The sequence below is a fragment of the Culex pipiens genome, chromosome 3, assembly GCF_016801865.2.
Source record: "Culex pipiens pallens isolate TS chromosome 3, TS_CPP_V2, whole genome shotgun sequence".
Taxonomy (NCBI): Eukaryota; Metazoa; Arthropoda; class Insecta; order Diptera; family Culicidae; genus Culex; species Culex pipiens.
This window is the reverse complement of record NC_068939.1, coordinates 119358543-119924900: the sequence shown is the minus strand read 5'-3', so window position 1 is coordinate 119924900 and position 566358 is coordinate 119358543. Positions and strand designations below refer to the sequence as shown.

The following is a 566358-nucleotide window of genomic DNA, read 5'->3' as shown; positions in this document are numbered from 1 at the left end:
AATTGAGTTTTCCATACATTTTGTCGACTTTTTCCATACAATCTTTACCTCCGAGTATCAATGGGTAAATGTTGACCGATTTTGCTCATATTTGGTCCAGAGTCCTAAAATAGCTCAAGGAACAATATTCTGCTTGTGGAGCGAGGTTTTGAGAAAAGTCCCATATTCCGGGCACCCTAGTGTCCATATCCAGACTTTTTTTTGAAAAGGACCTATAAGCTATTGTCTTTCATATGTTTATAGGACCTAATCAAATAAAACTCTAGATATCATTTTCTCTGCCTTTTTAGCCACGTATGGTTGTTAAATTGATGATACAAAGCAATTAGTTCTTAACAAGCTAAAATCCGTTGTGTAAGATTGGACTTATACTCAGGGTTGCTTGGTTGCCAGATAAATCTGGGAATGCCAGATTTTTCAAGTGTCAGCAAGAATAAAGACTCATAATTCTCAGTGCCACATATTGACAGAATTTGTCTGATTTTTCACTTTATGCCCATTTTGAACAACTTTTTGATTAGAATGAACAAAATTAACCCTCTACAACCCTAACAATTTTTGTTCTTTATAAAGCATTGGAAAGAACAACTCTTAAAATTTTAGAAAGCTTTAGGGTTGGAAGTTTCACTTGTTTTATGTAACTTTGCCAATGTTTTTAAAAAAGGAAATTTTTGGAGTCAACTTTGGGAGTTTATTTTTATTAACATTTCCTCTATATAATGAGAAATTAAGTTTAAAGTGATTTATGTAGTGTCCCAGACTATGCCTCTACGCACTTTTTACAATTTGAATGATAATAGTGCCATTCTATAGCAAAAAAAAAGTGAAAAACAATAAAAAAAATTTAAAAAGTGACTGTACAAACATGAAAAAAATATATAGGCAAAATGTAATGATAGAAGGTGGTAGAATATGCCAAAGACTACCAAAAACAAACATTAACTTAACAAGATAATGCAAATTAAAATACTAAAAATTAAACAAGAAAAACATAAAACAAGAGAAGTTAAGTTTTTCGTAGAATCAAAGTTGCTCAAAATAACCTCCGAACACGGGAAAAAAAATTCGAAAAATATTTGGGCAGTAGAAGGTAAGGCCGTTGCAAATATTTTCAAAGTTTATATATAAATTTAATTAGTTTTTTCACCTTTTGTGCACCTCAAAAATGTCTGAAACATGCTCAAATGTCTGAGAAACACAGATAAATCTGTGTATCTGGCATCCTTGGTCAGAGCCGAGGGACATAAACTTCAAAAAATATTTGCTACGGCCTTATTTGAAAATAAAATAAAAATAGAATGTGTTTTTCTAAAAGGAAATTCAAATTCAATATTTTTGAGGCCATAAAATCAGTTAAACCAATTCAACAAACTTTTGAATTAAATCATACCCTTCCTCCGCTTGACCATTGAGAATTGTTAGATTTTCGTCTGCCAGATTATTCCAGATTTTTGATCGATACTTTGTCAGATTTTTGAAATTTTGACCTGGTATCTCTGCTTATTCTATGCATTCTTATCCCAAAAATATATTCAACATATTAGCATTTTGGACTATTTTGCATTTAAAAGTTATTTAAATTCAAAATCAAAACATAAATTAACACTGTTGACAGGTCAAAATGCGTATTTCATTATACAATTTATTATATTTTTGAGACTATTAGATTTTTAACCTTCGGGAAGTCGCGCTAGTGTACTTTGTGCACCAGATTTGGGAAACTTCGAAAAACAATGGTTTTTCATGAAACAATCAAGCCGTAGCCTTGATATATGCTCAAGATAAACCTTTTTACTTAGGGAAACAAGTTGACCTAAGACATTGTATAGTTAAAACTATTTTTAATATATTTTTTAAAATAGTGTTTTTGGGTTGGAGCACAAAGTACACCAGCGCGCCTGCTCGTGTAAGTATTTTTTTTTGGTGGAATGAATACCGGAAGGTACACATTGTTTTTATGAGTCTCAATCTGGATCAATTGACCCCAAAACTGTTGCATTGTTTTCAGGGGGGCCTCTAATAACGACTCAATGCATATATGGGATCTGAGCGCGGTCCGGTGGCCCTTGGGGATGTTCCGAAGAGGGGACATAACCGAAATTCCGGTCCACTAGGCATGATGGGTGTCAAACTTCATAGTTTTCAATGGCAAACCTCAATATGAACATTTCAAGTGTCAGAGATGATCTTGCCACCATCCGGATTAACCCGGTGGCCCTGGGGATGTTCCGAAGAGGGGACATTTCCGGAAATCCGGTCCACAAGCCATGATGGGTTTCAAACTTCATACCCATTATAGCTTGTGGACCGGATTTCCGGAAATGTCCCCTCTTAGGAACATCCCCGGGGCCACCGGGTTAATCCGGATGGTGGCAAGATCATCTCTGACACTTGAAATGTTCATACAGCAATTCCCCACGAAAACAGCATGGAAAAAAACAAAAGTGCTCGGATCGGGCTCGAAAATTTTCTGGGGGTTCTCTGGCCAAAATAATTAGACCCGTATTTTTTTGTTTGGCCATTTGGGTGACCTACGCCGTGTTAGGGTGGTCTGAAAAATGGCCATTTTCGTCGATTTTCGCAAAAACCACTTTTTTCAAAAAATCATAACTCCGCGTCATTTCATCCGATTTTAGCTGTCTTAGACGCAAAAGAAAGGTGATAAGTTGGTCTTTCAAATAAAAATAATAAGAAGTTTCAAAATTTAGCCTAACATATGAAAAGGGCGTGTGAAACATTAAAATGCCGTTTTGACGGTGTCTGGACCAAAGAGCTTATGTCTGGAAATATTTTTATCGGATTCCTCGGACATTTTTACATAACATACTTAAAAATGGGAGGAGTTCATTAACAGGATTCCGAAATATGATTTTATGAAAATAAAATCCGTGTTTTTCGACGCGCCGCGCGCAAAAACAGGAAAATGACGAAATCGGCAAAAAATCAACTTTTTTCACTAAAACTTCGATAACTTTAAAATTTCAACGATGACCTATAGATGTTTGGGTACCAAAATTTTCGTAATTAAAAGACGCAACGGATTTCCGGAAATGTCCCCTCTTCGGAACATCTCCGGGGCCACCGGGTTAATCCGGATGGTGGTAAGATCATCTCTGACACTTGAAATGTTCACATTGAGATTTGCCGTTGAAAATTATGAAGTTTGACACCCATCATGCCTTGCGTGTAGACGTTGGGCCCAGAGGAAGACGCGGATTATTAATAAAACACATCACTGGCGGCTAATAACATTTATTGCCGCCACCACTCGCGTGTCCGACCGCGGTACACTCTGATTGTCACTCCCTAACTCTTCTCATCTCTAGACGTCAACCATAGTTGATCTGTCAGCCAGTGTTGACCAGGGTTAGATTCCTACATCCCTCTCTTCCTTGAAAATGATAGATACTTCACAATTGATAATTTAACAGTTTAGCAAACTAGATTGTCCTCATAATTGCCCTGATCTGAACACACGAGTGGATTTATTTTTAATCTAGTATTTGTTGATAACAATAGTATTAAAATCTTATATCTTTTGCTGAGTCAAACGAGCATTTATGTTTACAGTATAATCTCTTGTCACGTCCTTTGAACTTTGAACTAAGCCATTACACTCAATGAAGTTTTGTCCTTTCACTCTCCTTTCTTAGCTGTTCAATTTAATTGTTGCTCCGTCACATTTATTAATCTTGTAATTGTAAATCCATAATTCACTACAGTTAACCGCTATCCAATCGATCCAGTACTACCTCCTCCTTCACTTAAAACAATTTAATTTAAAGTTAATAGAATGCTAAGCGTTTCCCTATTTGCCTATAATTTGAGCAAATTTAGTCAATAAATTAATGAGTCTAAAATCTTGTACGCAGCATTTTTCAGATAGTATTTTTTTAAAGATTCCAATGCAAATAATATTAGATTTTATAAGACACTTGTTTCAGCCTCTTTCTACAAAATGACTTGTTTTTTTTTGTTCCCTTTGTTTTGAGTCCGGTAGATTTGAATGAATAAAGATAATCCTCAACTATCGTTTCACAATTCTATATCTTAAAACAATAACAGTCGCTCAAATAAGTTGTTTGCGGAAACAAACTGGAGCAGTTCTTTGCGCTGCAAGAGCTGATGGGAAAGTACCTATGCCCTGCAGTTAAAGTCTTAGCCTTAATTAACTAACTGACAAATTTTCCGTGATATAAACTTAAGCTTTCCTATCCTTTTTCTTCTCCCCTAGCAAAAGTAGCAGTTGTTTTAAACAGTTTTATCTGCTCTCGCTTAATTTATCGAAATTACTGAACTTATTTCGTCCAATGATTGTATCTGAATTATTTTGTAGCTGTAAGTATCTCCAAAATTACTTACCACAACACCTAACTATTTGTACAATCAAATTATAACGGAATTGGGTCCGTCAACCTGACAATTCTGGAATACGAAGACAACTTCGCACCCCCAAACAGAACCCTATCTTGCAACCATCCTCCTTCAAATCTTAAGGACATCCCTTAGTTCATCAGCAGTCTCCAGGTGAGCCGCCAGCCAACTCGGCTCCGGGCCGCACACACTCCGTCCAGGTCGGCACCCCGCCCGCCTGGCTCTCTTGCCATGCGCACGACCCAAAGGATCCGGTAAACCCAGGTGACTCTCTGAAAACCCGGTTTGCCGTTGAGCTGCACTAGCTCGTGGTTCATCCTTCTCCTCTGTGTGTTGTTCACGCGGAATTCGGCCTAACGAAGTAAGACCTCTCCGAACGAACTACGTGTGCTGGCAAAACCTCCTCCTCCTGTGACCTGTTGCTAATGAAACTCAGTAATAAAAAAAAGTATTTTGTAGGTTTAATCACTGATTATGTTATAGTATTTAAGAGCAGGTTAAAGTTTGGCTTTACAACTTCTTCACTATTAGAACACAATATCTTGCCTCTTGTATACGTTTGATGAGTACATAACCTTAACGAATTAAAACAACCAACAAAACAAACCTTCCACTTTAACGTTCCCAGATCTTTTATGGCCCCTATTGTAAGATTCTGCTCGCACCTAGGAGTCTGAAGGCTTGAATGGGAAGAGCACCCAAACCTCTTTTTACTCCTTCCATCCACGGATTCGATCTGACGATCTTTGGATTGCAAGTCCAGCCGCCGACCAGCGACTCTACCGGAGCAGGTTTGGTTTGGTGTGTTGTTTGTTCGTATATCAGGGAGACGACTTCTACGCCTGGAATTACTCTACGGCCTAACAACAACTAAGGGCGAAGACCAGCGTTTTACTCCCCATCCGAATGGAAGTCAATAGAAGATGGGAAACGAACCCCTGATCATCCGCTTACAACGCGAACAGCGTAACCATTCGACCACGCCTGCACCCAAACGAATTACCAAATACCCTAAACTTTCCTGTCACTTTTCAATCATTTCAAATGTTAACTTGTGCAAAAATGATCCCTAATGGCACTACTGAACTTCCTTAAAAATATCCTTGTAGTTTGTACCTTGAATTCCTAACTTTAACAGTAACTGTTACTTACGCAATGTTACAATGTTGAAGAATACAAATCTTTCTAACTTCACCTTTCGATGATCATACACAAGCCTGCAGCCCCTACCCCAGGTCTTACAGCAGATATTCACGAGTCATCTCTCCGCCAGGCATGAGTGAACATCTACCAGCCTCCTCTTCACCAGGCTTCCATGTAATCATCCACAAGCCATCTCTCCACCAGGCATGAGTGGACAATCACAAGCCTCTTCTTCCCCAGGCCTTACAGCAGATATTCACGAGCCATCTCTCCACCAGGCATGAGTGAACATCCACCAGCCTCCTCTTCACCAGGCTTCCATGTAATCATCCACAAGCCATCTCTCCACCAGGCATGAGTGGACAATCACAAGCCTCTTCTCCCCCAGGCCTTACAGCAGATATTCACGAGCCATCTCTCCACCAGGCATGAGTGAACATCCACCAGCCTCTCAACGGCACTAAGCCATCCCCCGGCACTAAGCCAACCCCCGGCACTAAGCCCATCTTCGGCACTAAGCCAACCTCCGGCACTAAGCCATCCCCCGGCACTAAGCCAACCCCCGGCACTAAGCCAACCTCCGGCACTAAGCCAACCCTCGGCACTAAGCCAACCTCCGGCACTAAGCCATCCCCCGGCACTAAGCCAACCTTCGGCACTAAGCCATCCCCCGGCACTAAGCCAAACCTCGGCACTAAGCCAACCTTCGGCACTAAGCCAACCTCCGGCACTAAGCCATCCCCCGGCACTAAGCCATCCCCCGGCACTAAGCCAACCTCCGGCACTAAGCCATCCTCCGGCACTAAGCCAACCTTCGGCACTAAGCCATCCTAATCCTAATCCTAATCCATCCACCTTCGACACTAAGCCATCCATAACTTTTTAGAACAAGATCACCAGATATCAGCTGCACTGAAGGATCAACTGTATCGTTGCTTCAAATCAGCCGTACGATTTGTACACAACCTTCGCCGACGTGATACCACAGCAGCTGTCCGCAACTCTATCCTTGGAATTGACTTGCCATCGAAATACCGCCTAAGGATCTGCAGTTTCATTAGACAAGCCGACTACGACAACCTACCAGACTACATCCATCAACACCTGCAACGCAGTCAGCAGCAGCGAACCCGCTGCTTCATCATCCCTAGACACACCACTTCAAGCGGAAAAAGTGTCCTGCTTCACGGAGCTACCTGCTGGAACGGTTTACCAATCGATTCTACTTAATTTTAGTTTAACGAATAGTTACAGTACTCAGTTTGTATGGATTATTTCTATCAATTATATTGTTCCTACAGTTACTTCCTTGACCTGATAAAAAAGTTGTAAACTAACAGGTTATCGTTATAAATAAACGCACAAATTACAATTACCTAAGTACACGCGTGCAAAAAACAGTTCACAAGGGCTGTCAAATTTCTAACCTTAGAACCGAGTCAGTTTCAGATTGAACTGAATTAAGCGCTGAACTGAAATGCGGCAACCATGCCTAACCAGCTTCCAAACGAATGCACCAATAGAAACGCTCTTTGAATTATGCCCACAAGATTCCAATCACTTCAACCGACTACCAACTGTTTTCCATTTTGCGAGTGAAGAAATGAATCAAAATACCAGATTAACCTGTCGTCTTGTCTCTAGTGACCCTATTTGAATGAAATAAGATCAAGACAACTTTCCTCTGACCGACTGGCATTCTCGATTGCGAGATTCCTACTCGAAACTAGGTTACCGAAAGCTTGATCGTTGAGGCATTTGCAAACCCTATTTTTACACCTTAGCTTCCATTCCATTCGAACTGATGACCTTTGGAGTCCAACTGCCTACTTGCGACTCCACCAAAACAGGGCCCAGGGAAACGACTCCTACCCCTGGACTGATCAGACAAATCACGTCTCGAAAAATGCCACCGGGACCTTCTGGGATCGAACTCAAGCCAACTGAGTGAGAGGAAACTACGCTTACTCCACACCACGTGTCCCGGCTCCTCTGACCTTTATAACACAAAAAAAGATGCTATTTAAAACTTAAATTACGGCCGTTTGTTATCCAAAACGACGACTTTTAAGAGGACCCAAAACTGAGTACAAAACTGAAAATCAAGTCAAACCTAACTGACCCTCATTAGCCGTGTAACTATGTAAACAAATGCACAATGTGTATATTTTTCATTCAACTGCCACCGCTTACGTGTACACGCATACACTCTTACTGCTTTCACAATCTCACGCACCCGCTTACATACTTACAAATTGTTGTTCTTATAATTCCTCCTCCACCTCTTCACAAAAATTACCGTACACTACCTTAGATTTCCTGAGACACTTCCACTTTCACTGGATATTTTCTCCTCGTCGCCAATGTAGACGTTGGGCCCAGAGGAAGACGCGGATTATTAATAAAACACATCACTGGCGGCTAATAACATTTATTGCCGCCACCACTCGCGTGTCCGACCGCGGTACACTCTGATTGTCACTCCCTAACTCTTCTCATCTCTAGACGTCAACCATAGTTGATCTGTCAGCCAGTGTTGACCAGGGTTAGATTCCTACATTGCGGACCGGAATTTCGGAAATGTACTCTCTTCGGAACATCCTTGGGGCCACCGGATTAATCCGGATGGTGGCAAGATCATCTGTGACACTTGAAATGTTGATATTGAGATTTGCCGTTGAAAATTATGAAGTTTGACACCCATCATGCCTTGCGGACCGGAATTTCGGAAATGTCTTCTCTTCGGAACATCCCCGAGGCCCTCCGGTTTATTCTGGATGGTGGTTGGGTATCTGATGACATTCTTGTTGGTGAAATTAACAACTTTGTAGAACATTGTTACTTCCTATTTGGAATTATATTCGATTTATTTTAAAATTTCTGATAGGTGCACAAAGTACACCACGCGACTGCTCTTGTAGTTTTTTTTTTGCGCGACTTCTCGAAGGTTAAATAAGTTTGAATCTCACTGCAAACATTTGGTTTAAATAGGATCAAAACTTAAAACCAACTATTATTAAAATTCAAAATTTCTTTTTCATTAAACAAACTCACATAGATTAAACGTGTATTGCAATGTTTACTCTCTTTTTCTTTTCGGCATTTTTAATCAAATAAAGGCAATTTAATCTCTTTGAAAAATAATAATTGAGCAATTCTCTACCAAAACCGGAAATGGATTTTATTTTTATTTTTTGATTTGGCTCAAACTTTGTGGGGGCCTTCCCTATGACCAAGTAAGCTATTTTGTGTCATTGGTTCACCCATACAAGTCTCCATACAATTTTGGCAGCTGTCCATACAAAAATGGTACGTAAATATTCGAATATCTGTAACTTTTGAATGAATCTTCTGATCAATTTGGTGTCTTCGGCAAAGTTGTAGGTATTGTTGAGGACTATTGAGAAAAAATAGGTACACGAAAAAAAATTTCCGATTTTTTAATTAACATTTTTTTCACAAAAACTCAATTTCCCAAAATACGTATTTTTTGATTTTCTAGATTTTTTGATATGTTTTAGGGGACAAAAACCCGCAACTTTTGAGCCATAGAGAAACATGGTCAAAAAATCTACCGCCGAGTTATGATTTTTTGAAAAAATTGTGATTTTTGGAAAAAATCAAAATTTCATGCAAAAACAAATCTGACGTAATTTTTTAATGTAAAATTGAATTTCCAATCGAAAAGTACTTTTCAGATTTTTTGATAAAAGGCTCTGTTTTCAAAATATAGGATCGGAAAATTTCACGAATGTTTCATGTATTAACATTGAAAATCGGACCATTAGTTGCTGAGATATCGACATTAGAAAATGGTGGGCTGTTTGGGTGAGACTTAGAAAACTTCAATTTTCGTGTTTCTTTTTGTTTAAGCCGCTGTATCTCAGCAACCAGAGGTCCAATCTTCAATGTCTCTTAGACAATTTTATAGCAAATTTTCTGAACTTTTCAAAAAAAATATTTTTAGAAATGGTCACTCATGGTCACTATTTTTAAAAATCGAAAAACTGCAAATATTTCGCTAAAATCAAACTTTCGGTGGCTATATCTTGAAAACAGAGCCTTTTATCAAAAAATCTGTAGAGTACTTTTCGATTGGAAATTCAATTTTACATTAAAAAATTACGTCAAATTAGTTTTGCATGAAATTTTGATTTTTTCCAAAAATCACTATTTTTTCAAAAAATCATAACTCGGCGGCAGATTTTTTGACCATGTTTCTCTATGGCTCAAAAGTTGCGGGTTTTTGTCCCCTAAAACATATCAAAAAATCTCGAAAATCAAAAAATACGTATTTTGGGAAATTGAGTTTTTGTGAAAAAAATGTTAATTAAAAAATCGGCAATTTTTTTTCGTGTACCTATTTTTTTCTCAATAGTCCTCAACAATACCTACAACTTTGCCGAAGACACCAAATTGATCAGAAAATTCATTCAAAAGTTACAGATATTCGAATATTTACGTACCATTTTTGTATGGACAGCTGCCAAAATTGTATGGAGACTTGTATGGGTAAACCAATGACACAAAAAAAGCTTCTTTGATTATAGGGAAGGCCCCTACAAAGTTTGAGTCAAATAAAAAAATACAAAAAATACAAATGGTTGAAATCGGCCGATTTCGTAGAGAGTTGCTCAATTGTAGTTCTAGATAGAAAAAAGTTTGAAAACAATTGAACTTTTTTTTTCATAATTTGATTGATACTTTGCTAAATTTGCAACAGCAGCAAAATGTAAAATGTACAATATTTTATGAGAGATTTTTCTTATTTTTTGTTGAAAATGGCGCTAAAAATTTTAAAATTTATTTTCATTATATTTTTTTCAATCGCCCACAGCTGACAAAACTTAACCAAAGCTCAAAAGTTAGCAATTGCATTTTCGTTTAATAATTTAATTTTAACGAATTTTAATTTAAAATTTTTGGTATCAGGTCGTGAAAATTAGTAAATAAATTTTAATCCGAATCATACACAACAGACTTATTAAAAATTACCGAGTACTCAGGTCAGGAATAAGTTGATAACAGAAGCTTCTGTGTGTTAGATTGACGACCACGAGGTGTGTCAAATTCACCAAAAACGACCACAACACAAAATTCCGCAGGCCCAAAAGCAGGTCAGCCGAGGCGCGTCCACGAATGGTCAAAACACGTGACTTCATTTCGGCGCTGCTGCTGTGCTTATCGCAAAAATTAGAAGCAGTAGAAAAAAAAAAACTGTTGCTAATTTACTGTTTTTCATCGTTCCGCTGCTGAACACATCGTCAGCTGTGTGCTATCTTGTGACATAGACCATTTTGGTCGAAAATGAGTTAATGATGACGTTTGGCTATACTTAACAAACACTACAAGATGCTTTAACCAGATTTTGGGAACTCGCTCCCGTTTCCCGGATATCGCAATACACACTTGTGACATAGACCAATTTATCATCAAAATGATTGAGCACACTTGTGACACGTCATACATGTTGTTGGAAAATGTGGAATTTTTTTCTTGTTTTTCACAAATTTATGTTGATACACAATTTCTAAAGGCAATGCAATCTTTTGTTTTTTAAAATATACTGATTAAGTCGATTAAACTATTGATTTAAGCCTATTTTAGTTTATATGGAAATTCTGTGCACACTTGTGACACGTAGTATAATTTTACTTTCGAAACACACTTGTGACACGTGCTTTTCAGATTTTTGATTACATAATTTACTGTATCTTTTTACTGGTGTAACCAAATTAGTTGAAACTTGGAGCGTTTGTTAAACGATATTATAAGAACCGATTGCTTCAAAAATTTTGGCTCTATCATTCATAGTTTTGAAAATATTTATCATCAAACTTTAAAAATCGATTTTCTCGAAATGTACTAAATGGTCGTTGTCACAAGATAGCACACAGCTGACGACATGCGAATTTCGAATTTTGGCAAAAAATGACGACGACAATGACGATGGTGATGAATGATGGACGACGCGGGAGTTTGCCCAAGAAGGAGAGCAAAAGAGCTTTTGACCGGGTAAGAATGTTTGCGAATTGCGCATTTTTTGCTGTAACAAAGCCGTGTTTGCTATTTTGGGAGTGATTTGACGAATTGTTTTGAATCGTAGACAGAAAGGCAGGAAGACCTTCCGGAACGATTGTTTTGTTTCTGAGAATAAATGAGGTGGAAATATTTTTTTGTTTATTTTGAATATTATTTTTTTTAATTTTAAATAATGTTGTATCAATATTATAGTTTTGCATAAATAACCATTATATAGGAAGCTATATCCCAGTATCAAACTAAAAATTTACCGACAGGAAAAAAAGGTGCGAACCGGCCAGTATACTTACCTTTAATCATTTTTATTTGACTACGATTTATTTCACACTTTAAATTATTTAACAAAAAGTAATATCTGGGATGTGATAATTAACGATTAAAACATTATACACTAATAAGTTGTTATTAATTTTAATACAATTTTGACGTTTATATTTGCATTTATCTCTCGGTTTAGTATACACTTTTCCACTGTTTTATTTTTCTTGCGATTTAATGCTAGTTTTGTTTTTTTTTGTTGCATAATTTAATATAACTTCTATAAGACGTAGCACATTTTGTTTTCCAATAAATTCCATTCAACATGCTACACGTAACTTTCAGCATACCCTATTTAAACAATCATTCCATTATTTAAATATACTGTTTTGCTCGCTCCAGGAACATCAGCAGCAGCAGCAGTGAGTTGTCTAATATATGGTAATCTATCTACAAATTTATTGGATTTTGTTTTTCTCATATCTCATATTTTTCCCTAGGTCTCTCTAGTCTAGTGAATTATGTGTGCATCTTTTTTTGCGAGTAGTTTGCTGTTTGCGTGCATTTTTGTCGGCCTTTCGTGTTTCTTTTTCGTTATAAAGATTATAAGTTTCATTCATTTTCGATACAAAAGCAATTTTATGGTAAAATTGGCATTTCGGAGGCGAGTCGCATTAATCATCCGCCGATGGCTAGTTCTGCCGAATCACTAATGAAGACACGCAAGCGCAACATTGTTGTGAGGAGCACTTTGGTGACGGTGACGGCTTCCCTGGACGGCCCCCTTCTCGCTAGCGCACATGTCGACGAACTAAAAAGTGTTTTTTTGCGCATTTCTTGCTGGCGGTTGGCGAATAAATTTAAACTCATCCGATTAGTGATAATTGATACGCTCGCGAATATGTTGGTTGTGTGATGGTGAGATTAGTCGTGATGAATTCGATTAACATCTACTAAATCTAGTCTGAGGGTCTTTATTCGCAGTTAAGCTTTATGCAAATAGTTATGGCACTTTATGTAGGTTGAGGAGCAGTTTTCCACGACTTTTTTTTTCATTTATTACAGAAAGAAGAAATTTTCGTCACCTTTAAGAAATTTTCATTTTTTTTTTAAATATTTGAAATCGGTAAACAATCTCCTCAAAGTGACGAAACAAAACGGTTGGTTTGATTTATTTTAAGTTACGAATGACTAGAAGCTTTTTTGATTTCATGTTAGGTTTATTATTGAAAGTAAAAAGAGGCACTAGAAGTGAGCTGCATTTTTGTTCTAATGCTAAGGTTAATTGTAGTTTTTAGGAGTATTTTCTTGTGTTGTAAGCTGTTGTATAGTGACATAGCAGTGGCAGTATCTTTTGTCTGTGTAAGTTTTGTGCTGTTTTCCTGTAAAGTCTTAAGATTCTACAATAGCTCAGATTCACATTGTGTGTTGATTTATTTTATATTTATGTTTTTGCAGAATATTGAGAAACAACATTACAGGAGACATTATTCGATTGTTTCATGAGCTTTTTTACAAGACTTTTCGCAACAACTTTTATCAGTTATTCTGTAATTGCATGTTAAGCGAACCTTTAAATTGAAAGTTGAATTATGTTTCTGTAATATACAATTTGATTAATTTGAGATGTATGAATATTTAAGAAATTTACTTTTAAATTATTGTCCTTTTTAGGAATAGCTGCCTAAATTTTTCAACCTAAAATTAGATACTGTTGGGTGTTACACTACAATTGCTCCACTCAATTGCCTTTCCATCTAGGATTACCTGTTGAATATTTTACCAATATTGTCTATTTCATTATTTTGAAGTGGTGGCCTTGATTGATAATATCATATTTATGAAATATAATCCACTTACGAGTCAATGTTACAGATTAAATCATTATGCTAAATATAGACAAAATAAATTTTGGCATCTGAAACCTGATTTCCAATTTCTCGATGTTTCCTTTGATTTTGGTATCCATAAAGTCGACCTTGGTGTCGTCTGAAGTAACATTAAAACAAATTGAATACTTTTCAACATAAATTTTTCAAAAAAATATCATAAGCATGGTTGCCAAAATTTTCCTAATGAAAATTTGGGCCGTCAAATTTGACAGTTTGCAAAACAAGATGTGCAAATCGAACGTGCAATAAGAACAAAATTCCTCAACGAATATTTGATTTTGATAACTTCGAAAAATAGGCACACTGTCAATACAATATTTTTGGCTTTGATTACTAATACAGCTCCACGAAAACAGCATGGAAAAAAAAACAAAAGTGCTCGGATCGGGCTTAAAAAATTTCTGGGGTTCCCTGGCCGAAATAATCAGACCCGTTAGTTTGGTCATTAGTTTGGCCGTGTTAGGGTGGTCTAAATATTACCATTTTCGTCGATTTTCGCAAAAACCATATTTAAAAAAAAATCATAACTCCCCGCCATTTCAACTGATTTTACCTGTCTTATAAGTAAATGAAAGATGATGATGATTAGTTGGTCTTTCAAAGAAAATAGTTAGAAGTTTCAAAAACATAGCCTAACATTTGAAAATGTCGTATGAAAATTTAAAATGCCGTTTTGACGACGAGACCAATGAGCCTATGTTTGAAAATATTTTTATCGGATTTATCGGACAATTTTACGTAACATACTCAAAAAAAAATAAGATTACTAAAAATATCGAGGGACTTCATAAACAGGATTCCGAGATTTGATTAAAAAAAAATAAAATCCGGGGTTTTCGACGCATCGCGCACTACTTTTTTCACTAAAACTGCGTGACTTTAAAATTTCAGTGATGACCTACACATACTAGGGTACTATAGGTATGTAGGGTCATACAAAAATGCTGAAATTTGTATTACCCAATCCCACACCCCAAATGTTACCCCTGATTACGGTAGTCATTAGTAGATGAGCAGTTCTCTAGGATTTCGGTCATTCGATTTTTTTTGTATTTTTTAATCCGACTGAAACTTTTCTGGTGCCTTCGGTATGCCCAAAGAAGCCATTTTGCATCATTAGTTTGTCCATATAATTTTCCATACAAATTTGGCAGCTGTCCATACAAAAATGATGTATGAAAATTCAAAAATCTGTATCTTTTGAAGGAATTTTTTGATCGATTTGGTGTCTTCGGCAAAGTTGTAGGTATGGATACGGACTACACTGGAAAAAAATGATACACGGTAAAAAAAAAATTGTGATTTTTTAATTAACTATTTATTACTAAAACTTGATTTGCAAAAAAACACTGTTTTTATTTCAAATTCAAATTCGGTTTTATTGGTGAATAATCAGATACAATAAGTTCTTTTGAGGTACAAAACAGAGTTTTGGAGTTCCTTTCAGCTGTGTGTTACATCATAATCCATTTTGGAACAGTTATTACTAGTAAATAAAGGTGTTGCCAAGAGTAAGAAAAATAAAGAAAAAAAACTTACTAAAATTGGAAGGGAAAGGGGATAGAAATAGAGAAAGCTTAAAACTAGATCACAATTTTTTATCCTTTATAGATGTGCTTAATCATCAGCTCCCCGAGGGCCAGAAATTGCTCCGCCTTGTTACGGCAGGTCCGAAACCGCGTCATCATCTCCCCCGCGCGAGCAAAGAACTCCGGCAGGGTAAAGAGATCTTCCCCGGTGACTCCTTGCTGGGTCGCATCGCCGCTACCGGCAGCGACCACGCTTGCAAACGACCGCCCCCATCCAGGAGGGAACGCTGGGTTGTCCACTGGAACCGTACGCTGGCCAGCTGCAGGAACGGCTGCGCTCGTACTTCGCTGAGGAGGATGGGACGCTGCTGCTTTCTTCTTCCTCTTTTCCTGCTCCTCGAGGTAGGACTTGCGCGCGACGCATCCACGGTAATTACCGGTATGGTTACCGCCGCAGTTCGCGCACTTTACGCGCGGCTTGGTTTGTTCTGCATTTTCCCCCAAGTCCGCCTTTTGTGGCAGTGCGCACACCTCCGAGAGGTGTGACTCACCGCACTTCACGCAGCGGGGCCGGATGTTGCAGTTCCGCGAGCCGTGGCCGAATTTCTGGCAACGGTGGCATTGCGCTGCGTCCGTCGGATTTTTGGAGTAAAACCGCCAGTTTACCCAAAAACCGTCCAACGCCTTAGTCCGCCGCAGGTCTTGAAGTTTGACGGTGCCGCGATCGAAGTACAACAGGTACAGTGTGTGTGTACCTGTGACTGTTGTCTTCCGCGAGAAGACTTTTAAGTCTCGCGGCGTTATTCCGACACCCGAGAGGTGCTCCTTCAGGACGGAGATCGGGCGGTCTTGATACCCCTGCAAGACGACCTTAACAGCGGTCTTCTGCACGGGGTCGAATGTGTAGAACTTGAAGTTTTTACGCTTCAATTTCTCCACAACCAGGTCGAAGTTCTTTTGGTCAAACGTGAACACTTGCACTGACGATTTACCTTTTTTGAGGCAGTACACGAGGCCTTCCAGCTGCTCGTCAACATCGTCCGCCAACGTGTCCAAAACGAAAATTGGTGGTGGTCGTCGTTCCTTTGGAGTAATTACTTTTTTTGGCGAAATCACTTTCTTCCGTGCACGACCATCGTCGTCGTCGTCGTCGGTAGTGCTACCGTCGGTGTTGTTGTAGCTGCTTTCCTCGTCACTCAGTCTCGCGAACTTGTTACTGGTGGGAATGTTGGCGGATGTTGAAGCGCCATCGGTCGACGGATTGCCGGAAGTAGCTGAACGGAGCCTTATAGGGCTGCGGCCCTGAACACGGTAATTAGGGTGTAATAACTTGGGGTCAAATCCTTTGGCGCACACACTCCCCGGCGCGATGGCGGTCGACGCGGCGTTGGTTTGTTTACCTTTTTGCACACGGCCGGTAGACGAACTTCGCGGGTTTTTCGAGGCCGCACTCGATCTGCCACGGCCACGGCCGGCCCTTGGCATGCTGTTGGAGCAAACTCGCGGCTAATCACGGTAAATTACGGCGAAAAATTTCGAAAAAACGATGGAGCACTGAGCACTTGACTGCTGCTTGCACTCGTGCGTACACGGAGGTCCACTGTTTTTATTTATCTTTATTTTTTGATATGTTTTAGAGGACATAAAATACCAACTTTTCAGAAATTTTCAGGTTGTGCAAAAATAATTGACCGAGTTATGAATTTTTTAATCAATACTGATTTTTTCAAAAAATCAAAATTTTGGTCGCAAAAATTTTTCAACTTTATTTTTCGATGTAAAATGCAAATTGCAATCAAAAAGTACTTTAGTGAATTTTTGATAAAGTGCACCGTTTTCAAGTTATAGGCATTTTTATGTAACTTTTTTCGAAATAGTCGCAGTTTTTCATTATTTAAAAATTAGTGCACATGTTTTCCCACTTTTGAAAAAATATTTTTGAAAAACTGAGAAAATTTTCTATATTTTGCTTCTTCGCACTTTGTTGATACGACCTTTAGTTGCTGAGATATTGCAATGCAAAGGTTAAAAAAAAAAGAAAATTCATGTTTTCTAAGTCTCACCCAAACAACCCACAATTTTCTAATGTCGATATCTCAGCAACTATAGGTCCGATTTACAATGTTAAATTATGAAACATTCGTGAAATTTTCCGATCTTTTCGAAAACAATATTTTTAATTTTTTTAAACCAAGATTAACATTTTAAAAGGGCGTAATATTGAATGCTTGGCCCTTTTGAAATGTTAGTCTTGATTTGAAAATTTTGAAAATATTGTTTTCGAAAAGATCGGAAAATTTCACAAATGTTTCATATATTATCATTGAAAATCGGACCATTACTTGCTGAGATATCGGCATTGAAAAATGGTGGGTTGTTTGGGTGAGATTTAGAAAACATCAATTTTCCTGTTTTTAAACCTTTGCATGGCAATATCTCAGCAACTAAAGGTCGTATCAACAAAGTCCGAAGAAGCAAAATATAGAGAATTTTCTCAACCTTTCAAAAATATTTTTTTCAAAAGTGGGCAAACATGTGCACTAATTTCAAAAAAATGAAAAACTGCGACTTTTTTGAAAAAAGTTACATAAAAATGGCTATAACTTGAAAACGGTGCACTTTATCAAAAATTCACTAAAGTATTTTTTGATTGCAATTTCCATTTTACATCGAAAAACAAAGTTGAAAAATTTTTGCGACCAAAATTTTGATTTTTTGAAAAAATCAGTATTGATTAAAAAATTCATAACTCGGTAAATGATTTTTTGCACAACCTGGAAATTTCTGAAAAGTTGGCATTTGATGTCCTCTAAAACATATCAAAAAATAAAAAAATTAAAAATAGTGTTTTTTGCAAATCAAGTTTTAGTGATAAAAAGATAAATAAAAAATCTCCAAATTTTTTTACCGCGTATCATTTTTTCCAGTGTAGTCCGTATCCATACCTACAACTTTGCCGAAGACACCAAATCGATCAAAAAATTCCTTCAAAAGATACAGATTTTTTAATTTTCATACATCATTTTTGTATGGACAGCTGCCAAATTTGTATGGAAAATTATATGGACAAACTGATGATGAAAAATGGCTTCTTTGGGCATACCGAAGGCACCAAAAAAGTTTCAGTCGGATTAAAAAATACAAAAAAAATTGAATGACCGAAATCCTAGAGAACTGCTCTGTATCGATTTTCCATGTTTTTTGAACATAAGCCGATGCGCAAACTGTTCCGAATATGAAGGATGACTGTATCAATTGTTGACAAACTTACTCATGAAATTGAAAATCTTGGAAAATCGGCAAGGCTATCAAGTTTTTTTGTACTACTCATCAAACATGGTCGAATGGATTCCAAAATATCAATTAAATTCTCGTCTCCGACCCCACCTTTCAAGCACCTGATTCTATACCGAGATTATTAAAACCAAACTGTTTGTATTTAAAATGAATTCACCTCTAATCGACGTTCGAACACATGGAAAAAATGGACTCCTTCCCGACAAAAGACGCTACATTTTTGCTTTGAAAAATGTATTTACTGGGAAACGAATAAATAAGATCCTAACTAAGTAGAAAGAGGGACAGGGACAGAGTGGTTTTGCGTAAGCTAAAAATACTTGTTTTCATTCAGTGTGTAACATAGTTTCTAATATTTACAAAACATCATCTCACATACCGCATACCACATATACTGCTAGAATACACAATTCGATACCCTACCTAATCCTAACTCGAGCACTTCTAACTAATAATATCATGTCATGGAAAATCATAATTTCAATCAACCGTCCGAAAAGCTACGGCTCTATTTTTAAGCATTCTTCGTTGTGGGTTTCTCTAATGCCAGAGCAGACCAAACGAGCACAAGCTACCCAGCAATCATTCGTTTTTCCTTCTAGATTCTTTCTTGTATTTACAATCCTGTACCCTAATTCGCGCAATTTCTAAATTCTAATAAATAAGTACAATGTCGAGCCAAGCAACCTTTGCCAGTTATATTTGCGATTCCGTTACGGACTTTGTAATATTTTTGTTATGATTTTAAGTGAAAGCCCCTAAAAAGTTTTTTTTTGTAATAAACGACAACTTAACGGTAGCAGAAATGTGGGACAAATTGAGTTTACTGATTTTGGAAAAAAATTGCAATAAATTCTTGTCCCTTTGGATTTGCATTTTTGGAAAAAAATGATTTTAAAAAAATGTTGGAAGGCTTTATTAACAAATTTAAAAAAAATATAAAAGGATGACAATGAGCAATTTTTAGAAAATTTAGTTTTTTTTTATTTGGATGAAACTTTTTGTGCAATTTTTCTATGACCAAAGAAGTCATTTTGCATCATTAGTTAGTCCGTACAAGTTTTCATACAATTTTATCGACTGTCCATACAAAATGACTGTTAAAATAAGTTTCTGATCGATTTGATGTCTTCAGCATTGCCATTTTGATATCTAAAAATAAAGTCAAAATATTTCTATTTTTATTTTATTTTACATTTTTCAAACAAATGTTTTTTTTCGAGAAATTGGCAACACTGCCAAATGAAACTTGACCAACTTTTGCCAGGACTAAAATGATGGCATTTTGTCATCTAAAACATTACCAAAAATGAGATTTTTCGAAAATGGTTATTTTGTGCAATTCATTTTTTGTGAGAAAAGTCAAAATAAAAAAAAATATGGTGTTACTATTTTTTTCTGATAACGAGAGTAACTTTTCAAAACAACCTATGAGTCATGGGTTTCCTATGCAGATAGGACCTTTTGAAAATTTAATCTAGATAAGTCCTAAGCAATACCTACAATTTAGCCGAAGACACCAAACCGATCAGAAAATCTGTTCTCGAGTATATGAAGATTTTCCATATTATAGGTAAATTTAAACAATTTTTAACTTGATGCGACATTTCAATGAAAGTAGGTTGGAGTTTTTAGACATAAAACTACAAATTTTATTTAGGGTTAGTTAGGGTTTCAACTCAATTTGCCCCATCATTTATAAACCGCAGTCCTAAACCGTTATTTTTGTTTTTTTTTTTTCTGCGAAATCTTCAAGTGTTTCGTGACTCATATTCATACATAAATATCTAACCTGGCTTCACTGGTCAATGTTTGGTTTTTTGTAGATTAGTGTAGTGAGTGACTGTTTACTTAAACTCGATATAAATAGTAAGCTGCCTAACAAATTTTCTAAAAACTTGTGTAAATAGCGTTAAGATTTCCGATTTCTGCGATTTTCATTCCTTGTTTATTTTGTATTGCCGAAAAGTCCTTGAATCTCTAAACGTTGTATCCTTTTAAAAATAATCAGTCTATAAAATTTCCGTGTGTGTATTTTTCTTTCAGTGTATGTTTTTGTTTGTTTTTAAAGCCAAAACATGTGATGAACTAGGGTACGAAGCCTAATTTTCGGATGCTTGTTGTGCTGGTGGGGGAGTTTTGGAGAGGTGGGTGCGGATCATAGATATAGCAGACGCGTTACGCCGGTTAGGGACGCGCCCGACGCGACCAGCAGTGAGCTAAGGCTAAGGAGACTAAACGACAGGAAAAGCCGGGACTGATGCTCAACGACGATGGCGGAAATGCTGCTGCTAGTGGCGTTGGCACTAGGGTGGTACTCGGTAACGTTGAGGGGTGCGGTCAGGGATAATAAGCTGGACTGGGCGGGTTCGTGCCAGGGCGAAGCGGACGGGTTTGGGTGGGTGGGTCCTGCAAGGAGAGAAAGAGAGAAAAAAAAGAGAAGAGAAAGAAGAAGAAGGTGTCCCCCGGGGCAGGACGCAGGGAAGCGGTAGAGAAAGTGGACGATTAGTGGCGTGTTCGGCATTGTGGGGTTTGGTTTCCGACTGGAGTACGGATGAGGAGCGGAAGAATTGGTGTTACGGAGTTAGTGGAAGAACACACGGAGGCATTGCACGCACTTACAAGGGTTTTTTTTTACAGAGAATAGATTCTTCATGCAAAGAAGTGTTAGCGGAATTTAATTTTTTTGGTTGTTGTGATAACTCTGTATATTTACGTATTTTACGTAAAGTAAAAAATTGTGTAATTTTGGATGGTTGAATATTACCTCTTTAATGATATAATTTTACCTCAAAAAAGTGACATTGCAGCAGCAAAGTGGAAAAATTACAATTTTTTCCAACATTGAAGATGAACTCCTTAACAAATGTAATTTTACCATGTTTTTTTACTGTGCATAATTCAATTGGAGGTACTTAATAGTACTCCACAACGTGCAATAAAATAGAAAATACATGATTGTGATTCAAGACGAGCAATGTAGAAGCATGGTGTTTATGGTCCTTAAAATAACTTCCTTTTGGAAAAAAAATTACGCGAACCGAGCAGCATTTTACAAATGCTTGTATGTGTGAACTAGGTTGGTTAAGCAGCTCTACGATCGTTGTATGCAGAGGGTCTCCACTAATCCACACTGATTCTCTAAAAATGAAAACAAATCACTTCGTGCATCAGACATGACACTAGGTATTTTTTGTCCAATGTCCAAACAACAAGTTGTCTAGATTTTTGAACTCAAATTATGTTGCCAAAAACAATTCAATTTCCGAAGATTATTTGTCAAATTTCCTTTTGTTGTACAAATAACTGTCATAAAAAAAGCAAATTGAGTTTTTATTTAGTAAATTTTATTTCTATCCAGACTTTAAAAAAATCGCGATTACTGATGATAGAAGAATGATATGTAATTCCATCGAGCACCTTATGTTGGCATATCAGCTCAGTATACCTGCTAAACATATGAGAATTTCTCCTAATTTCAAGCAACCCCTTATGATTATACATCATTTTTTGTATTAGTCTGCTCTATAACTTTGTAGAACATTGTTGACTCTATAAAATAACTTTTCAAAGTTATTATTATGGACTTAAAATATTGCAGATTCGAAAAGTACCGTTTCAAATTTTTCTCCTAAAGACATGTCACATAGTTTTTATACAATTTAGGTATTAAAACTTTTTTTTTGAATTTTTTTAACGAAAAATAATTTGAGTGCGCTATCAACATCCTTTCAGAGTGCAAATAATTGGAAAGCATGTATTTTTTCGAATGTTCACCTTCGGATGTTTCGAATAGCAATCTAGAGTCCGTCAAGATCTGTCGGTTGTAAAGCAAATAGTTTCACTTAAGGGGTTACATACATGTAAATCGGCAAAAATGTCAGAGGTTGGTTTGAGCACATACTTAAACTTTTTTCAAAATCTGTTTTCAGGACAGTAAAATATACATTTTCATCTATTAACAAAACTAATTTGAAGATATTTGGTTGTATCATTGCCGAGATATAGCTATTTGATGTTAGCAGTTTCATAAAAACGGGTGCCACGATATCTCAACATTGCTTCGACCAAATCGGCTCAAAATTTTGGTGAAGACTCTGTGCATGACGAAGGCTGATTTTCAAAAAAATTGTTTTAAAAAAAGATAAAAATATTTTTCTGTTTTTCATTTAAAAAAATCGCCACTTTTTGATTATCGTATTTTTTGAAAACTCAAAATTTTAAAATCGGGCTTCGTCATGCACACGGGATATGTCTTGGGAGTCTTCACCCAAAATTTCAGCCAATTTGGTCCGTCCCATCTAGGGATGGAATAATCGCAAAAAAAATCAATTTCGCTTGCGAACTTTTTTCACCCGCGAATGAGAGAGGAGAAATATCATGCAAAAGAAAATCGCTCCCGAACTTCTACAAGAAAATCAATCTGCTGATGATTTTTGTGAATTTCTTTGTCAGCACCACTAAAAAATATCTTTTTCACTTTGTTTTCACACATTGCCCATCTACAAAATGTGACAGGTCATATTTCGACGTGTGCAAAGTGAAAAAGATGTTCCGCCGAATAATCAAGATGATGATTTTTCTAGATTCCTTTTATCGATCTTTCGTGCGCGAGAGAGAAGAGCCATGCTCCCTTCGGATTTTTTCTCTTGATGAACGTCCAATGATTTTTTTAGATGATGATTATTCCATCGCTGGTCCCATCTCGAGATATCGTGGCACCCGTAAATCAACTATAGGTGTTTAGAGAAAAACGCTCAGAAAGTTAGACAGTTTGCTTTGCGCATGTCAAAATTCTGAGCTTAAATCGTCTCTAACTCAGTTAAATCATGAAATATCTTCATGAAACTTTCAGGAGTGATTGAAAGTCATTTTTTAAGCTGATTTAATAATTTTTCTGTAATATGAAATTTTGTGATTTTCTACATGTATGTAACCCCTTAAAAAAAATCCAAGACTGCCTTGACCAAATCGGATCATGATTTTGGTTAAGATTCGTTAAACCCGATTTTTGACAATTATTTTTAAAACCAGATAAAATTGATCATTCATTGTAACTTTTTAATTTTTGTATAATTAAAAAAAGCTAAATTTCAAAAAAGGGCTTCGTCATAAGAGTCTCATTCCAAATTTCAGCAAATTTGGTCCGTCCATCCTCCATTCGTGACACCCGTAAGGCGTCATCCATAAAGTATGTCACGCTCTAGGGGGGGAGGGGGGTCTGAGCAAGTGTGACATTGCATGTTATAAGTATAGGAAAAGCGTGACAAAGGGGGGGAGGGGGGTAAATTTTGGCTGATTTTAGCGTGACGAACTTTATGGATGAAGCCTAAATAGACACGGTGTTTTGAGATAAATGCAGAAAGTTTAGCAAATCACTTGTCTCACGACAAAATTTCAAGCTTCAATCGTCTGTTACCCTGTGACTGAAATTTTACTTTAAACTTTAAGGAGTTATTTTAAATGATATTTTGAAGTGGATTCAATAAATTTTCTGTAATATGAAATTTTTATATTTTCTATACAGCAATTCCCCGTGAAAACAGAGTGGAAAAAAAACAAATGTGCTCAGATCGGTTTTATTTTTTCGCTCAGATCGGGCTCAACATTTTTCTGGGAGTTCCCTGGCCGAAATAATAAGACCCGTATTTTTTTTTGTTTGGTCATTAGGGTGGCCTACGCCGTGGTAGGGTGGTAAAAAAAATGACAATTTTCGCAAAAACCGCTTTTTTATAAAATCATAACTTCTCGCCATTTCAACACTCAACACTCAACGCCATTTGACCATTCAAAGAAAAATAGTAAGAAGATTTAAAAAACTTTGAAATGCCATTTTGACGGTGTCTGGACTAGAGAGCCTATGTCAATAGTTTTATCAGATTCCTCGGATAATTTTACGTAACATACTAAAAAGAAGGAGTTCATTAACAGGTTTCCGAAATAAGATAAAACAAACATAAAATCCGGGAAAAAACGAAAAAAATGTCGAAAACGGAAAAAAATTTTTTTTCACTAAAACTGCGATAACTTTAACGTTTCAGCGATGACCTATATATGTTTGGGTACCTAAAGTTGCGTCTTGAAATTGCATTTTTAGATAAATTTTCTGTAGTTTTTAAGAAACTCAACAACTCAAGAGAGGATACAAAATATGACATGATTATCGTCTGAGTAAACATTTGCACCAGAGAAAAAAGTTACACAACCAACCAAATAATTACAGATTTCACCAACATTCCATACAGTTAGAAAGAGATTCATGAAAGAATGTTACAAGAAAAGTGATAGGAAGTTATAATACAATCAGGAAAGGAAGAGATCAGGTAAGATATAGTCACACGCAGAAGAAGGTAAGAAGGCAACAAACCACACAAACAAATGTTCAAACCATGCGCTTAGTGTCACTCATTACGGCCTCGCATTCCCGTCGTGCAGCAGCTCGTAGTCCCACGCCATTCTAGAACACACTTAGGTCAGGCGAACGCGTACTACTGTATCTATGATCCGGGATCCACCAAGGACAAATTTACGAGATTTGAGGGGGAAGAGGGGGATGTTTTGTAAAATTAATCGAACTGAAAACTCAAAAAACAAGTAAATAAAACGAAAGAATACTAGCTAAGACTAGGCTAAGAGTGAAAAGATGAGAGTGTTTTGTTTTGTGTTTTGTGATAAGTTAAGTGTCGCCACGGGCATCGCTCCACACATTCTCTCATTCTCTAAAGTGTGTGTGTGTATACAGAGTAAGGGTTTGGTTTTAGTTGGTTTTGTCAATCGCGCTTGCTTCAGAAATCCATATCGTTCAAATCTTCCTCATCCACAAAATTCAAAGATTGACCAGTGAGGCTGGGATTACCTTCGTCGAGTTCGTCCTCCTCGATGATCTCCGCCGAGGAGAGCTGATGGAGGGCGGCCAGCTCGTCCATATCTAGCGCGGCCAGCTCCTCGTCCTCGGACTGGGACGTGTCGTCCAGGTTGAACGGGGTTGTGGACGAGGACGGGGTAGGACTTGGGGTGGTCGTAGTTGTTGACCGCGCGGTCGTCGTTCGCGGGGTCGTCCTAGGAGAGGTCATGGCTTTCACTTTCCCCTTCGCGGCTAATGGCACTGTGCTACTACTAATACTAGTTTGCTGTTTGGCTTTCTTGGGACCTCCCCCGCCGGGTCCACCCGGTCCGCCACCTCCTCCCTTAGGTTTCTTACTATTTACATTCGGAGGAGCGTTCCGGTTGTTGACCTTCTTCGCGACCTTCTTCTTGGGGCCGCCGCCGTCATTTGGTACTGTTGTGCTGGCTCGATTACTATTGCTACTACTTACACTATTTGCACTGTTGTTGGGACTACTACTGCTAGGACTATCAACACACTCGCCCTCGTCACCGCCACACCTCAGCTGCTGACTCTTGGCTTGCCCTGGGGGCGTCGCCACCCTCCGCCTATTACTATTTGTACCTACTAAACTACTACCGCTACTACTACCACTACTACTCGTCGCCGCCGGCCGGAAGCAGTGCTCGCCGGGCGTTTCGTCCTCGCGGCATTTCCGTCGTTTCTTCTTCTTCTTGCGCAGCGTGTCTTTGCTGTCCTTGTCCTTGTTGGCACCACCTGCGGCCGCCGCCGCTGGGCTCTTGTTAACCCCAGCAGGTTTGGCCACACCCTGGCCGCCGCCACAGGCCGGCCTCGTCCGCATCTCCACCTCCGGCAGAACGCCCGTCTCACAAAGTTGCTTCAACCCGTGCCGCACGTGGTTCGCTCCGAACAGCCGCGATATCAACCGTTCGACCCGGTCGTGGGCAACCGTCTGCGTGAGGGCCTTCGTGTACGTTGCAAGCTTGCCCAGCGTGCGGTTCACCGGGATCTGGATCTTGCGGGGTTGGCCGGTTTTGTTGAGCGCGAGGTAGAGCGTCCGCCGTGCGTTCGAGTGGCGCGTTGAGCTGTACGTGTTGTAGTGGTGCTGCTCCATCTGCTCGTTGAACACGCAGTCGTCGGTGAAGTCGCGCTGGAAAGGGATAAGAGGGATAAGTTTTCAATGAATCTATCCACATCAACAATGGTCAGAAAATAATTTATTAATTTAAAACCTCAAATCAAAATCACTTTAAAAATAACATATTTTGCATAAAAAGTCCCTCAAAATCTACATAAATCTCAGAACCTTAGAACTTCATGACGGAGTTGGTAGAACTTCATAGTTGATCATACATCAGGAAGGTCAATTAGAAACATATGGAGCGATGAACGGCAATGTTACCAGTTTTTGATTCTGAGTTGAAACATATACCTATGATTAATAATATTTATCATCTTTGGAAATAACTAGTAAAGATAGTAGAAACACTTGAAATTTTCAAGTGTTTCTACAATCTTTACTAGTTAAAAGTCGATAAAAATTATTGCAACCTTACAAGTGTATCATCTTGGTATTTTTGACAGTTCTCGAATGAAAACTGGAACTGTGTTAACTTCTGCAAGTATTTGAGGCAGTCTAAAGTAGGACTTGACGCAACTTGACTTGATTATGAAAGCTCATAACTCTAGCGACAGTTTTGGGCCAGGTTGGTGTTGAATCAGCAGCAACACAACTTGTGAGGTGGCCGCGTCTTAAGGATGAGTGACAACCGTGTAATTTGAGTAGCACGATTAAGCTTACTGAATTATTAAGTCAGTCTTTATCAGAGTAAAGTGTTGTAACCAACAACAAGTTTGGGCAGTTTTAATTGTTAGGGGTTTTATTCGATACATAATCAAGTGCTCAATTTTGCCAAATAATATTTAAAAATAGCATTTCAAGTGCACCTGTTGAACCTGACTTTTAAAATTTGAGTTGGAAAAATATAAAGTAGCAATAATAAACTACAGGCCAAGGTTTTAACAAAATAACGAATAAAGTGTAGTAAAAAGCATCACAAAGAACAGTTATTTAACAATAATTGGTTTTCCAAATCTTGTTGCATTACGTTACTTTGAAATTTCACAAAAAAAAACAAAATATGTTCAAACTGGTTCAATAATACAAAAAAAAATCAGCGCAAAGATAATGCATTTTTAATTGTTTTCGGTTGATTGCATGTTTGTTTACATTTGAATTTTTTCAATTATTTTTTATGTTTTTTACTGATTTTTTTGCAATATCGACATAATCTTTGAAAAATATTTGCAACGGCCTAACTTGTTTTTGTTGCAGAGTTCTTTAGAGTGCAATATTTTCTGCTAAGCTGTAGAGTAGACAAAATGACACGAGTTATCAGAATTTTACGAAAATGTTTTTACCCCTTAAAAACACATTTTGATAAAATTGTACAACCAAAAAATGATTGAAATCCAAAAATCACAATTTATCAAGAAAATAATTGGCTTGTTTTATCATTTATGACAAAAAAGCAGGCAATTTCAAATTTCACGGTACTCTGAAGAGTGCTTGAATTAAACGCATTTTTTTAATAATTGTGTACAGAAAAGTTGTTGGAAAGTTAGTAGAAGTTCAAGATACAAAATATAACGCCTTGGCACAAGTCTCGGATTAGTTTTCAAAAAGACGTAAGAGCCATTGATAAACGAAGCCCTTTTTGCATCGGTATTCTCTCTACTTGCGAAAAACCAATTTCAAAAATGCTTGAGATTGTTCATCTACACGCCCTTCACTCGCAATAAACTTAAAACAAATGAAAAGTTGTTTCAATTTGAAGAAAAGAGAAAATTAGTGCTGGAGGTCACGGTGGCTCTTACGGCTTTTTGAAAACTCACCCGAGAAGTATACATTGGTAACAAAATAACGAATAAAACTTCGTGAAATTTTGTAAAATTGTCATCACCACAGCTTACAATTAGTAATTTAATTTTCTAAAGTTGTATTTTAAACCTAACTGAAGAAACCCAATCTAATTTATTATAAAAATATTTATATTGTACATTTATATTTATTATTTGCAATTTTTATAAATTTTACTGAAATTTAAAAATAAAATTGCTCAAACTGCTTTGCGTTTTCTTTCATTAAAGTCTTGATTAACTGTGAATACAAAAAGACGAGTTGTTCCTTTTAATTCCGCATATATAGCGGAATTAAAAGGAACAACTCGTCTCTTTGTATTCACAGTAATGCATTCTGCTAAAACGCTCAACCAAACCACAATCTTGATTAACGTTCTTTCGCTTTCTTTTATGATTTTTTTTAGAAAAGAAAAAAATGTTCATGTTTAATGAACAATATCTTTGAGAGAACAACAGATTTCGACAGATTTTTTTATTTTATGCCTATTTTGAACATCTTTTTGATTTGAATGAACGAGTTTAATTAAAAATCGTTTTTTTAATGAAAGTGTAATTCAATAATTTTGAAGCCAACAACTAAAAAACCATCAGAATTCCACAAGCTTTTAAATTAATTCATATCCTCCCTCTCTTTCCCCATTTATAATTGATAGATTTTCGTCTGCCAGATTTGTTTTCAATTTTGGCCAGATTTTTGCCATTTTGAACTAGCAATCCTGCACTGAGGAGCAATTTGACAGTAGATTAATTCCAATTTCATGGCATTTCACGGTATTCACAAATTTTCGCCGCCTAGAGCAATTTTTACGGATGACGCGACTTTCGTAAAATCGAACAAAAAATCATTAGCTCTAGTCATTACCTATTAGAGTGTAACAAAAATGACTTTATGGCGGGCATTCAAGGGTTTGTTCTGGTGGGCATACTAAGCCCAAATCCAAAATATGAGCTTGATAGCACGTAACAGTAGCTGGCGCTTTGCATTTGAATTTTAAATGGGATTTAACCCGTAAAAAAAGATTTTTTCAAAAATGTCACTTTTTGAGGAATTTTGGCCACTGAAGCGTTTATTTTCAACATCATTGGCGTGTAGGCCAGATCCTTGCGCATCTTTTGGTATATATAACATTGAAATTTGGAGCACCCTGGAGCTCGGTACAGACCTTCAAAGTTTGTCATTTTATCGAAAAATTGACCCCAGCAAAATCAAATGGCGTGGGCGTCGCGAGGCGAACTTTGCCGAAGACACCAAATCGATTAGAATATTCCTTCTCAAGATAGAGATTTTTGAATATTTGCATTACACTTTTATATGGATAGCCCCCTAATTTGTGTGGAGACTTGTTTATAAAAACAATGATGAAAAAGGGCTTATTTAAACCAAAGAAATCGATAGGAAAACTTCCATACAATCAAAAAGATACAATGATTTGCGAAAACGTAGGGAATGCCTCTACTTAATTTTTAGATGAAACGTTTTACGTCGAAAAAGTATCTGTCCCTTATCGTAGTTGAACAATGTTTGTTAACAAAACAAAATTATTTATTTTTGTGCTGTTAAGGTGAAACGGGAAGGCAGCGCCATATTGGCACCACAACATTTTTTGGAAGCTCCTTTGAGGAAAACGCCGTAACTTAAACAAATTCTGCCTGTTGCAGACGATAAATATAAGGAAAGCAGGCAATCTGTCGAGTTCAGAAATTGATTTAAGTTGAACAGCAGTTGTCGAAGAACTAACGTCCCATTTCACCTTAAACAATGAAAAAGTCTTTTGCAATTCCGTTGTGCAGCTACTTAACCCTCTACTGCCCAAATTTTTTTTCGAAATTTTTTGTTTTTCCCGTGTTCAGGAGATCATTTTGAGCAACTTTTGTTCTACGAAAAACTTCACTTCTCTTGTTTCATGTTTTTCTTGTTTTATTTTTAGTATTTTAATTTGCATTTATCTTGTTTAGTTTATCTTTGTTTTTGGTAGTATTTGGCTTATTCTACCACCTAATATAGTTACATTTTGTAAATCTAATTTTTTCACATTTTTACAGTCACTTTTTATTTTTTTTGCTTTTTTTCACATTTTCTGCTATAGAATGTCCCCATCATCATTTAAATTGTAAAAAAAATGCATAGAGGCATAGTCTGGGGCACTACAAAAATTACTGCATACTTCTTTTAACTGAAAATATAAGAAACGATGGTAAAAAACACAGCCATAGTTGACCGCTTAAAAAATGATATTTAAAAAAAATAACATTGGCAAAGTCACATAAAACAAGTTAAACATCCAACCCTAAAATTTTCGAAAGTTTTAAGAGTTCTTTTTTTCAATGCTTTTTAAAGATAAAAAATTGGTTGAAAATCGATTTTTGGATATTTTTTAGATCGAAGCCCGTCTAAAGGCGAGGTTAGGTTATACAGGGTTAATTTTCCTGACATTCTCGAATGACGAAACGGCCTTATTTTCATCGCCAAAAAATAATAGTACCTAAAAGTGGAACTATTTGCATGATAAAAAGTTCTACTTTTCAGTAATTGTGTAGCAAAGTTATATTTTAAAATTGTATTAAACTTGATTTTTTCAGCAATTCAACGAACTCCTAGTTCAAATTACAGCCGTCAACTGCGTTGACTGAAGGCTCACGCCAGCTCCTAATTAAGACAGCCTACTCAACTCATTAATTTGCGAGTTCCCAAATATTTCGCGCGGCTCAGAGACTCCATTAATTCAGCAATAATTGGGGCCACGCATGTCTACGCACTATTATCCCACCGCCACCAGCTGATGATGGTTGAAGCCTAGAGTCGCCACACGCAAACCATCCGGACCTCCTATTTGGAGTCAGGCTTTGACGTGGTGAAATTTTGACTAAATGCGCGCCCCTTGACAAGGCGCGTGAGTCAATCAATCAAAAATTTACCACAGTTTAGTCGGCGCAACTAGCCGCCGCCAACGCTCGGAGTTCCTCCGGGTTATTTTTTGGGTGGACAGGCACTTCAAACATTTGTTTGCTCGACTATGATTGAACACGTCAAAACAAATTGTCCACCGCGGTGACGATTGGGATGGATTGTGATCTTTAAGTGCACTATGGGCCATCTCCATACAAACAGGCGGCCAAATTAGTTTTTTGCTTTTTAAATTTTTTTTTCATACAAATTTGGGTAATTGTATGGTATTGAAATGATATACGTCGATTTTTATGACTTTTCATGTTTTTCAATAGTTGATTGTTTATAATAAATAGTTTTTCATAAATTTGCAAGTGCAACAGAATTGCGTATATATTGTATTGCAAGTTTATATTATTAAATTATGGATAAGCTAATACATCCCCACTTTAAGGACACTACCCCTCCCTCCTCTTTCTTTCACCCCCCCCCCCTTTCCTCCTCCCCTCCAACAAATTTAGCGTAGTAAATTCATTTTAAGTCAAATATTTATTATTTACTGCTGTGTGTTTCTTTTTGTGAGTCCATGCCATATAACTTGAGACCACCCCCCCCCATAATACGGGCATAAATTGCGAAAATTTTAATTGTTAAATCAAATAACAGAAAAATTAATTTTATTCAAAATATTAATTATGAAGTAAAACGATAAAATACAAACCATATTCTTAAAATTCATTTGATTATAGAGTTTGTGACAGCTTCAGGATATGTTAAAGGTACTTTTTATGATGTTTTGTACTAACCAACATAGAACTTAAATGTGGATCAGTTTCATGGATTGATCGCAGAAATTCATCATGCTAAGTCAACATTTTGCTGAATACTTTTTCCGGTATCAAACTGAGATTCTCCAGTTTCGCTTGAGAAACTTCGGTACGAATACCTTATTTTGACTAAGGTACTCAATTTTAAATGTAGGCAACAGAAAATTCCAATAAAGTCATTTCGAACTTCTTGAAACCAGGTATTGATTTTTGAAGCGACGATGCCCACGAAGTAGGTAGCAAAGCAAGTGAAATAAACGGGCGCATATGTAGATTGCAGCAAATTTTGATAAAACGTAATTGTTCAAAATGGCATATCTCCGAAAACGTAAAAAATCGCAGGCTGGAAATTTCAGCAATGTTAGATTATGATCCAATCTTTCAAGTGATCTTAGTTTCATGTTTAGCATCGGTTAGCAAAAAATGTACTCGATTAACAAACACAAAAAAATATGATTTGTCAAAAAAATGCTCCAGTTATTCGATGAAAACTTCAGTTTTTGGTTTGGAAACAACATTTTATCTATTAATAGTTTCAAAGCTTATCTTATTATCTTTCCAACGATGTATGTTTGTCCTAATAAAACATTTAAAATGGCTGAGCTATGTTAAAATTAAACAATCAGCCTTTTTTACGAAAAACGCTAGTTTTTTACTCCATTTTTTGACTTTCAGCTTGCGTATCTCCGTAATGAACAAACTTAGAGCTTTGAAAATTTGGATTTTTCTTAGTTAGAACGTTTACTTTCGAGAAAAAAATACCAAAAAATATTTGGAGAAGGTCACTTTTTTGAAACTTGGCCACCCAATGTACCATAGTGAAGTGGTGGTCACGCGATGGGAATTTCTTTTAACGGTTGACAATTCAAAAAAGAAAAGTAATCAAAAAAAGTTTTCAATTCAACCGAGATTTGAACCGAAGCTATTTGGATCAAGATTTGATGCTGGTAGAGTGTTAGAACCCAATCAGAAGTGAATCTCGCAAGGATTCTACAAGCTTTGTTTGGGTGTACAATAGCGTGGCTCACGGATATATGAAAAAGACAAAAGTGTTCAATTTCGAACGCCTCAACCGGAATTTTGTAGCAATATGGCCCCAAAACATAGCCTGAAATTTTGGGCGCATTTGGTTAAGGTTTAGAACTTCCACCATTGACCTGAAGTTATAAAGAAATTTCAATAAATTTAATTTATTTATTTTCAACTTTTTAACTCTTCTTCGAGTATATTTTCCTATGCCCTATGAATTTTTCTCAAAGTAGTGGTTTCTTATAGGTTTCGATCCGGGGAACAACTTTGTAGAACATCACAAAGCGCTAGGAATTAATCCCGGAAAGATACAGGCAAATTTTTAGAGCACGTTAAAAAAAAATTCCTAGCTCCAAAAAATATCCTGTATCTTTTCAGAATCAATTCCTAGCGCTTTGCGATGTTCTACAAAGTTGTTCCCCGGATCAAAACCTATAAGAAACTTGAGAATAAGAAAATTTGATTGGGTTTTGGGAAACTTTATCTAAGAAGAGGTTAAAAGTGAAAATTTCCCATAGTAAATCTTTAAAAGTTTCATACTAACTTCAGGTCAATGGTGGAAGTACTAAACCTTAACCAAATGCGCTCAAAGTTTCAGGCTATGTTCTGGGGCCATATTGCTACAAAAATCCGGTCGAGGCGTTTGGAATTGAACACTTTTGTCTTTTTCATATATCCGTGAGCCACGCTAGTGTACAACTGCGCACCAGTTTAACTGGCAAAAGGAGGTCGTTGATATCAATTTGATGTTCTGTACCCCCGCAAGACGCTTCTTCCCGGTTACAAATCATTTAACCGGCCGGCGCCTTGTCGCGTCTTGTCTCAAGTGTCCGCTACTAGTTTTCACTTTCATTGGCCCGTCCGTCAGTCAGGCCAGTCTTCTTTGAGAAGAGAGCAACAAGTTTTATTGCTTAATTTAATTACCGCACGAATCCAACGACCACCGACTGGCTTCTTGCATTAAGTGGTGCTCCAAGTTCTGCCAAGTTGTTGTTTTGCTATCAAGGCTCGAATCAAGCTCCACGAGTTCCACATCCAAAGAGGTGACTAAGTGACCGCGCGAGCCTATCAATCAATCACGGGACTCGATTCTGGAGTTATGGCGTCGTCTTCGGTTCAAGAAGGTGCACTTTGATTGGATCCCGCAATGGTGATGGATTGGCGGCGGCCACAGAACTGTCTGGACCGGGGTTGGACACCGTAGACGATGTGAATCTATCACACGTACGCCAGCATTTATGGTGGCGCTTCACGCGTCAGAAGTCTCCAATAAATCACTCAATTAGGTGAGGCAGAACGTGTTGTTTTTTCTTTGAATCTGGCACAGGCCAGATCTTTGAATATTTGCAGGCCTAGATATGTAACTTTCATAAAACCGCCCAACTCCAAGCGAAACGTCTTTGGAGATTCCATGGAGAATTTCCCTTGTCCTCTTAAAACAGTGAAGCATCAACACTTCTCGTCTTTACATGGTGAAGTCCAGTCTGCAATCCGTCACACTTTGTGAACTTTTATTTGAGGTTAGAATGGTAACCAAACTGACCAACTGCCAAACTTCCTTCAATATCGAATTACTTAATTTGAAACACAAGAAGAAAACCCCGGCGTACCCCGGTAGCGCAAACACTTATGGTACGTTAGTTTGATGGCTAGTTCCACACTGAGTGCCGCACTCAGAGCTGTCAAAGTGTTTCTTTGAAGAAACTCGCGCTAGTTCCGCACGAGTTTCGCCGCCATCTTGGAACTGAAACTCTAGTGCCGCACTCGATATTTTTTTCAGTTTCATGCGAGTTCCACGCACACTGACAGATGACGTTCGATTGAACCAAAACTGGCACCGACGAGTGCGGCACTCAGTGCCGCACTGGCTTTTCAAACGAACGTACCATAAGCCACTGTCAGCGAAACCGCAGGGGGAAATTCCGTCCCCCCATTGTTCGGTCACCCAATTAGTACCCGGCCCGAAATTCACGCCATGTGGAGAATGTCAAACATGGTGTCAACTACCGAGCAAACCACATCAGCCCCCCGAAAGGCCCAGTTTAAACCGGCTAGGGGAGAGCGACCAGCTCGGTTTGACCTTTGAATTGGCAGTCTTGGTGGGAAGAATGATTGAAAACATTTGTTTGTTGTTTTTGCAAACAATGTTTACGATTTTGGTGAAATTTGAGCAGCTGTCAAACGTCTGTGGTGAGTACATAATTGCTGTGGTGAGTTTCCGGTTATTCAAATTGTGCGTTAAATCTTGGTATCTTGGTAGTAGACCACGTTCCGCTACCAATCGTAACACGAAAAGAGACTTAAACGACATCTGTTGCACGACATTTCACAAAGTGGCACCCAAAAAGGCAACTACGTCCGTGGCGGCGTTAAACCAGAAGGCGACAAGTTGGCGTTTTTCGGCGGATTGGTTTATTTGGAATGCTTTCGCGGCTCTCCCCACCGAGCCGGAAATTTTTCAAGTTCAAGCGTTAAATTAAAGTTGCAGCGGGGGGCTATTAAAAGATTGCCGATCTTTGATGTAATGTTGTTGGTGGAGAAGGGAGAAGCAGCTGGTGCTGATTTGATCAGTGGTGGGAAACTCTACTCTACTCTACGCTTTACTCTACTTAACTCTACTCTACTCTACTCTACTCTACTCTACTCTACACTCTACTCTACCCTACTCTACACTACTCTACACTCTACTCTACTCTACTCTACACTACTCTACACTCTACTCTACTCTACTCTACTCTACTCTACTCTACTCTACTCTACTCTACTCTACTCTACTCTACTCTACTCTACTCTACTCTACTCTACTCTACTCTACTCTACTCTACTCTGCTCTACTCTACTCTACTCTACTCTACTCTACTCTACTCTACTCTACTCTACACTTTACTCTACACTCTACTTTGAATTGAGATTTGCATCAATTTCTTCCCATCACTGTCTCCAAGAAATTGGGAATCCATGCTCCCAAGTGCCAGACACTTCTCCCCAAGTTAATTGAATTGTCAAAGCCTGGTTTGGGTCTGGTGCCGTTTAATGGCAGTGATAGTAACTGGTCCGTACGGCACTACTAGCCAGCCGGTCGATGACTTCTGGACGGCTCGTGACAACTGCAATTTTTGTCCCACGCCACTGAACTGCCCATGTTCGCATAAATGTCCCATTTGCAAAAACAGCAAACTGAGAAAAACGCATTTGTAGTTTGTCCCATACATAAGGCTACGTGTTAAGTTTCCGCGAAAAAACTGGATTTCCTCCTGATTTCTAGAACAAAGTACTGGATGTTATAGGCTTTTCTGAAAGATCATTCGATTTTGACCAAAACTGCATCATTAACTCAAAAACGATGAAAATGCATATGGGACATTTATGCGATCAGAGGCAGTGAACTAGTGTGTCAGCTGTTGCATAATTTCCTAGATCTCCGAGGGAGACACAGTGGGTCCATTCTCCGGAGTTTTTCTATGGTGGTGGTCCACCACCAACTCTACACTCTTCTAATAAAGTCATCAAATGTGGTTGCGGATGCGTTCACAAGGCTCATAATTAATACCATTTTCATTAGAATTTATTGCTGTTCTACATCCATGCTACCGGTTTGACAGTTCTCATGACTTTGTGACCAGTTGTCATTTGATAAAGCTGTGATGGAAACAACTTATGGTGAGGTCCAGGCCAAAAACAAAACGAAAACATTGCTCAATGTCAGGGAAACTCACCACGGCAAATTTTAAATTCACCACAGTTTTTAAAAACGCCATTGACAGTTACTAGGGTCTGGAGTATGATTCAAAATGGTGCGTAGGAGTCGCTCAACCTGCATTCCTGTCACTCATGAGGTCTGCACAGCTGATTCCACGTAGATTTTTCCCGCCAGTAATGACAGGAAACGCTGACAAACGGAATATGTTCCAAAATCAGAAGTGGTTTTTTTAACATATGAAGGGAAATCATCGTGAACTGAAACTGCCGGTCGTTAGCCCGGGTAAAGTGGAAACGTTGAGATGATTGTTGTCCTCTGCTCTCATCTCGCAAAAAGCCATACAGAGAACCATGTCCCATTCCCCATCCCCAATCCCTTTCCCAAATCCCAATCCCCAATCTAAAGTGTCAAGCGACCCGTGCCAAGGGATGTATGTCTGGAGGGGAGCAAGAAGTATCCAGGTCTGAACGGAGCCTGCGTGGTACCAAGACGCCCCACGCAGTATGTAGTCTCCTCTGTGTCTTTGCAGGCCCGAGTCACAGTTGAAGTTTGTAGGAGTCCTGAAAACAAGGTTTATCAACATGGAAATTGATCAAAACCAAAACCCAAGTGCCAGCTGCTTCCCTCAGCTGGAACCAACGCGGAAGAAAGGAAGAAGAAGCATGAAATCCGCCGGAAGAGAGGACACCACTAGAAGAGAAGAGTCGGCGGAAAACTGTAGAGTGCAATTTGCGGTGTCGGAACGCATGAGAGACATGCAAAGGAAGGTTCACATGTGGAAGGAAGTAGGAGAGTTATCCAGTACCAAACGAGAACCTTCTGTTGTTCTTCGGAGCAATTCCGCGAGAGATGGTAAGGTTACGCAACAGTCTTTGAAGAAAACTAGGCAACCACATGCATATTTTCGCTTCTTTGCGAATATAGCACCGGTACAGCTGAACATTCTGAAAATTCACGCAACAACCTCACCGCTTGAGCACCCCCGCTACGATGAGCACGGTATTTTACCACTCGTCAACAGCATTTCAGAAAACTCTCAGGTACAGATATACAATCCAAAACCGACCTCATGTGGCCTTCCAGTACTTCATGTACTATACAAGAGGAACCCGCATCCTCAACACACATCAGCGACCAAGCTGCAGGACACTGCCATCCTGTTCCCGGATCATCAAAACATCTTGGAGAAAACGGCAGGTTCAACTGAACAATGAACAATATCCGTTGCATCCAGGTTAACCTCCATCATGCTAAGGGTGCTTCCAGTATCCTTAGTCGGAGGTTCACTAAAGAGCAATTGGGGATTGCTCTCGTTCAAGAACCGTGGGTAAACCACAACAAAATCCTTGGATTGTCCTGTCAAAGCAGTAGATTGATCTACAGCAATACGCAGGCAACACCAAGAACGGCGATTCTGCTGAGCGGAAACATCAAGTGTACTCCAATCACGGAATTCGTCCAACGAGACATCGTTGCAGCAATGGTGACCGTCCCGACCACCAAGGGAAAGCAGGAGATGGTTGTTGCATCTGCTTACTTTCCTGGTGACCAGGACGATGTTCCACCGCCAGAAGTGGCCGCACTTGTGCGATACTGTAGGGCTGTCAATAAACCGTTCCTCATCGGTTGTGACGCGAACGCCCACCATACGATATGGGGAAGCACGGATGTTAACGATAGAGGTGAGCGCCTTCTTGAATACTTGACGTCTAACAACGTCAATGTATGCAATAAGGGCAATGAACCTACTTTTGTTACTGTCGCAAGACAGGAGGTCTTGGACCTCACTCTGTGTAGTGCTGCGTTTGCAGACAAAATAAAAAACTGGCATGTCTCTGAAGAAGCTAGTCTGTCTGATCACAGACAGATTGTCTTTGACATTGAAGCCAGTCAACTGAAAAGGGAAACGTTTCGTGACCCAAATGACACGGACTGGAACGCCTTTCGAGGTCACCTTCGCCGGTCCAAACAAGACGCTCCTTCACGAATACGAACCCCCGAAGAATTGGATACTGCAGCGAATACTCTTCAACGCAGGATCACGGCAGCCTACTAGGCAAGCTGCCCTAAGAAGGTGAGGGAAATCTGTCGGGACGTACCGTGGTGGAGCGAAAGCCTGAGCAGTCTCCGCAAGGAGGCTAGAAGGCTTTTCAACAGAGCTAAGCTCACTTCCGAATGGGATGCCTACAAAGCAGCCCTAACGAAGTATAACGCGGAGTTGAGGAGAGCCAAAAAAACTAGCCTGGCTAATTTCTGTGAGGACATAAGCTCGATGTCTGAAGCAACCCGACTCCAAAAGGCGTTGTCAAAAGACCATTCCAACGGTCTAGGACAGGTGAGAGACGAGCAAGGCACTCTCACTGTCACAAACAAGGAAACACTGCAAGTACTCATGAGTACGCACTTTCCAGAATCAACTGAAAGAGAGGAGGTTGCAGCTAGTACCCGGACTGCAGATGGCGTATGGTGTCGACCATCAAGAGAGTCAGTCCACCTAGCCCGTCGAATGTTCAACCAGTCTTCAATCAGATGGGCCCTCGGCACATTTGAACCACTGAAGGCTGCAGGACCCGATGGCATCCTTCCAATCTTTCTCCAAAAAGCAGCCGACACCATAATGGCTGAGTTGATCAACTTACTTCGAGCCAGCTTCACCCTGGGCTACATCCCTCGAAGCTGGCGCAAAGTTAAGGTGATCTTCATACCTAAGGCCGACAGAAGTGACCCCACGATGCCAAAAGCCTTCAGACCCATAAGTCTGACAGTGACGCTGCTCAAGCTTATGGAGAAAATCACGGATAACCACATCCGGGCGAAGTTCTTGAAGGACTTCCCTTTGCATAAACACCAATATGCATACCAAGCGGGCAAATCGACCGAAACTGCCCTACACGCGTTAGTGTCACGTATCGAGAACGCACTGAAATATAAAGAATCTGCACTTTGTGCTTTTCTTGATATTCAGGGCGCTTTCGATAACACTTCGTACACAGCCATCAATGAAGCGCTCCGGTCGAGGAACGTAGATGGCACAACTGCGAGCTGGATTCATGCTATGCTTACGAGCAGAGAGATTTCAGCATCGCTAGGAGACACATCCATCACAATAACGGCAGCCAAAGGCTGTCCGCAAGGGGGAGTACTCTCTCCTTTGCTTTGGCTGCTGGTGGTAGATAGTCTTCTAAGAAAACTTACACTACTCGGCTACGAAGTCATTGGATATGCTGACGACGTAGTCTTAATCATCCGGGGGAAGTACGACGGAACGTTATCGGACCGTCTACAGTCAGCTCTAAACTGCACCATGTCGTGGTGTGAGCAGGAAGGGCTGACAATAAACCCCAACAAAACCGTGATAATCCCGTTTACTAACAGGAGGAAACACGACCTTAGGCCGCCTACCTTGAAAGGAACCCAACTGACCTTCAGTTCTGAGGTCAAATATTTAGGAGTAATCCTTGACAAAAAGCTGAACTGGAATGCACATCTGGACTATGCGGTAAAGAAGGCAACTACTGCTATCTGGGCGTGCAACAAAATGCTCGGCAAAACCTGGGGACTTAAACCGAAACTTGCATTCTGGTCTTACACCACCATCGCTCGACCTAGGGTAACCTATGCGTCGACCGTTTGGTGGCCGAAGACTGAACAGAAGACATGTCAGTCGAAGCTGACCAAGCTCCAACGACTGGCATGTCTCTCTGTAACGAGTGCAATGAAAACAACCCCCACCGCGGCCATGGAAGCCATGCTATGCATTCTGCCTTTACATTTACATGTGAAGCAGGAGGCAGCGCTTGGCGCTCTACGACTACAACGGTGTAACAACTGGGTGGAAGGAGATGGAACGGGTCACTCGCGGATCGTGAAGGCTTTTGACATTTCCCCCCTTGCAACTTCAGTCTCGGACTGCATGGAGGTGAGGCCCAACATGGACATTCCATATGAGGTGATTGAAACAAATCGCCAAATGTGGAGTAATGGAGGACCTACACTTCCAGAAGGAACTATTCGTTTCTTTACGGATGGTTCAAAAATGGGCACTTCTACTGGAGCTGGAGTCTTCGGTCCTCGAACCAGGGAAACCATATCTATGGGAAAGTGGCCTACCGTTTTTCAAGCAGAAGTGTATGCCATACACATCTGTGCGAGGACGTGTATTATGAGAAATTATAGACACGCAAAAATCGGTATTTTCTCGGATAGCCAAGCTGCACTATTGGCATTAAAATCCTCTAAATGCGAATCCAAACTTGTTTGGGAGTGCGTCGCTTCCCTCAGGGAACTTGCTTCTCGGCATAACAGAGTCATGTTGTTTTGGGTCCCAGGGCACTGCGGCATTGAAGGCAACGAAATGGCTGATGAACTTGCCAGACAAGGCTCATCAAACATCTTCGTGGGTCCCGAGCCGTTCCTTGGAATCTCAAAAAGTGCCGTGAAGCAAGAAATAACTAATTGGGGACAATCGCAAATCGCTTCAATCTGGGGCGAGATGCGAGGATTGAGACAAGTTAAAACTTTTATCACTCCAAGTCCTTCAATTGCCAGGAAACTTCTTGGCTTAAACCGTAGGGAACTACGAATACTCGCAGGGCTTCTAACAGGACATTGTCCTGCCAGATATCACCTGCACAAAATCGGCAGGTGGCCTAACAACCTCTGTCGTTTTTGTTTAACTGAGCTGGAAAGCTCGGCACATTTACTCTGCTTCTGCGGAGCACTTGTGTCTCGAAGGCTGCGGTTCTTTGGATCGCACCTTCTTACGCCGTACGATGTATGGCACCACACCCATCCCAAGAAGGTCATACAGTTCATCGACTGTATTGCGCCGAATTGGGATAAACCATGTCTGCAAAATAACCCCTCGTCTTCCGATCCAATGGATACGAGTAATTTGTAGTATGGACAGTAACCAGGGTACATCACAAAAGATAGCCTTCTCAGGTGGTCGCAGTGAACTTAACCCAATGCCCATTGGGCAACAAAAAAAAAAAATGATTCAAAATTGTAGAATATTCACCAAAAGCCCAGAAAAGACCCGATATCTCGACCAAATAGCCCCTTTTATTCCCCTCCGAAATGATAACAACCATTATTTGTCCCATACGCCTGCCCCGTTTCAACTGATTAATGGCTGATCGCTAACATGACATAACACCTCGGTTTGTTTATGTACTCTTTTCCTCTCAGCTGGTCCCAAAGCGGGTTAAGCCACTCTTCCCTTACCCAAAATTGAGTAGCGGCGCGGGGGGGGGAGATTGTTTATGTTACTCCCCCTTAAGCAACTGTCTGCGCAAAAATAGTACACCTCGTGCAAGCACACTCTTGTTTCAAGCAATGTCAAGTTAAGTCAAGCCAAGTTCAATGTCTCGATTTTTACGATTCCTGCGGGGCGCTCGTGAAGCCGTAGAACAATAACTTAGCGCACCACGGTGGCAGGGAAATTCTTCACGGCTTGACGACGCGCATCAAAGAGACATTCCTTGAGGTCTCACTCTGTGTTTGCGGTCAACACGGTGGACCCCCCGGTTGAGATAAACGGGGCGCCCCTTTTGACAGCTTCGTACACGCTGAATTTGGTTCGGGTAGATTTGAAATTAATAAAACTTTTAAAATCGTTCAGAAATGTGAATTGTAACATCAACTCGTTAAGATTTTTTTAAATAACTAGGCAAAAATCTCACATTCAAAATTTGCCCAACTTTTTATAATCGTGCAATTCCAGAGTTTTTTTTGAAAAGGTCCTATAAGCTATTGTCTTTCATATGTTTATAGGACCTAATCAAAAAAAGTCGAGAATTGTGACAGTGAAATTGTCTGGAGCCGCTTCCACAAAGGCAAGTGGCTTAGATTTGCAGGCAAAAAAAAGGTTAGGAAAAAGTAAACAGAACAGAAAAAATGGCTCGCAGAATTTGCAAATATTTGCGTCACCTATTAGCAGCTTCGGAGAACTCCGGCGGCACCACCGACCGGCAGTGTGTTTAGGCAAACAACAGTTCACACTCTGCAAAACTCACACCGTGTGAGTGTATGTGTGCATTTGTGCAGGTTAGAATTAGAGCGATAAGCCAATGGACGGCGGCGCATTTCTCTCGTTGCCTTCTTTATACCTTATTTTGAATAGAATTTGTACTTTTTTTTTTTAAGTGAAAGTTGTGTAATCTTCCAAAATAAATTAGTTAAATTGAATATTATCAAAAATTAAACAAAAGGCACATCTACGATTCAAATACTCAGAATCACCCGTCAAAAAAAAAATGCAAAAAGTTTCCATAACGAGAATCGATCCCGAGACCTTTGACTAAGCAAAACAGTGCTTTAATAGGATCGGCCATCAAGTCAACTGAAAGCGTTTTTTTGGTTCAGTTTGGCATGACAAACAGCCATACAGAAAAAAATCGGATGAAATTTACCCGAAGATTATAATTTTTTTACTCATCTGAAAATCACCAAAATCTGGGTTTGTGCCAGGGTTTACCAGCATTACCTTATCTAATCAACATATCTTGGCGGGCGACTTCCAGGCAGCCAAGCTGACATAATTTTTTAGTTTTTAGTTTTTAGTTTTTAGTTTTTAGTTTTTAGTTTTTAGTTTTTAGTTTTTAGTTTTTAGTTTTTAGTTTTTAGTTTTTAGTTTTTAGTTTTTAGTTTTTAGTTTTTAGTTTTTAGTTTTTAGTTTTTAGTTTTTAGTTTTTAGTTTTTAGTTTTTAGTTTTTAGTTTTTAGTTTTTAGTTTTTAGTTTTTAGTTTTTAGTTTTTAGTTTTTAGTTTTTAGTTTTTAGTTTTTAGTTTTTAGTTTTTAGTTTTTAGTTTTTAGTTTTTAGTTTTTAGTTTTTAGTTTTTAGTTTTTAGTTTTTAGTTTTTAGTTTTTAGTTTTTAGTTTTTAGTTTTTAGTTTTTAGTTTTTAGTTTATTAAAAGAAAATTTTTCTGTTATATTGGCAAATTTTGATGGGGGGAGAGGGGAGACATAAACTTTGAAAAATATTTGCAATGGCTTCAATGCTGACTTCTTTTTTATATTAATTGGACATTACATTGCACTGTTTGTTCAAAATTTAATAGAGCTGCAGTATATATTTGTGAAGCTCTAAATAAAAAAAATCAGTTGTTTTATTTTATGAAAATAGATTGTAAATATTTGAAATCTTTGGATTAATAATGTTTAATCAAAATTAGTTTTTCTATGGGTTAGCAATTCTAAAGAATAAGAAAAAGTTTTTCTTCAAATGAGAAAAAAATCCATTTCTTGAACTGGATGAAAAGTTGTTAAATTGAAGTAAGAATTATAATAAAAAAATACATTTAAAATTTTTAATTACGGTGGTATTGCACTAAAAGAAAATTTGTTTGCAATCTTGACAGAATAGAAGTGTTTTTTTTAAGTTGCTATAAGCCTTAAATTATCCTTGTTTTTCGGACCTTTAAAAAAACCCTAGAAATGTGCAAAAGTTTAATTCTTGTCTAGTTTGCCTATGATATTTTCACTAGAGGAATACCACCTTAAGCTTTCATTAATTTGACAATATTGACGTTTGTAAAATGTGACATAACCAAGCTTTTTAAAACCTTCAGCAAACGTCAAACCAGTACAAACTTGTCATAGGATCTTTTTCCGGGTCTCTTCAAGAAAAGTTCGATTATGTATTGTTTTGTTTTAAAAGAAAGGAAGGTCGCCTCCATACTAGTTGAATAGAATGTTCTTTTTTTCGAAAATAAAATAGAGCGCGATAATTTCGCGCGTACCCTTCCGCCTTCTGTTTACAGTTAAGGTCATTGACACCGGCCAGCACTACCACACACACATGGCGATGGTGAAAATTTGCGCACATTTTCGTGCGAAATCCTCCGCGCCAGTGATTAATTTTATCACGGCAAAGTAGGTCAGCTCAAATTATCCGCACTAACAATCAATAAATTTAGCGAAATCCGATACTGTTTAAATCTTACATAACCTCAAACGATTCGCCGCCCATTACGCTACGTCAAAATTCTAAACGTCACTCGGTTGACTAAACAAACGTCACATTTTTCGTTCCGCACAATTGGATGCTCGATATGCTCGATTTAGAATCGCGAAAAAAAGTGAAAATTCACACAGAAAAAAAGATCTACAGTCACTCATCGCGGAACTTCCGCCACCATACCGTAACAATTCATCACCTCGTTAACGGACGGCCACGGCCGGGTGACGTTGCGACTTTTTTTTTTGTTATTTGTTGTTGTTGCTTTTTGTTGTGATGAGCAACTCTCTACGAAATCGGCCGATTTCGACCATTTTTATTTTTTGTATTTTTTGATTTGACTCAAACTTTGTGGGGGCCTTCCCTATGACCAAATAAGCTATTTTGTGTCATTGGTTCACCCATAGAAGTCTCCATACAATTTTGGCAGCTATCCATACAAAAAAGGTATGTAAATATTAAAACAGCTGTAACTTTTGAGTGAATTTTCTGATCAATTTGGTCTCTTCGGCAAAGTTGTAGGTATTGTTGAGGACAATTGAGAAAAAAATATGTACACGGAAAAAAAAAATTGCAGATTTTTTTATCAACTTTTTTTTCACTAAAACTCAATTTCCCAAAATACGTATTTTTTTATTTTCGAGATTTTTTGATATGTTTTAGGGGACTAAAATCCGCAACTTTTGAGCAATAGAGAAACATGGTCAAAAAATCTGCCGCCAAGTTATGAAATTTTGAAAAATAGTGATTTTTGGAAAAAAAAATCCAAATTTCATGAAAAACAAATTTGAAGTTATTTTTTAATGCAAAATTGAATTCGCAATCGAAAACTTCTTCACAATTTTTTTGATTAAGGGCTTCGTTTTCAAGATATAGCCACCGAAAGTTTGATTTTAGCAAAATATTTGCAGTTTTTCGATTTTTAAAAATAGTGACCATGAGCGACCATTTCTAAAAATATTTTTTTTTAAAAGTTCAGAAAATTTGCTATAAAATTGTCTAAGAGAAATTGAAGATTAGACCTCGGGTTGCTGAGATACAGCCGCTTTAAGAAAAAGAAACACGAAAATTGAAGTTTTCTAAGTCTCACCTAAACAACTCACCATTTTCTAATGTCGATATCTCAGCAACTATGTAATAGTTTGCACAGCCTTTAAAGAGAAACTTTTCTCACTGGCATACGTGCATAGCAGTCCGAGCCTAACCTTTAAAAAAAATAAAAGGTAGGTGAAATATTCCCAGCTTCTGCTAGGAAGTGCGTAATTCGGTATTAATTAAAAAAAAAAAAAAAAAAAAAAAAAAAAAAAAAAAAAAAAAAACTAATGGTCCGATTTTCAATGTCAACCCATGAAACATTCGTGAAATTTTCCGATCTTTTCGAAAAAAATATTTTGAAAAAAAATAAATCAAGACTAACATTTTAAATGGGCGTAATATTCAATGTTTGGCCCTTTTAAAATGTTAGTCTTGATTTAATTTTTTTCAAAATATTTTTTTCGAAGAGATCGGAAAATTTCACGAATGTTTCATATTTTAACATTGAAAATCGGACCATTAGTTGCTGAGATATCGACATTAGAAAATGGTGGGTTGTTTTGGTGAGACTTAGAAAACTTCAATTTTCGTGTTTCTTTTTCTTAAAGCGGCTGTATCTCAGCAACCCGAGGTCCAATCTTCAATGTCTCTTAGATAATTTTATAGCAAATTTTCTGAACTTTTCAAAAAAATATTTTTAGAAATGGTCGCTCATGGTCACTATTTTTAAAAATCGAAAAACTGTAAATATTTTGCTAAAATCAAACTTTTGGTGGCTATATCTTGAAAACGAAGCTCTTTATCAAAAAAATTGTAAAGTAGTTTTCGATTGCAAATTCAATTTTGCATTAAAAAATAACTTCAAATTTGTTTTTGCATGAAATTTGGATTTTTTTTTCCAAAAATCACTATTTTTCAAAAATTCATAACTTGGCGGCAGATTTTTTGACCATGTTTCTCTATTGCTCAAAAGTTGCGGATTTTAGTCCCCTAAAACATATCAAAAAATCTCGAAAATCAAAAAAATACGTATTTTGGGAAATTGAGTTTTAGTGAAAAAAAAGTTGATAAAAAAATCTGCAATTTTTTTTTTCCGTGTACATATTTTTTTCTCAATTGTCCTCAACAATACCTACAACTTTGCCGAAGACACCAAATTGATCAGAAAATTCACTCAAAAGTTACAGCTGTTTGAATATTTACATACCATTTTTGTATGGACAGCAGCCAAAATTGTATGGAGACTTGTATAGGTGAACCAATGACCTAAAATAGCTTATTTGGTCACAGGGAAGGCCCCCACAAAGTTTGAGCCAAATCAAAAAAATACAAATAAAATCCATTTCCGGTTTTGGTAGAGAATTGCTCTGATGTTGTTTTCTTTTGACACTTGCCACAATTTGTATCGTGTCGCGACCGGTCATAACAATACAGTATGTAAAAAAAGTATTTACACCCCTTGGGCACTATGCACATTTTGTGATGAAACATGTAAAAAATTTAAAGTTTGATAGGAACCTAGTACTACGTTTTGTTCAGAAACTCATGCCAAACATTTTGCTACAAAAAGCTCATGAAAAGATGATTTCTATAAAAAGTTATATAACAAATACTATTACGAAAATAAAAAAGGTGCAAAAAAAGTTTGTACACCTTTCGAAAAATTAACATAAATAATGTTATTTGTTGACACATCACCATAAATCCAGTCTCCCAACTCCAAATAGGCATCCTTGACTGATTAAAAAAATAATTTGGATTGAATATAAAGTTTACTAACTACTTAGTATAAAAGTTTATATAACTCTGGAAATTCTATATAAAACTTATCTAAACTTAATTTTGCAAACTTTTAATTCAACTAAATGTCAATATATTACCATAGAATTGCTAAATAAACATTTTGGAGTGGGTATAACACCGTTTTGGGGGTATTTGTATCGATAGAATAGATTTTTCGTTGGAATTTCGTACCAACCCGGAATTACGTCGTAGGAAAATCCGCCGGCATCCGAACCGGTCCACGATTTACAAGTCAACCTATGTGGAATCGGAAAGGGCATAAAATTTCCGATCTTTTGATACCCATACATCTAGGTTTTCTTTAAAACCTACGTTTTTAAATACCTGGGCAAAAAGTAAGTTTGATCCACGAGAACAAAAATTACGAAATTCCATACATTTTTGGCAGGTTGCTCAAACGAAACCATAACAACGTTTTTGCTTAGGTATTTAAAAACGTAGGTTTTATAGAAAACCTGGATGTATGGGTATCAAAAGATCGGAAATTTTATGCCCTTTCTGATGCCACATAGGTTGACTTGTGAATTGAGGACCGGTTCAGATGCCGGCGGATTTTCCGACAACGTAATTCCGGGTTGGTACGAAATTCCAACGAAAAATCTATTCTATCGATACAAATACCCCCAAAACGGTGTTATACCCACTCCAAAATGTTTATTTAGCAATTCTATGGTAATATATTGACATTTATTTGAATTAAAAGTTTTCAAAATTAAGTTTAGATAAGTTTTATATAGAATTTCCAGAGTTATATAAACTTTTATACTAAGTAGTTAGTAAACTTTATATTCAATCCAAATTATTTTTTTAATCAGTCAAGGATGCCTATTTGGAGTTGGGAGACTGGATTTATGGTGATTTGTCAACAAATAACATTATTTATGTTAATTTTTCGAAAGGTGTACAAACTTTTTTTGCACCTTTTTTATTTTCGTAATAGTATTTGTTATATAACTTTTTATAGAAATCATCTTTTCATGAGCTTTTTTTAGCAAAATGTTTGGCATGAGTTTCTGAACAAAACGTAGTACTAGGTTCCTGTCAAACTTTAAATTTTTTACATGTTTCATCACAAAATGTGCATAGTGCCCAAGGGGTGTAAATACTTTTTTTACATACTGTATGTCGTCGTTCGTCTTAAGAGCTCTTAACGCTTCTTCGTGCGTTTTGGTCGTTAGTTTATGATTTTGAAGAAAAGTTGCGTTTCGTTTTTATTTTAATCGAGGCGGAAGGCAATAATTCATACAAATTAATGTCGTTTGAAAAGTTTGACATAAACAAGATCAAAACAGAAGAGTCAGCTTTCGTTCCGCGAATTTGATGCACTGTCAACAGCGATGCGTCAACAATGAAGATGTATTGGTGACGTCTCACAATAAGCGCGCGCGTGTCATTTGACGCATTGTTGACATTTTTCGCCACACTCTTCCCGTTTGGGTGTAGAAAACTGATTCTAATGAAATTAAAGACCAAATCGCGCGCTCCTTTTGACGTTGGTCAAGCGCGAATAATGATGTCAACTTCAAGAAGACGGAGACTCGGTAGGGGAAGAAACTTTTGATTGATGATGGCTATCGCACCGTTTGGCAACAATACACACGCACACTCTCGTCTAGCCGGACATTCATTGACCAGCTGTTGGCAGGTCCAATTTAAAACCTATAAAACCACTCTGGATGACCAGACAGTGGTTCGCAAATCGGACGTCGTAAATCTAGTTCGTGATTTTAGATTAGGTAGCAGTTAAAGCTAATTGGTCTGACCATTGAAGTTTTTGCTCGAGGAATTCAGCGTGACAGTTCATTTTTAGGCAATTTTGACTCAGACAGGTGAAAACATAACCAAATTCCTTTTAAATCCAATAAAACCAATAACGACTCCTTTAACGATCGCTCACAGCAGGCTATCCCTATCTCGTCCTTTCTCCCACAAACAAAACAACAACAGCCTTCTTGGATGTCAGCGCAAATGTCATTTCTCACCACACCTCCGTCCCTTTGTTTGCACCCTGTTCTCACTCACTTGTTCACCTTTCTTCACTCTCTCGCTTGTTGTTTACATTCTTCGCTTGACCTTTTTCTGATCAATATTTTGAACTGTCGCGCCTTGAGGATCATCCCGGCGGTCGGTCTCGTGTGGCGTTAACGATAACCCACGATTGGTCGCCTGTCAAACACTTTTATCAACCTGTCTAATAAACATTTAATTTTTATTGGTTTCCCCTCGTCTCGCGCACCGCTCGTCGTCACTGCAAGTGGCTGGGATATCGAAACTTGGGTCAATCATGTTATTGGTGATGATCCTTTTAGCTATGATCGGGGTGATCCGATTTCTCAACTGAGTTGATGATCACGGTGGGCTTGGAACGTCAAATAATAGTTTGATAAGTTGAGTTTGTATAAACATTAAAAAATGCAGATTTTTAAAGAGTAGTGCGGTGCCTGTGTGGACGCGCAGTCCTGTTTTTTTCGTGTTATTTTCCGTCTCTTTTGTGTCGCTGTTCGAGTGCATGGGGTGATTGGCTATTATAATTAAATAATGGCATCAGTAGTGCGGTGCCTGTGTGGACGCGCAGTCCTGTTTTTTTCGTGTTATTTTCCGTCTCTTTTGTGTCGCTGTTCGAGTGCATGGGGTGATTGGCTATTATAATTAAATAATGGCATCAGTAGTGCGGTGCCTGTGTGGACGCGCAGTCCTGTTTTTTTTTCGTGTTATTTTCCGTCTCTTTTGTGTCGCTGTTCGAGTGCATGGGGTGATTGGCTATTATAATTAAATAATGGCATCAGTAGTGCGGTGCCTGTGTGGACGCGCAGTCCTGTTTTTTCGTGTTATTTTCCGTCTCTTTTGTGTCGCTGTTCGAGAGCATGGGGTGATTGGCTATTATAATTAAATAATGGCATCAGTAGTGCGGTGCCTGTGTGGACGCGCAGTCCTGTTTTTTTCGTGTTATTTTCCGTCTCTTTTGTGTCGCTGTTCGAGTGCATGGGGTGATTGGCTATTATAATTAAATAATGGCATCAGTAGTGTGGTGCCTGTGTGGACGCGCAGTCCTGTTTTTTTCGTGTTATTTTCCGTCTCTTTTGTGTCGCTGTTCGAGTGCATGGGGTGATTGGCTATTATAATTAAATAATGGCATCAGTAGTGCGGTGCCTGTGTGGACGCGCAGTCCTGTTTTTTTCGTGTTATTTTCCGTCTCTTTTGTGTCGCTGTTCGAGAGCATGGGGTGATTGGCTATTATAATTAAATAATGGCATCAGTAGTGCGGTGCCTGTGTGGACGCGCAGTCCTGTTTTTTTCGTGTTATTTTCCGTCTCTTTTGTGTCGCTGTTCGAGTGCATGGGGTGATTGGCTATTATAATTAAATAATGGCATCAGTAGTGCGGTGCCTGTGTGGACGCGCAGTCCTGTTTTTTCGTGTTATTTTCCGTCTCTTTTGTGTCGCTGTTCGAGAGCATGGGGTGATTGGCTATTATAATTAAATAATGGCATCAGTAGTGCGGTGCCTGTGTGGACGCGCAGTCCTGTTTTTTTTTTTTCGTGTTATTTTCCGTCTCTTTTGTGTCGCTGTTCGAGTGCATGGGGTGATTGGCTATTATAATTAAATAATGGCATCAGTAGTGTGGTGCTTTTCGGGACGCGCAGTTCTGTTTTTTTTACCTTCTTTTTTTTTCATTGTTTTTTTCCACTCGCGTTCGTTGGCCGATGAGTTTTTTGTGTTGTTCTCTATTTATAGTTTTCTATAAAAATGTACCTATTTTTTTTTTTAGACTAGCAAGTCGTATTGCTGGATTAAGCCCTTTCTATATCATTTCAATAATCATTTCAATAAATGAAGCCCTTCCTACATCACCGTTGATCGGAAGGCACGCCGACGGAGAATTTCTGGAGAATCGCGGTCGAATTAATACTATATTTAAATCCCTAGATAGCTATCTTTCCGCAGCCGGCTGCCTAAGATTTTTAAAATTTCAACCGATAAACAAATTGCTTATGGTCGCATCACCTACCACAGTGAATCCTGACCTCATACCCATCTTACTAACCCCTCAAAACTCATGTGATACTTTGTCGGAGACGCAGTCGATTTGGCGGTCCCATCACTCAAGTATCGGACTAACATTCCCATCCACTTCCCCGTGTCTTACCTCTGGTCGTGGCCGGCGTCGGTATTGATCAGCATGATAGGGACCTTTGAAAATTGCGAAGGGGTGATGATTGGTTCCTACTTTTCATCTGTGGTCCACGGAGCAATGTTTGGGGGTCCTGGTCAATAACGAAGTTGCAGCTACGGGTAGACACCAATGCTATGCTATGCTATGCTACATTAAAAAATGCAGATTTTTAAAACTCAAATATCCCAAACTTTGTTTTTTTTTCAAACTTTGTGGGGGCTTTCCTATGACCAAAGAAGCCATTTTGTGAAATTGGTTCACCCATACAAGTCTCCATACAATTTTGGCAGCTGTCTATACAAAAATGGTACGTAAATATTTGAAAATCTATAATTTATGAAGGAATTTTCTGATCAATTTGGTCTCTTCGGCAAAGTTTAAGGTATTGAAGAGGACAGTTCAGAAAAAATAGGTACACGGAACAAAATCTAACCGATTTTTTAATTAACTTATTTTCACAAAAACTCAATTTCCCAACATTGGTATTTTTTGATTTTCGAGATTTTTTGATATGTTTTAGGGGACCAAACCCCGCAACTTTTGAGCCATAGAAGAAGACGGTCAAACATTTTGCCGCTGAGTTATACATTTTTTGAAATAATAGTGATTTTTGTAAAAAATCGAAATTTCAAAAATATATTTTTTTTACTGCATTTAAAACATAGAGTAGTACGGAGCAAAAGTAAGCATGGGGCAAAGGTGCGCATTAGCCTTTTAAATTCTTAATTTCAACCTAAAAAGCTCATATTTGGGGTTTCGACACGTTTTAGAGTTAATTTTATGTATTTACAAAAATAAAGTGAAAAAATTGAAGTTTGTGAAAGTTATTGGGAAAGTCACTTTTGAGCCATTTTGATCTGATATATGAAGTTCAAAATAAGGTTTACAAAATTATAGTAGTATTATAGTTTGTTAAGTTAAGTTTGTAAAAAATATAATATAATTATAATTGAGTTTTTTTTGTAGATTTTTAATACTCAAATATCCTAATAGGTTAAATTTACAATAAATTTTCAATTTTAATGCTTAATTACCTTAATTCGGAATAAATAAATTGTGTCTTTTATAGATTTTTTCAACTTCAATATCCGGATTGGTCATCTGAGGGATAAATGAAACACACAAAAAAACTGCTTGCTAAGCCAATTGCTCAAAAAAACCTAGGAGAACTTACGTAAAATATTGAAATTTATTGATTGATTTCCTTAATTTTGAATTAAATAAATTTTGTCTATTCATAGATTTATTAAATTTAAATATCCGCATTAGCCATCTGAAGGTTAGTTAAACACAAAAAATACATATTGCAAAGCCAATTGTTAAAGGACCTTAGAATAATTACAGTAAATTTTCGAATTTAAAGCTTGATTTCCTAAATTTAGAATAAACTAAATTGTGTCTGTTTAGAGATTTTTTAAATTTAAATATCCATATTGGCTATATGAGGGTTAGTTAAAACACAAAAATACTTCTTGCAAAGGACCATAAACAATTAACAAAAAAAATTAAGGATTGATTTCCTAAATTTTAAAGAAATAAATTTTGTCTTTTTACAGATTTTTAAAACTTAAATATTCAAATTGGTAATCTGAGGGTTAGTTATAATATCAATTATTCAATTATTGAATAACCGAGGAGAATTTACAACGAATTTCTGAATTTGTCGCTTGTTTTCTGAAATGTGCAATTAAATAAATTCCCATATTGTTTTGGTCACCGAGAACTGATGTTAATTTAATCTAATCGGTCTTTATCGGTGAAATCTGACGCAAATTTTAGAAGAAAGATAATGAAATTTTAGGTAGATAGGTCGACTAAGAGTCATAGAAGAAGATATAAAGGACGGAAAACTAAGTCAGCGAAGGGCCATTTGAGGAAGTATGTGTGTGTGATCAAGTTTTTTAGCCTTCTAATTTGGCTCTGTACAAGTACTGAGCGAAACACACAGTAAATGTACAGAGACAACTTATTCCTGCAGCGTCATCCATATGACTCCCGGACGGCCGAGTCAGTCATATGGATGACGCTGCAGGAATAAGTTGTCTCTGTACATTTACTGTGTGTTTCGCTCAGTACTTGTACAGAGCCAAATTAGAAGGCTAAAAAACTTGATCACACACACATACTTCCTCAAATGGCCCTTCGCTGACTTAGTTTTCCGTCCTTTATATCTTCTTCTATGACTCTTAGTCGACCTATCCACCTAAAATTTCATTATCTTTCTTCTAAAATTTGCGTCAGATTTCACCGATAAAGACCGATTAGATTAAATTAACAATTAAATAAATTGTGTCGTTTTATATTTAAAAAAAAACTGAAATATCCCATTTAAGGGTTAATAACAGCAGAGCAGTTCTCTAGGATTTCGGTCATTCGATTTTTTTTTGTATTTTTCAATCCGACTGAAACTTTTTTGGTGCCTTCGGTATGCCCAAAGAAGCCATTTTGCATTATTAGTTTGTCCATAAAATTTTCCATACAAATTTGACAGCTGTCCATACAAAAATGATGTATGAAAATTCAAAAATCTGTATCTTTTGAAGGAATTTTTTGATCGATTTGCTGTCTTCGGCAAAGTTGTAGGTATGGATACAGACTACACTGAAAAAAAATGATACACTGTAACAAAAAATTTGGTGATTTTTTTATTTAACCTTTTATCACTAAAACTTGATTTGCAAAAAAACACTATTTTTATTTTTTTTTATTTTTTGATATGTTTTAGAGGACATAAATTGCCAACTTTTCAGAAATTTCCAGGTTGTGCAAAAAATCTTTGACCGAGTTATGAATTTTTTAATCAATACTGATTTTTTCAAAAAATCGAGATATTGGTCGCAAAAATTTTTCAACTTCGTTTTTCGATGTAAAATCAAATTTGCAATCAAAAAGTACTTTAGTGAAATTTGGATAAAGTGCACCGTTTTCAAGTTTAATCCATATTTAGGTGACTTTTTTGAAAATATACGCAATTTTTAATTTTTTAAAATTAGTGCGCATGTTTGCACACTTTTGGAAAAAAATATTTTTGTAATGCTGAGAAAATTCTCTATATTTTGCTTATTGGGACTTTGTTAATACGACCTGTAGTTGCTGAGATATTGCAATGCAAAGGTTTAAAAACAGGAAAATTGATGTTTTCTAAGTCTCACCCAAACAACCCACCATTTTTCAATGTCGATAGCTCAGCAAGTAATGGTCCGATTTTCAATGTTGAAATATGAAACATTTGTGAAATTTTCCGATCTTTTCGAAAACAATATTTTCAAAAAAATTAAATCAAGACTAACATTTCAAAACGGTCAAAAATTCAATATTACGCCCTTTTAAAATGTTATTCTTGGTTTAAAATTTTGAAAATATTGTTTTCGAAAAGATCGGAAAATTTCACAAATGTTTCATATTTTAACATTGAAAATCGGACCATTAGGGACCATCCATAAACCACGTGGACACTTTTTTGGGAATCTCAACCCCTCCCCCCCCCCTTCGTGGACAATTGTCCATACAAAAAAAATCTTTTTTGTATGGAGCGTGGACAATCGCTTACCCCCCCCCCCCCCTAAAGTGTCCACGTGGTTTATGGATGGTCCCTTACTTGCTGAGATATCGACAGTAAAAAAATGGTGGGCTGTTTGGGTGAAACTTAGAAAACATCAATTTTCCTGTTTTTAAACCTTTGCATTGCAATATCTCAGCAACTAAAGGTCGTATCAACAAAGTCCCAATAAGCAAAATATAGAGAAAATATTTTCTCAGCTTTTCAAAAATATTTTTTCCAAAAGTTTGCAAACATGTGCACTTATTTAAAAAAATTAAAAATTGCGACTATTTTCAAAAAAGTCACCTAAATATGGATTTAACCTGAAAACGGTGCACTTTATCAAAATTTCACTAAAGTACTTTTTGATTGCAAATTTGATTTTACATCGAAAAATGAAGTTGAAAAATTTTTGCGACCAATATTTCGATTTTTTGAAAAAAACAGTATTGATTAAAAAATTCATAACTCGGTCAATGATTTTTTGCACAACCTGGAAATTTCTGAAAAGTTGGCATTTTATGTCCTCTAAAACATATAAAAAAATAAAAAAAAATAAAAATAGTGTGTTTTTGCAAATCAAGTTTTAGTGATAAAAAGTTAAATAAAAAAATCACCAAATTTTTTGTTACAGTGTATCATTTTTTTCCAGTGTAGTCTGTATCCATACCTACAACTTTGCCGAAGACACCAAATCGATCAAAAAATTCCTTCAAAAGATACAGCCAAATTTGTATGGAAAATTATATGGACAAACTAATGATGCAAAATGGCTTCTTTGGGCATACCGAAGGCACCAAAAAAGTTTCAGTCGGATAAAAAAATACAAAAATTAAAATTGAAGAAAAAAGACCGATTCCGTAGAGAATTGCTCAGCACTAAAAAATTATTGCTTTCAAAGCCATTTTTGAAGTAGTGAGGAAAATTTGTTGAAAAAAAGCAAGTAAGTAAGTAAGTAAGTAAGTAAGTAAGTAAGTAAGTAAGTAAGTAAGTAAGTAAGTAAGTAAGTAAGTAAGTAAGTAAGTAAGTAAGTAAGTAAGTAAGTAAGTAAGTAAGTAAGTAAGTAAGTAAGTAAGTAAGTAAGTAAGTAAGTAAGTAAGTAAGTAAGTAAGTAAGTAAGTAAGTAAGTAAGTAAGTAAGTAAGTAAGTAAGTAAGTAAGTAAGTAAGTAAGTAAGTAAGTAAGTAAGTAAGTAAGTAAGTAAGTAAGTAAGTAAGTAAGTAAGTAAGTAAGTAAGTAATTAAGTAAGTAAGTAAGTAAGTAAGTAAGTAAGTAAGTAAGTAAGTAAGTAAGTAAGTAAGTAAGTAAGTAAGTAAGTAAGTAAGTAAGTAAGTCAGCTATTTTTAAAACATTTTCGATTTCGAACGTTTAGCTATCGCCAGCTTTTTCCAAATTATTGAAGTAATTTTTAATCATTTATTGACATATCCTGGGTCTTCCAAGGAATCCCTACAGTTAAGATCTGCTAGTCTACCTCCGTAACAAGCAGAAGAACGGTGTTTTTTTACCCAAGATCATAACCACCCAGCTTCAGTGAATCTGGTAGACTATTTACAATTCTTTTGCGATGTTCTGGGTCATCCAAGAACTCCCAGGAGTTGAGATCTGTGAGTCAACCGCCGCAACAGGCTAGAGGTCGGCGATTTTCAACGCATGATCATACTCGTACAGCTTCAGTGAGTATGTTAGACTACTTTGCAATCTATTCGGGATATTCTGGGTCATCCAAAGACTCCCTGGAGTTAAGAGCTGCGAGTATACCATCGTAACAAGCAAGAGTTCGGTGGGGTTTGACCCTGGATAACACTCGAATACTTTCAATGAGTATGGTAGACTACCTCCAAATTTGTAAGGATGAGTTAAAATCTATGAGTCTACCGCCGTTACAAGCCAGTGATAATCGATTTTTGTTCCTGGATCAAACTCGGATTGCTTCAGCAAGTATGATATACTATTTTCCAATTCTTTTGGGTTGTTCAGGGTCATCCAAGAATACCCTGAAATAAAGATCTGCGAGTCTATCACCGTAACAGAAAAGAGGTCGGTGTTTTTTTTTATCTCAGATCGTACCCGCACAGCTTCAGTGAAACTGGTAGACTATTTTACAATTGTTTTGGGATGTTCTGGGTCATCCAAAGACTCCCAGGATTTGAGGTATGTGAGTAACAAGCTAGAGGTCGGCAATTTTTGACTCATGGTCATACTCGTATAGCTTCAGTGAGTATGGTAGACAATTTTGCAATTTTGTTGGGATGTCCTGGATCATCCAAAAACTTCCTGAAGTTAAGATCTGTGAGTCTACCGCCGTAACAAACAAGTGGTCTTTGATTTTTGTTCCCGGATCATACCCGCACAGCTTCAGTTAGTATGGACTACTTAGCAATTCTGTTGAGATGTCCTGAGTCATCCAAGGACTCTTTGTAAATTTGTTTGAATGTTCTGGGTCATCCAAAAACTCCCTAAAGTTAAGATCAACGAGTCTACGGTATCTTAAGGCATGAATTTCAACCACAAAAATCTTCATTTCAACCCACCGTTCCTCCTCCGAGGAGGAGGATCTCACTCACACGTGCACTTCCCACCGAGACCTCCAGATACCTTCTTTTTATGGTTCCACGCAATATCGATATCATTAAAGGTAATAAAACGAAAACTTCAAGCGATCGCCTCGTCCACGCGTGAGACCCACTTCTTGGAAGGACCTCGACAACTTTCCGGTGAAATTTCGGTTTTATCCCTTATCCCCGAATCCCACTTTCCCGAATCCCATATCCCCGAAAATCATTTCCCCGAAAATTCCACATCCCCGAAAATCATTTCCCCGAAAGTGCCACTTCCCCGAAAATCATTTTCCCTAAAATTCCACATCCCCGAAAATCATTTTCCCGAAAATTCCATATCCCCGAATGTCATTTACCCGAAATGTCGTTTTCCCGAATTTACATATACCCGAATGGTAACTTCCCCAAAATTTTAATTGTTCCTGATGATAACCTAGATATAAAAATTTAATAAACCTTAATATTAAATTCTCCTACATGTGTATTTAAATATGAAAAAAAAATAAATAACCGTAGAAGGCAATCTATAAACCACGCGGACACTTAAAGAGTGCGGGGTATCCATCCACGTTCCATAATATTTTTTTTGTATGGGCAATTATCAGCAAAGGACAATTTTCTAAAACGGTATCCACGTGGTAAGGATTCTGGACTGTATTTTGATTTTCAACTAAATGGTTTTTTTTTGAGAAATGATCAATGTATCAAATCGACGCTGTCTTGCTATCTTGTCGTATGTCGTTTTTGACGTTCCGAGAAAAACACTTACAAATGTTTACGGTAGTCGAGCTCTTACTTGTGTCAAACGCATTCTGACCTGAAATCCCTTTGGCCAGTTGTCGCACTTACATCAATTTTCCGGGTGTGTCAAGTCGGTTTTTATTGAATATCTCAGGACTGAAATCGAATTTAGGGTTTCTGTGTAGGTCAAAAGATGAGGCATTGTGAGCTGCACAAAATGGCGTTCTTAACTCTATTTGGCTCAAATTCGACGTACGACAAGCGAGCACGACAGCGACGAATTGTGAAAAAATGTGACTGCTGATGGCAGAGATTTTGTTCATGTTACTTTATTTAAAATCATGATTAAACAGACTTTACTGAAGTAACTTTTGCTCATTTTTGGTGGGGAGGTAGCTTATTAGGAGTACTTTCAGAATATGCAATAACCCAGAAAGTGTCAAAATGTACATGATGCCTTTTGAATTGTTACCGTCGAAATAGGCAACTGTATTAAACGGCACGCTGCCATTTAGATTTGTTCATCATAAATATGTACTCCGTTCAAGATGTTCTCATTCTCTACATCATTTGTCATAGTCGGAGTTTTTGTTGGATTCGGTGGAGTCAGTTCTTTTTGAAAGGCAGTTGGAGTAACTAAATCTCAGAATCCGGAGTTCAAATTCTTTAACTCCGCAAACTTGGAAAATATCCAAAATTTAAGTGAAGCTGGAATAAAATGCTTGAAAAAAAAAACTCGGAATTTTTTTAACGTTTAATTGTGAATGATACTTCATCGATCGCTACTTCCCCGAACCCGGTCAGGCGAGTATGCCCGTTGCCCAGAACCGCGCGCGCGGTTCTGGGCAACGGGCATGCTAGCCTGACCGGGTTCGGGGAAATGGCCGTTCGGGGATATGGTCATTCGAGAAAATGATTTTCAGGGATGTGGAAAATTAGGGGAAGTGGCCATTCGGGAAAACGGTTTTTAGGGGAAGTCGCCATTCGGGGATGTGGCCATTCGGGGAAATGGATTGTTCGGGGAAATGATTTTCGGGGAAATGACATTTCGGGAAAGTGTCTTTTCGGAGATGTGACATTCGGGGAAATGTCTTTTCGGGAATGTGGGTTTCGGGGAAATGTCATAGATTCTGAAATTTCCACTCGAGGAAGGTAATGTGAGCAGTTTTGTTGTTGTTGTTGTTTCAAGTTGTCGTCACTCGTTGATGAAGTCATGAAGAGAGTTGGTTTCGGAGCACTCCGGAAGGGATTTATTAGCACCGGACGGGTCTGGCAATGTGGCGTCAAAAAGGTCTTCTCTTCCGGATGGGATGAGTCGGTGGGGCGTTGAATTGGCGGTTTATTAGATCGTTCCGAGTTGCGGGTTTTTGTGGCACTCTCAGCAATTGGGGCAATTAGATTCTCGTTTTGTAATTAAAGTTTACGCTGGGGAAATGAAGCAATAAATTAGTATAATTAACTAAAAAGTGCCGACACTATAGTTGAGCAGCTGGACGATTCAATGTTGTTCTTTGGACGGTGTTAACCCGGAAGAGATGATCGAGTCATCTTCATGAACTCGATCAATATCGATTAATATTTGATTTTCAGAAATAACAAATGTTAAGCAACCTTCATTGAATTCCCTGCCATGTTTTGAAATTGTGGGGACATCGATAAAGTCATTGCTTTTGAACAACAAGTAGTTTGTAGACATCAGGTCTACAAACTATTTGCTTTTTAAATGTACAGCCATTTTGTATGTCCTCATGGTTCCAAAACATGACAGGGACCTCTATGAAGGTCCCTTGAGGACAATTTCTGTCTTAGTCTTTGTTGATTTTGATATTGATCGAGTACAAGAAGACGTCTTTCCATTATCTAGTCAGTAAATCTCTCAAGTTCGTCACAAACTCGTTCAACGATGACCTCAGCACCCCCAAACCAACTAATCTCCCGTACTTAAAAGGTAGTCCACCACTTTGCGGGGACCTCTCTACTAAGTCGTCCACCAACGCGTCCCATCAATCAGTCTGGCACGCTGACGACCTGGTCGCGCCTCATGATGGCTGAGTGATTTTTAATTATAATTTCATCATAAAACAAGCAGCTCGCAGATTATCCTCAGGACGCACGCGAATCATCCGTCCATCAAAGAAGGTAGTTCCGTCCCAGAAATGGTTTGTTTTACGCGTGCCCTAATGAAGCGACTCGCTTTGATCATCGTGATCGCCACTACCTTCGGGGTATAATCAAGTGGACGCGCCCGCCAGGGCGGAAGAAAGTGGTTATGACCCTCGTTAATACAACGCGGTCCGAGGGTTTATTAACTTGATTAAAACGTTCCCCGGGGGAGGGACTCCCCCTGGGCTCCCCTAACTTGAGGAGATGATCAATTTTTGGAAGCGCACGATTTTTGGCACTTCTTTGGTCAAAAGGTTTGGCGGTTGAGCTTGAAGAATTGTGGGTTCACACCCACCCCATTACCGGGCAAACTTGAAGTGGTTTACCGAAGAAGGTACCCGAAGTGCGTGGTTAATGAAAGGACCGCGACCTGCCGCACGGTTTAAGGTGTTTTGGACCCATTAATCACGCAGGTTGAGCACTGTGAAAAATGTTTGTTTCAGAATGAATAAAAATATAATTTTTATAATTTGGTAATTAATCACTGGCATTTTTCACAAAAATGTGTCCTAATCACTGATTCGATTGCTTAAAAATCAATGTTAAAAAAAAGATTTTGCTTTTTTTTGCATATCAACATTTATTTCAAATTACAAGTTATGAACTTAATTTTATCTTTTAAATGTTGAAGCATTTTTTTTATCATTTTTTATCCAGCAATTTGAGAGACATTAATTCAAAAAATTTAATGAAAATGCAGTTAAAGATCACGAAAATTTATGTCAAAGTTATTGTCAAATTACTCTAAAGTTCCCAACATTAAAAACAGATTCCTCCCAACATGATCCATCTTGTAGATGCTTCCACTTCTCGTCTCAATTCTTGTGCCAAATTTATGCTCAAATAACACGCAGCCAACCCCTCCCCCCCACAAGAATGTATGTTTCACCGCGCGAATCTTGCACTCTGCTGCTGGTGCACATCACTTAATTACAGATCTCGTGCGCGCACGCGGCTTTTCTGTTTAACTTAAGCCCACCTGAATGTGCACCAACATCACGCTTCTTTTCTCTTACGCTCATTTAAAAATCATAAATTACTCTCACAATGTGTTTTGGTTCTCTCTCTTTCTCTCGTTAAAAAATAAGAAGTCCCGCGGAAAAACAAAGCGATTTTTTGTTGATTGTAATTTGCAATGCTGTGTGGCAGAGCATAATGTCTCAATTTACTTTAGCAGGGGGTTGGTTTCAAACCGGCATTTGAGCACTAATTTATGGACCATCCATCCGAGGCAAACCTCTGGCTTACTAGGCATTATTTGTGGCAGTAAGGAAGTATGCCGCGCAGGTTTAGCGTCGTTTAGCTTTAATGTTGGTCGTGAGCCGCAATTGCAGACACGTGAGTGAATTTTGAGTTTTTTTTATTTTGTTGAGAGATTGTACACCGATGGAAATTTGATGAAAGTATGCTTTGCATTTAACGAGAACACGCATCCTTTCTGCCCTATAGATTCCGTGAAATGTGATCCGTTTTCAGAATCCTCTCTGCGTCAAACACAACGCTGTAGGGCTGGCCGCTTTTATTTTGCAGTACATTTTGGGTTATTTTCGGATGTATTGCAATAAGAAAACTTCTTGACGTGTGTAAAAAACATTATCTCAAAAATTAAGCGGCCAGCCCAACAGCGTTGTGTTTGACGCTGAGAGGATTCTGAGAACGGATCACATTTCACAGAATCTACAGGGGAGGAAGGATGCGTGGACCTACCGTACAAAATGCATGGGCCAATAGCAAGGGAAATGCAAAATAATACCATGGTATCAATACCAAATTTTGGTATTCGCGAACCCTTGGACAAATCTTTTATTCGTATGGTCTTGATTGCCCTTGGAATAGCAGAATTTGGTATTTGTTTGGTCTCCCGCATACTTATTTTTTGTCCATCAGGTTTATACCAAGAATCGGCAAAAATCAATTTTTCAACCAATTTCTGATCTTTGAAAAGCATTGGAAAGGAGAACTCTTAAAATTTTAGAAATTTTTAGGGTCGGAAGTTTGACTTGTTTTATGTGACTTTGCCAATGTTTTTAAAAATGTATTTTTTTAGGGGTCAACTTTGGCTGTGTTTTTTACTAACATTTCCTATATTTTAAGTAAAAAGAAGTATGCAGTAATGTTTGTAGTGTCCCATACTATAACTCTATGCATTTTTTTTAACAATTTAAAAGATAATGCCATTATATAGCAGAACATGTTAAAAACAACCAAAAAATTGAAAAAATGACTTTAAAAAAACGAAAAAAAATATACAGGCAAAATGTAATGCTAGGAGGTGGTAGAATAGGCCAAATACTGGTAGTATTTGGCCTAAACAAACATAAATTAATTAAGATAAATGCAAATGAAAATACTAAAAATAAAACAAGCGAAGTAAAGTTTTTTTGTAAAACAATAGTTGCTCAAAATGCAATCGAAAAATTTGGCAGTAAAGTGTTAAAATATGTTGTTTTAAGCATATGCTCTGAAGCACATATTTTCACCCACCCGTGGAACCAGTTTTCCCTCATTATAATAATTAAATGAATATTGGCTAGGAGTTACTCAGTTGTCTGATAAAGATATAAGAAATGTGAAATTAGAATCGTTGAATACGAAATACGAAAAAAAAAGTTGAATATCGAATAAAATAAATTTCGTTGATTTCAAACTTCAACATGCTCATATTTATACACAGAAAAAAATAATGTAAATTTGGAAGCTTTAATTTTGGAAGGTTGAATATTACCTCTTTTCTGATGTAATTTTACCTCAATTTAGACTGAAAAAGTGACAATACACCAGAAAAGTGGTAAAATTACACATTTCCAGAGGTAAAATTACACCTTTTTTCTGACATAAAAGATGTACCCCTTCCCAGATGTAATATTACCATGATTTTTTTTCTGTGTATGTTTGAAAATGTTTCGTAAGTGAAATCATAACTAAAATCTAGTTTAAACTTTCCTTTATGTTATGTTCAAAACTGTGGGAATTGAGCTGAAATTTGAAATTTCTAAGAATTAATGTTATATACAAATTAAGGAATTCTCCTACAATTCTCCACATATTTAGCCAACAAAGCGGAGCTCTTTGAATTACGTGTGCAGTATTAAAACAAGGTTTTTTTTAACATCTAATGCTGAAACCGCTTTTGGGTAGTTGTTATTTATTGTCAAAGTTTTGATAAGCTTAAATACAAACTTGATGAAAGCTTGTTTATTTCTCACAATGATATTATTTTATTACAATTGGTACTATGGCGTCATCCATAAAGTATGTCACGCTAAAATTGGCCAAAATTACCCCCCCCCCCCCTCTCCCCACCATATCACACTTAGTCACGCTTGCTCCGACCCCCCTCGAAAAGTACGTCACGTTTTGTCGATTCATGAGTTAAATTTATCAAACATTAAACTTTTTTTTATATTTTAAGACTGAATTTTCAGTATTTATGATATTATCTAGCATGACGTCACAGTCTAACAACCCCCCCCCCTTCCCCACCTTGTCACACTTTGTCACGCTTGCGAAAACCCTCTCCCCCCCTAGAGCGTGATGTACTTTATGGATGACGCCTATTTTGTAAGTTGGAAAAAGATTCATTCCAAAAGAAAATTCTGATATACGAATATCCTAAATCTCTTTGACTTTTTTTGAAACATGATTCTGAGATAAACTAACTTTAATAAAATCTAGGGCAACAGTTTTAAACGACGCATAAGCAATTGGTAGCCAAGGGTCTTGATTTTCGGTTCAATGAACAGAAATCACTCACTCATCGCCTATCCATTCGTCGCCTATTCTAACCCGCTAGCATTCACGAGCGAATGAAACTCGCAGGCAGCCAGCGAGTGGCCCGAACTGTTCACTCAGCGAACAAATACATCGTGAAAATATTTGCCTTCTCGTCGCTCGACGACACTCACACACTACCATGCTCAGCGAAGAGCCATTCTCACAAAATGCCAGCGCGGCAGTCTTTTTGTCTTCACGCCCTCAGCTTGCCATCAATTTGATTTTTTCTTGGTGGAAGTTTCTTTGAAAGGTGTCTATAATGTTATGAAATCAAAATGAATGCACAATTTAATTGATAACATTGATTTTAGGCAACCCAAATCAATGAGTATAACGCAGTGCACCAGAGAAAAAATATGTTCAATTCAGAGTGATCGGATACGTTTGGCTTGCCTGAGCCGTTCGGGGACTGAGCCGAACAGAGAGAGAAGGAGAGTAGAAGAGAGAGTGTTCGGGAGCGAATGGTGTGAAAGAGACAAACGGTAGGAATTCATCAGGGCAGTATCGCGTCGCCTGCTATTTGTGCTCACGAATGGAGTGGTTGATTTTGAGCAATCAGGACCCTTGTTGGTAGCTTTTACAAATTCCAAGGCTAAACTACTAACTAAATGAAACGTAACTATTTTTCCAAATGTTTAAATAATATTAATATTTTGAAATATTTATTCGCCCATTGTCATAATTTTTGACCGTTTTCTTAATTCTGTATTTTTTAATGCAATCAAAACTTATCTCTTTATTTCATAATTCCAGACAATTTGTTTTGAATTGAAAGTTTTTTTTTCCTGCAAGTTTCTAAACAGTTTTTCGGATTTTCCATGCAAAAAGGGGTGAGAAAATATATTAAAATCAAACAAGCCTAATACAAAATTTAATTAAAGCCCTTCCATTTCGTTATTTTTCAAAAAATCAGGGTATTTATTACACTCTTAAAAACCCCTGCAAATTTAGAAAAAAACACGAAATTTTAAAATGAAAATTTGTGTTCTAATGGTTTTTGGTGGTTGGTGGTTTTTAAAACTTTTTTAGAGTTTTTTTTCGATAAAACATTCGTTTTTTTCAGAATTTTGAGTACGCCATCAAATCGGGCGTCCAATTTTACATAAAAGTCCCTTTGACACCAAATTTCTATCTCATCACCGTTTTAGGCTGCAAATTATTGAAAAACACCTCTTTTTCGCATGTTCAAAACTGAAAGGGGTCCGTCACCAGATATCAAAAAACGGACCTCGGATTCGTGATCAGGGACAAAAGTTATCACTTAGGACAAAGTTTCACGCATATTGAAGAGGGGTCGGGGCAACTGCTGTGTGAGTTACCCAGTAGCATCGGCCTAAATATGAATTTGAAAAATAACCTTCATAGGGCAGGAAATTTTTTTTTTTTCTTTCCATAAAATTTGCAACTTGCAGTTCCTTTTGATAATTATGATTACTGATAATTATGATTTCTTCAAAAGATACACTAAACAGAAGATTTTGACTTAAGTCTAAATAAATATAAAAAGGGTGGTTTTTGAAAGATACCTTATATGCTTTTTTAAGAAAGGTATTTTTTTATTTCATTTTCTTTTATTAGAAATCAGATAATTAGTGTGTATAGAGCTACGTGTGTAAATGAGGATTTTTTTTAAATATTGAATGATTTGTCTAAATTTTTAAATAGATTTTATAAAAATAAAAATTTAAAAAATGTAACAATCTATGAAACATCCGCTTTAGAATCAAAAGATTATTTGATAAAGAAATTACAAATTTAAGTGCAATAAAAAATAAACAAATGATAATTCAATTGAAGTTAAATTAGAACAAAAATGCTAATAAACTTTTATTAACTATAATTTCTCTGAATACTCTAATTACCAATTTACCCCAATTTCTCTCGCTTTTCCACCGCTCAAGACTCGCAAAAAACTCAACCAAGAACGCACTCTTTCGAGAGTTTGTGATCACTACTCGCCGCAGCGGCTGCACTCCCCATCTGACTGTTTTTGTTTTACTCTTGTATTTTGTTTCAGCGGTGTGACGGTGGCCCCCATTTAGTGGTTCATTAACAAATTTGATATAAATCTTTCTCTTCATTCCGCGACGGCACGGCGGTTCCTTTTTTTTCTCTCTCAGGGCGATTACTGACAACTGGTTGAGATTTTTTTTTTTGCGTGTGTATTTTTGTCAATTGTGACTTTCTTTTCACGCGTGTGTATGTGGTGCAAATTTCGCGGTTTGCGTTAACCCTCTAACTGGTTAATTTTGGACCCTTTTTCGCTTAATTTGTTCGAACAAATTGGAGGCTTGGTTACTTAAGGGTTAAGGGTTTTAATTTACCGGCCGGGGCGGTTTTTATGCAACATTTTGGCCCAATTTACATATTTATGATTATTTTTCGGGGCGGTCTGCATTGTTTTAGTGTATTTCAATCCCTGCGAGAAAGTAAAACCGCGACGAATTGAACCAATTTGGTGTGGCAAGTTTTTTTTTTTCGGGGGGAAATTAAAATGTTTCTCGCGATAATTTAAACGACGCATTTTCGAATTATCTTAATGGGTCAATTTGTATGCCGCCGGGGGATTGCGGATCAACAACCGGGCAGTGTTGTCCGTAAACATTTCACACTTTTAGCTGTGAACCCTTTTCGAGATTTGTTAAGGCGACTTCATTAAGGGGCGGACACTTTGAGCACGTGTGTGCGGTCTTCGGACACGTGGTCTCTTCCCAATAAGGATTGCACGATCTCGAGGCGACTAATTTTTCAAAAGGGAAAGCCCTTTTGATGTGCCTTGTCATAGTTTAAGGGTCCAAATCAGGGTGAGAAAAAAAAACCAACAAAAAAATCAGTTAATCAAGCCTCCTCCACGGCGTCAACGCTTTTGACGACCCTAATTGGTCACGTCAAATGTTACTTAACCCGCCTCGTTATAGGCGACGGTTAGTGAAAGTTCGTTGAACCACTTGGCGAAAATTACAATCAATTGCTTAGAAAGGAGGGCGACTTTTTTTCGTTTTGCACTCAACAATCCTGAACATGTTAATTAATAAATGAAGACGCCACCAGCCACACATGGAACTTCTCTTATTCTGGTTGACAGATCTGTCCTAGAGAAGTGAGAGTTCCACGCAACGTCTAGGAAAACTGGGTGTCACGACTTATTTAGCATTCCACAACAACAACTGTGGATGGTGGTGATGGCAGTCTGGGATGTCTAGGAATCTCTGGATGGTAAATTTAGTTCTTTTCTGGGATGTTATTTGTTGACAAGTATTCTGGATTAGCTGATATATTTATTCTAAGGGAAGCAAACAACGAATCTATAGAGTTTTGAGAATTATAAGATTCATGAAAATATCATCATAAAATTTAACAGATTTGAGATTCTTCGTATTCGGAAGTTTCCAAAGCTTAAAAAAGCAATGAAATATAATATAAACTTTGACGAGAATTCTTAGATTCTAAAGATTTAAAAGATTCCTAAAATCATTCGATTCAAAACATTGCTAAAACTCTAAAGTTTCATGAGAATCTCAAACCCGACATTTTTTGGATTCCCTAGTTTCATATCATTCACAAAGTTATAAGATATTTGAGGTTTAAAAAAATATTTAGAGTCGATGAAAATAAAATATCTCAAATTTCATAATATACTTAAAATTCACATGAATCTTTGGAGTCTTGGAAACCCCTTCAAATTTGACAAGATCTGTACTTGAAATTTGGAATTTGTCTCTGTTCATATATAATGTTATTGTTTTCTGGAATCTCACTAGTTAAAAATTCTTTGAAAACGTCTGATAAATGTCATAAGTAAAATAAACAAAGATTTTCACCAAAAAACAATTCAACAAAAAACAACCGTGCGGAAATGATGTCGATAAATTAAACCACAACCAAAAAGTTGGAGTGGCATCATTAAAACTGAATTAAACCTGAAGATTACCACATCTTTAAACTGAAATAAATCCATCAACGCACCGCACCACAAAAAAGTGCGTAAGTGTGCGCGCGCCCGTAACGAAACAAGAAAAATGAACCACACAAAACCAAACAATCTCCCGACCAGGAGAGGAAAAGTCAAATAAATAAAAATGTGAGAAGAAAAAAACAACGTGGATTTGAATACCAACGTTTGGATGGGATTTTGGGATTTCTTAAAAAGAGGGGACGCGCGTGGATGAGTGAGTGTGCTGGGAAATTAACATATCATTTTCCCTCGTTTTTTTCCTGGTGTGTTTTTGTTGATGTTATTTTAAAGAGGGTTGAGCGCCACGCGGTATTGCATTTCAATCGAGGTCATGACATCTGACCTCGTGACGGGATTTTAATTGTTGAGGTTTGTGGTCCCTGATTTTAAAACTTTTATTCCACAATTGCATCAATCAAATTATTTTCAGTCGATCGGTTAGTTGATAGTTAATTTTAACTGTTAATTGAAAATTAGTTTTTGGCAATTCTAACAGGTTTATTTTTTTACAATTCTTATTTCAACCATTTAAATCAACCGTTCTAATGTTAACAGAAATTCTTGCCAATTTCAACAATTTTAAACAATTTTAAACAATTCTAAAGAATTCTAAACAATTCTAAACAATTTTAAACAAATTTAAACGATTTTAAATAGTTTTAAACGATTTCAAACAATTGTTAGCAATTTTAAGCAAATTTAAACCATTTTGAACAATTTTAAACATTTTTAAACAATGATAAATAATTTAAGATAACTTTAAACAATGATAAACAATTTTAAATAATTTTAAATAACTTCAATTAATTTTAAACAATTTTAAACAATTTTAAACAATTTTAAACAATTTAAAATAATTTTAAACAGTTTTAAACAGTTTTAAACAGTTTTAAACAACTTTAAACAATTTTAAACAATTTTAAACAATTTTAAACAATTTTAAACAATTTTAAACAATTTTAAACAATTTTAAACAATTTTAAACAATTTTAAACAATTTTAAACAATTTTAAACAATTTTAAACAATTTTAAACAATTTTAAACAATTTTAAACAATTTTAAACAATTTTAAACAATTTTAAACAATTTTAAACAATTTTAAACAATTTTAAACAATTTTAAACAATTTTAAACAATTTTAAACAATTTTAAACAATTTTGAACAATTGTAAACTATTTTAAACAATTTGAAACAATTTTAAACAATTTTAAACGATTTTAAACAATTTTATACAATTTTAAACAATTTTAAACAATTATAAACAATTTTTAACAATTTTTAACAATTTTTAACAATTTTTAACAATTTTTAACAATTTTAAACAATTTTATTCAATTTTAATCAATTTTAAACAATTTTAAGCAATTTTAAACAATTTGAAACTATTTTAACAATTTTAAACATTTTTTAACAATTTTAAACAATTTTAAACAATTTAATCAATTTTAAACAATTTTAAATTTTTTTTAACAATTTGAAACAATTTGAAACGATTTGAAACAATTTGAAACAATTTTAAACAATTTGAAACAATTTTAAACAATTTTAAACAATTTTAAACAATTTGAAACAATTTGAAACAATTTGAAACAATTTGAAACAATTTGAAACAATTTGAAACAATTTGAAACAATTTGAAACAATTTGAAACAATTTGAAACAATTTGAAACAATTTGAAACAATTTGAAATAATTTGAAGCAATTCGAAACAATTTGAAACAATTTCAAGCAAAGTTAGACAGTTTTAAACAATTTTAAACAATTTCAAACAATTTTATATAGTTTCAGCAGATTTTATTATCTATTAACAATTTAAATCATTTTCAGTAATTTTTAATATTTGTAACAATTTAAAATAAATTGAATTATTCAAAATTTTTGATTTATATTCAACAATTTTAAACAATGTTAAACAATTTGAAAGAATTTTCAGCTATTGTTAATATTTTTCATTAATATGAAGGAAGTTGAATTATTCAATATTTTTTATTTATTTAAAAGCATTTGACGCATGTTCAAACAATTCTAAGCAAATTCAATGAAAAATATGGATATCTCGGATTGTTGACACAATTTGGGTTCGAAAAAAAAGTCTTATACTGTCTTTAAAAATGAGTAAATTTACATCTTATTTCGTGTAATTTTACTTGTTCATCATAAATTAAAGTAATAATACATAAAAAAGAGATAATATTAAACAATCCATGTTTATTAACCTTGCAAAATTTAAATCTTTAAATCTACTCACTGGGAATACTGACCGGTAGGGGATGAGTTTCGAATAACGGCGCGCTGGATTTCCAATCCAAAGGTCGTGAGTTCGATTCTCGTACCGGGATGATGAAGTTAAAAAAAATTAAATTTTGTTTACAATAAATTTGAAACAACTTAAATAATTTTTCACAGCTTGCATTTTTCACCAATTTGAAATAAGTGTAAATATTAAGTGGTATTTAACAATTTTAAAGAAATTTAAACACTTGAAAAAAACTTAAAATCACATGTAACAATTTTAAACATATTTAATCAATTTCAAACAATTCAAACCAATATAAACAATCGTAAGGCCAATGCAAATTTTATTTTATATTGAGGTTACAAAACTACAGAGTAATAAATTGTGTAGATTTTGAAGCTGTCATTTAAGAAGGATGAATATTACCTCTTTTATGATTTTACCTCAATTCACACTGAAAAAGTGACTTTACACCAGAAAAGTGGTGAAATTACACATTTTCAGATGTAAAATTACATATTTTTTGTTTGACATAAAAAATGTATCCCTTCCCAGATAAAAAATTCCGGAATTTCAAATTTCTTAAAATTAAAAAATAAAGAAGGCTGAAAAAATCTACGATTAAAAATTAGAAAAAAAATATATCATTCAATTTATTTTTCAATTCTAAGATTGTTCTTATACTTAATTTTCTGACGTTTTATGAAATTTGTAAAAATTTAGATTTTTTGAATTAAAAAAAAATGCTGTTACAAATTTTGCTCGTCATATCTTAAGTCACATCGAGATTTTTCGATAGTAAAATTGCGATCGTAATTTCTTGATGGTAAATCGTAGTTTGTCGATGGGAGATCGAAATCCTTATATTGAAAAATCTCTATTGCAAGTCGAGAAATTCCGCTAGAAATATTTTGTCGAGTGCAATTAAGACAACGCATATTAAAAAACAAATCCAAGTTAATACAACCAAAATCCATGGTAAAATCATGGTAATTTTACTCCTTTTATATCAGATAAAAATATGTAATTTCACCTTCGAAAATGTGTAATTTTACCACTTCACTGGTGTATTGTCACTTTTTCAGTCTAAACTGAGGTAAAATTACATCATAAAAGAGGTTATATTCAGCCTTCCAAATTTAAACAATTTTGTACAGTGTATCTTAAGCTTTGCTAAAAATATTTTTCTATTTTCTATTCATAAATTCTCGATTAACTGAATCGAGATTAGTTTATTGAACAGCAAGTGATCAGCAATGTTTGCCAAATCCAATCGCCCCTGTATCTACTTACAAATCCCTCCACCAGTTGACAGTTTGTCAAACAACCACTTTCTCGCTCTGCCACCACCACAAGAATCTCCCACACTGTTTACTTTCCTCCACTTCTCACTCTCTGGATCACCAAGTCCAAGTCGACGCGATGATGATTGACAACCAGCTAAAAACGCCTAAAGGCCCGCTGCTCCACGTGCCACGTGGGTTCTAGGATTTCGCGCCAGTCCAAAGAATCCGCCCGAACTCGACTTGATTGAAATTGATATGTTTGATGACCAGCAGACTCGTAGACGAATCGAAACGGGAGAGGCGTTTCATGTGGATCTCAAGTGGTGCCGAAGTAGCTCCAAGGGCCTGCTAAGCCTGTGCTTCTGAAGAATCCCGGAGATCCCTTACAAACGGGGGGTGGCTAGGGGAACGCGGATAATAAGCGTGGCCGAGGCCAAGTGACCCGTCACTTGTCGGCGGCGCGCGGGAAAAAAGAACAAAACTTGAAATCAATTAAGGGGCCGCCCTTTCTGATGTCGATTTTTTTTTCGGGGAAGAACTTAAGTCCGAAACAGTTATTGAAGGGGGGAGAGGGAACTCAATGTTTAATGAAATTGATTTTAATCTTACGTTTGATTAGCGTGACAAATATTCATTGAGCTTGCGTTCCGCACCAATTTTTGAGATGGGGAGAGGGTGCGAGCAAACTGGTGTGACACCCTTCATTACTTGGTGTCATTCAGGGTGTATGTAAATATTTAGGGAAGTCCTACATTCAGTGGCTTTGAAAATAGAGTGAATCGAATCGCTTGACGCAGCTGTGCGTCGTTCGGGGAAGGGGTTCTGGACATTTGGTGAAGTAGCGGGATAGAAGATTATTCTAATGACTTTTTGACTACTCTGGAATAAAACCGCATTCGTTACACGATTAATTTGGAACTATCGTTTTGACAGTTCGCTTCGTGCACGCTTGTCGGAATCAGCTCCAATGATCACTCAATAAGAAGCAACTAACTAAACATTTTTGAATCAACAACATTTGATTTCTTAATAAATCTACACAGAAAAAAATTTCAATTTTGGAATATTGAAAATTTGGTAGGTTAATTATTACCTCTTTTTTTGAGTAATATTACATTAAAATGTGTAAAATTGTGAACCTGATGAATAATGTAGACAGCAAAAAATTTCTGAGTAATATCGCATGCAAAAGCATGCACATCACCTTTGTGAGAAAAAGCATGTAATATTGTATGAGAAAACGTGTACACAAAAAGCATGTACCGAAGAAAAAAAATCAGGTCTGCTCACCCCAAAAATAAAATCAATCCGGCGAGAGTCATATTCAGGTTACCAAGTCCGCGCCCCAACCCACTCGGCTATCACGCCGCTATGAAAATAGTTGGATCAATGCCAATGTAACAGTAGGTTTTCCGTACATCGTACACTGTGTTAACTGCATACGATGTATGGGGAACCTACAGGTACATCGGTGAAGATCCAACTATTTTCATAGCGGCGTGATAGCCGAGTGGGTTGGGGCGCGACCTTAGTAATCTGAATTTGGCTCTCGCCGGATTGATGTTATTTTTGGGGTGAGCAGACCTGATTTTTTTTCTTCGGTACATGCTTTTTGTGTACACGTTTTCTCATACAATATTACATGCTTTTTCTCACAAAGGTGATGTGCATGCTTTTGCATGCGATTTTACCATCGGATTTTTGCTGTGTATGTATGCAGCAGTTCCATATGAAAGTTAAAGAAAAAAATAAAAGTGCTTCGACTTGGCTCAAAATTTTTCTGGGGGTTCCTTGGCCAAAATAATTAGACCCGTATTTTGTTGTTTGACCGTTAGGGTGGCCTACGCCGTGTTAGGGTGATCCGAAAAAAGGCCATTTTCGTCGATTTTCACAAAAACCATTTTGACAAAGAACTTTGTCCTAAGGGCTCTATTCTGGTGAGGTGTCAATCCAGAAAACCGAAAAATGTTGCGCGTTACGAAAATGTTGCATGCTTGGTACTGGGGAAGAGGTCTGCGACGCAACAAGGCACTGTTGCGTGGAATTTTCCACACAGTTGAAACAAAAAGCGAATGATGAGGTTTGGGATAACCGGCACAAAAAGGCGGGGCATCCGTCACCATTTCGAGCCAATAAAAACCCCGCTCGATCAGCCCAAGAAAATCATTCTATCGCTGGACGCCGAGAAGTGAACAACAACCTGGACCTGGAAGCAGATGGCCTGGAGGCCCAGAAGCAGTTGGCCGAAAAGCAGCTGGCCTGGAGCAAGGAGCAGCCCAAGCGGAGGCAGGCCAGCCGGAATATTCTGGCCACAAGACACGGAGTGGCCAGAACCCTCAGGAGTGTTCCGATGGAAGGCCATACGAGACTGAGCAATATGGGTATCAAACTTCTTGGATTTTGATACTGGTGATGAAAATGGCCATTTTGACAGTATTGGCCACAACCTGGAGTGCCGGTGCCCTCAGGAAGGTTGTCCCGGGAGGACAATTACCGAACCATACGATTTTTGGCAATATGGGTATCAAACTTCTTGGTTTTTAGTACTCGTAATTATAATGGCCATCTTGACAGTATTGGCCACAATCTGGAGTGGCCGGTGCCCTCAGGGAGGTTGTTCTGGGGAGACATTTATCAAACCATACGGTTCTGGGCAATATGGGTATCAAACTTCTTGGTTTTTGGTACTCGTAATTAGAATGGCCATTTTGACAGTATTGGCCACAACCTGGAGTGGCCAGTGCCCTCAGGGAAGTTGTCCCGGGGAGAAATTTATCAAACCATACGGTTTTGGGCAATATGGGTATCAAACTTCTTGGTTTTTGGTACTGGTAATTAAAATGGCCATTTTGACAGTATTGGCCACAACCTGGAGTGGCCGGTGCCTTCAGGGAGGTTGTCCCGGGAGGACAATTACCGAACCATACGATTTTTGGCAATATGGGTATCAAACTTCTTGGTTTTTAGTACTCGTAATTATAATGGCCATCTTGACAGTATTGGCCACAACCTGGAGTGGCCAGTGCCCTCAGGGAAGTTGTCCCGGGGAGAAATTTATCAAACCATACGGTTTTGGGCAATATGGGTATCAAACTTCTTGGATTTTGATACTGGTGATGAAAATGGCCATTTTGACAATATTGGCCACAACCTGGAGTGGCCGGTGCCCTCAGGGAGGTTGTCCCGGGGAGACATTTATCAAACCATACGGTTCTGGGCAATATGGGTATCAAACTTCTTGGTTTTTGGTACTGGTAATTAAAATGGCCATTTTGACAATATTGGCCACAACCTGGAGTGGCCGGTGCCCTCAGGGAGGTTGTCCCGGGAGGACATTTACCGAACCATACGATTTTGGACAATATGGGTATCAAAATTCATGTTTTTCGATACTGGTTATGAAAATGGCCATTTTGAGAGTATTGGCCACAGCCTCATAAGTTGGCTAACTGCGATCGTTTGACGTTTGATTGTTTATATTCGTTCTATTTTTTTTTAAATGGAAATTGTTTGGGGGAAAATATTTAAATTAATTTAAACGCCAAGCGTCAAAAGCTTCAAAAATGCACAAAAGCAGTGCATGAATCATTTGAAACAAAAAACTCTTTCGTGAATTTTTCGTTGGCGCTGAAAAGCGCCATTTTGTTGCATTGCAGCAGAAGTTGATTCTTGTGGCCATCTCCTCGAGCGTCCATCCAAGTAGGCCATGCTTTTCTCCTTCGACGTCGTTTTGGCAGCAATTTCACGCACACGCTGGCGTGTTTCTTCTTCTCGGAGCTCGCTCTTGATTTCCTTCAGTCGTTGTTTTTTCCGCTGCTGCTGCTGCTGCTACGATGTTGTCGGTTCGAACGATGACGATGGAATGAAAATCGTTGGCAAAAATGCTGCCTTCACGACTCCACGGCAAAACAAAACAGCCAATCAGAGAGCGGAAAGATTTTTTGCGTGGGTCAAAGCACGCGCTTGCTTGTTCAAGGCCAACTGTGATCGTTTGACACTTGCAAGCGAAAATTTTTAATATTCGTTCAATTTTTTTTAATATGAAAATTTTGGGGGAAATATTTAAATTAATTTAAACGCCAAGCGTCAAAAGCTTTAAAAATGCACCAAAAGCAGTGCATGAATCATTTGAAACAATAACTCTTTCTTGAATTTTTCGTTGGCGCTGAAAAGCGCCATTTTGTTAAATTGCAGCAGAAGTTGATTCTTGTGGCCATCTCCTCGAGCGTTCATCCAAGTAGGCCTTGCTTTTCTCCTTCGACGTCGTTTTGGCAGCAATTTCACGCACACGCTGGCGTGTTTCTTCTTCTCGGAGCTTGCTCTTGATTTTCTCCAGTCGTTGCTTTTTTTTCGCTGCTGCTGCTACTGCTACGACGTTGTCGGTTCGAACGATGACGATGGAATGAAAATCGTTGGCAAAAATGCTGCCTTCACGACTCCACGGCAAAACAAAACAGCCAATCAGAGAGCGGAAAGATTTTTTGCGTGGGTCAAAGCACGCGCTTGCTTGTTCAAGGCCAACTATGATCGTTTGACACTTGCAAGCGAAAATTTTTAGTATTCGTTCAATTTTTTTTAATATGAAAATTTTGGGGGAAATATTTATATTAATTTAAACGCCAAGCGTCAAAAACTATAAAAATGCACCAAAAGCAGTGCATGAATCATTTGAAACAATAACTCTTTCGTGAATTTTTCGTTGGCGCTGAAAAGCGCCATTTTGTTGCATTGCAGCAGAAGTTGATTCTTGTGGCCATCTCCTCGAGCGTTCATCCAAGTAGGCCTTGCTTTTCTCCTTCGACGTCGTTTTGGCAGCAATTTCACGCACACGCTGGCGTGTTTCTTCTTCTCGGAGCTTGCTCTTGATTTTCTCCAGTCGTTGCTTTTTTTTCGCTGCTGCTGCTACTGCTACGACGTTGTCGGTTCGAACGATGACGATGGAATGAAAATCGTTGGCAAAAATGCTGCCTTCACGACTCCACGGCAAAACAAAACAGCCAATCAGAGAGCGGAAAGATTTTTTGCGTGGGTCAAAGCACGCGCTTGCTTGTTCAAGGCCAACTGTGATCGTTTGACACTTGCAAGCGAAAATTTTTAATATTCGTTTAATTTTTTTTAATATGAAAATTTTGGGGGAAATATTTAAATTAATTTAAACGCCAAGCGTCAAAAGCTTTAAAAATGCACCAAAAGCAGTGCATGAATCATTTGAAACAATAACTCTTTCTTGAATTTTTCGTTGGCGCTGAAAAGCGCCATTTTGTTAAATTGCAGCAGAAGTTGATTCTTGTGGCCATCTCCTCGAGCGTTCATCCAAGTAGGCCTTGCTTTTCTCCTTCGACGTCGTTTTGGCAGCAATTTCACGCACACGCTGGCGTGTTTCTTCTTCTCGGAGCTTGCTCTTGATTTTCTCCAGTCGTTGCTTTTTTTTCGCTGCTGCTGCTACTGCTACGACGTTGTCGGTTCGAACGATGACGATGGAATGAAAATCGTTGGCAAAAATGCTGCCTTCACGACTCCACGGCAAAACAAAACAGCCAATCAGAGAGCGGAAAGATTTTTTGCGTGGGTCAAAGCACGCGCTTGCTTGTTCAAGGCCAACTATGATCGTTTGACACTTGCAAGCGAAAATTTTTAGTATTCGTTCAATTTTTTTTAATATGAAAATTTTGGGGGAAATATTTATATTAATTTAAACGCCAAGCGTCAAAAACTATAAAAATGCACCAAAAGCAGTGCATGAATCATTTGAAACAATAACTCTTTCGTGAATTTTTCGTTGGCGCTGAAAAGCGCCATTTTGTTGCATTGCAGCAGAAGTTGATTCTTGTGGCCATCTCCTCGAGCGTCCATCCAAGTAGGCCTTGCTTTTCTCCTTCGACGTCGTTTTGGCAGCAATTTCACGCACACGCTGGCGTGTTTCTTCTTCTCGGAGCTCGCTCTTGATTTCCTTCAGTCGTTGTTTTTTCCGCTGCTGCTGCTGCTGCTACGATGTTGTCGGTTCGAACGATGACGATGGAATGAAAATCGTTGGCAAAAATGCTGCCTTCACGACTCCACGGCAAAACAAAACAGCCAATCAGAGAGCGGAAAGATTTTTTGCGTGGGTCAAAGCACGCGCTTGCTTGTTCAAGGCCAACTGCGATCGTTTGACACTTGCAAGCGAAAATTTTTAATATTCGTTCAATTTTTTTTAATATGAAAATTTTGGGGGAAATATTTAAATTAATTTAAACGCCAAGCGTCAAAAGCTTTAAAAATGCACCAAAAGCAGTGCATGAATCATTTGAAACAATAACTCTTTCTTGAATTTTTCGTTGGCGCTGAAAAGCGCCATTTTGTTAAATTGCAGCAGAAGTTGATTCTTGTGGCCATCTCCTCGAGCGATCATCCAAGTAGGCCTTGCTTTTCTCCTTCGACGTCGTTTTGGCAGCAATTTCACGCACACGCTGGCGTGTTTCTTCTTCTCGGAGCTTGCTCTTGATTTTCTCCAGTCGTTGCTTTTTTTTCGCTGCTGCTGCTACTGCTACGATGTTGTCGGTTCGAACGATGACGATGGAATGAAAATCGTTGGCAAAAATGCTGCCTTCACGACTCCACGGCAAAACAAAACAGCCAATCAGAGAGCGGAAAGATTTTTTGCGTGGGTCAAAGCACGCGCTTGCTTGTTCAAGGCCAACTGTGATCGTTTGACACTTGCAAGCGAAATTTTTTAGTATTCGTTCAAATTTTTTAAAAATGATAATTTTGGGGGAAATATTTAAATTAATTTAAACGCCAAGCGTCAAAAGCTATAAAAATGCACCAAAAGCAGTGCATGAATCATTTGAAACAATAACTCTTTCGTGAATTTTTCGTTGGCGCTGAAAAGCGCCATTTTGTTGCATTGCAGCAGAAGTTGATTCTTGTGGCCATCTCCTCGAGCGTTCATCCAAGTAGGCCTTGCTTTTCTCCTTCGATGTCGTTTTGGCAGCAATTTCACGCACACGCTGGCGTGTTTCTTCATCTCGGAGCTCGCTCTTGATTTCCTTTAGTCGTTGTTTTTTCCGCTGCTGCTGCTGCTGCTACGATGTTGTCGGTTCGAACGATGACGATGGAATGAAAATCGTTGGCAAAAATGCTGCCTTCACGACTCCACGGCAAAACAAAACAGCCAATCAGAGAGCGGAAAGATTTTTTGCGTGGGTCAAAGCACGCGCTTGCTTGTTCAAGGCCAACTGTGATCGTTTGACACTTGCAAGCGAAAATTTTTAGTATTCGTTCAATTTTTTTTAAATGATAATTTTGGGGGAAATATTTAAATTAATTTAAACGCCAAGCGTCAAAAGCTATAAAAATGCACCAAAAGCAGTGCATGAATCATTTGAAACAATAACTCTTTCGTGAATTTTTCGTTGGCGCTGAAAAGCGCCATTTTGTTGCATTGCAGCAGAAGTTGATTCTTGTGGCCATCTCCTCGAGCGTCCATCCAAGTAGGCCATGCTTTTCTCCTTCGACGTCGTTTTGGCAGCAATTTCACGCACACGCTGGCGTGTTTCTTCTTCTCGGAGCTCGCTCTTGATTTCCTTCAGTCGTTGCTTTTTTTTCGCTGCTGCTGCTACTGCTACGACGTTGTCGGTTCGAACGATGACGATGGAATGAAAATCGTTGGCAAAAATGCTGCCTTCACGACTCCACGGCAAAACAAAACAGCCAATCAGAGAGCGGAAAGATTTTTTGCGTGGGTCAAAGCACGCGCTTGCTTGTTCAAGGCCAACTGTGATCGTTTGACACTTGCAAGCGAAATTTTTTAGTATTCGTTCAAATTTTTTAAAAATGATAATTTTGGGGGAAATATTTAAATTAATTTAAACGCCAAGCGTCAAAAGCTATAAAAATGCACCAATCATTTGAAACAATAACTCTTTCGTGAATTTTTCGTTGGCGCTGAAAAGCGCCATTTTGTTGCATTGCAGCAGAAGTTGATTCTTGTGGCCATCTCCTCGAGCGTTCATCCAAGTAGGCCTTGCTTTTCTCCTTCGACGTCGTTTTGGCAGCAATTTCACGCACACGCTGGCGTGTTTCTTCTTCTCGGAGCTCGCTCTTGATTTCCTTCAGTCGTTGTTTTTTCCGCTGCTGCTGCTGCTGCTACGATGTTGTCGGTTCGAACGATGACGATGGAATGAAAATCGTTGGCAAAAATGCTGCCTTCACGACTCCACGGCAAAACAAAACAGCCAATCAGAGAGCGGAAAGATTTTTTGCGTGGGTCAAAGCACGCGCTTGCTTGTTCAAGGCCAACTGTGATCGTTTGACACTTGCAAGCGAAAATTTTTAATATTCGTTTAATTTTTTGTAATATGAAAATTTTGGGGGAAATATTTAAATTAATTTAAACGCCAAGCGTCAAAAGCTTTAAAAATGCACCAAAAGCAGTGCATGAATCATTTGAAACAATAACTCTTTCTTGAATTTTTCGTTGGCGCTGAAAAGCGCCATTTTGTTAAATTGCAGCAGAAGTTGATTCTTGTGGCCATCTCCTCGAGCGTTCATCCAAGTAGGCCTTGCTTTTCTCCTTCGATGTCGTTTTGGCAGCAATTTCACGCACACGCTGGCGTGTTTCTTCTTCTCGGAGCTCGCTCTTGATTTCCTTCAGTCGTTGTTTTTTCCGCTGCTGCTGCTGCTGCTACGATGTTGTCGGTTCGAACGATGACGATGGAATGAAAATCGTTGGCAAAAATGCTGCCTTCACGACTCCACGGCAAAACAAAACAGCCAATCAGAGAGCGGAAAGATTTTTTGCGTGGGTCAAAGCACGCGCTTGCTTGTTCAAGGCCAACTGTGATCGTTTGACACTTGCAAGCGAAAATTTTTAGTATTCGTTCAATTTTTTTTAAATGATAATTTTGGGGGAAATATTTAAATTAATTTAAACGCCAAGCGTCAAAAGCTATAGAAATGCACCAAAAGCAGTGCATGAATCATTTGAAACAATAACTCTTTCGTGAATTTTTCGTTGGCGCTGAAAAGCGCCATTTTGTTGCATTGCAGCAGAAGTTGATTCTTGTGGCCATCTCCTCGAGCGTTCATCCAAGTAGGCCTTGCTTTTCTCCTTCGACGTCGTTTTGGCAGCAATTTCACGCACACGCTGGCGTGTTTCTTCTTCTCGGAGCTCGCTCTTGATTTCCTTCAGTCGTTGTTTTTTCCGCTGCTGCTGCTGCTGCTACGATGTTGTCGGTTCGAACGATGACGATGGAATGAAAATCGTTGGCAAAAATGCTGCCTTCACGACTCCACGGCAAAACAAAACAGCCAATCAGAGAGCGGAAAGATTTTTTGCGTGGGTCAAAGCACGCGCTTGCTTGTTCAAGGCCAACTGTGATCGTTTGACACTTGCAAGCGAAAATTTTTAGTATTCGTTCAATTTTTTTTAAATGATAATTTTGGGGGAAATATTTAAATTAATTTAAACGCCAAGCGTCAAAAGCTATAGAAATGCACCAAAAGCAGTGCATGAATCATTTGAAACAATAACTCTTTCTTGAATTTTTCGTTGGCGCTGAAAAGCGCCATTTTGTTAAATTGCAGCAGAAGTTGATTCTTGTGGCCATCTCCTCGAGCGTTCATCCAAGTAGGCCTTGCTTTTCTCCTTCGATGTCGTTTTGGCAGCAATTTCACGCACACGCTGGCGTGTTTCTTCTTCTCGGAGCTCGCTCTTGATTTCCTTCAGTCGTTGTTTTTTCCGCTGCTGCTGCTGCTGCTACGATGTTGTCGGTTCGAACGATGACGATGGAATGAAAATCGTTGGCAAAAATGCTGCCTTCACGACTCCACGGCAAAACAAAACAGCCAATCAGAGAGCGGAAAGATTTTTTGCGTGGGTCAAAGCACGCGCTTGCTTGTTCAAGGCCAACTGTGATCGTTTGACACTTGCAAGCGAAAATTTTTAGTATTCGTTCAATTTTTTTTAAATGATAATTTTGGGGGAAATATTTAAATTAATTTAAACGCCAAGCGTCAAAAGCTATAAAAATGCACCAAAAGCAGTGCATGAATCATTTGAAACAAAAACTCTTTCGTGAATTTTTCGTTGGCGCTGAAAAGCGCCATTTTGTTGCATTGCAGCAGAAGTTGATTCTTGTGGCCATCTCCTCGAGCGTCCATCCAAGTAGGCCATGCTTTTCTCCTTCGACGTCGTTTTGGCATCAATTTCACGCACACGCTGGCGTGTTTCTTCTTCTCGGAGCTCGCTCTTGATTTTCTCCAGTCGTTGCTTTTTTTTCGCTGCTGCTGCTACTGCTACGACGTTGTCGGTTCGAACGATGACGATGGAATGAAAATCGTTGGCAAAAATGCTGCCTTCACGACTCCACGGCAAAACAAAACAGCCAATCAGAGAGCGGAAAGATTTTTTGCGTGGGTCAAAGCACGCGCTTGCTTGTTCAAGGCCAACTGTGATCGTTTGACACTTGCAAGCGAAAATTTTTAATATTCGTTTAATTTTTTTTAAATGATAATTTTGGGGGAAATATTTAAATTAATTTAAACGCCAAGCGTCAAAAGCTATAAAAATGCACCAATCATTTGAAACAATAACTCTTTCGTGAATTTTTCGTTGGCGCTGAAAAGCGCCATTTTGTTAAATTGCAGCAGAAGTTGATTCTTGTGGCCATCTCCTCGAGCGATCATCCAAGTAGGCCTTGCTTTTCTCCTTCGATGTCGTTTTGGCAGCAATTTCACGCACACGCTGGCGTGTTTCTTCTTCTCGGAGCTCGCTCTTGATTTCCTTCAGTCGTTGTTTTTTCCGCTGCTGCTGCTGCTGCTACGATGTTGTCGGTTCGAACGATGACGATGGAATGAAAATCGTTGGCAAAAATGCTGCCTTCACGACTCCACGGCAAAACAAAACAGCCAATCAGAGAGCGGAAAGATTTTTTGCGTGGGTCAAAGCACGCGCTTGCTTGTTCAAGGCCAACTGTGATCGTTTGACACTTGCAAGCGAAAATTTTTAGTATTCGTTCAATTTTTTTTAAATGATAATTTTGGGGGAAATATTTAAATTAATTTAAACGCCAAGCGTCAAAAGCTATAGAAATGCACCAAAAGCAGTGCATGAATCATTTGAAACAATAACTCTTTCGTGAATTTTTCGTTGGCGCTGAAAAGCGCCATTTTGTTGCATTGCAGCAGAAGTTGATTCTTGTGGCCATCTCCTCGAGCGTTCATCCAAGTAGGCCTTGCTTTTCTCCTTCGACGTCGTTTTGGCAGCAATTTCACGCACACGCTGGCGTGTTTCTTCTTCTCGGAGCTCGCTCTTGATTTCCTTCAGTCGTTGTTTTTTCCGCTGCTGCTGCTGCTGCTACGATGTTGTCGGTTCGAACGATGACGATGGAATGAAAATCGTTGGCAAAAATGCTGCCTTCACGACTCCACGGCAAAACAAAACAGCCAATCAGAGAGCGGAAAGATTTTTTGCGTGGGTCAAAGCACGCGCTTGCTTGTTCAAGGCCAACTGTGATCGTTTGACACTTGCAAGCGAAAATTTTTAGTATTCGTTCAATTTTTTTTAAATGATAATTTTGGGGGAAATATTTAAATTAATTTAAACGCCAAGCGTCAAAAGCTATAGAAATGCACCAAAAGCAGTGCATGAATCATTTGAAACAATAACTCTTTCTTGAATTTTTCGTTGGCGCTGAAAAGCGCCATTTTGTTAAATTGCAGCAGAAGTTGATTCTTGTGGCCATCTCCTCGAGCGTTCATCCAAGTAGGCCTTGCTTTTCTCCTTCGATGTCGTTTTGGCAGCAATTTCACGCACACGCTGGCGTGTTTCTTCTTCTCGGAGCTCGCTCTTGATTTCCTTCAGTCGTTGTTTTTTCCGCTGCTGCTGCTGCTGCTACGATGTTGTCGGTTCGAACGATGACGATGGAATGAAAATCGTTGGCAAAAATGCTGCCTTCACGACTCCACGGCAAAACAAAACAGCCAATCAGAGAGCGGAAAGATTTTTTGCGTGGGTCAAAGCACGCGCTTGCTTGTTCAAGGCCAACTGTGATCGTTTGACACTTGCAAGCGAAAATTTTTAGTATTCGTTCAATTTTTTTTAAATGATAATTTTGGGGGAAATATTTAAATTAATTTAAACGCCAAGCGTCAAAAGCTATAAAAATGCACCAAAAGCAGTGCATGAATCATTTGAAACAAAAACTCTTTCGTGAATTTTTCGTTGGCGCTGAAAAGCGCCATTTTGTTGCATTGCAGCAGAAGTTGATTCTTGTGGCCATCTCCTCGAGCGTCCATCCAAGTAGGCCATGCTTTTCTCCTTCGACGTCGTTTTGGCATCAATTTCACGCACACGCTGGCGTGTTTCTTCTTCTCGGAGCTCGCCAGGGCCCCGGCGATGGCCTGAAAAAAGCTACCGAACAACATTGGCAATATGGCGGCGTTTGTTTATAAACATTGCGAACTGTAAACATGATTTTTTTCTTGATTCAAAAGTAAGAGGAGTTTTAGTTGCTGCTGCTAAATGTAAAATGCGTTGTATTTAGGTGGAATCTTCGCAGAATCACAAGATACTGCCGGTGATTGCGACCGCAGCAGCAGGTTTGTCGGCTAAGCGGATGGCAAGTCTTCTACTAGCAGGTATGTTCTTTTGGTTGATTGTTGAGTATATTATGAGTGCATTGAAAATAAATCTTTATAGTGCTGGTTTGCAGCAAAAAGTACAGCGAACGGGCCGGGTCAAGAACGTCCCTGTTCAGTGCTGCTTCCATCGGCCGGGGCAACGTTCCGCTTGAAGAGCAGGAGAATGTGACAAGAACGCCCTTGCACTGAGCTGCGCCCTCCGAACGAGGCAAAGTTCCGCTGAAAGAGTTGAACCACGTTCCGGGCATGTTCCGTTGCGGAAGCTGGAGAAGTTGCAACACAAGAATGTACCTATTTCAAGGAAATTTAGGATGCCAACCAATAAAACTGTAAAAGATAATAGTTTGTCTACGTTTTTTTTCCAAACATTCGCTCCGAATATACGTATTTCGAACAACAAGAAATCATTTCAAAGCTACATAGTTTTGAAGCGAATCCAACTACAACTCCCGCTTCTGGAGATTTACGACTTCAGCACTCCAAAAAGATCCGACTCAGAAAGCTACTCTGACTCCAACAACAGCGTCCATACAAAATTGACAAAAAGTAAGCCTACTATGTCTCCGACTGCAGATAATTTAGCGATTTTGACTCCAGCTTCTCAGAATTCGTCGATTCCAACTCCAACGCACCAAAAAGACCCGATTCCACCGGTTCCGACCCCTTAGCACTGATATATTTATTTAATTTTAGGCAATAAAATACAAAATAAGTCTTCCAAAAAGTGTATGAAATGATGAATGTCTCCCAAATTCAGACAAAACTAAATTTAATTATTGAATTTATACTGGTATAACACTACGAAACTATAATAACAATTTATTATAATGTAAAATTCGTAAAAAACACTTTTTATAAGTAATTTCCATAAAATGGCACAAGTTAACAAATTAGCAAATTACCCCGAAACAGTATTTATGATGTGCGATATTAGGGTAATTCATCCGTTCCAGACTGTCAAAATTCCAAAACGTCAACGTGTCCACCGCCATTCTTCGGTACGCAGCTTTTGTTCCTGTATGACGTTTCGAGGCGAGGCCCTGGAGCTCGCTCTTGATTTCCTTCAGTCGTTGTTTTTTCCGCTGCTGCTGCTGCTGCTGCTACGATGTTGTCGGTTCGAACGATGACGATGGAATGAAAATCGTTGGCAAAAATGCTGCCTTTACGACTTGCCATCCCCACCAGTGCATTAAAAAAGCGAATGACGTAGGAATGGGATAACCGGCGAAAAGGGGCGGGGCATCCGTCTCCATTCTAAGCCAATATAAGCCCGCTCGGTCAACCCTGGGGAATCAATCTATCGTTGGACGCCGAGGAGTAAACAACAAACTGGACCTGGAGGCCCAAAAGCAGTTGGCCGAAAAGCAGCTAGCCTGGAGCTTGGAGCAGACCAAGCGGAGGCAGGCCAGCCGGAATTATTGAGAGCCACCGGAATATTCTGGCCCCAAGAGACGGAATGGTCAGATCCCTCCGGGATACGAGACTGGACAATATGGGTATCAAACTTCTTGGATTTTGATACTGGTGATGAAAATGGCCATTTTGACAATATTGGCCACATCCTGGAGTGGCCGGTGCCCTCAGGGAGGTTCTCTCAGGAAGACATTTACCGAACCATATGATTTTGGGCAATATTGGTATCAATATTCATGGTTTTCAATATTGGTAATGAAAATGGCAATTTAGAAAAAAAAGTTGGCCAAAAGCTGGAGTGGCCGGTGCCCTAAAGGAAAGTTTTCCCGGTGAGACATCTACTGAACCAACGAGTATTGGCAATATGGGTATCACAACTCATGGTTTTCAATACTGACCATTTCGAAAAAAGTGGCCACAATCTGGAGAGGCCGCTACCTCACGATTGTTCCGATTGGGGGACAAACATCGAACCATACAGATATCATGGTTTTTTATACAAAGCATAAAGAGAAATTGAGCGAAAATAAAATACAATGATGCTTTGATTTTATCTGACGCATAATTCAACAAAATGGTTTATTTTTAAAAGCTTTTCTGCTAAGTTCTTTGTCATACTGGTCATGTGTAACATAACCACCTGCACCTTTTTTTTTCAAAAAATCATAACTTCGCTCCATTTCAACTGATTTAAGCTGTCTAGGGCGCAAATGAAAGATGATAAGTTTGACTTACAAGAAAAAATAATGTGGAGTTTCAAAAATCTAGACTTACATTTGAAAAAGTCCTATGAAAACATCAAACGCCGTTTTGACGATGTCTGGACCAAAGAGCCTATATCTGCATATATTTTTAACGGATTCCTCGGACAATTTTACATAACATATCAAAAATTGGGCGAGGTTCATTAACAGGATTCAGAGATATGATTTTTTGAAAATAAAATCCGGGTTTTTCGACGCGCCGCGCGCGAAAACGGGAAATTGATGAAATCGGCAAAAAATCAACTTTTTTCACTAAAACTGCGATAACTCGAAAATTTCAGCGATGACCTATACATGTTAGGGTACCAAAAGTTGCGTATTTCAATTACGAAAATTCAGGTAAAATTAATCATTTTTTTGACACAAAATCTGGCACCATTTCCTGATGAATATTACCATCATTTTTTTCTGTATACAGAGAACAGCTGAGCTCGTTGAGATCAAGTGATATTGATCTAATCTACCATAAATTGGTCTTAAACAGCGATGGAAAGATCTTCACACCGTCAAAGTTTCACTGAGCACTCACTGAGAGAGAAATTCGGAACGGACCGATTTCACTTCTCACTATCAAGAACTTCGATCTCATTAATACATTTACAGATAAAACGTCAAGTGCAGCTAAACGTGCTGTCACTTTTTGCGGACCAATGTTTGTAAACAATGGTGGAGCTATAAAATCTAGATTACTTTTTCAAAACAACCTGTGCGCCATGAGTTTCCTATGTATATAGGACCTTTTGAAAAAGTACTCGGGAAACCAAAGCGCTAAAATAAAAAATAAAAGGTGCAGGTGGTTATGTTCTACATGACCAATATGACAAAGAACTTTGTACAAAACTCTAAAAATTATCTATTTTTATTTGTATTTTTTAATTCTTTGCCAATTTATTTAATCATTAATAATTAATTCTAATTTAATGTTTTCAATCATTGGCACCTCTGTGGAAATAAGTTACCAAAAAACGAAAATATTGCCAAAACAAGTATTGTTCGGAAAATGAATTTTTATACCCATAATGTCCCAATTTGTATGGTTCCGTAAATGTCCTCCCGGTAGAACCTTCCCTCAGGGCCATGGCCACTCCGGGTGTGGCCAATCCTGCCAAAATGGCCATTTTCATTACCAGTATCAAAAACCATGAATTTTGATACCCATATTGCCCCAAGTCGTATGGTTCGATAAATGTCCCCGGTAGAACCTTCCCTCAGGGCAATGGCCACTCCGGGTGTGGCCAATCCTGCCAAAATGGCAATTTTTATTACCAGTATCAAAAACCATGAATTTTGATACCCATATTGCCCAAATTTGTATGGTTCCGTAAATGTCCTCCCGGTAGAACCTTCCCTCAGGGCCATGGCCACTCCGGGTGTGGCCAATCCTGCCAAAATGGCCATTTTCATTACCAGTATCAAAAACCATGAATTTTGATACCCATATTGCCCCAAGTCGTATGGTTCGATAAATGTCCCCGGTAGAGCCTTCCCTCAGGGCAATGGTCACTCCAGGTGTGGCCAATCCTGCCAAAATGGCAATTTTTATTACCAGTATCAAAAACCATGAATTTTGATACCCATATTGCCCAAATTTGTATGGTTCCGTAAATGTCCTCCCGGTAGAACCTTCCCTCAGGGCCATGGCCACTCCGGGTGTGGCCAATCCTGCCAAAATGGCCATTTTCATTACCAGTATCAAAAACCATGAATTTTGATACCCATATTGCCTCAAGTCGTATGGTTCGATAAATGTCCCCGGTAGAACCTTCCCTCAGGGCAATGGCCACTCCGGGTGTGGCCAATATCCTACCAGTTTGGCCCCAACTCCATTGCCCCAAATCATTCTGGTTTTCGGGTAGCCGTCTCAACAATCTCCATTAGAACAGAATTCCTCCCAAGTTGGTGCACAACCTGTGTCTTTCAATGTGTGCATGTGTGTGTGTTTGTGTGTGAGCAATAAAATTACCACCGTCGATCCGTCTCTGACGGATTTTCAGTCAAAACTAAATTGTTCAGAGGCTATCTGTTAGCTTATATAGTTCGCATGAAATATGGCAACAGTGGTGCAACATTCTCGCGTGACAGTTCCATGAAAGCAGGAGACGAGGCAAAATTTGCGCCATGTTGCCGCATTTCATGCGAACTATATAAGCTAACAGATAGCCTCTGAACAATTTAGTTTTGACTGAAAATCCGTCAGAGACGGATCGGCGGTGGTAATTTTATTGCTCACACACAAACACACACACATGCACACATTGAAAGACACAGGTTGTGCACCAACTTGGCAGGAGTTCTGTTCTAATGAAGATTGTTAGGACGGCTACCCGCAAACCAGAATGATTTGGGGCAATGGAGTTGGGACCAAACTGGTAGGATATTGGCCACACCCGGAGTGGCCATTGCCCTGAGGGAAGGTTCTACCGGGAGGACATTTACGGAACCATACAAATTTGGGCAATATGGGTATCAAAATTCATGGTTTTTGATACTGGTAATAAAAATTGGCATTTTGGCAGGATTGGCCACACTCGGAGTGGCCATTGCCCTGAGGGAAGGCTCTACCGGGGAACTTTATCGAACCATACGACTTGAGGCAATATGGGTATCAAAATTCATGGTTTTTGATACTGGTAATAAAAATTTGAAAATGCCAATTTTGGCAGGATTGGCCACACCCGGAGTGGCCATTGCCCTGAGGGAAGGTTCTACCGGGGACATTTATCGAACCATACGACTTGAGGCACTATGGGTATCAAAAGTCATGGTTTTTGATACTGGTAATGAAAATGGCCTTTTAACAGGATTCCCAAAAAAGTGTCCACGTGGTTTATGGATGGTCCCTATCTGTAGTTTTGTTGATGCTGAATCTTAATCCTTGGCAGACAAATTTTCTCGGGAACCAGTTTGGGACATTTGCTTGTTATATATCAATTGACCGGAAAATCAGTAAGTAAAGAAACAATTGATTTTATGGGTAATTTCCAAGGTGATTTCTAAGATATCATTTCACAGCTCCCTAGATTTCGCTCTCAGAACGTACTTGGTCCACTACGACTCGCAAGCGTGTAAAACTGAATTGAAATATGTGTAATATTGTTTCTCAGTGTAGACAATACGTCATTATCCAAGCGCTTAAAAAGGCTTAGTTATTTACAATTCCACACTTCTTCGCCAACAACCACAACTGAAAAAGATATAAAAATTTGCCTGCTGTGTCTCGTTCATCAAATTGATTAATCTGTTCCGGATTACGCAAGCCAGGAGTTGATTCGGGCCACATGCCTGTTAGTGGTCCATCTGATGGCTGATCCAGTTCTTCAAACATTTAGTCCGGAAAATGTTCCAACGCAGTCTACGAAAGCCGAGTTGGACAAGGACGCAAACACGTTGCTCCCGTAGTGTGCTGTAGGGACGTCGAGCACTCTCCGGCCAATTTCCAAGCGTCGTTCTGGTTCCGGAATCCGTTATCCCAGCAAACGGAGGTGAGAAACAAACTGGCAGCAACGGATGGCAAGCGATCATCGATGGCCGTTTCCGTCGCATCCACTCCGGGGGCAACGGGCGCATGTTCGACATCCAGCAGTGCTCAAACACCATTATCGAGCGGGCCTGACCTCTCCGGAACCCGGCCGCCGTGTGCGGAGCGTGATCCAGCCGCTCGGGGATTCTGGAGAAAGCTTCTTTTATTAAATGGATGTTCCGGCCGAGGAAACGAAAGACGACGATTATAGGCGGTTATTAGTGAGGAAGGTTGGTTAAAGGTGTTGTTCAAAAACAATCGTTTTTAACTAAGATTTTTTAACATTTTTCTAGCTTCCTATGAACCGAGGAATAAGCATTTGTCTTTGGTGAGGTCACCGGATTAACACTTCTTCAATCGAAATGGCCAGATTCACCGCCTGCGGTAGAAGCAGTTGAAGTTCCACATTTTCCGCAGGTCAAGAATCCTACCCCGAGCGGTCCCAACAAATAGAATTCAACCTCGCTACCAGACAGCGACGAAAACAAGATGCACTACATGGATGTTTGGCTTGGCGAGCATGGCAACGACTTGGCCAAGGCAACTGAAGATGAAGAGGACGCCGACCGGGTGTTGAACATAGTAGGGGGTTAGCCGGAGAGAACGAGCTAACACGAATGCAATTCGATTTCGCTGCCCTCGAGCTGAAACCTGAGCCACCACTGGGAGCTTCGCCAATGTCGCTAGTCGTGTAAACGGTTAACACCGACAATCCCCCTAGTCTCCGTTACCGGAAGTAGAATTCAGCAACGATACATCCATCTCTCTGCCACTGGAGATTCGTGGCCTGATGTACTGCCTGGAATTGATGCAGATACCGGTGGAGAATTCGTTGGTCTGCACGTCCCAGGAGTGCACCAATACGCCGATCAGGATTGACGATTGCGCGGTATGGACGGTGGAAAATGGGCATCGAAAGCAGTGGCCCTAAATAGGCAGCCCAACTTGCAAGTCGTGTCCCACTTCATGCAAACTTTCGGCAACATTGTCCAACTCGCGCCCCTTATTTCCGTGGGTCCCCAGCTACGAAGTGATCGGCCAATACATTGGTCATTGAAGGTCATATACCTGTGTGAGCTGGGCCATTAAGTCGGCTTAAATTTAGCGAGTGTTCAATCTCTTGTACTAAAATGAAATGAAATAGCAACTTAACTTAGTTTAATGTTATAATTAAAATGTTATGAATTTGATGCCATTTGCAAAATGTCATGTCCAGTATCAAAAACCATGAATTTTGATACCCATATTGCCTCAAGTCAAATGGTTCGATAAAGGAGAACCTTCTCCAGGGCAATGGCCACTCCGGGTGTGGCCAATATCCTACCAGTTTGGTCCCAACTCCATTGCCCCAAATCACTCTGGTTTTCGAGTGACCGTTCTAACAATTTTTGTTAGAACAGAATTCCTCCCAAGTTGGTGCACAAACTGTGGCTTTCCATGTGTGCATGTGTGTGTGTTTGTGTGTGAGCAATAAAATTACCACCGTCGATCCGTCTCTGACGGATTTTCAGTCAAAACTAAAATGGTTCAGAGGCTATCTGTTAGCTTATAAAGTTTGCATGAAATGCGGCAACATGGCGCAAATTTTGCCTCGTCTCCTGCTTTCTTGGAACTGTCACGCGAGAATTTTGTACCACTGTTGCCACATTTCATGCGAACTATATAATCTAACAGATATCCTCTGAACAATTTTAGTGACGGTGGTAATTTTATTGCTCACACACAAACACACACACACATGCACACATTGAAAGACACAGGTTGTGCACCAACTTGGGAGGAATTCTGTTCTAATGGAGATTGTTGAGACGGCTACCCGAAAACCAGAATGATTTGGGGCAATGGAGTTGGGGCCAAACTGGTAGGATATTGGCCACACCCGGAGTGGACATTGCCCTGAGGGAAGGTTCTACCGGGAGGACATTTACGGAACCATACAAATTTGGGCAATATGGGTATCAAAATTCATGGTTATTGATACTGGTAATGAAAATGGCCATTTTGACAGGATTGGCCACACCCGAAGTGGTTGTCCGGTAGGAACTACTTCAGAACCTTCCCTCAGGGCAATGGCCACTCCGGGTGTGGCCAATCCTGCCAAAATGGCCATTTTCATTACCAGTATCAAAAACCATGAATTTTGATACCCATATTGCCCCAATTTGTATAATTCCGTTAATGTCCTCCCGGTAGAACCTTCCCTCAGGGCAATGGCCACTCCGGGTGTGGCCAATCCTGCCAAAATGGCAATTTTCATCACCAGTATCAAAAACCATGAATTTTGATACCCATATTGCCCCAGTTTGTATGGTTCCGTAAATGTCCTCCCGGTAGAATCTTCCGCAGGGCAATGGCCACTCCGGGTGTGGCCAATCCTGCCGAAATGGCCATTTTCATCACCTGTATCAAAAACCATGAATTTTGATACCCATATTGCCCAAATTTGTATGGTTCCGTAAATGTCCTTCCGGTAGAACCTTCCCTCAGGGCAATGGCCACTCCGGGTGTGGCCAATCCTGCCAAAATTGGCATTTTCAAATTTTTATTACCAGTATCAAAAACCATGAATTTTGATACCCATATTGCCCCAATTTGTATAATTCCGTTAATGTCCTCCCGGTAGAACCTTCCCTCAGGGCAATGGCCACTCCGGGTGTGGCCAATCCTGCCAAAATGGCCATTTTCATCACCAGTATCAAAAACCATGAATTTTGATACCCATATTGCCCAAATTTGTACGGTTCCGTAAATGTCCTCCCGGTAGAACCTTCCCTCAGGGCAATGGCCACTCCGGGTGTGGTCAATCCTGCCAAAATTGGCATTTTCAAATTTTTATTACCAGTATCAAAAACCATGAATTTTGATACCCATATTGCCCCAATTTGTATAATTCCGTTAATGCCCTCCCGGTAGAACCTTCCCTCAGGGCAATGGCCACTCCGGGTGTGGCCAATCCTGCCAAAATTGGCATTTTCAAATTTTTATTACCGGTATCAAAAACCATGAATTTTGATACCCATATTGCCCCAATTTGTATAATTCCGTTAATGTCCTCCCGGTAGAACCTTCCCTCAGGGCAATGGCCACTCCGGGTGTGGCCAATCCTGCCAAAATGGCCATTTTCATCACCAGTATCAAAAACCATGAATTTTGATACCCATATTGCCCAAATTTGTATGGTTCCGTAAATGTCCTCCCGGTAGAACCTTCCGCAGGGCAATGGCCACTCCGGGTGTGGCCAATCCTGCCAAAATTGGCATTTTCAAATTTTTATTACCAGGATCAAAAACCATGAATTTTGATACCCATATTGCCCCAATTTGTATAATTCCGTTAATGTCCTCCCGGTAGAACCTTCCCTCAGGGCAATGGCCACTCCGGGTGTGGCCAATCCTGCCAAAATGGCCATTTTCATTACCAGGATCAAAAACCATGAATTTTGATACCCATATTGCCCCAATTTGTATAATTCCGTTGATGTCCTCCCGGTAGAACCTTCCCTCAGGGCAATGGCCACTCCGGGTGTGGCCAATCCTGCCAAAATGGCCATTTTCATCACCAGTATCAAAAACCATGAATTTTGATACCCATATTGCCCAAATTTGTACGGTTCCGTAAATGTCCTCCCGGTAGAACCTTCCCTCAGGGCAATGGCCACTCCGGGTGTGGCCAATCCTGCCAAAATTGGCATTTTCAAATTTTTATTACCAGTATCAAAAACCATGAATTTTGATACCCATATTGCCCCAATTTGTATGATTCCGTTAATTTCCTCCCGGTAGAACCTTCCCTCAGGGCAATGGCCACTCCGGGTGTGGCCAATCCTGTCAAAATGGCCATTTTCATTACCAGGATCAAAAACCATGAATTTTGATACCCATATTGCCCCAATTTGTATAATTCCGTTAATGTCCTCCCGGTAGAACCTTCCCTCAGGGCAATGGCCACTCCGGGTGTGGCCAATCCTGCCAAAATGGCCATTTTCATCACCAGTATCAAAAACCATGAATTTTGATACCCATATTGCCCAAATTTGTACGGTTCCGTAAATGTCCTCCCGGTAGAACCTTCCCTCAGGGCAATGGCCACTTCGGGTGTGGCCGATATCCTACCAAATTGTTCCCAATCATTTCGATATTCCGGTGACCGTTCTGGCAACCGTCAATAACATCTTGGACCTCCTCTCAAGTTCGTGCACCACCTGTTTCTTTCAACGTGTGCGTGTGTGTGTGAGCAATAAAATTCCCAATGTGGTCCGTCTTTGATGAAAGTCTGATGGACACTAAATCCTCCAGAGGCTAACTTTTAGCTTAAATAGTTGGCATGGCATCCACGCAACAAACAAAGAATGTCACGCCGAGGGCATGCGACGGTAACGCTACATTTTCGAAAAATTTTGCATTGACACCGCAGATAGAGCTTTAAGACAAAGTCCTTTGTCAAAAATAAATGTGAATTTAACCAAATCTCATTAATGCTCTTTTTGAGAAATCGTGGTGAGGTTCCGCTACCATCAGTAAGAAAGATGAAATTATTTGACAGTTGACAGTGTCAACAAGCTGATCTCGACGAACTTTACTGACACTACCAAATGTTTTGTTGCCTTAACAGAGATTGATTGAGTTTGTCAGAATCAACTGATTTAGATAAAATTCTTTAAATTATTAATAAATTAAAAACGGTATAAAGCGTCATTTATTATTGAAACCATTCAACAAATTGTTGATGTATTTGTCATGAAATATCGAACAAACAATCGCTTCATTAACAAAACGAGTCAATGAACTCGGTAGACCGCAAGTGTAGCCGACTCACACAAAAATACTCCTTTCACGCTTGTCACCACAGACATTTAAAACTAAAGAAAAAAAAAACAAAATTTATTGTGTTGTGTACGTCATCCCAAATCGTAGAGAGAGAGAAAAAACCTCCGTTTGAATACTTAATTAATTTTTTATTAATTTTCCTCTCAGAATCCGATCAAAACAAACCCTTTTCAACAGGGGAAAAAAAGAGTAGGGACTTTTGACTCGGAAGCAGCAGTTCCACTGGATAGGAAGGTTTTTTGGGAGACAAAAAAATCTCTTCCAGTTCTGGTTCTCTCACCGCAGCAATGATTTATGACCACGCTGAGGTCAACGAAGAGGGTAGGCTGGAACTGAACTTGAGGTGCAACCGCCTCCCGGAGAATTTATGCCCAACGGCAGGGCGTAAATTCCGTACCACGACCTTTTTGTAGGGGAAGGAAGAAGATCTGGTTTGGATTGAGTGACTTTCGTGGCATGATTTTATATTCAACTATTCAGGTATGAAAAAGATACTAAAATTAAAATTTGCTTGAAATTTGTCCTTTTTTCACAATAGTGGATCATATGAGATGTTAACGACGAACGATGAGTAATGAGTAGTGAGAAATGAGAAAAAGGGTAATAAGTAATGAGACAAAAGATAATGAGAAAAGAGAAATAAGAAACGAGCAGTGAGTATAGATTAGTGAGCAGTGAGTAGTGAGCAGTGAGCAGTGAGTAAATGTAGATGAGATATGAGAAATCTAGCTTACTTTTCAAAAACCACCAATGTGCCATGAGTTTCCTATGTTCATAGGACCTTTTGAAAAGTTAAGCGAGAAATAAGAAGGGGAAAGAGAATTGAGAAATGAAAAATGAGAAATGAGAAATGAGAAATGAGAAATTAAAAATGAGAAATGAGAAATGAGAAATGAGGAATAAGAAATGAGAAATGAGAAATGAGAAATGAGAAATGAGAAATGAGAAATGAGAAATGAGAAATGAGAAATGAGAAATAAGAAATTAGAAATTAGAAATGATAAATGATAAATGATAAATGATAAATGATAAATGTTAAATGATAAATGATAAATGATAAATGATAAATGATAAATGATAAATGATAAATGATAAATGATAAATGATAAATGATAAATGATAAATGATAAATGATAAATGATAAATGATAAATGATAAATGATAAATGATAAATGATAAATGAGAAATGAGAAATGAGAAACGAGAAATAAAAAAATGAGAAATGAGAATTAAGCAGTGAGCAGTGAGTACTGAGTACTGAGCAGTGAGTAGTGAATAGTGAGTTGTGAGTAATGAGTAGTGAAAAATTACACTTTTTTTCTGTTCAAGATTACATTAAGAAAGATTAAGATCAAGTTCAATTCAACGAAAGACAGTTTATGAAGGGTCTTGGAAGCATCATCGAACAAGATTATCGACTCGACAAATCCTGCTCGGTTTCAATGATCCCCACAACATTGTTTTTCCTCTTGCATTATTCATGATCTCAGGATGAATTGCATCATGCGGTAATTTGGATGGCATACGTCAATAAGCATGACATCTTAACGTCGCTCTTTTTATTTCCTCAATTTTACTAAACAAAAAAAAGCAAGTCCTTCGCAACAACTGTCGCCCAACTTCACGACTCAATTCCACGTGCTGTTTCAACGCATTCCCGTTGCACTTTCCACCAGAAACCACAATGAACGCAATGTTGTCATCCCAAATTGGGCAAAACAACCTGTCAGCGACGCGCACAGTTCTTGAGAAACGAGATACTTTGGATTCTTGAGTTCACCTGAAGACATGAAACCCGTGACCACACGAGTGACCGCTGGAACATGCGTTTAATTAACCAGAAGAGGGGCTCCGATAAGTTTTTAGTTCTGAAATCGGCGTTGAAGAGCTGGTGAGGAGAGGTGGCGCTTCCACATGTGACAAACCATTTATCACTCGACCGTGAACGATTGGACGCAATTGAATCACTGTCAGGCTGGTACTTTAAGCTGACCACTTCCCTGCCAATTAATCATTGGTGCGCGCAAAGTGACAGCGCAAGTGGTGGGGAACGCGCGGTCGTTTGACGTTTCGTTCTGAAGAGATTCTTGCGAACGTGAACATTTGTTCACGGTTTTGTGAAATTTGTGCTGTGTTCACGATCTTGTGAGGTTCCGAATGGGGTTTTTGTTTCTATCAATGTTCACAAATATGCAATCGTGAATATTTCCGTTTTTGATTTTGAAAAATGTGAACAAAAATGTAACCGTGAACATTTTATGTTCATGATTTTCTAAGATCGGAACAAAAGTGTACAATTTGTGAAATGAATTGCAAAAAAATAAAACAACCAACTGTTGACAGTCTAGTCGTTTGCCAAATTTCTCTTTTTATTACGGAACCAAATTTTCTGCACCATTTGTCACCTGCCTGTCACAATACAGTGGGCTGTTCCAGCAAACATTTCGATCCAGACACAGCTCGTTTGTCTTCGTTCAATTAGCGTGCTTAGAAATGTGCGTCGCGGGAAAATTTTGCGTTTCCCCTTAACTTAGGGTAGTTTGCCAACTGTTGGTCGAATTCTTATTTTGTCAAAAAGTTGTTCAACAGTTAGAAACCTTTCCAATTTGCGTTGACAGTCGTCGGATTTGCTTTATGGCGATGCTAAAAATTTCTTTGATTTCTTTTCCGCTAAAAAGCGTATGATTCAGTAAGTTCCCAAAAAAAAAAATTGCAAACCACTCTTCAAAAGCGCCGTCACCGTCTCTAAACATGGTGCGGCCAATTTGGAGCTAATTAGCCGTGGCAGTTATGGGGCTGGCGGTACTTTTACGGATTGCTGCCAACGGTGACCCCGTTTCTTGGAGACATTATCCGCCCCAAAAATAAAGCCAAAGGTGATAAAATCAAACAAAAATAGAGAAATTCTCAGAAGCTGCCCGAGTGGGGTTTGATTTATTGAGTAACTGTCCCGGGGACCATACTAGACTTCAGTTCCCAAGAAGATTAATAATGCCTGCTGACCATCAGCGAACAGATCACCACGTTTAACGATTGATTCTTGAGAACGCACATGGCGACCGCGTAGCGCTTTCACTCTCGTCGTAGAGCGACGTCCAGCGACTTCCAACATTCCAAGAAGTGGTTCCCGGATTAGTCCCGCCGTAATGAGTGATATCGATTACATTCGAACCGTTACCGAGCTGGGGGAAGGTGTTTGCCCGAAGAAGACCAAAAAACCCCTCCTCAAACTTACCGCAGAACAACATAATAAAAACCCAGGCTCAGGAACACTAAAAATCTGAGGGAAGAGAGGAGAACAAGTGTGTGCGGTAGAAAGTGTCACCTAATAACAATGTTAATCAATCAAATTAACACCAGAGTGACAAAAACGAAAGAAAGAAAGAAGAACGAAAGACAGGAAGGGGGAAGCTCTTGCAAGGTTTGAACACACTACACTACTGCTCGGGTAGCGCAGACTTGAGCTGTTGAACGCATCGGTATCGAAAGATCAGTCATCTGCACGGGGTTCGATTGGGAAACGGGTTCGACAGCTAGCTGGAGTGAAACAGGTTTCGACTTATCTGATCAGAAGTTATGGATTATTAGTGTAGCATTCCGAGCGATTATCTCATGAGAAATGGCTTGGCGTTTGAGCGAGGAAATTCTCACTTAATTTATTTGAATGCGGTTACCCGCATCTACTACTTTTATTACAAATTTTAAAGACTTTTCCTTTTCTCACTTCTCATTTCTCATTTCTCACTTCTCATTTCTCATTTCTCATTTCTCATTTCTCATTTCTCATTTCTCATTTCTCATTTCTCATTTCTCATTTTTCATTTCTCATTTCTCATTTCTCATTTCTCATTTCTCATTTCTCATATCTCATTTCTCATTTCTCATTTCTCATTTCTCATATCTCATTTCTCATATCTCATTTCTCATTTCTCATTTCTCATTTCTCATTTCTCATTTCTCATTTCTCATTTCTCATTTCTCAATTACCGTAAACCGGGGTGACTTTGTTAGGTTTTAATTTGTTTTTAGAATATTTTCCAAAAGGTAAGGTTTTTCTCAAGATTATCATTTTTAAAACATGTACTGGGGTAGGCCACACAAAGTCCATTCACTATTTTGGAAAAAAAGTTTTTTCAATGGTGTTTAGAAAAAAAGTTACGTTAAAAATTTTTTAATTAATTAAATTAAATTAAATTTTAATTCCTGGGTGACTTTGATAGTCATAGTTTTTCTTGTTCAAAACATATTTAAGATGTTCAAACTTTTTTTTGTACGTTAAATGTACCATCACTAAAGTTGCTGATAAAGTTTTTAAGAAAAAAAAAATCAATGGTTATATTTAGTTAACTAAGTTTATAAGCTTTTAAACAAAAAACATATGAATTTTAGGTAAAATTGTTAAAAAGTCGGAATTTTACCTAAAAATTGTTAAAACTAGTTTGGTTTATAAAATTATCGATTTATATTGCATTTTATACTGAATTCGAAGCACGAATCACAAGTTTTCACATTTTACATGAAATTTGTTCAACTGAAGATGCATATAAATTTAGAAAAAATTTCTAATTGTGTTTAAAAACACATATTATTTATTATTTACAAACATATTTAACCTTCTCCCAGTGGATATTTTTCCAAAGAATCCGAAAATGCATTGCGTTTTCCGATTATAAATCATGTTCATTGAGAAAATCAAGACACTTTGAGAAGTTTAAAATAATGACTTTCATCAACATTTTCTTAACTATAGTTAACCAACTATTTAAAATTTTCAAAATTTTATGAAAACTTCTTCTTGAGGTACTTTGAACACTTCTCTACCACGGTCAGTATGTTTCTAAACCATTCCATGCGTATTTTAATTGTACTCTTCATTTTGCGGAAAAATCGCAAACCTATCAAAGTCCCGACTATCAAAGTCACAGTATTACTGTAAAATATTTATATTTTTTCTCTATTCTATTTTCAAATTACATTTCTCACTTCTTTCTTTCCGGTTTTCTCTTGTCTCTTGTCTCTTGTCTCTTGTCTCTTGTCTCTTGTCTCTTGTCTCTTGTCTCACTTCTCTATAATTTCCATATCACTCAATTCTCATATTTAAAAGTTCATTTCTGTTGTTCTAAAATTTTATTTTATAAAAGTGTTTTCTTTTAAAGTGTTTTCTATTAAACTAAAAGAGATCTAAAATCTAACTGAAAACCAAAATAATCTCAATCTTTTATACTGGCTCGGGTCAACGCCCTCGCAGTTTCAATTTCCCAAATGGAAACCCTGTCCCTTTTTTTCTCCTCTGCAAGAAGCTGTTTACCGACACTGTATGCTTCGGTCCAAACAGTCTATATCAATTACCCAGAATCACACACTTCAAAGACACTGGCGAAGAAAAAGCTGTGAAAAGAATCCTTGTTTTTTTTTCGATCCTTTCTGTCGCACTTTCAACTGAAATTCATCTTGTTTGGTTTGACTTCCAAGATTTTTCCTCTCCAGTGGTCCACGCGACGTGTTCAACGGACAAAAAATCCAAGTCGTGGAATGTCCCCGGGGGTTCTTCCCGCTCCAAACACGGACACGGACCGAGTTTTATTGATTTCCAATGTTTTTAATTAGTCGGTGCGCATTATCCGACGTTGGAAGCGCCGTAAATTAGTCCTTGTTTGTTTCCCCCTTTTTGGTAGAGAATCTCGTCGATGAGAAATCGAAATCCTCAAATATTTGGACGTTCTGGCGGTGGCGCCGCCACCGCTGCCATCGAAAAGGTCAGATCAAATATTTAGATCAAAGATAAGCCTTTTCTCTCCCCTGCGAGCACGACAAAAGAAGATGCTCCTTGTTTGAACCTTCGAAAAACCCCTTTAAGGGTTCAATACCGGCGCCGGAGTTTTACGAGTTCGGAAGAACGCCCGTTCCAACCAGGACTAATAACGCGCTTTAGGTCGATCGGTTTTATATGATAATGAGAGCCGCGCGCGTTTGATTTGAGAACTCACCGAACCGTAAACCGTCCCGCAGGTGTCCATGCACAGAAACAAACAGGTCGCGACGCCCTGGATCCGGATCTGACCGGCGGCCACGGTCGTCCGCTGGAGGATCGCTGCAATGAGAAGAAAGATAAAGGTTAGAGTGTGATGTTGACGTTTGTAAAGGCTAGAACTAGTAAACAAGCGTTCGCGATTTGACTTGGCGACTTGGACGTTAAATCGATTGTTGTCAGAACTGTCAAACTAAATTGACACTTTTCTACATATGAAAAGTCTTTTAGTGTCATCGTGTACCCTTTTGTAAAAAAGAAGCTACGTCGAGTAATTTGTAGTTAATGTCGGTCCGATAACAAGATAAACATTATTTTTTACTGGTTACTGTCACTTGCATAGATCTGATATAGTTCAGATCAATATCATCGTTTGTCAGATGGTCAACAAATATGACAACCTCAAAAAATCGGACGCAACTCGTGATCTTCGATCCCAAGATATGCAACCAGTTGCAAATTGGTCCCCGCGGTAGCGATCTTCACCGTGACCAACTTGGTCCATATAAGGTGCGAAATCGTGATAAGATCTTTCAACTCGCTTCAGTTCAAAGATGCACCACCAATCGAGTGATAACTCATCCGCGTCCAGTGACAATCGAAAACCGGTTCATCGCGATTCGTGGTGATCAATCAATTTGACAGTCACATCAACCCGAAGTCTTCCGGATAATTGCACCATTGCGCGGACATAAGTAATGGACTACAATTTATTATGTAAATTACTGCGAACCCAGCGTCGTTTTTTTCGGGTGTGAAAAGCCCGAACTACCGCCATCACTCATTGTATCATCATTAAGGGCATGGAAAACCGTGAGATCGACCACCTGACCGAGTTGTGGGTCCCCCTTAATGTCGACCACCCGCGCGCGCGCATCTTACCTTAATTTCTCCCTTTTCTCCCCGGTCCAAAATGATGCGATTTCAATTCGGACTTGATTACGATTTGCATTCAAATGGCCCTCGAAATACGGTTCGTGATTCGAGCCGTGTTGCAGTTATTTCCGAAATCAATTTCATTAGTCGCCCTCTTAATTGCTCCGATTAACGGCTTCCAAGCGATTGGACTCTCGGATGTTGGACACGGAATCAATTGCCGGAGAGATATTGTCGTGACGGAACGAAGTTTGATTTCTTCGTGACAGTGTTGCCACAATGAGATTTTTCTGATCTTTGAATTTTTGAGTTTTTAAGTCTTGGAATCTTGAGTCTTTAAGTCCTAAAAACGGAATCGACGTAACACCTTATAATGTGGCCCTCTTAAACCTTGCGGTTTCGTCAACGGATCCACAGGCGTGTATCGTTCTTTTTGCGACAAGACTCCGCCTCCCGGGTCTCCTAAGTGTGAAGGTATGGCACGGGGAGAGGGCACCGAATACCTATAATAACACTTAGAATTTTTGCGTCTGCCTCGGGATTCGAACCGGCGACCTCTGGATTGTGAGTCCAGTGCGCGGTCCGATTGATCCACACAGGCAGACAAGTCCTCAAATCTTCAAATCTCCGAATCTTAATTTTATTAAATCTCTAAATCTTTAAATCTTTAAATCTTCAAATATGCAGATATTCAAATCATCAAATTTTTCATTAATCAAACCTTCAAATTTTCCGTTTTTCAAAAATACATTTTTATACCTTTTTATGTAAAAATCACGAAAAATCGATTGGTGACACTCTAACTTACGGCAAATGGTGACAAGTGCCCATATTGCCCCATTTACTCCTTCTTGAGATGTTTTTCGTGAATATCTTGAACGTACTGTGCATTGTACAGTAACATTCTTGTAAACTGTATAGGAAAACACGACACGTTTAATATATTGAATAAAAACAAATGAAATGGGCAAAATAGGCTCTTGTCGCCATTTGCCGTAAGTTAGTGTGTTTCCAATCGATTCCACGCGATTTTTTATATAAAATAACTTTTTTAACTTTGGAAAACCACGGCAATTCAAGATATTAAAGAAAATACATAAAATGGGGTAAATGGGGCAAAACGAGCATTTGCCGTCGTTTTCCGCTTATGAGAACACCACCAATCGATTCCTCGTGATTTTCTACATAAAATAATATACGTTGAAACTGTAGGAAATAATGCAATTTCAAGATATTTACGAAAAACACATTAAAAGGGGTTAAATGGGGCAAAATGGGCCCTTGCCGTCATTTGCCACCAATGAGAGTGTCACCAATCGATTTCTCGTGATTTTTACATAAAAAGGTATACTTTCAAATTGTAAAAACAGCGGCAATTAAATATATTGACGAAAAACACATTAAATGGGGTAACTGGGGCAAAATGGGCCCTTGCTGTCATTTGCCGCTAAAGAAAATGTCACAAATCGATTCCTCGCGATTTTCTACGTAAAATAACATACTTTAAAGCTGTAGGATAATACAGTAATTCAAGATATTAATGAAAAACACATAAATAAGGGGTAAATGGGGCAAAATGGGCCCTTGCCGTCATTTGCCGCCATTGAGAGTGTCACCAATCGATTTCTCGTGATTTTTTACATAAAATAAGATACTTTAGAAGTGCGGCAAACTACGGCAGTTGAAGATATTCGAGAAAAACACCCAAAAAAAGGCAAAATGGGGTAAAATGGACCACTTCCCGTCATTTGCCGCTAATGAGAGTACCTCCAATCGATTCCTCGTAATTTTTTACATTAAAAATGATACTTTTGACAGGCAGAAACTGACGGCATCAAAAGATCCGTTTTTTCACCCGTTTTTGCCCACTGTGCAGAGGTCAGTGCTTGAAAAAGTATCTATCACTGAATGGGACTGCTCGATATTCGATAGAACATTCTGTCAGCGATCATTTTCCAAAACGATATTTGATCGCTGACACACAACGCCTATCATGACCGTCGTTGCTTGGCGACGGTCAGTGAACGTAAACACGAAGACGAAACGAACGAAAAATGCCTCAAGCTCAAGCAGCCGCCCGAACGAGACAACGTGCTCTTTCTCTTTCTCTCGTTTTTGTCTCTCTCTTCCTAATGTATGCTGCGTGGTGACAGGAGTCATATGATTGCTATCATTGGAGAGATGATCGGAATCTCTGTAGAATGTCAAACGAACGCTCTCCAAGCGATTTTTCTCCTGGAGGGAAGTCACTGATTGTGTGAGTGACTTTGCGTAGCACTCATTCCTTTGTGTGTGAAACGAACGAAGGTAGAATGTAAAAATCAGGTTGTCGTGGTGAAGACGATTGGAGTGTTCTGTCAGCTATCACCAAAAAAGTCGATATTTCGCAAGCCCTGGCAGAGGTACAAACTAAAAAAGTGTCAAACGAAAAAGCGACCAACCACCGTGGGTTGAGTGTGCATAAAGTGTCACTTTTTGACGACAACTATGTTTGTTACACTGTAAAATCACTCAAAATTGGAAATGCTAAAGAAAAGAACAAAAAAAATTCATGAAATATTGTTTGCTCATCTATGATTTTTTGAGAGTTAACGTGAGATTTTCTTCATCGTGTTCACTTCTCACTTTTGTTGGTGAGAAAAGTTCGCTGATCAAATCTGGAAAGTTCCCGCGGCTTTGACTGTCATTTTGCCGCTTTCAGTGCACGTCAAGTTCATTGAAAATCTCACTAACGCTTCTAACGCTCAAATCATCAATGGCAGCTTATCACTCCCAAGTGGCTTATCAAACCGAGTGTCCAGATTTACCCCCTCGTGCATTCCTCACAAAACCCTTATCGCATTGCACGTCGACTTTGCCCCTGCGGATTCTCCACTACATTTCGCGAAATCGCGAAACAGCTCGTAATACCTGTCGAGTTGAGTCGACAAAAAGTGCAGTCGCAGCAGGCCCCCGTTGCATCAGCTGTTATTCCGGCACTCGACGGTTCAGTTACATGAGCGGTGGCACGTTCGCGCCCACTGCGATCAAGGACACACGAATGTCGACCTTCTGTCTAGCTTTTCAACGTGGGTAGATTTAGTCGACTAAGCGTCCACACTACTGACAGTTGGTGCAGGTCAAGATCTGTGTCAAGTGCTTCCAGCGTGAGTGGTGACCAAAAATCCGCATACTTTCTGTCACAGACAAGTAGACGTTTTGACAGCCCTTTGTTTACATTTCAAAAATGCACGCTGACCGAAGCAAACCGAGTTGTCTGTGCCGCTGCCCATGCATGACTTGTTTTTTGTTGCAAACCGCTTGCGCGAATCAACCCCATCGAGCCAATTTATTATTATAAAATCACTTCCCGCGGTGGTGTTTGTTGCTGTATTGTTTATGGTATTGGCTTGATTGATTGATCGCTGGTCGATCTCCAACCCGGGGAGAGTGTTGGCAGTAAGCGGGCAGCAGTATGGTCGCGGCGATAATTCCACCGCGTGGAGAATTGGATTGCGATTGTCGACTACGAGTACAAGAAGAGGTTTACCGGTGGCGGGTTTGCTGACAGAAGGTGGTCACCACCACGTTCGCGAAAATGATTGATTGATTGATTTGCGATTAATTGGCGGTAATGGGTCGCTTCTGGTTCAGTTATGCTTCAATCATTGGATGGTGAGTTCGTTTGATGAGTTTATGTCATTAGAATTTTAAACTACTACATAAGAGAGTACTTCATGAAATTCCTAATATGTTCAGATTTTCATTAAATAAAACAATGAGATTTAAAAAAAAGTAACTTCTACATCTTCTATTACACAACGGTTTTTCTCACTTAAATTCCATTCCAAAAATAGCTCCACTGGCGAACCCCACGTCATGCGTACCTTTTTACTTCTCACGCACTCAATGGAGAAGAAGTATCGCAAAAATTACAGCAACAAAAAACGCTTCCAATAACTTGGCATTATCCGCTCTGGTTTTGACCGACCTGCCAAAAGGTGGCCATGTGGTGACCCCTCGTGGCGCGCTCGATGACTCGGCAATTTGCTTTCAAATCGATCGTCGCCGTTGCCGTTGGTGCGTATAGATGATTCAGACATTTTGCATACACGCGTGAGGAGGAGAGTTCGAAAAAAATGAGCAGATTGGCGAAAATTGATCCCAAAATAAGGTTCATCTTGTACGGATTTCCAGACTGTCAAAATAGATTTTTGAGTTGGTCAATACCGTTTTTAGATTTTTTTATTTCGTTTTTTTTTAGGTAAAGCTTACAAAATAACTGTTTCTTACAAAAAAGTCTGTAAAATAACTTTACAAAAGATCACGTGAGTTTTCTAAGATGTATGCGTGCGTGATCAGATCGCACATCTGCTGCTCTCACCACGATAATCTGATGCTGGTGGGCACACTTTTGGTCTCATCTTACAATTTCTTATCCTTCCTTTCATTCTCCCGCGGTCTCTCACTTACACTCTCCCGTCAGCTTCTCAGGTCAATTCCGCGTGCTTTGGTTTCTCAAAATTGACGTGCGTGGATTTGCCGTTTGGATGGTAATTTTTGAATTAAATTATATGCTATTAAATTTAATTACTGCTACATTAATATTAACTTCTGATGAGGTGTGTGCTTGCTTCAACTGCAAACTTTTGACCCAGTATAGAAGTTTATGCAAAAAAAGATGTTCAAGTATTTAACTGAGGTTTAAAGTGAGTTAGCAAAATGTAAAAAAATAGTTTCTTGAGAATATCATTCCATCAGGCACCCAACGTTGGCGTATAAGAACTTTGGCATCCAATAACAGATTCTAAAAAGCGTTTTTATCAAGTCTGAATCCTGAACCTGGCAAACATATGAGAATTTATCCTTTGTTTTTGTCTACAGATGTCAGCAAGTTTTAATTTTTTAATTAAACTGATTTTAAAATTTTTACTTGAAACAACTTTTCATAAAACCATTCTAAAAATGAAACATTAGAGCAACTCTCTACGAAATCGGCCGATTTCGACCATTTTTATTTTTTGTATTTTTTTATTTGACTCAAACTTTGTGGGGGCCTTCCCTATGACCAAAGAAGCTATTTTGTGTCATTGGTTCACCCATACAAGTCTCCATACAATTTTGGCAGCTGTCCATACAAAAATGGTACGTAAATATTCGAATATCTGTAACTTTTGAATGAATTTTCTGATCAATTTGGTGTCTTCGGCAAAGTTGTAGGTATTGTTGAGGACTATTGAGAAAAAATAGGTACACGGAAATAAAATGGCCGATTTTTTTATTTACATTTTTTTCACAAAAACTCAATTTCCCAAAATACGTATTTTTTGATTTTCGAGATTTTTTTATATGTTTTAGGGGACAAAAACCCGCAACTTTTGAGCCATAGAGAAACATGGTCAAAAAATCTGCCGCCGAGTTATGAATTTTTGAAAAAATAGTGATTTTTGGAAAAAATCGAAATTTCATGCAAAAACAAATTTGACGTAATTTTTTAATGTAAAATTGAATTTCCAATCGAAAAGTACTTTACAGATTTTTTGATAAAAGGCTCTGTTTTCAAGATATAGCCACCGAAAGTTTGATTTTAGCGAAATATTTGCAGTTTTTCGATTTTTAAAAATAGTGACCATGAGTGACCATTTCTAGAAATATTTTTTTTGAAAAGTTCATAAAATTTTCTATAAAATTGTCTAAGAGACATTGAAGATTGGACCTCTGGTTGCTGAGATACAGCGGCTTAAACAAAAAGAAACACGAAAATTGAAGTTTTTTAAGTCTCACCCAAACAGCCCACTATTTTGTAATGTCGATATCTCAGCAACTAATGGTCCGATTTTCAATGTTAAAACATGAAACATTCGTGAAATTTTCCGATCTTTTCGAAAAAAGTATTTTGAAACTTACATTTTAAATGGGCGTAATATTCAATGTTTGGCCCTTTTAAAATGTTAGTCTTGATTTAAAAAAATTCAAAATACTTTTTTCGTAAAGATAATAAAATTTCACGAATGTTTTATGTTTTAACATTGAAAATCGGACCATTAGTTGCTGAGATATCGACATTAGAAAATAGTGGGCTGTTTGGGTGAGACTTAGAAAACTTCAATTTTCGTGTTTCTTTTTGTTTAAGCCGCTGTATCTCTCTTTTACATTAAAAAATTACGTCAAATTTGTTTTTGCATGAAATTTCGATTTTTTCCAAAAATCACTATTTTTTCAAAAATTCATAACTCGGCGGCAGATTTTTTGACCATGTTTCTCTATGGCTCAAAAGTTGCGGGTTTTTGTCCCCTAAAACATATCAAAAAATCTCAAAAATAAAAAAATACGTATTTTGGGAAATTGAGTTTTTGTGAAAAAAATGTTAGTTAAAAAATCGGCAAATTTTTTTTCCGTGTACCTATTTTTTTCTCAATAGTCCTCAACAATACCTACAACTTTGCCGAAGACACCAAATTGATCAGAAAATTCATTCAAAAGTTACAGATATTCGAATATTTACGTACCATTTTTGTATGGACAGCTGCCAAAATTGTATGGAGACTTGTATGGGTGAACCAATGACACAAAATAGCTTCTTTGGTCATAGGGAAGGCCCCCACAAAGTTTGAGCCAAATAAAAAAATACAAATAAAATCCATTTCCGGTTTTGGTAGAGAATTGCTCATTAGCATCATTTTTCTATACATTGATTTTGTTTATATTAATCGCTCAAATTGCCCCCAGAAATCATCCAAATAGAAACCAATTTTCAATCAATTTCGCCTCCCTGATGCCCATCAAAATGATACCTATCAAGAGAAGGAAGCCACCTTGTCGGCGCTCATTTGCCAAAAATTACCTCAAATTGGCATCGTTTTGCTCTCTTCCCTCTTCATTCGGAGTGGCAATTTTCTGCTTAGGTTGAGAAAATATCTGTAATCGTTAATGTTACGTAATTTGTGAACAGCCCACAAGAAGATTGTTTGATTGACGTTTCGAACTAGTGAGATGGTATTCTTCAAGGTTGCTGTTTCAAATGTTAATTCAATGATTTTGACAAAAAATAATAATTTAAGACCAAATATGTTCGTTTCACCCTACACTGTACCGCCAAAAAAGGTCTTTTTTTTCTCTCTAGAAGCAACGTTCGCGGTCGCGAATTGATTCAAATTGAATGGCACGATAATTGCGCAATTATCGCAGCACAAACATCTTACTTCTACAGCTCCGTCGACGTTGTGAGGCAGCCCCAATTTGAAAGGAGGAGGCTTTCGATTTCGTTTTAGGGCTTGCTGGTCAAGTTTTCTCAATGGGTTACAAAACCACTCCGCGGCGGGGCCACACAATGTTCAGTGAGGGCAATTTGGGCTTGGAAAGAAAAACAAACAAATGTTCTGCACTGACCAAAAACTGGTCAGTTCCGCGTGGAACGAAGAAACTAATTTGGTGGACTAAACGAAAGTGACAAAAAAATGTTGGTGCGCTCACAGTAAAATGTTACAATTTTTTTTTATTTGAATTAAATTTTCGACAATTTTTTTTCTTCATAATCAATTGAAATCTTAAATAAAATTTGTAAAATTTCAAGAAAAAAGGTTTTTTACATTTTTTTCCTGTGCCTAAGAGGGGGTAACCAATTGCCAAAAAAGTTTCCTTGCCCCCTCCAAGCTCAGAAGAAGCGGCTGCCCCGGAAAACATGGGAACCTGTCAGACGGTGGCCGGCGGCCAATCGGGTGGTGCTGCCGAAGCTCGTCAAGTGCTCCTTCTAAACAAGCATAACGGTCAAGAGTCGTGTCGTCTTTGGCATGCTGGTTTTTTTGTTGGTGTGTTTTGTGTGTAAGAACACTTCTGGCTGACCGGTTTCTAACTGAAACCATCCTTTACTAAACACGTCTTCGGGATCGTACTGGCCGATTTGCGTTTGAGTTTTGAACAATGTTTGAACTTTGGAAACTGCAACGCCACCTCTTCCTTCTGGGTGGATATTTTGGACACTGTGAGTAATCATAAGTAACCCTTAGCGTTCAAAGTAAGTAAGAATGAAAAATATCTAGATAAGAATGAGGTACGTGTGGCGCTACATTACCTACACTCAAAGTCAAATGTATCCTTTTTTCAAGTTTACCCGTCGTCACCTTTTTAAAAGGGTATCGAAAACTTACTGATTTTGACATACCCTTTTGAAAGGGTGACGGCGGGTGAACTTGAAAAAAAGGATAGAAAGTATCCTTTTGAGGGATACTTCTGATTTTGAGTGTACTAAAAAGGAAACGATAAAAAGATAAGTTGGTCCGAGTCGGGGATAAAACTAACGATCAACCGCCTATGAGGCGGAAGCTTTTCTAGAAGACTACATTGCTCGATTATGACAGCATACAAACATTATTTTTATTTTGAAGAAAATCATTACACCAAAAAAGTTGTTGAAAAGAATTTAAAAAAAATTGGGTTCTGCAAAAAAAAAATTAAATATTTCCAAGTGTTATTCTTTCATAATTAAATATTCGAAAAATTATTTCTCGGATTGATGTTCGCTTCCAAAATCATATTTGTATGTGAAATTCAATCAACTATTAAAAGTACTAATTTCGTACTTTTAATAGTAAATTGAATTTCACATACAAATAAGGCTACGTGTTAAGTTTTCACGAAAAAACTGGATTTCCTCCTGATTTCTAGAACAAAGTACTGGATGTTATAGGCTCTTTTGAAAGAGCACACGATTTTGAACCAAACTGCATCGATAACTCAAAAGTGATGAAAAAGCATATGGGACATTTATGCGATCATGGGCAGTAAAACTTAAAGCAATTTTACCGTTTTATTTTTCTTCAAATTTTGAAAGTAGTAACCGTTTTTGTTTGTATCTGAGAAAAATGTTTTTAAGTAGCCTAGAAAATCTTTACAATTTCCTATTGAAAACTTTTTAAATCTAGGCGCAAAACAAAAAATAGATTTTTTTGTTCGACACGGTTTATAACATCCTCAAAAACAACAGAGGTGATCTAAATAATTCAAGTTTATGTTTGGAATTGATAAACTTTTTTCTGATGATAATGGTAATTTAATCACCTTACAATTTGAACTGATTTGTTGCATAGGAGCTCAATGATAGACCTACGTTAATATCTAACGTCAAACCAAAGAGTTGACCGAGTATTTTTACACGAAAAAGATTTATTTTAAAAGTTTATTAATACAAAAATATATGTTTATCTTCACCTGCTTGAAATCAAATTAAAAAAGTTTAATCTTTTACTGAAAAAATATTGTACTTTTTCGGACCAACCGTAATGATTAGTAAAAATTTTCGATCTTGTTTAAAAATAACATGCTTATTTATGAAAGAACTAAGCAGAGATTTAATTTCTTTGAGAATTATTTTTTAAATGTATTTATTCAAATATTTAGATTTTTTAGGCCGATGCAAATATTTTACAATGTTTTTGTCCCTTGGCTCTGGTTGTGGTTCATGGGGAGGGGGGTCTCGGGGCGGGGAAAAAAATTGAAATAAAAAGCCATAGTTTCAGCATTTTAACGGAAAAGTGTTTAAAATGCCTTTTACACTAGTTCAGTTAGTTTTACAATCATTAATGTTCAAAAAATGAAAGATTTGACGAAAACAAAAATTTCAGCGAAAATAAAACTTAAACATCGAAATTTTCAAAAAATTATCGCATTTTTAAATCAACCCAAACATGCTAAAAATTATTCTAAACGAAGGGAAATGCATTTTAAATTGATTTCAGCTGATTGTACTTACATTTCCATTGAAATTTTGAAGTTTTTTGAAAAAATATTTTTTTGTCCCTTAGTCCGTTGCAAATATAAAAAAAAATAAAAAAGTATAAAAATTGAAATTACGAGCCACGGTTTCAAAATTTTAAGGAAAAAGTGTTTTAAAATGCATTATACACCTGTCCAGTTGTTTTGTCATCATTAGTTTCCAAAATATCTAAGTGTTGACGAAAATTTTATTTTTTGCGGTGCTGTACATTGGAATTTCATTAAAATTCAAAACATGTTTAAACAAGCCCAAACATGCTAACCATGATTATCAATGCAGAAAAATGCATTTTAGATTGTTTTTTGTTGATTAGACTTGGGTAATTCTCTACCAACTCACACGAAATCGGGAAAAGTTGCCCCGACCCCTCTTCGTGAGGGGTCGTGAAACTTTGTCCTAAGGGGTAACTTTTGTCCCTGATCACGAATCCAAGGTCCGTTTTTTGATACCTCGTGACGGAGGGGCGGTACGACCCCTTTCATTTTTGAACATGCAAAAAAAGAGGTGTTTTTCAATAATTTGCAGCCTGAAACGGTGAGGAGATAGAAATTTGGTGTCAAAGGGACTTTTATGTAAAATTAGACGCCCGATTTGATGGCGTACTCAGAGTTCCAAAAAAAATGTATTTTGCATCGAAAAAAAAAACACTTAAAAAGTTTTCAAAAATCACCCATTTTCCGTTACTCGACTGTACAATTTTTTGGAACATGTCATTTTATGGGAAATTTAATGTACTTTTCGAATCTACATTGACCCAGAAGGGTCATTTTTTCATTTAAAACAAAATTTTTCATTTTAAAATTTCGTGTTTTTTTCTAAATTTGCAGGGTTTTTTTTAGAGTGTAACAATGTTCTACAAAGTTGTAGAGCAAACAATCACATAAATTTTGATATATAAACATAAGGGGTTTGCTTATAAACATCACGAGTTATCGCGATTTTACGAAAAAAAAGTTTTGAAAATGTTGGTCGTCGTTGATCATGGCCGTTCATGGTCACCCGCGACAGACACGGACGACGAAACAAAGAGAAACGCAAAAGTAACTTTTTCAAAACTTTTTTTCGTAAAATCGCGATAACTCGTGATGTTTATAAGCAAACCCCTTATGTTTATATATCAAAATTTATGTTATTGTTTGCTCTACAACTTTGTAGAACATCGTAACACTCTAAAAAATAACCCTGCAAAGTTAGGAAAAACACGAAATTTTAAAATGAAAATTTTTGTGCTAAATGAAAAAATAACCCTTCTGGGTACATTAAATTTCCCATAAAATGACATGTTCCAAAAAAATTTATAGTCGAGTAATGGAAAATGGGAGAATTTTTAAAACTTTTTTAGTATTTTTTCGATGAAAAATACGTTTTTTCGGAACTCTGAATACGCCATCAAATCGGGCGTCTAATTTTACATAAAAGTCCCTTTGACACTAATTTTCTATCTCATCACCGTGTCGGGCTGCAAATTATTGAAAACACCTTTTTTTTCGCATGTTCAAAAATTTAAGGGGTCGTACCGCCCCTCCGTCACGAGATATCAAAAAATGGACCTCGGATTCGTGATCAGGGACAAAAGTTACCCCTTAGGACAAAGTTTCACGCAAATTGAAGAGGGGTCGGAGCAACTGCTGTGTGAGTTGGCGGAGAATTACCCATTTCTATTTTCATTGAAATTTTGAAGTTTTTTGGAATTTTTTTTTTTTTGCCCCCTGATTTTTCAGACCAATTTTGAAGGGGGGGGGGCTTTTTTAAGTTCTTAAAATAACAAAAATAGTTTTAAAATTTTCCAATACAAATAAAAAAATAGATGATATTTTGAAAGTTACATTTTCACAAATTTTAAAAATTGAGTTGTTATTTGACGAAAGTCAGTAACATTTCTCAAATCTGGTCCCAAACGAATTTAGTAGCCAAGGGTTACCCAAAAACCACCCAGCCACACTTGACTCCCGGTGGCGTCGTCCACGTTCTGCAGCGCGCCGCCAAAGATGATGAACGACGACGGCGTCGCTGTTGCAAGTACGCGAACAGTCAGCAGCTCCCCGTGAAACTAACTCATTCTCCAATCTCAACCGCCCAAAACATGCGTGTGTTTCACGTGCTGCACAAGCAAAATTAGACTGCCGGCGCGTCATGTAAAAATATTTGACTAAGAAACTGACATAACCATCAATTATGTGAAATGTTTGGAATTCGCTTCCTAGTATAGTTTAGCTGAGCAGTGTTGGGGATCCCGTGGGGAACACGCCTCTGACGTGTGGTCGTCGAGTCTTTTGAGTTGATGCAACCTGCCTGGATTTCTTACGGGTCGGGGCTGAGGTTGCTGATGGGAAACAATTAACGCTGAGCTCTTGGCAGAATGCTATTTGTTTTGTTGTTCTGTGGGAGGTGTATCGAGAACTAATAGATGTTTGGGCAACCCTGCTGGGTATTATGTCCGGGTCGGTTTTGAAACGTTGAACTCATTACTTAGGATCGCAAGAATGAAGTTTCAAAGTGCTGAAGATTTGAAAATTTCAATATTCAAGTCGGAACGAGAAATTTCGCAAGCAATTAAGAGTTAATCCTGTAATTTTATTAATTAACTGTGATGCAGCTTTGAGGTGAAATGTTATCTATATTCCAACATTCTTCGCACGAAACTCACTTATCTTCCACAGTCTCGTTCCTGTTGTGTTCCATATCTTCCCTTCAAGATATACCCGCGGAGTCGTGACCTATTTTACAGGGCTGCGGAGTCGGGTCATATTTCAAACGACTCCGACTCCAACTCCGACTCCGGCTTTCTAAGATTAGCCGACTCCGACTCCGACTCCGGCTCCGGCTTTTAACAAATGGTTGGCTCCGACTCCGACTCCGACTCCGGCCTACCAACTCTAGCCGACTCCGACTCCGACTCCGACTCCAGCTTTCAACAAATGTTTGGCTCCGACTCCGACTCCGACTCCACATATTTTTAAATGTTTCAAAAGTTAGTTAACTATTATTAGTTAATTATTTTTAAAACATTGATAAATAGGATTATATAAAATACTCTCTAAGCGTCATGTTTTTCTCAAGAAAAAATAGTTAAGTAAAAGTAAAGTAAAGTAAATAAACGGAAAAAAAGTTTCTAGGTTACAAGTTTTATACGTTATGGAAACAGAAATCAAAAAATATCTTCAGTTCTAGAGGCATTTTGAGAAGAACAGTTTTGTAAGTAAATTTGGATTTATTTGCTTAACCTCAAATTTGAAAATATTTTTTTCAAAGCTTATAAATTTAAATATAAAATTGTTATTTTTGAATGAATAACTAAAAGAAACCTGGCCTTAATGATCTATTGAACATTAAAATTCAATTTGCTCACTTTCAGGCTGACATTTGTAAGAAGCACAGTGACAGGCACCTTGTTTTTTAAATGACAATTTTAAACGAAACATTTTTTTTTTTTAAGACGTACATAGACATTACGCCATGGCTGAAGGAGATTATTATTGCAAATCAATGTATCTAAACAATTTCTTCGTGAAAAGGACGCTTAAGATGTCTTTTTCAAATATCTGTGACATGGAAAATATTTTACCCTGGAAATTTTTAATTTATTTTAATTTTAAAATTTTATATACTTTAAAAAGGAGGCGCACGATACTTCGTGAATCTTCACCTAAAACGAAGCTTTATGAATGATCTTGCGCCTCCATCAAAATATATGAAAAAACTTTAGTAAGTTTTTTTCTTAACTTTTTCTTACTTTCGGTAACCCCTTAACTACAAGCAACAATTGTTCCAAAATGGATTATAATGTAACACACATCTGAAAGGAACTCCAAAACTCTGTTATGTATTCCAAAAGAACTTATTGTACATTGATAATTCACCAATAAAACCGAATTGAATTGAAATATGAAAAAACTTAAAATATAATAAAAAAAAATATTTCATTTTTATAAGGTGCATTGATATGCAATGATTATCACCTTCCGTCATATTGGCGTGGGACATACAGTATGAGAAAATTCGTACCAGTTGATAATATTTTGATTTTTTTTAAATAATATTTGAAAAATAAATTAAAATCCTATGTTTTGTTCTATACATTTTTTTATTAGTTCATTTTTGTACTGAATTCTTGAGATTTGTTCAACGATAATTTGCAACGATATCAAAATAGTTTACCTAAAATCAACATCAACATCAACAATCAATGATTATTTCAAAATTTGTTGCAATTTCTTTTGTTTTTTTTTTTGTTAGTTTCAATTACTTTAAATGCAACACTTTAATTTTCTTGTACTCAGTTATAAACAAAATGCGCATGTTGAGTTCCAAGTAAGAGATTGTTATTATCGTTATTTGTTACAAAAGTTAAACTGTCAGTGACTCTTTTTCGATTTGCAAAAACAGTGATTATTATTTTTAATCTTTTTATGTACCTCGTAATTTTTTCCTTAAAAATGATTTAACTTAAAACTTCCAATACATATGCTCGGGGTAAAAGATGACTTTGTGTGTACTTTTTTCAGAAATAACTGGATGAAATTTGGTCAAATTTAATTGAAAGGGCACATAAATATAGGCAAAAGGAAGCATTCAAGAATCAATTAGATATATCTGACTACAAAACCAATATTTTTTAATTATTTTTTAAATTATGATACTTACTACATACTTGGGTAAGAGGTTATCATTTAGTGATTATAGTGTAATAACACAATTAGAGCTTTTCAATCACAATAAAAAGCTTCAAAAACATAATGGCATCTGATAAATCAATTAAAAATATAAGATGTTTTGTAAATTAAGCTGTTCTATAGGAAATACTGAACAATAAAAAAAAACATATTTAAGATAACTCCGGCTCCGACTCCGACTCCGGTTTATCAGAAATCTTCGGCTCCGACTCCGACTCCGACTCCAGCTCTTAAAATTTAGCCGACTCCGGCTCCGACTCCGACTCCAGCTGTTCGAGTTTTGACGACTCCGACTCCGACTCCGACTCCAGGTCCCCAAAAAGACCCGACTCCACCGACTCCGGCTCCGACTCCGACTCCGACTCCACAGCCCTGCTATTTTACACCTGCTGCTGGCCAATATTTTCTTACGTGTCAGCTCCAGTGTGTGTGCGTTATGGTATCTAACCCGAAAACAACCACAACATGAGTTCTTTGGACTCAACTGGTGGTTCACACCATGCCCGCAAGTGCTGGAGGGTAAATATTTGGACAAGCTTTCTGCTGTGGCACCAGAATGATAAGCAAATTTTTGGAGCATATTTTGGTTGGGATTAATGGCATTGTACGTGGATTTATGACACCTATTACAGGCAATTAGTGCTAATTGCTGGAAAACAGTTTGTTCAAATTTGACAACCAGTAAAACGTTTACACTCTGCAAACCACGTGGAAATTACATTATAACCACACCATCTCGATTAAACGTCGATTTAGCCTCTTCGCAGAGATAATACGCAAAAGCCTGCAATTCCGATTGTCAAGCCTTATGCAACCGTCGTCCCCTCCTCCCACATCGCTCTCGTTGACCAACGAGGGTTAACATAATCACGTGCAACATAATCATCCGAGCATCACTCTCTCATTGCGAGAGAGTCTGAAAACAAATCCATTAAGTCAATCTCCGTTGCGGCATTGCGCCAACCCCGAACTCGAAGAGTTCGAAATCCGGAACAGGGCAGGGAGGACAACAGTAAGCTGCTGGATACGTAACCGCACCGGAGTCTTCTCGATCTGCATCGGGAATCAATTTGCGGAACTATTGGCGCGGAAAACGCAATCACTTACCCGTCTTTTCATCATCGACAAAAAGGGGAAAAGGGATGACGATCTGCACGACGGGGTGCATCCCGTCAGCCCCTCTAATGGACTCTGCTTAGAAAGAGGTTAGAAGTGCAGGGTTAGTGCAGCTTGGTTGACCCTGTCGAGTAATGTGAGGGATTTACACCAAATTGTGTCAATTTAGCTTTGTAAAGGAGGTGAGACAAGAGTGAGCGTTCAAATTGTGACTTGGCGACTTGTCGACTTTCTGTTTGATGTTTGGAAAACTCAGGCTGTTTGAAATCTCCTTAAAAGCCACATTGTTTGTAAAAGTTTTGTTTTTTAAGTGACATCTTGTAGCCAATATTTTTTATGCAGCTACTGGCCAAATATGAGCATGTTTGGTTTAGTCTAGAATTAGATTTTATCTTTTAGCCAAGTCCAATCTAGGTCATTGAACCCCTAAATAAAGTAGCATCACGAAAAAAACTCGTGGGGAAGCTGAAAAATGGATCACAATAACAAAGTTGTTATGAATGGTCTGGTAATTGTATATTTATTGGGAGTTTTAGAATCCACTTTTCCGGCATCCGTCACAGTGTTGTTTTGTAAGAGTCGAGCAGTAAGTGCGGTTACAAAGATGATGGATGGATTACGGAAGGGAAGTGTGGCACATTTTTCTCGTTGCTAATTTGGGGTTGAAAATAATTCTAGAAAGGCTGCTGAAACGTCAAATCGTCGTGAAAGTGTTTGTCACGAGTTTATTTTTGACATTTAGAGAAAAACATGTTGACGTTAATAAACAAAAACAAAAGTTTCACTGTGAACAATAACTTATAATAACAAATTAGGTTGAATTTGGTTTCTGGAGTTTCGAGTATCAACAACAAATTAACGTAAGCAAGTGGGACATCCTTCAATTCTTCAAAAAGCCAAATCTAATTTTGAAAACTTCAAATCTCAAAATCTTCAAACTTTTAAAGTTTTAGTTCTCCAGTGTTACAAATCTCGAAATCTTGAAATTCAATATTTTTTAGTTTAAAATCTCAATTTTTAAAACCTTTATTCATCAAACATTTGGGTTGGCAAATTTCATACCTAACTTAGGCCGTTGCAAATATTTTTCAAAGTTTATGTCGCCCCCCTTCAAAATTTGTCCGAAAAATCAGGGGGCAAAAAAATATTTTTTCAAAAAACTTAAAAATTTCAATGAACATAGAAGTTAAATCAACTGAAAACAATCTAAAATGCATTTTTCTGCATTCATAACCAAATTTAGCATGTTTGGGCTGGATTAAAAATATTTTGTGATCTTAATCTTCTCTTTTGAATGCAACCTGGCGCTTAAAATTTGGCCTGCGCCTTTTCGAGATATTTGAGTTTTAAATTTGCATCTTTTTTACTTTAAAATTGCTGTAACTTTTGACCCTCAAGTCCAAATTAACTTGTCAGAAAATAAAAATGTTCGTTTTTCAGAGCTTTAAAAGTGCTCTAAACAACACTTGTGTGAGTGTGTGTGCAACCAACCAAACGGGACCACGCGGCCGCTTCTTACAAATTGAGTTGTTTCCATGTATTTTTAGATTTTAACATTCTATACATGCAAATAACTCGCATAGGCATTTGGAAGGTGTTAGCTCTGCCGAGCTTCGGTGACCCATTTCTACGCAGGCTAGCCGTGCGCGAGGTACCTCAGCTTTTATCGACAAGCCCCGCCCTGAAGAACGTTTGCACCAATCGGGTTCAAACGTTATTTAGAACTTGCGAACCCTTGTCAAATGAACAAGGACCCAGCGCATATATAGTTGGTAGTAACAGTATTCATAATTCCAGTCATTGCTCACCAAGTCGCGATGGCCTAGTGGTTAGCATTTTTGCTTACCAATCCAAAGGACGGGGAATCGAACCCCGACTTTGATTTTTCGTTCATGTTCAGAGTTTCAAGATTCATATTTCCTTTACTTTCTCGTTGGGAGCAGATGGAAATCGAACCCAGGACCATTCGCTTACAAAGCGAACACCGTAGCCAGTCAGCCACGGCCGCTCCACCAAAGTGCTCCGAACAACACTTTTCTCCAAAATTTAACCTAATTTGCTACGTTTAAAAAACGGATTTTTGAAGTATCTCTCTCTAAATTTGGTCGCAGAAGGCGTAGATTACGAGATATTTTTTCCATTTTTCGTAAAATCCATTTTCCACTTAATTTTGCGTTCTGGACCACTGTGCAATGAACAGCTCCACAAAAACTTTTTTATCCGAGAAAAACAAAATTTTCGTCAATACTTAGTTATTTTGGAAACAAATGATTGCAAAATAACTGGTCAAGTGTATAATACATTTTAAAACACTTTTTTCATTCAAATGTTAAAACCATGGCTCGTTATTTCAATTTTTAAACTTTTTTATTTTTTTGCTCCCCCCTCGACTTTGGTCAGAGGCGAGGGACATAAACTTCAGAAAATATTTGCAACGGCCCTTAACTTCTCACACCAAACAAAAAAAAAAAAAAAAAATTGCGATCTTTTCGCAAACTTTTGCATCAAGCTTGCTCTCGTTACCATGCGGGCCCCGCAATACTCTAATTTCTTCAGCCCAACCAACTTCGTACCGCTCGTTTTGATTGATGACATGGCTCCATCCTTCAAAACAATCCGTCAGCCGTGCGATCGCGATGATCCGACGAACGTCACAACTTGATAACTCAATTAGCACGCTACTTTGGCCATTGAACAGCAAAAAAAAAGTTGCGCCAAAAACTGGTTACAGTGTATCTCGCAAGCCTTCGCTGAAACAAGTTCTAATCTCCACAACGCGTCGTTGGACCCGTATCAATTAAGACGAGCGGACTCCACTTCTGAACCCGCGATATCTGGACAAATCGCCCCGCCAGCAAATCCGCGAGGCTAATCTGCACTAATTTGACACAACAACAAAGCTGCGCGAGTCCGCGGGAGTCCTTCGAGGTGATTAATCTTGGCACGCCACATTCATCGATCAACGTTTTGAAGGTTCTGGACCATCACCCTGTATAGCTGTCAGCAGCGAAATTTGATTGTGCCGAGGCGCAGCTTGAGCTTTTCGGGAATCTGGCACGATTTGGCAACCAAGATGTTTTGCATGACTAATGGTCAGGGTATATCAAGGTGTGAACAGCGATATCGAGCTGATCGCTGACAGCCGATCAGAAATGGCGCCTGCGGCATTTTTTGAGGTATTTGAGCTTGATGAAGCGGTGCGAATGATCTTGAAATGTTTGGTTGATTTTTGCCTCAAAGAAACTGCTCCAAAATTGAATAGAGAGGATCAAGAAGGTCGAGAGTCAAATGGTCTCGATTTGGGTTGAGAGAAATATAGTGACACAGAGAGCATGAAACTCCTGATGCTGTACGCAACGGAGAGAGAAATCGGGATCGATTCTCCTTTTCAAGGTTGAGGAGTCGGAATCTTTTTAGGACCCGGAGTCGGCAAATTCTGAACAGACGCAGTCGGATAATTTTCATCATGGGAGTTGTTGTTGGAGTCGGAGTCGCTAAATCTCGAGAAGCCAGGAGTATTGCTTACATTCTGATGTCCTTCAATACAATGCTTGCAACGATGTAAGATTGTAACATTGTTGAGATTTTTCGGGTCCCCCGTCTAAAATTCAAAACATGAAACTTCTGTCCCAACCTAAACCTACCTCCCAGCTTGCAGTGATCCAAATCCGAAATTCCCCTAAAACCACCCAAAAGAATAAAAAAAAAAGCGAAAAGTTACCGAATCTCCCGCCAATGTTACATCGGATTGTTCGATTCGAGATGCTTATCTCTCGGCTGGGTATTCGGTTTCGATTTACACAACAGCCTCGATTTTTTTTTCGTTTGCCCAGAAATATCGGAACAATTCGATGTTCTTTTTCCCCTCCCCGGTCTACGTCGCGGCCACCATTTGGGAAGGTCGGGACCGCCGCGCGCACAGGTTCGTTGTTTGTAAATCTTTTGTACGCGTAAATAAAGTTCTCAACTTTCAACCAGATGGACTTTTACTCTCGTTTGCAGGCGTTCTTGGTTGAATGGAATTGCTGTTGTTGGGAAAGAATGGTTTTGAAGTTGATTTAGATATCATGATTTGAGATTTGAAGGTTTGAACAATCGGAGATTTGATGATGTATGATTTGAAGTATTTAAAAATTTGAGTACTTCACGTAATAATCATATGAATAATGATTTGAGTACTTGAAGATTTGAAAAAAAATAAAGATTTGAATACATGAAGATAAGAGTCCTTCAAGATTTGAGTATTGCAAGAGTTGAGTACTCCAATATATGAGTACCTATATATTTTAGTACGTCAAGATTTGAGTTCTTTAAGATTTTAACACTTCAAAGTTTGAACACTTCAAGTAGTGAGTACTTCAAAATTTTAGTACACTTGGAAGTAAATTTTAGTTCAACAAAATGTGAGTAATTTAATTATAAGAGATTTGAGTACCACTAGCTTTGAGTACTGCGAGATGTGAGTACAGCAATATTTGAGTACCGTAAAACGGGGTGACTTTGATAGCCGGGGTGACTTTGATAGGTTTGAGATTTTTTCGCAAAATGAAGAGTACAATTAAAATACGTACGGAATTCTTAAGAATCATACTGACCGTGGTAGAGAAGTGTTCAAAGTACCTCGAGAAGAAGTTTTCATAAAATTTTGAGAAGTTTAAATTGTTAGTTAACTATAATTTAAAAAATGTTGATGAAAGTCATTATTTTAAACTTATCAAAGTGTCTTGATTTTCTCAATGAACATGATTTCGAATCGGAAAACGGAATGCATTTTCGGATTCTTTGGACAATTTTCCACTAGGAGAAGGTTAAATAAGTTTATAAATAATAAATAATATGTGTTTTTGAAACACAATTAAAAAAAATCTCCAAATTTATAGGCAATTTCAATTGAACAAATTTCATGTAAAATGTGAAAACTTGTGATTCGTGCTTCAAATTCAGTATAAAATGCAATATAAATCGATAATTTTATAAACAAAACTAGTTTTAACAAATTTCAGGCAAAGTTCCGACTTTTTAATAATTTTACCCAAAATTTATATGTATTTTGCTAAAAAGCTTATAAACTTAGTTAATTAAGTAAAAACATTGATTTTTTTTCCTAAAAACTTTATCAACTACTTTAGTGATGATATATTTAACGTACAAATGAAGTTTAAACATCTTAAATACCTTAAATCACCCCGGAATTTAAACTAAGAATTTTTAACGTAACTATTTTTCTAAACACTATTGAAAAAAACTTTGTTTCCAAAATAGTGCATGGACTTTGTGTGGCCTACCCCAGTACATGTTTTAAAAATAATAATCTTGAGAATAACCTGTTGGAAAACATTCCAAAATCAAATTGAAATCCTATCAAAGTCACCCCGGTTTACGGTACAGCAAGAGTTAAGTGGTTAAATATTTGAGTACTCCAAGACTACTAGACTTTTTCAAGATTTGAATACTTCAACATTTGAATTCTTAAAGATTTGAGTGCTTTAAAATGTTAGTGCTTCAAGATTTCAATATAAATTGTATCACTTCAAAATTTGAATACTAGTTCATTAAAATTTGAGTAATATCATAATGCTAGATTTGAGTACCACTAGATTTCAGTACTGCCAGATTTGAGTATTTCAATATTTGAGTACTGCAATAGTGCGCACTGGACTGACAATCTAAAGGTCGCCAGTTCAGATCCCGCGGCGAGCGCCCTCAAATTCTATGTGTCAGTATGGGTATTCGGCACCTTCGGAGCCCAGGGCGGGGAAGTCCTTGTAGATAAAAGAAAGACTCTAGTGGTTGGTACTAGCATTAGTTGCCGACAGCTATAAAGTCAACCTCGTTTGTTTTATAATAGTTGAATACTTTAACATTTGAAAACTTTAACACATGAAAACTTAAAAATTTGAGTACTTAAAAATTTGAATACTTCATGTATTGAGAACTTGAAGATTTTAGTACACTTGGGTACTTCAGTGAATTTGAGGACATCACAATTTAAGTAATTCAATAATGCGAGATTTGAGTACCACAAGATTTGAGTACTGCGAGATTTGAGTACTTAAAGATTTGAGTATAAACATATGAGTACTGTAATAGTTGAGTACTTAAACATTTGAATAATTCAACATTTGAATGCTTAAAGATTTGAGTACTTACAAATGTGAGTAACTTCAAGCAAGATTTGAGTATTTTAGGATTTGAATTTAGATTGTAACACTTCATAATTTGAATACTTCAAGTATTGAGTACTAAAAGATTTTAGTACACTTGGTTATTTCATTAAATTTGAGGACAGCCAAATTCTAATAGTTCAATACTGCGAGATTTGAGTACCATTAGATTTTAGTACCACTAGATTCGAGTACTTCAATATATGAGTACAGCCAGGGTTGAGTACATAAACAATTGAATACTCCAAGACTACTAGATTACTTCAACATTTGAATACTCAAAGATTTAATACTTCAAGATTTGAGTACCGTAAACTGGGGTCAATAGGGACACATGGGGCGAATTGGGACAGCATTTTTAACCATGTTTGAGTTTTCAATGAATTTACAATTTCCAGATTTGAGTGCTTTATGAATTGAGTACTCGGAGGTTTCATGTTGTGAATTTTAGTACATCTTAGTACTAGGGATTCTAATAGTTCAATACTGCGAGATTTGAGTACCTTTAGATTTGAGTACTTCAATATATGAGTACAGCCAGGGTTGAGTATATAAACAATTGAATACTTCAAGACTATTAGATTACTTCAACATTTGAATACTCAAAGATTTAATACTTCAATGTTTGAGTACAGCAAGTATTGAGTTGTTAAAGAATTTAGAACTTTCAGATTTGAGTGCTTTATGAATTGAGTACTCGGAGATTTCATGTTGTGAATTTTAGTACATTTTAGTACTTGGGATTCCTATTATGAAAACTTGTAATTTTGAAGACTTGCAGACTTGAGGTCCTAATACTCAGGAAATAAAAGTCTGATGGCTTAATACATAAAAAATAAAAGACTGATTTCTGGATTCGACGAAATCCAGCATTTCTTCTAGGTGAATCGATCCCATTCATCTGCCAACCGCCAACCAACCGCCGGAGTTAATTCCAGAGTCCCTGTCCAGATCCGATCCCGCGCGATGTACAAACCGAGATAATACGTGCTAAATGCCCATGTTATGCAATTCCCTTTTGGCGAACCCGCATTGTTGCAGTGTTTTTCTGGGGTGATCCCATTCCCTGCCTGTAACCGGAGAACTCCGCAGAAGTTCCGTTCAAGGTGGCAGCCGTGATTCCTAGAATGCGGTCCCGACCAGCAGTTGGTACTGTTATTAAGTTTCACTCTGCGCGGATCCCCGGATGTGGCTATTTGTTGCAGATTGCCGGGTACCAAAGTGAGTTCTCAGCTGTCATTAGCTGTCGAGGTCCGCGAAGACTGGTTGATGGCTATAATCAGTGCAAAATGGAGCAGTTATCAAATCGATTAGCGGTCGCCGTTGGTGGCATCGAACGTCGTTAACCTAGTTCTGGAAGAAGCGTCAACGGATGATCACCTTCGACTCGGAACTCCCACGAAGATCCGCCCGTAGAAAGTCGGTCAAGGAAGGGTTCACTCACCTCCGATCATCACACCTTGAGCTAGTTCACCCTTAATCAGCGGTTACATTCTTACAAACGAGCGCAGCTAAATTTTATGCGTTCTTCGAGCTCATATCTTAACCGAATGCCAGACGACTGTCGGACGTCAGACGTACAAGTCGGATCGCGCGCAACAATTAAAACACGCATTCTGTGGGCCAGTTAAGAGCTCGGCGAAAATTTATGACCGCTTTTCATTCAAACCCGTAAACATATTGTCACGGCCTAGTCGGGAGGTCGGCCGCCCAGAGTTCAGGACAGGCAGAGATTTGTACTGTTACAACGGGCTAGAATAATGGGCGATGAGGAGTTGAACGAGCCGCTACAATGTGCTCTCAAAGTGAGTTTGCCCAACTTACCCCAGCTGCCCCCCTCGCAAGGTCCAACTTTCCTCACAGTTCGTGAGATTCCCATCACACCCTGGCGCAAAACAACGGGCCCACGATTGATCTACTCCCCAAAGTCATTTTCATCTCGAAAGCATTAGAGAGATCGCGTCCCGCAATCAGCCCATTTGTTTAAAGTGGACCCACGTGGACCCACGTGTCAGCCCACCTAACACACCAGCTCGTGAGCAATCTATTAGCGATTGCTCGTGGGTCACGACGAAGAAGAAGAGGAAGGTGATCGTCGGAAATTCCCTCGTACCGTAAATTTCGCTCCTGCTCATCATTTGGGAGAAATTTGATCAAATCAATTCCGGAGGCAACTTGTTCGGCGATTAGAGTCGGGAATTTATTCGTTCCGGGATACGCGGAAAACGTTGACGCTGAACGGGGTTATTCAAATACGGTGGGTCGTTAAGGGCCACATTATTTGGGGAAGACCGTAAAAAAGAAGCGGTTGTCGGAAAAGAAAATAGGTGTTTATGTGTCAACTAAATAGAAGGGACTAGTGTCGTTGTGTGGTCTATCGTGTGAAATTTTCATTCAAATTTTGAGGTGGGACATTTTGATTTGTTAAAATTTGAAGATTCGTTGAATTAAAAGTTTTCTATTGGAGATGTGATTTTGTGAAGATTTGAAACTCTGAAGATCATTGCTTATACTTGAACTTCTTCTGATCAAAGATTTAAAAGTTTGTGGCAACAGAATTCAAAGCATCTTTCAAGATTTATGTCCAATTTCCAAATCTCCTTAAAATTTATTACCAACAAACTCCTTTCATCTAATAACAAAAAGCTCGCCAATATTACATCCAATTATGCTTTCTTCTCAACCTCACAAAACGAGCCGAACCGATTCTCAGTCTTGTTCTCATCCATCAACAACTCTTAATATTCGTTACCCCGTTTTCAAATGCGATGTCCAGCTAAGGGGTCATTATTAATTTAATACTCTCTTCCCCTCAAAACAGCTGAGATAGCCGGCCGGCCGGCATCTTGGACCGGAGAGTGCCCTCACACAGATTCATTAGGTTCATGTTTCGCGAAATGGATTTATTTTTTATTGAATTCAACGCAGCGGGTCATTTCTTCGACGGACCCCACGAAGAAGTGGCTCCGCTGGCTCAAACTTTGGCGAACTTTGCACGCCGTTGCAGAACCGAACAAGGAAGACGGCTGCAGGTATGATGAATGAGGTTTGACACCGAATTAGTGGAATAGTTTGGTGAAAGTAGCCGGGATCTCCTGTTGAAAATGGCAACAAGAAGTCTTGTGACAACGAAAAAAGTGAGGTTAGGGGTGTCATGCGGCATTATGGCGCAATCTGTCAAAGTTGTATGCCATTATAGCAAGCTTGACAGTTGTTTTAAAGCACTATTGAATTGAACTGAATATGGACGTGGCGTTACATCGTGCTGCCATCTGGTTTTTTAAGTGCAAAAGTGGATAAGTGCTGAGTCATCGTCTAAAAATAGACAGAGTCCTATCTCGCCCAGCAAAATGATGTCGATAAAGCAGTCGGTTTCGATGAGAAAAAGTGGAAAAGATTGTCAAGGAAACAGATTGGCCAATGTTTGACAGATCCAAACGCGCTGGACACCAACCGCCCTTTACGCCCAGCAAAACTGGCAGTGTTGCAAGCGCAAAAAATACGTTGCCAGTGCCGATTTATTTTGCATCGGCCAATCTGTTTGCCTTGACAATTTGTAATAGATATGGGGCAAGCTGTCAAACGAATCCGTTATTATGGCAACCACGACTGTTATTTTATAGTACAACAAAGTTTTGACAGCTGTAGTGACAGCTGACCAACAAAACATGACCATCTCCACCTTAGTTCGTGCCCATCCATCGCCCAGCTTCATCAACGACGCCCCGTGAGGTAATTTTCACGCCAATCTGACGTCCGGAACCGCGTTGCAGCACTCAGAGTTTTTGTTTTCACTTACTCAGTGTTATGTTTTTGCCTGAGACAGTGCCATTTCTTCATTATCTGGCGACCTGGCGCAGCGGTCCCAGCTCAGATGAAATCAAAAGCCCGTTGACGGTTCAGACGTCTGCTGGTCGACTCGAATTTCGCCAACTTTTGGGTTGGCAAATCTGAGCGGTCAAATCTGAGGCACCTTCGTATACGAGAAACCGTTACCAGGGTCCCTGGTACGTGGGCATTACGTGAGGCAGACAGGGCATTTTTCGGACAGTTTTATGCTTCCGAACATGAGCCTTGGTTGACCAGCAGCGGTGAGTACACGACCTTCGTGGGATTTGTGCTGCAGACCAGAAGTGGGGCACTGGGCAATAATTTATTGGCCGAAGCCAGTGAACTGGAAGGTTTTAATAAAGTTGTTAAGGGAACTCCCTTAAGATTCGATCTCGGAACTGGTTTTTGGAGAAGGAACTCAATCATTAAAGGATCAAATAATTTTCCGGATTCAGGGAGTTCATTTTACACAATCCAGGCACAGTTATAAACATTCCTGACGCAAATCATCCTTAAAAGCGTCACATTCTATACAATACGAACCGTAGAGTCTGGACGTCCTAGCCCGCGGGACTGAGCTGACTGTATCGACACAATGCCCGACTGACCGACCTATTCGCTAGTCAGCCGGAGAAGTGGTTGAACCCGGACAGCAGCGATAGACGGTCGCTCATCCCAGGGAGCACTTTCAGAGCATAAATGTGCACTCATAACGCAATGTGACGTTTGGACTGATGCTCGCGATGTCGCGAGACTTGTTTTGTAGCGGAGATGAGGGTTAATTGAGCAGTTATTCAGAAATTAGTAAGAGTACAGAGTAAAGAGTAAAGAGTAAAGAGTAAAGAGTAAAGAGTAAAGAGTAAAGAGTAAAGAGTAAAAAGTAAAGAGTAAAGAGTAAAGAGTAAAGAGTAAAGAGTAAAGAGTAAAGAGTAAAGAGTAAAGAGTAAAGAGTAAAGAGTAAAGAGTAAAGAGTAAAGAGTAAAGAGTAAAGAGTAAAGAGTAAAGAGTAAAGAGTAAAGAGTAAAGAGTAAAGAGTAAAGAGTAAAGAGTAAAGAGTAAAGAGTAAAGAGTAAAGAGTAAAGAGTAAAGAGTAAAGAGTAAAGAGTAAAGAGTAAAGAGTAAAGAGTAAAGAGTAAAGAGTAAAGAGTAAAGAGTAAAGAGTAAAGAGTAAAGAGTAAAGAGTAAAGAGTAAAGAGTAAAGAGTAAAGAGTAAAGAGTAAAGAGTAAAGAGTAAAGAGTAAAGAGTAAAGAGTAAAGAGTAAAGAGTAAAGAGTAAAGAGTAAAGAGTAAAGAGTAAAGAGTAAAGAGTAAAGAGTAAAGAGTAAAGAGTAGGATTTTTGTATTTATTGTATTATACCTAATTTTTTATTTTTAAAGAAAATATAGATCTTTAAAACACTCAATATCCCCTACACACAACTCAGTATCCCCTACACTCCCAATTACCTAGTTATGACGAGACGATCTCCCTCCTCTCCCAACCTGTGTTCTGCGTCATCCTCTCCCGTTGGGGATGTCCAATTGACAACTCCCAGTGCTGAATACAGTTGGCTCGTCTGGTTTGGGACATACGCACGCAACAATCACCGCACCAGCCCCTTCAGGTCCGGCTATTTCGACAATCGGATTTGGTCCTGGGCCAAAAATCATCATCTCTTTCAGCAAACACACACCGGCAGAATGTAGGTTATCGGACGCGCGATTATTGTCGATTTGTCGCGATTCGTTGCGGCTTTTAAGGCACTTTGAATTGCCTAGCTTGGAATCGTTAAATTTAAGCCTCTTTTATGGAACTTTTTCGTTGTTGAGAGAGCGTTAAGCCATTTGGCGGACCTTAGGGGACCCCACGCACGATGCCATAAAAAGTAAGCCCAAACCAACATTTCAATCTATTAACGAGTTTGCAACTAATTGGCAAATGCCATTATACGGCAATTCACCTCAAATGGCGTCCAGAAGCGTGAAATTCGTGTCCAACAAATTGTAATAGAAAATTAACTGGTTTTGAACAGTTCCAGAATAGCAGGGTGGTTACCATGTAGCGACTTGTCGACTACCTGCCGGCGCGAGCAATCCAACTGTCAAATCATTCAACGATTTTTATGGCTGGCGGCAGATCCTGTTTTACGCCGCAGGTTGATAACTTCACAAAAGTTGCCGGACAGAAGATCAGATGTTTAAAATAAGAACAAATTAATTAGTTTTGGCGGCATTTTTGGACAAGACACAAGTTTATGCCATAATGGTGGATGCCATAAAATTTTAACTGATGCTATTAACAGCAGTGCTGCCATTTTTCTTGCCAACAGTAAAAGTAATATAGAGATAATAGAATAAAAAGGAACATATCTCGGGTGAGTTTTCAAAAAGCCGTAAGAGCCACCGTGACCTCCGACGAAAAAAAAAAGAAACCTTCGACCTCCGACACTAATTTTAATTTCAATCCAAATTGAAACAAAATTTAATTTATTTTTAAGTTAAAGCACTTGAAGGACGAGTACCGTTGCAAAAAAGGCTTTGTTTACCAACGGCTCTTAGGTCTTTTTGAAAACTAATCCGAGATATCTCGGATTTGTTTTCAAAAAGACGTAAGAGCCAATGGTGAACAAAGCCTTTTTTGCCTCGGTATTCGACCTACTTACGTAAAACCAATTTCAAAAACGCTTAAGATTGTTCATCTACACGTCTTTTCAGTGCCCCAAACTAAAAATAATTAAATTAAAAAAACGAATATTTGTGTCGGAGATCACGGTGGCTCACGGCTTTATGTAAACTCATAGCCAACACTTGACGTAAAATCGTAGCCAACACTTGACGTAATAGAAAAATTGTTCTAGGAAGTAATAAATAAACAAACAAGTGAAGTGTGCCCCCATTCTTCTTCCGCACCAATTTGTTCAATGACCGCACAGCCAAATGATCGCTGCTCCGGCCAGAACCCAGAGACGGCGGATTATGCAATTCCGACTCCGAAAATAAGATTTTCCGCCTTTTCAGACAACGCGGTGTGTTATCTGAGTCAGGTTGACAAGACGCGGAGCGACGACCCGGGCGACGTCTCAGCTGACAGCTGCTGATTCGTTAAGCGGCTTACAGTTGTCGCTTTGGGTGTGCCAATTTTTGGCAGCTCCCCCCTAGCGTGAGTGCATAGTTGGAGATATGCAGCGTAGACGCAGCGCGTTGAAGTGATTCACCTTGTGGCATGAATTGCGTAACGCATCGAATGGGCGTTATGGGTGAGTTGTCAAAATTGAAACACAGAGGAACCTCTATTTATGTGATGCGTTACGTTTTGCTAATTTGTATGTTTCTCTGGAACGACGCAATATTTTTACAATCTTTTGAATGCAATTTGTAGGATTTGTTCAGATCTTCAAAACGCTTTTTCAAGCTTGCACAAATATTGTATGGTTTGAGAGAAATCGACGAAATAAAAAGCGTAACGCCACCGCGTAAAAAGAGGTTTCTCTGTACATACTCCAATAACAAATTTATAATTGGAGCCTAACATTTCAAAAGGGCACATAACTTTTGTAAACAATAATGTATCCCTTTCACTCAAATGACAGTTTGCGTAAGGTGTGAAAGGGACACACTCTTGTTTACAAAAGTTATGTGCCCTAATGAAATGGCAAGCACGAATTGGGCGTAGCTGTGGATGTAAACAAGCAGAATCCCCAAAAATGTATTAAGCTAATAAAAGCGGCCAGCATTAACCGCTTCAGATAGAGCTTGTGAACGGAACCCACATGTCATAGAATTAGCAGGAGAGGAAGAAGACGTGGACATACCGTACCAAATGCTCCTGGTTTTTTTTTTATGGATAGAATGGTGTGTAGTTTGTAAGGGGGATCTTTGGGGAAGGAATAGTTGTATCATATACAGAGCGGATTTGCTAATTCGAAACATTTGGGAATACAGTCCTGTAGATATGTGACTCAACGGAAAGGTTGTAAAATCTGTTCCACGTATACTTTAGCAGGGCTGTGGAGTCGGAGTCGGAGCCGGAGCCGGAGTCGGTGGAGTCGGGTCTTTTTGGGGACCTGGAGTCGGAGTCGGAGTCGGAGTCGTCAAAACTCGAACAGCTGGAGTCGGAGTCGGAGCCGGAGTCGGCTAAATTTTAAGAGCTGGAGTCGGAGTCGGAGTCGGAGCCGAAGATTTCTGATAACCCGGAGTCGGAGTCGGAGTCGGAGTTATCTTAAATTCAACAAAAAATATGTTTTTTTTTATTGTTCAGTATTTACTATATAACAGCATAATTAACAAAACTTCTTATGTTTTTAATTGTTTTTTACGTCGTATATTTTTTTTCTGATAAATCGATGCCATTATGTTTTTGAAACTTTTTATTGTGATTGGAAAGCTCTAATTGTGTTATTTCACTATAATCACTAAATGATAACCTCTTACCCAAATATGTAGTATCATAATTTAAAAAAATATAAAAAATATTGGTTATGTAGTCAGACATATCTAATTGTTTCAAATATGACCAAATTTCATCCAGTTCTTTCTGAAAAAAGAACACACACAGTCATCTTTTACCCCGATAGAGAATGTCTTGGAGGATTTAAATTAAATCATTTTTTAGGAAAAAAATTACGAGGTACTTAAAAAGATTGAAAATAGTAGGGGAGAGTGGGGAGACTTGATCCCCTTTTTTTGTATCGCACATAACTCTGTCAATGTCTCACAAAACTATAAACTTTTTGCATGAATTGAAAGCTTAAACATTCATCTATGTTTGGCTAATAAGGGTATTTCCTCAGATGAACTCTTCGAATCATGCCAAGCGTTTTAAAAAATATTTTAAACCGGCATTTTAAAAATGTTAGGGGTAACTTGATCCCCCTTTCAACATTTTGAAGAAATCTTAAGCAAAATGTTTCTTATTCATCCAAACTTTTAATTTTCTATAAGTTACAGCAATTTCACATAAAACCTGTACGTTTGTGTTCAAAATATAACAAGTTTAGTATGTAAAATATTTAAAAACTTAAAATATTATTTTTTAGACCAAAATTAAACATGTTTACAAAAGCTGGAAATTTTGGTTTACAAAACTTTTGAAAAAAAGTTCAAACTGCAGTAAGTTATGTACAACTATACTAAAGGAAACTATGTATGAAAACCCAGCCCAATTAATTAATCTTGAGGCTGATTCCAGTGACTGTAAAAATGCAGGGATCATGTCTCCTTAAACGCACTTTTTTAAACAATTGATTGTAAAAATAGTATGACGATAAATTCAACATCAAATGGTAAGGGTTTTGGAGTTGATAAGTTTATCAAACAATTCATGTATAAATTTTTTTTTGGGAATAATTTTTGAGTGTTTTCTATACATATCAAAACAAAGAAAAAAAGATCTCTTGGAAGTTTTTTGCAGCTCGTTTTACAAAAATGTGTGTAACTCAATCTAAACATTGTTTAATTTTTTTCTTCGTTTTCTACAGAGAGTTTTAGTTAATTTCGCGCAACTTTCTAGAACAAAGCTAATTGTTTTACCCACATGCTGACGAGATACAGGCTTGGGATCAAGTGTCCCGGGGATCAAGTCTCCCCACTCTCCCCTAATTACTGTTTTTGGAAATCGAAAAAGAGTCACTGACAGTTTAACTTTTGTAACAAATAAAATAATTAAAACTAACAAAAAATATCAAAAGAAGTTGCAACTAATTTGAAATAATCATTGAATGTTGATGTTGATTTTAGGTAAACTATTTTGATATCGTTGCAAATCATCGTTGAACAAATCTCAAGACTTCAGTACAAAAATGAACTAATAAAAAAATGTATAGAAGAAAATGTAGGATTTTAATTTATTTTTCAAATATTATTAAAAAAAACGAAATCAAAATATTATCAACCCGTAAGAATTTTCTCATACTGTATGTCCCACGCCAATATGACGGAAGGTGATTATCAATGCAAATCAATGTACCTTAAAAAAATGAAATACTTGTGACCTAGAAAATATTTTACTTGTGGATATTTGTTTTTTATTATATTTTAAGTTTTTTCATATATTTTGATGGAGGCGCAAGATCATTCATAAAGCTTCGTTTTAGGTGAAGATTCACGAAGTATCGTGCGACTCCTTTTTAATGTATATTAATTTTTAAAATTAAAATAAATTAAAAAATTCCAGGGTAAAATATTTTCCTTGTCACAGATATTTGAAAAGGAAACGTCCTTTCCACGAGGAAATTGTTCAGATACATTGATTTGCAATAATAATCTCCTTCTGCCATGGCGTGATGTCCATGTACGTCTTAAAAAACAAAAACAAAAAAAATGTTTCGTTAAAAATTGTCATTTAAAAAACAAGGTGCCTGTCACTGTGCTTCTTATAAATGTCAGCTTGAAAAAGAGCAAATTGAATTTTAATATTCAATAGATCATTAAGGCCAGGTTTCTTTTAATTATTCATTCAAAAATAACAATTTAATATTTAAATTTATTAGCTTTGAATACATTATTTGCAAATTTTAGGTTAAGCAAATAAATCCAAATTTACTTACAAAACTGTTCTTCTCAAAATGCCTCTAAAACTGAAGATATTTTTTGATATCTGTTTCCATAACGTATAAAACTTTTAACCTAGAAACTTTTTTTTCGTTTTGTGATTCGAACTTATTTTTCTTGAGAAAAACATGACGCTTAGAGAGTATTTAATCTTATTTATCAATGTTTTAAAAATAATTAACTGATAATAGTTGACTAACTTTTGAAACATTTAAAAATATGTGGAGTCGGAGTCGGAGTCGGAGCCAACCATTTGTTGAAAGCTGGAGTCGGAGTCGGAGTCGGAGTCGGCTAGAGTTGGTAGGCCGGAGTCGGAGTCGGAGTCGGAGCCAACCATTTGTTGAAAGCCGGAGCCGGAGTCGGAGTCGGAGTCGGCTATTCTGAGAAAGCCGGAGTCGGAGTCGGAGTCGGAGTCGTTTGAAATATGACCCGACTCCGCAGCCCTGTACTTTAGAGAAAATGGCGATATATGATGACGAATTGTAGATGTTGGTTGGATTCGAACAATCTGCATCCGCAAGTTTAAAAAAAGTTATTTAATGTTTGAAGCTTTTCCATCATTGAATTGCAGCGGAGTTTGGTTTAATTTTACGTGTTTTATAAGTTTAAAAGATTTCAAAATTAAAAAGCATCGCATGCAACTGGCCGCCAACGAACTGCACCCAAGCCCCAAAATGTCAACAACCTTCGCTCCCTTCAGCTGATTAAAGCCCCCGGCTTGAACCATACATTTTTCGGGGCAAGCAGCGCGCGGTGACGCCGCCAATTGAGTTGATCGTCGTGCTGGGATCTTATCTGGTTGATCTTGAAATTGCGCGCGTCGTCCGATTCAAGGGTAATCACATCCAATTTACTTGCATCGCCGTCGATCAAGATGAAAAGTGAAATCTCGAGGGGATCTTCACTTTTCTTTTTCGGGGATTATCGCCGATGGCCAGATGCAATTATCCCGATTTCCGAAACCTGTTTTTGTGTCTCTTCTGGAACGATCAAGAACTGATCGATTCGGTTACACAACGCTTTCTTCGCGGGGTATGCTAATCAGGTGTGTGCGATATTTTGTTAAATTGTTGATTTTACTTGATGTCGAGAAAACACAAAATTTGCGTGTAATTTTCCATTGCCTGACCCGTAATGAAGCCTTATGGGAAGGGCACTGTTTGCTTTCCGTTGAGCCATAAATTACAACCTTGTCACAATGTTGTCCAGGTCTGCGTATCGTACCCGAGTGATCTTGCAGTTTTATTGGGTTTACGCAAAAAAACGAACCATTAATAAAGGACGTATAATTTCGAACCCAGTGAAGTCATGTTTCATTTCGGTTTAAACTTCTTGAAAAGGCTTGAGTAATTTTCAAAAACTAAAGGTTTCATTGAAATTTCAAATTTGTACCAAAATTACAAACAAAATCAGGATAATCACAAAAAAATATAATACGACCTCTTTAAAAGTGATTCAACACGTGATCGATGCAGTGGTGCTACCGCCTCGGCTGTGGCCGTAAATGGGTGTCCGTTATATTCACACAATTTCTTCCCGATGAGGCCAAAAGGAGGGGTCTGTCCCTTTAATCAGACGCGGGATGGCGCAAATTGGCCACACCGAATAATTACCATCATCAGTATCGTTCGATCAACCTCCGCGGCAAAAGGTGGAGCGTTTTATGACTCTTTCTTTGAGTATGTTGAAGGTATTGATTACCTTTTGGTAACTGCATATTTGTCGTTTTTTGTCATCTGTTGTAAGGACTTCTGTTCAAGTATCCAGATGATTTGGACTCTCTAATATGGTTGTAGCTCTCAATGCCTCACCTTTTGGGCTTCACAGATTTCCAAAAAATTCGATTTCAATCCTTCAATAAAAACAGAAAATCTCCTTGCATTAGTCACATTTCTTTTGAAACAAATTTCAATCTTGTCGTGCTATCTTGACACACCCTGAAAATTGCTGTAAGTGCGACAACTGGCCAAAGCGATTTCAGATCAGAACGCGTTTGACACACGTACATACCCGACATCCGTAAACATTTATAATTATAACTTCCAGCAACCAAATTCAACCAAACTTCAGGACAATGCACAGAATGTTCAACCAAACAAAACGTGTTTGTTATTGTTTACATTGCGTGCTATCGTTTTTGTGTATTCAAAGTCAAGCTTTAAAACGCTTTTTTCTCGGAACGTCAAAAAGTGACGTGTGACAAGTTAGCACTAGAGAACCTGGAGCTTATTAGAGAACGGCCATCTCAAACCAAAAGTACCAATCGAATCACGAGAACTGTCAAACGGAGGTACCAATCGAGCAAAAGACAAAGGATTTTGGATTAATAAATCTCTTAAACATTTAAAAAAAAATACTTCATGCAATTTTTTTTTTTTTTCAAAAAAAATGAGAAAAAACTCAAATTTGAAGGTTTTACGACTTGCAGACAGATACTATAATTTCTACCTGATTAAATATTTTTCAGACATGTACAGTGCCTTAATTGACAACATTGCAAAACCCAATTAACCAGTGTTTGGTTTTCACCACCCAGAGTTGATATTATCACGCGGCTCTAGACCATGACAAATGACCGCGTGCACTCCCAGAGGAACCGGCTTCCGACGACCGGAATTCTTCTCCGCGCGCAAGACTAAGTCAACAGCGCGCCACTGATACGCATCTTGTGTACCGCGTTGACACCTCCTTCGGAGAGCCAGGTGAAACCCGTCCAAAGCCGCGCCAACGACTGCCGGAATGTGGTGCGCGTACCGCGGTAGTTACGGCCTGGCCTGGCACGACGAATAATTTGTTAAATATTTGAACAACTAATTAATGCAACTCGTCATCAGCCGCCGCGGCTGCTTCGAGTCGAGACGAAATTCGAGCAACTCTCGACCAACCTGACTTGGCTTGGCATCGTGTTGACTTGGCTCAGGGGATTCGCAAATGAGCTTACAATGAGCTACAATGTTGCTGCACCGCTCCCCTCTCTGAGGAGCACACTTTTTATACGGCTTTAAACATTGAGTTATTTTTTACTAAAATACCGATAACTTCATTTGAAATTTAAAATTTCATTGAACTTTGCTTTAGCTAAAGTCATTTCAAGATTGTTGAAGTTTTTAAACCTTCAAACTTTGTGCCCCGATTTGCTCCACTTTCCATTGACATATTTGGACCATTGGTGAGGTCCAAACGACGTCCTTAACAAAGGGTTATGCACTGTTCGTGGATTCGCTTTTAAACTGTAAAAATATTTGCAACAGGTAAAGAAGTTATAATTGTTTTAAAAAGTTAATATTAAACAAATATTTAAAATTTTGCTTTTTTCTCAAAATACCAAAAAAATATTTGCAATCCCACCTTATTAATCTGTTTTATTTTTAACTTTTATCAAACAGAAAAATCAGATCAGGCCAAAATGTTGGGCACCCTTGGATCATAGTGAACGGCCCGAGCGGTTTAGGCTTTCAGGATTTTTGTGATATTTACTTGTAGAGTCAAAACAGATCAGTAAACTTCACTTATTTGTATATTACACTTTTTAAAGATTACATTTTTGCGGTAACACTCTCAACTTTTACGCGCACGATCATATCACTCAACTATTTGTTGCTAATTTCATTAAGACCTTCGTCGAGCCAATTCTCTACGTTGAAGCCAGACTTGTCCTCCAGACCTCTTCGCCGAACCATGCCAGACCCGAACTCCTAAGTCCCGGGTGGACTCTTCACGGCGGCTAAGTCCCGGCGGACTCTTCACAGCGGCTAAGTCCCGGCGGACTCTTCACAGCGGCTAAGTCCCGGCGGACTGCGGCCTCCACCGCTAAGTCCGGCTGGACTGGGGCCTCTGCTACTGGTGGACCTTTTCAAATAAAACTCTAGATTTTTTTTATTTAAACGATTTATTGACAAAATACATGAAAATTCGACTTAAAATTTCACTCAATGGGTGTTTTTCGAAATTGCATAAAATGTTGTATGGAACTCGTTGCAAAACTTGATTTTTTCAGCACTCGTCGTATTTATCGTACGACTCGTGCCATAAAAATCTTCTTTTTGCAACTTGTTGCATAAACTACTATTAGAATGCTGAATTTGGGTTGGAAAAGTCGAAAATCAAACGCAATAAGCCTTAAAATTATGGAATGAAGAAAAATTTGCATTTTAAATAATAGCATTAAATAATAGTAAATTAAATTATTTTTTTCTGTGTAATACCACGAATTCCACAAATATGAAGGTTAAATTATATCCAAAAATATGTTGTTTTCAACCATTAAATTATTCAACATTAAAAAATTAAACATTTCTTATTGTGTAAGCAGACCAAACCGTTCTCAGTAACCGATCGTTTCCCTTATATGTCCCCTACAAGCTCCAGGTCAAATCGAGATGATATCTGGATGGAACACTTTTTATACGGCTTTAAACATTGAGTTATTTTTTACTAAAATACCGATAACTTCATTTGAAATTTAAAATTTCATTGAACTTTGCTTTAGCTAAAGTCATTTCAAGATTGTTGAAGTTTTTAAACCTTCAAACTTTGTGCCCCGATTTGCTCCACTTTCCATTGACATATTTGGACCATTGGTGAGGTCCAAACGACGTCCTTAACAAAGGGTTATGCACTGTTCGTGGATTCGCTTTTAAACTGTAAAAATATTTGCAACAGGTAAAGAAGTTATAATTGTTTTAAAAAGTTAATATTAAACAAATATTTAAAATTTTGCTTTTTTCTCAAAATACCAAAAAAATATTTGCAATCCCACCTTATTAATCTGTTTTATTTTTAACTTTTATCAAACAGAAAAATCAGATCAGGCCAAAATGTTGGGCACCCTTGGATCATAGTGAACGGCCCGAGCGGTTTAGGCTTTCAGGATTTTTGTGATATTTACTTGTAGAGTCAAAACAGATCAGTAAACTTCACTTATTTGTATATTACACTTTTTAAAGATTACATTTTTGCGGTAACACTCTCAACTTTTACGCGCACGATCATATCACTCAACTATTTGTTGCTAATTTCATTAAGACCTTCGTCGAGCCAATTCTCTACGTTGAAGCCAGACTTGTCCTCCAGACCTCTTCGCCGAACCATGCCAGACCCGAACTCCTAAGTCCCGGGTGGACTCTTCACGGCGGCTAAGTCCCGGCGGACTCTTCACAGCGGCTAAGTCCCGGCGGACTCTTCACAGCGGCTAAGTCCCGGCGGACTGCGGCCTCCACCGCTAAGTCCGGCTGGACTGGGGCCTCTGCTACTGGTGGCTGCTGGCGGGTCCGGCTGGTCTGGGGCTTCTTCAGGATCTGGAACTGGACTGGGCTTGAACTGGCTGGAACTGACTGGAACTAACTGCCCTCCTCAAGAATTTTGGGGTTTTTATAGTCAGTCCCCGAAAACTCTACTAAATTTTGTTCTACTAAAAGTGGTCCGTTTCGATGAGAAGCATCGATGAACCTCATGAATTAAATTATGCAGACCTCTGCAATTCTTCATGACTTTCCGTATGGTGTAGTGAGTACACCTCAAAATCGGAAGTCATGGGTTCGAACCATTGTCGTGAAACTTTAAATTATGTTATTGGAATATCAAAATTATGTTCCTAAAACATTCTCAAAAATGTTGGTCAATAATGAGAAGGTCGAATTCTCCATTGAACAAACATGCCAATGAATTTGGTTAAGCCACACCCTCAATTTCCCCTGTGTAATAACATCGCACATTCATAATTGAAAGCTTAACCATTTTTTTTGATTGCCTAACAATTGGCGAAATTTAATAAAGGGCTTTTCAGGTGAGGATGACTCATGATCCACACCTGTACATAAGCTTAATTATTTGTCGCGCAACGCGAGTCGACGGGTAAAATTATTTATGCTTGCGTAAGCGCGCATGGTCAGAACTGTGGTGAGGATCGATAAATGGACAAATTTAATGATTTAAATTTGAGGTCGCTGCATTCCCCCACACTTACCAGCTAGATGTTTGTATACTTGAAAAGCATTAAGAACATCTATCGAAAGTTATTTGTAGGTTGGAAGAATATTCCCAAAATTAATAATTTGATTTGTGAAAAAAAAACTTTGCAAAAAATCATAAAAATATACTTTAAAGGCTGGCTATAAAAAATTGATTTAAAAAAATGGTTTGGTTAATCTCCCCCACACTTATCAGCTAGATGATCGTCTGAAAGAAATGATCATCTCTGGAAAGAATATTGTCGGGTGTAGTGATCGTGCGGTTTACAATTTGTTCTTCTTGTGCTTTCTTGTAGATTGCTTTATAATATAATTGTTCTTTTGATTTTTCTCCTGTAAAAATTATTTGCGTTACTTTTTTGATCTTCTGTCCTGTTAAATTACTTGAACTACTATTTTGAACTTCTCTTGTAAAAATATTTTCGTTGAAACTGATTTAAATAAACTTGCATTTGAAATTAATTTTCATTATCTCTCCTAAAAAAAATCATTGCATTTTTCCCACTGTAAGCTAAATTTGTTGTTGTAGAACTGTGTTGATCGGCTGGTTATTATCGTCGTCGTCTTCCATCAAAATCGTCTCTATCGTGAGGCTATTCATTCCACAGTGACTTGGTCAATTGGTCAGTTTTCGAGGCTAAGGTGTTGAATTTTGCCGATTAGTGCAATTGTCGTTTCCATCATGAATTATGCTTCATAACCCAGCTGTGAGTTGACTATGGTCAGTTTTGAGAGTGCATTGACTTCTCACTTGCTGAGTATTGTGAATTGTTCGTAAATCCAGTATTTTTTTGTCCAAAATTGACTTTTCCAGTTGCTTTGTATCTTTGACAATCTCAAATTATTGACATCGGTTGATGTAATTCTTTTTTCAAATGTTTAGGAAATGTTGTTTGTCCAAAATTGTCTTTTCGTTTAATTTGCAACTTTGGCTTTTGTAAATTAATGACATCGGATGATGTTATCATTTGTTTATCATGATCTTCTCCTTTTCAATAGTTTCAGACGTGCAGTATGATCTCAACTTGCATTTTTGTTCCATAATTGATGTTTCAATCATCTTTACTTCGCTTAATTCCACATTTCGATTTAGTAATTTGTTTTACGTGAATGTCTCGTTACAAAAAATGCGATTTAATTCGACTTGATCCTCATTGATATGACCTTTTACAACAACATCAACACCGTTACCTGTCCAACCTCCCGCATGACTTTGCCACTCACCATCTTGCCATCACAAACTTCTGCATACGAACGCGTAGAACTTCTCAGCATACGAACGCGTCGATCATCCTTGTGTCTCTGCCATACTTCAGTTTTTTAGTTTTGTTTCTCCCACACAAATTTCTTACTTGTTTTCTTCGCATGAATACTATTTTATAATTTTCAGGAATCTATCATTTAATTTATGTGCAAAATTGAAATTAAAATTTACTTACAATTTTATAAATCTTGTTGATATTTTTATATGAAATCAGTTCTATTATTTTTAATACAAAAAGAAATCAGTTCTAATTGACTATTATTTTTATACTTGAATAAAAAAAAATTACTCTATAAAGTTTTTCATTGATCTATACATCCTATCATCTTGTCATTGCAATACTGCGTATGTTAAAATATCCATTCTGTTCTTCCAACTTTTTATGAAATCTGTACATCACTTTGTGTTTTCAAATTTGTCAAACCCATTAAATTAATTTGTTTATTTTAGCAATTTGCAATAAATGCTGAATTTGCAAAATAATTAGTTGGTTCAATTATCATTCTAATGATAACGATCTGATTTTTTTCCTCTGATTTTATCAGTTTAAAGGTGTTTTTCCCTTGAAGCATTATTTTATCCCTTGATTTTCCCTTGAAGCGTTATTTATCCATTCCCTTTAATTTTCATTTGACTATCCCCGTAAAGTGCAAATGTTTTGAAATGTTTTTAACATATTGAATCCCCCCATGGATTACAACTGTTTGAAGCTTTATTCGACATAAAACTCTCCCCATAGAGTACAATTGTCTACTTTTTAATCCCTTTGGCGTTGCTTTATCAGTTTATGTATCCCTAGATCGGAACTTTTACCGTCCTTTTCGATCTTTTTAGATTCCCCACGATATACTCACAAATTTTACCTTTCCTTGAGCTGTAGTTCATATTCGTTCTTGTTGAAATTGTTGTCTTCTTGATCGTCTTCCAATGGTTTCCTGTAAATCCTTCGTATAAGCATATAACATTCTGAAAATAAATTCTTAATACTTTGTTAAGTAAATTATAAAACACATGTTTACATTCAACATTCATTCTGGGGTGCACCTCCCTTGTCCAATTATTCTCACACACACTCTTACTTGCATACATGTTGTTTTGAAACATTTAATAATCACACCATCTTCATTTGCCTGTCGTTGAAATTTCGTTATTGTTCAGTCCGTTTGATTTGTTTTTATTTGTAGTTAAAAATTGCGTCATTGTTTTTTCTAATACCCTATTAACCCATTTTAGCTCAATTAAGTATATTCCCAAAATTGCAACCCAACAGCTTCTTAATTGTTTTAACGTGTTTCATCACTGCTTCATTATTATGTTTATATTTGATCATAATCGCTTCACGTGTTTTTGAAAAAAAATATGTATCAACTCAGTACTGTATTTTTCTTAATCTGTTTCTTGTTTAAATCTTATCAATTCAATCATTTATAAAAATTATCTTTCATCCCCAATTCATAACATTCTTGTTTGCGCATTTTTTTGATAATAATCATTCATATTTTGTTTAACTCAACATTAATTCATTTATCATATCAAATCAATCATATATTATTTTTTTTCATGTTTATTTTTCTATATAAAAATCAGTATTTGTAACACATTTGTTTGATTCATTTAATTCTCTTGATAACACTCGTTTTTTTCTAATTCATGAATCATATCAATTCAATAAGGTTTTTTTTATTATTATTTTTTTGTTCAATATACACAAATAATCCCGTGTTTAAAATAAATATTTTCATTCATTGTGTTCTTTTGATATTAATCGTTTATGATACTAAGTCATTCATTGCATAAATCGCTTATTTTTTTTATTTTAATTGTACTGTAATTGTCATTTCAAAATATTTTTCTTGTATTGGAGCATTTAATTTTAAATTTAAATTATGTTAAATGTATATTGTTAAAAAAAAGGTTAAATGTATTTTCATACGGGTATAATCTGAACTATCATTTAGTGTTATGTTAATCATTGTATTTTCTAAGTCTATTATTATGTACATCTTCAAATTTGTTGCCATTTTTAACAGTGGTCGTTTGATCGCTGTTAAATTTAACGATATCATAAGGGCCTCGCCACTTATTTTGTAACTTTTGACCAATTCCTGTCTGTACCATTTGTACCAAAACTCTATCTCCCCACATTGGTACCCAATCATTTGTCTTTTTGTCATAAATTTCCTTTCTCTTTTCTTTTGACAATATTAAGTTGTTTCTAGCAGTTTCATGAGCATCCTTGAATATATCTTTCATTGAACAAATATAGTCGTCATAATTTAAATCTGAATCATTAATTTTATAAATTGTGCTTGGTATAGTAGCTTTTCTTCCATACAAAAGTTCATAGGGAGAATATCCAGTTGATGAATTTTCTGTAGTGTTGTATTCAAACATAAAATATGGTATTAATTCATCCCAACATTGTGGATCTTTGCCAATAAAATTTCGTAAATAAACTTTCAACTCTCTATTTGATCTCTCTACTAAGTTAGCTTGAGGATGATATGCACTTGTAACGATCTTTTTAATGTGTAATATTTTGCATGTATGTTGCAATAATTTGCTTACAAAGTTTGTACCTCGATCGGTTACAACTTCTTTAGGAGCACCAAATTTACAAACAAAGTTTTCGACAAAAGTTCTAGCAACAGTAGTACTTTCTTGGTTTTCCATGGGAGCTACAATCAAAAATCTTGTTAAATCATCTTGTATCACAAGCCCACAATTGTTTCCATTATTAGAAATTGGTAACATAACCACATCCATATAAATTTTATCAAAAGGTTCATACGATGTTGTCGTAATTTTCATTGGCATCTTATTTGCTGGCCATATTTTATTCTTTTGACAAGAATCACATTGCTTTACATAATTCAAAACATCTCTTCGCATATTTTCCCATGTAAATAGAGGACTCATTCTTTTAATCATTCGTTTACCTCCGACATGACCACCCAACGGTGCGTCGTGAAAATCTTTAAGCACTTGATCTCTGTCTTCTGGCTTTACATAAATTCGTTCATTTTCTGTTGCATATAGTGTAAATGACTTTGAAAGTTTCATTGCAAAAAATCGTAATAAGTTTAGTTCCAACTCTGTTTTAAATATTCTATGAGAAATAATTTGTATAACTGATGCATCTGTAGCAAAATCATTCAAAATTAAACCCCAAATTTTCTTTTGCGGGAATACAAATATATTTTCATTGGTGTAATCCTTAATACCATGTGGAAGGTCAATGTATTTACTCAATTCTTTGTGTACCGTAACACTGTTTAATATCATAAATGTAGCTTCGGCTTGTTCAAATGGTATAATATTTTTAGAAAATTTTAAAACGTTAAAATCGATATCTGTATCTTTGAAATCCTTGTAGGTAAATGTTTTATCGTTGCTATCATCGTCATTATCTAAATTTATGTCAATGTTTTGAAGTCCATTCATATTATTATTCCAATTAGTTTTGTTTCTAGATAAATTCTGTCTGTTTGAAGTATTTGTTGAGTTTTGATTATCTGAAATATTTTGTCTATTTTGTTTTGCTTGTTGACGAGTTGTAATTGCTACTAATTTTGATGTCTGTTTATCATCTGCATGAATTTCATCATTATTTAAACGTGAGAGAAAATCTGCAACCACATTTTCCTTTCCTTGCTTGTAACGAATTTCACATCCAATGCCTTGGATTTTCAAACGAAGTTTTGTCAAAGTTGGTGAAGTTTCCTTCAAATGCCATAGAGCTACCAATGGTCTATGATCTGTGTAAACGATAAAATCTTGGTTATAGATAAAATGTTTGAAGTGGTCTACTGCCCAAACAATAGCAAGTAGTTCCTTCTCAATAGTAAAATAGTTTCTTTCAGCCCCGATAAGCGCACGACTTGCGTAAGCGATGGGGTGATCATTTGACTTCTCATTAGTAAGAACTGCTCCGATAGCATAATCGCTAGCATCAGTTGTCAAAACAAATTTGTCATTATAGTTCGGTCTAACTAAAACTGGTTCTGAAATTAAGTAGTTCTTTAATTCTTCAAATGCATGTTCACATTCTTCTGTCCAAATAAATTTCACATTTTTCTTTAATAATGCATTAAGTGGCTTACGTTTATCTGCAATGTTTGGAATAAATTTTCCATAAAAATTAACAGTTCCCAAAAATGATCTCACATTTTTAATCGTCTGCGGCCTTTTCATGTTTTTGATTGTATCAATATTTTCACTAGTTGGTCGAATACCTTTTTCATTAATAATATGACCCAAATATCTGACTTCTTTGTGTAAAATTTTACATTTTGATGGTTCAACTTTTAAATTATGTTCATGCAATGCATTCAAAACTTTATATAAATTTTCATTGTGTTCTTCGATAGTTCTACCAAACACAATAATGTCATCCAAGTATACAAACGCATTAACTGGTTGTATTTCATAAATAAGTGTGAATGTAAATTTTTGAAATGTTGATGGACTATTTTTCAGTCCCATTGGCATTCTTAAAAATTCATAATGTCCTAAAAATGTTGAAAAAGCGGTTTTCGCAGCATCCTTTGGGTTAATTGGGATTTGATAAAATCCTGATTTCAAGTCAATGGTTGAGAAATATCGAGCTTCTCCAATACTGTCCAAAATTTCGCTAATAAGCGGTATAGGGTACACAAATGGTTTAGTAATTGTATTTAGGTCTCGAAAATCCACTACAATTCTGTAGCGTTTGTTGCCTTCGGCGTCTAAGTCTTTCTTTGGGATGCATAATACCGGTGCATTCCACGGACTTTTACTTGGGCGTATTATCCCTAATTTTAGCATTTCTTCCACTTGTTCTTCAACGTGTTTCTTGGTAGCTTCAGGAAATCTATATTGTCTTTTATTAATTGGAATTTCAGTTGTTGTCTCTATATCGTGCATGGTTAAATTGGTATAAGTCAACTCGTCACCCTCTAAATAAAATATTTCATTAAAATCATTCAAAATATTATTAATTTCTTGATTGATATCGCCTTTCAAGTGGTCTGTTTTAACCAATTCATAAATTTTTCTCATTCTTTCATTGCCTGTAAGTTTCTCATGCTTCATGTTTTCAATCACATCATAATCCCGATCATTTTCTAAATTCATCTCTTTTGGGTAATCTTGGTTATCATCATCAATTTCAATTTGATCGTCATAATACTCTTCAATGCACGGTTGGATTCTGCCATTGCAGCCATTGTCATTATCATAATTATTTCCATTATTTTCATCATAATTTGTATTAAAATTGTCATAACTGTTTGCTCCAATACCTGTCATATTTACTTTGTTTATATTTTCAATGTCATTGTTTCTAAATAAATTGGTCATTGCATGATTATGATATTGCATATTTTTTGTATCAGGCGTTCGTAAAACTATGTAGTCGAAACTTTGACTAATATATAAGGTGTATTTCTTTAGAAAATGTGCTCCAAGAATTGCATCATCAGCGAAATGCTTCAAAATGTAGAACTTTTCCTCGTATTTTGAATTTCCTATCAATAAAATCATATTTACAGATCCTACTGTATCTTCTGCTATTCCATGAACCCCTCTAATGGAAATTCTATCGTTGAAATCAATGTTAGTTAAACGCATATTACTAACCACATCCCATCTTACAAAATTGTTACATGATGCGGAGTCAATTATAAATTTGTGAAATTTTGTTGGCCTTGCCAAGGTAGCAATATTTGCATAAAATATCGAATCATTATTGAAATTGATTTTTAATGTTTCATGTGGTGGAATGTATTCTTTAAATTGCATTTTAAAATTATTTGGAATTTGATTTTTATTGCGTCGACTATTTGTATAAGTTCGTTTTAAAGTGCTCTTTGCAGTATTCGTTTTATAACATTCATAAAATTTGTTAGCTTGATAATTATTTCTTTGATTAAAATTTGTATTTTTATTGTACCTGAAATTTCTGAATTTTCTGTCAAAATTAAGGTTTGAATTTTCAGTACTAGCAAGTAACCTTTGTTCGAGAGTTCTTAAAGACTCTCTGTCAATTCGTTCATTTTCTAAAAATTCTAGCAAATTTTCTAACTTCATATGACGGTTATTCGTGGCAATTTCTTTGATATCATTATTTATAATTCCAACTATAAAGTGGCTTTTTAAGCTATAAGCTGTAAATGAATTTTCGTTGTAACTTTGATCAATTTTTATGATTTCGTATTTTATGTCAAGAACTCTTCCTGCATATGATTTAAATGATTCATCCCGTCCTTGTTTCAGAGTTTCAATTTGTTCAATTATGCTACCAAAAGTAGTTTTGATACCAAACTCTCTAATTAAATTTGCCTTGGTTTCTTCCCAAGTGCTTGCATAAATTCGGTTTATACGTGCTGCTGCTTTAAATTTTAGTTTCATAAAAACAATATTTAAAAATTTACTCTGATCTTCGCCTTCAGGAATTTGATCAGCATAATAATCTATTAATATTAAAAATTGCTCCAGTGAGTCTAATGACCCATCAAATTCTGGAATAAGCTGGATTATATCCGTCATCTCCAAATTCGCCATCATTAACGGTGCACATCAACAAGAGCTTTTGCACCAAGATTTTTGTTACAGATATTTTAGTATTTTCGAAACTACGGGAACTATCGATATAATGTTTTATTCATCCCCTAAAGTACTGTCTACTAAGTGATTTACAACAAAATTTGCCTGTTTTTACAATCAGATTTGTGCAGGATTGGGTCCGTAAGTTTGTCAATTTTGGCATAAGAAGACAACAACTTCCTTGGTTGCTGTGCACCCTTTTAAGCGTGTTTTTAACTATTTACATCAAATTTCGGTATAACTTTTGTTTACTCACCCTAAACTGCCAGATTTCCATGGTCGTCTTCTTGGGTGTCCGATGTGGCTGATTTTCGTCTCCAGTTGGTCCAGATGATCTCGTCATTGTTGAATCCCTAATGCTGTCCATCGTTGGCCGGTTTCGAAATTTTCGATGCTTCTGCCATTGGTCGAGCCCGTTTTGGTTCCATATCGTACTGCTGCACATTTGCTTCCATCTTAGAACTCCTCACATAACATTTTCTTCAATTTAACTTTTTTTTTACACTATTTTAACTGTTTGTTATTTCGCGAAATCATTTTGTTCATTAACTTTCACACATAGTCACATTTTCAACTCTCGGTTTTGTCCAATCATAATGGCGTGTCCAAACACACACAGCGTTGCTTTCCGCTAGTCACCACCTGAACGGCCCGAGCGGTTTAGGCTTTCAGGATTTTTGTGATATTTACTTGTAGAGTCAAAACAGATCAGTAAACTTCACTTATTTGTATATTACACTTTTTAAAGATTACATTTTTGCGGTAACACTCTCAACTTTTACGCGCACGATCATATCACTCAACTATTTGTTGCTAATTTCATTAAGACCTTCGTCGAGCCAATTCTCTACGTTGAAGCCAGACTTGTCCTCCAGACCTCTTCGCCGAACCATGCCAGACCCGAACTCCTAAGTCCCGGGTGGACTCTTCACGGCGGCTAAGTCCCGGCGGACTCTTCACAGCGGCTAAGTCCCGGCGGACTCTTCACAGCGGCTAAGTCCCGGCGGACTGCGGCCTCCACCGCTAAGTCCGGCTGGACTGGGGCCTCTGCTACTGGTGGCTGCTGGCGGGTCCGGCTGGTCTGGGGCTTCTTCAGGATCTGGAACTGGACTGGGCTTGAACTGGCTGGAACTGACTGGAACTAACTGCCCTCCTCAAGAATTTTGGGGTTTTTATAGTCAGTCCCCGAAAACTCTACTAAATTTTGTTCTACTAAAAGTGGTCCGTTTCGATGAGAAGCATCGATGAACCTCATGAATTAAATTATGCAGACCTCTGCAATTCTTCATGACTTTCCGTATGGTGTAGTGAGTACACCTCAAAATCGGAAGTCATGGGTTCGAACCATTGTCGTGAAACTTTAAATTATGTTATTGGAATATCAAAATTATGTTCCTAAAACATTCTCAAAAATGTTGGTCAATAATGAGAAGGTCGAATTCTCCATTGAACAAACATGCCAATGAATTTGGTTAAGCCACACCCTCAATTTCCCCTGTGTAATAACATCGCACATTCATAATTGAAAGCTTAACCATTTTTTTTGATTGCCTAACAATTGGCGAAATTTAATAAAGGGCTTTTCAGGTGAGGATGACTCATGATCCACACCTGTACATAAGCTTAATTATTTGTCGCGCAACGCGAGTCGACGGGTAAAATTATTTATGCTTGCGTAAGCGCGCATGGTCAGAACTGTGGTGAGGATCGATAAATGGACAAATTTAATGATTTAAATTTGAGGTCGCTGCAATAGAAACAGCAGAAACTATTAGAAAATATTTGTGTGTAATTCAAATCATAACATAAAACTTCTTTAAATTTTTGCATTCTTTTGAAGTTGTTTTTTTTTCTAAAAAATATTTTACTTGAAGTTGAGCATTCTATGATTAGGAATGCTTAAGGAATACAAATTGGTGTAAAACGATTAGCTAAACTATTGATAAAGATTTTTTTGGAACATAGTAGTTTTGTGAAATTGTCGAGTATTTAAAAAACATGTGTTATCACTTTTGAGATATATGAAAAAATCCCGATCATTTGATACCCATTCAATAAAAAAAAACTTGAATTTAAAGTATTTAAAAAAATACGTAGCTTTGCGATTTTATTTTTCATATTTTAAAAAAAGTGTTATTACCAGTGTTGGTATTATCGCGCCCTCGCGAGAAAATTTTCTCTCTCTCGAGTTCTCGCCGCGAGTCTCGAGCTGCCGAGAGAAACTCACCGATTTCCCGTGCTCTCCTCCGTTCGCGAACGGGCTTCCTCGCGAGCCAGAATTGCCCGTTCGCGAGAAGTTGAACGTGTTAGAAACGAACAAAAAACAACACAGCGATAGAAGTTACAACTCTATACCATCTTCTGGTTCGTATTCATAACCCTGATAAACAAATTGCTAGCTTGGGGCGAACGGCTAGCACGAGGCGCTCGCGAGCGCTCGCGGCGAGAGCGAGAACGCGAACGAAAATGCGAGCGCGAGCGAGAAGAGAAAAGTACTACAAGTTCTCTCCCTCGTTCGCGAGCGAGAAATGCTTTCCTTCTTCTCGCTCGAATTCCAACAATGGTTATTACTTTCGAAATGTATGAAAAATTCCATACATTCGATACCCATATTGCAATTTTGTTGTTGAATTTTTGGTATTTTCTTAAAAAATACGTAGTTTTGTAAAAAAAGAGTGATTCACAAAAAATATTATTGCTATCGAAATGCATGAGAAATTTCTGATGTTTTGACACACAAGACATGACGTACAATAGGATTCTGGACAGCAAACACAAACATACCACCAACAAACTCAACCGACTGACGTCCACACTGCAACTCAAAAGTACCGCCAGCATATTGTTAAATACTGAAAATTTGAGTATTTATTCGAAAATACGTAGTTTTGTGATAATTTTGAGTCTTTTAAAAAATATGTGTTTTAACTTAGGAAATGTTTGAAAAATCCCGATCATTTGATACCCATATCGTAAAAACTGAAAATTTTAGTTTTTTTTCCTAAAATACGTAGTTTTGTGAAAATTTTGAGTACACAAAAAATATTATTGCTATCGAAATGTATGAAAAATTTCCGATTATTTGATACCCGTAATGTAAAAAACTTTTTTTTTCAGTATTTTTCCGAAAATACGTATTTTTTAAATTTTGAGTATTTTCAAAAATGTGTGTTATAACTTTCGAAAAAAATCCCGATCATTTGATACCCGTATAGCAGAAACAACAATTTTGAGTATTTTTTAGAAACATTGCATTTTCAAAATACAGGTAAATACGTATTTTTGAGATTTTTTTTCATGTAATCATAATTGCAATAGATAGCTGACATCATCCCGATTCCAAAACACTATATATATTTTTTAAGTTCGGTTCATTTTTCATAGGATTATAGCCAATGTCTTCCATATATCCAAAATCCCATAAGCGCTGTGCTTCAGTTAACGCAACTTCACGAATCATAACCGGGGCAGTGCAAAACCGAGGCGTGCAAAACCGGGACATGACTGTACTTGAATATTTTTGGGTTGAATATGAATCTTTGTTCGAACTACCGTAAGCGGGTGTGAATATTGATTTGGGGTATGAGATTTGGTTGAAGTGATTTTTCACGGATTTTGCAATTTCTCAGGTTTTTCTTAGATAAACTTAATTCTGTTTAAAGGTTTGTGAAGGGACATTTTAAGAAAACTTTGCTTAAACCTTTTCTAGACCAAACCTTGTAATTTTGGGAGATGTATAAAGTTTAGATACGTTTGAGGAAATTACTGAATTCGGTAAAAACTAACCGAAATTCGGTTATGAAGTTCACATTGTTCATCGCACAACCGATATTCGGTAAAATGTTGTTCATTTTGACAGATGGTTTACCGATCTAAACATTACCAATTTTTCAACTACCGAATTCGTTAAAAAAGAAGTCTAGGTGTGTAGTATGTCAATACGATTCCCTCGAACATGCAACACTGTTGGATGACTTGTTTTGATTCAATCTGTGTGTTTGAGCATCATTTTAGTTTCATTTGACCAATCTAAGGGTGATGGTAGAGATCATTCAATTCTAGCGCATTTTGGGAATATGTTATTTTAAACTATCTACACCCAAAATTCAGAGTCGAGATAATCGTTCTCTCAAAATTTATTGAGGGCTCAGTGCCAAAATCGATAGAATAATGGTACCAACTCACACCATCACAACAAATGAGTTCATTCGTTAGTTGAATCAATAAATCTCCAACAAGTGTCATACATCGACTTCTGACTTCTCCTTGGTCACCAAGCTGTGGTGGCCGAGGCAGCTAAGTCATTGGATTGGTTTGTCAAAGGTCTCTGGTTCGATTCCCGTCGTCGACACTTTTGGTTTTTTGTTTGACGGATGAACTTTTTTTGCAAATGAACCTCGAGAGAATAGTTCTATCGCCCATCTCGAGCTGTGTTCTCTGCGTCCGTGAATGGTACCACTATTCTCTCGACTCGAGACCATCATTCTCTCGGACTAGCGCTGCCAGTTTTGGGTGTAAGAACAATCCTACGCTAAAAGTTTTTCGATATCATTCGTTATGCAAGTTGTCACAATTGCAGGGTATGCCAGGATAGCACTATCTGATCGGAACTACATTTTGTGTGAAGAGTGACAACATTGCACGAGGTTTTTACAGTTTTTTTTTATACATCGGGATTGAAATCAAAATTTTAATATCTATGAAGGTCATAAGGAGGTTAGAATCAAATGAAATTTTGTTTTTCAATCATCGAGTCCATTTTACCCCAACCATCATTTCGAACTGCACCAAATGCCATTCCAAAGTGGTGGTAGACGACATGTGCATCAAAGTTGCTGAGCCAAGATCTTTTCCATCAATGAACGGCAGGCAAGCTTGGGCCCAATCACGCTAAACCGCTCAACGCAGCTCAGCCCTCACCAGTCGTCAATTGAGATGTTAAAGATGTTGAGTGCGTAGTCAGAGTCACTGAAGTCGTTGACGATCAGCGCTTTAAGCTTGCCAACAATTGCAAATGATTGTTTAAACGGTTCTGCGTCGGTTGCCGCCTGTGAAGTATGACTTCCTGAGTTGGATTTTTTTGCTATTGCTGGACCACTAATGGGAACTCCACAAATGAGTCCACTAAAGAGGCGGGAATTTATCACCCACTTTGCTGTAATCGATTTTCGCGATCGATTTCGAGCCAAATATTTGCCAATTTCGGGTTCTCAAAAGGTGATTCCTCCCTGAAGTGGGCATTAAAATATTATGCAATCAACGGGGACTAATCGATTTCTGTTTGTCTCCCGTGGTCACGATGGTTTTAAGCTTTGAGGGTTAGCACCACCGGCTAATGGTGTGACAACATCACACCATGCTGTGATTTGGCGAGATTTAAATTTGGCACCGCTCAACGTGGCGAGAGATGCTGGGGATTGACAAATTCTCCGCACCAGGAGGTCAGTGGTCAATGGAAAAGATTAAATCATTAGGACTAATAAAATTAATTACAATAATCTTATGATTTCTTGAAAAGACTGAGTGAACTCCTGTTCCTTATCAAAAAACCATCCCACATGCAAACTTTTCTTCGATCAGACACTCACTTTTGCGCGTTCATTGATAATTACAGAGTCTGTCTACGCACGTGAATGTGCGGCGAAAACTGTCTGCAGTCTCTCCGACCCAGGTTTAATCAACGCCGCCGAGCAGCTGTAATCACGGGGTTGTTTGCCAAATTTTGCAACCTCACAGTTAGTCAGCAACTGATTTAGTCGGTCAATTATGAACTCTTGCAGCGGCGCGATTAAGAGGGGGTAATCACAGACAAGTGGTTTAATTTTAGTGCTGATTTGAATTTAAAATTATTAAAACTTCGAATCTTCTTATCTTCTTTTTTGAATCTTTGAATCTTTGAATCTTTGAATCTTTGAATCTTTGAATCTTTGAATCTTTGAATCGTTGAATCTTTGAATCTTTGAATCTTTGAATCTTTGAATCTTTGAATCTTTGAATCTTTGAATCTTTGAATCTTTGAATTTTTGAATCTTTGAATCTTTGAATCTTTGAATCTTTGAATCTTTGAATCTTTGAATCTTTCACCCAAAACTGGCAGCGCTAGTCCGATATAATGATGGTCTCGAGTCGAGAGAATAGTGGTACCATTCACGGACACAGAGAACACAGCTCGAGATGGGCGATAGAACTATTCTCTCGAGGTTCATTTGCAAAAAAAGTTCATCCGTCAAACAAAAAACTAAAAGTGTTGACTACGGGAATCAAACCAGAGACCTTTGACATACCATTCCAATGACTTAACTGCCTCGGCCACCACAGCTTGGTGACCAAGGAGAGGTCAGAAGTCGATGTATGACACTTGTTGGAAATTTATTGATTCAACTAACGAATGAACTCATTTGTTATGATGGTGTGAGTTGGTACCATTATTCTATCGATTTTGGCACTGATCCCTCAATAAATTTTGAGAGAACGATTATCTCGACTGTGAATTTTGGGTGTTGAATCTTTGAATCTTTGAATCTTTGAATCTTTGAATCTTTGAATCTTTGAATCTTTGAATCTTTGAATCTTTGAATCTTTGAATCTTTGAATCTTTGAATCTTTGAATCTTTGAATCTTTGAATCTTTGAATCTTTGAATCTTTGAATCTTTGAATCTTTGAATCTTTGAATCTTTGAATCTTTGAATCTTTGAATCTTTGAATCTTTGAATCTTTGAATCTTTGAATCTTTGAATCTTTGAATCTTTGAATCTTTGAATCTTTGAATCTTTGAATCTTTGAATCTTTGAATCTTTGAATCTTTGAATCTTTGAATCTTTGAATCTTTGAATCTTTGAATCTTTGAATCTTTGAATCTTTGAATCTTTGAATCTTTGAATCTTTGAATCTTTGAATCTTTGAATCTTTGAATCTTTGAATCTTTGAATCTTTGAATCTTTGAATCTTTGAATCTTTGAATCTTTGAATCTTTGAATCTTTGAATCTTTGAATCTTTGAATCTTTGTTGCTTTCCTCAATTTAATTGTTTCTAAGATGTAATGCAATAAATTGAGGGTTCCCAAACAGACGTATCAAACCATCTTATCAACCACTTTGATTACAACATTTACTTTCATTTGCGTGCCCGACATTCCCGACTCCAATTCCCGAGAACTCATCATTTCTAGAAAGAAAGAAAAAAAAAACCGCTGCTAGACGACGCCCCTCAACGCAAGCCACTTCACGCGGGTGTCTAAACCAGATGACAACTTGTTGACAGACAGCTCCGATTTAGATGTTTAGGACCTTTTCCTCTGCCATTCGTGGGAGCAAAATGAACCTATTTTTGGTGCAGCCGTGGTGCGTTTTTTGACAGTAGAACCCCGCTGGTTTGACATTTCTGTAATACGGCGCTCAAACATCTGTTATCAAGTCAACACGATTTCGATTAAAAAATGTCACATTTAAAGGTGTAAAACCAGCGGGGTTCCACTGTGCCACCTCGATTTGTGAACGTCAAACGACAATAGGGTCGACCCGCCAACAATTTGCTGCGTCGTGTGTTGTGACGGCACTCAAATTGCTCTTTTCTGGTTCATGATTTGGCGGCTGCTACGACTGACAGGCTGTGTGGAAGTGAGAGGTGAAGTGCCGATTTGTTTTGGTTGATTTTTCGACCACTTTCATCGCGGTTTTGCAGTGCTACCGACGGTCGATGATCGTTCGAGACGCACCGGTGTTCTGCATGAATACGCACACACGCGCAATCGTCAGATGGAAAGTAAACAATTTGCGCAAAATTAGAAAACAAACCAAAATTTATGAGAGCGTTTTGCGGAAGATCGCCACCCACGCAAAAGCGGATAAACTGTCAAAAGAAATTTGACGTTTCTGAATTTTGTTTGGACTTGAAACTTATTATTATTCAGATATTCACACCCAAAAAAGCTCCCAATCAAGTAATTCTTTAATCTGATTGTCTGTGAATTCAACGCATGAGACGAAACTTGACGCACACGCTTAAACTTTCACATTTGCAACACTGTTGCCACATGAATGTGTTTAGAGAGACATTGCTGAGAGTGTTGATATGCAGAGGCCAACATTTGTCACGGTCAACATGTTGTTATGGGATGCTCAATTGCACAGAATATGAGGTAAAGATCATAATAACTGTGGCAAAATACCAAATTAAAAAAGTTGTGTTGAGCACTCACTGAGCGAAAATTTTGATCTCACTCATACATTCGCAGGTTAAACGTCAGACGCCGTAAAACGGGCTGCATACCAATGTTTGTAAACAATGAGAAAAAAAATTGATGGTGCTCACGGAAACAACAAAGATACTCGTGAAAAATATCGTTTACTCATTGATGATATTTTCAAAATTCGTGAGAGATTTTCTTCATCGCGTTAGAAAAAAAAAACACAAATGTATTGATATCGAAAACGTGAATGAACTCGTCGCCAAAACCCAAACAAACCGGCCAAAATGCCGGCCGGCCGGCAAAAGTCTCTCGCTTATTCATGATTCATATCGCGTCTATAAATGACGGTCCGGACCTCGGACAACAAATTCCGCATATGGATGCATTTTTTGCCGCTGCGCTGCGCTGCAATTTTACACCCCCTCCAAAGGTGTGAAGGTGCAAGGAGAGAGGAGCTCTGTTGAAACAATGAGAGTTGCAGTCAAGGTTATGTATGATAAGGTTGGAACTTTATGTCATTTTGAATTGTTCTTGACTTTTCTACGATATTTTCGGAAGAGTCTTTACTCTGACGACAACTCTGCTCAAATAACTCCAAAAAAGTCACTCTTTTCCTAATCTCCCAACCTTAACCTACACAACCTTGCCACCAGCTGATAGCTGCTGAGCAGTGCATTTCGGGGTTGAGACGCCCGGCTGCACAACTGACCTGCCGCACATATTTTTCGCTTAGATTGCAGTGTCGCTCTCGATTTTTCTTCCTCTTCCTTTCAATCTGACACTCTCAAATTCGAGTATGAGCTCGTTTTTCACACACGACGCGCTTGTTGATAGACAAGTGGAGTACTGATTGGGTTTTGTGTGTCGCGGTATTGGTGCATGCACAGGGTTTTGATGCACCGTGCCAGACGATTATGGGTTAGAGTTGTGGTGGTGGTGACACTTTTTCGAGCGATGAGCGCACGATTGTAGGTTATGTCATTTGAGTCAATTATCGAGAGTACTCGAACGAGCATAATTACGCAGAGCAAGCTTGCGGGAAAGATCTCTTCTGAATTGCGTTTGACAGATGCTTACCTTTTGCGTAGTTTGCCTTGATGGAGCAAGGCAAACGATTCGGAAGGTTATCATCTGTCAAACTGGACCAAAGTTGAAGCCGAGTTTAACAACCTATCTAAACTTGAAAGAATTAACGATTTATGAGTTTTTACGAAGCCATGAAAAGCAGTCGACATAGTCGACATAACAATTTTGACAGCCGAGCATTAAGTTGTATTGAAACCTTAGAGAACGAAACGTATCCAATGTTTTTAAGGCGATCAACAGACCAGTCGACATAGTCGATATAACGTATTAGACAGTGTTTACATCGAATGTCTTCAAAGTCGGTCTTATATCAACTACTCCACACAAATTTACATAAATCTTAATTATGACGTCGACATAACCATTTGATATGCTGATATTGAGCAATAGTGGCCAGCTGGACAGCGTCAAGACTGACATCACTGAGCCGTCCAGAGCGCAATTTATTCCGCCTTTCAAAATTCCTCCAGACTCCGGGCCAAGCCGGCTAGTTCAACCTGAGAAAAGTGCCGTTTTGAAATCTGGTTTCCAGTTGGGTCCACCTGCAACAAGTCGGCCGTCGGCAACCTTGGCCGAGTGATAAGCCAGATCAGGTGGAAGGCAGTACTTAAGATTCGATTACGAAATTCCATCCGAAACGTTATGAAATTTGATCGCCGCTCAAATCAGTGAAAGTTCTCGTCCCCGAGAATCGGTCTCCAAGTTCCATAAATCATCCGGCTCGATTTGAATTCCCAGTTGAGCCACCCAAAAGCTCACTTGACAGTTGGACTCAATTGAGGTTTTTTTGTCCCGGGGTCGCGCGGCCAATTTTATGGCGCCCGCCAACTCGACATAAATCATATTCGAATAGAACGACGGGAATTGAAAAGTTTTCCCTTTCATAACTTGGCTGCACTCTGGGGTGGACAGCCCAGAGAGGAGAACTAATTGATAAAAATCGAATCGCCATAAATCATCGAGCCGGAGCGGGTTCTGGGAAGTGCAAGACCCGAAATTTCGGTCCGGCAGGTCGATGCACCCGCCGTTCCGGCTCGTCAAGCTTTCAAGAGGTCGTGATTATGCTCTTAATCCGTCGTAATCCTGTTCTAATGCACAACAACCGCGTCAACGCGTTAAAAAGGATGATGTGTGATGGCAATACCGCAAATCTTAATCACGGCGATAATCCGCGGTTGGCGAGTTGAGCCCCACTTAAGATTGGCCGTCCGAAGTGCACATTGACTCAATTTGAAGCTAAAGGTGGTTATAATTATGACGCAGGTCATTTTAGAAGTTTTTACGACGCTTTTCAGAGTAGTCGACATAGTCGACATACGAATTTTGACAGCTAACTCCACAGTCCACCAAACCCTGAAAGAATTAAACGATTTCAAAGGTTTCCCGACGATCTACACCGCAGTCGACATAGTCGACAAAACAATTTTGACCGTATTTCAACGCCCTTTGGATCGCTTTCCCACCAACGCAACCCTCCGCGCATCGCGGATCGATTTCAATCACCGCATTTATCGTTATTATAATTGACACGTTCACTTCTTCCTCGCTCAAGAGTGCCAGGACCGGTCCACCTTTGACGGCTAATGTGAGCAGGTTCGCAGATGAACCACTCAATCAGCAAGCCATGACGAGTCATGATCGCACGCCAAGCAATGATTGCTTGGATTAGCTTCTGCAAAACGGCAGCAGCACCAGATCATGAATGAAGACGGTGGAAGCGAGCGTTTATTTTCCTAGCCTGCTTTGATTGGAACTCCTCACCGCGCGCGACTCGTCGCGCAACGAGTGTGAATGAGCTACAAATTAATAGTTCGGCTTACGCCGGAGCAGGCCACTTTGTATGTCGACTCCGGGGTTCGGGATCTGCTGCGCAACCAAGTGTTTGTTTATGTTCGCGATCCTCCGGAGAGAAGACGCGCCAGATCCGAGACCGTATTGCACTGTTTTCAAACAAAACAGAAAACAAACTCTATTCTTGGTTGAAAACCTCGTTGAGTACGGCGTTCAAGTGGTGCGGTCGTCCGGAACCTCCGGGGATCTGGAGCGAGGGGGTTGAGCACCTACACACGTCGTCCCGAGTTGGTATGTCGGCTTGTTGAGTGTGGTTTTCACCCTGGTTGAAGTGGCTTGTTCAGCGTTGAGTGCCCGTACTGGTGCGAACTTGAGTCCGAGGGTGTTGTAAGGAAACTTGTTCTTTCTTGTACTATCGAGAAGTGACCATTGCCGCAAATCGACTGGGACAGTTGAGGTTTGCCGACAGGGTGTAATCAGCGAAGCGAGGGTAGCTAATCGGAGATAATTAATTTATGGACAGTTGTCTTTGGACCTGCAACTCCAGATGTCGCTAGATGCCGGATTTCTAGGTTTCTTATCAAATATTTAAGTCGACATAGCTTTCGGTATGCTTAACGGTATTATGTGTGAGGTGTTACAACAACGTCTGAACGACACGACTTTCGCTTAATACGTATAATTTCGTTCAGCTATCTCAAACCTCGTCCGAAAATCATACCTCCGAAATTCCAAAATCGTTGCTACTAAAGTTAGTCCAATCAATTTTCACCTCGCTAATGAAGAGGTGATGTTTTTTCTCACCCAACCTCTGGAATTGAGTTGTAAACCTGCATGTAAGGAGCTTGTAACGCGTCAGCTTGCGGCTTGGACCAACCAAGTGCCGCGTTCAATGTCCCGCCGGCACCTGTGTGCTTTCCCCAAAAATTTGGAGCGCATTCGGCGCACAACACTAGATCCACCAGATAAGATAACAGCTCCAACCGGCATTAGTAACCTACTTTTGCCGGAAACAACAATACCCGCGCGCCGAACCTACGCGAACTGTCCAAAAAAGGGAAGTTCTGCCGATGCAGCAGCATCCGACGTCAAACATGACCGGTTTCGAATCGATCAAAGGGACTCGCAGGTCTTTAAGTGAACGGGAGGAGGAGGTACCGCCGCCGGATTGATGGCCCGTGGTCCGTTAAGCTGTCAACAAGTCGCCGCCGCCGACCCAAAGTCGACGCGTCGTGTCAAAGTTCTCACGCGTTCCGAAAGATCCAAAACACGCCCGCATATATCTTGCGGACGTTTAAGCCGGTGCATTCCGTTGGAGGTGTTGGTGTTCAGGGAGACGGACAGAGATGCTAAATTTAGTATTTTTTGGTTAAAACGTCAGAATCACGAAAAGTTCATTATTTGAGGTTTGGCATACCAACAATTTAAACTTGACAGTCAGAATTTTAGGCATTTTTGTTCAAGTCTTCGTGAATAAAGTTGTTCATGAATTCATCTTCACGACATCGTGAATGTCATGAAAAATATTCACACTCAGGAGCTGCTGCGATACTTTTGGATACGTGTGGCGGCTGTCATAATTCGAGCCTCCAGATTTTTGACAAGCGACGCTCGTTTGGTGTCGGGCTGAGCGTTCGGTCAAAGTTAATGCACGTTGCAGGACGGCTATTTTACTGACTGACAGTTGGTCGAACAAGCAGTCAGTCAGTGTTTTTGTTTTGTTATTGGGGGATCAGCAGGGGGTTTGCCAAATATGGTGCATTGTTTTGACATGAGGGTTGAGGCTCTTGATTGTTTTTAGCTAGACAGGTTAGATGAACAGTCTATGAAAAATAATCTTTTTTTATTTGATAAAATCTCTTTATTTTCTAAACCATATTCTATTTTAAAAAAAAATAAAATTTTCCGTAAAATTCAGTCTAGTTGAAAATACATTTCTGAAGAAAAAAAAAAACGATTTGCGGTTGTTTGAATAGATTTATTTTAAATAAAATATTACAAATATTATTTTATGAACGCAAACTTATTTAAAATGATTATAAAACGCAGGAAAATCAATTTTTAATTATATTTAGCTGACTTCTTCTTCAAATAAAATATATTATGTAAAAAAAGATTTCCCTTCACAATTTTTCAAATATTGACAAATCGATGCCTCTGTCTAGATCCTAACTAGATAGGAAACCCAGCAAGCTTAGTAAAGAGAGCAAAACAATATATGAGCACAGTAATATTGAAAAATAGTTACGGTCGAATTTGGATTTTTTTTAATTTAATTTAATTTAATTTCACAAAAGTTTTATTTTTTAACATTGAAACTCGAACCAATTGTTTTCGAGATATCGTCAATTGAAAATTACACAGTAAAAAACCGATGGTAAAATCGCATGCAAAAGCATGTACATCACTTGTGGTTTGGTTGAGCGTTTTAGCAGAATGCATTACTGTGAATACAAAGAGACGAGTTGTTCCTTTTAATTCCGCTATATATTTTTAATATCTTGACAGATACGTATTTCGTCTACTACTTGCACTGACTTCATCAGTGTTCTGTTCTCGACAACAGAACAGAACGAGAACAGAACACTGATGAAGTCTGCAAGTAGTAGACGAAATACGTATCTGTCAAGATATTAAAAATATATAGCGGAATTAAAAGGAACAACTCGTCTCTTTGTATTCACATGTACATCACCTTTGTGAGTAAAAGCATGTAATATTGAATGAGAAAACGTGTACACGAAAAGCATGTACGGAAGAAAAAAAAATTGCACACCTTAAAAATATCAACAATCTGGTAAGAGTCACATTCAGATTACCAAGTCCGCGCCCCGTCCATCTCGGCTATTTTAACATCTTATAATTGTTGGGTTCATCGCCAGTATACTGATATGTTTCCCGGTACATCGTATACTGTATTAACCTTATAGGACGCATGGGGAACTTACAGCAAGACATCGGTTTTTATCCACAAAACTTCATAGCGTCAAGATAGCCGAGAGAGAAAGGGCGCGGACTTTGTAATCTGAATGTGATTCTCACTAGATTGATGATATTTTTGAGATGTGCAAGATCTACTTTATTTCTTCCGTAAATGCTTTTTGTGTACACGTTTTCTCGTACAATACATGCTTTTGCTTATAAAAGTGATGTGCATGCTTTTGCATGCGATTTTACAATTTTTTTTTAATTTGTAGGTGACACTTAGAAAGCTCTATTTCATGGATTCGAATTCTTTGAGAGGCTGTTTTTCAGAAACTTCTCAGTTGCTCAAAAATATTTTTTTAGAGGTGGCTTTCCGTCATATTTAAATGAAAATTGGTAAAATTTCCGTAAATGGTAACCTAAAAATTACTTAAAGCGGTGTATGTTAAAAAAATCATTTTCAAATTTGAATTACATTTTTTTACATAATTTTAGATATTTTTCAAAATCACATTTAATCACAATCACAATCACAACTAATACCTTTGGAACCAGATTTTGCACCATCATGCGATATGGCTTAAAAGATATCTTTTATAGTCCCATTAAACATATTGAAGGATTTTGAAAATTAAAAAATACATATTTTGGAAAACACACGTTCAGTCAAACACAGAAAAGGTTATTTTTTAGAGTGTAACTATTTTTTCTGAAAAGTTCTAATTATAATCAAAAAATCCTAACTCATGGTACAGATTTTCATATATTTACGTACATATGCTCGAAAAATTCTACGGACACCTGTATAGAAAAATTTACGATGCAAAATAGTTTTTTTTTTCAACACAGGGAATGCATGGACAAAGTTTCATCCAAATATGTTTGTTGAAAATGCTCAGAACGGTCAGTACAGAGCGGATTCGTTAATGGGAACGACCGACAGCTGTCAAACGCTTGAAAGCACGTGTTCGGAAATTTTCGAACAAATTGGTTGAAACGTCAACTCCAGTTTGACAACTGGTTTTTGGTTGAGTGTTTTCTAATTCGAATACGTTCGAATTAACGAGAATTCGAATTAGCAGACATTCGAAGTAGTGAAATTCGAAATAACGAATCCGCTCTGTACACTCAATACTCGGAGTTAGTCACTTTTTAGTTTGTACCCCGTTGGTTTGACTTAGTCAAACTGAAAAGTTACAAACTGTCACTTTTTACACAGGACTTACACATACTATCAAACAAAATGTTTGTTTGTAAAAGAAAGCTCTTTGTAAAAAGGGTGTCAAACTAAAAAGTAATCTCGTTTTTTTTTTGACAACAATTGGTGTCAAACCATCGGGGTTTGAGTGTAAAACTAAACTTGTTTGTTATTGTTTGATTTTTTATTTTATTTTTTCCCTTCATATTATTTTTAAAAATTGTTTAAATTGCGTGCTCTTATTTTGGATTGTACAAGGTCAAACATTAAAAACGTTTTTTTTTTCAGAATGTCAAAAGGCGACAAACGTCAAGATAGCACGAGCACGTTAAAGTGCAATTACTCCGCCTGAAATCGTTTAGGGAAAAAGGACGTTGGAAGAAATCGCCCCAATATTCTTCAGGATGCTTTCGATAGGATGGCTACGTTAGGGTTGCATTAGATGAGATTTGATTAGGTTAGAGAGTATAAAAATTAGCTCTTCAAAAGTCCTCGAACACATTATTTTAATAATAATAATAGACATCACACCGTCTTTTCAGACTGAATTTACTAACTAAACGGGACAAACACAGAACACCCAGAGGAGATGGGCGGAAATCGAACCCGGGCCGATGATGATTCTTCTAACGCTTCTAACCAGTAATCAAATAAAGCTCTCCTTTTCCTACTCAATTTCCACCCTTTCATCCCATTTCGCGGTCCATTAAATTGTGCAATCTAAACATTAAATAGGATCAAAGTGGACAGAGTATGCATTTGGTCTACTCACTGAACTCGCTCTGATCATCGTGCGTCCCGTTGACGGTGCCATCGGCCAGCAGCTGCAGGTACCGGTTCTTGATGTACAGCTGGATCTTGCGGTTCGCACCGGTAATGTGCGACAGATTCGCGGACCGCTCGTTGCGTTCTAGATTCGAGGTGTCGCTACCGCCAGCATCGGGACCCCCAGTCATTGGGGTCGTCCCATTTCGGTGATTTTGGTGGCGAAGTCTTCGGCCGCCGGTGGCGGCCAGCGTTCCCTCACCGGTCTGATAGTGATGCTGGTGGCGGTGCTGGTGATGCTGCCCGTCGGCACTGCGTTCCGCCCTCGAGAGGACCGGGAAGAAGGGATGGTGTCGGCGGGGGGTGGTGGAGGAGGAGGTTGGGGGTTTGGACGTGGGATTGAATACTGATTGATTGACGGCAGTGACGACGACGCCGTCGTTGTGGTCATTGACCTGAAGATCTACGCCGCTGCTAGGTGTAGTAGTAGCTGTTGCTGACGCTCTTTGGGACAGAATGCTGAAGATGTTGGTTATCGTCGGCTGATAAGTCGACCCAGATTCTACCGCGGGGTCACTACCACCGAAGGTGGTTACGGCGTTATCTAACCGCTTGGTCACCGCTGTCGCGGTTTGTTGTTCATTTGATTTATTTTTATCGATCGACGACTCAATTGGATAGCCGGCGGAGCTATTTTCGCGACGGGGTAAATTTAGCGTTCGTTGACTGTCGTCGTCGTGCGTAGACTCGGCGCGTGGACCACTTTCTCCGCTGTCAACCGGCCTCATCAGCAGCACGTTCATGAAGCGACTCAGGTCGCTCACTTTGCGACTCTTGTTGTTCTGGTGCTGGTTCTGGACGACGATGGCCACCGCCGGGATCGGCTCCAGGTCGATCTGGGGCACTGGTGGCAGCACCGCCGGCAGTGGCTTCGGCATCGTCGCACAGCACGGTGGCCAGATCAGTATCACCAGCAGGAGGGCTCCCAGCAGGGCCAGGGCCCTCCGTCGAAGTCTTCCGCTGAGCATTAACTCACAAAACTCTCACACTGACTCTCTCTCACTTTCTGTATAATCTTCACTAGTACGAGTGGGGGGGTTTCACACTTCTCACTGCTGCTTCTTCAGGTGATCATCGGATGCTGATCCAGATGTACCTGATTTTCGCGCTTCCGGTAGAACGATAGGAACGTCCCGCGCCGTTGGCCACCCATTGTCCTGGGCTCGCGCTCCAGGTCTTCGGCTTAGCCACTTTCCCGCCAAAACGCACTACAGTAGAGGCACTCGGTCCCGTTGACACCGGGGCAACGGGATGGCAACATTCTTCGAGGTTTGGGGCGATTGATTCGAGGGGTGTTCTTCCAAGGTTTTCGAGAGATCGACGGTTGTTCTGCGTTGTCTGTAAACAGAGAGGGAAAGTGTATTATTAAACAGGGTCGTAAACAATCGCGCTGAACTTCGGAGGTTATAGACAAGAATGTACTCGTACACACATTTTAGTGGATTCTTGTTAGGAATTCTTCGTCTGTGATAGGTTAGAAAGTGGATAAGTGAAACATTCTTGTTTTGGGGTGAAGGAACAAGGCTGATGACGACAACGCTTGTTAGTAAGAGTGGCGGCGCGCACTTGAAAGTGTAATAAAATGATCAAAAATAGATCAAACCACGAAGGAGAAAGGTATTTGTTTTCATAAATAATATTTGGTTTAATTGGCTGAGGCGGCCATCTGAAATGAATAAGGAAGATTTTGAGCAGAAGTGGTCTAAACAACCACTAAAACTTGGGTTTTTATTTATTCGGATCGATATTCATTTGAATCACTTGAATTGAATGTTCAAAATCATCTCCAAAAACTCTCCAACCCTCGGTGGTTTGACAAAGTCAGTTAGGTTCTTTTATACAAACCAAAACTGTAAATTCTCATGCAAAAGTGAAGAAATGGCCTTAATTTAACCTCCCAAAATACCTTGCGCAATCAAAGTTCGACACCCGCCTTGGACAAGCACTTAAGGTAAGTCCAGGGAAGAACCTCCTCCCGCTCTCTCGATACAGAACTTGATTTACGAGACATGGTCGAGAATTTATAATCGTTTTACGTGTCCCGGTCCGCGGACTCACCCGACAACTTAATAACGCTAATGAAGCGTCATCCCCAAAAGTCCGAATTTTTCAATTAAACTTTCCCCAGGGACCACTTTTTTGCTGCTCCTCCTCGTTCAAGTCACGCATGGTTTTTTTTCGGGGGGTCCTCCACGTGGTCATCCACCGACAGACGACGACGAGAATTGCTCACTCATGAACCGCCGTGAGAGGTCAGGATCGGATCGGTTGTTTTTTGCGTGTCAAGTCACACGCCCAGGCAGTGCATCTTGGGGGAAGCCCCGAGGCCCGATCTGCCTGCACGCACCTTTCTCGCAAATCGAACTGACTGGTTATTACCCGGGCCTCGAGAAAAGCACTTGTTGCCGGGCGGAGAGGGATGATTCGAGACTGAAGATGCAATATGTTGTCTTAAAAAAACGATAAACATAAAATGTAATTGAAACATTCCAAAATTATTCTACTTCGATTCCGGTTTCTCAGAATTTGCCAACTCCGACTTCAGAGCCCTGGTTTTAACAATCTCATCTTATTTTCTAGAATACTTCCTGAATTCTTTATAAATTAGAATGAATCCCAATTGTTTGAAATAAATTACAAAATCAAAATGTGCTTAAAAAGTGAGTAAAACATGGAAATATTTGGAGTGAATTTTGAACCAAATGATGAAATTTTTGACAAAATAAAAACAAACATGAAAAAATCTAGAGACATTATTAAAAAAACATCTAGATTTTTAAAACCTGCATTGAATATTTTAAATATTTTTATAAAAAAAACCTTTTGAGTTTTTAAGAGCTAATATTGGTGCACAACTTCATGAACATATCCAAAGTTTTTTTCAAAGGCCCAATAAACAAAATTTTCATTGTTTTTTGGGTGTTGTTGAACACTTCTGCCTAAAAAAACCCAATAAGCAAAAATTGCAATTTTTGGATTTTTAGGAACTATTAAAAAACTCTAGATATGCAGCCATATAGATAAGTTTTGTAAGCAAGAGTGTATCCCCTTCACCCAAATAACAGTTTACCTAAGGTATGAGAGGGATATACTCTTGTTTACAAAACTTATGTACCTTAATGTAAAGTTTGCAACAATATTACACCCAAAGAAAAAATCTGCACCAGTGCACAGTGTTCGGAATGGCAAAATTAAGTGGAATAAATTGATAACTCCTTTTTTTGTCGTCCTAGCCAAATGGTGTCTTCGGAAGAGTTGTTGTACTTGATAAGTGCAATCTTTTGAAGTTATTGACATACAGGGTGACGACCTTCCAGGGTGTCAACCAAAAACTATCTTTGTTGGATGACGTTGTAGGGTTTTGGTGTCTTCGACAAAGTTGTAGAGGAGAAAATTTTATGAAAGTTTGTCGAAGGCGCCAAATTTGTAGCTCTTAATCTACTCGAGATATACGCCATTTTTGCAAAAATGGTCCAAAAAAGCACTTTTTTGATGATAACTCAAAATGTTTGCATTTTAGCGGCCTACTATGTTCTGAAGAGTTGTTTATAACATAAAATTACACATCTTTGCCGAAGATAGCAAAATGTTTTGAGCCTTTATTGAGGAGTTATAACCATTTTTAAGTGATTTTGAGCCTATTTTCAAGTTGCTATGTTTTCAAAATGGCGCATTTTGGCGCAAAACCGAACAATGCACCTGAAAGTACACACTTTCAACTACATTTCCTGAAAATATCTCCGTGTCTATCGGTGTCTATTTTTAGATATCTCAATTTGAATTTGACGGTTTTTAATCAATTTATTTATAATTTTTAAGCAAAATCTTATTGAAAACGTGGTAATAATCGGTAAATTGAAGGGTAAATTGATCGATTTTTATGGAAAATACATTGTCTATTGAAAAAAACGACAACTTTTCTAAAGTGACCAAATATAAAAGGAAATATTTAATTTTAAATACGAACAATTATTTAAAATTTTAACTTACATTATTTTTGGGCTAAACAAGTTTTTATTCATAATTTTAGAATGTGTGTCATAATTTTAAGCATAGACAATGTATTTTCCATAAAAATCGATTAATTTACCCTTCACCGATTATTACCACGTTTTCAATAAGATTTTGTTTAAAAATTATAAATAAATTGATTAAAAACCGTCAAATTCAAATTGAGATATCTAAAAATAGACACCGATAGACACGGAGATATTTTCAGGAAATGTAGTTGAAAGTGTGTACTTTCAGGTGCATTGTTCGGTTTTGCACCAAAATGCGCCATTTTGAAAACATAGCAACTTGAAAATAGGCTCAAAATCACTTAAAAATGGTTATAACTCCTCAATAAAGGCTCAAAACATTTTGCTATCTTCGGCAAAGATGTGTAATTTTATGTTATAAACAACTCTTCAGAACATAGTAGGCCGCTAAAATGCAAACATTTTGAGTTATCATCAAAACAGTGCTTTTTTGGACCATTTTTGCAAAAATGGCGTATATCTCGAGTAGATTAAGAGCTACAAATTTGGCGCCTTCGACAAACTTTCATAAAATTTTCTCCTCTACAACTTTGCCGAAGACACCAAAGCCCTACAACGTCATCCAACAAAGATAGTTTTTGGTTGACACCCTGGAAGGTCGTCACCCTGTATGTCAATAACTTCAAAAGATAGTTCTATCAAGTACAACAACTCGTCCGAAGACACCATTTGGCTAGGACGACAAAAAAAGGAGTTATCAATTTATTCTACTTAATTTTGCCATTCCGAACACTGTGCAGTGGATTAGCTGCAGAAAATGCTACATTTTATAACAGTTTTTGCAGCAAAGCTCATTTTTGCCTGCGTGTAAACATGTCAGCTATCTGCAATTCTCATCAACACATATAATGCTGGCGCGTCCCCGAACAACACTTCAGAGAGAAGAATATGTTGGTGCTCTGTCACTCACAATTCATCAAGCGTCCTTGGCGCGGTGGTAGCGTGTCGTATCAACAACCAAAAACATGATGGTTCAATCCTCGTTCTATTAAGATTTTTTCTTCAATGCAATCAATCAGCCGTCGGTAATGTCGATAATTATCGGTAACGGGCAAAAATGTCATACTCCTGTTTCGCAAAAAATGCATGAGGACAGATTTCATGCAGATTCTGATATACTTTCATGTCGCCATGCATCACAATCATGCTTTGAATGATTCTATGAAAGTTTTTAAAATTTTCAATGCAGGTTCAATGCAGGTTATTATTTTTTTTCAATTAATATTGTTGAAAAATTTAGAAAATTTTCAATTCAATTCAATTCGGTTTTATTTGTGAATAATCAAGTTACAATGAGTTCATTTAGGTACATAACAGAGTTTTGGTGTTCCTTTCAGCTGTGTTTTACATCGTATTTCAATCGAAAAATTATTACTTATAACTATGGAATAGACAAGAGTAAGAAAAAGTTTTCAAAAAACTTACAGAAAGTGCAATGGAAAAAGGATAGATAGAGAGAAAGCTTAAAACTAGATCACAGACAAAAATAATCAATTATAGATGTGCTTGATCATCAGCTCCCCGAGGGCCAGAAATTGCTCCGCCTTGTTACGGCAGCTCCGAAACCGCGTCATCATCTCCCCCGCGAGAGCAAAGAACTCCGGCAGGGTAAAGAGATCTTCCCCGGTGACGCCTTGCTGGGCCGCATCGCCGCTACCGGCAGCGACCACGCTGGCAAACGAACGCCCCCATCCAGGAGGGATCGCTGGGTTGTCCGCTGGAACCGTACGCTGGCCAGCTGCAGGAATGGCTGCGCTCGTATTTCACTGAGTTGAGTGGGACGCTGCTGCTTTCTTCTTCCTCTTTTCCTGCTCCTCGAGGTAGGCCTTGCGCGCGACGCATCCGCGGTAATTGCCGGTATGGTTGCCGTCACAGTTCGCGCACTTTACGCGCGGCTTAGTTTGTTCTGCGTTTTCCCCCAAGTCCGCCTTTCGTGGCAGTGCGCACGCCTCCGAGAGGTGTGACTCACCGCACTTCACGCAGCGGGGCCGGAGGTTGCAGTTTCGCGAGCCGTGGCCGAATTTCTGGCAACGGTGGCATTGCGCTACGTCCGTCGGGTTCTTGGTGTAAAACCGCCAGTTTACCCAAAAACCGTCCAACGTCTTAGTCCGCCGCAGATCTTGGATCTTGACGGTGCCGCGGTCGAAGTACAACAGGTACAGGGTATGCGTACCCGTGACTGTTGTCTTTCGCGAGAGCACTTTTATCTCCCGTGGCTTTATTCCGGCGTTCGAGAGGTGTCGCTTCAGGTCGGCGATCGGACGGTCTTGGTAACCCTGCAAGACGACCTTAACAGGGGGCTTCTCTGGGTCGTATGTGTAGAAGTTGAAGTTGCTACGCTTCAGTTCTTCAAGCACCAGGTCGAAATCTTTTCTGTTCAGAGTGATCACTTGCACTGCCGACTTACCGATTTTTAGACAATATCCGAGGCCTTCCAGCAACTCGTCAACATCGTCCGCCAACGTGTCCAAAACAAAAATTGGAGGTGGTCTTCGTTCCGTTGGAGAATTATTCTTTTTCGGCGCTGACACTTTTTTGCGTGCACGTCCATCGTCGTCGTCGTCATCGGTAGTGCTGCTACCGTCGGTGTTGTTATTTTCTTCGTCGTCGCTCAGCATCTGGAACTCGTTCCTGATGGGGATGTTGGCGGATGTTGATGTGCCACTGGTCGTGGCACCGGAAGTACCGGAACGGGTTCGCACTGGTGATCTTGGAACATATCCGGGATGTAGTAACTTTTTGTCGATTCCTTCTGCGCTCACTCTCCCCTGCGCGATGGCGGTCGACACGGCGTTGGTTTGTTACCTTTTTGCACACGGCCGGTAGACGAACTTCGCGGGTTTTTCGAGGCCGCACTCGAACTGCCACGGCCACGGCCGGCCCTTGGCATGCTGCTGGAGCAAACTCGCGGCTAATCACGGTAAACTACAGCGAAAAAATCGAAAAAACTATGGAGCACTGAGCACTTGACTGCTGCTTGCTCTCGTGCGTACACGGAGGTGTTTTAGAATAGTAGTTTATGCAACAAGTTGCAAAAAGAGGTTTTTTTCAGCACGAGTCGTACATTTATCCAACGAGGTTCACCGAGTTGGATTAATACGTCGAGTGCTGAAAAAATCAAGTTTTGCAACGAGTTCCATACAACATTTTTTGCAATTCCGAAAAACACCCATTGAGTGAAATTTTAAGTCAAATTTTCTTGTATTTTATCAATAAATCGTTTAAATCCAAAAAATGTTGAAAAGTGTTACTTTTCGAAACAAGTGCTGAAAAGTTCAACTTTTCAGCACCCATTTCAGTGCTGAAAAGTAGAACTTTTCAGCATTTATTTTGAAAAGTGTTGCTATTCGATTCTGTTATTTTTGGTACAGAAAAGTAGGCTATTTCGTCGTTCAAGAATGACAGGAAAAGTAAGTATTTTCACGACGGAATTGCAAAAAAAATTTATTTTTTGGTTCGGGTCTGAAAAGATTTATTTAATTGAAGACTATCAACATTTGCATAATGCAGTATATGATTAATCTTACTCTTAAACTCTAACAAAAAAATATCACAAATGCAAGATAAATTGCTGATATTTTCAATTTAATGGTTTTAAATGATGATTCTCTACGATTTCGCAAATTTTTCTTTGTATATTTTTTATTTGGATGATACTTTGTCCATGTCCATTCCCTACGTCAAAAGAAGCAATTTTGCATCATTAGTTTTTCCATACCAGTCTCCATACAATTTTAGGGCTGGTCATACAAAGTGGGTACCGTAAACTGGGGTGACTTTGATAGCCCAGGGTGACTTTGATAGGTTTTTAAAATGCCCTTGACGGCATCTAAACATTTTTGAGAATTTTGAATTTGGATGTATCAAAATTAGTGGCCAAATCAAATTTCTATCAATGTCACCCCGGGCTATCAAAGTCACCCCAGTTTACGGTTTGTAAATGCACGAAATTCTGTATCGTAAGAAGGGTTTTTTTCTGTTCGATTTGGTGTCTTGGGCAAAATTTTAGGTTATGATTAGGACTTTTCGGAAAAAGGCACACAGAAAAAATAATTTTGTAACTTTTTAGGCTGGTACAATTATTTTTAAAAGTTTTTGTCACTGATCAAAACATGCATCAAAATGGAAATTAAGAAAATGCATTTAATAAGTATACTTTCAATAGCAAATATTAATTACCTCCCCCCCCCCCGGTTTCAAATTTTCCCCCAAAAATCGAGGAGCAATAAAAATATACTAAAGTTTAAATTTTCATTGAAACGCTTTTAAAATCGATTCTAAACTCTGCAGAATACATTATATTACGCTTATTTATGCATTTTTAATCAAACAAAAACATAACTTTCTTTTTAATCATTTAACAAATTTTGAATTTTAGAACCGCAAATCGGTAAAAAAGTTAAAGTTTTTTTTTGGTTTGGAAATTTTAAAAATTAGGCCTGAAATTAAAAATTAAGTTCTTTTTCTATAATTTGCCAACATTGTATGGAGACTTTTATGAACTTACAAATGATGCAAAATGTCTTTTTTGATCAGATAAAAGGTACACATAGGGTACAAGTTTCATACAAATAGAAAAAAAATACAAAAGATCATCATTGTCCGTATATCAAAATAGGGGAAATTCTCGTATGTTTGGCAGGTTAAGCACTCGCTCCTAACTCCATCCAATTTGCTGATTTTCACTATTTAAACAACTAATTTTGCAAAACTTTTGATAGAAACTTGCTTGCTCACTTCTCATTGAGCTATTTATCACTCGATTTAAGTTGAAAACGCTTTCAATTAGCTTTAATTGAGTGTCAAAGTTCTGACCTGCCAACATTAGAGGCACGCTGGAATTAGATGCTGTTCCCCTAGTACATATTGAAAATTAAAATGTATGGCGGATTGGATTCTACTTTTTTAATACATTGAGAAAAAAATAGTAAACTTTTTAAGAACATTCGCTTAGAAAATATTCTTTGATAACGTTTGTATTGCTTTAATTAATTAGAAATAACTAAAATGAACTATTGCATTATTTGGAGAGTGCAAATACTTGTTTCTTACTGAGCGAGGTTTTGTTTTTCATTCAATCAAAAAATCAAACCATCCACATTAACGACCCCCGGGTCTTTTGTGGTCTCTATTGCAAGTTTCTGCTCGAACCTAGGAGTCCGAAGGCTTTAATGGGGAGAGCACCCAAGGGACCATCCATAAACCACGTGGACACTTTTTTGAGAATCTCGACCCCCCCCCCCCCTTCGTGGACAATTGTCCATACAAAAAAAATATTTTTTGTATGGAGCGTGGACAATCGCCATATCCCCCCCCCCCCTAAACTGTCCACGTGGTTTATGGATGGTCCCCAAACCTCTTTCTACTCCAAGGAACCTTCCACCCCAGTGTTTGAACTGACGACCTTTGGATTGCGAGTTCAACCGCCGCCAGCGATTCCACCGGAGTAGGCTTGTGTTGTTTGTACTTATGGCATGGAGACGACTCCTACACCTGGAATGACTTAACGGCCTAACAACCAAGGCCGGAACCGACATTTTACTTCCTCATCCGATGGAAGGTTGTTTTTCATTACTATTTTCAAATTAATTTGTTTTTCATTAGTGGATAACCTCAAATCCATTGATTGGCAAGAAACATTCCAAAAAAGATAACTCTCCACAACCAAAACAGCAAACCTACCACCTCGAAAATAATCACTCCAGACGCTCGCCAAATCCGCAAACCTAATCAAATAAACCGCGCAGATATAAACTTTTTCGCCAAAAAACGAAGTGTGCGATCATCTAACAGTGTGCACGCGCTCGCTCTTAAATGTTTGTTTTGATTAACTAGTCCATAAAGCCTAGCCACAGACACTTAAACCCCCTCGCTCTCTCTCTCTCTTTTTCTCTCACTTGCAAACTTTTTTAGTCGACACTTTTCAATTTGCAAATGTATTTAGAGTGAGTGCGTTTTTTTGGCACTCTCTCACTCTTTCTTTTGCGCGATTGATGGTGTGTTTATGTTTGATAGCTCTGTGGCTAAAATTACTCCTCGAAAAAAAACCCCCCATCACCACAAGCGAGTTTGTTAGTTGGTGCGCTTAACGGGTTTGGCACCTTATTTTTTTGTGTGTCCCTTTCACGGCGTCAATTTTGCATGTATGAATGAATTTTCGGTGCAATCAAAATGAACGAATCAGCGAAGAGTGCAAAAAAAAGGTTGAAACGCCACACACGAGTGAATAAAATAAAAAGAGAATAAAACAAAAGAAACGAGTAAAAAAGAGACTAATGTATGCACGATAAGTGTGCGCTCTGCTTGTTCGTACTCGACCAAGTGAATTGTTTTATTTTGTGCGAATTTTCGAGTTTTTTGCTGTTCGCCTTTTTTTTCGCACGAATGTGACACATTCTAGCGAAAGGGATGAAATGTCAAAAATTGTACAAAATTTAAGCAGTCAAAATAAAAATGGTTAAAAAAGAAATCACAAATAATGAAACAATAACAAACGAATAAAAACAAAAGAAAGATAAATTAAACAAAACAATTGCCAAAATTCCCCAAACAATTTCCCACCGACATTCGCCAGTTCGTCGGCGACATTCGTTTGTCGTGTCGGCGAAACGCAATTGTCACATGGTTGATTTCGCGATGATGTTTGTTGGATAGTGTGTGATAGGACAGGTTAGGGTTGGGTGGTGTGGGGGGAGGTGTACGTACTAGTGATAAATGAAAGCTCGTGACGATATTTGTGTGCCAATGACCCTTTCCACTTTTTTTTGCGTGTCTAAGTAGATCGGGGTGGCGTCGCAGAAATGAATGGGTTAAACTGTGGTTGTGCGTGTTTTTGGTGAGTTAGTAGATTAGATGGAAATGTATGTTAGTAGATGGTTACGAGGGTGTCGGTGTTCTTTTGATTTTTTAAAGAAAAAGTAAATCTTTCAATTGATTTTCAAGGCAACAATCTTAATTAAAAATGTCAAGCTGATGATATTGATTTGCAAAAATGATTACGAAGAATTCTTTTCAGGCCTTTACGAATAAGGTCATTACAAATTTGATTTAAAGGTTTTGTTCCTTGACCACAGTCGAGGTGAGAAGGGGTAAAGACTAATTTTGAACATTACATAATGTATTCTGCATAGACAGCAATCGAATGTTAGCAGTTCTGTACGTTTCCGCAAATTGACTTTTCATTGTATTTTTATTTATGTTTTTAAAGTAAAACTCTGTCCATCAATTTCTTATGCCTAAATGGCATCTTATCTTATTTAGAATGTTTGGACTCGTTTAAAAAGATATAGAATTGTTGTGAATTTTCAATAAACAGTACAGCAGAAAGTTTTTTTTATCTGCGAGAAAAATTAACAAAGGTGAAATTATAACCATGCTCAGAATCGCTTCTAACATTTCAATAACGATTAAAACATATTATTTTGCCATTTTGAAATGTTAGTCACAATGGTATCATTTTTAACCTTGAAAATCGGACCGATAGTTCCCAAAATATTATCGACTGAAAAAATGAGGACTTATTGGGTAGCAGTTAAAAATATCAATTTGCCCAATGTTCTTTCTAGAAAGGCAATTTCAGTAATCAAAGGTCAAATCGATAACGATAATCAAAAGTATGGTATTTTCTCAGCTATTTGAAAATATTTTATCAGAGGTGGACGAGGAAAAATAATAGTTTGAATATTTGAAAAAGTATAAAAATTTTCGAACAGAAAACCTTATATTTTACAACCAAAAAATATTTAATTGAAAAAAATTATATACAAGAAGTTATAAAAATATTTCTTTTCAATATTGTGATGAGCCAAACGCGTTTTTTTAATAATAAAAATATTTTGTAATTGTACACAAGTAAGGCCGTTGCAAATATTTTTCAAAGTTTATGTCGCCCCCCCCCCCCTTCAAATTTGGTCTGAAAAATCAGGGGGCAAAAAAAATATTTTTCCAAAAAACTTCAAAATTTCCATGAAAATATTTGTCTAATCATCTGAAAACAATCTAAAATGCATTTTTCTGCATTGATAATCATATTTAGCATGTTTGGGCTTGTTTGAAAATGTTTTGAATTTTTATGAAATTCCAATGCACAGCACCGCAAAAAAAATATTTTTCGCAAAAAATTAAATTTTCGTCGATTCTTAGATATTTTGGAAACTAATGATGGCAAAACAACTGGACAGGTGTATAATGCATTTTAAAACACTTTTTTCTTTCAAATGTTGAAACCATGGCTCGTAATTTCAATTTAAATACTTTTTTATTTTTTTGCCCCCCCCTCGACTTTGATCAGAGTCGAGGGACATAAACTTTAAAAAATATTTGCAACGGCCTAATGCTAAAACAATAATTAATTTAAATAAAAGATTCAAAATTCCTTAGATAAACTTTTTGGTTAAGTTCAAAAAGTTATTCCAAAATTATTTAACACCAAATCAATGATAGCCTAAAACCAAAATTGAACCAAGCGATTTTAAGAATAAAATAATTCAAACCATTTTATTCTTAAAATCATTTTGTTTTATTTTGATATTTCTTTAAAGGAAATTAAGGATTTTTTGTATTTATGTGCATTTTTATAAATTAAAACTTCTGCATATATTTCTAACATGATGATTTCCAATTAGGTCGCATTAGCTCATTTAATCTGTTTCTATTTCTTTAAGAAGCTGTATGTATACCATCAAAGGTGAAATATGTATTCTCAATTTAATTCATATCTTGTATTAAGCATATCACATTATGTTTCACCGAATAAATATTGTAGCGCTTTGGAGATCCTTTCATCTACCACTTTATCGAGAAGAATTAGATTAGATTAATTTGTTACACCAGGTGAGATTTGACAATTCCATAAAAATCAAAATTCAAAAAACTGCGAAAAATATATGTTTATACTGTTTTTTGATGAAATTTGCTGATTTCATCGACATAACCAATCAATTTTTTTTAAATACTTAGTTTATTTTCCTAAATTTCTTAAAACTAGACTGTTTTTGATGATTTTATAAGAAAAAAATAAAGCTCTGAATGATTTGAGAAAATTTATTCTTTTATTTTTCTATTTGCTTTTTTTTTTACTTTCAAGATTGGGCCGCTGCAAATATTTTGTGATGTTCATGTTTCACGACTTTGACCGAGGTAATCAACAAAAATAATTTTCTACGAAAATTAAAACTTTTTGTGACGTAAATGTTTTGCTGTGTGGCTGTGGCTCAAAAGCTAGTTTTTTTTCGTCAAGAAACTATTTTTTTTTTTTTTTTGAAAAGCGAGATAAAATGGTTTATGCACCAGTAAAATTGACTTGTGAAATTGACTTGAATAACTATATTAAAAAATAAACGAAAAAAACCCGAAAAATATTGCTTCATTCTTCGAGCCAATATTGAAGGGGAGAATTGGGGGAACGGGGATGGTGTGTGCGACATAATCTTAAATCACACTTTAGGCATATTTTTTTTAATATGCTTTTTACGCATTACTACAGTTAGGCCGTTGCAAATATTTTTTGGAGTTTATGTCCCTCGACTCCGACTACAGCTGAGGGGGAGCAAAAAAAAACTAAAATAACTAGCCACGGTTTTTAAATTTGAATGAGAAGTGTTTTAAAATGCATTTTACACTGGTCCGGTTGATTTAAAATCATTAGTTCTCAAAATATCGAAGTATTAAAGATTTTTTTTATTTCTGCGAAAAAATATTTTTTTAATTTTGCATCGGAATTTTAAAAAAATTCAAAATATTTTTAATCTAGCCCAAACATGCTATATATTGTTTTTAACATAGGAAAATTAATTTTTAATTGTTTTCAGTTGGTTAGACTTCCACCAAAAAATATTAAGATTTTTGAAAAAAAAAACATTTTTTTGCCCCCTGATTTTGAAAAGAAGGGAGGGGGATCGGCATAAATTTTCTAAAATATTTGCCGCAGCCTTATTCTTATGTCAACAATTCTAAAAAAAACTATAAATTTACAAAAAAACCTAATTTTTTACGTATTTTCCGGATGAATAATCAAGTTATAATAGGTTCTTTTGAAGCACATAACAGAGTTTTGGAGATCCTTTGAATTTTCGTACAATACTTCTTAACATTCTACACTTACCAAACACTTTTCTTCACATCAGGTAATCGATTCGTCCCCTCACCGCGGGCGCATTTCCCAAAACACTGCACTGTCCTTTATCAGCCGGCGTCCCCGGGAACACCCGTTGTGATTTTTTTTTGTTTCACTTGTGATGTTTCACTTTTCACTCAATCTCTGCCGCGATCACACACACTTTACTCACACTTGGCTTGCGCTCCGCTCTTCCTGTGAGCTTCTGTTTGACGCGCCAAAAGGTGGCCGTTACGACAATATGCCGGTCACCAGCTGATAACTCACTTGCTTGTGCTCTCCCTCTCTCTCTGTTTTAACCCCTTATCTACTAGACGCTTTGCAACAATGTATTCGCTAGTGGTTGTGACTTTTTTCGCGCTCTGCACATTAACCTCACTTTTCGCTAATTTATTTTGCACAATTATTCACACACTTACTCGCACACTGTTTGCGACGTTGCGTCGCAACGCATCTTCCAGTGGGCTCTCTTTCTCTCGTTTTCTTCCTTGAGTTGTTGTGTTGTTTGCTCGCTCACCCCTTCTTCCTTCTAATTAAATCTGATAACGCACGATCGTGTATTGCGGAGCGCACGCGAAACGCGCTCTCTTCTTGCGGTTATTCTTCCGTCCCGGTTGCAACGCGCGCGCGCACGCAGAACTGTCACTTGCTCTAACGCTGATAACGCTCGACCTTTTCGGGCGTTTCTTCTCAGGAGGACGTTCTAAGGGACGATCGTACGGACGGTAGGATCTCCGGACCACGGTGGACCACTAATTGCCACATCTTTTCTGGCAAATTCTTTCCCGTGGTTACCTTCACTTGTCACTTGAACTTCACGCGAGTCGACCAAGGCGACCAAGTCGTTCGACCGACCACCGTGTGGACAAAAAGGAAGAATTAAAATAACCGTACGGCGGATTTCTGCGCGCTCTGCGAGCCGTCCGACACTAATTTCTCAAAATATCCAATCGGTTTTTAATGAGAGCTCTCAAAGTAAAAGTGTGATCTTGCGCGACGACGAGACCCTCGGAGAGAGCATCCGACCCGCGCGCTGCCACTGATTTACATAACAAATTGAACTCGATTTTCAGAGTCGGCAGGTCCCCGCAAGAACCTCGTCAGACAAGAGAGCTATCCAGCTCTAAAACCGATCACCAACACTGAAGTTCACGATCCAGTCCCTTTCGATTCGATCCCGCAGAGAACCGGAGGACGTAACACAACTTCCACAATCTCACTTCCGACTGTTCTTCCTGCTCCCCAAAAAAACTCCAATAAAAAAAACTCCCAAGTTCTTCCCCTCGGAAGAATTCAAAGGATCTTCCGGAACACACTCGCAGTTCCTTCCAGAAGGTACCTCACCGGCTCCAAGTCGAAAAGTCGCGTACCGAAACCGGGACAAAACCCGTCACCCGCGAGAGAAATCGTTGTCACGCGTGCTGCTGCCAAGCGAAGACTAAACCGGCCGAAGTTTGCGCGAACGGGACCATGCTCACGACCGGCGGGCCAGACTGCTCTGCATTTTACACGCAGCAGGCGGCGACGGCAGGAAAGGAAAAACCGCAGAACAGAGTTTTTGAACACACCGTGCGAGCGCGCGCGATGAAATCGATGTTTTCGCTCTCTGCGGGGTTTTTCTCTCTTTCGTGGAAGCGGTCTCTCGCGTTCGTGCGATGACGTGAGAGCGAATGCAGGGTGTGCTCTCTTGCGAGAGAGGGATTGAAGCTGGAGAGAAAAGCCGGTTATCAGTGACAGGGGTGCCAGGTTGCCAGATAAATCTGGCATTGCCAGATTTTTTTCGCGCCAATTAGAAAAAAATAATTTTCTATTTCTTCCTCACATTGTTTTATTGACGTATTTTTTTTATTTTGTGAAGCTATAATGTATAAAAAGTTAAAATACACAGTTTTTGAACAAAAAATTACTTATTACTTTGAGAAAAGTGGCTTGCCAGATTTTTCCCAGATTTTTTGCCAGATTTTTTACTCTTCAGACCTGGTAACCCTGATCAGTGACCAAAATAATGAGAGAGGGACGAGGTGGTGCGTATGGAAAAGGGAAGAGAAAAGGATTGTGGAAAACCGGAAGGATGAGAGAAAATTAGGGAGCGAGATCATAGAATTTGCATCGCGCGCGACTGTCAGTACTACACAAAGTTAATTGATTGTTAATTTTTGGGCTAATTTGTAATACTTCCTAAGCGCCATTTGTAAACTAAAATGTTTTTAAATCGAATCTCGAACAGTTTAAGAATTATCCACTTCAAAAATGCTTTAAATTGTTAATCAAAACGTCCTTTAAATGCTTTTTTAAAAACAATGAAAAGTTGAATAGTTTTAGAAAGAGTAAAACAAGACAGTGGCGTATTGCAAACATAACTGACAAAATGTTTTCTGTTGATGTCTTTTTCAAGTTAATTGGAATTTGTAAGATTTTTTGTAAAATATTTTTTCCTCAAATTTTCTAACGTTTTTTAAAATAAGAAAGGGGGCAAATGCAAAACAAAGAAAATAAAGAAAAAAAAATTACGCAGTAGCAACAACGTTCTAGCAATGATTTCTTACTAACTGTTTTTTCATACAGTTATTTTAAAACGTAAAACTGGCGTGAATTTTGAAATTCCCAGAAAAGCGAATCATCCAATTTTAGTCTAATCAGAAACACCAAAGCAAGCAAAAAACTGACACCGGATGACTTAGAAATAAGCACCGGATCAAAATAATGGTTTGTTTACCAATTGACTTAATCTTCATGTGCGGTTTGTATACCGATCAGACGGTGCTGGTATCATCACCGGCAGGTGAGTCAACCGGCACGGCTCGGCGATCCGCAAAAAAAAACGATCTCGTTAAAGCAATTCACACCTGCTCGTCTGCTCGTCCATCCATGCGTGCGTCGGTGCGTAAGTTTTGGGGTAATCGTACACAAAATTGTGCGTGATTTCTCAAATATAGACAGGTCAAATTACCCCCCGACTCCACCATCAAATTTCGATCCTCACTGGATCCTTACCAGCTTCGGCGAACAAATTTAAATATAGAAAATTTGCCGGTTGATCGCACTTTCTGCCTAGTCATGGGAAATTGGAGCAGCGAATAATTGGATTGGTTCAAATAACAACTGATTATGGCAATTTTCGGTTATTAACTGTTCGTTTCGACTTTTAAATGAAACTGGTATACCTCCCATGAATTCAATCAGATATGGCTAACTCACACAGCAGTTGCCCCGACCCCTCTTCGATTTGCGTGAAACATTGTTCTAAGGGGTAACTTTTGTCCCTGATCACGAATCCGAGGTCCGTTTTTTTGATATCTCGTGACGGAGGGGCGGTACGACCCCTTCAATTCAAATCAATACTCAGAATTCCAAAAAACGTATTTTTCATCGAAAAAAACACTAAAAAACTAAACTAAACTCTGCCATTTTCCGTTACTCAACTGTTAAATTTTTTGGAACATGTCATTTTATGGTAAATTTAATGTACTTTTTGAATCTACATTGACCCAGAGGGGTAATTTTTGCATTTAGAACAAAATGTTTCATTTTAAAATTTTGTGTTTTTTCTAACTTTGCAGGGTTATTTTTTAGAGTGTAACAATGTTCTACAAAGTTGTAGAGCAGACAATTACAAAAATATATAGACATAAGTGGTTTGCTTAAAAACATCCCGAGTTATTGCGATTTTACGAAAACAAGTTTTGAAAAAGTTAATCGTCATCGATCATGGCCGTTCATGGTCACCCGCAACAGACACGGACGACGAAACAGAGAGAAACGCAAAAAGTAACTTTTTCAAAACTTTTTTTCGTAAAATCGCGATAACTCGTGATGTTTATAAGCAAACTCTTTTGTTTATATATCAATTTTTTTGTAATTTTCTGCTCTACAACTTTATAGAATATTATAACACTCTAAAAAATAGCCCTGCAAAGTTTAAAAATACACGAAATTTTAAAATGAAAATTTTTGTTCTAAATGAAAAAAATGACCCTTCTGGATCAATGTAGATTCGAAAAGTACATTAAATTTCCCTTCAAATGGCATGTTCCAAAAAAAATTACATTCGGGTAACGGAAAATGGCAGAGTTTTTAAAACTTTTTTAGTGTTTTTTTCGATGAAAAATAAGTTTTTCCGGAATTCTGAGTACGCCATCAAATCGGGCGTCCAATTTTACATAAAAGCCCCTTTGACACCAAATTTCTATCACATCATTGTCTCAGGATGCAAATTTTTGAAAAACACTTCTGTTTTTCGCAAATTGAAGGGGTCGAATCGCCCCTCCGTCACGAGATATCAAAAAACGGACCTCAGATTCATTATCAGGGACAAAAGTTACCCCTTAGGACAAAGTTTCACGCAAATTGAAGAGGGGTCGGGGCAACTTTTCCCGATTTCGTGTGAGTTGGTAGAGAATTATCCATACCCGTATCAGATATTTTACTATAGTTTACTCCTGCTAAATTAAAATCATCATGTGTTCGGTATTGACAAGGTTTATTATCAGGGATCGAATATCTCAAAGGCTGTAAATTTTTTGGATAGATCTGGGTTCATTACGTCGTAATCGTTCTATCTTGTCGCATGTCGATTTTGGGCCATATTTTAGGGAAACCAATTATTACAACTTTTAATACCGCACAGATCTCCAAAACTCAATTGCAACCCTGAGATATTCAACAAAACTGTTAAAACCTACACAGCAAAAAATCCGATGGTAAAATCGCATGCAAAAGCATGCACATCACCTTCGTCAAAATAAACACTTTATATTACACACTGCATGTACAATTTTTGCAAATACAAAAAAAAAGTTGCAACCGACGGGATTCAAACCCAGCACCAACAGTAAGGACTGGCGCCTTAGCCCACTCGGCCATCAGACCGATGAAAAGCTGGACGGATAAACGCATATATGAGCTTGACATTTCGGTCAAGTAGGTTTCCCATACTGATGGGCTACATATTTCAGGGTGTAAAATCACATAAAATTGCATAAAATAATGCAATATTTATTTTACACCCAGGCCTTTTACACGCAGCTGGATTACTACTTTTTTAGCTGTGTAGTGCAATTTGATCGTGACAACCTGCACGTGCGACAATCTTGGTGCACGTTTACTGTAAACATTTTTTGATTTTAATTCGGGCAATTAAAATCAACCAAATTTTAGAACACTGTAAATTTTAACTATGATCAACTTCAAAAATCTATAGGTAACATTAAACCTTAACCGATTTGGCTCAAAATTGGTACAGTTACTTAGTCTTACTCGTTTTCGTGCAGAAGCTCTGTTTTGTTGGTGGTGTGCATGAAGTGAGATTCTGGAATCTCATCCTATCGTCAGTCCGCACAAATAACTTTTTTTTTAATTTGTGTTAAGGCTGGTACAATTTAAAAAAGGTTTTTGTCTCCTCCCCCTTCAAAGCCTGCCCGAAAAATCAGGGAGCAAAAAAAAATTTTTTTTTTTTAGATATCTTTGAAATGTCAATAGAAATTCAAGAGCAATCAGCTGAAATCATTTTAAAATGTACACAGTCATTTTTTGATTTTCGAGCTCGGCAGAATTCTGCCGAAAACAGAACAACTGATTTTTTCGGCAGAAAAATGCCGAACTTCAGCATATTAACTGTCATTTTTCGCCGAGAATTCGGTAAAATGACTCCCATTTTGCCAAGATTCGGCATATATTTCTGACGAGCGATAAGTTGTTCTGATTACGGCAGAATTTTGCCGAAGTTCGGCATAAAAATCTAAGTGTGTATTCTCCTGCGTTTAGAATCATTTTCAACATGCTTGGGTTTATTCAAAAATCTTTTGAATTATTGAAAATTTTCGATGTGCATGTTTTTTTTTCGTTTTAATTTTTGTTTTCCTAGAATATTACATTTTTTTAAACTAATGATAATAGTTGAACTAGTGTTTAATGCATTTTAAACACTTTTTTCATTCAAATGTTGAGATTATGGCTTGCTATTTAAATTTTTGTATTAATTTAATTTTTTAGTTTCGAAAAAGAAAGAGAAAGAGAAGATACAAAAGAAAATAACGTAACAAAGAAAATATTTTTTGTTTAAAATTACTGAAATAACATCTTTTTTTTAAAACAAAAACGATGCTCGACCATATATTTTTTTGAAAATATTGTTCAATTGTGTTTTTTTTGCTTTTAACAATTTAAGCTGTTGAAAAATATCCTCTTAAATGAAAATGTTCACTGTGATAAATTATAAAACCACCTGTGATTTTTTTTTCTCATACATTGCATAACACTTATTTATGAGTTTTAAATCAAGTAAAGACTTTTTTAGCTCCGTAGAAATTTTGAATTTTTGGACACAGATCGGTACAAAACGTAAAAGTTCAAAAGAAAAATCATTGAAATTTGCAATTCTTTGATAGTAGCATTACTCTGACGATGTATAAAGAGCAGTTCTCTACGGAATCGGTCTTTTTTCTTTAATTTTAATTTTTGTATTTTTTAATCCGGCTGAAACTTTTTTGGTGCCTTTGGTATGCCCAAAGAAGCCATTTTGCATCATTAGTTTGTCCATATAATTTTCCATACAAATTTGGCAGCTATCCATACAAAAATGATATGTGAAAATTTAAAAACATGTATCTTTTGTAGGAATGTTTTGATCGATTTGCTGTCTTGGGCAATGTTGTATGTACGGTAAAATTTTTTTTTTGTGATTTTTAATTTCACTTTTTGTCACTAAAACTTGATTTGCAATAAAACACTATTTTAAATTTTTTTTTATTTTTTGATATGTTTTAGAGGACATCAAATGCCAACTTTTCAACTTTCCAGGACGGGCAAAAAATCCTTGACCGAGTTATGATTTTTTGAATCAATAAATTTTTTTTTTCAAAAAATCGAAATATTGGTCGCAAAAATTTTTAATTTTATTTTTCGATGTAAAATTGAATTTTCAATCAAAAAGTACTGTAGTGAAATTTTGATAAAGTGCACCGTTTTCAAGTTATAACAATTTTTATGTAACTTTTTTCAAAATAGTCGAAGTTATTGATTTTTTTAAAATAGTGCCCATGTTTGCCCAATTTTGAAAAAAAATATTTTTGAATAGCTGAGAAAATTCTCTATATTTTGCTTTTTCGGACTTTGTTGATACGACCCTTAGTTGCTGAGATATTGCCATGCAAAGGTTTAAAATCAAGAAAATTGATGTTTTCTAAGTCTCACCCAAACAACCCACCATTTTCTAATGTCGATATCTCAGCAACTAATGGTCCGATTTACAATGTTAAAATATGAAACATTCGTGAAATTTTCCGATGTTTTCGAAAAAAATATTCTCAAAAATGTTAAATCAAGACTAACATATCGAAAGGGCGTAATATTAATTGTTTGGTCGTTTTGAAATGTTAGTCTTGATTTATTTTTTTTTAAATATTGTTTTCGAAAAGATTGGAAAATTTCACGAATGTTTCATATTTTAACATTCCTGAAAAGTTAGATTTTCACCCTAATCGTGAACCATCCTAATTTCCATCCAAACCAAAAGCTGCTCCTTTCCATTTGTAACAACACCAAAGCTGCAAAACTTTACAATTTTTCGGAAAATCCATTTTCCACTTAATTTTGCAATCTGGACCACTGTGAATGTGCTGACCAATTGATCCACACGGGTGGGCAGAAAATTGTCCGAATAAACCAACAGTGTAGTCCGTTTTCCGAATCGAACTCATTTTATTGAGGAAAACATGAGAAATTGAGAATAATAAAATAATCGAATTTAATAATGTTTTCATAATAGCAGTTAACAAACTTTCAAAAAAATTCCGTTTGTACTTAATTCGTATTTTTTATGTTGCCAAAAAAACTTTAACCTTCCAATGTCACCTCGGTTTCGATACGCGTTTATAATTTTGAAAAACAAACATAAAAACTTTACGGACTAACATGCATGTAAATTTTCAAAAAAATGCCATCTCCTCTCAACTAACCACGAGCTGAGCTTATTGAACTCTAAACGCATCTAGCCAAACCAAATCTATTAGGGGTGAATTTGTGTAAACATTGTATGTGGGTCTCGTGGCGCAGGGGTAGCGGCTTCGGCTGCCGATCCCGATGATGCTATGAGACGCGGGTTCGATTCCCGCCTTATCCACTGAGCTTCTATCGGATGGTGAAGTAAAACGTCGGTCCCGGTTTCTCCTGTCTCGTCAGAGGCGCTGGAGCAGAAATCCCACGTTAGAGGGAAGGCCATGCCCCGGGGGGCGTAGTGCCAATAGTTTCGTTTTTTTGTGTAAACATTTCTATAACAACTTCAACATCCCACCGCACCACTGATCCAAGAATTGGATTTCGAATTGCCTAATCAATTGCCAAGTACCTGTTTTGCAAATTCATCTCCCAGCAGGAATTCCGCCCAGTTTTAGCCAAGTCATTCTAGTTGGAACATTTTCACGAGGAAGTTTACAAATACGCTACCGGCAACACCCAGGTCGACCCGAACCATGCCAGTTTAGCACGTGACTTTCTTTCAACAGCTCTTGGACTGTCTCAGTGTCAAGGTACCAACGGTTTCTCAGCTTTGCTGGATTTGCTGGCTGCTGGTTAGTTGGTTGATGCTAGAACACGATGCTCCCGTTAGGTTGGGTTTACAAATATCAGCGTTGACCATGGTTACACGCTGGGTACAACTTCTTATAAAATGTACGTTTGGGCATTCCTGACTCATTAGTGAACGATCGTCGTTGGATCAGCTGGAGTGTAGTGTGTTAAAAGAGTGCAAAGTTCTTGGAATAATCTCGCAATCTTGGATGGTGACTTGGTGAAGCCGTGACTTGGAAGATGGTATAGCGTGGAGTGGTGACTTTGGCTGAGGAGGATCTTAGTGACTTGTTCTTTTCGTTACAGTTGCAACAGTGGGTGCTGTTGGTTAGTGTAGTGATCGTGGTGTTCAGTTACTGTGAACAACGAGTTCAGGCACAGTTCCACCCACGAGGATTTGGATTTCCCCCGCGGTATCCATATTCTCCGTTTGCTCCTCACAGAGGTTTGCTGGGAGGACGAGGTGCCCACCGAAGACCTCACCTAGGTTGGGTTTTGGCCGCCAACCCGAATGCCCACGAAGATGACGGCGAAAAAGTGAGCATGTCCAGGTCGGCTGGAGAAGAGGGGTATGACGAAGCTCTTCAGGTGGTCCACTCCGGGGACCACGTGGAAGAACTGCAAGACTTGGGATTCGAACCGTCGGCGCTGATCGGGTTCTACAACGAGGACGGAACCATTGGGGAGTGGGCTGGAGAGGGCGAGGAGTTCGTTGCATCTGGAGCGGAAGAAATGGTTGGTAGGAAGCACCGGAAGCTGGACTGTGATGACGTTTTCGGCAAGCACAAGAAGAAGAAGCGCAAGTTTTGTCGGAAGATGAAAGCTTACAACGATGAACATCACGGTGGGCATCATGGGCATGATAGCTACGGTCATGGAAGTTACGGGGGTCACAAGCAACACAAACATCACAAGCATGGAAGTTACGGACGGTACAAACGACAGCTGCAGTATCTTTCCGGTGCAGGGGTTGGTCTAAAACTTTGAAACTTGTAGTCATAAGATACTAACTGAAGTTATTTTCAGCTCCCGTTACAGCAATTACCTTTGGGTGGGATAACTACGTTGACACACGCAGTACCTCTAGCCGGTACTCTAAGGCAACTTCCAGTTCAACAGCTAGCAGGGAATAGACCTCGACCAGGGCGAGACCAGGGAAGTTACAGACGCTACAAGCGACAATTGCCATACCTTTCAGGCACTCAGGTAATTCCTATCAAATCCTTAAAATGTATCAACTACCTGTAGCTTGTATCAGTTACCATTACAGGAACTTCCTCTTGGGTTACCACAGCTAGCGCAGGCAACGCCCCTCTCAGGAGCTGTCCAGCTACTCCCGGTTCAGCAAATCACCCAAATCAACCGACCTCGCCTGGTGCGCAACTCGTAAGTTCCCTACCGAAATCCGCAATAGTTCTAACGATCTTCCACAGTCACACCTGCTGGTTCCGACCCGAACCACAATCCCTCATAACCCCAAAACTCTTCCAGCATTGTCCCAAACCCCGACCCGCCCCGACAACTCGCCCAGGTCAAGTTCCTAGACGCCAACGGGTCCGAAATGCTCGCCCCGTACCAGCTTCAGTCCCACCACCACGAACAGCACCCTTCCTGTCCGGGAGGAACCGTCGCTAACTACAACTTCTTCCACTTTTCCTGCCCGCCAACGGTAACCGTTGACGGCGCTAGCATGCGGAACCACCCTAAGCGTTACGTTGACACGGCGAACGCTTGGAGTCAGTTCCCGCATCGCATCGAGAAGCGCAAGGGCGTTGGGTTGGAGGAGCAGCCGAAGGTCGTCAACGTGGAGCGGGTGTTTGCACTTGAGGCGACTACCGTGGAAGCGACGACCCCGGAGGTCAGCACGACGGAGGTTACCACGGATTCGCTGAAGGAACCCCTGCGGGAACCTCGCCGTCGGAAGACCAAACCGACTCGAAGCAACAAGATCTTCCAGCGGAAGTTGATTCAGTGGAGGCTGCAGAACATTCGGGACAAAGCAACCTCGGAAGAGGCTACCCTCGAACCGATCGTCGTGCTGAGTTCCCGGGAGTCCGTCGAAGAAGGTGCTCCGGTAAACCGCCTACGCGACACAAGAGACTCGAACGTGCGTCCCTTTTCGGTAATAGAGATGGGTCATGACGCCGACGAGCAGAACCGTCAACGCTCGCGTCCTCGACCCTACTCCAACCGGGGAGAGCAGTTCCTAAACCGATTGTTCGCTCCACCTGCCCTAACCAACGTCAACCCGTTCGATCCCTTCCATCGGGACCATAGAGTTCCTCCCCAAAATTTACCTCAAGCCCCACCGTACCGAACCACCCCACGTCGGAACAACCGGCGCGGAGAAAAGCTGGTGTCCCGATTCGTTAAAGCCCGCCAACCTACGACGAGCACGGATGCTCCGACCACGACGACAACAACCACAACCCCGGAACCAACCACTACGACGACGACCACCTTACGAACCACCGAAGCGACCAAGCGCTTCCCGTTAAAGCCCAACGCGGAAGACGCAACCCGCAGAAGGACCCGCTACCGACTCCGTCCTAAGAAAAGCATCCAGGATGACGAATACGAAGCGTTGGGTATGAACACCTTAGAAAGCGATGCGCTCGCATCGCGCAAAGCTGAACCAACGAAACGTCTGCGACAGACACCCCGAAGACCTTTCCGGCTCGGGAAGATCAAACCGCTGAAGGTGAAGAAACCTGCGCGGGAAGATGCGGTGACGGAGTCGCTCGTTAAGCAGGGTAGGTGGGAGGAGATCTTCGCGATCAAAACCAACGAAAACAAGCGGAATCATCCGCGGAGGAGCGTTGATGAGTCGGACGATGGGATCTCCCAACAAGATGCGCGCTGGAGGTTGAAGCGAGCGCAGCACTTTATCCGGCGTCAGCTCCGGAACTGGAAGACACCTGACCCAGCGGAAGCGCCAACTACGACGACGACCAGTACGACCACAACGGTGAGGCCGATCGAGGGCGAGGAGCGCAGGCATCGGAGACCAGTGCGACCAGCGGGTCGCCAGGGAAGACAACGGACGGAGTCTAGTGAGGTGGTAAACGTGGGCCGGTTCGACGTCAACGGACAGTTCAAGAACCCTACGCTGCAAGCAGCCAGCTCCAACCAGGAAGCGGTTCTGTCGCCCAAGGTTCAGGAGTACATCGCAAACAAGGTGAAGGAAGCATGTGACAAGTGCACTCCCAGCAATGAGATCGTAAGGTCAAAGAATAACTATGTCCCCAGGCCGAGTCGAGCTGACCACGTGGGAACCCGCTCTAAGAACGCCGTTTACTGCGAACCTCGCGAGAGGTCACTACGCACTTCAACGCCATCAGCAGCGGCTTCATTTGCCGCAAGTCCTCGTATGACCTCTAATGACCTAAACACATAACCTGTACCTAACCCTTTTAAAAACTCTTTTTCAGTGCGCAATCTGTTCAAGTTGGACCTGTTCAAACCGTGGCGTAACCTCATCACTGCTCAATCGAGTCAATCCTAGAGCCCAGTCATCCGAATCCCTCGAACACCATCCCCATCAATCACCCGCACGCACACACCTAGCTCTTAAGCCTATTTATTGTTATCGTTAGAACTGTTTGTAAATAAAACAACCCGTTATGTCAAAACCAAAAAAAAACTAACAACTGTTCTTTTTCTTCTCTTTCTCCCGAAAAGCTCCCTGAAAGCCCCGGTCAAGCGGCAGCTATTCACTAACCCAAGTCAAATCTTCCCCCCGATCGGTTCCGCCGGCAGTAGTCCCGAGGAGCGACGCCAAGCGCGCCAAAAGTACCTCGCCGATCTGCGCAACTCGCGGGCCGGATTCTTCGAAAACGTGGGCAAAGCCTTCCAGGGGATAAGGCCCCGGGCGGCACCGACCACCACGACGCCGGCGCCGTTTCCGGTGATTGCGGCCATCCGGAAGAACTTTGAGTCGTCCATGCAGAATCTGAACTCGAGGCTTGCCTACCGGGATCCGATGATAGGTTAGTGTTATGTTAAGTACCCTCACTGAGAAAAAGAGGTAAATCTGTTCAAACACACATCAGTCAGCAATTTAACGGTTGATTTGAATAGAAACTCACCACTTCTAATTTGAATTCACCACAGCTTACAAACACGCGTTTGACAGTTGTGTGAATAGTGCGCTCATTTGCAACTAGGTGGCTCCAATGAGAGAAGAGCAAATGATTGTTGGATATTTTTTTCAATGATTTTTGTTTGATTTTTGCTCTTTATAAGTTTGTTTTGTGTAAATTCGATATAAAGATATAACCTCATTGTCATCTAAATTGTAGTAAATTATGTCTATTTCATATTTACCTTTGTTAAAGTTGGTTTTATTGTTACAAAAAAGCCAAAGACAAAATGAGCTGATGTTTAATAATATTTAAATAAAATTACTGTTTTCCAATGATTTCATTAATAAATCTTATATTGAAATTTAAACGGTTTTGACCTTTTTATTAAGTTTAAAGAAATTTCTCCCTTATACTTTTCTTTTATACATAGAGATTAAATTATTATGCTTCCATATTAAAAAAAAACATGGATCAAAACAACATAAGCCAAATTCTTACACAAAAATCTAACAAATATTAAAAATCCTTTTTCTAAATTTTATTCACTTACATACTACCCATGTTACTCTTACATGTACACCTATTCCTTTTTTCTTTTAGTTATACCCACTTTCACTCTCATTCTCTCACGTATTACTCACGTCACGCACGAAGTCATCCTGAGTCACTCTGTTTTTTTAATAACTGATTTTCACTCCTATGTAGGGGAAATATACGCTTTCTAATCAAACACCTATCTTCGTCATATGGAGAGTTTGATGCTCTATTAAAAATCCAAAAATACAATTAAGGCTATAAACTTACCAGCAACAGCACCGCCTCGAGCAAGCACGCAAATGTATGCCACTTACTGGCCAAAAAGATCAAATTTAATGCACTTTTGATCATAATTTCTATTTTGCGAGACCATTTCTCATAATTTGGTGGCACACACATCCACACGCAAGATCAGAGGTTAACTGCTTAACGAAAGTAGCCATCAATATCTTTTCACTTGTGCTAACGATTTCAAAGCACTTAAGATATAAAATTGCTTCCAACTACCGGCAACATGTTCTTTTGCACATTAGTTAGTCACTCACTTGAAAAATATCCCAAAACATGTAAATAATTAGCAAGTGCCATTAAAAAAACAAACACGTCAAGTCTTTTGACGTTTGAATTTTGACTACCCATTCTAATCGAAGGCTGAAGAAAACCGAGCGAGAAGCGAAGGCAAAAAAATGAACAAAGGGGGCAAACAACACCACCAGCAGCGCCTGTTGGAGTGAGCCAGTGATGCCAGGAAACTTTCTCTATAAATGCTACTTTTCGTGAGAATTCGCTTAAAATTTCACCAATTTTGGCAGCACTAAGCAGACCCAAAAGAGCGCTGGAAGAAAAAAAGAACTAAGCTGATAATAGGAAAATGGGCGTGGCCCAATGCACTCGACTGATTAGAATGCATTTTGGAAATATTTTTTTTAAATGCTTGAAATAGGAACAGCAGAAATTTTATTATAAGTGAAAATAAATAGAAATGTTCACAAAAAGTTGCTCTACTCGTTGGTGTACTTGGTTTTTAGTAAATTTCAAGGAACACTCCAGATTATCCAGCATCATTCAAACACGACCACTTATTAGGCTTAAAATGGGTATATTTCCCCTACATACTTTCCATGTTACTTAACGAAAAACTCACTCAATAACTCACTACCCGTTCACTAACTTATTCACTAACTCGCTCACTTACTGACTGATTCTCTTTACCCTTTTCGAACACATCACCCCCTACTAGGTGCCGGCACGTCAACCGCTCCCTCCGACCCTGTTCCGGCTGGTCCCGTGGTTGCCCCAGCCCCATCAGAACCCTGCACCTGTGACAAGTGCACTCCGGTTCGCCGCACCGGTCAACGAGGACAACGCCGCAACCGCAATGGAGGGCCGGCTCCCCGCCAGCGACCTCGGCCCCGAGGTCGTAACTCGGACCCCACGGCATCGTCCGCCTCCAGCCTGGCTGCCGAAATCAAACAGGCCGCTCCCGCCAGTCCCATAGTTGGTGCCCCTGCCCCGGCGGCAAGTGCCGCCGCTAAACCAGCGGTCGCATCCAGCGTCTACCCGCGGGAAATTGCCAACTCCTTCCTGAACGCGGTCAACAAGTTCATCTCGGTTCCGGCGGCCCCATCGGAAATGGTCGGAAGCAGTGCCCAAGGGCAGCAACCGGTTGATCCGGCGAGGACCATCTCGAAGACTATAGCGCGCGTCATCGATTACATGTATCCGGATCAGGCGCCGCCAGCGGCTTCCGGTCCGGCTTCGGAACTGGTCGGTAGTGCGGCGCCGAAAGTGTCCGCGCCAAAACAGAGTGATTTGCAGTTTGTGGAGGGGATGCAGCGGATGTTGAACACGTACCAGAAGGAGCTGGTCGGGAAGAAGAGTTGTTCTGGTCAGGGGCGTTGTAGATAGTGAATAAAGTAGTTTTGATGAGAATGGGGAGTTTTTTTTTTGCTTAATATGAATTCAGAAAATCCTAAAGGTATACAACAGCAGTTTCCAGAACGAACGAGGCCATGGAAATTATCGACGTTAGAATAATCCATGAATGCCTAAAATTAGTACTGCTTAATAGTGCCCCTGGTTACGCATTTGGAGTTCATACTAAAAAATTTCGTACACTGGGTAGCTTAAAAAGTAGTGAAAATGTAGTGGAAATACCTTGATATAACTGCAAACAAAGATGTCTCGCCTACACGGAGAAAAAATAGTTCCCAAAATCGTGAACAAGCGTTCATAAAAATGGGAACCACGAGCAGTGTTCAAATCCCATTGAACGTTTTAAAAATCGTACCATGGAATTTGAAAACTTCGTTCGTGATTCCCATTTTCATGAAAGCTTGTTCACGATTTTGGGAACTCTTTTTTCTCCGTGTAGCGACTCCACCAAAGCAAGCTTGTTTTGTTACTTTTTGTCTGTACCAACTCCTGGGAGACCATTTCTACAACTGGAATGTCCTAATGACCTAAATTAACAAGCAGGCCGGAACCGACATTTAAGGTAAGAACAAGATTGTCCGTCAGGCCTGAACGCAAACGCAAAATTTTGCGCCTGTCATTATAGTCTGCCAGTCATCGACCATTGATCGAAGCAACCCCTGCAGATTGTTCGACTGACAGTTGATGGAAAAATCGAACTGGCACAGCGTTCTGCGTTCACCACTGCGTCGAACGGACAATCTTGTTCTTAGCTTTACTTCCTCGTCCAATTTCGCTGAAATTTCACTAAGGGACCATTTATTAACCAAGCTGAAACTTTTTTGAAATCTCATCTGTCTGTGAGTGTGTATGTGTGTGTGTACGTGTGTGTGTGTATGTATATATATACATATATATGTGTATGTGTATGTATATATATACATATACATATATATGTATGTGACCAAAATTCTCACTGAGTTTTCTCAGCACTGGCTGAACCGATTTTGATCAAACCGGTTGCATTCGACTTGGTTCATGGTCCCATACATCGCTATTGAATTGTTTGAAGTTTCGATAACTAGTTCAAAAGTTATGTATAAAAATGTGTTTTCACATGTAACCGGATCTCATTTATATGCATGTAAACGATGTCCGGATCCATCATCCAACCCATCGTTGGTTAGGTAATCGAGAGACCTTTCCAGTCCACAACATTGAAGATCTGGCAACCCTGTCTTGAGTTATGACCACTTAAGTTATATTTATGTACTTTTTTGAAGCTGGATCTCACGTAAATGTATGTACACGATGTCCGGATAATCGAAAGACCTTTCCAACGAGTTCACAACATTGAAGATCTGGCAACCCTGTATCGAGTTATGACCACTTAAGTGATATTTATGTACTTTTTTGAAGACGGATCTCACTTAAATGTATGTAAACGATGTCCGGATCCATCATCCGACCCATCGTTGGTTAGGTAATCGAAAGACCTTTCCAACGAGTCCACAGCATTAAAGATCTGGCAACCCTGTATCGCGTTATGACCACTTAAGTGATATTTATGTCCTTTTTTGAAGACGGATCTCACTTAAATGTATGTAAACGATGTCCGGATCCATCATCCGACCCATCGTTGGTTAGGTAATCAAAAAACCTTTCCAACGAGTCCAAAACATTGAAGATCTGGCTACCCTGTCTCGAGTTATGACCACTTAAGTGATATTTATGTACTTTTTCGAAGCCGGCAAAAGTGCTTGCTCACTTTCCATAAAGCTATTTATTGCTCGATATGGGCTTAAAACGCTTTTTAGAAGCTGTAAACGAACGTCGAAATGCTGATATGCCAACATTAGGTGCGTGATGGAAATATATATCGTTTCCTAATTTTCCGACAATATGTTGTTTTGTTTTAAAGCCAGCAATGCAAGTATCTGGAATCAAAGCTTTCATATATTTTTGCATTATCTTGTGAGCGTTCTTTTACTACGTAATACAAAAAATAGATTTGTGACTCTCCGTAACTAAATGTCCAATCGTTCAATCTACAATTTAACGGTCATTTTGAATGATCAGAGACTCACCAATTGTGAATTTACCACACCTCATTTACACGAATTTGACAGTTGCTTGAAATTGTATGCACGCACACTATAAAACATTTTATTCGGTGCTTACATTTCAATGTAGATGGCTTTAGTGTTTAGTGATTGATACATTTTTGATAAAATTGCTCATTGATTTACGTCTGTTTTTCTGTGGTAGTTATATCATAAACCCTGTAATTTTAATCGGAATTTCACAAGACCTTGTAACTTCGACTTTTTGACATGCCGAGTCGCAATAGTGACCAAGTTTTAGGTATTTCAAATTGAGATTAGTGTTTGAGTAATCTCAGAACACTCAAACCCCGATGGTTTGACACCAACTGTTGTCAAACGAACGGGGACACTTCTTAGTTTCACACCCCTTTTACACGGAGTTCACACACACTACAAAACTTTTGTTTTGATAGTGTGCGAAAGCGCCGTGTAAAAAGTTACAGTTAGTCACTCTTTAGTTTGACTTTGTCAAGCCAACGGGGTACAAACTAAAAAGTGTCAAAAAATTTACCAGTTGGGGGGTTGAGTGAACTAGTTTTTCTCTTTATGTGAACTACATGTCTGTGTTCGAAAAGTGCATTTTTGTTGATAAATTAGTGCATTCTAGTACAGAGCGAATTCGCTAATTCGAATGGAACTGCATTCGGAAAAGCTTATCTGATCTTGTTAGTTAAAACAACTGACAACTGTCAGAAGCACAACATCTCGTGCCCTGAAATTGTTGATCAAATTATTTCCGATTGAGATAGGGGAAATCTACCCTTTCTCAGCCTATTTCTATTATCGGCCTATCAGCACTTTGATCATGAATCAAAGCTTTCGTAAAGTGTTTTTGACTGTTCCAATGTAACAAATAGCTCAAATAAAAGTAAGCAAGCAACTCTCCATTGTTGAAGTATTTAAAAATGTTGATTTAAGTGTGGAAAACCGCAAAAGTGATGAGAATTGGTCGAACGGCTTAGAGTGATTAAAATGGGTATGTTTCCCCTAAATCATAAAACCCTTGATTAACGATTTCAGGGCACGTGATTATCACAAACTGTCACAATCAGTTACGCCTTGAACGCAACCTTGCATTCAACATTGTTTTAGCATTCTCATCAATCACAATAAACACGCCATCTTCACGTCACACCGCCAACCAGCTCCAAATTTATTCCAGCAAGCTCAATGATTTGCACTGCAGTACTTGAGCAGCTTTCTCAGCTTGAGCGGCAAGAACCGTCTCCTTCCACCGGGACCAAGCTTTTCATCGCCGCCCCTTCCAACGGGAAACATCGCCAGGAACTCGCACAGCCTGCTACGACCCTCCTCGGTGCTGGTGTCCACGCTTTGCTGGATCTGTTTGGTCCACTCGCGGAAGGATTTGGAGGACGGGACACGTGACTGTTGCTGGTGGCTGTTCTGGCCGCAGAGCAGACAATCCGACGGAGTTTCGTAGATGTCGTGGAAGGGAAACTTGGAGAAGGACGTCATCAGCGGGTCGAAGAAGTTGTCCGACTGGATTTCGAGCGCCGGCCAGGTCACCTTGGCGCAGTTGACGTTGGGGAGTAGTTGCAGAAGGATTGTGGTCAGGATAACGTTCAGCTGGGTCACTCGGAATCGGTGCTGAAAGGAAAGAATTGTGAACTACTGCGTTATCGTAAGCATGGGTTTCCGAATTCAAAAGCCAATCTACAAACCATTGTGCGAAAGAACTTCCCGAAAAAGCGGAAGTCAACGAGAGCTCGAACCTAGGTCAGCCGTTACGGCATTCTGGCGGGATACTGTCTGAGGGTAGCAAAGGGTCGATAACGCGTACCCCCGGGGCATGTTTAGGGTTGTGGAGCACATCGCGCCAATGCAAAACATAGACAATAGTTGACGTTAGGTGGTGGTGCAGCGTGATGACCTTTGCAGAGTAGAGTTGAGTGCGCGCACGTCATCTAACTGTTTCGGAAGTTTCGTGTCGGGGTTTGGGAGCTTTGTCACGCTGCTGTGTAAATATTTTTAAATCTCGGGTAAGTTTCTACGGAAATTGAGTTATGAAATCGTGGACAGAGAATGACAAGCCGTTTTAGATTGAACAAAATGATGGAGTTTTGCAGTTTTTTTCAAAGCGATTATCCAGGTTTTTAAGCGAAGATTGTTTTACGAATGGTGCACGCCCGAAATGTCAAAATTGCGCAGTGGTACCAACGTTTCAAAAAAATGTGTGACATGGCACCACTGCGCGATTTCGACATTTCGGGCGTGCACCTTTCGTATTACAATCTTCGCTTTAAAATCTGAATTGCTATGTACAAATATAAATAGATAAGTTCGAACCTCCAAGATCGTTGATTAGAAACAAAAAAAAATAGTAGACATTGTTGGATTGTGATATTTTATTACAAAATCGCCGCAAACTATCACTTTTCAAAAACTTTATTTAACACTATCCCGAAAATAAACTAACAAACTCCTTGTTGACATTGCGCACCGTGTCGACCGCATCGACCAACGCCCCGCCGGCATCCGCGATCGGCAAGGCGCCCCCTCCGCCCGCCACCGACGAGATAAACTCCGCAATCACCTTCATCATCATCTGGAAGCTCTCACCCGGTCTCCAGTTGGTGGCCTTGAGGGGGAGAACAGTTTAATCTACGGTTAATTTGAAGGGTTTTAAAAGGGAGGAAATAATTGTGGAGGTTGGCAGATGTAGGTTTTTCCTGGTTTGGGTCTCGGAACGATAACTTTAGCTGAGACTCCCACCCTCCAATTTGATTAGCATTACAAAGACACGAACCCAGAGAGACCCCCATCGTTTCACCTCAATCAAGACAACTTACCACCGAATCAATGGCATCGTTCAAGTTGAACACCACTGCAGGCTTGTTGGACGACCCGCCACCCTCATCGCTCTGAATATTGTCCGCAGACGAGGTCCAATCGAAGAGACCGCCCTGTCCGAAGAACCCAAGCGGCCCACCATGTGGTCGATGAGGTTTCTGGTAACCCCCGGTGCAGGGATAACCTCCGACGGCATCATAGAAGTGGTTGTTGAACACTGCTCCACCATTACTTCCAGTACTGTCCGAAGCCGTGTCCGAGGCGTAACTACCTCCACCTTGGCCATTGTAGTTATTATGCGGCGCAAAGTAATTCACATCGGCCAGCACCAGGTTCAGCGGCGGAATCAACGTCTTCGGATCGATCCGGTTCCCGTAGAAGTCGCGACCACTTCTCAGCTTGTTCAGGAACAGATCATACGGAATGCACGGCTGGCCGGGTCTTCGCCGTTTGAACTTGTATCTGTGCTTGCGTCGATCCTCCCCAAACAGGTTCCCAAATCCGGCAAACTTGTCGTTGTGAAGCCCGTAGAACAGGTTGTTGAAGGCAACCGGCCTGGCACCATTACTCCCCCCACTGCTGTAATCCGCCGAAGGTCTCTCCGACGACGGAGGCGGTTCCGTGCCCAAAATCACCCCATCCTCCTCCTCGTCATAGTCGTCCTCCTCTTCCGCCTGAATCGGTTCGTCATTCTTGGACGGCGGAAGTCGATTGAAGAAGGCGTTCGGATTGTACACCTGCCTCGTGGTGCTGCCGTACGGATGGGGCGTGGTCGTCGACGGTGGTCGGAAGTCGTTCTGTTCGTGCTCGTAAACGTTGTAGCGGCTGTACTCCGGCCGGAGGTGGCTTTGAGAGGAACCGCCGCGGATGCTGCGGCCCTCGAATTCGGATTGGCGAGAGGAGGTTGAGGTTGAGCGGGAGCTAGGCTCGGCGGAACGGCCGGAACTGTCCGGGAAGGAGATGCGTCCGGCGCCGGAGATTTGGCAGCAAAGACCTAGTAGAAGTATGTGGAGCTGAAAAAACGAACATTTTTAAATTATTAAGATTTTTCGAGTTGTACATACTTAAAAGTAAAATAAAAGCATTTTTTAAGTCCAACATATTTAAACAGCCGAGGTCAGTTCAGAAATTCATGTCAATGACCAACAAAATGCAAAAAAACTTTCGCATTTTTTTTGCATTTAATCAAAATTTAATTTGTCAAAAATAATCCAATTTAGGCAACACATTTAAATCCGCACTAGGGTGACAAGAAAAGTTGAAATATTGTTAAATCTCAAGAGATATCCCCTGGCTCGATTCTTTAGGCCATAGAGTTATCTACGTGAGCATGTATTGCGTGTACGTACACGAAAAAAAGTGAGGTTAAATTTTGTACCATCCAGCAAAACAAATGGTGTGCTAGTGTGTGTGAGATCAGGCTTAGATAGCTCTATTACAGTGGACTCTCTGGCTGTCGATCTTCTTGATATCAATATTGCTCCAGCTGTCAAAAAATTTTTCAGTCCCTCCAAATAGATTGCTTTGATATTTCATTCTATAATTTGATAACTCCCGTTCTCGATGGTCCCTTCAATATCGACAACGACAGAGTCCACTGTATAAGTAACTGCGCAAATTTTGAGCCAAATCAGTTCGAGCTTTTTATCGTTTAAGTTAATAAGGGGAAAATCGCGAAAATGTATGGGGAAAAACATCGCTTCAGGATTTTGGCAACAGAGATTCTTCTATGAAATTCAATTTCTTACAACTTTGTCGAAGGGTGCAAGAAGATCCGAGTTGATCCTGATGAGTTATTAGCAATGCGATGAAAAGAAATCAGCTTACATACTTGAAACTATATTGGGGGTATGTAAGATATAAGAAAATACTTTTTACTAAAAAAAATCACCAAAAAATAGTATCAACTTTGCTAGAAAATTGTACGAAAAAGTACAAGTTTTACTGTTTTTATTTTATTATATCCCAAAGAATTACAATTGCAATTAGTAAAAGTTTTAACTATGCCAGAGCACAATATTTTTATTTTTCTGGTTGGTTTCGGATTGAACAGACCACAACAAAATGTGAACACCCATTTCCAAATTTAAAACCTTTACACATCAACCAGTGCTTTTGCACTTTTGCATTTTTGTTAAAATTGTAAGAATAAGAAAACAACAACTTCCTTGGTTGCCGTGCTCCATTAAGTGCTCTGAACTCTGCTATCCCTTTTCAGACTGTAATTCCGATTCGCCCAGATGACGGTATCAATTTCTGTTTACAATTTTATCAAAACATAATTATCACACAAAAAAGTTACTACGAAGCGACTTGAATTTTTAAAGTAGTTTAGGTTGTTTGATCCTGTGAATAAAATTATCAAAATATTGTTTGGTGTTAGCATTGTTTTTATGTGATAAAACTTTAATAAAACATTTTTTCAGAAGTCCAAACTCTTGAGCTTAAAAAAATATGGACAAAGTCGATTTCAGGTTTTTAAACATATTTGAAATGATTCCGATTTTTCAAAAATATTTAAAATTAATTCTAAGTAACTTCCTGAAATCATACTTTTAGAAATAGACAATTTACTATTTAAGGTCGGAGGTGAGTTCACTAACTCTTGGAGCAATGGCTGCAATGATGCTTTCGGCTATAGAACCTGGAAACAGTCAATTAAAATGAAAAATGAATCGCGATATGTTAAAAGCTCCTACAAACAACATGTTGAAAACATTATTTTGATTGATGCATACTTTTATCAAGATTTTAATGTTTTTCTTAAACAAACTTGGCCCACAAATGATCAGGAATGATTCCTTCAACAACCTTTACTTGAAAATAACTCTTTAATGGCTGTAATTTGGAGAAAAAAAATAATATTATAAAAAATTAATTATTTCAAAATAATAAAATTAAAAATTAAAAATATTTTCAAAAAAAAAATCAGGAAATTCCAACAAAAATAAAATTACCGTTATATCAATTAAATGTTACCTTATTTGATCTCTTGAGACAAATGGGGAACTTTTAAACTTTCTGCAATTTTGGATATTTGTTAGCTCAGAAAAAAATTCTATAAATCTATTGATTTTTTTTTTTGAATTTAAACTAGGGCCGATAAATACAACACTTCAAATTTTTTAAATACAAAGCTAAGCTTTCCTGAGTTGTCATGAAAAGGTTTCCTGAGCTGTCAAAATTCGTTCTTAAAAAATGATACCTTAATTTCAAAATTTAAATTTATTTTAACAAAAACACGTAGTTTTGGCAACATTATTACTTGCTTCTTGATATTTAATAGTTGGATAGTGCAATAAAAATTTGAAACAAAATGTGGCGTATTTTTTTTAGCTTATTAAACACACGTAAGAGAGAGAGAAGGCAAAAAAGAAAAAAAGAAAAAAAATCGCTCACGAACTTCTCAGAGTAAATCAATCAGTTGAAGATTTTTCATGAATCTCCTTGTTAGCACCACTTAAATTAATCTATTTCGTTTTGTTTACACACATTGCCCATCTACAAAAAGTGACAGTTCAGTTAATTGACGAATTCTATTACACCTGCAAGTGTGGTAGTGAAAAAGATGTTCCGCCGAATAATCATGATGATGATTTTTTGAGATTCCTTTTATCGAACTCGTGCGCGAGAGAGGAGAGGAGTGTTCATTTTCGATACTTTTACTTGATGAGCGTCAAAAAATTATCTTTTGGTGACGATTCTTCCTATTCACCAATCATGCTTTCGAACGCCTAGAACCAAGTTAGAATCTTGCTATAAAGACCAGCCAGACCAAGTTGTTGAGAGATTGATTTGATTTTTATTTTGTAAAATGATGAATAACGTAAAATCTTTTATCTATAGATCCAAAGACCTTCAACATGCCAAATTTGTTTTTATGTGAACCATTAAGTAATCCAAGAGTTTTTTTTGTCACCTTAATAATGATTTCCTCATGTTAGGAAAATAGCCATTCTAGTTTTTTTCAACTTCTTAACCTCCATCAGCTGAAAAAGATTAAGCCATTGCTATGTACCACCAAAACTAGTAAAGGAACACCAGAAACTTCAAACAAAAAAAGTAATCTCATAAGTTCGGGAAACATAATTATTAATTCACACAAATCTCTTTGAATTCACGTTTTTTTATTGCTAGAAATAGAACACTTCACTAACCAATTTTGTTTCTCCCATTGCATCACTAAAATTTTGTGTTTTCTTCAGTCTCCTCAAAATCACATAATCACAGTTTGTTCAACACTTAAATACTTCATAAATATTTCCAACTGGCACTCGCAACCTCAAAAAAACACAAAAACTTCGATTCAACTGTCCATTTCAGCACTCGCAGATAAACTGAATTTGAATAGCAAACAAAATGCGACTGCGAAAGCATTGGGCAGAAATTCCCAACGGCTCGATTCCCCTTCTCAAACTGTTGAAACCCCCTTCCAAAAACAAGAGAGGTACGAATTTCATTCATACTTTTTTTGGTGGCTGGACAAAGAGAATGATTAATTCAGCTACCCTAAATTCATCGCTTGAGGAAACACAGAATGACCAGCCTCCGTGAAAAATAAAACCTCGAGAAGAGGACAAGTTCCTGAAAATGGTAAATATGAATGAGGTAATAGTAAGATTTTGCAAAATCTTCTGCAAACTAGCTGACCTAGACTGTGTAGGATCACACACTAAATCATATCCAACAAAAAAGTTTGATTCAAACTCAAAAGCAATTTGATTCATTTGATATTAATCTTTTAGCAAGTTCATTTTGATTTATAAACCAATCTAACTAAAATCAATTTAACGTGCACACTCACTTTCGCACATGTGTGTAACGCCCTCGCAAAACGACCAACTCAGGAAAAAAAAACAAAGTTGAACAAATTTCGCAATACACCGTTCGATTCTGCGGCGACACCGGCCAAGGCGTCGCCAACCCCGTTGTCCTAACGTCGTCTAAGTAGGCTTAGCGGGTTTAGCCAGCTGCTGTAAAAAAACCTGTCTCCAAAACGATGACGTCGCCGTTGTTTTTAAATTTCGCGATCAGGTCGGCCTCTGGGACAGGCGTCGCCATTGCGGGCGCATCCCACGTGTTGAAACAGAAACGGTTTGGCACTTGATCGCGTTTAGGCCTTTTTTTATCTGCGCACTTGGTGTTCATAGAGTTAATCTTTGAGATTAAAGTTAATTAATTTATGTGAAGTAAAATAGTTTTTTTTAACCTGGCCATGGTCTTCGTTTTCTACATACACGAATGGTATTCCGGGTCTATAGGACCCAGAAATGTTTTCGGCTGCCAAAATTCGAGATTGTAACCGATTTTGAATGTATTGACCGCAAATGAAAGGCTAGAATGTTTACTTTCTGAATCCGACCGGCAGAACCGGTTTTGGACACCGTGGCCACCGGGAACCTGCTATAACCGAAAAAAGTCCTTTTTGAGGCCCCTACTTTGAGGACCTGTATCTCCGAAACGATTACACTTAGAAGGTTGCTTCAGGTTGCATTCGACAGATAATAACCTGAATTTTAAGCCCCAGAAAAAATAATTGGTCCATAGTGGCCACCGGTTCCGGTAACCCGGAACTTCCGGAAAACTTGATTTTTGCAGTTTTTGACATAAAACCGTCACACGGACCAGTCTCTTGAAACGGATTACTTTGCAAATCATTGCAGAAGGATACTACATACTACCCCTGACTGTTTGGTATCGGTTCTGGCCAACTGTGGCCAATCCGGAACCGGTTCCAGGGTACCACTAAAACGGTTCCAATAATTGTCACGCTAGAAACCCGTCATGTTGCATATCAAACTTCATGAAATTACATGTTATGACCATCTGAGGTAATGCCGATGTCCTCTGACCCATCCTGGTCACTCCGGAACCGGTTACCGGTGGCCACTTGGGGACACTATCGAAATATGCAATGAACCCTATCATCCGACGTATCAAACTTCATGAAATTGAAAGTTATGACCATCTGAGGTCATGCCGATGTCCCCTGACCTAACCTGATCACTCCGGAACCGGTTACCGGTGGCCACTGAGGGACACTATCGGAATGTGCAATGAACCCTATCATCCGACGTATCAAACTTCATGAAATTGAAAGTTATGACCATCTGAGGTCATGCCGATGTCCCCTGACCAAACCTTGTCACTCCGGAACCGGTTACCGGTGGCCACTGAGGGACACTATCGGAATGTGCAATGAACCCTATCATCCGACGTATCAAACTTCATGAAATTGAAAGTTATGACCATCTGAGGTCATGCCGATGTCCCCTGACCAAACCTTGTCACTCCGGAACCGGTTACCGGTGGCCACTTGGGGACACTATCGGAATATGCAATGAACCCTATCATCCGACGTATCAAACTTCATGAAATTGAAAGTTATGACCATCTGAGATCATGCCGATGTCCTTTGACCCAACCTGGTCACTCCGGAACCGGTTACCAGTGGCCACTGAGGGACACTATCGGAATATGCAATGAACCCTATCAACCTACGTATCAAACTTCATGAAATTGCAAGTTATTACCATCTGAGGTCATGCCGATGTCTCCTGACCCAACCTGGTCACTCCGGAACCGGCTTCCGGTGGCCACTGAGGGACACTATCGGAATGTGCAATGAACCCTATCATCCGACGTATCAAACTTCATGAAATTGCAAGTTATGACTAAGGCTACCAACTGCACGGATTTTTTCCTTACCATACGGATTTTCGAACCTCTTCGCGGATTTTTAACAGGCCGGAATTTTTGTAGGGAATTTTACGCATAATACGGATTTGTACGGAATTTTTACAACTTTTTAATCATTGAATTCCTTTTTTGATTTGGTCGAAGCTTTTGTTAACCAGAAATTATAAATTTGCTGTGAGTTTGATTTAAAAAGGGAGAGTTTTCCGGGGTTTCCTCAATTCAAACTTGATTATCAATAATTCTAGAGTTTTGAACTATTGTCTTTCATATGTTGATAAGACCTTTAAAAAAAACTCTAGAATTGTTCTTTTAGAAATTCCTTACTAAATATATTTATCCATTTCCAAAGGCTTTCTAAAACTTGTAAAAACATTTGAACATTTGAATTAACAAATCTAGAGTTTTTTTATAAGGTCCTATAAACTGTTGTGTTTCACATGTTATAGGACCTTTTCAATGAAAAAAACTCTGGAAAAGTGTTCGAGAAAACACTAATAACGATATTATTCGTAAAAGCAAACTTGACATTTCGTAAACTTTTAAACGTTTAACAAAAAAGAATTGAAGAACATAATGATTTGATTCAAATTACGGTTTATTTTATGAATACTTTAAACGTGCAAGTCATAAGCACTCTGATAGCATTTTGTGAAATTTGTTAGCTGTAAAAACGACACAGTTTTATATTTTTAATTCTCAAATTTATTAAATATATTTAATTTATCTAAATAATTCATTGACAGTTTTTGTTATACCATGGTGTCATATCTGCAAAGTGTACGGATTTTTGCTCAGCAAGAGTTGGTAGCCTTAGTTATGACCATCTGAGGTCATGCCGATGTCCCCTGACCAAACCTTGTCACTCCGGAACCGGTTACCGGTGGCCACTGAGGGACACTATCGGAATGTGCAATGAACCCTATCATCCTACGTATCAAACTTCATGAAATTGAATGTTATGACCATCTGAGGTCATGCCGATGTCCTCTGACCAAACCTTGTCACTCCGGAACCGGTTACCGGTGGCCACTGAGGGACACTATCGGAATGTGCAATGAACCCTATCATCCGACGTATCAAACTTCATGAAATTGAATGTTATGACCATCTGAGATCATGCCGATGTCCTTTGACCCAACCTGGTCACTCCGGAACCGGTTACCAGTGGCCACTGAGGGACACTATCGGAATATGCAATGAACCCTATCATCCGACGTATCAAACTTCATGAAATTGAAAGTTATGACCATCTGAGGTCATGCCGATGTCCTCTGACCCATCCTGGTCACTCCGGAACCGGTTACCGGTGGCCACTGATGGACACTATCGGAATGTGCAATGAACCCTATCATCCGACGTATCAAACTTCATGAAATTGAAAGTTATGACCATCTGAGGTCATGCCGATGTCCCCTGACCAAACCTTGTCACTCCGGAACCGGTTACCGGTGGCCACTGAGGGACACTATCGGAATGTGCAATGAACCCTATCATCCGACGTATCAAACTTCATGAAATTGAAAGTTATGACCATCTGAGGTCATGCCAATGTCTCCTGACAATTAGTACAGCTAATTTTTTGAAAATTAGGACAAAAATATTCCAGAACTCTTCATGTTTCAAACAAAATAAAAATTCAGAGAAATTTATTTCTTCAAAAAAATATTTGCCCGATATATTTTTGACTTTTTCAAAAATAAAACCGAAAAAATGGCAAGGAAATACACATATTTCACAGGCAATTTAAAAATAATTTTAAACATTAAACTTTGTTAAAAGTGCCCTAGATTTGTTTTGGTTATTAGCAAAAACGTTCAAAACAAAGAATTTCTATTGCATCCTGATTGGGTCAGAAGACATCGGCATGATCTCAGATGGTCATAACTTTCAATTTCATGAATTTTGATAGTCGGATGATAGGGTTCATTGCATATTCCGATAGTGTCCCCAAGCGGCCACCGGTAACCGGTTCCGGAGTGACCAAGTTGGGTCAGGGGACATCGGCATGACCTCAGATGGTCATAACTTTCAATTTCATGAAGTTTGATACGTCGGATGATAGGGTTCATTGCACATTCCGATAGTGTCCCTCAGTGGCCACCGGTAACCGGTTCCGGAGTGACAAGGTTGGGTCAGGGGACATCGGCATGACCTCAGATGGTCATAACTTTCAATTTCATGAAGTTTGATACGTCGGATGATAGGGTTCATTGCACATTCCGATAGTGTCCCTCAGTGGCCACCGGTAACCGGTTCCGGAGTGACAAGGTTTGGTCAGGGGACATCGGCATGACCTCAGATGGTCATAACTTTCAATTTCATGAAGTTTGATACGTCGGATGATAGGGTTCATTGCACATTCCGATAGTGTCCCTCAGTGGCCACCGGTAACCGGTTCCGGAGTGACAAGGTTTGGTCAGAGGACATCGGCATGACCTCAGATGGTCATAACATTCAATTTCATGAAGTTTGATACGTAGGATGATAGGGTTCATTGCACATTCCGATAGTGTCCCTCAGTGGCCACCGGTAACCGGTTCCGGAGTGACAAGGTTTGGTCAGGGGACATCGGCATGACCTCAGATGGTCATAACTTTCAATTTCATGAAGTTTGATACGTCGGATGATAGGGTTCATTGCACATTCCGATAGTGTCCCTCAGTGGCCACCGGTAACCGGTTCCGGAGTGACAAGGTTTGGTCAGGGGACATCGGCATGACCTCAGATGGTCATAACTTTCAATTTCATGAAGTTTGATACGTCGGATGATAGGGTTCATTGCACATTCCGATAGTGTCCCTCAGTGGCCACCGGTAACCGGTTCCGGAGTGACAAGGTTTGGTCAGAGGACATCGGCATGCCCTCAGATGGTCATAACATTCAATTTCATGAAGTTTGATACGTAGGATGATAGGGTTCATTGCACATTCCGATAGTGTCCCTCAGTGGCCACCGGTAACCGGTTCCGGAGTGACAAGGTTTGGTCAGGGGACATCGGCATGACCTCAGATGGTCATAACTTTCAATTTCATGAAGTTTGATACGTCGGATGATAGGGTTCATTGCACATTCCGATAGTGTCCCTCAGTGGCCACCGGTAACCGGTTCCGGAGTGACAAGGTTTGGTCAGGGGACATCGGCATGACCTCAGATGGTCATAACTTGCAATTTCATGAAGTTTGATACGTCGGATGACAGGGTTCATTGCACATTCTGATAGTGTCCCTCAGTGGCCACCGGTAACCGGTTCCGGAGTGACAAGGTTTGGTCAGGGGACATCGGCATGACCTCAGATGGTCATAACTTTCAATTTCATGAAGTTTGATACGTCGGATGATAGGGTTCATTGCACATTCCGATAGTGTCCCTCAGTGGCCACCGGTAACCGGTTCCGGAGTGACAAGGTTTGGTCAGGGGACATCGGCATGACCTCAGATGGTCATAACTTTCAATTTCATGAAGTTTGATACGTCGGATGATAGGGTTCATTGCACATTCCGATAGTGTCCCTCAGTGGCCACCGGTAACTGGTTCCGGAGTGTCCAGGTTGGGTCAGGGGACATTAGCATGACCTCAGATGGTCATAACTTGCAATTTCATGAAGTTTGATACGTCGGATGATAGGGTTCATTGCATATTCCGATAGTGTCCCCAAGTGGCCACCGGTAACCGGTTCCGGAGTGACCAGGATGGGTCAGAGGACATCGGCATTACCTCAGATGGTCATAACATGTAATTTCATGAAGTTTGATATGCAACATGACGGGTTTCTAGCGTGACAATTATTGGAACCGTTTTAGTGGTACCCTGGAACCGGTTCCGGATTGGCCACAGTTGGCCAGAACCGATACCAAACAGTCAGGGGTAGTATGTAGTATCCTTCTGCAATGATTTGCAAAGTAATCCGTTTCAAGAGACTGGTCCGTGTGACGGTTTTATGTCAAAAACTGCAAAAATCAAGTTTTCCGGAAGTTCCGGGTTACCGGAACCGGTGGCCACTATGGACCAATTATTTTTTCTGGGGCTTAAAATTCAGGTTATTATCTGTCGAATGCAACCTGAAGCAACCTTCTAAGTGTAATCGTTTCGGAGATACAGGTCCTCAAAGTAGGGGCCTCAAAAAGGACTTTTTTCGGTTATAGCAGGTTCCCGGTGGCCACGGTGTCCAAAACCAGTTCTGCCGGTCGGATTCAGAAAGTAGACATTCTAGCCTTTCATTCGCGGTCAAGACATTCAAAATCGGTTACAATCTCGAATTTTGGCAGCCGAAAACATTTCTGGGTCCTATAGACCCGGAATACCATTGGTGTCAGTTTTTTTTTGGTGGGCACTTCCGGTGTCCACCGGAAGTTCATTTTTGGCCAGAATGTGTGTCTTAGTAAGTTACACAAAGTCAGAAAATTTCAGATCTCTAGGTGTTTTTGGTCAAAAGTTACAATCACTTTTATAGTGCTACTGGGTCCTATAGACCCGAAGACCATGCCCGGGTTAATCTATTAATAATGTACAACACATTAACCAACTTGTAATTTCATAAAAATGAACGTCTTAAATTTTTTTAAGTTTGTATGAACAATTCTTTCTTATGCATTTTGTTAATTTTTATGTTGAAAACACTCCTGACACCATAGCTGATCATCAATTTTAAAATTGACAAAACGAAAAGCTGTAAAGGAAGAGACATTCTGGGGTATTATTCTATACCGTCAGTGTGGGTGAAATTGGGTCTGGGGTTGAGTTTGGGTCAAAGTGATTTCTAAGGATTTTTCAATATCTCAAAAATCACTTTCACAATCAATTTCTTTTGAATGAAACATAACACTTCTACGCTCGGGTAGTATTTTTCAGGTATTTTTTTTTTCTTAAGATCCTAGGGGAACAGCATCTTACTCCATCGTGCCTCCAATATTGGCATATCAGCGCTTTGACGTTCAATTACAGCTCATCAAAAGCGTTTTCAACTGAAATCAAGTGATGAATACCTCAATAGGAAGTGAGCAAGCAAGTTTCTATCAACAATTTTACAACATTATTTGTTTAAATAGTTAAAATCAGCAAATTGTATGGTGAAATTCCCCTTGTAACTTTTGATAGAATCGACCAAATTGGATTCTTCTGGTAGCAAAATCTGGAATTGCTGCTAGTTTACACTGACGGAAGAACGAACAATATGGTCCTTGTTTACCGGAGATATTCCGGATTGCGTTGGGGCAGGTTTTTTTTTGTGGTACATTGTACGCAATGCCTACATTAGGGTGCCCAGAAAAAATTACCCCCTGCTCCACAAGCGAAAAATGGTTTTTTGGGTTATTTTAAGCATCTCTGCAAATTTTGAGCGAAATTGGTTGAGATTAACCCATTGATACCCGAGCCTAAAAAAAATAATTTCATACACCCAAACGGCGGTCGCATGATTGTAATACATGGCGGCATGAAAGTAGGGGAATTATACCCTTTCTCAGCCTATTTCTATTATCGGCCTATCAGCACTTTGATCATGAATTACAGCTGTCATAAAATGTTTTTGACTGTTCCAAAGTAATAAATAGCTCAAATAAAAGTGAGCAAGCAACTTTCCATTGTTGATACATCTGAAAATGTTGATTTAATAGCGGAAAACGGCAAAAGTGATGAGAATTGGTCGAACGGCTTAGAGTGATTAAAATGGGCATATTTCCCCTATATCAGAATCTGCATGAAAACTGTCCTCATGCATTTTTTGCGATATAGGGGGATGGCGTCGCTATTTTTAGACCACTTTTTCCACTTTTTCTCATCGAAACCGACTACTTTATCGACTTCATTTTGCTGGGCGAGATAGGACACCGTCTATTTTTAGACGATGACTCAGCACTTTTCCACTCTTGCGCTTTAAAACACCAGGTGGCAGCACGATGTAACGCCACGTCTCTATAGGGGTATGACATTTTTGCCCGTTACCGATAATTATCGACATTACCGACGGCATTTTGGTTGTATTACAAAAAAAAAAACACTTTACAGAACGAGGATTGAACCACCAACTTCTTGGTTACTTATCCGACACGCTACCACCACGCCATGGACGCTTGATGAAATGGGAGTGAAAGAGCACCAACATATTCTTCTGACCGATTCTTCGGCTCCTTTTCAAAAAATTCCCAAGTTTTTTTCAGCGTTTTGGCTGTAGTGGCACAATTAAAGAAGAAACCCCCCAATGTTATTACATATTTGAAAAGATAATTGATTTTCCAACATAGAAATGACATGCATAATGAACAATATTATACCTGTGCTTCTCCTGAAATGAAAATGTAGCGTGACGGGACAACATCGTAAAACTGGAATTTTAAAAGGCACACCAAAAAAATCGACACAGTTTTGCCAGATTGATTTTTTTAAAACTTTTGCTCTTCTACACATTATCACAAATTGAAAAACGAATCTTTTGCTCCTTGAACTGAAAGATTTGGTTGAGATTTGAGTTTTTGCCAGCCATTTCTTTTCGTGACGGGACAACGAAAGGAGCAGATTTATGAAAAAAACTCCTCTCCCATTCAATGACTTGCAGACCTTATTTGGTCAATATTTTTGGCATTTCAGATAAGAAAACGCATTTAAAGCACATTGCAATTATTAGATCATAATTAAAATGATTTTTTTCATAAAAAAAATCACATTGAAAATTGAAAAAAGTGTTGGTGAGAACTGCAGATCGCTAAAATGTTTACACGCGAAAATGATCTACAGGCTTGCTGCAAAAAATGTTATAAAATGTGACATTTTCTGCAGCAAATCCACTGTTGCAGATTTTGAGATATATTTTTCCTTTGGGTGTACAAAAATGACTTTTTTAAATCGCTAATTACTTTTCAGGATCGAGTTTTACAGCTTTGGTATGTTCTACAAAGTTGTAAAGCATTAAATTTTCAATGAGAATCTCAGGTTTGGGAATATTTGGATGGAAGCAGCGCACCGTGCAGATCAAACTGTAAGAAAATAGGGTTTTCCATACATTTTTTCGATTTTTCCCATACAAACTTCACCTTCGAGTATCAATGGGTAAATGTTGACCGATTTTGCTCATATTTGGCTCAGAGTCCTAAAATAGCCCAAGGAACAATATTCAGCTTGTGGAGCGAGGTTTTGAGGAAAAGTCCCATATCTGGGCACCCTAGCCTACATTTACCATTTACTTATAGATCTTGCCTGACAACATAGGTCAGTACAATTACTTGATATGGCCAAGGCCTCCGGAGACCCTTGGAACCGGATCCAAGTGGCCTTCTGATGACTCAATGTTGGTTCATTGGTGCAATCGTCAATTATGTCAAGCGGCTTGTTAAACACTTGTTATAGATTGAATAAATTCTGTGAATATGTTAGAAGTTCTGTAACTGGTCATCAGGCCACATTGGCCAGTTCCGGTGCATCTGTATATTATTTATTACAAAATTGTTAAATAGAATCCAGATACACTCAAACCCCGATGGTTTGACACCAATTGTTGTCAAACCAACGGGGTTTCGTTTTAGTTTGACAAACAGGTTACCCTATTCGCAACATTTTTTTCCATGCTTGCAACACTATCTGTGTTTATGGTTTGATTTGCGACTTGTTTATAAACAAGTCCAACTTGAGCTGAAGCACGTGGAGAAATTTCTGCTCATCGGTGCGATTTTTTCAACTTTTACGTAAGTTCGCGGAGGTGCCCGTTGGACCACATTACGGTGACCAAACGTATCATGTTCCGGTGGTCAAACGGATTGTTTTGGAAATTGGTTCTAACTAGTTTTGTTTTCTTGTACACAGAAAAAAAAAATTATGGTAATATTCATCAGGAAATGGTGACAGATTTGGTGGCAAAAAAAATGATTTATTTTACCCCAGAAAATGATGAATTTTCATCAGTTTTTGATGAATATTCATCAGGTTCACATTTTTACACATTTTTTATGTAATATTATTCAAAAAAGAGGTAATATTCAACCTACCAAATTTTCAACATTCCAAAATTCAACTTTTTTTTCTGTGTAGTGTTTGAAATCGTTTAACAGGTTAGTTGTTGATGGATCTAGGCTAAATCGTCCCTCTTGAATCCGAATCTGCCGGTTGTTTCCTCCGATTCTCAAAGGTAACCGAAAAATTCAAGATGGCATCAAGTATCGCGGCTGGCTACGAAAACTTACGAAAAAGTTTTTCTATATGCCTTGCATATATTATGCAACCACCTGCTCTAATTTAATTTTTAATAATTTTAGGTCGCTGAAATCGAATATGACCCACAGAGTACTACAGAGTAATCTGGGAATGTGTATGCAATGTTGGAAATAACTTGTATCACAGAAAAAAAAAAGTTGAAGGTATGTTGAAAATTTGGTAGGTTGAATATTACCTCTTTTTTTTAGTAATATTACATAAAAAATGTGTAAAAATGTGAACCTGATGAATATTCATCAAAAACTGATGAAAATTCATCATTTTCTGGGGTAAAATAAATCATTTTTTTTTGCCACAAAATCTGTCACCATTTCCTGATGAATATTACCATCATTTTTTTTTCTGTGTACATAGTAGGCAAGCAACCACTCAAATTTAATTAATTTGGTATCGCTAAACTCGAATACGACGAATACAACTATCTTAAGTTAAAGAACTACAGTTCTTGTTCGGTAACTGTGCTGAGAACGTAGCTCAGTCACCGAATGTTGCTCGCTAACTGGGCTGAACGAAAAATAACGAGGGGACCACCGATGCATAATATTTTCCTGATGAAATTTAAAAGTAAAAGTTTATCAAAATAATTCACAGTGCTTACTTTTAATATATCTTTAATTGTGACTTGAAATGAAATACAAATTGGAAAAGTGTTTTTATTTATTGAACATGATTCTTGCATTCAATAACCCCTCGGTCATTTCCGTTTGTTTTGGTTTTTGACGTTTGTCTGCTTTTTAACTGGGCTACGGCCCAGTTATCGAGCGCTCAGTTGAAAAGCAATCCAGTTAAACAACGCCCAGTTACTGAACAACTACTGTACTTGAAAAAACTACCCGAGCGTAGAAGTGTAAAAAAAGGGAGAACTTTCTTAACTTATGCTGGTGACTAGGGTGCCCTGAACATGATTTTTTTTTTCAAAACCATGCTGAATCTTGTTCTCTGGGCTATTTTAAGCCACTGAGCCAAATATGGTCGTATGGATAACGGTTTATCAGTCTTCTACCTTCACTTGCTGTCCTGAAACCTCTTCCCTTTTGAACTCCGTTAAACCATGTCAAAACAGCAAATGCTATAAGGCGACAAAAACTCATTCTCCCGAAGAACGGATTTGACCATTCTGGGACTGAGCGAACCTTTTCTAAGAATTGCCGTTTATTGTTTGAAATGTTTGCTCGAGAACAGCATAGTTTCTTGTCGCCAAAATGAATGCAAATCGTCACCGTCGTGCTAACTTGTCGCACGTGCATTTTGGGCCAAATTGAGTTAAGAATGCCATTTTGTGCAGCTAACAATGTGTCACCTTTTGACCTTTACAGATCCCCAAAATTCGATTTCAATCCTGAGATATTCAATGAAAACCAAAAAAACTCCGTGGATTATTGTCGCTCTTCATATGAAAGAAGTTTCAATTTTGACGTGCTATCTTGTCACTCCCTGAAAATTTATGTAAGTGCGACAAAGGGCAATGGGATTTCAGGTCAGAACGCGTTTGACACAGGTACGCGCTCGATTACCGTAAACATTTGTAATTATAAGTCGGGACTACAGCAACCAGAATGGTCAGCCAAACAAAACTTGTTTGTTATTGTTTACATTGTGTGCTCTGGTTTTTGTTTATTCAAGGTCAAACATTGAAACGCGTTTTCCTCTGAACGTCGAAATGGCGGGTGCGACAAGATAGCACGACGACGTCGAAATGTAGGTCATCAGATTTTCGTCAATATGTTGACCATTTTATCAATAGCAACGTCAGCAGTTATCACAGGTCAAGAGAGTTTTCCCTATACTAAACAAGTACTAAACTAAAGAGAGTTTTTTCCTTCTTTAACGCTCTAACGCTCGGGTTAGGAATGCGGGTTCGGATATCCGGATAATTTTTTGATTGATTATAACAACAGGAAATAATGATTTAAAAAAAAACAGAATAGCAGGGAATAGTTTGCAAGGTTAAACTGAACAAAACTTTCTCGTTTCACGGATATCCGGATATTTTTCTGAGGTTTATAAAGACGGATAGAACTATCCGGATAGTGCTACTTTTACAAGTATCATTAATTGACTATTTCAAACATCCGTACTCTATTGGAGCTTGGGTTAGATGATAATTTCTGACTACCCTGAATGAAAATAGTTATAAATCTGTGAAGTTTTCTATTTATTTAAACTGATTTAATAATTATCCGGATAACAAAAACCGCACCCCTAGCTCGGGTAGTCATTTCACCCCTATTTTTTTTTTTCTTAAAAATCTCATATTTTTTGGTAGGATTGACCAATTTGGATGCTTCCGGTTGCAAAAGATCCAGTTTTGTCTATATTTTTAACTGTTAAATGGAGGACAAATTGGTGTACCTCGGCCCTCCTATATGACTTTTTGGTCAATATAACAAAAACTTTTTTACAGAACAATGCCGGAAATGATGCAAAACTTCAAGGCCTAATTCTAATACATCATCCTGCAAAAATAATTGACGTGGTTAAGTCCTACAGGGCACCGGAGGCGGTTCCAGTTGGTGTCATGTATCTATGCAGGATGATGTATTAGCATGATGCCTTGAAGTTTGCATCATTTCCGGCATTGTTCTGTAGGACTTTATTTCGAAAATTTAACACAGAGCGGATTCGCTAAATCGAATGGAACTGCATTCGAATGAGCGAATCGATATTCGCTAATTGGAAAAAAATGACAGCTGTCAAAAGCATTTAACCACGTGTTCGCAAATTGTTGAACAATGATGTTGAAACGTCAACAACAGTTTGACAAGTTTGGTAGATATGACAGTGCTTTTATAAGGAATATGTACATTGTAGGAAAAAAGCAAAAACTGTAGCGAGCATTCGAATTTGCGGACATTCGAAGTAGCGAAATTCGAATTAACGAATTCATTCTGTATCTCCATGCCGAATGATATTATGTCAAATGGGATACACCCCTGGGAAAACCCGTTGATTCCGACGACACTGGATGTATTACCGTTGAGCCTGAATCAAGTACAACGAATCGGCCAACGGGTCTCCTACTAAGAATACAAAGTGCATCTCTGACTACATGTACCTACTTTGTAATATCGTTGCTCATCCGTTATTTATAACTGCAAATATGAATCATTCAAAATTCGAAGAAAATTTTCGCACGTAAATCCGACCCAACCCAAACACGGCAATACGGGTCAAGGTCAGCTAGCGCCAAAATGGCCACTTCTCGTAACGGCAGCCATAGCTTATTTTTTGCGCATGTTGATCTTGACTTTACACGCCAAAAAACGCCGTCATCATCCAGTCCAGAGTTCGGTCGGTAAACGCGTCGTAAACACCTACGCCTTTCAATAAACAGAAGAAGGGTTAAAAAGAACAACAATGGGTGCTTTTGTAATGTGATATGTTTTTTTTTGTTCGATTGATGTCTTTTTGGCTTGAGAACTGCTTTGAAGTAGATAAAAAATAAACCTTAAAATATTGTAATTGCTGAAATTTTGGTGTCTTATTAAACATAAAAGTATGAAAAGACGTTCATTTCCAATTGATCAACAAAATTGGTTAACTCTTCAATTATTTAAAGAATTTCAGGCAAAATAAAAATGCTGGTAATCTCCTCTTCAGGAGACTTCGATGCAAGTGAAAAAGAAGTCTATGAATGTATCAATATGGTTGTATGGAGAAAAATAAAGTTGCCCAAATTTAGCGAAATTTACACTTGTAGGTATTTCTGCCCTATTTTCCTCATGATTGAATCTGTTTCGTTTATTTAAGTTTGCTTTCCTGAGAAATCCTATCAAAACCATGGCGTCGTCGTCGTCGGAGCAGATAATTTTTATTTGCCCAACACAAATCGGTCCAACGATGCGACGCCCGTCGAAAGCTTTGTTCTCCTTTTCAGAGCTTTTTTACGATCCGTCAACGCGTTTGGTGAAGGTGAGAAATGAGAGGACGTCATCACGTGAGTTTTCAAGATGAAACAGAAAAAGCCGATTTATTTTTATTAAAAACAATAATTTATTTCAATTTTTCTTTCAGTTTAATATTCTATCCTTCACTAATCATGTGTTGTTTTTTTTTCATCAATCGATTCACTGGTTTTTTTCACTTTTGTTTTTTTCCTCCCCTTTTCTTTGCTAGAACTTCTGCCTTGTTGTGGCTTAATTTAATAATAATGTTTTTTTTTCTGGCTTAGTGAGTGAGTTTAAGGGGGGGATGAGATAAACAACTTTTTTTTTCCTTCCGGATTCGTTTCGAAGCAGCCACGGGGTTTCAAAGTGAGAGTTACACATTGGTTTAAGAGTTTCTTCATTTTTTTTTGTTTAGTTCAACATTCCAAAATAACGATCAAGTTTAAACGGTTTCTTTTTCTTTAAGTTTACCTTTCCCTCTTGCCTCAAGCAATTTTCACTAGATTCATTCTCAATGACTTGTTTCCTTGCTCATCTTACTTTTGTTAATTTTTTTCCAATAAATATATATTTAATATATAATATATATAGATTTTTTGTTGAGATTCACTGCCAAAACTAGTATGTTGTTTTTTTGTTTAATGTTTACTTGAGATTTCCACATACAGCGTGTGAGAGAGTGTGTGTTTTTGTGAGTTTTTCCTTCTTATTTTTTTCAACTGCAATGCAAATATTTCACTCTTGTTTGCTGCCACTACTTGTTTGAATTTATACATTTATCTTTCTTCTCGTGCTTTGCTTGTTTTCCTTACTTGAAAATGCTTTTACTTTTTTTTTACTCTTCTTGTTTTCATTGTTTTGCCATTGGTTCTAAACGTTCGGCTTTTCATTCATTCTGTTTATATACTCTACTCTTGTTTTTTACTACTTTTTTATATTTATATATTTGCAGTATGTATATAATCGTGTTTTCTTCTTTTTTTCCTCAAAAAAGTGGTTTTTTCATGTTCAGTTGTGCGATTTACAAATCATTCTTAACTGCTAGTTAATTCCCATTTTTTGTTGTTTTATTTTTCAACCGTTGTGTTTTATGTTAACTTACTAAAAAAAATAGTTTAAAACTAATAGGTTAAAAAATAATTAAAACAAATTGCAAGAAGACATTGTGATTCTTTGAAAGCAAAATAACACAGCTGAAAACGTGGAACATTTTGGAGAATCTTTGGTAAATAAACAGTTGAATTACAACTAAGTATAAAATTACGTTTAATTAAAAGTAAACAATTTCAAATAAAACTCGAAAACTTGCAATCGATAGTTTGATCCGTCTTCCTTTGGCACTATTTTATGTGAGCTTGATGAGTGAGTTTCATTTTTCCCTTTTTGAGTGAATTGTGTTTTCTGTGAGGCCAAACTAACTTTCAATACACGTGTTTTATGTTTGTGTGAGTAATTTACGCGAGTACGCATCAAAAAGTGCTGACTTGAGCTTGTTGTATTTTATTGTGTTTTGTTTTTGAGTTTTTTCTTTATCATACTGCAAGTGTTCATTTTTCTCTCTCTTTAACTACAATTTTGGTTTTGCTCTCTGTTTTACCTCTAAGCTTACCTTTTTTCTATAGTACATGCATTATTCAAGTAATAATTCTTCGGTATGGTCTGTGTGACTGGTGTTATATTTACACGTTTTTTTGCTCTTTGCTAACGCCGGCGCTTCTTTCGAGCAGAGTTGAGCAAGTCTGCGAGAGGATCACTAACTGTGGTTTGTTGGTTTCTTGCTTTGGATTAGGAGATGTTGCTTCTACAAGCTACGCTGCTTTAGTTCTACTAAGTCAAGTTGTTCTTTACAAGTTTTGCGAGATTTTTTTTGGGTTAAATTCGCATTGGTTAGTAGCTTTGGAATAAGTGGGAAATAAAATGGTTTCAAATAATTTGGTTTGAAAGTATTTAGTATTTTGCGTTTTCAAAATCATTTGTTAATCAAAAACATAATAAGAGAAATATCCGTTTTCAGTCATCTGGCAAAGTTTCATTTATATAAGATACTAACTAGAGTTGATATGAAATCCTGTAAATCTTGTTTTCATCAGAATAACAATAAATATAAGACCATTCAGATTCCTGCTCATCAGCAATTACAAACATGCTTCATACGCAAGAAACAATTTTGAACGATTTCAATTCAACCGATTTTTAAACGTTTTAAACCATTAAAATTGCTGGCAGTTTCCTCTTCTACTAAATATGATTAAAGTGTATTGATAAACAATAATAAAACAAATAAATGAAACTGTAATATTATGTTTGTTGAGAACCATTGAAAAGCTAAATATAGCCAAAAAGTGGTAATTTTTTCACAATGTTGTAACGACACAGAGAAAATGTGCTTGCAATACATTTGCAGAGCTTTACGTTGTTCTCTATTGGTATCGGTTTGTAGGAAATGGAATGCTTGTTCCAAAATATCTAGTCTATTATAACACAAACGCGATTAGATTACGCCCCAAGCACTATTCTTGTCGTTATAATAATTGCAGTACATCCGAGAACGCCCAAAAATGTATTACAAAACAGCCAACCCTACTGCATTGTATTCACCGCAGAAAAAAACTACATTTCGCAGAATCTAAAGTGGAGGAAGGATGCGTGGACAGACCGTACTTTTGATAAAAAAAAAATTGTCGCGAGATGTTTTTTTAAAAGAAGAATAACTCTTATGTAAATTAGGGAAGGTCTTGAAAAAGATTTTTTTTTTGGTTTTTGGATAACAGGTTGGTGTCATATCAAGCTGATCTGACTCGTCCGTCACCAAAACCATACTAGCTCACGCAGTTGTATTCGTGAGTAACCCCTGTCTGATACTAGTCCATGCATTTGTGTTTGTGAGTAGCCCCTGTCGAATTTTTTTGTAGTTTAGTAGTGTTGGCAATGTTTTGGTTTCATTAAGATGGCAGCCTTCATTCCAGTTTGACAGCTTGCCCAGAGCAGACGTGTGTCCTTTGATTGGAGCTTTTAGCGCGTTTTTGACGGTGTTTTTTTTTTAACTTTCGCCGACGGCCATGGCGGCGGCCGCGACGGCGGAGAGTGAGTGGACGGAGCACAGGGCTGAGGATGGAAGGCTGTACTACTGGAACGCGGCCTTGAGGAAAAGTGTGTGGGAGAAACCGGACGGGTTTCAACCCAAGACGCAGGCGGCGACGAGCATGGAGGTGGAAGACTCCGAAGGAGGAGGAGAGGACGGGGGCGAATTTCGTCCGGTGGTCAAGGTTCGCCGCAGGAAGGCGAAGGAGGAGATCAACGTCGGCGATGGCGGCAACGACGGCGATGTGGAGAAACTTCTCAGCAACAACAAGTTCAGCCCGCTAGCGGAGGAGAGCAACAACATCAACAATGCGAACCCAGCAGCAGAAAAATACATCGTGGTACCAGCAACCGGCAAGTCAGCCGGGGAGAAGAAGCAGCCGCCGCTGGTGGTGAAAGAAATGAGCTTCGCCCGCCTTGCGAAGGTGATGTCGTCATGTGATGTCCAGCCGGAACACAAACTGACGCGGTACGGCACAAAAATTACGTGCTTCTCGAGCGACGACTTCGACACGGTGCAAGCCCACCTGACGAAGAACAAGGTGCAGTTCTACACGCACGGAAAGCGCAGTGCGAGACCGCACCGGGTAGTGATGCGAGGTCTCCCGAACGTGGAGCCGAATAAAATCAAGGAGCTGCTCAAGACGGAACATCAACTGGACGCCTTGGCAGTACACGCCATCAAGCGGAAGCAGCAACTTCCCGCCATCGATGAGACGCCTTTCATCGTGCTCTTCCCCAAGGGACACACCAGTCTCAAGGAGTTGAGTATGAAGGTGAAGAAGGTGGGACCAGTCGTCGTCCGGTGGGTGGCCTACCGGAACAAGGAACCGCACGTGACCCAGTGCAAAAACTGCTTGCAGTTCGGTCACGGAACCAGTAACTGCCATCTCAAGCCCAGGTGCAGCAGCTGTGGGGGTTCCCACAGCACAGAAAAGTGCAAAGCAGAAGAAACGCAAGCCAAGAAGTGTGTCAACTGTTCTGGATCCCACGAGGGTCTGGACCGCAGCTGTCCCAAACGTGCGCAGTTCATCCAGTCGAGGCAGCAGGCGTCCAAGCCGAAGCCGCCAGCATGGAAGAAGGACAAACAGACTCCGGCAGGAGCTGTGTTTACCGCGGCGGATTTTCCTCCGCTACCTGGAGCGGTACCGGAAGAGAAACATCCTCGTCCCGCAGGAAGAAGTAGCGAAAATACTGGCGCCGGCACCGGTGCAACCCCGAAGGAGCAACAAGGTGAACGGATGCTGTACAGCGAATCGGAGCTGTGGGCCATTTACCGAGAATACAGAGTTCGCTTGAGGCAGTGCAAGACACCCGAGGAACAGATTGACGTGATCGCACACTTGCTGACACATGGCACGAGAAAATGATCATCTAATTCAGTTACAGTTTTTTTTTATTTTATTATTTATTATTTGTTGTACTCTTGATCCTCGGTCCTAACCTGGTCGCAGCACCTAAAAGGACCTAATAAAAATAAGTTGTGAAGAAAAAAAAAAAAAAAAAAGATGGCAGCCTTTGCAGAGACCTGGTTTTGACAAGTTTATGCCAGCAGCAATGTACGAGGGGTATTAATTTTGAAATTTAAATGTTTTATACTGGATAGAAGGGAAAATTCTCATTTTTGAAACCCCTTGAACCCATCTGACTGAAAATCTTGCCGAATTGTTGGAGCTCGCCACCGCTAGAGGCAGCACTGTACAAATCTTTCTGCAATAACAATTATGAAAAAAGTTTTTAAAAACGAAAACGTGAGTTATTAATTTGTATGAAACCAAAAACGGTCTTAATTTCGCTAATTCCCACTCCGTTGCAACGTCACGGGGTAATCGATGTCGTGTCCATAGTAACAACTTGTGAAAAATTCAATATAAATTACAATATTTAAGTTTTGAAATGATTTTGATATCATGCGAGACATATTTCGAAAAAAAAGTTGGTGACGATGCAACGCCGGAATGTGTTAAAAAGATAGAGCTTTTAGCAAAAGCTTTGTCATATTGTTCATGTGTTACATAACCATCTGCATAAATTAACGAAAAAATAGTTCTTCAAAATGTCATATATTGCACTACTATTCAAATACCAGTTCAATAGGGCGTAACCTTGCCTGTTTTTGCCTAGATTACCCTTAGTTGAAAAGTTACTGCGGTTTTGTGGAATTATAAATATTTTCAATAAAATTAATTTCAATGGTTTTAACAGTCATTTTTCATTTAGATTTCAGCAAATTACCCAAAAAACTTTGCGATTCCAGCTGAATTTTGTCAACAGGTATTTGTTTTTTGTCCAATATTTGTTCCTGATGTTGGGGTAGTCATTTAAAATCAAAATCTTCAGCCATAACTTTTCTTTGATTGGAACCCTTTTTGAGAAGCCCTCGGCCTATCCTCGACCGTGAAAAGATGCCAGAAAATCAAAACCGGTTGTCAAACTGATATTGTCATTTCACCCCCATAGAGTTATCTACGTGCGCATGTATTGCGTGTTTGTACATGAAGGGCTTTTAGGTTAAAATTTGTACCCGCCAGCAAAAACAAATGGTAAGCTAGTGTGCGGGAGATCGGGCTTAGATATCTCTATTGTTCGATGATTTCCGAGCTCGTGGTTTCAAGCTTTTGACAGCTGTCAGTCGTTTTAATTAGCGGACTCAGATTCGCTCATTCAAATGTAGTTCGAATCCGAAATAAAAATCGTAGAGTCACCTTTAAATTTAACTTTTTAACATAAAAATCAAGAAGTGATGTTTATTTTAATTCAGTGTATTTTTTTAGAAAGCCCGTCCAATTTCCTACATGTTTGTCTTTGAAAACTTTTTGATACGATGCTACGGTGTAAGAATACCGGAATATATAAATTATGAAATACAGAAATATTTAAATAACTTACGCCCTTCACAAATGTTATTCTCGGGTGTTCCATATTCAAAAAATTGCTTATATAAGCCCAGGATAACATGTCTACAAAGTTTAATTGAAATCGGAATGAGGGGAGAGTAATAAAGTACCTGAAAAAATCCTGTTTTCCGCAGGAATTGCTCTAATACAGGGTGGATTCACAAATTCAAATTGAACTGATTCGATTTAGCGGATTTGAATTTGTAAACACGTGTACTTTGAATTTTTCAGAAATATTTAGACAGGACCGAATGGATTTCCGGTTTTCCTCCAAAATATGCAAAAGTGACCAACCACTCCGTTTGCTACGATGTTTTGGCAACATCATATTGACAATGATGGCAGGGTCATGAGTGACAACTTCTGTAGGCTGATTGTAGATAGTTTATGATTGTTGTCATTTCACTGAAACTCTGTTGGTTTAACATTTTTTGGTATTTACGTAAAAACCTGGCAATAGCTCTGTATTCCAGGACTTTTTTCTACGAGTAAAGGAAATATTTTCTCTTAGGATTGACTACGAACGGAATTTCTAAACAATGTTTTAAATTTACATTTGATCAATTTAAGAAAACAAGAATATTTTTTGCATGATTTCACAAAAAAAAATCAATTTGAAACAATAACCAACCTTCCATCCATTTTACGAAACAAACGCCACTTTTAGCAACAACAAATGTATGAAAGTTTCCAAAACTTTAATCAGGCCGTTGATAATCTTTCTCTACCTTCAGAGTAGTACGGATTCGACTCCTTTTTCAATCGCTGCTTTCGCAGAAATTTGATTTTATACATTCGATAAAATAAAGTTAATATTTTTACATTCCTCCTTTCGTGGAATATCCGCCATTTTTTAAAACCTAATAACCAACATAGACAGAGACAGTGCACATATTTACAACAGTGAACAGGGTGCCAACTAAACATAAACTTTTTCGTTTCAACGATAGGATAACTAGAGAAAAAGGGGTAGAGAAAGCTCAGTTCAATTGGGTTCCCGCGCGATCAAGATCAGTTGCTGACCCGTCGCTTGAGATGAGATGAGAGAGAGCGTGTTTTGAGCCGTGTTGAATAACTACAGTTGAGCGGTGGACTCTACGCGGAAGGGACAACGTCGTTGTTTTACTTGGTGTCTTGCTCCTTCTCGGCGATCTTTTTCTTCGGGACAGGGTGTCTACTCCAGGCCACTTGATGCTGCTGCTGCTTCAGCTATGCTACATGACTATGATTATTGTGTTGTTTCGCTACCGGTAGTAAAGCTAGTAGATTCAACTTGTTGCTGTTGCTGCTGCTCAATTCGTATCGTGACATTTATCTAATCGCCGTGTCAGACGTTCATGGCGTAAAAGACCGCACCCTGTTGAGAGGGCGCAGCGCCAGCCCCACCTTGGGCGGAAGAGGCGCCGGCGCCCAACGTTGGTGGTCCGTGACCGGCGGAGGTTGGCGAAAGCATGCTGGCGGCATCCGCCGGTTGAACGCTGGCCGCACCCTCGGGGGCTCCCCGCTCGCCGGTGAACTTGACCAGGCCCGGCGGTTTCTCCTGCAGGGGCGGAGGTTGCTGCGACGCGTACTGACTGTAGGCCGGTGGTTTTCCCTGCGGTGGAGGCAGCGGCGGTGGACCGGAGTTGGTTGAAGCGGCCGAGGTGGCCGCCGCAATGCTGCCGGAGGTGCCGGAACTGCTGCTGCTGCTGCCGAGCCGGGGCAGGGTGGAGTAGTGGGGCGGAAGGGCACCTCGGCCGGCGACCACGTGCAGCTGCATGCCGGGCAGCGGATAGCCGACGGGGACGCGGATCGTCTGCTGGGTGACCTGTGAAGAAGGGGGGCCGGGACGGAAACGAGCGGGACAGAGAAAAAAGAAAACAAACAAGAGATGGTGAGTTGAGGGCGAGAATTTTGAGCGGGAAAAGGGAGTCGAAAAGTCGAATGGGATGCGATGTATGTGGGTGTGAGTGTGTGTGTGTGTGTTTGCGAGTATTTGTGATCTTAAAACGTGCTAAACTACAAATTAATGCATGCTGAATTGGTATATAATAGTACAAACAATAAACGATTAGTGGAGATTTAAGTTTTGAACACCGTTCAGGTCACCCGTGCACGATTGTCGACTGTATCACTGAGCTGAAGATTTAATTCGGGAATCGAGATGATGTCAGCTATTGCAATTAAAATTACTTGAAATTTTCACAAAAATACATATTTTTCATGTTTTTGTATTTTACGATGTTGTTTGTAAAAAGGCTCAAAATTATAGTTATTGCAATGATACCCATCAAATGATTCGATAGTGATATTTTTTCAAGTACTTAAAATTTCACAGAACTACATAATTTCGAAGAAAAAAACATACCGTAAACTGGGGTGACTTTGATAGGATTTCAATTTATTTTCTGAATATTTCTCAACTGGAAAGATTTTTCTCAAGATTATTATTTTTAAAAAATGTACTGGGGTAGGCCACACAAAGTTCATGCACTATTTCTGGAAAAAGTTATTTTTCTTATAGTTCAAAAAATAGTAACGTTAAAAATTCTCATTTTAAATTCCGGGGTGACTTTGATAGTTATAGTTTTTCTTGTTAAAATCAGATTATAGGTGTTCAAACTTCATTTTCCATTACTAAGGTTGATGATATAGTTTTCAAGAAAAAAAATCAATGTTTATATTAAGTTAACTAAGTTTAAAGGCTTTTTAACAAAATACATATAAATTTTAGGTAAAGTTGTTCAAAAGTCGGAATTTTGCCTGAAATTCGTTAAATCTAGTATTGTTCACAATATTATCGATTAATATTACATTTTAAACTGAATTCGAAGCACGAATCACAAGTTTTCACATTTCATATGAAATTTGTTCAACTGAAATTGCCTATAAATTCGGAATTTTTTTGAATTATGTTTCAAAAACACATATTATTTAATATTTACAACATTAGTTTACCTTCTCCTAGTGGAAAATAGTCCAAAGAATTCGAAAATGTATTCCATTTTCCGATTCAAAATCATGTTCATTGAGAAAATCATGACACTTTGAGAAGTTTGAAATAATGCTTTTCATCAATATTTTCTTAATAATAGTTAACTAACTTTTTAAACCTTTCAAAATGTTATGAAAGGTTCTTCTTGAGGTACTTTGAGTATTTCTCTACCATGGGCAGTATGGTTCCAAACCATTCCGTACGTATTTAATTTGTACTCTTCATTTTGCGGAAAAACCTCAAACCTATCAAAGTCACCACACGGCTATCAAAGTATCAAAGTTTTACCGTACTTGAAATTTTAGTTTTTTTTTAACAAAATGAGTAGCAAATGATCGGATTTTTTTCATACAATGGACAATTTCGTAAATACTCCAAATTTTAACAAAACTACATATTTTTGAAAAAGTACTAAAAAACCATTTTTTTCCAATGGCATATTGTCAGTTGAACGGGAATATTTCATATTTTGCGATACAAATAACACATTCTTAAGAAAATACTCGAACTTCACAAAACTACGTATTTTCGAAAAAGTATTAAACATAGTTTCTTACAATATAGGAAATTTTTCATAGGTTTCAATAGAAATAATACATTTTTCCGATACTAAAATTTTCACAAAACTGATATTCTCGAAAACTACTAAAACATTTTTTTTAACTTACGGGTATCAAACGATCGAACAAGTTTCGTACATTTCGAAACTAATAGGACAATTTCTTGAAACAACTCATAATTTTCACAAAGCAATGATTTTTCGAAGAAATAATAATTTTTTTTTATAATACTGCCCAGACTCGATTATCCGAAGGCCTCGGAAAAAAATCAATTCGGATTATCGAATCTTCGGATAATCAAATCATCATTTTATATTTAATTTTTGAGAGTCGAGAAATGACCCATAAACTACTCTAAAATGATTTAGAATTTTAAAATCCAAGATGGTTGCCAAAATGGCGACGATAACAAATAAAAAAGCATTTTTAAATTTAAAAGAAATCAAACATTTAGATTTGACTAAAATATAACTCGAAATTAGATGTTTAATGTTCCATACAAACCTTCGGATAATCGAGGCTTCGAATAATCGAGTCTGTACTGTAAAGGTATCAATGGATGGCGATTTTTTTCAAAATGTATTACTATTATCGAAATGTATAAACAAAATTTGAGTAATTTTGCAAAAATACGCAGTTTTGTTAAAAAATTTTTTTTGACAAAATGTATTATTACTTTCGAAATGTATGAAAAATTCCCCATCATTTGATACTCATAATACAATAACTCTAACTTTGAGTATTTTCAAAAATAAGTAGTTTCGCATTTTTTTAGTATTTTATTGATATTGAAAATACTAGGCCAATAACATTTTATGTTATTTATAACAATATTTATTATTCGTCGTTATGAATGTTTTGTTATTGGATTGTTATTTTAATATCAGACTAATATCATTTTTAGATACCTATTCTTCGAACAAATCTTTGTTATTTTTTTTTGTTATTTTAACAACTGATCCGATCATCCCAATAACAGTTGGAGGTATTCTTTCATAACAAAAAATGTTATTTCAAAGTTGTTTTGGCTTTCAACTAATATCATACCAAATAATAAATTTTGTTAAGATAACATAAACTGTTATTTAGCTCTAATGCAAAAATGGATTTCTCAAGAAGATTTCATCACAATTCCAGTTATTTTAACAGTATTTGTTATTGAAATGGTATGAATTTTGTTATTACCGTCTGCCCGGGGAGAGGGGAGTGTGGAGGGGGGGAGTCTTAGATTTCAAAAAAGTGTCCACGTGGACATTGTTGAAAAAAGCAAAAACTGATCGAACGGAAGCACTCCATTAGTACACCGATTTCAAAATTTATTGCTCTAAAATCACCTATCCCTATTCAAACTGTAATCTCGATTTTCCCTAGTTGGCGGTAGTGACTTAAATAAAATTTTAAAAATATTTTATATATAAACATCAAATTCGCGTTGTTATCAGTGTTTTTTGTTCACAAGATTAACATACAGTTCGAAAATTCCGGGAATATAAGGTTGCAAAAATCTTAAAAGTCTTGGGAAAAAAATCCTAGAATTCTAGTACGTCACCCTCTAGTTGCGGGTGAACCATTGATACCCGGAGAAACAAAAAAATGATCAATGTATTTTTCAGATTCAAGGATAACTTAAAAAAAAATGTCGTAGCGCTTTTGACCCTTGGATAAAAGATGCAGAGCATTGACTTTCCCATTAAAGTCAATCTTTTGGCGATGTTTTGACTTTTAAATACATTCTTAGTGAAGCTGAAAATTGTTTATTTTCATACAAAAACGTGTAAAAGTGAACTAACGAAAATAAAAACGTCGTCGAATTCCTCAAATGAGTATGGTAACTTAAAAAACAATCATTGATTTTCATACAAGGTCAATGACTTATACTGCCAATGTCTAAACAATCGAAAGGTGATTTTTTTGTGTGAAAACGAATTTAAACATTATTTAGAAGAATAACTTCAGAATACAATATTCGAACTAAAAATACATATCTCATGAAATTTACATCGAATATTTTAAGGGGAAGAAGATTGTTGTGCAAGCATCTCATTTATTATTTTATTATTTTTTACCAGAACTTTTTACACATATTCAACAACAGATTTTAGAATTATCTTTAAAATTTATCTGATGTTCCAGTTATGAGCAACTAATGATCGTTTTCGTTGTTTAGATTTTTTAGTGCATTTTGCTCGAAACATTTCGTTAGTATTTAATGCTTAGTTTTGATGTAAAATCGAATAAATTTTGTTATTTTACACTGATTCCGTCGCCGCTTCTAGGTGCTCATGTGATGAAAGTGATTACATATTTCATCTTATTTGCTAGTGCAATTCATCTATTGTTCAATCCTAACTACGGCACACGTCTAGTACAACCCAAAAGCCTCTATTTTACAGACACAAACCAACACACACACACACGCACAGCTTTCGGGTGTTTGTGGGAAATGCGCGATTGGCGATGAGTTTAGTTCGTGAAATCGTAAGGTAAGCATTTCTACTAAAATCACACAGGTTCAAACCGGCTCACCTGTTGATACTCAACGATATTGTGCTGCCGGCGGTAGTTCTCCTGCTCCTGGGCCGTGTACCGCTGGTACGTTTCGGCGTTGTACGGGATCAGCACCATCGTCTGGTGGTAGTTGCGCAGCGGCGGCGGCGATTCCGGCCTTCGCGTTGGACTGCGCGCGAACTTGCCGTACGCGGCCGCCGCCGCCGCTGCTGCGACCGGATTGCCGGGCATCACTCCGCCGGCCGCCGCCACCGGATGGATGTGGTGGACGGCGTGGTGCTGGGTGTGAATCTGCTGCGACTGCACGTGCACCGTGTTGGCCTGGATGTTGCCGGCCGGGAGTTGGGCACAGTTCTGGTAGATCGCCTCCTGGCCGTGGTAGCTGTGGCGGGCCTGGGCCGGGATGTGGTAGTAGTTGCCGTGCGGATCGACGGCGGTGACCATGTTGGTGCCGGCCGCGACGGTAGCGACGGCCTTGGATTGGGCGCCGCCGCCGGTGCCGTTGTCGACCGGGTAGTAACTCCACGAGGCCGTGTGCTGGTGGGTGGTGATTTGCTGCTTGGCCGCCGCCAGCTGTAAACTGCTGGAGGTGTGTGGCCGCGGGAGTGTGTTCGACTGGATGGGCTGGGTCGGGGCGTTGGCCACGCTGGATGAGGATTTTGGCTGCGGGATGGAGAATCGGTTGAGACTAGAGAATTTCTTCGAATTTGTTAGACTAGACTTACCGGTGGTGCGGCCGGCGCGGCCAGCTGGGCCTGCATCTGCTGCAGGATTTCGTTGGTCGATCCGAACCGCGGTTTGATGCCCCGCACCGAGGGCCGCGAGTTGAACCCGTAGTCGTTGTGCTCGTCGTCGTCCGACCCTGCCCCGGACGCGGGTGCCGACGTGGACGTCTCCGTGCTGTACCGTTTCTTCAGTCGCTCGGTGCGAGCGCCCTCCTGCTGGACAAACGCCGCAAGCTCGTCCGACTCCTGGCCCGGCGTTCCGGCAATCACATCCGGCGCCACCTTCTTGCCGTCGTCGTCGTGCAGCGCTGCGTCAATGTCCCCGAGGCTGTACTCGGTACACTGCGAACTTCCCAGCGAGTTCCGATCGCCCGGATGGGCCAACGTGTAGTACGACAGGTCGTCCCGTTGACCGGCGACGCACGCCGTCAGCGGGGCCAACGTCGAGAGGAACTGGCGCCGCGAGTCGGCCTGGCGCTGCTGCGGTGGCTGATGAATCTGTGTGTGTCCGCCCTGGATCTGTACGCCCATGCCAATGTCAGGACCAGCCGGACAACGGCAGTCCTGTAACGAATGTAACACCAAACACTCATCAATCTAGTCCGACCCGGCACCACCAAACCACCAGAGACTAACCCAACTCACCTGCGGAATGATCACGATCGGATTCTCGTCCGCCTCCGGGATCTTCTCCTGCCGCCGGTCCCGGTGGAACAGGTCGGTGATCTTCTTGTACGTCGACCCGTTCGACCCGCTCGACGAGCTCGACGCCGACGAACTCGGCGAGAAGCTCTTGTCCGGGATGTACTTGGGCTGCTGGGGGTTCTCCTCGCCGGCCGGGCTGTCCCGCCGTTCCAGCTCGCTCAGGTCGCCCTCGTTGCCGTCGGCGCCCTCGTCAATCGGCTCGTCGATGTCGCACGTCAACTGACGGATTCGCTCCTCCAGCGAGGTCACGTCCTTGACGGGGATCTTTTTCCTATGGAGTACATGAAATTAACGGATAAAAAACATTAAATTCAAGAAATGTAACAGAAAATAGTTAAAATCATAGACATGACTGCATTCCAAAGCTTAAATTCTCTCAAATATGCGTACCAAATAAAATGAGAATTTTCAAAGAAAAGCTTCTAGTCCGTGGGGCAAATTCCTGCGGTCGCACTGATTATGATTTCGGCGAACGTTGTGATTAACATATTTTTGTGAGAAGACAAGCGGTTCCGCGAAACACAATCATTTCCACCGAAGCTGGGAGGAAAATTTCCGCGCAGTGTTGATTGTTTAGCGGCGAGGGAATTCGCCAGAATTGTATTTATAAAAATGGTTTTGATTTCTCAATTGAGTTGCTTTCTGAATAAAATAAATCGCCGCATTCGTCCTATCTTATGGCAAAACATATCCCTTCAAAGTAGACTTTAGAAAGAACAATTTATATCCATTTTAGAATCGTGAAACATTTGAATCCAACTACGTTTTGAAAAATTTTAGCAGGGTCGCCAGTGTCTAAGTTTGATGCTACTAATTAAGTTTTTTGAAGCCATGGCAAGAAACAAGAAGACAAGAAGACATGAAGACAAGAAGACAAGAAGACAAGAAGACAAGAAGACAAGAAGACTAGAAGACAAGAAGACAAGAAGACAAGAAGACAAGAAGACAAGAAGACAAGAAGACAAGAAGACAAGAAGACAAGAAGACAAGAAGACAAGAAGACAAGAAGACAAGAAGACAAGAAGACAAGAAGACAAGAAGACAAAAGACCAAACAAGACAAGACCTGTTAAAAACTACAACTTTTCAGTTTTTTAAATGATTTTGGATTTTTTTTAAATCTCTAAGTTGTGTTCCAAACAAATTTGCAGAAGAGAGCGAAAAGATTCATCCTCTCTGAAGTATCTTAAAGAACTGTCAACATCGCCGCTCAACCTAACGAAAACGTATTAAACACTGGACAACCCTATCCAAAATCACAAATACCCCCAATCCCGACCCCCAAACTCACTTTGGTTCATACTTGATGAGTGACCGCCGCAGCGCGTTCCGCTCGATCGTCCTCCGGATGGTGTCCGTCTCCCCAGGACCCCCCGGACTTCCGCCCGCTCCGGTGACCGAGTTCGCCGTCGAGTTGCACGCCGGAATGTTACAGCTGCTGCTATTGCTGGTGATGCTGTGCTGGTGGACCAGCGTGGCCTTCTTCGAGTCGTCGAACGCCTTCAGCGCTTCCTGCGTCAGTGCCGTCGGATGGCCACCCGGGGCCGCACCGGCGCTGGTCGTGCACACCGCACCCGGCATCGCTCCCATCGTGGCCATCGTCGTGGTTGCGGTCATTACCGTGGCCGCCACCGCTCCGGCGGACGTGAGTGACTGGGGGAAGAGCTGCCGGACGGCCGAGTTTGGTCGCAGCGCGTTGTGGAACAGACCTGAGGAGTGCCGTTTGAGCGTGTCGGACATGTAGTTGATGGGCTTGCCGGAGCCCATTTCGCCTTCGCCCAGCCCGGACTGGACCTCGCCGTCGCAGCAGCCGTCCCGGATGGTGGACTCTTCGGTGAAGCGGACCGACCGCTTCGAACTCGTTTCCTCGTCCGACGTGACGTTCGTGGAGTCCTCGTGCTGTTTGGAAGAAGAAAGGTGGAAGGTATTAAATTAATGGTTTGATCAACCCGCTTAAAACTGTTTTTATTAAAACCCGAGCAGACGGAAATAACTTGGGAATAACGTTTTGTGTTATTTGTAAATACTAGTCCAATAACATTTTATGTTATTTATAACAAGTTTTGTTATTTGCCGCTACGATTTTTTTGTTATTGGATTGTTATTAAAATAACGAATCTATGACATTTCCCCGAAACCCATATTACCGAAGGGACATTTCCCCGAATGCCACTTCCCCGAAAAGACACTTCCCCTAATTGTCATTTCCCCGAATTCCATTTACCCGAATTTTCCATTTCCCCTAATCGTCCACATCCCCGAATGCCATTTTCCCGAATGGGCCACAATCCCGAATGCCACTTACCCGAATAGTCGTATCCCTGAATAGTCATTTCCCTGAATGCCATTTCCCCGAACGCGGTCAAGCGGAAATGCCCGTTGCCCCGGAGCGCGCGCGCGCTCCTGGGCACCGGGCATTTCCGCTTGACCGCGTTCGGGGAAATAGCATTTTTTAAGAAAAAAAATTGATGGCAATTTTTAACACATCAAACTACTTATAATATTTCTTGAAAGGTTCGTATTGGCCTTGAATGATCAACTTTCTTTTTGGCTTCATTCAGAACAGACGTAGCATTTTAGGGGGAAGGGGTGTTGAAAGGTTTGATAATATTCATTCAAATACAATGAATATTGTTACAGACTTTTTTTTATATATTCTCAAAACAAATACTTTTTTCTTATAGACATGATAATAACAATGCAATAGAAGTTTTGTTTTCTTTTATGATTCAAAAAACATACCGTGCGATTTTCGTAGTACAGAACCCCGTTCACACTGATCATTTTATTCACATTGCTGGTTTGGGATTTGGCGAAGAGTATAATCATCATAAACTCTAAATAAAATTTGTACCAGCCTTATGTACCTATTTGTTCGATTTTTGGGTTCTTGAACAAAATTCGAAAAAAAGACAAATTTCTCAAAAACAACATCTAGGTAATTATGCGGTTGAATACAAATGTTAATTGAACAAAAAAAAAATCTAGTACAGTCCAGACTCGATTATCCGAAGGCCTCGGAAAAAATTCACTTAGGATAATCGAAACTTCGGATTAAAACTTTTAAATCCAAGATGGCGGCCAATATGGCGGTGTTGAAATATTGAATAAATGCATTTTATTATTTAATAGGTAATCAACTATTCAAATTTGACTAAAATGGGGTTGCAGAACTCAAATTTGATGTTTAAAACAAGAAAAAGAAAAAAACAAAAAAATGTTGTTCGTAATTCGATTATCCGAAGTCCCATACAAACCTTCGGATAATCGAACTTCGGATATTCGAAACTTCGGATAATCGAATCTGGACTGTAATTGGGTCCTAAAATGAAAATTGTGAATTTGTGATATTATTGTTCACAACGATAAAGCTTTTTTTTCTAAGTATAATGACCCTTTGAACGACCGCAAAGGATTTAAAATGGATTTTTAATTCAATTTTAAAAAAATCACTTCACGGCCCTTCTTGGTAGAAAAGCTCCTACTTGACAGCTCGTTCCAAGGGGACCATAGTTGATCCATCGAAAAAATGTTGTCTTGTCAATAACTTTTTTTTCATAAAAATAAAAAAAAACGTTATCAGAAATGGTTTTTAATCGTGTTTACCGTTGTTCATAAAAAATTACAAAGGGCTTTACTACCCAATTTACAACATTTAATCAACAGCATACCCGAAAAAGCTGTTTGTTCGGTAAAATCGAGAAAGAAAATAACTGTTAGTCATGGAAAAAGGCTTGAGCGAAAATGATGATTAGGATTAGGATGATATGAAAAATCGGCAAAATTTAAATTTAAATAAACAGCAACTGGCGTAAGTGTCACTTCGGGGAAACGGCATTCGGGGAAATGGCCGATTAGGGGAAATGGCATTCGGGGATATAGCCGATTAGGGGAAATGATATTCGGGGAAATGGCATTCGGGGATGTGGCTGATTAGGGGAAGTGGTATTCGGGAATGTGGTCAATTAGGGGATATGATTTTCGGGGAAATGGCATTCGGGGAAATGTCATTCGGGGAAATGAGCTAGACCCCTAATCCATTCAAGAAAAACAACACAACTCACTAAAATTAACTAAAAACTGTATAGCTGTAGTTTCCTTGAAACAAAATAAAATTTGTTCAATATTTCCTGTCCGTTGCAAAAAAAAAATCCATTACGCTTTCAAAATACTAACTAAATTTCTTTGTAAGTGAACACCAAAGTGCTGATATGCCAACATTAGGTTCTCGATGGAATTATATGCTGTTCCCCTCTTTGGTCCAGACACCGTCAAAACGGCATTTGATGTTTTTATAAAACTTTTTCAAATGTTAGGCTAGATTTCTGAAACTCCACATTATTTTTTCTTGGAAGTCAAACTTATCATCTTTCTTTTGCACCCAAGACAGCTGAAATCGGTTGAAATGGAGCGAAGTTATGATTTTTTGAAAAAAGTGTTTTTTGTGAAAATCGACGAAAATGGCAATTTTTCGGACCACCCTAACACGGCGTAGGTCACCCTAATGGCCAAACAAAAAAATACGGGTCTAATTATTTTGGCCAAGGAACCCCCAGAAAAATTTTGAGCCAAATCGAAACACTTTTATTTATTTATTTTTTAAGAGCGGCCGTGGCTGACTGGTTACGGTGTTCGCTTTGTAAGCGAATGATCCTGGGTTCGATTCCCATCTGCTCCCAACGAAAAAGTATAGGAAATATAAATCTTGAAACTCTGAACATGTACGAAAAATCAAAGTCGCTCGAGTCGGGGTTCGATCCCCGTCCTTTGGATTGGTAAGCAAAAATGCTAACCACTAGGCCATCGCGACTTGGTGAGCTATGACTGGAATTAGGAATGCTGTTACCACCATCAACTATATACGCGCTGGGTCCTTGTCCATTTGACAAGGGTTCGGAAGTTCTAAATAACGTTTGAATCCGATTGGTCCAAACGTTCTTTAGGGCGGGGCTTGTCGACAAAGCTGAAGTACCTCGCGCTCGGCTAGCCAGCGTAGAAATGGGTCACCGAAGCTCGGCAGAGCTAACACCTTCCAAATGCCTATGCGAGTTATTTGCATGTATAGAATGAGAGCTAAAAATACATGTAAACAACTCAATTTGTAAGAAGCGACCGCGTGGTCCTGTTTGGTTGGTTGCACACACACACACAAATCGAAACACTTTTATTTTTTTCTTTAACTTTCAAATGGAACTGCTGTATATTTAAGAATGGGTGACAAAAATTTCGTAAAAGTGTGTAATTTATTTTTAAATTATGTGCAATCTTAATGATAAAAAGTTGCTTAAGGATTAAAAAAAATATATTCTTACAATTTAAATAACATTTCAATAAATATTTGATGAAAATTTTGACATTATTTACTCTTTTTAATCACATTTAAACGTGTTTCAATAGATAGTTACGATAAGATAGATATTTAACAAAATATTTGTTTCATATAACCATATAGTTTTATAATTACAAATTCTTAAAAGTTTCACATAATAGGCATAAACTTAATCATAATTTCTAGGAATTATAAAATCATTTACAGGTGCGTCAAAGGGCCATTTTACATGATCATTAAAAAATTGGTCAAACTTTGGTAACCTCTGATTGAAACTATAAGAGGCTACATCTCAGCAACTGGAATTACGATCAATATTGCCAAAGAAAGAAAATTTTATGTTTATTTTCTGGGCTTTAAAAAAATGTGCAAGTCTACTTTTTCCACTGTTTAAACATTATCAAATTGGAAAATTTTACTTTTTTTGAAAATTTAACAGCAAATTAATTTTATTCTCAAACTTTAACTCTGTTTGTTCAAATCTATAATTTTTCGAAGAAAATACTTTCCATTTGTGATGGATGCATGAAATTTACAAGGATTGAACAAATGTCAATATGAGATTTTTATTCATATGAAATTGTTATGAGAAAACTTTTTTTTCCAGATATATAATTTTCAATTCGAAAACATTCATAAACTTTCACAAAACGCCACTAATTACTGAAAACCCCAATCCATCAACCACGGCTAAGAACTACGGCGAAATCCTTCTGAAAGCAATATCCAATTGAGCTGCATTCCCACCAATATTTCCACCGAGATTGCCCACCTCGACATTCAAACGAGCGAGTGAGTGGATTTTTCCGGCAGTTTTCCACAAATCGCAAACCTCGCAGTGCGGAAAACAAGAAACACGAGGAAGAAAACTGTTTTGATGATTTAGCTGCAGCCAGACTGCCTTTTACTGACGACAGTGATGCTAGTATTTTTTTTACGTTTTATTATTTGTTGATCTGTAATTTTTGCGATAAATTGTTTATGATTGCTTCAAAAAAACATGTTTGCATCATTGAAATGTCATTAGGTAATTAATCAAAATGTCTGCAATTTCCATCACTGCCTGCCACATTCTGCGACAAGGATTTACCGAAAGACGCTTGAGTCGAGAACGACTCGGAGTGATTTCCATAATGATGAACGCTAGCGATTAAAGAGCTCTCTCCTCACTCTTCGTATCACGATGGCAGTTTGATCCTGGATCCGCAATATGTCCTCTTTCCCACCCAGTCAGCGCGATATGAATTTTTCATCCCGTCAAATAACATTTTATTAGCTATATGGCGAACGTGCCCGGACTGCAAATGTGGGCCACCAGGAGCGATACGGTGCTGGTCCCCCCTCCCCCTCCACCACGATATCGATTTTTAGCTTATCCTCGCGAGCTCGCGATTCTGATCCTGATGAATATCGCGATATCGTGATGGACTAGGACGGGGGTGGTGGACAGGCACAGGGCAATCAAAATTTTCAACTTTTGGTTGGAATTCTAGAATAAATGAACGTAAATCAGAGAATCTGGTGCAAGCGAATTGTTTTCGGACGATTGCGCATTGCGTGGATTTTGGAGGAGATCGAGTAACTTTCAGATGGATGAACTTCGTCTATCGGAATTGTTTTGACGGGTTTTATTTTTCCGGGTTTGAAGCATTGAGACTAGGTGGTGAGATTTGGTCAAATTGTTTTGGCTTTGCTCAATGATACTTAATTCTGTTAAAAAGGCTGTGTAAGGGAAATCTTCCCCTACACAAATTAAAGAAAATTATTTTCATTGAAAAAAAAAATCAAAATCGATTGTAAACCTTTCAAATATTGCATTACATTTATTTATGTATTTATATTAATAACTAATATAGCTTTATTCATTTGCTTATTTTAAATTTTGGGATCAACGATAGAGAAAGACACAAAATCATAGAAAAAACCATGACAAAAGCATAACTTTACAAATGCATATTAAAAGCAGAGCAATTCATTGCCTTCGGTATGCCCAACGAAGCCATTTTGCATCATTAGTTTGTCAACATAATTTTCCATACAAATTTGGCAGCTGTTTATACAAAAATGATGAATGAAAATTCCAAAATCTGTATCTTTTGAATGAATTTTTTGATCGATTTGGCGTTTGTAGGTAAGGACTACACTGAAAAAAATGGTGCACAGTAAAACAATTGTTTGGTGATTTTTTATTCCACTTTTTGTGACTTAAACTTTATTTGCAAAAAACACTATTTTTCAATTTTTTATATGTTTTAGGGGACATCAAATGCCAACTTTTCAAAAAATTCCAGGTTGTAAAAAAGATCTTTGGTCGAGTTATGAATTTTTGAGTCATTCATTTTTCGATTCAGTCATTTTTCGATGTAAAATCAAATTTTCAATCAAAAAGTATTTCAGTAAAATTTTGATAAATTGCACCGTTTCCAAGTATAGCAATTTTTATGTAACTTTTTTGAATAGTGGTAGTTTCTCATTTTTTTAACTACTGCTCATGTTCGTCCACTTATGAAAAAGATATTTTTGAAAAGCACAATCTGGAAATTTCTGAAAAGTTGCCAATTGATGTCCCCTAAAACATATTTAAAAATAAAAAATGAAAAAAATAGTGTTTTTTTGCAAATCAAGTTTTAGTGTCAAAAAGTTAAATAAAAAATCACCAACTTTTTTTTTACCGTGTATCATTTATTTTCAGTGTAGTACGTATCCATACCTACAACTTTGTCGAAGACACCAAATCGAACAAAAATTGCCTTCAAATTAAACAGATTTTTGAATTTTCATACATCATTTTTGTATGGACAGCAGCCAAATTTGTATGGAAAATTATATGGACAAACAAATGATGCAAAATGGCTTCTCTGGGCATACCGAAAGCACCAAAAAAGAATTGTGAGCAATTCTCCACGAAATCGGTCTTTTTTTTTTTGAATTTTAATTTTGTATTTTTTAATCCGACTGAAACTTTTTTGGTGCCTTCGGTATGCCCGAAAAAGCCATTTTGCATCATTAGATTCTCCATATAATTTTCCATACAAATTTGGCAGCTGTCCATACAAAAATGATGTATGAAAATTCAAAAATCTGTTTAATTTGAAGGCAATTTTTGTTCGATTTGGTGAAAATTCAAAAATCTGTATCTTTTGGAGGAATTTTTTGATCGATTTGGTGTCTTCGGCAAAGTTGTAGGTATGAATATGGACTACACTGAAAAAAAATGAGACACAGTAAAAAAAAATTTGGTGGTTTTTTATTTGACTTTTTGTCACTAAAACTTGATTTGCAAAAAAAACACTATTTTTAATTTCTTTTATTTTTTGATATGTTTTAGAGGACATCAAATGCCAACTTTTCAGAAATTTCCAGGTTGTGCAAAAAATCTTTGAGCGAGTTATGAATTTTTTAATCAATACTGATTTTTTCAAAAAATCGAAAAATAGGTCGCAAAAAATTTTTAACTTCATTTTTCGATGTAAAATCAAATTTGCAATCAAAATTTACTTTAGTGAAATTTTGATAAAGTGCACCGTTTTCAAGTTAAATCCATTTTTAGGTGACTTTTTTGAAAATAGTCGCAGTTTTTCATTTTTTTAAATTAATGCACATGTTTGCCCACTTTAAAAAAAAAATATTTTTGAAAAGCTGAGAAAATTCTCTTTATTTTTCATTTCTGAACATTGTTGATACGACCCTTAGTTGCTGAGATATTTCCATGCAAAGGTTTAAAAACAGGAAAATTGATGTTTTCTAAGTCCCACCCAAATAACACACCATTTTCTAATGTCGATATCTCAGCAACTAAAGGTCCGATTTTCAATGTTAAAATATGAAATATTTTTGAAATTTTCCGATTTCTTCGATAAAAATATTTTCAAAATTTTTAAACCAAGACTAACATTTCAAAAGGGCCAAACATTCAATATTACGCCCTTTTAAAATGTAAGTCTTGGTTTAAAAATTTTGAAAATATTTTTTTCGAAAAGATCGAAAAATTTCACGACTGTTTCATATTTTAACATTGAAAATCGGACCATTAGTTGCTGAGATATCGACATTAGAAAATGGCGTGTTGTTTGGGTTGGACTTAGATAACATCAATTTTCCTGTTTTTTAACCTTTGCATGGCAATATCTCAGCAACTAAGGGTCGTATCAACAAAGTTCAAAAATGTAAAATATAGAGAATTTTCTTAGCTTTTCAAAATTTTTTTTTTCAAAATTGGGCAAACATGTGCATTTATTTAAAAAAATGAAAAACTGCGACTATATTCAAAAAAGTCACCTTAAAATGGATTTAACTTGAAAACGGTGCACTTTATCAAAATTTCACTAAAGTACTTTTTGATTGCAAATTTGTTTTTACATCGAAAAATGAAGTTGAAAATTTTTTGCGACCAAATTTTCGATTTTTTGAAAAAAACAGTATTGATTCAAAAAATCATAACTCGCTCAAAGATTTTTTGCACAACCTGGAAATTTCTGAAAATTTGGCATTTCGACGGCAACATTTCAAAAAGCATCATGTACAAACCGTGCGATTTGAGAAAAACGCATTTGAATGTTGGGCATCATTTTTCAATTCCCAATTTAATAAAAAAGCAAAAGAAGACGTTCTAATGATAACAAATGATGAAAAACGGTGCTTTTATTGATACTTGATCATTCATATTCAATAAAACATTGATTCCTAATTGATTTTGTCAGTATATTTAAGAAAAACAAACATAACTTCTTTTGAAATCACCAATGTTTATCACTTGTAGCCCCAACGGGGTCAAAAAAGTTGGAAATGCATTTTCACCGGCTCATACAACTTTTGGAAAAAAGTTAGAAATGCCTTTTTTATTATTTTTTAAGGTAGACGCATCTGTTTTGGATCTACCTTCCGGATTGAATGCAACAAGAATCATCCAAATCGGTTGAGTTTTCACTGAGATACAGCCGGTTGAAGTTGCATTTCCAACTTTTTTTACCCCCTTGGTGCTTCGCGTAAGTTTTGACCCCGTTGGTGCTTCAAGTGTTATATCACCCTGCTGTCGTTGGAGGGGAAGCTTTGTTATGATTCGTTTTTCTTCGCCGAATGTACATGACGCTTTTTGCAAGTGGAGGGAAAGTTTTGTTATTCGTTTTTCGTCGACAAATGTAGATGGCGTCTTTTTCATGATGCTTTTTTTCGTCACGAGGTTCATGTAGTATTTTATTTGACAGTTTGACAGGGCTATATAAACAGGCACTGCTGATGCCAGAGATTTTGTTTATGTTACTTTATTTAAAATCATTATTAAACCGATTTCATTGAAGTAACGTTTGCTCATTTTTGGTGGAGAGGTAGCTTATTAGGAGTACTTTCAGAATATGCAATAACCCAGAAAGTGTCAAAATGTACATGTTGCCTTTTGAAATGTTGCCGTCGATTTGATGTCCTCTAAAACATGCAAAAAAAATAAAAATAGTGTTTTTTGCAAATCAAGTTTTAGTGACAAAAAGTTAAATAAAAAATTACCAAAAAGTTTTTTACCGTGCATCATTTTGTTTCAGTGTAGTCTATATCCATACCTACAACTTTGCCGAAGACACCAAATCGATCAAAAAATTCCTTCAAAAGATACACATTTTTGAATTTTCATACATCGTTTTTGTATGGCCAGCTACCAAATTTGTATGGAAAATTATATGGACAAACTAATGATGCAAAATGGTTTCTTTGGGCATACCGAAGGCACCAAAAAATTTTCAGTCGGATTAAAAAATACAAAAATTAAAATTTAAGAAAAAAGACCGATTTCGTAGAGAATTGCTCTTTAGTTAACTAACTTTGGGGAGTGGGGTTGCAAGTTTGGTTTTCTATCTCTCTGTTATAGTCTGTATAAACGTACATTTTCTACCCATTTTCCAAACCAAGTATCAAAATAGAAAACTTCTTCCACAACATTTACCTGCGCCGCCGACTGCTGCTGTTGATTGTGCTGCTGCTGTTGTAGCTGTTGTTGTTGTTGCTGCATCTGCTGCTGCTGTTGCTGGCTTTGGCCCGGTTGCTGCTCGTTCTTCCACAGCTTGCCACCCTTCAGGATGCCACTTATCGCCTGGGCCGTGCTTAATGGCTTGTGCTTTCCACCGATTTCATAATGGCCACCGGCAGGTGTCGCCCCGGTTGGCGGCGGTTGGCCACCATCCTGGGACTGTTGCCGCTGCAGCTGCTGGGCCAGCTGCTTCTGTTGTTGTTGCTGGAGCGTTCGCAGGTCCGCGTTGCTGGAGGGCGGGACCGCCGTGGAGCCGGCCTCGTTCGATCCTGCTGGAACGATGCCAGAAGAGGTTGTAGTGGTGGAGGAGGAGGAGGAGGCTGGGGCCACGTGACGTGGCGCCGGGATTGGGGGGTTTTTGACGGGAGGAGGAGGTTCGGTATCGGTTTGGGTTTTTTGGACGATCCGTCGCTCCGTAACGGTTGTCATCGTGATGGTTTCGACTATGTAACGTTGCTGGCTGGTCGCGGTCGAGGTCGACTGACCCTTGGACGGAGTGGCACCGGCCCCGGAAGAGGACCGTTCCTCATCATCATCATCATCATCGTCACCTGTGGCGTTGTTGTGAGTGTGTGAACGCGGCCGATTTTAATTAAGAGGCAGATTTTTTTTGTTTGTTTTTGTTTTCGTTGGATCCCGCGTGTAAATTGGCATGTTATTGTTGTGGCGGGCACGTTGTGCAAAGAGAGGAGGGGGAGGGCGGGGAAAACAACAAGAGAGAAATCAATTATTCAGCTGAATGCAGTAAAAAAGAGGGCCGGAGTTTCCAACCCCCTGTGCTCTTCTTACTTTTTTTTTGGACGGGGTGACAGATGACAAATCGGCTTGACCTAGTGTCAAATATGAATGCACTAATTAACTTCTACAGAGGGGCGGTGCACGGCGTCTGTGTGTATGCAACGGGATTGCAGTATGTCATGTGTGTTAATGTGTGCAGTGAAGAATCGATTTTTGGGGGGTTATTTTGAACGCGACACGAGCGTGCTGTGGTATGTGAGTATTGTGTGTGTGAAACAAATCTGCTTTTTAGCCTAAACAAAAATCCCATAATGTTGCAATCATCACAAAATTTTAAAATGAAATTTTGGTTCTAAATTTAAAAAAAATACCCTTCTGGGTTTGTACAGATTTGAAATGTAGGTACCTACTTCAAATTTCCCTTAAAATGACATGTCCCAAAAAACTTTACTGTAGAGTAACGAAAAATGGCAGAAGTTTTGAAAGTGTTTTTGTGCTTGTATTCGATGAAAAATACGTTTTTATCGGAATTCGGAGTGCGCCATCAACTCCCCTTGACACCAAATTTGCAGATCATCAACATTTCAGGATTGAAAAACACGAACAGGGGGGGGGGGGGGGGGGTTGTTGATCGTCCACGCTCCATACAAAAAAGATTTTATTTGTATGAAAATTGTCCACGATGAGGTGAGGGGTTAAGATTTCCAAAAAAAAGTGTCCACGTGGTTTGTGGATGGTCCCCATAGAAAAATATTAATTGGTGATAGTCTACACTTCAATCGAAACAAGGATAGCAGTTTTTCGATAGCTTAAAAGACATTTAAAAATTATTTGTTTTTATCTGTGTTGTGGTTTGGATTTTAAAGTAACCACAATTTTAAATTTATTGTACATATTTCAAATTTAATATTTCTTTTATAAATATATTCTTTTTTTTATTTTTGTTATATACACACAAAAAAATATTTCCGAATGTTACATCATTTATGATGTAACACTTTTGCACGTCATTAAACATTTAAATTCAAATGCAATTTGATGTAAATTTGCAACAAATTATACGTTTACATCAACTAAGTTTACATGTAATTTATTTTTTCTGTGTCGAGTAAATTCACATATTTTTTTCTGCGTAACGGGGCAAGAAAAGCCAGAAAAAAATCTTTAAAATGTAATAAGAAAATCAAAAAGTGAAAACAAGAAAAAATAATACCGGTCAATGATAAATTGTAGAAAGGTTTTGAATTTCTTGTTTTATATATAAATTTGGATATGGGTGTACTGATCATTTTTTTCTGTTCCTGTTTTAATGAAGTCAATCAAAACATCATACAAAAAATTGCGTCAACAGCTGTTTTAATTCGATGAAAAATAATTTGATATGATATTTTTTCAAATTGAAAATAAATACCCAGTCTTTAAAAATATTTAAAATTAAATAAAAAATATTTAAAGCGCTAGGCATTATGTAAACTAACAATTTAAAAATTTTCTCTAATAATCCAAATGTCAGCTGATATATGCCAAATAAAAAATGGAACACATGGTGCGAATTGGGACAGATTTTTAAGTAATGTTGCAGTCCAATGTTTTGCTTTTTTGAAGTGGTTTCGGTTAGACCAGATTCAGAGCAACAAAATGTGATCATTCATTCCAACCCCTCCCCCCCCCCCCTTCCCCCACTTCACAACCAAATCTGAATTTCCAGAAAAAAAATGATTTTTTTTTTCAATTTCGGGAATTGGACAAATTATTAAAAAAAAAATCCCGGGATTCAGGAATTTCCGATTTAGGGAAAATTCCGGGATTTTTGTTCCGGGAATTCCCGGGATGGACGCACTAGTCATGAGATATCAAAAAAGGAGCATGTATTCGTAATTAGGGACAAAAGTTACCCCTCATTACAAAGTTTCACGCAAATCGAAGAGGGGTCGGGGTAACTTTTCCATATTTCGTGTCCCTGACCTATGGTCATGCTGCTGTTCTCTAACCCATCCTGAACACTCCGTAACTGAAATTTTTTTTTGTTTATTTTATTTTTTAAGTTTATTTTGTTATGCTTAAAATGAAATATTTTGTTGAAATAAAAACTTCTCAATTTACTGAAATTGTGGAAAATCAAAGTTATTAGAAACAAGAAAAAAAACAAAAAAAAACTACTTTTGAGCAATTCCAGTTCAAATCCGGAATTTTTCTGGTACTTTTGAACCCGACCCTCTCCGATTTCAATGAACTTTTGTAGATTTTTTTTCCTAGGCCTATATAAGCCATTTTTGCACTCAAAAATAACATTTGAGAAGGGCGTAAGTCATTTAAATATTTTTGTATTTTGCCATTTAAAAATTACTGTATTAAGTTGCAACTGTATTGATAATTTTTGTCAGGTTCAATTATTTTAAATGCAACACTTTGATTTTTTTGTACTTAGTTTAAAACAAAATGCACATGTTGATTTCTTAGAAATAGATTATTATAACCATTGAATATTTGTTGGAAGAGTTATACTGTCAGTGACTATTTCCGATTTCCAAAAACAGCAATTATTATTTTAAATCCTTTTTTGTACCTCGTTTGTTTTCCCTGAAAAATGATTTACTTAAAACCTCCAAGAAATTCGCTATCAGGGTAAAAGATGACTGTGCGTGTACTTTTTCAGAGAGAACTAGATTAAATTTGGTCAAATTTGAATTGAAAGGGATGCAGTCAAGAATCAATTAAATATTTCCGACTACAAAAAGTTATAATACTAAATACTTGAGTAAGAGGGAATAAACAGGTTATCATTTAGTAAAATAACACAATAAGAGTTTTTCAATCACAGTAAAAAGCTTCAAAAACATAATGGCATCTGATAAATCTTTACAAAAAATTGGCAATTCAGTGCATACGACTTAAAAAAAAAACAATTAAAAATATAAGAAGTTTTGTAAATTAAGCTGTCTTATAGCAAATACTGAACAACACGATTTTTTTTTTGCTTTTAAGATGACTCCGACTCCGACTCCAACACCGACTCCGGATTATCAGAAATTTTCGACTCCGACTCCGACTCCGACTCCAGTTCATAAAATTTAGCCAACTCCGGCTCCAACTCCGACTCCAGCTGTTTGAGTTTTGACGACTCCGACTCCGACTCCAGGTCCCCAAAACCCCAAGACCCGACTCCACCGACTCCAGCTCCGACTCCGACTCCGACTCCACAGCCCTGGTTTTTTGAATATTTTGACTTTTAGACCACTTTTCAAAAAACAGTTTCAGTAAATGATTTTTGTATTTTTTTCAGGAGAGACATACCATCCTACATTTTTCGTCAGTCTTTTTGTAACATCTTAGGCTATTTCCTCAAAAGTTTTGAACGAAAAAAATCGTGACATCACCTGAAAATTTCACTTTTAAGCTTTTAATCTCAAAGAAGTGGCGTGTATTTTAATTTCAGTGTATTTTTCAGAAAGTTCGTCTGATTTCCTAGAAGTTTGTCTTTGACCACTTTTTGATACGATACAGTAATTTTAAAATTGTAAAATACAAACATATTTAAATAACTTACGCCCTTCTCAAATGTTATTTTTGAGTGCAATTGGCTCCATATACACAAAAATGGCATGTCTACAAAGTTTCATTGAAATCGGAGAGGGTACAAAAGTACCAGAAAAATGCCTGATTTTAGCTGGAATCGCTCTTTTGAGAATTCCCAGTTTACTTCTCTTCAGTCACATTTTAAAATTTAAATGAACAAAAGTAGCCCGGTCGGCGAAACAATAAGCTTGTTTGTAGGTCATGAAACATAATGTGCCTCGATCTTTTTTACTGCAACCGTGGAAGTTTACAGGGAACATTGATTGGTAATCAAACAGTAACAAGCACACTTTTAATTATTTGAAATTGGCCGCTTGCACTTTTTCATTTTAACTTGTTGAAGCAATAAGCCACAAAAGCATCATGCTCATGTTTGTTTGCCATTTCAACAATGTTGATTCAATTTTTGTTACTTGATCCTTTTGCGAATATTACAGAATGTATATGTAAAGGATTGCAGATAAATTAATGATAGTGTTGATAAAAAAATCCTAGTTTATAACCCACAATTAAATGTTTCATAGATGATGTATTTTAGACAAGAGTGTTGAGTGCATTCCGATTTAGTTATTGTGTGGGTGTGTGTGTGAGAAAGTCTACATAATTCAGCATCTGCTACAAATGTGTTTAAATTTCGCCTCATTTGTCCAATTTATTTCATGTTTATCGAGATGATCGACGGGGTGATTTAGTATTTACAGCCTCCAACGGAACGATGATGATTTGAGATGTCGAGAAATGTGCCAGTTTTGTTTTTGTTTGCGACCCAGTTGTGGTTGCAATAGTCGAAACGATCACGATGTGAGGGGACTGATGTTTTGATGATTTGCACACTACTGTGAAGAAGCTGTTTTTTGTGATCATTAAAGATTATGGTTGACACAGAAAAACAGGCGTGAATTTGAGATCTTGCTCAAAAAATTATGTAAATTTACATGTTTTTAAGTGGTAAATTTACAGTTTTGGATTTTGTGTTTTCGTTGCGTCTATTGTTCTGTGTCACTTAAGTTTCAATTCCAAACTTTTGCCCCGCTAATTGAATGCCTTTACGACGATATTCAACAACGGGACAGAGCAATTTGGCGTGAAAGTTTTGAACCATTTTCCCCTTTTCAACGCTCACCTTGGGCCGCGTCCTGGACCTGCTTGATGGTGAGGAACTTGGGCCGCTCCTCGCCGGCGATAATCTCCTTCTGGGTGATCCGCCGCTCCGGCGAGGACTTTTGCAGCGGAACCAGCGCGATCGGCAGGGTGGCGTGCGGGGGCAGCGGCGGTTCCATCATCGGCGAAATGTCGTCCGAACATTGCGAGTCGCACTCTGGGGAGGAAGACAGACAGCAAAAATAATAATGAGTTTTAAGGTAATTAATTCTGCTTTCATAATTGCACTGTACAAAATGCAATTAAACTCGACGACTGACAAAATCATCGAAATCTATTGCCCTAAGAAATTTTTAATTTTAAGCAATCTTTCAAATGGGTCAAAGGTAGAAGAACTGGCAACACTGTCATCAGATATCAAGATGAAATCGATGAAATCCTAGCAACATTTCAAAACTGTGTGACACGAATTTATTTTCAAGTGATTGTGACAAACAAGGGGCTTCCAGCATCAAGGATTACTGACCAGTCTAAATGGAATTACCAGGATTACTGGCATTATGGCACGAATTACTATGATCTCTCAGAATTACTTGGGATTTCCAGAAACCACGCAGAATTGGTCAAATTTATAAAAATAACTTGGAATTACTGCCTAGCTTCCAGCATATTGAGAAAAGTCTTTGGAATTGGATCGAATGACAGCTGTCAAACGCACAAAACCACGTGCTTGGCAATAGTGCGTCCAACCCGGGAATTCCCGGCACAAAATTCCCGGGATTTTTATATGTTGTACGGGGAATTCCCGGAATCAAACAAAAATCTTTATTTGGCCTGGAAATTACATTAGTATTACAATTTATAATTTTAAACTTTTCTAAAATTTTACAAAAATTGATACCATTTTGTTTGTGGTCATTTTTGTTTTTTAGCCATCTTAAACCAATTTTTTAAGCTGTTTTAGTCATGTCAAATAAAAAAAATTAAAAAAAAAATTGATAAGATACTTATTTAATTTGAATTAGAAATGTGGTGCATATAAAATTCCAAGCACAACAGAGAACAACAAAAAATTGTTTAAGTTATTTAAAAACTGCTATCCTTGTTTAGATTGATATTAACAGTATTGAGCTAATTCTATAAATTTAATGCTTAAAAGCAAATATAAAGAAAACATATATTTTATGACTTTTTCAAAAACTTCCCGGGAATATTTAAATATTTTTCCCGTTTTGAGTGCATTTAAAATTCAAAGCACAACAAAGAACAAAAACAAATCTTTAAAACTATCTAAAAGTGCTTTCCTTGTTAAGATTGATATTAATAGTTTTGAGCTAATAGTATGATTTTAAAGCATGAAAAACGTAAGAAATATAAAGAAAACATAGATTTTATGACGTTTTCAAAAAATTCCCGGGAATAAAAAATATTTTTTTCCGTTTTCCGGGAAACTCAAAACCTGGGAAAATTGGACACTGAAGTTACTTCACAGAAAAAAATGGTAATATTCATCAGGAATTGGTGACAGATCTGTGTGTGTGTGTGTGTGTGTGTGTGGTCCAATCCAATACCCGCTGGCCGGCAGCGAAATTATGGGAAAGTATAATTTGTATCAGACTTGAGTTATGCTGATACAGCTTATCTCAGTCCGGGGTATTAGGTGGTGACAGCCCTCGCGCTGCTTCCAATGACCCATTTCAGAATGGCAGAGATCCTAGCGGCCCAATTCCGAGGTCATTGGGCATTGTCTGGCCCCGCCTAAACATAGAACAAGAACCAGACGGATCCTCGAACTATCTTTAAACTTCCAATCCCATCAGGCAAAACAGGGATCAGCGCGTATATAATGATAAGTTAGTGGCATTTGTGTAAAACACTTTTTCTTCCTCTTTTCCCACAGGAAACAAAGGCGCAGGCCAAACACGATCGAAGCAGGCCTTGCCTCGCAAAGAGCAACGGCAAGACTCATCAGGAATTGGTGACAGTTCTTGTGTCAAAATAAATGGTTAATTTTACCTCAGAAAATGATGAATTTTCATCAGTTTTTGATAAATATTAATCAGGTTCACATTTTTACAGATTTTCAATTCAAAATTCAACTTTTTTTTCTGTGTTGAATTGATGGGTAATACACGAATTACTGAGTAACTATGGAATTACATGAATTATTACGGAATTACTGGTAGTTCCAGAATTACAGGAATTACTGCAGGGTTGCGAAGTAATTCTGGAATTACTGAATTACTTACTCATAATCCGAATGATCCCGTACTAGCTATAACTATGGTTTCTTACATGAAAATTAATAGGCAATAAATAGAATCATAAAAGGTTTATCGAAATTATCTTTTTAACAGTTATTTTCTTTTGTTTTATTATTTTTCGAAGAATGTTTTTACAAAAAAGAATCATGGAATTACCAGGATTACTGGGATTATTGAGAATTACCAGGATTACTCTGGAATTACTCAGTAAATCAGGAATTACAGAATTACTTGCTCAAATTCCAAGATTCCGAATTAGTGACCAGTCGGACACGATGCTGGAAACCCCTTGGTGACAAATTAAAAAATATATATATGTATGAAGATCTGGCAACACTGCTATAAGATTTTGGTTCTTATCAAGGAGTAATGGAATTTGTCCAAGCTAAATAATTTGAGATTTTCTGAAAATTAACTTTGAAACCTTGTTGTGTTTTATTGAATTTTGAACTTTTAGAATCAATCTCTAAAAAATAGAATAAAATAAAATTATTCGTTTCAACGTGATTGCTAACTTATCACTGTGCAATAAATTTAATTTTCCCGAAATTGCACCGCCCGAGGCGGATTTCCTTCGGAGTTTTTCCCGGGGAAAGAAACCGTTAAAAGTTCAATTGTGACAATTTATGGGTTATTTATGAAACAGGGAGTGAAGGGGGCGATTAAAGTTAACAACAGTTGAACTTTGGGCACACTTTTATTGCTTTCGTTTTGTTCGCAAAGCACTCACTCTATGGGCACAATAATTGGTGTCGTGCTTTTGCCCGATTATGACGGAGGTTAATGGGGCTTTATGGCAGGGCGGGTAATTAACGCTGGATATTGGACACAGGCTTTGAAGCACTTTAGAAGGAATCGATGATTTGCAACCAATAATTGTTTTAATTACGTCAACGGTATGAAAGGATCCAAAAAAAAAAACATTAAAAATGTTCTAACATTCCTAATAACATAACACCAAATCGCACAACTACCATCAAATCTGAATTCAAGAGTAAAATTCAATTCCCGAACCATCATTGAGGCAAACAAACCCAACACCACCCGTCCGACAATGGCTCGAAAAACTGTGGCCGCCAGGGTTGAAACTCTTTTGTTTTTGCACACAATCGTTGCTATACTGGAGCTTCCTTCATCGGTCCTGTCAGCCGTATAGATACCGGAACTGCAGTCCAATGTTGGTCGGTTTTCTGTTTCGGATGCGAAAACATTCAAATTGCAGCACAAGCAGTGTTTTTGGGGTTTTAGCTGACACGTTTAGAGGATCTGTAGGACCGTAAAACGACGTTTCTTTGAATAATGTAACTTTGCATGACTTTTTTTATAAACTTAGATTGTTGAAGTTATTGAAAATTTGTATCTTAAACTATGGTTAATTTCAATATCGAAATAATTAAATTTGTTAAAATTTAACTCCTGTTTACGGTATTGAGGTGGTCGCTTCGCCCTGAAACCAAAGTTGTTCGCAGCAGATAAATAATCAATTTCGAATTAATTGAATGAATGGGTTTTGTCCGGTGGCCACAGTTCTGTTCTCCTGCAGTTGCTATGCACCCACTCTGAGCTGAAAGGAACGCTCTGCAGCTGCGAGATATCGGTTGTAACTGGGAACATTTGGATTTGACATCAAGCAGGGCGTGGTGTTTTCCACTCGTGGTGCAGCAGAACTTCAGTAAAAACATTTTTATTAGACACTATCCATTTTTGTTAGCTAAATAAGAATAAAATTTTATAATTTTATAAAATTATCAGCTAGTTTCTTCTGAACTCAAATTAATTTTTCGTAAAAGTCTAACTTACAATCTTTCTTTTGAATTGTGGCGCTTTATAATTGGGTCGGCCGTTCTCAAGGTGAGCAATTCTCACGAAATCGGTCTTTTTTCTTCAATTTTAATTTTTGTATTTTTTAATCCGGCTGAAACTTTTTTGGTGCCTTCGGTATGCCCAAAGAAGCCATTTTGCATCATTAGTTTGTCCATATAATTTTCCATACAAATTCGGCAGCTGTCCATACAAAAATGATGTATGAAAATTCAAAAATCTGTATCTTTTGAAGGAATTTTTTGATCGATTTGGTGTCTTCGGCAAAGTTGTAGGTATGGATACGGACTACACTGGAAAAAATAATACACGGTAAAAAAAAATTTGGTGATTTTTTTATTTAACTTTTTATCACTAAAACTTGATTTACAAAAAAACACTATTTTTAATTTTTTTTATTTTTTGATATGTTTTAGAAGACATAAAATGCCAACTTTTCAGAAATTTCCAGGTTGTGCAAAAAATCACTGACCGAGTTATGAATTTTTTAATCAATACTGATTTTTTCAAAAAATCGAAATTTTGGTCGTAAAAATTTTTCAACTTCATTTTTCGATGTAAAATCAAATTTGCAATCAAAAAGTACTTTACTAAAATTTTGATAAAGTGAACGTTTTCAAGTTATAGCCATATTTAAGTGACTTTTTTGAAAATAGTCGCAGTTTTTCATTTTTTAAAATTAGTGCACATGTTTGCCCAGTTTTGAAAAAAATATTTTTGAAAAGCTGAGAAAATTCTCTATATTTTGCTTATTCGGACTATGTTGATACGACCTTTAGTTGCTGAGATATTGCAATGCAAAGGTTTAAAAACAGGAAAATTGATGTTTTCTAAGTTTCACCCAAACAACCCACCATTTTCTATCGTCAATATCTCAGCAACTAATGGTCCGATTTTCAATGTTAATATATGAAACAATTGTGAAATTTTTCGATCTTTTCGAAAAAAATATTTTTGGAATTTTCAAATCAAGACAAACATTTTAAAAGGGCGTAATATTGAATGTTTGGCCTTTGTAAAATGTTAGTCTTGATTTGAAAATTCCAAAAATATTTTTTTCGAAGAGATCGGAAAATTTCACAAATGTTTCATATATTAACATTGAAAATCGGACCATTAGTTGCTGAGATATTGACGATAGAAAATGGTGGGTTGTTTGGGTGAAACTTAGAAAACATCAATTTTCCTGTTTTTAAACCTTTGCATTGCAATATCTCAGCAACTAAAGGTCGTATCAACAAAGTCCAAATAAGCAAAATATAGAGAATTTTCTCAGCTTTTCAAAAATATTTTTTTCAAAACTGGGCAAACATGTGCACTAATTTAAAAAAATGAAAAACTGCGACTATTTTCAAAAAAGTCACTTAAATATGGCTATAACTTGAAAACGGTGCACTTTATCAAAATTTCAGTAAAGTACTTTTTGATTGCAAATTTGATTTTACATCGAAAAATGAAGTTGAAAAATTTTTACGACCAAAATTTCGATTTTTTGAAAAAATCAGTATTGATTAAAAAATTCATAACTCGGTCAGTGATTTTTTGCACAACCTGGAAATTTCTGAAAAGTTGGCATTTTATGCCTTCTAAAACATATCAAAAAATAAAAAAAATTAAAAATAGTGTTTTTTTGTAAATCAAGTTTTAGTGATAAAAAGTTAAATAAAAAAATCACCAAATTTTTTTTACCGTGTATTATTTTTTTCCAGTGTAGTCCGTATCCATACCTACAACTTTGCCGAAGACACCAAATCGATCAAAAAATTCCTTCAAAAGATACAGATTTTTGAATTTTCATACATCATTTTTGTATGGACAGCTGCCGAATTTGTATGGAAAATTATATGGACAAACTAATGATGCAAAATGGCTTCTTTGGGCATACCGAAGGCACCAAAAAAGTTTCAGTCGGATTAAAAAATACAAAAAAAATCGAATGACCGAAATCCTAGAGAACTGCTCAGGTATGATTTTTTGCGAAAATCGACGAAAACGTCATTTTTTTTTTCTATGAGAAAATTGTAAATTTAGAACAGTGTTTCTCAACCTTTTTCGTTCCATTCCCCCCTTAACTAATTTTCTATAAACTTCATTCCCCCCTTAAATTTTGAATAAATTTTTAACAAATTTCATAATTTACCATTTAATGGTTATCATAAGACTGAAGTTTCAATAAAAAAAAATCATGCAAAACATAAAAATATTTAGTTTGTGAAATAAACTACCATCAGCAGTCCAAAATTGTTTGAACTTTCTTCCAGAGATATTGTTTCAAATTTAGTTAAATTAATTTGGCTGTCAAAAAAAAAACGTTATAAAAGTTAAAAAAAATGATTTGAGAAAACTGAAATTAACTTATAAGCGATATTTTCAAAATTGTATTTTTTATAAACTAACTGTTCCTGATTGAATTAATGCAAATGTTTCCATAAAAAAAAATCTTATAATCTTTTCGTGTAAAATAAAATTGGCGATAATCAAAATACTTGAAAAGAGATGAGAAAATTCACAAAAAAATATAAAATCTGCAGCTCAAATTCAATGCAAAAAATTCCAGATTTTTTTAAGTTCAATTTAGTTTTTCATAGAACTCTTAAATTTTAGGAGAGTTTATCAATCTCTGAAAAATAGAGCAAAAACTCATAAAAATGTGTTTAAAAAACATTCCTTTTTTAACGGACTTTTATTTTTATAGTAGAAATATTTCTTCCAATTCGATAGTTTCAAAGAAAGTTTCAGACATGGATTATTTTTACAAGCTTGTTTAAAGGCATTACTTTTCTATTGCATCCTCATTCCCCCCCAAGAATGGCCAAATTCCCCCCCAGGGGGGAATTCCTCACCGGTTGAGAAACACTGATTTAGAAGAAGATAGTAATTTGGACTACATGGCAAGAAAGTCTGTCAAAAATCTATAAAAATGGTTGAATATACGTTAACACATCTGAGCAATTCTCTACGAAATCGGTCTTTTTTCTTCAATTTTAATTTTTGTATTTTTTAATCCGGCTGAAACTTTTTTGGTGCCTTCGGTATGCCCAAAGAAGCCATTTTGCATCATTAGTTTGTCCATATAATTTTCCATACAAATTCGGCAGCTGTCCATACAAAAATGATGTATGAAAATTCAAAAATCTGTATCTTTTGAAGGAATTTTTTGATCGATTTGGTGTCTTCGGCAAAGTTGTAGGTATGGATACGGACTACACTGGAAAAAATAATACACGGTAAAAAAAAATTTGGTGATTTTTTTATTTAACTTTTTATCACTAAAACTTGATTTACAAAAAAACACTATTTTTAATTTTTTTTATTTTTTGATATGTTTTAGAAGACATAAAATGCCAACTTTTCAGAAATTTCCAGGTTGTGCAAAAAATCACTGACCGAGTTATGAATTTTTTAATCAATACTGATTTTTTCAAAAAATCGAAATTTTGGTCGTAAAAATTTTTCAACTTCATTTTTCGATGTAAAATCAAATTTGCAATCAAAAAGTACTTTACTAAAATTTTGATAAAGTGCACCGTTTTCAAGTTATAGCCATATTTAAGTGACTTTTTTGAAAATAGTCGCAGTTTTTCATTTTTTTAAATTAGTGCACATGTTTGCCCAGTTTTGAAAAAAAATATTTTTGAAAAGCTGAGAAAATTCTCTATATTTTGCTTATTCGGACTATGTTGATAGGACCTTTAGTTGCTGAGATATTGCAATGCAAAGGTTTAAAAACAGGAAAATTGATGTTTTCTAAGTTTCACCCAAACAACCCACCATTTTCTATCGTCAATATCTCAGCAACTAATGGTCCGATTTTCAATGTTAATATATGAAACAATTGTGAAATTTTCCGATCTTTTCGAAAAAAATATTTTTGGAATTTTCAAATCAAGACAAACATTTTAAAAGGGCGTAATATTGAATGTTTGGCCTTTGTGAAATGTTAGTCTTGATTTGAAAATTCCAAAAATATTTTTTTCGAAGAGATCGGAAAATTTCACAAATGTTTCATATATTAACATTGAAAATCGGACCATTAGTTGCTGAGATATTGACGATAGAAAATGGTGGGTTGTTTGGGTGAAACTTAGAAAACATCAATTTTCCTGTTTTTAAACCTTTGCATTGCAATATCTCAGCAACTAAAGGTCGTATCAACATAGTCCGAATAAGCAAAATATAGAGAATTTTCTCAGCTTTTCAAAAATATTTTTTTCAAAACTGGGCAAACATGTGCACTAATTTAAAAAAATGAAAAACTGCGACTATTTTCAAAAAAGTCACTTAAATATGGCTATAACTTGAAAACGGTGCACTTTATCAAAATTTTAGTAAAGTACTTTTTGATTGCAAATTTGATTTTACATCGAAAAATGAAGTTGAAAAATTTTTACGACCAAAATTTCGATTTTTTGAAAAAATCAGTATTGATTAAAAAATTCATAACTCGGTCAGTGATTTTTTGCACAACCTGGAAATTTCTGAAAAGTTGGCATTTTATGCCTTCTAAAACATATCAAAAAATAAAAAAAATTAAAAATAGTGTTTTTTTGTAAATCAAGTTTTAGTGATAAAAAGTTAAATAAAAAAATCACCAAATTTTTTTTACCGTGTATTATTTTTTTCCAGTGTAGTCCGTATCCATACCTACAACTTTGCCGAAGACACCAAATCGATCAAAAAATTCCTTCAAAAGATACAGATTTTTGAATTTTCATACATCATTTTTGTATGGACAGCTGCCGAATTTGTATGGAAAATTATATGGACAAACTAATGATGCAAAATGGCTTCTTTGGGCATACCGAAGGCACCAAAAAAGTTTCAGTCGGATTAAAAAATACAAAAAAAATCGAATGACCGAAATCCTAGAGAACTGCTTATCTGTTATCAACTATGGGTAACTATGGGACTCGACTTTCCGACCGATTTGGACCAAACTAACAGAAATCTGGTGCTGATTGAACCATCCCTCTATTTTTGGTACCGCCCTCTTTTTTGAAGATTTTCTAAAAAACTTTTATTTCTTTTACTCATAACTTTGCAACTATTTCAGCAAAAGACTTTCTACAGGTTTCATTTTATAGAAAATTGTCCAAGGAATTCGATAAAAATAAAATTTTAACAATTAAATGCCCACTAATATTATATTTCAACGTTTTAAGTATTAAAATTCAGTTTTGACCAATTCTTTATATTTTTATTTGTTTTATTTTATCACCATCGCGTTCCTCGAACAATTTTACATAATAATCAATGTAGACCTCAAACTAAAATGAACTATTGGCAAGATACAGCGATTTTACTGAAAAAAGTTGGAAAAACTTAAAAAGATGTTTGTAAATTCAAATTCTCAATAGATATCTCACTTTCAATACATTCATTTTTTATGAGAACTTCGGGTGACCTTGAGGCTCTGGGACCATGGCGCTCAAAAATCGGCCTAAATATGGCTATATTGAAATTGGAACAGATCGATCCAACTACAAAGGCAGGTCAGTTAAAAATCTATACAATAAATCAAAAACCTATTTTTTTCTTGAAAAACTTAAATTTTACCTATAACATTAACTGGGAAGACTTTGATAGCCCGGGGTGACATTGATAGAAATTTAATTTGGCCACTTATTTTCATACATTCAATGTAACAGTCACATTTTTGCATATATGTTCGATAATAAGCTATCCCTTAAAGCTTACATACTCAAAACTCTCAGAAATGTTTAGATATTAATTTGACGGGCATTTGAAAATCCTAACAAAATCACCCCGAACTATCAAAGTCACCCCAGTTTACGGTACAATATTCATATTTATTTTGATTCAGGCCGGTAAAACACAGCTTTAAACGTATGAATCCCTCTCCTCCTCCTTAGAGTGTCCACGTGGTTTATAGAAGGCCTCTTCTTACACACAAAAAAAACTTGGTAAAATAACATCGGATAAACTGTGTGTTAGAGTAATACAATTTTTAAGGTAAAATTACTCAAAAATCAGGTAATATTCAACAAAACACATTTTCAATTTGTTTTTTATTTTGCTTTTGCTTCATATTATTTTTTTACCTTCAAAGTCCAACCTTTCATTTGCGGCTAAAATTTGTGATTTACATCCATATGAAATTGATGTATGACCACAAACAATTATTTTTTTGAAATTCACAGTTTTTCTTTACCTTTGTTTGAAATTTACAACCAATCAATCAATCAAAATATTTCCGATAAAACGTACCTTTTTGCCTTCCTCACGTTACTGAGGACTTCTCAATTAGACCTCCTAGACCCACCTTCATGTAAACCTATCGACCCAGAATCAAATTCTGAGCAAATGTCTGTGTGTGTGGTGGGATGTTGATCAAAAAATTGTCACTCGATTATCTCGACATTGGCTGAACAGATTTTGTCCGTTTTGGCGTCATTCGATCCGTCTTGGGGTCCCATAAGTCGCTATTGAAAATTATGCAGTTTAGTTAAGTACTTCAAAAGTTATGCTAAAAAACAATTTTAACAATAGTCCGGAAGATTGTAAAAAGGGTGGTTTTTGTAAGAAAACCCGTCATGCTATACATTTTCAGAAAGGTATTTCCAACGCGTCCAAGACATTGAAGATCTGACAAATCTATCAAAAGTTATGAGCCCTATCAAGAGTTATATGCACTTTAGTGTTAATTACGCACTTTTTGCATTTTGGATAGCACCCTTTAAATGTGAGGAAGGCGCCAACCACCTAAGGGTGGATTAAGTAACGTTTTTATGTTATTGCCATTTAAAGGTAATTTCCAAGAAAAAAAGTGCATTTGTTTTAATTTTGAAGCATTAAACATGAATGTCAACTTCTAAAAATATGTTTCTGGAATTGCCGATCAAATTTCTTCAATTTTCCTTTTAATAATTAGAAAGTTGGACAAATAGTTTACCAGATAGAGCGTTGTAAAGAAATTAATCTAATTAAAAGGAAACCTGACCTTTCAAAATGGAAAAAAAAAACATGAAAATAATATTTTTAGAAATGGATCGATATCGACAATATTTAAAGAAATATTTTATTCCTGGAATTATCTTTTAAAACCTTGAAAATGATAATGGAAATAGTAGATTATGCAACAAGTTGCAAAAACAAGATTTTTTCAGCACGAGTCGTGCATTTATCCAACGAGGTTTACCGAGTTGGATAAATACGTCGAGTGCTGAAAAAATCAAGTTTTGCAACGAGTTGCTTACATCATTTTTTGCAATTCCGAAAAATGCTTTTTTAAAGGATTTTTATGTAAATGTAAATCGGTAAAAAAGTCAGAGGGTGGTTTGAGCACACCCTAAAAGTTTTTTTAGGATCTGTTTTCAGGGCGTTAAAATAAACATTTTCATCAATTAACAAAAAAAATTGAAAACATTTGGAAACATCATTGCCGAGATAAAGCTATTTGAAGTTAGCAGTTTCAAAAAACGGGTGCCACGATATCTCAACACTGCTTTGACCAAATCGGCTCAAAATTCTGGTCAAGATTCGTTCAAATGGTTCAGTGTACATGACGAAGGCTGATTTTCAAAAAGTTCATTTAAAAAAAAAAAAAGATAAAAATATTTCACAAAAATTTACTCATTATTTGCTGTAGTGCATCACAAACATGATTTTAATAAAAAATCAGTGTACATTTTCCATATTATCGAAAAAAAAATTTTTTTTTCAAAAAATAATATCCTTGTGAAAAGCTTGCAAACATAAGACATACAAAGAAGTTCTAAGTTCCAATACCCACCTTGATTAAAGAACTTGGTCTGTGATAGGAATACTTTTTAAAATTAGTAACGGTTTTGTTCTGCACATAAATTATTTGACAAATTGAGAAAATAATCAAACCGTTAACTGGAGCGAATTGGGACTAAATTCTAAAGAAGAAAGCCTCAATTTTGAAAATCTTTATTGTATTGAATGTCAAACTATCAACGACGAGCATATAACAAGCTGAACTCTTTTTCAACTTCAAACGCCGGAAGCTGGGCTTCAATTGTGTTTCAATTTCCGGAAATCCTGCTTTCCAAACTCTATAGTTCCCCAGTGTGACACACTGACGTCTGAAAACGACGACGAGGGACAATCTTTGCTGGGAATTAAATAATGATAAAAATGGCACACAATTCACTGCCGTATATACGAAGGTATAATGCAATTCCGGCGTAATTAATTTTTCATCCGTCACCATATTCTCATACTACTGCGCTCGGCACACACATACACACACACTGCGAAAAAGAAGAAGCAGAGTGTAGGGATTTATGAAATTGGTTCTCTCATGCATGCACTGTGCACTGTGACAATTGTATGCAATGAAACTGCATTTGCATATGGCGACGATGACGGTCTCTCTCTTTGCACCTGTCATTGTTCTCGTGGTAGGAACCGGGACCTGTTCCCAATTCCGAGCTCTCTACCGCTCGTGTGAAGGATCTACTTACAGCTACTGAGGTCAAGGTGGTGCAGAGTAAGGTTAGAACACAAGAAAATGTCACAAAATATTCAAATCGAGCGAATTTATATTAAATTTTTAACTTTTCCCACCTTTTCACAACTATCTTGGGCAGCTGTCCTCATTTTTGTTTGACAGCGGAAAATAGCTCGTCCTGACCCGGAAAAACTACGTGGAAAAGTAAGGTTGGTTCCGACTTAACCGACATTATTTCCCATCTCACTTTCCCGCTTTATCTCACATTATGGAAACGTCTGCAGTAATTAATGACCCTGGGGAGCCTTCGGGCGCGCGCGTCCGACAGAGTTCTCTGCTGGGTCCTGGCAAAGCCACAGGTACAAACACGGTTCTTTCCTTCAGTTTGTCCCCGTTTGGCATACATTCGCTTAATTGTGGCGCAGAACAAAACGGTTTACTGCCGGAGGACTGGCGGGAAAACGGCCTCATTTCAAACGGGAATTCCTGGCACAGCCCAAGCTCATTAATCAAGGTGGGAAATATTGGAACTGTTGGATAAGATTTTTTTCTAGGTTGGAAGGTTTTTCTTCTCGGTGGACCGAAGATTGATGATTTAGTTTGAGTTTGTGACTGATTGTGTAACGTTCAAGCTCCAGTTTATTGTGTAACATTCGTTCTCCAGTTTATTTCTATGAATCCTCATGCTGGTTAACATTACGTAGTAGGTCTGGCCATATGAAAAAGGCATGTTCCGTAGCTAGGAATTTGGAATTTGGAATTTCGCATTAAGAATTATTTGAAATTTGGAATTTGGAATTTGGAATTTGAAATTTGAATTTTTGAATTTGGAATTTGCAATTTGCAATTTAGAATCATTTGACATTTAGAATTTGGAATTTGCAATTTAGAATCATTGGAATTTGGAATTTGGAATTTGAAATTTGGAATTTGTAATATGGAATTTGGAATTTGGAATTTGGAATTTGCAATTTGAAATTTGGAATTTGGAATTTGGAGATTAGAGATTGGAAATTGGAAATTGGGAATTGTTAATTGGAATTTGAATTTGGAATTTGGAATTTGGAACTTGGAATTTGGAATTTGAAATTTGGAAATTGAATTTGGAATTTGGAATTTGGAATTTGGGAATTTGAATTTGGAAATTTGAATTTGGAAATTTGAATTTGGAAATTAGAAATTGGAAATTGGGAATTGGAAATTGGAAATTGGAAATTGGAAATTGGAAATTGTAAATTGGAAATTGTAAATTGTAAATTGTAAATTGAGAATTGTTAATTGTTAATTTGAATTTGGAATTTGGAATTTGGAATTTGAAATTTGGAATTTGAAATTTGGAATTTGAAATTTGGAAATGGATTTTGGAATTTGAAATTTGGAAATGGATTTTGGAATTTGAAATTTGGAAATGGATTTTAGATTTTGGACTTTGGAATTCGGAATTTGGAATTTGGAATTTGGAATTTGGAATTTGGAATTTGGAATTTGGAAATTGGAAATTGGAAATTGGAAATTGGAAATTGGAATTTGGATTTTGGAATTTGGAATTTGGAAATTGGAATTTGGAATTTGGAATTTGGAATTTGGAAATTGGAAATTGGAAATTGGAAATTGGAAATTGGAAATTGGAAATTGGAAATTGGAAATTGGAAATTGGAAATTGGAAATTGGAAATTGGAAATTGGAAATTGGAATTTGGAATTTGGAATCTGGAATTTGGAATTATAAATTTGGAAATTGGAATTTGGAAATTAGAAATTGGAAATTGGAAATTGGAAAATTCTAAATTGAGAATTGTTAATTGGAATTTGGAATTTGGAATTTGGAATTTGAATTTGGAATTTGAATTTGGAATTTGAATTTGGAATTTGAATTTGGAATTTGGAATTTGGAATTTGGAATTTGGAATTTGGAATTTGGAATTTGGAATTTGGAATTTGGAATTTGGAATTTGGAATTTGGAATTTGAAATTTGGAAATGGAATTTGGATTTTGGATTTTGGATTTTGGAATTTTGGAATTTGGAATTAAGAAATTGGAATTTGGAATAAGGAATTTTGAATTTTGAATTTCGAAATTGGAATTTGGAAATTATAAATTGGAAATTGTAAATTGGAAATTGTAAATTGGAAATAGGAAATTGGAAATTGGAAATTGGAAATTAGGTATTGGAAATTGGAAATTGAAGATTGAAAATTGGAAATTGGAATTAAGAATTTTAAATTTGGAAATTGGAAATTGGAAATTGGACTTTTGAAATTGTAATTTTGAATTTTGAATTTAGAAATTGATATTGAGATTGAGATTGAGATTGAGATTGAGATTGAGATTGAGATTGAGATTGAGATTGAGATTGAGATTGAGATTGAGATTGAAAGATTGAGATTGAGATTGAGATTGAGATTGAGATTGAGATTGAGATTGAGATTGAGATTGAAAGATTGAGATTGAGATTGAGATTGAGATTGAGATTGAGATTGAGATTGAGATTGAGATTGAGATTGAGATTGAGATTGAGATTGAGATTGAGATTGAGATTGAGATTGAGATTGAGATTGAGATTGAGATTGAGATTGAGATTGAGATTGAGATTGAGATTGAGATTGAGATTGAGATTGAGATTGAGATTGAGATTGAGATTGAGATTGAGATTGAGATTGAGATTGAGATTGAGATTGAGATTGAGATTGAGATTGAGATTGAGATTGAGATTGAGATTGAGATTGAGATTGAGATTGAGATATAGATTGAGATTGAGATTGAGATTTAGATTGAGATTGAGATTGAGATTGAGATTGAGATTGAGATTGAGATTGAGATTGAGATTGAGATTGAGATTGAGATTGAGATTGAGATTGAGATTGAGATTGAGATTGAGATTGAGATTGAGATTGAGATTGAGATTGAGATTGAGATTGAGATTGAGATTGAGATTGAGATTGAGGGACAGTATCAGAATCTCAATCAAAGGACAGAAATTCCCCTAATCAACACCTTTCCAAAACTATTCACTTGACATACCCTTATGACACCACCACAGTTTTGAGCAATTTTACAGATAATTTGATTCGGCACGTTCCATATCCACCGATACACTCTTCTCTGCCACAATCTGGATTGGCCCTTCAGGCATATCAGGTTTATCAGTCCTACCACGAAGTGTCGCTCCGGTTACACACCGCGTTAACGTATGCATGTCACATTATCGCAGGGACCGCAACGCGATGTTCCTGTTCTGTTTCACGTCGTCATAAATTCCCAGTTCGTCGTCCAGCCTGGTGGCGGCGGGACAGTCACACACACAACCCCCCATCCCCAACTGGTGGTCCCATCGTGGAGGAGGTTCACATACGATCGAGTTTTAGAGTTTTGACAACGGATTTTGGCTTTTTGATGGGAGGGGGAGTTGTGGTTGAAATGGGCACTAAGATTTTTTATAAAAGAAATCGTTAAAATGACATTCGGTGAAGTGTCCATTCGGCGAAACGGCTTAAAACTTTTTCTACTTTTCTACTTTACTTAAAAAAATATAATCGCCTTGCGAAAACTTACGGTTTAATTGGTTTCTAACTTAGGTCAATAAATAAATATTTTTTCTTTATTTAAATAAGTTTTTCACCCCAACAATCCCCTTCAAACTCTGGAAACCGTCTGCCTCCCAACTGTTTTGTTATCGGTGTTGGTGTCACACGATTTCCACCTGCGGTCGGGTAGGGACTTTCACTCTGATTTTTTTAGCTGGTGGTTTGCCAGCACCAACTTTCCATCCGGTTCTGTGCCCTGCCCACAGGGGTCCAGTTTGAAAGCGGCGTGGTCTAGCGGCTCTTGGGGCCAGGAAAGTGTTCAAAAATGTGCCATAAATCTTGCGGCACTGATGGGTACATGCACGGAATGGGACAGATAGAACTATTTTGCGTGAAATTTTGCACCCCTCAAATGATGGCACTTACGGAAATTTTGATAGAAAATATTTAAAATCTAGCTAAAACTTTAGAGATCTAGAGAATCGATAAGCCAAACACTAAAAATGTTCTAAAATTGCTAAAGTTGAGATTTGTTTTTCCTCATAAATCACACAATTTCCACCAAACTATCTCACACTCGACGTAGTCTTTTCTAATTAAGCTGAAAGCATGCAAATGTGTGTCACTACTCCCACCATCAACCATCAACATCGTCCTGGAAACCCATTCTCGCGGTTCTCAGTAAGTAGAGCGAATTGCGTGGTTGATGTCAAAGTTGACGCTGAGTCTCGTGACCCCTTTTCCATTTTTAGCACTCTTTCGCATCAGCACAAATAGTTTGTAAAACCATACACGATATTTGCATGTGAAAGAGTACGTATTCAAATGCCAAGCGTTTGGTATTTTGAAACCCTGCAAATATTTTTTTTAAATTTTTAAAGATTTTTGCCAACATTTGAATAGATTTCAAATTTGATTTTTTTTAAATAAAATAAATCTACAATTCAAATCAAATTCAGATTGAAATAATCTTTGCGAAAAAAAACAGCTTTTTCTAAATTTATTTCAGAATAGATTTAAATATATGTATTCTCTGCTTTGCAAATCAAAAATCTCCTCCGAAAAACATGCTGCGGTCAATCGCAGACGATATCAAATATCGAGAGTAGAGCGCAAAAATCCAAATTATTTTAACAACGTAAAAAGTTTGATGTGGTTGATCAGCCGGTTCATATTTCCAATTAAATTGCTTTTAGAATCGAGTGCTTTTGCTGTCTGTTTGAGCTGTAAACAACTATGCTTGGTTGAAACTTTTCTGCATATATTTTTGCAAACTATCATAATTTGCATTTTGTTACGAAACGAGGGTACATGGTCAAACGTTGGAGTTTCGAATGGAGAAGGTTGAAAATCAATAAACTACAAGCATCTTAAAATTTTTTGTTGTTGAATTTTTGATTTGCTTAAATATTAGCAAAACATTCCAGATACAGTATGTAAAAAAAGTATTTACAGTAGGGTAGGGTAGTCATCAATGAGACACTTTTGGTTTTCAACTTTCAACGATTTTTCTAATTTTTTCATCAGCATGTTTTAATGAGCTTTTAGTTGCATTATCATTCTTTTAATGTGTTCTAACATTGACAAAAATATGAGATCGATCCGACATCTACAGCCAGAGTTATTCAACTGTCTCATTGTAGACGCACTTGGCAGGAACAATGAGACAGCTGGGGAACAATGAGACACTTTACGAAAATCAACATTTTTCTAGCAAAACATCATGTTTTTGTATTGTTCCATTGCAGGTGACTTGCCTTGAACATTTTAGAGCAATTTTGCCAACATGAAACTTTTAATAACAAAAGTTACACTAAAAAGTATTTCAATTTTGTAAAATCCATATATTAATACCAAATAACTTTGTATTTTTGGTTTAATGAAGTTTAAACTCTATAAATATGCCAAAAATCACTTTTAATTCACGTTTTGAAAGATTTCCATCGATTTTGAAAAGTTTATTGAAGGAAAATCAAAGTGTCTCATTGTTACCCATGGGCTGAAATGAGTGGGGAACAATGAGACAGCCCTGGATTCTGAGTTTATTCTCAATTTTGGCCAAATCTAATGAAAGGACATTGTAGCCCAACTTAATCCCTATGGAACGTCGAAAGAAATTTGAAGAAATATTAGTTTTGGTGTAAATGGCAGCCTACGAGCGAAAAAGTAATTTTTGTCCATAATTTACTTTTACACCCCAGAATCAAACATTTATGAATAACTTTTCAAGGGAGCGTCCATAACCAAAGCCACTAATATGGCAGACGTGTATCCAGTAGACACACCTTTCCCCCAAATATGAGCCTGATTGGTTGAAACTACGACTTGTGAGAGCCATTTTATCATTGTTCCCCGTGTCTCATTGATGACTACTCTACCCTACCGTAAAACGGAGTGACTTTGATAGGTTTGCGATTTTTCCGCAAAATGAAGAGTGCAATTAAAATACGTCCGGAATGCTTTAGAATCAAACTGACCGTGGTAGAGAAGTGTTCAAAGTATCTCAAGAAGAACTTTTCATAAAATGTTTAAACGATTAAAACGTTAGTTTACTATGGTTAAGAAAATGTTGATGAAAGTCATTATTTTAAACTTCTCAAAGTGTCATGATTTACTCAATGAACATGATTTTGAATCGGAAAACGGAATGTTTTTTCGGATTCTTTAGACAATTTTTCACTAAGAGAAGATTAAATAAATTTGTAAATAATAAATAATATGTGTTTTTGATACACAATTTAAAAAAATCTCCAAATTTATAGGCAATTTAAGTTTAACAAATTTCCGGTAAGATGTGAAAACTTTTGATTTGTGCTTTAAATTCAGTATAAAATGCAATATAAATCGATAATATTATAAACAAAACTAGTTTTAACCAATTTCAGTCGAAATTCCGACATTTTTAATAATTTTACCTAAAATTTATATATATTTTGTTAAAAAGCTTTTAACTTAGTTAACTAATTATAAACATTGATTTTTTTTCTAAACATCTTTATCAGCTACTTCAGAGATGGTACATTTAACGTACAAATAAAGTTTGAACATCTTAAATATGATTTTAACAAGAAAAACTATGACTATCAAAGTCAACCCGGAGTTTCAACTAAGAATTTTTAACGTAACTTTTTTTGTAAACACTATTGAAAAAACTTTTTTTCCATAATAGTGCATGGACTTTGTGTGGCCTACCCCAAGTACATGTTTTAAAAGTAATAAGCTTGAGAAAAACCTTACCATAGTTATTAGATACCTAGGAAAATGAAGACTTTCTGTAATTTTTCTTCTCGTGGATCAAACTTACTTTAACCTCAGGTATTAAAAAACGTGAGTTTTAAAGTAAACCTAGAGCGTGACGTACTTTATGGAAGACGCCAAATAAAAAGGGTTGTACACGCCACTAAACATAACTGGAGTTTTTTTTTGAAAAGGACCTATAAACCAAATTTTAAATTTTTGCTTTTTGGGTGTTTTTAGAACCGCCTTGAGTCAGGGGTATTCAAAAACACCCAAAAAGCTAAAAATGAAAATTTGGTTTATAGGACCTTTTCAAAAAAAAAAACTCCAGATATTATGTGCTGAAACATGCGAAAAAAAATAACTCTACACCCAAAACTGGCAGCGCTAGTCCGAGAGAATGATGGTCTCGAGTCGAGAGAATAGTGGTACCATTCACGGACGCAGAGAACACAGCTCGAGATGGGTGATAGAACTATTCTCTCGAGGTTCATTTGCAAAAAAAGTTCATCTGTCAAACAAAAAACCGAAAGTGTCGACAACGGGAATCGAACCAGAGACCTTTGACAAACCAATCCAATGACTTAGCTGCCTCGGCCACCACAGCGTGGTGACCAAGGAGAAGTCAGAAGTCGATGTATGACACTTGTTGGAGATTTATTGATTCAACTAACGAATGAACTCATTTGTTATGATGGTGTGAGTTGGTACCATTATTCTATCGATTTTGGCACTGAGCCCTCAATAAATTTTGAGAGAACGATTATCTCGACTCTGAATTTTGGGTGTAGCAACAATCTAGTACTAAGTTTTTTTTAAGCAGGGGAAATATACCCATTTTAAGCCTAATAAGCGCTCGTGTTTGAATTATGCTGGATAATCTGGAGAGTTCCTTGAAATTAACTAAAACTAAGTACACCAACGAGTAGAGCAACTTAATTGATCATTTCTGTTTATTTGCATTTTTACTTAAAAGTTATTCTATTCCTATTACATTTTAAAAAATAATTCCCCTCCCATTTTTCGATTTTCAGCTGAGTTCATTTGTCTTCCAATGCTCTTTTGTGTCTGCCTAGTGCTGCCATTTGTAACGAAATTTTAAGCGAACATTCACGAAAAATGACATTGATAGAGAATGTTTCCTGACATCACTGGCTCACTCCAACAGGCGCTGCTGGTGGTGTTGGTGGCCACCCTTTGTTCTTGAATTGCCTTCGCTTCTCGCTCGGTTTTCTTCGGCCTTCGATTGAAATAAGTATAAACGTCAAAAATCTCGACGCGTTTGCTTTTTTGATGGCGCTTGCTAATTATTTACATGTTTCGGGATCATTTTTTAAGTGAGCGACTAACTACTGGTCAAAAGAACATGTTGCCGGTAGTTGAAAGCAATTTCATATCTTAAGCGCTTTTACGAAAAAAAGTTTTGAAAAAGTTACTGATCGATGATCGATGACGACCAACTTTTTCAAAACTTTTTTTCGTAAAATCGCGATAACTCGTGATGTTTATAAGCAAACCCCTTATATCTATATATCAAAATTTTTGTAATTGTCTGCTCTACAACTTTGTAGAACATTGTTACACTCTAAAAAATAACCCTGCAAAGTTAGAAAAAACACGAAATTTTAAAATGAAAAATTTTGTTCTAAATGAAAAAATGACCCTTCTGGGACAATGTAGATTCGAAAAGTACATTAAATTTCCCATAAAATGACATGTTCCAAAATTTTTTACAGTCGAGTAACGGAAAATGGGAGAATTTTTAAAACTTTTTTAGTGTTTTTTTCGATGAAAAATACGTTTATTCGGAATTCTGAGTACGCCATCAAATCGGGCGTCTAATTTTACACAAAAGTCCCTTTGACACCAAATTTCTATCTCATCACCGTTTCAGGCTGCAAATTATTGAAAAACACCTCTTTTTTCACATGTTCAAAAATGGAAGGGGTCGTACCGCCCCTCCGTCACGAGATATCAAAAAACGGACCTCGGATTCGTGATCAGGGACAAAAGTTACCCCTTAGGACAAAGTTTCACGCAAATTGAAGAGGGGTCGGGGCTACTGCTGTGTGAGTTGGCGGAGAATTACCCAACTACTAAAAATGTTTACATATTTTCTGAAATAATGCCTCTTTTTCAGTCCAAATTGAGAGAGTATTACATCATGTAAGAGGTAGTATTAAACCTTTATGTTTTACAACTTCTAAAATTACATAATTTTTAGTGTGTATTCGAAATATTGACAAAACTTTTTTTAATTGTTAATAAACCAACCAAATTTGAGTGACCCAACTCGAAAAAGTAATCCTAAACTAATTAAGGAAAGAATTTGGTTTGAATGTAAAGTTTTATTGGCATAAAAGTTAATGTAACTTTTGAAATTAAACATAAAACTTATCACTGGTCGGGGTGGCTTTTCCGATATCGTGCGAATTTGCAGATAATGACCCAGGGAGGAGACAAAACCAATAAATATAATTTGTACTGACCGAATCTGAAAAACCACTATGTTCACCTTCACGGACTAAATCAGATTTCTTACCATCTTGAGGAGTCGTATTTCCACACACTTACCTGTAAGCAGAGAGAATAGAAGAAAATATTTGATTAGTTTCGATACAACTTTTTTGGTTCTATTTTTACAATTCAACTCACAAACATATGATATTGGATAACTTTCCCGCCGAGTGTTCAAGATTGGATACGTTGATTATATTCGGCAAGCCAGCTTACTTTTTGATACTGTTTCGATATTTTTTCCTCGTGTTTCAGTTTTACTTGACGCCAGGCTTACAAATTTTCACCCCGGAAAACCGTAAATTTGTTTTCGCCGGATAGTGTATTTCAGTAAGGGAATCTACAAGAAATTGAAAAAATACAATTTTCCTGTCTGAAGCAGCAAACTTTGTCGACGGAAATTGAGTAATTTCATGTTTCCAGGAAAAAAAGAACGAAACACGTGAAGAAGATTGGGTGACCCAACGACCTTTGGATTCTTTTTATCAGCAGTCACAAAACGATTTTCGCCTTTCATTTGACGATTAGATTTGGAAGATCATTCAAGGTCGTTGGATTGGGTTTAACTTTGCCGTTTTTATTCTCTCAAAACCGGTGACAGCAGCAAATTAAAATATCAAATAATGCTAAATATTCGCCACTTTCCAGAAGAGCCATCGCCCAAGATGAGTTACGGCTTCTCCACTGAAAAGGCGACCCTCGTTGGAAACATTTCACTTAACTTAATTGCTGGGAACTAAATTCATCGTCCAGCAAACAATGGTCCGAGTCCCAACCCGTTACCATAAAACTAAATTGTGTGTTGTGGTCCTCTCTCCACTCAAGACTTGGTCGTGGTCCAGAGGTAGAAATTTGAAACCCAACCCGAACCGGCTTCTGTTCTTTTTCGTTGACGGCGGATGAGCTCAGTTGTTCAGCAACGCGTGGAATTCACTCCGACGCTAAATCTCAACCCCTGGAGGAAAACCTTCGGGAATTGGCCCAGAACAGCGCTCCCGCTTCAACTCCAACTCCGCCGGACACAACACAGAAGCATATAATCCACGGTCGGTTGAACTTTCCCATGGCGGTTGGTCACAAAAGGTCAAAACATCGGAGGTTTAGCGAAATTAATCAAAATGTTTGTTTTAATTTGCCGAACGTGGGGGAAAATTGCATACATTCAGGCGGGATTAAATGGCGCGCCTGTGTTTATGCAACCAGATTTAACAAGAGGGAGGGACTCAATTAGAGAAGGCAAAACATTTGCTCATGCAGAGACAGAAGTGGGGGAAATGTTGATGTTTATAATCACAGCGCAGAGAAAAAGGAACTCATTCTATATTATACTATTAATCAGTGTAATTACCTTCGTCGCTGGAGAAGTAGAACCGGCCAATTAGTTCGCCCACTTCCACGCTAATGGTCATTTTGTTTTGTCTCCACCATTGGACGGACTCGACGCGTTTGAATTTAACTTTCATCAACGCAGCACAGCACTTAGTTGGTACTTTACGGTTATTGATAATTTACTACATTAAAATATTAAATTAGTACTTCATTAACCATTGGAAAGTTGCATGTTTTATCTTTACACTGACGTGACTGCAGCTTGGTTAAATAACGAATTAACGATTTTTGCATTTTTCAAAAACCTCATGAGCTCATAGTCCGTGTTCCAGGAAACAACTTTGCCCAAGAGTTTCGTCCACTTTTTAAAATGTTACAGAATTTAGAACACCGCCGCAGAAAACATCTACTTTTTCTTCACTCTCTTAAATTTTTCCGCCAAATATAAATAGTCTGGTCAGTTTTTCATGGAACTGCAAATACTTTATCACTTTATCACTTAATATTAACAGTTGACAATTAAAAGGAAGAAAGCTACTTTGACATGATGCATTAAATATTTATTCGTCACGAAGCAGAAAATCGAAACCTTCAGGGTTAGATAGGTTATTGCCACAGTGGTCCAGATCGCAGAATTAAATGGAAAATTGATTTTCCGAAAAAAAAAGTTTTCGAGCTTTGGTGCCTTCAGAAGATCTCAAAAAAGTACAGGCAAAATTTAAGCGCTAGGTTGCATTCTAAAGAAGAGATTTAGCACTCGAAATATTTACATTTAAAAATGTATAATTTTCAGGGAAAATGGTATGGAACCATCCTAACAAAATTTACAAATTGTCCAACTATATGTTTTCCATTTAATTTTACCCGCTGAATCTGAATGCGCCCTCAGAATTGAGCCAAAGAGTCAACAAATTTTGGGTTTCTTATGATAGTTTTGGTTTTTGGGTAATTTTTTTTTCTGTGCCAGTTTCGAGAAAGTAACCCATTCATACCCAGGCCAGTGGCATGTTAGCCGTTTTGTTTTTCGTATCGGCAGCCAAATCTGAACACTATTTTAGTGAAATTCAAGTTTCAGAAGATGCGTTGGAACACTCCCCTACCACCTGGTGCTAATCTCAAGTAACATTTTTAAACCAACTAGCCACCCCCTAGTTTTATTAAGGTTTTATGGTAGCATCTTGATTGCTTAGTAGTTTTATCTGGGCATTCACCACAACCAATAAGCAACAGCTAATTAAAAGGTTCTAACAAGTTTCATACCTCGTACAAATACATCCTTGTGACAATAACAGCTAAATGGCTTTCAATAAGGTTTTATGAAAGCTTTAAGAGAGTCTTGAAAACTCAATGGCAATGTCATGCCAAACGGTTTATCGCATGCTTCTTTAAAACCAAGGGTGTTTTAGCTGTCAAGTGCCATTAGGCATGCAAAAAACTTACTTAAAACCACAAGCTGCTGAAAAATCTTTCAAATCGGCCAATTAGCAGTGCATAAATATGGCGCTAAACACGTGTTCTGATTGAATGTGATTGACCGCCATCTTGGTTGAAAAAATAGTGAACTGAGAAATTTGATTTAAATTTTACGAAAACATTCATTTATGCTGAATTTCTGATACAATTAATATAGCGATAAATGTTTCAAAATAATTTGAACATTTTTTTCAAAGAATTGCAATAAAATATTTTTTAACATTAAAAACTATGATTACGAAAAAAAGATTTTTAATGAAGCGAGTTGTTTTTTTGCCTCTATCTCTACATTTATCAATAAAATTTCAACCGCGAGTTCAAGTGCGAGAAGTAAGTTTTCAAATTATTTTGATTACCTCCAATATCTTTTATTTATCATCGCCATTTTTGCAAACCATCCCCATTTTATCATTTGGCAAGACAAAGACGCATGAAATGATTTTTTTCCTTAACTCCTGACTAGGTTTTAACAAAGGTTTTATCAAGGTTTTGAGGATGTTGTTAGGATTCAGTTGTAAACAATTGAACTCCTACCCGAGCATGGGTAAATAACAAGGGAAATGCGTAATAATACCTTTCTCTGGTATCAATACCAAATTTTGGTATTCCTGGACCCTTTAAAATTTGTCTTAAAGATTATGCAAGAGCAAAATGTGGTATCATACCAATTTAAAGTATTGTTTTGATATTGCAAAATAGCAGTATTTGTCAATGATCGAACACCATATTTTGGTATTCTTTTGGTATTACAGTATTTTATCAAATTCCCCTGCAACTATGGGAAAATTTTGGACAATTTTGACAAAATAATTAATTTTGCGCTATAATGATGTCTCAAAGCGAATGCTTTCATTCAAAACCGGAAATTTCAAACTTGATTTTAAACATTTTTGATATACCCCCTACAGAAATGACTTTAAATTGAGGAAAATTTTCTAAGTCAGGATGGCAAATTTTGGTATTATTTTGGTATTTAAGTGTTTTATCAAATTCCTCTGAAACTATGGGAAAATTTTGACCAATTTTGACAAAATAATTAATTTTGCGCTAAAATCATGTCTCAAAGCGAATGCTTTCATTCAAAACCGGAAATTTCAAACTTTTTTTTAAACATTTTTGATATACCCCCTATAGAAATGACTTGAAATTGTGAAAAATTTTCTAAGTCAGGATGGTACATTTTGGTATTATTTTGGTATTTAAGTGTTTTATCAAATTCCTCTGAAACTATGGGAAAATTTTGACCAATTTTGACAAAATAATTAATTTTGCGCTAAAATCATGTCTCAAAGCGAATGCTTTCATTCAAAACCGGAAATTTCAAACTTGATTTTAAACATTTTTGATATACCCCCTACAGAAATGACTTGAAATTGTGGAAAATTTTCTACATTTTGGTATTATTTGAATATTGAAAGGTTTCATCAATTTTCTCTGAAACTATGGGAAATTTGTTAAACTAAATTTACGAGTTAATTAATTTTGCGCTAAAATGACTTCAAACCCAAAAATGTTAAAGATGATTTTAAAAATTAGTGTGATAAACCCACTAATATTTTTTTCAAAAACGTTGAAATATCTCTAAGTCGGGATAACCAAATACTTTGAAAAACGAGTCAATCGAAAGATTCATGAATTTTGGTGAATTTCGATTCAGTTTCATTTTAATAATACTTATTTTTCAATCTTGTTATTTTTCAGAAGCTTCAAGAACTTCAAGCACAGGCCGTTCATCAATGACAAATGCATTCGGTGTGGTGAAGAATATCACTAATAACAACATGGAATCATCAGGTGAGTAGATTTGGCTGTTGCATATGAATAATTTCCGTTTTTTCATTAACTGCAACTGCTGCACTAAAAATGGTATGAAAATACCAAATTTTGGTATTACTTGTTCAAATACCAGCGACCATGATGTGCTCTTGGTTGCCCAGTAATAGATGGTAAAATACCATGAAATCAAACCAATATCATGTTTGTGGAAGACCACAGGAATACCAAAATATGATTTTCCAAGGGCGCGGGAATACCTAAAAATAAAACCATGGCAATACCAAGTTTTGGTATTCAAGCAATGTTCAAAAACTCAGAAGACCTCAACTTGGTATCGAAATGGTTTTATTTTGAGGTATTATTTTACCCTTGGAATAACATGGTTTGGTATTGTTGTGCCCTTACACATACAAGATTTTGGTATGATTTCATGGTATTTTACCACCTATTACTGGGCAACCAAGGGCACATTTTGGTCGCTGTTATTTGCCCAAGTAATACCAAAATTTGGTATTCCCGTGTTATTTACCCCTGCTCGGGTATGTAGGTTTTATAAATAGGTCGTGACAACCTTCTGCGGAGGTCCTTTTGGATTTTAAGTGAGGTTTATTGGGGTTCTGGGGAGGCTGTTATGTTAATGTATGTTTTGCAAACAATTCTTTAAATGGTTTTTCATTCAATTGAAACCTAATATAATTTACTTAAAAAGTCTTTAATGAATTTCACGGAAATCTTCAACTTTCACGAATTTTGCGCTGTCCGCGAAATCGTGAAAATTCACTAACCCTACCTATCACGAAAATAAATGGCTGGTATAAACTCAAATTTCAACCAGTTCGTTTTGTTCAAGGAGCAAAAGGTTCGTTTTTCAATTTGTAATAATGTGTAGTTTTAGATTTTATGAAAGTTTTTTTTTCTAATAAAGTTATTTTTATTAGGTCCTTTTCGGTACTGGGACCTGGTTAGAACCGAGTCGGCTATTTTTATGAAAGTTAATGATTGCAAAATAATTGAACTAGTGTAAAATGCATTTTAAAATACTTTTTGCATTCAAATGTTGAGACTATGCCTTGTTATTTCAATTTCTACATTTTTTTTTATTGATGAACATTAATACATTTCTCCCAATCCCTTTGAAATTTGTTTGAGTTTTATAGTATATTTCATATAACGATTTTGAAAAACGTAGAATAGAGTAGAATAGAAAATATTCAAAGCATCAGGCATTTTGCGGATTTGTGAACTAAAATTTAAACCATTTTCCCTAATAAGCCATATTAAAGCTAATATCACAAGTAACATTTTTTTCCAGGAGTTCTACAAGAGCTCTTCAAGATAGCTACAGCATAGCAGTTTGAACCGCGGTACACAGAAAAAAATAGAGCAATTCCAGCTCAAATCAGGATTTTTTCTGGTACTTTTGTACCCGACCCTCTCCGATTTCAATGAAACTTTGTAGACATGTTATCCTAGGCCTATATAAGTCATTTTTTTGTATATGGAGCCAATAGTACTCGAGAATAACATTTGAGAAGGGCGTAAGGTATTTTAATATTTTAGTATTTTGCAATTTAAAAATTACTGTATCTCGAAGCCGTTGCGTCGTATCAAAATGAGGTTAAAGACAAACTTGTAGGAAATTGGACGGACTTTCTGATAAAAATACACTGAAACAAAAATACACGCCACTTTTATGTCATTTTTCAATTTTTAAGTTTAAAAGTTAAATTTGAAGGTGATGTCACGATTTTTTTTCGCTCAAAATTTTTGAGGAAATAGCCTAAAATGTTACTAAAAGACTGACGAAAAATGCAGGATGGTATGTCTCTCCTAAAAAAATACAAAAATCATTTACTAAAACTGTTTTTTTGAAAAGTGGTCAAAAAGTCAAAATTTTTAAAAACCGGTAGTGGGAATCGATTTTCCAGACAATTTTACATAAAAGTCTTAATATTGACCATTGTCCTATGTCCAATCCTTGGGAAGATACAGTGGTTTTAAAAATAAAAATGTTGAAAAACGGGATTTTTGGTGGTTTTTGACATTTTCTATATGACAGACTTGGTTTTTCAGTCTCGTAAATATTTTTACCGGAAAGCTCGTCCAATTTCCCATAAGTTTTCCTTTGACAGCTTTTTGATTTATATCGTTTTTATATTTACGTAATCAAATTTACTATCCTGGTTTCTACCACACTGAAAAAAATATTCTATTTTCAGTTATAAGCAATGTAATTAAGCTTATATCTGTAAGCCCTTACATCCAATTGAAATGCTGTCAAAGGCAAACTTATGGGAAATTGAACGAGCTTTCCGTTAAAAATATTTACGAGACTGAAAAACCAATTCTGTCATATAGAAATTGTCGAAAACCACCAAAAATCCCGTTTTTTCAACATTTTTATTTTTAAAACCGCTGTATCTTCCCAAGGATTGGACATAGGACAATGGTCAATATTGAGACTATTATGTAAAATTGTCAGGAGAATCGATTCCCACTACCGATTTTTAAAAATTTTGACGTTTTGACCACTTTTCAAAAAAACAGTTTTAGTAAATGTTTTTTTTATTTTTTAGGAGTGACATACCACCCTGCATTTTTCGTCAGTCTTTTAGTAACATTTTAGGCTATTTCCTCAAAAATTTTGAACGAAAAAAAATCGTGACATCACCTTCAAATTTAAGTTTTAGTCTTAAAAATCAAAAAATCTCATAGATGTGGCGTGTATTTTTGTTTCAGTGTATTTTTTTCAGAAAGCCCGTCCAATTTCCTACAAGTTTGTCTTTAACCTCATTTTGATACGACGCAACGGCTTCGAGATACAGTAATTTTTAAATTACAGAATACAAACATATTTAAATACCTTACGCCCTTCTCAAATGTTATTCTCGAGTACTATTTGCTCCATATGCACAAAAATGGCTTATATAGGCCTAGGATAACATGTCTACAAAGTTTCATTGAAATCGGAGAGGGTCGGGTACAAAAGTACCAGAAAAATTCCTGATTTGAGCTGGAATTGCTCAATATGTGAATTTACTCGACACGCAAAAAATGAATCACATGTAAACTCAGTTGATGTAAACTTGAGATTCGACGTAAACGATTGAATCACACGTAAAATCATGTTTTTACGTTTAATTTGTTGCAAATTTACATCAAATTGAATTTAAATTTGAATGTTTAATGACGTGCAAAAGTGTTACATCATAAATGATGTAACATTCGGAAATGTTTTTTTGTGTGTAGGATAAAACTCTCTTCAAGTACTCTTCCAAACTCCTGAAGAAGTTTTGAAGAGAATTTTATCCTACCGCGGTCCAAACTGCTATGCTGTAGCTATCTTGAAGAGCTCTTGTAGAACTCCTGGAAAAAAATGTTACCTGGGATATGGCGAATACAAATTATTATGCTTTAAAATTCGGATTGATTACTACGTATTCAACTTTTCATCTATTTCTACAACCAAATCTGAATTTCCAGACCAAAAATTAGATTTTTTTTTCAATTTTGGGAATTCCTGCGACAAATTATGAATATTCCCGGGATTCGGGAATTCCCGGTTTTGGAAAAATCCCGGGATTTCAGTCCCGGGAATTCCCGGGATGGATGCACTACTCATTCGATTCCCGGAAATATCAATAAATTTGAACAGCCTGTAGTATTTGCGATTAATTAGCTTTATGAAGTAGTGTGTGCCATTCTTTAACATAAAATATTAAAAATCGATCGGAATCCACTGCTCTTTTAATTCAGGTTCAACGAACCAAGTAGTGGTTAGTTACTGGTTAATTTCAGCAATATTAAATTCCTCTCCAGAATATATTCCAATCACTATCCAGTTCTAGTTAATTCCACTCATAAAGCTTCAAAGAGCTCCATAATTAAACATCCCAAAACTACGCCTCAACGGGAGAGGTTTCGGTGGCCTCGCCAGAATTAATTGCCCATTAGTGGCCTCTGCGGGAGAGGTTTTGTAACGATTATTAGCTGCAGATAATTCCGCCCACCAGCAATTAGTCGAACGATGTAGTGAGGCCACTATAGTTTGATTTGTGAGGTTATGTTTATCCCAATGGTTTTTAGAACACTTGTGATTACGTTACATTTTTTTTTCTATTTTTCAAATAAGTTTCATTCTTATTTTAAGGTTACACTACACTTTCTTCAGTGTTCACAGACAATCACAACTCTTCTCAATGTTACACACCCCCACAAAAAAAGCAACAAAAACAAATCCAAGGTTATCGAAAATCAACTTTCGGCTTCAAAAGTCCAAAACACGCCGATGTCGATTAAATCACACGTTTTGATCGAAATAAACACACACACTCACACTCGCGGTCTGGGTGGGCGGCGGTCCACTACGGAGAAAGGTCAAACCCGGAATGGCCATCGGCGGTTTGGGGCCTGAACCAAAGACCGGAGGCAGCTGGCCATCGGGGCAGGGCCCAGCCTCAGCCGAGTGTGAAGTTGCCCCTGCTGCCCGTCCACCGTCGTCATCGTCATGTGATGTCGCTTTGATAGAGGTTGCAGGCAAAATATAAGCGATTCAGCAGTTTTTTTTGTATTTTATGTGTGGAGTTTTGTCTTCACTAGAGATATGGACGCAGACTTGTGACTGAATAGAGGAAAGTAGTGCATAACTATTCTGGAATTTTAATTAGAAGTTTTGATAGTTTTTTTTTAATTAGAAGAATTTGCCTAATGTTACATTATTTTGTAAATTAAACGGTATTTGTTTATCGATTTTCAAGTTAAAAGTTATTTCCCCAAAAATGTATAAAAAACTTGATTTTTTGAAATGGGTACAAATTTGTAGAGCCACTTTGCGTTCTCTCAGATTTCGGTCATTAGATTTTTTTTGTATTTTTTAATCCGACTGAAACTTTTTTGATGCCTTCGGTACGCCCAAAGAAGCCATTTTGCATCATTAGTTTGTCCATATAATTTTCCATACAAATTTCGCAGCTGTCCATACAAAAATGATGTATGAAAATTCAAAAATCTGTATCCTTTGAAGGAATTTTTTGATCGATTTTATGTCTTCGGCAAAGTTGTAGGTATGGATACGGACTACACTGGCAAAAATGGTACACGGTAAAAAAAATGGGTGATTTTTTATTTATTTTTTTATGACTAAAACTCAATTTGCAAGAAAAAAAACACTATTTTTAATTTCTTTTATTTTTTGATATGTTTTAGAGGACATAAAATTGAATATTGGCATAATATTGAATGTTTGGCCCTTTTGAAATGTTAGTCTTGATTTGAAAATTTTGAAAATATTGTTTTCGAAAAGATCGGAAAATTCCACAAATATTTCATATTATAACATTGAAAATCGGAACATAAGTTGCTGAGATATCGACATTGAAAAATTGTGGGCTGTTTGGGTGAGACTTAGAAAACGTCAATTTTCCTGTTTTTAAACCTTTGCATTGCAATATCTCAGCAACTTAAGGTCGTATCCAGGCCTGCAAAATGTTTCCAACCCAGCGTACAAATGAAGCGAACCAAAATGTCAGTTCACTGCTAGCATCTGACTGTAAGCCTACTGTGTCCGTTCAACCACTACCGCCTGACTCGTGCCGGTCGGCTACTGGAGAATGAGAGACGTGAAAAAATGAGCTACACTCACTCAATTCGTGTCGTATGACTGACTCGTAAAATCCCTTCTAAACGCTATTTTGACTATTTTTAAACAATTGAATAGTTCTAGACTGTGCAAAACACTTAAAACAACCTTAACTTATATTCAAAATTGCATTTCCACGCATAAAAAGCAACTTTTTGTGTAAAAACGTGTTTCTTTATGTGTGTGCGTGCAACGTCGAATGAACGTTGGTCGACTACTGCCTCGCATTGCAGCTGCTCAGTGAGCTAGGGCACTCACGACTGAGTCGGGTTTGTTTATGTCACGGTTTTGCGGTTCAGTGAATGGATCTGAAAAAATCGTGTATGCGTCGCCGATTTTCGCGTCAGGACCCCTGACATTTTCAGCTCTGGTCGTATCAACAAAGTCCGAAGAAGATAAATTTAGAGAATTTTCTCAGCTTTTCAAAAATATTTTTTCAAAAGTGTGCAAACATGTGCACTAATTTAAAAAAAAGAAAAACTGCCACAATTTTCAAAAAAGTCACCTAAATATGGATTTAACTTGAAAACGGTGCACTTTATCAAAATTTCAGTATTTTTTGTTTGCAAATTTGATTTTAAATCGAAAAATTAAGTTGAAACATTTTTGCGACCAAAATTTCGATTTTTAGAAAAAATCAGTATTGATTCAAAAATGTATAACTCGGTCAATGATTTTTTGCACAACCTGGAAATTTCTGAAAAGTTGGCATTTGATGTCCACTAAAACATACCAAAAAATCAAAAAAATAAAAAATAAAAATAGTGTTTTTTGCAAATCAAGTTTTAGTGACAAAAAGTTAAATAAAAATCACCAAAAAAAAATAACCGTTTATCATATTTTTTCCGTGTAATCCATATCCATACCTACAACTTTGCCGAAGACAAATTGTGTTACTGTCAACATGAAGTCATAAGGCTGGTACAAATATTTTTAAAAGTTTTTGTCACCCCCCCCTTCAAAATTGGTCCGAAAAATCAGGGGGCAAAAAAATATTTTTACAATAAACTTCAAAATTTCAATGAAAATTCAAGTGCAACCAGCTGAAATCAAATTAAAATACATTCTCCTGCGTTTAAAATCATTTTTAGCATGTTTGGGTTTGTTAAAAAATCTTAAGATTTTTTGAAAATTTTCGATGCAAAATCTTTTTTTTCGATACAATTTTTGTTTTTGTCAGATCTTAGATTTTTTTTAAAACTAATGATTGCAAAACAACTGAACTAGTGTAAAATGCATTTTAAAACACTTTTTTCATTGAAATGTGAAGACTATGGCTTGTTATTTAATTTTTTATATTTTTTTATTTTTTTGCCCCCCCCCCTTGACCTTGGCCAGGGCCGAGGGACAAAAAATTTTTTAAATATTTGCATCGGCCTAACAACTATAATTTAAGGTAAAAATATGCATATTTTTGATTAAAAAAAAGTTCCGTAAACTGGGGTCAATCGGGACACATGGGGCGAATTGGGACAGCAGTTTTAACCATGTTGAAGCACAATATTTTGATTTTTCTGGTTGGTTTCGGTTAGAACAGACTCAGACCAACAAAATGTGTACATCCATTTCCAAATTTAAAAGCTTTAAGTGCTCTAAAAACAGCTGTCCCTATTCAGACTGAAGTCCCGATTCGCCCCAGATTACGGTTTACATTTTGTAAATCTCAAAAATTATTGTTTTGGAAAACTAAAAAAGAATTAAGATCTCATACGCGCATAAAATTCACGCTAAGGCTTCATACAGTATGGACTACAATATTGGCTTCATGTTGGTGCAATATCAGAAGTGATTTGCCCTTTATCTTTAACTGTCTACAACCCAAATTATTTTTACATGTTTTAACAGTCACTTTTGAATTTTTTGCATGTTTGTCACATTTTTGGCTATAGGCAGCATTATCATTTAAATTGTAAAAAATGCGTAGAGGCATAGTCTGGAAGCAAAAATTACTGCATACTTACTTTTACTTAAAATATAGATAATGTTAGTAAAAACACACATCCAAAGTTGACCCCAGAAAAAATGACATTTTTCAAAACATTGGCAAAATCTCATAAAACAAGTCGAACTTCAAACCCAATAATTTTATAACATTTTGAGAGTTCTTCTTTTCAATGCTTTTTAAAGATCAACGATTGGTTGAAAATGAATTTTTGCGGGGTTAGGTTGAAGAGGATTTAATTCGGAGTCTAAGATCATGTAAAATATTGAAATAGAACAAAATTAGTTTTTTTTCGATGATGGTATTTTAGAAACAAATTTTTCTGCTCTTTTGAAAAAAAAAACATTATTTTCAAAATTTTAAATCAAACCATACATTATCAAAAGTCTAAAAAGCTTATTTTGAAAATGAAAAAAAAACATTCTTTTTTGTTTTGCAACCAAAGCTCTAGGCATGAAGAATTCGGGAAAAAACAGGCAAAAACTAACCCATTTATTATTTAATTATTTTTTATCACAGAAAATGTTATTCTCTAAAACCGCATTTATTTAATTTTTGCTTGAAGACATAAAACGACAACTTTTGTGCCAAGCAAGCGAAGCAACTATAACTTTTGTTTTTGGACTTTCAAAATCGGAAAATTGTTTGCTGAGTTACAGCCTTGCAAGGAATTTAAAATTGATAAAAAAAAATAGTTAGGGCTTTTTCAAGCACTGCCCAAATTTTTGTTTCATACATTTTTATTTTTCCTGTGTTCAGGAGGTCATTTTGAGCATCATTTGTTCTACGAAAAACTTTTCTTCTCTTGTTTTATGTTTTTCTTGTTTCATTTTTAATATTTTAATTTGAATTTATCTTGTTTAGTTTATATTTGTTTTTGGTAGTATTTGGCCTATTCTACCGTCTTCTATCATTACATTTTGCCTATCAAATTTTGTCATGTTTTTACAGTGATAAACTTTTTTTGCATGTTTATCACATTTTCTACTATAAAATGGCACCTTTATCATTTAAATTGCAAAAAAATGCTGATTTTTTTGCTTGATCAAAAATGTTGATTCGATTTTTTTATATGCTGTGTCCTGTTCTATTTTCTACATACTCTTGCATCAAAAATCTTAAGAATTGTTTCTTTTATTTGCTAGACTTTAAATAAATTGAGTAAATTACGTTTACATAATGTTTCAAGCAATCCAAAAATGAGAAAAGACGATTAGGGTTTCAAATCACCGATCGGAAGTAGACTTTAACCATATTGCTCATAAAATAATTTAGTACTGAAACTAAAAAAATATTTCAACTTGCAGCTTTCATTTATCACTGTGTAACGTAACTGTTAAACTTTTTGGCATAATACATCAGTTAATTTAAAAACACTGGAGTTGATAAAAAAATAACAATCTCAAAACTATTAGCCACTCTCCCCTTCCTCCTGAAACTCTCATCCGTGTGCACATTTGCATCACTAGCAGTTCTGTTCTAAAGCCGGCAAAATTTCTTCTTTCAGTTTTTTTTTTGCTTGCATACTCCATTCAACTAAAACCACATGCTGCTGCTGCTGCTGCTTTTGCTGTTTGGGTTGGGTCAACTCTCACTACTCGCTACTCGTTCCCGCATGATAGTCGGCTCCATTCATCGTCGACGGTCCGCCTTTTGGTCAATGAAACGACTCGTTTATGTTTGCGGCTCCCCAGAGTCAAACACTTTTACCCGGTCGCACTAGAAACCACAGATTCACCACAGATGTAACAGATTTTGTGCTAGTTTTATGATATTTTTCGCTTAAAAATTAACATTTGGAATATTCTTTAGTTGACAAAACATTAAAAAAAACTGTATTTTTTTTATTCTGTCTATTTTCATAAAAACTGTTTCCACAAATCTCCTAGTCTGAATCCAACCAAGGGACCGGTGGATCTGATCTCTTGCTGGGTTATTTTTATTTTTCTGCACATGGTTCCAGACCACATACTGCTGAAAAAAAACCAAAAAGAAACAAGATTCCGGTGGGAAAAGGCAACATTTCAGACTGTGGCTCTGGTAGCAAACTCGGCACAAGTTATGTGCGAAGCGAAATGATGCAGACCATTGTTTGCAATCCCCCGTGAGCTCCACCCAGAGGAACTTGACCGAACTGCTTCCGGCGACCTGTCCACACACGTGGTAAAATATGTCCTGAGGCTCGGATTGTGGGTGGCTTTTTTAGCAATGCAAAATGTGTGGGATTTAAAAGGAACACTGTATTCATTGGTAGACGTCAAAAAGGTGAAAACAAAAAAGAAAAATCGATTTTTTTCTGACTGTCTTTGTCAAAATTTGTATGAAATTTAACAAAAACTAAAAACTAAAAACTAAAAACTAAAAACTAAAAACTAAAAACTAAAAACTAAAAACTAAAAACTAAAAACTAAAAACTAAAAACTAAAAACTAAAAACTAAAAACTAAAAACTAAAAACTAAAAACTAAAAACTAAAAACTAAAAACTAAAAACTAAAAACTAAAAACTAAAAACTAAAAACTAAAAACTAAAAACTAAAAACTAAAAACTAAAAACTAAAAACTAAAAACTAAAAACTAAAAACTAAAAACTAAAAACTAAAAACTAAAAACTAAAAACTAAAAACTAAAAACTAAAAACTAAAAACTAAAAACTAAAAACTAAAAACTAAAAAACTAAAAACTAAAAACTAAAAACTAAAAACTAAAAACTAAAAACTAAAAACTAAAAACTAAAAACTAAAAACTAAAAACTAAAAACTAAAAACTAAAAACTAAAAACTAAAAACTAAAAACTAAAAACTAAAAACTAAAAACTAAAAACTAAAAACTAAAAACTAAAAACTAAAAACTAAAAACTAAAAAACTAAAAACTAAAAACTAAAAACTAAAAACTAAAAACTAAAAACTAAAAACTAAAAACTAAAAACTAAAAACTAAAAACTAAAAACTAAAAACTAAAAACTAAAAACTAAAAACTAAAAACTAAAAACTAAAAACTAAAAACTAAAAACTAAAAACTAAAAACTAAAAACTAAAAACTAAAAACTAAAAACTAAAAACTAAAAACTAAAAACTAAAAACTAAAAACTAAAAACTAAAAAACTAAAAACTAAAAACTAAAAAACTAAAAACTAAAAACTAAAAACTAAAAACTAAAAACTAAAAACTAAAAACTAAAAACTAAAAACTAAAAACTAAAAACTAAAAACTAAAAACTAAAAACTAAAAACTAAAAACTAAAAACTAAAAACAAAAAACTAAAAACTAAAAACTAAAAACTAAAAACTAAAAACTAAAAACTAAAAACTAAAAACTAAAAACTAAAAACTAAAAACTAAAAACTAAAAACTAAAAACTAAAAACTAAAAACTAAAAACTAAAAACTAAAAACTAAAAACTAAAAACTAAAAACTAAAAACTAAAAACTAAAAACTAAAAACTAAAAACTAAAAACTAAAAACTAAAAACTAAAAACTAAAAACTAAAAACTAAAAACTAAAAACTAAAAACTAAAAACTAAAAACTAAAAACTAAAACCTAAAAACTAAAAACAAAGTATTAAAGTTATACTTTAGAATTTTTTTGAAGGTTTCTTGTTTTATTGTACAAGTTTCAATTAGTTTGATTTTGTTTAAAACAATACAAAAATAAGCATATTTCTTGAATATTTTCAAAATGTTATATTGTTTAAATTCTAACCCGTATAAGCTCTAAGGTCATTCCTAGTCCAACCATTCCACTACACTAGCTCTAGTCGGTCAATTTCACTATCCATCGCATCGCATCAAAACCGGACTTCCGCCTCGGTAACCCCTTCTTCCAACAAGCTTTCCCTCAACCAATATGCCACCCATCCCGAACCGAATCTCCGGGGCCGGTCGCAAATCGGAAGTACAACTCCACCGCGGGCTGTTAGAATCGGTAGCTATCGTAAGTGGTGTCAAGCGCCCTAGCCATAACCGTCGGTCATGCGTGAGTGACCTCCCCCGCAGCAAACCCCAATTTCCGTCCGGGCTTTGTAAAATTTCGTGCCTCGGTTGATATCGGCCGGTCCTGCACAGAGAAAAAAGAAGAGGGGTGGGGGACCTGTTGAATTTGACGGCGTCGGCGTACCTTTAGCTGAAGAGTGAACACATTATCAGCAATTCCAGGAGGGCACTCTACGTAGTTTCCGTTACGCTTTGACGGTCTAATGACCGTAAACTTGTTTTCGATACCGTTGCGTCGAATGACACACTCACTTGTTGAATATCGGCTGCAGTCCCAGCATGCGGTTTGAGCATGATTTTGTGTTGGTTCTGTTTACAATTTGTTCAATTTTACCACAGAAAAAACAATAATAGAAAAAAGCAACGTTTTTGATTCGATATTCTGGGATTATTCAAAGTAATGCTCACTATCCCGAAGTGAATCATGTTCAAATAAAATCGAATACTCGTTTTTTTAAGTAAAGTGTAAAGGGAAAATACAAACAAAAATAAATACATCAGCTTGTAAGACGAGTCATGTGACTGAAAATATATATTTTATGTTCATAGAATTAACAATATTACATTGAGAAATCATCTCTAAGCCAGAACAAAATTACATTCTAAATTTGAGACATTTTTAAAAATAATGTAAATTTTGGAAAAAAATTATATTTTTTCCCCAAATATCGCAATAAGTTACAACGAAATCCATTATGTTCAAACATATGTTGTTGACGGAAAATTGAATACATCAGAACTTGATCAAAACCAAACATTCCTATCAGTGTTGCAAATGAGTGATAGAAACGCTATCAATTGATTATCTCTACACCAAAAACATCCGACAGTATAGCGACCGCACTATAGCTTGTGAGATCTCTTCTTGTGTCTCGTGATTCCCAGCGATGTCATTCTCTCTCTATCACTCCTCCCCCTTTTCCTCGACTATGCGCTCTCACCGCTGAGTCTCTCAATCTCTCCGAAAACTGCAATGCAAGCACGCGGGACGGCGATTAGGAGCCGACAACGCATGACGTCCCGTTAAACTGCGTTTGCGAAATTGGTTCTGTGGCGGCTTTTGTGGTTAAACGCTGTTGCGGTAGGAAGATCGTGGAAGCGGGAATGAGAGAGACGTGTTCGGCTATTTTCAGCGCTGAGAGTTTCAATAAGGAGAGAAGAGCAGTTGTATTTGAAGCATGAATATTCAGGCGGGATAATTGTAGTTGCTGATATTTCAACAACCCTGATTCCTATTTTTTAATTACTTAGTTTTTTCGAACAGGAGAATAAATCAGTAGCCTATAGTGCAAGTTAATATCCTTCGGATCTAATCACAGTCACAGTGGGTCTCGTGGCGCAGGGGTAGCGGCTTCGGCTGCCGATCCCGATGATGCTATGAGACGCGGGTTCGATTCCCGCCTTATCCACTGAGCTTCTATCGGATGGTGAAGTAAAACGTCGGTCCCGGTTTCTCCTGTCTCGTCAGAGGCGCTGGAGCAGAAATCCCACGTTAGAGGAAGGCCATGCCCCGGGGGGCGTAGTGCCAATAGTTTCGTTTTTTTCTAATCACAGTCAAGGGAGAGCAAAAAGTGTTTTTTTTTGCAGGTCATGGTTTAAACTTTTCAGCAACTCTCTGAGATTTCGGTCAATTGTTTTTTTTTTTTTGTAATTTTTAATCCGGCAGAAACTTTTTTGATGCCATTTTTAAGGTAACTTTTTTGAAAAATGTAGCAGTTATTATTATTTTTTTAAATCAGTGCCCAACCTTTGAAAAAAATATTTATTAAGAGCTGAGAAAATTCTCTTTTATATTGGTTTTTAGTCTTTTGTTGAAACGACCTTTATTTGCAGAGATATTGCCATGCTAGGGTTTAAAAACAGGAAAATTGAGTCTCACCCAAACAACCCACCTTTTTCTAATATCGATATCTCAGCAACTAATGGACCGATTTACAATGTTAAAATATGAAACATTCGTGAAATTTTCCGATTTTTCGATAAAAATATTTAAAAAAATTAAATCATGACTAACATTTCAAAGGGCGTAATATTGGATGTTTAGTCCTTTTGAAATGTTAGTCTGGCAATAGTTGCATGGCAATATCTCAGCAACTAAGGATCGTATCAACAAAGTTCAAAAAAGCAAAATTTAGAGAGTTTACTCAGCTTTTCAAATATATTTATTTAAAAAAAAAAAATTACTGCGACTATTTTTAAAAAAGTTACCAAAAAAGGGCTATAACTTGAAAACGGTGCATTTTACCAAATTTCACTTAAGTAGGGGAGTTTGGGGTAATATGGACACCCCTTTAAAAATCACGTTTTCTTCGGATATAAAGTGAAAACGGCAATTTAAGTGATAAGGCTAGTACTAGTAATGGCCTAGGAGTATGAATAAACCAAAAAAGTTGGAATAGGTTAAGTAGTTTTGGTATAATATGTAAAAGATTCCAAAGGCCGGTTGGCCCCGCCTTAAGTTCTAATATTTGAGGGTTGGGAAATAAGCTTTTGCAGGGGTTATATGGCAAAAAAGAAGTCAATTTTTGTTTAAGGGGGTTGCTTGGACGATGCCTTAGATATGTACATATAAAAATTGTGCATTTTATCCATTTTTATCATCAAAAATCGCAATTTATGATAGAATATGCTATGGGGGTAATTTGGACATGGCTTGTGGGGTAATTTGGACATACCTGAAAGTCTACCTTTCAGGCAACATAAAAAGTAACTTTCATGGTTGGATGAGTTTTTAAAGGGATTTAGGTAAATTTAGAGGGATTTAATATGTCAAAACAATCAAAAATGAATGTGAGCAATGAGAACTTTCACAAAACCCATATTTTTTAATTTTGATAAATTTATTCCAATATTCGAATTAATGAAAATCTGATTACTGTACATTTGGCGTTCAACAAGACTCTAATGTTGATTGCTTTTATTTAATTTCTTTGACATTTCTAATTTCTATGCTGGTTTACAATAATATTTAAATTTGAAGGGCTACAGAATGTAAAATAAAAAAATTGATATTTTCAGGCTAATAAATTCTATATAAAGATTGATTTATATAAACATAAACGATACCTTAATCACTAAAAACAAGTATAGTGTGCCTGATCCAGAATCAATGTTTAAATCATTTCAGTATTAATGATTAAATTATGTATACTACACTGAACTATTTGTTATCTTCCTATTGAATTATAGTTCTATCACAAAATCATTATTTAAACCTTTGATGAAATATTGTGAGCAACACTTCAAAATATAAAGCAATTACAAAACCAGGTTGAAGGATAAAAAACATGCTCAAAAAATCAAATGTTAAACTTATTCTTCAACATGTGTCCAAATTACCCCACAAAAGTTGTTCATATTACCCCACAAGGTATGTCCATATTACCCCACAAGGCATGTCCAAATTACCCCACAAGGCATGTCCAAATTACCCCATAGGGGTGTTCATATTACCCCCACACAAAAATGTGGGGGTAATTTGGACACCTTTTAACTTTTGCGATAAAAATGGGTTTTTCATCAAAATTTATCGAAATGAATGACATTTTTCCATCAAATATGGTCTCTATCATCCTCTGGTGTCATCCACATTCCTTTAAAATATTCATACAGCCCGTAACAGAGCAATTTCCTTAGGGTGTCCAAATTACCCCACACTCCCCTACTTATTGATTGCAAATGCGATTTTACATCATAAAATGTAATTGGAAATTCTGGAAATTTCTGAAAAGTTGGTATTTGTTGTCCTCTAAAACATATCAGAAAATAAAAAAATATTTTTTTTTTTGCAAACCAAGTTTTAGTGACAAAAAGTGAAAATTACCATTTTTTTTACCGCGTATCGTTTTTTTATTTTCAGTGTACAACTTTGCCGAAGACACCAAATCGATCAAAAAATTTCTTCAAAAGAGGAGTTCTCTACGGAATCGTAGCAATATTTTCAAAAATTTAAAATCAAGACTAACATTTCAAAAGGGCGTAATATTGAATGTTTGGCCCGTTTGAAATGATAGTCTTGATTTTAAATTTTTGAAAATATTTTTTTCGAAAAGATCGGAAAATTTCACGAATGTTTCACGTTTTAACATTAAAAAATCGGACCATTAGTTGCTGAGATATCGACATTAGAAAATGGTGGGTTTTTTGGGTGAGACTTAGAAAACATCGATTTTCCTGTTTTTAAACCTTTGCATGGCAATATCTCAGCAACTAAGGGTCGTATCAACAAAGTTCAAAAATGCAAAATATAGAGAATTTTCTCAGCTTTTCAAAAATTTTTTAGTCAAAGGTGGGCAAACATTTGCACTAATTTTAAAAAATAAAAAACTTTGACTTTTTTCAAAAAAGTTACCTAAAAATGGCTATAACTTGGAAACGGTGCACTTTATCAAAAATTCACTGAAGTACTTTTTGATTGCAAATTTGATTTTACATCGAAAAATAAAGTTGAAATTTTTTTTTGACCGATATTTCGATTTTTTTTTTCGAAAAAAAATCTGTATTGATTCAAAAAAACATAACTCGGTCAAAGATTTTTTGCCCATTCTGGAAATTTCTGAAAAGTTGGCATTTTATGTCCTCTAAAACATATCAAAAAAAAAAATAAAAATAATGTTTTTTTGCAAATTAAGTTTTAGTGACAAAAAGTGCAATTAAAAATCACCAATTTTTTTTTACCATGTATCATTCTTTTCAGTGTAGTCCATATCCATACCTACAACTTTTCCGAAGACACCAAATCGATCAAAAAATTCCTTCAAAAAATACAGATTTTTGAATTTTAACATTTCATTTTTGTATGGACAGCTGCCAAATTTGTATGGAAAATGGTATGACCGAACTAATGATGCAAAAAGGCTTCTTTGGGCATACCAAAGGCACCAACAAAGTTTCAGCCGGAATAAAAAATACAAACAAATTGAAAGACTTAAATCTCAGATAATTGCTCTCCACTAGTTGTAGCTTCCATTGCTCAATGTTCAAAGGCTTTACTACTGATTAAAATTTCAAAATTATTAAATTTAGTCCGATTTGAATTGCAAAACTATAAAGTAAAAAAAAACATCGTCCCTAAAACTCATTACATCATGGGTCCTTTGTGCAAAATGGTTCTCTGCCCTCAGAAACAGCATAATTTTGGCAAACACTCGAGCATTGTGTCGTTTCGTTTTGCGAAACCCAGCATTACTTGTGTATTTGCGATTGGTGCGAAAGCTTTTTTTTTGTGTGTTAAGTTTAATTTAATTCAAACCCTTTCCAGTGGGACGAGAAACCCCGCTCGTCAAACAGTTTTACAATAATTTTCCTTTCGCAATCAGGGCGAGTGATTCATTTGCATAGTTTTCAGAATGGCGCCTTTCCTTTGGGGTTCATCATTAAAAGTCCTTTTTATGATGTTTGTGGAAGGATGGAATTTGAAGGGGTTTCATTTGGCACGAATTAAAAAATCTTCGAAATTTTGTCAGACCTCCATTATTAGAAACATTATTGCCAATTTCCGATCAAAGCGAACCAACTATAAATTTCACAGCAGATCAGACCCTCCTGAAAATGTCATAAAAGAGTGAAGCTCAAAAAGCTCCTTCGTCATGTTTTTTTTTCTCCTCGCTGCGACAAGTCACGAAGATGCTTTCCAATTTTTCCATTTCCTTTTCCAATTGACCCAAAAGGCGTGCCTGGAAACCGATACTTGTCATCCATTTTGCTGGACTAGACTATTTTACGAAAACAGTTTTAAGGAAGACCGGAATCAATCAGCGCTCTTCCCGCAGAGTTGATACAGCCGAAAAAAAAGAAAAGAAAAAAGAAGGAAAGGGTAAGTAGTCGTGTTGACTCCTGACAGGCAGCTAACCAAAAATGTGAATACTGAAGTAGAGAGAAAGTCGATCCCTATATCTATTATTTATCATCGCCATTTTTGCAAACCATCACCATTATATCACTTGGCAAGATAAATACTTTTTTTTTCAAATTAAAACCGATTTGGCATAAGACGTTTGAAAACGTATGAAATGTCATTTTTCCTTCCTCACTGAGGTAAGGGTAGAATCCTGCTCTAAAAATGAACTTTTTATTTAAAGCTCGTAGACTCAACTTCATGAACATATATCTACTCAAGGAGCCATTACTCTATCGCAAACAAACAAACTAGCACTTTTTCGTGTTTGACAGTTTGCCAAACTCGCAAACTTGTTGCTGCAAACTCGCAAACAAGGCTAAATATATGCAGGCCAACAAACAAAGCACAAAAAATGGCAAACTGTCAAAAAGTGGGAGTTTGTTTGTTTGTTTGCCGTAGTGTAATAGCTACTTCAGAATTGAAAACTGAACAAATGTCTGTATGTGTATTCTCACTGAGTTTTCTCAGCACTGGCTGAACCGATTTTGATCAAACCAGTTGCATTCGACTTGATTTAGGGTCCCATACATCGCTTTTGAATTGTGTGAGGTTTCGATAAGAAGTTCAAAAGCTATGTATAAAATTGTATTTTCACAGTTATCCGGATCAAACTAAAATGCATATAAATTGTTACCGAAACTATCATCTGACCCATCGTTGATTAGGTAATCGAAAGACCTTTTCAACGAGTCCAAAACATTGAAGATTTGGCAACCCTGTCTCAAGTTATAACCACCTAAAGATATTTGTGGACTTTTTTTATTCTGACCCCAACAAAATTCCTGTATTTTGTGTACAAACCCATCATTTCTGACATTGTTGGTAAAGAATGAGGAAGGCATCAAGCACATAGGTGGATTAAGTTAGTTTTTTCATAACTCCTGACTAGGTTTTCACAAAGGTTTTATTAAGGCTTTGAGGAGGTTGTTAGGATTCAGTTGTAAAGCCTTGAACTCCTATGTAGGCTTTATAACATGACAACATTTTGCGAAGGTCCTTTTGGGTTTTAAGAGAGGTTTATTGGAGTTCTGGTTAGTTTGTTAACACTTAAACTCCCATGAAGAAAATTATCCCGCGAACTACCAAGCTCGCGAAAAAAGTCGGAAGTCCAACTTTGCCAAGCTGTATCTCGGCTCCCCCTGGACGGATTTTCAAAATTCAAAATGCAAAAGATGCTGACAGATGTCTAGATAATTTTCCTTTTTTGAAAAGTCAAAAAAAGATGCATTTACCCTAAGTTATGTACGAATCAATGAAACAACTTTTTTTCAAAAAAGTCGGAAGTCGATTTTGATCAGCTGTATCTTCGCTCCTTGAGGGCGGATTTTCAAAATTCAGAAAGCCAAAGATAGGGACAGATGTCCAGATGATGTTCCTTATATGAAAAGTCAAAAATAGAGCCGTTTACTCTAAGTTATGGGCGAACCAATAAAGAAACTTTTTTTCAACTCGTTTTATACGATTTGTCTTGACAGAAGATTGAAATATAATGTGATAATCTTTATCAAATTCATATCACAGTGAAAGTGTAAACTTTTTCATGATACTCAAGACCAATCTTGGACCGATGTGGCCACTTTGAGACCGTTTCCAGGTTCCCCGGTGAAACCCGGAGTACGGGAACATATGGTGTTGTTCGGGGAATATTTTTTTCCTGCCAGTATGAGTACAATATTTTCGAAATCAAACTCATTCATGATACTCAAGACCAATCTTGGAACGATCTGGCCACTTTGGAACCGGTTCCAGGTTCCCCGGAGAAATCCGGAGTACGGGAAGAATTGGTGTTGTTCGGGGAATATTTTTTTCCTGCCAGTATGAGTATCCTAGTACAGAATTTTCGAAATCAAACTCATTCATGATACTCAAGACCAATCTTGGAACGATCTGGCCACTTTGGAACCGGTTCCAGGTTCCCCGGAGAAATCCGGAGTATGGGAAGAATTGGTGTTGTTCAGGGAATATATTTTTCCTGCCAGTATGAGTATCCTAGTACAAAATTTTCGAAATCAAACTCATTCATGATGCTCAAGACCACTCTTGAAACAGTTTGGCCACTTTGAGACCGGTTCCAGGTTCCCCGGTGAAACCCGGAGTACGGGAACATATGGTGTTGTTCGGGGATTTTTTTTTTCCTGCCAGTATGTGTAAGCTAGTACAATATTTTCGAAATCCAACTCATTCATGTTACTCAAGACCACTCTTGGAACGATCAGGCCACTTTGGAACCGGTTCCAGGTTCCCCGGAGAAATCCGGAGTATGGGAAGAATTGGTGTTGTTCAGGGAATATATTTTTACTGCCAGTATGAGTATCCTAGTACAAAATTTTCGAAATAAAAATCATTCATGATACTCAAGACCACTCTTGGCATGGTTTGGCCACTTTGGAACCGGTTCCAGGTTCCCTGGTATAACCCGGAGTACGGGAAGATAAGAGATGATTCTTGGAATATTTTTTTTCCTGCCAGTATGAGTATCTTAGTACAGAATTTTCGAAATCAAACTCATTCATGAAGCTCAAGACCACTTTTTTCCGGGGAACCTGGAACCGGCTCCAGGTTCCGGTCCCAAAGTGGCCAGATCGTTCCAAGATTGGTCTTGAGTATCATGAATGAGTTTGATTTTGAAAATTCTGTACTAGGATACTCATACTGGCAGAAAAAAAATTCCACGAATGATCTCTTATCTTCCCGTATTCCGGGTTATACCAGGGATCCTGGAACCGGTCCCAAAGTGGCCAGAATGTTCTAAGATTGATTTTGAGTACCATGAATGAGTTTGATTTCGAAAATTCTGTACTAGGATACTCATACTGGCAGGAAAAAAATATTCCCCGAACAACACCAATTCTTCCCGTACACCGGATTTCTCCGGAGAACCTGGAACCGGTTCCAAAGCGACCTGATCGTTCCAGAATTGGTCTTGAGTATCATGAATGAGTTTGATTTCGAAAATTCTGTACTAGGATACTCATACTGGCAGGAAAAAAAATATTCCAAGAATCATCTCTTATCTTCCCGTACTCCGGGTTATACCAGGGAACCTGGAACCGGTTCCAAAGTGGCCTGATCGTTCCTAGAGTGGTCTTGAGCATCATGAATGAGTTTGATTTCGAAAATATTGTACTAGGATACTCATAGTGGCAGGAAAAATATATTCTTCGAACAATACCAATTCTTCCCATACTCAGGATTTCTCCGGGGAACCTGGAACCGGTTCCAAAGTGTCCAGATCGTTCCAAGATTGGTCTTGAGTAACATGAATGAGTTGGATTTCGAAAATATTGTAATAGCATACACATACTGGCAGGAAAAAAAATTCCCCGAACAACACCATATGTTCCCGTACTCCGGGTTTCACCGGGGAACCTGGAACCGGTCTCAAAGTGGTCACATCGGTCCAAGATTGGTCTTGAGTATCATAAATAAGTTTACAGTTTCACTGTGATATGAATCTGATAAAGATTATCACATAATATTTCAATCTTCTGTCAAGACAAATCGTATAAAACGTGTTGAAAAAAAGTTTCTTTATTGGTTCGCCCTTAACTTAGAGTAAATAGCTCTATTTTTGAGTTTTCATATAAGGAACATCATCTGGACATCTGTCCCTATCTTTGGCTTTCTGAATTTTGAAAATCCGCCCTCAAGAAGCGAAGATACAGCTGATCAAAATCGACTTCTGACTTTTGTGAAAAAAAGTTGTTTCATTGATTCGTACATAACTTAGGGTAAATGCATCTTTTTTTGACTTTTCAAAAAAGGAAAATTATCTAGACATCTGTCAGCATCTTTTGCATTTTGAATTTTGAAAATCCGTCCAGGGGGAGCCGAGATACAGCTTGGCAAAGTTGGACTTCCGACTTTTTCTCGAGCATGGGAGTTTAAGTGTTAAGGGAGCAGTTCTCTACGACAGCGATTCTCAACCTTCTTCTAGGCTGGTACCCCTACCATGTAAATCAAGTAGGCTCGGTACCCCCGTTGAGAATCGCTGCTCTACGAAATCGGTCTTTTTTCTTAAATTTTAATTTTTGTATTGTTTAATCCGACTGAAACTTTTTTGGTGCCTTCGGTATGCCCAAAGAAGCCATTTTGCATCATAAGTTTGTCCATATAATTTTCCATACAAATTTGGCAGCTGGCCATACAAAAATGATGTATGAAAATTCAAAAATCTGTGTCTTTTGAAGGAATTTTTTGATCGATTTGGTGTCTTCGGCAAAGTTGTAGGTATGGATATAGACTACACTGAAAAAAATGATACACGGTAAAAAAAATTGGTGGGCGTAATATTGAATGTTTGGCGCTTTTGAAATGTTAATCTTGGTTTAAAAAAATTGAAAATATTTTTTTCGAAAAGATCGGTAAATTTCACGAATGTTTCATATTTTAATATTGAAAATCGGACCATTAGTTGCTGAGATATCGACATTAGAAAATGGTGTGTTGTTTGGGTGGGACTTAGAAAACATCAATTGTCCTGTTTTTAAACCTTTGCATGACAATATCTCTGCAACTAAGGGTCGTATCAACAAAGTTCAAAAGTGCAAAATATAGAGAATTTTCTCAGCTTTTCAAAAATACTTTTTTTCAAAAGTGGGCAAACATGTGCACTAATTTAAAAAAAAACGGATCACTTTATCAAAATTTCAATTAGGTACTTTTTGATTGCAAATTTGATTTTACATCGAAAAATGAAGTTGAAAATTTTTTGCGACAAATTTTTAATTTTTTTGAAAAAATCAGTATTGATTCAAAAATTTATAACTCGCTCAAAGATTTTTTGCACAACCTGGAAATTTCTGAAAAGTTGGCATTTGATGTCCTCTAAAACAAATAAAAAAAGTGTTTTTTTGCAAATCAAGTTTTAGTGACCAAAAGTTAAATAAAAAATCACCATTTTTTTTTTACCATGTATCATTTTTTTTCAGTTTAGTCTTTATTCATACCTACAACTTTGCCGAAGACACCAAATCGATCAAGAAATTTCTTCAAAAGATACAGATTTTTGAATTTTCATACATCATTTTTGTATGGACAGCTGCCAAATTTGTATGGAAAATTATGTGAACAAACAAATGATGCAAAATGGCTTCTTTGGGCAAACCGAAGGCAGCAAAAAAGTTTCAGCCGGATTAAAAAATACAAAAAAATCGAATGACCAAAATCTGAGAGAACTGCTCAAGACTAAGTGGTTTCTGTGTTGGTTTTGGCTGATAGGTTTTATAGCGGTTGTAACAGCTAAAATAAAGCCTAAAATGTTACCTGGGTATGGCTCGAGGATAAACCACGTGGCCTCCAAATTTTAAAAAATTCAACCTTATACAACATGCAAAAAAAATGGTAAATTGACTAGTTAAACAACTTCAAACAGTTTTTGAAAAAAGTTTTATCGAATAGATCGCAATATTGTTAGGCTATGAAAAACAGCTTCGTTCAAGATGCCACATTTGTAGGAATATTTAAGGAGATTTTTAAAAGATGAAATGAACATTTTTTTCAAATTTTGGCATTGTGATCCTTATCTAAGAAAGATTAAAAGAAAATCAAAGAAATAAAATTTTAAAATTGGAAGATTGGACCATTTGAAAAACTCCAGATTTTGGCCCAAATTGTGATATTTATGAAATTAAAGGCAAAATAAACGAATTAATGTTTGTTGAAAAGACTTCCTTTCCTACTATTCCAAAATGCTGTTTAACTAACTTTTGAGACCAGAAGATTTAAATGAAATAAGATTGGATTGTGAGCGATGAACAAAAATTCTTAGGTTTTAATTACGTTTTATTCAAGTATATCAAGGCATTGTTTGCATTGTTATAAGGTATAAGATTGAATTATGTTTCTCAAATCATCTCTTCAAAAAAGGCTTTCAACTGCCACGGATTTCCCACGAGCTGCCCAGCTCACTCCTCGCGCACCGTCAGCAGCATCGTGAAAATGCTGTAGATCGTTTTGTACACCTGCAGAAACGTCGGCATGTTGAGCGGGGCGAAAATCAGCGTCAAACTGACCGACTCCTGGGACGCGTGCAGCATAAAACGGAGCGATTTTTGGTTCTCGCTGGACAGTTTGTACCACGAAATGGCGTAGATTGCCTGCTGCAGCTGCTCTTTCTGTGGAGGTTTCGAGGACTGTAGTTGAGATTATTTGGGATTGGAATAGGTACCTTTATTTCCAACATGGTGCCCAGAAACGAGCCAAAGAACAGCTCATAGCTGATGAAGGCGACGAACACGTATCCTTGGTACCAGGAGAGCTAAATAGAATATTTTGTTTTGGTTTTTTTCTCTAAATTAAATGCTGAATTTGTACTAACTGTAACCACAGCGAACAACGACATAACCAGAACCGTTGACAAGCTGACAAAAGTGATCAAAAAGTTCAACTGAAACACTTTTTCAATCGTTTGAAGATACCTTAAAAAGAACTTTAAAATGTTATAGCATTCGATCAACTTCAAGAATGCTTACTCCAGGTGATCCCGATGATGTCTTATGATCTCACCGAAGAAGGCATCCAAGTCATCGTCATTTTCTTCGATTTTCTCATTAAACTCGGCGAGTGACTCCTTCAGTAGATCAATCTGCGTGAAGGCACTCATCATCATGATCATGTAGATGCAGTCCGGTCCCATGTCCTCGGATGAAACGTAGACGGTGTTGCAAACGTGCATTGCATAATTGCAAAAGTATCCGAACCACTCGTTGCGATCGAGAAACGGAATGTAGAACCCGAACGGGAGGATCTTCTCACCAGTTTGGATCGTAAACAGCAGCGGAGCAACATCCAGCAGAATACTGGTCGACGCATAGCAAACCAGCATCGTTTTAACAATCACACTCAGCAAAAACACACTGTCCATCAGCATTTTCCTAACCCTCGGGTTGCACTCCTTCCGGAACAACTCCTTGTTGTACTGATGCATCCAAACCAGTTCCTTGCGAAAAGCGACAAAGGTGTACAACTTCCCAAGTCCCTGCAGTCCAATCCCAGCCGTCACGAAGCAAAAAATCAAATCCTCCGTGCTGCCCCAGACTTCCGAGGCGGTGACCACGCTGGTGTACACGTAAACCGTCAGCAGCACCACCACGGAGAACAAACTCCACGAGATGACCCGGTAGCCCTCGCTGAAGATGTCCATGCCGGTGATTTTGGCCACCATGTTGGGGAACACAATCAGGCTGTCGTATAACTCGGAGGGATTTCGGTAAGAGTGTTGAAAAAATCGGAACCGGTTCAACCGTATCACAAACTCCATGGTTCAACTGGGAGGCTTGGTCGATGAAAAATGACTGGTGTTGAAGCCAATATTGAGTTGTTAGTTTTACACTCTTGTTAATAATAAAATCATGAATTAACTATTGATATCGGAATTCTATCCACAATTATTAAAACAATCAATCTTTCTAGAATGTTTAATATGTTGAAAAATAAAATCACTGTGGGATCAATACCAGCTGGGTGCTCGCTTGAATATTCCCGTTGAGTTTAGAATACAGGAAGGCAAAACTAGAAAAATATCCGGAAAGTTGCATTAAATATTGCACTAATTAAAGCATACACAGCTGCATTCGTTCCCAAAATTACTTAGGCAAGGTGCGCCACTGCTGGCAGATCTGTCAAAGTTATTTGGGGGTTGGTCATATTTAAGGCTACCAACTGTACGGATTTTTCATTTTCATACGGATTTCGGCTTACTTCCGGGATTTTTACGGTACGGATTGTGTACGAATTCGAACGGAATTTTATGATGGCAATACATTTTGCTTTTGCTAGTAAGACATTTTTATTTAACTGTCAGTTTTATTTTAATTTGAGGTTCTGGTAGTTTCTGATGAGTGCAGTGCTTCTGGGGACGCGCAGTCCTGTTTTTTCGCGATAATTTTCGTCTCTTTTGTGTCGCTGTTTGTGTGCATGGGGTGATTGGTCATAATAATTGAATAATGCCTTCATAAGTGCAGTGCAGTTGAGGGCCTCGTGGCGCGGTGGTTAGCGGCTTCGGCTGCCGATCCCTAAGTTGCTATGGGGCGCGGGTTCGATTCCAGCCTTATCCTCCTGGCCTTCTATCGGATGGGGAAGTAAAACGTCGGTCCATTTGCGTAAAAGAGGTTTTGGGTGACTCACCACACAAAATCTTCGGACGCCTAGAAATGAGCAGAAACTTGCAACAGAGCCCACAAAAGACCCGGGGGTCGTTAAAGTGGATTGCTTTTTTTTAAGTGCAGTGCTTCTGTCTTCTGGGAACGCGCAGTCCTGTTTTTTTCGCGATAGTTTTCGTCGTAAATTATCGTAAAAAATTATTTCAACTGGCAGTTTTAGTATTATCTCATCAAACTATCGATTTTATGAAGAGTAATGCGTCATTTATTTACTGTTTTTGAAATTTGCTCGCGTTATCTGGATTGTAAAAACAGTAAAAATATACTGATAAGTCCAGCCCATAGCACTACTGCTCGGCTGGCACGCGTTCGATAAAAAAAAACTTTTTAAATAATCAACTATCTATCTTTCCGCAGCCGGCTGCCTAAGATTTAAAATTTTCAACCGATAAAAAAAAGCTCATGGTCACATCACTGCCACTCGTGAGTCCTGACCTCATACCCATCTACTAACCCCCTCAAAACTCATGTGATACTTTGTCGGAGATGCAGTTGATTGGGCGGTTTCTATCACTCAAGTATCGGACTAACATTCCCATCCACTTCCCCGTGACCCTACCACTGGTCGTGGCCGGCGCCGGTATTGATCAGCATGATAGGGGCCTTTGAGAAGTTGCGAAGCGAGGAAAGATAGCTCCCACTCATCTTCCACGGCTCGTGGATGTAGCTTCTGGAGGTCCTGGTGAATAACGGAGTAGCAACTGCGGGTAGGCACTTTTGCTTATGCTTAATTTGAGGTTCTGGTAGTTTCCCGAGTTTGCCCTATGGAGTCCAGTTAGTTGAAATGATTTTCCTGCTGATCAAAAGCTTGTGAATTTCTGAGGAAAACTAAATTAAGTTCTCGGGCAAAATTTTGAGAGCGATATTATTCGTTAAAAACACCCTGACATTTCGTAAACTTTTAAAAATTTGAACAAATAATGGAACAAAATTAAGATTAGATTTTGAATTTTAGTTCAGAATATTTTAAGAATTTACCTAAATAATTTCTTGACAGAATTTGCTATTTTCTATATCATTGGGTCATATCGGCTAAGTGACTGTTTGACGAAGAACTTCGTTGGGTCATTGGGTCATTGGGTCATACCGGCTAAGTGACTGTTTGACGAAGAACTTCGTTTTAGGGCTCTATACAGTGTGCACGGATAAAAAAGTGTTCCCAAAATCGTGAACAAGCGTTCATGAAAGTGGGAAACACGAACAAAGTGATCAAATCCCATGGTACACAGCAAAAAAAAAGTTGAATTTTGGAATGCTACCTCTTTTTTGTGTAATATTACTTAAAACAGGTGTAAAAATGTGACCCTGATGAATTTTCATCAAAAACTGATGAAAATTCATCATTTTCAGAGGTAATATTAATCATTCAAACCAATTTTAAACCAATTATTCTTTTGACTGCATTCGAAAGGTATTCAAAAGTTGTTAATTTGACTGTTCTTGAAATTTTGATTAACCCCTCCCCCTTTTTTGCTATTCGATCGAAAGCAAGCATTAACTACACAGAAAAAAAGTTGAATTTTGGAATGTTGAAAATTTGGTAGGTTGATTATTACCTCTTTATTTGTGTAACATTACATAAAAATGTGTAAAAATGTGAACCTGATGAATATTCATCAAAAACTGATGAATATTCATCATTTTCTGGGGTAAAATTTATCATTTATTTTGCCACAAAATCTGTCACCATTTCCTGATGAATATTACCATCATTTTTTTTTTCTGTGTATTTTCAAGATTTTTTTCGAATTTCAATCCGTCAGGAACAATTTTGTATGGGTGTGACCAATGTCTCGATTGAGTTTCTGTGATGAAAATCAATGTACTTTTAGACTGTGTATAGCAAATTTTGCTCCTACTTTCTCAAAAGATCAAAATTGGCAAATTTCTAAAAAAGTCATAATCTACTCTACTCTATCCACGAATCGGATCAAAAAGTCAGATATGGCAATCGCTTTATGATTTTTCTTCATATTCAAGAATTCAACAAATGTACTAAAATAATACTGGATTCTTGATTTATTAGTGTACCAAAATACTCCTTCACCCCCCTCTCCCTCGTCTTTTTTATGACTTTAAATATTTCTCTTGGAGTGACCTAAAAATAAACGGCGAAAACACTTTCTATTTTAAAATTTCACATGTGCTTGTGTGCTATCTTGTGACCCGTCTGCTGTAAAAAGATATTACGTGTCACAAGATAGCCCACAAGCTACAATGTGTATCTGTGTGGAGAATTATTGGAACAAATTGATGCGGGCAGTGATAAACATATTAGTTAATGAGCAATTGCAAACATTTTAAGGAATACCGTCATCAGGGGTGACATTGGGTCTGGTGGGTGAGGTCTTACAAAATTGCTAAAATTTTTATGACCCAATTTCACCTCCAGACCTAATGTCACCCCTGACAACGGATCATACTTTTTGTTGGTACGATAGATTTTCTTGTGAGAATCCTGACAATGCAAGATTTTTTTTCAAACTGTCCCAAAAAGTCTTCCAAAAAGCAGTAGCTTAGTAGATAAAAAGCAGAGCAGACCTTGGCTCTAGTCATGGATGTAGAGAGGAAGAAAGATGGAAAATAAAAAAAATCAAAACCTTATTCTCAAATTTTCTACATTAAAATGTATCAAAAATTACTCTAATAAAGTAAGTATTTGGAGAAAATTCGAAAAGGGAAGGAGATAAAAACCTGAAATGAAATTTTCATTGGCCTCAACAAAAATCTAGCGTTATTTATTTAAAGGTCTTATAATTTATTGTGTTTTATACCTTTAAAAAACTTTAGAAATGTCTTATGATCTTTTTCTAGCTAAACTACAGATACTACTAAAGTACATATTTTAGTATCAAATGAAATTCTCATAGATGCCAAATAACACTTTTCCTCAAATACAACAATTCTGGAACACCCTATTAACTGGACCACTCTAACGTTGCTACTGTACTGACCCTGATCAACTTTCCGGAAGATGACAAAGCTGTTTTAATTTGAAAGTGTAGTATCTACGAATTTTGATTACCAAAATTCCGCTTTTGGATCATTGTGATACCATTGCTACCACCCAAACATTTTATTTGTTTAGATCAAAAACTCACAAAAATCAAAATTCCAAGCTACTAAAATCAAATCAAAAATCAAGTTATTCGCTCTACAGCATTGCCTTGGCGTTCTCGATTACGAGATTCCTACTCGAAACTAGGTGTCCGAAGGCTTGATTGTTGAGGCAATTGCAAACCTCTTTTTACACCTAAGCTTCCATCCACCCCGAGATTCAAACTGACGACCTTTGGATTGTGAGTCCAACTGCCTACCAGCGACTCCACCAGGACAGGACCCAGGGAGACGACTCCTACACCTGGACTGAGCTAACGACCTAACCCTCTAGGTTAGACCGGGGCCAACATTTACCTCCCCATCCGACGGAAGCCGTGGTCAGACAAATCTCGTCTCGAAAAATGCCACCGAGACCGTCTGGGATCGAACCCAAGCCGACTGGGTGAGAGGCAACCACGCTTACCCCTACTCCACTTTCCCGGATGCTACTATTTATATAAAAAAATACAATTTCAGCAATGAAAATAAATATTCAAAAAATAATAATTTATGAACCACCCTAATGTACCTAGATTTCATTTAATGAAAAAATAAATGTATTTTTTGAATTCAGCTGCCCAAAATTACCGTAATATATGACATATTTGGTAGGATACCTGACATTTTTCAATTTTGTGACACCTTTGTTCGGAGAGGATCCACTGTGCGGTGATGAGCTAGAAGTTTGGTGTCAAAGGGACTTTAATGTAATATTAAATTGAAAAAGTTGTAAAAACTCTGCCATTTTTCGTTCTTCGACTGTAAAATTTTTTGGAACGTGTCATTTTAAAGGAAATCTAATGTACTTTTCGAATCTTCATTAACCCAGAAGGGTCATTTCTTCATTTAGAAAACAAATTTTCCTTTTAAAATTTCGTGTTTTTTCTAACTTTGCAGGGTTATTGTTTTGAGTGTAACAGTGTTCTACAAAGTTGTAGAGCAGTCAATTACAAAAAAATGGTTAATAAACATAAGGGGTTTGCTTGTAATCATCACAAGTTATCGAGATTCTACGAGTTTTTAAAATGTTGGTCGTCGTTGATCATGGTCGTTTATGGTCACCCGCGACAGACTAGGATTTTTTACATGAGAAAAGTCTTGATTTGACTTGGGGAACCATCCAAATTCCAAGATCTGGACACAATAAAATTTTTCACAATTTAATTCCACTGTGAACTGTTTCTTCTGTTTACTCATAGCTCGTTTTGGCATGGTCCTCTGATGGAAAACTTGAAAAAATAATCATCTTGTGACAGGAAAAGTCCGTGGCAGCTTTCATCAATTTCCGTCAAGGCGTGGCATTTGCTTGGTCCCTTCTTGCTTAAATTTCGCTGTGCCTCCCAGAGGTCAGGACGAACCAAACCGACTGGCCACACTGTTCGGGGAATTTCCGCCTAGAGAGAACCGAAAGATTCGAAGCGTTTGCGGTTCTCCCCGAGCGGTACTTGAGGGAGATTTCCGAAGAAAATTGATAAAGCATGTTCGTGACTTAATCAGGTGGAAAACGGCGAAGGTAAACAAACGCGCGCCCACAGTTGTGGGTGGACGACTTTGGGTGGAAAATTTTTCATGGGCTCGTACTCACTCTCTGTGCGAGTGAGGCTTGGCCCGGGTGTACAGAATATTTAATGGTTTGATGAGCAAGGAGGACTCGGGGTTTGCGGTTGACATTTCTCGAAAGGTAATATTTTATTCATTGATTTCAAACCACGCAACGAATTTGCATTACATCATTGGACGTACATGATTTGAGCAAAGCGAAGGTGGAAATTTGAATAATATTTAGCAAATGGAGATGTTTCTGTGTTTTTGATTTATACAAATTATTACGAAGCTCATTAGTTGCTGAATTTTACTTTCAATCATTAAACTGATTTTTAAAAAATCGGAAAAGTTAGGTTATAATATTCCAGCATTAACTTGAAAAAAAAAAATCACACCAACGAATCGTTCGTTCTCGCGTGATATCATTTTACTTTTTTCACGCATCAGTTGCCAGACTGATTCGCAGTATGACATCAGTGTTGCCATGCGGCGGGGGTGGGTCTCCTATTAGGTAAAAAGTCATTGCAGAAAAGAACAGGCCAGCAACAGCCATCACTGAACTGCCCTCTTTGCCTGAAATTAGTCGTCGCTCGGTGAATTCCAGCGTCGCGAAACGGTCGGTGACGATGACGACGATGATGCAAACGCTAGTCAACCGGGGGTGGTTTTGCAATGGTAACCCTTGGCTATTCAGCAGCAAATGTTTGAAAAATTATTTTATCAAAATAGTAAAATCTACAAAATTAAAAATATTTATGCATATTTTTTTTACAAAAAGAAAAACTATCAGTTGATAGACATTTTTTGAAAATATGATGAGCCAAAGTACACACGATTGCCATCGTCTGCCAGACTCCCGACGGAGCGTCGACGTTGCCGGGCTTTCGGGGGTACTTATCCCGGTAATGTTTCACCGAGTACAAGTGTCACTTGTCTGGGCTGACGGGAGAAAAATTAAAATGTTTTTAGTTCCTTCTTTTATAATTGATGGTTGGATTAGGATTGATGAGGGCTGAGTTTTTGTTAAAGAACATTAAATTCATGATAACAGCATTCAAACTGGATATCTGAATAAAAAGGAGTACTTTAAAACACAAAATTCTCAGCCGTCTATTATTTCAGAATAAATTTAGCGACGGTTTAACAAACACCAAACAGCTATTAAGCTCATAATTAATTGCTTCTAACAACATTCTTCCCGGGGATGATTTATGCTTGTTGTTCTGAAACTTCCGGCGCCGATGGCCGAGAATTTTAAAACAATCTGTCCTGGTCAGCGGTTTGGGCAAAGATGAAGGAAACGGTGCTTCTGATAACGTTTTTAAAAATAAAATATGGACCTTTTCATTGCTTTTATCCTAATTTGTGCTTTACTATAACGGGGATACAGTAAATTTTATAACAATATGCTTTGAAAATGATTATGGATTACCAAATGTTAGAAAAAAGCAGAACTTAAAGTTTTAAAAAACTTCTCTAGCTCACTTAAGATATATAAAGAAAATTGTTATACCTTTGAAAATTTTCCTGTAAAATATAGAAAAAAGTTTGATTTGTTTTATTAAACAAAAACGGTTTAGTTCACATTTAGGTACAGTATGTACAAAAAGTATTTACACCCCTTGGGCCCTATGCACATATTGTGATGAAACATGTAAAGAATTTAAGGAACCTAGTACTACGTTTTGTTCAGAAACTCATGCCAAACATTTTGCTACAAAAAGCTCATGAAAAGATGATTTCTATAAAAAGTTATAAAACAAATACTATTACGAAAATAAAAAAGGTGCAAAAAAAGTTTGTACACCTTTCGAAAAATTAACATAAATAAAGTTATTTGTTGACAAATCACCATAAATCCAGTCTCCCAACTCCAAATAGGCATCCTTGACTGATTAAAAAAATAATTTGGATTGAATATAAAGTTTACTAACTACTTAGTATAAAAGTTTATATAACTCTGGAAATTCTATATAAAACTTATCTAAACTTAATTTTGCAAACTTTTAATTCAACTAAATGTCAATATATTACCATAGAATTGCTAAATAAACATTTTGGAGTGGGTATAACACCGTTTTGGGGTCTTTGTATCGATAGAATAGATTTTTCGTTGGAATTTCGTACCAACCCGGAATTACGTCGTCGGAAAATCCGCCGGCATCCGAACCGGTCCACAATTCACAAGTCAACCTATGTGGAATCGGAAAGGGCATAAAATTTCCGATCTTTTGATACCCATACATCTAGGTTTTCTATAAAACCCACGTTTTTAAATACCTAAGTAAAAACGTTGTTGTGGTTTCGTTTGAGCAACCTGCCAAAAATATATGGAATTTCGTATTTTTTGTTTTAGTGGACCAAACTTATTTTTGCCCAGGTATTTAAAAACGTGGGTTTTATAGAAAACCTAGATGTATGGGTATCAAAAGATCGGAAATTTTATGCCCTTTCCGATGCCACATAGGTTGACTTGTGAATTGTGGACCGGTTCAGATGCCGGCGGATTTTCCGACGACGTAATTCCGGGTTGGTACGAAATTCCAACGAAAAATCTATTCTATCGATACAAATACCCCCAAAACGGTGTTATACCCACTCCAAAATGTTTATTTAGCAATTCTATGGTAATATATTGACATTTAGTTGAATTAAAAGTTTGCAAAATTAAGTTTAAATAAGTTTTATATAGAATTTCCAGAGTTATATAAACTTTTATACTAAGTAGTTAGTAAACTTTATATTCAATCCAAATTATTTTTTAATCAGTCAAGGATGCCTATTTGGAGTTGGGAGACTGGATTTATGGTGATTTGTCAACAAATAACATTATTTATGTTAATTTTTCGAAAGGTGTACAAACTTTTTTTGCACCTTTTTTATTTTCGTAATAGTATTTGTTATATAACTTTTTATAGAAATCATCTTTTCATGAGCTTTTTGTAGCAAAATGTTTGGCATGAGTTTTTGAACAAAACGTAGTACTAGGTTTCTGTCAAACTTTAAATTTTTTACATGTTTCATCACAAAATGTGCATAGTGCCCAAGGGGTGTAAATACTTTTTTTACATACTGTATATAGAGCATTTCCCAGAAGAAAAATCAATTCAAAATCAAACCATCTTTACTCTCTAGTTTCTGCTCGAACCTAGGAGTTCGAAGGCTTGAATGGGGAGAGCACCCTAACCTATTTTTACTCCAAGGAACCTTTTACTCCAGGATTAGAACTAGAGCGTCCAATTTCCCGTCCCGGAAAAAAACATTAGCGCAAAATTAATTATTTTGTCAAAATTGGTCAAAATTTTCCCATAGTTTCAGAGGAATTTGATAAAACACTTTAATACCAAAATGTGGTGTTCGACCATTGACAAATTCTGCAATTTTGCAATATTAAAACAATACCTTAAATTGGTATGATAGCACATTTTGCTCTTGCATAATCCTTAAGAGCTTGATTTTGAAAATGCTGAATTTGGATACCCATATTGCCACTCCAATAAATTTCTTGAAAATACTCCGTAGTTGGGATATTCCGGGTTCCACCGGAGAACCTGGATCCGGTCCAAATGTGGCCAGATCGGTCCAATATGGTATTGGATATTATCATTGTACTGTAACTTGCATTATGATAAAATTTTATACAGATTGTCATTCAACATTCGATCCAATATGCAATAAAACTGAGCATACAAAAATGATGTATGAAAATTAAAAAATCTGTATCTTTTGAAGGAATTTTTTGATCGATTTGGTGTCTTCGGCAAAGTTGTAGGTATGGATACGGACTACACTGGAAAAAATGATACACGGTAAAAAAAAATTTGGTGATTTTTTATTCAACTTTTTATCACTAAAACTTGATTTGCAAAAAAAACAATATTTTTAATTTTTTTTTATTTTTTGATATAATTTAGAGGACATAAAATGCCAACTTTTCAGAAATTTCCAGGTTGTGCAAAAAATCTTTGACCGAGTTATGAATTCTTGAATCTTTGACCGAGTTATGATGTTTTTCAAAAAATCGAAATATTGGTCGCAAAAATTTTTCAAATTCATTTTTCGATGTAAAATCAAATTTGCAATCAAAAAGTACTTTAGTGAAATTTTCATAAAGTGCACCGTTTTCAAGTTAAATCCATATTTAGGTGACTTTTTTGAAAATAGTCGAAGTTTTTCATTTTTTAAAATAAGTGAAAAAAAAAATGTCTCTATATTTTGCTGTCGATATCTCAGCAACTAATGGTCCGATTTTCAATGTTAATATATGAAACATGTGTGAAATTTTCCGATCTTTTCGAAAACAATATTAAAAAAAACAATCAAACCAAGACTAACATTTTAAAAGGGCGTAATATTGAATGTTTGGCCATTTTGAAATGTTAGTCTTGATTTGAAAATTTTGAAAATATTTTTTTCGAAAAAATCGGAAAATTTCGCAAATGTTTCATATATTAACATTGAAAATCGGACAATTACTTGCTGAGATATCGACATTGAAAAATGGTGGGTTGTTTGGGTGAGACTTAGAAAACATTAATTTTCCATTAATTTTCCTGTTTTTAAACCTTTGCATTGCAATATCTCAGCAACTAAAGGTCGTATCAACAAAGTCCGAAGAAGCAAAATATAGAGAATTTTCTCAGCTTTTCAAAAATATTCCAAAAGTGTGCAAACATGTGCACTAATTTAAAAAAATGAAAAACTGCGACTATTTTCAAAAAAGTCACCTAAATATGGATTTAACTTGAAAACGGTGCACTTTATGAAAATTTCACTAAAGTACTTTTTGATTGCAAATTTGATTTTACATCGAAAAATGAAGTTGAAAAAATTTTGCGACCAATATTTCGATTTTTTTTTTAAATCAGTATTTAATAAAAAAAAATTCATAACGTATCAAAAAATAAAAAAAAATAAAAATAGTGTTTTTTTGCAAATCAAGTTTTAGTGATAAAAAGTTAAATAAAAAATAATCAATTTTTTTACAGTGTACCATTTTTTTCCAGTGTAGTCCGTATCCATACCTACAACTTTGCCGAAGAAACCAAATTGATCAAAAAAATCCTTCAAAGGATACAGTTTTTTGAATTTTCATACTTCATTTCTGGAGCAACATTTGAAAGGGGCGGTACGACATTTTCTAAAGTTTGAAGAGTTCTTTTTTCCAAAGCTTTTTTAAAGATCAAAAAATGGTTGAAAAATTGATTTTTGGCAACTTTTTAAATCAAAGCCAGTCTAAAGATGGGATTGGGTTGTAGCTGGGACGGGACGGCTGGATAGAGTCTTCTTATTGAGTGTTTACGTTTGTATTCTTCTTCTGTTTTTTTTGCAAGAAAATTCGTGTTCTTAAACAAATATCAAGCAATCTGTGATTCAGATAGCTTGACAATTCAAATTTTCTTGATGATGTTTTTCAACTCAGTGCTCAAGCATGTGGATGACTTGTTGTTTAGTTTTTCCTCGCAGATTTTTTTTTAATTTGGCTGTTAAAATTTGCGGTTGGACGTGGGTTTATTTCCATCGTTTTACGGTGGATCCGTTCATAAGGAGCTGCCGGATACAAATTACTTGAAATGGTTGGCAAATCATAGATGAGTCAAAAAATGTTCACTTCTTCAATTTTTAATGTGTTTTTTATATGAAAGATTTTTCATTTTCATTTGGATGTGAAAAATGCAATACGATTTCAATGCGTTTTCTTACATCAATCTAAAAAAATCCTAAAAAGCCTGCAAGCGAGCCTGCAAGTCATTAAATGGGAGGGGAGATTTTTTTTTGATCTGCTCCTGTCGTTGTCCCGTTACGCAAAGAAAGTAAATAAATCTTTCCCAGTTCCCCAAAGAGGAGCACGTCGAATTCAACGGCAATTTTTACTCAACTTTAAAGAAAGTTATCATTTCTTAGGTCGCACGCCAGAATCGAAAGAAATGGCTGGCAAAAATTCAAATTTGTACCAATTCATTCACTTCAAAGAGCATAAAAGTTTGTTTTTCAATTTGTGGCAATGTGTTGAAATAAAAAAGTGCGAAAAAAATCAAATAGGCTAAACTGTGGCCATTATTTTTGTTTGCTTTTTAAATCCAGTTCTACAATGTTGTTTCTTCACGCCACATTTTAATTTCATGGGAAACACAGGTTTAATATTGTTCAATTTAGATGACATTTCTATGTAACGCGCAAAAAAATAACAAGAGTTTTAAATGGGCAAAAGAATAGTCGGATCATGAAATGTATTGTTTTTTAAAATGGAAATGCTGATAAGTCAACATTCGGTGTACGATAGAAATAAATGCCTTTCAATTGAAAATATTTTAATCAATCTATTAATGCAATTCACAATTATTTGTGAAATTGATTTAAATTCGTTTTTTTTTAACTCAAATTACAATACTTCTCATTTTCTCCTCATAAGAAAGGACTGGTTTAGGTTGACAGAAGCGGCCATGTTGAAAGTGGTTTAGTTTGACAATAGGTTTTTTTCTCTTTGTTTATCCCATCCCAGGGTTGTAGAGGGTTAACTCAGAAAGCCGGAGTCCGATCCAGAGTCGGAGTAGTTTGAAAGATGACCCGACCCCGCAGCCCTGCTTCAATGTTTTTCTTTCCTCGAAGTCCTCTCTAACTCGATGGAACCTTGGATTTCCACTGCTTAAAAAAAATCTTCGTTACATTTGTTTTATTTACCAAACGGTGCTATAAAGAGATTTTGACATTAATTTGTTTTTGTTTGCTGTGTGTTACCATGATTGTCATCCATAGCTGGTGACCAGGAAACTAATATTTTCAATCGAGTTTTCATTTCGTTTCGTATAGAGGAGAAAAGCAACTCGCGACAAAATTTTGAGGCTGGGAATTTTGACAGGTATGATTTCCATAAAGTATTTGCCTCCTTTTGTCTCCCACAGAAAACGGGGGACAATGTAGCTGTCAAACTAGGCCAAACTGTTAAAGTCACTCACAAAATGAACTTTGAGAGATTTGAGTACATTTCTGACGTCACGATTTTCTCCTCTATTGGGGATATGAAAATTCGAGAAAATTTAATTCAACTAAACGGCAATTGGCGTAAGTGCCACCTCGGAGAAATGGCATTCGGGGAAATGGCCGATTAGAGGAAATGGCTTTCGGGGATATAGCCGATTAGGGGAAATGATATTTGGGGAAAGGGCTGATTAGGGGAAGTGGTATTCGGGGATGTGGCCAATTAGGGGTAATGATTCGGGCAAATGAAATGTATGATTCATAAAATAGTAGATTCCAGATTGTCGGATGATTCTAACGTAGCCAGATTTTTTAATGATATCGAAAAATCCAATTGTGTTCTCTGAATTTGACAGATTAAATACTTTAAAATGTATCGAAAGTTGAAAAAAAAACTATTTTCAGTCGATTATTGATCGAATCGTAAAGAAAATGGACTGCCTGATTTTTACTCTTTTGATTTAAAGTTCATTAAAAAAATAACCTTAATGTATCAAACAATGCTTTGCACATTACAATAGTTAAGAATTGAGATTGGCTTTTAAAATAAGCTTGTATTGAAAATCCTAGTGTGTTGATGACCAATGAGTTGCTTCTCCGTTATTGACAGATCAGCCAAAGTTACACAATGAATTACAAATGACTAGATGGAGTTCTAATCATCGCTCACTGTATAACCCTGGAAGATCTCTTGTATTATCAGTCAATACCGGCGCCCTCCCGTGTGGCATGCAGATCAACGAGAGTACGAACAAACTTTTTCAACTTCCTAAATTCAAGGATTTAACTTTTTTTTAAAGTGTATTAAGGACCACCGCGCAAAAATAATTTATTTTCCGGCAATTGCAGCCAACTTGGGCCATTCGGTGCAGCCCCGATAATACCATGAACACGCACCCAATTTTGAACGAATAAATCTTGGTCCCGTTCCAAAGGGGTCGAACCTACCTTCATCGTGCAACTGCTTGGCGGCACATTCCGCACACTCGGCACATTCGGTACAAACGGTCTGCTGCTGAGGACTTGTCTGAGGTTGCTGCTGAATCGTCGTCGTCGTGGCCGCCGCCGCCGCTGGTTGGCCTGTTGCTGCCGCTGTCGCCGCGGGACTTGCCCCGGTTCCGCCGCCGCCGGACGAGGTCTGAGTGCTGCCCGTTTGTTGTCCCTGCTGGCCAGCAGCAGCCCGTGCGGCCAACATGGCCGCCCGTTGCTGCTGTAGCCGCTGGATAACTTGGAGCTGCTGAATATGTTGTGCACCGAAGACGTGCCCGCCGAGGGCGCCCCCGAGCGCGTTGTCCAGCAGCCCACTGCCGTCCTTGTACCCCTCGGGGGGACTCAGAGTGGCCTGGTCGACAAACTCCATGGGCGGGGCAAACTTGGGACTCTGGAGGGAGGGAGAAAAAAAAAGAGATGTTAGATTTAATTCCTTTTTTTCGGATTATTTTTTGTTGCTGCAGCTACAGGTAGCTTAAAATCATGAAGTAAAGTACAACTTAATCACTTCCCAACAAAACGGGCGCGCCCGCCACGCTAAATTGGATTTATGATAATCCCCTCGATTTTCGTCCCTGCCCCGCCATTTTCCGAGAAATTGAGCAAGAAAAACAGTTCTTTTCCGTTCTCTCCGAAGGGCACTTTTTTCCAATCATCATATTCAATTTCTAACGACGGAGAGATCCTGCAGAAAAAAAAACAGGCAGAGAAGAAAATGGAAAAGTTGTTTTAACCTTTTTTGACGTGTTTTGTTTGTTTTGCCTCCCGCCCCTGAAGTAAATGTGTTTCACCTTAAGGTGCCGCAGTCCCGACATTTGCGTGTCAAGAGTGTATTTGTTGCCCTAATAGTCGTTTCCTTTAAGGTCATTGACGGATTGTGCAACACAACTTTTATTTTTGGACATTTGCAATTTAAGCACTTTTGAGTTGTTCTTATCGACTGGCGTTTTCTAAGTTAGAGCACATCCATTAGAATTTCTGTGATGTAATGAACTTCCAGCAAAGCACATAAAAACCTAACCTCAAAGGTCGAACTATTCCACGAGAACGCACTTCCGCGTGCGTTGGATTCTCGGTCCCAGGCCAGCCGATTTCCGCATTCCTTAATCAAATTTGACCATCCCTAGAGCATCCCAGTTCAGGCAGCTGAGCGGAATTGATTTACATTTAACCCACTTTCGTTGATTTATGTACACACAGTCGGCAGTGCTTCCGAGGGAGGGCAAACACTGCCGAGCTGCACCATGGAAGAAGTCGTCCAGGATCAGGTGGGGATGGGTTCTACCGGAAGGGAATAGTTGGCAAAAGTGCTGCCCCGGTTGATCGGCTTCAAGGTTACGTAATGGATTGTTGGAATTTACTAGTCAAGTGGGGATTTTGCATCGATGTTCTTAAGGCATGAAAGATTAACAAAAAAAAGTAACTAAGATTAGCTCAGATCAAAGTCCAATGGGTAATTCTCTACCAAGTTGACCCGACCCCTTTTCGGTTTGCGGTTTGCGAATCCGAGCTCCATTTTTTGATATCTCATGACGGAGGGGCGGAACGACCCCTTCCATTTTTGAACATGCGAAAAAAGAGGTGTTTTAAAATCATTTGCAGCCTGAGATGGTATTGTTTTAGAAATTTAGTGTCAAAGGGACTTAGATGTAAAATTGAATGTCTGACATGATGGCGTAGGTACTCAGAATTCCTGAGAAAATGCAATTTCGACACTCCAGAGCTGAGATATTTGAGGTTTAGTGAGAAAAAAGTGCCTATTTTAAAAATTTCTCAGAGTTCACAAACAAGGCCTACTAATTACAAATCGTGGCAAGCATGTGTATCAAAGGCCAAAGTACTTATTTTATAGTAATTTTGACCGCAAAATACAAATCTGGCAACTAATTTCATGTAAACAGTGATGATTTGGAGCTACGCCCTTTTGGAATGTTATCAAGTTGCGTCTTTTAATTACAAAAATTTTGGCACCCAAACATCTATAGGTCATCGCTGAAATTTTAAAGTTATCGCAGTTTTAGTGAAAAAAGTTGATTTTTTGCCAATTTCGTCATTCTCTGAATTTTGCACGCGGCGCGTCAAAAAACACGGATTTTATTTTCAAAAAATCATATCTCGGAATCCTGTTAATGAACTCCTCCCATTTTTTAGTATGTTATGTAAAAATGTTCGAGGAATCCGATAGGCTCTTTGGTCCAGACACCGTCAAAACAGCATTTTATATTTTCATAGGCCCTTTCATATGTTAGGCTAGATTTTTGAAACTTCTTACTATTTTTCTTTGAAAGGCCAACTCATCACCTTTCATTTGCGTATAAGTCAATTGAAATCGGTTAAAATGGCGAGGAGTTATGATTTTTCGAAAAAAGTGGTTTTTGCGAAAATCGACGAAAATGGCCATTTTTCAAACCACCCTAACACGGCGTAGGTCACCCTAATGGCCAAACAAAAAAATACGGGTCTAATAATTTCGGCCAGGGAACCCCAGAAAATTTTTGAGCCCGATCCGAGGACTTTTGTTTTTTCCATGCTTTTTTCGTGGGGAATTGCTGTATATAAAATGTAAGGATGAGCAATTCTCTACCAAAACCGGAAATGGATTTTATTTGTATTTTTTGATTTGGCTCAAACTTTGTGGGGGCCTTCCCTATGGCCAAATATGCTATTTTGTGTCATTGGTTCACCCATACAAGTCTCCATACAATTTTGGCAGCTGTCCATACAAAAATGGTATGTAAATATTCAAACAGCTGTAACTTTTGAGTGAATTTTCTGATCAATTTGGTATCTTCGGCAAAGTTGTAGGTATTGTTGAGGACATTTGAGAAAAAAATAGGTACACGGAAAAAAAATTGCAGATTTTTTTATCACCTTTTTTTTTACTAAAACTCAATTTCCCAAAATATGTATTTTTTGATTTTCGAGATTTTTTGATATGTTTTAGGGGACAAAAATCCGCAACTTTTGAGCCATAGAGAAACATGGTCAAAAAATCTGCCGCCGAGTTATGAATTTTTGAAAAAATAGTGATTTTTGGAAAATATCGAAGTTTCATGCAAAAACAAGTTTGACATTATTTTTTAATGCAAAATTGAATTTGCAATTGAAAAGTACTGTACAGATTTTTTGATAAAGGGCTCCGTTTTCAAGATATAGCCACCGAAAGTTTGATTTTAGCGAAATATTTGCAGTATTTCAATTTTTAAAAATAGTGACCATGAGTGACCATTTCTAAAAATATTTTTTAGCTATAAAATTGTCTAAAAGACATTGAAGATTGGACCTCGGGTTGCTGAGATAGAGCCGCTTTAAGAAAAAGATACACGAAAATTGAAGTTTTCAAAATCTCACCAAAAAAACACACCATTTTCTAATGACGATATCTCAGCAATGTGCTCCGTTAAGTGAATAAAAAGTTCAAAATTTAATCAAAATTTATTTAAAATTAATTTTTAAAATTAATTTTTAAGCTCAATTTTTAAAAATCAAATTCATTAGTTTTTTTTTTTCATAAAAATCTCCATACAATTTTGGGGCCTGGGCATACAAAATGGGTAATTTAACCCACTACAGCCGAAATTATTTAATCGAAAATGTTAATTTTCCCGAGTTCATTGAGCATTTTTTGTTCTACGAAAAACTTTACTTCTTTTGTTCTATGTTTTTTTGTTTACTTTTTAGTATTTTAATGTGCATTTATCTTGTTTAGTTTATTTTTTATTTTGATAGTATTCGGCCTATTCTACCGCCTCCTGTCATTACATTTTGCTTATCTAATTTTTTCATGTTTTTACAGTCAATTTTTTGCCTGTTTTCACATTTTCTGCTATAAAATGGAACCATTATCATTTAAATTGTAAAAAAATGCGTAGAGGCATACTTTTTTACTTAAAATATGGGAAATGTTAGTAAAAACACAGTCAAAGTTGACCTCTAAAAAAAAATCTTTTTTAAAACATTGGAAAAATCACATTAAGCAATACACACAAGTAATACTCCCAACCCATAAATTTTCTACAATTTTAAGAGAGTCCGAAACCCCGGACAAAAAAAAATATTAAAAATCAAATTTTTGAAGCTCTTTTGTAGTCGATATTGAAGGGACAGTCGAGAGCGGAATTTATCAAATTATAGAAAGCATTCTTATTGAGGGACTGAAAAATTTATCGGGAGTTTGAACAACATTGATATCGAGAAGATCGACAGCCAGAGAGTCGACTGTACTTTGCTTTTGTATAAACAACGTACCGTTTTCGTGTTATGGCTTCTTTAAGGTATACATTTTCGATTTCTTTTCGTTTTTTTTTGCATTTTCAAAATGCTTCTTGAAAGAAAAGCACCCTTGAAAAAAAATGTGATTGAAAAGCAGAAAAAATTTCCCACATTTTTTTTTTTCTTAGACTCGTACAATTAGTTTCTGAGAAACAGCCTCACAAAGAAATCGAATTGATGAAAATAAGTCGATACCCGTGTGCTATCTTGATCTATCCCAGCAAGTTAATATGAAAGAACACACCGTCAAGTGTTGCCTAATTAACCTGTAATTTTTAACTGACGATATCTCGGAAACTAATGGTTCGATTTTCAATGTTATAAAATGAAACTTTTGTGAAAACTATTGATCTCTTATCGAAATGCCGTAAAAACCAATCTTGTAGCTGCTTCACTACAGGACAAGATAAAATCATTCCAGTAAAATAAAAATTATAGCAAATTTTTATCTGCTGGATTTTAAGAAAGAGAGTTTTCAAAATTCCATGGTGTCAATCATAAATTGAGGACTGCTCAAATCCCCTTGCTTATTCTTCAATCCTCGGAAATACGGAATGATTTAAGAGGCAGTATTTGTAAACATAAAAAAAAACAAACAAAAAAAAAACAAAAAAGGCCATTTTACAGTTATTCCAAATTGAGCATTTTTTAAAGATTGTTTTGAAATATTAAAAAAAAAAACATTATTTCTGACCCAAAAATCAATCAAATCCGGATATGCCCGAAGGTTTCCGCAACTTCGATTTTTTTAAGACTTTATAATGGTCATAATTTATGGCTTCATTTGTATCATTTCTGATTTTTTTAAAGATCCAATATTGTTTTTTGAGTGTTTTTGAATACCTTTTACTCTTCAAAAACAACCTAAGATTAAATTTTGAAAACAATGGCTATTGCACCCTTTAAAAAAAACTCAAAATAAATTTTATTTTGGTAAAAATGATGCTCACACTTGATGCTTCAAATGAATCCAAATGAGTAAAAACTTACAAAACAAAGAGCGCAATTTTCAAGCGCAATTTCAGCTCACAATCGAAAACTTTTTCTTCAGCCAAAAAATGCTCCAACAGCTCCGTCTAGAACACTGCAAAATCCAAGTTACGTTTCAATTCGAAAGTTTTCACGCTTTAAACTTTTCCGACCAGCATTGATTCCATTTCTTCGCGCCAACCAACAACCAAAAGCTAAGTGGGTAAAAGCAGAGCAGCATAAATTTTACTAGGAACAAAAGTTTGCACTGTCCGGAAGTTAAGGGAAAATTTGGAGGGAACCGCCAAATGGAATTAATTGGATGAAGTATTTTATTGAAATTAACTGCTCTGGACAGAAAAGGATTTTTTGGGGGGTGATAAATTTTCATAGTTTATTACCTGGAGAAATAATATTTGCTGGTATTTTCTGATTTTGGGATAGAAGATTGCAATTTAACAAGTCAAAGGAATGTTTCAATTCTATTTCATCGTTGAGCGACTTCCTTCAACTTCAAGTTTATTTTCTTTGTTCGGCCCCTCCCAGCAGCGCTTTCCAACTGAGTGAGCACACGAAAATATCGAAAATGAAAGTTGCCCCCCAAATCGGTATTGTTCGGAGAACACGAGTATCAGGAAGCTGCACCCTTTTTTCATGTACAGCAAGAATCGTCGCACACGTGCGCCGCCCCAAACGCTACCAATTAGTGTGACTGTGTCACGCTTTCTTGGTCACACTAATTTGTTGCGTCGTTTTGGCGTTGGGCATTTGCGACGCATGACGAGTTGATTTAAGTACTTTGTTTCTAGAGATTTAGAAACGCAAGAATTTATCAAACTAACGAAATTTTTAATAAATTTAACGTTGAAATTTTGCAAATTGCGTACTCTGTTGCATAACTTTAGGTGCATATGCAGTCCCTTCCTTACACACTTTACCAACCGCCAGCAAACATCTGTTGATGTGCGAATTTGCATGCATTTGCACGTGCACTCACACGTGTGCTGCCAGGCCGGAACGGCAAAACGGGACGCAGTTTGGTGCAGAGCAGCTTAATTAAGACATCGTTTTACACCAAGTCAACCACCATCAGCACCATCGTCATCCAGGAATATCTCCCCCCGGAAGGATCCGGCCGCCAACAGCCGGTCCAGGTCCTAGGAGAGTTGGCAAGTTTGTTGCTCTAAATTTAGCTCGTAACAAACATTCTGCCACCCACCCACATTCAGAGGTGGGTCGAGTCGAGGCAGCAAACGTGTTTTGTTTACCATTTCCAGCCACGTGGGTGAACTGAACACACTGTGCGACTACTAGATGGGTTTGTTAATTAGTAGCTTTCCATGTGTTACAACTTGGATGAGTTCTGGGTTTTGGCATGTGGGTTAAACACAAGGCCATGTTCGGGACGCACTGATTAGCAACCCGCAGCTTCGTTCACCGCCAGAAACTTGTAACTCAATAATCCAATTTGGTCGAGTTTGAAAATCAAGATTTGTGCAATCACCGGATCCTTAAATCTATTTTCCCTCAAGAGTTTCAGCACAACTAGGAATTTCATTAACTGTCCGCAACTTTAGAAAACTCAAAAAGTTCACTCCAGAGAAAGAAAAAAATCTGGGTTTGAACTTAAATTACGAGCGAAAAGTCTTGCCTTTCGCGTATTGAAAAGAGACGAAAAAAAGGGCCAACCTTCAAACGCCGAGAATCAGCGAGTTCTCCGCCTGGGTTGATTTCCATGTTTTTAATCATCGCAGACGAGGAATGAAAAAAAATGTGAAAATTCCCAGCCGCAAGTGGAACTTTGATCATAGATCTAACGCAAGCCTAGCGAAGTAAAGTGGCGTAAATTTTGCGACGAGCTTTAAGCAGGAGTTGCAGAAAAATGATTTGGAGGCAAAATTACGGGTTTTAAACAAGATATAAAGTTATGAACCGGAATTATTTAAACCCTTTTACAATGGACATGGTTGATTTAAAAAAAAAACTATTTTCAGGCTGCGTTTTTACAAATAAATTAGGCAAATCAAATATTACTGAAAAAAAACTAGGAAAACGAATCAATGAAATCCTATCTATATCCAAAATTAATTTTGAGAAAAAAATCTATGAAAGATTAATTTCGAAAAAATGTACTCCGGATTCATGAACGAGGACCAAAATTACCCCTTAGAACAAAGTTTCACGCAAATCAAAAAGGGGTTGAGCCATTGATGTGTGAGTTGGCGTAGAATGACCTGTGTGTCGTCTGTGTCGTCTGTGTCGTCTGTGTCGTCTGTGTCGTCTGTGTCGTCTGTGTCGTCTGTGTCGTCTGTGTCGTCTGTGTCATCTGTGTCGTCTGTGTCGTCTGTGTCGTCTGTGTCGTCTGTGTCGTCTGTGTCGTCTGTGTCGTCTGTGTCGTCTGTGTCGTCTGTGTCGTCTGTGTCGTCTGTGTCGTCTGTGTCGTCTGTGTCGTCTGTGTCGTCTGTGTCGTCTGTGTCGTCTGTGTCGTCTGTGTAGTCTGAGTCGTCTGTGTCGTCTGTGTCGTCTGTGTCGTCTGTGTCGTCTGTGTCGTCTGTGTCGTCTGTGTCGTCTGTGTCGTCTGTGTCGTCTGTGTCGTCTGTGTCGTCTGTGTCGTCTGTGTCGTCTGTGTCGTCTGTGTCGTCTGTGTCGTCTGTGTCGTCTGTGTCGTCTGTGTCGTCTGTGTCGTCTGTGTCGTCTGTGTCGTCTGTGTCGTCTGTGTCGTCTGTGTCGTCTGTGTCGTCTGTGTCGTCTTTTGTCTTTTGTCTTTTGTCTTTTGTCTTTTGTCTTTTGTCTTTTGTCTTTTGTCTTTTGTCTTTTGTCTTTTGTCTTTTGTCTTTTGTCTTTTGTCTTTTGTCTTTTGTCTTTTGTCTTTTGTCTTTTGTCTTTTGTCTTTTGTCTTTTGTCTTTTGTCTTTTGTCTTTTGTCTTTTGTCTTTTGTCTTTTGTCTTTTGTCTTTTGTCTTTTGTCTTTTGTCTTTTGTCTTTTGTCTTTTGTCTTTTGTCTTTTGTCTTTTGTCTTTTGTCTTTTGTCTTTTGTCTTTTGTCTTTTGTCTTTTGTCTTTTGTCTTTTGTCTTTTGTCTTTTGTCTTTTTTTCTAGTTTGTAATCAAAACATAACTAAATTTTGAGTCTTTCAGACAACCTTTGGTTATACAGTCGACTCTCTGGCTGTCGATCTTCTCGATATCAATATTGCTCCATCTATCGATGAATTCTTCAGTCCCTTCAAACTGCATACTTCGATCGGCTTTATTCCTCGATATTTTCTCTTGCTTGAAGGATCTCTTCCTCGACGGTCCCTTGGATTCCGTTTGCTTTAAAAATCTCTTCCGGTTGTCAATATTGTCACTATCTCATGGCTTGCATAGACATTTTTCTTTGCGAAACGAAGCTTTGAAGGGTGTTTGACATTAGTTTGTTTTTGTTTGCTGGACGTTGCCATGATTATCTCCCATAGCTGGATACCAAGAAAAACATATTTTCAATCGAGTCTTCATTTTGCATCGTTCTGTAAACTGATGATTCTCTTCCTCGACGGTCCCTTGGATATTGACAACCAGAGAGTCGACTGTAAATCAACTCATTTCACCATTATTGTCTTCCGCACACTCCGTCAATGCCCTCCCACCGTTGATTGAAGACTGCCTCTGCTTGCCACCCTTGAGTGAATATCATCAATCTTGAAGTTTTGCCCCATTGAAACCCGTTCGCAGACGTATAGTGGATTCAGTGCACAGATTGCTTTTTTTTTCGCTACAGCGCAAGAATGCCCGAGAAGAGCATAATGCACTCTAATTATGCTAGTCTGGTGCTGCACGGGGTGCGCTCCTCGACACAAAACATAATTGCGAATCGCTTCACAAAAGCAATGTTATAGAAGAGGTTTGATTGTTCTCCCTTCGCGATACGGAAGTCGACCGTCGGTGGTCCGGGGTGACTTTGGACCTCGCTGGTTAGCGGATTCGATGTTTCCAAACTGATGCCACTGCTCGGTAGGAACTTTTCCACCTTAATTGTTTCTGGGAGCTTTGGGAAATGTCTGGGCTGGGCAAACCAACCGGGGAGTTTTCAGGAGCACTCCCAACGGGTATTAATGACGGGTCCCGAACTTAAGCTTGGAAGACGTGTTGCGTCATACTGGTTGAGTCTGGGCCGAAAAACAGGGTTATCAATCCCTGGGAGCAATGCCATCGAAGTCACATTCTGCTAATTGAATTGAGTTCGAGATCTGTCAAGTTCAAACCGATAAATGCATAGAGCATATGGGTTTGGAAAATCAAATCGAACATGGAGATTACACTCAAATGCTATAAACTCTACACGAAGAGCAATTTCTCAAGAGAGGAGAGACAGATCTCCAATCTTTCTGATTTATCTAAATGTTGGCAGAGTTGAGTGCATTTTCAACCAACTTTTCAAATTAGACACAAAAATTCACCCAAGTGCTCATAATTGTAGACAGGATGTGCAAATACATTAAAACAATTAAAAATACAAAATAAATCATCATCATCAAATCGACTCCTCACATATCCTCGAAAAGCACTCACATGAACAAACCAAATCACACTCTTAGGATTACCAGAAAGAGGCACCTCCTCAAGTTACCCCAACCGGGGAAAATGGGTGGATAAATGTGCACCGAATCCACCCAAGGCAGTGTTTTGGCGACCAACATCTAAGGGATTGAATTAAGAGCAGATGTTGTGCAGGGTTGGAAAAAGTTAAGTCGGGAAAAGATGGAAGAATATCATTTCTAATGCAGATCAGCTATATAACAAGCCATAGTCTCAACATTAGAAAGCAAAAAGTGTTTTCAAATGCATTTTGCACTAGCATTCATTAGTTTTCAAAAAAAGTAAGATTAAGTTTTTTGAAAAAATATTTGTTTTGTGCTGGGGAGCGAACAGAGAGGCTTAAAAGCGGAACCGTTTTTGAGCAGTCAAAGCGGAACCATTTTACTGTTCGCCAGGAGCAGCAAATATTATTGTAAAAAGCAATTTTAGTTCGTAGATTTTTTGTAAGGGATGTGATTCCTGCTGACAAATTCCCTTGTCAGTGCCCATCTAGAAGTCGCTTTCATCAATTAATTTCCTAATTTTGAGTATTGCTCTATTTTCTTGCAAAAAACGCTTTTTTCAGACGATGTACTTGTCTCGAAATATGCACTGAACATCCGAGAGCTCTCGCTTAAATTTTGATCCGAACCGTCCTCCCAAAACTTCTGACGCAGTTATTTGTCTGCCAAAAACCGATTGAGACCACTTTTATCCGACCGCAATTGGTGTATTTGCAGGAACGGGCAAAACCTCGTGTAAAACTAAACTACTAAACTACTGAACCAAAAACTTAAAAAAAAAAAAATTATTGCAAGAAAAAAGTCACGCTTGTGCTTGAACCAGCTCCTACTTTTTTGATGTAAACGAAAATAACGTTATGCGTTCTCTCTTTTCACCCGCCAGGTTTTGCCCCCTGATTTTTCGGGCCAACATTGATGGGGAGGGAGGGGTGGTGGGGGGGGGGGTAAAAAATCAGCTTAAAAATTTTTGATTTTTTTAAAGTTTTGGTATAAGGATCACATTTTATGGCCAAAATAATGTCCTTGACAAAATTGGTCAAAATTTTCCCATAGCTTTGGCCATATTTACAAAGCTATGGGAAAATTTTGACCAATTTTGTCAATGACATTATTTTGGCCATAAAATGTGATCCTTATACCAAAACTTTAAAAAAATTAAAAATTTTAAAGCTGATTTTTTTAAATTATTAATATACCTCTTGAAGGAAATCAACAATTTGCTCGAACATTTTCTAAGTGTCCACAACAAAATTTGCTGAATTCAAAACTATGAGAAAATTTTGACCAATTATTTCAAGGTCAATATTTTGGCCATGAAATGTGGTCTATATACACACACTTTTTTCTAAGTGAAAATTTTAAAACTTGATTTTTTTTTTAATTATTGATGAGCCCCTAGGATTTCCAATAGTTTGATGAAAAATGTTGCGCATAGCGAAATATTTTATTATTTTTAATGTCTGGTCTCAGTTAAATTTTACATTTTTTTTGGTTTTAACCAAGAAATAATATAAATAAATATAATAAGCTACAATAACGAAAACAATATCAATATCAATATTAGTAATTTACCTTTGCAAAAAAAAAAAGATATGTTCACTACCAAATTGGGTTATCGAGTTTTTTGTCTCTGTTATCGGATTTTCTTGTAATAATTTTTGATAACAAAAATGAGTTATTTTTCAGTCTGTTATTATATTGTTGTATTATAACAGCTAATCTGGGTGTTTAATAACACCTCCTGACAATACCCGAACTTGAACTTTTCCAGTTATTTCCACCTGCTCGGAATTGTAAGAAAAAAAAATCTGATAGCATGTCTTAATCTTATTCATCGCACACTTGGTAGTCAAGATTAAGTCTCTTTAAGTTTACATTTTGTGATTTTTTTTAGAAGCGACATTTCACAAAACTTCAAAATATGTTAAAACTGTTTTTCATCATGTTGAAAATTATGTTTTACCCTCTACTGTCCCATTTCTTTTTATTTTTCCCCTGTTGAGGAGGTCTTTTTATGCAACTTTTGTTCTACGAAAAACTTTACTTCTCTTGTTTTATGTTTTTCTTGTTTCATTTTAAGTATTTTAATATGCATTTATCTTGTTTAGTTTGATTGCATTTGTCCTATTGTACCTCCTCCTTTCATTACATTTTGCCTTTCATTTTTTCATGTTTTTACAGTAACTTATTCAATTTTCTGTTACAGAATGGCACCATAATCTTCTAAATTGTAAAAAAATGTGTAAATGCATAGTCTGGGACACTACAAAAATTACTGCATACTACTTTTTGCTTAAAATTTAGGAGATGATAGTAACAAACACAGCCAAAGTTGACCCCTAAAAATAACATTTCTAAAAAAAATATTGGTAAAGTCATTTTAAACAACTTAAACTTCCAATCTTAAAATTTTATAAAATTTGAAGAGTTCTTCTTTCCAATGCTTTTTAAATAACAAAAATTGGTTTAAATAAAATGAATTTTTGATGATTGTGTAAATCGAAGCCCGTCTAATGGTTGTAGAGGGTTAACGAAGGAAACGCCTAATTTCATTGAAATTTTGAAGTTTTAAGAAAAAATATTAGTTTTGCCCGTGGTCTAAGGTTTTGTCGAGCAATATTGAAGGGTGGGATGATTTAAACTTTGAAAAATATTTGCAGCGGCCTAAACTGAAAACGCAAACAAAAGAAATATTCGGTGGAAATTTGATTGTTCTTCTTCAAATGAATTATGAAACATTTTTATATTTTCTAAAAATTTTTTTTTTAGTTATTCAAAAAATCAATACTTATTGAGAAAACTGGCCTTGCTGCTTAATACAATTGATATTCTTGTTCTATAGTTCTAAAGATGGCATTATTTTTTAAATATATATTTTATTTCTTATGATAATTCAAAAAAGTAATAATTATAATAATTAAAAACAATCGATCAGAAACCCTTTTCAAGATACCAGTTTTTTTTTATCTGAAAAGCAAGGTGGGCATTAAAATTGAAAGCTGTATAAAATGGCGTCCATATATCAATATATCAAATTGCACTAGCGAGAGCTAGCAAGATCATGACGATGTGCTACAATTTAAGCTGTTAAATATCCTACAAAAAAGAATGTGACTTGCAATTCCAACATCATCAACTCCAACCGGGTTATTGCCGACTATGTGGCTTAAGGTGGGCCTCCCACCAAAATATGACCGCACAGGGGGGGGATACTTCTCTTACGACGATGAGGTTTACAAAAGGCAGCAAAAACATAACCTGCTAATGGTGCCGTTAATCCATTAGGCTGAAGGTGGGCTTTTCCCACGTGTGTGTTGCGTAGGTGGTTTGCAGAATTCTGTCACAAATTTTCCGGAGTTCCTCCACACAACCAGGACCCTTGAGTGCCATTCGGGGGGTGCGAGAAAGGTATAATATTAAAAATGAACTTTACTGAGGGGAAATGAGGGAAAAAACAAGCTTGCTCACAGAGGAATTAAGCTCGGGTTCAAGCTCAGATGAAAACTCACCGAGTCGGTTTTCGAGTAATACAGTTCATCAGGGTGGAAAATCCGATGCCAAAAATAGGAAATTGAATCGAATCGACAGATCTGCCAGATTAGTTCAACAATGGATGACGGCATCCGGGCGTCGGTGCGATGATGGTTGCAAATGCTGGGTTCCATAGTTGCGTTTTATTTTTAGTTATGTGAATTCCCAGATGCTGAGCCATTTCCGTTAAATGATGCTGAAATATTAAGGGAGTCGGATGCTAGCAGCTTTTGTGCAATGGATATTTTTGTTCTACTGGGGAGCAACTCTCTACCAAAACCGGAAATGGATTTTATTTGTATTTTTTTATTCGGCTCAAACTTTGTAGGGCCTTCTCTATGACCAAATAAGCTTTTTAGTGTCCATACAATTTTGACAGCTGTCCATACAAAAATGTTACGTATATAGTTAAACAGCTGTAACTTTTGAGTGAATTTTCTGATCAATTTGGAGTCTACGACAAAGTTGTAGTTATTGTTGAGGACTATTTAGAAAAAATAGGTACACGGAAAAAAATGCCAATTTTTTAATTAACATTTTTTTCCCGAAAACTCAATTTCTCAAAACACATATTTTTTTTCATCGAAATTTTATATTTTTTTATTCTCGATATTTTTGATAGAAAAATTGTAATTTTTTGAAAAAATCAAAATTTAACACACAAAAAATTGACCTTATTTTTTGATGTAAAATTGAATTTGCAATCGAAAAGTAGTTCACAGATTTTTTTATAAAGGGCTCCGTTTTAAAGATATAGCCACCGAAAGTTTCATTTTAACGAAATATCTGCAGTTTTTCGATTTAAAAAAAAAAACAGTGACTATGAGTGACCATTTCTAATTTTTTTTAAAGTTCAGAAAATTTTCTATGAAATTGTCTAAGAAACATTGAAGATTGAACCTCTGGTTGCTTAGATACAGCTACTTAAAGAAAAAGAAACATTAAAATTGAAGTTTTCCATGTCTCAGCCAAACAACTCACCATTTTCTAATGACGATATCTCAGTAACTTATTGTTCGACTTTCAATGTTAAAACATGAAACAATCGTGAAATTTTCCGTTCTCTTCGAAAAAAATATTTTGAAATTTATTGAATGAAGACTAACATTTTAAACGGACCAAACATTAAATTTTACGCTCTTTTGAAATGTTAGTATTGATTCCAAAAAAATCAAATTATTGTTTACAAAAAGATCGGAAACATTTACAAATGTTTCATGTTTTAACATTAAAAATCGGACCATAAGTTAATTAGATATCGACATTCGAAAATGGTGGGTTGTTTGAGTGAGACTTGGAAAACTTCAATTTTAATGTTTCTTTTTCTTTAAGCAGCAGTATCTCAGCAACCAAAGGTCCAATCTTCGATGTCTCTTAGATACAGTCGACTCTCTGGTTGTCAATATCCAAGGGACCGTCGAGGAAGAGAATTATCAGTTTACAGAACGATGCAAAATGAAGACTCGATTGAAAATATTTTTTTCTGGATACAGCTATGGGAGAGAATCATGGCAACGTCCATCAAACAAAAACAAACTTATGTCAAACACCCTTCAAAGCTTCGTTTCGCCATGAAAAATGTCTATGCAAGCCATGAGAAAGTGAAATTATTGACAACCGGAAGAGATTTTTAAAGCAAACAGAATCCAAGGGACCGTCGAGGAAGAGATCCTTCAAGCAAGGGAAAATATCGAGGAATGAAGATAATTGAAGTATGCAGATTGAAGGGACTGAAGAATTCATCGATAGATGGAGAATTATTGATATCGAGAAGATCGAAAGCCAGAGAGTCGACTGTAGTTTTATAGCAAATTTTCTGAACTTTAAATAAAAATATTTTCAGAAATGGTCACTCATGATCACTGTTTTTAGAAATCAAAAAGCTGCAAATATTTTGTTAAAATCAAACATTCTGTGGCTATATTTTGAAAACGGAGCCCTTTATCAAAAAAACTGTGAACTACTTTTTGATTGCAAATTCAATTTTACATAAAAAATTGAGGTAAATTTTTTTCGGAGTAAAGTTTCGATTTTTTCCAAAAATCACTATTTTTCATAAATTCATAACTTGGCGACAGATTTTTTGACCATACTTCTCTATGGCTCAAAAGTTACGAATTTTTGTCTTCTAAAGCATAAAAAAAATCTCGAAAATAAAAAAATACGTATTTTGGGAGGTTGAGTTTTTGTGAAAAAAAGTTCATTAAAAAAATGGCATTTTTTCCGTGTACCTATTTTTTCTGGTTAGTCCTCACCAATACCTACAACTTTACCGAAGACACCAATTTGATCAGAAAATTCACTCAAAAGTTAAAGATGTTTAAATATTTACGTACCATTTTTGTATGGACAGCAGCCAACATTGTATGGAAACTTGTATGGGTGAACCAATGACACAAAATAGCTTCTTTGGTCATAGGGAGGCCTCCACAAAGCTTGGGCTAAATAAAAAATTACAAAAAATAAAAAAATGTTCGAAATCAGCCGATTTCGTAGATAATTGTACTGATTTGAGTCAATTCTGTAAGATTAGGTTTTTTAAAGATATATATTATTATTTTTTGTTAAGACCGATTTTCTGTGAGTTTTTACATTCTTATCATTTTCAGCATACAATTTTGGTTAATTTCTGATAGTTTTTGAAATCTTTGTTTTTATAAGCAAATTATTTGAATTGTTTTTGTGAGTTTTTGCATTCTTTCAAATACAAGAAGTACTTTACTTTTCATATTATTATATAATTTTCTTGCAAACCTTTCTACAAGATTGCACGAGCGAGCGTCAAAATAGCACTACAGCGAAGAAATATCATAAATTATACGAAAAAGTTTATATTTAAAGGTAATTTTTGAAGGTAGTTAAAAAAATCAAAGTCCAACTGTCTCAAAATCCTGATAATTTGTCTTTTCTTTAGGTTTCTTTCAACACACCATCTTTTTAATCAAGCGACCTAAATTTCATCCTAATCATAATTTTACCCTCTCTTCCTTAATCGATTCCGCCAAGATTCCGCAACACAAGACTACGAGAGCTCAGTGGAAATTTTTCCTCCATCTCAAACGATTTCTCAAGTGCGCGCAATCACCTTCGTCATCAGCATCACTTTGCCTTCGTTAAGGTCACCACCTCCTCTTCGAGTAGTAGCAAAAGAAAAGTTGAATTTTCAACCGCCAGCTCGCGACGGAAGGAGGTGAGGAAAATTTCCTCACTAAACTCTACCGGAGGTTCACGAGTGAGGGAGTGAGAAAAAAACTGTTTATTGAGGACTAAAATATCCAAAGAAAAGCGAAGCCGTCTGAAGCACAATTTCAATCCTTTCATCATCCAGAGCGAGAGAAAAAAAAATCCTCATCATATTCATCATCATTCACTTGAGTTTGAGAGAGTGTATGTGTTCTCTGCGAGGATTTCCAACACTTGTTCTGAGAAGGAAAAGTAAGAAGAAAAAACCTCGCTTTTATGTGGGTGTGATTCGATCTTGAGACTTCTTGCAGTAAAAATGCTTCAACGCAAATTGAGACCCTCATCAGCGTGAGCGCTGCTTCTCTTCCTGATTCACTTCGACCCTTTCCCTCTCTATCGGTGACGATATTTTTTCTACTTCAGCCCTCTCTCTATGCAATCTGTCAAGAGAGCTCGAGTGGTGAAAAGGGATCGCGGCAATCCAGCAAGGTTGGGCGAAAAAAAATCATCAGGGATGTGAAATTCTTATTAGCGTGATTGAGATTAAAATCAATTTTCACTTGCATTTCATGAATGATGATTTTACTCTCTGTCACTCAACACAAACGAACGAACTTGATGATTGCTTAGAGTTCCACTGAGCACTCACTGAGAAAATGATAAATGTGAATGAGACAGAGTTTCTCACTTCTCTAGTGGGCAAGATATTGATAAAATGAGAGCTCAAAATATCATTTGCATGATAGTAAATCTCGATCCCAGTAATACATTCGCATATGAAACGTCAAACGTCGCAAAATGTGCTGTCACTTTTCGGTGACAAACAATGTTTGTCAACAATGAGAAAACATTTTAATCAGGTAATGGTAGGCAACTCATTGGCGAGATCCGTGAAAATATCGTTCACTGTTCTTTTGAGAAAACGGCAGCGATGTTTGTCACCACGTCACTCTTTCGTAGGTCAGAAAAGTTCGCTTCCAGAACACTCTCTCTCTTTTTCTCTCTTTCTCTGAGAGACAGCAAATAACAAACAGAGAGAAGCAAATTGATAGCGTTTTAAGATTTGAGAAGATTAAGAATTTTCTCATCACTGATCGCCAAAAGGAAGTGATAAGTGACCACCACGAGGGACGAGTAAGGGTTGATGTTTTGAGAATCGATGGGGGAAAACGAGGTATTATCGATTCATTTCTCTGAACTTTAGGGGGACAGGAGGTTGGGGGGTTGAAATCAAAAGAGTGCAATAGACAAGGATCGTGAAGCTGATGGAATGAAATGAAAAAAAAGAGAGGAGGAATTCTGAGACTTCAATGATGGAAGTTTTTAATTACGGTTCAAACTAATCGACTGCTTCGAGGAGCTTCTTGGGGAAGAGTTTTGCAAAAAGGGCAGAATGGGAAAATGAGTTGCTGGGTAAAGAGAAATCAGGTAGTATTGAGCTTTGAGTTATGATGTTTGTGTGTTTTTTTTTTCTCCTTTTTGAAGCAGTTATTATGTAATACATTTCCTTTCTTTTGGGTTTCTGCAGGATCATTTAATCAGTGCAATTTTGAAACAAAGGGTTTTTTAAATAAATTAAAGTAATGATAATGAAAATTTGTTTCCAACCGAGTTTTTTAATTTATTTTTTTTTTCGCTTAAATGAGCAGAGTTAGGTAGAATGTAGAACAGAGTTGAGTGTAGAGCAGTGTGTAGAGTAGAGTGTAGAGAATAGTGTAGAGTAGAATGTAGAGTAGAGTGTAGAGTAGAGTGTAGAGTTGAATGCAGAGTAGAGTGTAGAATAGAATGTAGAGAAGAATGTAGAGTAGAGTGTGAAGAAAGTGTAGAGTTGAGTGTAGAGTTGAATGTATAGAAGAGTGTAGAGTAAGGTGTAAAATAGAATGTAGAGTAGAGTGTAGAAGAGTGTAGAGTAGAGTGTACAGTTGACTGTAGAGTAGAGTGTAAAGTAGAGTGTAGAGTAGAATGTAAAGTTGAGTGTAGAGTAAAGGGTAGAGTAGAGTGTAGAGTACAGTGTAGAGTAAAGTGTAGAGTAGAGTGTAGAGTTAAATGTAGAGTTGAAAGTAGAGAAGAGTATAGAATAGAAGGTCGAGAAGAATGTAGAGTAAAGTGTGAAGAAAGTGTCGAGTAGAGTGTAGAGTAGAATGTAAAGAAGAGTGTAGAATAAAGTGTAAAATAAAATGTAGAGTAGAGTGTAGAAGAGTGTAGAGTAGAGTGTAGAGTTGACTGTAGAGTAGAGTGTAGAGTAGAGTGTAGAGTAGAGTGTAGAGTAGAGTGTAGAGTTTAGTGTAGAGTTGAAAGTAGAGTAGAGTGTAGAATAGAATGTAGAGAAGAATGTAAAGTAGAGTGTGAAGAAAGTGTAGAGTAGAGTGTAGAGAAGAATGTAGAGAAGAGTGTAGGGTAAAGTGTAAAATAAAATGTAGAGTAGAGTTTAGAAGAGTGTAGAGTAGAGTGTAGAGTTGACTGTAGATTAAAGTGTAGAGTAGAGTGTAAAGTAGAGTGTAGAGTAGAGTGTAAAGTTGAGTGTAGAGTAAAGTGTAGAGTAGAGTGTAGAGTAGAGTGTAGAGTAGAGTGTAAGGTTGAAAGAAAAGTAGAGTGTAGAATAGAATGTAGAGAAGAATGAAAAAAAGTGAAGAAAGTGTAGAGTAGAATGTAGAGTAGAATGTAGAGAAGAGTGTAGAATAAAGTGTAAAATAGAATGTAGAGTAGAGCGTAGAAGAGTGTAGAGTACACAGCTAAAAAAGTAGTAATCCAGCTGCGTGTAAAAGGCCTGGGTGTAAAATAAATATTGCATTATTTTATGCAATTTCATGTGATTTTACACCCTGAAATATGTAGCCCATCAGTATGGGAAACCTACTTGACCGAAATGTCAAGCTGATATATGCGTTTATCCTTTCAGCTTTACATCGGTCTGATGGCCGAGTGGGCTAAGGCGCCAGTCCTTACTGTTGGTGCTGGGTTTGAATCCCGTCGGTTGCAACTTTTTTTTGTGTTTGCAAAAATTGTACATGCAGTGTGTAATATTAAGTGTTTATTTTGACGAAGGTGATGTGCATGCTTTTGCATGCGATTTTACCATCGGATTTTTTGCTGTGTAGAGTGTAGAGTTGACTGTATAGTAGAGAGTAAATTAGAGTGTAGAAGGGTGTAAAGTTGAGTGTAGAGTAAAGTGTAGAGTAGAGTAGTGTGTACGGTAGAGTGGAGTGTATAGTAGAGTAGAGTATAGAGTACATAAAAGTAGAGTAGAATACCCTTACCTATATAGGGTGGTATTTTTTAAAAATATTTTCAATTAAAAATAAACTTATCCAGGTCCAAAAAAAATCCCAAAAATCTGAAATCAGTGAACCATAAGAGATTTCGATTGTTATTTAGTAGGATATTGTTAAAAACATATGTAACAATTATAATGAACAAGTTTTATATTCACCCATTGCCACAAACATTGCTGAATTAGAAGTTGCTTACCTGAAATGAAAAGAGAAAATTATCAATTATTTTGTTAGAAAGTGTTTGAAAATAAAATAAAATAAATACAGCATTTTTATGCTTTGAATAGATTTGTACTTTTAAGATGGTATTAGTGCAAAACACTCTGTTTAACCCTTTAAGATAAACCACCTCCTCTATCTTAATTGATTTCCTCAGATTACGAAACGAAAACAAAAACATCATTTCTTGGAACGAACTTCAATTAGACACAAAGTAAAATCCTTTTCAAGGTAGACCATTTCCCACATCACTTACCACAAACCGTAAACAAGTCGAGCCTCAACATTCAATTATCCTTGAATATAGGAAAGAAAGCTAATCCCCCCTCTCTTTGTGTGGTGAAGGCAACTTGAACCCATACCAATGCAATGCAGACAAAAATACACACACACACACACAAACTAGAAACTTCTCTTTTCTGATTTCCGATACGACTTGAAGCGTTGCGTTTTCCAAGATTTTCAAGAAGGAGCGATAAACAAAGAAAACTCACTCCAGCTTGGGGAAAATTGTGCAATTGCAGCTGAGGAAAACACAAAGCGAAAGAATGGGAAGGAATTTTCCCTCCGGTGAACACTCGAAAACACATGTGTAAATCTTCATTGCCAGAAGGAAGCGCCTTTGAACTACTTCCTGGATTGTAACAGATTGTGTGACGGCGATATATGGGAAATCACCTGGAAGGCATCGGAAATGCAGCAGCTGTACCGGAATGGTGAAAGGAAGAAGTTACACACAGTTTTGGGAAACAGGAAACAGAAAACTATTTCAAAGTTGTTTTGGAGAAACTATTTGCTTTGTTGAAATTCAAGCCATAATATCTTAACAAGTAGTTTTTTGCAATTCCATTTTGAAAATACTTATCATTGGCAAAAATAACAGTACTGAAAAGTTGAACTGTTCAACACTAATATCGAAAAATAACATTTTTCAATATTTTTTTTTGTTTTCAACGATGAATTTACTTAACACATGGATGGTAGGCATACATTCCCTTCAAAATGCGTTTTTCGTAATTGCAAAAAATGTTGTAAGCAACTTGTTGCAAAACATTATTTTTTTCAGCACTCGTCGTATTAATCCAACTCGGTGAACCTCGTTCGATAAATGTACGACACGTGCTGAAAAAACAGCTTTTTGCAACTTGTTGCATAAACTACTATTTTCGATACTAGTGTTGAAAAGTTCAACTTTTCAGCACCCATTTCAGTGCTGAAAAGTAGAACCTTTCAGCACGGTTATTTTTGGTAGGGAAAAGTAGGCCATTTCGTTTCTCTAGAAAGACAGGAAAAGTTGACAGTTTCACAGCGTAATTGCAAAATAGTAGTTCTTGCAATTCCGTCGTGAAACTAGTTACTTTTCCTGTCATTCTTGAACGACGAAATAGCCTACTTTTCTGTACCAAAAATAAAAGAATCGAATAGCAACACTTTTCAAAATAAATGCTGAAAAGTTCTACTTTTCAGCACTGAAATGGGTGCTGAAAAGTTGAACTTTTCAGCACTTGTTTCGAAAAGTAACACTTTTCAACATTTTTTTTGATTTAAACGATTTATTGACGAAATACATGGAAATTTTACTTCAAATTTCACTCAATGGGTGTTTTTCGGAATTGCAAAAAATGTTGTATGGAACTCGTTGCAAAACTTGATTTTTTCAGCACTCGACGTATTTATCCAACTCGGTGAACCTCGTTGGATAAATGTACGACTCGTGCTGAAAAAATCCACTTTTTGCAACTTGTTGCATAATAGTAGTTTATGCAACAAGTTGCAAAAAGAGGATTTTTTCAGCACGAGTCGTACATTTATCCAACGAGGTTCACCGAGTTGGATAAATACGACGAGTGCTGAAAAAATCAAGTTTTGCAACGAGTTCCATACAACATTTTTTGCAATTTCGAAAAACACCCATTGAGTGAAATTTGAAGTCGAATTTTCATGTATTTTGTCAATAAATCGTTCAAATCAAAAAATGTTGAAAAGTGTTACTTTTCGAAACAAGTGCTGAAAAGTTCAACTTTTCAGCACCCATTTCAGTGCTGAAAAGTAGAACTTTTCAGCATTTATTTTGAAAAGTGTTGCTATTCGATTCTGTTATTTTTGGTACAGAAAAGTAGGCTATTTCGTCGTTCAAGAATGACAGGAAAAGTAAGTAGTTTCACGACGGAATTGCAAAAACTACTATTATGCAACAAGTTGCAAAAAGAGGATTTTTTCAGCACGAGTCGTACATTTATCCAACGAGGTTCACCGAGTTGGATAAATACGACGAGTGCTGAAAAAATCAAGTTTTGCAACGAGTTCCATACAACATTTTTTGCAATTCCGAAAAACACCCATTGAGTGAAATTTAAAGTAAAATTTCCATGTATTTCGTCAATAAATCGTTTTAATCAAAAAAAATTTTGAAAAGTGTTACATTTCGAAACAAGTGCTGAATAGTTCAACTTTTCAGCACCCATTTCAGTGCTGAAAGTAGAACTTTTCAGCATTTATTTTGAATAGTGTTGCTATTCGATTCTGTTATGATTGGTACAGAAAAGTAGGCAATTTCGTTGTTCAAGAATGACAGAAAAAGTAAGTAGTTTCACAGCGTAATTGCAAAAAGTTCATTATAACACACATTTCAGTACTGAAAATTTCAACTTTTCACACAGCACACAAAGTGATACTTTTCGACGCTGCAGCGGGGAACAACAAATATACTGAATAACTATATATTTAAAAGTGTTTTTGAGTTACACTTTGAACAAATATCATTTTCCATTGATTGTTTTCTGCAGTACAAAAAGTTCCGAAAACCCACATTTTCAGGGAATGAAAAATAAATAATCTTTTTGGAGTGTTACTATTTTGTTCTGAGATGTAATCATCATAACCTAAAATTATGCCAAAGACAAGGGATTTTCTGATCAATTTGGTGCCTTCGGCAAAGTCGAAGGTTATGGTTAGGACTTTTTAGTAAAGATAGATACACGGAAAGAAATATCTTGGAAATTTTTTTTTTAAAAGAAAAAAAATTAATTCCCTTAATTAATACAATAAAAATTTGCGAGATTTTCGATATATTTCAGACTACTAAAAGGCATATTTTGCGCTAGAGTTTGGGATCGGATGGTGCAAAATGTAATATCGGAGTGATTATAACGTCATGATTCGAATTCCCGGACGCTTCGAAACCCGGACACTTCAACTTGTTTTATCGATTATTTTGATATAAGTTCGCATTATGAATGTCAAAACTGTGTTATTTGATGAATTCTAACATCAACTTTCATTTAAAGATTGTTTGAACGCTGTAGTTAATGCTAAAACAATTAAATATAATAAAATTATAAGTTTACCAAAAATGTGAAACATTTCAACGGAAAGATTTCATAGGCGTCCGAAGCACCGGGAAGGCAAAGCAGAAATTTATGTTTTGATTTTCTTAAATTCTAGCCATTTTTTTATATAAACTATCGATTGTTTTGATGCTAACAGCTTATTTGAGATCTAAAGAATGCCATTCACTAACATTTCAGTCCAAATTTGTGTGATTTATAAGCAAAATCGAGTGTCCGGAATTCGAATCAATAGTGTCCGGATTTCGAATCAGCTTTAAACAGTGTCCGGGATTCGAAGCACAACAAGTCATTTTAATTTTCAAATTCTGATGAAAAATTGTTAGAAAAGACATATTTTGCATGCATTCTCTTAAAACTGACTGTTTATACTAAATCTTGATGATATTTCTACATTTCCAATTTATTACATGTTTTTTTGCCAGCTATAACAAAAATAATATGGTACTAAGTGTCCGGATTTCGAATCATGACGTTATCGGAATATGATTTTTATTTAAAAAAAACGAAGCATTGCTAGTAAATATCACTCAATTACATTTTGAGATGTGAAATGAAAATTTGGAATCAAATATAACATTATAAATGTTTACAAAACTAGATGTTTTAGTGTTAGTTAGTTTTTAGTATTAGTGTTTTTACAACATCAGTATCAAACGATCGGAATTTTCCAAACATTTCAAAAGTAATAACACATGATTTTGAAAATACTCAAAGTTTTCACAAAACTAAGTACTTTCTAAAAAAAACCTCAAATTTCAGTTTTATACGATATGTGTATCAAATGGTCGGGATTTATTCATACATTTCAAAAATCAGAACACAATTTTTTGAAAACAGTGAAAAAATCACAAAACTACGTATTTACGAAAAAAATAATAGTTTTTTTGTAATATGGATATCAAAAGATCCTTATTTTGCATAAATTTCAAAACTAATAACATATTTTTTGAAAAATCTCATTTTTTTACAAAACGATGTACTTTAAACAAAATATTAAAAATTTTCGATCATTTGATGCCCATATGGGTACTCTCGAAAAAAATATGGTGCCAGAAATGATGATGATTAGAATTAGTAAAATTTCACGATTTCACGGACAGCGTGAAATCCGCGAAATTTGTCTATTTCCGAAAAATCCCATGAAATTTTGTGTTTGTGTGAAACTGTAACAATTTTTCCCAAAATATTTTATCAAACTCAAATAAGAATAAAAATAATCTTATGAACTACTGTAGAATTAAGTGATTGAAATTCTTGTTCAATTACTAATATAGGGTTAGTGAATTTTGACGATTTGAAATTCTTGTAATTTATTATTTTGTCAAATCATTTTTTTTAAATAACATTATAATAAATATTTCAATCATAAAGACTATTTCAGTCAATTTTATTAGTTTTCAATTAAAAAGCTTGATATGAACCATTTGAAGAATTGTTCGGATTTTTCAGTTTTTTTTTTCAGAAACTTACTTTATATTGTAATATTTTCAATACTTCTATTTTTTTGAAAGGTGTCATTTCAAAAGAAATAAAAAGAATTAAGCTTTGTTTTATTCAAAATAAAATAAAGTGTATTTTTTATCTTTGAAATCATCTTTTTTCTGAGTCCAGTTTAATTTTAACGATATTTGATTATTTGGGTCGATGATTCCCGTGAAAGTTAAGTCTGTTAACCAATTTTATTATTTTTGCCTATTGATTTAAAATTAAGTTTTTGAAAAGAGATATGTAAACCTTAAAAATATTTTGAATGGGCTAATTGTCGCAGAAAATTCAAACTGTTTTACTAATTTTAGCTGAACAAGACTGTTAAATCAGGCTTTGATATAAAATTTAATAAAATGTTATCTAAAACAGAAGCAAATCAGCTAACACTTTTTATCTTTATTAGTCGAATATTAAAAAAAGCAGTTCAATAAATTTTGTTTCAAAATATAAATGGAGCCCATCCATAAACAAAGTGAAGCTTTTTTGAAAATTAGAAGATTTGTTTTTGTGTTACATTCAAATTTAGTGAGGATTTTTTTTGTTTATTGAAGAATAATTTATAATGAAGCATAAAAAGTAGTTTCTGTGATTTAAACATAAGATTTTGAGAGTAATTTTAACATTTTTCACGTTCCACGAAATTTGCGTGAAATTTGGTGATTTGAAATTGAGGTCCCCGTGAAATTTGCTATTTCCGAGCGTGAAAAATCACTAAGCTTGGTGATGATGGTTTGGAAATTTAGTGTCAAATGGATTTTTATGTAAAATTGGACGCTCAATTTGATGACGTACACAACATAAAAAAACGTATTTTTCATCGAAAATACCGCCCCTCCGTCACGAGATATCGAAAGATGGAGCTCGGATTCGTGATCAGGGACAAAAGTTACTTCTTAGAACAAAGTTTCATGCAAATTGAAGGGGGTCGGAGCCACTGCTGTGTAAGTTGGTGAAGAATGACCCAAAGAACTTTGTTTTTAAGTTTTAGGCATTTTAGATAAAATTGTTTGAATAATGTTATTTTTTTGCAATTTTTCAACACCCAATATCGTGTTGGTTTGATTTTCAAATTTGAAAACTATGAAGCTTTTGCGGAATTCATTAAAAATAATTTTAGAATCAAGAATAACCTTTTGACCATAGTTAAAAATAATTATTGTAACCACTTTCAAATGAAAGAGAAGAATTTTCATTTCAAAAATATTATTAGTGAAATGAGCCGATTTTTAAGTTTCATTTTTTTAGTGAAAAAAGCCAATTCACCAATCCAAATCTTCCAACGGCATGAATTTTCCCCGTGGGAACCCACCTTCCGTCACACTAACACGCCCATGAACCCGCAGCGTCGGAGGCAATTCCCCCGGCGGATTAGTCCCATTCAATTACGGTGCGGTGCCCGAACGGGCGGCCAAGTCAAATGGTTTATCCCACGCATCGACACGAGCGTGCTATTTTGCCGTGAGTCGGTTTTTTGACGTTCCGATGAAAACTCGTTTTAATGTTGAAAACGTGCGTGCACGTATGACAAAACGCCCTTTGAATGAATTTTTCTTAGGCAAATTGTCGCACCTGCTGGTTGTGTCAAAAGAGCACGAACTACAATTCATTTTACGATTTTTGTTGAATACCTCAGGATTGAAATCGAATTATTCTGAGGTTTTTGAGTGTCAAAAGGTATGACATTGTTCTTAACACAGTTTATCCCAAAATGCACGTGCGACAAGATAGCACGATACTGACGCTAGCTGAGGCTCGGCTGCCATATTTTGCGATGTACCCGTGGCCCGAAATGGCAAACAAGGTTAGGGGCCATGATGAGAAACGGAATTTTGCCGTCACTGAGCTCGGTACAGGATTTGAGGCTTTATTAAGGAATCCTCGTCGAAGGTTGAGACATCAGACCGTTTGACGAAATGAGAGGTTTTCGAGGATTTTCCTTGTTCTTGTATCGATTGTTGGTCTATTTTTATCTTTCTGAGAATTTGGCGTAGATTTACGTAATTGAAATGCTTCGCTTTTTATATTTATATTTCTTAGAAAATCTTGAAACTTTGCCAACGTAAATTACAATATTATAAAAGATAAAACTTTATTCCCTCAACTCGAAAACTTGAAGCTGAAACAAATTCGGAGCCAGGTTACCGTCGTCCTCCCTAAAGCGAAAAAGCTACTTCCATTAAAAGTGGAAATAATACGATAAACTTAAATACACACGGGAGACCCACCCGGTTGGAGGAGTCCTTTACGATGAGAAAAAATTACCAGAGACCAGAAAAAAAGAGCCTCACTCTCTCACACCGAAAACTGGTTGGGTTGGGTCCTGGGAATCGGTGCCATACTTAATGAATTCCGGGACCTGATGGAGCTGGTTTTGGCGCTTCGGTGGGTTGTATTCTCTGAAGTGCATTGTTGTACGAGGACGATCAAGTTCCAGAAATTTGAAAATTGTTTTATCAGAGGAATTTTGCAGTCTTTCATTCGGACAATACATTTCGTCTAACTTTTAAATAAAGTTCTGTTGAATCAACAAAGGTCAAATCTGAAACAAACTGTACTTTCGAATAATTTCACTGCCGGCCATACAGCTTCTCCCAAGAACGCCATCACCATTCTACTGAGACCAATCAAACGCCATCACTTATCAAGAAATAAAGGAAATAAATCGCCTTCGTTAGAACGATTCATTACGCCGGGCTAGCCGGCGTAAAAAAACGGAAATCACCGATCCAATCGGTCAGTCTGGTGATTGAATCTTGATTCTGCCCCCGAAAACACCTGCATTGATTGATGTCTTCGCTGTGGAGGTCACTCGCCACGCTGTCCTCGACACTTTTTCTTCTCTCTTTGAAGAGGTCCAAGTCCAAAAAAAAAGAGAAGAAAAGTCGACACGTGTGAAGAATGCTGATCCGGTCCAGTTCAAAGCGATACGGCTGAGAAAACGAAATTAATTGAAGCTTTCTTCAATTTGGGTCCCTGCTGCCCGGAATCGAATCGAAAAATTGAGCCGTGAGGACACAAAAAAAACTGTCGTCGTCCTTGGAAGGAAGTTTTTAGCACCGATGGTGTCGAAACAAGTGTTTTCCCCTCAGTCCGAAAACTTGACCGACACCGGGGAGAAATGTGGTGTTTGACAGCTGGGTGAAGCAAACTCACAACTTAATGTGGCCTGGAAAATTTTCACGGAAAACGATCCATCATGCTCTTGCTACTTAATTTAGCACACAGTTAACAGGCGGGCATTGGCGATAAATCGTGAGCCGATTGGAAAGTGGGACGAAAGAGTTTACGGAATGAATACAAATATTGTTTATTTTGGAAAATAAGTTTGAGCGCGAACTCACACGAAATCGAAGAAAGTTTTCCCGACCCCACTTTGATTTGCGTGAAACTTTGTCCTAAGGGGTTATTTTTGTCCCTGATCACGAATCCGAGCTCCATTTTACGATATCGCGTTACGGAGGGATGGTAAGTCCCCCTTCCGTTTTTGAATATTCAAAAAAGACATGTTTTTCAATCATTTACAGCCTGAAATGGTGATGGTTTGGAAATTTTTGTTTCAATGCACATTTTATGTTAACACTTTTTTCATGAAAAAAAAAACTGCACAAATAGTTACAAAACATTTGGAACAACATTCATCATTTTAAAATTTCTGTTTTTTTTTCTAACTTTTTAGGAATATTTTTGAGAGTGTAAGAATGTTGTACAAGTTGTAGAGTAGAAAATGTTGGTGTATAAACATGTGACGAAAGCGCTTAACTTGTTCAATAAAGTTAATAATAATTCTTTAATTTTATGTTCAGCTTGTTTATTTCATATTCTTAAACAAACGGGCCCAAGAGAAACTTTGCATTATGCAAATTTGCTAAGTTGCTAAGCAGTGTTTTTGACGTGTTCCGTTTTGATTATTCTTTCTTTCTTTTTTTTGCTGCTACGTTGCTGGGTCGCTGTTCGTTTTATGCATCGCTAGCATACAATGACCGGTGTTATGGTATAGCAGGGACTAGTCTGTACTTGAAATAAACATTTTTGTTCGCTGCGAAGATTTTTTTTGCGGCTGTAGTGACTATTTATTGCCAAATCATTCATAAACTTATCTTCAGTACGGGTGAAATTGGGTTAAAATGTTTTTTTAATGTATTTACAATTTCTCAGTCTTTTCAATGAAACTTAATTCTGTTTAAAGGGTTGAGTAGGAGACATCTTGAAAAACGTTTGCTGAAAATGTCACTTTCCTAGAACAAAAACTGTGTTTATGGCAGCTATATATATTTGGGGTACTTTTTTCACCAAAAATGATTTTTCAAAAAATCTACCTTTTAATATTTTTTTTTGAAATAGGTCGAAAAGTACTTCAAAGTTTAAAAATATCCACTTCGAATATTGTAGCATTTCAATACGATTCCTTGGAAACATTACTGAGTGATTTGTTTTGATCCTTGCTTTGTATTTGATCATTATTTTAGTTTCAATTTTTCAACCGATTCATCAAATTCCAACATAATTTTGGAAAATGATGGTAAACTATCTAAGAACAATCCTTCTTTAAAAGTTTTTCTGTATCATTTTTTTTGTTCTTTAGAAGTATTGAGAGATGAATCATTTTTTGACCCATAGTCACAAAAACTGGCGGTACGTTAATTTTAAATTGATACAATTTCCAATGTGAAGAAAAAAAATTTTGATTTATATTTTAGTAAGATTTCATTATGGTAAGATAATTTTAATGCGGTAGATTTTAACCGAACCGTTCGTATTAAGGAGAACAGGGTTTTTTTTCAGTTGGTGGTAACATCTAAAAGAGCATCAGTGGAAAAAGAAACAAACCCATTGCTTTTTTAGAAGATTCTATAAACATATGAAACACAATAGTTTATAGGGTAGTTTCAAAAAATACTTTAGAAAACTGCTTAATTTGAGCGAGTATTTTCTTGTGATTTTGTAATATCTAACATTTTGTGCTTATGTACAGTAATGTGTATTTCAAATGAAATATTTTTGTATGAAAATGAAATATCCAAACAGGGGATTTCTAGAGGTGCAAAAAATGACAGTTGAATAGATCCGGTTGGAAATTGCATATCATAAGGTTTTGCCTTCCTCACCTTACTGAGGAAAGGCTATAAAATCACTCGAAAAATGAACTTCTTAATTCGACCTCGTAGACCCACCTTCACGTATACCTATCGACTCAGAATCATGTTCTGAGCAAATGTCTGTGTGGATGTGTGTAGGTGGGTGGACAAAAAAATTGTCACTCGATTATCTTTGGACTGGATTAACGGATTTTGACCGTATTAGCCTCATTCGATCCGTCTTGGGGTCCCATAGGTCTCTATTTAAAATCAGCAAGTTTAGTTAAGCACTTCAAAAGTTAAGCTAAAAAAACGATTTTGGCGTATGTCCGGAAGAATGTAAAAAGGGTGGTTTTTGCAAGAAACCCTATCATGTTATACATTTTCAAAAAGGTATCAAAAAGACCTTTCCAATGAGCCCAAAACATTGAAGATCTGACAACCCTATCAAAAGTTATTAGCACTTAAGTGTTATTTATACACTTTTGGGAGGCCGAATCTCAAATATTTCAGTAAAAATTATGTCCGGGTCCATCATGCGACCCATCGTTAGTTAGATAATTGAAAAACCTTTCAAATGAGCCTAAAATATCAAGGATCTGACAATCCTATCAAAAGTTATTAGCACTTAAGTGTTATTTATACACTTTTGGGAGGCCGAATCTCAAATATTTCAGTAAAAATTATGTCCGGGTCCATCATGCGACCCATCGTTAGTTAGATAATTGAAAAACCTTTCAAATGAGCCTAAAATATCAAGGATCTGACAATCCTATCAAAAGTTATTAGCACTTAAGTGTTATTTATACACTTTTGGGAGGCCGAATCTCAAATATTTCAGTAAAAATTATGTCCGGGTCCATCATGCGACCCATCGTTAGTTAGATAATTGAAAGACCTTTCAAATGAGCCTAAAACATCAAGGATCTGACAATCCTTTCAAAAGTTATAAGCACTTAAGTGTTATTTATACACTTTTTGGAGGCCGGAACTCAGATATTTCAGTAAAAATTATGTCCGGGTCCATCATGCGACCCATCGTTAGCTAGATAATTGAAAGACCTTTCAAATGAGCCTAAAACATCAAGGATCTGACAACCCTATCAAAAGTTAGTAGCACTTAAGTGTTATTTACACACTTTTTGGAGGCCGGATCTCAGATATTTCAGTAAAAATGATGTCCGGGTCCATCATGCGACCCATCGTTAGTTAGATAATCGAAAGACCTTTCTAATGAGCCTAAAACATCAAGGATCTGAGAACCCTTTCAAAAGTTATTGGCACTTAAGTGTTATTTATATACTTTCTTGAGGCCGGATCTAAGATATTGTGATAAAAATATTGTCTGAATCTTTCATGTGAACTTTCGTTGGATAGGTTTTTTTTATCAGACCTTGCCGATGAGCCAGAAAAATTGAAGGTCTGCGAACCCTATCAAAAGAAATCAGTAATAAAATTGATTTGTTAAACATGTTAAGGGAATGTTGAGCAATTCTCTACGAAATCGGTCTTTTTTCTTCAATTTTAATTTTTGTATTTTTTAATCCGGCTGAAACTTTTTTGGTGCCTTCGGTATGCCCAAAGAAGCCATTTTGCATCATTAGTTTGTCCATATAATTTTCCATACAAATTCGGCAGCTGTCCATACAAAAATGATGTATGAAAATTCAAAAATCTGTATCTTTTGAAGGAATTTTTTGATCGATTTGGTGTCTTCGGCAAAGTTGTAGGTATGGATACGGACTACACTGGAAAAAATAATACACGGTAAAAAAAAATTTGGTGATTTTTTTATTTAACTTTTTATCACTAAAACTTGATTTACAAAAAAACACTATTTTTAATTTTTTTTATTTTTTGATATGTTTTAGAAGACATAAAATGCCAACTTTTCAGAAATTTCCAGGTTGTGCAAAAAATCACTGACCGAGTTATGAATTTTTTAATCAATACTGATTTTTTCAAAAAATCGAAATTTTGGTCGTAAAAATTTTTCAATTTCATTTTTCGATGTAAAATCAAATTTGCAATCAAAAAGTACTTTACTAAAATTTTGATAAAGTGCACCGTTTTCAAGTTATAGCCATATTTAAGTGACTTTTTTGAAAATAGTCGCAGTTTTTCATTTTTTTAAATTAGTGCACATGTTTGCCCAGTTTTGAAAAAAAATATTTTTGAAAAGCTGAGAAAATTCTCTATATTTTGCTTATTCGGACTATGTTGATAGGACCTTTAGTTGCTGAGATATTGCAATGCAAAGGTTTAAAAACAGGAAAATTGATGTTTTCTAAGTTTCACCCAAACAACCCACCATTTTCTATCGTCAATATCTCAGCAACTAATGGTCCGATTTTCAATGTTAATATATGAAACAATTGTGAAATTTTCCGATCTTTTCGAAAAAAATATTTTTGGAATTTTCAAATCAAGACAAACATTTTAAAAGGGCGTAATATTGAATGTTTGGCCTTTGTGAAATGTTAGTCTTGATTTGAAAATTCCAAAAATATTTTTTTCGAAGAGATCGGAAAATTTCACAAATGTTTCATATATTAACATTGAAAATCGGACCATTAGTCTCTGAGATATTGACGATAGAAAATGGTGGGTTGTTTGGGTGAAACTTAGAAAACATCAATTTTCCTGTTTTTAAACCTTTGCATTGCAATATCTCAGCAACTAAAGGTCGTATCAACAAAGTCCAAATAAGCAAAATATAGAGAATTTTCTCAGCTTTTCAAAAATATTTTTTTCAAAACTGGGCAAACATGTGCACTAATTTAAAAAAATGAAAAACTGCGACTATTTTCAAAAAAGTCACTTAAATATGGCTATAACTTGAAAACGGTGCACTTTATCAAAATTTCAGTAAAGTACTTTTTGATTGCAAATTTGATTTTACATCGAAAAATGAAGTTGAAAAATTTTTACGACCAAAATTTCGATTTTTTGAAAAAATCAGTATTGATTAAAAAATTCATAACTCGGTCAGTGATTTTTTGCACAACCTGGAAATTTCTGAAAAGTTGGCATTTTATGCCTTCTAAAACATATCAAAAAATAAAAAAAAGGTGCAGGTGGTTATGTTACACATGACCAGTATGACAAAGAACTTTGCAAGATGATTGTTGAAATTTTCGATTAGAATGTCCGGTCCAAATTCCCCTCTTATAATAACCGTCCTATCGAACTTAGGGGACGGAAATTGCAAGTGGAGCTGAAATAGAAATCGAATTGAAATCAATTTACTTTTCTTCACCACTCGAAAGTTACCAAGATGCGGAAATGTTTTTACAAGGCTGTTGCAAGCAATCGGCGGCAGTAAAGGAAATTTGAACAGCAGACATTAAAAACTACCCTTTACAGGGCTCTTAATGATTACAAGATAGTTATTCTAAATTTCCAGAAACAGATTTTCACAGTGTGTGTGTGTGTGCAACCATCCAAACGGGACCACGCGGCCACTTCTTACAAATTGAGTTGTTTCCATGTGTTTTTAGATCTACACTCTATACATGCAAATAACTCGCATAGGCATTTGGAAGGTGTTAGCTCTGCCGAGCTTCGGTAACCCATTTCTACGCTGGCTAGCCGAGCGCGAGGTACTTCAGCTTTATCGACAAGCCCCGCCCTGAAGAACGTTTGCATCAATCGGATTCAAACGTTATTTAGAACTTCCGAACCCTTGTCAAATGGACAAGGACCCAGCGCGTATATAGTTGATAGTAACAGTATTCCTAATTCCAGTCATAGCTCACCAAGTCGCGATGGCCTAGTGGTTAGCATTTTTGCTTACCAATACAAAGGACGGGGGATCGAACCCCACCTCGAGCGACTTAGATTTTTCGTTCTCATTCAGTATTTCAAGTATTTCTATGTATTAAACTGTCTCGTTGGGAGCAGATGGGCATCAAACCCAGGACCATTCGCTTACAAAGCGAACATCGTAACCAGTCAGTCACGGCCGCTCCTTACCAGAAACAGATTTTCACAGTGGCACAAAAAAATGTGCATCGCAGTAGTCTATTTATTACTTCCTGCCTAATAAGCAATATATTTTAACTGCTTAATTTCAGATAATGGCCAAATGTTACTTTTTATGTCCAGTATCAAAATCATAAAGTTTGATACCCATATTGCCCCAACTCTTACGGTCCAGCAAATGTCCCCCCATCGGAACATCCGCGGGGCCTCCGGCCACTCCGGATTGTGGCCACTACTGCCGAAATGTCAAATTTCATGTCCAGTATCAAAAACCATAAAGTTTGATAACCATATTGCCCCAACTCTTACGGCCCGGCAAATGTCCCCCCATCGGAAGATCCGCGGGGCCTCCGGCCACTCCGGATTGTGGCCACTACTACCGAAATGTCAAATTTCATGTCCGGTATCAAAAACCATAAAGTTTGATACCCATATTCCCCCAACTCTTACGGTTCGGCAAATGTCCCCCCATCGGAACATCCGTGGGGCCTCCGGCCACTCCGGATTGTGGCCACTACTGCCGAAATGTCAAATTTCATATCCAGTATCAAAAACCATAAAATTTGATACCCATATTGCCCCAACTCTTACGGTTCGGCAAATGTCCCCCCATCGGAACATCCGCGGGGCCTCCGGCCACTCCGGATTGTGGCCACTACTACCGAAATGTCAAATTTCATGTCCGGTATCAAAAACCATAAAGTTTGATACCCATATTCCCCCAACTCTTACGGTTCGGCAAATGTCCCCCCATCGGAACATCCGTGGGGCCTCCGGCCACTCCGGATTGTGGCCACTACTGCCGAAATGTCAAATTTCATATCCAGTATCAAAAACCATAAAATTTGATACCCATATTGCCCCAACTCTTACGGTTCGGCAAATGTCCCCCCATCGGAACATCCGCGGGGCCTCCGGCCACTCCGGATTGTGGCCACTACTACCGAAATGTCAAATTTCATGTCCGGTATCAAAAACCATAAAGTTTGATACCCATATTCCCCCAACTCTTACGGTTCGGCAAATGTCCCCCCATCGGAACATCCGTGGGGCCTCCGGCCACTCCGGATTGTGGCCACTACTACCGAAATGTCAAATTTCATGTCCGGTATCAAAAACCATAAAGTTTGATACCCATATTCCCCCAACTCTTACGGTCCAGCAAATGTCCCCCCATCGGAACATCCGCGGGGCCTCCGGCCACTCCGGATTGTGGCCACTACTGCCGAAATGTCAAATTTCATATCCAGTATCAAAAACCATAAATTTTGATACCCATATTGCCCCAACTCTTACGGTTCGGCAAATGTCCCCCCATCGGAACATCCGCGGGGCCTCCGGCCACTCCGGATTGTGGCCACTACTACCGAAATGTCAAATTTCATGTCCGGTATCAAAAACCATAAAGTTTGATACCCATATTCCCCCAACTCTTACGGTCCAGCAAATGTCCCCCCATCGGAACATCCGCGGGGCCTCCGGCCACTCCGGATTGTGGCCACTACTGCCGAAATGTCAAATTTCATATCCAGTATCAAAAACCATAAATTTTGATACCCATATTGCCCCAACTCTTACGGTTCGGCAAATGTCCCCCCATCGGAACATCCGCGGGGCCTCCGGCCACTCCGGATTGTGGCCACTACTACCGAAATGTCAAATTTCATGTCCGGTATCAAAAACCATAAAGTTTGATACCCATATTCCCCCAACTCTTACGGTTCGGCAAATGTCCCCCCATCGGAACATCCGTGGGGCCTCCGGCCACTCCGGATTGTGGCCACTACTGCCGAAATGTCAAATTTCATATCCAGTATCAAAAACCATAAAATTTGATACCCATATTGCCCCAACTCTTACGGTTCGGCAAATGTCCCCCCATCGGAACATCCGCGGGGCCTCCGGCCACTCCGGATTGTGGCCACTACTACCGAAATGTCAAATTTCATGTCCGGTATCAAAAACCATAAAGTTTGATACCCATATTCCCCCAACTCTTACGGTTCGGCAAATGTCCCCCCATCGGAACATCCGTGGGGCCTCCGGCCACTCCGGATTGTGGCCACTACTGCCGAAATGTCAAATTTCATATCCAGTATCAAAATCCCTAAAGTTTGATACCCATATTGCCCCAACTCTTACGGTTCCGCAAATGTCCCCTTATCGGAACATCCCCGGGGCCTCCGGCCACTCCAGGTGGTGGCCACTACGGCCAAAATGTCAAATTTCATGTCCAGTATCAAAATCCCTAACGTTTGATACCCATATTGCCCCAACACTTACAATCCGGAAAATGTCCCCCCATCGAAACATCCGCGGGGCCTCCGGCCACTCCGGATTGTGGTCACTACTGCCGAAACGTCAAATTTCATGTCCAGTATCAAAAACCATAAAGTTTGATACCCATATTGCCCCAACTCTTATGGTTCCGCAAATGTCCCCTTATCGGAACATCCCCGGGGCCTCCGGCCACTCCAGGTGGTGGCCACTACGGCCAAAATGTCAAATTTCATGTCCAGTATCAAAAACCATAAAGTTTGATACCCATATTGCCACAACTCTTACGGTCCGGAAAATGTCCCCCCATCGGAACATCCGCGGGGCCTCCGGCCACTCCAGGTGGTGGCCAGTTCCAATGATCGACTCCCGCGACTGGCATGTCATAGCTGGTCCTTGCCTCCAAGCCATCTGCTCCCGGACCTCCAGGCCGTCTGCTACCGGGCCACCAGGCCATCTGCTCCTGATGTGTTCTCGTCGACGTCCAGCAATAGAATGAATTTTCGGGACCGACCGAGCCGAGTTTTGTTGGCTCGTCGACGAGCCGATCCGAAAATTATGAGGTGGAGTGGGGGTGATTTTAGATACATCAATCTCACGTCTCTCGATTGACTGATTGGGAAACGTTCGTTCATCCAACCAGCGTGCACCAAAAAGAGGGGAAATTTGCCGAGAGGGGAATTCGTCACGTAACGTTTTCGCTTCGCGAAAATTTTGGATTGACACCACGTATAGAAACCTTAGGACAAAGTTCTTTGTCAAAAAATTAAAAATAGTGTTTTTTTGTAAATCAAGTTTTAGTGATAAAAAGTTAAATAAAAAAATCACCAAATTTTTTTTACCGTGTATTATTTTTTTCCAGTGTAGTCCGTATCCATACCTACAACTTTGCCGAAGACACCAAATCGATCAAAAAATTCCTTCAAAAGATACAGATTTTTGAATTTTCATACATCATTTTTGTATGGACAGCTGCCGAATTTGTATGGAAAATTATATGGACAAACTAATGATGCAAAATGGCTTCTTTGGGCATACCGAAGGCACCAAAAAAGTTTCAGTCGGATTAAAAAATACAAAAAAATCGAATGACCGAAATCCTAGAGAACTGCTCTGTTGCTATTTTTACTGAATGTATTGACTTTATGAATGTGAGGAAGGCACCAACCACCTAAAGGTGGATTAAGTATCGTTTTTTAAAATGTATTGACGTTGTTGTTATTATTAGTAAACAAAACACGAATAACATATTCTACCAGCAAACTTTTGAGTCATAGAGAAATATGTTCAAAAAATCTCCCGCCGAGTTATGAATTTTTGAAATAATAATAATTTTGGAAAAAAAATCGAAATTTCATGCAAAAACAATTTTTTTAAATAAAATTGAATTTGCAATCGAAAAGTACTTTACAGTTTTTTTGCTAAAGGGCTCCGTTTTCAAGATATAGCCACCGAAAGTTTGATTTTAGCGAAATATTTGCAGTTTATCGATTTTTGAAAGTAGTGACCATGAGTGACCATTTCAGAAAATAGTTTTTTTTTAAGTTCAGAAAATTTGTATAAAATTATCTAAGAGACATTAAAGATTGGACCTCTGGTTGCTGAGATACAGCGGCTTAAAAAGAAAGAAACTGGAAAATTGAAGTTTGCTAAGTCTCACCCAAACAACCCTTAATTTTTTCGATATCTCAGCAACTAATTGTCCAATTTTCAATGTCAAAATATGAAACATTCATGAAATTTTTCGACCATTTCAAAATCAATACATTAATTTCTTTTAATTTAGACTAACATTACAAAAAGGCCAATCATTCAATATTATTTTGCTTGAAATTTCGATTTTTCCAAGAAATCAGAACTCAGAACTCAGTGGCAGATTTTTCGAACATTCTTTTCTATGGCTCAAAAGTTGCGGGTTTTTGTCCCCCAAAGCGTATCGAAAAATCTCGTCAATCAAAAAATACGTAATCATAAAAAGTTAATTTTAAAATCGGATTTTTTTCCGTGTACCTATTTTTTCAATAGTCCTCAACAATATCTACAACTTTGCCGAAGACTCCAAATTGATCAGAAAATTCACTCAAAAGTTACTGCTGTTAGAATATTCACGTACCATTTTTGAATGGACAGCAGCCAAAACCAATGTCACAAAATAGCTTCTTTGGTCATAGGGAAGGCCCCCACAAAGTTTGAGCCAAATAAAAAAATCCATTTTCGGCATTGGTAGAGAATTGCTCAATAAACTCAGCCAAAGTTGACCCCAGAAAAAATATGATTTTTACTTAAACACTGGCAAAGTCGCATGAAACAAGTCACACTTTCAATCCTAGAAATTTCTTAAGTTTCAAGAGTTCTTCTTTCCGGTGCTTTTTACAGATCAAATATTTTTTTGAAAAATTGATTTTTAGATCGAAGCCCATCTAGAGTCGGGGTTGGGTTGTAAAGTGTTAAAACATTTATGTCATTCCAGGTCAACTGGGTACACTTTTGGACTCGACCATCACCGATTCGGACCAAATTTGCACAGTAAAAAATTGTGTAAATTTGGAAGGTTGAATATTAACTCTTTAATTATGTAATTTTACCTCAATTTAGACTCAAAACGTGACATTACACCAGAAAAGTGGTAAAATTACACATTTTTTCTGACCTAAAAGATGTACCCCTTTCCAGATGCAAAAGACATTCCACAGGTTGCATTTAATAGAAAATTGTCCAAGGAATTCGATTTAAAAAAATTAACTCTTAAATGCCCCCTAATATTATATTTTAACGTTTCAAGAATCAAAATTCCGTTTTGACCAATTTCTTATACACTCAACCCCCGGTGGTTGATCACTTTTTGTTTGACACTTTTTTAGTTTGTACCCCGTTGGTTGGTCAAAGTCAAACTAAAAAGTGACGAACTGTCACTTTTTATACGGCGCTCACGCACACTATCAAAACAAACGTTTGGTAGTGTGTGTGAACTTCGTGTAAAAGGGGTATCAAACTAAAAAGTGACCCCATTCGTTTTACAACAGTTGGTGTCAAACCATCGGGGTTTGAGTGTATTTTTATTTTTTTTTATTTTATCACCATCGTGGTCCCCGGATTTACACAGTAAAAAATAATGAAAATTTGGAAGCTGTTATTTTGGAAGGTTGATTATTACCTCTTATATGATGTAATTTTACCTCAATTTAGACTGAAAAAGTGACATTACACCAGAAAAGAGGTAAAACTACACATTTTCAGAGGTAAAATTACACCTTTTTCTGACATAAAAAATGTACCCCTTCCCAGATGTAATATTACCATGATTTTTTCTGTGTACATAATAATCAATGTAAACATCAAACTAAAATGAACTATTGGCGCGATACAGGAAAGGAATTGGTCAAAACTGAATTTTAATGCTTAAAACGTTAAAATATAATAGTAGGAGGCATTGATAGGTTAAAATTTTATTTTTATCGAATTCATTGGACAATTTTCTATAAAATGCAACCTGTAGAAAGTCTTTTGCTGAAATAGTTGCAAAGTTATGATTAAAAGAAAAAAACAGTTTTCTAGAAAATCGTCAAAAAAGGGGCGGTTCCAAAAATAGAGACGGTTTTAAAAATATAATACATGTTCCTCATTTATATAGAACAGGAAAACTGCCCTAGAAAAACCTCAAACTAATTACATCGTGTAGATAACTTTGTATTACAAAAAATAATCATTACAAAAAATCCAACATTTCTACAGCACTTGCACCAGCTTTAATTGAAAGAAAAACTTATCCACCAGCGAAGCTAATCTAACCTGCAAAATCTGGTTGGCTGCGTTTTACGAGACCTTTTCCCGTTACACAATCCGGTGGTTTCTGTTCCGGTAAAAAAAACCCGCCGAACTAATGAGATTGGATCGCTCACAAAAAAAAAACCCCTATGATGTCGCATCGCAAAAGTTGGTAAAGGTTGTGTTCCGACAGGGACGAAATGGAGCAGCAAAAACATTCCCCGATGACTCGGGGGTTAGATGCAATAAAACATCTTTCGTTTTTTTTTGCGTGGTGTCCCTTGGCATGTTCCACCCTCGCTTCGACGAGTGCTCCAGACCCGGTGGCACCAGAGCATCGGAGAGTCTGCCAACCAGTTCAGGGGAGAGTTTTTTCCAACTGTCACGGTCTAGAGTGGCACTGCGGAAAGTTTGATTGTAAATTTACATGTAACTGCATGTAATTTTTGCATTATTTGACTGAAATGTAACTTTACAGTGTATGTCATGTAACTTTTAGTTTCGTTTCAATCGTCACTCAAAATCCGACAAACAAAATAATGAAAAAAAAATCGAGAAACGTTTTCATCTGTGTTCAAGATTGCTCTATAATGGTTAAAGCTTAAGCTCAAGATAATGCTTGTCTTATTGCTACAAGAGATTAGCCCAGATTAATTAATGTCTCCAACTTTCCTTAAGAGGTGCCCGCTTTGCAGAATTCCTTGGTTTAGAAGCCGGTCATACTTTGGCGCAATTTGCCTCAAATTCGCCACGATTCTTGGATTTGTCCCTTCGGCTATCTCGTTAAAGTTGATTACATTTAAAATTGCCATCAACGGAAACCGTAGCGAACTCGTTACGGCGCAGCATCTTCTTCAAGTCCAACTTGAAAGTTCCTTTTTTCTTTCATTTTTGTTCATTTCCACGGAATGACTCGGCAGCATCCGTGTTTTTCCCGGTGCTCGGATGGCTGGTTGGAAAAATTCCTACGAAAACACACACCGCCATTACCTATATTTTCTTCGTTGCTTGTACTAATACATGTGTACACATCGCAGGAGTTTCCGTTTCCGGCCAACGGGGTGAGGTGGGGAGAAGGAAAAACACTGCATTTTCATTTATTTTTCAAGCGAGATTTTTTCTTTCTCTGTTGCTTGCTTGCCAGCGTTTTTCGTGCAAACAGGCTCCGACTCTATTCCGACGATTTGCCACCCTCTTTGGCGGGTTGTTTTCGGTCGAATCTGACGGGGGGGAGGGGGGGGAAGGTTCACTGTACGGTTGAGCATCATTTTGCGTTCCTCGATGAGGTACACAGTAAAAAAAAATGTCATGGTAATATTACATCTGGGAATGAGTACATCTTTTAAGTCAGAAAAATTGTGGTAACTTTCTCTCTAAATGCCACATTTGAGCAGTTCTCTAGGATTTCGGTCATTCGATTTTTTTTCTATTTTTTAATCCGACTGAAACTTTTTTGGTGCCTTCGGTATGCCCAAAGAAGCCATTTTGCATCATTAGTTTGTCCATATAATTGTCCATACAAATTTGGCAGCTGTCCATACAAAAATGATGCATGAAAATTCAAAAATCTGTATCTTTTGAAGGAATTTTTTGATCGATTTGGTGTCTTCGGCAAAGTTTTAGGTATAGATTTTTTGATATGTTTTAGAGGACATAAAATGCCAACTTTTCAGAAATTTCCAGGTTGTGCAAAAAATCATTGACCGAGTTATGAAGGCCCTTTTAAAATGTTAGTCTTGATTTGAAAATTCCGAAAATATTTTTTTCGAAAAGATCGCAAAATTTCACAAATGTTTCATATATTAACATTGAAAATCGGACCATGAGTTGCTAAGATATTGAAGATAGAAAATGGTGGGTTGTTTGGGTAAAATTTAGAAAACATCAATTTTCCTGTTTTTAAACCTTTGCATTGCAATATCTCAGCAACTAAAGGTCGTATCAACAAAGTCCGAGTAAGCAAAATATAGAGAATTTTCTCAGCTTTTCAAAAATATTTTTTTCAAAACTGGGCAAACATGTGCACTAATTTAAAAAAAATGAAAAACTGCGACTATTTTCAAAAAAGTTACTTAAAAATGGCTTTAACTTGAAAACGGTGCACTTTATCAAAATTTCACTAAAGTACTTTTTTATTGCAAATTTGATTTTACATCGAAAAATGAAGTTGAAAAATTTTTACGAGCAAAATTTCGATTTTTTGAAAAAATCAGTATTGATTAAAAAATTCATAACTCGGTCAATGATTTTTTGCACAACCTGGAAATTTCTGAAAAGTTGGCATTTTATGTCCTCTAAAACTTATCAAAAAATAAAAAAAATTAAAAATAGTGTTTTTTTGTAAATCAAGTTTAAGTGATAAAAAGTTAAATAAAAAAATCACCAATTTTTTTTTACCGTGTATTATTTTTTCCAGTATAGTCCGTATCCATACCTACAACTTTGTCGAAGACACCAAATCGATCAAAAAATTCCTTCAAAAGATACAGATTTTTGAATTTTCATACATCATTTTTCAAAAATTAAAATTGAAGAAAAAAGACCGATTTCGTAGAGAATTGCTCATTTCGTAAGTGTTTGCTTAAAATTTCATCACAAATGGCAGGCACAGAAAAGCGCTGAAAGGAATCAGAGCTTAGCCAATAATAGAGATTGCTTGGGCTCCAGTGCATTCTCGTCAGACCAGAATACAATTATAAAATCTTTTTGTGAAATGCCTGTAAAAGAAATACGAAAAACGTTTTGAAAAATCTAATCAAACAGAAATGTTCTCAAAAAGCTGACACGACTGCTTAGTAGGCTGGGAATGGGTATATTTCCCCTACATCGCTTCGTAAGAAGTTGAAACACTTTTCAAAAAGTTCAAAATTTAGAAGATCCTGCAACTCTGTCTAATTTTATGCCCAATTATGTGAAATTGTATCTCAATTATCTGTACGATAAGTATGATACGGATCAATCATTGGACACGATGATTGAAAACGTTCCAAACGGGTCAAAAATGTTGAAGATCCGGCAACTCTGTTTCAAAATTCGACCACTGAAGTGATATGTATGTATGAAAACAACGACCAGATCAATCATCCGACCCATCGTTGGATAGGCAATCGGAAGTCCTTCCGAACGTATATAAAATTATAAAGATCTGGCAACGCTGTCCGAAGCTATGCTTACTTAAGTGATATGTTATTTACACGTTTTTATTTCATTTCATTTATTGGGTTATTACGGGTAGACACCAATGCTATGCTATGCTATGCATTTCATTTATTGGGTTATTCTTACAAGAAACTATGAGGCATTTTTTTTACGAAATCGACCGATTTCAACCATTTTAATTTTTTAGTATTTTTTTTTTTGCTCAACATTTTTGGGGACTATCCCTATGACCAAGGAAGCCATTTTGTGTTATTGCACAGCAAAAAAAAGTAGTAATCCAGATGCGTATAAAAGGCCTGGGCGTAAACGAAATTTTGCATTATTTAATGAAATTTTATGTAATATTACACCTTGAAATATGTAGCCCATCACTATGTCAAGCTCATATGCGATTAAACTTTCCATTCTGCATCTGGTGGCCGAGCGGGCTAAGGTGCCTGTCCTTTTACTGTTGGTGCTGGGTTTGAATCCCGTGGGTTGCAACTTTTTTATGTGTTTACAATAATTATACATGCAGTGTGTGTTTTTTCACCCAGGTGATGTGCATGCTTTACTGTGTGGTTCACCCATGCAAATCTCCATACCATTTTGACAGCTGCCCATACAAAATTGGTTCGATTTTGTGCAGCTCACAATGCCTCACCTTTTGACCTTCACAGATCCCCAAATTCGATTTCATTCCTGAGATATTCAATAAAACCCGAAAAAACTCCGTGCATTGCTGTCACTCTTCATATGAAGGAAGTTTCAATCTGGCCGTGCCTGAAAATTGACGTAAGTGCGACAATTGGCGAAAGGGATTTCAGGTCAGAACGCGTTTGACACAAGTAGAAGCTCGACTACCAAATTACGGGACAATGCACATGGTGGTCAACCACACAAAAAGTTATTGTTATTGTTTGCTTTGCGTTTTTGTTTATTCAAGGCAAAACATTAAAACGCATTTTTCTCGGAACGTCAAAAAGCAACCTGCAACAGCGTCGATTGGGTGTCTTTGGCAGAAAAAAAAATAAGTACACGGAAATTTTTTTTGCCAATTTTGAAATATTTTTTTAACAAAAATTTAATTTCCTAAAATCCGAAAAAAATGTTCTAGGGAACAAAAAAAACGTTTTGCCACCAAGTTATATGATTTTAATTTTGGGAAAAAAAGAAATTTCAATCAAAAAAAGTCGGCTTCAGCTTTTTACGTAAAACAAGATTTTTTGATAAAGTGCACCGTTTTCAAGATATAGCCACTTGAAGTTTAATTTCAACTCAAAAAATCCCGGTTTTTAGATTCAATTAACTTTTCAACAAAATTAAATAAAAATTGCCTAAGAGACATTGAATATTGGCCCTCTGGTTTATTTTAAATACAGCGAATAGAAAAACTTGAAACAGGAAAATAATAGTTTTTTGAGACTCATCTAAACATTCCCACATTTTCTATTGCCAATATCTCAGCAACAAATAATGGTCCAATTTTCAATATTGTATATTGAAACATTTGTAAAATTTTATGATCTTTTCGAAAAAATATTTTGAAATTAATCCTTACATTTCAACTAGCCCAAACATTCAATATAACGCTCATTCGAAGTGTTAGTGCAATGGTCATGATTTGATTTTTATTTTTGAAGATTTTTATTTACTTTTTTGGACTCGACCTCCACCGATTTGGACCAAACTTGGATGGAACGTTTATCTATCGATAGTTAGGCGTCATCCATAAAGTATGTCACGCTCTGGGGGGGGGGGGAGGGGGGTCTGGACGAGTGTGACATTGCGTGTTATACTCTTTTTTTGGCCCCGCCCTCGTTTTTGACGATTTTCTAAAAAAACTTTTTTTCATTAAAACATTACTTTGCAACTATTGCAGCAAAAGACTTTCCATAGGTTACATTTTATAAAAAAAATCAATGCTGTTAATCGTTGAAATCAACGGCGTTTATATCATCGATGTCGATGATCGTTGATTTAAACGTAATCGTAATCGCAGCCATCGTTGATTTAATCGTCAACGTCAACGGACTCGTTGATTTAAACGGCGTTGATCAACGCGTTGATTATCGATAATCAACGAGTTGATCAACGGCGTTCTTTTATAGTTTTGTAGAGTGTTATGAGGAAAGAACGATTTTTTCATAAATGTTTTGATTGAGAAACATTCTCAAATTGATGTGGCATGGTTGTTCGGGTATCCGGGTGTACCAAGAGGACCGAAGTGACCGGATTTTAAACGTAATTTAAGCCCTAGCTAATTGCTGGTCACTTCCATCTCCATTTTGGTTCCCAAGTCCAACCAGGATTTTCTTGTGTAAATGACAGCGAGAACCCGAGAACGGACAATGGGGAACCGAGATATTGTCGGATTTTCACCGGAATTATTGTTCCGGCGTTTTCAGTAATAGTCTCGCGTGGCTAAATATCGACACAATTTGTTTTTCTATGATACAATACTGAATTGACCACATGACCCATGTTCCAGAACCCAGATTAAGATTGGCCAAGATGTCAAACTTCGTTACAGACCGGAGTAGCCTACTGTGTGTGTTCAATGAGTTTCGATCGAATCCCAAGAGATAAATCTTTCGCGTGGTGTCGAAAACCAATCGCAGTAGGTCATAAATATTTTGTTTACTTATTGATCAATAACAGTAGGCTACTCCGGTCTGTCACGAAGTTTGACATCTTGGCCAATCTTAATCTGGGTTCTGGAACATGGGTCATGTGGTCAATTCAGTATTGTATCATAGAAAAACAAATTGTGTCGATATTTAGCCACGCGAGACTCTTACTGAACCCGCCGGAACAATAATTCCGGTGAAAATCCGACAATATCTCGGTTCCCCATTGTCCGTTCTCGGTGTCATTTACACAAGAAAATCCTGGTTGGACTTGGGAACCAAAGTGGAGATGGAAGTGACCAGCAATTAGCTAGGGCTTAAATTACGTTTAAAATCCGGTCACTTCGGTCCTCTTGGTACACCCGGATACCCGAACAACCATGCCACATCAATTTGAGAATGTTTCTCAATCAAAACATTTATGAAAAAATCGTTCTTTCCTCATAACACTCTACAAAACTATAAAAGAACGCCGTTGATCAACTCGTTGATTATCGATAATCAACGCCGTTTAAATCAACGAGTCCGTTGACGTTGACGATTAAATCAACGATGGCTGCGATTACGATTACCGTAAACTGGGGTGACTTTGATAGCCCGGGGTGACATTGATAGAAATTTGATTTGGCCACTATTTTTGATACATCCAATGTAACAGTCACATTTTTGCATATATGTTCGATAATAAGCTTTCCCTTAATGCTTACATACTCAAAATTCTCAAAAATGTTTAAATATTAATTTGACGGGCATTTGAAAAACCTATCAAAGTCACCCCGGGCTATCAAAGTCACCCCAGTTTACGGTACGTTTAAATCAACGATCATCGACATCGATGACGTTGATTCAACGATTAACAGCATTGAAAAAAATTCTAGGGAATTCGAGAAAAATAAAATGTTAACCCTTACTTGCCCCTTTGTATTGTATTTTATCATTTTAACGTTTTAAGTATTAAAATTCAGTTTTGAACAATTCCTTATATTTTCATTATTTTTATTATATCACCATCGTGTTTCACGGACAATTTTACATAAAAATCAATGTAAAACTCAAACTAAAATGAACTATTGGCGAGATACAGCTATTTTACTGAAAAAAGTTTGATTTTGCGCAGCACTCAGTCCTATGAATTCAAATCTGAAATAAGTTTCTCACATATAAAAACCAAACTATGCGGGATTCATCCCTTTTTGTTGAAAAGTCCACCATGTACTTCCGAGTGCTGCGCAAAATCAAACACTTTTCAGTCAAATCGCTGTATCTCGCCAATAGTTCATTTTAGTTTGAGGTTGACATTGATTATTATGTAAAATTGTCCAGGAACCACGATGGTGATAAAATAAAAAAATAAAAGCATAAGGAATTGGTCAAAACTGAATTTTGATACTTGAAACGTTAAAATATAATATTAGGGGGCATTTAAGGGTTAAAATTCCTTGGACAATTTTCTATAAAATGCAATCTGTAGAAAATCTTTTGCTCAAATAGTTGCAAAGTTAAGATTAAAAGAAAAAAAAAGTTTTTTAGAAAATCGGCAGTGCCAAAAATAGACGGATGGTCCAATCAGGACCAAACTTGGGATTTCTGTTAACTATCGATAGATTAACGTTCCCTCCAAGTTTTGTCCAAATCGGTGAAGGTCTAGTCCAAAAGTGAACCCATTTACGTTTAATAGATTTGAAGCAAAAACAATCTTAATACCTTTTGGGAGATTTTTTGATTGAAAACAGGAGAAGGTTAATCTAGATCAACTTTTCAATGTTCGGAAAAATAATTTATTGAGTAGTTCAAATAGCAAAATGTTTTTATTACTTTTACGGCGGAACCAAACCTAAATTCATCAATATATTTATTTAAGTGCTTTGAGAAACTGATCAATTCCGAGAATATTGCTTTCAGTTTCCAAGACAACAGAGTAGCATTGACAGGACAGTTTTATCGAAGATTTTATTCATCCATACCTCCGACTGTGCCGGAATTACCCTCCAAATATTTCTGAGCTTTTTCCCTTGAACCAAATTCCACTGTATATTTTTGCTGCTTACTTTTACGATACAACATAAAGTGGCACTCGCAGCTTCTGTTGGCCAAATAAACATCACAACTCCCCCGCATAAACTGTGCTCTCACCTCTCGGGAAGTGTGTGTGTGTGTGTTTCGAGAGTGGTTCCACCAAATTTCTCGGAAAACACACTGGGCACGTTTTTCTGCGGGGAGAGGCAAAAGTTTCACCGAAAAACACGTCGGTTGTGGTGTGATCCCTTCGTGGCCATTTTGAGGCTCCCCCGGATTCCGTTATTACGGCGAAGGTGTCCAATTTAGGTTTGCAAACTGTTTTCTCGAATTAGTCGGAAGGGAGCACAGTGTTGCCAGCTAAAACCCTTGAAAAAGCACGTTCCGATGAAAGTTGAAATCAAATCGCCTAAAAGCAAGCTCCCTCTCGTACTAAAAGTGGCTTAAAATACACGATGCTTCACACACACAATTAGCTCAGGAAGGGAATGAAATTCAATTTTGGCAAGAGATAGAGAGAAAGCGTCAGTCCTTGAGAGTTTTGTCGGATTGTCACGAAAGCGTCACAACATTTCCGAAATCGAATCGAGCAACATCAAACGCAACGTCACGAGCGAGGGTGGCGTGATTATTGGATTATGGACACATCGTCTCGAATGTATCGGTTCGGGGTTCGATAATGAAATGTTAGTTCGAGTGGGATGCCAAAGGGTGAGATGGCACACGTAATTGAATTTGTTCGATGGAGATCAATGATCGGCGGAATCAATTTGCAATTTGAGTCTTGAAATGATAAGTCAAAATTCGGTAAAAGAGTATATATTGTTAGTAGGATGAGAAACTACTCCACGTCTCTAAATACTTATTTCTTAAATTGCTCTAAATGATGAAAGGTCAGATAAATTCAAAGGAAGCTTTTCAAAAGAAATTAATAAAAATAACTTTCAAGGATTTTTTTGTAGGGGAAATATACCCATTCCCATCACTCTAACGGGTTGCGTCTTAATGATGGTCGATAATCTGGAATGTTCCTTGAAATTTATTAAAACCAAGTATAACAACCATTAGAATAGCTTTTTATGAACAATTCTGTTTAATTCGACTTGAATCAATAGTTATTCCTTTTCTTTTTACAAGTATTTTTTCCCCAAAATATGTCTAAAGTCATTCCTAGTCAGACGAGAATACACTGGAACCCACGCGATGATAGAATCATCGTCAAGTGCTGCCAGTTCGTATCATTTGACACAAGCATATTTTTCACAGAAAGTCTCCTAGCATAACTGGCTCACTCTTACACGCGCTGCTGGAAGTGTTGGTGGCCGGCCTTTGTTCTTTATTTGCCTACGCTTCTTGCTCGTTTTTCGTCAGCCTTCGACGATACTACACGGAGAAAAAATAGTTCCTAAAATCGTGAACAAGCGTTCATGAAAATGGGAACCACGAACAAAGTGTTCAAATTTCATGGTACGTTTTTCAAAATCGTACCATGGGATTTGAACACTTTGTTCGAGGTTCCCATTTTCATGAACGCTTGTTCACGATTTTGGGAACTCTTTTTTCTCCGTGTAGGTGACTCTGGGCGTTTGTTTTTTTTTGATAGCGTTTGCTAATTAATTGCATGTTTTGGGATTATTTTCCACGTGAAAAGCTAAAGCATGTGCAAGGGAAAATAAAGCGATTTCAGCTCAAATCTAGAATTTTTCTGGCACTTTTGTACCCAACCCTAACCGATTTCAATGAAACTTTGTAGACATGTTATCCTAGGCCTATATAAGCCATTTTTGTGTACATGGAACCAATTGTACTCGAAAATAACATTTGAGAAGGGCGTAAGTTATTTACATATTTTTGTATTTTGCAATTTAAAAATTACTGTACAGTAGTTGTTACGTCACTTGGACGTGCTACCGACGACAACAACACCTCCGAGGCAGGCACCTCTCGGATGAACGACTCGAAAGCAGAACCCAGAAACGCAGCCACACCCGAAGCTAGAGAAGGGATCGACGAACAAGCAGTGTAACGAAATAGAACCAATACCACCACCAGGAATAAAAGGCGCTAGGGACAATAGATGCACTTTTACTCTATTGAATCTATCGTGTAAACTCGCAGTAGGCCGACGCTTCACTGAAAATTAATTTCTAGCTTTCGTACGCATCTTATTTACCAAGTTTAAGGATAATTGTGCTTGAGAAAACTGTTTTTAGAGCACCTGCACGCAGGTACTAATGCGACATGAATTTATTGCGAAATTACTAATTATCAACATATCTCTAACCAGGTCGTAAGCACATTCTATTGCCCAGAAAAAGCGCAACAAACTCTAGCGAATTCTATTATAATTAACTATTAAGTAAACTGTCGATCAGGTAAAGCGTAACTTGCGATGATTAACTGCGGGAATCTAATATCTATGAATTCTATAGCGCACCGGCTGACACGAACCGCATGTTGATCATTCCGGCTTACGAGCGGACATAGGGCACTAAACGTAAGCAAACAAACTTATCTAGATAAGTTTCACTGAATTCCTGTACTGAATTACCTCTATTTTCCTTCCCAAACATGCATTTTAGGGAAAAATTAATACGTCGAAATAAAGTTGTACTCCTTACTCGCAAAATTGAAGTCAATTCACGTAGCCACTTCACGTACAACGGAGCGTATTTAATCGTCTGGAAATCCTAAGCCCACAGTTACCTTGTAACATCTTAATTTTTCCGTTTATTCAACTGCCGGAATGTCAAACAAAAGCGATTCAGGTGTCAATGCGGGAGCTGGATCCACTGCCAAGAAGTGGAAAACGTGTGGAAAATGTGGCAAACCCGGTCAATCGCGGATGGTTACCTGTAGCGAATGCCAGTCTTCGTTCCACTACGAGTGTGTTCGGATTACGTCCGAGGTACTGGATGGGCCCTGGGTCTGTAACGGCTGCTTGAGAAGAACCATCGAAGCGAACAACAATGTTCTCCAGATCAAGCTGCAAGAGGAACAGCAGAAGAGGATGCAACACGACCAACAGCAGCGCCAGTTGGAGCGGCAGTGGCGTGAACTAAATCCGGATCTGAACCCTCAGCAGTCAAGAAACGTTGAGTTCCTGAGACTTGGAGATCAAATAGTTAAAATCGTGCGACAAGGTGATTCTCCGTTGGCAGAGTCTACTCCAGTTAACTTGGATTCCGAACTAGCGCCTAGGCAAGACTGGATGGAAGCACGTTTGCGCCAACTGGATAATTACAACCAAGATTTGCTCAACCAAATTGATATGCTGCAGCGATTGAACCCACAAGGAACTGAATCGGGCGCTAGAAACCCATTGTACGAGTTTCCACCACCCAACAATGGATCAGGTGGAAAAACGGACGCGGTTAGAGGCAGACCGAGCGGTTTGTTGGATCCGATCCCGGAGCGAAAGGAACCAGCACCATCTACATCAGAATCGGTTGGATCGATCACAACGAAAGTGTCTAGAGGATCTGTGGCACTGCGAGCACAAAGATTAAAAGCGCTGGAAGAAAGACAGGCACTGGAGAGAAAACAGCTCGAAGAAAAGCTAGCGCTCGAACAGGAACTTCTTGAGCAAGAAACGGTCGCTGGGTCCGATGTAGAACAGGACGGCTCGGCGAGTAAAAGTGACCGAAACAGCTCAACTGATTCCAACTTTCTGAACATCACCAATTGGCTCGAAGATCTGGAAAGATCCGGCGAAGGGGCCGTATCGACGCCACGAGGAAACCGGACCAAGGAAGAGGGCCGGTCAAGGCCAGATAGCTCTGAGCAACGTGACTCGGTGTCACTTCCTACTGATCAACATCATCCTCCCCCCAAGAATCCTGCACGGCTGAACAGCAACCAACTGGCGGCACGCCATACCGTGAAGGATCTTCCCAGATTTAATGGTGATCCCGAGGATTGGCCGCGGTTCATCGCAGCCTACGAGCGGACGACAAGGATGTGCGGATTCGGCAACGACGAGAACCTGGACCGATTGGAACGCAGCCTGTACGACCGCGCTCTATTCTATGTCAAAGGGCTGCTACTCTATCCCGAAAATGTACCACTAATAATCAAGACACTCGAAATCCACTGCGGGAACCCTGAACTTATTGTGGAGACCATGGTGCAGCGAGTTCGAGCGATGTCACCACCGAAAGCTGATCAGATGGAAACAATCATCGATTTCGGGATAGCGGTTCAAAACCTATGCGCTACGATGACGGCTTGCCGAATGAACGAGTGCTTGTATAACGTGGCCTTGCTGCAGGAGCTCGTCGAGCGTCTACCGCCAACGATAAAGATCAACTGGGCTCTACATCGTAAAAGCAAAAAGACCGTGTCACTGGCAGACTTTGGTGAATGGCTCGGTACACTGGTGGAGGCGCTAAGTAAGGTCACAAGGCCGCCAGCTGGGCCGAAACACCAGATCGGCCAACGGGACCGTAGGAATGAACAAATCCATGTCCATTCAGACAATGTCAAGGAAAGAAACGCTTCAAAGGGCTGCCACGTGTGTAAGGAAGACTGTCAGTCGCTGGAAAAGTGTGGCGAATTCGGCAAGATGTCGCCACTATCACGCTGGAAACTGATCAAGGAAATGGATATCTGCCGCAAGTGCCTGAAAAAACATATCAGAGCGTGCGACTCTAAAGTCCCTTGCGGTACAAACGGTTGCCCATTCCTGCACCACAAACTTCTCCACGACGACGCCAAGCACAAGCTTCCGGAACAAGTAACCCAGGACAAGCCGAAAGAGGATTGTAACGCACACCAATGCTGCCTAGGATCAGTCCTTTTCAAATATGTTAAGATAACACTTCACGGAAACGGAAAGTCCGTCCCTACATATGCTTTCCTCGACAGCGGATCGACATGCTCATTGATGGAACACAGTCTCTGGGAGGAGCTCGGATTGGACGGCGAAAAGCAACCGCTGTGCATTGGTTGGACCGCTGGGCAAGGTCGATATGAAGCCAATTCGGTAAGGTGCACGGTCGACGTGTCCGGGACCACTGGGAAACGACGCAATCGGCTAAAGAAAGTACACACGGTCGAGAGTCTACAACTACCCGAGCAGACGATGAACATCGACGACCTCTCGGAACACTATGGACACTTGGCCAACCTACCAGTAGAATCGTACGCAAACGTACGCCCGAGGATTCTCCTGGGAATGGACAACGCCTATCTCGACCAACCGCTCGAGGCCCGCGAAGGTGGGGAGAATCAACCTGTTGCTGCTCTCACAAGACTTGGATGGACTGTATACGGCCCTTGCTCGGTGGCAGAGGAGACACAGGCAGCTACAGAGTTCAACTACCATATTTGTCAGTGTGAGACTTTGCAAGCTGAGATGAAGCAGTATTTCATGCTCGACAGCCTCGGAACACAGATTCCCAGCAAGCCGCTGTTATCGAAGGACGACGAACGAGCAGTGGACATGTTGAAAAAAAGGACGATTCTTGATGGGGATCGATACAGAACTGGACTACTCTGGAAGTTCGATGATGTTAAATTGCCCGATTCGAGACCCATGGCTCTGAACCGTCTGCGGTGTTTGGAGAAGCGGATGATTCGGGAACCGGAACTCGCCACAGCTCTGCAAGCTAAAATCGAGGATTACGAACAGAAGGGATACATTAGAAAGCTGACGGATGCAGAAGAACGGGCGGATCGAGATCGTGTGTGGTATCTCCCTATCTTTGTTGTAACCAACCCAAACAAACCGGGAAAACTGCGCATTGTGTGGGACGCTGCGGCAGAAGTAAGAGGCATATCTTTAAACTCAGTTCTCCTGAAAGGCCCGGATCAAGTCACGTCACTGGTAGACGTTCTGCTGCGTTTCCGAGAGTACCGTACGGCTGTTACCGGTGACATAAAAGAGATGTTTCATCAAGTGAGGGTTCACCCGGACGATCAACACTGTCAGCGATTCCTGTGGAACAACGGCGCGCCCGGCTCAACTCCGTCCGTCTACGTCATGCAGGTGATGACATTCGGTGCCAGCTGCTCTCCAAGTTGCGCGCAGTTCGTCAAGAACATAAACGCGGAGCGCTTTGCAGAGGATTCACCAGCAGCTGCCAAGGCCATAATAAACGACCACTACGTAGACGACATGCTGAGCAGCGTTGAAACAGAACAAGAGGCGATCAAGCTAGCAAGCAGCGTTCGAGACATTCACGGACAGGGTGGGTTCGAAATACGCGGATGGCGATCAAACTCAAAAGCGGTTCTCGCGGCGCTAAACTCACAGGAATGCGAAGATAAAAATCTCAGCGAAGCCTCGCAATTCTCAACCGAGAAAGTACTGGGCATGTGGTGGGATTCGAGCACGGACACGTTCACTTTCAGGCTGCCAACAAAACCTGACAAGGACCTGCTCAATGGCCTCCGCGTTCCAACGAAAAAAGAAGTTGTTCGTGTGCTGATGAGTATCTTCGACCCTCTTGGCCTGCTGGCCAACGTACTGATGTTCCTGAAGGTTCTAATCCAAGAAATTTGGCGCTCTGGAATAGGATGGAATGCTACCATAACTCCGGAGCAGTACGAGAAGTGGCTCGTTTGGCTGAAGGTAATCGAAAAGGTGGAGGCCGTGTCAATTCCGAGATGCTATCGCCAGATAACGTCGAGCTCGTCGAAAACAAACGTTCAACTGCACACCTTCGTTGATGCCAGCACCAACGGATGTGCCACTGTCGCTTTCCTGCGGTTCGAGGAAGAAGACCGTATTGAGTGCGCATTTGTTGCCGGCAAAACTCGAGTTGCTCCGAACAAACTGACTTCAATACCTCGGCTGGAGATTGATGCAGGAACCATGGGAGTCAGACTAGCGCAGAAAATTATGGAAGGACTTCGAATCGTAATCCATCAACGATTCTTTTGGACCGATGCACGAGACGTCCTGTGCTGGCTGCATGCGGACCACAGAAACTACAGTCAGTTTGTCGGTTTCCGTGTCGCTGAAATACTGGAGAAGTCCAATCTGGCCGAATGGAACTACTGCCCAAGTAAGCTGAACCCAGCTGATGATGGGACAAAGTGGACGAAAATTCCCGATCTTTCGGAGAAGAGTCGGTGGCTCCATGTAATCTGCTTCATCCAGCAAAAAATGTCGGAATGGCCCAACAAACTGATTCACATCGGTACAACAACAACGGAGCTAAAGCACTCAGTGGGAGTACACTGCGTGACCGCTCAAGTAATCAACCCTGAAGATTTTTCTACCTGGAAGCGACTCTTGCGATATACGGTTCATTGCAAGCGGTACGTTCGCAATCTGAAGGAAACTACGAGCAATAGACCACGGACAACAGGTGAAATTACTCAAGAAGAACTCCTCGCGGCGGAGGCGTACCTACACCGGCTGGCACAGGAAGCTGAATACATCGAGGAAATAGCAATACTCATCAAGGCGGGAAAAGGTAACCCGAACGGTCTCCAGATCCCAAAAGGCAGCCCAATCTTCAAACTCTCGCCATACTTGGACCAGTTTGGTGTACTGCGGATGCAAGGGAGAACGGTAGCATGTGAATTCGTGGATCATAACGCTGCTTGTCCGGTTATTCTTCCAAGGAACCACCATATCACACAGCTAATTATCAGATCAATGCACTTCCGATACCATCATCTAAATCATGAAACGGTCGTCAACGAGCTGAGGCAGAAGTACAGGATTCCTCAACTACGCCGTGCGTGCTTTGCGGTTCGAGCTTCGTGCCAAGATTGTAAAAACCGTTATGCTCGCCCGTCGCCTCCGCTCATGGCCGAACTCCCCCCAGCTAGACTAGCCGCATTCACGAGGCCGTTTTCTTATACTGGAGTGGACTATTTTGGTCCGATTTCCGTTGCAGTGGGGCGACGAGTTGAGAAGCGTTGGGGTGTGTTGCTCACCTGTCTCGTGACAAGAGCCGTCCACATCGAGATCGCACACACACTTACTACCGACTCATGTATACTTGCTTTGCGCAACTTCATGGCCATTCGTGGAACACCACTGGAGCTCATCAGCGATCAAGGGACAAATTTCATCGGTGCAGATCGCGAACTCAAGAAGGCCTACCAAAAGGTTGACCAAAATCAGCTCATCAGGGAATTCACAACTACCAACACCAAATGGACCTTCAACCCACCAAGTTCGCCACACATGGGAGGAAGCTGGGAGAGGCTAGTCCAATCCGTTAAAAAAATCCTGAACCAAATGAAACTCCCGCGAAACCCCTCGGATGAAGTGCTAAGAAACACCCTGCTGGAAATCTCGAACATCGTCAACTCACGCCCTCTAACTTACATCCCAGTCGAGGACGATAACACCCCCGCATTGACACCTAACCACTTCTTGCTTGGTTCATCCAGTGGTTCCAAACCACTTGTCGCATTCGACAATGGGCACACCGCGCTACGTAACAACTGGAAGGCGTCACAGATCTACGCCAACTTGTTCTGGAAGAAATGGGTAAAGGAATATTTGCCCACAATCTGCCGACGCACGAAGTGGCATCAACCAGTGAAACCTATCCAAGTGGGCGACGTTGTTGTCATCGCAGATCCCGATCACCCTCGCAACAGCTGGCCCATGGGACGTGTCGTCAGCACTAACACCAGCAAGGACGGCCAGGTACGTAGTGCAGTCGTGCGTACGAGCGAGCGGTTCTACGAACGGCCGGCGGTAAAGCTTGCTGTTCTTGACGTCGGTGTTAATGAAGGTAAGCTGCCACAAGTTCCCAGCGTACCGGGGGGGAATGTTACGTCACTTGGACGTGCTACCGACGACAACAACACCTCCGAGGCAGGCACCTCTCGGATGAACGACTCGAAAGCAGAACCCAGAAACGCAGCCACACCCGAAGCTAGAGAAGGGATCGACGAACAAGCAGTGTAACGAAATAGAACCAATACCACCACCAGGAATAAAAGGCGCTAGGGACAATAGATGCACTTTTACTCTATTGAATCTATCGTGTAAACTCGCAGTAGGCCGACGCTTCACTGAAAATTAATTTCTAGCTTTCGTACGCATCTTATTTACCAAGTTTAAGGATAATTGTGCTTGAGAAAACTGTTTTTAGAGCACCTGCACGCAGGTACTAATGCGACATGAATTTATTGCGAAATTACTAATTATCAACATATCTCTAACCAGGTCGTAAGCACATTCTATTGCCCAGAAAAAGCGCAACAAACTCTAGCGAATTCTATTATAATTAACTATTAAGTAAACTGTCGATCAGGTAAAGCGTAACTTGCGATGATTAACTGCGGGAATCTAATATCTATGAATTCTATAGCGCACCGGCTGACACGAACCGCATGTTGATCATTCCGGCTTACGAGCGGACATAGGGCACTAAACGTAAGCAAACAAACTTATCTAGATAAGTTTCACTGAATTCCTGTACTGAATTACCTCTATTTTCCTTCCCAAACATGCATTTTAGGGAAAAATTAATACGTCGAAATAAAGTTGTACTCCTTACTCGCAAAATTGAAGTCAATTCACGTAGCCACTTCACGTACAACGGAGCGTATTTAATCGTCTGGAAATCCTAAGCCCACAGTTACCTTGTAACAGTAGTTTTTCGGTAACTGGGCGTTGTTTAACTGGGCGCTCGATAAGTGGGCCGTAGCCCAGTTAAAAAGCAGACAAACGTCAAAAACCAAAACAAACGGAAATGTTCTAGGGGTTAATGGGTGCAATAATCATGTTCAATAAAAAAAACTTGTTTTCAAACTTTTGTTTAATTTCAAGTATGAAAAGATAGCATTGTAAATAAATTTAAGTAACTTTTATTTCCATATTTCATCTGGAAAATAATATGCATCGGTGGTCCCCTCGTTATTTTTTGTTCAGCCCAGTTAGCGAGCAGCATTCGGTGACTGGGCTACCGTCTCAGCCAAGTTACCGAACAAGTACTGTATCTCGAATCCGTTGCATCGTATCAAAAAGTGGTCAAAGGCAAACATGTAGGAAATTTGACGGACTTTCTGAAAAAATACACTGAAATAAAAATACACGCCACTTCTATAAGATATTTTTGAATTTCAAGTTTAAAGGTAAAATTTAAAGGTGATGTCACGATTTCGTTCAAAATTTTTGAGGAAACACCCTAAGATGTTACAAAAAGACTGATGAAAAATGCAGGATGGTATGTCTCTCCTAAAAAATACAAACATCATTTACTTAAACTATTTTTAAAAGTGGTTTGAACGTTAATTTCTTTAAAACCCCCGATAGTGGGAATCGATTCTCCAGACAATTTAATATAATAGTCTCCATATTGACAATTGTCCTATGTCTAATCCTTGGGAAGATACAGCGGTTTTAAAAAATAAAAATGTCGAAAAATAGTTATTTTTTGTGGTTTTAATTACATTGCTCATAACTGGAAATAGAATATTTTTTTCAGTGTGGTAGAAACCTGAAGAGTAAATAAGCTCACGTAAATATAAAAACGAGTTAAATGAAATGAAATTAAATGAAATAAAGTTAATGTTGGCCCCGGTCTAACCTAGAGGGTTAGGTCGTTAGCTCGATCCAGGTGTTGGAGTCGTCTCCCTGGGTCCTGCCTCGGTGGAGTCGCTAGTAGGCAGTTGGACTAACAATCCAAAGGTCGTCAGTTCGAATTTCGGGGTGGATGGAAGCTTAGGTGTAGAAGAGGTTTGCAATTGCCTCAAGAAGAAATTGCCAAAAACCACAAAAAAATACTATTTTTTCGACATTTTTAGTTTTGAAACCGCTGAATCTTCCCAAGGATTGGACATAGGACAACCGTCAATATGAAGACTTTTATGTAACATTGTCTGGGAAATCGAATCCCACTATCGTTTTAAAAAAATAACGTTTAAACCACTTTTCAAAAAAACATTTACTTAAATGTTGTTTGTATTTTTTTAAGGAGAGACATACCATCCTGAATTTTTCATCAGTCTTTTTGTAACATCGAAAATTTTGTTTCCTCAAACATTTTGAACGAAAAAATATCGTGACATTATCTTTAAACTTAAAAATAACAAAAAATGTCATAAAGGTGGCGTGTATTTTTATTTCAGTGTTTTTTTTTCAGAATGCCCGTCAAATTTCCTACAAGTTTGTCTTTGATCACTTTTTGATAGGATGCTACGGCTTCGAGATGCAGTAATTTTTAAATTGCAAAATACAAACATTTATAAATAACTTACGCCCTTCTCAAATGTTACTTTTCCGTGCTTCGGTATACCCGAAGACGGCATTTCGCATCATTAGTTTGTTCATATAGTTTTCCATACAAATTTGGCAGCTGTCCATACAAAAATTATTTATGCGAATTCTAAAATCTGTATCTTTTGAAGGATTTTTATAATCGACTTGGTGTCTACGGCAAAGATGTAGGATGTAGGTATGAATAAGGATTACACTGAAAAAAGTGTTAAACGGTAATAAAATTGGTGATTTGGACACATTGTTTTCGGATAGATCGGAAAATTTCACGAATGTTTCATTTTTTGACATTGAAAACCGGACCTATAGTTACTGAGATATCGACAAATTTCCAAAAAGCAAAATTTTATATTTTTTCAGCTCTTCAAAACTATTTTTTTCAAATGTGGGCAAACATGGGCACGAATAAAAAAAATGAATAATCGCGACTATTTTCAAAAAAGTTACCTAAAATGGCTATAATTTGAAAACGGTACACGTTTTCAAAAGTTCACTAAAGAATTCTTGGATTGCAAATTCGATTTTACATGGAAAAAGGAAGTTGAAATTTTACATGAAAAGGAAGTCACATTCTGAAAAGACCGGCTCCGTGGCTTAATGGTTACGACTTCTGCCTCACAAGCAGAAGGTTCAGGGATCAAATCCCGGTCGGTACCTTTGAAATTTGGAATCAGGAATTTGAACTTTGAATATGAACAAAAACGAAAATGAATCAGGTGGGATTCGAACTCACACCTTTGGATTGGTGGTCTGGGACGCTAAGCAGTCAGCCATCAGCAGGTTTACACTCAAGCAGTGAATTGATCCGTAGTGTTGTTGAAACATGTTATCTTCTCATATTAAATACGCGCTGATCCCTGATTTGCCTGAGGGGATTGGAAGTCTAAATATAGATCGAGTTTCCTTCAGATGCTTGCTTCTATGTTTAGGCGGGGCCGAACAATGCCCAGCGACCTCGGAATTGGACCGCAAGGAGCTCTGTCATTCTGAAACGGGTCGTTGGAAGCAGCGCGAGGGCTATCACCACCTAATATCCGGGACTGAGATAAGTTGTATCAGCATTCGGCATATACAAAGTCTGATACAAACTATACTTTCCCATAATATCGCTACCGGTTAGCGGGTATTGGATTGGACCACACACACAAGGAAGTCACATTCTGAAAAGTTTGCATTTAATGTCCCCTTAAACATATAAAAAATAGTGTTTTTTTTTTGCAAATCAAGTTTAGTGACAAAAAGTTAAATAAAAATCACCATTAGGGAGCGTCCGTGGCTGACTGGTTACGGTGTTCGCTTTGTAAGCCAATGGTTCTGGGTTCAATGCCCATCTGCTCCCAACGAGAAAGTTAAGCACACAGAAATTAGAAATTATGAATATGAACGAAAAATCAAAGTCGCTTGAGGCGGGGTTCGATCGCCCGTCCTTTGGGTTGGTAAGCAAAAATGCTAACCACTAGGCCATGACGACTTGGTGAGCGTGGACTGGAATTAGGAATAATGTTACAGAGAGCGAGTTGTGGCGCTATAACCACGGCAAATAGTGTCTAGGGCATTCGTGGAAATACAATGTCCCATCCCAGAGGGTCCCGGAGTACCAAACCTTCTTAGCATGGTGCTCCCAACGAATACAACCAAATCTCGGAGCGTATGGTGGTGTGTCGCCACGCTTCTTCCTCCCCTGTCGATTCAGAATTGTGTTGTTGTTCGAACACTCAGTGCTCAAACTCAACCCAATTACGAGTCATCTCTGCGATACGGCTCTACGCAGTAGGCCTGGCCGCTTTAACGCTTGTGATGTTTCAATGCATTCTAATGCACACTTCAAATGTTGATACCAAAGACATCAAAAAAGTTTCAGCCAGAATAAAAAAAAAATTAAAAAAATCGAATGAAAGACCATTAACACCTTTTTTTACTTTGTATACAATTTCAATGAAACAAACATTTTGATGAGACCTTCTAAAGAATTAAGTAAAACCTCAACGATACCTGGAAAATGAAGAAATATTTGTTTTCAAACTTTAAGCTCCTAGCGTAACCCTTCAAACTTCAACCTAAACTACTCCTCAAACGTAAACATCGCGGTACAACATTAAACTCGAAAGTTTCCAAAGTGCTTTTCACCATCCTCCATCGAGGACGAGAGTGGCACACACATTTGCCCTGGAAATCCCGGGTTCCCGAGGACGTCCCACCAAGTGTCATAGCTAAGGGAAACGTTCACCTTTTCTCATTTTCAGTGCTTTGTCCCCTGCCTCGCCAACTCATGAGCAATGCCGTTGAACTATTGTCTCCGACGGTGTCACTTTTTCCCCAACCTTGGCAACACTTTTGGCAGTTTCTTTCACCTTTTGTCACTGCCTTCCACAGAGACGCTGGGAATGTGGAGTATATATTTACAGCTTCGGGGGAAACTCTGCCGAGCTAGTTGGTCCAGATTTGGAAAATGTGGGGCAAACTGAATGGGCACATGAACTTTTGCAATTTCACAATTGCCGTGCTTGGAAGATCTTTTTTTTGCCGAACGGCAATCCCATGTAGTCCTCGGGCAGTTCGTAGAGGAACCCATAAATTCCCATTACTTAAATTGTCACCATCGGCAGTCGTGGTGGTGTCCTCCTTTTGGAGCAACCTCCCAGCAGCTGGGCCACGTGGATGTCGTAAAGTGTGGTGGGCCCACAATTGATGGCGGTGTTCTTGAACCGCGAGGACACTTTGTCACACTTGCCGGGGGCCGTGACGCTGCGACGCTGACTTGGTGCCGTTGTGCTATCTTGACGCAGCACTAATACACTGACATTTGACGATCAGCGTCGCTTGACTAATTCTACAACTAGCAGCTACGAAATCATCTAAAAATTTCGTGATTGAACTGTGCAGCAAAAATAAGAATTGTGACTAGCGAGTAGGACGGCGATCAATTGAGCTACTCAGAAAAGAAAATATATGACCTCGAAGTTCGGCGGACGTGACGTGGTTGGCTCATGTGCGGGGATGACCTCCTCTTAAGTGCGGCGGTCACAGCTGGGTCCTCCAGTTTTGTGAGCTTATCAAATGTTTTATGGGCTTATCTCTCTCTCGAGAAAGAGAGAGAAACAAGAAGACACTTGCAAACTATAAATATTGAAGAGACAATAATTCACCTGACTTTGAAAACAAAAACATTATTTAAAACAATTTCCAGCAGCAAAAGCAACAAAATTGAAAACTTTACAGCTCTTCTGTCCACAAGTCCTTGGGCGTAATGAAACTTGACTGCGCTGTGTCTTCTTGATCCTTTGTCCGCCGCGTCAAAATACTTTACGCCCTTTTAGCAGTCAACAAACTTTGCGATAACAGTGCCCTTAAACCATTTAGCGGGGGATGGCCGATCTTGTAGTTTACGAGACCTTGGATTGCAAAATTAGTGCGTTGTTTTGACTGCGAGACGGAACGACAGTCGTAAAAGGGAGCGGGCTGTAATTAATTTTGCTGGTTGGAATTTTCCAGTGAAACCGAGAAGGAATAAATTTGACTCAAATGCTGCGGTGGCCAATTTCTGTCCAAAAGTTGGCAGTTTTGATCAGGTCGAAAAAATAAAAAAAAATATAAAAATTGAAATTACAAGCCAAACAAAAGACAAAAGTGTTTTAAAATGCATTTTACACCTGCCCAGTTATGATTTTGAATGCAGGAAAATGCATTTCTAATTGTTTTCAGTTGGTTAGACTTCTATTTCCTTTGAAATTTTGAAGTTTTTGAAAACAGTTTTTTTGCCCCCTGATTTTTCGGACCGATTTTGAAGGGGGGGGGGGAGGGAGCGACATAAACTTTGAAAAATATTTGCAACGGCCTAACTATATAATGAAAAAGCTCAACATGTTTTAAAAGATATTTTACGGTTAAAAATTATGGACAGTTTTTGTTTAATTAAAAAAAATGTTTAAAAAATACAATAAATCTGCAACTGTTTATTGTGCTCAGGGTATTACATATTTTATTAAAAATTTGTGCCCTTTATCCTTGGTCAAAATCAAAGAGAAGAGGTGAAAAAATATCAAAAAAATAAAAGCTGTTGGGGCCAAATCCCCCAACTGGACTCTGCGGATGGACTGTATTTTCGGTTCTGGAGTGATAAAAACACTGGGACTAGCTTTTCCACCTTTTACTTCACAAAACTTTTGAATTTCTGATTTTTATTTACACTTGCGCGACGTGTCTCGTTCGCGTCTCGAAACGGAGTGAACATTCTGTCTCTCTCCCTCTCCGCTCGTTCGTATTAGGGACCTACCAGGGGGGCGACATCTATATCTCACTACAGGCAGCTCGCCCGTAGCCAACACAAGCTGTCAACTTCGGCACCAGAACAAAAGGGAAATGTCAACTTCGGCTCCAGCACAAAAGAACAGCTGTTCGTTACGGAATCAAAACAAAGCAACTGCGCACTGTAAAAAAAAAGTACAAAAACTGCAGGCATAAAATGGAAATAAAGTAATTATTGTTTTTATGTAAAATTTTACCGCAATGTACGTTTAAAAGTAACTGTATGTTTGTGAGGTGATTTTTATCAATTTATTTGCAAAATAAACTACTAAAGTAGGGATTATTAAGCACACATCGGGCCGATGACCTCAATTAAAGTTGTACTTTTATCACATGAAACGTTTAACTTAACTACTGTGTAAACTATGACTTTTACTACAATAATTCTTATAACAAAAATTGAATTATTAATAAAAGAAAAAAATTTGTTTTCACTGTGCGCAGTTTGCGCGCGTTATCAATCTCAATCATCCAAGATGGCGGCCTTTAGCATCCCCCTGGGACCTACATAGGCTCTCTAGTTCGTATGCGCGCTCTTCGGCTCGCGAAGTTTTCGTAGTTTTGCGCTGTCACGTTGGCAGCGCCGTCGCTGACAGCGTGACACTGGGTGGACTCACGCACACTGGCTGACAGTTGCACAAATCTGGGCAAAACATTAGGCGTCGGGTCGAACAAAAGCTTTGAAATTACAGGCTATGGTATCATCATTTGAATTAAAAAAGTGTTTTAAAATACATTTTACCAGTTGTTTTGAAATCATTAGTTTTTTTAATATTCAAGTACTGGGAAAAAAACATTTCGATGAAAAAAAAACCTTTTTGCTGTGCTGTGAATTGGAATTAATAAATAATTAATAAATATGATTTCAAACGCAGGAAAGTGCATTTCAATTTGTTTCAGTTGGTAAGACTTCAAAATTTAAATTTTTCTGAAAAACAAAATTTTTGCCCCTTGAAAGAGGGGGAGGGGGGTGACATAAACTTTGAAAAATATTTGCAACGGCCTTTGTGAAGAAACCAAGTTTGGTTGGTTGAATTTAATCTCTTTTTGGCGCAATGAACTGAAACACTTTTTTCAGGTGTACAGTCACAAAAATGCTAATAAATTTTGTTTGGCAAATTTGGAATGTAAATTTGAAGTATTTTCAATTGAATTTGAGACATAAACCGTGTCATACCAATTTTAACCTAAAAACACAATTGTTTTCTCTTGGTTTGAAATTACATATACAAAAAAAATTTAAAATAATACATAATCTTAAAAAAACACAACTATATCGCCTTCTCCGAATTTCGATGGGATTTGAAAATATAAATAAGGCCATTGCGAATTTCAACCCTTCAAAATTTTGGCAAAAATTCGGGGCAAATAATTATACTAAAAAAAGAAAATTTTCAGAAAAAAAAACTTTTTTCATTGGTTGCCAAGCATTGAGAATAGCATTTCACTAATGCATTGAGTTTGCAATTTCATTTTACTTGATGAATTTAAATTTTGTAGAATGATTTAAATTTCAAAATTTTCTTGATTTTTTAAACTTCTTTTTTTACAATTTACAAACAAAAAATAATCCTCTTTTCAAAGTACCCTTACTTACTTACTTTTACTGCTCGTACAACCTCCGGGTCATGAGCTGTCTCCAGATGCGTTGCCATCTAACTCGGTCCTGGGCTGCTTCTCTCCAATTCCGCTGCGGAACTCCCACACTTTCCAGATCTTCCTCCACTTGGTTCAACCAACTTGCTCGTTGCGCCCCCCTCCGCCGCGTTCCAACCGGCTCCGAATTGAACACCAACTTCACCGGATTGATAGTCTGGTTCGGTTGGCGCGCATCCAGCGCGTCCGGCATTCTCGCGACGTGTCCGGCCCACCTGATCCGGCCAGCCTTGGCGACCTTCCGAATACTTGGCTTGCCGTAGAGTTGCGCCAGCTCGTGGTTCATCCTTCTCCTCCATACAGTGTTCTCACGCACGCCGCCAAAGATCGTCCTAAGCACTCGCCGTTCGAAAACTTCAAGCGCTTGCAAGTCCTCCTCGAGCATCGTCCACGTCTCGTGCCCGTAGAGAACGACCGGTCTTATCAGCGTTTCGTACATGGTGCACTTTGCACGCCAGGAAAGATGACCAGACCGTAGGGTCTTGTGGAGTCCGTAGTAGGCACGACTACCGGTGATGATGCGCCTCCGAATTTCTCTGCTGCAGTTGTTGTCCGACGTTACCAACGATCCGAGGTACACAAACTCCTCCACGACCTCGAACTCGTCGCCGTCGATCGTCACGCTCGGTCCTATGCGAGCCCTAAGGGACTCGGTTCCTCCTGCCAGCAGATACTTCGTCTTCGCAACATTCACCTTCAATCCAACCTTATCCGCTTCCCGCTTCAATTCGGTGTACCGCTTAGCCACCTCCTCGAACGTCCTGCCGACAATGTCCATGTCGTCGGCATAGCAGATGAACTGGCTGGACCGGTTGATAATCGTGCCCCGCATGTTGAAGCCCGCTCGCCTCATGACACCTTCAAGCCCAATGTTGAAACAGAGGCCGGAGATACCGTCGCCTTGTCGCAGTCCCTTGCGCGATTCGATCGGGTCGGACATCGCTCCCGAAATCTTCACGCTGCACCGTGCACCATCCATCGTTGATTTCACCAGTCTGATCAGCTTCCCGGGAAAGCCGTTCTCGTACATGATCTTCCATAGCTCATCGCGATCGACCGAGTCGTACGCGGCTTTGAAATCGATGAATAGGTGGTGCGTCGGGATCTGGTACTCGCGACACTTTTGGAGGATTTGGCGTAGCAAAAAGATTTGGTCCGTCGTCGATTTCCCCTCCACAAAACCGGCTTGGTACGTCCCAACGAAATCCTTTGCTCGCTCCGACAGACGACAGAAGATAATCTGCGACAGCACTTTGTAGGCCGCGTTGAGAATAGTGATGGCTCGATAGTTCTCACATTCCAACTTGTCCCCCTTCTTGTAGATCGGGCATATTACTCCCTCTTTCCACTCCTCCGGTAGCTGTTCTGTGTCCCAGACCTTGACTATCAGCCGGTGTAGGCAGGCCGCCAGCTTGTCCGGGCCCATCTTGATGAGTTCAGCACCGATACCATCCTTACCCGCTGCTTTGTTGTTCTTCAGCTTCTTGATGGCATCCTTAACTTCCCTCATCGTGGGTGCTGGCTCGTCCCCGCCGTCCACCATACCGCTGACGTCGTTTCCCTCGTCGCCCTGGTACTCCGCTGCCGTTTTACGGCGATATGATGTATACGCCATCGAGGTGATTTTGCTGTAGACACGATTTTCTGTTTTTGTTCATTTTTTCAATTTAAAATGACTAATTCAGGGTCTGCTCTGTAGAAACTGTTAAAAAGTACAATGAAAATGTGGCCCCTACAAAATTTCTTGTTTTTTCCTATTCTCTACGATTTTAAACCACAAACATCATTTGGCCGAAAAAATAGCAATAAAAAATCACTACTTTTACTTCCCAATGATGTATGTATACATTGCTTGATCAAAGCTGGCTACTAGGCTGGCTATATTTTTGTGCCAGCTATTTTTACAGCTGAGCGGATCCCTTAATGCATTGTCCACGTGGATACTTTAAGGGGGGGGGGGGGGGAGGGTATTAGGGAGCGCTCTTTTATTACGTAACAAAGTTGGGGGGAGGGGGGGTTGGAGGCCGTGTTACGCTCAATACAATTTTTTTAAAATTTGTATGGAAATTTTGTTACTAGTGGGGAGGGGGTCTAAAAATCCGTTTTTTGCGTTACGTAATAAAAGAACGCTCCCTTAGCGATTGTCTACGCTCCATAAACACATTTTTTTGCATGAACAATTGTCCACAAGGGAGGTGGGTGGGTTTAGAATTTTCAAAAAAGTATCTACGTGGATGTGGATAAGGTGTCATCCATTAAGTACGTCACATTAAAATCAGCCAAAATTTACTCCACCCCCCTTTGTCACGATTTCCCTATGCTTTTAACACGCAACGTCACGCTTTCTCAAAACCCCCCTCTTCCCTCAGAACGTGACGTACTTCATGGATGATGCCTAATGGACGTCCCCATAAGAATTAAATCGAAATAATGTAATAAAATATTGCCCAATCTTGATTTGATCCCAAAACCTCAAATCAACATTCAAACAGTATTGAATTTGACTTCAATCAATTCTCAATGTATACATACATCATGATGAGTAAAATTGGCGTATACATCATTGTTTGTTTGCTTAATAAAATGGGCCCCAGAGCAGTTTTTTGAAAAATTCTTTCGTCAGGAGGTAGCTTTTAAGATTCTTTATCAGACTGTACAATAAAATTGAAAATGTCCAAAATGGCGTATACATCATATCGCCGTAAAACGGCAGTCCGCCCCTGGGCCGTTCAGGTGCTCGTCGAAGTGCTGCTTCCACCTTTCGATCACCTCGCGCTCGTCCGTCAAGATGCCTCCGTCCTTATCCCGGCACATTTCGGCCCGCGGCATGAAGCCTTTCCGGGATTGACTAAGTTTCTTGTAGAACTTACGCGTTTCGTTGGAGCGATACAGCTGTTCCATGTCCTGGCACTCCAACTCTTCCAGGTGGCGCTTCTTGTCCCGAAAGAGATGGGTTTGCTGTCTTCGCAACTGTTTGTACGACTCCTTGTTCCCACGGGTGTTGTGCAGCAGCCACTTGTCCCGCGCTGCTTTCTTCTCGTCCCAAATCGCCTGACATTCCTCGTCGAACCAGCCGTTCCGTCGAACTCGGTCCACGTACCCGATGGCGCTCGATGCCGCTGCGTTGATGGCTGCTTCCATATGGCTCCAGCAGGCCTCCAGAGGGGCTTCGGCAAGCTCACCCTCGTCAGGCAACGCAGCTTCGAGTTCCCGCGCGTACTGGGTAGCGACCTCATGGTCCTTGAGCCGCTCCAGATTATACCGCTGCGGGCGACGGTACCGGATCTTGTTGACCTCAGACAGGCGTTGGCGCAGCTTAGCCACCACCAGGTAGTGGTCCGAGTCGATGTCCGCGCCACGGTAGGTTCTGACGTCGATTTCAAAGTACCCATGAATTACTTTTTTTATTTATGCAATTCTCTACCAAAACCGGAAATGGATTTTATTTGTATTTTTTTATTTGGCTCAAACTTTGTGGCGGCCTTCCCTTTGACCAAATATGCTATTTTGTGTCATTGGTTCACCCATACAAGTCTCCATACAATTTTGGCAGCTGTCCATACAAAAATGGTTTGTAAATATTCAAACAGCTGTAACTTTTGAGTGAATTTTCGGATCAATTTGGTGTCTTCGACAAAGTTGTAGGTATTGTTGAGGACTTTTGAGAAAAAAATAGGTAGACGGAAAAAAAAATTTGGAGATTTTTTTATCAACTTTTTTTTTACTAAAACTCAATTTCCCAAAATACGTATTTTTTGATTTTTGAGATTTTTTTATATGTTTTAGGGGACAAAAATCCGCAACTTTTGAGCCATAAAGAAACATGGTCAAAAAATCTGTCGCCGAGTTATAAATTTTTGAAAAAATAGTGATTTTTGGAAAAAATCGAAGTTTTATGCAAAAACAAGTTTGACATTACTTTTTAATGCAAAATTGAATTTGCAATCGAAAAGTACTCTACAGATTTTTTGATAAAGGGCTCCGTTTTCAAGATATAGCCACCGAAAGTTTGATTTTAGCGAAATATTTGCAGTTTTTCAATTTTTAAAAATAGTGACCATGAGTGACCATTTCTAAAATTATTTTTTTTGTAAAGTTCAGAAAATTTGCTATAAAATTGTCTAAGAGACATTGAAGATTGGACCTCTGGTTGCTGAAATACAGCGGCTTAAAGAAAAAGAAACACGAAAATTGAAGTTTTATAAGTCTCACCCAATCAGCCGTAATATTCAATATTTGGCCCTTTTTAAATGTTAGTTTTGATTTTAAAATTTTCAAAATATTTTTTTCGAAAATATCGGAAAATTTCACGAATGTTTCATATATAAACATTGAAAATCGGACCATTATTTGCTGAGATATCGTCATTAGAAAAAGGTGGGTTGTTTTGGTGAGATTTGATTTTTTGACCATGTTTCTCTATGGCTCAAAAGTTGCGGATTTTTGTCCCCTAAAATATATAAAAAAAATCTCAAAAATCAAAAAATACGTATTTTGGGAAATTGAGTTTTAGTGAAAAAAAAGTTGATAAAAAAATCTCCAAATTTTTTTTTCCGTGTACCTATTTTTTTCTCAAAAGTCCTCAACAATACCTACAACTTTGCCGAAGACACCAAATTGATCAGAAAATTCACTCAAAAGTTACAGCTGTTTGAATATTTACATACCATTTTTGTATGGACAGCAGCCAAAATTGTATGGAGACTTGTATGGGTGAACCAATGACGCAAAATAGCTTATTTGGTCATAGGGAAGGCCCCCACAAAGTTTGAGTCAAATAAAAAAATACAAAAAATAAAAATGGTCGAAATCGGCCGATTTCGTAGAGAGTTGCTCATTTATAATTTCTCAAATTTCGCCAATTTGTGGAAATTTAAAATTTAATATATTTTAGTTAAGTATTTAAATTTCTTATTGTATTTTATCTTTTTTAATTTATGAGTTTTTTGAGTTCTCTGCCATTGCTTACAAGCAAAAATCAGCCCTTTCGGTACAGTACACTTGAATTCCTTGATGTAAATAATTTTCAAAAATCTAGCTTAACATTTGAAAAGTCGTAAGAAAACTTAAAATGGCGTTTTGGCCGTGTCTGGACCAAAAAGCTTATGTCTGAAAATATTTTTATCGGATTCTTCGGAAAATTTCACATAACATATTAAGAAATTGGCGATGTCGAACCGTACGTTTCCAAGATATGATTTTTTTGAAAATAAAAACTGAGTTTTCGACGCGCCACGCGCAAAAACAGGAAAATGACGAAATCGGCAAAAAATCAACTTTTTTCACTAAATCTGCGATAACTTAAAAATTTCAGCGATGACTTATACATGATAGGGTACCAAAAGTTGCGTATTTTAATTACAAAAATTTTGGTACCCTTACATGTATAGGTCATCGCTGAAATTTTTAAATTATCGCAGTTTTAGTGAAAAAAGTCGCGTCGCGTCGAAAAACTCAGTTTTTATTTTCAAAAAATCATATCTCGGAAACGTACGGTTGACATCGCCAATTTTTTGATATATACTATGTGAAATTTTCCGAGGAATCCGATAAAAATATTTTCAGACATAGGCTCTTTAGTTCAGACACGGCCAAAAAGCCGTTTTAAGTTTTCATACGACTTTTTCAAATGTTAAGCTAGATTTTTTAAACTTCTTACTATTTTTCCCAAATAGCTAAACCAATAACCTTCTTTTGCGTCTAAGACAGCTAAAATTAGCTAGAATTAGTAAAATTCATGGCATACGAGAAACTTTGACATTTAAACTCCACGCCTACCCCTCAATCAACCGTGCCCCATGATGAACATGATTTTTTGTTGTTGTAAGCGTGAGAGTTCTATACTCTCGCCAAATAGTATGTTCCCCTCGATTCTTTTCGAAAGGACTATCCGCATGGTCTTTAACTTTGGGTGTACTTTTTCCGATCTGTTGTCTAAAAACCTAAAGTTTATGAAAAACCGAAAGTGGCACATTTAATTTGAAGTGCAGGTATAAACGTCACCGACCATAACCGATCTCATTGGTTTTGTTCCTTAAAAAGCGAGTTTTTTGCGAACATTTTTCACTGTAGTTTACAGCACTCGGCCTTTCCCGAGGTGGCCACCTTAAGTCACTTCAACCATTTTGTATTTTTATAATGCCCTGAAACATTGAAAGTTTTCCTATAAATTAAGCAAAAACCAACACAACACTTTTCACAACAAGTCGATATTTTGAACGTTTTTGTATCAAATGAATGTTAATTTTCCAAATAAAATATTTTTGCTTGCAACAAGACGTGGCTCACATCGTTTTATTTCAGGCTCCAATTGTACTGCAGCATATTTCAACATCGTAGTTATACACAACGATAAGCTAGCACGTTAAAATATAAATACTTAGTACTTGGAAAAAGACTGATACTGTTACCAATCCATCATTTCCATTCCGTGCTTGCTCCTTCTTCTCTCCTCTCTGCTTGATATGCTGATGTTGGATCGAATTCTAAGAAGACGAAAAAAGCAAAAAATCCCGCACGCTTTCAAAAGCAATATCGTTGACTTATCCCCCAATCCAGCACACACTCTCACATCCAATTTTATCCTCCAAGGACGAACGTGGGGAGTTCGTGGCCTGGCCTGGCACAACAACCCCTGAATGATACTCTCCCCGCCTAGAATGGCAATACACTCCCGAAATGTCTTTCCACAGAAGGCAACAAACGAGTAATCCCTCGAATCCTCCCGAAAAAAAAGAAATGAAAGAAAAACATAACGTCAACAAGAAGAAAAGAAAAGGTTAGGTTGCCACCCATCCAAAAAGAATGGGAAAACAACGACCTTGGCGCTCGTGACCCTGTTTATTCCCAGTTACAACTTGGGAGAGCGGTGTTGCCTGTGTGAGAGAGAGGGAGAGGGAGTCAAAATTTGGGTGGAGATTTTCCCACCAGCTGCTGTCTTACGAAGTGAAAATGTGGGGGGGAAACATCAAATACGAAAGTGTTGCAGTTTGACAGCTAAAGAAAAACATTCGACACTAGCGTCACCTTGCGGGAGTGCCGTAAACTACAGTTTACAAGCGGTTAATAGTGTGCGTGAGCTCAGCTGTAGAAATTAACGCTGTTTTGTTTACCACAGTGGCAACATTATAACGGTTCTGCTTAGCAAGCCTTGGAAATGGGTTCAATTCCAGTCACTTTAATTTGTGTTGCTTTTTGAGCCTGATCTACAATGGCAAATCGCAGAATATTGCGTCCGTCACTTTTGCCTCTGTTTACTTTGCAACTTCGACATCAGACAGGGATCGCAGCAACCGATGGTCGATACTAGACTGGATCAACTTGATGATTGTTTTCGCAAGAGTTTGCGTAAGCTTGATTCTAAATGAGGCTTTAGTGTCTTCAACAAACAACGCCATAGACGGTTGTTTTTCGCCGGAGATGAAGCTAAAATTTTGATGATATCACAGATTTCATTCCATAGCTGGGTAGCCTCGGGGAAATCCTTCATCTTGCAGACCACCGCCTATCGTCGGAGATAATTTTAGCTCTGAAAACTCAATTGGCCAACGTCGGTCGTTCTTGGCTTTTCCCCCACCGTGTGAAATATAATTTGGCAGCCGCCCTGCTTGGAGTTCCGAGAAGCTGGCGGAAAGTTTACTTTGCACCAAATGTTACGGACTCTGAAGAGAAAGCAGTCAGAGCCATTAAGATTTCCAGGAACTTTGTCGATTTGAAATTTTCCACTTGCACTTGACGCGGTGACGAGGAGCGCTATGAAGGTGATCCTTTGTGCAGTCGTTCCACGAGGTTGCCAAACATAAATGCTTCAATTTAGATGAGTTCCGAGAATGCCGACCTAATTTTGATATTTAAATGGTTCTTTGTCTTGGATGGACATAACTACAAATAAGAATAACTAACTTGGCTACTAATAACTACAAAAACATCACTCAAGTGATCATAACTAAAGACAAGGTTGCCAGATTCTTCAAACTGCCGGGCGATTGGCTGAGAAAACTGAACCTTTGGTAATATTATATCAGAGAATGATAACAGATTTTGCGTCAAAAAAAAAAATTACAGTTTTCTAAAATGTCGCTGCTGGTCAGCGGATATTTCGTCGCCATAGCTTGTCGCACGTGCATTTTGCGTCAAATTGAGTTAAGAACGCCATTTTTTTGCAGCTCACAATGCCTCACCTCTTGACCATAGACTAATTAAAGACTAAACACTCCGAACGAAAATTTCCAAAAAGTATGACTCATAAGCTGTGAACCGTGGGTACAACGTTGAACCACATCGGCTCGCCCCTCGTATGACAGGCTGACTTTTTCGATTTCGTTTTGCGCGCGCATCTAGTTTGTTTTTGTTTTGCTTTGCAATCAAGGCAGCAGGCTGCAAAAAAGTCAATCGGTAAAGCTGGTTTCGGGGACGAATTTTTGTTTGACGACGTTTTCGCTGGGGTTGGGAATGAGGTGCAGTACGTCGGGGTCTAGTAGCGCCTCCAAGAACTTTCTAGCCTTTCAGGGCGAAGATTCCGGGTTGGAGAAGGTCGGTTTTGCCCCAGCGATATTGACTGTCTGGACTCGGTGCATGCAGTTCCCGTTACAGTTTATATGGAATTCCAATAAGAATGAAACAGAAAAATCAGGCTTTGGGTCCAGACTGTTAACTGGAGGCGGCCCGCGTCTAATTACACAGGCTATGCTTGGCAAACCCGACTGTGTTCACGTGATCGTGTTCTGGGAGGATGACGATTAAACGTCCGAAATCGACCGGGAGCTGCTTGTTACCCTCGAATCCCGGAATGACCTTCAAGCGTAGGCGCGCCCATCGTTCAGTAGACACGCGACAGTAGAAATTCGACCACCCTCGAGATTCCCCCCGGTTCACTCTAGTAATCCCCGTCTTCATCCGGACCTTTTTCCGTTTGAATCAAAACAAAAACATAAATAATAACATTGCGCGAAATGTCATGTCAAAGTCAGAGCTGCCAGTTGATGACATTTCGATCTGTCATTTTTGACAGTGAACCGGTCGTGCCGAGGGGTCATAAAATGTTTGATTCATGGTTCAGAGCCCACTGAGTAGTTTTTTATTAGTTTTGACCTTCACAGATCCCCAAAATTCGACTTCAATCCTGAGATATTCAACGAAAACCGAAAAAACTCCGTGCATTTTTGTCACTTTACATATGAAAGTAGTTTCAATCTGTCGTGCTATCTTGTCACTCCCTGAGAATTGATGTAAGTGTGACAACTGGTCAAAGGGATTTCAGGTTAGAACGCGTTTGACGCACGTACAAGTTAGACTACCGTAAACATTTGTGATTATAACTCGGGACTCCAGCAACCAACTTCAACCAAACTTCGGGACAATGCACATAATGGTCAGCCAAAGAAAACGTATCTATTATTGTTTACATGGCGTGCTTTCGTTTTTGTTTACTCAAGGTCAAACATTAAAACGCGTTTTTCTCGGAACGTCGAAATGGCGGGTGCGACAAGACAGCACGACGACGTCGATTTATAGAAAACACAACTTCGTGAAGCCAGCTACTGTAGATTTGTATTTTTGTAGGGCAAACTAACTAGTTCAAACCCAGTTCAACTCCCGCTCAAAACAGCGGTTGATTTGAGCACTTCGATCAGTTTGGCTTGATCTTCCTGGCTGGCGATGATCGCGAGTCGCATCCCGAGTTGTTACTGCCATGATTCGAAATCCGGACACTTAGTAGCATATCATTTTTGTTATAGCTGGCAAAAAATCATGAAATAAGTTGGAAATGTAGAAATATCATCAGGATGTAGTGTAAACAGTCAGTTTCAAGAAAATGCATGCAAAATATGTCTTTTCAAACATTTTTTCATCAGAATTTCAAAATTAAGATGACTTGTTGTGCTTCGAATCCCGGACACTGATAAAAGCTGATTCGAAATCCGGACACTTTTGCTTCGAATTCCGGACACTCGATTTTACTTATGAATCGCACAAATTTGGACTGAAATGTTAGTGAATGGCATTCTTTAGGTCTCAAATAAGCTGTTAACATCAAAACAATCGATAGTTTATATGAAAATTAGCTAGAATTTAAGAAAATCAAAAACATAAATTTCTGCTTTGCCTTCCCGGTGCTTCGGACGCCAATGAAATATTTCCATTGAAATGTTTCGCATTTTTGGTAAACTTATAATTTTATTGTATTTAATTGTTTTGGCATTAACTACAGCGTTCAAACAAACTTTAAATTAAAGTTGATTTTGGAGTTCATCAAATAACACAGTTTTGGCATTCATAATGCGAACTTATATTCAAATAATTGATAAAACAAAATGAAGTGTCCGGGTTTCGAAGCGTCCGGGAATTCGAATCATGACGTTACTCATTGGCCTTGAACCAGTTTGCCTGGAATTTCTTGGTTAGAGGTTTTGAAAAAGTGGATTTGGAAGACGAACCTTAAAGTTTGGGAAGAAATACTTGTGAAGTCCAATGCAACGAGCTAGTTGTGCTGAGCTATGGAACGCAGCCACAATCAGAAACAGTAGAACCAACTTCGACATCTCTATCAGAAGAACTGTGATTCGAGACTGAAGTTGAAGTCGAAAGGGGATTTTTTGACTTTATTTCATGAAGCCTGCGATAACAACAACGCCTCAAAACAGCGTAATCTCCTTGCCGATCTCCAGCGCCTCACACGCAAAGTACCGCCTCTGCAAGCAGTCCCGATCGTTCCAGTGCCACACCCAGCCGTGCGCCGGAATGTACCGAACCTCGACGCAATGCTCCACCTTCCCAGCGTTGTCCGGCTGATTTTGCTTCCAATTTGCAAACAACACCCTGGTCCCGCTGGCGTGCCAGTAAAAGTGGCCCTCCTCGGCGAGGTCACTCGCCCCGATCCAGAACTCGGTGCTGGCGTTGCCGTACTTGTCCGTGCCCTTGACCAGCTCGATCAGGTTGGCCTGGTCCCGCTGGTTGGCCACGATGGCCAGTCGCATGCCGAGGTAGTGGCAGTACTCGCTCGCTTTGAACCAGTTGGCCTGTCGGGGATCGTTAGAGTGGCGCTGAGTGTTGCTTGAAACGATTGCAGTGAGATGTACTTACGGTGAAATTCGGAACAAAGTACTTGGACAGGCCAGTGCACTTCACCTGCGGTTCGGAGCCGTGGAGGGCGGTCAGGATCACCAACAACAGAGCAGTCGCTTTTGACATCGTTACGAGGACGAATCAAACTTAAGAGTGGCGATATCTTGAAGGCAAATCTTGAGTCACAGACTCACAGAGAAACTGCATGACTTGTGTTTTTTTGAAAAGGTTTAATAGACCAAAATTCTAGTTTTTACTTTTTGGGTGTTTTTGAAACAGCCTCGAGTCAGGGGTATTAAAAAACACCCAAAAAGCAAAAAATGAAAATTTGGTATATTGGACCTTTTTAAAAAAAACTCCAGATGTGTTGATATTAAGCATACCAGAATGGTTTTGACATCGAGAAGCCAGTTAAAAAATCCCCTGTTTAAAAATAAATGTGCTCACATAATTCTTGGGTGGTTGTACACCAATGAGTCATGGATTTCCTATGCAGATAGGGTCTTAAAAAAAGGTTGGAATGACAATTAATCAAAACAGTATTTTTGAGAAGCTTGATAAAGTTTAATGTTGTATATTTTTTTTTATTCATTTCAAAACGGCTAACACTTTTTGAAATGTTAGTCTTGATAAAAAAAAACTAAAAATTTTGTTTTCGAAAAGACAACAAAATTTTACGAATGTTTCATATTTTAAAATAGAAAAATGAAATTTTTGTATGTTTTATTTTTTTTATTATTTTTCATGCCTTAGTTAAAGAAATAATTGTTCCAATGATGCAACACACAGCTTAAAGGAACTCCAAAACTCTGTAATGCACTTCAATATAACTCATTGTAAAATGTTTCTTAGACAAAATTGCAGGAAATTTTCTAAACTTTTCAAAAAATTTAAATATTTTCTGGAATGGACAATCATAGACACTTTTTGAAAAAAAAGACGGAATTTATAGGACAAAATTTATGAATTGTTTTATTTTGAAAACGTTGCACTTAATCAAAAATAAATTAAGGAAAAACATTTGAATGCAAGATAACAATTTAAAAAAAAATATATAAAGAAGACAAGACTTCCATTTTTTAATCAAATCCAAATGCTTCCGAATGGCACAAAAGAAGCGGGATTTTGTTCCCTAAAATACAGAAAAAAAATTGAAAAAAACGGATTTTAGGAAATTGATTTTTTGGGAAAAAATTAATTCAAAAATCATCAATTTTTTTATGAATAGTTCTCATCAATACCGTATAACGGGTTGACTTTGATAGGTTTCAGATTTTTCCGCAAAATGAAGAGTACAAAATAAACGAATCTATGACATTTCCCCGAAACCCATATTACCGAAGGGACATTTCCCCGATACCACTTCCCCGAAAAGACACTTCCCCTAATAGTCATTTCCCCGAATTCCATTTACCCGAATTTCCCATTTCCCCTAATCGTCCACATCCCCGAATGCCATTTTCCCGAATGGGCCACAATCCCGAATGCCACTTACCCGATTAGTCATATCCCTGAATAGTCATTTCCCTGAATGCCATTTCCCCAAACGCGGTCAAGCGGAAATGCCCGGTGCCCAGGAGCGCGCGCGTTCGGGGAAATGGCATTTTAAAAGAAAAAAAATGATGACAATTTTTATCGCATCAAACAATTTAAAGGTTCGCATTGGCCTTGAATAATCAATTTTCTTTTTGGCTTCATTCAGAACAGAAGTAGCATTTTAGGTGGGATTCAATCAGGGTGGCCACCTCGGGAAAAAACCGGGAAAACCGGGAAAAAACCGGGATTTTTATCCACCGGGAGAAAACCGGGAAAAACTCAGGAATTCGACCGACAAACCGGGAAAATATTTTAAGTTTCGTTAAAATTTGACAAAAGCCTCTTTAATGTATTAAATATGTTCTTTTCTCAATAAGAATATTATTCCTGTTATTCTATATGAAGAATTCGCGAAATCTATGTTTGAATTTGTGTGATAGACTCATGCTTCTTGGCTATGGATTTTTTTTCTGTTGTATCCTATGATACTTTTACCAGGCGAATTTGTTTTTTTTAATAAAGCAAAATGTTTGCTCTACCAGCGGTTCTCAACCTGGGGTACATGAACCCCTGGGGGTACCACGAGCGGCCTCAGGGGGTCCGGAAGACAAACCCCGTAATGGCGGACATTTACCCCATCTTTGCTAAAATATCAGTTTTGCATAAAATTAAAATTGGGATTTTTTTGTAATTTTTTTTTTCTCTAAATTTAGAGATCAAAACTTTTCCTTCAAATTGTCACACAAAATACACTCTTTTAAAATATTTTTCTTGGCCTGTGTCTCAGCAACAAAAGAATGGATCAAAAATGTTCAAAAAAGAATGCTGTAAAGAATTTTCTAAACCATTTGATTTTTTAGAGATAAAATAGAATTATTTTTTAATTGAAAATAGCTACAACTTCAAAAAAATATGTGTAGTATGTTTAAATCTAAAAAAAAATTCAAAGAACAAGCCATAGTCTCAACATTTGAATGCAAAAAGTGTTAAAAAAATGCATTTTACGCTAGTTCAGTTGTTTTGCAATCATATAGTCTTCAAAAAATGTAAGATTTGACGAAAACAAAAAAAAATAACGAAAAAAAAAAACTAAAGATCAAAAATTTTCAAAAATTCAAGAGATTCTCAAATCTACCCAAACATGCTTAAAAATGATTCAAGACGCAAGGGAATGCATTTTAAATTGATTTCAGCTGATTGCACTTAAATTTCCATTCAAATTTTGATGTTTTTTGAAGAAAAAAAAATAATAATTTTTTGTCCCCTGATTTTTCGGGGCAACAAAACCTTTAAATAAAATGTGTACCCGCCTTATGTGTTGTTGAAAAAATCACAGCACGATAATTTTTTAATTGTTTTTACCATTATGTGTTTTGGGTTTTTCAGAAACTATTTTTTATTAAAATTATTCTAAAAAGAAAGTTTCAAGGTATCGATTTTTTTTTACATTTGTATGGCGCTTTTCCTGCGCTGCTGCCAAAGTGTATACATTTTTGTTTGGACTAATGATGCAAAAAGACTTTTTTGGTTAAAAAGAAAGTACTCACATAATTTAAAAAAAAATCACAGAACTTGATAATTCTTGGAAGAGTTGATCTTTTTGAATTCATAAAACCTTTTTTCAAAGAAAATAAACGAGCATTTACATCAATGTTGATAACAATATATTTTTGTAAATCTATTTTACAAAATTAATAAATTCTATTTATAGTTTATCTTATTTAAAAAATAAAAACGACTTTTGATGAAACAACCCAATAATTTGAAAATTAGAGGTTTGATTGATAACAGATAAAAACGGCTTCGTTTACAACTTACTTACTTTTTACTCAAGATTTGAAAGTTTTCTTGAGGAATTCAAACTTTGAACCAAATGTATGCGTTCAAAAAGTATGATGATATTAACGTTAGCCTAAAAACATTGTAATTTGGTTTAAAAACATTCCGGAAAATTCCTTCTGGTCTCGGGAGAAAACCGGGAAAAAACCGGGAAATTGAAAATCGAAAGCTGGTGGCCACCCTGGATTCAATACAAATTCAAATACAATGAATATTGTTACAGACCTTTTTTTATACATATATTCTCAAAACAAATACTTTTTTCTTATAGACATGATAATAATAATGCAATAGCAGTTTTGTTATTTTTTATGATTCAAAAAACGTAGTACAGAACCCCGTACACACTGATCATTTTATTGCTGGATTGGGATTTGGCGAAAAGTATAATCAACAAAAACTTTAAATAAAATTTGAACCAGCCTTATGTACCTATTTGTCCGATTTTTGGGTTCTTTGACAAAATTCGAAAAAAGACAAATTTCCTTGCAAATTTCTCAAAAACAACATCTAATTATGCGGTTTAATACAAATGTTAATTGAACAAAAAAAATATAGTACAGTCCAGACTTGATTATCCGAAGGCTTCGGAAAAATTTCACTTCGGATAATCGAATCACGAAAAAAAAATTGTTATGCCTATTTTTTATTGTCGAGCGTATGTCCCCTAAACTACGTTAAAGTGATTTAGAACTTTTAAACCCAAGCCCAATATGGCGGTGTTGAAATGTTGAAAAAAAAAGCATTTTATTATTTAATAGGCAATCAACTATTCAAATTTTACTAAAATGGGGTCGCAGAACTCAAATTTGATGTTTAAAACAATAAAAAGAAGAAAAAAAAAACGAAAACAAAATTTTGTTTTTTATTCGATTTTTCCAAGTCCCATACAAACCTTCAGATAATCGAACTTCGGATAATCGAAACTTCGGATAATCGAGTCTGGACTGTAATTGGGTCCTAAAATTAAGCTTAAATTTGTTGTGGTTTGGTTGAGCGTTTTAGCAGAATGTTTTACTATGAATACAAAGAGACGAGTTGTTCCTTTTAATTCCGCTATAATTTGTGATATCATTGTTACAACGATAAGGCTTATATTTCTAAGTACAATGACCCTTTGAACGACCGCAAAGGATTTAAAATGGATTTTTAATTCATTTTAAAAAAAATCATTCCACGGCCCTTCTTGGCATAAAACCTTCTACTTGACAGCTCGTTCCAAGGGGACCATAGTTGATCCATCGAAAAATGTTGTCTTGTCAATAACTTTTTATTTGCATAAAAATGAAAAAAAAGTCATCAGAAATGGTTTTTAATTATGTTTTTTTACCGTTGATCATAAAAATTGACAAAGAGCTTTACTACCCAATTTACAACATTTAATCAACAGCATACCCAAAAAGCTGTTTGTTCGGTAAAATTGAGAAAGAAAATAACTGTTAGTCATGGAAAAGACTTTAGCGAAAATGATGATTAGGGGATATGAAAATTTAAATTTAAATAAACGGCAATTGGCGTAAGTGTCACTTCGGGGAAATGGCATTCGGGAAAATGGCCGATTAGGGGAAATGATATTCGGGGATATAGCCGATTAGGGGAAATGATATTCGGGGAAATGGCATTCGGGGATGTAGCTGATTAGGGGAAGTGGTATTCGGGGATGTGGCCATTTAGGGGAAATGATTTTCGGAGAAATGGCATTCGGGGAAATGTCATTCGGGGAAATGAGCTAGACCCACCCCAGTACATGTTTTAAAAATAATAATCTTGAGAAAAACCTTACCAGTTGGAAAATATTTCAAAAATAAATTGAAATCCTATCAAAATCACCCCGGTTTACGACTTTGCCGAAGACACCAAATCAATCAAAAAATTTCTTGAAAAGTTTCAAATTTTCGAATGATTACGTACCATTTTTATATGAACAGCTGCCAAAATTGTATGGAGATTTGTAAGGGTAAACCAATGACATAAAATGACATCTTTGGTGATGAGGAATCCCAAATAACATTTCAGGCCATATCATAGCTATTACAACCGCTATAAAACCTATCATCCAAAACCAACAAAAAAACTATTTAGTCGTAACAAGATCTCCAGAACCCCGTTAAACCCTACTTAAAACTCAAAAGGACCTCCGCAAATGCTTGTTACGGCCTGTTTACAAAACCCACATAGGAGTTCAAGGCTTTACAACTGAATCCTATCAAGCTCCTCAAAGCCTTGATAAAACCTTTGTTAAAACCTAGTTAGGAATTATGGAAAAATGACATTTCATACGTCTTTAAACGTCTTATGCAAAATAGGTTTTATTCTGGCAATAAAATTAGTCTTTGTCTTGCCAAATAATGTAATGGTTATGGTGGTATAAGATATTGGAGGTAATTAAAGTAATTTGAAAGATTATTTCTTGCAATTGGTGACTCAAATTCAGCTGCGGTTAAAATTTTATTGATACATATGGGGGAGATAGAGCCAAAAAAATCAACTCTCTTCATCGACAATAATTTTTTTGTGTTCATAGTTTATAATGCAATAAAATACACTTCAATTCTCTTTAAAAAAAATGTTCAAATTAATTTTAATCTTCTTTTGCTATACTAATTATATCCGAAATTCAGCATTAATGTGTGTTTTCATCAAACTTTCATAAAATTTATGCTTTATATTTTTCTGCCAAGATGGCAGTCAAAAATATTCAATCAGAACACGCGTTTAGCGTCATATTTATTTGGCTGCGTTAAATACTCTTTTAGGAGCTTATGGTTTTAAGTGAGATTTTTGCATGTCTAATGGCACTTACAACAACAATTACAACACTCTTGGTTTTAAATAAGCATGCGATAAAACCATTTGGCATGCAATTGCCTTCTGGTTTTCAAGCCTCTGTTAAAACTTTAATAAAACCTTTTTGAAAGCCAGTCGGCTTTTATTATCGCCATGTTTTTATGTCCGAGGCATAAAACCTTGTTAGAATGTAATAATTCCCAAGTAACATTTTTTTCCAGGAGTTCTACAAGAGCTCTTCAAGATAGCTACAGCATAGCAGTTTGGACCGCGGTAGGATAAAATTCTCTTCAAAACTTCTTCAGGAGTTTGGAAGAGTACTTGAAGAGAGTTTTATCCTGCCGCGGTCCAAACTGCTATGCTGTAGCTATCTTGAAGAGCTCTTGTAGAACTCCTGGAAAAAAATGTTACTTGGGTTAGCTGGTTGCGGTGAATGCCAAAATAAAGCTACTAAGCAATCAAGATGCTACCATAAAACCTTAATAAAACTTGGTGGTGGCTAGTTGGTCTAACAATGTTACTTTGACGGCCCCCACAAAGTTTGAGCTAAATAAAAAATATAAGTAAAATCCAATTCCGGTACAGTCACATTCATGAATGAATGTATGATGGAAATCTAAAAATATTTAAAATACAACCTTTATTGATTCAATAATAAAAACCTTAAATTTCAAAACAAAACTACGGTTCTCTTAATCAAAATTCCACAATCGCAGAGTATAATAAATTGGCCAAACGATTCAAAACCGATTTAGGGCACGCAAAACCAGCTACACAACATCTTTATTTGCCTTCCTCGTGGATCACGCCGATTCACGCTGTCTGATAGCACCCACCCGATAAGAAGGACACACTCCGGCGGTCACAAGAGACTAGAGGGCGTGTGGCCACACCCCACGAAGGTCGTAAACGTCATCCTCTCGGGCACTAGTGAGTGATGAGCTATTAACATGTCGACGCTGTCGTGCTATCTTGTCGCTTGTATTTTGCAAAAAAAAGTTTTAAGCACGCCATTTTTTTCCAGCTGTCCATTTTGAACTTTTGACCTTCACAGGTCCCCAAAATTTGATTTCAATCTTGAGATTTTCAATAAAAACAGAAAAAAACTTCGTGATTTGTTGCCACTCTTCATATGAATGAAGTATCAATCTTGTCGTGCTACCTTGACACACCCTGAAAATTGATGTAAGTGCGACAACTGGCCAAAGGGATTTCAGGTCAGAACGCGTTTGACACACGTACAAGCCCGACTACCGTAAACATTTGTAATTATAACTCGGGACTCCAGCAACCAAATTCAACCAAACTTTAGGACAATGCACAGAATGGTCAACCAAACAAAACGTGTTTGTTATTGTTTACATTACATGTTTTACTCGTCATAACGTGACGTGCGACAAGACAACACGACAACGTCGATGTGTAGTCGAATGGCGCTGGTTAGGGTAACAGGACCCATTTTCGGCAGATCTTTTTATTTTGCTCAAATTTTTTCGTTATCATAACTGGTGGCAAAGTGTTGAAACTTTCAAAAACTTGTTCTTTTTCATGTTGACCGTGATGAACTCACCCAAAAGAAAGACCACAAAGGTAGAAACCACGTGCAAGGAGGACCCCGACCCACGTAGGTGTGCGGGCACGTGTGAAGTGGAAAATGCGTCAATCTTTTGTTACCGTTTTGTGTGAAATTCGCGTGGGAGTTTGGAGGACACACATTGATACATTATCTATACGCGCGTGCGTGTGTGTGTGTGTTGTACAAACTGACATATCGTCGGAAGGAAATTGGAAGTGAGATAGTGTGCGTCTTTATGGCCGCAATAAATTATCGGGAAACGCCATTTAGGCCCCATCGGACTAAAGTGGTCAGCTTGTGGTGTGGTAGCGCTGAGAGGCCACCCCCAAGATCCTTGGGGAGGATTGTGGGTGTGTGTGTGTGTGTCTGTGAATTTTCACCGTATGTGGCTCGAAATATATGGCCGAACGTGGGTGACGTGAGCGAGCTGGTGTCGTGTATTATGCAAGCCAAATGCCAATGGCAATTCTGGTTGATTGCGGGTTCGATAGAGATATCAGTCGCTTTAAGGTTTTGGATTGTGTAACAATTGTAAACAACTTTTGACGTAATTTTTGAACAGTTTGCTTTTCAAACGATAGAAAAAAATGCACTCGCGGTGAATACAACTTTCTTTCGCAAACATGCAGATGAGAATCTTAAAATAAATAACTGAAATCAACGTTCTTTTAGAAACTTTAGGGTGTAAAAAAACCGAGCGAATTCGCCAAAATATCAGATTTTGACACCAGAAAAAAGGACCATCGGTAATAAGAAAATAAATAAGAACATCCACAAAACTTAGGTAAGAAATTGTTATTGATCAAATCTTATAAGACATTGTCGAAGAGTAAGAAAATAACAACTGAAGATATGGCTTATGGAAAATCATTCAATCATTGATCGCCTTTTTCATGTGATATTCCAACTTTTAAAAATCAATCAGCAGTAGGGTGACAATGAAAAAATAGTCATCAGGGATACCCTTTGGCTCGATTCTTTAGGTAAAAATGAGTAACCGCACCAATTTTATGCCAAATCGATCAAAGTTTAAAGGGTCGCTTAAGATCGTCAAAGTTGGTGAAAATAAATCTTTTCATACAAAAACGGCTTTTATTATTCGCATATAACTCGTCAGGGTTTACTCGGATCGTTTTGCGGTCTTCGACAAAGCTGTTTGTTAAAAAAAATTACATAAGGATCTCACACACAATGATCCGGAAATATTTCAATTTTATAATAGTAGCATAGCATAGCATAGCATGGCATTACGAGCAAATATTTCAATTTCAATTTTAAGAGAATGCATGATTTTTTTTCGAACCATTTTTCATCAGAATTTCTACATTAAAATGACTTGATGTGCTCCCGGACAACGATAGAAGCTGATTCGAAATGCGGACACTTTTGATTCGAATTTCGGACACCCGATTTTGCTTATGAATCGCACAAATTTGGACTGAAATGTGAATGGCATTCTTTAGGTCTCAAATAAGCTGTTACTATCAAAACAATCGTTATTTTGTATATAAAATGCTATAATTTAAGGAAATCAGAACCATAAATTTCTGCTTTGCCTTCCCGGTGCTTCGAACGCCAATGAAATATTTCAACGAAATATTTCAATGTTTTGGTAAACTCATGTTTTTATTTTCAAATAATTTAATTGTTTTAGCATTGACTACAGCGTCCAAACATATTTGAAATGAAAGTTGATGTTAGAGTTCATCAAATAATATAGTTTTGACAATATTTATGCAAACTCATATCCAAATAACTTATGAAACAAGATGGTGTCCGAATTTCGAAGCGTCGGGAAATTCGAATCATGACGTTATTTACCATTGCAAAAAAATATATCTCACCAACACCAAATAGTGTTGTCGGAAACATTTTATTTGATTTTTGGAACATGATTGCAAGGGACCATCCAAAAATCACGTGGACACTTCTGAAATCTGTAACCCCCCCCCTCCCCCCCCCTCGTGGACAATTGTTAATACAAAAAAAAATGTTTAGGTCGTGGACAATTGCCATTGACATTGCCCCTATGTTGTCCACGTGATTCATGGATGGTCCCCTAATAACAATCTGTACATAAAAAATCTAAATATGTATATTTGAAAATTCGAAGGAATTTTATTAAAGTAGAAACCAATCAATGCATTTGAAAAAAAAATCAAATTACTCACTGTCTAAAAATAAATTCAAGGGTTTTTTTTTTAATTCCAAGCACCGTAAACTGGGGTCAATCGGGACACATGGGGCTTATTGGGACAGCAGTTTTAACCATGTTGGAGCACAATATTTTGATTTTTCTGGTTGGTTTGGGATAGAACAGACTCAGACCAACAAAATGTGTACATCCATTTCCAAATTTAAAAGCTTTAAGTGCTCTAAAAACGGCTGTCCCTATTCAGACTGTAGTCCCGATTCGCCCCAGATTACGGCATCCAGTTTTTGTTTCTCGGTTAAAACTAAAAAAAGGAGGCAAAAATAGGAATGACTTAATTTATATACGTCCTCATTCATAAAAAAAAATCTGAAGTCTAAAAAAATATGTTAATACAATTTCCCCTTTCATTTTGAGGTTTTTTACATTTCATTTCAAAGGTCATAAATAAATCATGTTGCCAGTATCTCGGTCAATTTAATTTTGAAGAAACTTATAGTTTTAACAGCTGGCATGAAATATCTCTTATTTTACGGAAATTTTTGAAGGGACAGATTCTTTAAACCTAAATTCAAAATTTGTAATTTAATCATATTTTTAATTTAATCATATTTTTAAGTATTTATTTTTTTCTCATTCAACACCGACAGTGAACCGATAGTGAATATCAATTTTCAACCATGCCTGTAAACAAATTTTTACTAGAATCAAAGAATTGGGAAAAATGCTTGCAATTACTAAGTTAATTCAGTTTTACATTTAAAACATTTGCCTAAAAAAAAACTGTTTTAAAGTTCTAGTTTAACGATTCGAAATATATTTTAACATTTAAGTTATGTGGTAAAATTAATTAGAAAATTAACATTAGACTAGCCAAATTGATATTTAGCTGTGTTAGAAATTTTGATTTGTAACAGCTTTGTTCTTGTTTAAAGTTTCTTTGTATCTATATCTTTTGATTCGTTAAAAGAAAAAAAAAATAACATCATAGAAAACCTAAATATTATGTTAAGTTCTCAAAAAAAATTTACCTCAATTGAATTGAAAAAAAGAACAAAATAAAACAAAATTATTCAAGAGTAAGAAAATACGTCAATAATTTTCAAGCAAGCCTGCTTGAAATTCTTGACTTTTCCCGATTTTTTTTTTTTTGAATTAAATATACTTTATTGAATCTGTCTTATAATAATTACATGTGGTTTACATAACAAGTGGTCAGCTGTAGTTTGCTTTTCGTGATTTAAGCACTGTTCATTTTCATAACTTTAAAAGTATATGATTTATCATTTTTGTAACACTAGGTACAATGAGGAAAAAAAATGTTAAGAAAACATAACCTAACCTAAAACTAACTTAAACTTACAATAAACTAAACCAATCCTTGAATCAAGGGGTATTCAGAAAAAGCACATTTTTCCCTGAATTTCAAACATTTTTCTTGAATCTTCTGATCCAACATTTTAACTTCTGCTAATCCATGAACCTCACTTGATCTTGTCCAGCCAGGAACATTCAAAACCATTTTGAGTACCTTGTTTTGGACACGCTGGAGCTTCAATTTATGAGTTCTAGCGCAACACTCCCAAACAGGTACTGCATACTCAATAACGGGGTAAATTATTTGTTTGTAAACTGCTAGCTTATTTTGCAAAGAAAGCTTTAATTTTCTGTTAATTAAAAGGTACAAGCACCTGATGAGAATGCTGCACTTGTTCAATATTTTGTCTACATGCTGCCGAAACAAAAGTTTCGAGTCAAGTATGAGACCTAAATAGACAACTTCCTTTGGCCAGGGTATCGAAACATCCATCATTTTTTAATCAAAACATCATACTTTGGGGCAAATCTGGCCGATTTGTAATGACTTTTCCCGACTTTTGACAAAGAACCACAAATTCTCAACTTATTATCGATCTTTTTTGGCGATTTACGAAATCCCGACTTTTTCCCAACTTTCCTGATCTGAGTGGTCACTATGCTCTTATAAAAAATTGATATTCGATTGCAAATTTGATTAACTTAAAAAAATCAATTTGTATGTATCATGTGTCACGCATTTTGAATATTTTCTGAAAATCATGACTATTATTCTTAAATAAAAATCTTCCTTTTATTCTTTTTTTTAATTTTTTAATTAAAAAACATTTGAAACGTCATTCAAGAGCTTCTTCATGTCTCTTCTCGAGACACAGATTTTTTAGTATTTGCGTAGCATTTTTATACGGAATGCTGTCAGTATTTGAAGTATTTTATGGGCGAACCAAATATGCAGAATGGCTGTTTTGTTTTTTTGGACCCCATAAAGTTTTGGCCAGTTAAAAAAATTGAGTTATCAAAATTTCATCAAATCAATCAATTTCGAGAAAATTGCTGAATATTAATTTGTTACATTTTTGGAGGTTTCAAAGTTTTGGATGAAGTTTCTTTCAAGATAGTAACTGTCACTCTCTCTCTCTCGAGCACTTTCTGGTTGTTTATTTTTTCATGTCATTGCAAGGGTATAGAGGAGAAAAGCAACTCGCGACAAAATTTTGAGGCTAGGAATTTTGACAGGTATGATTTTCAAAAAGTATTCGCCTCCTTTTCTCTCCCACAGAAAACCTGGGAACGAGGTAGCTGTCAAACTAGGCCAAAATGTTAAAGTCACTCACAAAATGAACTTTGAGTGATTTGAGTTCATTTCTGACGTCACGATTTTCTCCTCTATTGAACACGTCCCCAACTTTGTTTATTTTTACATCGGCCGCAGCGGGAACTAACGTTACGCTTTCTGTCTTTTGGGTTCATTCAAAAATTACGCCCATGAATAGTTGGAGTAGGGGTGATTTGTTTACCTTTTTTGGGTACCCTCTGCAAACGTCAAACCATACAAAATTGTTGCCGGATCTTTTCCGGGAGAAATCCGGAAAAAGATCAGCAATTTGTATTGATTTTACGTTTGCCGAGGGTGTCGAAAAGTTTGGTTATGTTCTGCTTGCAAAAGATAATGGCCAATTTGTTTATGTTTTTGTTTACATTTTCCTGCCGTTGAATCGACGAGTTTAGGCTCCAGAGAAAATTTCGATGGAGACGCATAATCCTTGACACCTTGCGTGACCCACCAAGCGTCCCCTCCAAAACAACAAATGCCTCAATCAAGCCCCCCATTAAATGTGTTAATTTTCATTCTCCGACACTTACCGGTGGCGTCCGCCCGTCGTCCGCCGGTGCCGCCGTCGTGTACCCGCAGTTGCAGCCTTCGTCACAACATATTCGAACGAGCTCGTGTTCGCCGCAGGTGCACGGTTCCTCGTCCTCCTCGTCGTACGGGCAATCCTCCCGGATCAGGATGATGTAGTCCGCCTCGAAGAACTCGTTGCGCGTCTCGTCAAACACTACCCGGTTCTTCCGCACCGGTGGGGGCCTATTTGGCTTCTTCAGCAGACCCCGCAGGGTCCCCGTCGTTTCGCGCATCTCGACCAGCGGTAACGTACGATAGATCGGTACGGCCTCGATCACACACGCGCACCCGTCTTCTTCGTTTTCTTCACGATTCGTTGCACTCAAAACACTGACACTTTCGGGCGGACCGATCAGCAGCCCGCCGACGCTCGTCGCCGACTCGCCCTCTAGCTCCTCCTCGAGCTCGTCATAGCAGTACTTGATCTGGTAGACCTGCGGTTCGTACTGGGCAAAGTGGCGCGTGTCGAACTCGCAGTTGGTGTGCGGATCCGCCGCGAGGAGCTTCTCGAGGTTGAGGAATTCTTCACAGTCGGGGTCTTCTTCCTCTTCGTCGGAGTCTTCGGATAGTTGGGTGGGTTCGAGCACTTCTAGGGGGTCTTGGACGCGAGGTTTTCCACCGGGGAAGATGGTGCAGATCTCCTCGGAGGCTACGCTCGATTCCGGGGTGGCGAGGGGTGGTCGGAAGGGTTTTGGGGGGTCTTCTTCCGGAACTTGTTCTGGGAGTTGGGGTGGTTTTGGTGGGGTTCGGGTTGGGGGTGCTGGGAAGAGGTACTGGGGTAGGAGCGAGGGCAGGGAGGATGCTTTGGAAAGGTGGTTACGGGGGGTGTTGGGTTTATTGTTTTGGGTTGTTTGGGAGCAGTCGTCCTGCTGGGGCTTCTGCTGTTGACGTTGTTGGTCAAGGCAGGAGAGGGAGAGCAGAGAGGACGCGGACAGGGAGAGCAGGGAGGATGTCAACGGTGGTAGAACTGGCGCTGGCTTGGGAACCACGTGATTCAGACGGACATCGTTGTCGGGACTACTTTGGAGGCAGCTGAGCGAGGATGTTTTCCACGATGGCACGAAGGTGCTGTCAGTTTGGGAGCTGACAGCATCGATGGCCGTCGATGACGATGACGATGCTGGCTGTTTTTGGGAGGCTGCGCTAGTGTTGGTGGTACAATCTGCCAGCAACGTCGACAGGGAGCTCAGCGAGGACGAAAGGTTCTGCCCCCCACCGTTGGAATTGTTGGCAGCGGATTCACGTAATAGCTTTTTCGTGTAGGCAAATCCGCGGAACCGTTCTTCGAGGCGTTTCAGCCGATTGCTGGCCTCAAAACACTCGTGCTTCTCGCTGAGAAAGTTCAGCGGAGGTCGCAGATACTGGTCCGTGTTCTTGGTCAGGAAGCGCAGATCCTTCCGTTCGTCTATTTCCGACTCACTCACACTAGAATCGTCGAGTCGTAGGTCAGAATCGCCATTTGCACACACTTGCACACTGATTTCACTGGTATTCTTCTGAGGAAAACTTCCGTTCAACGTCTGGGTATCCTGGTCCCGACACTCGAGCTGCTGCTTCCGCTCGAAGCAATCTTCAATCACCACCACTTCCTGCGATTCCGGAGCTTCCTGAACACCACACTCATCGCCGTCATCGTCGATGATAATAATTCCACTGTCCGCACTCGACGGAGTCACGTTGTTGTTCCCCCCAGTGTTGGTGGCACTGTCCCGCAGAACCTTCTCCGTCTGACCTCCACCGGACGGGTCTTCAGCGCCGCGTTCCGCCGCGAAAAATCCAAACTCACTTAATCCATGCACACTGATGTGCGCGTTGAGGGTCACTTCCACGTTCAGCCCGTACGACTGGGTCGGTGGCGGAATCCCACCCTGGCTGGGGGGCACTACCGGGGGCGGTGGCGACGGAGAACAGGTGCCATAATAGTTTTCACTCTCACTGTCCGACGAGGTCGCTGGGGCGCTTCCGCGAGGCTGTTCCGGACGACGGGATGGCGACGGCACTTGGATCGATTTTTCACACAACTGGAGCGATTCGTGCTGCCGTTGTTCAAGTTGTTCCAGCTGTTGTTCCACGGACCTGCTCGGAGGTGCTGCCGTTACAACATTTTCTACTTGTTTGGCGCACGGTCGCGGACTGTGCTGGCCGTGAGCCGTTTCGTCGATTCTCCGCTCCGCTTCGGGTTTGGGAGTTCGGGTCACGGCGCCAGTGCTGCCAGCGTCCTCCTCACCGATGTCAACAAGCAGCAACGACGACGACGGGTCCTTTCCGTTCACGGTGGCATCGATCGATTCACTGGCCAACCTCCTCCTCCGGCCAGCGTTGCCAGCTTCTGCACATGCGTTCTGCCTGCTTGCACTTCTCTCCAGTTCGTCGATTTTCCTCTCTCCGTTCCGTCGTGGTGCTGTATCGGAATTCACCAGCACCAGCAGCTCCGTCAGTGTGTTGGTGCTGGAACTGGCCGTCGGTACGGCAGACCTGTCCCCGCTGGCGCGGGGGTCGACCACTGATTTTGGCACATCATCCCAGCCTCCTCTCGCAGCAAGATGCTGGCAGTCGCGACGACCGTCATCGAGAGTCGAGCATGCGCACTGGACCGAGTCCTTCCCCACGTCTTCATCGTCACCGATAGAAACAATGTCATCTGTTTGCATAGTCTCTGTTGATATTTCATTACCAGCAGGTCTCCCGACCTCCTCCTCCTCCTCCTCCTCCCACACCTCAACGGTATCACTTACATCCCATTCACCTTCTTTTGTTACACATTCGTCCTCCTCCTCCTCCTCCCCATCCCCATCATCCTCCTCCTCCTCCAGCAAGAACGTTACCTTTTTCACTTTCGGCTTCGCCACGTTCTGCACCGGACTCGCCTCAATCTCCGTGCTGAAATCAATCAAATCAACCCCATCGTTATCTACCCCAACAACCTCGCCATTGTTGTTGTTGCAGTCGTTCCCGTCCTTCTTCGGGTAGTCGAAGATGTCGCTGTGCCACTGCTCCAGGATATCGATCTGGCTAGCTGGCGGCGGTGGGACCTCCCCGCGGAGCAGGGTCCGCTTGACGGCGACCCCCACGATGACCGGCGGTTGCTTCGTTTTGGGGAGGGGCGGGATAAAGTCGGGCTCGCTGATGAGCAGGTCGTCATTGTTGGGACTGCAGCTGCTGCTGGACGGTGGTGGTGGGGGGACACCTCCGGCGGAGGGGGTCGACTGCAGCAGCAGCGTTTTGATGGTTTCCATTGCGTGCGTGCGTTACGGGGTGTTATGGGCGTTGCGGTGGGAGGTCGGCCGGCGGTTCACTGCGCATCGTTGAAGGTTTGGGGGGGTCTGCGGGATCGCTGGAAAGGAAAGGGAGCGAAAGAATAAAGAGTGACAATGAGAATGAGATTTTTTTGTTGGTGATGCTGGGAGAGTTGGGTGGACGATTAACTTTGAAGCATATTGCGCTAATGAGATGATGAGGTCGTTGCGAAGATGAGTTGAAAAATGTTTAAGGAAATCGATCTTGTGAGAATATTTTTGTTGTGTACAGAGAAACCTTTTTTAACGCGGTGGAGTTACGCTATTTCGTCGATTTCTCTAAAACCATACAATATTTTTGCAATCTTCAAAAAGCGTTTTGACGATCTGAACAAAATCTACAAATTGCTCTCAAAAGATTGCAAAAATGTTGCGTCGTTCCAGAGAAATCGACGATGGCTTCTACTACAAAACTAAATATCAAAAGTAACAAAATCATTTCAAAAAATATTAAGAAAATCTTTATTTTTTTAGAAAATATGATTTATATTTACTGTGCTTAGCCTCATTGGCCTTAATAAAACTGATAAACTTCAATTAAGGTGGCCATAACTTGGGAGGTGCTGAATCTATGCTCTTGAAAAATATACAATTCCAAAATTAATTAATTTTTTTGGTTTCTGATTTAGTGGAACAGAAATTTTATGTTTTGCGAATCACGAACCACACACGGCTAGTCCAAAATTTGAGTTTAAAAGTGCATTCATACACATGATAAAGGATTAAAATCGTAGCTGATACGCAATACTTTGGAAATTTATTATTTTACCTTATTGCAATAATTATTTCATAGCAGGTTAAAAGGTCATCACGATAATGATTCTGCGAATTTATAGTTCAAATTCACTTGTATTGGAGTCCTATCAACATTAACACCTAAACTACCAAGCTCGAGAAAATGGGGGCTTTTGTATGGAAACTCCCCCTTTTTCTCGAGCTTAGGAGTTTAGATGGTAATGGGCCTCATCGATTGGGAAGCTCCAAATGAGGTGGGTGGAAGCGTGTGAAATTTTTTATCTTGAAATAACATTTCATTTGCATTATTATTCACTCGAAATGTGAAGGAATAAAAATTTCAAAACAAGATATTATCCTGCAAATTGATGCTCTTCGTTATGTACTATTTTACACATAAAAAAAATCAATTCCCTTAATCGTCCATTATGTTCATGAATTTCAAAACTACGAAGGAATTTATTGATAAGTATGGTGCATTTTGCACTATATATGAGAATATTTTCGTTAATGGTTCTCAAATTCATGAACACAATTCACGATTTCGAGAATTGAGTAGCCTTAATAAAGTGTCCAGTTCGAAAATTATTATTCAAGTTATAGCAAGTAAACAGTTATACAAAACAGTTAGAAAGAAATCATCTAGAAATCGATGCTTCTGTGCTTTCTTTTTCTAAGCTTGCTGGTTTTCCTATCTAGTTAGCATAAGAGAGCACAGAGACATCGAAATGTTGCTTTTGTTCTGCACAATAAAGTGATCGTAAGAGTTAAGATAGAACTTAAAAAAAAATAATATCAAAGTGGCCCTAACATTAAATAGGGTAGTCAATCTTCAAAATTGTTGACTTGTTAGGTTTTTTGATTACCTATTTAAATCAATTTTCAGAACAGGAATATATAGCTTTAGAGCAATTCTCTACGAAATTTTTTTTATTTGGCTCAGACTTTGTGGGGGCCTTCCCTATGACCAAAGAAGCTATGTTGCGGCATTGGTTCACCCATACAAGTCTCCATACAATTTTGGCAGCTGTCCATACAAAATTGGTACATATATATTTAAACAGCTGAAAAATTTCAAGGAATTATCTGATCAATTTGGTGTCTTGGGCAAAGTTGTAGGTATTGTTAAGAACTATTGAGAAAAAATAGGTATACGGAAAAGAAAATTTGCCGATTTATTAATAAACTTTTTTTCAGGGCTGTGGAGTCAGAGTCGGAGTCGGAGCAGGAATCGGTGGAGTCGGGTCTTTTTGGGGACCTAGAGTCGGAGTTGTAGTCGTCAAAACTCGAACAGCTGGAGTCGGAGTCGGAGCCGGAGTCGGCTAAATTTTAAAAGCTGGAGTCGGAGTCGGAGCCGAAGATTTCTGATAACCCGGAGTCGGAGTCAGAGCCGGAGTTATCTTAAATTCAACAAAAAATATGTTTTTTTATTGTTCAATATTTCCTATATAACAGCTTAATTTACAAAACAACTTATATTTTTAATTGATTTATCAGATGCCATTATGTATTTGAAGCTTTTTATTGTGATTGAAAAGCTCTAATTGTGTTATTACACTATAATCACTAAATGATAACCTCTTACCCAAGTATGTAGCATCATAATTCAAAAAATAATAATAAAAATATTGGTTATGTAGTCAGACTATATTTATGTTCCCTTTTCAATTCAAATTTGACCAAATTTCATCCAGTTATTTCTGAAAAAAGTACACACAAAGTCATCTTTTACCCCGATAGCGAATGTCTTAGAGGTTTTAAGTTAAATCATTTTTTAGGAAAAAATTACGAGGTACATAAAAAGATTATAAATAGTAATCACTGTTGTTGCAGATCGAAAAGAGTCACTGACAATTTAACTTTTGTAACAAATAATCAACGATAATTACAATCTCTTACTTGGAACTCAACATGCGCATTTTGTTTATAATTGAGCACAAGAAAATCAAAGTGTTGCATTTAAAATAATTTAAACTAACAAAAAATGTCAAAAGAAGTTGCAACAAATTTGAAATAATCATTGATTGTTGATGTTGATTTTAGGTAAACTATTTTGATATCGTTGCAAATTATCGTTGAACAAATCTCAAGAATTCAGTACAAAAATGAACTAATAAAAAAATGTATAGAACAAAATATAGGATTTTAATTTATTTTTCAAATATTATAAATAAAAAACACAGAATCAAAATATTATCAACTGGTACGAATTTTCTCATACTGTATGTCTTCCGCCAATATGACGGAAGGTGATATTCATTCCAAATCAATGTACCTTAAAAAATGAAATATTTGTGAACTAGAATATATTTTACTTGTGGATATTTGTTTTTTATAATATTTTAAGTTTTTTCATATATTTTGATGGAGGCGCAAGATCATCCATAAAGCTTCGTTTTAGGTGAAGATTCACGAAGTGTCGTGCACCTTCTTTTTAAAGTATATAAAATTTTAAAATTAAAATAAATTGAAAATTTCCAGGTTTAAATATTTTTCATGTCACAGATATTTGAAAAGGACATCTTTAGCGTCCTTTCCACGAAGAAATTGTTTAGATACATTGATTTGCAATAATAATCTCCTTCAGCCATGGCGTGATGTCCATGTACGTCTTAAAAAAAATAAAAAAAAAGTTCCGTTTTAAATTTTCATTTAAAAAACAAGATGCCTGTCATTGTGCTTCTTACAAATGTCAGCCTGAAAGTGAGCAAATTGAATTTGAATGTTCAATAGAGCATTAAGGTGAGATTTCTATTAGTTATTCATTCAAAAATAACAATTTAATATTTAAATTTATTAGCTTTGAAAAAAATATTTTCAAATTTGAGGTTGAGCAAGTAAATCCAAATTTACTTACTTGTAACCTAGAAACTTTTTTCCGTTTATTTACTTTACTTTACTTTTACTTAACTTATTTTTCTTGAGAAAAACATGACGCTTAGAGAGTATTTAAATAATCCTATTTATCAATGTTTTAAAAATAATTAACTAATAATAGTTAACTAACTTTTGAGACATTTAAAAACATGTAGAGTCGGAGTCGGAGCCAACCATTTGTTGAAAGCTGGAGTCGGAGTCGGAGTCGGAGTCAGCTAATTTGAGAAAGCCGGAGTCGGAGTCGGAGTCGAAGTCGTTTGAAATATGACCCGACTCCGCAGCCCTGCTTTTTTCACAAAAACTTTATTTCCCAAAATAAGCATTTTTTTTTTATTTTCGAGATTTTTTTAAATGTTTTAGAGGAAAAAACCCGCAACTTTTGAGCCATAGAGAAGTATACTCAACATATCTGACACCGAGTTATGATTTTTTTAAAATAGTGATTTTTGAAAAAAGAATCAGAATTTCATACAAACAAAATTATAAAATTTTTAATGATAAATTGAATTTGCTTTCGAAAAGTACTTTACAGATATTTTGAAATTTTCTGATCTTTTTGAAAACAGTATTTTCAATTTAAATCATGACTAACATTTCAAAAGGGCGTAATATTGAATGTGTGGCCCTTTTGAAATGTTAGTCTTGATTCAAATTTTTAAAAGTATAGTTTTCGAAAAGATCGGAAAATTTCACGAATGTGTCATATTTTAACATTGAAAATCGGTACATTAGTTGATGAGATATCGACATTAGAAAATGGAGGGTTGTTTGGGTGAGACTTAGAAAACTACAATTTTCCTGTTTCTTTGTCACTAACCCGTTGTATCTAAAAACCAGAGGTCCAATTTTCAATGTCTCTTAGACAATTTTATAGCAAATTTTCTGAACTTTTCAAAAAAAAAAATCAGAAATGGAGTCCCTTTATCAAAAAGTGTGTAAACTATTTTCGTTTGCAAATTCATTTTGCCTTCCTCACTGAGGCAAGGCTATAATCCTGCTCTAAAAATGAACTTTCTATTAAAAGCTCCTAGACCCACCTTCATGTATACATATCTACTCAGAATCGCAAACTGAACAAATGTCTGTGTGTGTGTATGTGTGTGTGTATGTGTGTGTATGTGTGTGTGTATGTGTGTGTATGTATGTATGTGACCAAAATTCTCACTGAGTTTTCTCAGCACTGGCTGAACCGATTTTGATCGAACCAGTTGCATTCGACTTGGTTTAGGTTCCCATACATCGCTATTGAATTTTTTGAAGTTTCGATAAGTAGTTCAAAAGTTATCCATAAAAATGTGTTTTTACAAATACCCGGATCTCAATTATATGCATGTAAACGATGTCCGGATCCATCATCCGACCCATCGTTGATTAGGTAATTGAAAGGCCTTTCCAATGAGTCCAAGACCATGAAGATCTGGCAACCCTGTCTAGAGTTATGACCACTTAAGTGATATTTATGTACTTTTTTGAAGCCGGATCTCACTTAAATGTATGTAAACTATGTCTGGATCCATCATCCGACCCATCGTTGGTTAGGTAATTGAAAGGCCTTTCCAATGAGTCCAAGACATTGAAGATCTGGCAACCCTGTCTCGAGTTATGACCACTTCAGTGATATTTATGTACTTTTTTGAAGCCGGATCTCACTTAAATGTATGTAAACTATGTCCGGATCCATCATCCGACCCATCATTGGTAAGGTAATTGAAAGGCCTTACCAATGAGTACAAAACATTGAAGATCTGGCAACCCTGTCTCGAGTTATTAACACTTAAGTGATATTTATGTACTTTTTTGAAGCCGGATCTCACTTAAATGTATGTAAACTATGTCCGGATCCATCATCCGACCCATCGTTGGTTAGGTAATTGAAAAGCCTTTCCAATGAGTCCAAAACATTGAAGATCTTGGAACCCTGTCTTGAGTTATGACCACTTAAGTGATATTTATGTACTTTTTTGAAGCCGGATTTCACTTAAATGTATGTAAACTATGTCTGGATCCATCATCCAACCCATCGTTGGTTAGGAAATTGAAAGGCCTTTCCAAAGAGTCCAAAACATTGAAGATCTGGCAACCCTGTCTCGAGTTATGACCACATAAGTTATACATTGTGTTCTTTTTTTCTGGATCTAAAAAAATGATGAAATCACTCATATACCCATTTTTGGTAAAAAGTGAGGAAGGCATCAACCACATAGGTGGATTAAGTTAGTTTTTACATAAATAAATTGGTCAAAAAATTTTTTGCGTGAAATTTGTATTTTTTTAAATTACTATTTTTTCAAAAAACTATAACTTGGCGGCAGATTATTTGACAATACTTCTCTATGGCTCAAAAGTTACGGTCCCCTAAAACATTGAAAAAAAACTCTCGAAAATCAAAAAATACGTAATTTGAGAAATTGAGTTGTTGTAAAAAAAAGTTAATAAAACAAATCGGCAATATTTTCCGTGTATCTATTTTTTTCTAAATAGTCCTCAACAATACCTACAACTTTGCCCAAGGCACCAAATTGATCAGATAATTCACTCAAAAGTTACAGCTGTTAGAATATTCACGTACCATTTTTGTGTGGACAGCAGCCAAAATTGTATGGAGACTTGTAAGGGTAAACCAATGACACAAAATAACTTCTTTGGTCATAGGGAAGGCTCCCACAAAGTTTGAGTCTAATAAAAAAAATACAAATAAAATCCATTTCCGGTTTTGGGAGAGAATTGCTCCGTAGTAATTCAGGGTTATGTTTTAGAGTAAAGTAATGTTCGAGGCATTTTTTTAGTTTTAGAGAAACAAACATTTTATTTTTTGAATTTGGAATTAAGGGTCAAAACTTACAGCCATTTTAAGGTAAAAAAGATGCAAATCTTAAACTTAAATATGTCGAAAAAACGTTACTTTATACACCCTCAGTGATTGGTGCCTTCCTCCTAAAATTAATTGAAAAAGCTTTCTGATTGTATTTAATTGCGCCTGAATACCTGCAAACAAAAAGCGTATAAAAGCGTTACTAACGTTTCTGCTATAAAAACCATAACATTTATTGCAATTTTCACCCTTTTTGTATCCGTCAAAATTATGTTTTAGCACAATAGCTCATAACTTTTGATAGCGTTGAGAGATCTTCAACGTGTTGTGCTCGTTGGAAAGGTTTTTTGATTAACAATCTAACGATGGGTCGTATGATAGATCCGGACTTTTTCATCCAAATTTTTGAGATCCGGCCTCAAAAAAGTGTATGAATAACACTTAAGTGACTATAACTTTTGATATAGCTGTCAGATCTTCAACGTTTTGGACGCGTTGGAAAGGTCTTCCAAATACCTTTCTAAAAATGTACAATCTTTCTTACCACCCGCACAGACATTTGCTCAGAATTCTGTGTCGATATGTATACACGAAGGTGGGTCTAGGAGGTCAAATTGGGAAGTTCATTTTCTGAGTGATTTTATAGCCTTTCCTCATTGAGGTGAGGAAGGCAAAAACGCAGGCCAAATTTTAAGCTGCATTCGATAGAGGAGATCTAGCACTACAAACACTGATAAAATCTCAGCGGTGTATTTCTTTAAATTAGAGATATTTTCGTTTGAAAATGTCTAATTTTCAAGGGTAAAGTGTTTGGGACCACCCTAACGAAATTTAAAAATTATCCAACTATATGTTTTTCCATGAAATTTTGCCCACTGAATCTGAATCTGCCCTCAGAATCGAGCCAAAAAAACGATTTTTGGTCATATTTTGGATTTTTATGTAAATCGCTCTTTCCTGTTTCTTTCTGAATCGCTCTTTCAAACAGTTTTTTAACTACGTTGTATCATAATGACAACCCAAAACAAGTGTCTGATAAAAGAGTAAAAAAAGCCAATTTACAAGTAAACTAAGTTGGAAAATCCCTTAACAGATTTGACTCTTTTTGACCCAAGGCAAAAATCATTTTTGCCAAAGCCTTCCTTAGTCCACAACAAACGGTTGCTGACAACCTGTTAGAATATTCTCAGAAAACTTTTTCTTTCCTTTCATTATTCACAGCTGACAACGACCTTTCTTGAGTTTCTCAGCTGAAGTGCCTACAACTTCCTTAAAAAAACCTTGTTGGCCTCATGTTCACCCTCACGACGGTCGGCTGTCGTCATCGTCGGTATTATCAAAACACTTTCTGTGTCATTTTCAGGACGAAAATCACCTTCCCCTCCTGCTCTTATCATACGGGAGGAAAGCTGAGAGGTTAATGAATCCCGATGGCTGTTTGTCATGTCTCGGCCCTTCAACTTTTGCTTCTCGAATTTTCCGCTACTCTTCCTTTCTTTCTCATTCCGAGGCTCATCCCTTAAGCTTTTGGTATCTTGGCAGGTGCGAGCAAGGAGAGGAGAAAAAAGTTGTTTACGTCTAGTGTGAGGGGGGGATTTTTTTTTCACGCTGCTGCTTTTCCGAGCTAAACTTGGCTCAGTTTCTGCGAAGAAGCTTTTTGCCCAAGCCGACGCAGCAGCCGCAGCCCTCGGGCGACGATGTACAAGTTTAGTGAAAGAAACAACCAAAAGCAGCAAAAAAAAAAAAGCTGAGCTAAAGTCATTTTCAGAGGGGAGAGAGGGAAAACTCGTTTCATAAATATCCCCAGGTGATGTGTAGTTGGGTACATTTTTCATTAGTTCAGGACAACAAGCGGGACGACGGAAAGTGATGGTGGCACGATCTATGGTGACGACTTTGGGACAGTGGTAGAAACATATCCTTATAATATGATTAAATAACTAATTAGTCTTAAAAAATTTTAAATTTCTTCTCATGAAATAATTAACTCTCTTTCATAATAAATGTATTCTCTTTGATTTAAAAAACAAAATTGTTTTTAACAGAGAAAAAAAGAATAAAGAGAAAACAACTCCAAAAATTTCCGAATCTCTTCGAACTAAATATTGGAATTAAAAATATCGATCTTTGATTACTTTACTTTTACGATATTGTGCTATTCCGTGAGACTTTGATAAAGATGAGTCTTTGCATTTTATTTGACTTAATATGCCCTTACATTTTTGGAATGCTAAAATACGCTAGTTACATCTTTTATTCATCAATGATCAATGGTCATACCAATATGTCATGTAAATCTAAAAAAAAAATCTAGATCTTGAGAAAAAAATATTTTTTCTTTTTGTTTTTACAACAATATCCTCATTTTAAAAACACATCCACTGATTCTCAGCGAAATTATAGCAAAGAATAATTTGGACTTCCTGTTCCTTCAGGGAATTCAGGGACGAATTTAATATGTGTGTGTATTTAATATCAGAATATATAAATATATCAAAATTATGGTCTATGAAATGTCTTAATTTTTGCACTTTGAAAAAATATGTTTCGACATCGAGTTTTCCAAATATTTCAGCAACTATTCACTAATTATCATTGATCAAAAATTAAACTTTTGTAAAATTTGCCTTCTTTGATTATAACAGAACGTTCAATTTCTCAGGGTTACAGAAATCCCGGAAACGGAAAATTTTCACCAAATTTCCCGAAAAATTTCGAGAATTCCCGAGGAATCTATAATTTATTGAAATTTGTTCTGATGCTGGTACTGATTAACGTTTTGCAACAAATTTGTTCAGGAAAACAACTTCAATGGTCAAAATAAGAGTTAAGGATCAATAAATGACATGAAACTTCAAGAAAAAAATTGTATTTTATATTATTGTATGATTTTGCTCCCTCGAGCCCGGCCAGAGCCGAGGAACAAAAACATTGGAAAATATTTGCTTCGGTCTAAAGATATGTTGAAAACTATTTATACAAATTTAATTGTAAAATGTGAAACAATAATTAAATAAATGAAGTATTTTTAATTTAAAAAACATTGATTTTTTTTATAATTTCGACCTTAAAATGATCAACTTTATCAAGAAAATGAAAAGTTATTTTTGGTTGAAAATTTGATTTTGCCTGTAGAACTGAATTTAAAAATATTGTATAACAACATGCTCGGTATTTAGAAAAAAAGACAGATTTCTTATCATCCTAAACTAAACGCAAAAGTTGCTTTTGTTAGAAAACATATCCAAAAATTACGAAATTTAAAATTACGAATTATGGGAATTCAATTTTCAAATCGGGATCTTTTTCCTTGCAACAGTTTTTTCTAAAAAGCAGTGTTGAGATTCGAGTGAAAAGAAGGAAAGCTTTTCTCACACGCGATATTTGTAAATTTCCCGGGAATTCTCGAATTTCAACCGAAAGTATAAATTTTATCAACTTTTGGTACATTTTTTTAATTTATAAAAATAAATGCAAGTACTCAATTTTATTTTATAAAATTTCATTCACTGATCTTATTCAACTTATCAGTTTGTTTGAAAAATTCATGTCAAGGTCTATATCAGATGATATTAATTTCTGAAACATTCACAACCTTTAAATAGATCTTGTTTAAACATTACAATATTATGGAACGCAAATAAAGCTTTTTGAACGAAAATTGATGTTATAACATTTGAAAACACGGTTCCTCTTCCCACCAAAATCAAAATTGAGTGTTTTTTTCGTTTTGTTTACTATGACCAAATTGGATGATAATTAAATTGGTATGATTTTATATCTGAAAGTGAGTTATGCATGAAGAACAAAGTAAATTTGTTAGAAGTGTTCGAAAAATTACAGTTTAAAGTTTAAAATTTAAAGAACACTTGAGCTACCAAGGGCGTAAGAAGTTTAAATATGAAACTACTCAACATTTTTTTTTGCTTAGATTTTTTTTACCGAAGTCATTTATTGGGCTGAATCATTAGAAAACATTAAAAAAAAACTACTTCATATTATGTTAAAAGTTCCCGAGGTAGGCAAACATATTTCAAAAACTCGCTACAAATATTTTCAAACTTTGAGTTGTTAATGCATTAAAATGGTATTTCAAGAAAATAGCAGATTGTTAAGGTAAATTCAATGCTTATCTATTTATTCATGAGCTCAAACCAGTATGACTTGATCTGGAAAAAAAATATTTGCCATGAAAAACATATTTTCTGCATTATTTTTTTCCCAGTTCAATTTATTAATTTGAACAAATTTTGCATGTTTTTTTTAAACAAGCAGTCAAAGCATTCATTGTATCTCAAACATATTTTGACCATTTAAGTTGCTATTGAATACAATTTTGTTGAATAATATTAATCAGAATCAGGATCAGAACAATATTTGATAAATTTCAAATTTCCCGGGAATTCCCTGGATTTCCCAGGAAAATTTGTTGAAAATTTCCCGTTTCTCGGGAATTTTAAAACCCCTGAAAACTTGACGTTCTAATTGTCCATAATCCTATGAAAAATCATCCAAATTTCGAAACATTATATTGTTTTGGAATCGCGATGATGTCAGCTACCCATTGCAAATATAATTTTATGAAAATTTTTACAAAAATACCTTTTTTTTCCTCTATTTTGAAAATGGAAAAACTCTACTCAAAATTTTACACAAAATAACGTATTTTCTGAAAAATAAACAAAAAAATTTTTTTTGTCGATATGGGTATCAAATGATTGGATTTTTTTCATTCATTTCGATAGTAATAATATTTTTTGTGCAATACTCAAAATGTTCACAGAACTAAGTTTTTTTAAAACAATACTAAAAATTATTTTTTTTAATAATATGGTTATCAAATGATCGGGATTTCCTCATACATTTCGAAAGTTATAACATTTTTTAGAAAAAAGGGATTTTTTCACAAAATGACGTATTTAAAAAAAAACATAAATAAAATCATACTATACAATAGGTATCAAATGATCGGGGTTTTTCCATACAATTTCAAAATTAATAACACTGATTTTGGAAAACACTCGAAATTTTCTCAAAACTACGTATTTTCAAAAAACTATTAAAAATTTAGGTTTTTACAAAAAGTAGTCTTTTAAAAAGACGTAGGTTTGGGAAAATTTAGAGTACCTATTTCACAAAAAATATTATTACCATCGAAATGTATGAAAAATTCCCGATCATTTGATACCCATATTGTTGAAAACTGAGAAAAAAATGCATTTTGAAAATACAAGAAAAATACATATTTTTGTGAAAATTTTCATATACTGCAATTCCTCACGAAAACAACATGATTCGAAAAAACGTTCTCCGATTGGGCTCAAAATTTGTCAGGGGGTTTCTTGGCCACGATAATTAGCCCCGTATTTTTTTTTTGTTTGGCCATTAGAATGACCTACGTCGTGTTAGGGTGGTCCAAAAAATGGCCATTTTCGTCGATTTTCACAAAAACCACTTTTTCCTGAAAATCATATCTCCGCGTCATTGAATCCGATTTTAGCTGTCTTAGACGCAAAAGAAAGGTGATCAGTTTGTCTTTTTAAGAAAAATAGTAAAAAGTTTCAAAAATCTAGCATAACATTTGAAAAGGTTGTATGAAAACTTATAATGCTGTTTTGAAGGTCTCGGCCTGGTGAAGTTATGTTTTCAATTTTCTGAGATACGATTAAAAAAAATAAAAACTGAGTTTTTCGATCGCTGAAATTTTCAAGTTATCGAAGTTTTAGTGAAAAAGGTCGCATTTGCCGTTTTCGTCATTTTCCCATTTTTGTACGTGGTGCGTCGAAAAACCCAGTTTTATTTTTTTTAATCGTGTCTCAGAAAATTGAAAACATAACTTCACCATTTTTTGATAAGTTATGTAAAATTTTCTGAGGAATCAGGTAAAAATATTTTCAGACATAGGTTCTTTGGACCCGAGACCTTCAAAACAGCATTTTAAGTTTTCATACGACCTTTTCAAATGTTAAGCTAGATTTTTGAAACTTCTTACTATTTTTCCCTAATATCCAAACTAATCACCTTTCTTTTGCGCCTAAGACAGTTTAAATTTGATTAAATGGCGTGGAGGTATGGTTTTTTGAAAAAAGTGTTTTTTGCGAAAATCGATTATAATTGCAATAAATGGCTGACATCATCCCGATTCTAAAACACTATAATTTTTTAATGATTTTTCATATATATATTCTATATTCTAATTTTCAGCGGTCTGATAGCCGAGCGGACTACGGCTTCCGTCCTCTCTGTAAGTGCTGTGTTTGACTCCCGTTGGTTGTGTAAAAAAACATTGCAGTATGTTATATTGAGTACCTTTTCGCACAAAGATGTTGTCAAACTTTTGCTCAAAGTCATTTTACTGACCTAGTAAAGTAAATTTGTCCAATTTTCTTATTTATTTCGTCAATTCCAACAATCCAGCATTCCCAACAATGTCACACCCTCCCTTACACTCTTTATTTTTGGCACGACTTTTTCTCCCCTTAAACGATGACGATGGTGATACATGCGGAGAAGTGAAGAAGAAGGGGAAACCGACCCCACTTCTTCCCACTCACTCACTCGCACGCCCACTTCTTCACGCCACAAGTGACTAATAGTGCTAAATTTAGTCCTTCGCTTCGTGATCCTGACCCAGTTCCGTCGAGGACGGCCAACGTTTCCGCTGGTGTCAGCAAGCAGTCCAAGGACCTTTTTTTACGACGACGACGACTTCGACTTTTGCCACCATGGCAGCAGCTGGCACGTGAAGAGAGCGAGCCAGCGTTTTCAAGGGGTTTGGTGGTGAGGGTGGTTGGGATGAGGATTCCATGAACCCACGCATCCTTCCGGAAGATCCGGACGAGTCGAGGGGCAGACTACAAAGAGTGCATTTTCCCCGGGGTCGAGATGTACACAAGTCACTGTGAGTGTTGCAACCCTTTCCCTCGCTCTAACTACTTGAGCAAAGGGGTACAAACTAAAAACAAACAACTTGATTCGAGTTTCACGTCTGCAAAGTTGTTTTTGCTTCTGCGTTTGCATCAAGAGAGAGTGAACAAAGACTGAAAATGCACATCTGAGCAAGATTTGTTTGTGCCACGATGTGATGGGTTACAACACGCAGAAAAATATTTTGTAGAGTCAGCCTGTACGAGGTTTGATTCAACAAAATTTTTGTTGAATATAATCAACGCCGATTTTGCGTTTTATCAAACCTTGATTTTCTTAATTCCACAAAAATCTTGATTTTCAAATCAAGAAAACGTTTTGTTGATTCAATTATGCCTTATTTTTCTGCGTGAAGTTAAACGCTTAAAACGATGCAATGTTGTGTAAAGTTTTATAAAAAGTTATTTTAAGCTTCGTTTTCAAAATGTATTTCGGGGATTTAAATCAAGATTTGAATATGGTGATTAAAACCTGACTCAAATATTTAAAAAAAAACTAACTTAATCCACCTATGTGGTTGGCGCCTTCCTCACTTTTTACCAACATTTGGTGAAATGATGGGTTTGGACACCAATTCCATCTATTTCTCAATAAAAAAAATACACTTAAGCGGTCATAACTTGAGACTGAGCGTTCTTCAAACCTAACCAACGATTGATCGGATGATGGATCAGGACATAGTTTACATACATTTAAGTGAGATCCGGCTTCAAAAAAGTACATAAATATCACTTAAGTGGTCATAACTCGAGACAGGGTTGCCAGATCTTCAATGTTTTGTACTCATTGGAAAGGCCTTTCAATTACCTTACCAACGATGGGTCAGATAATGGATCCGGACATAGTTTACATACATTTAAGTGAGATCCGGCTTCAAAAAAGTACATAAATATCACTTAAGTGTTCATAACTCGAGACAGGGTTGCCAGATCTTCAATGTCTTGGACTCTTTGGAAAGGCCTTTCAATTACCTTACCAACGATGGGTCGGATGATGGATCCAGACATAGTTTACATACATTTAAGTGAGATCTGGCTTCAAAAAAGTACATAAATATCACTTAAGTGGTCATAACTCGAGACAGGGTTGCCAAATCTTCAATGTTTTGTACTCATTGGAAAGGCCTTTCAATTACCTTACCAACGATGGGTCAGATAATGGATCCGGACATAGTTTACATACATTTAAGTGAGATCCGGCTTCAAAAAAGTACATAAATATCACTTAAGCGGTCATATCTCGAGACAGGGTTGCCAGATCTTCAATGTTTTGGACTCATTAGAAAGGTCTTTTTATTACCAAAACAAAAATGGGTCGGATGATGGATCTGGACATAGTTTACATACATTTAAGTAAGATCCGGCTTCAAAAATGTGCATAAATATCACTTAAGTGGTCATATCTCGAGACAAGGTTGCCAGATCTTCAATGTTTTGGACTCATTAGAAAGGTCTTTTTATTACCAAAACAAAAATGGGTCGGATGATGGATCTGGACATACGTTTGCATCAAGAGAGAGTGAACAAAGACTGAAAATGCACATCTGAGCGAGATTTGTTTGTGCCACGATGTGATGGGTTACAACACGCAGAAAAATATTTTGTAGAATCAGCCTGTACGAGGTTTGATTCAACCAAATTTTTGTTGAATATAATCAACGCCGATTTTGCGTTTTATCAAACCTTGATTTTCTTAATTCCACAAAAATCTTGATTTTCAAATCAAGAAAACGTTTTGTTGATTCAATTATGCCTTATTTTTCTGCGTGAAGTTAAACGCTTAAAACGATGCAATGTTGTGTAAAGTTTTATAAAAAGTTATTTTAAGCTTCGTTTTCAAAATGTATTTCGGGGATTTAAATCAAGATTTGAATATGGTGATTAAAACCTGACTCAAATATTTAAAAAAAAAAACTAACTTAATCCACCTATGTGGTTGGCGCCTTCCTCACTTTTTACCAACATTTGGTGAAATGATGGGTTTGGACACCAATTCCATCTATTTCTCAATAAAAAAAATACACTTAAGCGGTCATAACTTGAGACTGAGCGTTCTTCAAACCTAACCAACGATTGATCGGATGATGGATCAGGACATAGTTTACATACATTTAAGTGAGATCCGGCTTCAAAAAAGTACATAAATATCACTTAAGTGTTCATAACTCGAGACAGGGTTGCCAGATCTTTTTTTTTTCCGGTTTAAAGGCTTTTTATTTATAGGTCTTCAAATCTTCAAATATAACAAATCCATTTTCCAAAAACTCTGTCGTAAAATTTCTTGTTGTTCCACTAACTTTACATTCAAAATCTGCTACTGTACCATTTCCAAAGTTTTTCAAATTGTAGGCAATTGCTTCAACTACTAACCACAAACCTAATATTTCTTTTTCTTTTTTTAACGTTTTCCCTAGCAACTCCTCAGGGTTTACTATGTCTAAGCCTAGTTTTCTAATTATAGTTTTTTTTTACGCTATTCCAAACTAATCTACTGCTGCTACATAACTTTATACGATGCTTTGATGTATCTAACTTATTACAATATTCACATAAATTTGTATTAGTATCCCTAACCTTATGGCGAAAAAGTTTTGCTTTTGTTGGAATAAGATCATTGAGCATAATGAATCTTCAATGTCTTGGACTCTTTGGAAAGGCCTTTCAATTACCTTACCAACGATGGGTCGGATGATGGATCCAGACATAGTTTACATACATTTAAGTGAGATCCGGCTTCAAAAAAGTACATAAATATCACTTAAGTGGTCATAACTCGAGACAGGGTTGCCAGATCTTCAATGTTTTGTACTCATTGGAAAGGCCTTTCAATTACCTTACCAACGATGGGTCGGATGATGGATCCGGACATAGTTTACATACATTTAAGTGAGATCCGGCTTCAAAAAAGTACATAAATATCACTTAAGTGGTCATAACTCGAGACAGGGTTGCCAGATCTTCAATGTCTTGGACTCTTTGGAAAGGCCTTTCAATTACCTTACCAACGATGGGTCGGATGATGGATCCAGACATAGTTTACATACATTTAAGTGAGATCCGGCTTCAAAAAAGTACATAAATATCACTTAAGTGGTCATAACTCGAGACAGGGTTGCCAGATCTTCAATGTTTTGTACTCATTGGAAAGGCCTTTCAATTACCTTACCAACGATGGGTCGGATGATGGATCCGGACATAGTTTACATACATTTAAGTGAGATCCGGCTTCAAAAAAGTACATAAATATCACTTAAGTGGTCATATCTCGAGACAGGGTTGCCAGATCTTCAATGTTTTGGACTCATTAGAAAGGTCTTTTTATTACCAAAACAAAAATGGGTCGGATGATGGATCTGGACATAGTTTACATACATTTAAGTAAGATCCGGCTTCAAAAATGTGCATAAATATCACTTAAGTGGTCATATCTCGAGACAAGGTTGCCAGATCTTCAATGTTTTGGACTCATTAGAAAGGTCTTTTTATTACCAAAACAAAAATGGGTCGGATGATGGATCTAGACATACTTTACATACATTTAAGTGAGATCCGGCTTCAAAAAAGTACATCAATATCACTTAAGTGGTCATAACTTGAGACAGGGTTGCCAGATCTGCAATGTTTTGGACTCATTACAAAGGTATTTTGATAACCTAACCAAAGATGGGTCGGATGATGGATCTGGACATAGTTTACATGTAGATAAATGAGATCCGGCATCAAAATTCCAGCACCTGATTCGCAACTCTGACACTTTTTTATACGTAACTTTTGAACTACTTATCGGATCTTCAAACAATTCAATAGTGCAGTATGGGGCACCAAAACAAATCGAATGCAACTTGTTTGACTCAAATCGGATCAGCAAGTGCCGAGAAAACTTGTCAAGAATTTTGAGCACCAAAGTGAATACGCACACACATACACACACAGACATTTGTTCAGTTTTCGATTCTTAGTCGATAGGTATACATGAATATAGGTCTACGAGCTGTTTTTAAAAAGTTTATTTTTCGAGCAGGATTATAGCCTTACCTCAGTGAGGAAGGCAAAAATGCAGATTACAGGTTCCTGTTCTGCGACATTTTAACAAATAGAACCATGAAATCTGAAGTCCGTTGAATAATTGTGACTGTTTTTCTAACAATTAATTTCTATAAATATATTTCTAATAATTAGCCATTTGAAAATAAAGTTTTCTTTGCCTGTTATGCACCCCCTTTTCCTGCAAATGAGATTAGCTGTGGAAGTGATTTGAAGTACGTAAGTTGCTGGATTATTGGATAATTACACGGTTGTGGGGTGTTTCGCTTCATTTTTGGTTTTATTTGTGTGTTTGAGTAAATCAGGAATTTTTCTGGTTCTTTTATACCCAACCCTCTTGATTTCAATGAAACTTTGAAGACATGTATCCTGTAGGTTTATATAGGGTAGAGGACCCAGAAATCGCCCACTTTATAGTGGCAATCTAGGAAATTTGATGAGAATTTGATGACAATTTATGGTTTTTGGTTCTATTTGTTGTAGAACGTTCATAAACTATTTGATTTTAAGTTTCCACAAGGTTTTTACAATTACATGTTCATTTTTTATAAAATTTTGCGTTTTAATAAAGTGCTCTGAAGAGCCTATTTTCGCCCCCCTAAATCCAATTTTCGCCCACCCTTGGAACCAGTTTTCGCCCACGACAAAAATCAATAAATCAAATGAAATTATGACACAAAGCTAAGCAAATATGGTCACTTATTGATACACAACATGTTCCCGAAGCTAAATTTCATTGATGTGCACATATTTTGACGTACATATTATAAATTGAGGTTCAAAAAATCCTAGGAGTTTTTTTTTCAGATATTATCCTACTTATTTTGAGATTCTCTGTCTATTACAACTAAAACCAAAACATGTTCTCACTCTCATTAAAAAAATATGACTGAATCAAAATTTGTGATAGAACTCATGTGTCCCTGTTCACCCAAGATAAGGGCACACAGTTACAATTAGCTCCATGTTGTTGTGGATTTTGTTAGGGGAGCTTTAACCTTATGGGTCATTTGCTCTCGAATTGACTCAATATAAAACATCGAGTACCTCTTAATAAAAATATTAAAGCACATGTGTAACTACTTCTCCATCCTCTGCTTAATTTGTTCTCCTATGTACCAGTAAACTTTTACAACATTTGAACCAAAACCCCTTATGAATGAAAGTAATTAAAATGATTATTTAACCTTTAAAAATAATCTAGAATGTTCCAAATATATTTTCAAGCACATTTCACTGCGATCAGATTCGTTTTTATGGTAAACGAAAACTGGTTCTAGATAAAATCTGAAAACACAATACTAGATTTCGCCCTGGGCGAAAATTGGATCTCATGTTTTTTCATGACCCCAGAAATCGCCCTCTTTATTTTATTGAAATAACCTTTGGTAAACGTTTAAAACAGGTAAATCACTAGATTTTCATGAAATTCAGACATACAGTGAACTAATTAATTATTCATTTGCATTATTTTCGGACAAAATGAGTTGTTTTCCCTCATTAACATTATTACCCGCTGTAGTCTAAATTGACAAAAATATGGCGGCTGCAGTAAGGCTTTTTTGAAAAGCTTATAAAAACATAATAAACAAAAGATATTCATTAGGAAAGTTTCAATTAGTACTAGAAATGAATGAATATGTAAACCTGCATTATAAATTCAACCAAAAAACGGTATGAGTTTGCTAAATACAGATTAAATCCAGTAGGTGGGCGAAAACTGGAGCAGGGCGAAAACTGGGTCCTCTACCCTATGCCATTTTTACATACTGTATCTCAAAGCCATTCATCGTATCAAAAGTGGTAAAAACCAAACTTGTAGGCAATTGAATGGGCTTTGTGAATAAAACAATACACGCCACTTCTAACGTCATGATTCGAATTCCCGGACGCTTCGAAACCCGGACACCTCATCTTGTTTTATCAATTACTTGGATATAAGTTCGCATTATGAATTTCAAAACCGTGTTATTTGATGAATTCTAAGATCAACTTTCATTTAAAGTTTGTTTAAGGGTGCACAGCAACCAAGGAAGTTGTTGTCTTCTTTTACCAAAATAGTCAAACTTACGGACCCAATCCTGCAAAAATCTGATTGTAAAAATAGTCAAACTTTGTTATAAATTATTTGGTAGACTGTACTTTAGGGGATGAATCAAAAATTATATCGATAGTTCCCGTAGTTTTGAAGATACTAAAATGTCTGTAACACAAATCTGGGTGCAAAAGCTCTGGTTGATGTGCACCGTTAAACGCTGTTGTTAATGCCAAAACAATTAAATAAAATAAAATTATAAGTTTACCAACAATGTGTAACATTTCACTGACGTCCGAAGCACCGAGAAGGCAAAGCAGAAAATTATGGTTCTGATTTTTTTTAAATTCTAGCAAAATTTTATGAAACATATCGAATGTTTTGATGTTAACAGCTTATTTGAGACCTAAAGAATGCCATTAGCCAATGTTATTAGATTTTTCAAGTGATTGAAATTGCAAAATGAAGTGTAAAATGGATTTTCCAAAAAATTGTGAAGTTTTTAGCTTTGGTGTCTTCAAAAAAGTTGTAAATTTAAATAAAAAGGGGCAACTTTTGGTTTGGTTGAACATTAGGGTAGTTCACGATTATGGTGATTTTCAAAGTCTAACTTTTTAGTAGAGCAGTTCTCTGAGATTTCGATTATTGGATATTTTTTTGTATTTTTTAATCCGTCAGAAACTTTTTTTTTGTGCCTTCGGCATACCCAAAGAAGCCATTTTGCATCATTTATTTGTCCAAATTATTTTCCATACAAATTTGGCAGCCAAATAACCCACAATTTTCTTATGTCGATATCTCAGCAACTAATGGTTCAATTTTCAATGTTAAAATAGGAAATTTTCGTAAAATTTTCTGAAAACTACATTTTATTATTTAAAAAAAAATAAATTTAAAAAAAATAAAAAATAACATTTCAAAAGGGCCAAATATTCAATATTACGCCCAATTGAAATGTTTTTCTTGATTTAAAAAATAATTGAAAACATTGTTTTCGAAAAGATTGTTAAATTTCACGATTTTTTCATATTTTCACATTCAAAATCGAACCATTAGTTGCTGATATATCGGCATTAAAAAATTGGGTGAGACTAAGAAAACATGAATTTTCCTGTTTTTAAATCTTTGCATGGCAATATCTCAGCACCTTAAAGTCGTATCAAAAATGTTCTAAAAAGCAAAATATAGAGAATTTTTTCAGTTTTTCAAAAATATTTTAGCAGATGCAAATTCAATTTTACATTTTACAAAAGTGAAGTTAAAAAATTGTTGCAAACAATATTTCGAGTTTTTGAAAAAAAATCAGTATTGATTCAACAATTCATAACTTGGTCAAAGATTTTTTCCACAACTTAGAAATTTCATAAAAGTTGGCATGTCCCTTAAAACATATCAAAAAATAAAAAAATAAAAATTGTGTTTTTTAGCAAATTTCGGGAGCGATTTTCTATTGCGTTATTTGCCTCCTCTCTCTTTCGCGGGGGAAGAAAGTTCGCAAGCGAAATTGATTTTTACGCGATTTTTCCATCCCTGTGTAGCCGGAATGAAAAAATCAAAAATTAAAATTAATAAAAATAGACCGATGTCGCAGAGAACTGCTCAGTAATATTTTTGGGAGTTTTTTGTATTCTAGCCAAGCAACTTTGTCGAAGACACCAAGATTTTATCTACGCCTTCTACGACCAAATTAGTGAAAACATCTGAGCTAACCTTCAATTTTTTTTTTAAACATAGCAATTCAGGGCAAATTTATAGAGAAAGCTCATGTTCGGGCACTTTCAGAGCTCTAAATAACAAACATTTTTGTGTTTTGACGTACACAGTAAAAAATAATGTAAATTTGGAAGGTTGAATACTACCTCTTTTATGATGTAATTTTACCACAATTTAGACTGAAAAAGTGACATTACAGCAGAATAGTGGCAAAATTACACATTTCCAGAGGTAAAAGACATAAAAGATATACCCCTTCCCAGATGTAATATTATCATGATTTTTTTTTCTGTGTACCAATTTGGACAGATTCGGACACAGCGGGCAAAATTACTTGAAAAACGTATAGTTGGACAATTATTGAATTTCGTTAGGGTGGTTCCAAACACTTTTCCCTTGAAAATTAGACATTTTCAAATGAAGATATCTCGACTTTAAAGAAAAACACCCCTGAGATTTGTTCAGCGATTCTCCCCTTTTGAATGCGATGTGACGCTTAAAATTTGGCCTGCAATTTTTCGAGATATTTAAGTTTTAAATTTGCTTAAAATGACTGTTACTAAAGTTTTTAAGAGCTCTAAAAGTGCCCCGAATATTACCTTTGATCATCACATCATCACATCGATCACCACAGAGAGTTCATTCTCTTGATTTTGCAAGTACATTTTTGCGCGAATCCAAGACATATCTGTTTTCAGTAAGTGAAATGAAATTTGGATTTTTCTATAATTTTCAAGTCTTTTCCTTTTGCTTACTGCAAAATGCATTGAAGAGATAAGAGAGTAATAATCTATGGAACTTACACCACATCATTTCAAGACACCACAATTATCCATCATTGTAAAACACGGTCCACCAGAACGCCAAAACCGCGCCATTTTCCCTCGAACCACATCTTGAAAATCTTCGCCTTTTATCACCAACCTCAAAATCAGCAGCAGCGAGCACCCCATCAAGAACATCAGCACCATACCACGAACCAGCCAAGTTAGTTATGGTGGAATTCACCCCGTGGCACAATCCAGCCAAGAGTTCGATAGTCAGTGGCGCGCGCGGTGCTGACAAAGAAAGTCCTTGGCATAGGGCAGGAACACCCAACGAGGACGATGATGCAATGGCTGCTGCTGCTGTTGCTGGCTGGAACACCGTCGAAAATCCTTGCCAAAAGTCGTTCACCGCTCTCGATTTTGGGAGGTTCTCTGGAGAATGGTCACCTTTTTAAGGGTGCAAGGGAAATTCTCCACGATTGTCGACTTGGCAGAGAATCGCCCAGCTGTTTCGATCCCGTGGCCCTGGCGGTGACGCAGCCCCAATATCCCCGAAATTCAGGACACTGCACCATCCCACGTGTGACTCAGCTGCTCAGCTGAAATTTGGGCAAGGTCCTTGTAACACGAAGAAGAACAAGTGCCACGTGGCCCACGGCGCAGCGGTGAAAGGACTCGGAATTGTTTGCAGCTCTTCGTTAAATTGAATCCGGAGATTGTTTGCACAGAACTTGGCCGGTTCTTTCGAGGGGGGTAGGGATGGGAGTGAATTGTAATTTCAGGCTTCGTTGGTGCTGCGCTGCATCGGCCGGAAGTTTCCGTTTAGTGTTTGCATTTGATTAGGGGGCGACTGTGATGGCGTGAAATTTGAAATTCAAGCAGCTTCAACGCGGCTCGAAACGGGAAATTAGGTTAGTTCTGTGCGCGAGCTGTCTGCTTCCTTTATTTTAGTGCGAAAACTCCCACGCACGTGTTGCATAATAAAACCGTCGCAGCTATCATTTAGTAGTCGATGGAGAAGTGTGGCCGCGGATTCAAAACCATCGTAACAGATTTTCAGTAAGGGTGATGATATCCGAACCTTCGTCTGAAATTTCTTACAAAATCAATTGCAGAGGCTTGCTGTTTGTTTTTTATTGCGCCTGAATGCATGCAAAAAGCCTTCATAAAAGCTTAGAAAAACTGGTTTCCAAATGTATCCGCTAGAGGTCGATTGTCAAGAACTTGATTTCCGACATAAGCCGAAACTTTTGAGGTTATCTGAAAACCAATCCTTTTTTGCCTCTACCAAAATTTGTTTTAACCTTAATAATTTTCAAAACGGATTTATGGGACCCCAAACTGGACCGAATGAAAAAAAAATCCAGCGAATTTGATGTGTTCAATAACTAATCACTAATCACAGAAAAATCTAAGGGAATGCCGTGTAATTGATCCACTAATCCAGCAACTTACGTACTTTAAATCACTTCCCGAGCTAATCTCATTTGCATGTTCACTTTAGGTTCGCCCAGCGAGAAACCGCAAGTCGTTCCCCAGACAGGCTAATTCCAACCAACTTTAAATCCTCTACAATCCTCCGCTCCTTCGCATCGAGCTAAAGTCGAGGTCGAACCTTGCAATAGCACCCAATTCCGGCGCCGTCACACGTCCATCATGTTCACGCCGTAGAGCAAGAAGTAGAAGTTGAGGTAAGAAGAAGCCTTCCGGCCTTCGGGCAGGTTGGGAGATTCCGACGATGACGAAGTAGACGGAGAAGACTTTGTAAAGAATTACGAGGTAGAGCAGTAGCCTGGGTAAGGAATCATGTGAAGCACGCGAGTTCAAAGGAGCAAACGAAGCAGCAGTTTTCAAGAGTCATGGTAAGGGTCAGTGGTGAAGTCTGCGGTTGGCAAGATATAGAGTTAGTTCATGAATATTGGTCGTGGACAAAACATAGTTTGACAGACTTTAACTAGTCAAGTCATACTCAAATTTTCTTTCTCTCACTTTTATCAATCACAAATTTGTCACTTACTCAGTTACCCATTTAATCAATTTTTCACGTACTCATTATCTCACTCACTCAATCATTTACTCACTCACTTACTCAGTCTTTTACTTAATAATTCTCTTACTTAATTAGTCTCTCACTTACTCAGTCTCTCACTCACTCAGTTTCTCACTTACTCAGTATCTCGCTCGTTCAATTTCTTAATCAATAACTTACTTACTCACTTATTTAGTATCTCACTTACTCATTCCGTCAATTAATCAGTTTCTTATCGACTAAATCTCTCACTTACTCAGTCTTACACTTACTCATTCACTCACTCAGTCTCTCACCTGTTCAGTATCTTACTCACTCGGTATCTCACTCGTTCAATCACTAAATCAATCACTTTCTTACTCACACACTCTGTGTCTCACCTACTCATTCTTCGAATTAATCTATTTTCCACTGACTACTCTCACTTACTCACTCAGTCTTTCACTCTCTCAGTCTCTCACTCACTCAATAATCTACTCACTCACTTACTCAGACTCTCACTTAATCAGTCTCTTACTTACTCAGTCTCTCACGAACTTAGTCTCTCATTTACTCAGTATCTTACTTACTCAGTATCTCACTCACTCAATCACTCAGTCTCTCACTAGCTCAGTATCTCAATCATTTACTAACTCACATAATCTGTGTCTCACCTACTCATTTTTCCAACTAACCATTTTTTCACTCACTAAATCTCTCACTTACTCATTCACTCACTCAGTTTCTCACTCACTCAGTCTATCACTTACTCAATCTAGAGCCGAAACAGCCTTAATGGCTTAAAAGGCTCTCTGATAAAAAAATAATGTTACTCAATCTTTCACCTAATAAGTATCTCACTCATTCAATCATTAACTCATTCACTACTCAGTCTCTCACATACTGAGTATCTCACTCATTCAATCATTTACTCACTCAATCACTCAGTCTCTCACTAACTCAGTATCTCACGGGACCATCCATAAACCACGTGGACAACTTGAGGGGGGGGGGGGTTTCGACGATTGTCCACGCTCCATACAAAAAAGATTTTATTTGTATGGAAATTGTCCACGATGGGGGGGAGGGGGGTTGAGAATTCCAAAAAAGTGTCCACGTGGTTTGTGGATGGTCCCCACTCGTTCAATCACTTAATCAATCATTTACTTACTCACATACTCTGTGTCTCACCAATTCATTCTTCCAATTAATCAGTTTCTCACTCACCAAATCTCTCATTTACTCACTCAGTTTCTCACTCACTCAGTCTCTCACTTACTCAGTCTAGAGCCGAAACAGCCTTAATGGGTTAAAAAATAAATAAATAAACTTACTCAATCTTGCTAGTTGGTTGGAATCAAGCACTTTATTTTTAGTTGTTATAAATTTGATGTTTTATTATTTTAGTAATTTGAAGTAGTCTTTTTGAAGGGACGTTTGTATATTTCGAATTGATGGATTTTGGGGTAGTTTTTTTTTCAATGTCTGGTTTTATTGGGATCGATTTTATTATGTAACCGATTTCAAGCTTAGTTCAATAATGTAATCGTATAGGGAGTTTAATATTTTTAAGGGTTAATATTTTAGCCTGATAAAAAGTTGATAACTAAAGACGGTATTACAATAAACAATTTTGTTTATTTTTTTTTTGCTTTCAAAGAACACATTTATTTTGAGTTAAATAAATTTCTAATAAATGTTTGTTCAAGGATTAATTTTTGATCTTCAATTGTTTTTGAACAGACTAATTATGTGTGTAAAAATAATAGGTAAATTTACGTAAATAATACATTGTATCTGTAACGGTGCTACCAATTTTTATTCTTATATGAACCAAAATACTTGATGCATTTTTATCGAACTTTCTATGAAGGAATAATAAAGGAGATATTAGACTATGTCAAACAAAAAATAAATATAATTAATTATATAATTGATTTTTGCTCAAAAAATGTCACGTTGTTTACACATCCTATTTAATTTTCTTTAAAATTGAAATAATTTTTATTAAAAATTCAGACTTTTTGTATTCTCTTCTTAAAAATCTTTAATCATAAAAATAACACATTTTTGGAAAAAATTTCAATCAAATTTTAGGTTAGAAACTCTTTTTTAGGAATTTGGAGATTCGAAATTGTAACGAGATCTTCGGATAATAGAGAACGAAGTCTCGATACAAACTATTTCTATTTTTTATATTCGAGTTTTAAAATGTTTGATTTTTTTTTAAGTTTTACTTCAATTTTTGAAATTACATTTTCTTTGAATTTGTAACTGTTGATCAATTTTTGATATACTGATCTCTTAAATAATCAAACTCTTGAATTTTTTTAAATCGAGTTTTAAAATATTTGGATTTTTGAGGATCTGAGTTTTAAAAATTTTCATCCTTAATTTTTTAAATTTTTAATTAGTTTTTGTCTTCCTCACCATACTGAGGAAAGGCTATAAAATCACTCGAAAAATAAACTAATTAGTTTGACCTCGTAGACCCACCTTCACGTGAACATATCGACTCAGAATCATGTTCTGAGCAAATGTCTGTGTGGATGTGTGTAGGTGGGTGGACAAAAAATTGTCACTCGGTTATCTCCGGACTGGATGATCGGATTTTGACCGCATTAGTCTCATTCGATCCGTCTTGGGGTCCCATAGGTCTCTATTTGAAATCAGCAAGTTTATTTGAGTACTTCAAAAGTTATGCTAAAAAAAAACGATTTTGGCGTATGTCCGGAAGATTGTAAAAAGGGTGTTTTTTGCAAGAAAACCTATCATGTTATACATTTTCATAAAAATTATATTAAAATATTAAAATATTAAAAAGACCTTTCCAATGAGTCCAAAACATTGAAGATCTGACAACCCTATCAAAAGTTATTAGCACTTAAGTGTTATTTATACACATTTTGGAGGCCAGATTTCTGGAGCAACACGAGAAAAGGGCGGATAAGCACTTTGACAGTTTGAACTAATTTGCTAATTATCAACCTTCGGGAAACTGTTTCACAAAACTCGAAGTGTAAAACAATAGCTTGCCTCCCGAGCTACCTCTCAAAACTTTGGGATTTGTTAAATAGTTACTTGTTTTCTCTGAATTTGCTAAATAGTTGCAGCTATCAAAATGCTTATGCGCCCTTTTCAAATGTTGCTCCAGATTTCAGATATTGTGATAAAAATATTGTCTGAATCTTCCATGCAAACTATCGTTGAATAGGTTTTTTATCAGACTTGCCGATGAGCCAGAAATATTGAAGGTCTGCGAACCCTATCAAAAGAAATGAGTAATAAAGTTGATTTGTTAAACATGTTAAGGGGGAATGTTGCTATTTTTACTGATTGTATTGACTTTATGAATGTGAGGAAGGCAAAGGTGGATTAAGTAACGTTTTTTTTATTATATTAATTCTGCAATTCTGCAAGTACGGGAATTCACTTATTAAATCTCTTAATCATTCACGCACTTACTCAGTCTTTCACCTCCTTACTCAATCTCTCAACATTAAATCTCTCACTAACTCAGTCTCTCACTTACTCATTCACTCACTAACTCAGTCTCTCACTTACTCATTCACTCACTTACACAGTAAAAAAATGTTAATGTTTTGTAGCTGTAATTTTGGAAGGTTTAATATTACCTCTTTTAAGATTTAATTTTACCTCAATTTAGACTTAAAAAGTGACAGATGGATCGTAGTAGTCGGGGCGTGCAGGCGCGTTCATTTTTCGAGTTGTCACTTTTTTTTTTCAAAAAATTCTTGTTTATTGAATATAAATATATTTTTTTTTTCAAATTCATAAGAAGAAATTGTTTGAAAAGCTATGGAATAAAAATGGCTTCAGTAGTGAAAGTTTCTTAAGCGGAACAATCCGAGAAGGAGCTCATTCTGGAAAAATCAGGGCCAAACGCCTGCGGAAGCTGGAAACCAGTTCGACGGTGACGGCGGCAGTCGTTACTGCGGTGGACCAGCTGGATTCTACATCCGGCATCGCAGGAGATTCCATGGAAGTGGAAGGGAAAGGACCAAGTTTTGAAAGTGCTTCTGCAGATATTTTCTTGGACGACGTCGGTGGTTTGCGGATGCCGGATGTGGATGGCGTCAACAGCGTCAACTGCTGACCTAACTGGGGGAGGCTACGTGGCCTACGGAAGAGATTTACATCGGAGTTGGGAGCTGGTTGGATGATCCCAGATATGAATTTGGTGAGAGCGTTCTAATTTCTTCCTTATTATATTATTGCATTTCAATTTTCTCATTATTTACCAACGCCCACTACTTCATTCGTCGGTGAAGTATCCCATAAAACCCTTTCCCCTTCCAAATCCGGATATCTTGGAGGTCGTCTAAGTTCTTAGGCATCTCTATAGGATATCCAATCATCAAATCCCTCCCCACCTCCCCCGTTGATCGTGAGGAGTCGACCAAAAGGACAAATGAATGGTGATGTGTCATTCGGCACATTCCTGACGCATTTATTTTCCTTATCGGCGCCAACCTAGCTATTGCGAGCTTTATGCTCGGCTAGAGTACGGTCAACCAAGCTAAGCTAAGCTAAGCTAATTTATACTTAAAAAGTGACATTAAAACAGAACAGTGGTTAAACTGCACATTTTCAGAGGTAAAATTACACATTTTTCTGACATAAAAAATGTACCCCTTCCCGGATGTAATATTACCATGATTTTTTTTTACTGTACACTCAGTCTCTCACTTACTAATTTTAACGTTACTCTCGTAATTGTTTAAAATTTTTACATCCAATAGAATTACATTATTGAAGATTTCATAATAAATTTCAATAAATTCACCGTTTCAACTAACTACAACCCTTTCACTGGCATTTAAATGCCCCCTCGAGGTAGGTCTACGTTCCGGCATACCACCTTCGTGAAGTTGCTGAACCTCGTGTTCGTGGATGTCTACACCAAAGCAGGTGTAATGGATATCATCCTGTTTCTTCATTCCTCTTCCATAAAGGATGACCTACGTCAAAATCGGGGTAAAAGTTGTATTCGCCTTAATTTAGGCTTGTAGATTCGAGATTCAAAACATTGAGGTTATGTTCAGTAATAATTGTGCGAAAGCCACAAAAAAAAGTCGTAATAGCTGCTAATCCGATCCGCGTGACCGTGAAATTTTATCACCATGTACGATCCATTACCGATTGGCGAATTACATGTTTCTACCGGAATCAGCCGCGGTAGTGCGTAATCAGCAATAACTTCCACCGTGACGATATACTTTCGTCGATTACTTCTGTTTTTACGATAATCCTCCCGGTCTAGTGGCAATTTAGCCCTTCTCTCGCGAGCCTCTTTGCTTCCTCAAGAGCGCATACCAGCATTTGCAGCATAATGTTGCTTTTTATGTTCACAGCTCTGCCAACAACAACAACAACAACAGTCAGAAAAGAGAGGTGGAAGCAGGCAGAAAAAGATCATCCCCAATTGGAGCAGGATTGATAGCCGGCATCGTGTGGTGAGAAATGAGAAAAGAAGAAAAAAGAAGAAGCAAAAGTTAGACACCACACCACTAGATGATGTAATTTATGTGTGAGAAAGTCCATAAATTATACAAACATCTGCATTGTTCGAGAATCTGCCGGCCACCGAGGCAGCAGAAGCAGAGGAACTGTCGACGACGGAGTGGACCAATGACCGCTCCGGTATTCGAGGGGGAAAAGTGTTGGGAATTTCCAGGGTTTGTAGTTGCCTGGAAGTAGGCAACTTTTGAACGATGATCTTGTTAGATTGCGCCTGAAGGGTGATGGGTTGAGCGATGAAATTTTAAGTTTAGCAATATGATGAGTTATTTCCGCAAATTTTCACAAATCAATATTTGTTTTGTGTTTTGAGGTTATAATATAACTTTGTCGGGATGCATGGATATTTCAAAAACAAGCTTTTTAGCTTCATCAATTTTTCAATGGCAGTCTCTGTAAAATTGATCGGGCTTTTCAAACAAAAAGAATATGAGAACATATACAAATATGTACCATAAGCTAATTTCTGATCGACTCGTTGTCTTCGGAAAAGTGGTAGGAATTAGATTTAGGAGACATAATTACAATTTATCACTAAACATTACTTTTGTCTCGCTCACTAAGAAAGTCTATATTATGTTTATTAATCGTTTTGCATTTTTGTTCTGAAACTACTTACTTTTCCTGTCATTCTAGTACGACGAAACAGCCTACTTTTCTCTACTAAAAATAACAGAATCGAATAGAAACACTTTTCAAAACAAATGCTGAAAATTTCTACTTTTCAGCACAGAAATTTGTTTTTCGGAATTGCAAATTTTTTGTGGAACTCGTTGCAAAACTTGATTTTTCAGCACTTGTCGTACTTATCCAACTCGGTGAACCTTGTTGCTTAAATGTACAACTCGTACTGAAAAAATCATTCTTTTCCAACTTGTTGCATAAAGTACTATTAAATCAGAACATGATGCTGAACAATCTAATACCCGTGTTGTTTTATTTTAATATTGTTTTGAAAAAAATATTCAGACATATTTTCAGAATAGAAAAAAATTGATTAAAAGAATTTGAAGTTTTTATTATTCATGAGGGATAAACACTTTATTTTTTTAAGGAGCTAAGAAAATTCCCTCGAATTGAAAAAACTTTTTTTTCATAAAATTATTTACCGAGTCCGCTTTTGTAATTACATTTTTCTTAAAACTAAGAGTAATTACAGAGGATCTTGTGTGTAAATGTTAGTGGGAGGGGAGCCGATTTGAAAAATCTTTTTTGATTGCTAAAAAGAAGTTCTTTTGCCCTTTACCATTTTATGCATCAATAGTTTCGTCTGTTACAAATACAAAAAATATATATGACACATTCCGCCGTGACGTTGCAACGCTTTGACTTTTCTTTTTTCAGTATTTCGGCTGTAACTCAAAAAATACATTGAAAAGGTACAGATGTTATTACAGATTCGGAAAGGACATTAAATTTCCTATAAGAATTATTTTAAGCAAATATTCTATTTTTGAGAGGGGAATATGTAGCGTGACGTTGCAACCCGTGAGTTTTTCTCAATCCTGACCCAATTCATGTTTCGCCATTAACTCTGCTCTGTTAAATGGCAAAATTGGAGTTCTTCTTCCATTTTTAGTGTAAAATTGGCCAACAAATCGAATGCAATCATTAGTTTTTCGAAAAAAAATTTAAAGACCATTTACATTTCGTGACGTTGCAACGCACTGTTTTTGAAAACAGGGTTTTTCGTTGCGTGCAACGTCACGAAATTTTAGTTTCAAAATAAATCATAGTTTTTGTTAGTTTGAGCAACTGTAGGTTATGATTTTATTATAAGACATTAATAGACAGTACAAGGACATGTGAATTGATTGGCCCAAGCATTTTCAAAGTAAAAAAAATATATTTGTATTATTCCATTATCACGAAGGACAGAATGAACCCTCACATAAATCAGTTTATCATAAAGGGGCCATCCAGTAACCACGTGATTATTTTTTTGAAAGTTTTAGAATTTTCCACATTGTGAACATCGGTCTATTTTGATTTACTCAACAAGTTTTATAAAATACCTCCTTTTTTTTCGAGTTGCTACAAACCTAAGTGACGGAATTTGTGAATGACCCATGTATAAAACATATATAATATTTATTATCCTTTGATCTCCAACAATCAACTACGCATACACCTTTTTTGCCATGTGACCAATATGATTTAAAATTTCGTGACGTTGCAACGCAAACTTAAACCTGTTGTAACTTTGGATCTAGACAACCAATTTAGTCGTGAATACTGTGAATACAAAGAGACGAGTTGTTCCTTCACAGTAATGCATTCTGCTAAAACGCTCAACCAAACCACAATTTAGCCGCTCTAGGTTGCATTTGAAAGCTCTTTTTTTCAAGTACAAAGAGCATCCGAAGTATCAAAATGATTGAATGTTTAGTTTTATGTTGACATAACCAACTGTCCCTTTTTCGTGACGTTGCAACGCAATAAAATGGTAAACTTACACTAGTTTAAAAAATACTTAACTTAAGATAAACTGTAAATCCATGACATTTCCGTTTAGTACATCTAAAAACCTACAAAATGCAATCAAAAGAATAATTTTTGGATTTTATTTCGCTGAAAACCAGGAGTTTTTAGAAAAATGTTTTAAAACGCTGATTTTATCACGAATTGTTGCATAACTTAACCAACTTGTACATAATGATATTCAAAAGTTCAATTAATGAAAACCATGATTTTTGAAGCTTCAAGTGGTCTAGAATCGAGGAAAAATATCCAAATAGCTCATACACGCTTTTCAAAATTTCATCCTAAGGTGTAGGGAAGAGTGGGGAGACTTGATTCCAAGCCTATATCTCATCAGCATGTGGGTAAAACAATTAGCATTGTTCTAGAAAGTTGTGCGAAATTAACTAAAAATCATTGTAGAAAACAAAGAAAAAAAATTAAAAAATGTCATACTATTTTTGAGCAATTCTCTGAGATTTCGGTCATTCGATTTTTTTTGTATTTTTTAATCCGGCTGAAACTTTTTTGGTGCCTTCGGTATGCCCAAAGAAGCCATTTTGCATCATTGGTTTGTCCATATAATTTTCCATACAAATTTGGCAGCTGTCCATACAAAAATGATATGTAAAAATTCAAAAATCTGTATCTTTTGAAGGAATTTTTTGATCGATTTGGTGTCTTCGACAAAGTTGTAGGTATGGATATGGACTACACTGAAAAAAAATGATACACGGTAAAAAAAAAATTGGTGATTTTTTATTTAACTTTTTGTCACTAAAACTTGATTTGCAAAAAAACACTATTTTTATTTTTTTTTATTTTTTTTATATGTTTTAGAGGACATAAAATGCCATCTTTTCAGAAATTTCCAGAATGGGCAAAAAATCTTTGACCGAGTTATGATTTTTTGAATCAATACAGATTTAAAAAAAAAATCGAAATATCGGTCGCAAAAATTTTTCAACTTCATTTTTCGATGTAAAATTGAATTTGCAATCAAAAAGTACTTTAGTGAATTTTTGATAAAGTGCACCGTTTTCAAGTTATAGCCATTTTTAGGTAACTTTTTTGAAAAAAGTCGCAGTTTTTCATTTTTTAAAAATAGTGCCCATGTTTGCCCACTTTTGAAAAAAATATTTTTGAAAAGCTGAGAAAATTCTCTATATTTTGCTTTTTCGGACTTTGTTGATACGACCCTTAGTTGCTGAGATATTGCCATGCAAAGGTTAAAAAACAGGAAAATTGATGTTTTCTAAGTCTCACCCAAACAACCCACAATTTTCTAATGTCGATATCTCAGCAACTATAGGTCCGATTTACAATGTCAAAATATGAAACATTCGTGAAATTTTCCGAACTTTTCGAAAAAAGTATTTTCAAAAATTTATAATCTAGACTAACATTTCAAATGGGCCAAACATTCAATATTACGCTCATTGGAAATGTTAGTCTTGATTTTAAATTTTTCAAAAATCAAATTCCTTCAAAAGATACAGATTTTTGAATTTTCACATATCATTTTTGTTTGGACAGCTGCCAAATTTGTATGGAAAATTATATGGACAAACCAATGATGCAAAATGGCTTCTTTGGGCATACCGAAAGCACCAAAAAAGTTTCAGCCGGATTAAAAAATACAAAAATTAAAATTAAAGAAAAAAAACCGATTCCGTAGAGAACTGCTCTTTACAATCAATTGTTTAAAAAAGTGCGTTTAGGGAGACTTGATCCCTGCATTTTTGCAGTCACTGGAATCATCCTCGAGATTAATTAATTGGGCTGGGATTTCATACATAGTTTCCTTTAGTTGAACATAACTTACTGCAGTTTGAACCTTTTTTCAAAAGTTTTGTAAACAAAAATTTCCAGCTTTTGTAAACATGCTTCATTTTGATCTAAAAAATAATATTTTAAGTTTTTAAATATTTCACATACTAAACTTGTTAAATTTTGAACACAAACGTACAGGTTTTATGTGAAATGGCTGTAACTTATAGAAAATTAAAAGTTTGGATGAATAAGAAACATTTTGCTTAAGATTTCTTCAAAATGTTGAAAGGAGGATCGGTTTAAAATATTTTTTTAAAACGCTTGGCATGATTCGAAGAACATAGATGAATGTTTAAGCTATCAATTCATGCAAAAAGTTTATAGTTTTGTGAGTAATTGACAGAGTTATGTGCGATACAAAAAAGGGGATCAAGTCTCCCCACTCTCCCCTACATTGCCGGAGAATGTGTCATATATATAAGTCATCTAATTATTTTTCAAAATTCCTAAGTTTCATTGAAAAGATTAAGACACATTCCTATACTACACTACAACATTGAACATTTTTTCATGTACCAAAATTTAAAGTTTTCCTCAAAAAATCAACGAAGTCAAGTCAATAAAAAAAAACGAAGTCAGGTATCAAAAAATACTTTATGCAATTATGATACTGTTTTATTCTTTATTTGTTGAAAAATGCATAAAAAAGAGTGGGCCGCTCAAAGAGCCGGTTTAATAAAAAAAATGCAGGGAGTGAACGAACCATGGCTCACAAAAAAAATCATGGTTGTTTTTAAAACTCCGGTCTTTTGATAGAACCGTTCAAGGTTTGATAAGATTTTTAAACTTGTGTATTTTTTAAAGTTCAAGATCATTGAATTTCCAACAAATTCTAGTAACACATGTGTTTTTATAATTTGAAAAAGTAATTTGAATCTTTTCAATCTATATTTTTAGTTTTTTTAATTTACAAACAAAATAAATAAAAACTTATCGATACACAACTTGCCGGGACCGTGGTGTAGGGGTAAGCGTGGTTGCCTCTCACCCAGTCGGCCTGGGTTCGATCCCAGAAGGTCCCAGTGGCAAATTTTGAGTCGAGATTTGTCTGATCACGCCTTCCGTCGGACAGGAAAGTAAATGTTGGCCCCGGTCTAACCTAGAGGTTAGGTCGTTAGCTCAGTCTAGGTGTAGGAGTCGTCTCCCTGGGTCCTGTCTCGGTGGAGTCGCTGGTAGGCAGTTGGACTCACAATCCAAAGGTCGTTAGTTCGAATCCCGTGATGGATGGAAGCTAAGGTGTAAAAAGAGATTTGCAATTGCCTCAACAATCAAGCCTTCGAGCACCTAGTTTCGAGTAGGAATCTCGTAATCGAGAACGCCAAGGCAATGCTGTAGAGCGAATAATTTGATTGGATTTTTGATTTGATGCACAACTTATTGTAAAGATACATTAAAGTATTATCCGAATACAAATTTGAGCATTTAACCAAAAATTTCTTTTAACTAGAGATTTCAGATTAAAATTCTCTTGCCCGTTTAAACTTGGCATTTGATCGCCGTCGTGCTAACTTGTCGTACGTGCTTTTTGGGCCAAATTGAGTTAAGAACGCCATTTTGTGCATCTCACAATGCCTCACCTTTTGACCTTCACAGATCCTTAAAATTCGATTTAAAAGCTGAGATATTTAATAAAAGCCAAAAAAAAGCTCCATGCATTTTTGTCACATTTCATATGAAAGAAGTCTCAATCTTGTCGTGCTACCGGACATAGCCTGAAAATTGATGACAATTGGATTTCAGGTCAGAACGCGTTTGACACAGATACAAGCTCTACTAGGGTAAACATTTTCAATTATAACTCGGGACTCCGGCAACCAAATTCAACCAAACTTTGGGGCAATGCACAGAATGGTCAACAAAACAAAACGTATTTGTTATTGTTTACATTGCGTGCTCTTGTTTTTGTTTATTCAAGGTCAGTCCGATGAAAGCATGCTGGAAAGCCTTGTGATTAGATTACGCCCCAAGCACTTTCCCCGTCAATATTAATATTTGCAGTACTTCCAATGTTCTACAATGTATTACAAAAATTAAAGCGGTCAGCCCTTCTGCGTTGTGTTTACCGCAGAATGGATTCTAAGAACGGATCACATTTCGCAATTTCTACAGGGGAGGAAGGATGCGTGGACATACCGTACCAAACGCTCCGATATGTTTTTGTTTATTCAAAGTCAAACATTGAAACGCGTTTTTCTCGGAACGTCAAACCGAGTTGGATAAATACTACGATTGCTGAAAAAATCAAGTTTTGCAACGAGTTGCTGCTGCAACATTTTTTGCAATTCCGAAACGCTTGTTGAATGGAATATTATGTCAAACATTAATGTATTTAGTAAATTCACCGTTCAGAACAAAAAAAAGTTTCTAAAAATGTTACTTTTCGATACTAGTGTTGGAAAGATCAACTTTCAGCACCCAGTTCAGTGCTGAAAAATGAAAGGTATGCATTTTCCATTCAGTTATTTTTGGTAGGGAAAAGTATGTCATTGCGTTTCTCCAGAAGGACAGGAAAAGTTGATAGTTTCATAGCGGAATCGCAAAAAAGCCTTTTCAACAACATTTTGAAAAAGAGCGAAAGAGCAGTTCAAAAGAATTGCCCATTTTAATGAGCGAGCGAAAATGAGCGGCTCCTAAAAAAGAGCGATTTTGCCCACCTCTAAAAAAAAACAATATGCAATATATTCCAAATACTTTACAAGTTTATTCGATCAAGAAGTAATTTTTTGGCAATTGTTTTGCCCCCTGATTTTTTAATTAAATTTTGAAGGGGAGTAGGGCTAAAAAAACTAAAAATAAAATTTGTAACGCTCAATAAAGTTACTATGTTTCACACGGGACAACAAAGCATTTTTTGCCGATTTATGCGTGACATACTATATGACACCATTAATGGTTTACCGAAGAATTTGATATTTCCAGTGTCTTGCGAACCTTCGTGGTGAACGGACACTAGAGCTGCGGTATTTTTACTACCTAAGCTCAGAGTTATTTCAAAACAAAATTCACAGTCTTTTTAAAGACTACCTGAGTTATTTTCCAAAATTCTAAACAGTCTTTTCAAGACTAACCCCACCTGAAATTTTGTTGTATTTTACAAACGAAGCCATCTTTTTAAGAGAACTTTGCTTGCAAAATGCGTCAAAACAAAGGTAAACGCAAATCTTCTGAAGATTTGGTCGTTACGTCGGTGAAGCGTTTGAACGCTAAACCGGCTAACGGAAACAGAAAAAGAAAACAGCCTCTTCTGAGGTCTGATTCTGATTCTGAATGTGAGGTCAATCCTCCAATTCCATTGACAAACAGTTTCGGTGTTTTATCCGAAACTGATGACAAGGAACCTTCTCCTCGTACTGAGCCTTCTGCCGTCGAGAAACGAGTAAAGGCTCCGCCAATTGTAGTGACTTCCGTCTCCGATTTGGCCAGCTTTCGAACGCAACTGAAGAATTGCAAGGAAACTTGCAATTTGAAAGTTTCGTTCCAGCTTGGTCGAAGAGGAGAATGTCGCTTGTTGACGGAATCTTTACAAGATCACCAAACTTTTGTTGGTTATTTGAAAAACCACAAACACAATTTCTACACGTATGAGACCAAGAATGCTCGTCCATTCAAGGCGGTCTTGAAAGGTCTCTCCAACGACTTGTCGGTGGATGAGATCAAAAACGAACTTAAGGTGTTGCTTGGCTTTGCCCCATCCCAAGTAATACCAATGAAGAAAAAATCAAACGGGAATATTTCTCGCTTTGGTTTGACTTCACAATTTTATCTGATTCATTTCAACAGAAATGAAATCAACAATTTGAAACTTTTGGACAAAGTTCAGTTTTTGTTCCATGTACGGGTAAAGTGGGAGCATTTTAAGAAACATGGCGGTAATGGCCAGAATCTGACACAGTGCCGGCGTTGCCAGGCATTCGGTCACGGTACTGATCATTGCGCCATGGTTCCAAAATGCATGGTTTGCGGGGATTCTTCTCACGACAAAGACAATTGTCCCGTGAAAGAAGTCACCCAATTTAAATGTGCAAATTGTGGTGGAAATCACAAATCAAATTTTTGGGATTGCCCCATCAGAAAAAAGGTTTTGGATTCTCGTGCTAAGCATCAGCCGAAATCCAAACCGAAATTTTCTCAAAGTCAGGTTGTACCTGCATCTTTAAATCAAACGTTCGTGCTGTCTCACTCGAACAATTCTAGAAATACCCCTACCGTGGAAAAGTTAGGTAACAACAATGGCATTTCTTATGCTAACGTCGTTTCGGGTTCATCCACGAATTTCAAATCCTCTACCAATCTTTCTGAAATTGGGCAGGTACCTCAAATCTCATTTGAAAATTTTTCTGCTGGCAACGCTTTGGGATCTTCTGATCTCGGCGATGTTACGTTTGAAAAAATGACTTTTTTGCAAAACTCACTGTTTGGTTTGATTCAAACAATGAGTAATGCTACATCCATGATGGAAGCTATCCAGATTGGATTAAAATTTGCGAATGATGTTGTACTTACCCTGAAGTTTAATCATGGATCTAAGTAATTCCATCAATATTATGAATTTTAATGCTCGCTCTTTAAAAGCGAAAGAAAATGAATTTTTCAACTTTTTACGAGTTCATAACGTGCATGTTGCTGTTATAACCGAAACATTTTTAAAAACTGGCACTTATTTGAAAAGTGATCCAGATTATAAAGTTATAACTAATAACCGAATGAATCGAAATGGCGGTGGAGTTGCAATAGTTATCCACCGTAGTATGACTTATAGCACGTTACGTGACTTTAAGTTAAAAGTTATTGAAAGTTTGGGCATTGAACTTGAAACTTCTTTTGGGAAAATTATGATTGCAGCTGCATATTTGCCATTCCAATGCACTGGGGAAAATAAAAATTATTTCAAAAGGGATTTGAATAAACTTACTCGGCATAGATCTCGATTTTTGATCATCGGTGATTTTAATGGCAAACACCAATCATGGAATAATTCAAAAGTAAATTCCAATGGTAAAATTCTGTTCAGAGATTGCACTTCTGGTCTTTATTCGGTTTTATACCCGAATGGGCCAACTTGCTTTTCTTCTGTTAAAAATCCATCAACAATTGATTTGGTGTTGACAAATCAAAGTCAGTATTGTGGTCCTTTAGTGACTCATGCTGATTTTGATTCTGATCATCTTCCAGTAACTTTTTCACTTTCTCATGAAGCAGTTACCAGACCCAATAGTTCTGTGTTTAATTACCACAAAGCTAATTGGGACAGGTATCAGCATCATATTGAGAATAATTTAAATCATGATTTTGTTTTAGAAACCAAAGCTGATATTGATTCAGCCTTGGAATCTTTAACTACTGCAATTTTGGATGCTAGGAATATTGCTATTCCTAAAGTCCAAGTCAAATTTGATTCTCCCATTATTGATGACGACCTTCAGCTTTTGATTCGTCTAAAAAATGTTCGCCGAAGACAGTATCAACGTTCTCGTGATCCTGCACTGAAGCGAATTCAAAAAGATTTGCAAAAGGTTATTGACCACAGATTCACTCTCCTGCGAAATGAAAAGTTCGCAAGAGATGTCGAACAAATTAAACCTTATTCCAAACCTTTTTGGAAACTTTCAAAGGTTCTTAAGAAACCTCAAAAACCCATCCCTTCTTTAAAAGATGGTGATAATATTCTATTAACTAATGGGGAAAAAGCTCAAAAACTTGCTCAGCAGTTTGAGAGTGCTCATAATTTCAACTTGAATGTTTTGAGTCCTATTGAAAATCAAATTTCAATAGAATTTCAGAATATTGTTGAACAAGAATTTTCATCAGATGAAGTTTTTAATACGGATCTGAATGAAATAAAATCTATTATCAAAAAATTTAAAAATATGAAAGCCTCTGGTGAGGATGGCATTTTTTACATTTTAATTAAAAAATTACCAGAAGCAACTTTAAGTTGCTTGGTCAAAATTTTCAACAAATGTTTTGATTTGGCATATTTTCCCAGTAGTTGGAAAAATGCCAAAGTAATTCCGATTTTGAAACCGGATAAAAATCCTGCTGAAGCCTCAAGCTATCGGCCCATTAGTTTGCTTTCATCTATTAGTAAATTATTCGAAAGAATAATTCTTAATAGAATGATGACGCACATTAATGAAAATTCAATTTTCGCTGATGAGCAGTTTGGATTTCGCCTTGGGCATTCAACTACTCATCAGTTGTTGAGAGTTTCAAATTTAATTCGAAGCAACAAATCTGAGGGCTATTCTACTGGCGCTGCTCTTCTAGACATAGAAAAAGCATTTGACAGTGTTTGGCATAAAGGTTTGATTGCGAAATTGAAAAGGTTTAATTTTCCGATTTATATCGTGAAAATTATTCAAAATTATTTGACGGATCGTACTCTGCAGGTATGTTATCAGAATAGCAAATCTGATCAACTACCTGTACGTGCTGGCGTCCCTCAAGGAAGCATTTTGGGTCCAATTTTATACAATATTTTTACTTCTGACTTGCCTGATTTGCCCCCAGGATGTCAGAAATCACTTTTTGCTGATGACACAAGCATCTCCGCCAAAGGCAGAAGCCTTCGTGTCATCACAAGAAGATTACAAAAAAGCTTGGATATTTTCAATTCTTATTTGAAAGAATGGAAAATTACTCCAAATGCTGCAAAAACTCAACTTATTATTTTCCCTCACAAACCAAGGGCTGATTTTCTTAAACCAAAAAGTCATCACATTATAAAGATGAATGAGGTAAATTTAAAGTGGGAGGATCAAGTGAAATATCTTGGACTTGGTTTTGACAAAAACCTTACTTACAAGGATCACATTGAAAGTATCCAGGTTAAATGTAACAAATATATTAAATGTTTGTATCCACTTATAAACAGGAATTCTAGACTTTGTCTCAAGAATAAACTGTTAATTTATAAACAAATTTTCAGACCTGCCATGCTTTATGCTGTGCCGATCTGGACAAGCTGTTGCTTAACCAGGAAGAAAAAACTTCAGAGGATTCAGAACAAAATTCTGAAAATGATTCTGAAACTTCCTCCCTGGTTCAGCACCAGTGAACTTCATCAATTAGCCGAAGTTGACACTTTGGATGTTATGTCCAATAAGATAATTGATGCATTTCGACAAAAATCATTGCAGTCTTCAGCTGCATTGATCCGCTCTTTATATAGTTTATAAGTTAGTTTTAAGGTATCCCTTTTCCCTTTTGTACATGTAGGACCTCCTACATTTGAAATCACTGAATAGCGAAAGCTACAATATTTCATGAATAAATGAAAGTTGCTAGTATTTAAAATTGAGGTGAAAAGTCATCGTTTGTGATTGGACACTCAATAATATTTTAACTGAATGAATGTACATGGAAAAGAAATTTGAATAAATATAAATTAAAAAAAAAAAAAAATTGAGATTTGATTTTAACGTTACAAAACAAACCTTACTTTGACTGACAGGCGTCAATCTGATTCCATCAGGCAACGGATAAATTTCCACCAAACTCAATTTCCAGCAGCAAACTCGAAATCAAAACACCTGTCCATCGACCGAAGGATACCTGAAGCAACCTTAAACTCAAGAATCCTTAAAGTGTGTTCCCCGAGCAGAACCCCTTTTAGCCATGGTGATGGTGCCGTTCTCTGGATCGGAATCGCTCATGAATAATTCATCTTGTATCGAGCGAAAACCGGAAAAAAGGCCAACCCCAATGCCAGTTTTACACTTTTTTGTTGTTGAACGTATGTTTTAGAAAAACCGTCCTTGACCGACCGACCGATACCACGTCATACCTTGTTGTGTGAGAAGGACAGGATGAAAAAGTGGTTCGAAAAAAGCCCTTACAGAATGGCTATTAAATTATCAGGTGACGCCGTCTTGTGTCGGTTCCGCTTGTTCCTTTTTTTATGGATGCACTTGTCGTTTGAACTTGAGCTGCATTTAAGGACGGTGCGTTTTTCCCGCTATTTTTGCATTTTTGATTTGGAATATAAGGTAAGAATGATATTGAAAGAACTTCAATGCATCACAGCACTAAGAAATTCCCAAATTTTCAGATTCAGAAATCATGAGGCTAGTATATTCAACCAAGTTCATCAAATAAAATTTATGTCTGTCAAAAAATTTAGCCTGAAACCTAAAATAAAAAAAAGATTATTTTTTTTATAAAAAACAGGAAAAAAGTTTCATACACAAAAATTACTAATATCCACCACAAACCAGTTTTAATATCTCAATTTAAATTCCCCAACACTTTTTATTCCACAAATTGAGGGCACCCGTTTGATAGCAGCCTGACAACAACAGGTGCTTCACCTTTTGTCGAAGTGTGACTTCCAAGTTTCAAGCTGTTCCAAGCTAGAAAAGCAAAACGAGAAGACAGTTTGGCGCTGCTGACCCTCCCCCTTCTTGGAGGTTGATTGTTACCTTCGTCGGCGTCGTCGTCGTCGTCGTTGGCGGCGTGGGAAAAGTGCACTGAAATAGAACAGTTTGCCTCCTGTTTCAGCCCCCAAAACATGGGACTTTTAACTGAAGCAACTGCTGCCGCTACGGGCGGTGCAGCCAAGCGTTGAACGCAAAAAAAGAACGATAATGAATGGAAAATTATGTGCATTTCAAGTCCTGAGTCAAAGTGAAGCAAAAGCAAAACCGGTTTTCCGCCGACGTCATAAACGTCAATTTTCTTGTGTTTTTTTTCAACGCTGGAAGTCAAAATCTTCTCACAGGTTTTCGTATGATTTGTTCGAAATTTACTTGACTTTTGACATTTTCATTTTTTAATAAGCGTTTCGTAAAAAATCACCAAAGGCTCCACCTACTAGTATTGTTTTTAACTATTCCCAATTCAAAATTAGATCAATATAAAATTTCTACAAATTGATAATACTTCAAAATAAGTTGTTTATACGGGAAATAAGCTAAGTTAAACTTTATGTAAAAGACTCAGATTAAAATTCCAGAGCCGATTTCACATTACAAACATGAAATGATCCATTTAACCCAGCAGGTAGAAATAACTGGAAAATTTCAACTTCTTTTAACGTCAGAAGATCGGGGTTTGTTATTGAAAGATGTTATAACAACAGAAAATAATAACAGAGATTTGTTCGAAAAATAACTCAGTTTGCTATCAAAAATTATTATAAGAAAATTCAATAACAGAGAAATAATAACAATTTCAATGATTATAAACCTACTTTTTCAGCTACAAGAAAAAATATTAGTGAGAAAGAATGAGACCTGAATGCCTATTTTAAAATGTATGAAGCAGGCAGCAAAACGAAATGGTCCATTCTAATATTACTTTAGTTGATGTTTTTCGGTGAGAAAAACTAAAGCCAAAAAACAAAAATTCTCGGTGATCAAAACTATCAAACATTCTAATATTACGTAACACATCAATAAATAATTGTATTTTTAGTCTATCTTTAATTTCAAAGTATAAATTTGTAAAATATTGTTACGTGTAAATAGGAAGCAAAAATAAAGTTTGAGTTGGCGTTACGTAATATTTAAACGAGCTCATCCCTCTTGAGCTCCTGAAAAAAATATAAAAAAAAACTAGAGAACACACAAGCATCCCAAAAGTATCATTTTTAAACAAACTAGTTTTATTAAGGTTTTATGGCAGCATCTTAAATGCTTATTAGTTTTATTTCGGCATTATCAGCAACAAATAAGCATGGGCTGATTAAAAGGCTCTAAGAAGGTTTATGCCTAGGACCTGGTGACAATAAAAGCCAAATGGCTTGCAATAAGGTTTTATGAAAGTGGCCAATGGCAAAGCCATGCTAAACGGTTTTATCGCATGCTTCTTTAAAACCAAGGGTGTTGTAGCTGAGCAATTCTCCTCGAAAACGGTCTTTTTTCTTGAATTTTAATTTTTGTATTTTTTTAATCCGGCTGAGCTTTTGGTGCCTTCGGTATGCCCACACGGTGTGTTTTCTGGGCAACCTTAAGGAGAAAAAATAGTCATCGCTACTTTCAAATGTGTCTTATAGGAAATTTTCTCAGCTTTTCAATGCTTCTAAGAGCGAAATGTTTCATCGGGAAATTTCTGAGATAACTATATTTTAAGTTTTTTATTTTAAAATCCTTAATCATTTATTGGAAACTTTTAAATAACAGTTCAGGAAACTTGTCAAATGATGTGTTTCATGTGTCATTTACTCATTAAAATGTGCAAAATTAGACAAGAAACAACTTTGTAGAAGGATGCAATTAGCTAAACATTTAAAAAATGATTTTTTGATGATATGGGATTTATTCAGAAATTAAAATCATAAAACCGTTTTAAAATACGATTTTTACAAGAACAAATAGATTATTACATAATTGTTGTGTACAAATAACACCGGTCTGCTCTGATTCAGCTTGGAATTAGTTGATACAACCGATTGTTTGCAGGTTTGAGATTGATAGGGTATTACTAGATTTTTATGAATAAGTATAATATTTACTTAACCAACCAGTTGCATGGAAACAAAACATGTTTAATACTCGAAATTGAACTGCAAACTACTGTTGAAAGCTTTAGAATAAAATCTTTTCATTAGTATGAAATTATTGTTTTAGTTTTGTTGTATTAAATGATCAAGGAATCAGCAATATAAAACTTAATATAAGTCTTATAAAACTCATATTTTTTTTAAAAAATATGTACCTTGATTTTTGTTCAAATAGTTTGGAATGGAACTTTTTATTTGATTTTTTTGTTAAAATTATATTTAATTTTTGATCAAACAAAAAAAATAGTTTCTTTTCATTTTTCCTAGTTGAAAGACTCGAGTTTTATTGCTTCTTTTATGTGCATTTTCAACAGTATACAATTTATAAATTTTTATTTTTATTTTATACTCATGAAAATATGACTTTTGAAGCTTGCAACAGTAATATACAGCACAATTTCGATGTTTAAATCATATTTTATTAATTTTTGCTTAAGAAAATTTAAAATTTATTCACAAATTTGCCAAAGTTTCGGTTGAACAAGCTAAATCAGAGCAGACACATGATATTTGTACACAAAAATTGTGTAATAATTCTTGTAAAAATAGATTTTCAGACTGTTTTATGATTTTAATTTCTGAATACATCCCATATCTTCAAAAACTCATGCAAAACATAATTTTCAAAATGTTTAGCGGTTTGCAACCTTCTACAAAATTGTTAATTGTCTTATTTTACACATTTTAATGAGTAAATGACACATGAAACAAATCATTTGATACGTTTTCTGAACTGTTAGTATTAAGTTTCCAATAAATAATAAAGGAATATAAAATAAAAAAAACTTAAAATACAGATATCTCAGAAATTTCCCGATGAAACATTTTGCTCTTAGAAGCATTGGAAAGCTGAGAAAATTTCCTATAAGACACATTTGAAAGTAGCGATGACTATTTTTTCCTGAAAAGTTTGTTCTAGAAAACACGCCGTGCCCAAAGAAGCCATTTTGCATCATTAGTTTGTCCATATAAATTTCCATACAAATTTGGCAGCTGTCCATACAAAAATCTGTATCTTTTGAAGGAATTTTTTATCGATTTGGTGTCTTCGGCAAACTTGTAGGTAATATGGACTACACTGGAAAAAAATTATACACGGTAAAAAAAATTAGTGATTTTTCATTTAACTTTTTGTCACTAAAACTTGATTTGCAAAAAAAAAAACAGTATTTTTATTTTTTTTTTCATTCTCTGATATGTTTCAGAGGACAACTTTTCAGAAATTTTCAGGTTGTGCAAAAATCATTGACCGAGTTATGATTTTTTCAATCAATACCGATTTTTTTCAAAATATTGAAATATTGGTCGCAAAAATTTTTCAACTTGATTTTTCGATTTAAAATCAAATTTGCAATCATAAAGTACTTTAGTGAAATTTTGATAAAGTGTACCGTTTTCAAGTTAAATCCATTTTCAGGTGACTTTTTTGAAAAAACTCGCATTTTTTCAGTTTTTTAATTAGTGCACATGATTGCCCACTTTTGAAAAAATATGTTTTGAAAAGCTGAGAAAATTCTCTATATTTTGCTTTTAAGAACTTTGTAAATACGACCCTTAGTTGCTGAGATATTGCCATGCAAAGCTTTAAAAACAGTAAATTGATGTTGGGGAAAGTGGGGCAAGTGTAACAAGCTAAGGAAATGCTCGTTATAACCCATTAATAAGTTAATAAATCTGTCGGATTTTATTATAATCATCTTATTCTGGGTCTTGATTAAGACTTTGCTGGAACAAGTTTTTAAAAAATCCTGTTTTTTAATCTAAAAAATTGATAATTTTTTTGATTTTCCGTACGTTCTACTCGACTAGTGGGGCAAGACGAACAACCCGTTGGGGCAAGAGGAACAATGCATGAAAAAACATGTTAATTTGCTAACAATTGAACTGTTATCACTTAGATATAACAAATTAGAATGTATTTGAAAGATTTCTTACATTTTTAGCCTAAATAATAATATTTTACTAAAAAAATCATCGTTTTTACGGAAAAAATATTACTTAGATGATAAATAGTAAATTTTCATAAAATCACTATATTTTGTATGGACATTTTTTTAAACAATTGTTTATCAGTTTGTAAGTACTTTCATGTATTTATTTCCCAACAATATGTGTTGTTGCAGCAATTCGTAATTTTTTCCATACTAAAAATCCATATAGTACACTTGCCCCCAGACATGCATCCGCTCTAACTCCTCTTTTAGAAGAACTTGTTTGGCATTTCACGTAGAAGATACCCAGCATGTTGTGCCAGTGATTAGAATACGCTAATTACGCTTGTCTTTTAGGCTCCCGAAGACCCTGAGAGATTATTTTGAAACCCAACCGAGATATAGGTTAAGAACTCTTAATTGCACTCAAAGAGCTTTTAAGAAGTTCTTCTTGAGAGCTTAAGAGAACATTTACATGAACATATAGCTAAAATCGGGTTTTCCAATGAACCAATGTTTTCTACACATTATTCAAGCCAAAATCAAGAGATTTTTACCTAGCAACAAGCATAACATTGCTTTGAACGAAAATGCCATCTATAACAAGCTGAGTGCCGTTAAAAAGAGCTCATAGTGCCGATGCATGTCTGCTTGCCCCACCTTAACAAGATTTTTTAAAAGCGCTCAACAAAAATAACCAAAAGTTAAATCACACTTTGTAATAGGTGCATGACATTGGTAGGGACACTACTGATCTAGGAAAAATAGCATTTTGATAAAATGAGTCTTAAAACGAACCCTAAGCCTTATTTTGTACATACCAAATATTATAAGAAAACAAAGGTTTTGAAAAAACTTAATTAAATCTTATGCCCCGTGGCGTTTACGTCGTTTTGGCGGTTATGTGGTAGTAGAATCAGCTAATTGCATTGCTAGCAACAATTCCTCATACTGGATATAATCAAAATTGTAAAAATTACGGCCGTACGAGCGATTGTTCCTCTTGCCCCATATGGTCGTCTTGCCCCACCTTCTTCTTTTCAAAGTCTCAACCAAACAACCCACCATTTTCTAAAGTCGATATCTCAGCAACTAACGGTCCGATTTACATTGTTAAAAGGACCAGACATTCAATATTACGCCCTTTTAAAATGTTAGTCTTGGTTTAAAAAGTCACCTGAAAATGGATTTAACTTGAAAACGGTGGACTTTATCAAAATTTCACAAAAATACTTTTTGATTGCAAATTTGATTTTACATCGAAAAAAGAGGTTGAAAAATTTTAGCGACCAATATTTCGTTTTTTTTTAAATCAGTATTGATTCATAAAATCATAACTCGGTCAATGATTTGTTGCACAACCTGGAAATTTCTGAAAAGTTGGCATTTGATGTCCTCTAAAACATATCAGAAAATGAAAATAAATAAAAATAGTGTTTTTTTGCAAATCAAGTATTAGTGACAAAAAGTTAAATAAAAAATCACAAATTTTTATACCGTGTATCATTTTTTTCCAGTGTAGTTCGCGCAACTTTGCCGAAGACACCAAATTGATTAAAAAATTCCTTCAAAAGATAGAGATTTTTGAATTTTCACATATCGATTTTGTATGGACAGCTGCCAAATTTGTATGGAAAATTATGTGGACAAACTAATGATGCAAAATGGCTTCTTTGGGCATACCGAAGGCACCAAAGAAGTTCCAGTCGGATTAATAAATACAAAAAATAAAATTTAAGTAAAAATATCGATTTCGTAGAGAATTGCTCAACTGTCAAACACGGAAAAGTGTGAGTTTTTTTTGTTTGTTTGCGGTAGTGTAATGGATACTTTACTGAGAAGGATTTTATAAAAATCCAATATCAGGTACGTTTTATTTTCTAAGTCAGAATACCATATGAACAAAATGTTGTAATTGCTATAATATTTCCCATATTCAATACTAGACTATTCCAATAGCAAATGCTAGTATGACACCGTAAACTGGGGTCAATCGGGACACATGGAATTGGAATAGCAGTTTTAACCATGTTGGAGCGCAATATTTTGATTTTTTTTGGTTGGTTTCGGTTACAGTTTATGTTATTTTAACCAAATTACTTATTGAAATTCCCTTCATTTTGTTATAATAACATGCCCGGCTATACCCTTAAATCAAATCAGAATCTGCTTTTTTGGGTGACATCTAGTATCTTAGGCAAGGGTCCTGATTGCTCAAAATCAACCACTCCACTCGCGAGCACAAATAGCAGGCGACGCGATACTGCCCTGATGAATTCCTACCGTTTGTCACTTTCGCATCATTCGCTCCCGAACACTCTTTCTTCTACTCTCCTTCTCTCTCTGATCGGCTCAGTCTCCGAACGGCTCAGGCGGCCGACCGGCTCCGATAACTCTGAACTGAAAACATTTTTTCTCTGATGCGCTGCGTTATACTCATTGATTTGGGTTGCCTAAAATCAATGTTATCAATTAAATTGTGCATTTATTTTGATTTCATAATATTAGACACCATTCAAAGAAACTTCCACCAACAAAAAATCAAATTGATGGCAAACTGAGGGCGTGAAGACAAAAAGACAACAGCGCTGGCATTTTGTGAGAATGGCTCTTCGCTGAGCATGTTAGTGTGTGAGTGTCGTCGAGCGACGGAGTAGGCAAATATTTCCACGATGTTTTTGTTCGCGGAGTGAACAGTTCGGGCCACTCGCTGGCTGCATGCGAGTCTCATTCGCTCATGAATGCTCGCGGGTTGGAATAGGCGACGAATAGATAGGCGATGAGTGAGTGGTTTCTGTTCATTGAATCGAAAACCAGGACCGTTGATCTTAGGAAACGAACCTGATTTTCAATAAATGTGAATCGGAGATTTTGTTTATTTACCTTTTTAAGTTGTAAATATTTTACAAAGATTATGTCCACCTATTATTGATAAATCATTTTTTTTACAATCAAACATGCTTTTTGTAAGCTCTTATTAATTTTCAAATGGCTGATGGTCTAAATAATTGCAATAGATTTTTTTCTCCTTATTAAAAATAAAACTCCCAACTGCAACAGCCTTCATGTCACCACAATACCCCAAACCAACATCCTGTTCTCACTAAATAATATCCAAAACCACTTTCCTCCCGATCGACTTTCGGGGTGGAGACATTCGGCTTATCGCCCGCACAAATTTCCTTTCGCCACAATTACTCGTTCCCCTCCCCTACTTCTAGTAAAGCTTGCGGTTTTCCGATGGCAAACGCAAAACTTTTGCACTATGGTTAGTCGCCGCCATGCCATACGGAGTTACTTCATGTCAAAGTTTGTGCTGCTGGATTGCCAAAGACATGCGAAAATGTGAGGGTGGAAATGGGCGATTAATTCAACTATTTGTTTGTAAATTTCTTCACTTGATTTCAGTTTTTTGCCTTCCTCACTGAGGTAAGGCTATAATCCTGCTCTAAAAATGAACTTTTTATTAAAAGCTCGAAGACCCACCTTCATATATACATATCGACTCAGAATCGAAAACTGAACAAATGTCTGTGTGTGTGTATGTGTGTGTGTGTGTATGTATGTATGTGTTCAAAAATCTTGCCAAGTTTTCTCAGCACTGGCTGAACCGATTTTGATCGAACCAGTTGCATTCGACTTGGTTTAGGGTCCCATACATCGCTATTGAATTGTTTGAAGTTTCGATAAGTAGTTCAAAAGTTATGTATAAAAATGTGTTTTCACATATATCAGGATCTCAATTATATGCATGTAAACGATGTCCAGATCCATCATCCAACCCATCGTTGGTTAGGTAATCAAAAGACCTTTCCAACAAGTCCACAACATCGAAGATCTGGCAACCCTGTCTCGAGTTATGACCACTTAAGTGATATTTATGTGCTTTTTTAAGCCGGATCTCACTTAAATGCATGTAAACGATGTCCAGATCCATCATCCGACCCATCGTTGGTTAGATAATTGAGAGATCTTTCCAACGAGTCCACAACATTGAAGATCTGGCAACCCTGTCTCGAGTTATGACCACTTAAGTGATATTTAAGTACTTTTTTGAAGCCGGATCTCACTTAAATGCATGTAAACGATGTCCAGATCCATCATCCAACCCATCGTTGGTTAGGTCATCAAAAGACCTTTCCAACAAGTCCACAACATCGAAGATCTGGCAACCCTGTCTCGAGTTATGACCACTTAAGTGATATTTATGTACTTTTTTGAAGCCGGATCTCACTTAAATGCATGTAAACGATGTCCGGATCCATCATCCGACCTATCGTTGGTTAGATAATCGAGAGACCTTTCGAACGAGTCCACATAATTGAAGATCTGGCAACCCTGTCTCGAGTTATGACCACTTAAGTGATATTTAAGTACTTTTTTGAAGCCGGATCTCACTTAAATGCATGTAAACGAAGTCCGGATCCATTATCCGACCCATCGTTGGTTAGGTAATCGAGAGACCTTTTCAACGAGTCCACAACATCGAAGATCTGGCAACCCTGTCTCGAGTTATGACCACTTAAGTGATATGTATGTACTTTTTTGAAGCCGGATCTCACTTAAATGTATGTAAATGATGTCCGGAACCATCATCCGACTCATCGTTGGTTAGGTAATCAAAAGAACTTTCCAACGAGTCCACAACATCGAAGATCTGGCAACCCTGTCTCGAGTTATGACCACTTAAGTGATATTTATGTACTTTTTTGAAGCCGGAACTCACTTAAATGCATGTAAACGATGTCCGGATCAATCATCCGACCCATCATTGGTTAGGTAATCAAGAGGCCTTTCCAACGAGTCCACAATATCGAAGATCTGGCAACCCTGTCTCGAGTTATGACCACTTAAGTGATATTTATGTACTTTTTTGAAGCCGGATCTTACTTAAATGTATGTAAACGATGTCCGGATCCATCATCTTACCCATCATTGGTTAGGTAATCGAGAGACTTTTCCAACGGGTCCACATAATTGAAGATCTGGCAACCCTGTCTCGAGTTATGACAACTTAAGTTATATCTGTGTACTTATTTTTCTGGACCTAAAAAAATAGCTGAAATATGTGTCCAAACCACTCATATTACCCATTGTTGGTAACAAGTGAGGAAGGCATCAACCACATAGGTGGATTAAGTTAGTTTTTTTTTCAATGTTAAAATTTTGATACTTTTTTAATTTGATTTCTAAAAACTACTCAAATTAAAATTAACAGGCATGACCAACCGGTTACTGGAACAGAATGGTTCCAGAACATTCCCCCTTCCAACCCCCTTTCTAAAAATTTCACTAGTTTACTGTGCTCAGACAGGTTGATAGTTTTCCGCATGAAAGGTTTATAAATATTGCTTTTCACTTTTTTTTAAGGGAAAGAGGGAGGTAAAAGGACATAAAACGGAAATAGAGCAAGTGGAAGGAAGATAGGGACTATTTCAGGACTGTGATGACAAGTAAAAGCTGGTTCAGATGGAAGGGGTCTGATGTCTGGTTCATGTTGTGGGAAAATTTATCACTGCTTTTATTGACTGGTACGTGGAATAAATTATGCATAACTTTGTAGCCCACCCCCACTCCCCAGCTACTCTTGCATATCTTTTCAACTAAATCTACCTGGTAGAGTCTGGCAGTGGCGGGACAAATCGGGCCATAATGTCGCCATGGAATTGTTTGAGGTTACCTTGGGTTCAAATTTGTTTGCTTTCCGAGATCGAGATAGATTTTCATGATTTCGCTAGTTTTTGTTTAACGTGCAAATCTGTTTGCTCGCAGCAAATGAACGCTTATGGCGTACGCAGTGAACATCAAATTTTAACGTGATTTTCCCAGATGATGACTTGCGTACGCCCAAAATGGCTAAAACTTAAAGAAAAAACACAATAATCATCTTCCACGCTTTGGCACCTCGTAACCGTTTCAAACACCTTCAGTGGTCATAAACTAAAGAAGAGGAACAGCCCAGAAGAAGAAGCAGAAAAAAATGAAATTACGCAATTTTTCATCTTCTGCTTGAAACTATTCAAGATGCAGCATCATCACCATCATCAGCGCGATTATCATCAGCTCGCGGTTGTGATTGAAACAGTATACACAATCCACCTTAAGAGCCTCTCTTTGCTCCCTTAGGGAAAGAAAATGGCTCTCATAATGGCGAAGATAAATCCAACTTAAATTGACGAAGAAGAAAACATCGAAATGAACAATATGAATTGAATCAAGATGAAAAGCATCATCGCTTAAGGCTCGACCACCGCAATTGCAGTTTCATAAATTGTCATCGCTGCTGTCATGCCCTCGAGGTGTAATTGAACGGTCACTCTGTCAATTTATGAATTGTAGCAATATTTGATCATTTTGAACACTTAATTTTTTTTTTTTAAATATACATTGCGTCAAACAAGCATGCCACTTACGAAACACGATCGTTGATGATGGATGCTGCTTTATCGCCACTTGAATTACAGCAAAGCGAATAACATCAGCACTCCACCGAAGAATGTGTGCTTGATTGTTGTCAAGAAACTACAGTCGTGCCTCGGCTTAGCACCGCATATGGGGGATGCAAAACCGAGGCGTGCATAACTGAAGCACAGAGCTTATGGGATTTTGGCTATATGGGTAACATTGCCTATAATCGTGTGAAAAATCATGCAAAAATAAAAAAAATCGGGATGATGTCAGCTATCCATTAATATTAAAATTTCATTTAAAAAATAGAAAAATGCGTATTTTTCCTGTATTTTGAAAATGCATTTTTTTCTCTAACGAACTTTTGTCCCTGATCACGAATCCGAGGTCCGTTTTTTGATATCTCGTAACGGAGGGGCGGTACGACCCCTTCCATTTTTGAACATGCGAAAAAAGAGGTGTTTTTCAATAATGTGCAGCCTGAAACGGTGATGAGATAGAAATTTGGTGTCAAAAGGACTTTTATGTAAAATTAGACGCCCGATTTGATGGCGTACTCAGAATTCCGAAAAAACGTATTTCTCATCGAAAAAAACACTTAAAAAGTTTTAAAAATTCTCCCACTTTCCGTTACTCGACTTTAAAATTTTTGGAACATGACATTTTATGGGAAATTTAATGTACTTTACGAATCAACATTGTCCCAGAAGGGTAATTTTTTCATTTAGAACAAAATTTTTCATTTTAAAATTTCGTGTTTTTTCTAACTTTGCAGGATTATTTTTTAGAGTGTAACAATGTTCTACAAAGTTGTAGAACAGACAATTACAAAATTTTTAATATATAGACATAAGGGGTTTGCTTATAAACATCACGAGTTATCGCGATTTTACGAAACAAAGTTTTGAAAAAAATGGTCGTCATCGATCATGGCCGTTCATGGTCACCCGCGACAGACACGGACGACGAAACAAAGAGGAACGCAAAAAGTAACTTTTTCAAAACTTTTTTGCGTAAAATCGCGATAACTCGTGATGTTTATAAGCAAACCCCTTATGTCTATATATCAAAATTTTTGTAATTGTCTGCTCTACAACTTTGTAAAACATTGTTACACTCTAAAAACTAACCCTGCAAAGTTAGAAAAAACACGAAATTTTAAAATGAAAAATTTTGTTCTAAATGAAAAAATGACCCTTCTGGGACAATGTTGATTCGAAAAGTACATTAAATTTCCCATAAAATGACATGTTCCAAAATTTTTTACAGTCGAGTAACGGAAAATTGGAGAATTTTTAAAACGTTTTTAGTGTTTTTTTCGATGAGAAATACGTTTTTTCGGAATTCTGAGTACGCCATTAAATCGGGCGTCTAATTTTACATAAAAGTCCCTTTGACACCAAATTTCTATCTCATCACCGTTTCAGGCTGCAAATTATTGAAAAATACCTCTTTTTTCGCATGTTCAAAAATTGAAGGGGTCGTACCGCCCCTCCGTCACGAGATATCAAAAAGCGGACCTCGGATTCGTGATCAGGGACAAAATTACCCCTTAGGACAAACTTTCACGCAAATCGAAGAGGGGTCGGGGCAACTGCTGTGTGAGTTGGCGGAGAATTACCCATATAATAACAACATTTTTTGAAAAAAACTCAAAATTTCCAAAAAACAACGTATTTTTGAAAAAAATACTCAAAATTTCGGTTTTTACAATATGGGTATAAAACGTTCAGGATTTTTTCATACATTTCGAATGTAATAACAATTTTTTTTCGAAATAATCAAAATTTTCCCGAAACTACGTATTTTCGAAAAAATACTCCAAATTTCAGTTTTTTACAATATGGGTATCAAACGATCGGAAAATACTCCAAATTATCACTTTACTACGTATTTTTGAAAAAATACACAATTTTTAAAGGTATTTTCAAGAAATATTGTTATTTTATTCGAAATGTATGAAAAATCTCGATCGTTTGATACCCTTATTGCTAAAACGGAAATTTTGAGTATTTTTTCGAAAATACGTAGTTTTGTGAAAATGTTGAGTATTTTCAAAAAATATTATTAATACATTCGAAATGAATGAAAAAATCCTGATTTTTTGATACCCATATTGTAAAAACTGAAATTTTGCGATTTTTTCGAAAAATCGAAGTTTTATGAAAATTTTGAGTGTTTTCAAAATATGTTGTAATCACATTCGAAATGTATGAAAAAATCCCGATCGTGTGATACTCATATTGTAAAAAACTGAAAACTGGAGTATTTTTTCGAAAATTCGTAGTGTTGAGAAAATTTTGAGTATTTAAAAAAAGTTGTTATTACATTCGAAATGTATGAAAAAGTCCTGATCGCTTGATACCCATATTGTGAACACTGAAATTTTGATTTTTTTCAAAAATACGTAGTTTTGTTAAAATGTTGAGTGTTTTCAAAATATGTTGTTATTACATTCGAAATGTTTAAAAAAAATCCCAATCGTTTTATACCCAAATTGTAAAAACTTAAATTTTGAGTATTTTTTTCCAAAATACGTAATTTTGTGAAAATTTCGAGGGTTTTCAAAAAAATATATTTTACATTCGAAATGTATGAAAAAAATCCAATCATTTGATACCCATATTGCAATAACAATAATTTTGAGTATTTTTTCGAGATAAAAAAATAAATTGTAATGTCAAAATACTGGAAAAATATGTATTTTTCATGAAATAATAATTTCAATGGATAGTTGGCATCATCCCGATTTCAAAACACTATAATATTTTGATGTTTGCATGATTTTTCATACGAATAAAGTAAATGTCTCCCATATAGCCAAAATCCCATAAGCTCTGTGCTTCAGTTAAGCACTGGACCGTGCTTAACCGAGGCAGCTGAACGAATCAAAACCGAGGCAGTGCAAAACCGGGGCATGACTGTAAATGATTGGACGTGTGTGCGAAAAGTAATGTTAAGGCACAGTATGATTTATAATGTGATTTTATTTTTTTTTTTTTGCTGAAATCTGTTTAGTAGTTGTATGGTAAATTGAAAAATATAATTTAAAAAACAATACTATCCGCTGTTGGCTAATAAAAAGTTTCAAATATCGCAAGAAATTATCGAGCCAAACATTTCATTAGGGCACAAAATCAAAAATTACGATTGGAGTAAATCACTGGCAAACAGTGGACAACTTTTTTTTTCAATTATTATTTGAAAAAGAAGCTGGACTGGTGGAATTTTTACTGATCATACGTCAACATTCATCATTTTCGTCAACTTAACTTTAATGATTCTAATTTATGTTGATTTTCGCAATAAACCTCACAATTTAGGCCCTTTAACTTTTCTAATTGTTATTCTAAAAGGGCCCTTTCCAAATGCTGTTCAGAAGAGGACTGAAACGGCACAAAAGAACTGTAACCTGATTATTGTTTTGAATGCTGTTTATAGGCCCTTTCATTTAGTTGGAACTCAGTGATAATATTGATAATTAGTGAAGTTTTGTGAAAAAAATGTGCAGATAGTGAAACAAAAAACAATCATCAAAAGTGTACTGAACAGCAGCCACGGGAGCTATTTAAATGTTCTAGCTCAACGAAGTTTTTCTCTACAGAAATCCCTGGTGAAAAGTAAAGCAAACTTGGTTTTATCACTATAAGTTGAATTCCTAAAATCCGTACTTTTAGATTTTTAAAACATTGTAATATGCTTCAGGGGACCAACAATGCATCTTTTGAGGGATCGAGAAGAATGGGCATTTTTGAAAAATAGTGATTAAAAAAAAATGTAAAATCACAACTTGAGAAACCCGAGAAAAAAAACTTTTTTTTTTATTTTGCAAATATTGACATATTGAAGATTGGTCTATTCGTCCCTGAAATACAGCCACTCAAAAATGAAGAAATAATAAAATTGAAATTTTTAAATGTCACCCAAACAGCACTGAATTTTCAAATGCCAATGACTCAAAAAATTATGGTCCGAATTTCAATATAAAAAAAATCATTCGTAAAATTTCGTGATCTATTAAAAAAGATATTTTGAAAGTTTTAAAATCAAAGCTACCTTCTTTAATGAAATAGGCCCTTTTGAATTGTTAATCTTGATTTTAGAATTTTCAAAAAAAATGTTTTTCAAGGAGGTCGATCCTTTCAACATTATTGTGCTCTGATTGGCCAAAGTTATAAGGAAAGTGGGAGATGTCCAAATTCTACTAAAAATACCACAATTTTTGTTAAGTATTTCTCGATCACAAACGTTTTGCATTTCTCTTTGATTTTTCGTCCGTGTCTGTCGCGGGTGATCATGAACGGCCATGATTAGGCTTAGTGATTTTTCACGCTCGAAAATAGCAAATTTCACGGGGACCTCAATTTCAAAACACAAAATTTCACGCAAATTTCGCGGAACGTGAAAAATGTTAAAATAACTCTGAAAATCTTTTGTTTAAATCACAGAAACTACTTTTTATGCTTCATTATATATTATTTTTCAATAAACTAAAAAAATCTTCACTAAATTCAAACGTGAAACAAAAAAAATCTCATAATTTTCAAAAAAGTTTCCACCTAGTTTATGGACGAGCTCTTTTTATATTTTAAAACAAAATGTAGGGCATGCGTATAATCATTTATTGATCTACATTTTTGATATTCAACTAATAAAGCAAAAACTGATTTGCTTCTGTTTTAGCAGTTTACATTTCATTGAATTTCATATCAAAGCAAGATTCAATCTTGTCCACCCAAAATGAGTGAAATAGTTTGAATTTTTTGCAACATTTATACCATTCAAAATATTTTTTAAGGATTTCATCTCTCTTTTCAAAAACTAAATTTTGAATCAATAAGCAAAAATAATATAATTTGTAACAAAATCAATTTTTTATTTAAAATGAGAACAGAAAACAAAAAAAGGGGAATCATTCACCCACATAATCAAATATCTTTAAAATTAAACAGAACTTAGAGAAAAATCTGACATGTTTTTAAAATGAGATTTCGAAGATAATAAATACTCTTTACTTAGTTTTGGGTAAAACAAAGCTTATTTTTTTTTTTGAAATTTTAATTTTCAAACTAAATAGTAGTAAATTTTTTACTAAAGTGAAAAAATATTACTAAATTTTGTTAGTTCCTAAAAACTGATAAATTTAAACAATTCTTCAAATGATTCATATCAAGCTTTTTAATTGAAAACTTATAAAATTTACTTAAAAAGTCTTTATAGTTGAAATATTGATGTTTTTGAAGAAAAAAATGATCTGAGAAAATTTATAAATATCAAGAATTTCACACTGCTCGCGAACGGTCATCAAATTTCACTAACCCTATATTAGCAATTGAACAAGGGTATTTTCACTCGCTTAATTCTACAGTAGATCTTTGAATTATTTTTATTCCTTTTTGAGTTTGATAAAATATTTAAAAAATCGTTACAGTTTCACACAAACATAAAATTTCACGGAATTTCGCGGAAAAAGACAAATTTCGCGGATTTCACGCTGTCCGCGAAATCGTGAAATTTCACTAACCCTAGCCATGATTAACGACGACCAACTTTTTCAAAACTTTTTTTTACGTAAAATAGCGATTACTCGTGACAAGCAAACCCCTTATGTTTATGTATATTTTTTTTGTTATTGTCTGCTCTACAACTTTGTACAACATTGTAACACTCTAAAAAATAACCCTGCAAAGTTAGGAAAGACACGAAATTTTAAAATGAAAAAAAAATGTTCTAAATGAAAAAAAATGACCCTTCTAGGTCAACGTAGATTCGAAAAGTACATTAAATTTCCCAAAAAATGACATGTTCCATTACAGTTAAATAACGTTTTTGACAAAGGACTTTGTCTTAAAGCTCTATCGGGACCATTCACAAACCACGTGGACACTTTTTTTGGAAATCTCAACCCCCCCCCCCCCCCCCCTCGTGGACAATTGCCCATACAAAAAAAACCTTTTTTGTATGGAGCGTGGACAATCGCCATACCCCCCCCCCCCCTAAAGTGTCCACGTGGTTTATGGATGGTCCCATCTGCGGTGTCAATGCAAAATTTTTCGAAAATGTAGCGTTACCGTCGCAAGCCCTCGGCGTGACATTCTGTTTCTGTTGCGTAGATGCCGTGAAAACTATTTAAGCTAAAAGTTAGCCTCTGGAGGATTTAGTGTCCATCAGACTTTCATCAAAGACGGACCTTACGTTGGGAATTTTATTGCTCACACACACACACGCAGGTGGTGCACGAACTTGACGGTAGCCAGAACGGTCACCGGAATACCAAAATTATTGGGAACAATTTGGTAGGATATCGGCCACACCCGGAGTGGCCAGTGCCCTTTGGGAAGGTTCTACCGGGAGGACATTTACGGAACCATACAAATTTGGCCAATATGGGTATCAAAATTCATGGTTTTTGATACTGGTAATGAAAATGACCATTTTGGCAGGATTTGCCACACCCGGAGTGGCCATTGCCCTGAGGGAATGTTCTACCGGGAGGACATTTACGGAACCAAACAAATTTGGGCAATATGGGTATCAAAATTCATGGTTTTTGATACTGGTGATGAAAATTGCCATTTTGGCAGGATTGGCCACACCCGGAGTGGCCATTGCCCTGAGGGAAGGTTCTACCGGGAGGACATTTACGGAACCATACAAATTTGGGCAATATGGGTATCAAAATTCATGATTTTTGAAACTGGTAATGAAAATGGCCATTTTGACCGGATTGGCCACACCCGGAGTGGCAATTGCCCTCGGGAAGGTTCTACCGGGGGGACATTAATCGAACTATTCGACTTGGGGCAATATGGGTATCAAAATTCATGGTTTTTGATACTGGTGATAAAAATGGCCATTTTGGCAGGATTGGCCACACCCGGAGTGGCCATTGCCCTCAGGGAGGACATTTACGGAACCATACAAATTTGGGCAATATGGGTATCAAAATTCATGGTTTTTGATACTGGTAATGAAAATGACCATTTTGGCAGGATTGGCCACACCCGGAGTGGCCAGTGCCCTGAGGGAATGTTCTACCGGGAGGACATTTACGGAACCATACAAATTTGGGCAATATGGGTATCAAATATCATGGTTTTTGATACTGGTGATGAAAATGGCCATTTTGGCAGAATTGGCCACACCCGGAGTGGCCAGTGCCCTGAGGGAAGGTTCTACCGGGAGGACATTTACGGAACCATACGACTTGGGGCAATATGCGTATCAAAATTCATGGTTTTTGATACTGGTGATGAATTGCCCTGGGGAAGGTTCTACCGGGGGAGTACATTAATCGAACCATATGACTTGGGGCAATATGGGTATCAAAATTCATGGTTTTTGAAACTTGTAATGAAAATGGCCATTTTGACCGGATTGGCCACACCCGGAGTGGCCAGTGCCCTGAGGGAAGGTTCTACCGGGAGGACATTTACGGAACCATACGTCTTGGGGCAATATGCGTATCAAAATTCATGGTTTTTGAAACTGGCAATCAAAATGGCCATTTTGACTGGATTGGCCACACCCGGAGTGGCCATTGCCCTCAGGGAAGGTTCTACCGGGAGGACATTTACGGAACCATACGTCTTGGGGCAATATGCGTATCAAAATTCATGGTTTTTGAAACTGGCAATCAAAATGGCCATTTTGACTGGATTGGCCACACCCGGAGTGGCCATTGCCCTCAGGGAAGGTTCTACCGGTAGGACATTTACGGAACCATACGTCTTGGGGCAATATGCGTATCAAAATTCATGGTTTTTGATACTGGTGATGAAAATGGCCATTTTGGCAGAATTGGCCACACATTAATCGGGGACATTAATCGAACCATACGACTTGGGGCAATATAGGTATCAAAATTCATGGTTTTTTAAACTGGTAATGAAAATGGCCATTTTGACCGGATTGGCCACACCCGGAGTGGCCATTGCCCTGGGGAAGGTTCTACCGGGGGAGTACATTAATCGAACCATATGACTTGGGGCAATATGGGTATCAAAATTCATGGTTTTTGAAACTTGTAATGAAAATGGCCATTTTGACCGGATTGGCCACACCCGGAGTGGCCAGTGCCCTCGGGAAGGTTCTACCGGGGGGACATTAATCGTACCATACGACTTGGGCCAATATGGGTATCAAAATTCATGGTTTTTTAAACTGGTAATGAAAATGGCCATTTTGACCGGATTGGCCACACCCGGAGTGGCCAGTGCCCTCGGGAAGGTTCTACCGGGGGGACATTAATCGTACCATACGACTTGGGGCAATATGGGTATCAAAATTCATGATTTTTGAAACTGGTGATGAAAATGGCCATTTTGGCAGGATTGGCAACACCCGGAGTGGCCAGTGCCCTCGGGAAGGTTCTACCGTGGGGACATTTATCGAACCATACGACTTGGGGCAATATGGGTATCAAAATTCATGATTTTTGAAACTTGTAATGAAAATGGCCATTTTGACCGGATTGGCCACACCCGGAGTGGCAGTTGCCCTCGGGAAGGTTCTACCGGGGGGACATTAATCGAACTATTCGATTTGGGGCAATATGGGTACCAAAATTCATGGTTTTTGATACTGGACATGAAAATTACCATTTTGATTGGACATTTTCCGAACCATACTTGTTTTGGCAATTTATTTCCACAGAGGTGCCAAAGATTGAAAACATTTTATAGGAATAAATTATTTAGGATTAAATACATAGGCAATGTTTTAAAAATATAAAATAAAATAGAATATTTTTTAGGAGTTTTGTACAAAGTTCTTTGTCCTATTGGTCATGTAGAACATAACCACCTGCACCTTTTTTCGATGATAAATACGTTCTTTACGGAATTCTAAGTACGCCATCAATTCGGGCGTCTAATTTTACATAAAAGTCTCTGTGACATCAAATTTCTATCTCATCACCGTTTCAGGCTGCAAATTATTGAAAAACACCTCTTTTTTCGCATGTTTAAAAGTGGAAGGGGTCGTACCGCCCCTCCGTTACCAGACATCAAAAAAGCGGATCTCGGATTCGTGATCAGGGACACTTTTCCCGATTTCGTGTGAGTTGGTAGAGAATTACCCACATACAATTTCTCCCACTGGTTGCACAGTCACACTATCCCATGATAAATATTTGCCATTCCTCGTCAGGCCTGTTTCTAAGTTATGTAGACTAAACAACGCATCCATGGCTGCCGCGGCCAGAGCGTTATCATGAATTTCCTCAACCATCCATCCATACTATACATATACGGGTGCTTGGACTTGAATAGCGACTAAAATATCAGGCAAGGCAGTCTCAATATCCCGACCAACCAAGTAAAGTAAGAAGCCTCTAGTCACGCAAAGTGCACATTCTTCGCCGAAAACTTCAACCATAACTTCGCAGAAGGTATATCCAGAATAAGCCACTTTCCTGTGACAAGCTAATTCGACGTAATAAAACACAAACCAAACAAAAAAACACACTCCGCAAGGTTACCATGACTTCGAATACCAGCTCGCAGTTCCCAAATCCCAGTCAGAACGGAAGATATCTCCGTGTGAGTTCTCACACGGTAATCTCGAAGCGGAAACGCCACCATTTCTTCCCACCAGCGAGCGCGATACAGAGAGGCCAATGAAATACGAGGTCCGACCTCCAGCGAGGCATGTGCAAACCTTCGGGAATGCCCCGCCGAGCAACAGATTTTCGCATACCCACGGACATCGATCCGGGTCTGCCAGGACGGTGACAAGGGAAGAGGGGGTAGGAAAGGTGGTTCTCACGTGAACAAAAACGCATGTTTTGTTGCGGCGAACCATTTCCAACCGGCATGTTTGTGGCTTTTAATTTTTCCTTTAATTTGGACTCTTCACGAGGACGGACTTTGGATGGCAGGTTTCGATTTTTGGTTTGCGAAACTTTAAGAAGGAAATTGTTACTTTGAAACTCTGAATATGTTGTGATTTAAATTTTATTTGTTAAACCTTCTGCAAATCCAATGAGCAACCTAGTTGTAACACAGTAAATTTCTTACCCGGGCAGACGGTAATAACTAAACTCATGCCATTTCAATAACAAATAATGTTAAAATAACAAAAGGTGTTGCGGAATCTTCTTGAAAATCCATTTTTGCATAAGGGTTTAATAACAGTTTTTGTTATCATAAAAAAAATGTTTTGGTCTGATATTGATTGAAAGCCTAAACAACTTTGAAATAACATTTTTTGTTATGGAAGAATACCACCAACTGTTATTGGGATGATCGGATTAGTTGTTAAAATAACAAAAAACAAATAACAAAGATTTGTTCGAAGAATGACTAAAAATGTTATTAGTCTGTTATTACAATAACAATCCAATAACAAAAAAATCATAACGACGAATAACAAACCTTGTTGTAAATAATATGAAATGTTATTGGCCTAGTATTTTCAAATATCAAAAAAATGTATTCCCAAGTTCTTTCCGTCTGCTCGGGTAGATAATCTCTTGCAATCTTTTGAAATCTTATTCAAAATTTATATAAGCAAATGGAATATCCTTGAATATCATTGAATATTCTTTAATCTCTATAGAATCTTTTTGAATCTGTATTAATCTTTCAGAATCTGAACATCCTTGCGTCTTCTGAAATCTCTCTTGATTCCTATAAAATTTCTGTATTCTCCTTAAAAATCTTAAATTCTGAATAAATCTCGATGAGAATCTTGAGAATTACATCCTTTCTTATCTCTTAGAGTCTTTTTGAATTTTCTTAATGATCCTTTAGATTCCTTCAAAATCAATTAAAATCTTTCAGAAACTCTTGAAATCCAATCAAACTCTTTGAGAATCTCATTGAATCCGTTTGAATCTATTAGAATCTAAAAATCCTTAAATTTCTGGTTTTGAAACTAATGTTACTATAATCAATCTCTTTGAATCCTTTTTAATTTCTTTAAATCTCGTTGAATCTGTTCACCCCTAAGAATCCCCTTAAGAAGTCAATCCCATTTCCAATCAATACTTTGATTTTTACTATTCAAACAACTTAATTTGCAAAAATTTGATTGGTACGAAATTAGTACCGGGTCCTTAACCTGCCAAACATACGAGCATTTTCCCTTTAAATAAATTATGTTGTAGGGTAGGGTAGTCATCAATGAGACACTTTTGGTTTTTTAACTTCAACGATTTTTGTATTTTTTTTTTCTTTAGCATATTTTAAAGAACTTTTTGTTGCCTTTTCTTTCTTTTAGTTTGTTCTAACATTGACCAAAATATGAGATCGATCTGACGTCTACAGTCAGAGTTATTCAACTGTCTCATTGTAGACGCACTTGGCAGGAACAATGAGACAGCTGGGGAACAATGAGACACTCTACAAAAATCAATACTTTTCTAGTAAAACATCATGCTTTTATATTGTTCCATTGCAGGTGACATGCTTTGAATATTTTCAAGCAATTTTGTCAACATGAAACTTCAATTTACAAAAGTTATACTAAAAAGTATTTAAATTTTGTAAAATCCATATATTTTATCAAATAACTTTATATTTTTGGTTAAATGAAGTTCAAACTCAATAAATATGCAAAAAATCACTTCTAATTCATGTTTTGAAAGATTTCCACAGATTTTGAAAAGTTTAATGAAGAAAACTCAAAGTGTCTCATTGTTACCCATGGGTAGCAAAGAGTGGGGAACAATGAGACAGCCCTGGATTCTGGGTTTATTCTAAATTTTGGTCAAACCCAATAAAAGAACATTGTAGCCCAACTTATGCCCTGTAAAATGACGAAAGAAATTTGGAGAAATATTAGTTTTTGTGTTAATGGCAGCCTATGAGCGAAAATGTAATTTTTAGTCATAATTTACTTTTACACCCCAGAATCAAACATGTATGAATAACTTTACAAGGGAGCATCCATAACCAAAGCCACAATTATAGCAGACGTGTATCTAGTAGACACACCTTTCCCCCAAATATGAGCCTGATTGATTGAAACTACGTCTTGTGAGAGTCATTTTATCATTGTTCCCCGTGTCTCATTGATGACTACTCTACCCTACTCTTGCTTTGATTATTTTTTTAGTCCAACTTTTAACTTTGATTCCAAGAAAGCGTTCAACTTTGTAAAATAAATGAAAATTACATCTAAAAATGCAAAAACATAAAATATAATTATCTCTTTAAATCATTCAGTGAACTGCTCAATTTAAAAGTATACTCAAATCATAGATATATTTTTTTAGTTATCAAAAAACTGCTCATGCCTGAAGGAATACAAAAACTCTTAAAAACGCTATTCATTTTTCTAGAACTAGTCATGTTGAAAAAACTACAAAAACTCATATTAAAAACTCCACCTATGTGGTTGACCAAACTCTTCACCAACATTGGATAATATGATGGGTTTTGGATTCAAATTTTATGATATTTTCACAGATCTAGCAAAAAAAAGTACATAAATATCACTTCAGTGCTCATAACTCGAGACAGGATTGCCAAATCTTCAACATTTTGAACTCGCTGCATTCGTCCTAAAAAAATTACATAAATTTCCAGATCTTAAAACAAACAATAACAATCTATGAGACTCCCAACCGGATCGAATGAAACCTCCCGAGCTAAAATCGGACCAGTCAGTGCTGAGAAAACTTGGGAGTAGTTTTGACTTCCAGGATTAATCGTGCTTGAAAAATTGCAAAAACTTCCAGAAATGTGTTCTTTTTAATGTTGAAAATAATTCAAAATCCCATAGATTTTTTTTGCAAAACATTTTTTTTAATTTTTGCTCATTTTTGGAAGATTTCCAAACAATTTCAGAAATTAATGAAAATCATTTTCTTAAATAATTCAAATAACTTTTCATTTATGAATAGGGCAAAATTTATAAACATTTTTTTCGAATAACCATTGTTTCTATAACAGATTGTGTTTGGGAAAATATAAAACTATGTAATTTAAACTATTTTATTTTAAATCCAACTTTTTTTCAAGAGCTGCGTATATCAATTACAAAAAAAAATGGTACCCAGAAGAATTGGATTGGAAGTTATCGCAGTTTTAGTGAAAAAAGTCGATTTTTCCCGTTTTCGTCATTTTCCCATTTTTGCGCGTGGCGCGTCGAAAAACCCAGTTTTTATTTTCAAAAAATCGTATCTCAGAGTATTGAAAACATAACTTCACCATTTTTTGATAAATTATGTGAAATTTTCCGAGGAATCCGATAAAAACATTTTCAGACATAGGCTCTTTGGTTCCGAGAACTTCAAAACAGCATTTTAAGTTTACATACGACATTTTCAAATGTTAAGCTAGATTTTTGAAACTTCTTACTAATTTTCCCAAATAGCCAAACTAATCACCTTTCTTTAGCATCTAGGACTGCTAAAATTGGAAGAAATTGCGCGGAGACATGATTTTTTGAAAAAAGTGGTTTTTGCGAAAATTGCCATTTTTTGGACCACTCTAACACGGCGTAGGTTACCCTAACAGCCAAACAAAAAATACGGGTCTAATTATTTCGGCCAAGGAACCCCCAGAAAAAATTTAAGCCCGATCGGAGAACTTTTTTTTCGAATCATGCTGTTATCGTGGGGAATTGCTGTATAGCCAAAGGTTATTATGATAGGAAGAGGTAGAATTAGCCTAATTCTATCAAAAACAAACATAAACTTAACCAGATAAATGCGAATATAATATTAAAAACGTTACATAATCCACCTTTAGGTGGTTGGTGCCTTCCTCTCATTTATAGAGTGATTCCAATTCGCCTAAAGTGTCCACATGGTTTATGGATCCTCTCTAACGTGATCACAGCACCTAAGAGGTCCTAATAAAAATAACAGACTACCTACAGACTTTTTGTCAAGATTATACAGACACGGCCATTGAGGAAAATGGCAACCCTCTACACGGCTTTTTCGTGGCGATCAGACCCGACCAGTTGAGGTTATGTGAATTCAGACCATTTTTTAAACTGCTTGTTATTCAAGATAGATAAGTCAGATCTAGAAAATTCTTACTCCACCTAAAAGGTCTTCTCATATGCTTTCTAAAAATATATCACATGTGAGGGTTCCATGAAAAAACCACCCTTTTTACCATAATTTTAAATTAATATGAAACAGTGTTTTTAACATAACTTTTTCAATACATGACAAAACTGCATGAATTTAAATAGCAACTTAGGGGACGTTAAGACGGATCGATTAAAACCTTTCCGGCCAAAATCGGTTGACCCTGTGACGAGATATTCCAGTGACATTGATTTGGTACACATGTCTACATACAGCCAAACACACAGACAATTGCTCAGCTGGTGATTCTGAGTCGATAAATACAAATGAAGGTAGGTCTAGGAGGTCTAACTAAAAAGTTCATTTTCCGAGTGATTTTATAGCCATTCCTCAATAAGGTGAGGAAGGCAAAATGAAACAAGATAAATATAAAACAAGAGAAGTAAAACTTTTCGTAGAACAGAAGTTGCTTGGATGACCTCCTAAACAAGGGAAAACATTTTTTTTTTGAAAAAAAATGTGCTTTAGAGGGTTAATTTCAAACAACATTACTAGAGTTTTTTTTTTAAAGGTCCTACAAACTATTGTCTTTCATATGTTTATAAGACCTATTAAAAAAACTTTAGATTTGATATCCGTATGGCCTTGAAAATCGTATAAATCGATAATCGTATCGTAAAGAAAATGTTTTTAATGTTTTTTTTTCATATCGTTTTCTTTTTCATTTTATTTTGTGAATAAAAAATACGATGGAAAATGGTAAAATTGGCTAATCTTGGAGAGAATTGATTATTTGTTCATCAAATCTGAAAGTCATGAAATCTTAAATTTAGACGTTTTTTTTATTTTTTTTTTTATTTTTTTTTTCAATGAAGGTTTACATTTTTTATTTTATACACTTTTTGTGTTGGGACCGTGGAAACTTCTTCCGAAATTCTTGATAAAAATCATGAATTCTGAAAATCTTCAAACGCCATCATAAAAGTGTTCAAAGTTACCCCACGTTACAATTCCCATCGCTACCATCGCTCTTTAAGTCATTTTTCTGGTTGGGAACCGGCAGCAGCATGGTCATCAACCGCAAACTTCGAAAGACAACACGCCGCCACCGTCAGCGTAGGAAGATTCCCGCGTGTTACGACAACTCTCTGGTAGCAGGTGCAGGTGGACTTTTAAATTGCATACCTCCACATTCTTGTTCTGTTTCTGCTTTGTGGAAGCAACCTGTTTGCGGTTTAAAGGCGAGCAGGTTTGAAAAAGAAGATAGAAGATGAGCAGCATGTGTAGGGAATTCGAGTGGAGGACTTTAAATTGAAAATTGAATTTTGTTTTTTTTAGGTTGATTCTCGAAACGATTTTTTTTAATTTTGTGAAATGATTAATCATTTTACAAATTACGATTCCTTAGTAGACAACTTAATTCAATATCAAAGTTTGTGATATTGACAGCCGTTACGAACTGTTTTCAACTTGGATTCCCACCTTAAATGATATTCCAATTCCACCCTCGTTCAAGTTCTGTCGAATCGATTCAACGACGCCCGTCAGTTGTTTGAACTTTCACGCTTGATAGGACTGATAACTTCATGGTTGATTTTCTAGCAGGGTGAGTTAACCGAAATATTCTGCGAAGTTAAGCAACTTATGCTGTCATTGTTCAAATAGTGGGTTAGATTATTCCATTGAACTCAATCAATTAGCTTCAGTTCGTGGCATTGTAGTTTGGATGGCACTCCGACGTTGTTTTGTTGATTGGTTGTAGGTAAACCGTTAGTTGTAACGAGTTTCGGGGTTAGAGCAAATGTTGATCTGCTTCAAACATCATTATCGGATGTTCACAAAAGAATTGAAAGCGGGTCTGTACCACCCAGATTTCGGAAACCTTTCTAAAGGTTTATAGGTTAGCAAGTAGGAAAATTTCTCCGCGAAACGATTTGGCAACAACATCGTCTAAATTGGGCTTGAAATACTTTCTACAGCACAGTACAACCTCTGTACTGGAGTCGGCGTGCGAATCTGCCAACTATTTTCGCTTCATTATTTCTGCAAACCACAACACAGCACACAACGATGCTCATCAAACTTCGCGAAGGTATCCTACAACCGACGACGACCGTAACTAATTCAATTAAACTTGAAACATCTTGGCTCGTGGTTGCGGACTGTTGCTGACTTCAACGTTGAAAAGTGGATACTTCCGGATGGTTGTTAGGTACGTCATTACCGGGTCCCCCGGGTATTCCGGAGAGTCTTGGACGATGGCATGCCATGAGTGTACTTATTAACAATCTTAAGATACTAAAAAAAGTTCTGATGAAACCAACCTAGTTCAACTCTGCAACCCTCGTTGCTTCAACATTCAAATCAACCGGTCAATTTCACCATTTCAGCAAATCCGCTCCAACAGACGACATCGATGCCAAGAGTTGGGGGGAAGCTTTCCATCGAATCAATTTAATTAATGTACCGAGCCAAAGCTGGCGTAAAATTTTCAACTCATTAACCTTGACAGTCGGTAGTGAAGAAGAGCTCTTCTCTGCGAGCGTGCGTGATGCTGTTTGGATCGATATTGCTGACCGTTACCTATACACTGTGGCAGACTGACTGGACTACTGCTGGCTGCTGGAGGTCGGATCGGCGGCGGTCTAACCCCGGCTAGTTTTGATAGATTCATTTGGACGCGGCTGGGTGGGGTGTGGAAGAAGAGATCATGGTGGTGGCTGAACACCGTGGAGACCTTCATGGTATGTTTGCCGTTACTGAGTTTGGAGAAATAGAGACGAATTGAATTTCCTCTGTGTTGTCTACAGATTTCGAATGAATCTATGATTTCGCGATAAAAGATGGAAATGCTTGAAATCTTTCAAATCAGAATCGCTATTAAATTTTTTTATTTGAAAAAGTTACTTTTTGCGTTTCTCTTTGTTTCGTCGTCCGTGTCTGTCGCGGGTGACTATGAATGGCCATGATCGATGACGACCAACTTTTTCAAAACTTTTTTTCGTAAAATCGCGATAACTCGTGATGTTTATAAGCAAACCCCTTATGTCTATATATCAAATTTTTTGTAATTGTCTGTTCTACAACTTTGTAGAACATTGTTACACTCTAAAAAATAACCCTGCAAAGTTAGAAAAACACGAAATTTTAAAATGAAAAATTTTGTTCTAAATGAAAAAATTACCCTTCTGGGACAATGTAGATTCGAAAAGTACATTAAATTTCCCATAAAATGACATGTTCCAAAAATTTTTACAGTCGAGTAACGGAAAATGGGAGAATTTTTAAAACTTTTTTAGTGTTTTTTTCGATGAAAAATACTTTTTTTCGGAATTCTGAGTAAGCCATCGAATCGGGCGTCTAATTTTACATAAAAGTACCTTTGACACCAAATTTCTATCTCATCAAAATTTCACGCAAATCGAAGAGGGGTTGGGGCAACTTTTCCCGATTTCGTGAGAGTTGGTAGAAAATTACCCTATTCAAAATTATTTTTCTTGTTTCTGTAATATATCAGTGAAGTTTTCCATTCTTCTAAACATGAGCAGTAGGGTACCTCCTGTTCCACGGAAATCGTTATTTTTTTGTTAAATTAAGCATTTGTGCAAATTTTGGGCAAAGTTGATGAAAAAAAATGTTTTTCATACAAAAATTACTTTTTTAAATCACTAATAACTTTTCAGGATTAAGTCACGGCTTTGGTTTGTTCGACAAAGTTGCCGATAAAAATCTTACTTTTAGGAATACCCTGTGGAAAAAGCGTAAGAAAATTGAGGTTTTCATACATTTTTTCGTTTTTTTATAATACAAACTTCACCTTTGAATATCTATGAGTAAATGTTGACCGATTTGGCTCATATTTGGCCCAGAGTCCGGACATAGTACAAGTAACATTATTCAGCGTGTGGAGCGAAATTTTGAACGTAAGTCCCTTATTTTGATCACCCTAATGAGCAGTCATTTAAAAACTTTCACGATTAAAAGTCTGAATTCGTACTTATTTCTAAGTATTTTATATTCTTTTAGTAAAATTTATTTTTGTTTTTGCAAAAAAAAAACATTTTGAAAATATGATTTAATCCTGTTTAAGTAAAAACTTAATAGCTAGCATTTCTTTAGAATGTTTTATACGAAAAATCAGCATTTTTTGTAAAAATACCATGCTTTTGCATTTTTTATATTGAAAATAATATATATTGAGTAAAATAAGTCAAAGTCCAAGTTGAAACCGAAAAGTATAATCAAAGAGACATATCATGTATAGACAAACAAACGCTGAAAGTTTCATCCAAATCTGAGCACCTCGATACGACCCCTAGAACAAACCGAGCAATATTTACAAATACTGCCTCTTAAATTATTTGAAATATTTTAAATGTTTTACTCTGACCATAAAATAAAATAAAAATAAAATTACAACGCTCTTACCTTTCTTCAGATATTTTCGCTTCTGCCAGCAAATCTCCGGCTAATTATCCTTCAATCACAAAACAATCACCACGATCAGGTGAAGTCAGCATTAGTACACTTAAGTGCCAGCCACTACGACCACCTTCTTTCGTCAAATCGTAGTAGGCTCTAACGACTTTCGGCGCTCTCCACGTGGCAGACCACTCACAAACACACACACTTCACTCACTTTTCCTTAAACGATTCGACCGTTATTGAAACTGCACTCTAAAGTGCACTCTTGGTCGCACTATACTTTGTTTTCCTCTGTTATTTTCTTCTTTTTTGCTTCTTTGGTTGTTTCAGCGACTAATGATGATGATTTTCTCCTTCACCGCTCATATTTGTCGGACACGAATTTGGTGGTCACTTCTTCGATGAACACATCATCTTCGGAAATTCTTCAACTTTTTTTTCCACTCGTTCTTCCCAGGTGTCAAAGACTCACTGCAATGGGTCGAAAATGGCGCCACGTTAGGCCGAAAATGGGATCATCATCACCAATTTCTTCTTCTACTACTCTTCACAGCAGAACCAGAAAGCAACGGTGAAAATGGCATAAATGGCCACCGCGCTCAGAAGGGCAAACGCCAAGATCACGCAAAACAGCTTCTGGTGCTCCATGGCGCGGCGGGTCGGATCGTTGGATCTCCGACGAAGCTGTGCCGTTGTTGTTGAGACCGTCGAAGGCCGGTCGTAATTAGCCCGGAGACTGTCGAAAGATTTCACGCCCGGCTCATTTGTGGTCGGTTATTTCGCTCGCAAAAAAAAGTGTCTTTCCTTCAAAAGTTACCAGTTTTCCCAAACTATTCAATGGAAATTTTGCGCGGGGGCTTTTCCCGACAGGTGGACGACCCACTTCTCAACGGAAAAAAGGCGGGTGTGCTTCGTGGCAGAACTTCACCAGGGAACTGAACAAACCTCTGGGGGTTGTTATCATTTTGTGAGGTAGTTGTGTACCTCCTTCTTCCGACACCGGAGGTTTCTTGCCAACGACCGGCAACCACTCCTCCCTCAACGGAAGTGTTGTCGCGAGTCGCCGGGGGGTGGTGAATAGGGGTTGCGAACCAAAAGTGAGCGAAAATGGCGAAAGTGTCGAATGTTGCTTGAATTTCAATTAAACATATATTTTGTTTATTCAGATCATTTCGATAACATTATCTAAGCAGGGTAAAAAAACTTAGAATGTCTACCAAAAAATCAAGCTAACGTAGATTTGACAATTAGGGGAAGGTCAGAAAACTTGTATGCATCATTTGCAGTTCGAATGTATTTTCTTTGCATTCCGAAAATAACTATTACACAACATAAATTTTTATCTTACACTACAAAAGAAAAGTTGGAGCTTTATCCACTAGAACTAATACAAACTGAAAAAAATACTAATTTAAGGTGAAGCCGTTGATCATTTTCGAAGAAAAATGATCATCACTAGAGCAATTCTCTACCAAAACCAGAAATGGATTTTATTTGTATTTTTTTATTTGACTCAAACTTTGTGGGGGCCTTCCCTATGACCGAAAAAGCTATGTTGCGTCATTGGTTCACCCATACAAGTCTCCATACAATTTTGGCTGCTGTCCATACAAAAATGGTATGTGAACATTCAAACAGCTGTAACTTTTGAGTGAATTTTCTGATCAATTTGGTGTCTTCGGCAAAGTTGTAGGTATTGTTGAGCACTTTTGAGAAAAAATAGGTACACGGGAAAAATATTTTTTATAAATCAAGACTAGCATTTTAAATGGGCGTAATATTCAATGTTTGGCTATTTTAAAATGTTAGTCTTGATTTATAAATCTTCAAAATATTTTTTTCGAAAAGATCGGAAAATTTCACGAAGGATTCATGTATTAACATTGTATATTGGACTATTAGTTGCTGAGATATCGACATTAGAAAATGGTGGGTTGTTTTGGTGAGATTTAGAAAACTTCAATTTTCGTGTTTCTTTTTCTTAAAGCGGCTCTATCTCAGCAACCCGAGGTCCAATCTTCAATGGCTCTTAGACAATTTTATAGCAAATTTTCTGAACTTTTAAAAACATATATTTTTAGAAATGGTCACTCATGGACACTATTTTTAAAAATAAAAAAAAACTGCAAATATTTCACTAAAATCAAACTTTCGGTGGCTATATCTTGAAAACGGAGCCCTTTATCAAAAAATCTGTAAAGTACTTTTCGATTGCAAATTCAATTTTGCATAAAAAAAATAATGTCAAACTTGTTTTTGCATAAAACTTCGATTTTTTTTCCAAAAATCACTTTTTTCAAAAATTCATAACTCGACGGCAGATTTTTTAACCATGTTTCTCTATGGCTCAACAGTTGCGGATTTTGTCCCCTAAAGCATATAAAAAAATCTCGAAAATCAAAAAATACATATTTTGGGAAATTGAGTTTTAGTAAAAAAAATGTTGATAAAAAAATCTGCAAATTGTTTTCCGTGTACCTATTTTTTTTCTCAAAAGTCCTCAGCAATACCTACAACTTTGCCGAAGACACAAAATTGATCAGAAAATTCACTCAAAAGTTACAGCTGTTTGAATATTTACATACCATTTTTGTATGGACAGCAGTCATTGGGTGAACCAATGACACAAAATAGCTTATTTGGTCATAGGAAAGGCCCCCACAAAGTTTGAGCCAGATAAAAAAAATACAAATAAAATCCATTTCCGGTTTTGGTAGCGAATTGCTCAGGTACAGAATTCAGAATTTCGGGATTACTTTTTTTTGGAACATTATTCAAACAATATATTGTATCCCCGTTTCAAAAATATGCCTGAATCAAATCAATTAGCCAATAAATGTAACAAAGCTTTACCTGAGTTTTGACGCGTTTAAAACTGAAGAAAACAACAGTTTCACACAAAAGTCAGATGACGATTTCAAAAATGCTGCGGAGGATAGATTTAGATTACGTTTCCTATTTTTCTCTATTTAGAGTGAAAGCGCCAAACCAACATCTTTAAAAAAACAATCTAAATCAAAGATTAAAAAAAACATAATTTCATACCAATTTCACGGATTTCCATCTAAACCGTATCAAAGATACCTATCACCTTGTTAAAAGATAAGTTTATCGCCGATGGTATTTCCAACCGGCGATATCGAAATATGGTAATTTTACGGCAATAACCGAATTGAATTACACTCAACCCCCGGTGGTTGGTCACTTTTTCGTTTGACACTTTTTTAGTTTGTACCCCGCTGGTTGGTCAAAGTCAAACTAAAAAGTGACGAACTGTCACTTTTTACACGGCGCTCACGCACACTATCAAAACAAACGTTTGGTTGTGTTTGTGAACTCCGTGTAAAAGGGGTGTCAAACTAAAAAGTGACCCCGATCGTTTGACAACAGTTGGTGTCATACCATCGGGGTTCGAGTGTATAAACAAAATTATAAAAATAGACTACTTTAAAAGCAAAAATTGATTATACCCTCCTGCCACGTGGTGGCTGATTGCCATGTGGCGTCCTCTGATCGAGGCAGCCTTCTTAGTGTGCTTTGATTTTTCCCAATACATTTTGCTGGGACCATGAGAATTTCTGCGACGCCGGAATGAATCCGGTTCAAGGCAAGACCTGGGGCCTCAGATTGTCTTGGACCCTTCGGAAGAATTGCTCCCCAGACCATCCCCTAGGACCCCATGGTATGTAAAAGTCATCATTTGTTATCGGCTGACTTGTACAGAGCAATTTACCTAAATGCTCCAATTTTACGGGTTAATTCCCATTTAAACTTGTTCCTGCTCAAGGCAAGCCAGTTTTCAACCAAATGGGCTGAAATTTTGGCCTGAGCCTCCATTTTGAGTACTCTTTCGGGCAATCTCATATAATTTTTGATTTGAGCAACTTTAATTTTTTTGACCCGGGCTATTATTTATACACTTTTTGGAGGCCGGATCTCAGAAATTTCAATGAAAATGATGTCTGGGTCCATCATGCGGCCTGTCGTTAGTTAGATAATCGAAAGACCTTTCAAATGAGCCTAAAACATCGAGGATCTGACAACACTATCAAAAGTTATTAGCACTTAAGTGTTATTTATACACTTTAAGTGTTATTTATACACTTTTTGGAGGCCGGATCTCAGATATTTCAAAAAAAAATATGTCCGGGTCCATCATGCGACCTGTCGTTAGATAGATACTTGAAAGATCTTCCAAATGAGCCTAGAACTTCAAGGATCTGACAACCGTATCAAAAGTTATTAGCACTTAAGTGTTCCCGAGCAGACGGAAATAACTTGGGAATAACATTTTTTGATATTTGAAAATACTAGGCCAATAACATTCTATGTTATTCATAACAAGATGTGTTATTCGCCGTTATGATTTTTTTGTTATTGGATTGTTATTGTAATAACAGACTAATAACATTTTACGTTATTCTTCGAACAAATCTTTGTTATTATTTTTTGTTATTTTAACAACTAATCCGATCATGCCAATAACAGTTGGAGTTATTCTTCCATAACGAAAAATGTTATTCACAAGTTGTTCTGGCTTTCAATCAATATCAGACCGATAACAAATTTTGTTATGATAACATAAACTGTTATTGAACTCTTATGCAAAAAATGATTTTTCAAGAATATTCCATAACACTTTCTGTTATTTTAACAGTATTTGTTATTCAAATGGCATGAATTCAGTTATTACCGTCTGTTCGGGTACACTTTTTGGAGGCCGGATCTCAGATATTTCCAAAAAAATGATGTCTTGGTCCATCATGCGACCTGTCGTTAGTTAGATAATCGAAAGACCTTTCAAATGAGCCTAGAGCATCAAGGATCTGACAACCGTATCAAAAGTTATTAGCACTTAAGTGTTATTTATACACTTTTTGGAGGCCGGATTTCAGATATTGTGATAGAAATATTGTCTGAATCTTCCATGCAAACTATCGTTGAATAGGTTTTTTATCAGACCTTGCCGATGAGCCAGATATATTGAAGGTCTGCGATCGATATCAAAAGAAATGAGTAATAAAGTTGATTTGTTAAACATGTTAAGAGGAATGTTGCTATTTTTACTGAATGTATTGACTTTATTAATGTGAGGAAGGCACCAACCACCTAAAGGTGGATTAAGTAACGTTTTTTTAATAAGGTGTGCTTGTTTATGTTTTTGTTTTTCCCGAGCAGACGGAAATAACGTGGGAAAAACATTTTTGGTACTTGAAAATATTAGGACAATAACATTTTATGTTATTTATAAAAAGAATTGTTATTCGTCGTTATGATTTTTTTTTTGTTATTGGATTGTTATGGTAATAACAGACTAATAACATTTTTAGTTATTCTTGTTATTGGTCTGATATTGATTGAATGCCAAAACAACTTTGGAATAACATTTTTTGTTATGGAAGAATACCGCCAACTGTTATTGGGATGATCGGATTAGTTGATAAAACAAACAAAAAATAACAAAGATTATTATTATGTTATTATTTTTTTGTTGTTTTATCAACTAATCCGATCATCCCAATAACAGTTGGCGGTATGCTTCCATAACAAAAAATGTTATTCCAAAGTTGTTTTGGCATTCAATCAATATCAGACCAATAACAAATTGTGTTATGATACCAAAAACTGTTATTCAACTCTTATTCAAAAATGGAATTTGCAAGAATATTCCATAACGCTTTTTGTTATTTTAACAGTATTTGTTATTGAAATGGCATGAATTTTGTTATTACCGTCTGCCCGGGTTGGACTTTTATAAATTATTATTACTTATTACTCTTTTCTATATTTTGATTCAATCGATAAAGTCGACATGTTCATAATCTCGTGGACTATTTTGGTTAAATTTTAAAAGCTAAGCAATTTAAAATGCTCGAATTTGTACGGGTAACACGTTAATGTACGATCGGTTGTACCATGACAAGTTTTTATTTTATTTTGTTTATAAAATCATTCCCTTTTAGAATTTCAAAGACCTTTTATCCTAAAGTTCTTGAAAAAGTATTCCATAGAATAATTATAGGATCAATTGAAATATTGAAATATTTGAAATTGCAAAAAATATTAATTTAATACAACACTACCGCAAAAATACTAATGAAGTACTACAACCGTTCCATCTTGGAACGGTTCTTTCGAAAGATCGGAGTTTCAAAAAGAACCGCGGCTCTTTTTTTGTGAGCCATGGTTCATTCGCTCTTTTTAGTGAACCGGCTGGCTCTTTTTTGCCCACCTCCACTCTTAGTTGGAATTTTCAATTCAATTCCTTATAGTTTGAAGTATGCTGACCTCGACTATCTTAAACAAAGTTACAATTCGTTGTAGAATGAAAAATTACAACGATTCGGAACCAAACATTTGATTTCTTTCCATACATTTAATTTCGTGACAATGTTGAAGATCGTTGAGAATGTGTCTTATTATTTCTACCCGTGAAGACTTGACCTAAAATCTCGGGAGAGTTTTCAAAATGCTGTAAGAGCCATAATAGTGACCTCCAACACTATTATACGTTTTTTTCTAAATTGTTTTTAAATTTCATTTATTTATAGTTTGGGGAACTTGAAAGACGTGTACACCCAACTGGCAGTCGCATGAAAGTATATCAGAATCTGCATGAAATCTGTCCTCATGTATTTTTTGCGATATAGGGGTATGACATTTTTGCCCGTTACCGACAATTATCGACATTACCGACGGCTGATTGATTGTATTGGAGAAAAAAAATCTTAACAGAACGAGAATTGAACCATCAACTTCTTGGTTATTGGTCCGACACGCTACCACCGCGCCATGGACGCTTGATGATTTGAGAGGGACAGAGCACCAACATAATCTTCTCTCTGGAGTGTTGCTCGGGGACGACATGTTTACACGCGGGCAAAAATGAGCTATGAGCTTGCTGCAAATACTGTTAGAAAATGTAACATTTTCTGCAGCAAATCCACTGTTGCAGATTTTGATATATATTTTTCCTTTGGGTGTAGATTAACAATCTTAAGCATTTGTAAAATTGGTTTTTCGTAGGTAGGTCGAATACCGAGGCAAAAAAGGCTTTGTTTACCATTGGCTCTTACGTCTTTTTGAAAACTAATCCGAGAAATGATTATTTGCTGCCTGACGAATGGAAACCCGCCACAGTGGACCTTCTCTAGACCAATCAGATTTAAATTCTTGTGCATCTCAGCTACATAACATTACACGATATCACATTAGTCACTTTTGCCATTCAGCAACCGCCGTTCGCACAGTCTCCAAGGCAACGGGAACTTATTTTTCGTTTATAAACAAACCCCCGGCACACGGCTTGTCACACGTCGACTCACTGACTGGGGCGCGCTCGACGACCATGCGCACTTGGCGCACTTTCAAACTGCAATTATAAGTTCACACATCCATCAAAACCCAAACAGTCTTTGCTTTGCTTCTCACTATTCGGCTTGTTGTTCTAACGAGTAACAACGGTTAACACCTGACACTGGACGACAAAAACGTCAACAACAACGGGCACAGCATTCCGTCACTGAATTGTGCAACGGCTCTTTATCGGCATCTCAAACTGTCAAACTTTCCCAACACTGCACTGCACTGACAGCCAAAAGTGACTTACGACCTTTGGAACCACACCACCAATGACGCTGATCGATCAAATTTCCGTTCCAACTTCCTCCGACGCAAGGCTTCAGGCTTCGCTTCCGGTCCAATAGGTTCTGAGGTCGTAAATCCTGGCCCGATCCCCTCTCCCTTTACACCTGACAGAACCCCGGCGACGACGAAAGTTGCGTGGAGACAAAACCGGCGATAACGGAAAAAGTCGTTACTTTTTTTTTGTACCTTCTTGAACAACGTAAACAAAAGCACGAGGGGTCAGCCACACTCAGAAAAAAAATGAGCCCCGAAGAATGTCCGCACCGGGTTGCAGCTGATAGCGTACTGACGAAGCGACTTTGGCGCTGGCCAGGCCGGGGTGCGCGTCGTAACCTCTCGGATTGCGCGTTGTTTTGGGCTTTTGTTTCGTCGGGGTTTTATTATTCCTTTCTTTCTTTTTGTTTGTTTCTGTTTTCATTACGAGGAGGTGATCACGCCGAGCAGCATAAAACATGCGGTGCGATCGCGAGGGGAATAAAAGGTGGAAAAAGATCTGCCGAGGATCATGATCGGAAGAACTTAGGAAAAGATCCATACTCGAAGGTCCGAAGTTTTTTTTCAGTAATGTCAGGAGGTCCTCGTGATCGTGCTTCTCGTCTCCCGTCGATTTTGTGCCAAATTGAGTTGAGGACGCCAATTTGTGCAGCTTTCAATTTGTCACTATCCATCACAGTTCCCCAAAATGTGTTATATTGACTTACCCTGTAAATTGTTGCAAGTGGCAAAAGGGAATTTAGTCAGAAGACGTTTTGTCACACGTACATGCCCGACTATTGTAAACATTTTTAATTTTAACTTCGTATTCCGGCATCCAAATTTAACCAAACTACAGAATAATGCACTTTACGGACTGCTTTTTTGTTTCCTCACGGTCAACATTAAATTGTTTTTTTTATTGTTTATTGTTTATTGTTTATTGTTTATTGTTTATTGTTTATTGTTTATTGTTTATTGTTTATTGTTTATTGTTTATTGTTTATTGTTTATTGTTTATTGTTTATTGTTTATTGTTTATTGTTTATTGTTTATTGTTTATTGTTTATTGTTTATTGTTTATTGTTTATTGTTTATTGTTTATTGTTTATTGTTTATTGTTTATTGTTTATTGTTTATTGTTTATTGTTTATTGTTTATTGTTTATTGTTTATTGTTTATTGTTTATTGTTTATTGTTTATTGTTTATTGTTTATTGTTTATTGTTTATTGTTTATTGTTTATTGTTTATTGTTTATTGTTTATTGTTTATTGTTTATTGTTTATTGTTTATTGTTTATTGTTTATTGTTTATTGTTTATTGTTTATTGTTTATTGTTTATTGTTTATTGTTTATTGTTTATTGTTTATTGTTTATTGTTTATTGTTTATTGTTTATTGTTTATTGTTTATTGTTTATTGTTTATTGTTTATTGTTTATTGTTTATTGTTTATTGTTTATTGTTTATTGTTTATTGTTTATTGTTTATTGTTTATTGTTTATTGTTTATTGTTTATTGTTTATTGTTTATTGTTTATTGTTTATTGTTTATTGTTTATTGTTTATTGTTTATTGTTTATTGTTTATTGTTTATTGTTTATTGTTTATTGTTTATTGTTTATTGTTTATTGTTTATTGTTTATTGTTTATTGTTTATTGTTTATTGTTTATTGTTTATTGTTTATTGTTTATTGTTTATTGTTTATTGTTTATTGTTTATTGTTTATTGTTTATTGTTTATTGTTTATTGTTTATTGTTTATTGTTTATTGTTTATTGTTTATTGTTTATTGTTTATTGTTTATTGTTTATTGTTTATTGTTTATTGTTTATTGTTTATTGTTTATTGTTTATTGTTTATTGTTTATTGTTTATTGTTTATTGTTTATTGTTTATTGTTTATTGTTTATTGTTTATTGTTTATTGTTTATTGTTTATTGTTTATTGTTTATTGTTTATTGTTTATTGTTTATTGTTTATTGTTTATTGTTTATTGTTTATTGTTTATTGTTTATTGTTTATTGTTTATTGTTTATTGTTTATTGTTTATTGTTTATTGTTTATTGTTTATTGTTTATTGTTTATTGTTTATTGTTTATTGTTTATTGTTTATTGTTTATTGTTTATTGTTTATTGTTTATTGTTTATTGTTTATTGTTTATTGTTTATTGTTTATTGTTTATTGTTTATTGTTTATTGTTTATTGTTTATTGTTTATTGTTTATTGTTTATTGTTTATTGTTTATTGTTTATTGTTTATTGTTTATTGTTTATTGTTTATTGTTTATTGTTTATTGTTTATTGTTTATTGTTTATTGTTTATTGTTTATTGTTTATTGTTTATTGTTTATTGTTTATTGTTTATTGTTTATTGTTTATTGTTTATTGTTTATTGTTTATTGTTTATTGTTTATTGTTTATTGTTTATTGTTTATTGTTTATTGTTTATTGTTTATTGTTTATTGTTTATTGTTTATTGTTTATTGTTTATTGTTTATTGTTTATTGTTTATTGTTTATTGTTTATTGTTTATTGTTTATTGTTTATTGTTTATTGTTTATTGTTTATTGTTTATTGTTTATTGTTTATTGTTTATTGTTTATTGTTTATTGTTAAAAGTTAAAAGTTAAAAGTTAAAAGTTAAAAGTTAAAAGTTAAAAGTTAAAAGTTAAAAGTTAAAAGTTAAAAGTTAAAAGTTAAAAGTTAAAAGTTAAAAGTTAAAAGTTAAAAGTTAAAAGTTAAAAGTTAAAAGTTAAAAGTTAAAAGTTAAAAGTTAAAAGTTAAAAGTTAAAAGTTAAAAGTTAAAAGTTAAAAGTTAAAAGTTAAAAGTTTAAAGTTTAAAGTTAAAAGTTAAAAGTTAAAAGTTAAAAGTTAAAAGTTAAAAGTTAAAAGTTAAAAGTTAAAAGTTAAAAGTTAAAAGTTAAAAGTTAAAAGTTAAAAGTTAAAAGTTAAAAGTTAAAAGTTAAAAGTTAAAAGTTAAAAGTTTAAAGTTAAAAGTTAAAAGTTAAAAGTTAAAAGTTAAAAGTTAAAAGTTAAAAGTTAAAAGTTAAAAGTTAAAAGTTAAAAGTTAAAAGTTAAAAGTTAAAAGTTAAAAGTTAAAAGTTAAAAGTTAAAAGTTAAAAGTTAAAAGTTAAAAGTTAAAAGTTAAAAGTTAAAAGTTAAAAGTTAAAAGTTAAAAGTTAAAAGTTAAAAGTTAAAAGTTAAAAGTTAAAAGTTAAAAGTTAAAAGTTAAAAGTTAAAAGTTAAAAGTTAAAAGTTAAAAGTTAAAAGTTAAAAGTTAAAAGTTAAAAGTTAAAAGTTAAAAGTTAAAAGTTAAAAGTTAAAAGTTAAAAGTTAAAAGTTAAAAGTTAAAAGTTAAAAGTTAAAAGTTAAAAGTTAAAAGTTAAAAGTTAAAAGTTAAAAGTTAAAAGTTAAAAGTTCAAAGTTCAAAGTTCAAAGTTCAAAGTTCAAAGTTCAAAGTTCAAAGTTCAAAGTTCAAAGTTAAATGTTAAATGTTAAATGTTAAATGTTAAATGTTAAATGTTAAATGTTAAATGTTAAATGTTAAATGTTAAATGTTAAATGTTAAATGTTAAATGTTAAATGTTAAATGTTAAATGTTAAATGTTAAATGTTAAATGTTAAATGTTAAATGTTAAATGTTAAATGTTAAATGTTAAATGTTAAATGTTAAATGTTAAATGTTAAATGTTAAATGTTAAATGTTAAATGTTAAATGTTAAATGTTAAATGTTAAATGTTAAATGTTAAATGTTAAATGTTAAATGTTAAATGTTAAATGTTAAATGTTAAATGTTAAATGTTAAATGTTAAATGTTAAATGTTAAATGTTAAATGTTAAATGTTAAATGTTAAATGTTAAATGTTAAATGTTAAATGTTAAATGTTAAATGTTAAATGTTAAATGTTAAATGTTAAATGGTAAATGTTAAATGTTAAATGTTAAATGTTAAATGTTAAATGTTAAATGTTAAATGTTAAATGTTAAATGTTAAATGTTAAATGTTAAATGTTGAATGTTAAATGTTAAATGTTAAATGTTAAATGTTAAATGTTAAATGTTAAATGTTAAATGTTAAATGTTAAATGTTAAATGTTAAATGTTAAATGTTAAATGTTAAATGTTAAAATTTACCAAAGATTAGAAAATTAGAGAGTGGAATTCAGTTGTTATATTCAGCAACAAGGCAAATCCACAATTTGAACAGCACTTTAAATTCTCTTTCTCTCGCGATCCACGCTGTTCCCTTGCTTTTGCGAGCCTATATTTTTCACATTTATGGATCCACCATCATCAGCATTACTTTTTGCGTTATGTTTCTTTTGTTCTCTCACACATAATTTCCACCGTGAGTCTCTCTCTCAGCGCTTATTTTCTTTGGGAATGTTTCTTTCAAGAGTTTTTTCCCTCACATTTTCCTCTCTCTTCTCTCCAATTTGCTCTCAAGCCGAAGTTGAGCCGAACTCAGTCGTGCGCCAATCCGACAATGGCTTAAGCCCAAACAATACTGCAACAACAGCACCAACAATGGAGTTCTTTCTTCTGGACCGGGCCAATTTTCCCATGCATTTGTGTTGTGCTACAATTTCCCTCGGCAGTTGCTGTTTATTTTACTTTTATGAGATTTTCATTATTATTTTAATTATGCCGGTCGGTGATCCAACGCCGAACGCCACGTGAACCGAGGGGTCTCAACTTTGGCAGCTTTTCTCAACCTCTCTCAGGTCTTGAGCGGACTGTTGGGGCTGATAATTGCCGTTGAAGTCACCACCCCTTCTTGAGCTTAGCTTGGTTAGAACTTCCGTGCCTCCTGGAGGTCATAGTCCGTCGCGAGAACTTTTTTGGGGGTCGTCGCACAGATCGCTGTTGATTTACTGTTGATTTGGTCACATTGTGTTCGTAAAGTCGAGAACCCATGTTTTGGCATGTTGGTTCGGCGGGGTTCATTAGTGTTTGCCCCCTTCCGTGATTTCATCTTATCACGTTGATCGGTGGTGGTGGTGAATTAAGACGTTACAATCTTGTCGTGCAAGTTTTGTTTTATTGTCTTTACTATACAAATTCATGATTTTTCAGTTTAGTTTATTAGTAAAGAATGGATTTAATAATAACACTTTTCAAAGCCAATTGAAAAGTTTAAGCATGATAGGTCAATTCTTATTATACCATTTTTCCAATTTTGTATTTTTCTGCTTCAATTTAATTTAGTTAAAACCGTTGAAATTTTTATTTCAATTTTATGTCCCTCGACCTTAAATAATGAGGGGTTGTAAAAGGTAAAAAAATCTGGGAAATAAAATATCTACCTGTTTATTTAATTGTGCTGCTTCCAATCGTGACGATTCTTGTTTCCAGTGATTTGTAAGAATGTCTAGATGATCCTATAACTTTGCAAAACTTGATTTGAACAAATCTTTTATTTCTACAATCAAAAACAACTTTTTTGCAATTCCGTGCAATTCCTGTCATTCTTGAACGACGAAATAGCCTATTTTTCTGTACCAAAAATAACAGAATCGAATAGCAACACTTTTCAAAATAAATGCTGAAAAGTTCTACTTTTGACTTTTCACTAAGTTTGATTAAGTAAAATTACGTTGAATTAAGTTAAATTAAGTTGAATTACGGTAAATTAAATTAAGGATCAATTCCAGCTCAAATCAGGATTTTTTCTGGTACTTTTGTACCCGACCCTCTCCGATTTCAATGAAACTTTGTAGACATGTTATCCTAGGCCTATATAAGCCATTTTTGTGCAAATGGAGCAAATAGTACTCGAGATTAACATTTGAGAAGGGCGTAAGGTATTTAAATATTTTTGTATTCTGTAATTTAAAAATTACTGTATCTCGAAGCCGTTGCGTCGTATCAAAAACTGGTCAAAGACAAACTTGTAGGAAATTGGACGGGCTTTCTGATAAAAATACACTGAAACAAAAATACACGCCACTTTTATGTCATTTTTCAATTTTTAAGTTTAAAAGTTAAATTTGAAGGTGATGTAACGATTTTTTTTCGTTCAAAATTTTTGAGGAAAAAGCCTAAAATGTTACTAAAAGACTGACGAAAAATGCAGGATGGTATGTCTCTCGTAAAAAATACAAAAATCATTTACTAAAACTGTTTTTTTGAAAAGTGGTCTAAACGTCAAAATTTAAAAAAAAAACCGGTAGTGGGAATCGATTCTCCAGACAATTTTACATAAAAGTCTCCGTATTGACCATTGTCCTATTTCCAATCCTTGGGAAGATACAGCGGTTTTAAAAATAAAAATGTTGAAAAAACGGGATTTTTTGTGGTTTTTTACAATTTCTATATGACAGACTTGGTTTTTCAGCCTCGTAAATATTTTTAATGGAAAGCTCGTCCAATTTCCCATAAGTTTGTCTTTGACAGCATTTCAATTGGATGTAAGGGCTTACAGATATAAGCTTAATTACATTGCTTAGAACTGAAAATAGATTTTTTTTTTCAGTGTGGTAGAAACCACGATAGTAAATTTTATTACGTAAATATAAAAACGATATAAATCAAAAAGCTGTCAAAGGCAAACTTATGGGAAATTGGACGAGCTTTCCGGTAAAAATATTTACGAGACTGAAAAACCAAGTCTGTCATAAAGAAAATGCCAAAAACCACCAAAAATCCCGTTTTCTCAACATTTTTATTTTTAAAACCGCTGTATCTTCCTAAGGATTGGACATAGGACAATGGCCAATATGGAGACTTTTATGTAAAATTATCTGGGAAATCGATTCCCACTACCGGTTTTTAAAAATTTTGACGTTTAGACCACTTTTCAAAAAAAACAGTTTTAGTAAATGATTTTTGTATTTTTTTACGAGAGACATACCATCCTGCATTTTTCGTCAGTCTTTTGGTAACATCTTAGGGTATTTCGTCAAAAATTTTGAGCGAAAAAAAATCGTGACATCTCCTTTAAATTTAACTTTTAAACTTAAAAATTGAAAAATGACATAAAAGTGGCGTGATATTTTTGTTTCAGTGTATTTTTACCAGAAAGCCCGTCCAATTTCCTACAAATTTGTCTTTGACCACTTTTTGATACGATGCAATTGCTTCGAGATACAGTAATTTTTAAATTGCAAAATACAAAAATATTCAAATACCTTACGCCCTTCTCAAATGTTAATCTCGAGTACTATTGGCTCCATATACACAAAAATGACTTTTATAGGCCTAGGATAACATGTCTACAAAGTTTCATTGAAATCGGAGAGGGTCGGGTACAAAAGTACCAGAAAAAATCCTGATTTGAGCTGGAATTGCTCTAAGATAAAACAATATAAATTAATTGAAATAAAGATAAATGAGGATGAACTATGTTAAATTAAGTTAAATAAAGTGATGGTTATAAGGATTATATATCATTTCTTTTTGTAATTGTCTGCTCTACAACTTTGTTGAACATAGTTAGACTATAAACCTGCAAAGTTAGAAAAAACACGAAATTTTAAAATGAAAAAAAAAGTTTTAAATGAAAAATATTTCTTGTGGGTTAAGTAGATTCGAAAAGTACATTAAATTTGACATGTTCCCATTTTTTTAGAATTGAGTAACGGAAAATGGCGGAATTTTTAAAACTTATTTTGTGTTTTTTCGATTTTTTTTCGGAATTTTAAGTACGCCATCAAATTGGGCGTTCAATTTGACCAACTGAACTAGTTTAAAATGTATGCTAAAACACTTTTTTCGAACAAATGTTGAGACTGTGAATTATCATTTAATTTTGTTTTTGTTTGCTCCCCTTCGACCCCGGCCAGAACCAAGAGACAAAACAAAATTTCGTCAGGTTAGCAAAAAAAATTAAACAGGTAGCTTTACAAATTTTAGAGACATCTCTTAATCGGCAATGGTTGCCATTCTCAAACTTTTTTTTACATCGGATTGATGTTTCAAAAACTTATTGAAAAATGTTCAAACCGGAATATTTCAAACATCCGACCAAGAAAAGTTTCACAAATGCACATGAAATATCACAGGCTTGTCTGATCTTTAGAGAATGTAACTCATCAGATAAGGGTTTATACAAATTTACAAATCAGTGTCAGACAGACTGTTCCAAAAGGCATTTTCATAAATGTTCAGAACAACAAAAGATACATTTTTGATCCTGAGTTGTCCGATAGAATTCTTATTATTTGCCTGGCATAAATTTCCAAGAATCAAAGCATAACCTCAATCCAAACATGCCGAACCTGTCTTCGTGCCTTTTTTGAATTTTATTTTCTTAAGATCAAGCAAGTGAGAAGAGCAAATTACGCCGTCTCTGCCCACCAGACTCTTGTTTCTTTCCTCATTTCTATTTGTTTGTTGTCTCACATTTGTGTAAACAAACATACACTTATCTGAGAGGCTGCAAAGGGCCCACCACGCGAGATATCTCGGAAACTGCAATCAACAGGCCGACGATGCTGGTTGGGCTGGAAACTGGACCAGCCGGGGAGGAAATTGTAAATAATGGAAATTATTACAGCGTCTTATATGGGTTGGTTTTGGGGAAGGGAAAATAGTTATGCTGTCGTTACGAGATGAGTTATGGCTTAGTAAGCTCTTAAAAATGATGGAAATTTCTTTCAAAACGATAATTTTATTCGTGTTTGAGATTTGTCCAAAACTTAATCATCATTTAATTATTTTTTGTCTGCATTTTTTCAAGAAGATATTCGAGCCAAACATTTCATTGGGGCACAAAACCAAAACGTAAACATTTGGGACTATTCCACTATTCCATTCATTATTACACTCCCTACATGCCCTCCAAAAATCAGATTGATAGCAAACAATTTCCTATTTAAAACAATCAAAAACACAAAAGGGCACATAACAATGTTCACTCCAAACCAGACAAAAAGTTCAATTGTTCCCTTTTCTTTTTCGTTAGTTTTTTGTGGTTAGGGACTTTCTATGTTATAAAGTGAACTTTTCATACATTCTTAACACTAATTCACTTCGAAACAAAGTTTGGTTTACGTTTCACCAAGGATTTCTGCAGAAAAAAAACTTCGTCGAAATACAATATTTAATACGGTCCCGCGGCTGCTTTTGGTACACTTTTGTAGAATTTTTATGTTTCGCATACCTTATCTACACCATTCGATTACAAAACTTCACCAATTAACAAAATTTCCGCTGAATTCCTCAATATTTAAAAGGCCCATAAACATCATTAAAAACAACAATCAGGTGACAGCGCTTTATAAAGCTATAGTGTGCTACTATAGTATACTATAGTGCCCTTTCAGTTCTCTTCGAAATTGCATTTAGAAAGGGCGCATTATGAACAACAGCTGGAAAGTTAAAAGGGCTCAATGACGATTTTTTTTAAATTATGAGTTTTATTGCCAAAATCAACATAAACTAAGAAACATTAAAGCAGAGTTGAGGATAATGATGTGTTTTATCGTATCATCAGTAAAAATACCACCAGTCAAGCTTTCTTTTTAAATAGGAATTGAAACAAGTTGTCCACTTTTTGCCAGCGATTTTATCGAATCGTTTGGTTTGGTTTTGTGCCCTAATGAAATGTTTGGCTCGATATTTTGATTGAATCACCCTTCAATTCCGAATGCTGAAATAGACAAAATGAAGATGAATTAGTTTGTGTGGTTTGAGTCTTTGCACCAAATTTTCTGAAGAGATGGCGTTGGCAGTAAAAATCCAATCTAAAATTCAATATCAAGCTAACTTACTAATCGTCTTATGCTGCATGTGCCGCATAAAGCTGGCCATCAAGCCATGGTCGTAGTCCGGAGCGGTTCCGCCATACTGCGGTGGCAGACACTTGGCACTGACGTGCTGGTGCAGCGAAGCCCAATCGGTTCCGTGGATGAAGGTCTTAAAAATAGATTTTCAAAAAAAACGTAGTTGGTTTGTGTCTTAGCTTAATAGTCTCCCAAAAATCTCAACAGATGGCTCACCTTGTGCGGGCATCCCTTCTGGGCGAACGCAAAAAACTCCATGATGGCCTTGAACAACCTGGAAGTGTTCACCGAGTGCACCGTGGTTTCGATCAACCGCAGCTGCTGCAACTCGATCATGGCCTTCATCAGCTTGGGCTTCATCTTGGACGTTTGCGTCATCGAGATGCCGTCGTAGTCGAGGATCAGCGCCAGGCTGGTAAAGTGAACCGTCTCGTCGTTCAGGACGACCTGCACGGTCAGGTAGACGGCGGCCCACAGGTCTTTGAAGGACACCTTGGCAGTGTTCCACTGTTCTGTACGGGGTCACACGGTTTGTAGGTTAGACTAATTGTGTCCTAAAATTAGCATGGTGAGTGTCCACACCTAAACTTAGTGGAGACACCCACCAAATTGTTTTCAAAAACTCACTTCCATGATGCACGATGATGGCCGCCGCTCCGCTATCCTCGCGGACCGGTGCCAACCACACCAGACCCTCCTCGAACACGTGCCGCAGCTGTTCGGCCGTCTTGTTGATCTCCAACCGCCTCATAATGCCCTGCGTGGCAACCAGAACTTCTGCCGCCTTCTGGCCATCGTACTCGTAGAACCGTAACGCCGACAACACCAACGTCTCGCAAGGCCGCAAATTGAACCCGGCCCGCATCGATCGCTCGTACACAACCTCCAGCTGCTGCTGGACCTTTTCGCGGGATTCACCCCGTTGAGCCAGCTGATCCTCCGTCAACCGCCCGTAGCACCGAATGCGGTGGCCGCACTCCAGCTCGATGTAGGGCAACTTGCCAAAGTCGGGATCGAACTTGAGCGCCATGATGTCACACACCCGACGACGCCCTGTTGGTGACTGAACCGTTTCACGGGTGAGTCGATTTACTAAATAAGTTGACCCGTACGTGACCTGGCGGAAGACTGCGTCGTTGGGTAAGCATCACGTGCCGAGATAAAAATTTACAAACTTACATTTAGGAAGTGGTCCTTTCCAGTTGAAAACATCAAATGAGGCGCCTTTTGCGAGTTATATTCACATGAAAACCACTGTAAAAAATACGGCTTCCAGGTTTATGTTCTCGGAACTTCAACATCGTATTTATAATTGTAATTTAGTAACCTAGTTGAATAAACTGTTATTAAAAACATTTAATTCGTTATTAATTATATCTTTATACTTATTTTACTAAATTCTGTACGACAACCCAGCACCATTGCGTCATACGATCACAGACGTGTTACACGAGATGTTGTAACAGACCCAACCTCCCCGCTGGAATGTGTTACCAAGCGGCGTCAGCGCAAAAGTCGTTGACGTTGTGCGGATCATCTGCCTTCAGAGTGCGCAGAGTCCCAGACGGAAACGGGGGGCGCCTGGCGGGCGTTTTGTCTTGGGCGCTGCGCAAGACGTCTGGCAGATTTTCCCCCCGACTGGCCCAAGATTTTCGCCAGAATTCTGGCGAATATGCAACAAACCGGTCGTGCACGATTGAGGCGAACGAACCGTTTCAACCGATTCAATCGGTTATGCGTTTTGACAGATGGGTTTTGCCAGACACACGCCAGATTTTGCGCCAGATTTTCGCACGACTGCGGGCAATAGAGCAGCACAAATCTGGCAAAAAATCGGACGTATTTCGTGGAGTGGTTTTCTTCTTGGTTTTCTTCTTTTTATACTGTTTTTTGCTGTTTTCTGTAATAAACAAGTTTCTACAAAATAAAACAAATTTAGATATACTCAGCGTAACAATTAAAGTTTATTAATGTAAAAATATCACGTAAAAAATAGGGTTAATGAATAAGCAGCGCACCGTCTTTGAATTTGCTTTTTCCGGCGGATTCAGTAACCACAACTGAAAGTGGTCAACCGTCTTCGGAAAAGTCTCAAGTCTGTCAATCCCGGCTGTGCAAACCGTCCTCCTCCTCGCCTCTTTCGGCAGGTTCAGCAGCAGCCCGAGGTGCTCGTCCGTCTCCGATCGACTCTCCAGCTGCTCTTGAACTCGTCCAACGTCCCGGATGTGTCGACCGTCCTCCTCTTCGCCTCTTCCGGCAGGTTCAACAGCAGCCCGAGGTTGTCGTCCAACGTCCCGGATGTTCGAACCGTCCTCCTCCTCGCCTTTTCCTGCAGGTTCATCTTTTCGAGGGGGCCAAGGAGATGTTCTTGGAATCGCATTTAGAATCTGTGAAAAAGGAACGGGAAGAAAACTTTTAGTTCAATAACTTTGAAATGAGGCATCATACTCACAGGTTCTTGAACTTGGCCACGGTTCCGGCTGTGTTGACCGTCCTCCTCCTCGCCTCTCCCGGCAGGTTCAGCAGCAGCCCGAGGTCGTCCGTCTCCGATGGATTCTCCAGCTGTTCTTTAACTCGTCCAACGACCCGGTTGTTCGGACCGTCCTCCTCCTCGCCTCTTCCGGCAGGTTCAGCAGCAGCCCGAGGTCGTCGTCCGTCGCCGATGGACTCTCAGCTTTTCTTGAACTCGTCCAACATCCCGGAAGTTCGGACCGTCCTCCTCCTCGCCTCTTCCGGCAGGTTCAGCAGCAGCCCGAGGTCGTCGTCATACTCACAGGTTCTTGAACTTGGCCACGGTCCCGGCTGTGTTGACCGTCCTCCTCTTCGCATCTTCCGGCAGATTCAGCAGCAGCCCGAGGTGGTCGTCCGTCGCCGATGGACTCTCCAGCTTTTCTTGAACTCGGCCAACGTCCCGGAAATTCGAACCGTCCTCCTCCTCACCTCTTCCAGCAAGTTCAGCTTTTCGAGGGGGCCAAGGAGATGTTCTTGGAATCGGATTTAGAATCTGTGAAAAAGGAACGGGAAGAAAACTTTTAGTTCAATAACTTTGAAATGAGGCATCATACTCACAGGTTCTTGAACTTGGCCACTGTTCCGGCTGTGTTGACCGTCCTCCTTCTCGCCTCTCCCGGCAGGTTCAGCAGCAGCCCGAGGTGGTCGTCCGTCTCCGATGGATTCTCCAGCTGTTCTTGAACTCGTCCAACGTCCCGGTTGTTCGGACCGTCCTCCTCCTCGCCTCTTCCGGCAGGTTCAGCAGCAGCCCGAGGTGTAAAATTTTTTTGATTTTTTTTTTTAATTTTTGAAATTATAAGTCTTTGAAAATATTGGATTCCTTTGAAATTTTTGAAATTTTGAAATATATGAAATTTTTAAAATTTTTGATTTTTTTGAAATTTTTGAAATTTTTGAAATGTTTGCAATTTTTTAATTTTTAAAAATATTTAAAATTAAAAAAAAATATTTTTTTTAAATATTTAAATTTTTTGATTTTTTTTAAAGTTTTTGAAATTATAAGTCTTTGAAAATATTGGATACCTTTGAATTTTTTGAAATTTTGAAATGTATGAAATTTTTGATTTTTTTGAAATTTTTGAAATTTTTGAATCTTTTGAAATTTTTTGAAATTTTTGAAATTTTTGAAATTGTTGAAATTTTTGAAATTTTTGAATTTTTTGAAATTTTTGATTTTTTTTTAACATTTCTAACATTTCTAAAATTTCAATAATTTCTAAAATTTCAATAATTTCTAAAATTTCAATAATTTCTAAAATTTCAATTTTCTCTAAAATTTCAATAATTTCTAAAATTCAAAGATTGTAAACATTTGAAAAATTTCGAAAACATAACAGATTTTAAAATTTATAAAAATGTCTAAAATTTCAACAATTTCTAATATTTTTAAAATTTATACAATTTGAAAAAAATTCAAAATATCAAAAATTTCATAAAATTTAAAAATATCAAAGATTTTAAAACTTTTAAAAAAATTCAAAAATTTATCAAATTTCTAAAATTTCTCAAATTTTTATAATTTTATAAAAATTTTAACATTTCTTACATATCAAATATCTTGATAATTTCAAAGACTTCAATTTTTTTAAATATTTTCAAGATTAAAAAATTCCAAAAATTTCAAGAATCATCAAAAAAAAATCTAATATTTTTGAAAATAAAAAAAAAATATTTCAAGCATTTCAAAAATTTAAACCATCATTTTTTAAAGTTTATGTCCCAATATTGGCTCAAAAATTCAAGGGCCAAAAACACATTTTTACTTCAAAATTCTTGATTTTTTAAAATTTTAAAATTTTCTGAAATTTTGAAATTTTTTTTGAAATGTTTACAATTGAAGAGTCAGAAATTTTTAAAATTTTAGAAATTTTCAAAATTTTAGAAATTAAAGAATTTTTTTTATTGCAAAAACAAATGAAAAAGAAACAAAATGTTTTTTATAAATTTTTTGCTATGAATTATGATTGTAAAAAAATGATCTCACGCTTATTTTTTTAAATTAAGACACCCAATTTATTTTCATGAAGGGCCGATCATAGAATTATTTTGAAAAGCCGACGTGGGCCGGATGAAATGGCTTCACGGGCCGGATCCTATCCGCGGGCACGTTGGGCAGGCCTTGTTTAAACAAACATTTTTTAAAGTTTATGTCGCCCACCTTCAATATTGGCTCAAAAATTCAAGGGGCAAAAACAATATTTTTTTCAAAAAGCTTCAAAATTTCAATGAAATTACACGAACAATCAACTGAAAACTTTTTACAGAGCATTTCCCTGCGTTAATATTCACTTTGAGCATGATTGAAACACTAAAAACATATTTTTAAATTTTAAAAAATTTCAAAGATTAAAAAAAATTCAACATTTTCAAACATTTCAATGTTTGCAAATTCAAAAGTTTTAAAAATTTCAAATAAATCATAATATTTGAAAATTTCAAATAAATCAAAAAAAATTGAAAATTTATAACATTTCGAACATTTCGAACATTTCTAACATTTCTAACATTTCGAACATTACTAACATTTCTAACATTTCTAACATTTCTAACATTCCTAACATTTCTAAAATTTCAATAATTTCTAAAATTACAATAATTCTAAAATTTTAATAATTTCTAAAATTTCAATAATTTCTATAATTTCTAAAATTTCAAGAATTTCAAAAAAATCAATAATTTCTAAAATTTCAATAATTTCTAAAATTCAAAGATTGTAATTATTTAAAAAAATTCAAAAATATCAAAGATTTTAAAATTTATAAAAATGTTTAAAATTTCAACAATTTCTAATATTTTTAAAATTTATAAAATTTGAACAAATTTCAAAATATCAAAAATTTCATAAAATTTAAAAATATCAAAGATTTAAAACTTTAAAAAAATTCAAAAATTGATTAAATTTCTAAAATTTCAATTTTTAAACATATCAAATATCTTGATAATTTCAAAGACTTAAAATTTTTCTAATATTTTTAAGATTAAAAAATTCCAAAAATTTCAAATATTATAAAAAAAAATTTCAAATATTTTTGAAAATAAAAAACAAATATTTCAAGCATTTCAAAAATTTAAACCATCATTTTTCAAAGTTTATGTCGACAATACCCCCGCTCCCAATATTGGCTCAAAAATTCAAGGGGTAAAAACAATGTTTTTTCAAAAAACTTCAAAATTTCAATTTTGTAATCACGTGCAATCAATCTATTTGCAAAGCATTTCCCTGCGTAAATAATCACTTTGAGCATAATTGAAACAACTTGAAACATATTTTTTTAGAGAATTTCAAAAAAATATTTTTTTTTAAATATCAAACAATTTAAACAAATTTAGATATTTTGATATTTTAAAAAAATTAAAATTTCTGAATTTTCTAAATTTTTTAAAAATTTTCATATTTTTAAATTTATGATTTTTTTTTAAATTTTTGATGTTTTCAATTTTTTTCAAATTTTAAAAATTTTAAAATGTTTTAATTTTTTTAAAATTTAAGAAATTTTAAACATTATTAAATTTTTTGAAATCTTTGCTTTGTAAATAGTTTTCAGTTGATAGCACGTGTAATTTCATTGAAATTTTGAAGTTTTTTGAAAAAATATTGTTTTTACCCCTTGCATTTTTGAGCAAATATTGAAGGGAGGGAGTGGGGATAGGCGACGTAAACTTTGAATTACAATTGTTTAAATTTTTGATATGTCTGAAAATTTTATTTTTTATTTTTTAAGATATTTGAATTTTTTAAAATTTTTGGAATTTTTTAATCTTAAAAATATAATTTTTTTTAAAGTTTTTGAAATTTTTAAGATTTTTGATATGTTAGGAATGTTAAAATTTTTAGAAATTTAAAAAATTAGAGAAATTTTAAAAATTAGAGAAATTTAAAAAATAAGAGAAATTTTAGAAATAAGAGAAATTTTAGAAATAATTGAAATTTTTAAAATTTTGGGAATTTTAAAATATTTGAAACTTTTAATTTTTAGAAATTTAATTTTTTTTATGCTTTTATTTTTTTTAATTTAAGAAATTTTAGAAATTTATCATTTTTTGAATTTTAGAAATTATTGAAATTTTAGAAATTATTGAAATTTTTAAAAATTTAGAGATTTTAGAAATGTTAGCAATCTTAGAAATCTTAAAAATTTTAGGAATTGTCAAATTTTTTATTTTTATAAAATTTTTAAAAATGTTGAATTTTTTAAAATCTTTGAAATTTTTGAAATTAAAAAAAGTTGTTTTTTTAAGTGTTTCAATTATGCTTGAAGTGATTATTAACGCAGGGAAATGCTTTGTGAATAGTTTTCAGTTGATTGCACATGTAATTTTATTGAAATTTTGAAGTTTTTTGAAAAATATTGTTTTTGCCCCTTGAATTTTTGAGCCCAATATTGAAGGTGGACGGTAAACTTTGAAAAATCTTAGAATTTTTTTTAAACTTTTGAAATTTTTGGAAAGTTTTGAAATTTTTCTGAATTTTTTTAATTTTTTAATTTTTGGAAATTTTGAAAAAAAAAATATTTTTTTTAAATTTTTAAAATGTTTGAAATTTTTGAAGTTTTTAAAGTTTTTGAAATTTTATAAATTTTTAAAAGCTTTGAAATTTCTGATTTTTAAAAAAAATAATTCTTTTATCACAATCCATGCTAGTATGGTACCAATTTGCATTTTCCGCATCACAATCCATGCCAATCGTATGGTTCTTAAAATGTCCCCCAAACTATCACCCCCAAGGGAACCGGCCATGCCGGGTTGTGGCCATTTTCCCAGAGCGGCCAATTAGCACTTTCCGCATCACAATCCATGCTCGTATGGTTCTTAAAGTGTCCCCCAAACGATAACTTCTAAGGGAACCGGCCATGCCGGGTTGTGGTCACTTTTGACGGAATTTCAACTATAATAGTGAATAAAAAAAACTTACATTTTTCCCCGATCGAGACCACCAAAATTATCGCGAGAGTTCACTCCTAGACACTTCACCACTTCGAAACACATAAACGGACACTCCGAACACGGAACACGGACACGGACACGGTAACGGCACTCGGGACAAGCAACACAAAAAAAAGATAATTCCCGGGCGGATGCTACGCGGAACGAGCACGACGTGCACGCGGTTTTTCTCAAGCAGCAATAATTTTGACAATGGCCGATTTTGACAGATGCCAAAACGCATGAGTGTGTGTGAGGCGAATTTTCGCCGAAGTGAAAACCGCAAAAACACATCCAGGTCCCAAACCAACCAAGGACACGAACCCAACATAAATAAATAGTGTCTTGAATTACCCCCGACAAACGTCCGCCGCCGCCAGACGCAAGATGTTCTGCCGTCTGGGGTGTGAAGTTCTTCAACTTTACGCGTGGCTGAACTTTTCCCACCGCGTTTGAACAAAAAAAAATGGATTCATTCTGCAAGACGTCTGATTCCACGAAGAAGACCTTCAACACCCGCATTTCATGTTTCTCAGACACATGCGTTTGTGAACTTGTTACCAGTTATTGTTGGTGGTGTTGTTTCTGGTACCGGTGATGATGATGATGATGTAAGCAAATTAGTGGATCATCACGGTTTCATTACAGGAAGAGTGATTAGATGCAATGCCTCGCTTATTCAAAAGTACCAGTCAAGACTAGTATGGGAAGGAATCAAATTACTAAAGCAATTGTCCCAAAAGAACTCGGTCAACCTTTACTGGGTTCTTGGGCACTGTGGAATTTTAGGAAACGAACTGGTTTACTAACTGGTTACTGTCCATGCAAATACCACTTATTTAATATGAGGAAAATTCCAAACGCAAATTGTAGATTTTGTAATATTGAGAATGAAACATCAGAGCACCTTTTGTGTAATTGTGGTGCCCTGATTCAAACTAGAATATTATTACATCCCTCCAATATCAACCATTTCCGTCCTAGTAGGGTGATAGACTTTATAAAACAAGTCGACCCTAACTGGGACAACATGCAGTAAACAGGAGCTGCCTCTCATCGTTCCATGGTGTTGGGTTAACCTGATTTGCTACAAAAAAAGAGTCACACCCCAGTATTCCTCTAGTTGGTCGCAGTGGTCATAAGGCTCAACAAAAAAAAGTATTGACGATTTTTTTTGCATGAAAAAAACATCTTGCGGTGCTATTCATCGGAATTTCACAAAAATTTGAAGTATTTGTTATGGATCCCAACCATATTAAAAATGATTTTCAATGCAGGAAAATGCTTTAATTGTAATTGTATTAATTTTTTTCAAGCTTTTTTTCTTTCAGTATTTTTTCTAGAAAGGGGGACATCTACTTTAAAAATATTTGCAGCGACCTAAAATAAAAAAAATACAGTTTTACTAAAAAAGAAAACATATTAATAGAAGAAAAAACTTCAAGCGTGGAAGCACTCGTAATTTCGATTATGGGAGAAAACTTTTGCAATAAAAAACATTAAGAAATAATTGAAAACTGTGTGTTGAGGCTGTGAAAGGTATCATTCCCGGTCAGCCATTTGGCGGCCATGTTTGTTTTAGAAAAAAAACACTTAAGAGCGAGTTTTTTACCAATATGAAACAGGTTGTATCGTGGTGCTCCGATTTGGATGAAACTTTCAGCGTTTGTTTGTGTATACATGAGATGAACTCATGCCAAATATGAGCCCTCTACGACAAAGGGAAGTGGGGTAAAACGGACTTCGAAGTTTGAGGTCCAAAAAACTTAAAAAAAAATAAAATTGCTCGCATTTCCGTAAAACTTCATCAATTCCAACTCTCTTAGATGCATTCGAAAGGGTTTTTAAAGCACTTTAAAAAGTGCCATAAACATCCAAGATAGGTTTGACTTTTTCTCATAGCTTTTGCAAATTACTGTTAAAAATGGATTTTTTTAAAACCTTAATATCTTTTTGCAACAGCCTCCAACATCCATACTCCTATGTGTCAAAAGATAGGTAATTTAATGGACTATAAGCCTACGGTATTAACTTTTTTTGCCAATCGCAGTTTTTCTCATAGTTTTTCGATTTTTCTATAACAAACTTTTTCACAACGTTAGTTTTTGCCCTGTATGCCAAAATGACGGCACTTTTAGGGCTCAATTTTTACATATTCGGAATTCTCGGAAAATTTCACGTTAGTTAGAAGTATTGGAGTTGTATTAATAATTTCAAGAAAAATTAGAATCCTGCGCTCCAATTAATCGCCGCAGGAAGATACCGTCGCAATGGAAAAACCTATAGAGAAGGCAAGAGAGTAGGCTTAGACAAAAAATTAAAACATGTTGATTGTCAATATGAGCAAAATCGAAGGGACTTTTGCTGCTGGCTGTCGATTGCTTGTTGGTGTTAGCTGACTGATGTTTGGTGACGGAATCTGCGGTTCTGCGAGCTTCATGGCCGGCTCGGTTGCATCCGTACTGGTGCCGGAATCTGCGACCTTCGGGATTAGCTGTAATGTACCATCGAATGGAGGCACTGCGGGCGTTGTTGGCTTCGTCGGGCAGGCTCCCCTCCCCTCGTTGGCGAACCTGCTGCCCAGGCATACGCTTATCGGGGAATGTCCTAAGGAGACTCTCTTGAAGGTTAAGCCGCCTGATTTTGTTGGCGCTAAAAGGCGCAAGACGACGGGGAAAATAGACCAAAACATTTACAGAAACATGGTTTCGTTCAAACTACAAAAGCTTGATTTTTTCACACAGAAACAGAATGAAATGAAAAATCACACTGCACGAACCAAAGATCAAAAGTTTGTTGAATTTTCATCAAGTTTATTCATACGAAAACTGATTTCATTTCATTTCTCCGCTGGCCACATCCAGAACCGTATCGAGGAAACAGTATAAACTGATCATGCTACATATAGAACTTCTTGAATTGAATTTTTGAATATAGAGTGTCTCTAGTTCAATTTCGTCTTCTGGACAAGTTTTCCATGTTCCCCGGTGGCCACATCCGGTTTCTCAAATGTAACAGTCTTCGACACCGTAGCCAAACCACCCCCAACCCCACCCCCTTAATGTGTTACATTATAAAAGAACGCATGCGGTTGGCCGGTTTTCTGGGCATTGTGCAGCGGTTCTATTGGACTTCGCGGCGGGCTTGGTGGTTTTTTAGCTTCGCACCTGGCTGGATGAACGCACTGCGTTCCTTTCATCGGGCAGAAATCTTCGGAGTTGAATCGGCAGCCCTAGCATCCGGTGGCCCGGCTCGAATAGCGGATACAAGTACCGCCGATTCACCAACGAGGGACAACTCGGCCCGACAAAGACATCACCACCCACAGAGCGTCCATCCGACCCGGTACAGACACCGAGGATCGCCATGCCTGCCGCAAAGGCCACGAAACCGTTGCATCTGGCGGAATTCCTGATCATAATTTTCTCAACCTTTGTAAATTGACAGCAATGGAAAATGAAAATCAACACGGTTGCTGCGATGAATTTCAAAAACGCTTGCGCTCGTATCTTTGAGACCCCTACAAGAAAACCACCAAAACTGATTTTTTCTCAATACGCGCAATAAATTTGATTTGAAAATAATTATTTTTTTTTTGTTTTGAAAAAAAACAAAAAGATCTTATTAACCTTGTGATCAATACGTCAAATACTGTATCAAGTAGGCGAATACCCGTTTCATGCCTTATGCAACAAATTGTTAAAAAATGTTTTAATTTATTTTAAATTTCATTTTTTCCAATCAAATTACAACTACAATACTTCTAACTAACATGAAATTTTCCGAGGATTCCTATTATGTAAAAAATGAGCCCTAAAAGTGCCGTCATTTTGGCCTACAGGGCAAAAACTAACGTTGTAAAATGTTTGTTGTAGAAAAATCGAAAAACTATGCGAAAAACTGCGATTGGTCAAAAAGTTATTACCGTAGGCTTATAGTCCATTAAATTACCTATCTTTTGACACATAGGAGTATGGGTGTTGGAGGCTGTTGCAAAAAGATATTAAGGTTTTTAAAAAATCCATTTTTACCAGTAATTTACAAAAGCTATGAGAAAAAGTCAAACCAATCCTGGATGTCTATGGCACATTTTAAAGTGCTTCAAAATACCTTTAGAATGCATCTAAGACAGTTGGAATTGATGAAGTTTTACGGAAATGCGAGCAATTTTAAGTTTTTTTTTAGGGTTTTTGGACCTCAAACTTCGAAGCCCGTTTTACCCCACTTCCCTATGTCGTAGAGGGCTCATATTTGGCATGAGCTATTCTCATGTTTAGATAAACAAACGCTGAAAGTTTCATCCAAATCGGAGCACTTCGATACGACCTCTAGAACAAACCGAGCAGAATTTACAAGTAGGGGAACTGCCTCTTATTTTTTTTAACTTTCATTTTTAAAATGGTTAAAATGGATGAAAATAAACATTTTTATGTATGTTTCTATTGTGAAATTGTCTCAGGAGCACGAATATGTTGAAATTATCACTTCCCGTTGACCTAGAGTGCTCATATTTTTGCCAGCTAGTTTTATATTTACAAACAACCCCTGAAAATTTCAGGCAGATTGGTGAGGTCCAAACGACGTCTCATACAAAGGGGTATGCCCTGTTCGTGGACTCGCTCTTACGTAGGTATAAAGAATTATGTAGTAATGTTTGTAGAGTCCCAGACTATGCCTCTACGTATTTTTGTTAACAATTTAAATTATAATGGGAGCGTTCTTTTATTACGTAACGCAGTAGGGGGGGAGGGGGGGTCGGAGGCCGTGTTACGCTCCATACAAAAATTTTAAAATTTGTATGAAAATTTTGTTACGAAGGGGGGGAGGGGTCCCAAAAAGCCATTTTTTTGCGTAACGTAATAAAAGAACGCTCCCAATGGTATCATTCTATAGCAAAAAATGTGAAAAAAGCAAAAAAAAAATACTGAAAAACATGAAAAAATAGATAGGCAAAATGTAATGATTGGAGGTAATAGAATAGGCCAAATGCTACCAAAAACAAACATAAATTAAACAAGATAAATGAGAATTAAAATACTAAAAATATAACAAGAAAAACAATACACTAGAGAAGTAAAGATTTTCGTAGAACAAATGTTGCTCAAAATGACCTCCTGAACATGGAAAAAAATAAAATATTCCAAAAAAAAATTAATAAAGAAAACTTAATTTTTACTAAAAAATCGTATCTTAATCCACCATTAGGTGGGTGGTGCCTTCCTCACATTTACAAAGAAATAATGAAAATAAGTTTACGAAAAAAATATATACCTGATACAGACTTTTCCAGAAAACATGCAGACTCTGATTTGAAGCAATGTGGCAACCGGGCGTTTCGCATCTGGCGCGACTCTCGCACGTAAACAAAAAGACCCGGCCTTTTGAGGTTATGCAAAAAATCACCCTTTTTTGTATCTTCAAAAATCTTTTTCTTGGCATAACTGTTTAAATACTTTACTAAATAAAATAAAATTTAATAGGGTCTTAGGGGACCCCAAAACGAACAGAATAAGGCGGATCCGGCCAAAATCGGTTCAGTCAGTTCTGAGATAATCGTGTGGAAAAAATCGTGTCTACACACATCCCCACAGACATTTGTTCAGAATTTGATTCTGAGTCGATAGGTATACGAAAAGGTATATCTAGGAGGTGTATTTAAGAAGTTCATTTTTCGAGTGATTTTATAGCCTTGCCTCAGTGAGGAAGGGAAGACAGACTCATTCAGACCGGTTAAGTCTTTTTTTACAATGTTGCTGAAAAGGGTAAATTTCGAGATTTTGCAAACTTTCTTGGGGAAATGGGATGATTTTCTTTCGTTGGTCTTCTATTGCAAAAATATTAAACGGGGTATTTTAAATTACATCATATTTTCTTTATTTTTGAAATGTTTGCAATAATGAATTACATTCAAATAGTGACATCATTTTCACTGCTTAGCTTTTAATCAATACAAGTATATCATATGCTATCTTTTAGAAGAGTTTGTTTTTTAGATTTTTTGTTTCCGTTTTCTTTCGCGACGAAGCAACCAACTACCATTACAAAAATTTGGCAAGTTTTCTTCTATTTCTTATTCTCGTTGTTGCTTCTTAGCAGATTTTCAGTGCGTTTCAATGTTTCGTTTGTTTGTTTGCTTTATAAAACTTTTAAATTCTACAATGTTAAGCTTCAAGGGTTTTTCGTAAGACTACTTGGAAAAATGGTTGATATTTACACAATTAGAAAATGATTTCACTTTTATTTTGCTGCAGATTTGAGATTTGAATAAGGACATTTCGCTACATTATGCGGTAAAAATAAATTAAAGTCTAATAGTCATCTCTGTAACTTAAGTCTAATTCCGAGTGCGCTCTACAAGTCTATTATGTGCAACTAACGTCTAGAGTTTTCTAAAAAGCAAATAATAATGCTAAATCCTAATCAACAAAGGGTTTTTTTTTCCTATGTACAGAAAGATTGATGTACAAAAAAGGGGGAAAACGAACAAAACTAAACTAATAATAGCGATTAAATTATAGTACACAGTCTACTGCATCTGTTGTCCCTCGGGCGCCGTGCTCGCCACCAGGCCTTGCACCTTGGCCACAATCTTGAGCGCCGGTCCGAGCTTCATGCCCATCGCGTTCACCAGGTGATTCTCCTTGAGCAGCAACAACGCTTGCCCATCAATCTCCTGAATCAAAAAGTCCTCCGCGTAGTCGCTGCAGCCGGGCAGATTCTTGATAAAGTCGCACACCTCGTGCACGGTCCACTTCATGATGACCGGAGTGTCCTCCGCCGCCGCCGCAGCCTGCGGCGTTGCCGTAACCGTAGCCGAACCCGCGTCCATCGCGGGCGTCACCGCCGCAAACTGTGGCGGCGCCGAAGGCGTCGTGTCCATCGATTCCATCCGCTCCAACTTAATGTTGGACGGCGCCACCGGATTAACCGCCGTGGACGACGACGTCGTCGTGACCGATTCTCCGTTTCCAGCCGCCGTGGCGGAGGCCGTTCCGTTGTGCGCCGGTGACGAGACCTGGTCGGTGGAGTTTTGCTTGGCCGCCCGGGCGCAGTCGACGCTGCAGAAGCGCTTTCGCTTCATTTTGGCGCGCAGTTCCGGCTTGCCGCAGATCTCGCAGTTGCCCATGTCGGGGCCGCCGCTGGATGGGTTTTGCGGCGGTTGAAGGTTGCCGGACTGCTGGTTGTGGTGGTGGCTCGGCGAGATGGGCGAGTTGGACTCGGTGGTGTTGCGTTTTTCTGGAAGAGGCGAGAAGAAGGAAGGGATTAGTTTATTAGTAAAATGTTATATTTTAAACAAATATGCATTTAAAAAATATTAATAAATTTGCATTAATTTAAAGTTTATTTTTCAGTTCATGTTTCTCATTTTAGACCAATTTCAAAGGCTTTTACATTTAAAAACGGGCTTATCTATTTTTATTGTTTTCTCCAATACAATTAGAATGCACTAGGGAGACAATAAAAAATTAACATTGGGAACACCCCATGGTTCGGTTTTTCGCACTTTAGGATTTAGATTTATGAGACACAAAATCGGAAAAAAATGTGAAACGTGAGGATATTTTTGTTTGTGAATTCATTGAAATTTTGCACATTTTTGACAACTAAGCACAACTGTAATAGTGTTAAAAACAATTTGTGGTAAATTTTTTTTTAGTACTTTGAAAGTTGAACTTGGAATTTTAGTTTTAGTTTTTCTGACAGTTCTTGAAACTTCTTAAAACGATGAATGCCGATAAAGTTTTGAATCAACTAGCTGTTTATTTATTGCATTTGAAAAAAAAAAGTGAAGTTGTCGGTTTCTCCTGCCAAAAAAATCAATTCAGAAAAGCAGTGTTTGTATTCTCGCGCTCTCGCGAGAAAAATTCCTCTCTCTCGAGTTCTTGCCGCGAGCGAGTCCCGAGCTGCCGAGAGAAACTCACCGCTTGCCCGTGCTCTCCTCCGCTAGCGAACGGGCTAGCTCGCGAGCCAGAATTGCCCGCGAGCGAAAAATAGAACGTGTTAGAAACCACAAAGCGTTTGAAGTAACACCTCTATACAATCGCCTGGTTTGTATTTATAAGCCTGATAAACAAATTATTTTGCTTGGGACGAACGGCTAGCACGAAGCGCTCGCGAGTTTTCAAGGCGAGAGCGAGAATGCGAACGAAAATGCAAGGAGCGCGAGCGAGAAGAGAAAAATACTACAAGTTCCATCCCTCGCTCGCTCGCGAGCAATACTTTCCTTCTTCTCGCTCGAATTCCAGCACTGCAGAAGAGTAAACAAACAAAACCAATTCATGAGAAGAAGCAAGTCTGAAAAAAAGCTATTTTTATTAGCCTTTTAAAAAAAACTTCAGGTCTGTTGAGATTGCAAATAATTTTACGAATAACAACTAGTAGTTCATATTTCAGAATCAAGAATAACGAAGCTTTTTTTCATTACTTATGTGGAGTTAAAAAAAAATGATTCAGATAGATATATTTTTAAAGATTTTTATTTTTCTTATCATTGAGCAACTTTTGTTAACTTATTAAATTATTTCATTTCTATTTTTACACAGCAATTCTACGTCAAACCAGCAGGATTCGAGATCAAAAGAGCTCCGAGATGGCTAAAATTTTAGCATGTTAGTTTCTTGGCCAAAATAAATAGGCCCGGAACGGCTGAACTAACATCATTTTATGATTTTTCTGGATGTTTAACAAGACAAATCCAAATATGGTGAATTTGAATTTCAAACTCCAAGATGGCGACCAAAATGGCGGTGATGAAATATTGATATTTTTCTGGATATGTTACTTGAAACATCTTGACAAATCATAGAAAAAATGTTTTCAGCTTAGAGCGTATTGGTCCAGAGAGTTTCAAATCAGCAAAATTGTCATTTGATCTGTAAGTGTATTCAGCTCTGTTTTTTAGTTTTTTTCCATTCAAGGCCCAACGTCTAAAATTTGCTTGCGATTTTTCTAGATATCTGAAGGAGCTATTACACTACTTCAAACAAACAAACTCGCACTTTTTTGTGTTTGACAGGCAAAATGTATACAGGCTGACGTTTGTATAAAAAAAAACCAGGCAAACAAACAAAGCAGACAAACTGGAACTGTGCCAGACAAAGTGAGAGTTTGTTTGCCGTAGTGTAATAGCTCCTTGAGTTTAAAAATCGTATCTTTTTACCTTAATCCAGTAATGCCCATATTTTTCTATTCTTTTTTTATTTTTCCAGTGCACAGTGTTCGGAATGGCAAAATTAAGTGGAATAAATTGATAACTCTTTAACTATTTGACGTCCTAGCCAAATGATGTCTTAGGAAGAGTTGTTGTACTTGATAAGGGCTTGAAGTTATTGACATACAGGGTGACGACCTTCCGGGGTGTCAAAGAAAAACTAACTTTGTTGGATGACGTTGTAGGGCTTTGGTGTCTTCGGCAAAGTTGTATAGGAGAAAATTTCATGGAAGTTTGTCGAAGGCGCCAAATTTGTAGCTCTTAATCTACTCGAGATATACACAATTTTTGCAAAAATGGTTTAAAAAAGCGCTTTTTGGTGATAACTCAAACTATTAGCATTTTAGTGGCCTACTATGTTCTGAAAAGTTGTTTATGACATAAAATTACACATCTTTGCCGAAGACAGCAAATTGTGTTGAGCCTTTATTGAGGAGCTATAACAAATTTTAAGTGATTTTGAGCTTATTTTCAAGTTGCTATGTTTTCAAAATGGCGCTTTTTTGGCGCCAAACCGAACAATGCACCTGAAAGTACACACTTTCAACTACATTTACTGAAAATATCTCCGTGTCTATTAATGCCTATTTTTAGTTATCTCAATTTAAAATTTGATGGTTTTTAATCAATTTATTCATAAATGTTATTCGAAATCATATTGAATACGAGTTGAAAATCGGTAAATTGAAGGGTAAATTGATCGATTTTTATGGAAAATACTATGTCTATGAAAAAATACGACAACCTTTCTAAAGTGACCAAATATAAAAGAAAATACTTAATTTTAAATACGAAAAATTATTTAAAATATTAACTTACATTATTTTTGGGCTAAAAATGTTTTTATTCATAATTTTAGAATGTGTGTCATAATTTTGTAATTGTAATTGATTGTTTATTTGTGACGAGAGGCTGTTAGTTTACAAGCATATACAATGTGTATATGTGTGCATATTAGGGTGTTTCATCCAAAACCAAAAGTTCTCAGAATCAGTCAAACCGAGGTTACCCTAGTAGAGGATACCCATAGGGACTCTCATGCCAAATAATATTGCACTGCATATACAATGTGTTTTCCATAAAAATCGATCAATTTACCCTTCAATTTCGATTTTTTACAAGCTTCAAAAAGCGTTTTGTAGATCTGAACAAAAACCTACAAATTGCTTTTAAAAGATTGCAAAAATGTTGCGTCGCTCCAGAGAAATCGACAAATAAGAAAAACGTAACACACCGCGTAAAAAGAGGTTTCACTGTACCTTTATCATTAACAATCATTACTGCATACCTATTTTTACATTTAATATAGAAAACGTTAGTGAAAAACAGAGCCTAAGTCGACTTCAAAAAATGACATTTACATTTACATTGGCCTAAAAACAAGTCACACTTTCAACCGTAAAATTTTCCAAAATTTAAAGAGTTCTTCTTTCCATGCTTTTTAAAAATCAGAAATTGGTTGCAAAATAGATTTTTGTCCGCCTAGAAGCGGAGTTGGAAAGTTGGGGGTTAAAATAGATGTAATTTTTAAATGTTATTTTTTCAAAAATGAAAATGTTTTTTTTTTCCTAAAATTGACCTAAATAAAGAAAAAAAGTTTTCTAAGAGATAAATGCTATTGAGCAAGCTCAAATCAGGAATTTTTCTGGTACTTTTGTACCCGACCCTCTCCGATTTCAATGAAACTTTGTAGACATGTTATCCTAGGCCTATATAAGCCATTTTTGTGTATATGAAGCCAATAGTACTCGAAAATAACATTTGAGGAGGGCGTAAGGTATTTAAATATTTTTGTATTTTGTAATTTAAAAATTACTGTATCTCGAAGCCGTTGCGTCGTATCAAAAAGTGGTCAAAGACAAACTTGTAGGAAATTGGACGGGCTTTCTGAAAAAAATACACTGAAACAAAAATACACGCCACATCTATGAGATTTTTCGGTATTTTAGTCTAAAACTTAAATTTAAAGGTGATGTCACGATTTTTTTTCGTTCAAAATTTTTGAGGAAATAGCCAAAAATGTTATCAAAAGACTGACGAAAAATGCAGGATGGTATGTCTCTCCTAAAAAATACAAAAATCATTTACTAAAACTATTTTTTTTTTAAAGTGGTCTAAACGTCAAAATTTTTAAAAACCAGTAGTGGGAATCGATTTTCCAGACAATTTTACATAAAAGTCTCCATATTGACCATTGTCCTATGTCCAATCCGTGGGAAGATACAGCGGTTTTAAAAATAAAAATGTTGAAAAAACGGGTTTTTTGGGAGTTTTTGGCAATTTCTATACGACAGACTTAGTTTTTCAGTCTCGTTAATATTTTTACCGGAAAGCTCGTCCAATTTCCCATAAGTTTGCCTTTGACAGCATTTCAATTGGATGTAAGGGCTTACAGATATAAGCTTAATTGCATTGCTAATAACTGAAAATAGAATATTTTTTTCAGTGTGGCAGAAACTAGGATAATAAATTTGCTTACGTAAATATAAAAACGATATAAATCAAAAGCTGAAGTAGCCATTTACAACGACTTTTCTAAAGACACCAAAGTTCCAAAATTTTACCCTACTTCGGAAAATCCATTTTCTACTTAATTTCACGATCTAAACCCCTGTAAAGATGTTTTTAGGTGAATTTTTAGTTTCTCCCGTCGTTTAAAACTAACCCACCCAAGAAAGCAGCAAGCAAAATACTCACTCGGCGGTTCATCTCCACTATCCCGCTCGGGATACCTCTGCCGCTGCACCGGAAACGGATCCGGCGCCTCCTGTATCACAAATCCATCGATCACGTGCGTCAGCACGTTCGGCTTAATCATCGCCTTCGGCAGTCCTCCCTTATCGGCCGTCGGCAGCCCGGCCTTACTCGCCGGCGGCAAGCTATTGTTGCTGGTGACCGTCGTTGGCGCAGGTGAGGAAGCCGCCACAACGCTCGCGCTGGTCATTGTTCCATTGGCCGACGTCGGTGGCGTCGTGGTCGTCGTCGCGTTCGTGCTCGCACTGCTCGCGATCGTTGGCAGTGCCGGTGTCGTTGTGCTGCTGTTGGCCGTCGATGTGGTCGTGCTGACTACGGCGGCACCACCTGCCGACTCGTCCGCGACGGCAGCTGGTGGACCGGTTGTTGACGGGGCAGATGTTGGTGTTGGTGCCGGGATGGACGTGGTTGGCGCCAGGGAGGCAGGGATCGCGGAGGCCAGACCGGCCAGGGTGGCTGCGGCGGCTGCTGCTGCTGTTGCGGACGCCGGTGACGATGTGTCCATCGGCGTTGGGCCGCCGTTCAGTTGCTGCTGCTGTTGCGCGTCCGATGCGCTGTCCGGCGCGGCTGATGCTGGTACTGAGTCTGCGAGTGGAAAGAACGAGTTAATACCAAGCTCTTTAGCTGCAAGAGGAAGTAAATTAATGGAGAGCCAGACACCCTCCCATGAAAACCCCGAAAAAAGCGAGATAAAGTTGAGAGCGCGCGCACAAACACAACTGCAAAGGTAATTTGCGCAAAAACAAGCCCCAAAACTCGTCATCGTCACTCTTGAACCAAACAACTCACGCAACAAGAAGAAGTAAATTCGCAATACGGTGTGACGTGACGAAAGAGGAGAAGCGAAACAAAAAACAGCCGGCGCGCAAAACAAAAGTGGCCAAAAGTGCGCAATACCACGCACCACACCGCACACACACACACACAACACAACCAAGTAGGCGCACTGACTAGCGATGACACGCGCGCGAGCCGGACAACGTGAGTGATTCAACTGCACGACGCGCCGCGCAATGTAACGCGCGCTGCAGTGGTGGTAGTAGGCAGGTGTAACGTGCGTCGAACGTCACCTGGCTTTGCTCTCCCTTGTTTGCTGGTTAAAAGTGTCAGTGTAGGTCGCAAAGACTACTAGGATTACACTCTTGTTAGTATGCCAATTGAATTGAGAATAAGTTTGTTCTTCTAACTATTTATGAGAAGGTCTCAAACTTACTTCCGGTCAAATTTAAAACATTTAAAAAATCCGTAGATTTCAAACTACTTTAATCGATCAATCAATAATCACGACGAAACTTCCCCCTCACAACTAACGACACACTAAACACACCGAAAGTGGGTACTTGCGAATAACCACCTTCTCAAGCCTCCCTCTAATAAATTATTCACACATTCTCATTCTCTCTTGTTGTTTGACTCTCCGGGCGCGTTCTCTTCTCCTTAAATTTCGCAACAACAAAAAAAAATCGCGCTTCCCGACTGTGCCAAGTTGTTGTTGTTGTTTTCTTCTGCAAACTGGATCCAATGTCAAGTTCAAATGGTTTTGTGCTCATAGCCATGGACGCGAGCACGTGAGCGACTTGCAGGGTTGTTACGGACGGCGCGGATCGCGCGGATGGCGCGGATGGCGCGTATCGCGCGGATCTGGCGCGGATTTGCTGGCTAATTTTGTTCAGGCGCGGATTTCGCGCGGATAGCAATTTTCATAAATAAAATAATTGAGAACGATAGAATTTCTTCAAGTTACAAAGGAAAATATTATAAGCAATTAAATAAATTCAATCTTTTTCTTTGAGTGCAAAAACATCAATTTCTATGAAGTTGTTAATGAAGAAAATTTTCTTCTGAAAATTATTCATTGTTTTTTTCTTAATACGAATCTTCAAAATAATCTTCAAGGAGCGTTAATTTTTCAAAATGTATTGAGATTTCTTATATAAATTTTACATAACATTACAACTCATAATTTTTGTTAACATTTGCTTACCTGGTTTAAATATTTTTCTACAATTATTCACATGATACATTTAAATTTTATCTTCTGACTCATATTTTAAACTTTTTCCAAAGATTTAGACATAAGGATGTACTTAAATGATTCTTAGGGTATGTTCCGATGGGATTTAACCCTTAGATTTTTTTTGATCGGTACAGGGTTCCAAAGTTTCCAAGGAATTTTTTAATATAGCATACAATAAATATTGAGTGAGCATATTAATTACAATTTCAAAATTACAAAATTCGAAAAATTACAGAATTTCAAAAAGCTTTAGATCTTTTTAGATTTTTTAAGTTTTTTCAATCTTAAATTTAAATTTTGAAATTTGTGGTATTAAAAATTGAAAGATTCTGTTGCCACTCTGATTTGGGTAGAATTGGTTCTACTCCCCCCGGGTGGCAGTGCGTGGCCGAATGGTTACGCTGTCCGCTTTGTAAGCGGATGATTCTGGGTTTGATTCCCATCTGCTGCAACCTTCCATCGGATGAGGAAGTAAAATGTCGGTTCCGGCCTTGGTTGTTAGGCCGTTAAGTCATTCCAGGTGTAGGAGTTGTCTCCATGCCATAAGTACAAACAACACACCAAACCAAGCCTACTCCGGTGGAATCACTGGCGGCGGTTGGACTCGCAATCCAAAGGTCGTCAGTTCAAACACTGGGGTGGAAGGTTCCTTGGAGTAGAAAGAGGTTTGGGTGCTCTCCCCATTCAAGCCTTCGGAATCCTAGATTCGAGCAGAAACTTGCAATAGAGACCACAAAAGACCCGGGGTCGTTTTTTTGGTTCTACTCCCAATTATCAAAACATGACGAAATCCACTTAGCAATCTGCTAAAATCTCCGTCTAACATTGAAAATTTCAGAATTTACATATTCAATTAAACAAAAAAATAGAATTCATAAATTTAAATTGCCAAATCTTGCAGACTCAAAAACGCAAAAAGAAATATGAATTCTCACATTGAAAAATTACAAAAAAAAAATTAACATGGATTTTTTAAGTTCTTAATTTTTTAATTTTTTAAGAAAGTTCTTAAGTTATTAATTTATAAAATTATTTAATTATTTATTTATTAAATAATTAAATTATTTAGTTATTAAATTAAAAAAATTATTAAATTATTAAATTATTAAATTATTAAATTATTAAATTATTAAATTATTAAATTATTAAATTATTAAATTATTAAATTATTAAATTATTAAATTATTAAATTATTAAATTATTAAATTATTAAATAATTTAATTATTAAATTATTAAATTATTTAATTATCAAATTATTAAATTATTAAATTATTAAATTATTAAATTATTAAATTATTAAATAATTAAACTATTAAATTATTAAATTATTAAATTATTAAATTATTAAATTATTAAATTATTAAATTATTAAATTATTAAATTATTAAATTATTAAATTATTAAATTATTAAATTATTAAATTATTAAACTATTAAATTATTAAATTATTAAATTATTAAATTATTAAATTATTAAATTATTAAATTATTAAATTATTAAATTATTAAATTATTAAATTATTAAATTATTAAATTATTAAATTATTAAATTATTAAATTATTAAATTATTAAATTATTAAATTATTAAATTATTAAATTATTAAATTATTAAATTATTAAATTATTAAATTATTTAATTATTAAATTATTTAATTATTAAATTATTTAATTATTAAATTATTAAATTATTAAATTATTAAATTATTAAATTATTAAATTATTAAATTATTAAATTATTAAATTATTAAATTATTAAATAATTAAATTATTAAATTATTAAATTATTAAATTATTAAATTATTCAATTATTCAATTATTAAATTATTCAATTATTAAATTATTAAATTATTAAATTATTAAATTATTAAATTATTAAATTATTAAATTATTAAATTATTAAATTATTAAATTATTAAATTATTAAATTATTAAATTATTAAATTATTAAATTATTAAATTATTAAATTATTAAATTATTAAATTATTAAATTATTAAATTATTAAATTATTAAATTATTAAATTATTAAATTATTAAATTATTAAATTATTAAATTATTAAATTATTAAATTATTAAATTATTAAATTATTAAATTATTAAATTATTAAATTATTAAATTATTAAATTATTAAATTATTAAATTATTAAATTATTAAATTATTAAATTATTAAATTATTAAATTATTAAATTATTAAATTATTAAATTATTAAATTATTAAATTATTAAATTATTAAATTATTAAATTATTAAATTATTAAATTATTAAATTATTAAATTATTAAATTATTAAATTATTAAATTATTAAATTATTAAATTATTAAATTATTAAATTATTAAATTATTAAATTATTAAATTATTAAATTATTAAATTATTAAATTATTAAATTATTAAATTATTAAATTATTAAATTATTAAATTATTAAATTATTAAATTATTAAATTATTAAATTATTAAATTATTAAATTATTAAATTATTAAATTATTAAATTATTAAATTATTAAATTATTAAATTATTAAATTATTAAATTATTAAATTATTAAATTATTAAATTATTAAATTATTAAATTATTAAATTATTAAATTATTAAATTATTAAATTATTAAATTATTAAATTATTAAATTATTAAATTATTAAATTATTAAATTATTAAATTATTAAATTATTAAATTATTAAATTATTAAATTATTAAATTATTAAATTATTAAATTATTAAATTATTAAATTATTAAATTATTAAATTATTAAATTATTAAATTATTAAATTATTAAATTATTAAATTATTAAATTATTAAATTATTAAATTATTAAATTATTAAATTATTAAATTATTAAATTATTAAATTATTAAATTATTAAATTATTAAATTATTAAATTATTAAATTATTAAATTATTAAATTATTAAATTATTAAATTATTAAATTATTAAATTATTAAATTATTAAATTATTAAATTATTAAATTATTAAATTATTAAATTATTAAATTATTAAATTATTAAATTATTAAATTATTAAATTATTAAATTATTAAATTATTAAATTATTAAATTATTAAATTATTAAATTATTAAATTATTAAATTATTAAATTATTAAATTATTAAATTATTAAATTATTAAATTATTAAATTATTAAATTATTAAATTATTAAATTATTAAATTATTAAATTATTAAATTATTAAATTATTAAATTATTAAATTATTAAATTATTAAATTATTAAATTATTAAATTATTAAATTATTAAATTATTAAATTATTAAATTATTAAATTATTAAATTATTAAATTATTAAATTATTAAATTATTAAATTATTAAATTATTAAATTATTAAATTATTTAATTATTTAGTTATTTAGTTATTAAATTATTAAGTTATTTTATTATTTGATTATTAAATTATTAAATTATTAAATAATTGTTTTTTTGCCATTTTCTTAGTTCGAATCATTTTCGGAGTCATATTTTAGTTTAGAGAAAGTTTAAGAAGAAAATTTGGTGAAAATTATCAAGTCCCTATATTTTATTATTTGGTAATTTATTTTAGGGTTTTAATTTTTTTTAATTTTTGTATTTAATTTTTTTCCTAAATTTGTTTTTAAAGCAACGATATTTAAAGTGTTACAAAAAATTGCTAATATTGTTTCAGAAATGGCAGAAAAGATTCCACTTGGTGCAGGTGGGATATGAATCCACAACTGATCAACGGATCAGTAATGCTTTCTGTATTATTCTTTTTTCGTTTAAAATTTTATTCATTATGTTACTCTCTTCTATGTTTGTCGCGATTTTTTTATATGGCGCGGATTTCGCGCGGATTGGGTTTTGGGGTCGGCGCGGATCTGGCGCGGATTTTTCTTCGACTTTTTCGTAACAACCCTGGACTTGTGAATGGGTTGGTGTGGTCTAGCTTTTGATTCATAATGGGAAATTCACGGGAAAAGGCGTGATGCACCACCGCTTCGTAGTGGTTGATGGGACGGACGTGAAATTAAATAAAGGAATGGCAATAAGAACCGGAAAGGATGTGCACAACAAACCACATTCACAATACATTGAGAAGTACAAGAAACGATACATTGAACTTTTCACATCAATTCGTTTAAAAATGATCAAAATACAGCATTCTTTAAATTTTGAAGCAAGATTTGAAAAAAAGACACACTTTTGAATAATGCAAAAATTTCACGAAGGTTTCATTTTGTAACTTATATGTTTGAAAAATAGTTATAGCGTCCAAATCAAGTTATCACAATTTTTTGATAGCCAAATTGAATGAAATTTTTATGACTATCAAAAAACATCCTTAATGAAACCAGACAAGAGGTTAGTTAGTTATTTAGATAGTTTTCGAGCTATTTCAAATAACTGTCAAAACAAAAATTATTTGTAATTTGTGTAGGGAAAATGCTTAGAATTTCCATTACATTTTTACATTTGGAAAGGTCGTATGAAAACATTCAAGATCTGATTTTTTATCTGATTGTTGAAGCCACGTACGCAAAAAAAAAAAATAACCGAAAAATTAATTTGACGATTGTTTGAAATTATCGCTTGTGACGATTTGAAACATTTTATTTTGTAAATAGGTACATTGTTTGTTAATATTTGCATTCATGGAATTGCAATATTACAATGGTTGTTAAAATTTTAGGTTTTTATCTCTAACTTTAAAAAAAAATTGATTATGTGGTTATTAGATTTTGCAATTTTTGATCAAGATATTAGATTTACAGATTTTAGTATGTTGTGACAGTTTAAATTCTTTATAATTTTGTTTTGCTTTGTTGATTTTTAATTTTGATTAGAAATTATAAAATTTCACGATTTTTAGTAAAGTTTTTTTTTTCAGATTTTAAGTTTATTATATTACATTTGGAATTTTAGGATTTTAAGATTTTTCTAAGGAATTCTGATTCTCGAACCTCGCAATTTTTAGATTTAATGTTTTTTTTTTTTAATGAAGATTTTTATTATTTATAAGTTCTATTCTTGTTTATTTCAATTTTAAGATTAGAAAATTTTATCATTATATTTTTTTATTCTTTAATTTAACTGTTTTTTTTTAAAGGCATATGCTTTTTTTTGGTTATATAGGGGAACAGCATCTAATTCCAGCGTGCCTCTAATGTTGGCAGGTCAGAACTTTGACATTCAATTAAAGCTAATTAAAAGCGTTTTCAACTGAAATCGAGTGATAAATAGCTCAATAAGAAGTGAGCAAGCAAATTTCTATCAAAAGTTTTGCAAAATTAGTTGTTTAAATAGTGAAAATCAGCTAATTGGATGGAGTTAGGAGCGAGTGCTTAACCTGCCAAACATACGAGAATTTCGCCTAGTTTTATAATTTATAGATTTTAGATATTTTTTGATATACAGCAATTCCATTTGAAAAGAGCCTAAACCGAAAAAATAGTTCTCCAATCGGGCTCAAAATTTTTCTGGGGGTTCCTCGGCCAAAATAATTAGACCCGTATTTTTTTGTTTGGCCATTAGGGTGACCTACATCTTGCTAGGGTGGTTCGAAAAATGGCAATTTTCGTCATTTTTCGCAAAAACCACTTTTTTCAAAAAATCATATCTCCGCGCACATATCATCCGATTTTAGCTGTCTTTGACGCAAAAGAAAGGTGATGAGTTTGGCTATTTGAGAAAAATAGTACGAAGTTCCAAAAATCTAGTTTAACTATTGAAAAAGTCGTTTGAAAACTTAAAATGGCGTTTTGACCAGATAATAAGATTTTTGATTTATAGATAGGTATTTCGATATTTGAGATTTTTTAAATAACATTTTAAATATATTTTTTATATATTCTACCATTCTACGCATAATTGTCCCATAATATTTTTGGTCGATTCTGATTTTTTGACATTTTTAAGTTTTGCTTGACGTATATTTAAAAAAAAAAACTCATAAAATTTAGTACTTTCTTCGTAAATTCATCAAAAACAACACCAAGTCTATTTGTCCCGCCGTTGAACTTCTACGTCGTTCTACGCATAATTGTCCCACCAAGTATTTTCTTTCACGAAATCATCAGTTTTACGAAGCATTATGTCGTGTTTACCTATTTTTTAGGAAGAGGATAACAAATAAGAGTGATAAACTGCTAACTGGGATGATCAGGACTTATTATTGAATCCACGGGACAATTATGCGTAGAATCACAAAACAGTCGAAAAATTTCAATCGCGTTTTATTCGGTTGCACTTTTTTGAACATGGGACAGTTATGCGTAGAACGGCATTATTTCGATATTCTGATTTTTATTTTATTTTTTTCAATCGTTTGAGGGTACATTGTGCATTAACGATAATTTTTTCTTTGCAGATTTTTTGATTTTTTAATTCTCAGATCTATGAAATTAATAAAATTTAAGATAATTCTTTTTTTTCAGATTTTTATAGATTCTGCAATTGTTTCTTTTTTATTCTATTGAGTTTAATTTTGAAAATTTTGTTTAATTTTTTTATTTTGAAATTAATATTTGATTATACGTTTTTTTGATAAAGATTTCTTAATTAAAAAAAAAATAATATTTTGAAATACGAAAGTTTTTTTTTATGTTCATGAATATTTTTTTATTTCAGATAAGGCTTTGGATTTTGTATCGACATATTAATGATCCAAAGATTTTTATATTTTTAGATTTTTAGATTTTTAGATTTTTAGATTTTTAGATTTTTAGATTTTTAGATTTTTAGATTTTTAGATTTTTAGATTTTTAGATTTTTAGATTTTTAGATTTTTAGATTTTTAGATTTTTAGATTTTTAGGTTTTTAGATTTCAAGCAAAACAATGTAAAAGGGCCGAAGCCGAAGTGTAAACAAAGAGTCTATCCTGCTCACGTCAGTTGATGTTTACATAAGGAACGAGCAGGATAGACTCTTTGTTTACACTTCGGCTTCGGCCCTTTTACAGTGTTTTGCTAGATTTTTAGATTTTTAGATTTTTAGATTTTTAGATTTTTAGATTTTTAGATCTTGAGATTTTTAGATTTTTAGATTTTTAGATTTTTAGATTTTTAGATTTTTAGATTTTTAGATTTTTAGATTTTTAGATTTTTAGATTTTTAGATTTTTAGATTTTTAGATTTTTAGATTTTTAGATTTTTAGATTTTTAGATTTTTAGATTTTTAGATTTTTAGATTTTTAGATTTTTAGATTTTTAGATTTTTATATTTTTAGATTTTTAGATTTTTAGATTTTTAGATTTTTAGATTTTTAGATTTTTAGATTTTTAGATTTTTAGATTTTTAGATTTTTAGATTTTTAGATTTTTAGATTTTTAGATTTTTAGATTTTTAGATTTTTAGATTTTTAGATTTTTAGATTTTTAGATTTTTATATTTTTAGATTTTTAGATTTTTAGATTTTTAGATTTTTAGATTTTTAGATTTTTAGATTTTTAGATTTTTAGATTTTTAGATTTTTAGATTTTTAGATTTTCAGATTTTTAGATTTTTAGATTTTTAAATTTTTAGATTTTTAGATTTTTAGATTTTTAGATTTTTAGATTTTTAGATTTTTAGATTTTTAGATTTTTAGATTTTTAGATTTTTAGATTTTTAGATTTTTAGATTTTTAGATTTTTAGATTTTTAGATTTTTAGATTTTTAGATTTTTATATTTTTAGATTTTTAGATTTTTAGATTTTTAGATTTTCAGATTTTTAGATTTTTAGATTTTTAGATTTTTAGATTTTTAGATTTTTAGATTTTTAGATTTTTAGATTTTTAGATTTTTAGATTTTTAGATTTTTAGATTTTTAGATTTTTAGATTTTAGATTTTTAGATTTTTAGATTTTTAGATTTTTAGATTTTTAGATTTTTAGATTTTTAGATTTTTAGATTTTTAGATTTTTAGATTTTTAGATTTTTAGATTTTTAGATTTTTAGATTTTTAGATTTTTAGATTTTTAGATTTTTAGATTTTTAGATTTTTAGATTTTTAGATTTTTAGATTTTTAGATTTTTAGATTTTTAGATTTTTAGATTTTTAGATTTTTAGATTTTTAGATTTTTAGATTTTTAGATTTTTAGATTTTTAGATTTTTAGATTTTTAGATTTTTAGATTTTTAGATTTTTAGATTTTTAGATTTTTAGATTTTTAGATTTTTAGATTTTTAGATTTTTAGATTTTTAGATTTTTAGATTTTTAGATTTTTAGATTTTTAGATTTTTAGATTTTTAGATTTTTAGATTTTTAGATTTTTAGATTTTTAAATTTTTAGATTTTCAGATTTTTAGATTTTTAGATTTTTAAATTTTTAGATTTTTAGATTTTTAGATTTTTAGATTTTTAGATTTTTAGAATTTAGATAAGCGTAGCAAGATTTTTTTCATGATCTTGAGATTTTTATATTTGAAGGCTTTTAAGATATTTATTTTTGAGTTTTAAATTCTTAAATTTTGATATTTAGCTATTTTTATATTTTAATATTATGATTTTTTGACGTTGGATAAAGTCTTACTTAAAGGTACTGGGATTCAATTCCGAAAAACTAGCCGCATTCTCTGGGGTAGTGCGTCAGATTTCATTTATTTTTTTCCCTCAGATTAATCGAAGTGGCACCACCATTCGATTCGAAATTTATACAGCAATATTCTATCAAACTTTTAACATTAGCAAAATTAATTTAAAAAAATAAATAACTTCAAAATATATACACTTTGCTAGACTGCAAACCTTCACCCGAAATAAATTAAAAATCAACATTGTACTTACACCTACCTTTCCCGGTAGCCGCATCCTGCTGCACCTGCTGCTGCTGCTGCTTATCCTTGGCCGTCGTGTCCGCCACGATCGACTTCGTCGGCGTCCCTGCACTATGCCCAAGCGACGACCTGCTGCTGTTCATCTGCTGCTGCTGCTGCTGCTCAACGGCCGAGCTCGCCGCCATCGTCGTCGTCGGCGTTCCCGCCATCCCTCCCATCGTCGAAGCCGGCGCCGCCGAGTGGGTCGGCGTAGTCGGAGTCGCCTTCTGCTGCTGCATCGAGTTCATCGTGGGGGAACCGGCGGCAGCAGCGGCTGCCGCGGCGTTCGCCGCGTTCATACTCTCCAGCATTTGCTGGTGCTGGATTTGCTTTTGGGGGGTGGAGAGATGTTGGAGTTGGAGCATCGCTACGCTGGCGGCCTTCATGTCGGCACTTTCCTTGGAGGTGGTCGTGGTGATGGAGGCCGAGACGACGGGGGTTTGGTTGATGGAGGTTGTGGTGGCGGCGGAGGTTGCCGAGGAGGAGACGGGGGTTGAGGTGTTGATCATCATGGCGGTGGCAGCGGAGAGTGGAGCGGCCGAGAGGGAGGTCATCGCTACGATTGGGTTCTGGGCGTTGACTTGCTGCTGCATGGAGGTTGGGATGGTGGATACGAGGATTTGCGAGGGGTGTTGCTGCTGTTGCTGTTGGTTGCCGGTGGGGAGTTGACCACTTTGAGCTTGATGAAGCTGGGCTTGCTGTTGATGGATTGGGGAAATGGTCGTTCCGTTGCTGGAGACTACAATTGGGGCGGCGGACATTCCGGCGATGGAAACGACCGGCAGAATCGTACGTTCAATTTGCAACGTTTGCGAGTGCGCAACGCTGACGTTGCGTTCGCCACCTTGCTGCTGTTGCTGTTGTTGTTGTTGCGTCAACTGGTTAGTGATGATCATCTGGGTTGTTCCCTTTTGGCCAATAGTTTGGCCAGCTTGCGTCTGCTGCTGGCCCTGTTGTTGTTGCTGCTGCTGTTGCTGATGGTGCTGCAGCATCGATTCCGTCGAAGTGACGTTGATCATCGAGATCCCACCCGGTTGATTGCCCTGGCCAGGTTGCTGCTGGAACACAAACTGCTGCAGGATGTTGCCCTGGGTTTGGCCACCGGCGGCGGCTGCTGCCGCAGCGGTTTGGATCAGTTGACCCGTGGTTTGGTTGGTTTGACCCACCAGTTGACCGGGTTGTTGGTTTTGTTGGTTTTGCTGGATGAATTGTTGCTGCAGTTGTTGGATCTGCTGTTGGGCTTGGGCGCCCTGCTGATTCTGTTGTTGCTGCTGTAGAGCGTGCTGTTGGTGGAGTTGTTGGAGGGCGGCCTGCCGATTAGAGAAGAACATAATTGGATTTTGCCCGGAAGAATTTAAGCGCTAATAACTCACCTGCTGTTGGAGCAGAACCTGTTGGTGCTGTTGCTGCTGATGCGCCTGCTGCTGCTGGGCGCTCTTGATTTGCTGCTGCAACTGCAACTGCTGTTGCTTGTCGGTGGTCAGCATTGGCTGAATGTTCAGCACCGATGGGGACGTTATCTGACCTCCGGTGTTCATCAGGACCATTCTAAAACAAGAAGATAAGCAGTTTTAAACTTGAACTTATTAAGAATTAGACGTAGTCAAACTCACTTTCCCCCGGTCGTCACAACCTGCTGCATTTGCGGTTGCTGCTGCTGTTGTTGATTTTGACCGAGCTTGACCTGGGCGTTCGCAAGATCCGCCTTGATCTGAACTGGGCCGGACGGTCGCACCGGTTGCTGTTTGGTGCGAATTTTGCTGCCCTTGGCGAGCAGATTCTGCTGGGCTTGCATGGTTTGCGTCGACGCCGACGGACGGATGTTCGGGGACGAGCCCTGGGGCAGCAGCTGCGGTCGCTGGGTTTGCTTCGGCGCCAGGTGGCTGCCGACAGTCTTTTGCTGAAGTGTCGTCTGGGCGGCCAACTGGGGCTGCTGGGCGGTGGCCGTCGTTTGCTGGGCAGTTACGTTAGCTTGCTGTTGAGCTTGTTGCTGTTGCTGGTTGACTTGGTTCTGCTGGTTTTGCTGGTTCTGTTGAGCCTGCTGCTGCTGTTGCTGAGCCTGTTGTTGGGCTTGCTGCTGCGCAGTTTGCTGGGGTTGCTGCGTAATGCAGGGCAGCGTTAGAGTTTCTGAAAAAAACAAGAACAATCATTACAATTTCTTAAACTTGAACAACCTCCTAAAACTTACGATTGTGAGCCTGCTGAATCGCCTGCTGCGGGCTTTGCTGGATGAACATGTTCGAGCTTCCGTCTGGCCCAGTGTTCCGGAAGATGATCGGATTCGACGCCAGCTGCAGTCCATTCGCGGTCCAAAACTGACCCATCTGGGGGATCCACGGCGAGGTGAACTGCATCTGCTGGGCGCCCTGCTGCTGCAGCGGACTCAACAGCTGCGCCGTTGGCATCGTCGCTTGCGAAACCTGGACGCACTGTTGGCCGGAGGCGGCGGCTGCGGCAGCTTGCTGCTGCGTTAGCGTGGTGACGCTCTGCTGCTGGCCGGCGGCCGATATGCTGGTGCCGATCTTTTGGATTTGCACCTTTTGGCCGGCCTGGCTGGCGGCGGCAGCGGACGCGGCAAGCGTGAGCTGCTTTTGGACGTCCTGTAGAGAAAGGAAACAATAAGATTCAGTGAGGAAAACTCAATTTGCGAGAAAATCATAAGAAAATTCTGAATTGTGATGCTGTCTTTTAAAATTCACTTTCAAACTCAACTCAAAGAATTATCTTTGCGATTAACTACAGGCGCGGTAGGGCTGGCCATAACAATACTAAAAATAAGGAGAATATTTTAGATGAACAATCCAGTATTCTTTAGAATGCTTTCGAAAGACTGGCGTGGCTGTTAGATTTCTTGAGCAACATTTGAAAAGGGCGCATAAGCATAAGCAGCAGCTTGAACTAACTTGCACAATCCCAGGCAAAAGTAAACTATGTATTTCACAAAATTTGAAGTGTTAAATAGTAGCTGAGGAGGCCAGCTGTGATCAACGTCATTCCAGATTTGATTAAATTAGAATAGAGCCTTTTTACGGAAATGTCTCGATTATCCGAAGGTCTTGAAAAAATTAACTTCGGATAATCAAATTTGATGTTAGTTGCAAAAACATAAAAAATAAAACAAACATTCAGATAATTGAAATTTGAGTCTGGACTGTAACTATACAAATTATTGAATTGACTTAAGGAGCTATTACACCACGGTAAACAAACAAACAAACTCGCACTTTTTGACAGTTTGCTAGTTTGCCTGCCTGGATTTGTGTCTACAAACGTCAGCCGGCACACATTTTGCTTTGTTTGCGAGTTTGCCGCTAACAAGTTTGCGAGTTTGGCAAACTGTCAAACACGAAAAAGTGTGAGTTTGTTTGTTTATTTGCGGTAGTGTAATGGCTCCTTTACTTGAACTACAGTAGTTTTTCGGTAACTGGGCGTTGTTTAGACATTTTTGTTATATCGTATGTGATAAGTAGCTCAAATTTTCAAAAATATATTAGTTTTTTTTTTTATTATATCCACTTATCCTGACATGTTTATTTGACATTTGATGTTATAAAAGATATCTAAGGGAGCGTTCTTTTATTACGTAACGCGAAAAATCGGACTTTTAAATCCCCTCCCCCCCCCCCCCTCGTAACAAAATTTCCATACAAATTTTAAAAAATTTGTATGGAGCGTAACACGGCCTCCGACCTCCCCTCCCCCCCTTACTGCGTTACGTAATAAAAGAACGCTCCCTAAGTGAATGTATTGTTCAATGTCCGAAATCCGACACAAGGTCGAAAGGACAAAAGCACGAATGCAAAAAGGTCGAATTGGCACATCTCAAATGCTCAAAGGTCTAAATTAAGAGATCAAAAAAGGAAAAAGGTCAAATGGTCAAAAGGACAAAAGGTCGAATAAACAAACGGTAGAAAGAAAATAAATCTAGAGTTGGAAAATACATATTTAAATGCTTTATACATCATTAAATTTATGCTACTATCATGCAAAATATTAATAAACTTATGAAAATATAAAATTACTCTTAAAAATACGTCTTTAACTGATCTATGGTCTCAAAATTAGAAATTCGTGAAAAGTTTAAACAATCTTTGTTTGATTAAAAAAACGTAAATAAGCATTTTGCCATGTATTTGTATTGTTGTGTTTGATGATTTTTAAACTTGATTTTAATGTGAAAGGAAAAAAATATTTACATAAATTTTGCAATGGCCTAACATACCTATTTGAAACGAAACAAAAATTCGTTTGCCAAAAATTCTAAATGAAAGAAAAGTATAAAATATTTTAAAACAGCTTGCAAACTAGAAATTATTACCAAACCAGGAATAGCATTTCAAAATATTTTCTGGTTTCGCTTGTTTTTCAAGTTTTCTGCCTCTTAATGAAAAATGGGAACAAGAATACAGAAAGCATATTTTAAATATCTGTAACGGCTTAATTTAAATATTTTATTACTTTCAAAGTAAACAAAGTATAAACATATTTTCGCAATTCGCAATTCGCAATTTTCAGTGTAAGAACGGGCCTTGACCGATCTTATGCACTAGGTTCCCGACGAACACGCACTGCCCTTACACCTACATCTCACCCTTGCTCTGAGTCAGTACGAGCAGCACGCTAGAACACGCTTTGAGTGTTCGTGCCAGGCATGCACACCTTCTTTTCCGGTTACGCATTTTAACTCGGCCGGGGGTGGTACATTAAGTAGGGTTTGATGTAAGTATAAGCGCCTAACCATTTACAGTGTGCCTAACAACTTTCATTAAAGCAAAAACTGTTTTATTTCTAGTTTGAATTCAAAAACTTTTTGTTATTTACTGTGTATTGTTTTCTCCTGAAATCTTCCCTATTGTTGAGTCGTGTTTATCTGTTGCTATTTCTTTTGTCGCGGTGTTTTGTTACAATTTTTGGTCCTAAGCATGTTATAAAAGTTCACCAAAAATACAATAGTAATATTTGTGTTAATCCTTTAACCATTCCATACATTGAGTAAGGGCTCAAACCTCACTTGTTTGAAAAAAGGGTGAAGATTGAAAACAATTGACAGTAAAAGAGAATTTATTTTATAAAAATCAAGTATCAATAGTAAGAGAATGATGAGCTTATTTTGAAGAATAAAAATGAGAGGCTAGATGTATTAGATGTAAAATTAGACAATATAGTAATGATAATTTATAGGACAGATAAAGAATTATTCAAATAAATAAATTCGCAATAAAATCAAAAAAGATTAGGCGAATGATAAATAGACTTGATATTACTAGTACATTAAGGAAAAGTATATTTTTAAGGAAAAAAAAAAAAAAAAAAAAAAAAAAAAAACAACAACAAAACAAAGTTTGTTACAGCAGTATCAATTGATAGAAAAGAGTGAAAAATCTTTGAGAGATAAGAGAATCAAAAGTTAGTAAAATCAAAATCAAATGATGGATATTAAATAGAAGAATCAGTGAAGAGAAGTGAGAACCAGTAGAGCAAAATAAAAATAGGAGATAGGTGGTAGCTGAGAAAGAAGAGAAGAGAAACCCCGTTGTGCGATGTTTCAGGTACATCCACAGCAGTTGACTCAACATACTGCGAATCAAAACAATACCGTCTACAATCACAAATTACTTCCCTTTCCCACATTGTTGCGCCCCTTTCTTTTAGCCGTCTCGACTCTGACCCGCGGTGGTCAAAGGTTTACGATCCGTTTCCACAGGCCACCAGCTAGGTCATCATGAAAACCAAGCCAACGTGGAGGTAAGAAAATAGGACACTCGCAAGGAACCAGAGCTATACTGTTCTGATCAAGATAATTCGGATGATCTAACAGAACTACGGATGTAGTTAGTTACGCTCCTTCCAGGATGTTCCTTACGTGGACGTCAACCGAAGAGCACGCAACAAGGTCAGTGCCATTGCATGCTCTTAGGTATCAATCCTTGGCCTGCAAACAAAGTATAAACATATTTTGAACAAATTTTGAGATACAAGCGCGATAGGAGGAAAAAAGTTGCCAGTACAACAAATTTCAAAACACGAAGGATAAATCTTCCAAAATCCTATCAAACAAAATACTAAAATGTGGCTTTTGTAAGAAGCTGTTATGATGATTTACGACAGTTCTTATACTTAATAAGTGTTGACTTTAGACAGGGTCGCCAGATCTTCAACATTTCTCAATCAGGATTTTTTTGTAATCCAAACAAAAATAAACTACTCACCGGACTAAACAGCAGCGCCTGCGACTGACTCGACGGAATCGTCGGCAGCGCGTACGCCCCGCTAAAGTTCCCCGTCCCCGTTCCGATGACCTGCTTGCCGGGTGTGGTCGCCAACATCTGCGGCGTACCCTGGAAGGGCTTCGACGTAATCAGTTGAATCTGCTGCTGACCCCCAATCCCCGGATGTACCAGGAGTTGCTGCGAGCCGTACAGCTGTTGCAGGTATTGGTTCTGGATCGGTTGCTGGAGCACTTGGACGCGCCCGTGCTGCCAATCGGCTGCGGACAGCTGACCCGCGGCTTGCATGGCTTGCTGTTGTTGCTGCTGCTGCTGGGCGACCTGTTGTTGGGCCGCCTGTTGCTGCTGCTGCTGCTGCTGGTCCATTCCACCGGTGGCATTGGATTGCTGGGGTTGGGGTGGGTTGTACTCCTGCTTGACCTGGATGGTCGCCGTTCCAGCGGTGAACGCTTGCTGGAACTGTTGAAACTGTTGGAACTGCTGGAGCTGCTCCTGGGACAGCTGCAGGGGCACCGCCGTTTGCTGGGCCACCTGCTGCTGCCCGGCGGGGCTCTGTGACTTCTCCAGCGTGGTGGTCGCGTCGTACTTTTCGTCAAAGGTGATGCCGGCCTTCTCGGCGAGCGTTTCCAGGCACTTGAGCGGCCGTTCCCCGGTCGTTCCGGCGCTGGCAGTGGTTGTGGTGGTCGCTGTGGCGTTGGCCGAACTTACAGCAGTCGGGAAGGGTCGGATTGACCGCAGGTGGGAGACGGTCGAGGGGCTTCCGCCGTGCGGCGAGAGGGCCGCGGGGGCAGTCGAGGCAGCGGCCGGTGATTGGGCGCCGGTTTTGATGAGTCGAGCGCCGCCTTGCTGGGCTTCCGGCTGGGCGGGACTGCGCAACAGTTCGATCTTCACCACCGAAGATTGCTTTTGCTGTTGTTGCTGTTGCTGGATGTTGGTGTTCGAGGACTCCTTCAAAGGTCGCTGCAGATGGGGACTGTGGCCCGGATGGTGATGCTGCTGATGTTGCTGCTGCTGAGGACTCGCGTGCAGCGCCGGATGGCTGTGGTTGTTGTTGTTGTTGTTGTTGAGCTTCTCCTCCTCTTGCTTCTGCAGATTATTGTAATGCTCCGACCTACAGGGAATAGAAAGAAAGAAGTCTTCGTTAGTCTAAGGATTCATCACCATGGCCGCTAATGCCGAATTTCATTACGCAGAGTGAAGGCTGAGGAACTTTTTGCTAATTGGACAAACTTTCCCCGTTTCATCTGACGTTTTTTTTTCGAGAAGGGACAAAGTTGCGCCAAATCCTGCTACCAGGGAAGAAGCCCAGCCTAGTGGAGCCTTGAAGGAGAGAGAGGGGGCGCTGAAATTTATAGATTCGTCAAGATTTATGGACTTTCTACCAGGCGTTCATGGGGGAGGGAGCGACCAACATAACAGTAGAAAGGACAGAACTGCAACGGCACATGTGCTAGAGAATTCTGTTGCCACCCCTCTAGGCTAGCTACGGAGGGACGAAAGTCGTCTCCTGTTCCCTCTGCCTGGATGGTTGGTTGTTGGTTTGGTAAGGGTTCATCACAGACACAAGGACACATGCGAATTGTTGGGCATGGTGTTAACTTGTTGGCCGTTTGAAAAGTTCAGGATTTTGTAAAGAATCGTTCTACTTTTCCCATGTACAGGATGTCAATTTTAAACAATTTTTGTTCTTCGAAATTTTTGGTTCTCACGATTTAGTTATGTATTTCATACATTTCGATTAGTTTTTGTTCTTCTTCTGAAATTTCAAATAATTTTCAGTCATTTTTGAGATTTTTAAAATTGTTTTTCACGTTTTTAAATCATTTTAAGGCTCTGGAAGGCATCATCCCCAATCGGCCATTTGGCGGCCATGTTTGTTTTAGAAAAACATTCAAATCTTGATTCAGAATGTTTCAATCAAAAAAAGGTTTTCTTTGTGTTATTTTTAGAAGCATTTTACATATAGTGATTATTTTTTCATTTCAATTTACTATTTCTGGACCCTGAATTCAGAACCATCATTGACAGTCATTGCCCTAACACCATCTACCACCATGATATTAGCTTTAAGGTCGTAGAAGGTGTCCTTCACTCTTGGAGCAATGACTGTCAATGATGGTTCTTAATTCAGGGTTCAGAAATAACATATCGAAATAAAAAAACATCCCGATTTGTAAAATGCTTCTACAAACAACAAAAAGAAAACCTTTTTTTATTAATACATTTTGAATCAAGATTTGAATGTTTTTATAAAACAAACATGGCTGCCAAATGGCTGATCTGGAATGATGCCTTCCAGAGCCTTAAAATGGTTTAAATACGTGAAAAACAATTTTAAAAATCTCGACCAAAGTTGACCACAGAAAAAATCACTATTTCAAAACATTGTTTAAGACAAGTGACGCAAATAAAATCATCTAACATAATTTTCTAAATGATTCTATTCTGCTTTTCAATACCTACTTTTTGAAAATTTAAAATTGGATGAAAAAATATTTTTGGCCGTCTAGAAGCGGTTCTTCGATGGGTAAAGTTTTGCTTGGAAAATCGGGATACATTTAATATTAATATTTACATCTATAATTTGAACAAAAATAAATCAATAAAACGATTACTCGATTATTCAAATGATTTAAAATTTAAAGCGAGTACTATATAATCACAACTTGTTTTATACTATAGTTAAAATAGTAAAAATTTAATTGTTTGGTTTATCATTTTATTTTTTTTAGCTAAAATAAGAGAACCAAAGAATTTGGTTTTTTGCTTAGTCAGAAAAAATCGTTCTTCAAATGTATTCTCATTTGTTGAATGATTCCTTAGCCAAATAATGAAATTTCCCAGGTCTTCAGGCTTAGAAGAAATAAAAAAGATTAATTTTTAATAATTTCCCAATTTTGTGGCTTTTGTTGTTTAATCTGTCTAACAAAAGTTCAAAAAAATTGTATAAATTTTTATCATAATGTTTTCAAATTTGGACAAAAAATTCAAGCCTAATTTCAAATGAAAATAGGGTTGCAATCACCTGAAAACATTTAAAATGCATTTTCCTGTGTTTATAATTAAGTTTTGCGTTTTGGCTCGTTAGAATATTTTTGAATACTGGTACGTTTGTGATTTTATAACGGAAAAAGGTTTTTTTTCCCAAAAAAATGTTTTTCACAAAATTAAACTAATAAAAGGCAAAACAATTTTTCTGGTGTAAAATACAACCTACAAAAAAAATCATTAAAATCTTGAAATTATGGCTTGCTATCAAATTGTTTAGACATTATTTCCCCCTACTTCAACCTAGGGCAAAGTCAAGGGACATAAACTTTGAAAAATATTTGCAACGGTCTAAATTTGCAATAAATATCATAAATCTTTTAAATATGAACAGTTTTTCTAATGTTAAAATATTTTTTTCAAATAATATTTATCGCGTTCAAAAATACAAGGCCAATCAGGAATGGAAGAATCTTCATCAAAATAAATCTTTTGATGCTCATCAAGAGAAACAATTCGAAGAGAGCATAGCTCTCCTCTCTTGCGCACGAATGATCGGATAAAAGAAACTCAAAAAAATACATCTGGATTACTCGGTGGGACATCGATTTCACTACTACATATGCAGGTGTAACGTCTTGCGTCAAAAAAATACCTTTCACTTTTCGTAAATAAACAAAAAAAAACGCAATAAATTAATTTAAGTGGTGCTTCCAAAGAGATACACAAAAAATCATGAACTGGTTTAGTTTTCTTTTTGCGAATGGTTCGGCAGCGATTTTGTTTTGCGTGATTCGCCTCCTTTCTTTTTCGCGGGTGAATGACAATTTGATTATTTGATTCTGCAAAAAAAATGAGAACGCATATTTCTTGTTTCTTAAGAATATTTGTATTTTTATTTGAATAATTATATGTTTGGTAATATTTCTTAAAACTTTTCAAGCAACTGACTTTTATTTTCGTGGATAAGCGTTTCTCTAACTTTACTATGCGACTTAATTTGTTTGTAGCAGATTTTCAATTGGGTACTAAACTGCCCCTGATCGCATAAATGTCCCATATGCATTTTCATAGATTTCGAGTTATTGATGCAGTTTGGTTCAAAATCGTGTGCTCTTTCAAAAGAGCCTATAAAATCCAGCACTTTGTTCTGGAAGTCAAGAGGAAATCCAGTTTTTACACGAAAATTTAACCCGTAGCCAAACTTCAAATGCGTTTTTCTCAGCTTGCTGTTTTTGCATATGGGACATTTATGCGAACATGGGCAGCAAAGCCCTATGTCAATTTTTATGTAAAACGGTAAAAAACACGATTAAAAACTATTTCTGGCATTTTAATGCAAAAAAAAAAATGACAAGACAACATTTTTTCGATGGATCAACTATGGTCACCTTGGAACGAGCTGTCAAGTAAGAGCTATTCTGCCAAGAAGGACCGCGAGGTTAATTTGTCCAAATTGTGTGTGTGTGTGTGCAACCAATCAAACGGGACCACGCGGCCGCTTCTTACAAATTGAGTTGTTTCCATGTATTTTAGAATTTGACATTCTATACATGCAAATAACTCGCATAGGCATTTGAAAGGTGTTAGCTCTGCCGAGCTTCGGTGACCCATTTCTACGCTGGCTAGCCGAGCGCGAGGTACCTCAGCTTTATCGACAAGCCCCGCCCTGAAGAACGTTTGCATCAATCAGATTCAAACGTTATTTAGAACTTCCGAATCTTTGTCAAATGGACATAGACCCAGCGCGTATATAGTTAGCAGTAACAGTATTCCTAATTCCAGTCATAGCTCATCAAGCCACGATGGACTAGTGGTTAGCCTTTTTGTTAATCAACCTGGACGAGGGATCGAACCCCGCCTCGAGCAACTTTGATTTTTCGTTCATGTTCAGGAGTTTCACGAATTTATATTTCTTTGACTTTCTCGTTGGAAGCAGATGGGAATCGAACCCAGGATCATTCGCTTATAAAGCGAACACCGTAGCCATTCGGCCACGGCCACTCCTTCAACGCTTGAAATTAAATAAGATGCAAAAAGGAAATTCCTCACCGGGTTTGAACAATATGATCTTGAACAGCCGTTCTATGCCGGAGGAAGCACACATCCAAATAACGGCCACAGGCGGCGATCCTGACGGATCCAAAAATTCAGACTTTCAGCTCCACGTAGTTGGCCAAATTCTAATAATCCTCTTCAGACCAGAACTTGATGACTAACGCCACCCAGCACCGTCCGGTATAAAGCTGTCCGTAACGCGAATTCAGTAATTCTCTTGGTTCCCTTGGCAGTTTGATGGTCTCCTTCTCACTTTCACTTCCGGCGTGGACCAAACAGTTTCCTTCTTCACTAGGAGCACAAGTTTTAGAACATTCGCAAACCGTTTAAATAACTTTAAAGACATTTAAATTTTGCCTCAAACATAAAAAAAATCAAAACTCCATGAAAATGACAGGAGCACCCGCGAGGTTAATTTGTCCAAATTGATTTAAAAATCCATTTTAAACTCTTTGTGGTCGTACAAAGGGTCATTGTACTCAGAAAAATAAGCTTTATCGCTGTAAACAATAATATCAGCAATCTAAGCTTCATTTTAGGACCCAATTTTTATAATTTATTTTAACATTGATGTGTTATTTAAAAATGAACCCATTTTGTTAACACATTTTATTACTTATCAATTTGAAGTTTTTGTTTAGATAAGTGGCTGAACAATAATGCTATTAACTTTTTGTGTAAAAATATTTAAAAGAATCAATTTCCCATTTTTTCCAACCCAAGTTGCCACCCTAAACCTTGTCACAGAACCCTAAGGGCGAGTCCTCCTCCTTCCAACACTCCTCTCGCATAACGGGACTCGTACGCCCTGCTAATGGGATATTTTCTCCTCCTTTTTCGGGGTTTCTCCTCTTTCACTCTCTCTGTTGTTGTGTGTGGTGCACAAACTTGGTTAAGGCAACTCGACGTCAACAAATACAACTGCAACTGCTGCCATTAGGAGACAGCGGCGACGACCAACCCGAAAAAAACGGGGCCCAAAAAGGGACGAAAGTGCCTTTGTGTGCCGGGAAGAAGAAGCAGAAGAAGCGACACCGGAAGGACGCACACGCAAAAGTTTCGGATCGCGTCTCGAGGACTTGTCCCTGTTGAGCAGAAACTTTGAGAAGGGCACACGAGATTGGCGGGGGTGGCCAACCTCCCTGTGCTCAGGAGGACAGGGAAGAGGGTAAATATCGGTGAATTTTAATTTAAAGGGATAAGTTTTCAATTTCCTTTCCGAAACGAGCCAAATGTCGACGACGACACTCTCGACATGGCCGTGAAAAAGTTTTCTGTTGGCACATTGGCCAAGGGAAGAGAACTCGTGGGGAAGGATTCCCTTGCCATGTTTTTGCGGGTGTAATTCCAGAAAAGAGGGGAGTTTTGTCGAGTGGTTGTCGCCTTTGATTATCTCGAGCTGAGGCTCGTGCCGCCAAGAGATGGCAGCACCTGGTTTGAGGATTGTGGGAAAGATATTCAAATTAGATGTAACTTTACATGTTATACCTTTGTAAATCCTTTGAAAGGGAGAACAATTGAGAGCTCTCCAAATGTTTTTTTTTTCAAAATTCATTTCTTCTTAACGCTACCACATTTTTAGAATTATTATTTTACTGTTTTCATCTTAACGACACAAAACATTAGATTTGAGTTCTTCCTTTTTTTATTTTTTATGGAGGTAAATTTAATAATTTGATTCAATGAAACGTGGTTATATTTTCGAGACCCTAACTTTGACGACCAGCAAGTTTTACTATTTGTCACCCCAAGTGGCCACATTTTGTTGGTTCTATTCAGACCAGGATGAGTCAGAGAACAACGGCATGGCCTTAAATTGACATAACTTTCAATTTCACGAAGTTTGATATGTCGCATGATAGGGTTCCTTGCATATTGCTGATGTGTCCCCTAGCGGCCACCCTTACCGGTTCCGGAATGCCCAGGAGGGGTCAGAAAGCAAACCAGCATTTCTGTCATTTAGGAAACCCTATCATGCGACACATCAAACTTGATGAAATTGAAAATCATGATCATTCGAAGTCATGCCGACGTCCTCCGACCCTCACTGCGGAACCGGTTACCGGTGGCCACTGCGGGGGACACTTCCCGAAGGTGCAAGAAACCCTGTCATGCGACATATCAAACTTCATGAAATTGAAAATTATGATCGTTTTAAGTCATGCCGACCTGACCAATTCACCCATTTTAAGGTGGCATGAGGGCATCGATGGAACCCCGTAGATTGGTAGAGAGATTATCGATATTTACTGCCGCTCTTCGGTATCGTTTTTGGCGGTTCGATTCGACAGAGAAGAAAGGGTCGGGGCTAGGTTAGGGCGGTGATAGGTGGCAACGTATCGCGTTCCGGACCGTTCACAGCCACCGAGTAGAAGAGCAATTTTTTTTTGCCATTCAATCCTCGTCATCGTCAGCTCACGGGACGAGCCTCCACGGTTTATTTTTATTTTGTCGGCTTTTTTGTTTCGCCGGGAAAATTGTCGAACGATAGTCCTAGAGAGGTTAGTGTTCGCCTTGTTCACCACTACTCTTCTGTCCAACAACTATGAAACCCCGCAAAACACGTAGATTGCGACGTTGATTGCCGTGAAGAGTTCAGTTTCCGGACCAGGACGGATTGTTACATCGATTCGCATCAACGCCAGTTTTAGACTGACGAGACCAGGGTGTTGAAGTATGGACCTGATGGGTTCATCAATTCTCGGTTTAATTGGCAATAGGTTATGATTCGTTCGTTTAACTTTCACTTCTGGAACGATTCGGAAATATTTTCAGCGTAAAAAAGGTAAACTGTGGAAAAGAGCAAAAAACCATTTTCACCTGCACCACGTGCGCTCGAGTTGCAACGGAGTCCGCAAAACAAATGGCTTAATTAAAGCGTATAAATGTCGTCATAAAGGAGGTATTAAAATTTAAAACCTCCGGATGGGTTCTCGTTCCGGGGCTGGAGAGTCGTCGACCACAGTTTTATGGCCAGCCAGACGCTGTGCAAAGTGAGGTTAGGTTCGCGGGAGAGAAGGGTTTGTTGGGATGGAAATGTTCTGTACTCTGCGTAGTTTTGTGGAGTGAGATGAAACGAGTAGGGGAAAGTGGGGCAAGTGTAACAAGCTAAGGAAATGCTCGTTATAACCCATTAAAAAGTTAAAAAATCTGTCGGTTTTTATTATAATCATCTTATTCTAGGTCTTGACTAAGACTTTGTTTAAACAAGTTTTTAAAAAATCCTGTTTTTTAATGTGAAAAATTGATTTTAAAATTTTTGATTTTCCGTACGTTCTACTGAACTAGTGGGGCAAGACGAGCAACCCGTTGGGGCAAGAGGAACAATGCATGAAAAAATATGGTAATTTGCTAACAATTGAACTGTTATCACTTAGATACATCAGATTAGAATGTATTTGAATGGTTTCTTCCATTTTTAGATTAAATAATAATATTTTACTAAAAATTTTATCGTTTTTACGAAAAAAAATACTACTTCGATGATAAATAGTAAATTTTCATAATATCACTATACTTTGTATGTACAATTTTTTTAACGATTGTTTATCAGTTTTTAAGTACTTTTATGTATTTATTTCCCAATAAAATATGTTGTTGCAGCAATTCGTAATTTTTTCCATACTAAAAATCCATATGGTACACTTGCCCCACCTGAACAAGATTTTTTAAAAGATCTCAACAAAAATAACCAAAAGTTAAATCATACTTTGTAATAGGTGCATGTCATTTGTAGGTACACTACTGATCTAGGAAAAATAGCATTTTGATAAAATGAGCCTTAAAACGAACCCTAAGCCTTATTTTGTACTTTCCAAATATTATAAGAAAACAAAGGTTTCGAAAAAAACTTCATTAAATCTTATGCCCCGTGGCGTTTACGTCATTTTGGCGGTTATGTGGTAGTAGAATCAGCTAATTGCATTGCTAGCAACAATTTCTCATACTGGAAATAATCAAAATTGTACAAATTACGGCCGTAGGAGCGATTGTTCCTCTTGCCCCATATGGTCGTCTTGCCCCACCTTCCCCTACAATGTAAGCAAATTGGTAGTGCTTCGTGTGTGCGGTTACACGGGAAAGGTTACCGGAACCGGGGATGCCACCGGATGGGTGTGGAACCGAGTTTAAGGATGAAGCTTATCCTTTTTGGGGATTGAAAATTAGTTGGAACACTCTTTTTAGAATAAAATTCAAGGTCCAATTATTCAGAGGAGATCTTATCGTAAATTCAAAAAAAAATTAACATGTTTATTAAAGTTGGCCAAGAAATTCAACAAACATTAAATCAATAAATTCAGTCAAAAAAGGTTACATCAAACAAAGAATTTCCATCCCAAACATCATCGCTTCCCTGAGGCCAAAATCCTTCGCAGAGGGACGACGACCCCGACAGTGGGAAAAGCATCCTCCGAGCCAGAATCTAGTCACAGTTGAAGGAAAGCAAAAAAAAAATCTGAAAGATGGAAAGGAGGAAAAAATCAAACGCGTGCTTCGCACTTTGTTTCGATTTTTTTCCTTTCTTTTTTTGCAAATCTTTGCGATACTTTTGTCTGTTTCGACTTTGGTCCTTTTCTCATCAAATATAGGGGAAATATACCCTTTCTAATCAAACACCTATCCTCGTCATATGGAGAGTTTGATGCTCGATTAAAGCTCCAAAAATACAATTTAGGCTATGAACTTACCAGCAACAGCACCGCCTCAAGTAAGCTCGAAAAATTTACGCCATTTACTGGCCAAAAAGATCAAATTTAATGCACACGCAAGATGAGAGTTTAACTGCTTAACGAAAGTCGCCATCTTGGGCTAACGTTTTCAAAGCGCTTAAGATATGGAATTGCTTCCAACTACCGGCAACATGTTCTTTTGCACATTAGTTTGTCACTCACTTTAAAAATAATCCCGAAACATGTAAATAGTTAGCAAGCACCATAAAAAAAACAAACGCGCCAAGTCTTTTGACGTTTGACTTTGGACAACCCATTCCAATCGAAGGCTGAAGAAAACCGAGCGAGAAGCGAAGGCAAATAAAGAACAAAGGGTGGCCACCAACACCACCAGCAGCGCCTATTGGAGTGAGCCGGTGATGCCAGGAAACTTTCTCTATAAATGCTACTTTTTGTGAGTTAGTTCGCTTAAAATTTCATCACAATTGGCAGCACTGAGCAGACCCAAAAGAGCGCTGGAAGAAACAAGAACTAAGCTGACAATAAAGAAAATGGGCGTAGCCCAATTCATTCTCGTCTGATTAGAATACATTTGGGAAATATTTAGTTTAAATGCTTGTCAAAGGAATAGAATAACTTTTAGTAAAAGTGTAAATAAACAGAAATGTTCACTAAAAGTTGCTCTACTCGTTAGTGTACTTGATTTTAGTAAATTTCAACGAACACTCCAGATTATCCAGCATCATTCAAACACGACCGCTTATTAGGCTTAAAATGGGTATATTTCCCCTACGTCCTACTGGAAACTTTTTTCTTCGATACTTTCTTTGTTTCCGATCGTTAGTTTTGGACGTTGAATGAGGAGATTGGAAATATAAAAAAAAGAATTTAAGTAAGAGTAAAGTCACACAGTAAAATAAAGGTGTCTGTGTGTAAAATAAATTTTGTATTATTTTATTAAACTTTATATAACATTACACCCAGAAATATGTAACCCATCAGTATGGGAAACCTACTTGACCGAAATGTCAAGCTCGTATAGGCGTTTATCCTTTCAACTTTTCTGTGGTCTGATAGCCGAGCGGGCTAAGGCGGCAGTTCTCTCTGTGAGTACTGTGCCAAATGTGATGTGCGCATACGTTTGCATAGAAACATTACTCAATACCACAGACAAAAATACATAAAACGTTCTCCTAAAATCACCCTCTGACATCCCGACTCGTGCAGCTTGCCAAAACTCAAACAGGAAGAACCATCTCCGATTGCTTGCCGTCACATCGCAGAGTCAGCAGTGAAAACGAAAAAAATAAACTAGTCCCGTTACAGCCAAATTTTCATCCAAACTTTTCGGCCGAAACCAGCAAGCACCCCGCGAAAGGGGTAATCCATATGGCTCACACCGAGAGAGGCGAGTACCATCTGCAGAGCTGGGCCAGGTTTTCTTGTGCAACCTCTGACCTCTCGGAACGAGTCCCGGGAGTCATCCTGATCCTGTCGGAGGGAATTCGAGAGGGGTGGCGCTTTTTTCTTCTTCTCTCGGTTGGCTCACCCCCTGGATACATGCAAGTCGAAATTTACGGGATAAATACGGTTTTTTTGCTGCTGAAATTCTTGTTTATTTTCCGCTTCGTTCGAAAATTCATTCGAGCAGCTTTTCGCACATTTTCGTCATTCGATTGGAGGTTTTTTTTGTGCTGATTTTGCTGCCATATTTTGTCGGACGGGGACAGGAATTTCCGCTGAACAGGAGGGATTGAGTTGCAGCCCTAGGACGTGGTTGACCGGTTTTGGAACGGGTCACCAAACTGTCTCCGGCTTGTTTGGTTGTTGGAAACTGTTCATAGAAATGTCGACTGCAGCCATTTTTAACTTGTAGAGATTGGTGAATGATATTGGTTGATGTTATGGTTTGAGCCAAGATTGATTTGATGAACCACCCCAAATTCAGCTATCCGTTTTTGTCGTGTTTAAAAATAGGACAAATATAGCCGATTGTTGCGATCCCTGTCTGACATCGAAGAAACAAAGTGAACAGGGGCTAAAGTGACAGACGCAACATTCTGCGATTGTTCTGTTTACTAACAATGCCAAAAAGCACATAAGGCGGCGTCAGGTGTTTTATTTTTCACCAAATGTTGAATAAAGAAATACGACTTATGACATATCTACATTCACCTAGCTTATAATAACTAAGTTGGTTAAAATAGCAGTGACCTTTCTCGATCTATTTTCATTCATTTTAGCTTATTTTCAACTTATTTTAACTTCAACTTCAATTCACAAAATAAAATCATAATTTTGGCTTTAATTTATGTAGAGATTATTTTTTTCATTCAATGATACATGCGATTTTCTGTAATTTTTTTGTTATCAGGTAATTTTAAATTGAATGCACAAACCAAACTTTTGATCAATATTTAAGTCGATATTTGGCAAAACGTCGAAAAAGTTAATCTTGGCAGGTCTTTTATTCAAATCAAAAATAATTAAAGAGGATACACAAATATCGTTATTTCCAAAAGCAACTCAAGTAAAATTTTGTTTTCAAAGTTCCGTTCATGTTTAAAAAAACGTTACTTAATCCACCATTAGGTGGTTGGTGCCTTCCTTAGATTTTGAATAAAATGCTAGGTAATATCTGAGATCCGGCCTCCACCAAGTTCATAAATAACACTTAAGTGCTTATAACTTTTGATAGAGTTGTCAGATCTTCAATCTACTGAACTCGGTGGAAAGGTCTTTTGATCACCTATCCATCGACAGGTCGCATGATAGATCCTGACAACGTTTTCATCGAAATATATGAGATCCGGCCTCCAAAAAGTGCATAAATAGCACTTAAGTACGCATAACTTTTGATAGGGTTGTCAGATCTTCAAACTTTTAAACTCGTTGGAAAGGTCTTTTGAATACCTTTCTAAAAATGTATGTATAGGGTTTCTTACAAATACCACAATTTTTACAATCTTCCGGGCTTTTGTTAGAATCGTTTTTTTAGAATAACTTTTGAAGTACTTTACTAAACTTTATAATTTTCAATAGCGACTTATGGGACCCCAAGATGGATCGACTGAGACCAATACGGTCCAAATCGGTTCAGCAAGTCTTGAGATAATCGAGTGACAATTTTTTGATCAACATCCCACCACACACACAGACATTTGCTCAGAATTTGATTCTGAGTCGATAAGTATACATGAAAGTGGGTCTAGAAGGTCAAATTAAGAATTTCGTTTTTCGAGTGATTTTATAGCCTTTCCTAAGTAAGGTGAGGAAGGCAAAACCACCCTTTTTACAATCTTCCGGACTTTTGTTAAATTCGATTTTTTAGCATAACTTTTGAAGTACTTAACTAAACTTTATAATTTTCAATAGCGACCTATGGGACCCCAAGGCGGATCAAATGAGACCAAAACGGTCCAAATCGGGTCAGCCAGTGCCAAGATAACTCAGTGCAAATTTTTTTGATCAACATCCCACCACACACACAGACATTTGCTCAAAATTTGATTCTGAGTCGATATGTATACATGAAGGTGGGTCTAGGAGGTCAAATTGAGAATTTCGTTTTTCGAGTGATTTTATAGCATTTCCTTAGTAAAGTGAGGAAGGCAAAAACACCCCAAAAAAAGCTTTAAAAACATCTAGAGTTTTTTTATGAAAGACAATAGTTTATAGGACCTAATCAAAAAAAAATCTAGATCAAAAATATTATAGACCTTCTCATGTATCAATACCCAAAGTTAATGTCCATGCGGAAAGTCCTTTCGTCCACAGTGCCATTTTACTACCGAACCGTGCTCTTTATCCTCTCGTATACCGATGCCCAGTTCAGGGTGAATCAATATGAATATTCAGAGAAATTGATATTAAGAGAAATTGATAGATGAAAATGTGTTAACGGTAATGAAAAAACTCATAAAAAGTATCTAAATGTTACTCGAAATAAAAATCAAAAGAAATTGCACAATTCGACGGAATTCTTAAAAAACATTTTTAATTTTGCAAGTTTTAATTTATCAAATAATTTCACATATTTCATAGGAAATTCAAAAATCATTCGAAACATTCTAATTTTGAAGAAAATGCCAGAGAAAGATTAAAATTATTACCAAAAACGTTCAAAAACATGGAATTTCTATTGCATCCTCATTACCCTCTAAGAATGGCCAAATTCCAGAGAGTTCGTTAGAAAGAAGATCAAAAAATCATCATCTGCAGATTATTCGGCAGAACACCGATTTCACTACCGTAATCTGCACTTAAAGCTTTTAAATTTGGTAATGGATGTACACATTTTGTTGGCCTGAATCTGTTCTTACCGAAACCAACCAGAAAAATCAAAATATTGTGCTCCAACATGATAAAAACTGCTGTCCCAATTCGCCCCATGTGTCCCGATTGACCCCAGTTTACGGTACTACACTTACATGTGTAACGTCACACATCGAAAAATGACCTGTCACTTTTCGTAGATGAACAGTGTTTGTAAACAAAATAAAATAAATGAATTGGTGCTTATACTGTGGTTTACAAAAAATCTTCGACTAATTGATTTTATTTGAAAATTTCGGAAAGTGCGCTAGCGAAAAAAAAATCTTCAATCGACCAAGAGAAGTTAATGGGTTGTCAAACGTTGCTATGCAGTTGTTTGCTTAGATGTTGAAGTATTACAAATCTTACGGTATGTCACTAATTTTCGTACTTTTCCATCATAGAAGATCAGATTCATTTCCATGGATTCAAATTCCTACGCCACGTACAATTTTATAAGTTAAGTTAAGTGAGTTAAGCTGTATAAGGACCTTATGGTCTATATAAGGTCCTTATACAGCTGACAGCTCTTTGTTTACACCACGACCTAAGAATCTCAGATAACTGCAAGCTATTGAGAGTGTTACTCTTTTTATGAATAAAAAGAATGTTCTAAAATTGATTAGAAATACTGTCTAAGATCAGCATTCTATGAAACGAATTCTTCCCCCCAAGGAATCCACCCAGCATCCTAAAATTTAAGCAAAAAAACACACACACACAAAAAGAACCGGAAAGGGTTGCATAAATTAACTCCTACCGTGCCGAGCGGGAACGGGAGCACACGTTCCGAGGAGCATCCGGCAACCCCAGTCACGAGACGACGGCGCATGGCGGGTGTCAAAGGGCAGGGCAGGTTTTTGCTTAGAGAGAGGGCGCAAGCTTGTCAGACGCAGAAATCCTGCCGGCAGCTGTGCCCGCACGACACATGAGGAATTATTAACCGCTTATAAACAATGGGCTGGGACGGCAGCTAATGAAAAAAATCAACAAACCGTCCGCCATGTTGGAATTCGGAAAATGTCACCAGAACGTTCAGATTTGCGAGGAAAATCGGTTTCTTCTGCAGAACCCGTCGTGCTCACGCCGGCTCCAGACAATGACCACGGTACGGTCGTCGGACGACCCCGTGCGGCGGTTCCATACAAGGGCAGAAATGCGAGTTGGACGGTTCCATTTTTCATCGCTCGCGCGACGCGCGACTACCTTTGACAGCGCGCGTAAAACAATAACAAAGGTCCAAGTAGGGGAAATTCTCGTATCTTTGGCAGGTTAAGCTCTCGCTCCTAACTCCATCCAATTTGCTGACTTTCACTATTTAAACAACTAATTTTGCAAAACATTTGGTAGAAACTTGCTTGCTCACTTCTTATTGAGCTATTTATCACTCGATTTCAGTTGAAAACGCTTTTATTTAGCTTTAATTGCATGTCAAAGTTCTGACCTGCCAACATTAGAGGCACGCTGGAATTAGATGCTGTTCCCCTATGCGTCGCACTCGGATGTCGGATGCAATTTGGCGCTGGTGCAAAAAAACACACATGAGGTGTTTGAAGTGGTTCGCTGCCGTCAACTTTTTGATTGTTTCACCTTGTTGTTCCTCTAACTTCCTTCTTTCTTCTGGAGAGCAACACTTGGCGCGCAGTCGCGTCGTCGTCGTCGTCTTTTCCAAAGACCCTTTCCTTTTGATTCAGACACACACGTACACTACACTTGAGAACCCGACCAATCCAAAACCAGTTTGGTCGCTTCTTTTTGTTTCTTTTCCACCGGGGCCTGTTGTTACTCCCGTCGTTCGTTGGAGGATAGCGATTTAAACGATTTAATAACAAGCCCCTGCTGCAGGTCGTCGGGAACGACCGAGGAGTTGCCGAAGGGGGTAAGGATGCCTCCTTCTTAGTCGTCGGTTCTCTTTTTTTTTTGGTTCGAGTTCGGGCCCGAAATCCGAAACCGCGGACACACAGAGCACAGGTCTCGGCGCGGTTATTTCGAAAAGTTAAAATCGACCAAGTAGAAGAAAAAAGAGCATGGCAGATAAGTACGACTTGACGACCGACGAAACTGCTGCACGCAAGAAGACGGTTCAAGATGATGGTTACGGAGCGAGATGTGGTCCAAGATAGGTGATTATAGGTTATGATGAAACCGTGCAATTAAACGAGAAAACGAAACCTCGCTCGCAGGTAGAAGCGCAAGAACGCCTCTCCGTGGAACGGGTTTTTGCGACACGATCGTGGTCGTCGGATCGTCCATATCGGGGAGCGATCTTGTACGCCACACTCTCGTAAGATCTTGAACTGTGTTGAGTTGACACCGTATGGATTGAGGTGCTGCAAGAAAAAAGATTCTGAACTCAACAATCTACAAATTTCAACTACACCCACTGGAAAGAACTGCTGCAAGTAATGTCACACTGACTTGCTTCATTCAGTGACAGTCTTTCTGTCAAAATATGCACCAAAAACGATCAATCATATTTCGCTTGTGACAGAGATTTACAAATATTTTTGCTCATAAATGTTAGCCTAAGCTCCACTTTGAGCACATAAAAATGCAATTCTTCGTCCACATGACGTTCACCCAGGGCCAAGAAGACCAAATTTCCAAAATCCTTGACCACTGCAAGAAACCCAGAAAGGAATAATCCCAAAAAGGGATCCGTCATGGGAACCTCCTGGACCGACCATCTTCCTCGTTCTGAGAGCCATAGCAACCCGACCGATGACGAGGATCATCAATCATTTTAATGGCCTCTCCGAGAAGGGATAAGAAGATGGTTTCTCAAGGTTCCACCCTGGACACACGATGGACGATTGTGTTTGGACCTTAAAACGGAAAGTGATTTATAATTGTATGGATTTTGACATTTCGATTAACGTTTCATTATCAGAGGGCTAGAAAGGATTTTTTTTAATATTAGATTTCAGGCGTTGGAATTAAAATTCATCGAAATATTGTCTTGTTTTCAGTTTCATACACAATTTTTACAATCACATTATTTTGTTCCCTCATTTTTCTCTTCACAATGAAATACAACACAGCCTGCAATGTTGTGTGCCATTCGCAGAAAAAAAAATGTTTCCCCTCACGATCTGCCCCTCCCACTGCTCCAACTCTCGCTCGCTCAAACCCCATTTTTATTTTTTGTTTTTATTCAATCTCCATTGTGTGTATGAACAACCTCTCCCTCTCATCCGCGTTTTCCACATCTCAGCTCCTATTCAATTTCTCCCCTGATACACACGAATGAGATTCACGCAAATAAATCTCTTCGGTGAGAATCCAAAATCTGCTCGCCTGGATGGTGGTGGTTGAGCTCGATGGAAACAAAAGTTGAGTATGTATTTAACAACCAGTTTTTTTTTTAATTTTCAAAACAAAATTTTTCTGATCTTAACATATAACATCCATGCAGAGCAGTAATATTTGAGAGGACTGAGAGTAAAATATAATAGTTACTCTCTGGTTAAAACATTTTCATTTATTCGAATTCTTTGTTGGGTTACATCTCTGAAAGAATTACTCGATTTTCAAAGTTTCAGAAATAAAATTATAGCAAATTTTGTTGGATTTTCAAAAATCAAAAATTCAAAAATTTCTGTCGATTTTTTTAAACGCCTTAAAGCTTATGATTGCCGGCCGCTCCCATCTCCACCGCGCACCAGGGACAAGGAAAGGGATTTGGAAGACGGGAAGTGTTGACGCTCCACTTTTTTCAAAGTATTAGGGGAAAATCTCCACGGTATCCTCAAGTAAGTTTCGCTTGGAGTTAGACAGTTTTTGGGAAGGTGAATGGTCTGAGGAGCCACCTTAGGCGAGTGGTAACGACCGTTTTTTTTTTGCATTGTTCTTCGTGTGTTCTCATTTCTAATGGGAATGCTTTCAATTCTTCTCATCTCTTATTGGATGAATCCTAACAGTCGCCCAGGCTATTATTTTTAGCGAGGTATTTTTAGATTCAATTTCAACTGCGCTTGCAATCTTGCATGCAATCTTGTTTTGAGTTCTGATATTCAACTTGCATTCAATTTGATTCTTTGTCCGATTCTTGGATTCAACTATATCAGTCTCAGTCCTCCTCAAGCTACCAATGCTCCACGGTTAAGTGGAAAGCATTTTGCTTGCCAATCCTAAGGCCGTGAGTTTATTCATTAATTCCAAATTCAATTAGTCCAGAACTTTCTCGTTGGGAGCAGATGGGTATCGAACCCAGGACCATTCGCTTATAAAGCGAACACCGTAACCATTCAGCCACGACCGCTCCTTCAAGGAATAATCGAATCACGAACAAAAAGAAAAATCGTATTGTTTTATTTTCTTGTATTTAACATTAAACTCAGATTCTGTGACCCCATTTTAGTCAAAATACATTTTTTTCAATATTTCATCACTGCCATTTTGGCCACCATCTTGGTTTTACACATTTGGGTCATATTTAATCTCGACAATAAAGAATAATCCAACAAAAAAAATCATGATTCGGTTATCCGAAGGGAAAGCTTTGAGGACTTCGGATAATCGAGGCTGGACTGTACCTGAAAGTACAAAAATGTAAAGTACATTTGATTTTGAAAATTGTTGTCCGGATTTTCAACCTTTTACTAAAAGCACACTTTTTTCAAAAAATCCTGTCTTCTAAACCAGATTTTCTTTTGAAAAGATGTCTTTTTAGTCCCCTGAAACATATCAAAAAACTTCGAAAATTCAAAAATACGTATTTTGGAAATTCAATTTGTGTTCATAAAAAGTGAAAAAACAGGATTTTTCCACGTAGGTTCCCATTTTGTTCTGAAAAGTCCTATTTATAACCAAAAACTTTTCCGAAGACACCAAATCGATCAGAACATCCCTTCTCAAGATACAGAATTTCATACCTTTACATACCCATATTATATGACGAGCCCAAACATTGTATGAAGAGTTGCATAAAAAAACTAATTAGGTATGCAAAATGACTTCATGACCTTCAAATAAAAAAAATACTAAGAAAAGTCAATTTACAAAATCTTTGAAAAACAGTCAAAATTTGAAGTTTTCAGACGACCTATTGAAATGATAGGCTTGATATTTTCTTAAAAGCCTACATAATCACCCTTCAATTGTGTCTAAGAATGCTAAAAATCGGTTGAAACGGTTTGTTTTGTATGAAAAAACAATAAAAGAATACGGGTCCAATTATTTTAGCCAGGAAACCCCCTGTTTTTTTGAAAAAAAAGTTTTCTATTTGATTTTTGCATATATTTTACTCCATGTGGATCATTGCCCATACAAAAAAAAGTGTCCACGTGTTCTGAAGATGCCCTTACTTGAAGATGCCATGGAGAATTTGCCTTCCAGGGGTGCCCTGCGGGCCAGATCTGATTTTTCTGAAGCAGTGACGGGCCGGAACTAATATTTGATAAAAGTTGATAAAGTAAACAAATTTTTTTTTTAATTTTTGATGATTGGGTTCTTTTTAAGTAAATAAATAAAAGATGTATTGTTGCAAATAAGATTCATATATCTTGATTTTAGGAATGAAAAACAAAAATAACTTTCAAAAATGTGTTTATTTGACTTATTTTAATTTTTGTTTGTTAGAAATTGTATATTTATTGTTTTTGACGATTGTAATTAAATACCTTGATATAATTTTAATATGAAAAAAAAAAACATTCAAATTTCAATGCTCGTTGAATTTTTTTTTAGTTTGATTTCAATAGAAAAAAAATCTATGAGACATGATAAAAATTATTCAAACGAAATTTGAATTCGAATATCCTTTACAAAAAACTTTTTACGTTGTTGTGCACCTTTATTAAAATATTTTAAAATGGTTGTAAAAACACACAAAATTTAAAAAGTGTAAAAAATATATATTAAATCATTTTCAATTCGTTATTTTCAAACTTCAAAGTTTATGAAAATATATATTTTGCTCCAAAATTTCTTGACTCATTTTGAGACATTTTTTAATATTTTCAAAATATTTGAAGCCATCTTTTATCAGTATGAATAATTTGCTTTTTTAAGCTTAAAAAACACTTTATCACTGAAAAGTTGTTCTGGAAAAAAAATTAGTTTTTGTTTACCTGTTTCTTTAAAAAATAGAAAAAAACGTCAGTTTGAAGTTAAAAATGGAGAAATTTCAATTTAGTGTCTTTTTGTACATTTTTAGAAAATAATCCAAGCTTTTTCATACATTTCACAATTTTAAATGTATAATTTTGTTTTTTTGCATCATTTTTCAGTTTAAAAATATCAATATAGAAATTATAAGAATTAAACTCAAACATGAAGAATGTTATTATAATATGTTAAAATTTGGTTTAAAGCTTATTTTTTAAATTCAGACAATCAATTTATTTATTTAATATTTCATGAACAGCCTTAAGGGCCGGTCATACAACTATTTCCAAAACCGTCGCGGGCCGGATGAAATGGCTTCATAGGCCGGATCCGGCCCGCGGGCCGGACGTTGGGCAGGCCTGCCTTATCCTCTAAAAAAAGAGCCGGTGCAGTTGGGTCCTTTTTTGGGACCTGAAGTCAACGTGGGAGTATTCCAATTCTGAGAAGTAGGAGTCGGAATAAGGATCAGCTAATTTTCAATCAATTTTGTAAGGGAGTTGTTGACAGAGTTGAGGCCAGCGCAGTCGGGTCTTTTTGGAGAACTGGAATCGAATTCATATTCGCTTTGCAACATTGCAACTCCCTAGCCCTCAAAAAAGTTGGAACGGTAAATTCAACTCGCTGCAACGAGTTGGTTTGCGGGCATAACTCATGCAATCGGGAAAATTCTTTTTTCTAGTGATTTGTAAGGATGTCTATACAATCCTAGAACTTTGCTGAACTCAATTTGATCAAATCTGTAATTTTTGCGATCAAAAAATCGTTTGAAACTTTTTGTTCACGTGTAAAAAAAATGCCAACGACGTTTTTGATCGCTGACATAACAGATTTGTTCAAATCATTTAATTCCTATTAAAAACTTAACTTACAACATATTTTCAACTTTCAAAGAATTTAACTTCGGCAAAGTTTACCATCACTGCCCTGCCAGCGTTACATAAATATTATAAAAACACGTTGCGCGCAAACTAGGAACGAAAGAGGAAGCAACAATAATACCCCGATCGGCACGAAAAAAAAAGCATAAACCATAAACACATTTGGAGAGTGAGCAAGAACGAACCAGAGTGGGCTCGCAAGCGCAAAAACGAGACAGCACGCAACCCCGTACAGAGTGTGTGGTGGTAGTAGAAAAAGCAAATAAAAACCCCACGAGCATAAATCATTTCTGTGGGCTGCCTTTTTCCCGTGTACGCGCGCGTCGCGTCGTACACACTAAATTTGAACTCACCAACTTTTATTTCAAGGGGAAGAAACCCGGCGAAGAAGGTGATGACGCGTTGGAGGTGGGAGGACTCGATGATCAATGCGTGTCTGGGGAGTTCTGCGAACTTATGAATTTTTAATGCCTGAAAAGTTTTGTTTTGTTTTTTTTTTTGTGTCTGCACCAAGTCTGCCTCAGCGTGCAAGACTCTCGTCTCGTTCTTCGAAGCGGGGTGGAACGGGGAGATATTTATGACCCCAACCTCGAACCTGGCCGACTTCTGAACCAGCGTAGCGGGAATGGCTTTTCGCGTAAAGTGGAACGGTAAATGCAGCCCGTAGGGCTGATTTAGGGCCGACTTGGTGCCATGTAGGGGCGTCAACTTACACTTTTCGTAGCAGAACTTGTTATTCGTGATGATTTCACAGCTTAAGGTCCATCACGACGTCTTGCTCCATCGTGATGCATCATCGAAACTGTGCACGTTCAACAAAAACAACACACACTTTGCCGGTGCAAACACTTCACGCCTTATCATTGGTCCGCGGCGACCCGCAGCTTGTCCATAGCGAGGGCCCCCTCAATTACGACAAATTGATGCAAATTGGACGGTGGTGGTGGCGCGTTTTTCCGCCAAGAAAACCAGTTTTCCGACGACGACACAACAACGCCTCTTTCGCGACCGCTCGACTCGACACTGCTGCTGGCGTGGGTCTCGATAGGCCGAAAACCGGACTGACTCCGGAGTTGTTGAAAACTCTTGGGGAGAAGGGGAGAAGCTGGCCGCTAGTCTAGGCCGTGGAAACGGCCCCACTTCTTGGATGTTGTAGAGTGGAGTTGGCGTTCGCCTTCATTCATCCATCTTTTTTTTTCTTTTTCAAGAGATCTACAATGTTGGGAGCGCAAAAAAAGAGAAAGGTTTCGCCGCGAACCGTTCCGTCATTGGTGGCGCAGAGTAGAGCGCTGTTGAGCCGCTTCTGCTGCTGAAGAAGTGAAAGTTGTACCTTCTCGGGGTTTGTACCTGACGACGGTGTGGTGAAGGCGAGAAGCCCCATAAAACTCTACGCGCTGTACTCGTGCCGTCGTGCTTTGTTGTCACAATATATTCCCGTTTTTCACACTGAACCTTAAACAAATCATTAAATATACATGACAAAATCCAGTCTGCAAAACACTAAATATCACCGCCTCCAAGCGAAGCGAATCTGACACATCAGCTGTAGTTTTCAATATGACTTTGGATGTAAACAAACAGCTATCCTTCGTTTTTAGTCGAAACCTCGAAAAAGTGTCGTGCGACCAGATAGTACACGACCACGTCGAGACCAGGTAACAGGTAGACATTGCACACAAACAGCTAGACTACCGCTACATTTGCATCTTGAGGGAGAATCGCACCGGTTGGAGTTGCGAATAAAGATGGAAGTTTATGCTGCTGCCTGGTATAGCACTGAGTGAGTGATACGGCGAACAAGCTCACTGAATCCGTAGAGATGTTGACGCCAGTTGATTGAATTTGAGGGTGGTTCTGCATACAGATGCGGGTACTGAATGTTATCGCTGATCACAAACCTCGATACTGGGAGTAACATGAAGAGTTTTCTTGGAAGATCATAAAAAGACGATAATTACCTGAAAAAGAAAAGAGATAGATTTGACATTAATTTCAGCACTATTATTTATCAGCAGAAAAACAAAACAAAAAGAAAATTAGTTGAAAAAACAAGACAGTCAATGGTGTTAACATTCCAACAAATAAAATCATATTTTGAAACACGCTTTCAACAACAAAATTGAATAACCCAATTTTAGCTCCGGCATGGAAAACTAATCATACGAGCATTGTATTGGTTGGACGTTTGATTGATTGGATTATAATGCTAGGCCAACGCACACTGTTGTGTAGATGCACATTTAATTATACACAAATTTCGGGGTTGACCGGGAAGCTTTTCACGGGAACCCATTAGGAATGTTTTAAACAATTGGAGAGATTACAAAATCATTATAGAGTTCGGTCATACAAAAATAACTGGATTCTTTTTTTTTTTTTAATATGTCAGTCGACTCACTGTCGATTTTCTCGTTATCAATGTTGCTTCACTTGTCAATATATTTTTCAGCCCCTTTAAAAAGCATGCGGTCCCTTCAATATCGACAGAGATTGAGTCCACTGTTATTATTTTCCAATTGAATCGATTCAATTAAATTAAATTGATTTATTATGCAAAACAATAAATCTGGAGTTTTTTTTAAAAGGTGCTATAAACCAAATTTTCATTTTTTTGCTTTTTGGGTGTTTTAGAACCGCCTTAAGTCAGGGGTATTCAAAAACACCCAAAAAGCAAAAAATGAAAATTTGGTTTATAGGACCTTTACAAAAAAACTCCAGAAATGTAGTAAAGTTTAATCGTCAAAGAAGGCGACGGAGTATTTTATTTTATTTGAAGATTTGCCGGTTACGTCCATTCGTCTTACAAAAAATATAATTTTAATTAAATTTTAATCGGACTATTTCGGTGAAAACTGATACAAATTTTAGAAGAAAAAAAAATGTCCACGTGGTTTGTGGATGGTCCCTATAGAAACATCAACAATAAGTCTTTGAAAAATAACCGGAAGCTTAACAATACTTAGGGGAAATCCTCGTATGTTTGGCAGGTTAAGCACTCGCTCCTAACTCCATCTTATTGGCTGATTTTCACTTATGATAGAAACTGTTGATTGAAACTTGCTTGCTCACTTCTTGTTGAATTTGAAAACGCTTTTTATGAGCTGTAATTGAACTTCAAAGTGCTGATATGGCAACATTAGATGCAAGCTGGATGTAGATGCTGTTCCCCTATAACTTTAATGTTTATTTATAAAAGTATAGTTTTTGATTCTTCCTTCCTTAAACTTAAAGTAAGCTAACCAGTTACCAGTTCAAATTTGTTGAAAGTTGTACAAAATATTACAAAATTATTCACGAGTTGGAAAGTTTTCCGATATTTGGCGGATTTTGGCGAATTCCCGACTTTTTCTCGACTTTCCCGATTTCCCGACTTGAGTGGCCACCCTGAATTATTTGATTCAACATTGCAGTATCCAAATTTCAATCAAAGTAAACGTCTTCAGAGGTGAAAACAAAGTCCAGAAGTTTTTTTTTTGACAAAATCTCTTGGGCGATTTTGTAAACCACGTTTTTTGTGGCTTTCGACAAAAAAATAGTATTTCTATTTTCAAAAAGAGTCATTTTGTTCAACAAAATCGTCAAATCTGCACCGATTTAGTTGAAATTATTACCAGGGCTATGTTTTGACCCCTAAAGACGCCTACTTTGATTGAAAATTGAACATCAAAAAAAAATTATCGATTTTCATACAAGACATAAACAGCATTCCCATGGGTTTGGCTTGAAATTCGGCGATCGGCATATTTTGCATGCAGATCCGACCACCAAATGTTAACAAAAGATCTATGAAACTTTTGCAAAACGAATCACCCTCATGGTGTGTAAATAAAAATACGCTGAACATTCAAATTTTGAACCTTTTTATCTCGTTTTTTCAAGGAAGGTGCAGTCCAGACACGATTATCCGTAGCTTTGTATGGGACTTCGAATAAGCGAATCTTGAGCAAATAAATTCTATGCGTTTTTTTTATTTTCTTACATTAAACATCAAATTCGAGTTCAGCGACCTCATTTTACTCGAATTTGAATGGTTGAGTGCCTATCAAATTGAAAAATGCCATTTTTAATATTTCATCACCGCCGTTTTGGCCGCAATCTTGGATTAAAAAATTCTAAATCACTTTAGAGTAGTTTACTGCCCATGTTCGCATAAATGTCCCATATGCAAAAACAGCAAGCTGAGAAAAACGTATTTGAAGTTTGTCCCATACATAAGGCTACGAGTTAAGTTTTCGCGAAAACACTGGATTTTCTCCTGATTTCTAGAACAAAGTAGTGGATGTTATAGGCTTTTCTGAAAGAGCACACGATTTTGAACCAAACTGCATAATTAACTCAAAAACGACGAAAATGCATATGGGACATTTATGCGATCATGGGCAGTTTAGGGGTCAAACTTAAGCTCAACAATCATAAATAAGACAGCCAAATATTTTGTTTTTGCAATTCCGTCGTGAAACTACTTTCTTTTCCTGTCATTCTTGAACGATGAAACAGCCTACTTTTCTGTACCAAAAATCACTGAATCGAATAGTAACCCTTTTCAAATCAAATGCTGAAAAGTTCTACTTTTCAGCACTGAAATGGAGCACTTTTTAGGAACATTTTTTTATTTAAACGATTCATTGACTCAATGCATGGACATTTGTCCAATAATTCAGTTCAAAGGGTGTTCCGGAATTGCAAAAAAAAACGTTGTACTCAGTGAACCTCGTTGGATTAATGTACGACTCGTGCTGAAAAAATCCTCTTTTTGCAACTTGTTGCATAAACTTCTTTTTCGTGATTCGATTATCCGAAGTGAAATTTTGCCAATCCTTTGGATAATTGAGTCTAGACTGTATTTATTATTTATGTAGGGAGATAACCCTTTAAAAATGATCATTTTTTTTTTTAAACTGATTCAAGTTCTTTGAAAGCTATTTCTCGAAGCGCTTTAAATTACCATCTACCGAGTTCAGTATCATTCAAAGATATTCCGTTCTTTTTTTTAATTTTGCAAAAACACAAATAAAATTCACCCGGCCTTAATAACATTACTTGATTACAGAATTCATAGATGAAATTCATCTTATAATTTTATTCATCATTATTTTCAAAACAATAAATACAAAGAGACTAAGTTTTTTTAAATGTTGCTCCTCCCAATTAAACTTGAACCCAAATGCGATAAAATTTGCGATAAGAAAGCATATCTCCTGTCAACGATTCAAATTTGATTGCAAAAAAAATATGTCAGTGAAAAGAACACTCTTTCAAACAATTAATGTTTTATATGATCTCAGTTGTGCTGGGTTTCAAAAGGAAAAACACTCCACAAATTTACATTTATGACGAAATATAAATATTTTCGATCAGATCTCAAGTTTGATTTATGGTTCTAAAGGGTTCCGTTGTAAAATCTTAGCGCCCTAAACCCAATTTAAAATTAGCATATCGTTAAACAAACTCCAACACAATCCAGCTCAAAATTCTGCATTTCTTCAAACAGAAAAAAAACACCAATGTCCTTGAACTAAACCGGCATCGTCTTCTCACATGTCACACCCCGGCAAGCATTCTACTTTCTTCGTCTACCTGAGCAACGACGACGACGACAGCGACAGCTCAAACAGCTGTAGCGAAGCGAAAAGGAAACCCAAAAAGATGCCGAAAGGACAACGAACCTACACTGCACGACAGCAGCAGCAACACCAACAACTCCCTCCTTCGACGTTCCATTTTCATCCAATTTTTGACGAAGCAACAAACAAAAAAAACTGGAGAAGGAGAAAGAGAAACACGAAAAACCATCAATCCAAATTATTGTATTTTCATGCAGTCATCAGTATTATCATCGTCATTGCGAATGCAAGGCATCGTGTTCAGAAGAATCTACAGAAAAACGAGACAACGCAACGCAACGTCAGAACAACGCACACGGCATGTGAGCACTTCACGAGCTAATACACGCAAGACCCTTGTGCAAAGGGAACGCAAAAACAACTCTCACACACAGAAGAAAAAAATAGGGACACTTCCCAAACTTTGGTCCCGTAAAGGAAGCCGCACCGAAAAACGCATTATTATTTGCCCAGCTCACCGTGCTTCGGCAGCTGAACACACGCGCTCCCTAGTACGCGACTGAAAAAAGAGTCATGTGTGAGCTTGAACCGCTGCACCGCGCGCTGTATTACCGCATCGCTCGCCATCGCAGCAAGCCTCGGCAGACGAAGCTGCATAACTTCATTTTTCTTTTCATGTGTTCTCCTTCCCCTCCTAACCCGCTCCGCCACCGGATCGCCGTCAACGACGGCCAGCTCTTTGCCAGCAGGGCCTCCTACGACTCCTTCGCGCCGGTCTTTCGCCGCCGCTCTACGACGAGCGCTGAAGCCGTAGCGTGACTGCTATTTCGAGCCAGTCGGTATACGATACGGCGAAGGCAGCTTCAAAAGAGAACCAACAAAAAATAAACAGCGCACCAATACCAGGGCACGGAGAATGCGCGATTACGGTGCGATTAATCGAGGCTACACACGGGAGTGCTGAAGCGGTGTTGGTGAGCACGCGATCCAGTCGTCGTCGAAGACGACGACGACGGAACGGGAGAGATGGTAACTATGGAGATGTGCTCAAGTGGTGCGGAGCTCGTGGAAACGGAGGAGGGCGCGGATTACCAATGTAAATGAATGAAATTTATGCACAAAAGCAAACATGATGCAAAGAAGTGGAAGAGGAACGTTGGTGAGCGTAGCAAAGGAGGGTGGCGAACCTGCTACGGTCGGAACTTGGAGGGGACAGGACAAGCAGTAGCGGGTGACATATTCTCTATCCATTCCGCGCGTATGACTGTGAAGTGGTCGTCGGACGTTTGATGTCGACGACGCCATGTTTTCGGGATCTTTTTCCTCTCGTGCCGCGGTAATATGTCTCTCCGCAATGATGATGACAGCGATTATTCACTCAGAGTGGAGTGGAGAGTGGGAGCGAGCAAGCCACTGCCGTCGAATCCCTGAAGTGGCGATGTCTCTTTCTCCAAGAGTCGGCATTAATTAATTAGCGCCTACTCGAGATGGAAGTAATCTAAATGGATTAAGAACTTAATGACGGTAGATGAGGACCCGGTTGCCCAGAAGAAGCAACAACCAGGCCATGAAATAAACAGAACAAGTTTATTTTGAGAATGTTTGGTCCAAGTTGGCGACGTTTCAGCACACTAGAAGAGCGCTTGCTGTCAAAGTTGGAGAACAGTCACAGTTGGCGGATATGAAGAAATTGTCTCGATTTTCGGCGAGATTCGAACGCTCTTTGACAGCTCTGGAATCGGCGACTTAACCGTTGAGGTCGAGTCGAAGTCGGCAAATTCTGAGAAGCCAGAGTCGCTGAAGTCGGTGTTGGCTTATTATGAACAACTTTGCATGGAAGTTGTTGTTGAAGCTGAAGTCGGTTTTTATTGAGCTGGAGTTGGAATCGTTAAATCTCATGAAGTCGCTGAAAAAGCTACCCGAATCCGCATCCCTGACAGACATGTCCTGAGTTTTGTCGGAGTTTGAGTTGAAGTCGGTTTTCTAGAACCTGGACTCAAACAAAAGATCCAAGTTGGAAATTCGGTTTCCTGGAAGCCTGCTCCATTCCCTCATTTTTTTGCCGTCACCTTCAAGCCAAAACTTCACTGCATCTGAGCAAGCCCCCGTACAGCCATATCTTCAAGCACCATCGCCTACTCCGTCGTCAACAGCAGTTGCGTCCCAAAAACACGGAGCTGACCGAAAACTCATACATTGCCAGCAGCAGCAGTGCTGCTGACACTTGCACCGGCACCTTCTTCACCGTGTTGGTGCGCGCTCCTCCACACGAAGTCCAAGTGTGCGCCGGTATTGGTGCAAGCGCCGTCACGCACACCACTTTACGGCCGGGTTGCCAGCGCCGAAGGCAGAGAGCATGCTTTCTTTGGGTAAATATTTGCGGAACGGGCAAGATAACAAGAGTAAGCGATCGCTGGCTGGCAACACGGCAAGGCAGTGCAGGCGGGAGTACGGCGGCGAAGAGCCACTCGACGAGTGCGTTGTAATTTATGGAAAACCGGTTTACGGTCTGAAAGCCGCTGTCGCGGCTGGCCGTCGCGCATCTCGTGTTCGTAAACACGGGTCGCGACGAATCGAAGTTGGCATTGAAGTTTGTGTAAACAGTGCAAGCGAACTGTCAAAATTCTAACCTTAAAGAGCGATTGCAAGAGGGGCGTTCAACGCCTACTAGATTCAGCAAGGGTTGACGTTTCTTAACGCTGAAAATGCATCATGAATCAGCACGAATCCGTCACCGGGTTCGCCAGCAAGTCTTGCTGTCCATAACTACGATACACAAGTGATAAGAGAGGCCAACATGCTCGTCGTCTTCTCACACACAGCGATAGAAACGATACAAGCTTGACATAGAAAGAGGGGACAGTGTTGCCAGCGCTGCAGGTGTTAGACGGGTTGTTTGAGAGCGGTTCGATGGTGAATGGCAACACGGCCGCCGCATACAGAGACATAAAGAGAGCTACGAAACTGAATCGCGACGAGACGGAATGAGAAATCATAGAATGGCTTAATTTAATGACAGAGGAGGAAGGGAAAAGAAGAAACAGAAGAGGTGAAAGAATAAAACAGAAAACAATAAACAAACCTTTTCGTGTAAAACCTAGAACCTCTCGGTCTTTCCATTTTTAAGGACGGTAAACAATAAACTCATATGGCAAATTAGGTAACACATAAGGACACACAGGAAAATGAAACACAACCGGATTAATTCAGAAGGGAAAAAATCAATCAATCAGCAATACCCGAAGCTGCGAATATCCTTCAAAGTTTCCGCCGACGCGCTCAATATACACTTCACGACGTTCTTCCTTCACTGCTTCTCACTCTGCGGTAGTATTCCGACAAACGGCAAAGGTGGCCGTAACGTTGGAGGTAAACCGATTTGCCATCGTCAAGTCTTCACCGGACACCGATGTTGGATCAATACTTAGGAAAATCACTGACGAGTCTGGATCCTTTCCAGAACGGTTTAGATTCTCTAGGTATCCAGTTATCCACGGTGGAGCACTCTTTTCCGTCCAACAAAGGACCACCACCAGGTACTTCCTTCACACACTTCGCGCGGCGAGAGCTCCTCCTGAACGGGAGCGCGGATTTCAACGGTACGAGCCGACAGGAATTGTTAAAACGAACTGAAAATTCAACTTCTCGTCGTCTCGTTTGGGCTGTCGGTCGTCGGGGTTTGCTGCCTTGCGCGCTCCTTCCTACCCCAGGCATACGCACACAGTCGCACACGTGTCCTCACCTCACCCATACACATCCGCGTGTACGCCCAGGTCAGCTCTACCCCGGGCTTCGAGCACATAAGGCAGAACAACCAGAGTACGCATGCGTATCGCAATGACGGGCACCAACATCAGCAAACGGCCCACACGAGTCTCCATCGTGCCGACGACAATAACCGCCATTGGCATCGGCACCCTCCTTATGTACGACCCGGAACACCGTCCGCCAAACAGGGACGACACGATACATAACCCTCGTCGTCGCTGACACGACACATCTGGCGCAGTCTCACAAATACACAGCTCCGTACAAGCAGCTTGTGGCCCGTGTCGAACCGACTCAAAAAAAAGGCCATAAATTTTAACAGCATTCCTACCCCTCGATACAGCCTTCAGCGCGCTCCGCGCGCTCCTCGACCCTTTGTTTTGTGCCCACTCCATTCCGTACTCCCTTCCCACTCGATGTTCAGCCTCTCTGTCTCATTTCTACTGCCGCCCGGTCTCGTCGTCGGTTATGCGCATAATATTCCAGAGGGGGGCAGCATACATTAAAGCATACCAAAGACCGTCGCGTTCCCCGCTCTCCTACCCCTCCGCCCGTGAAGCGAGCGTTGCCGATATCGGGCGGTCGTCAATATCCCGCCGACCCGCCGTTTTGATCGGGAGTTCGTTTTTTGGGTTTAATTTTTCATCATTCTGCTGTGTGTGCGCGCGCGTTTGAAGGGTTTCTTCTTGTTGTTGCTTTCTTCGATGCGGAGTTGGTTCACAGTGGGACAGAGTTGAAGTTTATTGCCACAATTTGCGCCAATTTAAGGTTCTAAATCAATGTTTGTAGTTTTCGAGATCGGGGATTTAAAATTGACATTTTGACGAAAATTGCCACAACCAGGACTTAAGAATGTTCCAATGGGAGGACTTTTACCGAACCATGTGATTTTGGCCAATATGGGTACAGTCCTGACTCGATTATCCGAAGCCTTGATTATCCGATGTTTCGATCATACAAAATTCAATTATCCGAAGTTAGGTCATTTGATGGACCGAGCCACTTAGCCCAGTAGTAACGCTTCCGCCTCGTAAGCGGTAGATCGGGGTTCAATTCCCGACTCGGACCAGCACAATAGAGTTTTTTTTTTAAAGGTCCAATAAACCAAATTTTCAGATTTTGCTTTTTGGATGTTTTTGAAATCGCCTTGAGTCAGGGGTATTAAAAAACACCCAAAAAGCAAAAACTGAAAATTTGGTTTATTGGACCTTTTCAAAAAAAACTCCAGAACTGCTGATCTTTTCCCTTCTGGATTCGAATGCTTAGTAAGGGGAAGGTAGTGTATCGTCACAAACTGGACCTTATCAAGACACCTTAGGAAGACAACCTATGTAATGTTAACATTAACCATAACAAGTTAACATTAAGTTGATTTATAAACTGTCACTGAATCCGCTTTGTAAATGCCGGCCCCGATACTCTTCACGGGTGTTTCCGTCAGGAACAGGGAAAGATTTACTTTTTTTAGATCATCTGATGGTTTTTAGGGGAATTCGGATAATCGAATCATGAACATTTTTATTTTTTCTTGCTTTCAACATAAAATTTGAGTTCTGCGTCACTATTTCAGTCAAATTTTAATAATTGATTGCCTGTTAAATTACAATTATTTGATGACCTCCATTTATGCCGCCATATTTGATTTACAATTTAAAATAAGACATTTTTTATGCGATTCGAATATCTGAAGTGATTCAAGACTGAATTTAAAAAATCTGGTCATGTTTGTTAACAGTTAACCACATCTTTTTAAAAGGCGAATGCACGAAACAAAACGTAACTTAATCCACCTTTAGGTGGTTGGTGCCTTCCTCACATTCATAAAGTCAATACATTCAGTAAAAATAGCAACATTCCCCCTTAACATGTTTAACAAATCAACTTTATTACTCATTTCTTTTGATAGGGTTCGCAGACCTTCAATATTTCTGGCTCATCGCAAGGTCTGATAAAAAAAACCTATTCAATGACAGTTTGCATGGAAGATTCAGACAATATTTCTATCACAATATCTGAAATCCGGCCTCCAAAAAGTGTATAAATAACACTTAAGTACTAATAACTTTTGAAAGGGTTGTCAGATCCTCGATGTTTTAGGCTCACTTGAAAGGTCTTTTTAATACCTTTCTGAAAATGTATAACATGATAGATTTTCCTGCAAAAAACACCCTTTTTACAATCTTCCGGACATACGCCTAAATCGTTTTTTTTAGCATAACTTTTGAAGCACTTAACTAAACATGTTGATTTTAAATAGAGTCCTATTGGACCCCACGACGGATTGAATGAAACTAATACGATCAAAATCCGTTCATCCAGTCCGGAGATAATCGCGTGACATTTTTTTTGTCCAGCCACCTACACACATCCACACAGACATTTGCTCAGAACAAGATTCTGAGTCGATATGTATACGTGAAGGTGGGTCTACGAGATCAAATTAATAAGTTCATTTTTCGAGTGATTTTTATAGCCTTTCCCCAGTAAGGTGAAGAAGGCAAAACAATGTTTTTATTAGATGATCATTACGAAAAAAATGAATTATCTATAAGCCGATTATCTAATTCATTCAATAAACTAGACCAAGGTATTCACGAAGATTCGAACACTCCACAAATAGATGCCGTGTGCTCTCTTGTACTAAACTTGCTGGGGTTCCTATCACACGGGCATCGAAATAATAAATTCTAGATTGAATTTGAACTATCCCCTTTAGTTCTGAAAACCTTATAAAAATACTATGAAAACATCATCATCATTTAATTATTTCTAGATGAGATTTCCTGAGACGTTTCAAAATAAAATTAAAAATAAAATGTCGAAATTGCTTATTTTCAATCAAAAAATTCCAAACAAAATATGATAAACAAATAACTCAATATTTGTAGTTGCAAATAAATTGTATCTAAATGAAAAAATGTGGCATAAAGTACGATTTCGTTATAGGTACCACTAACTTTTGCACTTTTTCAAATTAAATACCGAGCTACAATTTAAACCCAAACTGTCATCAGGGGTGACATTGAGAAGTTTGTATGACCCAATCTCACCCCAAGACTCAATGTCACCCTTGATGACGAAATACTTGAATTTTAATTGCATTTTTTATAGGCTTTTTATGCTGTTTTCAACAAGCTAAATTTTTGTTTAAATTTAAATAATTTGGGAAAACGCGTGCAGGACATTTTGCCAAAGAACCTTTGGCCAAATGAATATAGACATTTTGCCAAAGGGAAAAAAATGACAGAATACAATTGTAAAAAAATAAGTAGTTGAAAGTAAAAAAAAAGGGTTTTTTGTGAGTTTTACATTCTATCAAACATGAGCAGTCCATTGGATTACTTAAAAGACGATTTTTATATTTTTTTGAGTTTTTGGACTGTTTTGAATGTTATAAGGCTGGTACAAATATTTTTAAAAGTTTTTGTCACCCCCCCCCCCCCCCTTCAAAATTGGCCCGAAAAATCAGGGGGCAAAAAAAATATTTTTACAATAAACTTCAAAATTTCAATGAAAATTCAAGGGCAACTAGCTGAAATCAAATTAAAATACATTCTCCTGCGTTTAAAATCATTTTTAGCATGTTTGGGTTTATTAAAAAATCTTAAGATTTTTTGAAAATTTTCGATGCAAAATCTTTTTTTTTCGATACAATTTTTGTTTTTGTCAGATCTTAGATTTTTTGAAAACTAATGATTGCAAAACAACTGAACTAGTGTAAAATGCATTTTAAAACACTTTTTTCATTTAAATGCACCCAACCGGCAGTCGCATGATTGTGATGCATAGGGGGATGGCGTCGCTATTTTTCGATCACGTTTTCCACTTTTTCTCCATCGAAACCGTCTACTTTATCGACTTCATTTTGCTGGGCGAGATAGGACGCCGTCTATTTTTAGACGATGGCTCAGCACTTTCCCACTCTTGCACTTCAAAAAACCAGATGGCAGCACGATGTAACGCCACGTCCCTATGGCGGCATGAAAGTATATCAGAATATGCATGAAATCTGTCCTCATGCATTTTTTGCGATATAGGAGTATGACATTTTTGCCCGTTACCGACAATTATCGACATTACCGACGGCTTTTTGGTTGTATTTCACAAAAAAAAATCACTTAGCAGAACGAGAATTGAACCACCAACTTCTTGGTTATTGATCCGACACGCTATCACCGCGCCATGGACGCTTGATAAAAAGTGAGTGAGAGAGCACCAACATATGCTTCTCTTTGGAGTGTTGCTCGGGGACGGGCCAGCATTATATGTGTTGGTGAGAACTGCAGATCGCTGAAATTTTTACACGCGGGCAAAAATGATCTACGGGCTTGCTGCAAAAAATGTTATAAAATGTGACATTTTCTGCAGCAAATCCAATGTTGCAGATATTGAGATATATTTTTCCTCTGGGTGTGTGAAGATTATGGCTTGTTATTTAAATTTTTATATTTTTTTATTTTTTTGCCTCCCCCCCTTGACCTCGGCCAGGGCCGAGGGACAAACACTTTTTTAAATATTTGCATCGGCCTAAGCAGCCCTTTTGAAATAAATTGGATTAAAAAAATATCTTTAAGTTTTTTGTGGTACCTGTTCTTTGAAAACAAACTGGTTCAAAAAAAGATGAATAATTATGACAGATCGATAGTTATGACAATTTGTTTTTTATTTTGCAATCTTTCAAACATGAGCAGTTCTTTGAATTATTCAAAAGGTGATGTTTTTTTTTGTGAAACGGTTTGTGAACCAGAGCTTTTGCACCAAGATTTTTGTTACAGACATTTTAGTATTTTCAAATCGGGAACTATTGATATGATTTTATTCATCCCCTAAAGTACTATCTTCAAAGTTATTTACAACAAATTTAAACTTGTTTTACCATCAGACTGTTTCAGGCATGGTTCCTGATTATCTAATCAAAGATCACAAATCACTCAAGGAGCTATTACACTACCGCAAACAAACAAACAAACTCGCTCTTTATCGTGTTTGACAGTTTGCAAAACTCGTAACGATTGATGAGGAAGTGACAAACGTTAGGAAACGGTCAGAGCAGTTTTTCATCGCGCTAAATTTAAGCTCGAGAAAAAAAAAATTAATGTACTTTTTTTAAAAAAAAGGCGAGACACAATAGCTCACAGGACCTTAAAAAAACTCTAGATTTGTTTTGCAATCATAAGTGTTAACAAAATCAAGTTTTATGGAGATTTTTTTTCGAAGACGAAACTTTTTGTGGCACTGTACACTAGAAATTCAATAATATATGGAAGATTCTGAATGAGCCCAAACGTGCAGGTTAATTCATTTTCAATTGTTTTCAGTTGGTTCAGTTGAGCGCTGCAATTATGAGCAATCTATTTCTCACAGCCTTTATTTATTATATAAATCATTTCATTTAGTTTAGACTGAATTCTGAATAATTCATTGATTTTAACCACCAAACTCCTTCATCCTCTCCCACTATTCAACTCAACGCTTCTTCTTCCAATTCCCTTATTCCCACCGCCAACCAACAAACACGAGCGAGTTGCCGTTCGAAACGAAATTGTCGATCTCTTGCTTCTCGCCTGCTACGACCGTCGTCGTCCCGGGCCCTCGTTCGTATTTGTTCTCTCTCATTCGACTGAATCGGCTTACACCCAGAGCTCTGAGCAGCCCGACAAGTCCGACGGACCGGTGCTTGCACTCCGTTCTCTCTTCTCTTCTATCCTGCTGCTGCTGCTGATGTTGCTGCTGATGTTGCTCTGCCTGCTGACGGATTCTTTCGATTCTTTGCAAAAGGCTCTTCAGGGGTCGACTCGTTGGTTCAGCGAGAGGAGGAGGGAGGAAGCATGAAGGGTAGGACACAAAAGCAATATGAAAAATGTCTGTTCTTTGTACACCCCTCGCGCGTTTCAGTCTTCCGTTCCTCACCACCCCTAACCAAGGGAAAGAACCGAGATGCAGAAAAAACGACAGAAAATTGAGCAAAAGATTAAAATTGATGAGGGGAAACGAAATGGGAATTAGATTTATGCGCCAGTTCGTTCCCTTCGTGTGTATGTTGCTCGCTGAGCGCTGGATAATAGTGTGGTGTTCCCTTTGGCTTCTTCTTCGGCTTGTTGTTCTGCTGATGTTTTTTAATGACTTTCCGTCAGGCGAGGGTCCCGGCAATTTCGAACGACGAGGGTTCTCGACGTAATAAGCGACGTAGTTATCGGCTCCGCAGGGCATTATATTCCACATTCCCTCCCTTTTTTCCATTCTATAAACACCGAGTGATTATCTGGCAACATTAATCGGGGACCGAGAGTTTGCTACAAGTTCCACTCAGTACAAGGTTCTTCTTCTTGGATGTACAAGAAAAGAAAAAAAGTACAAAAACGTTACGTTATGTACAAAATATGTTCGATGGTATGTTGCTTTGCGCGTTTCCCCCCGGATCAGCAGAACGAATACAACAACGAGAGGCTAAAGTACATGAAACGTACAAATGCGGTCCAAAGCAATCCCCGATGGTATGCTAATGGAGACACACCACGCCAAGAGGGACGCCATTTTGGAGAAGCAGTCGAATGTGACTACTAGTCAAGTGGCATCCTGAGTCACCGTACTACAGGGATAGGGAGTTCGAATGGCATTGTGCTAAGAAGGAGGGTACTGATGAATTACTTATCATCCCAAAAAGCACAAGAGTTAAGAGGAACTAAGAGGAAATAGCTCTCTAATAACGCACGCTCTCAATATCATTTTTTAATAATCGGTCCTAGAATCATTATTCTATCAGATTTGTGCATGAAATATTGCTACAAGAACAAAATGCCATGTTTGCGTTCTTAGATCAGTAGCTCAAGAGCATTTACGTCTCAATCCAAATCCAACCAGATCTGTCACGTTCAATCAATGGCCGCAAAAAAGTCATTTTTGTTACACCATATTGGAGTTACAAAACGTTAAAATTCATTTTTGCAATTCCGTCATGAAACTACTTACTTTTCCTGTCATTCTTGAACGACGAAATAGCCTACTTTTCTGTACCAAAAATAACAGAATCGAATAGCAACACTTTTCAAAATAAATGCTGAAAAGTTCTACTCTTCAGCACTCAAATGGGTGCTGAAAAGTTTAACTTTTCAGCACTTGTTTCGAAAAGTAACACTTTTCAACATTTTTTGATTTT

General features: G+C 37.1%; 9 protein-coding genes across 18 annotated transcripts; 2 read left to right on the top strand and 7 right to left on the bottom strand.

Moving 5' to 3' along the window:
* Window positions 1-20225: 20225 nt before the first annotated feature.
* On the bottom strand, window positions 20226-179526 carry LOC120413937 (uncharacterized). Of its 3 annotated transcripts, none has more exons than XM_039574934.2 (5): window positions 178067-179526; window positions 163872-165262; window positions 101112-101215; window positions 25392-26532; window positions 20226-20944 (listed from the first exon to the last, which is right to left on the bottom strand). In XM_039574934.2, exons 2-5 carry the CDS (start codon window positions 164890-164892, stop codon window positions 20694-20696), a joined length of 2517 nt encoding a protein of 838 aa, XP_039430868.1. In that variant the 5' UTR covers window positions 164893-165262; window positions 178067-179526; the 3' UTR covers window positions 20226-20693. The 3 variants fall into 3 exon arrangements, 2 of the variants coding, with proteins under 2 accessions (XP_039430868.1, XP_039430869.1); XR_005604992.2 differs by having other exon boundaries at window positions 20814-20944; window positions 24924-26532; XM_039574935.2 differs by lacking the exon at window positions 20226-20944 and having other exon boundaries at window positions 24723-26532.
* Window positions 179527-186355: 6829 nt separating this feature from the next.
* On the top strand, window positions 186356-190286 carry LOC120413905 (uncharacterized). Its single transcript, XM_039574880.2, has 6 exons — window positions 186356-186886; window positions 186950-187612; window positions 187670-187849; window positions 187914-188029; window positions 188135-190011; window positions 190075-190286. The coding sequence occupies exons 1-6, from the start codon at window positions 186884-186886 to the stop codon at window positions 190146-190148; spliced, it is 2913 nt and encodes a 970-aa protein (XP_039430814.1). The 5' UTR covers window positions 186356-186883; the 3' UTR covers window positions 190149-190286.
* Window positions 190287-190586: 300 nt separating this feature from the next.
* Window positions 190587-193173, top strand: LOC120413915 (uncharacterized). The gene is made up of 2 exons (XM_039574889.1): window positions 190587-190632; window positions 192506-193173. Exons 1-2 carry the CDS (start codon window positions 190587-190589, stop codon window positions 193171-193173), a joined length of 714 nt encoding a protein of 237 aa, XP_039430823.1.
* Window positions 193174-196438: 3265 nt separating this feature from the next.
* On the bottom strand, window positions 196439-197343 carry LOC120413918 (uncharacterized). The gene is made up of 2 exons (XM_039574892.2): window positions 196967-197343; window positions 196439-196892 (listed from the first exon to the last, which is right to left on the bottom strand). The coding sequence occupies exons 1-2, from the start codon at window positions 196967-196969 to the stop codon at window positions 196452-196454; spliced, it is 444 nt and encodes a 147-aa protein (XP_039430826.1). The 5' UTR covers window positions 196970-197343; the 3' UTR covers window positions 196439-196451.
* Window positions 197344-197674: 331 nt separating this feature from the next.
* Window positions 197675-202420, bottom strand: LOC120413914 (uncharacterized). 2 transcript variants are annotated; one of them, XM_052710484.1, is made up of 3 exons: window positions 202253-202420; window positions 198095-199108; window positions 197675-197906 (listed from the first exon to the last, which is right to left on the bottom strand). In XM_052710484.1, exons 1-3 carry the CDS (start codon window positions 202268-202270, stop codon window positions 197847-197849), a joined length of 1092 nt encoding a protein of 363 aa, XP_052566444.1. In that variant the 5' UTR covers window positions 202271-202420; the 3' UTR covers window positions 197675-197846. The 2 variants fall into 2 exon arrangements, with proteins under 2 accessions (XP_052566444.1, XP_052566443.1); XM_052710483.1 differs by having other exon boundaries at window positions 197675-197883.
* Window positions 202421-223673: 21253 nt separating this feature from the next.
* On the bottom strand, window positions 223674-482837 carry LOC120413919 (uncharacterized). Of its 6 annotated transcripts, none has more exons than XM_039574896.2 (11): window positions 482700-482837; window positions 475094-475561; window positions 400749-404122; window positions 311669-312101; window positions 247112-247306; window positions 241591-241946; window positions 231621-232228; window positions 230262-230601; window positions 229626-230189; window positions 228934-229563; window positions 223674-224665 (listed from the first exon to the last, which is right to left on the bottom strand). In XM_039574896.2, exons 3-11 carry the CDS (start codon window positions 404022-404024, stop codon window positions 224186-224188), a joined length of 6882 nt encoding a protein of 2293 aa, XP_039430830.1. In that variant the 5' UTR covers window positions 404025-404122; window positions 475094-475561; window positions 482700-482837; the 3' UTR covers window positions 223674-224185. The 6 variants fall into 6 exon arrangements, with proteins under 6 accessions (XP_039430830.1, XP_039430827.1, XP_039430831.1 ...); XM_039574893.2 differs by having other exon boundaries at window positions 228919-229563; window positions 482700-482834; XM_039574897.2 differs by having other exon boundaries at window positions 228919-229563; window positions 229626-230144; window positions 230271-230601; window positions 482700-482834.
* On the bottom strand, window positions 386779-387852 carry LOC120413921 (perlucin-like). Its single transcript, XM_039574900.2, has 2 exons — window positions 387697-387852; window positions 386779-387632 (listed from the first exon to the last, which is right to left on the bottom strand). The coding sequence occupies exons 1-2, from the start codon at window positions 387802-387804 to the stop codon at window positions 387249-387251; spliced, it is 492 nt and encodes a 163-aa protein (XP_039430834.1). The 5' UTR covers window positions 387805-387852; the 3' UTR covers window positions 386779-387248.
* LOC120413912 (alpha-tocopherol transfer protein-like) lies at window positions 475631-493793 on the bottom strand. The gene is made up of 6 exons (XM_039574887.2): window positions 493616-493793; window positions 493064-493564; window positions 492653-492948; window positions 492425-492569; window positions 492288-492303; window positions 475631-475826 (listed from the first exon to the last, which is right to left on the bottom strand). Exons 2-6 carry the CDS (start codon window positions 493464-493466, stop codon window positions 475631-475633), a joined length of 1056 nt encoding a protein of 351 aa, XP_039430821.2. The 5' UTR covers window positions 493467-493564; window positions 493616-493793.
* An 11925-nt stretch (window positions 493794-505718) lies between these two features.
* Window positions 505719-559105, bottom strand: LOC120413978 (polyhomeotic-proximal chromatin protein-like). 2 transcript variants are annotated; one of them, XM_052709259.1, is made up of 8 exons: window positions 558517-559105; window positions 528837-529965; window positions 524816-525227; window positions 524241-524754; window positions 524001-524175; window positions 522605-523937; window positions 511779-512420; window positions 505719-507106 (listed from the first exon to the last, which is right to left on the bottom strand). In XM_052709259.1, the coding sequence occupies exons 1-8, from the start codon at window positions 558552-558554 to the stop codon at window positions 506397-506399; spliced, it is 4953 nt and encodes a 1650-aa protein (XP_052565219.1). In that variant the 5' UTR covers window positions 558555-559105; the 3' UTR covers window positions 505719-506396. The 2 variants fall into 2 exon arrangements, with proteins under 2 accessions (XP_052565219.1, XP_052565218.1); XM_052709258.1 differs by having other exon boundaries at window positions 522599-523937; window positions 558517-559104.
* Window positions 559106-566358: the final 7253 nt, after the last annotated feature.

Bases quoted from the DNA above. Each gene is read 5' to 3' on its own strand.
- LOC120413937 (XM_039574934.2), bottom strand. From the start codon at position 164,892: ATGCTCAGCGGAAGACTTCGACGGAGGGCCCTGGCCCTGCTGGGAGCC. The intron at 101,216-163,871 runs GTGAGTAGACCA...TTCTCATTGCAG, and splicing joins CGATGATCAGAGCGAGTTCA to CGATCCTCCAGCGGACGACC. The intron at 20,945-25,391 runs GTAATCCCAGCC...CTCTCCTTGCAG, and splicing joins GGAGGACGAACTCGACGAAG to GACCCACCCACCCAAACCCG.
- LOC120413905 (XM_039574880.2), top strand. The intron at 188,030-188,134 runs GTAAGTTCCCTA...AAACTCTTCCAG, and splicing joins CCTCGCCTGGTGCGCAACTC to CATTGTCCCAAACCCCGACC. The intron at 190,012-190,074 runs GTATGACCTCTA...ACTCTTTTTCAG, and splicing joins TTCATTTGCCGCAAGTCCTC to TGCGCAATCTGTTCAAGTTG.
- LOC120413915 (XM_039574889.1), top strand. From the start codon at position 190,587: ATGCAGAATCTGAACTCGAGGCTTGCCTACCGGGATCCGATGATAG. The intron at 190,633-192,505 runs GTTAGTGTTATG...ACCCCCTACTAG, and splicing joins CTACCGGGATCCGATGATAG to GTGCCGGCACGTCAACCGCT.
- LOC120413914 (XM_052710483.1), bottom strand. The intron at 197,884-198,094 runs GTAAGTTGTCTT...CTCCCCCTCAAG, and splicing joins ACGATGCCATTGATTCGGTG to GCCACCAACTGGAGACCGGG.
- LOC120413921 (XM_039574900.2), bottom strand. From the start codon at position 387,804: ATGTCAAAAGCGACTGCTCTGTTGTTGGTGATCCTGACCGCCCTCCAC. The intron at 387,633-387,696 runs GTAAGTACATCT...GATCCCCGACAG, and splicing joins ACTTTGTTCCGAATTTCACC to GCCAACTGGTTCAAAGCGAG.
- LOC120413919 (XM_039574893.2), bottom strand. From the start codon at position 404,024: ATGGAAACCATCAAAACGCTGCTGCTGCAGTCGACCCCCTCCGCCGGA. The intron at 230,190-230,261 runs GTTAGTCTCTGG...CATTCGTTACAG, and splicing joins TCATTCCGCAGGTGAGTTGG to GACTGCCGTTGTCCGGCTGG. The intron at 229,564-229,625 runs GTAAGTCTAGTC...TCCATCCCGCAG, and splicing joins CCGCGCCGGCCGCACCACCG to CCAAAATCCTCATCCAGCGT.
- LOC120413912 (XM_039574887.2), bottom strand. From the start codon at position 493,466: ATGGCGCTCAAGTTCGATCCCGACTTTGGCAAGTTGCCCTACATCGAG. The intron at 492,949-493,063 runs GTGAGTTTTTGA...GACCCCGTACAG, and splicing joins CATCATCGTGCATCATGGAA to AACAGTGGAACACTGCCAAG. The intron at 492,570-492,652 runs GTGAGCCATCTG...TCTATTTTTAAG, and splicing joins AGAAGGGATGCCCGCACAAG to ACCTTCATCCACGGAACCGA.
- LOC120413978 (XM_052709258.1), bottom strand. From the start codon at position 558,554: ATGGAAAGACCGAGAGGTTCTAGGTTTTACACGAAAAG. The intron at 524,755-524,815 runs GTAAGTTTTAGG...TGTTTTTTTCAG, and splicing joins GATTCAGCAGGCTCACAATC to AAACTCTAACGCTGCCCTGC. The intron at 512,421-522,598 runs GTAAGTACAATG...TTCCACTCGCAG, and splicing joins GGCTACCGGGAAAGGTAGGT to ACTCAGTACCAGCATCAGCC.